General features: G+C 43.6%; 2 protein-coding genes across 2 annotated transcripts in view; one reads left to right on the plus strand and one right to left on the minus strand.

The window, feature by feature from the left end:
- The window catches only part of astn1 (astrotactin 1), a 2,207,527-nt gene extending 2,183,272 nt beyond the window's left edge, over positions 1-24,255 (plus strand). The window contains exons 21-23 of the mRNA XM_043700015.2: positions 3,906-4,006; positions 9,502-9,685; positions 17,236-24,255. Of these exons, the coding sequence (XP_043555950.2) occupies positions 3,906-4,006; positions 9,502-9,685; positions 17,236-17,473 (523 nt within the window). The 3' untranslated portion in view covers positions 17,474-24,255. The remainder of the gene's footprint in view (positions 1-3,905; positions 4,007-9,501; positions 9,686-17,235) is intronic.
- Positions 24,256-33,755: 9,500 nt separating this feature from the next.
- pappa2 (pappalysin 2) lies at positions 33,756-450,545 on the minus strand. The gene is made up of 22 exons (XM_043700014.2): positions 449,833-450,545; positions 395,905-396,967; positions 358,974-359,119; positions 338,886-339,179; positions 306,644-306,836; positions 279,508-279,629; positions 271,359-271,854; positions 255,193-255,321; positions 252,918-253,009; positions 238,682-238,878; positions 229,894-230,046; positions 228,649-228,784; positions 197,662-197,875; positions 196,725-196,890; positions 182,865-183,042; positions 168,414-168,627; positions 154,044-154,212; positions 143,512-143,644; positions 133,844-133,953; positions 125,778-125,849; positions 71,209-71,307; positions 33,756-39,982 (listed from the first exon to the last, which is right to left on the minus strand). Exons 1-22 carry the CDS (start codon positions 450,350-450,352, stop codon positions 39,878-39,880), a joined length of 5,001 nt encoding a protein of 1,666 aa, XP_043555949.2. The 5' UTR covers positions 450,353-450,545; the 3' UTR covers positions 33,756-39,877.
- Positions 450,546-569,535: the final 118,990 nt, after the last annotated feature.

Raw genomic sequence — 569,535 nt, forward strand, 5'->3', positions numbered from 1 at the left:
ACAGCCAATTCATGTTAATGAAAGACGCATTATAACAGAAGTGACTGTATGAGGAAGGTAACAGAAGTCACATGACACCAGGTTATAGTCCAACAGATTTATTTGAAATCACAAGCTTCCAGAAGACTGAAAGTTTATGACTTCAAATAAACCTGTTGGACTATAACTTGGTATCGTGTGGCTTCTGACTATGGAAAAGGTAATATTCTTCAATCTTGCTGATTAAATAGATTATGTTTTGAAAATGCTATGTTTTTATTAGACACGACATGAGTTAATCATAACACAACTTGTGATGAGAGTAAAAGTTTCATTTTTCGCCACTACTCCCATTCTCTCTTTCAGTCTCTCTCTCTCTCTCTCTCTCTCAGCACGTAGTATGTATACATTGTAGACATTACCTAAACTATTTAATTTGAGCCCAGCTTTAAAAATGAGATCCAACTGGGCAAGTTTTCAAAAGTGCATCAGAAACAGTCCATACATTAAGCAACAGTTTGTGGACAGGCAGTGCCCAGACTGTTGATGTGTTTCACAAGAATATTGGCAAACTTTCAACATGTGCTGCGTTGGCACTGTTATCATTACCACTGGTGTATGCAGTCAAGTCCCTTAGTGATTGGTGAGAGGGGATGGAGCATCAAATGTGCCAACTTGGCCTCTTCATTGGCTTTCTTGACATCCTGAATTAATTTTTTTTGGAAACGTTGTGGTGATACTCAATCAGGACCCAGAATTGTCCTTGTATTCTCCAGAAATGTTGGCTTCTCAATCCGACTGCTAACATTCTCAGGCAAGGGTGGGGGATGGAGTATAGTGTTTTATTAAAGTATTTGCATCTGAAAATCTCACGAGTCATGGTGTCATCAGCTGTCCTTTGATTTGAGGATGACCTCTACTCAGAATCACGGGTAACTCACTAGGATTCTCTTGCATACGTGGGGTAATCCTGCACTTTTCATATTGTTGACCTTCCCAGACTAGTACATCGAGATGATATTCATAATGAGAAGTAATTTAATAGTTCACTTTCATCTTTTACTGCATGGCACTTCACCTTTTTTGTCTCAAGTGTTGGACAGTGGAATGTAAACATGCTGAATTGCCCTCATGAAGGTCATTTGGTTGGATTAGGAAAATAAAGATTTGATGGATAGTCATTCTATGTCGAGTTGGCTCACAAACCTCAAGGCAATCTTGGAAAATGTCAACGTAGCACAATGGATCTGTTATGCCAGCAGCCTTGAGAAAGGAAGTATTACCAGATTTGCAGAGGATGGGGGCAACAATAACACTGGCAACTTGCATTTTATATATTACCACTTAATGGAGTAAAATACCCCCAAAATGTCAAAAACTCCTATATTTGGGAAGCAGCTGGCAGCAAGCCAAAGAAAGAGACCAACCACTTGGCAGAATTGTGAAGTTTTAACCAGTCTCTTCAAGCAGGAGATAGAGAGTTAAAGAGGTTTGCAGGGGGAAATATGTAAAATGTAGATCTAAACTGTTAAGCACATAACCAGTAATGACAGAGTGAAGGAAATGAGAGATGCACAAGGGGCCAGAGCTGAAAGGGAATAGAGTTCTCAGGAAGCTAAAGGGGATATCAGGGACTGACTGGGCAAACGTTACAGGGGAAAATTTATTCAGGAATTTTAAAACGGAAGCAGTGACAATTAGAAGCATCTGTAGATCAGTAAACCCAAGGATGACAGGTAATTGGGATCGATGCAAGCTAGGATATAGGAAGCAGAGTGTCATGAGTTTGAGTTGATGAGGGTTTGAAGATAATAGGCAAGACAGGAGTTGGAGAGGTAAGGAAAGCATGGATCCAGTAGCTTTGAGAGAATGCTGCTATATTTGATTATGATAGCACCATTATGTCATTAGAGTAAAATATGGACAGCTTGGATGAAGATGCCAATATTTGTATGTCTACAGCATTCTATTTGGCTCAATAAACAGGTAGAAAATTAAAAGCTATTTCGTCCAACCCTTAGGGCACTCTGATTAATATTGCCAATAGAGCCTGTGGCAGGGCAGATTAGAGTTGGTTGCAAACAAGGTCCGGGCTTGTGTTAAAATCCTCTTTCACCCCACTCTTCCTTATTTCTATAACCTCTTCCTGCCTTAAATCCTGCAAAATCACTGTCACCTCTAGTCCATCACTTATGTAGCCCTAGTTTTAATCACTCCACCATTGCTGACCATATGATCTACTCCTAAGATCCTAAGGTGATTGATCCTTTCCCAGAACTTTCTCTTGTTCCAATTCTCTCTCCTCTTCTGAGTGACGCAGCACACCCTGCCTTTTTGACATCCATCTAAATTTTGTTCATACCTGCTGTAGATAAGAATTTTAAATTTTCTGGGTTAGCCGAATTTAAAAGAAGAAAAAAAATTCCATATCTCAGTTGTTCGGATGGTAACCTAATGACTCAGAAGGATCATGGTTTTATTGTTTCTGTATCTGGAGGAACATGTTTGTGTTTGCATTGAGTGCTCAGCATTAATGTCATGGTACATCTGAAAGGCAGGAGTCCTGCTTTAAAACAGCCCTCTATGTTAAATGTGAAAATGTGGACTATTTGTCAGCTAAACAGTAAGCTTAATCACAGAATTGTCTTCTGATCATAGAATTCCCACAGTGTGGAAACAACTCTTTGGCCCAGCAAGTCCACACCGACCCTCCGAAGAGCAACCCACCCAGACCCATTCCCCCAATCGTGTTATCCTATATTTACCCCTGACTAATGCACCTAACCCGGACATCCCTGAACACTATGGGTAACTTAACAGTTCACCCAACCTGCACATCTTTGGATTGTGGGACAAAACTGGAGCACCCGGAGGAAACCCACACAGACACGGGGACAATGTGCAAACTCCACACAGACAGTCGCCCGAGGCTGGAATTGAATCTGCGTACCTGGTGCTGTGAGGCTGCAGTGCCAACCACTGAGCCACCGTCTAATGTCATATGTTTGATTATATGATATAAAGGTGGCAACAGCCCAAACAAGGGCAAAGTTCATTAAAACCTAAGATATAAGACTCTCTCCAGGAAAACAATCAATTCCGAGGGAGTTAATTGATCAATCTGACTGAGGATGATGACATGTTTGCAATATTTTTCATGATCAAACTGATCATTTACTGGAGACTGGACAAGATTTGAATGTATAATCTTGTCTGCCTAGAAAGAGCATAAAGGAAGCTTGTCTCATGGATACCTAGCTCAGGAGCTCATCTGATCAGTGGGCAAAGGTTGAGACAGAGGGGGTTGATCACCAGTTTTGGTGTGATTTTTGGACAAGTCCACAATTCATTTGTGATTGCAAACGTTGCATGGGTAGGATTTGTTGCATAGTTTTTGTAATGTACTTTGCTTGTATAAATCAACTGGGGACATCCCATTGTTAGAACTACCTGGGTTATTGATATCCTGGTGGACCAGGGAAAGTTGGAATTGAAGCCTACAGTATAAAGTGCCTTGCAGCATGCTGTAGCATTAAAGTCATGTTCACAATCCATGTTGTTATGCAGATAAAGGTTAGTGTGTGAAACTGAAGCATTCAGGAATGGACAAGGAGTTGTCACTCTTGTGCCTAGTGTGCCATTCCCTGCATGTGTAGCTTGAGGGCTACCAGTTCTGCCAAAGTGGCTAAATAGACCACAGAGGTCTGCTTGTGTTCACTAACCTGGCAGTGCTATGTCTCGGAGCTGAACTGAACTCCACCTGAAGGCACATCTGGTTTCAGTCTGACTGGAAAATGCGGCAGCAGCAGCAGCAATCTACAGCTGCCAGGTCTTGTGCATCAATCCACACTTCAAAGATGAATAAGGTAACTGCACTGTTTAACAGCACAAAAGCTAATATTCTGGATTGTTGTGTTTTGACCCAGGTTTACCTTGTGGGCAGTGGATAACACTGGAAGACGTTCCAGACCCAGCGCTGTTACTGTTAAAGTACCATGTCCACTTGTAGATGATGTGAAGGCTAAAGGTATGTTTTCCTGTCATTTTCTATTTAATCAGATCTTGGCTTCAAAATTAGATTTCAAGATCCCTGGTAATCACTCCATTCACCATGCAGTGTATGTAACTACTGTCCGTAACTGACAATCTTAGCTTAAGGTCAGCCTTGAGTTATAGTCCTCACCACTGACCTAGTAAGAGTTTAAAGAAACAGGTCGTTTAGCCCTTTGAGCCTGCTCCCCCATTTATTGAGGTCATGGTTGTTTTGATTGTGGTCCAAAATTCACTTTTCATGTCTGCACCCATGCCCTTTCCCATTTCCTTAACCCATAATTCCCTTATCGTTCAAAATACATTATTATTTACTCACAGGATGAGGGTGTCACTGGCTTGGCTAGCATTTATTGCCCTCCCTAATTGCCCAGAAGGTTGTTAAGAATCAACCACATTGCTGTGGGTCTGGAGTCACATTTCAGCCAGACCAGGTAAGGATGGCGGTTTCCTTCCCTAAAGGGTATTAGTGAAGCAGATGGGTTTTTCCGACAATCGATTCATGGCCATCATCCGATTCTTAGTTCCCGATTTTTATCGAATTCATATTCCACCATCTGCCGTGGCGGGATTCGAACCTGGTGTCTCTGGATTAACAGTTTAGTGATAATACCACAAGTACACCCTCCTCTGACTAGCTCAACCTTTACAAATCAGGCCAGCAACCTCCACATCCCCTGAGGGTAGAGTTGAAATAGTAATGGCACTTGGAGAAATTAAATTGATCGTCCTCTACATCTTCGGTGAGACACTCCTTATTTTGAAGCTGTGCCTTTCGGTTTTAGATTTCCCCACAAGGGGAAACATCCCCTTCGCACCTCTCAAATCTTAAAGGAAGCTACCTAGAGAGATCCAATAGAGCCCAGGCAGCCAATAAAAGGGATATCATCAAACAAGCTAAGCTGACAATCACATTAAACTCTTCTCACTGACAAAACCAGACAGGAAAATGCACTCGTTTTCCTTCACTTGTAAATGATTAAAAACATATGAACAGGAGGAGGCCTTACTCAGCCCCTCCAATCTATTTTGTTGTTCAATGAGATCATGGCTGAATTGTGACCTAGCTGCATTTATCTTCTCAGACCTTTTGATTGTTTTTTTGTTATTTAATCACATATTTAAATTTCACACTTCATCAAGCATCACATTGTTAGTTGTGGAAGATATTACAAACTTCTTCCATCTTTTATAAATGCAGAAGCAGTTTCAATTTCCCTCCAAGTTTCTAATTTTTTTTTAGAAACAGTAGGTCTAATTTTGAGCTTGTAATCACCGGTCTGACACTCCCCAGCCATTGAAAATCATTTCTCTGCATCTGCTCTGACTGCTGCCCTTAATATTTTGAAAACGTTGATTAAATCACTACAGATTATTCTCAGTACTACAGAATATTGTACAACCACTCCTCATGATTTAAACCTTGACAGGCTGAAGACAGAATTTCTTGTGGAATCAACTCATTGTCGCAATCCCCTCTCTGTCTTGAGACAGATGCTGTGAACTCTGGAGTAGATATGTAGTGAGCGAGTGCTGAGAGAATGAGTGAGATGCACTCTGATCCAAACCATGAGTTGTTACCTGTTCCTGTGTGCAGCATTACAATAAGAGGTACCAGTGCACACCAAAGTGCAGAGCTGTACTATAAATGGTTTGGAGATATGCCATGATATTGCAGTGAGGGTGGTATGCCAAGATCAGTGGATGGGGCGTGCTGCAGTCACTGCCAGTAGAGCATGCCCTGAGATGTTGACACCTGCTGGTCAAAATGGAGGTCTAAAAGATCAAACTGGAGTTGCCAGGTACCCAGTCTGAATTTCATGTTAGGAATTCCCAGCATCTGGATTCCATTGGTAAATGAGAGGATGAGAAACTAAATATTAATGATGTGAGATTGGGTAATAATGAGAAGTTAGTGCATCCTAATAAACCTCTCAGTGCCCATTGGTGAGAATCTCATCTCACCATTCGACACTCAGTTAGAAAATGAGGGTTTTCACTCTCAGTTTCCAGAAGCCGCTGGCTGGCCATCTCATACCTCTTTGTTTTCTTTTTCGCCTTTGTCCCAGATGTTAGGGTCTGGGAGGATTCCTCATTTTACCTTCCATCCCTTCATCAAAGTGATTTATATAAATTGAGGTCCAGGTGCACATCACTTGTTAGATCCTGAAAAAGACCCAGTTACACCGACTGTATGCTTCTGTTAACCAGCTAATCTTCCACGATCTACAGTATTAGCAATAATAAAAAAAAAGGAATGATTCTGGCCTCTTGATTTTAATTTCTCCATAATTCATTATGGAGTTGAAGTAAATGAAGTATACAGTGAATGGCAGGACCCTTAAGAGCATTGGTGTACAGACAGACTATGGGGTACAAGTCCATAGCTTTCTGAACATGTCAACACAAGGTGATACAATAGTACAGAAGGTATATGACATGCTTGCCTTTATCAGTTGAGCATAAATGTTGGCAAGACACTTTGCACCTGTTTAAAACTCAAGCTGGGCTATATTTGGAATATTGTATGTGCAGATCTGGCCAGCACACTGTAGGAAAGATGTGGAAGCTTTGGAGAGGGTCCCAGCAAGGTCTTCCAAGATGTTGCCTGGATTGGAGTGCATTAGCTGTAACAATCGGATTGTTTTCACTAGAGTGTCGGAGGCTGACGGGCGACCTGATAGAAGTATACAAAAAGTTATGAAGGGCATGGATAGGGTGGATAGTCAGTCTTTTACCCCAAAGTGGAAATGTCAGTTACTAAGCAGTAAAGCTTAAAAGTGAGAGGGCAACATTTTAAAGATGTGCAAGGCACACATTTTATGCAGAGGATGATTTGTGCCTGGAATGTGCTGCCAGGGGAAGTGGTCGAAGCAGGTGTAAAAACAACGTTTAAGAGACTTTAGACAAGACATGAACAGGGAGGAACAGAGGAATATGTACCATTGCATGCAGATGGGATTAGTTCAGAATGGCACTGTAGTTGACATAGACATAGTGAGCTGAAGGGTCTGTTCCTCTTCTGTACTGTTCTAAGTTTTATGCTGTGACTTTCAGGACTCTGAACTAAAGCTGGAATGTGAGTTTTGCTGAGTGATCATTCTCCAGCCAACACTGACTGAATGATCTCCATCTGTGTTGCACATTTTCGAGGTGTTTCTGTGTGTGCTTTCATCTGACAAGACTCTGAGCTCTGGCATTCCCTCCCTAACGCTCTCTGCCTCTTGATCTCTCTTTCCTCGATCAACCACTCCTGATAAAACATATGGAGAAGAGAGAAGGATTATGAGAGTTGCACTGATAGAGTTAGATAAGGAAAGGTGGAAGAATAAACACAATCATTGGACCAAGTGGACTGTTGCTATACTGTAGAATATATTTAATTACATGTCATCACTGTTTGTATCTGACTTACTGTTCCCTGTGTGACACTGTCCATTTAATTATTGGTATCCTATATTGTACTGAAGATATTTAACCCCAGTTACACTTTTATCCCCCCAATGATCAAGACTTACCCCTTTTAATAAGGAAGCCTGGGGGTTATAAGTAAGAAATCTGTAAAAGTGTTGTCTGTGGAAATGTATTATGTGTTGCTGCACAGCTTGACTCTCCTTGAGGTGAGCACTGAATAAACAGCCTTAACCCAGCAAAGGTTTTGCTTTGAGGAATTGATTACTATTGTATATGACAGGTAACTGAAGAAGAAATAGCGATAAAATGATGAAGTACTCACTTCCCCTTTCACTCTGATAGATGGAATAATAAAGATGCTGCTCACTAAACGCAGACTTCAAAGGAAAATTGGCTGGCTCTAGTGTCTGGCTGATCTAGCTGACCTGCTGGGCCAGCTCCAAAAATTTAAACATACCACTGTTCTGCTGCGGTTTGCAAAATTGTGTGTGTGTGTGTGTGTGTGTGTGTGTGTGTACCTCATGACTTGGAATCTGTATCCTGGTGATTGGCTTCTAGGAATTCCAGATCCCCTCTGGTTAAAAGAAATCCGTTGATTGATCCCAGCTGATGCAATGCTTACTTCCCATACCAGTTGGTCCCTGTCTCTAGTCTTCACACTTTCTTTGGGGTCAATCAATCAGCCGTTACCTGTTGTGTTGGAGTGGAATATTTTACACAGCCTCTTTACTATATGCAAGACTCCTCTAGCCGTTGATCAGGTATCATGGGATCTTTGACTTGGTGAATAATTCTTTAATCGTTGAATCAGACCATTGCATGTTCAAGCCCCACTCCAGAGACTTTCCTATAAACCCCACGTTGCCACTCCAGTATTAGTGCTGCCCTCATGAAGGTACATTGCCCCTGATCAGATCTGCCCTCGCAGGTGGACACAAAAGGTCTGACTGTGTCTTTTGAAGAACTGGGAATTATTCTCAGTGTCCTGCCTGATATTTATCCCTCAACTCAGAGCACTGTAGCGGATTATCTAATTGTTATCACATTGCTATTTGAGGAGCTTGCTTTGGCAAATTGCCTGCCGTGTTTCCCACATTACAACACACTTCATTGACTGTAAAACATTTAGGATATCCTGAGGCTGTGAAAAGCATTATATACAATAGATTAGCCAGTCATTTGGGACGTGGTGTGCAAAGATTGGCTGCTACATTTTAACAGTGACCGCTGCTCAAAACTATTCCATTGGTTCTCCCTCACTTTTGGACATCCTAAAAATGTAGATACCAACAAACTTATTTTTCTTGTTCTAGATGTGAGCCCTCCCTCCCATCCTCGCTCCCTACCTCTTTTCCTTCCTCCCTTCCTTCCCATTTCTCCTTCGCTCCCTGTTCTTTCATTTCTTCCAACCTCACTCCCTCCTTCCATCCCTCCTCTTCTTTCATCCTTCTTTCATTCTCCCTCTCCCTCCCTCAGCTACCTCCTTGTCTGTAGCTGTGTAAAGCCTTTTCAAGTTAGCTGTCACTGAAATGCATCAGCCCTCGATTTGCAGCAATAAATTCCACTTGCCTCAGGTGGGAATGTTGGGGAAGGGCCAAGTTTGAGGGGAATGTGGTTTCCCTCCAATGGACCTCCTTGTCCAAATTCCTTTGTGGAGTGTGCCTGCACCACTACGGGTACAATACTGCTGCAAGCAGAGGGTGGCCATTAAGTGACTATTATTTAGATGCTTGAGGGGCTTAGTAGGCCCCAGAGCAGGCAAACCCCACCCCCATTCAGTCAAGACAGGAGGATACATGGTCGGAAGACTACCCACTTGACTTCATAGCCCCCACCCTCTCCCCCAATCCCCCCCCCCACACTCCAAACCTGCCAGTCGAGTGGATGGTGGGGGCTATATATGGGCCTATCAAATCATTTTATCATCTTGACCATCTCCATTATTTCAGTATATCACCCACCACCAAAGCGGAATGAGGCATTCAACTCATTTATTGGCAGTTTGAATGGATTCTGACACCTTTTTGATATGAAACTGGTCTACTCTGATTTCCTTAGAAATTGCTGACAAAATCTACAACCTGTTCAACGGCTACACGAGCGGAAAGGAGCAACAGACCGCGTACAATACCCTGATGGATCTGGGCCCGTCCACCCTGCACCGAGTGTATTACCATTACAATCAGGACTATGAGCACTTTGGAGAATTCACATGGCGCTGTGAGGATGAATTGGGCCCAAGGTATGTGTACTTGTGCCAGCTCCAAGCTGGTCCAAGAAGTCAGTCATGGTCTGCTTTCCCTCCTCCCTCACGTTTATTCCTTCACTCATTTCTAAAGATAAAACAAATGGAAAAATAACAGGATGATCCAGTCCACCCTTCGATTCGCAGCATGAGGGAGAGAGAAAACACAGTTGATGTTAAATACGATTACCAGATGGTAATTGTTAGCCACAGTGAGCTTTATAAATATCTTCACCTAATAAGCAACAGGACCTAAGACCCTTTTCACCTGGGGTTTGGGAAGGGTTAGATTAGGCTAACAAAGTGATTGGCTTGCATGGAGAGTGATCCCTCACATGCTAATGAAATGGGGCATTTTTTCACAAACATCAATAATAGGCTTTTCAAATAGGGACACAATGTAGTTAACCATATAGATTCTATTAGAGGAAGAGCAATTAATTCTAAATGAAGCACATGATATATCAGGCTTAGACTTAACTGTATTGACTACACTCTGTGAGCAGGTTGCCCTGTTTTAGTATCACTTCAGGCTTCTCTTAGTGCCATATACTGAGTAATTAGATTTGTGAGGAATGAAGTCAATGAAAAATGGAATTTATGTGTACTGTCTGTCAGCTTGTTATTGCTGGTTTTGCATAGACACCAAGAAGAATTTCCCTCCTGCCCGTAGAAGGAAAATAAAAAAGCCCAGACTATCTTCTTTATCAGGTGACACTGGTCAGTTAGAAGGAGATGGCAATGAGAGGTTGGAGTATTGACCCAGTAGAATGGAGAAACCCTGGATAAAACTTAAATTCCTACCTCCAATGTCCCCAAGGTTTTGACCTCCAGAATTGAGTTATGTGCTAATGTTGAAGTACCAGAATAATTCCACGGAAACTGTGGAAGCACAGTTGGATTGGGATGGAGGCAAAAGGACAGGTATTATCTTCTCATTTGCGTTTTGTTTTTATTGTCAAAGGTTGTTCACCGGCTTCTTTGCTTTTAGATTGGTACATACCAGAAGAAAGAGAGCAAAGTCATTTCTGAGGAAAAGGTATAGCAGGTACCTGTGTTGCAGGTATCAATAAAAGCAGAGCATTTGAAAACACAGTGTAAAAATTCCAGATTAATTATTCTTACCCATATGGAAAATCAGGAATGTCTTGAGCTGCTGTCACCTTTGATTATTTACAAGCATCACTGTTTCTGGAAAAGGTCTGTACATACTGAGAACTGTGTGTAACTTGGAGTCCTGCTGGATTTTCTCAGAAATCAAGTGTCCTTTTAATTTGTGATTGCTAACAACTCCAAAGAATTCCTTGGGCAGACCTTTGTTTTTAAGTTCGGCGTTGTGTATCCGAGATTTGAAAGAAAAAGTCATAACATCAACAAACTATATGGAATGACTTTATTGTATTGCGACAGTGACTCTACCACTGAAGTGGGCTTGGCTAAATGCATGTTATCATGAAATGGGCTTTGTCAGTGATCCACCAGTACCTGAGTGTACTCACTTGGAAGCTCTTCGGTGATGTGAGGGTACGAGGGGTTTAAGAGGTGTATTTTGCCTTTTTTTTAATGAAGAGAGGTTAAGATCAGAGATGCCCATCAGTCTGCTTCAAAGCCCATAACGTAAACAGCTTGTAAGGCCTTGGATTTTTTTATTACTAAGGTTGGAACAGTATGAGCACCCTAAATGGATGGGGTCAAGCTCTTACAGAACCAGGATTTTTAGTTTTTCAGTTGCCATTGCTGGGGTCTTGAAGCTGCAGTACATCTCTCCCTGCCAATCTCCCTCTCCCCCAGTTTTCTCATGAAGCTTTTCCTCCTGGATCAGGGAATTGCATGTAGGACAATGTATTTTATTGAACTTGCCTTTTGCCAAGGATGTGTTTATGGGACGTTACTATTTTGGAACAATTAATTAATAGTTAACATAACTATTAGTTAGTTAAGCATTTTGATTGAGTTACATTTAAGCCAATTCTTTTCTTTTTATTTAGTCTGTATTTTAATGGCATTGTAAGAAAAAAGTGTCTTGCCTAATGTCGAGTCGTTGACCAATCGAATTGCATCTGGAATGCAACATCTTACTTTTGAAATAAGAAACGGTTAGGCTATCTTCTTAATATGTTTTGAGGGGATTTGGTCTGGTCCATAACTGTTCCTGTCCTGAAGAGACCTTTGGTCAGTACATATTTTTCAACAGTTGTCCCAGTTTATTTGGTAACATCCTGCTAACACTCACTCTATCCCTGTTCCAGCGTCTTTCTGACAAACAAACAGCTAACCAGTGAGATAGCTACGTACAAGTTAGGTGAGTGGTTATGGAGGATGGGTGAGGGCATGGCTTGCTACAGAGGTGGCAAGTGGGGGATGAAAGGGCTGGGAAGAGGCATGGGGTGGTGACTAGAGAGCCCAACAACTTCTTTACAAAAACAGGGATAACATCCCATTGAACTGAGCATTCCCATCTTGGCGTTTACCTGCCCCATAGCTGTTTTAGGATCAGCAAGTCCCACTGGATTCTAGCCAAAGATCATGCATTGAAGCAGTAAGGCCATCCGAAGCAGGAACAGGAGTAGGTCATTTGGCTCCTAGAGCCTACTCTGCCGTTCCACAGGATCATGGCTGATCCAGCATTCTTCATGTCCACCTTTCTGCCTTTTCCCCTTGATTCTCCAACTGACCAACAATCTATCTATCTCCCCCTTAAATATAAAGGAAGGACTTAGCCTCCACAGCTGTTTGTTATCAAGATTTCCAAAGACTCTCAACCCTCTGAGGGAAGAAATTCCTCCTTATTTCAGTCTTAAATTGTTGCTTTAAATACCCCACTTTGGTATATCCCCAAACCATCTGGGTGGATCATGAGAGAGATTAGGAGAGACGACGACCCGAGGGCACAGCCTTAGAGTAAAGGGAAGACCTTTTAGAACAGAGATAAGGAGAAACTTCTTCAGCCAGACAGTGGTGAATCTATGGAATTCACTGCCACAGAAGGCTGTGGAGGCCAGTTCACTGAGTATATTTTAAGACAAAGGTAAATATCAAGGGTTACAGGGAGAAAGCAGGAGAATGGAGTTGAGAAACTTATCAGTCTTGATTGAATGGCACAACAGACTCGATGGGCTGAATGGCCTAATTTCTGCTCCTGTGTCTTATAGTCTTATGATTTTTTTTTTAAACCGCACACTGAATGTGATTATCAATTGAATGACAGCATTTGCAAAGTGATTCGGACATTGATCCAGTCACATCAGTGAAGCAACCACCCAAAACATGACGAGTGCAAAATCATTACGTGTGTTCACAGATGGTGCTCCTACTATTCGCAATTTGTCACTTACTGTTTTACTATCACTTTGGTAAAAGGCAAGTAAAAATGCAGTTACCACCATTTTGTTTGGCCATTAGGTGGGTAGTGATCAGTCAACAGCATCATTGGAAGTTGGGAGTTTTCTGTAATAATATAAGTTGCCTGTTTACATTGCTGTTTGTTGCTAAGTGCACCTCACCACAATAATGTGCTGGTGGAGCAATAACATGTAACTATTGGAGCATGTGTTGGGCCATTAACATTGTGAAGATTATATTAGGCCAGTAAAATAAGACTTTGAAACATGCTGAGGGTGTGAAGATTAAACGTACAGAACTTCTGTTTCTTTGCTACTCGATCAATGAATTTATTGCCTTTGTTGTGGGTCTGGCTTCGTTGTTTGTGATAAATATAACAGCCAAACAAAAATGTTCTGAATTCCTGAATAAAATCTTTTTGGGATGAAAGAAGTGTGAGCGCCTGGGAAGGGCATATGTAAGTCTGAGGGCACAGGTCAGTATTGAACAGTGTCACGAGAACTCTGGTGGTACCATGGTAAAGCCCCCATCTCGAGGCCAGAGGGTCCATGTTCAAGTCCCACTTGTCCCAGATGTGACGGGTCAGTTTTTGAAAAAAACGTGTAGCACAGTGTCATGTTGCTGAACAACAGAAATGTTTGAGTCGGTCTTCCTTTGTACGTTGCTAACATAGAATGTCTGCACTTTGAGAGTGTGGCTGGGTGTTTGGGGATTAAATTCAGTCGTGCGCACCACAGCCTAACATTAACAAGAAAAACACATTTGGATGGCGCAATTTCATTGTTATGAAATACGGAAGTCTTGTGGTGCAGTGGGCAGTGCCCCTGTCTCTGAGCCAGGAGCTTTGGGTTCAAATCCCAGCACCAGATGACCAGAGGAGATACATTTATAATGAGGTTGACAGGTTTTGAGTATCAACATTCTTCCACGTACATCAATGACGGGCAGTAAGAGACATCTGGTCAGTCATGTGAAGACACTGGAGCTCCTATCACCATTTGCCATAGCTACAAGCATGAAAAGTGTGTTCTGTCAGATCAAGTCCTTTTTTTGGAGCTGCGGGATGAAATGACTCCACGGAGGCCAGTATCCCATCACCATTTCACCTTTTTCTTCGACGTGCAAAGTCCTCGACACTGATTCAGCTTCCTCAGAGCTAGCTCTCAGTTTATATCTGTCAGCCAGGGTTCCCTGATTGAACCAGATTAACAGCCCCAATCAGGGAACTCATATTCTATGAGGTCCACCTGACTAACCTCATTACAGTCACTATGGGTCGTGAGGGAGGTTGGATTGGCTCAGGTGGTTGGATGATCATCTGATCGGGATAGCACACAGTGAGGTGGTTTTGGAACCCACCTTGTTGCCCTACGCCTTAATCTTGGTGCTGTGGGGCAGATATACCTTTGGCCAGAGAACTGGAGAAAGCTATTGTGAAATGTTGTCCTTTGTAAACTAATTCCTGCTTACATTTTCCAAAGTCCTAGCCTCCTGATTTTCTGCGATGCATTAACTTCTCCAAAATGAACTTTGCAGCAAATTTTCAACAAGCCAAGTTCAATAAGAGAATAGGCAGAGTTGGTCAAAGTGGCGAGTTTGAACAGTCTGAGCGATCCTTCCTGACTGAGCTGAGAAGCTGTCATGTAACCTGGAGATTTTACAGTGTGGCAACAGTTGCTAATTTCAGACGTCATAGAATTTTCCTGCAAATCAATAAAGCAGTGGAAAAGGAAACTCACTTGCTGCAAATAAAAAAAAATCCAAACCACCCCAGGGCAAGTGCTGATTTTTTTTTTAGCAAGATGTTGGCAAGGTGCCAAGTCCTATTTAGAAATCCAGATTTGTTTGTCTCTCTTTCATTGTGAACATAAAAGGTCTTTGGAGCTCCGTCAGAAAGTTGCAGCTTCACGTCTCACATGAGGACTCTTTCTTGGCTGATATTTCAACACGGGACTTGGATGTGTAATCTTTTGGGAGGACACAAGTCAAGCTAATCCCCCCAGTTTGCTTGTTTAGATGCCATGAAGTTGCTTTCTGTCCTTGTACATAACATCCACAACCAAAAATACTCATTAACTGGTGGTAGCGTATTGCTGGAACAGAACACCTTTTGACCTACAAAGCAGCAATCATTGAATTTGAGCAGTAATTCAACACAGAAAGTGCCTGAAAAATGAATACATTTTCCTTCCATTCCATAACTCTTTTACTGCTCCCTCAAAAATTGTAAGTTTCCCCAAGAATAGATTAGCCCTTCCATTCTGGCAGTCTTTCAACACAGTAGTCACATTTCCAAACAAGATTGAAGAGGAGGGTCTAATGCTGTTCATACAGCACCCCTATGCTCGCTAAGCTATATTGTGGTATCTGGTCTGACAATGCTACAGTTTAAAAATTCTCATCCTCGATTTTAAAATCACCTCTTCTTCCTATCTTCTCCTGCAACCCTGTGAGATCTCTGTGCTCCTCAAAAGGTTGACCTGATACATATCCTAAATTTTCATCTTGTATTATGAGCAGCAGTCTTTCAGTTCCCTAGACCCTGAACTTTGGAATTCCCTCCCTCCAATACTCTCTCTCTCTCCTATCTCTCCCCTCCTTCAAGATGTTTCTCAAAGTCTAGCTCTTTGAACTGACTTTTGGTCATCTCCTTATGTGGCTTAAGGTTTGTTTCACAGCACTCCTGTGAAGTGCATTGGGGCATTTAATCATGACACAGATATAAATACAAGTTATCGTCTTGAATATAGCCTGTCGCAGCAATGCGAGTCCTTTTTATTGATAAAGGAAAATGAGTCAAATTTTGTGCAGATTGAAGCAGAACAGATAAATCAGTGTGTACGAAATGTTGATGTTCTTTAGTTAGAGGTATGTTCACAGCCTTTGGTGAATATGTTCAGTGATTGCCCGTTGTAAAAATAATAATTACTGTCCATCAAGTCAGGTTTCACTGTGGGATCTGATTTGCTCATGTTATCATTACAAATATCAGTATAGCCTGTTCTTGTCCCAAAACTGGTGCTGGTATGTGATGAGGAGAAACCTCTTTTTGCACCACCACCTTTGCAGCCACGTGTTAATTCTCCTGGTCTGTCCACTGCTCTGCATGTATCTCAAATACTAATCCAGATGTTAATACCCTCAATGTCCTGCTTCTCAATTTTTTTCATCAGGACCTCCTTTCTGAATCCTATGCGTATTGATTGTTACAATGTGAGCCAGGACAATTGGTTTTAACCAACACCCACAAATAAACATGCATGTACACCCCACGCACCCAGGAGAGTCAGTATGTTCTGTTCAGTTCGCTGTGTACTGAGACTCTGCCCCATTGTATACCTTGACTTCACAACTCACCTGAAAGATGATACCCCCTACAATGTTGTAGCTTTTCCCCAGCACACACCAATGTTTAAGCACAAATTATTTACTCATGTTTCTGAAGTTGGACTGAACCTTTGGCTTCACAGACAGAGCATTACTCCTGAGCGAAATCTGACCAACTTGTTGTATCATTCATCCTTTTATATTCCATCGACAGTCAATTGCATTAATAGCCCAACAGTACTGAGTACTGAAAAGTTTAATTTATGTTCTCCATCTCATTTGTCTATCTTAGAACAAGTGCACCCTACAGTTTGAAGTAATTATATACCATAGTGTGTTTTTTTCATTTCTAAGTTTGAACATGAACATATTTGTTGAATTTCCAAATGTGGTTAAATCTTTTTCTTCCCTGCATGGTGTAAATTCCTAATTTGTGTATGCAATTGAAAGTCAGCCCAAAGTAACTTTTAAAAATAACCTCTCTCATTCTTTCCATCTCATACTTCAATCTCTCCCTTTTACTATTCACTCTCTAGTCACCTCTGTGATCTGTCTTGGTTCTGTCTTCACTGTCTCTTTTCTCTTGCTCACGCACTTTTCTAATCATTTGTTTCTTCTATCTGTCTCTATCCCTCCATTCTCTTCCCTACTTCATCCCTCTTCTCCCATTCCTCCAACCATTTCATACTATCCCTTCTGCTCTGTTTCTCTATCATTCATTTCTCCTCTTTCTTTCCCTCTTTCCTTTTATATCCTTTATCCTACATTCTTTTTTTTCTCTTGTTGTCTCCCTCATCTCTATTTTCCTGACTTATTTTGCTCATTGTCAACTGCTCTCTTTCTCTCTCTCTAACTTTCCCTGTTCACTTCACCTGTAGGAAAGCTGGCCTGATCCTGTCCAAGTTGGAGGAGCTGAGCAGCTGGTGCAGGAGTCTACTGCGAGAGCCCAAGATCATTCTGCGGCGGATTTCCTTGAAGTACCTCTCGTGTCAGTATAGTGAAATGAAGCGTTCAGGAATAAACTGGCAAGACCTGAGCACGGAGGTGAAGAAGATCTGTGACGAGCAGTTCCTGACAGTGCTGTACAATGACTATGGGGAGCACAAGGAGTTCTAACTAAGGAATGCCCTTTTGTGCCCACCCACCACACCCCACCCCCACCCCACCCCACCCCACCCCACCTTTGCCAGCTGTGTCATGCGCCATCCACACAGCCTCCTGGGTAAAATGTTGCTTGGCTCCCTGCAGTTGTTTTGTGGAGATCGTTAAACCCCAGGCTCACTTTTGGTCTGGCTATAAAACTCTGAATCTGTTTGATGTGTCAGCCAAACATGCAGATTGTTTGATTTTTAACTTCTTCACTGGAAGGTTTGGAAGGAAGAATGAGACAGCGATAATAATGTTTGTATAACATGTATTCCCAGTACTGAAGTTGTTCTATCATTGGTGTAGGTTGCAACACACTTTGATATCGTTGTACTGTTCCGTTCATTTGACTATTGTCTTAGATTAGCAGTGTTGTATTTTAACACGCAGTGGTCCTTTCTCAAATCCAAAGCTGCCCAGTCAGCGATATGAAGTTGGGTTTTTGGTTGGCTTTAGAAAGGTGGAGATGACACGGTATTGGGCTAATGAGACAGGGCTTGGTATGGCATCCAGTGTTCCATTGTAGAGGAAGTTATCAGAGTCTAGTTCCTGATCTGTCAAGAGGTTTAAATATGGCATCTGATACTTTTCCCATAGTAAGAGGAAATATAGCTCCCCATATTTGGTTTTGAATTGATGTCCCGTACCGTAAGGGAGAGAAGTAAATTGAAACACTTGATCCTTTGTTGGTCACCTTACATTCTAGGAAATATTCAAGCAGCTCACTGAGAAGTCAAACTGTCTGATCCAGTGAGTGGCAATTCTAGTAGCCTTCCGCACCCTCTTCCCCCAGCCCCACATGTATACACACACGCACACACAAATGTGCACACATGTGCGCAAATAAACATGCAGACACCACCACGCCCATCTATATCTTGGACCACAAATATAACCTTCGATCTCTTCCACCCTCTGCAGCCCATTTTCTGAAACACTCTCTGTCCTCCCCTCCAACAAGAAATGTGAGAACCTGATGGAGCTGCTCTGACACTAAGATTGAGACAATCTGGTCAGCTGCCTGACTTCCTCCAGTCCACTGGGCCAAACATGCTCTTTAACAATACCCCCACTCAAGTGTCTCCCTGGCCTAGCCTAAACTTGCCCTCTTCCCACTGAATAGCTGACTGCACAACTTCTCTCTCAGCAGCCAGCCCCTCCGACTCCACACAAGCTGATACTGGTAAATGCTCTGTCTCCTCCCCCAAATCTACTGTTACCATGCCCCTCCCCCATCTCCTTTCTTGACTCCCTTCATCCTTCCAAAATATTGTACCATCTTCAATCTCCTTTTCTGTTCCAAAGTCCTTGAATATGTTGTTAGCTCCCAAAACTTTCACCTCAGCTCAGTGTTTCAGTTAGATTACACTGCGCTTTCTTTTTTTTCCCCAAAAGACACAAATTATGACTGTAGCCATCGTAAACTATTCCTCCTCAGCCTTTTTTGAAGTTTCTGCAGCCTTTCACATAACTTGATCACACCATCTTCTTCCAACACTTGTCCTCCAGCCTCCAGCTTGGTGGAACAGCCTCCTGCCATCCTTAACCAATCTAGGCTGCTGTTCTTCTGATGCAGTTAGCTCTGGGGACCCGTGGGTTTCATCTGTCTCCTTTTTCAAGCTGCCTTTGGGAGACCTCATCTCAAAAACACACACTGCAGCACCTCACAAATACCTCACTCCCAATTCCTTCATGTCGCCAATGTTCGGAATGAGACCAACAGAAATGTTCTGCAACTAATTGTTGGGAAGATCCGAGCCATTGGAGTCAACCTTAGCATCAGTTAAAACCCTCATCCAATGGCTTTGTTATGGATGATTCCAAGGTGCTGTCAGCAAGTCTTCCATCATCCACTGTCTAGAAGCCATCCGAAACACTGCCCTTTCTATAGCACCCTACATTTCCCATTCCCACTGATACACACAGCAGCCTTAAAGAGTTGAGTCCTTGCTTTCCAATTCTTCCAATCCACCCTTGTTTTACCCCACTCTACCCCATCCTATCCAGTCCAACAATCCTCTGATATCATTCAGCCTGTTCTGTCGACCCCTTTGGCGACTGTGTCTTCACCTGATGAGGACCTAAAATTTTCAGTTCTCAAATGTTGGAGAGCACTCCGGTGTTGTACCAGGGGTTGGAAAAGGCACTATGACAATGCACGTAATTTTTACATGTGCGCACCCTCAAATGGTTCAGTTAATACTTCAGAATTTCTCAATCCAATGGAAAGAAGAGATTACTCAGTATCAAGAGGGCAAGGAGCATGGGGTACAAGGAGCAGGAGTAGGCAATTCACCACCTTGAGCTTATTCCATTATTTAATATGATCATGGCTAATTTCATCTCAGCCTCAACTCCGCTTCCCTGCTTGCTATCTATAACCCTTCAGCTCATTTAGGATCACAAAGGGACTTAACCATGTGTAGATGAAAGTTACTGTCCACTAATCTGTTTAACTGGATTTATTCCTGTCGATTCACCACCTCTGAAGACACAGCAGTGAGTAAATTGGATGAGCTGTTTATATATTACACGGATTGGACCATTCGGGAGAAACAGATTTATTTTGTACGTTATAAGTGAGATGTACTACAATGCTATCATTCAGGGAAATTGCACAGAGTTATCGTGTCACTTGGTCACTTCTCCTGGAAGAGGGTGAACATGGTACTGACTGGGCTATCCTGTAGAAATGGGATCACTGGAGTAGAGTTCCTACTACAGAAGTGACTTAACTCGATCACCAGGCAGGTCGCTCAAGTCAGAAGATTTCCTGGTAAAATTAACCTGAAATACCACCCTTTCTCCCTGGGACAAGTGAGATAGAGTGGGGCCACTGTAAGCGGTACAGGGTCAGACAAATGGTAAGAAGGGCCGGCTCCATTCTCTTCGACTCCGTGGCAATTGTTTTAGAAGCTGTTAAGCAATGTTGTCCTCATCCCTCCCATCTCTTCAACCATACCCTCCCTGAAGCCCTCCATGCCAACGCAATACTATCTTTCCCCATGTCCTGTCTGTAGCCATTCACCAGTATCCACCATGGGCAGACCTCATGGGAATGAAAAAAAATTAAACTTCTAATACTCTAATTTTGCTGACCCTCCTGCATAATAAATATCTGCCATCATAGAATCCATTCACAAAGCCTTAAAACCTCCTGAAGGGATTGGAAGAGATTATTCCTAATAAAAATAAAGTTCTATCTGGTTATCAAAGACAGATAATTCTTTAATACTTGAACTGTCAGTCAGTCTATGAACTCAGAAAGCCCTGCTGAGACAATTGTAGGTTGTGAAACTCAATTAGAATAAATCCCCTGGTATCTGGCACATATAGGGAATGTGGGGCAGGGGAAGTTGCTGGTTACATGAATGTGCCAATTGCAGGACCAGTCAGAAATACCATCAATGAGGTTTGATCAAAAAGAGAGAGAGAGTGAGAGAGAGAGAGAAGTGGGGAAAACAAGTAAATTATCTCTTCCCAGAGTAATGAAACTTATGTTCATTGATTGTTTTGCATGCAAATTCTGGATAGCGGGACAGTAGGGATTTCACTTTATAAAGTAGCTATTTGGTAATGTCAATAGAAAACTTTGCCGAAACAACCCGATCAAATGCCATTATGTTTTTGTTTGTGACCTGAACAGATGGCCAGTCAATCAAAACAGTTAGCAGAAAGTGAGGACTGCAGATGCTGGAGAACAGTCCTGCAGAGATTATTTTAACTCTCAGTGACAGCTGTAGCCTGTCTTACTTTTAAACTTTAAAGAGCAGAGGAGTTAAAGTCCTCCGGATTGTGACACTTAAACTTTCAAGAGCATTTATCTCCAACTCCATCAACTTGTGGCTCCCACACCATGATTAAGGCCCATGCAACAATTAAAATGGGATCTGTTTGGATGAAGGCACAAATATCAAATGGCTTTCTGAGTTTGGTTTCCATTTGTGCAACTCACGACCCTCAACCCCCCCCCCCCCCCCGCCACCGACAAAGAGTGGGACTTGTTAGAAATGAGGGCCATGGGTGACACTGGGCGTAGTGATCTTAAAGAAGTGCAGCATCTTCAAAACTCTTTGAAGTTTTGAAGCAAAAATCCAACACACAGTGCAAGCTCCATTTTCAACTCCCATGTTCAGTACCTCATTTGACACTGTCAGTTTGATACTAGCATCCTCTCCAAAACCTGCAGTGATCCATTGGGTGGTGTTCCACATCCTGCTCATGTGTAATTGCAAACATATCTGCACTGATTACTCATATTGAAACAATTCTCCAAACATTCTTCAGCATGCAGATTAGATTAGATTAGTGGATTCCTCACTCCCATTAAGTCTATTTACAGATAGATAGGTGCATGATCTACAATTAAGTGTTTTAATATTTATTCAGAATAGGCTTTTTTATATAAGATTGCCAATTTTTGAGATTATTGAGGGTATGGTTACTCCAAGGTATCATGTGGTAGCATTTTGTTAAAACACGTTAACAGACTGCTAACAATTTATTAAGCATCAGAAAACAAACTAGTAAAAGCTGGTAGTCTGGCTGTTTCTACGAGAAGACTGCATTCCTCAAACCAAAGCTAGCCACAGTACTGAAAATGTCAGCAGGCAGGATAGAGGGCAGGAGACCTTCCACTTGTGTAAAACTGAAATCTATTGCACTTTGTTCATTAAATCATTTGTTTCTATAAAAGTCACTGTTAGCCACATTATAACCTTGCTGAGACAGTCCAGTGCTTTAATCACCCTTTTCCCATATTCTAGTGTAAACCACACTGAAACGTGCTCTGTGAAGCAGCAACACTTTGTTCGAGCTTTGTTAGTTTACAGGTGCGAAAGCCCAAGTAAGTGTTCCTGCCTACTGTGTTTTCTGGCATTAAGAATGTGACAATGTCCATGCTGCTCTTATACTTCTTTGCAGGTACATAACCAGTCACCCTAGTTTCTGCCACCTGCATCACTGTCCCATTTACAATGTCAGTCTGTGGTGAGGTTTGAAGTAATATTGGATATCTAACTGCTGTACCTCTTCATATAAACATGCCATTGTCTAGTTTTCCTAAATATATCGATGATTGCAATGGACTTCCCATTTGGCTGGACTTATCTTATTTGCTTCTGACCCCCGCCCTTATTTACTTAATTCATGGTTCTCCCTTCACAGCATCCTCCTTTTCTGTCCAGACCCATTTTAACCCCCTCTTCTCTGTTCTCCTGTCTCCCATCCAAAGAGTTAGCCTGCTACTGGCAGCCACCGCTTGGCTTTGGCCTCCTTATGTGCGTGTGTGTCTTTGATTGATCCCTGGTTTCCTTTGGCACCTGTCCACAAGTCTGTAACCACTTTCTTGATCAGCAGAACTACTGCCCGCTCCTTGGCTATTGTTGCTTAAGATCTGCGTTACACAGATCAGATGCTAATTTATGAGTGAGACCGCCGCCCCCAATCAGGAAAGCTAAACAAGAGGCCAGTGATTGAATTCCAGGGTGAACCATGGACTTCTCCTAAAGCTTTGATGTTTACAGCCCATGTGTATTTTAACTTGAAGATTAACGCTATGAGTTTAACATTAATAAGACAATCCTGCCAAACATCACTCAGAGAAACAACATTGGCCAGCATCCTTTGACCATCTGTGTTGGGAGTCAAACAGAAGGTGTTGTCCAAGGAAAATTGGTCTGCATGAGGCACCCTTTTCCATGTATTACATTTTGAATTGTTTCTTAGAAAAATTCCAAGGAATAGTTTCTTCAGCGTTCCTGTTTAAAATAAGGAGCTCCACATCTAAAGCTCCATGCATTTTCCTCCTCATAAATGAAATACAGTGGAAACACAAGAGTGTTGCATCACCTCTGCTGGTGAGCACAGTGTGCAGAGCTAAGTCAAACCTTTTTACTGTAATTTCTTCTGTTAAAGCAAGTCCTGTTTTAAAGTAACAACTAGTATTTTAACAACAGGACCCCCTTCGGATCTCTCAACCTGCTTGTGTAACCTTTGCATTATTCAAATAGTTAGATATTCTCTGAACTGCATTAGCCCACAGGACAAGCAGGTACAGAATAGAGTTTGTATACCATACCTGTGACCCATGTTGTCCACATGCTACTTCTAATGGTTTCAGAAGCTTCTTACTCTGCCAATTCCAAACAAAATCTGTGTTTGCATCTCCTCATAAGAAAAACTAACAAGTTTAAAATAACTGAGCACACACAACAGGTAACCTCAATATATTTAACCCTCAGACTGAAACGAGTCAAAGGGTTTTTCCCCTAACACGGTATTTTTGTTAAGGCAAAGCAATTCTGCAGCGAACATTTTATTTAGTTATTAAGGACTGGTTGTTATTGGTAAGAATGTTAACTATTTAAAGCTGATGTCAATGCACACACAGGCATGCATCAATAAAGCAGTTGGAGGTCTCCTAGTCTTCAAATCCTTGGGTATAATATTTGCACTGCACTAGAGCAAGCTGCAGACCGAATGCTTTCGTCGATCAGGTGAGTTGTGACTTTCTTAAATGTGCAATGGCCGTTTTAAACTTAGGTGTGAGCAAATGTATTTGAGATTTACACTCTGATGAAGAGTGGTTTTAAAATGAAATGTAGTTGTTTGTACTCTGAGTTTTGATAATGCAGGTATGCAGTGTTATATGTGCTGATGTTAAATGAGAGCTGTGATCTAGTAATGTGCACACATTTTGGTCATTGTTTCCCTGAATCCACTGGCTGTTAAACATAAAATATTGATTCTGAGATTGTGTGGTTCCTGATTTATCGCATGTTATGATTTAGGCTGTGCTGCAACTTGCATCAATGCTGTATTATCTCCAGTAGCGCCTCCAACTGAGAGCTCAATGACACTCAGTATTGTGACATGGTGAACTTGGAACAATTAAGGTGAAGAGACTTGAACAAGAGACTTGTGATGAGCTGAAGCTCGGGAATACTTGTTCATTTTCTTTCTGTACTGCTGTTAATGATGAGATTTCTCATACTGTAAAGTCCACGCTACAAGAGCTGATGGCCTTTGTTGGCAGGGAGCATGAATTCATCATAAAAATGATAATTGACACTAGGTGGCACTGTGGGACCTAGATTCAAATCTGGCTCACACTGGAGAGAGGGATTCTTCTCTTTTGTGGAGGAGTTACATTTTGCAATGGGGAAGGTCTTCACCATTGATGTTCAGCTCACACAGGAGAGACTAAAGCAGTGATTACAATATGATATTACTGTTGAGAGGAGAAATGTTAACTCTGCTTCTCTCTCCATGGATGCTGCCAGACATGCTGAGTTTCTCTAAGCAATTTCTGTTTTCTTTTCAAATTTCCAGCATCTACAGTACTTACCTTTTACACAAGAAGCAGGTTATCTACTTATTATCACATTGCTCTTAATGGGTGCTATGCACAAATTAGCAGCTGAATTGTTAATTTTCAACAGTGACTACAATTCAAAAAGTGCGGAAGAGGCTGTAAAATGTTTTGAGACATCCAGTCATGAACAGCACTATATCAAAGTAAGTCTTGCTTTTGATTTCCGCCAGAAGGTACTGCAAAATGTGGGTGAAATCTCAGGTTAGTTATTCCACCTACCACAGACAAGATGATAAGGTACTGCGACACTAAATTGTATAAATATTCTTTCAGATCAACAACCACACTGTGGGAGTTCCACTAGCCCTGACCTTCAAAATGTCTATAATGTTGGTGAGTGATATTTCCCATTGGTTATTAAAGGAAACATAGACAATTCCTCTGAGGAAGGGTCACCGGACTTAAATAGTCAGATATTCTATTATCTGCATTAGTTAACTTTGATTCCTCTTCACAGACCTGCTGAACTTTTCCAGCAACTTCTGTTTTTGTAGACAATTCCCCACTCTGTAGTAATTGTGAATTAAGTAAAATATTCATAGCAATGTTCATGGGGGTGTGGGGGAGGGGAGGGGGTACAAGGGCAGGATATTGTTGGGCTTGTTAAAGGTTAAAATTGCCAGTAGAAGGGGGTACCTTATTGGATCCCAGCAAGTGGCTCCTTAGCATGTTTCTGAACATCTGTCTTCAGGTGGGTCAGTGTATGTGGGGGGGAGAGAGGGGAGAGGGAGGTGTTGGATGTGTGTGAAGAATTCTTGTCAGGATTTCAGAACTGCAACTTTTACATTGCATGCGAGTATAGATTCAATTATACTGAACCACGAAGAGAAGATAAAGCATTCTTGGAAATCCACCTTGATCAAAAAAGGCAGCTTGGATTACTTTGAATGTCATATCTACATTTACAGTTTTGAGGGGACAATGTGAGGCTGTGGGGTCAATGGCTCAAAACAGCCAAAAAGGAATCAGGCATTGGTGTTGAATTTGTTGAGAGACAAATCCACATGGAAGAGTAGCTGTGCTATTTCAAGGCACATCAGAAACATAAACAGAAGATTTTCTACATGTGGGTGTGGAAGCGATCACTTTTTCATCTTGGATACCTGAGAGTCTCTAAAATATTACAAATCCAAAATCATTTCCAAGTGCTCTCTTTCTTATAGCTCCGTCTTGGGTTTGTCGACACCAGGGGCGTACTGAAGGACTACGGAACTCTCAAAACTGAGACAATGCTTATCAAGGCTTGGCCTGGCCTGGCCTGGCCTGTCCCCTCACTTTGGTGAGAAAGATGTCCCGGAACTGAGATGAGAAAGTGAGTTCTCCCTCATAAACTTAACCGGTATTTATCTCTCAGCCAATAGCACTGTGACCAATAATCTGGTCATTTCTCAATCGCACCTGCTATATGTGAAATGTCTGTTTCAATTGTGCCCACATTTCAAAAGTACTTCATTGTATGCAAAACAGACTGAAGTTTATTGTGAATAGGCCATATTGTCCCCTCAAGAAGTCTTCTCCATGCAGTCACCACCTTAGAATTGTAGGACTTTAAGCAGCTCTGAACCGTATCTGAAATAAAACAGTGGGTTAACATTTTCAGATAGGGTGAAGGGGAGAGAGCATAACCCCTGGTCGAACCTTTCACATATCTTAATCAAAGATCAGCACATATTGCCATTTAGATCACCACTATTACTATTGTTCTCTTTCAGGTCTGGCTGAATCTATTGTACTGTCGCTGGTTTTCTGCCTTTATTGCATTTTTCCTGACGCGCAGTTTGTTTCTATTTGGCTGTATTTCAGTTTATGTTCGAAAACAAAATGGATCCAATGGAAACAGAACAGATTAATTCCAAATTCTCTCCACCTAACGCTTACTTGTTCCCTGTCTCCTCTCCCAAACCCAACCCCACCACCCCGACCCTCCAGCTTGTCTTCAGCACATATACCACCTTTTCCTAACTATTAGTACTTCTGATAAAGGGCCACTGGACCTGCAATGTTAACTCCTGCTTTCTCTCCACAAATTCTCCCAGTCCTACTGAGTTTCTACAGCAATTTCTGTTTCTCTTCCCAACTTCCAGCAGCTGTGGTTTTAGATAAATTCCCAACTTTGATCATGGAAACACAGAAAAAATGTGGAACAATTGTACTTAATGTCAGTGCGAGAATATTAGATTTACTTACTCTGGTTTGGTTGCCATGGTTGGTGAAGTGGTAGTTACATACGTAGGATTATATGAAATACAGATTATTCGACCCATATTGGTGTTCATGACCCTTATCTTCTTTTTCCTCACCATAACCTCGCTTCCCTTCTCCATCACATACTTATTTGGCTTCAATGCACGCATTGTTATCTTAGCACAGCATCCCCACGCTTCAATCCTATCCTACAAGCCATAAAGCCTATTTTTAATAGTTCTGCTTGCACTTTTATTTATTCATGGGTGTAGACATCGTTGGTGACATCAACATTTATTGAGGTTCCTTGATTCCCATACAGAAGTTGCCTCCATAAACAGGTGAGGTACATGTGTGTAGGTACCATGGGACGGTATTCCAGGAACACCAGCAACAGTGAGGGAACCGTAGTTGTAGTCCCATGTCAGGATGGTGGGTGCCTTGGATGGGAATTTGCAGGTGGTGATGCAGGTGCTCCTGTGGTCAAGGTGAGGTTATTTGGAAGGTGTTGTCAAAGTCTGGGTGAACTATTGCAGTGCATCTTGCAAACAGTACATACTGCTGCCACTGTTCATCAGTGAGAGAGGTCAATAAACGTTAAAGGTGTAGGATGGGATGTCAATCAAGTGTCCTAGAATGGCATCAAGCTTTTTGAGAATTGTTAGAGCTGTACTCATCTGGGCAAGTGGGAAGTATTCCACCACCTTCCTGATTTGTGCTATGTCACTGCTGGATAGGCTTTAGGTGTAACAGGTGGTGAGTTACTTACCACAGAATTCCCAGTATCTGACATGCTCTTTTAGTCACAGTACTTAAATGGCTAGTCCAGTACAGTTTCTGGTCAGTGGTAACCCTCAAAATGATAATAGTTGGTTTTTAGTTCTCTTAACGCCATTGAATGTAAAGAGGAGATGGTTAGATTCTCTCTTTTTGGAGATAGTCATTGCCTGGCACTTGTGAGGTGTATTACTTGCCATTGGATGTTGTCCAGGTTTTGCAACATGAGGATAAAGACAGAACCTCAATGGTGCAACTTTTACTGATTGATACTGATTTGTACACTGAGATCCCTACGTTCCTCTGCTTTAGCTAGACTTACCATAAGTGACCTCACTATCTTTCCTACTAATGCATAGCACTTCACACTTATCTGTGTTGAACTTAAGTTGCCAACGATTTGCCTATTGGACATACAGTCGTAGTTACAGAGTCTTACAGCATGGAAATAGACCCTTTGGTACAACCAGTCCATGTCGACCATGTTCCCAAACTAGTCCCACCTGCCTGCATTTGGCCCCTATCCCTCCAAACCCTTCCCATTCATGTCATTATCTAAATATCTTTGAAATGTAACAGTATCTGCATCTGCCACTTCCTCGGGCAGTTCATTTCTCACATAAATTGTTCTCTGTGTAAAGTTATCCCTCACGTCCTTTTTAAATCTCTCTCCACTCACTTTAAAAATACTTCCCCTAGTTTTGGACTCCCCCACCCTAGGGAAAAGACCTTGTCTATTCACTTTATCTATGCCCCTTATGATTTTATAAACAACTGTAAGGTCACCCCCTAACCTCCTAAGTTCCAGTGAAAAAAGTCACAGCCTATCCAATCTTTTCCTTGATCTCAAACCCTCCATTCCCAGCATCTTCCTGGTAAATCCTTGCTGAATAATCCTCCAGTTTAATAACATCCTTCCTATAATGGGACAACCAGAACTGCACACAGTACTCTCGAAAAGGCCTTACCTATATATTTATTATTGACCACTGCTTCAGTCTTCCTCCAAGCTTTGTAAACTATTCTTCCCAACTTTGGTGCCATCCACAAATTCAGAAATTGCCTTTTTAGATTAGATTAGATTCCCTACAGTCTGCCACTCTGAATAACAATACTTCATTCCCACCCTGTCTCTTTAAGCAATTAGGTGAAACTTACTCCCAGATAATGGCCTAATTTAAGGGAGACTTGCAGAAAGGAGGACTGTTGTGTGTAAATATGTTCAAAGACGGGGTGCACGTTGATAAATTCTGACTACATCACAGGGAAAGAAACATCAAGCGACGAGGATAACAACTTTTATTTTTGAATTAGTTCTATACACACAATAAAATTGTAAGACAGTTTCTCAAGCGTAGAAACAAAATAAGTTTAAAATGTAGGTAATCCATGTTCAGTGTGGCTTGGCCTTCCGATCATTAAAGAAATATTTCAGCAGTGAGTAAGTTCCAGTTTATCAGAGAGAATACCAAGTGTGTGGACTGAACAGTGTTGGAAAGTGAATGCACATCCAAGTTTTGCATGTCTGCTGGAACAGTTGAAGTGTTTTGTTATTGAAAGAAGCATCACAGCCAACAAAAGTATAAGTGAGTTTAATGTGCCTGTACTGCGTGTGAGTGATATGCTCAGCAGCATGTGGAGGCAGGAGAGGGTGAGGGCTGCAGATGCTGGAGATTAGAGTCCAGAGTGTAGTGCTGGGAAAGCACAGCAGGTGAGGCAGCACGGGAGGATAGGAGAATCGACGTTTCGGGGATAATCTCTTCATCAGGGATGTGGAGGCAGCTTAGCTGAGGCAACTCAATGACGAATAACTCACAGTTTTATACACTGGACCCTGGTTGTCACATCGTCATCAGGAAGGGCTTTTGCTCGAAACGTCGATTCTCCTGCTCCTCAGATGCCGCCTGACCTGCTGTGCTTTTCCAGCACCACTCTGATCTCCAGCATCTGCAGTCCTCACTTTTGCCTGAGGAACAGGAACAGGAGTAGCCTACCACAGACCCTCACGCCTGTTCCACCATTTTAATAAAAAAAAAGTGGCTGATTTTCAACCTCAGCTCACTTTCCCACACAGCTCCCCACGTCTCCTGGTTCCCTTAGAGTCTAAACATCCACCGCCATCAGTCTGAACTGAGCACCTTCCACCTTTTGGAGGAGGGCATCTCAAAGGGTTGCAATGAAAGCACTTCTCCTCGCCTTCTCCTGACCCCCAGACCCTGGTCCCAGACTCGCCAGCAAGAGGAGACAGCATCTGAGAGTTTCATATTGCCTCTCCAAGGAGCTGACCTCTCATCCACTGACATTCTCGAGTGTGTAGACTCAGGACTTAAATTGGAGGGATGGGATTGCCTCGGCTTCGTTTTGTTTTTGAGGAGTTTTGTGTGATCTCACCTGGTTCCTCCTCTGTGGTCAGACCGACAGGGGAATGGCCGAAATGCTCAGGAAGTAGCGAGAGAGAGAGAGAGACAAGGAATTGCTCAAGGTTGACTCCCACCTACAATCCCTTGTGGCAATGGATATTTCCGACAGTGCGTGGTTGGTTGGGGATTTGTGAAAGAATCACAAGCACTGACCAGCGTGGTTTTAGAGACGCGTTAGTCTCTCTGCGTGCCGTGCGATCACAAGATCCACAAAAGCAGCTTTACTTGTATTGTTAGCATGGAGTGATATGTCAACGTTATATCCCTTGAATGATCGAGTGGCTGACACTGAACACAGTCTTATGCATATTACGATAGTCAAAACAGGTAAATGACTTAGAAACAGAAATCGTCTGTAAATGAGCAGCAACCATTGGACAACATTTAAAACAATACTCTTTTAAGTGGCAGATAATACTGAAGATTATCACAGTCACTCTGACATATTTCACAGTCAGGTTCTGTACTTTTAAGCCGAGAGCTCAAATTCCCCACCATTCAACAAGTTTTAAATAAGGGCTCATTCAAGAAAGCTCTTTATTTAGCTAGCAGCCTCTCACTAACACACACTGTTTACAGCTTCCTTTCTGAACAAAGAAGCTATGGCAAGCTACATGGTACAATACACATTCTCTATAACCCACTAACACATTGTTCCAGAGACAGTATATGGTTCTTAGCTACGCCTATTTCTCTAGTCACTGACGAGATTATCATTTCCTCCCATTCTCTTCCTCCACTCACAGCCTGGACGGAAATGTTTTGTGAAATCAACGGATTTCATCATATTCCTATGCAAACAGTTAAACACATAGGGGTGGGGATGATTGTGTAGTGGAAATGTCATTGGTAATACAGAGAGTTAGGCGAATGCTCCAGGGATAGGGGTCCAACGTAAGATTAATTCAACCCAAATAACTAAAGATAAAATCAAGTGCCGAAAGCTGGTTCTAGTTTGATGACTGTGGAAATTTCATCAAACAAAGCCATCTGTTTCACTCTTGTTTTTAGGGGAGGACATCTGTCCTTACCTGATCTGGACTAAGTATGACTCTAGATCTACAGTAGGGGAGCTGCCAGTTGAAATGGCTCTAGCAGTCCATACCATTCAAGAGCAATTAGGAACAGCCAACGATTGATGCCCATGCCATAGAGAAAAATAAAAACAAAGCAATGTTGCAGTGTGTTCAGTAACCTCAAGATGCTGCTGGGGTTTGCATATTTTGGAGACAAGCCACCCTCCAGTATCTTGCACTAAGTACTAATCTAGAAGATATTGTTGTCAAGGGTTTGAGTTATAGGCCACGGGACAATATCACAGCCAGGATTCATCCTATCTCACCACGTACTCACTGGCAGTTGTCACTAGCTAGCTAAAAGGAGGAGCAATTCAATCCTGAAAAATAACTTCAGATTGCAAGTGTATAGTGCCACACTTGGCTCTAAAGCACCATTTTCTGTGGTCTTGACTTTTATCTAACATCCAGTATTAGCTGAGCTGAAATTCCTTCTTCTAAATACTAGGTAGATTGAAGCCTTTTTTCATGGTTCCCACCACAAACTGCTAACCAATTGTTCTTGCCCCCCCCCCCCCCCCCCAAAAGAGCATTAAACTGAACAACCTTGAGCTCAAGATGGACTCACTACATTTCCAGAGCATCTCCAAGACTGCCCGCTCTTATACATTGCTTCCCTTCGCTCATATCATGCTGAATCTTTTGTCCATGCTTTCATTACCTTGAGACATGGGTGTCTGGTTGTCTTCTGGTTGGTTGGTATCCCATGTCTGACTCTGTATAAATTTCCACCTTATGTAAGGTCACCTAAAAATTTGCTCCTGGTACCTTGACTCACTTCAAAGAAACCAGTGACATTCACAAGTGCCCATCCACAGGTGCTTCTATTTAGAAATCCCTCACCCTTATTCCAAATCCCTCTACAATCTCACTCCTCCCCTATCACAGGTGAACCTTCAAGATCACTATGGCTTTCTCATTGTGGCCTTCTGCGCGCTCTGTAGGGATGGAGGAGGTCTCGCAGTTAGAGAGATAGGCCCATGCAAGGAATTGAAGAAGGAGAGTTAAATAATCAAGGCTTTGGTCGAATGTGTGCCAGTCACGTGTGTAAGTGACTGCTCATACTTGTATTAAGGCTGAGTGGATTATCTAGCCCTCTGGGGCAAACTCCTGTGAATGTAGTCCATGCCACCATTATTGTGATCAGTGTTACATTGCATCTTGGCCCGAGCCAAGATGCATCGGACGGCCTGTGCTCACTCAAACCTCCTTTCATCTGCATGCCCCTTTTGGCAACAGAACGCTGCATACTGGGATTGAGTTAGTGTCACCCTGGTGAAAATGTTCCACATTTTTGAGTTGGGGGTGGGGGGGAGAGCATGTAACAGCGAGAAGGCGGCGGGTGAAGCAGCAATGCTGTGGCCTTTGGTCTTTTTTTTAAACAGCCACGACAAAAGCTGATGAAAAGTGGGTTAGAATTCCTGTGCAGCACCAGGAGAAGCCTCCAACCCCAGCATTAGTTTAAACTCCAGGTGTCTGTGAGATTACACCGGAACTGTAACGTTACCAGATTAAACCCAAAGGAGTCACAGACAGCTGATTATGGTGTGACCCTAGTTGCCCTCCAGTAAATGATGGCATCACCCTCGCGTGTTAAGACTAAGCAATCATCATCTGGAAGATTCTCAAACTGGAGTTTTCACTTTGAAGTTGAAGCCAACTGATTGTCATTGTTAACACTGAGGAAGTTCTCATGCTCACTCCCTAATGCTCACTGCAACTTGGATAATGGGTTTGTGGTTGCCTGCGTTGTATTCTTTAACCTTTATTTTAATGAGAGATTTCACATTAAGTAGCCATAAATCCCGGTTAGCCCCAGGCACCAGCAATAAACCTTCTGTGAAGACAACCCATATCCTCCCAAGCTTAAACCCTATTCTCACCCAAAATCTTGGGAGCAATAATAGAGCAATCTGGCATCAGGAATTTGTTTATTCTGGAATTTCCTTTTTAATTTGCCACCCTGATCTCAAAGATTTGTTGAATACTGTGTTCTAAACATTGTAAGACATCCCACTTCATGTCTTGTGCTGTTTTTTTATATTCATTCATGGGATGCGGGCTTCACTAGCTGGGACAGAAATTGTTGCCCATTCTTAATTGCCCTGGAGGGATGGGGCAGGTCAGTCGCCTTCTTGAACTATTGCAGTCCTTAGGGTGAAGGGTCAGTGCTATTTAGGAAGGATCTTCCAAGATTTTTCTCCACCTATATTCTCATAGAGGAAGTGGTCTGCAAATGCTGGAGATTAGAGTTGAGAGTGTTGTGCTGGAATAGCACAGCAGGTCAGGCAGCATCCAAGGAGCAGTAAAATTGACGTTTCGGGCCAGAACCCTTCATCAGGAATTATGAAGGGCTCCGGCCCGAAATGTTGACTTTCCTGCTCCTCGGATGCTGCCTGACCTGCTGTGCTTTTCCAGCAACACACTCTCAACTCTAATCTCCAGCATTTGCAGACGTCTCTATCTCCTTGTTAATCCAGAGACCTAGGGAATGTTCTGGGGACCTGGGTTCCAATCCCACCACGATAGATGGTAGAATTTGAATTCAATATTTATTTGGAATTAAGAATCTAATGATGACCACGAATCTATTGTTGATTGTTGGAAAGACCATCGGATTCACTAATGTCCTTTAGGAAAGGAAATGGCTATCCTTACCTGGTCTGGACTACATGTGACTCCATACCCACAGCAATGTGGTTGACTCTCAACTGCCCTCTGGGCAGTTAGGGATGGGCAATAAATGCTAGCCCAGCTGGTGATGCTCTCATCTCATGAATGAATTTTAAAAAAACTTTGACATTAATAGACTAAGTCAATGCACTCTGGACCATTCTGAAGTAGCTGGCACCTTGTAATACATCTATCCTCATTACAACAGAATTCACATCCTTCTCTATACAGCTAGATAATCTGCATGATTGAAAAAAACAACAAAAGAACTGTGGATGTTGAGAATCAGTAACAAAAGCAGACATAGCTGGAAAAATTCAGCAGGTTTGACAGTATCTGTGGAGAGAATGCAGAGTTGACTTTTCAGGTTCAGTGATCCTTCCTCAGGAACTTTAACTCTGCTTTCACTCCCCAGATGCTGCCAGACCTGCTGAGTTTTTCCAGTTATTTCTGCTTTTGTGTAACTGATCTGTACATTTCTTTCTTCCCACATTGAATATTGATGTGTCTTGCAGCATACACTGCCAGCTTTAGGGGAAAATATTAAAACACGAAAGAAGACATTGCCTTTTATGGGAACATATGCCAGGCAATGGGGTCAAGGTTTCAGGAGTAAGGGCAGATTGTGTGTATGAGACAGTTTGTGTGAGAGAGAGATTTTGTGTGTGTGTTTATTCCTATTGATTTGACCAGATCTGGGGATGAGACTTGTCAACCAATCCTGGGAGCTGGTTACTGTGTGACACTGCAACTGGAGATGATTTCCGCCAGTAGACGTGGATCTAGGCAAATTGTTCAGTGTTTCAGGTTTGAAGCAGAAAGCAACAAGAGGAAAATAATTTACCATCGAAAGACTTGGGGGTTAAGAGAATAACTGGACTCAAGAGGCAGATGTGTTCGGCAGAGAAAGTGGGTTGAGTTAATCAAAACTCATCTTCCTAACTGGACTCAATTTGTTTAGAAAGACCTGTATAAATATTAAAACAATCCCCAGTTCATACTGATGAATGCATCCTGGGTTTTGTTAGCCTCTATGGAGCCTGTTGATTTACGAAGCAAGCTAATAAACCATTGGAATATATTCTGTTATCTTAGTCTTGCTGGCTGCCCTCTGACCCAGGCTACATACCTAAGCAGCACACAGTGTGAATGTTTCTTGTGACTGCAGAGGTAAGTTTGAACTTCAGTGTAATGTATTTATAGATGATGCAGGATCTAGTTTTGATAACAGGATATTGTTGTCAGTCACTGATGGGTGTGTGACAGGCTGTGTCAGCTATGTTGTGAGACAGTACTTTGAGAGAACTATTGTTAGTTAAATAACGTATACTTTTGATAGATGAGACGCTGTGGTATGCATATTGGCTGCCTGTTGGAGAAAAGGCCATTGTTAATTTCTGCAATGCGAGTCTTGCATCAGGGTGATAGGTCCTGAGTTTGTGGGTAAGATTCACAATATGTCATCTTTTTCTCATTCTAATCAAATTTAAAAAAAAACACTTTATAGCTCTAAATTAGAATTTATTGTGGAGTTACTGTCTAAAGGGAATAATAGAGTAACCGAGAGGACAACACTTTATGAAATGTGAGGTGCTCAGGAGCCTTTAAATTAAATGACCAAGATTTTCAGATCAGATTTGGAAAGTGTTTCCTGACACTGATCTCTGGAATAGCTCTACAGACTTGGTCCCAGAGTCTGCCCAGAAGAAGCAGTTCAGTGCAGGCCAGGAATCTACACAGGGCAAAAGTGGGTACTGCGGATGCTGCAGATTAGAGTGAAGTGCTGGAAAAGCACAGAAGAAACCTTCCTGATGAAGGGATTTTGCCCGATATGTAGATTTCCTGCTCCTTAAATGCTGCATGACCTGTTGTGCTTTTCCAGCACTACTCTAATCTTGATAGGAATCTACATAGCCAGCTGCAGAGTGGATTGGTGTTGAGATTTCTATCCCTTTCTCTATCCTTGCAGAGGGACCCATTGGCTTGAAGGTAGGAGACAGAGGATGGTGATGGAAGGTTCCTATTTGGACTGGAGGCCTGTGACCAACAGTGTTCTGCAGCAATCAATCAGTGCTGGGTCCACTGCTTTTCGTTGCTTACTTCAATGATTTGGATATGAATAGATGGTTAGTAAGGTTGCAGATGACACCAAAGTAAGTGGTGTAATGGACAGTGAAGAAGATATCTAAGTACAACCGGATCTTTATCGTATGGGCTGAGGCGTGGAAGATGGAGTTTAATTTAGATAAATGAGAGATGCTGCATTTTGGAAAGGCAAACCAGGGCAGGACTTATACATTTAATGTTAAGGTCCTGGGCAGTGTTACCAAATAAAGGAATGGTGGGGTGCCATAGTTCTTTGAAAGTTGAGTCACAGGTCGACAGGGTGGTGAAGAAGTCTTTTGGCATGTTTGCTTTCATTGGTCAGTGCATTGACTATAGGTGTTGGGAGGTCATATTGTGGCTGTACAGGACATCGGTGAAGACATTTTTGGAATACTGTGTACAATTCTAGTCAACCTTCAAGAAGGAAGGATGTTTTCAAACTTCAGAAGGTTCAGAAAAGATTTACAAGGATGTTGCTGGGACTGGAGGCTTGAGCTGTAGGGAGAGGCTGAATAGGTTGGGGATACTTTCTCTGGCTAAGTGGTAACCTTATAGAGGTTTACAAAATCACGAGTGGAATGGATCGGGTGAATAGACAAGGTCTTTTTTTCCTAGGGTGCAGGAGTCCAAAACCAGAGGGCATAGGTTTAAGGTGAGAGGGAAAAGATTTAAAAAGGACCTTAGGGTAACTTTTTATGCAGACAGTGGTGTGTGTATGGAATGAGCTGCCAAAGGAATTGGTGGAGGCTGGTACAATTACAATATTTAAAAGGCATCTGGATGGGTATATGAAGAGGAAGGGTTTAGAGAGATATGAGCCAAATGCTGGTGATTAGGACCGAGGAGTTGGACTGAAAGGTCTGCCTCCGTGCTGTATGAATATATGACTGTGAAGAAGGGATAGGGTAACAAGTTTGGAATGGGGGGAGTGAGTTGGGATCTGCTGGGATGGAGCCAGTTAGGAGCAAGTTGGCCTTGGGGTTTGGTGGGGGTGAGAGTCAGGACTGGAATGACAGGCAGTTTGGGCCCGGGGTAAGTCCAGTCTCTAGCTATTGAGCAACCAGTGGGCAGTGTATTTGCTGAAAAGTATGGCTTTTATTTTCACTTGGCACAGCATATGAGAACGATACACTGTCGCAACTGAGCAATATTTTCCAATTCCATCAGACACAGTTTCCATTCATTGAGCTTGTTGGGGGTTGGTTGAGGAGAGGAAGCAAGAATATTACAGTCAATGAAATGTCCTCATGATGTTGAGTATTAAGGGAATAAGAAAGATGATGCAGAGAAAAGGAGTCAAATGTAACACTTGTGCTTCTTTTCCAAAAAGGAAAGCTTTTAACAGATCTGGCGGGAGGGGGAGGAAGAGTGGGATTAATTGGATAGCTCAATCAGAGAACCAGCAAGGACAAGAGACGCCGAATGGCCTTTGTTTCTGATTTATCATTCTGTGCTGTTTGATCAAATTTCTTTGATAACCGTCGTATTGTCTTATTCAATGTTTGGTTGCTAAGTTCCGGCATTCAGCTGCATGACCACAACAATTGTCAATACCCAGGTCTAGATTTAGATTCCAGCTTTGCTAGCTGCAGGTTTTGGATTGTCAGATGGAGGATAAAGTTTCTTTCACTCTGTGATAGCCCTGCTTCCTAAACTTAGTTCTCATTATGGCTGAATGGAATGTGATTAGGTCAAAACAGACCAAAGAAAAAAAAAATGAACAAAGGAAAGCAAAGACCCACATTTATAAAGCCCTTTTCACACAATCATGGGATGTCCCAAAGTGCTTCAAATTCGCAACAATCAATTTCTGCACAGCAAGCTCCTATAAATAGCAGCATAAAAACAATCTCTTTTTGAGAGTTTCATTGAGCAATACATATTGGTCTGGACACCCAGATAACTGTCCTGCTGGTCTTTGAGATTGTTTCCTTGGATCTTTCTTTTGTCTCTACCTGAGAGTGCAGTTAGAGGAAAGACAACATTTTAGACAGTGCTACACTGGAGTTTAACCTTAATTTTTGTGAGAACTGAATTCACGTCTTGCTGACAGGTTAGAATACTACCAACTGTGCCACAGATGAAACTCAAAATGGCTTCATTTGCACCTTTCAAATACTTGTAAGTTGATTTGGAATCAGGTGCTGTAGATGAAAAGACATTGTGTTAACCCATTAAGGTCCTTGTTTTTTTTTCCCTCTGATTACCACTTGGCATTTAAATATTTCCTTATTACATTCTGTTGGGAAGAACGAAAAGAGGCAATTTGAACAAAACAGTAGAGGTTAAAGGCAATGGGTATAGAGATATGTATACACCGTCCTTAAAGGTGCCAAGAAAGGTTTATTAGAAAAACAAGCAGTCCTTGGCTCTACTAGCTGAGCAATTGAGTAAAAAAAAAACAAGGAAGCTTTGCTAAGTCTGTAAAAGCACTGATCAAGCCTCAGGCAGACTGCTGTAGAATTTAGGAAGAAGGTTAAGGCTTCAGAAAGCGTGAAGAAACAATTCACTGAACAGACACCAGGGATGAGGGGCTTCAATCAGTAAAGCTGGAATTGTTCTCCACAGCTCAGCGTTTAGGAGAATTTGAGCGAGGTATTCAAAGTATGGCAATGATAGAGTTAAAAAAAGAACAATTTTCAGTGGCAACAAGACTGATTTGAGTAGTTGAGATATGGTAATCTATGGTATGTATGGCCTGACAAGGTGGTGGCAGCAGATTCAATAATTCTCAAAAAACATTTGAATTTATACTGAAAGGGGGAACAATACACATGGCTATGGAGAAAAAGCTGTCGAGTGGGACTCATAGGATATGTGTTTCAGTGAATCAGTTTAGGATAGCCTTTTGTGGTTGTATCATGCTATTTCCTCCACCTTTACCCACTCCCAATGAAAAAAATTGAACACATTTTGCTTTTGTAATCCTAAAGCGGGAAGAGTAAGAACAGGGGTATAAAGTGGTCACATGAACTGAACCTTTTTAAGCTATGCGTTGCTACTGAACTGGACTATGTTCATACGGAATGAACAAAGGCCACGATGTTGGCAGGGTCTTGAATCCCTTTATTGGGATGTATTCAAAACCTGAATGTGACAGAATCCATCCCCTTTGTCAGAATATTATTCATAACCAAATAGCCCTTTGAATTTTTCTCTTAAAATAGATGATAACAAGACTGGACTGGATGCAGTCGGAGATGCTTTGACATGGCTGGACAGATATTCTTTCAATGGGAATGTAACGATGTGGGTGAACAGGAAGACTTTTCACAGCTTGTGGCATTGTCAGGCAGTCTGAATGAATTCTCAGTGCAGGGATGACCAAGAGATTGGGAATTCAAGAGGAGGGTTTGAGGTAATGGATGAAGTCATAGATTCCCACAGTTTTGAGGTCCTGGGACAGAATCGGTTGTAGTGGCTGAGGGAGAAGAGATAACAAAACAATGACTAGTAGCATAAAATATAAGTGTGTTACTGGAGCAGCATGAATCATCTACAGTGTACTACACAGTCTGATCCCTTCACTGCCTATCCTCTAGGTCTCTTAAGTGAAACTGCTGTATCAATGTCATTCGTGCCTATTGTTAAGACCCCTTACCGTATCCCTGATACTGATCTTCACGGACAACAAACAAGAAATCTTTGCCTCTCGTTCCGCTTGAATATAACAAAATAATGTGTGTTTTGTGGCATTACTGCTGGTCCAAGGCCAGAATGCTGCTGGCTGGATTACACGGTGTCTGTCTGACTCTCTATCGTGTTAGTGAAATCTGAGCTCCCGTTCTTTGTGAAGGTTCTCCTCAGCATTGGGATCCCGGCAGGTACATTCATCTTGTTCGTCACAGTCAGCAGCAAAAGGGATGACCTGTGTTTGGGGGGGGGGGGGGGCGGGGAGGAAAGAAAGAGCATGAGCTCAACACTGTCGGGTTTAAAGACAGAAGATTACTGAGCAGCTGAAAGCTGACAGATCCACATGACAGGAAAGCCTGTCAAGAGTTTATTTTTTCTGCAAACCGAGCGGAGAGATTAGAAACAGAGAAAGAAGCATGACTGATAAGGGGAAAATCACATACAGGAAGGAAAATGGAAATTAACTTTTTTTTAAAAACAATCTTGAACAACAATTCACCAACCGAAGGAATGAGACTGTACATTTTTAATCTTTACTTTCTGAACCAGATAGCTTGATTGGCAGTCACTAATACTCACAATGATGATACCATTATTACACAGTTAAGAAATAGTCAACCTACTGTTGGTTGAATGTTGGCCCTGACTTTCAGCGAAGTAGTTAGATTTTTTTCTCATACAACTCTATTCAACGCTCAGGTCAAGGCCTGGGAGCCACCCAGTAGCTCGACCCTGTCACTTTTTGAATTCTTAGAATATCCCAACAGTGCAGAAAGAAGCCAGAAGGTTGGTATGCACTTGATGGGCCGAATGAAGAGCATCTCACCCTGTCGCATTTACACAGTTAATCCACCTAACCTGCACATCTTTGAATTGTGGGAGGAAACTACAGCAAATCCACACAGATATTCACCCTAGGCTGGAATCGAACCTGGATTCCCAGCAGCAGTGCTAACCAAGTTCCTGGAAAGCATTGCGCTTGTTGAAGTTAATTGTTTATCTAAACAGTACCTATTTTACACCCTAAAATTTTGAAACCAATTGATTAGGCATAATGTTGAGTACATACAGTTATAGTGTCACAGAGATGTACAGCACGGAAACAGACCCTTCAGTCCATGCCGACCAGATATCCCAAAACAATCTAGTCCCACCTGCCAGCATCCGGCTCATATCCCTCCAAACCCTTCCTATTCATATACCCATCCAAACGCCTTTTAAATGTTGCAATTGTGCCAGCCTCCACCACTTCCTCTGGCAGCTCATTCCATACACTTACCACCCTCTGTTAAAAAGTTGCCCTTTAGGTCTCTTTTATATCTTTCCCCTCTCACCCTAAACCTATGCCCTCTGGTTCTGGACTCCCCCACCCCAGTGAACAGACTTTGTCTATTTACTCTGTCCATGCCCCTCATAATTTTGTAAACCTCTATAAGGTCACCCCTCAGCCTCCAACGTTCCAGGGAAAAAAATGCCCCAGCCTGTTCTGCCTCTCCCTACAGCTCAAATCCATCAAACTTGGCAACATCCTTGTAAATCTTTTCTGAACCCTTTCAAATTTCACAATATCTTTCTGATAGGAAGGAGACCAGAATTTCACACAATATTCCAACAGTGGCCTCACCAATATCCTGTACAGCCGCAACATGACCTCCCAACTCCTGTACTCAATACTCTGACCAATAAAGGAAAGCATACCAAACGCCTTCTTCACTATCCTCTCTACCTGCGACTCCACTTTCAAGGAAAGTGTGAACCTACACTCCTCTTTAAACGGAAAGCAGATTCCATCAGGGCTGGCTGAAGTTTGACTCTATGGTGGAACATTTAATAATACTGTGAAATAAGTTCTACAGCATCGTGCAGGGGTGGAATGAGCTGACACAAATTATGCAAATAAATAAGCACCACGTAGCGAGACAGAGATGAATTGAAAATCGTCACAGATTACTGGTTGCATCGTGGCACTCCGCCATTAGCTTTACAAAAACAACATTGCCTACTTTACCACCACGAAATCTGCAACCTCCCAGGTGGTAAACCGGTCACAGAAATTTAATTCAAGTAACTAGGAACAGGAGTAGCCTTTTATCAGCATTGTGATTGTTAGTGGCTGCCAATCGAACTTCTTGGTTCAGAAAGTAACGTGGAGTCTCACTTCATCAATAAGGTTAAAACTCACAACACCAGGTTATAGACCAACAGGTTTATTTGGAAGCACTAGCTTTTGGAGCACTGCCTCCTGATGAAGGAGCAGCGCTCTGAAAGCTAGTGCTTCTGAATGAACCTGCTGGACTATAACTTGGTGTTGTGATTTTTAACCTAGTCCATCCCAGTCCTACACCGGCTCCTCCAATTCATCAATGAGCGAATTGTTGTTCAAAATTGTAAAAAATGTGAAGTTTAAAATTTTGCCTTTTTTTTCCTTTCTGTCCCTTATCTTCCATGATTTTAAGATCAATCTTTGTCTGTTTCTGTATCTGATTTCATACGAACTCACCTTTCTCAGTCATGCTTCTGTTCAGCTTTCAATATTTTAATTAAATATTGAATGCCATCATGCCCCAGATGTCCCATTGCACTCCTAGCAACTTACACAGTGACATATGTTTCAGCTTTAGGGTACAGTAAAACTAATTACGAATGGAGGGAAAAGATTCAGAAGAGACCCAAGGAGCAACTTTTTCACACAGAGGATGGTGTGTATATGGAAAGAGTTGCCAGAGGAGGTGGTAGATGCAGATACAACATTTAAAAGACATTTAGATAGGTACATAGAGGGATATTGGACCAAATGGACTAGTTGAGTTGGGCCGAAGGGCTTGTTTCAATGTTGTATTACTCCATGGTCATTATTTCTGATCAGAGTGAACTTGCCCACTACACAGAGATGGTCTGACCTGGTCATAAGCATGGAAGCTGACCCAGAAGAGAGAAGGCAAGGACACAGTCTTATCCTGGTCTTCTGAGAGAGCACGTCATTACATTACAACACTGCTGGATACTGCCAACATTTGAGAAATTCATCAGATCTTTGCACTGAGCAATGACACTGTGGGTTTTTTGCCTCTTGATGAGCTAGGGACAGGCTTATAAACTGGATTCCTTTGCTAAATGCAGTGAGCCAGCTAAGTCCTGGAGCACTGCCCCTGTTTCAGAATAAAGTTAATATATTATCAGCAGGTATACACTTGTTGCCTGACCCACTGATTGAGGACAAGATAAGGAAAAGCCAAGCTTGTCGAATGCCAAAAAAATGCAAGAGAGTACTTATTCACAACAGTGAGACGCTCTGATGCATCATCGAAATCAACGCAATTATAAAACCTGTCTGGTGATGGCTATGGAAAATATCACTCTGGAATGTGATATCCAAACCTTTTGAAAGTTCAGATATTTTTAACCTACAAAGGATTTAGCTTAGACTGATGGAGCAAAGCCAGTTTCTGAAGATGTTCTTGTCTGACCTTGATGCGCCAAAACCCCTCCCAAATAAATTCCTGCAGAACCCAAAGCTCTCAGGTCCAGGCCGAGAGATGGTGCCCCATTGTAATTTCACAGCTCAACACAGTTTCACCTGAGGACTATCACCTGTCTCCTGTGTTGCCTTTCCCTCCATGTTGCCGAATACACAATCACCTTGAGGTTACATTTATTTAAAGCACTCCACAGCAGCCTCAAGTTATCCAGAAAACAACATTTATACCCCATCCCCCTCAACGATCTACTGCAGTTCAAGAAATCACTGGAAAATGAAGGACATTCAGGCCATATTTATAACTTGCTAAATTTCAACATTCATTATTTTCTGTTGGTTTCTGAGGTTATCTCCCTTTTTGTTAATGCTTCAGTCAACAGTGCTGAATGTACCATTCACGAGGCTGCATTTATATCCTCTTGCCCTATTCGCGCTGATAGAATACTTCATTGGCCGTCAATAATGAATGGGTAGTCGAGAAAGTATGTGCCCTCCATTTCTAAGAGATCTTCACAGATAAGAAAGTCAATATCGTGGATCATTGTCGTCTGGCATGCCATTGAATAATTTCTCTTTCTTTCATCAGGATGATGCAAATCAAAATATCAAATTTCAAAGGGATCATCAATTAAATATATCCTGGGGAAGGATATTTTGTTTTTGTATAACTTAAAAACAAAAGGTGCAATGCCTTGTACCTGTGCCTTTTTTCCTCCAGAGTATATGAAGTTCCCAGCGTGCATTTGTGAACCAATCTGAAATTGGTTGTTAATAATTAACACACACTGGTTTGCTTAATGAATGCTGTCTAATTCTGACATCACAACCAATGATTAGGCTTTAAGGTTTGTAGGGTTGAGCTCTGCCTATTGTTAATAGTGGTGTGCTGCTTGATACATGTTTGGCAACTGCATGGTGTAACTGGAGCTTTTAGTGAGGGAGAGTTGACCACTTAGAATCATAAAATCACTGCAGTGCAGATCAAAGCCATTGTTTAGCTCCAACAAACTCAGTAAACGTTTGTCTAAGTTGTTTCCATAAGTTCTGAAACCTCTGATTGTATGCTTCCTGGACCGACTCACGTACGCTCACAACAACAGTTTTCACCTCATCATTATTCCTCTGACAGGGATGCATAGATATCTTGTGATTTAATTTGCACGGGCAAGGTCTAAGCTGCTTTTGGCCATTTCGTTTGTGTTGCTATTTTCTGAACAAAATGAAAAATGCTTTCACATCCTTCTCCTCAAATTTTGGCAACACCTGCACATTCCTAAACATCTCCTGGCAGAACCTGGATGATGGGTAGAAACTTCCTATTCTAAGTTTTCCGAAACATTTGGTTTAGCTTGCCGAAGCTCAATCTTTATAGATTAGATTAGATTCCCTACAGGATGGAAACAGGCCCTTCGGCCCAACAACTCCACGGTCTAGATTAGAGTGGTGCTGGAAAAGCATAGCAGGTCAGGTAGCATCCGAGGAGCAGGAAAATCAACGTTTCGGGCAAAAGCCCTTCATCAGGAAACCTTAACATCAACTCCACACCAACCCTCTGAACAGTAACCCACCTAGACCTATTCCCCTACCCTATATTTAGCCCTGACTAATGCACCTAACCTACATATCCCTGAACACGACGGGCAATTTAGCATGACCAATTCACCTAACCTGCACATCTTTGGACTGTGGGAGGAAACCGCAGCACCTGAAGGATACCTACGCAGACACAGGGAGAATGTGCAAACTCCACACAGACAGTCGCCCCAGGGTGGGAATCCAACCTGGGTCTTTGGCGCTGTGAGGCAGCAGTCATAACAACTGAGCAACTGTGCCACTGTGCCCCCCTTAAACTTTTAATTTAAATTCCTGTTCTCTGTCTTTTCCTTCCCTTTGGAATTCCACATGCATTTGCCTGAACTGTAACTCAAGGTTCACTGAAGCAACCAATGTTTTACCTGTACCACCCGACCTCCCTAAACCCAACTGTTACAATATTAAATGTATAATGTCTGTCTTCCTTGGCACCTTTATTTCCAGTCAGTCATAGAGATGTGCAGCACGGAAACAGACCAACTCGTCCATGCCGACCAGATATCCTAAATCAATCAAGTCCCATTTGCCAGCACTTTAAACCCTTCCTATTCATGTACCCATCCAAATGCCTTTCCAATGTCGTAATTATACCAGGCTCCACAACCTCCCCTGGCAGCACATTCCATATACACACACCACCCTCTGAGTGAAAAAGTTGCCCCTTGGGTCCCTTTTAAATGTTTCCCCTCTCTCCCTAAACCTATGCCCTCTAGATCTGGACTTCCCCACTCCAAGGAAAAGACCTTGTCTATTTACCCTATCCATGCCCCTCATGATTTTATAAACCCCTATAAGTCACCCCTCAGCCTCTGACGCCCAGCCTCTCCCTGTAGCTCAAACCCTCCAACTCTGGCAACATCCTTGTAAATCTTTTCTGATCCCTTTGAAGTTTCACATCATCCTTCTGATATGAGGGAGAATACAATTGCAGTCAATATTGCAAAAGTGGCCTAACCAATGTCCAATACAGCCGCAGCATGACCTCCCAACTCCTGTACTCAGTGCTCTGGTATGTTTTCCTTTATTGGACAAATGCCTTATTCACTATCCCATGTACCAGTGACTCTACTTTCAAGGAGCTACGAACCTGCACTTCAAGGTCTCTTTGTTCAGCAACACTACCCAGAATGTTACCATGAAGTCTATTAAGTCCTGCCCTGATTTGCCTATCCAAAATGCAGCATCTCACATTAATCTACATTAAACTCCATCTGCCACTCCTTGGCCCATTGGCCCATCTGATCAAGATCCCTTTGTACTTGGTGGTCTGCGGACTAATTGTCAGTTTCGCTTAAGTAGTACCCTGCACCTGTACCAGGGAAACCTCTGGTATGCTCAGAAAGTATAACATGATGCCACCTTAAGTCTGAGCACAAATCTAGTGTCAAGCACGTATCAAAAATCCAACTCCAGATCTATGTTGTATGCATTTTAAACCGGCTAATGATGTCAAACATGGAAACCAAACTAAATTGGTGGTTCGCACGGCTGTCTCTAGCCTTGGGTGAGTGTCTTTGTGGGCATGACATGGAGGTGCCAGTCCTTGATTGGACTAGACTTCACCTGACAAAGGAGCAGCGTTCCAAAAGCTTGTGATTTCAAATAAACCTTTTGGACTATAACCTGGTATCATGAGAGTTCTGACTTTGCCTGTGTGGGGTTTGCAGTTGTCCCTCTGTCTGCATGGATTTCCTCCCACAGACCAAAATTATGCAGGTTAGGTGGATTGGCCACACTAAATTGTCTTGTAGTGTCCAGGAATGTGCAGGTTCGGGAGCTTAGCCATGGGAAATGGGGGCTTATATGAAGCACCGATGCAGACATGATGGGCTGACTGGTTTTGATTCTTGCAAGGCTCCTCTACAACAGTAGCACAATATTTTTGCCTCTTTTCTGGAGCAACCAGACAACTATCCAGTCTAGAAATAGCGAGAGAAACTCAGCAGCTCTGGCAGCATCTGGTAGTGAAAATGACCCTTCTTCAGAACAGGACCCAAAACTGTCCTCACAGACGCTGCCAGTCCTGCTCAGTTTCTCCAGCATCTGCAGTTCTTACATAGAGCACAGAACAATACATGCCCATCGGCCCTCAATGTTATGCCGACCTACTCTAAGATCAGACTAACCTACATACCCTTCATTTTATGGTCATCCATGTGCCTATCCAAGAGTCATTTAAATGTCCCTAATGTATCTGACTTTACTACCACTGCTGGCAGTGCATTCCACACACCTGCCACTCTCTGTGTGAAGAACCAATGTCTGATATCTCTTCTAAACCATCCTCCAATCATCTTAAAATTATGCCCCCTCATGATAGACATTTCTGCCCTGGGAAAAAAAGTCTCCGGTTATCCATTCTATCTATACCTCCCATCATCTTGTACACCTCTCATCCTTCATCACTCCAATGAGCAATGCCCTAGCTCCCTCAACCTTTCTTCGTAAGACATGTCCTCCAGTCCAGGCAGCATTCTGGTAAATCTCCTCTGCACCCTCTCTAAAACTTCCACACCCTATAATGAGGCGACCAGAAGGGAACACAATATTCCAAGTGTGGTCTAACCAGGGCTCTGTGGAGTTGCATCATAACCTTATGGCTCTTAAACTCAATCCCCCTGCTAACGAAAGCCAACACGCCATACACCTTTTTAACAAACCCATCTACTTGGGTGACAACTTTGAGGAATCTATGGACATGGACCCCAAGATCTCTGTGCCAAGAATTCTGCCTCTAACCCTGTATTCTGCATTCAAATCAACTTCCAAAGTGAATCACTTCACACTTTTCCAGGTTGAACTCCATCTGCCACTTTTCAGCCCAGCTCTGCATCCTGTCAATGTCCCATTGCACTCTACAACAGTACTCCACACTATCCACAACTCCACCAACCTTCATGTCATTGACAAACTTACTAACCCACCCTTCCACTTCCTGATCCAAGTTATTTATAAAAATCACAAAGAGCAGAGGTCCCAGAACCGATCCCTGGGGAACACCACTGGTCACTGAACTCCAGGCTGCATACTTTCCATCTACCACCACCCTCTATCTTCTATAGGCCAGCCAATTCTGTATTCAGACAGTTAGATTTTCCTATATCCCATGCCTCCTTACTTTCTGAATGAGTATACTATGGGGAATCTTATCAAATGCCTTGCTAAAATCAATGTATACCACATCCACTGCTCTACCATCATCAATGTCACATCCTCAAAGAATTCAATAGGGTTTCTGAGGCATGATCTGTCCCTCTCAAAGGCATGCTGACTATTTCTGATCAAACTATGGTTTTCCAAGTAATCATAAATTCTGTCTCTCAGAATCCTCTCAAATACTTTGCCCACCAGCGACCTAAGACTGGTCTGTAATTATCAGGATTATCCCAATTCCCTTTCTTGAACAAGGGAATAACATTTGCTACCCTCCAATCATCTGGTAGTACTTCAGTGGACAGTGAGGGCGCAATGATCATTGCCAAAGATGCAGCAATCTTTACCCTTCCCTCGGGTATATCCCATCTGGCCCAAAAGACTTATCTATCCTTACGTTTTCAAAATTTTCAGCATATCATTCTTCTTAACATCAACCTGTACGAGCATATCAGTCTGTTTCACGCTTTCCTCACAACATCAAAGTCCTTCGCAGTAGTAAATACTGAAACAAAGAATTCATTAAGGACCTCCCCTACCTCCACTGACTCCAGGTGCAAGTTCCCTCCACTATCCCCGATCAGCCCTACCTTCACTCTGGCCATCCACCTGTTCCTCACATAATTGTAGAATGTCTTAGGGTTTTCGGTAATTCTACCCACTAAAGCTTTTCCATGCCCTCTTCTAGCTTGCCCAAGTCCATTCTTTAATTCTTTCCTGGCTACTTTGTACCCCTCTGAAGCCCTGTCAGATCCTTGCTTCCTCCACCTTAAGTAAACATCCTGCTTTCTCTTGACTAGATGTTCCACATCTCTTGTCACCCAAGTTCTTTCAACCTACTATCCCTTCCTTGCCTCAGTGGAACAAACCAGTCCAGTACTATCAGTACGTTCAAATGATTTCTGACATGCATTTCCCCCAGAACATCTGTTTCCAATTTAGGTGCCCAAGTTCCTGCCTAATAGCATTATAATTCCCCCTCTCCCAATCAAATTCTTTTCCATACTGTCTGCTCCTATCTCTCTCCATGATTAAAGGTCAGGGAGTTGTGAACACTATCACAGAAATGCTCTCCCACCGAGAGATCTGACACCCGGCCTGGTTCATTGCCAAGCACCAAATCCAATATGGCCTCCCTTCTAGTTGACCTATCTACATATTGAGTCAGGAGCTCTTCCTGGACACACCTGATAGAACCTTCTCCATCCAAACTGTTTGAAATAAGGAGGTTCCAATCAATATTAGGGAAGTTAACATCGCCCATGACAACAATCCTGTTATTTATGCACATTTCCAAAATCTGCCTCCCAATCTTTGTGCTATTTTTGTTTATATCAGCCTCTTGGCTACTAACATATAGATAGATTGCTAACTTGGCCAAACATCAAGGGTACATTGGCCAAGTAAAACTCAAGTAACAAAACCCACATACCAGACACAAATGACAACATAATGTAAACAGCAACAGTTATCCTGGACAGACAGACCCCCAACTAAAGGACGGCCCAGACAGTAAGACATTAGGTCCTGCTACACAAAGAAACAAATAGTAGAATGCCATCCAAATGATTGACAATCCTTCAGACTGTTAAGCAAGTCTTCCTGATTGGCCAGAACTATAGAAGGTTTCAGAAAACCATCCAAAAAAAGATATAAAAACAGGGTCACCTGCAGAACAATCTCTTGGACCTTCTCAGGAGACCCACATGGCAAAAGACAGAGACCTGTTGACTGTCCGATGGCGGGGGGGGAGGGGGAGAGAGAAGCTGCTCAAATCTAGAAGGGACTCAGGAAGTATTGTGAACTTATTGCAAATAGGATTAGAGAAAATACTGTTTTGTAATAAAAGCTACTGTACCTTGATTTCTAGTTTAGTTGGGATTCTCTTGCATTTATACCAACTTATGTTAGTAGTGATTTGACCACTGCAGTATTATGGGACACCTGGACAAGTTAATTCATAACATTCTGGTTGGAATTGTCTAACTTGTTTTAAGGAGGAACAAGACAATATGTTTAACTATGAAATTAATACTAATCCTAATAATCAGATGACCAAAGCATTAACATTTTAATTTATGATACAACTATTAATAAAACAGTATTATGAAAAATTGACATTTAATGTGTAGAGATGTTTATAATACTTTGCAGTATCTAACACATTTAGGGCAGATTTCTTTTAAAAATAAGAGCTCATATTCCCAGAAATGTACTCTAACATCTTTTCTTCCAGTCTTTTGTCACCGTACGATTCCCAAAAACTAACTCTTCAAAGCTGCTGTGTTCTCTCCCGTGTTTTAATTAAGACTACTGGATGCCTACTTTGAGTCATATTCCACAACTGATTGGATTGGGCAATGGCCAAGAGATTCTAAAAATCTTTCCATCTACCGACAGCCCCTGATATTCAGCATGAGTGAGGCAGATAGCTGACAAACATCAATTCAATACCACATTTCAAAACTGAGAAGTGACTGATCATTTTCTAATAGTCTGTCAGATTGCTTGAGGGTGGAGCAGGAGAGGATATAAGAGATAGGAGCAGAATTAGGCTATTTAGCCCATCAAGTCTGCTTCCCCATTCAATCATGGCTGATATATTTCTGGACCCTATTCTCCTACTTTCTTCCTGTAACCCTTAATCCTCTTACCAATAACAGGCTATCTACCTCTGTCTTGAATATACCCAGTGATTTGATCTCCACAGTCCTCTGCAGCACTGAGTTCCACAGGTTCCCCACCCCTGTCTTGCTGAAGACATTCCTCCACATCTCAGTTCCACATCCCTTCACCCTGAGGCTAGTGGAAACATCTCCACATTCACTCCATCCATGCCTCTCAGTATTCAATAAGTTTCAATCAGATACCTCCTCATCCTTCTAAACTGCCAGGGTCCTCAATTGTTCCATATGTGTCAAGGCCTTCACCTCTGGTATCTTTCTTGTGAACATCCTCTGGACCACCTCCAATGGAGGGACCAAAATGTTCGCAACATTCCAAATACAGTCTGACTGGAGCCTTATACAGTTTCAGCAGTACATTGCTGTTCTTCTCATCCAAGAGGTTATTGTTCCTCTCAACAGCTTTATTGCTCTTACAAGAGGTGCTGCCTTACTGCATTCTTTAAAATGAGGGGCAGGACCTGTTCCTGACAGAATAGAGGATCAGCTCGTCCAGAAAGTTGACAACATGTACCAGAAACCAAGTATGGTGATAATCAAGACCAAGAGGAATGCTTTACCATCCCTTCCTCTGTAATTGGGATTTTCCAACTATCCCTCTCTCCTTAAAGGTTACGTTGGTCCAACATGTTCGGCACTGTGTTTGAGTGTGTCTATAATTGTAATGCAACTGTGTGGGCTAGGTTGAACAGACCAGAGTTCCTTCCCAGCTTCCTGAACGTCTGAAGTTCATACTTTCGGACTTTTGAAGTGGTGTTGCGGCAAACTGGGTCTATTGATCTCTCAAACAGAAGGAGTTCGACAGCAAAATCTTCAGGGCTGCAAATGAGCGGGATTATATATTTGTACCTCTGTATTCAAGCAGACTTACTGGAGAACTCCTAATATGTCCAGCTAAATACAGAACTGCAGTTGGCCCAAACCAATGTGTCTGTCTGGAGCTCTCTAAAAAGCATGATCCACACTTGAATATCTTTTAACTACGTCAATGTAGAGGGAAAATAAAAACACTTTAAGGCACTTCCCAGGGTGCTGACAAACAACAAGCTGCCAAGTCAATTAGGATGGGTGAACAAGAACTGCTCTAAGGTTGGTCACTAAGAAAGGTTTAGAGGGAGAGTGGAGGGCAGCTATGATGGGAACAGTATGTTCTAGGAGACTACTTCAATTTAAGGTGATTAAATCTCCTTTTTCAACCACTTTTTTTTCCCCATCCATTTAAACACAAGGGTAGGAATTTTGATTTGAGCTTCCGAGTGCAAGCCAATGCAGGTTGGCAAGGACTGCAGTGATAGATAAGTTGAAGAAAGATTCGAGGTTTGGATAACCTAGAGTTTGTGGAAGGTTGGCCAGGAAAGAATTGTACAAGTGTGGAGATGATAAAAGATATGCCTGAGGTTTAGAAGCAGCTAACAGCAGATAGGCAATAATAGAGGTAGACTGTCAGAAGACGCAAAGTTCCATGTTCAGAGTGAGGCCAGATTGAGAAGGAAGAAAGCTCACAGTAACGGTGTAAAGTTAGTAGTGGGAGCTTCCCTGAGGGTCAACCAAGCCTAAATGAGTATTTGGAGAAGCAGAAGGAGAAAGGACAGAGTCAAGGGGGACATTAGAGGTGATCGGAGATCTGAAAGTGGCGCCAATATTGTGTGAAATGCCATCTATTAACAGTAAAATGCCAATAAGCACTTTTTTTGCCAGTCAATGGAAGAGGGCCTTGGAGAAATTTCCTAGAACATGGATAGAGTTCATAAAGAGGGGATGTAGGGGAGACTGAGGGGGAGTACAGTCAAGTGGAGGAGGCCTAGGGGAGCAGAGAAGAAGAATCATTCGCTCAATCCAGACTCTGATACAGCTACATTTCCTCAACAGCCCAGAAATGCCAAGGAACAGCTGGAGTGCCATACCCAGCTGATGTGATTTGCAATAATAGCAACAACGAGGGGCTGCACAACAGAAACGGAAAGAAGTTGAGATTGTGGCTGTGCACCAATCAGGCAGCATCCACGAAGCAGGACAGTCAATATTCCAGGCATAAGCTCTTCTTTCAGTTTCTGATGAACACAGGTGTCTGATCAGCAACGAACGTGCCTCTTGCCCAATGACATTGGTCACTGCTGGAGGATGCAATATCATGAGGCAGGACCATTGGCCAGGGCAACTGTGCAATATTTGCCAAGATCTTCCTATCCGTAGCTTGCAAATCCAAAACAGCATGCAACCTACAGTTGTGTCCAAGTACTTGCACAGCGTGGAGACATTTTCTGAAAAAAAAAGCATTAAATTTACAAGAAAGCTGGCGCCTCCAGATTATAAAGCACTTCCCTCCTGGAATATTTTGAACAGTTTAACTATCTTATCAGGTCATGTGATTGCTTTTCTTTCTCATGATATTCAGTCTCTATGGTGTAACTTGAACCTTAGAGAAATAAATTTTGTACCGTGAACATGGAACGCTAACACACAAGTCCAGCCCTAAAGGAATGCTTCACTGTAGGGAGATGCCTACAATCCATACTAATTTATTGTCAGAGACAGCCTGACAACTCAAAAGCAAGTATTTTATTTCCTATATGGAGGAATGTATAAGGCTGCACAGGACTATTACGGTCCATCCAGCCAGTGTCTAGGAAATAAATCTCAGACTATCAATCTTCTTGTCCAGTAAAATTTCCTCCAGTTCTTTATATGATTCTGATTCAGTTAGCTCTCAGTGGCTCAATTTGGTAGCTTCTACATGTAAAAGGTAAAGTTGCTATAGTCTCATTAGACATAGAAAGATGACTGGTGCTGGTTTAATCTGAGAAGGAAACATAGAAGTCAGGAGCAGGAGGAGGCCATTCGGCCCTTCGAGCCAGGTCCACCATTCATCACAATCATGGTTGATCGTCCAACTCAACAGTCTAATCCTGCTTTCTCCCCATAACCTTTGGTCCCATTCTCTCCAAGTGCTGTATCTAGCCGCCTCTTGAATACATTCAATGTTTTGGCATCAACTACTTCCTGTGGTAACGAATTCCACAGGCTCACCATGCTATGGGTGATGAAATGTCTCCTCACCTCCATCCTAAATGGTCCAGCCCGAATCCTCAGATTGTGACCCCTGGTTCTGGACACACCCATCATCGGGAACATTCTCCCTGCATCTACCCTGTCTAGTCCTGTTAGAATGTTATATGTCTCTATGAGGTTCCCTCTCACTCGTCTGAACTCCAGCGAAAACAATCCTAACCTAGTCAATCTCTCCTCGTAAGTCAGTCCTGCCTAGTATCAGCCTGGTAAAAAAAAAGGAATTCTTCACTGTGCCTCAGCTGATGGGGGAATTGAACCCACGCTATTGGCAGCCCCTACTGTTTCCACTTTCTTTACAATAACCTCTCATTTAAAGTTGATCCATTTAAAGTGAGTACGTTAACGGCCTCTAATCTCTTGGTGCATCTCTGGTTGTGTTTTCAAATTGTTTCCTGGAGAACCCAATAGGCATGTTGCCTGCTCCCAAAATGAGATCTCTCCCCCTCCCTGACCTCCAAGTTACAGTTTTTTTCCTCCTCTGCAGGCTCTTTCCTCTTGCTGAGCCACCCTCTCCCTACATTTTTTAAACCCATTCATGGGCATCACTGGCAAGGCCAACATATGTTATCTGGGGGCAGTTAGAAGAGTCAACTCTGTGTCTAGTGGGTGTGGAGTCATATGCATGCCAGACCAGGTAAATAAGGACAACAGAGGGGGAAAATGTGAAATTAATGGCTCCTGAATACATGCAGTATTTGAAACAAAGTAAAACAATTAATGGCACAAATATAGCTTAATGGGTGTGATCTTATAGCCATTACAGAGCAAGGATTGCAAGGAGATCAAAGTTAGGAACCGAATCAGACTTTTCAGAAGGACAGGAGAAAAAGTGAGGACTGCAGATGCTGGAGATCAGAGCTTAAAAATGTGTTGCTGGAAAAGCGCAGGTCAGGCAGCATCAAAGGAGAAGGAGAATCGACGTTTCGGGCATAAGCCCTTCTTCAGGAATGCTCCTGAAGAAGGGCTTATGCCCGAAACGTCGATTCTCCTTCTCCTTTGATGTTGCCTGACCTGCTGCGCTTTTCCAGCAACACATTTTTCAGAAGGACATGCAAGAACAAAATGGTGGTGGGATAGCATTGTTGGAATGTGATAGGTTAAGTACAATAGCAAGAAATGATGTTGAATCAGATGACATAGAATCCATATGGGCAGAGATAAAAAAGGGGAAGATGACAGAGACGGGTGTTATTCTCTCCCCCAGTCACCATATCCCCAACCTCACCCGAGCCTTCAGCCGCAGCCATACACATACAGAATTAATCAGGATATAATGGGGGCATGTAACAAAAGCATTATAATCATAGGTAACTTCAATCTTCATGTAGATTGGGACTGTCAGATTGGTAGAGGTAGCTACAAGAAAGCATTCATTGTATATTCAGACACTTCCCTAAATCGGTGTGCTGTAGATCCTACCAGGCATCAGGCTATGTTGAATCTGGTGAAGTGTAACAAAGCAGAAAAATCATGTCAGAGTAAAAGCTCCCCTAGTAAATAGCAACCATAACGTGGTAGAATTTAGCATTCAGTTTGAAAGGAAAGATCGTGGGTCTGAAACAACTCTTGCTAAGCATGAATAGGGTATTTACAAAGTAATGAGTTTTAGAAGTGGCTGGAGTGGACTGGGGAAGGGATTTAGTAGCAAGGGTGTTTGAGGAAAAATGGAAGGCATCTCAGAAAATAGTTTGTGGCTTCATTAAAGATATATTCCAGAAACAAAGAAGGATTCTAAGAAGAAGGTAATACAACAGTGGTTAATCACGAAAGATAAGGTTAGCACCAGAATGAAAGAAAATACATAAATAAATATGGAAAGATTAGCAGTAAGGCAGAGGATTGGAAAAGTTTTGAAAACCAACAAAAGACAACCAAACAAAACTGCAAGGCAGAGAAGATAAATGAGAGAGTAATCTTGCAAGTAAAATCAAGACAGAAAGCACTTCTTAAAATATATAAGAGAGTGGCCAAAGAGGACATAGGCCCCTTAGAGAACAAGGCTGGGGAAACAATATTGGGAAAACAAGAAATGGCAGAGGAATTGAATAAATACTTTGCACAAGTAAATCTTCATGGTAGAAGAGACTAATAACATTCTAAATGTTCAAAAGGCAAAGGGAGGAGAGGAAATAAATACATTAACTATCACAGGACAAAACATGCTAGGGAAACTAACGAGGCCAAAGTAGATTTGAAATTACTCTCAGCTAACTCATTTAGAAGAGCAGAAGCTTGCGAACAGATCGCTTGACAATAAACTCTAATCAATTCCTTCCAGTTGCATGCATACCCATTCCCCCACCTCCTAACCAAGTCCCAGGGTCTAGAGAATGGCTCCTTCCAATTTCGTATGTTGCCACTATTTCTTACAGAATCATCCAGCATAGAAGATGACCATTCAGCCTGTTCCAGTCCTGTGCCCTTTTCAAACCCTGAATTCCACATGCTTTCAGACACTGCATTCCACATGATAATAATGCATGGAGTCAAGAGAAATCTCAGCCTTTGTCCTTTGGTTTCTGACCCTCCTTCCCATGGAAAGCTTTCCCCCAATGTATGTCATCAAAACCCAATAATAAAATCCTGCTTCTCCTTCTCTGCTCTAATGGGAAACAATACTTTTTTTTGCAGATAAAGAAACTTCGCACTTATCACTCAGTAAATCTCCTCTACACAGTCTGTGAAAGTGGCTTCTGGTGATGGCCTTTGTCAAAAGCTCCCCTGACGTTTCCTCATTTACTATGTCAAGTATACTCTCAAGAAATTCAACTTGATTGGTTCGACTGTAACCTTCCCTTTCCCATATTTCAACAACATCATCACTCAAACTTGAACAGCATAAACATTCCCAACTTCCAGCAGTTAATGTCAATGGGCCCATGGGCGCTACTTCAAAGAGAAGTAGGAAATTCTGGACAACATTTGTCACTCAACCAACACCTCTAGAAATAGATATCCTGGCCATCATGACAATATGGCTGTTGGACCTGGATTTGTGCCAACGAGCTGTCAAGTTCCCTATAACAGCTAGTCACTTCAAGAGTTCTTCAATACATTAAAGTGCTTTGGTACATCCTGAGATCATGAAAAGTGTCAGATAGATTTTTTTTAACCTTACACTTACTATACTTGAAGTCTTGTATAGTTTCTCAGAGGTCTCATATTTTCTCTTTCCTTGGTACATTACTTCCATTGAATTATAGTTACTGTTGTAATGTTGGCGAAAGGTGATGCCAATTTGGAGAGGGTGCATAGGAGGTTCACCAGGATGTTGCCTGGTATGGAGGGTGCTAGCTATGAGGCGAGATTGAGTAGATTAGGATTATTTTCACTGGAAAGAAGGCAGTTGAGGGGGACTGTGATTGAGGCCTACAAAATCAGGAGAGCTGTAGACAGGGTGGATAGCAAGAAGCTTTTTTTCCCCCAGAGTGGAGGACTCAATTACTAGGGGTCACGAGTTCAAAGTAACAGGGGAAAATTTAGGGGAGATATACGTAGAAAGTTCCTCACGCAGAGGGTGGTGGGAGCGTGGAATGCATGCCTGCAGAGGTGGTAGGGGCGGGAACGATAGCGTCCTTTAAGATGCATCTAGACAGATAAATGAATGGGCAGGGAGCAGAGGGATACAGATCCTTAGAAAAGAGGTGACAGGTTTAAATAGAGGATCTGGATTGGTGCAGGCTTGGAGGTCCGAAGGGCGTGTTCTTGTACTTTAATGTTCTTTGTTCTATTTTCCATGGCTAATCCACCGAACCTACACTACCCTGACACTATGGGCAATTTAGCAAAGCCAGTCCACCTAACCTGCATATCTTTGGACTCTGGGAAAAAACCAGAGCACCTGATGGAAACCCATACTTGCAAGCTCCAAACAGACACTCATCTATGGCTGGAATCAAAGCTGGGTCTCCAGCACTGATAGGTAGCAGTGCTAACCATTGAGCCACCGTGCCATCCTAAATGGTATTTTTGAGATAGCATGGTGGCGATGGTGCAGGCTGGTTGAGAATGATCACAAGGCTCCCCAACATGGAGAAGACCTTGCTGGGCTGCTCAGCAGGAAAGAAATGCATTCAGTCTAAGCTGGCAGGTGCATTGGGGAGTCTAGGAGGAGTGGGAGTTCTTTGGGAAAGAGGCAAAACTCTTTCACGGAAATGGGATGGGTCACAATTGCCACCATTCAGGATTCCATAGAATCCCTACAGTGCAAAAAAAGGCCATTCAGCGAATCAAGTCCACGCTGACCCTTCAAAGTCCCATCCTGACCCTATTCCTATAACCCTGCATTTGCCATGGCTAATCCACCTAACCTGCACATCTTTGGATTGTGGGAGGAAACCGGAGCACGCGGAGGAAACCTACGCAGACACGAGGAGAATATGCAAACTCCACACAGACTGTCACCCGAGGCTGGAATCGAACCTCGGTCTCTGGCACCGTGAGGCAGCATTGCTAACTACTGAGCCACCGTGTGCCCCCATCAATGGGAACTGGAGTCTGTTAACAACCCAGGCTGTCCAGACGCAGTTGGCGTGGAGGGAATCTGCGGATGGCAAAATATCCCACAAAATGCAACCGAGTTGGGAACTTACTGCCATTGAGATGAGCTGCCCAATTGGAGGGGGCAGCTGATACAATGGCCAGACTGCCCCGGGAAAGAAGACCAACCCCCCCTACCCCCCAAAACAGCAGGAACGCATCAGGGAGCCATCCCATGCAGCACCCTCATCACTCTCTGCCTCTCCCACCTCCACCTCCATGTTCGCTGTCACAGGGCTGGCAAAAATCGAGCCCCTAAATTTAACAGGCACCTTGGTAACTGGAGATTTCAAATTTATCTAATCAAATAATTCAGGAATACAAAGCAGGATTAGTAATAACGAGTGGGAAAATACTGAATTGTCAATAAAACCTACCCAGTTTACTAACATCCTTTAAGGAAATCATCTGCCCTTAGCTGGTTTGACTCACATGTTCTGGCCATGACCCGGTTTAACTTAGTTGCATCAAAACCTTATTGAAGGCAAACAAAAGAAGAAAAATTGGACTGATCATCTGGCAGTAACTCTCCCAGACCGCTACGCCAAAGTTCTGGCAGAGCTCCCCACATGTGATGGAGGTTGAATTGTAAGAAACTTGCAAGACTTGCAGGGTCATATAAGAAATTGGAGCCCTGAGTCAACACTTATTTCCTGCAAAGAACTTATGAAATTCACTTCTGTAGCATTGTCCTTCTCTCTTCGCAACAGCTTAAACAATGCTAAAAAACAGTTCCAGGAGGCATCAAGGTCATTTGGGTGAGCCTTCCATGTTAACTTTCCAATTTAGTAGAATGGAGCCAGATATTGTGTAAGTGCTTAGAAGGAGAGGGACATGTTTTTCATGTGACATAAACTGACATCAAGCTGAGAGGTTGGCAAAGTGGAAGACGGCAGCCGGGTTATTTTAGTATTTGTCCTGTGCATGTGATACTGAATTGAAATTGGTGATCGGCTTAATGTAAAACTATCAGATGCTAGAAACTGGCTTTTGGGGTGCAGCAATCATCCTGTGGGAAAAGTGCCCTCCCGGGCAGCTGTCTTCTCCTGATGGAATACAGACCAGAAGAGGAGGAAGACGACAGAGGGAAGAATTCTCTCACACCCTAGTCAGGGAGTGTGCTGCCTTCACAATTTTAACAGGATCTACATGCTCTGCTTCAACTTCATGTTTCCCCTTTGCTGTCAGTGAAATGGCCTCAATTGTCACAGTTGTATCCATGTTTTGTCCAATTAACTAAAGCAGCAGAGCTAAACTGATAGTTCCTTACAAATAGTTGAGTGCTTAGATCAAGTAATCATGATTCCAAATCTAAAAATGTTACAATCAACAGGGTCTTTATCGTGGCTGGTGTTCAGTTGAAGCTAGGTGGTCCACCCCATTTTCTTCTTATTTATGGCATTTAGCATCTTCTGATGAGATGTTAAACCGAGGCGTGACATGTCTGCTCACATGGACATGGAGAAATCTCATGCCATTACTTCAAAGACAAACAGGGGAACTGTCTCTGGGGTCTGAGTTAACAGTAGGTCCCTTGAAATCACAAAATAAAACAGATTTGCTGTCATTATCATGTTGCTGTGCACACATTTGCACCCATATTTTCCACAGTACAACAAGTGATCACACCTCAGAAATAGGGAATTGGTGATAAAACACTCTGGGACATCTGGTTGGTTCAACGGGAAGTGTCAGAGGGCATGCCACTGGCAGCATCAGACATGACTGAAACTGAAGTGCCATCTTGGTGAAGCTACAACAGAGGGTATGCGAAACATGGTGCCAGGCTAGGGGAATCTCACAATCAAAGTTCTGGTATCCCATCACACCTGGTAACAAATAGTGACGAAAAGGGGTGAGAGACTCCAGGACAATTCCTAGTGCCAATGAAGCTGGAGCCCAACAGGTGAGTGCAGAAGATAAGACTAAGATGTCTCCCGCTGTCCTCAGCCCGAAGCGTAGTATAGATGACCACCACCCCCCCCCCCCCCCCCTCCCCACCTCAGCCTCCTCCTGTTATCCCCATCATGACAAATATCAATCTGCAGTCACTCTACATGATGTTAAGAAATGCTGCGCACACAGGAAATGGCAAAAAAATCATGGCCCCTGACAATAGCCTGGCTGCAGAAACGAAGATGCACTCCCGAACTGGCCGTTCCTCAAACCACGCTGTTCCAGCACACTGGCACCTGCCAAATATTAAGAGAACATTGCTTTATAATGTTTATGTCCATAACAAGCAGGACAAGTGCAGTGGAGCAAATAGGCCCTGCTCCCCCAGCCCCCTCACCAGTTTACTACTTAATTATCAAAATGATAGATGGTGCCGTCAACAGTGCTGTCAAAATCAATGCTAACTCACCAACAACCTGCTGATCAGTGCTCAAAAATAAAACAAAGGTCTGCAGATGCTGGAGATCTGAAGCTAACATAAACAGAAATTGCTGGAGAAACTCAGCACGTCTGGCAGCATCTGTAGAGAGAAAAAAAAAGATAACGTTTCAAGTGTGAAATTTCTTTCGTCAAAACTGTTCTGACAAAGGGTCACTAGACCCGAAAGGTTAAACTCTGTTTTTCCTTCCACAGACACAGCTAGACCTCCAGCACTTCCTGTTTTTATATCACAAATGCTCAGTTTGAGTTCTCTCACTGTTACTCAGCTCCACAGTTCATTACATTCTTAATCCAATCATGAGGTAACTGTGACTGCTCTTGACATCAAGGTAACAATTAACAGAGTGTGGCATGATGGAACTTGGTTGAAGTCTGGAAAATTCCCTGCTGGCTACAGTCATACTTGGCACGTGTTGTAAGTTATTTGAAGTCAGTCATCTTAGCTCCAGCATCTCTGCTGGAATTCCTTAGGGGAGTGTCCTTGACCCAATAATCATCAGCTGCTTCATCATCAATGACCATAAGTTTCAAAGTGGGGATGTTTGCTGATGTTTATATAGTGTTCAGTTTGATGTATTGAATCAGTTTTTGTTGGCATGCAGCTAAATGGCAAGTAATATTCACGCTGCACAAGTGGTGGGTACAGAACCTTTCCAACAACAGATTTAAACATTCAAAGTTTGTGAGAAGATTTGTAGCTCGGGTGCTCGTTGTTGTGGTTCTGTTCACCGAGCTGGGAATTTGTGTTGCAGACGTTTCGTCCCCTGTCTAGGTGACATCCTCAGTGGGTGGGAGCCTCCTGTGAAGCGCTTCTGTGATGTTTCCTCCGGCATTTGTAGTGGTTTGTCTCTGCAGCTTCCGGTTGCCAGTTCCAGCTGTCCGCTGCAGTGGTCGGTATATTGGGTTCAGGTCGATGTGCTTATTGATTCAATCTGTGGATGAGTGCCATGCCTCTAGGAATTCCCTGGCTGTTTTCTCTTTGGCTTGTCCTATAATAGTAGTGTTGTCCCAGTCGAATTCATGTTGCTTGTCATCTGCGTGTGTGGCTACTAAGGATAGCTGGTTGTGTCGTTTCGTGGCTAGTTGGTGTTCATGGATGCGGATCGTTAGCTGTCTTCCTGTTTGTCCTATGTAGTGTTTTGTGCAGTTTAGATTAGATTACATTACTGTGTGGAAACAGGCCCTTCGGCCCAACAAGTTCACACCGACCCGCCGAAGCGCAACCCACCCATACCCCTACATTTACCCCTTACCTAACACTACGGGCAACTTAGCATGGCCAATTCACCTGACCTGCATATCTTTGGACTGTGGGAGGAAACCGGAGCACCCGGAGGAAACCCACGCAGACACGGGGAGAACGTGCAAACTCCACACAGTCAGTCGCCTGAGGCGGGAATTGAACCCGGGTCTCTGGCGCTGTGAGGCAGCACCGTTCTTGCATGGGATTTTGTACACTACATTGTGTGGACCAACCACACAAATTGTGTTCCTCCAAGAGGTGGACAAGGGCTCAGAATGCTGCTATGTGCAATATATTGCATGGTTTCCAAAAGCATAGCCACGGTCTAAAGTCAGGAGTGTAATGGAATAACCTCTCCTTTCTTGGATGAGTAATCCCAACAAAACTCAACAGGGTTGACATTCAAGACACAGCGACAATATTGACAGGCACCCCATCCACCAACTTAAATACTGATTTCTTCCATCACTGGCATGCAAAGACTACAGTGTTTAACATCTACATGATGCAATGCCACAACTTGCTAAGGCTTCTTGGACAATACCTTGCAAACCTGAAAATCCTATTACTTAGAAGGTAAAGGGCCACGGATTATTGGCAAAACCACCAGCTCTCAGTTCCCTTACAGTCTCCACACCATCTTCATTTGGGAACATGCTATTCCCACACAATTGCAGCATCAAAATCTTAGAGCTCACTCCCCAGCAGCATTCTGGGTGTACCTGCATATGGCGCACAAACTGCACTGTGACTCAGTACTAATTTCTCAGGGGCCATTGCAGACAGGCTCTCGATCCCAGCTCTGTGGAGTCATGTTCCCTTTAAGTTATGCAATTATTTGGCCAAAATAGGCCACATGTGTCTTGCAGAAAGCCCGCAAGTCATACATAAACAATGTTCCCTTTAGGATGAGCACATGGGTTCACCAATCTAAAAGGGACTGCAGCAAATCGGCAGTGAGCAAACAAATTTGAGAGAGAACATTGCTCTCTATGACACTCATAAGCTGGGACAAATAAAAATTCCGATACAGAGGAACACATGATTATTGTTTGTTGATCAATTCTGTTGTGAACCTCTATGCTCTCTACTAGTTGCAATGTTTCATGTAACACATTTCATGAATTCATAAATCTAACTCGCTCCAATGATTTTCTAGAAGTATTTATAACGTGATCCATCTGTTGAGTTCAAGTGTTTACTTTTCATCGTGGTGAAATTTGAACATGTGGAAAGCCCAAATACACCTAGAAAGATAGTCTTATATCATTGGCATCAGTTCATAAGCAACATAAAAGGAAATTAAGGTTAAACAAGGAACTACTTACTTGGAATGAAGCCTGTATTTACATTGTCTTGAACAATCATTTCTTTGTTTCTTCTTCCATCGAGACCTTCTTCTACCATTTTCTTTCCCATCACTGCCCAGTTTCCCTCCCGCACTGTCACCACCTGCTGCTGGAGGTCCGATATAACAGCTTGAGCTCTCATCCTCAACACCCTCCCTCACCATCACCACCCACTGCTGGAAGCTCCATTCTACTCATCTCTTAGTATCCATAGAGATTAGCAATACAAAACTAGGCCATTCAGCCCTTTACTGAGTAATACTGCACAAAGCAGACCCTATAGTCCGACCAGTCCATACTAAACACAATCCCAAACTAAACTAGTCCCACCCACCTGCTCCTGGCTCATATCCCTCCAAACGTTTTATATTCATGTACTTATTCAAATGTCTTTTAAACATTGTCATTGTACCCATACCCACCACTTCCTCAGGACGTTCATTTCACATGTGAACTACCCTCTGTGTAAAAGGTTTGGCCCTCATGTCTTTTCTAAATCTCCCTCCTCTCACTTTAAAAATGTGGCCCCTAGTCTTGAAGTCCTCCATCGAAGGGAAAAGACACCTGCCATTAATCCAATCTATACCCCTCATGATTTTATAAACTTCCATAAGGTTACCTCTCAACCTCCTATGCTCCAGTGAAAAAAGGTCTCAGCTTATCCTGCCTTTCTTTATAACTCAAACCTTCCACTCCCAGCAACATCCCGGCAAATCTCCTTGAAGCTTTATTAATGTCCTTCCTATAATGGGGTGACCAGAACTGGATACAGTACTCCAGAAGAGGCCTTATCAATGTCCTGCATAACCTCAATATGACATCCCAACTCCTATACTCAAATTACCAGAAGGCAATTAACACAGACAAATTAGTCCAAAGCAATCAAAAGCAATCCCATTCTCCCAAAGCTCTGACCTTTGTCTATTCCAAACATCAGAAAGGAAAAATAGTCTTGGTCTCTACAGGTTGTTGTATCAACATTCAACTTTTCTTGCTCATCTCTACTTTGCACCAGCAGTGAAATTCGAAATCGTCCTTCACTAAACCATGACTTGTTGATATTCTCATCTTCATTTCACCCTCTTCTTAACCTCCCTTTTCATCAAAGAAGATGAAAAACTGTCTCCTCCAATTCTGCCTAGGGGCTGAGAGAGCGATAAAACACAGTGCTGCATCTGCCCCAAAATATACAGCCAGCATTCAAACTGCTTCTGACAGTATTTCTAACTTCACTTCTGAGTTTCACTCCATTCCTGGACTGAGGTGGCGTCCCATTGCCAATGGCAGACTTCCAGTAGCTCACCAATGTAATGTTGCTTCACCGTTGAGCTGAGGGAGACTATTTTAATCAGGGTTTGATTGCCATTAACTTTTTCCATGTACTGTGCAGCTCAACGTGAGGATGGGAACTCTGGCCATTCCTTCGCCTTCCCTTCCACACTGGTTGAAAAACTGCTGAGATAATTATGTTCATCCATTAAAACAAACATTGCAGTGCTTAGGCTGAACTACAATTGTCTTCGGAGTACAAAATGAACTAAAGCCAAGATCAATGCTAACTAAACAATCTCTGCCAAATGAAATGCCAATATTTATGCTGCAAAACATCAGAAGCAGTCCTTCGAGTATTGTGGTTTAAAATAGTAAGCAATCCTCCAGTGCAAATCTCACTACTGCAGAAGGCATCCAGGATGTGGAGCAGTAATTCCCCCCTACCTTTACCATGCCTGCCATTCCAAGGTTGTTCATAACTTGCTATTAAGTCAGCAATAGGAGGAATTATTAACTTCCAGGCTCACTCCCACTGAAAGCAGTGCATCCCCAGTAAACGTCCAAATGGCTGAGGTAATCCAACAGACTGATTCACTTAGGAGAGAAAGAAAACAAACTCATATGTGAAACTCCGACCATATGTATAACAAACTAGCAATTGCTTTCAGTGCCAGCAAGGTGGATGTGTTTTCAAAGTTGTGATCACCATCTGACAAACTGCATCAAGTCTGATTGAAAACAGTGTAAGCTCAACTGCCTTTGATGGTGAACACAGGCTACTGCAGATCATCCTCCTGGGTCACATGGACCTTTTCATTTAATTCATCCATAGGATATGGGCATCTTTGGGCCAGCATTTGTTGCCCATCCCTAATTGCACTATCTTGCTAGGGGCATTTCGGAGGACAATTAAGACTCAACTACATTGCTATGGGTCTAGACCAGGTAAGGAAGGCAGATTTCCTTCTATAAAGGACATTAGTGAATCAATAGGTTTTCAATGACAATATTCCCAGGAGATTAACTTTTTAATTCCAGACATTTTGTTGAATCCAGATTTCACCATCTGTCATGGTGGATTTGAATGGTTAACCCCATAATGCTAGACTGGGACTCATGATTAGTAGTGTAGCGACATTACCACTGAGCCATTGCCTCCTTCCTCCCAGCTCCCCAACTGCAGTTCAAGAATGTTTCACACTATCAATTGGTCAACAGTAGTTAGGGATAAAGGCTAGTTTTCATATTGCAACAATAAACATTAAGATAACTAACAGGCTAGTCAAGCAATAGCCTGATACATTCATACTCATGGAATATACCTTACAATGTCCCAGACACCAACATCACCACCCCTGCACATGTCCTGTCCCATGATACTCCCAGTGCAATCTGAAACCTCAGTCTATCCCCAGTTTATCATTACCATCAAGTCACAGAATCAAGCCTGGTTCAATGCAGAATGTATGAAAGCATGCTGGAAGCATGACCGGGCATACTTAAAAATGGGGTGTCAACCCACTGGAGCTACCAGACAGTACTACCTGCATGCCAACAGCATAATCAGCACATGACAGCCAGGACTAGTGGTCCGACAACTGAGGAATCAGTTTTAAGCACTGCAGACCTGCCACATCCAGTTGAGATTGGTTAAGGACAATTAAACAACTCACAGGAGGAGAAGGGGGAGGAGGCAGCTTCACAAATATCACCACCCTCAATAATAGGAGAGCTGAGTGCAGGAGTCAAGGCTGAAGTGTTTGCATCCAACTTTAGCCAGTGGATCCATCTTGGCCTTTTCCTGAAGTCCTGAGCATCACAGCCAATTTGATTCACTCCACATGATATCAAGAAAGCACTAGAGACAGCAAAGACTATAAGCCCTACCAACATTCTGGCAATAGTACTGAAGACATCTGCTCCAGAGCTAGCTGTACTCTTAGCCAAGCTGTTCCACTGCAGCTACAACACTGGCATCTATCTGACAAGGTGGAAAATTTCCCAAGTTTTTTTCTGTAGACAAAAAACAGGACATATCCAACCTGGGTCTTTTAATGTCCTATTTGTCTACTCGTGATCATTAGCAAATTGAATTAAGGAATCAGTGACAGAACCAATATCTGGCACTTGGAAAGTATAACCTGCTCAGGTGATGCTCACTTTCATTTCTGCCAGGGCCACTCATTCCTGACCGCATTACTGCCTTGGTTTAAACAGGGACAAAAGAACTGAATTCCAGCGGTGAGGTGAGAGCTCAGCTCTTGGTATCTGGGCCACATTTGACTAAGAGGGACACCAAGAAGCCCTTTAAAAGTTAATGCCAATCAGGGGAAATTTCTTCACTGGTTGGCCTATCCAGCAAAAAAGAAGATGGTTACCACTGTTTGAGATCAATTATCTCAGCTCCGGGACATCTCTGCAGGAGTCCCTCACGGTAGTGTCCTTGGCCCAACCTGTTTCAGTTGCTTCATCAACGACCTTTCCTCCATCATAAGGTCAAAAGTGGGGATGTTCATTGATGATTGCACAATATCCAGCACCATTTACAGCTCCTCAGATACTGAAGCAGTCCATGTCCAAATATAGCAAGACTTGAAGCTTCTCCAGGGCAATAAATGCTGGTCAGTCAGTGATTATGATATAGCAGAGTCTGCAACGGCTGAATCCAATCTATTTCAGTCCAGGGACCATTTCTCATGGTTTTGTCTCTGCGAACTTGCCTCTTTAGCTCCTGGTTCGCTGCTCCTCCTACAGGTTTTTCATTATTACTGCACTAAAGCCAACTTCACTTTGCTCTGCTCTTCCCCTCCCCCCACCGTTTCTCAGTCCCAACCCTCAGACTCAGCACCGCCTTCTTGACCTGCAATCTTCTTCCCGACCTCTCCGCCCCCACCCCCTCTCCGGCCTATCAGCCTCACCTTAACCTCCTTCCACCTATCGTATTCCCAACACCCCTCCCCCAAGTCCCTCCTCCCTACCTTTTATCTTAGCCTGCTTGGCACACCCTCCTCATTCCTGAAGAAGGGCTTATGCCTGAAACGTCGATTCTCCTGTTCCTTTGATGCTGCCTGACCTGCTGCGCTTTTCCAGCAACACATTTTTAAGCTCTTTTGTTATCTCCCAATTGTTTGGGAGAACAAGAAGATTCTGCAGAAGTTAGCCTGGTTTCCCTGTTGAATACGAACTCAGGCTTCAGTTTTGTACGTTAAGCAGACTCAACATGTACACTGTGTTATCTTCCAAATACATAAAATATTTATACCACCACAATTTTCAAGTGATTATTTCCATAAGCTATGTCTCTGAGCAAGAATATACCCTACTGCGAAAGTCATTACTTAGAATCCTTTAATACCCAGTGGCTGTGCGATGCTGGCCAAGAATGTAGGGCACAGACACACAGTAATAAAATGTTTAGCAGTGCAGTTAATGGCCCAGACAGCATGCAGCTTGAGATTTGTTTCAGTGAGTGCCCCCTGCTGTGCTCACAAATAAAAGAGTCACAGTAAATAGCATTACCATAAATTTAACTTTTATGACTTCAGGCAACATCCTACTGGGCAATTCTTCAAACCTGAGCTGAAGTAAAAATAATGATTACACACTGATGGCGATTTCCCTGTTTTCATCACTCAGAGCCGAGAGGAAGAGAGTGACATCATTTTTTAATGAATTAATAATTGAGCCCGACTTCTCAAAATACGAATGGTGTTTAGCCCCTCAGCTGTCACTGCAGCGATGTTGGGAGACCTGACATTGACAGCATCTCATGCAGTGACCAGTTCCTTCAGCTCCTGATTGTGTGTGTGTGTAAGTGAAGACAGGATCTGGTTCAGCTATAGAGCTCCAGAGTCATAATAATTCCCTTATGAACTGCTTTGGGATGTTTTATCATGTTAAGGTGCAAAAGAAATACCAGTTTATGCTGTTGTTACAGGTTGGTTCAGAGAACTATCTGTCATTGACTCAAATTCATCCTACTCTCTTGACAGTGTCTAGCACCTTTACCCCCAAGTCCATCCACCTATTGTACTCTCAGTTACCTTCCCCCCAGCCCCACCCCACCCTCACATTTATCTCTCCACTCCAGAGGCTCCCAGCCTCATTCCTGATGAAGGGCTTTTGCCCAAAACGTCAATTCTCCTGCTCCTTGGATGCTGCCTGACCGGCTGTACTTTTCCAGTACCACGTTAATCTTGACTCTTAATCTCCAGCATCTGCAGTACTCACTTTTGCCTGGTTGTAATTCTACGCAAATTGTAACTATTTTCATTCCGTGCTGAGTCATTAACTGCTGTCTCTGCACAGAGGCTGCCCCGACTTGCTGAGTTTTCCCAGCATTTTCTGCTTTGATTCCCAGCATCTGCAGAACGTTTAATCGGTAAGAGATTGCAGAGGTCCGAGATGCAAAGGAATCTGAGTATCTTTCCATATGAATTGGCAAAGGTAAGTAAGCAGGTGCAGCAAGAATTTAGGAAGGTGAATAGAATGTCATCATTTACCAGTGAAGGGAAATGACTACCAAAGTAGGAAGGTTAGGCTTCAATTATACAGGGCACTGGTGAGGTCACATCTGAAATACCGAGCACCATGTTGGACACCTTATTTAAGGAAGGACCTCGGAGGCGGTTCAGAAGAGAAGGAAGTGACTTGATTGAAACATAAAATATCCTGCGTGGTCTGGACAAGGTAAATGTGGAGAGAAGGTTCTCTCTTAGAATCTAGAACTAGGGCTCACTGTTTAAAACTCAGGGGTCACCCATTTAAATCACTGATTAGACAATTTATTTTTCTCTCTCTCTCTCAGAGAGTTGTGTGTCTTTGGAACTGTCTTCATGAAATAGTGGTGAAAGCAGAGTGCTTCAATATTTTTAAGGCAGAGATAGATACAAAAAAATGAAAGAACTACGGATGCTGGAGATCAGAAGTGAAAACAGACATTGCTGGAAAAGCTCAGCAGGTCTGGCAGCATCAGTGGAGAGAAATCAGCATTAATTTTTCACGCCCAGTGATCCTTCCTCAGAATTGATGGTAGCTAGAAACAAAATTGGTTCTTATGCAGAAGGTAGGATGGGGCGAGGGGGTTTGGAGTAAATGATAGGTAGGGATAGAACTCAAAGAGAGAGAAGAGCCATTGGATAAACAAAGGAGTGGTTAACGATCAGGCTATTAATGGGGACAATTAGTGGCTAACAATGGGTGCTGTGTTATAGCAGACCATATGATAATAAGTAAAAACCGAAAGAACTGCCGATGCTGTAAATCAGAAACAAAACCAGAAATTGCTGGAAAAACTCACTAAGTCTGGAAACAGCTGTGAAGAGAAATCAAAGTTAACGTTTCATGACCCTTCCTCAGAACTGAAAGTCTCTATATTTGTTGCAAGGACTTTCGTTTTTGTTGCATATAACTAACAAGGCTTGGTGTGTGGGGTTTGGGAAGGGACATGGGCGAAGGTGCCTCAAGCCCTAACATTGTTGAATTCGATATTGAGTCCAGAAGACTACAGGATCCCCAAGTGGAAAATGAGATGGTATTCTTCCAGCTTGTGCTGAGCTTCGCTGGAACACTGCAGCAAGTCTGAGACAGAGATGTTGGCCAGGGGACAGGGTGATGTGTTGAAGTGGCAGGCAACTGGAAGCTCAGGGCCTTTTAGATAGATTCTTGTTAAACAAGGGGCAGCATGGTGTCTCAGTGGTTAGCACTGCTGCCTCACAGCACCAGGGACGCAGGTTTGATTCCAGCCTCGGGTGACTGTCTGTTTGGAGTTTGCAAATTCTCCTTGTGTCTGTGTAGGTTTCCTCCAGGTGCTCCGGTTTCCTCCCAGAATCTAAAGATGTGCAGGTCAGGTGAATTGGCCATGCTAAATTGCCCGTGGTGTTTGGTGCATTAGTCAGAGGGAAATGGGTCTGGGTGGGTTACTCTTCGGAGGGTCGGTGTGGACATGTTGGGATGAAGGGCCTGTTTCCACACTGTAGGGAATCTAGTCTAATCAAAAAGGTGATCAAGAGTAGCCAGGAATACGGATTTAATATTACAATCAGATCAACCATGACGTTACTGAACACCAAATGGCCTACAATTGGTCCTGATTTCTTTGTTTACGTGTGGAGGTCTGAAGCTCAGCTCAGGATCAAATGGGATTTGATGCTTATAAACAGTGCAGCTCAGCATTAGACAGCTACCTCGGAGTCAGAGGGTTGGGAACAGAGTTCAGACCACAAATGGTGGCCTTGTAACATTAGATTGCTTCTTAATCTACCTCTTCAGGACCAGATAGTCAGATAGACAGCCTGACAAGTCAGAGACCCAGTGAGATGGTCAACTGCTATAAATGTCTGACATAAACATGGAACCCAATTGTTTTCAGATAATGGAGTAGGGTTATGTTACAGTGTCAATACTCTGCGCGTGCAAATCCCATCATGTTAGTTTAAGATTTTAACTTCAGATTAAAATATATGGTATTCAGAAAAGGATCACAAAGCAGTCAGCTTGTTGTAAAAGCCCAACTAGTTCACTAATATATCTGTGGGTGAAAGGGGATCAAACAAAGGCATATACCATTCAAGTCAGCTCTAGATGGTTAATCCACCACATTAACATTCAGTTCATTTGGCCCAGTGATTCCTTCCTTAATTGTGAATCACCAAAATTTCACAACTTTCATCTCTGCAATCTCACCTTTCTGGAAGAAAGTGTCGATGAGCAGCAGTCTCCTCCGTCATAGTGACAGTACGCCCTGTTATTGATTGTGTCACACCAACCATCAGCATGGAAAGGCTGCAGCAACAAGAACACATAACATACAGTTCAGTCTTTGAAGAGTGAGCTCCAATCTTCACTCAGCAATCACTTCTCAGGAGTTAACTCTTCACTTCCGAGAGAACCTGGATTAAAAGCAATTATCATGGAAACATGGAAAACAGATGTAGGAGTAGGCCATTCAGCCCTGTAAGCCTGCATCACCATTCAATATGATCATGCAATCTTACTCTCTCACTCCCTCTTTCTTGCCATACCCCTTGATCCCTTCAGCTGTAAAGGCCGCCTCCAGCTCCCTCTTGAATATATCTAATAAACTGGCCCCAACAGCTTTCTGTGGGAAGAGGATTCCATGGGTTCACAACACTGAGTGAAAAACTTCTTCCTCATCTCAGTCCTGATTGGCTTACCCCTTATTCTTAGACTGTGACCCCTAGTTCTGGATTTCCTCCATATCGGCAAAATTTTTCTTACATCTAGCCCCTGTTCAGTCCCATCAGGATTTTATATGTTTCTATTAGATTCCTGCCTTATTCTTCTAAATTTGAGTACAAGCCCAGTCGATCCAGTCTTTATCGACTCCACCCGATGTATTACCTGGTTTCCTCTGTTTATAAGCGGGTGATTCCACAACTGGGGAATTGTGCAAATTTCAACAGTCTATGGGGCAAAGCGGAGTAATAAACGCACACTTCCTTGGATGGTATCATTAACAGTGCTACGAAGTGGCAATTACTCAGCACCAGCTCACTCTCTGACAGTCAGTTTGGGTGCCACCAAAGCTACCCAACCCCTGATGTCATTGCAGCCTTGGTCTCAACATGGACAAAAGAACGGAATTCCACAGGGGAGATGAGAATAACTGCTGTTGGCGTCAAGGCTACATTTGACTGAGTGTGGCATTGAGAAGCTTATGAAAAATTGAACTTAAATTCAAGGGCAAAATTTCTCAACTGATTAAAGCTATTTCTAGCACAAAGGAAAACTGTAGCAGTTGGCTTGAAGTTGTTTGTCTCAACCACAATTCAACTCCAGAGTGGTGTCCTAGACCCAACCATCTCCCTCTGTAAGATCAAAGGTGAGGTTGTTTGCAGATGATTGCACAATGTTCAGTATTAATTACAACCGCCAACGTACTGAAGCAGTTCATATCCAAATGACCTGAACAACATTCAAGCTTGAGGAGACAGGTGGCAAGTAACAGTGACACAGAAGCACCAAGCAATAATAATTTCCAACTGGAGATAACCTTAGCACCTCCTATTCACTTTCAAACACCTTAGCAACAGTAAATCTCCATCTTCAAAATAATTGCACAGTGGCAGTTCTGTGCACCATTACAAGATGCAATGCAAAAACTCACCAAAGCCTCTTTGCTATCACCTGTCAACTCCATCTGAAAGACCAAGGGCAATAGATACATGGCAACAACATCTTGTGCAAGCTCCCCTCTAAACCACAGTCCACTCTGACATTGAACTACATCGTTGTTCTTTCATGATTGCTGGGTCAAAATCCTAGAACTCCCTTCCTAACAGTGTTGTTGATGGACTCAATCCCACCTTCTCAAAAACAATTATTGATGGGCCACTACGTTGGCTTAGCCAGTGATGTCCGCATCCATGAAAGAATTAATAAAATGCTTATAACTCCATATTAAGATTATCAAAGAAAACATTAGTGTCTACAACCACATGTATCACATAAGAACACGGTATTTCTATCAGAAAAGTGTTTATGTAATTATTCCCAATTACTTAATGAGCTCAGTACTTATGACTGTGCAGAACAAATGCTGTTGATGACAAGTGTCTGTTTAAAGATTTCAAGTGATAAAGCTACAATGGTATCCTGAAGAAGGGCTTATGCCCAAAACGTCGATTCTCCTGTTCCCTGGATGCTGCCTGACCTGCTGCGCTTTTCCAGCAACACATTTTCAGCTCTGATCTTCAGCATCTGCAGTCCTCACTTTCTCTACAATGGTATACAACAAACCTGCAAAAATATAAACCCCATCAACTTGTTATATTGTAGCAAATGACTAGAGCATGCTGTCGTAATCTAATGAACAAACTGAGTTTCAGTCTCACCTTAGACCACAATTTTAAATGAGGACATGGTGGAGACTCGCATATCCAACTTTTGGCACTCCAAATTCTAATTTACAGTAAAGGCCTTTAAGGAAGATTAAAATTCCATTTTACACAATAAACATTAGTTTCAACTTCTAAGCTGATTGCAATCTGACATAGAACATAGAACATTACAGCGCAGTACAGGCCCTTCGGCCCTCGATGTTGCGCCGCTCTGTCATACTAATCTGAAGCCCATCCCACCTACACTTTTCCATGTACGTCCATTTGCCTGTCCAATGATGAGTTAAATGCATTTAAACTTGGCGAATCTACTACCGTTGCAGGCAAAGCATTCCATACCTTTACTATTCTCTGAGTAAAGAAACTACCTCTGACATCTGTCTTATACCTATTTCCCCTCACTTTAAGATTGTGTCCCCTCGTGTTTGCCGTCCCCATACTTGGAAAAAGGCTCTCCCTGTCCACCCTCTCTAACCCTCTGATTATCTTGAATGTCTCTATTAAGTTACCTCTCAACCTTCTTCTCTCTAAAGAGAACAGCCTCAATGCCCTCAGCCTTTCCTCGTAAGACATTCCTTCCATACCAGGCAACATCCTAGTAAATCTCCTCTGCACCCTTTCCAAAGCTTCCACATTCTTCTTATAATGCAGTGACCAGAACTGTACACAATACTCAAAGTGTGGCCGTACCAGAGCTTTGTACAGCTACAGCATAACTTCCTGGTTCCGGAACTCAATCCCTCTATTAATAAAGGCCAAAACACTGTATGCCTCCTTAACAACCCTGTCAATCTGGGTGGCAACTTTCAGGGATCTGTGTACATGGACACAGAGATCTCTCTGCTCATCTGCACTCCCAAGAATCTTACCATTAGCCCAGTACTTTGCATTCCGATTACTCCGTTCAAAGTTATCACCTCACACTTGTCCACATTAAACTCCATTTGCCACCTCTCAGCCCAGCTCTGCATCCTATCTATGTCCCTCTGCAACTTACTACATCCTTCATCACTATCCACAACTCCACCCAGCTTAGTGTCGTCCGCAAATTTACTAACCCACCCTTCTAAGCCCTCATCCAGGTCATTTATAAAAATGACGAACTGCAGTGGACCCAACACCGACTCTTGCGGTACGCCGCTAGTAACTGGACACCTAGATGATCATGTTCCATCAACTACAACCCTCTGTTTTCTTTCAGCAAGTCAATTACTGATCCAAACTGCTATGTCTCCCACAATCCCATTCCTCCGCATTTTGTATAATAGCCCACTGTGGGGAACCTTATCGAACACCTTGCTGAAATGTGGGTAATCAATATTTATAATAAACTTATAAGCCAAATCCAAATGACATTTCTCTGTGCTATGAAAACCCAAATACGTTTCATACATACAACTTAATGGATGCGCTAAAGTATAGCAGGGTGTTGTGTGACGATGCTGTCACTTTAAAAAACGGTTATTTTGTCCTGTATTTTTGTAAAGAGAGGTTGTAAAGGCAGAGGTGCTGAAGTGACTAGGGACCCAGCCTGAATTTATATATTCTTTTAAACCAGTTTAACAATGGAAGGGAAGTGGCCAGTTCTCCCAGTTCAGATTCTAGTTGTTTTTTTTAGCTGTAGCAGTCACAAGATGTTGGAGTCCAGAAGCGTTGCAAGCTTCAGTAAAGGATTCCTAACTGACTTTCCCTGAAATCTCTCTGAATGTTGTTCCCTTCTGCCTGTAAGAATCCCTGAATTTATCTTTTTGCCAAAGAGTGTGTTTATGGGATGTTACTATATCGGAACAGTTAATTAGTTAAGTTGCTGTATTGAGTCAGTTAGGTTTTCCAATCGTAAAGTTATTCTAAATTGCACTTTCTTTTGTTTGTGGTTCAACTGTAGTGTTTAAATAAATTCTGTTTTGCTTAAAGCCGAGTAATTTGACTAGCTGCATCACACCTGGAACATTCACTTCACATCCACCTTTAAAATAAGAAAAAGTTAGGATCTAGGCTACCTTTTTAAAATATTTTGAGGTGGTCTGGCTTGGTCCATAACAATAGTGATATGTTAGATATAAGTAATGGTGTCATTTCCTTCAATTCCCTCCATCTTCAGAAATACAAGACAGGCATCACCAATTCGAAATGATAGTGAGGTTTACTTGCGGTTCATCCAGAACTGACTAACCTTATATTCACACCATCAGCAAGACATTCAACTTCACCATGGATAGCACTGTCCTTCTCCATTTTCACCTCAGCTCATTACAGGGATCCTCATTCATCTCATTCTCACCAGGCCAGTCTCACCCTTTCCATATTTCGTACAGCTAAGGGTGTTCAACTTTCAAATAGAAAACAGTACCAGTCCCACTCACACATTCCCCCTTGTGTTACTGGCCTCCACTGCCTCTCAGTTACTGAGCACCTTCTGTTTAACATTCTCACCCTCGTGTTAAACTCCCAGCATGGCTTTTCGCTGTTCCCTGTCTCTGTAAGTTGCAAATTCCACTCCAAGGCAAACACCATCAAGGCGTCCTTCACTGTAGCTGGGTCAAAATCTTGAAATGCCCTTCCTAACAGTATTTCAGATGTCTCTACACCATAGGGACTGCAGCGGTATAAGGAAGCAGATTATCACCACCATCATGATAATATACAGTGGTCTGGTTGGCAAAGCCCATACCCTCTGAATGAATGGAACTTAGTTCCCTCCTTCCCCTCAGGAACCCTGGTTCTTTCACTCCAGCATCTTCTCCATCTCCTTCTCTTCTCAATGGCCATTCTGCTGTCAGCTGTCTAGGCCCTGAGCTCTACAATCCATCCCAATACATTTCTGCCTTTCTCTTTTCTTATAAGGTCCTCTTGATCAAACATTAGGTCACTTGCCCTAAGATCCTGCTGGATGGTTACTGTAACAGCCATTAAGTGAGCAGCAGGGTTTCATTTGTTTGGTTTAAAATGAACTCACTTTGGGATCAAGAAGGAAAAATATAAAATACCCACTTTAAAACAGACAAACTAATTAAAACTAGTCCAAGTTGTGATTCTATTAAATCAGAAAAATCATAATTACACACATTGTGCTCATCATTCAGTGGGATGTTCAGCATTAAAGGTTAAAGATAAGGAAGCATCAAGCACCCCTTCTGCCCCAGCAGTCCATACCACCCACTATTGTACAAATGCTGCTCCCTCCACACTTCACATCAGGTTTGAAACATTAGCTTGCTCTCTCTCTCTCTCTCTCCACGGATGCTGCCTGACCCACTGTGATTTCCAGCATTATTTTGTTTTCAGTCAAGCATCAAGCATTAATTGTTCTACCTGAATATATACAACTTAACACAGTAACATATAATATGGATCTTTAGCGTATTTCACCTGAATATATTAACCCTTTGTACCTGGAAAATCAAGTTATTCGAGATGGGAATTTGCAAGTTGAATCGATTCACTAAGTGCATAGAAATATCCTCAGTACATGCGAGTGAACATATTCAACATAAGTACAGATTTTAAACTCAGTGACTGGGTTAGATTTCTATAAGATTAGAATGGGTTAAATGCGCCATTACTTGGGGAGAACAAAGTTTAAAATCACATAACACCAATTTATAGTCCAACAGGTTTATTTGGAAGCACTAGCTTGTGTTAACAATCTAGGTTTGTTAAATATATCATTTTACTTGCATGATACTGTAATCTTTTGCGATAAATTCTGTCTTATGGTCCTGCTTCACAACCACCTGAGGACTATAAAATGGTATTGCGTGATTTTACACTTTGTTCTCCCCAGTCCAACACCGGCTCCTCCCCATCAAGGATAAGGGCATCAAGGCTGAGAATGTCTGGAGATGTGCACTCCCACAGCGCATGAACTACAATTCTTCAAGAAGGCAGCTTCACCACCAGTTTCTCAAGGGCATATAGGGATGGGTAATAAACGTTGGCCAGCCAGCAATGCCCTTACCCCATGAGTGACTTTAAAAAAAAAAGTGTTTTCAGAGAAACCATCACGACAGAATTGACATCCCCCCCCCCCTGCCTTTGGAGTGCCCGAGAATAGCCAGAACTGGTTTAACTGGCATTGCTAAACCTTGAAAATTCTTCATGCACTCTAAAAGGTTTGCAAATTTCAATCTCAAAGTTGGTTAGACAGTAGAGGTCACTTGACAACACATCTTAGGTCAGTTGGACATTATGTCCATGTGTTATTATGTGAATGCTCCATTTTTATTTTAAAAAGAGTATTCTGTAAATCACATTTATTGAAAGAAACAAATTCCTTGCCTTTAATATTAATTTCCCTCTATTTGGCCACATTCAAAATCAGACATATGCTCAGATATCACAAGATGTCAGTAGACACAGTCCAAGTTAAATAGCCTGTTTACGTCTACACTATCCAAATCTCTCAACATATTCAAAAATCTGGATCATGTTATACCCATTTCAATCTTTCCTCTAATCAAAACAGATTCTTCCTGTTCATTGTTGCGAGAGGCAACCCTTCAGTATTAGAATAATCCTTGTTGCTAATTGTATAAACCAATACGTCGAGATGGCTTTAAAGCAGTTGTATCCTACATTGTAAATTATTTTTCTAAAATACAACCTCTAATAAGAGAATCTAATCACCATCCCTTGACATTCAATAGTATTACAGTCACTGAATGCCCCACTATCAACATCCAGGGGGTTACCATTGACCAGAAACTCAACTGGACTCGCATGTAAATACAGTTACCACAAAAGCAGGTCCGGGGCTAGGAATAATGCAGTGATTCACCTCCTCACTCTCCAAAGCCTGTCCACCATCTACAAGGGAGATGTCAGGAGTGTGATGAAATATTCTCCACTTGCCTGGATGGGTGCAGCTGCAACAACACTCAAGAAGCTTGACAACATCCTGGACAAAGCAGCCTGCATGATTGGCACCACATCCACAAGCATCCACTCACCCCATAACAGTACCGTGCTCAGTTGCTACAATGTGTCCTATCTACAAGATGCTCTGCAGAAATTCACTAGACAGTACCTTCCAAACTCAAAGCCACTTCAGTCTAAAAGGACAAGGGCAGCAGATACATGGGAATATCGCTGCCTGCCAGTTCCCCTCCAAGCAACTCACCATTCCTGACTCGACCACTGTGTCTGTGACTGTCCACAACCTTGTCCCATCTGAGGGCCTCCCCATGAGATAGCCTCCCAAACTCTCTGTCCCCCAAGTCCGCAGAGCCCCACTTCTACCTTCTCCCCAAAATCATCAAACAGGACTCATTCCCGGGCAGACTCATTCCTTCTACCTGTTCCTGCCACTTGAACGTATTTCCTCTAACTTTAACTCTATATTTTTCTCCCCTTATCTAGTGCCTCCATACTTAATTCCGCGATTCCTCTGACATATACGTTAGTTGCAGACTTTAGAGTTCCCGGGCTCCAGTCGCCCCCTCTTCACCATGGACATGCAAAGCTTTTACACATCCATTCCCCCATCAGAATGGTGTCAGGGCTTTCTGCTTCTTCCTAGAAAAAGGCCTGATACGTCCCCATCCGCCACCACTCTCCTTTACCTGGCCAAGCTCATCCTCACTTTGAACAGGTTCTCCTTTAGCTCCTGACAGACATTCCTTGTTCCACTCCTTTCCTGGCTTCCACCCACACCTCTTTCTCTGATATATCAATGACATAATTGGTGCCATTTCCCTCTCTTGTCCAGAATTGGAGAAATTCATCGATTCCGCTTCCAATTTCCACCCCAGTCTCACCTTCACCTAGTCCATCGCTGACTCCTCCCTTCCATTTCTCGACATCTCCCTTTCCATTTCTGGCAATAGACTGGCCCACCGATACACATGACAAACCACCAACTCTCACACCCTGCATCCTGTCAAGACTCCATTCTCCCAGTTTCTCTGTCTCTGTCACATCTGTTCTGATATTGCCACTTTCCGCAGGGGGCTTCAGCAACGTCCACCTTGGTTGGCAAGGCCTTCAGCCGTGTCCGAACCATCTCCTTGACTTTGGCCCTCACCCCTTCTTCCCCTCCCACAACAGGGATAGGATCCCCAGGTCCTCACCTACCATCCCACCAGCATCCACATCCAAAGGATCATTAGCCATCACTTATGCCACCTCCAGTGGGATGCCACCACCAGACGCATATTCTCCTCTCGTCAGCCTTCTGCAGGGACCGTTCCCTCTGGGACATCTTGATCCATTCCTCCTCCACTCCCAACACCTCTATACACACTTATGGCACCTTCCCATGCATTCACAGAAGGTGCAACATCTGCCCCTTTACTTCTTCCCTCGTCACTATGCAAAGCCCCAGACACACCAGGTGAAGCAGTGATTTATCTTCACTCAATCTAATCTACAGTCTTCGCTGCTCACAATGTGGGCTCCTCTATATCAGGTAGATGAACTGCAGGTTGGATCGACTACTTCGCAGAACATCTATGTTCTGAGCTTCCAGTTGCCTGCCACATCGACACACCACTGTGTTCCTGCACCAATATTTCTGTCTCAGGCCTGCTGCAGTGTTCCAGTGAGCCTTGGTGCAAGACCAACATCTCAGTTTCTGCTTGAGGACCCTGCAGCCTCCGGGACTCGACAGCGAGTTCAAGAACTTTCGATTCCGTCCTTCCACTCCCACAGCCCGACATTCTCACTGGTTCTCAGGTTGATTGCCACATTACATGAAGTGCTTCCAACACAGTCTACCCATTCTCTCCTATCCTCAGCTCTTATCATCGCTTATTCAGCTTCTCTTCTGTCCTGGCCTTCTATCAATACCCCTACCCCTTTCTGGGCTCCTTCCTCACCTATTTGCTCATCTCTCCATCCCCACCCAAACCGCATCTTCAGCATCAATACCAATCTTTCCTAGCTGTTATCAGACTCTAAATGCTGACTCTGCTTTCTCCCACCGATGCTGCCAGACCTGTTGCATTTTACCAGCAATTCCGGTTTTGTTTCAGATGTCCAGCATCTGAATTTTTTTTTTGTTTTGTTATATGAGAATTACATCACCATTCCTTCACTGTTGCTGGGTCAAAGCTCTGGAATTCCCTCCCTGACCCCATTGCGGTTAGCATACTAACTTACAGCACATGGGCAGGAGCAGTTCAAGAAGGCAGCTGACCAGCACTTTCTCAAGGGCAACAAATGGTGGCCAGCCAGCAATGTCTATATCCCATGAGAGAACATCATGTCTCCTGGTTAGTATGCTAAGCTCAGTGGGCTGGGTGGCTGGTTTGCACTGCAGTCTAACGCCAAAAGTGTGGTTCAATTCCCACACCAACAGAGGTTACCATAAAGGATTCTCCTTTACCTCTCCCCTCACCTGAGACATGGTGATCCTCAGATTAAACCACCACCACGGTCTCTCCCAAATGAGAGAACAGCCCTATAGTCTGGTTGGACCATGGTGGCATTACCTTTCTAATTTCCTATACTTTTAAGAGACAGGTTCATGATATCTTCACTGCATTATGGCATGTGATGTGACCGTTCAAGATCCCAGGTACACCTTTCATCAGATCACTTGACATACTATCAGGACCATGCTACTCTGTGTCATTTATTAGTCTAGTTTCAGCACAGCTGAATGCCTTGCATGTATATAATATATAGCGTAATAAAAATATAGTGTTAAACCACAATATCCATTCCTAGTTTCTTATTTTATACATTGAATAAGGCAGAATACTCTGCCAATGTTGCCATCAGTGAAGGTGTGCCTACAATCAATTCATGTTACAGAAGTTCCTGGTAGTCACTTAGACTTGCTGTTAAAGTTTCACATGAAGTGGATGATCAATGGACAGTCAATAATAGCACCCAGTAAGGTTCACTGCTAATGGGCATCTCTCCAATGTAGCACTTTTAATGTATTTTTTTCATAATGTGGATGTCACTGGCTAGACCTGTATTTAGTGCACCTCTTTAAGTGACACAGTCCTGAACATGAACTTGGATCGCTCACCCTCAACTTTCACCGACGTTCCACAGCTAAGTCAATTTTCTCCAACTAATTGATTTTCATTAAAATTATTTGTCATTAACCTTAAAACCTCAATTGTGGAACTACTTCATACACATTTTGAAATTAAAATATGGAATATCCAATAGGTTAGGTCATCTTTCAACCTACTTTATGTTTTACATCAGATAATGTGGACATCACTGTCAAGACCAGTATTTGCTGGTCATGTCTAATTGCTACTAAAAGGCAACACTGAGACGTCACCTTGAACCACTGCAATCCATCAGTTGCAGACACAGGATCCCAAAAATTATTCTAGAGTTTTCTCCAAATTCCCATTGACTTTAGTTTTGCTCCTCAATGCCATGCTGGGCCAAAAGCATTTTATGCAACTGTCCTCAGACAGCCTGGCTAGGGTGCACAGCTAGTTCCGGAGCTCCAGCTTTCAGGTGGATTGCCAGTGTATTGTCAGCACCCATAGCCCCTTTCAGCATCCAGTTCCTTCAGCCATTTCTTGACATCACATGGAGTGAATTGATTCGGTTGAAGATTGGCATCTGTGACGCTGGGCAGGAGGTGACCGAGACGGATCATCCACTTGACATTTCTAGGCTGAAGCTGGTCACAAATACTTCAGCCTTGTATCTACCACTGATGCGCTGGACCTCACCATCATTGAGGACTTATGATCCTCCTCTTGCGTCTTGTTCATTTGTCCACCACTGTTCACAACAGTCGCCAGACTGCAGAGCATTGATTGCTTAGTTCGTCCATCACTGGCTGGTTCTTGTATTTGGGAAGCAGGTAGTCTCGACTTGTGTTGGTACATCATTTTCAGATGAGCCTGGTGCTGCTGGGGTGTTCTCCTGCACTTTTCATTGAACCAGGGTTGATTCCCCACTTTAATGGTTGAATCATGATGTCACAGGCTGGGACTGAGTACAATTCCTCAGAGTCTCACAAGTGGCTGTTTTTGAGTTGCTAGATCTTATGAATCCATTTAAGTCAAGTCTGTGGCAGAGAAACACAAAATTGTGACAGGTCCATTCAGTGTATTGTCAGCACCCATAACCCCTTTCAGCATCCTGTTCCTTCAGCCATTTCTTGACATCACATGGAGTGAATTGATTCGGTTGAAGATTGGCATCTGTGACGCTGGGCAGGAGGTGACCGAGATGGATCATCCACTTGACATTTCTAGGTGGGACTTCATCTCCTTAAAGACTGTACAGTAGTCATCCCTAATGACACATTATGTATAGGTCTATCGGTGGCAGTTTGATGCAAACAAGGTCTCTCTGTTTTTGCCTCTTAGAATTACAGACCTCCTACAACAGTATGGAAGCAGGCCATTTGGCCCATCCACACCACCCATTCAAAGAGCATCCCACCCAGATCCAACCCCTATCCCATCCTTGTAACTCTGAATTTCCCATGACTCATCTACCGATACATCCCTGGACACTATGTGTAATTTAGCATGGCCAATCCACCGAATCTGCACAATTTTGGACTGTGGGAGGGAACTGGAGCACCCGGAGGAAACCCACACAGACACAGGGAGAATGCACAAACTCCACACAGACAGTCACCTGAGGCAGAAATCAAACCTGGATCCCTGGTGCTGTGAGGCAGCTAACCATTGAGCCACCATGTTCTTGGTGGTTCCTTCACCACCTGTCAGTGACCCAGCTCAGCAGATGTGTTTGAATCAGCCAGCTCAGTGCTGCTATTGAGTCCCTGTTATAATGAACCAACCTGGAGATCTCCATGTACCACTGTGACCCTGAGCATTCCTGTAAAGTGGTGTTCGACATGGACAAGTACTGATGCAATTTGGTTAGAAGAATATTGAAAGACAATATCAAAGATGGCGTACAATTCCAGGGGATATACAGAAGCAGAGAGACCTGTCATTTTTGTGGACAGATAATTGAATTTGGCAGGAAAAGTAGAGGGAGCAGAAGAAAAGCAGGCAGTACCCTCAGATCCATTATTAGGGACAGAGAGTACAAGAGCAAGGAGATGATGTTAAAATTGGATAAGACACTTGTTAGACCTCAACTGGAGAATTGTGTACAGTTGTGGGGATCATATTATAGGAAAGAAATGAACACTTTGGAGAGGGTGCAAAAGTGGTTTACACGAACGATCCTTGGAATGGGGAACTCAGATGATCGATTGAAGTAGTTGGGACGATATGCCTTGGAGAGATAACTAAGAGAAAAACTGATAAAAGTTTTCAGAATTACAAGTGAGCTAGAAAGAGTAGACAGGAAGAAACTGTTTCCACTCATAAAAGAAGAAGATTTAAAGTGATTTGCAAAAGGTTAAATGAGGAAAAGCCTTTCCGTGCAACAAGTAGTCAAGGAATGGAATTGACTGCTTGGGAAATGTGGTGGAGGCGGGTTCAGTTGAGATATTCAAGAAGGGCATTGGATGATTACTTGGATAAAAAATAATGTGCAGGGGCATGGGGGAGAAAACAGGAAACTGGTGATCGGAAATGATGCTCATTTAATGAGGTGGTGCAGGCACGATGGGCTGAATGGCCTCCACCTGCACCAGAACACTTCCGTGATTCATCAACTGAGGGACAGCAGTGAGTGGTAAACAGCACGAGGCTTCTGGGGCCAGGTTTGACCTGAGACATAAGACCTCATGGTACACCAAGGGATTGTCGGGGACCCAGGATCACTCTGTGCACGGCCAACGATATCTCACTATGCCACCGCCTCTGGGGTGTCTGCTCTCTGTTGGTTGGTTAGAGATAGTGATGGCGCTATTGGAACGTTATAAAGTGAGACTGAATATGGTTCTGACCAGCTGTTGCTTGATCAGGCTCTGGGACAGTTCTTCCAATTTTGGCACAAAACCCACAATGTTCATCAGGAGGACTGTGCAATCTCAACAGGTCTGTCATTAACCTTTGCCATGCTTAGGTCAATCTGACATGGGCCTTCAGGTTTGATTTGTTAAAAAAAATATAACTAGCAATGGCGGAATAAAATAATTTGACTAAATTCATGGGGATATTGCAACTATGAACTGCTTTCATAGCCTGAAGCCTGGAAATGAATGCTGAGCCTGTGTTGTCATGCATTCTTCATTAGTCTCCATTGTAGATGTTCAGTCTGTGGGCTGATCATCTCCAAAGGAATGTCTCATTTTTTGGAATGTCAGGACAAAATTTCCTATATTATGAAGGCTGATTCAGTTTATTGTATTAAACAGCTACCTTAAAGATATTAATAGGCCTCACTCAAAGTTGAATATTGAATGGAGGGGGCAGGAAATCACATTTTTGGATCATTTGGAGCTTTTCTGGGGTAGAAGTGACCTGAATAAGAAGGATGGGTTGCACCTGAATTGGAAGGGAAACAATATGGATTCCTCATAACGTGACTTCCTATGGGTTCAGGCCCTTCTCCATGGGGCTGTCATGCTGATCCTAAAACCCTATGTTGTAGTTTAATGATTTGAGACAGTCATTTTGATACAATCGGATAGCGATAAGGAATTCACTTCCATCTGCTACCAACTGAGTTTTGATCTCCATTTTTGTTCAGGATTAATCCTCGAGATAGGCAGTCTGAAGATTCTATAATTGTTAATTTGTTATCCATCTTTAAATAAAGGGATGTGAAAAATTCTCCAGATCACTGAGAATGTCCAAATGCAATTATGATTTGGAGATGCTGGTGTTGGACTGTACAAAAGTTAAAAATCACACAACACCAGGTTATAGTCCAGCAGGTTTAATTGGAAGCACACTAGCTTTCAGACCTGATGAAGGAGCAGCGCTCCGAAAGCTAGTGTGCTTCCAATTAAACCTGTTGGACTATAACCTGGTGTTGTGTGATTTTTAACCAAATGCAATCAGGTATTTGAGATTTGGTACTGCCTGGAAATCAAATGGTAAACCCCATGTGGTTTCAGCAGCCATTTAAATAGCCTGTTTGCATCTAATTATTTTCTTTAAAAAACTATTGACTGAAAAGTTCATAATTTATTGGTAAACAACAAGGGTTTGTGAAAGTTCAGTAAAATAACGACTTACAATACTACGAATCCACTTTATATGAGCTCAAAGGGAATCAAAATTCACTGAGGATTTGAACTCTGCCTTCAGTCATGTACGTTGTCATGGTTAATATCTTCTTTTATTATCATCACTTCGGTTTACTATATTTTTAGGTTCAACAGCCTTGCTTCATTCACTTAAATTAACCAAGTCAAGCCTTTGACCCAGCAATTTACCAAAATGTCAACAGTGTACTTCCAAAGTTTTCTCAAGTACAAGTCTTCTGATGTAAATCAATGATAAAGCAGTCTGCATTACTTGTTCTTATTATTCATGTAAATACTCAAATGATTTGCTATGATTCAATGCTTAAAACAAACCTTTAATTTAAAAGGTTAAGAAAGCTTCACTATACTTAAAGGAGCATGACCATTATAAGCAATTGTTCATTTGATGCAAACCATCAACCTACAAAAGCACAAATTCCTTTACTTAACATCAAGCCTATTTAAAAAGAAGAATTATCACCATCAGGGTCCTTAAACACAATTTTTTCAACACAGAATTATTCAGAATCACTTACAGAGCAGAAGCAGGCTATTCAGCCAATTGTGGCAAAAGTGGGGACTGCAGATGCTGAAGATCAGAGTCGAGACTAGAGTGGTGCTGGAAAAGCACTGCAGGTCAGGCGGCATCCTGATGAAGGCTTTTGCCTGAAACATTGATTTTCCTGCTCCTTGGATGCTGCCTGACCTGCTGTGCTTCTCCAGCACCGCTCTAGTCTCGACTCTATTCAGCCAGTCGTGTCAGCACTATGGCGCATCATGACTCAGTGCTTTCGCAGCTCTCTTATGCTCCCCCTCCCATTCTTTTCCCAGAACCCTACATGGTGTATCTATTTAAACAACCATCTAAAACCCTCCTGAATGCCTTTATTAAACCTACCACAACTTCCTGGCAATGCATTACAGACCCTAACTACTTTTAGGAATCAGTTTAAATCCGTGCCTCTCATTCTTGATCTTCTTACAAGTGGGAAGTTTCTCCATGCCTAGTCTCTTCAGACCTCTTGTGATTTTGAAAACCTCAAGCCGAGCTTTCCACTGTCTGAGGAAAACAATTCCAATTTCTTCAATAACGTCTTTGAGTAAATTAACGTTTGCATCCTTGGAAGCATTCTCATAATTGTCTCCTGCATTCTCTCCAATGCATTCATAACCTTCATGAGGTGTGGTGCCCAGAATTGTGCACAATACTTCAGCTAAGATTAAATTAAGGCCATCCAAAAAAGGCACCATAACTCTCATGGTCTATCATCCAATTCAAAAAACCTGGAATACTAGATGTTTTATTAACTACACTCTACACTTGTCCTGTCAATTTTAATGACTTTGCACATTTACATTCATGTCTCTCTGTTAGTGCATACCCTTTAGGTTAGTATAGCTTATTTTGTACTGTCTGCCCATGTTCTTTCTACAAAAATATATCACTTCACACTTCTTCTGCTGCCTTTTATCACACTCCATCAAGAATTGTATAATCTGCAAACTTTCAAACTAGCTCCTGTATTTCAGGATCCAGATCATTTACAAATATCTGGAAAAGCAAGGTTCTCAGTATCAACACCTGGGGAACTCAACTACAAGCCTTCCTCCAACCTGAAAATTATCCATTCACCATTACTGTTTCCTGTCACCCAATCAATTTTCTACTGTCTATTTTATTCCATGAGCTACATCTTTTCTCACAATCTGTCACGTAACGCTGCATTGAACACCTTTCGAATTCCACTGCATTATTGCCCTCATCAGATGAGTGGGCGGCACGGTGGCACAGTGGTTAGCACTGCTGCCTCACAGCGCCAGAGACCCGGGTTCAATTCCGGCCTCAGGCGACTGACTGTGTGGAGTTTGCACATTCTCCCAGCATCTGCATGGGTTTCCTCCGGGTACTCTGGTTTCCTCCCACAGTCCAAAAAAAAATGCACAGGTTAGATGAATTGGCCATGCTAAATTGCCTGTAGTGTTAGGTGCAGAGGGGAATGGATCTGGGTGGGCGCGCTTTGGCGGGTAGGTGTGGACTTGTTGGGCCGAAGGACCTGTTTCCACATTACATATAGATAGATTAGATTACATTACTTCCAATGTAAAAAAATACCTCCGTCACATCTCTAAAGGACTTCAGCAGATTAGGTGAATCTAATTTTTCTTTAAACAAACCCACATTGCACTTTCTAATTAACCTATATCTGCCCACACAATGACTAATTCTACCCCGAATTGTTTGTAGAAGGTTTCCCACAAACAAAGTTAAACTGTAAATATTGGGCATATCCTTACAAACGTTTTTGAAGAAAGGTTAAATGTTAGCAATTATCCAGTCTTCTACCAGCCCCCCATCACCCCATCTTTGGTTGACTGAAAGATTATCACCAGTGACCCACCATTCACGCATCCTCCAATACACTTGGGTGCATCAAATCTGCTGCTGGTTTCTTGTCAATACCAACAGCCTATCTATTACCTCTTCCTTAAATTTAAACTTTTCCAATGACACAGTTTCCTCCTTGGTCACCATGGCCCGCAAAACATCTGCTCCATTGGTAAAGACGGATGGAAAATATCCATTCAATACCTCAACTATATCTCCTGCTTCCATGGGTAAATACCTATTTTTGGCCCCTAATTGGCCTAGTCCTTTTAGAACTCAGAACAATACAGCACAATACAGGCCCTTCGGCCCTCGACGTTATGCCAACCTTTTATCTGACTCTAAGATCAATCTAACCTTCACTCTCTACATTTTACTATCATCCATGTGCCTATTCAAGAGTTGCTTAAATGTCCCTAATGTATCTGATTGTATTACCACTTCTGGTAGTGCATTGCACACACCCACCACTCTCTGTGTAAAGAACCAACACCTGACATCTACCCGAAACCTTCCTCCAATCACCTTAAAATTTTATCCCCTTGTGATAGCCATTTCCACCATGCTAGAAAGTTTCAGGCCATACACTCTATCTATGCCTCTCATCAACTTGTACACCTGTATCAAGTCACCTCTCACCCTTTTTCACTCCAATGAGAAAAGCTCTACTCCCTCAACCTAAGACATGTCCTCCAGTCCAGGCAGTATCCTGGTAAATCTCCTCTGCAGGAGAAAGTGAGGACTACAGATGCTGGGAAGAAGGGCTTATGCCCGAAACGTCGATTCTCCTGTTCCCTGGATGCTGCCTGACCTGCTGCACTTTTCCAGCAACACATTTTCAGCTCAAATCTCCTCTGCACTCTCTCTAAAGCTTCCACATCCTTCCTATAATGAGGCAATCAGAACTGAACATAGTATTCCAAGTATAATCAAACCAGGGCTTTACTGAGCTGCAGCATAACCTCGCAGCTCTTAACTCAATCCCCCTGTTTAGATTAGATTAGATTCCCTACAGTGTGGAAACAGGGCCTTCAGCCCAACAAGTCTACACCGACCCTCCAAAGTGTAGCCCACCCAGACCCATTTCCCTCTGATTAATGCACCTAGCACTATGGGCAATTTAGCATGGCCAATTCACCTGACCTGCACAAATTGAGACTGTGGGAGGAAACCGGAGCACCCGGAGGAAATCCACGCAGACATGGGGGTGTCGCCCAAGGCTGGAATCGAACCTGGAACCCTAGTGCTGTGAGGCAACAGTGCTAACCACTAAGCCACCGTGCTGCCCGTGGTTCTGATCAAACACCCTACATGATAAGAGCATGTCTTTTCTTTATTTCAGGTACTAGTAGACTTGCTGTCTATTTGGAGCCCCTTCCATAATTCACTGAGATGTTGGGAAGATGAGATTAGGCTACTTCCTCTGGCAGCTCATTCGAAACATACACCACCCTCTGCATGAAAAAAAGTTTCTCCTTTTGTCTCTTCTATATCTTTCCTCTCTTACCTTAAACCTAGTTTTGAACTTCCCCCATCCCAGGTAAAAGTTCCTATCCATGCCCCTCATGATTTTATAAATCTCTATAAGGTCATCCCTCAGCCCCCAATGCTCCAGGGAAAACAGCTCCAGCCTATTCAGCCTCTCCCTATAGCTCAAATCCTCCAACCCTGGCAACATTCTTGTAAATCTTTTCTGAACCCTTTCAAGTTTCACAACATCATTCCTTTAGCAGGGAAACCAGAATTGAACACTGTATTCCAAAAGAGGCCTAACCAATGTCCTGCACAGCTGCAATGGGACCTCCCAACTCCTACACTCAATCATTAACCAATAAAAGCAAGAGTACGTGATTTGATTAATACATCTTTTATGTCTTCTGGCTCCCACAAGATAGAAATAACATACTTCAGGCTCAAAATGCTGGTGCTTCATTGATTGTATTTTGTGTAGCTCTCCATGTTGCTGGTCGACTGATACATTGTTATGTGGCACAAGACTGCAGCACAACGCTAGAATGAGGTACATTCCCATAACAATCAGCTCCTATTTCTTTGAGAATATAATATATCAAATCTTTTATGCAAGATAGGTACAATTTTCTGTTTGCTAAGTGATCCTAACTATCTTCAAAGAGAGGCACGTTAATGTTTGGGAGCCCTTGTTTCATGAATTGGACAAATCCTGTACATGGAGTGGTGGTGGTAGAGGGGGACGGTGGTTCCATGAACACATACTTCGAGTTAATTAAATATTAGCTCAATCGTTCAGGAATCCATAGACTCGGCTTCAAAGCAAGAGGCCAGTAATAAGGTTTCAAGATCACATTTGAGTGGTGGGTATAACACGTCAAAATTAGTCCGACATCACTCAGCAACTGCACTGAGCACTTTAACACTGCAGGCATCTGGTTAGAATCAAGTAATGGCTTACTGTCATATGAGCTAGTGTAGTGAAGCTGTCATGGGGCCTCTCAGGGGTTGCTGTTGTAACATGAACAAAAAGAAGAGAAAGAAAAGAAAAATCTGTATCTGTTAAAGTACCTGTTTACGTTGATCAGAAATTTCACAATGGAACTCCGCATCCAACGAATCAATTTAGAGTGCAGCACATGATATAATGTAAGCAAATGTCGTGCAATTAATGCAGGGCAAGATCTCACAAAAGTCTGTAGATCAGATCATTCTTCTGGGGAAATTGTTAAGGGAGGATCGCTGGCCAGTATAGCTTAAATCCACTTAAATCCAAACTCCACTGAAAACCTGGAGGGCACTCCCATATTTGGGAATTCTTTTCAAACACAACACTCTGTCTGTATCTATACATACATAAATAAAATTTACTGACAACTGGATGATCTTCTTCTCACCTTGAGCCAATAATTACTAAATCCTAAATCAGAATGTCAAGATACATTAACACGAGCAATGTTAGCAACATAAGGATAAGTTAATGGGAACATTAGTTTAATGTTGTACATAGATTGCAAGACTCCATGGTATATGACCATATACCCAGCTCCTTAATCTTGTTTCAGTGTGGCTAAAAATATACTCTCACCTTGCCAAACGCAATGATTACATAGTATTTGATGCCATCGCTTTTGTTGGAAAAGGAACCTTCCAGGACTCAGGCTCCTTCTCCCTTACTGTGTAAAATGAATGAAACTTTCGTTGAAGGGACTGCATAAAATGGCTCAGATCTTCTGGTGTCCGAAGGGTTGGGAATACATGTTGGGACCACTCATAGCCCCGATGTATTCACTCCAGGGGAATGAGCCAGGAGGAATAAACTTTCAACCAAGCAATCACCCAGAGCCCCGGGACCCTACCCAACCTTCTCTGTTTCCATCTGAATTGGAGACCTAGGCGAGATCTGACTTGCTTAATGTTAGACATGCAAAAACCATATCTAAAACCTGTGCATCTCTACAAATGACTTAACACTCTTCCCAACTCAATCTGGCCTACTCCACCCCACAATATGGCAACCTCTCACCCCTTCTTTCCCCCACTCTCACCAAGACCTCCAATGCTCTGAGTACTCGAAAGCCTTCCCTTTCCATTGATCTAACCTAACCTGCAGTTACCACTCTGGAAACATGCCCAACCTTCCAAGCTGCTATCTTTGCTATTTACCTCATGGTCATTCACTAAAACACTGAAAACTATTTCATTCTTGCAAAGTTTCTCAGTGTAATAGTGAGTAATGGAACCATACCAAACTATAGCAGCTAGTGGTCTAAACCTACAGCATGATTTTCACTATTAGTAAGGACTCCAACATCAGGTAGGTTCCTCATCTTTAAAGATGTTGGGTTTGACAATCCTGGCTTGAATCCCTCACTGCCAGCATCCCTGGAGGCTACCATTGACCAGAAACTTAAATGGACTCAGCACATAAAAAACACAGTGGCTACAAGAACTGGTCAGAGGCTAGGAATCCTGCGACAAGTATCTCATTTCCTGACTCCCCAAAGCCTGTTCACATCTACAAAGGCACAAGTCAGGAGTGTGAAGGAATACTCCGCCTGGATGGGTGCAGCTCCAACAACACTCAAGAGCAGGACAAAAATCACTCAAGAGCAGGACATCATCCAGGACAAAAACAGCTTGCTTGATTGGCCCCATATCCACACGTGTCCACTGCCTCCACCACCGACCCTCAGTAGCAGCAGTGTGTACTATCTACAAATGTGCTGCAAACTTAACCAAAGATTCTTAGACAGCACCTTCTAAACCCATGACCATTTCCATCTAGAAGGACAAAGGCAGCAGATACATGAGAACATCATCACATACAAGTTCCTCTCTAAGCCACTCACCATCCTGACTTGGAATATAAAGCAGTTCCTCCACTGTCTCTGGGTCAAGATCCTGGAATTTCCTCCTTAAGTGCATTGTGGGTCAACCAATAGCACATAGACTGCAGCGTTTCAAGAAGGCAGCTCATCACCACCTCAAGGGCAACTTGGGTAAGGCAATAAATACTGGCCCAGTCGGCGATGCCCATGCTGTATGTATTAATGAAGGGTTATGCAAAACCTCTCTTAAGGGAGTCTGACTAGGGAAGTTGTAAGATGCCCATCATGCCACATGGCTGGCCTCAGTGAGTCCTTCTTAAACACATGTTGCATTATAAGGAAGCAAAATGCATTGCAGATGACCACTTACCCCTGAAATGGAATTAAAGTTGTGTGCCATAAACATGTTTGAGGAGAAAGTGAGGTCTGCAGATGCTGGAGATCAGAGCTGGAAATGTGTTGCTGGAAAAGCGCAGCAGGTCAGGCAGCATCCAGGGAACAGGAGAATCGACGTTTCGGGCATAAGCCCTTCTTCAGGAATAAACATGTTTGATACAAGTGTGCTAAATGAAACTGTGATACATAAAGGTGAATTTTATAACTGTACAAGAAATTGGAGTAGAATGAGTGTGTGTAAACAATATAAACAATTTACACAATTTAAAAGGAGTTAAAGCAAAACAGGGAGGAGGATAATCAGATAAATGTGTCATACTCAAGCCCAATGTGTTTAGATCCATTTTTTCCCCCTTATATGGGCAAAACTTCCTGGCAATGCAGTTCCTGATGAAGAGCTTTTGCCCGAAGCGTCGATTTTCCTGCTCCTCGGACGCTGCCTGGCCTGCTGTGCTTTTCCAGCACATTCTAATCTTGACCCTGATCTACAGCATCTGCAGTCCTCACTTTTGCCTAGTTCTACTCTTAAGGCAAACTGGTTTCATCTTCAACATTAGGTACCCATTGTAACCGCGTAACCCAAGCTACTTAATTTGGAGAATATCATAACCATTCTAAACTCTGTGGCACAGAAACGAGTGTGATTTGTCTATCAAAGATAAAACTGGCTTTCACCCAGATTCAGTGAAGCAATGCCTTTTTTATAAGTGTGCAAAATACATTATGTGTTCTGATACACGGTGATCAAGAAGAATCGAATAAAGAAAGAAATATGTTGGACAGGAATGTGATCAGCATTAGTGGAAAATCTGCTTTTAGGGCAAAGGAAATATCCAGTCCTAATAGGATTAGGAATTAGGACACGTGCATTTCATTAAAGTTGACATGGGGAAATGGATTAACACAGTGACCTTCTTTCTGTTCACGTTGCTAAATACGGAGTCACATATCAGAATCAATGCTGTGGCAGTACAAAGAATACGTCAATCATTGCGAATAACCAATGCCATTTGTTAAACAGATCCAGTTTTGATGAATGCGTTCTGACCCAATGCATTTCCTGTAACACACAAATATCAACCGTATGTCAGTGGTAGTACCTTCTTATCCACAAGGTGACCCTTTGCAATACTGTAGCTCACAGTAGGGAGCGCACTGCCTGAATTATGTGAACAAGTCGCATTTGCTTTGTAAGATATTTTTAGATGGATGTGCATTCAATTTGAATGACAACAATCATAAGGTAGCCTCCACTTAATATATTTGCCATCCATATGCAAAAGTACATGGAGGTCATGCAACTGCGGAATAAGATGTCTGCAGGTCACCTCTCAATAGCAACTTCCCTATAGCATTCCCAAAATGAATTTACCCACAACCTCCATTGCAACTATCCCCTGAAATATTATTCAAACATAATTACTGATTCAACTTTTTGTTTCTAGTTCCTGGAACTTGGTCATTACTGGCTATTTCCCCAATTACCCCTTAGAAAGAGATACTGGTGCCACTTTCTTGAATCATTTGAGTCTATAGGATGCAGTGCAAAGTCAGGATGGTGTGTAGCTTACAAAGGAACATGCAGGTGGTGTTCCTATGTTTGTGCTTCCCTAATTGTTCTAAGTGGTACAGATTTGGCAGCTTCAGAGGTTTTGCTGAGTTATGGATGAGAGACACTGCTGTCCTAATATGCCAGCAGTAAGGGCCTGAATGTTCAAAGTTGTGGATTAATCAGCTGCTGATCAAGTCAACTGTACCTTCTTGGATGGTGTTGAGTGTTATTGGAGTTTGTGTTGTCCAGCAAAATGTGGTGCATTCCATCACACTGCTGGCTTGTGCATTGTAGGTGGTGAACACGATTTGGGAAGTCAGGAGGTGAATTATTCGCTGCAGGATTCCTAGCCTCTGACCCTAATCTTATGGTCGAAGTATTTACGTAGCTAGTCCAGTTAAAGTCTTTGGCAATGGCAAACCCCAGAATGTTGATGGTGGGATATTCAGTGTCATTGAATGTCATAGGGAGGTGGTCAGTTCCTATCATATTGGCGATGGTTATTGTCTGGTATTTCTCTGCCATGCCTTTTAATTGGCACTTCAAGGCTCTAGCCTGGGCATCATGCAGGTCTTACTGCATGTAGAAATGGACCACTTCAGTATCTGAGGTGACACAAATGGTTCCGAACATAGCGCAGTCAAGTGAACATTCCTACTTCTGACTTTCTTAACGATGAAGAAGTTGAAGATGCTTGGGCTGAGAACTCTATCCTGAAAATCTTCAGCTGGAGAAAACGGATGATTTACTGGTGATGCTGAATAGGTGGAAAAAAAAATCACGGGTGACATGGTGATAGGAAAAGAAAGTGTCCTAAAGACCTCCTGTAGGAATGAAATGTAGCTGAAATAATTGCTCCTCAACATACACAACCATCTTCCTTTGTACTATATAAAACTTCAACCTGTAGAAGGCTTTTCCACAGATTCCCAATGACTTCACTTACACGAGGAATCACTGATGCTATTGACTGCCAAATGCTGCCTTAATATCAATGGCAGTTACTCTCTCCATACCGCCAGGGTTCAGATGATTGATGAGGTCTGGAGTCAAGTGGCTTTGGTAAAACCTAGGCTGAGCATCAATGAGCAGATTATTGCTAAGCATATGCCTCTCATTAGCATTGTCAAAGACACCTTCCATCGTTTTGTTTATTTTTTTTCTTCAAGTCAGTTCAGTGCGTCAACTCGATCACAACAGAGCAACTCATTTCATTAGGGTGTCCTAAACGGCAATACGTGGGAGGGAACATTCATTCCATCAGCTTAGGCCATTATTAGGGTCCTATTTAAAAAGGTTCTCTCACTACAGAAATGGTCATTTAGAATGGCTACGTTGGCATTGGTTGAGTTTAAAGGTCAAGTTTTTCCACAGAAGCACATTTTCTTTTCTCGTTCTACCAGAATTTCTTTTAATTGTGCATCTTTGACGGCAATTCTTTTTTGTCAATGGGCTGCCTTTTGGCCAGCTTCTGAGTTTAACCCCAAGAGGCAATTTATAGATCCACCCCCAGCCTCCATGAGGGTACTGACAGTGCTTTGTAGATCTGTTGAGACACAGTTGTAGCGTTAATGCATCAAATAAATATCCCTGTAGATGATGGAATTCTTTGTTGCAAACTTCAAAGACTTGGATTTGGTCCCAATGCCATGGCTTGGTTTAAATCTTACTTCACTGATCAGTTCCAAAAGGTTAGCAGTCAAAGAGGAGCCTGGGTTGCAAGCAGTCCTCCTGGTGTTCCCTCCACTCTGTCCCCCACCCTCTTCTCTCGTTTGTATGAGATATAATCAATCACACATGTCGAGAGTCAGTGTCTAACTCCCTGCACAGAGCTTTGCTGCCTTTTTGAACGTGTATTAACAGCAGCACTCACAGGCAAGCTGCAGAGGGCATCAGTGCCGCCACCCAGGTTGGGTGTAGACTGTGCCGCTCTCTGCTCCTCACGGTCCTCTGTTAACTGAATAGGGCATAAAGCAGATCTACCATTCTCAGGCACACTGCTTCTGGCACTGGATTCTGTCTTGTACACTGCAGAGATAGCTATCCTTAACTTTGCTGGCCGTCTGTAGCCTGTCATGGTTTCCCATTACCTACACATCAGGTAGTTGTCTGACTCTGGTAGGTTCCTGCAAACCCTTTCATGAACACTGTTGTAGATAATGCTATTCTCTGTAAGGATATCTCCCACTGGTACAGAAAATCGCATCCTCCTTCACAGTCACTTTCACATGTCACTGTGGTATAATGACCAATGCCACCACCTCCTCATCATATTCTCATAAGACACACTGCATCTCTTCCTGCTGACTTCAAACAGCCAGTGTTGGTTGATGGAGTGACAACTACACTCATAACATCAAACACTGCAAAGTGTTTCACAGGAGAATAATTGTCAAAAACATGATCCTCAGCCAAAGTGAGATATGTTAGGCAGGGCGTAAAAACATCACTTTTGGAGCCTTAATGAAAAGGAAAGATAGGTTGAAAGGTTATTGATGAAATCTGACAACTAAAGTCCTCACTGGCTGAAGGCACAGCCTCCAAGGGTGGGGTGAAGACAGTGATGATGTCTCATTGGCCAAAGTTAGAATCTATAGAACTGTAGAAAAATACAAGGGCTGCTCATTTTAATGTGTTTTCCAGCATCTGGTTCATATTCTTGCAGGTTACACCACTTAAATCTTTTAAGCCTTTTTAAAATGTCAAGAGTTTGTGTCTTGACCACTGATCTGGACAATGAATTCCATACACACACTATCCTCTGGGTGAAAACCATTTTTTCCCCACATTCCCCGAATCGTTCTACAAATCATTTTCCATTGTTAATTGATCTCTCCACTAGGGCAAACAGCCATCGCCTGCCCAGTCTATCTAACTTCCTCATTATCAACCTTAATTAAGATGAGTAAGGTTAACCCCTAGATTATTCAATCTTTCTACATAGCTGCGATGTTCAAGCCCTGGCAAAATTCTTGTAAGTCGCTCTGTGCTATCTCTTGAGGAATTATGTCCTTCCTGTAATGTGTAACCAGGACAGTAAACAGACCTCCAGTCGGTTCCAACGTTACATATCTGTTCTTGTACCTGTGCCATGAAAGCAATACAATCCACAAGCTTCCTTTACCATTTTAATTACCGGCTCGTTCACCTTCGAAGACCCAAGCAGGTTTCCCGCTTTTTCCACCACTCTCAATATTCTGCCAGTTATTGCGTATTCCATATCTTTGTTTGTCCTCAAATACAACAACTCTCAGCTTGGTTTGACAACTGCTCTGCCCAAAACCACAAGAAATTACAAAGTTGTGAACGCAGTCCATCATAAAAGCCATCCTTCCTTCCATTGACTCCATCTACACTTTCCGCAGACCTTGGGAAAGTGGCCAACACAATCAAAGACCCCTCCCACCCTGATTATACTCTCTTCCATCCAGCAGAAGACACAAAAGTTTGAAAACACATACCAACAGAGTTAAGAACAGCCTCTTGCATGCTACTATCAGACTTATGAAGGGACCTTTAATATATTAGAGTTGATCTCTCTCTGCACCTTCTCTGTAGCTGTAACACTATACTCTGCATTCTGTTCTATTACCCTGAAGTACTTATGTAAGGTATGATTTGTCTGGTTAGCACGCAAAACAATGCTTTTCACTGTCTCTTAGTACATGTGACAATAATAAATCAAATGAAATCAAACCACAGTTCCCTTGATCAAGTTGATCCCTTAATCCCTTTTCTACTACTCAACCAATCATTGATGCCACTCTCGAGGTGCCACCTCGAGTGACAGCTGGCACTGTCACAGTCAGTTTCTTGCATGGTCTGCTCAAGAATGAAAAAGGAAGGACTGTGAGGTCACCAAAGGAATATATTAAAGACAGGAACGAGAGTTTTAAAATCGGGGTGTTGCTAGACTGGGAGCCAATGAAGGTTGGCGAGCACAGATGGAAATGGGTGAACAGGACTTGGTATGGGTTAAGCGTGTGTTTTTACGAAGGGTGAGAAGCCGGCCAGAACAAAACTCAGAGAAAAGTGTGAAGAACAGTTTCAGTACTGGATGGACTGATGGAAGGGCACAGAAGTGTGATGTTGCTCAAGTAGAAGTAGAGAGTCTTGGTGATGGGGTTATAGGGGCAGAACTCCTTGCCTAGATGGAGTGGTGATGCAATCAACCACTAAGGCAGCCAGCCAGAGTAGTGGACACAATTTTGTTGAGGGTGCACTGAAACCCCATTCAATGTAGCTCTTGCAAGCACTGGGCAAGATAGAATCAGTAGGGATACTCCTCAATATAAGGAGCTGAGCTATGAGAAGAGGTTACATAGTGTCTACTTGCACACCCTGGAAAGGTGACTAGGCGCAAAGTTCATTTCACCATAAATGCTTAATCTTGATAGAACATCACAGTGAATAGTGCCTACCATCGAAGTTTCTCTTGTCCTTTACAGTGACCTCCTGTCTGTCAATCAGGCGTGGTGGAGTTCCCCTGACTACAACAACACCTTGCGGTTTTATAGGATCTTTAACAGAATAAAATGGCCCAATGCTCACAAGAATGTTGCAAGGCCAAATATGACAGTGTGCTACATCTTGAAATATGCAGAGAAATACAGATTACCGGCAGAAGGCCATTCAGCCCGTCGAGTCTGCTGTACCATTCAATGCCACAAGTTCACATTCCGAACCGACCATGATAACCTCAGTCACCCTCATTCTTCAAGAACCTATCTACCTCTACCTTAAAAATATTCAATAACTCAACTTCCACAGCCGCATGGGGAAGAGACTCACGATCCTCTAGGAGAAAGAAAATTCTTATTTCCATCTTAAATGGAAGATGGCTTTTTAAGCCGTGCCCCCTCAAGTTCTGGTCTCTCCCACAAGGAGGAACATCCTCTGAGAATCCACAAATCTCCTCAGGATCTTATATGTTTCGATAAGATCGCCGCTCACTCTTCTAACTTCCAGTGGATACAGGCCTAAACTGTCCAAACTTTCCTCATAAGATAAACCCCCATCCCAAGAATAATTCAAGTGAACCTTATAGGACCTGAATCCAATTCATTTATATCCTTTCTTAAATAGCGACCAATAGCTTACACAGTATTCCAGGTTTCACCAATTCTCTGTACAAATACTCTTGCATTTGATTATTAACACACATGAACAAAACTTTGGTCAAACAGTAGATTTTAAAGAACACCGTCAAAAGTAAAAAGAGGGAAAGAGACACAGAAAGTTAGGGAGTTTTTGGATGACCATAGATTGATAGCAGGTAGTACGCCTACTTGGGGCCATATAGAAGGTTCTCTCATCTGACAGGGGTGTAGAATACAATGCAAGCTTCACTCCTCTTTCCATTATGTTCCATATTCCTATCTGCAAAAATGTGCAAGCCAGTCTTAATTTGTTCTTTTTTTCACAACTAGCAGCAGTCCAATTCAATGGAAAAAGTCTGGCACTCCTGTTGAACAAAGAGAGAATTCCAGTGCTTAGGCTGAAAGGATCGGAAGTTGTGATCCCCCAGTTGTGGGAAACAGCTGAAAAGGCCAGAATTAGAGGGGCATAGATATCACTGAACTTTGTACAGTTGGAGGAGATGACAGAGAAGTGGAGGGGGTGAGGCCATAGTGGGGCTTTTGTTGCGAATTTGGGTGGAGTAATTGTAGATTGGGAGGCAGGACATTCGAATTTGGCGCTTGTATAATTGTGAAAGGGTAAAACGGGGAAAGTATTTCGTGGACCCTTTTAAAAGATAGCGCTTTTTTGGTGCTTAGAGATTTAAAATGGATACCTGTGAGCAGCAGCTTGAAAGTTTACAAGTACGGAGACAGCCCGAACTGAAATGTTTGTATCAAAAGGCCGGACAGTTAGCAAGCCAAGAAGCAGTTTTTACCATGACAACAGACTTTCCAATTTAGCCAATCAATTTGAAGCAGGCACTTAGATACCAAAAACCTATTAAATTTAAATCTGATGGTTTTGACAACATAGGACCAATCCTGTTGTAAGGAGTATTGATATGTCATCAAGGGCATAAAAGGGGGCAGTTGGACAAAGACCTCAGAGCTAGCTGCCATCCACCAGAGCTAATGGCCCTCAGCTCTTGAGAGAGAATCACTGGCTCTCACAGCCTCCTCGATGTCTTAGAGAAAGCGCCATCTGAATAACAATGGTACTAACCACAGAGAAGGCATTCCTGACAGAAGAAGACGGAGAAGGCACAGAACATTCCAGAAGACATGTAAGCTAGCTATAATTTCCAGAGACTAAATTCTATTTTTTTTAAATACAAGTAGGAATTTATTTTTTTGGAACCACATACCATTAGAATCTTATTTTATTCAGGAATAGTTAATAGTTTGAAGGGATTTATTTGGTTCATTAATAGTTCAGTTAACTTGTTCATTATTAGAGTTACACAAATAAATCGTTACATGTTGATGTTAGAGTGAGTGTCAATGATTTATTTTATTTAATCAGTAGAAGTTGCTGAAAAGCAGGTTACACCACATTCACACCCTTTTTACAGATTATAGGGGCGAGGCGCTCCTCTTTGGATGTTTTAGTTTTAGTTCTCACAAGAGGTCAATCTCTGCTTTATAACACTTTAAAGTGTCAAACTCACGGCATGATTGATGGGAGCAAGTGTAAATCATCAAATGTAAGGGTGCTGGCTGAACAGGAGTGGATGCAAGTTAACAGATGGGCAACTAGAGTTTTTTTTGGATGACCTTAGATTGACAGCAGGTAGAACACCTACTTGTAGCCACATAGGAGGTTCCCTCATCTGACAAGGGTGTAGAAGACAATGCAAGCTTCACTCTGTTTCCATTCTGTTGCATATTCCTATTTGCAAAATTGCGCAAGCCAGTCTTAATATGTTCTTTTTTCACAACTAAAAGCAGTCCAATTCAACGGAAAATGTCTGGCACTGCTATTGAACAAAGAAAGCAGATTAAGGAACAGTGTCTGAAAGACGAGAAATATTTATTGCTCTGAAAGTTTGAAGCGTTCCCTCATTTCACAAGTCCGTTATGTCTTGGCTGTACTTTTCATTTCCTCACATGGGAAATCGAAGAAATTAAACTTCTCTTTTGAAGATCAGCCAGTGTTATTCCAGTGCTCTCTAAATTTACTACTATTAAAAACTAATTCTCAGCATGTGGGCATCACTGACAAGCCTCGCATTTGCTGCCTACTGGGTTGTCATCTTTGAGCTGGTGATGGTTGACAGCCTTCTCAGCAATCCATGTGACATGGGATTCTGACCTAGAAAGTAGAGGTAATGAAAAGAGCCAATATATGAACAGGCCTCTATGGCACAAAGGGATTTCGAAGAGGACTAGCAGGAGGTAGTGTTTCCAAACACCTTTTTTCCTTGCCTTCCAGCCTATGGAGGATGTGGGTTTGGGTAGCCTCAGCCAAACAATCCTCGACAACTTGTTGTAGCAGATCCCGTAGATTGACGGTGGAGACGGTAGATATTTGAAGCGGTGGTTGGGTCATCAACCCAAGGGACGGATGGTAGCAAGAAGCTTGCTGCCCTTGCTGCACTCACCCACGCAACTGCAGAGTGCCTCATTGTACTTTTGACTTGTGTTTTTTGTAAGTGACGGACAAGATGAGGAAACTCAAGTAATCCGCTCAGTGTAGAAAGTCCAGTTTCTGTCCTAGCCTGGCAGCCTTGCTATTTATGCGCTCGGCCAAGTCAAATTCCAGCTAATGCCGACCTCGGAGAAGATGAAAGCGGGGGAGGGGCATCCCTGGTAATGTTCGAAAAGCTCTTGTGGGGAAATGGAGAATGCAGTCCGCACAACTGCTGTGAAAAGACCTGCAATTTCATCATTTACTTTAAAACAGAACCGTTGTCTGAACACAAGACGATGCGGTCTCTCTCACTCCGGTCAATGTTTACTCAGCTTGCTCTCACTGTCTACAGAAATTTGTCTTGGGAGGCAGAGAACGGGCTTGTTGGGCCTAATGATCTTCCTGAAAACCTTTGCATCATTAGAAAAACATGCTCCCTCAGCATCGCTGTCCAACTGCGTTAACTTTAAATGGAACTCACTTATGGGCTTGTCAGTAAATGGATCTCCCCCCATGGCCTTTGGCTGCAGACACCAGGGTGGGGAAGAGAGTTTTGTCTTGTGTTAAATCTCACCGCCGTCAAATATCAGCGGACAAATTGCCTGCCTTCCCCTGCTTTAGTGAAATGTCAAAGTCCTTGAATAGAATAACAGAATTTCTCCAGAACTAGTCACCAAGGAGAATTTTCTCCATAAAAGATGGCCAGACAAGTTGAGAAAACGGTTAGAAAGACATATAGGACCCTGTGTGGTGTTATAAATAAAGGCATATAGGACCCTGTGCGGTGTTATAAATAAAGACATATAGGACCCTGTGTAGTGTTATAAATAAAGGCATATAGGACCCTGTGTAGTGTTATATATAAAGGCATATAGGACCCTGTGTGGTGTTATAAATAAAGGCATATAGGACCCTGTGTGGTGTTATAAATAAAGGCATATAGGACCCTGTGTGGTGTTATAAATAAAGGCATATAGGACCCTGTGCGGTGTTATAAATAAAGGCATATAGGACCCTGTGTAGTGTTATATATAAAGGCATATAGGACCCTGTGTGGTTTTATAAATAAAGGCATATAGGACCCTGTGTGGTGTTATAAATAAAGGCATATAGGACCCTGTGTGGTGTTATAAATAAAGGCATATAGGACCCTGTGTGGTGTTACAAATAAGAACACATAGGACCAGTTGTGGTGTTATAAATAAAGGTATATAGGACCGTGTGCAATATTATAAATGAAGACATATAGGACCCTATGTGATGTTATAAAGAAAGATAAAGTACAAAAGCAAGGGAGTTTTGATGAAGCTTTTTAAAAAAAAACTGACTTGCTTCAACTGAAGTATATGTGACACCCTGTTTAGAGCACATTCTGGAAAATAGTTTCACTGACGTGCAGTTTTATAAACAGGAAGTTTTCCCAAATAGTACTGCCAGCCATGATCTTGATTTTTGATTTCGTAATTTGTTACAATGCAGCAGATGCATAAAGAACTAGGTCAGAACTTAGCTTTGGTTTGAGTGCTAAGTTAGTTCATAGAATTTATTTGCATCTGATAGCAAAATAAAAAGAAAAACAATGCTGGAAAAAAAAACTCTTGCTTGGGACATTTTCCATTGAACCAATTTCAGACAGATCCCTTGCTCTCCCCATTCCAGCAGAGACAGTGCACCAAGTAAGAATGTGAGCGCAAGACACGAGGCATGTGATTACTGCTAAATCCCCATCTTTCCCCCCTCCAACCCCAGGCTGTCTCCCTGGGTACCACATCACACCCAGACTCAGCTCGTTGATGGAACTTGGGGAGCCTGCTCAGATTCAGGCCAGTGTTCACTCCCGCCGTCCTGGTTTGGGTCCTGCAGTTTCCAGGTGTTCTCGCTCAAAGAAACACTGCTGAGTGAAGGGAGAAAAAGAGAAAAAAAAAAGTGTTGGCAGCTCCCTTTGTGTTGTGACATTTTGGGTTGTGTTCTGTGTGGTTGAAAGCAGCAGGGAGGAAGACAGTCTCGGGCAACATCATAAGGAACGGTTTTACATCTTTTCCTCTGATACGCTTATTTTGTGGAGTGCTTTCCTTTTGTTTTAGCATGCATTTTTTAAGAACTCCCGAGGGATAGCCTTTCTGTGCTGAATTCTGGGCGCCACAATTTAGGAAGGACACAAAAGGGTTTAGAGAGGATCCAGAATTAATTTAAGAGAATGGCTCTGAGGATGAAGGGCTTCTATTTCATGGAATAACTGGGGCTGTTCCACTTCGACTTGAGCAGATTGAGAGGAGGCTTGACAAAGGTGTTCAAAATCACAAAAGGGTATGGCTTAATGGTGCCAGGATTAGCAACCAGAGGAGTCCAGTACAAAATGAAAGACAAAAGAATAACTTGAGGAATAACATGTTTATGCAGAGAGGGGTCAGGACCAGGAACATTCTGCCTCAACATATGCTGGAGGCAAATCCATTTCTGGGGGAACTGGATAAACACTGAAAGATAATACATTTGCAGGGCAGTGGGGAAAGGATGTGATTGAGTTAAGTTGACAGTTATAGAGAACAGACAGCTGCCACTGGCCGATTCCACACCATAGCCATTTTATCATTGCAAGATCCTGCATTGACATTCCTGGTGGTTCTGTACCAAATCCAACTCCCTGAAACTTTGTTCCTCAAGCAATTGAACAAGAATAGTTCTTAATCGCTTACCTTTTACAAATATAGTTACTGGAATATCCCATTCACTGAGCTGGAACAACCTCCTTGTGTTATGCAAGGAAATGGTCTTGAGGGGGTTAATGCTCGTGTTCCATTGGCTCCCCCAATGTCTCTCACACCGTGTGGATGGAGACAAGGAGTTCTAGTCTAGTTTTCAGAGGAGGTTATATCAGTACCAGCTCCCTAAGGTCCCAGTCAGTATGCCTGACCAATAACAGTTGTAATTCTTGCCATCAAACAATAAACCTTCTGGTTATCAAAGAACACAGCATCTGCTGTTCTGAAGAAGAGTCACTGAACCCAAAACGTTAACTCTGATTTCTCTCCACAGACGTTGCCAGATCTGCTGAACCTTTCCAGCAATTTCTGTTTTTGTTTCATCTTCTGTAGGTACTTGGCAGTGGTTTACCCTCTCCCACTATTCATTACTTTATCTAATAACAAAGGAGGATTAGTGTTATAGCAACCTACCTCAAACAATCCATACCCAGTAACATATACAATACAACCTAGATTATCCAGACATCAATTATCCGGGTTTTGGATTATCCGAACAAGATCTCAAGGTCCTGTAAAATGGCATTAGGCTACTCAGCGTTCAGTTATCAGTTAAACGGCATTATGCCGGAAAACCGAGAAAATGTTCGATAACTGGCACCCAAAAACGGCTTGTTTACGATAGATCAGTTATCGGTTAAACGGCATTATGGCATGCACTGTCGGATAACCGAGAAACGCTCAGATAACCGCCACTCATAAATTACTGCTTGTTTACAATCAGATCGATTATCCGAACAATCAATTATACAAACAAAATGCTCCCCGCCCGTCTCGTTCAGATAATTGAGGTTCAACTGTAGTGGCTGAAGTGGTGAATAGCATAGAAGAGGCAATCTCTGAAAACACCACGCCTTGTTTGGAAATTTCTGTCTATCCCCTGACACATCATTGACATAACTTCCAGTATCATTGCAATTAACAAGACTCAGTCTAACATCAGCTTTTTAAAACTCGCAGAACCACAAGAGTCTGCAGCACAGAATAAGGCCACTTGGGCCATCGTATGCGTGGCCGTTCCTTGCTAGAATAAGGCAGAACTAATCCCCTTGCCCTGTACTCTCCATGACTCTTAATCATTGTTTATTTCAATCATTTATCTTTCCTTCCCTAAAAGCTGCCATGATCTCAGCCCCAAGTACTTCTGTGGCAATGCATTCCATACTCGAACAATTCCCTGCATTTAAGCAAAAAAGACTTCTCTCAGTGACAGTTTTAAATCAATGAACTTGCAACTGAATTCCCTATTCGGCCTATAAACCACTTATTTACTTCAGTTGAAATGACTCCAGTCTCTCCTCATAATTATTGTTGCCCGTCCCTGGCCTCATCCTGGCGAATACACGATGAACTATAGTTTTAATGTTCTCCCTATAGTGTCCAAAATGAGTACGCAGTGATCTAATCATTGAATCATACAAATGTACAATAAACTCTTAGCTAAAGCACTTTTTTCATCATTTATAAAACACGTAGTGCTATTTTTTGACATTTTTACAGGTTTATCACACTTGAATTTTCAAAGAATTCTGTACTAGAACCCAGGAATGCTCCTCTTGCACTCCTTGGTTTTTCAACTAATTTGCAAAACACCCCACTTTTTTGTATTAAGTTGAGTGTGCTAAGTGTCTTGTGCTCAAACAAGTAATACGTCCTTGTTCTCATTAGGTTTCTCTCACTAGATTCCCTGCAGTGTAGCAAACCCACTATTATTGCACTGTTAGGGCACGTTAATATTCTGCTCCACATTAATGACAGCGGTCTAAAAACTACTGGTTGATTAACTCCATTGGCCAGTTTATTTAAAACAGTGAAACACAGTGCAAGTAATGAAGCAGGTATTACAGCCGTCCAGCGGATTCCTATTTGCACAGCTTGCAAGATCACAGCAGTTCAAACTGCCAAGCAGAGTTATACACACAGCACGTGGAGTTCTTCAAGGTGAACTCACCTTAAAGGGAAGGCACAGATAGAACATCCCCCGCTTCCCAAAAGAAAGTTGAACTAATTACAATAAGAAGTGAGCCAGTAAGGCTCTATAACAAATAGGTAATTTGCTGATAACATTCAGATTTTGTGGTGGTGATGTTGCCTGGAAGTGCTGTTAATTGCCAGAGTAAGAGTTGTTGTCTGGCGCTCTTGTTGGTTTTTGGGATTTTATATGTGCTGCAATAGGGCTGGACTGGGAAGTGATTGAGAAACTGGAACAGTCTTGATTTGTTCTCTGTTCCATCTCACCATTGCGTTGTTACATGGATGGACCTCAGTTCTGACCACCTTCATGTCACCTTGGCTGGTTGTCCTGTACTTCTACTGGACCCTGAATGCGAATTAATTGTACAGCGCACAAACTTGGTGATACTTCACCCATATTTTCATTATGCACGCCAGTCATCCAATCTTGCCGTTTACAAGCTGCTCTCGGGTTTCAAAAAGAGTACTTCAGATATGACTCGGTATATTGATGCACATTGATCGACGAAACACGAGCTCTTCTGGAGATAGAATGGGGTGTGCTCTTGCAAGATGTACTGACTAATGACTGTGTTTAGTATCTAGTTTCCAGGAACATTACGCAAGTGCCAGTCCCAGATTTGGTTCTTCCAAAGTGGCTGTGCTGAAAGGGCGCTGTTTCAAAGTTGTGTTTCAATTACACACTGAGACATAATCTCAAAAGATCCAACATGATCTTGCATGTTATTAAACTACGCCAGTTGGTCTGTTCCTTTCCTCTTTGAATGATTTCATCTCACACCATCCTCAATCTGTCTTTCAAGTGGATGCTGTATTTACAGGATGGGTCAATGGACAGTCTTGCATTCTGTTAAATGTACAATATTGCATCTCCCTCAAAACTGCCAATTTTATCAAAACATTAAGGATATCCAATGTTAAGTCACAAATGGAAGTGAGAGGTGATGTTTCTGATCTTGGTTTGTTGTCTGATTCCATGGAATATGATTAGTGTCAAATCACTAGTTAACTACAGGTAGGACCCTAATTGCAAAATCAACAATGTCAATGATGCAGAACATTACTGAGTTCCAGGCACATTGACTATCGTTGATCACCATTAAAATGGATCCTGTACTTGTGAACCATTTAATATGAAAGTTTAATATTCATAAGTTTCATCAAGGCTTCCCACGCCATGGATTTCTTTTAAGATTCACAGGGTAGTATATTGGCACTTAGCTAATAACAAAGTGTGATCAGTTTTCTGAAGCCTAATCAATTTAACTTTTGCCAATACTTTGGACAATGGTGATGACATAGATGTTTTTCATAAAACGGACAGTGTCCAACACATGTTCACTACTCGTCGTCTCGTGTACAGTCAGCTTCATGTATACATCCCTGGCAGGATACCAGGCAGTCTTTACTGTAGTCGAGTGTGTGGTGGTGGAAAAGCACAGCAGGACAGGCAGCATCCGAGGAGCAGGAGAAGCAACATTATGGGCATAAGCCCTTTATCAGGAATTATCAGAAGTAAGGGCTTATGCCCGAAACGTTGATTCGCCTGCTCCTTGGATGCTGCCTGACCGGCTATGCTTTTCCAGCATCACTCTAGACTCTGATCTCCAACATCTGCAGTCCTCACTTTCTCCCAGTCTTCACTGTAGCTTAAATGTATTCTTGATGCACAGTCTGTGTAATGCATGGCTTTAAGCTTTTGCTGTCATCCACTACCTCTGCCAGTGGCCTTTCTCATCCATGCTTTCCATAAGTGATTGAAGACTGGGCATTTCCTTGGAGTTTGCAGTAGGTTACATCTTCCACTTGTCTTGTTGTGTCTGGATGTTCCAGCGATTGGTGTCAACTATTACATTTGTACCAAGGACCTTCATCGACTTGAGAGGATCACGCCCTATTTCTGCCCACCCTGCAGTAGCTTTTATAAGTCTTCAGCTTGTATAGAAAACCTTTCATTGGGATTAGTGTGAATATCAACTCAACAATTCTGTTGGCTCACTCTCTGTCTGGAAAATCACATTGAGCCATTTTCTCTTCATCTGTTCACTAACTGATCTTTGTATTTTGCAGCCTTCTATTTAAATGACATAATTTCCAGTTAATGAATTAAAGGAAGTTTTAATCTTACTCTGAATTGGCCTGTAAATGTGGTCACTTGCATTTTGAAACCTTTTAGCTCTTTGACTGTTTATCCTAACGTACTAAGTCCATACAAGTACTTTTTTTTACCCCCAGTTGCTAAGCGATTCTGAGTAGCTTGCATCTTACACCAGACATAAGCAAATCTGAAACCCATTGTTCGTCAGCTTGTATGAGGGGGTATAGCTGCAAATTGAGGGGTGATAGATTTAAGGCAGATGTCAGAGGCAGGTTCTTTACTCAGAGAATGGTAAGGACATGGAATGTAGTTAGCTCAGCCACATTAGGGGCATTTAAACAATCCTTGGATAAGCATATGGACGACATTGGAATTGTGTGGGGAGTTGGGCTTAGATTAGCTCACAGGTTGGCGCAACACCTAGGGCAAAGGGCCTGTTCTACGCTGTATTGTTCTATGTTCTAAAGTGAACGTTGTGGAGATTCTGACAACATGCCTTTGACCTTTATTTGCTTGGTATAGATCCAACTCATGCTCCTTTCTTTCTGAAGTGAGTGAAATCGTTCTCTCAACAGGCTTACCAGCGAGCTGTGCTTGCAACACTCTCCAGCTCTGTGACAAACAAAGACACTGTGGGCTGTCTCATGCACTTTAACAGCAATGTGGGATGGGATTGCCCATTGCTAAGAGTCAACCGATTGCTGACTGTCTGGAGTTGGCTTTTCCAACAATGGTTTTAGGCGGTAAGAACGGGTTTCTGGTCAGCCAGATGATGGAAATAAAAACTGGAACCTCCACCATCACTCTCCATAGCTCTAGACCACAACATGCATGTAAAAGCATATATTGCCAGAGCAACTGGGAGGGGGGTGAATGCTGGAAGGCTGATGTGGATCTGCACAGGGTCCAATCCCCTGTTTCTCCCTGCTCCTTGTCCAGCCTGTCGTAGAAGCTAACGTACTTTAATTCAGGCTAAAAAGAAACTGATCCAATCACCAGCTTCAAAACAATTTTCCTTTTATATTGTTTGCTTCTTTTTTTTTTAAGTTGTCCTCAAAATTGCATGTACCATCATTAATCATGGTTTTGTCTTATGCCATTCACTTGATAGGTAATTTATTTTTATATTCTAGCCCCATTAACTTTCTCCTTTGGTACTCATCCTACTCAACACATACGAAATGTATCTATTTTGTGCATTCCTGGTCAGGACCCAGTGATTTATTCACTCTTGAGTCGTGCTGCCTTTTTCAGAACTGCTCCACAGTTGTCTAAAGTTGGTTCAGCAACTACTTTAATACACTTAAACATTTCATATCTCTTTCTGTTATAAACAAAGGTTTAACATAGTCCCCATGATACCTCCACTGAACCTTCATCACAACAAATAGATTTCTCCATTCTATCCTACAACACTATTACTCACTCAATATAGATAAATTAGCTTTATTGTCATAAGTACTCAAATGAGTACAGTGAAAACTTTTACCGTTTCAACTCCCATTGGCTCACTTTTTCTTTTATATTATCTGCTCCTTTCTTTCCCCAATAGTCCATTAAATTTAACAGTACTAACCTTAGATTTATCCCATCCCATTTATCTTAATTGCAATTTATTTTTAATGTCTCCTTTGCACATAAACTCTCTTCTTTATGCACATAATATTCAACACAGTCAGAATAGATCTATTTTGTGCATGTGAGAATCAAACATGATAGGAGTGTTGAATGGGGGTGGGGGGAATAAGATCACAAGAAAGTGATCAAAAACTAAAGGACTGCGGATGCTGGAAATCTGAAACAAAAACAGAAGTTGCTGGAGAAACTTAGCAAGTTCTGGCAGCATCTGTGGAGAGAAAGTAAATTCCATGTTTTGGCTCCAGTGACCCTTTTTCTGTCTTCTCTGCTGATCTATCTTCAAACATGGTCAATCCCTTCAACAGCACTTTTTAAACCCATAACCTCTATTACCCAGAAGGACTGGGATACGCAGATACACAGGGGCCTAATCACCTGCACATTCTCCAGCTAGCTATATTACACAGAAAAGTATTCTCCCAATACAGATTAAGAAAGTCCCATTGTTAATTGAAGCAACTTGCTTTTCTTTCTTTTCCTCAAAAATTCTTCAGCTGTCCAAACCACAAATATTGTTCTCAACTCTACCAACTCCTATAGAACGTACACAAGGTTAGTGGGAAACCTTGCTTGACAAGAGATTCCCTTACCACATCTTAGCCTTCGCTAATTTCTCTCCCAAGCTAGTTTCAAACATGGTCAACTCACTAAGTCTCATTCCACCTTCTAAATCTACAACCTCTACCATACAGAAGGTCAGGGGCAGCAGATACACAAGGACATCGTGACATGCATGTCCCTGACCAAGCCATTAGCCATCCTGACTTGGAACTATAATCGGCATTTCCTTCAGAGTCGCCGGGTCACAATCCGGCAACTCCCTCCCTATCAGCTTGTGGGTGTCTCTACAGTGTACGGATAGCAGTGGTTCAAGGTGACAGCTCAACACTACCTTCTGCAGGGATGGGCAATAAATACGGAGATGCCCACACTCCCTGAATGAATAAAACAGGTCAGCTTTTCTGGCCTTGAAAGGTTGTGTCCTAGATGCCCTTTGACCTTGCTCACTTGTGAAACCAAGACTCAGTGTGCAATCTACAGCAAACTGACTGATTCCTAGGGCTTCAAAACAAAGGAATTTGATGCAGTCTTACCTGAGTCTAAATTTGCTAACTTACCTCCTCTCCCTTTTTCACTTTGATAGGAATTCACTAACACCATAAGTTAATAATCCAAATCTTTCAACTGCTAATCCTGTTTACAATCCTGCTTGTTTGTAACTGTTCTATGAAAATTCATCCTCCCAGGGTCTAGTCTCTCATGGAAGACTTGTTAACTAACAACCCATTTTGTGCAGTGCACCGCACTCACTCCAAGTTAACTCTCAGTTGTTAGTGTTATCTATGCATCTCAACATTTTTAGTTTGTGCATCTTACCCGCTTAATGTTTTCAGATTCGTAGCAAGTTACCCCATAGAAACAGTCGATTTGGACCAGCAAATCTGTGTTGTTAGGTTTCTTCATAAAACCATGTCTCTACTCCCTCTTGCCCTCCACATATATGTAACACAGGCAACTACCTGAAGCTTTCCAATGAACAAAGTAATATGGAAGAGCTGCTTTCACATTTTAAGCACTTGTGTGAAGACATGTTCTCTACTCTCCTCTTTAACAATGATCACAAGTTTGTGCCCTCTTTCTACTGCATTGGATTTTATACCACAGGAGGCCATTTGACCAATCATGCCTATTCTAGCTCTTTAAAAGAGTTAGTTTACTCTTTCCGCGTGATCATCAAATCATACAGCATGGAAATGGACCCTTCGGTCTAACCAGTCCATGCCGGACATAATTCCAAATTAAACTAGTCCCATCTGCCTGCTCCTGGCCTTTACCTCTCAAAACTTTTCCTATTCATGTACTTACCCAAATGTCTTTTAAACACTAATTGTACCCCCATCACTTTCTCAGGAAATTCATTCCACAAGCAAATCACACTGTGTAAAATATTGCCCGTCATGTCTTTTTCAAATGTCTCTCCTCTCACCTTGAACATGTACACCCTACTCTTGAAATACCTCCATCCTCGGGAGAAGACAACTACCATTAACTCTCTCTATATCCCTCTATTCTATAAGCTTCTATAAGATCGCCTCTTGACCTCCTGCACTCCAGTGAAAAAGTCCCAGCCTGTCTAGCCTTTCTTTATAACTCAAACCTTCCATACATGGCAACACCCTGGGAAATCTCTTCTGAAGCCTCTCTCCCACTGAATAATATCCTTCCTATAATTGGGCGACCAGAACTGGACACCGTATTCCAGAAGAGGCCTCACCAATATCCAGTACAAGCTCAACATGACTTCCCAATTCCTTTGCTCCAAGGACTGAGCTATGAAGGAGAGCATGCTAAACAGCTTTTTTAACCATCCTGTCTGTATGTGATGCAAACTTCAAAGAATTATGTACCTGAACTCCTAGCTCCCATCAACTAGTGAAAACAATCTCCTAATGATTGTAGTAAAACCTCTGTCTTTTATCAGGAAAGCCCTGTAACATTCTCAGCTCTTGTCAATGCAGCCCTACTTTCCCAACTATAGGACCGTACGAAATAGAAACATTCCACCCCTTGAGGCTGCTGTGCCAATAGAATCATGGAACTTTCTCTTCACAACTGTCCCCTCATCTCTCAATATCTAAGCTTTTATGCAGACTTACAATATTCCAATGTAAAATGATGAGAAGCAATTTGTATGGCTGTTCACAGACAGTCACCAATCCTTGCCTTACCAGAAACAAACAGTTTGATGAAACTCTGCTCTGAGGAGTATCAAGGGACACAGCTTCATTTTCCAGGCACTGTATAAATGCAATTTATTGTTTTTGACATGCAGATTAAGTTTGTTCTAGTGCTGGACCCCCCCTTCCATTCCAACTATCAACAAATATTTACTGTCTAGATTAGAGTGGTGCTGGAAAAGTACAGCCGGTCAGGTAGCATCCGAGGAGCAGGAAAATCGACGTTTCGGGCAAAAGCCCTACATCAGGACTGAAGGCAGGGAGCCTCCAGGGTGGAGAGATAGATGGGAGGGGGGTGGGGCTGGGGAGAAGGTAGCAAAGAGTACAATAGGTGGATGGGGGTGGGGATGGAGGTAATAGGTCAGCGAGGAGGGTAGGGGAAGGTAGCAAAGAATACAATGGGTGGATGGGGGTGGGGAGGAAGGTGATCGGTCAGAGAGGAGGGTGGAGTGGATAGACGGAAAGGAAGATAGGCAGGTAGGACAGGTCATGAGGATGGTGCTGAGCAGGAAGGTTGGAACTAAGATAAGGTGGGGGGAGGGGAAATGAGGAAATGTTGAAGTCCACATTGATGCCCTGGAGTTGAAGTGCTCCGAGGCAGAAGATGAGGCGTTCTTCCTCCAAGCGTCGGGTGGTGAGGTCCTGCATGTCCTCGGCAGAGTGGGAGGGGGAGTTGAAATGTTGGGCCACGGGGCGGAGGGGTTGATTGGTGCGGGTGTCCCGGAGATGTTCCCTAAAGCACTCCGTGAGGAGGCGTCCAGTCTCCCCAATGTAGAGGAGACCACATCGGGAATAGTGGATACAATAAGTGGATGTGCAGGTGAAACTTTGATGGATGTGGAAGGCTCCTTTGAGGCCTTGGATGGAGGTGAGGGAGGAGGTATGTGCGCAGGTTTTGCAATTCCTGCGGTGGTAGGGGAGGGTGCCAGGAAGGGAGGGTGGGTTGTTGGGGGGGCATGGACCTGACCAGGTAGTCATGGAGGGGACAGTCTTTGCGGAAAGTGGAAAGGGTGGGGAGGGAAATATATCCCTGGTGGTGGGGTCTGTTTGGAGGTGGCAGAAATGTCGTCAGATGACGCGGTTTCTGCATAGGTAGGTAGGGTGGAAAGTGGGGGGCGGGGGGGGTAGGGGTGGGTCTGTCCTTGTTACGGTTGGAGGGGTGGGTTTGAGGGCGGGGGTGCAGTATGTGAATGCATTGGAGGGCATCTTTAACCACGTGGAAAGGGAAATTGCAGTCTTTGGTGGAACTGGTCCTCCTGGTAGCAGATACAGCGGAGGAGTTGAGAATATGGGATAGCATTTTTGCAGGAGGTAGGGTGGAAAGAGATGTAATCCAGGTAGCTGTGGGAGTCGGTGGGTTTGTAAAAACTATCAATGTCAAGTCGGTCATTTAATGGAGATGGAGAGGTCCAGGAGCTGGAGGGAAGTGTCAGAGATGATCCACGTGAATTTAAGGTTGGAGTGGAATGTGTTGGTGAAGTTGATAAACTGCTGAACCTCCTCGCTGGAGCATGAGGTGGTGTCGATGCAGTCTTCAACGTAGCGGAGGAAGAGGTGGGGGGTGGTGCTGGTATAACTACGGAAGATGGACTGTTCTACGTAGCCAACAAGGAGACAGGCATAGCTGAGGTCCATGTGGGTGCCCATGGCTATCCCTTTGGTCTGGAGGAAGTGGGAGGATTTGAAGGAGAAATTGTTAAGGGTGAGGACCAGTTCAGCCAAACAAATGAGTGCGTCAGTGGAAGGGTACTGGTAGGGATGTCGGGAGAGGAAGAAACGGAGGGCTTGGAGGCCCTGGTCATTGCGGATGGAGGTGTAGAGGCATTTGATGTCCATGGTGAAGATGAGGCCTTGGGGGCCAGGGAAACTGAAGTTTTGGAGGAGGTGGAGGGCGTGGGTGGTGTCTCAAACATATGTGGGGAATTCCTGGACTAGGGGGGGATAGGACAGTGTTGAGGTAGGTAGAGATGAGCTCGGTGGGGCAGGAGCAGGCTGAGACAATGGTTCGGCCGGGGTAGTCAGGCTTGTGGATCTTGGGAAGGAGGTAGAATCGGGTGGTGTGGGGTTCCCGGACTACGAGGTTGGAAGCTGTGGGTGGGAGATCTCCTGAGGTGATGAGGTCATGTATGGTCTGTGAGAATATTTACTGCCAGTCTCTGACTACTGAAGTGAAAAGGGATCTCTAGGAATCTCATTAGTGGTTCCGAATTTACAGTTTACCTAGAGACTCCTCTCTGGGCAATTTCCAATACACTTTTTCCTCTTTTGCTACAATACTCAGTGATGTGGACAAAACTTGACAAATTTGAGATAAAAGCAAAATACCATGGATGCTGGAAATCGGGGATGAAAACATTGTGATAGTTTCTCCATGCTTCTGTGCAAAATTCTGCTTCAGTGCCTGAAACACCCTTTTATTTCACCCGTTCCTTTTATCCATCATAAGCCAATGCCTTTGTTCTCCCCTCTCCACGCCCCCCAAGCCCTTTTCCTTGGCTCTGTGTTTGCTCCATAGCTGTTTGCCACAGACATCTTCCAGTCAATCAGAGGTCATCGACCTGAAACGCTAACTCTGTTTTTCTCTCTCTCCATAAATTCTGTCTGCCCTACTGCGCGTTTCCAACATTTTCAGTTTTGATTCAACTTATTTGGTTCGACTCAAAGCAAACTCGTTTGAAAAGTACTCCAACACTTGCATACAGTTTCTCCCTGACTGCGTATGAGAAGATAGCAATGGAGAAGCATAATGCTTTTATAATGATCCAAGAATATTACAAATTAAGAATTGGAACCGGAAGCCTTCAACATCAGCATCATACAACAATTGAAAAGGAATCTGCAAATCCCATTTAGGTGCTAGTCCTGGGATTTGCAAAGTTTTTTTTCTTTAAAAATGCTCTTGCTTGACATTGAAAAGTTAAGGATGATAAAAGACATGCATTATTGCCACTGTGAAAACATAGCTGAACGCAGCAGTACAAACTTGCGAGGGGTGCTCGGATAGTCTAGACTTTTGTGAAGATAGGTTTAAATTGGTTTGCCACTTCCTCGCAGACAGTTCTCTGTTCAGTTCATCAAGGAACATGATGTTAATACAAGAAGTTGGATTTATAGAGTACCTTTAATGTTCATTTAACACAAGTTTCTAACAGAAGCACTAATGAGGCAAACTTTGACATTGAGCTACACGGGTGAAGTGCACCATAAAAAGAGTGAATTAAAGGAGCAGAGACAGAGAGGGAGGCAATTCCACTACTACGATTTCACCAAAACCACAATGTTAATGGTGGAATGGTGATAATCAGAATTTATGTGTTGCATGCATTACTATCGCTCATGGTATTCAGCGGGAGGGCATTCTTTATCCTGATAGACATATTGTTCCCACACTGGGGTCACAGCTCGATAATAATACCTGATGCTCCACCTGTTGAGCTATTTATCCTGAATCACCTTTTCAGTTTTCAACTAATCAGCTTATTTATCTATTTCAACTGTTTTAAATTCTGCTATACGCTCTGGACCCCGGAAGACACAGATGGCTTAAGCGATGCAGAGAAACCGAATCCCAGAGATACAGATAGCTACAGGATCACATCTCAGCCACATTGTGGATTTTACTGACAAATGCAATGCCACATTGTCTCTCCTGGTGGAGCTCCTGAGCTATCTAAGATCCCTGCAGCATCACGGGGCAGACACTGTGACATGAAATGTTTGCATCTGCTCTGTACAGATCAATATAAAATAAAATCCAAGGCCCTTCTGAAATCTGCTTAGTTCAATAACGATCACATTACACTGCCGAACACTGGGCATCACTCACCAGCTTTTGACCAGCAACGTTGGGTTGATTGGTCACGTTAAAGCAACGTCATTGTTGGAGAGTGACTGTGTGACCGCTCTCAAGTGCTGACCTACCACTCTAGCAACCTGACTGGTCAATCAAGTGTCCACTGTGGACGTCTTCCTGTTCTGTGGTTGTGAAGGTGGAACATTCCAGAATGCAACTGCACAACTCACGTCCGAAGAAAAACACAGCAAAGTTCAACCGAATGGTGAATGAGTCAGAAACCTGGCCACAGAGGACAAGAGGGCTGGCAGACATTTGACCTTTCTACAAGGTTCACGCTAAACGTTCACAGCTCAATGACACCAGAGATCTGCAGCTCGCTAGGGTGAGCTGAGGAAGGAATAGTGGGAATAAGAGCAGCGTTGGACCATTCAGCCCCTCGAGCCTGCCCCACCTATCAACCAGATCATTGTGGAGATTCTACCTCAATGCCATTTGCTGACATATTAATATCCAGTGATCTAATGATCTCTCTCCTGAACCTACTCAAAGGCTGAGTCTCCATGCTCCTCTAGGGTAGAGAATTCCAAAGGTTCACCACCCTCCGAGTGAAAGAATCGCTCCTTAGGATTTAAATGACCAATCTTTACTTTTGGGGTGGCTCAGTGGTTCGCACTGCTGCCTCACAGCACCAGGGGCCCAGGTTCGATTCCAGCCACGGGCGACTGTCTGTGTGGAATTTGCACATTTCCCCCGTGTCTGCGTGGGTTCCCTCCAGGTGCTCCGGTTTCGTCCCACAGTCCAAAGATGTGAAGGTTAGGTGAATTGGCCATGCTAAATTGTCCATAGTGTTCAGGGATGTGTAGGTTAGGTGCATTAGTCAGGGATAAAACGTAGAGTAGTAGGAGAGGGCAATGGATATGGTTGGGTTACTCTTCAGAAGGTCAGAGTGTTCTTGTTGGGCCAAAGATCCTGTTGCTACACTGTAGGAATTCTGTAAAAAAATTCTAAGACTGTGACCTTAGATTCGAGATTCCACTCTTCCCTCCCCATACATCCTGGAGATATGGACCTCACCTCAAAATGAGGGAATGCCCACTGAATACAGGATAATTGGTCGCCCTTATCAGACCAGCTCACATGGAGTGCATGAAGAAAAAGAGACAAAGCAAAGTGTATGTGTTTGGATGAGAGTAAGTGAGTGAGTGAGTGAGTGAGTGAGAGAGAGAGAGATTTCATATGATTACCTTGTCCGATCTTTGCTTTATAACAACAGCATTGGGGGATCGTTGTTTAGCTCAGTAGCTTGGCTATGGTGTGGAATTTGGGGCGGGGATGGTGACAAGCATAAATGGGGACTTAGTCCTCATGAAAGCTTGGCCATTCGGGAGAGGGTTAGGAAGCAATGCTTCACTATGGTGGGCAAAAACTCGCTCACAGAAATCAGAAGATTTCAACTCTGAGATTGATCACACTGTAGTTAGCCAAAGGCATGAAGGAACACAGTGTTCTGAGAAACACCTTTTGTCCAGTTAAGGCTCCAGTACACAAGTACCAGTAAAGGGAAAGAAAAGGGAAGGAAAGGAATTGCTGTTTTCCTCAGTTCTACTCCTGACTGCATCTGGCGTGTCCTTCCCAACAGTTTAACAATTGCAACCATAGTGGTGGGAATTGGAAATATTGCTTACAGATATGGAATTCTGGGAAGGTGTTTTGTATATCTCACACACACACACACACACGTCGTTAGAATACAATTGCTGATCACAATATATTGCTGACTAAAACTTACAACGTTGTGACCTACAGTTATATTCCCATGTTGCAAAAGTGGCTGGGACATTTCAAAGGTGGGATGGTATATTTTGCAATCACAAATGAAGGAAGAGAAAAGGCTTTATGGAGATGAAAAATTACAGTTTATGTTTGAGATGCTTATGCCTGCACAACACAACAAAACAACACTATGACTTAGCAAAAATGCACAACCTATTTCACGTCCAGGAACAATACAATATCGTTCCATATATTACACATGAAAAGCAAATAGTCTGAAGCAGATAGCAAGCAAATATGACTTTGGCGATGTTAACATGTTGATCATGAAATCAAAACACACCCTCAAAGAAAAAAACAAAAGTTGCCCCTTTGGTCAATGTGAGAAAGACAGAGTGCTGTCAGAGCTTCTGAAGTTAGCAGAATACCTATTACTTTCAGAATCCAGATCTACTAGGGTTGAGACTGCCAACAGCAACTACCACACTCCAAGTTCAACTCCAGCGAATGCTGTTCATCGCTCGCGTGCCAGAAAAGCACCTGCAAAGCTATTACAGCTGTCTCACTAGCAGAGTTGTGACTTGTCCAAACCATGTTTCCACTGCAGTACTGTTTCTCCATGCTGGACAGAATGTCCCTCTGTATGCAAATAAAGCAAAACATCTAGAAAAGTCAAACACATTGGTCACATTCAGCAACAAATTCAATTAGTGTGACCAATACAACAGGAAGCATGCCATCTATATACACAGGTTAGCAAAAGGGCAAGAGAATGAAGGCAATGTAGAGGCAGATGACTCTCAATGTACCATTGTGCTCTCTTTTGGATCCAACCAGCTAGGAGTACAGTGACCGCTGGCTGCTTAGAAGCTGATGTTCTCATCAGGAATAGGATTATCTGCCAACATAAACTTCTGCTCTTCAGATGGTCCTACTCTCCAAACCAAGGAACATGAAAAGTCCTCCTGCACCACTGATAATCCTCAAGCTGCTTGAAATGTCACCGTCTTTCAAAGATGATCACTACAGTCTATGTCACTCCTGAAAGCATGACAGTTTCCACAAAGCACAATTCTCCGCATGATTGCAGTCACATACACAGCTCCTACACACACTAATGAAATTCTCAAATTGCATGCTTTACTAGTATAGGAAAACTGAAAGGTGTTAGGTGCATGCTGAATTTAGATCCTGTTGTGAGCCCAGTTATGAATCAATGGGGATGGCTATTGATTCATATCAGAAAGCAGATTGAAAAGGAACTTCAGTAAGTCCTTGACCTAGACATTATTGAGAAAGTTGGGGATAAAGCCTCAGCTCTCATCCATAAAAGTCACCAAGGAACCCAAGACAAGAACAAAATTATTGTCTTCATTGACTAATGATCACCAAATGAAGCCATTCAACAAGAAAAACACTCAATGTCAATAACTGATGATTTAGACAAACTGAATGATGCTAATCACTTTGTGAAACATGACCCTAATGTAGGCTATCATCAAACTGATCCTTCAGAAGAACAGAGGTATCCTGCAATATTCTTCAATCACTTCAGATTTCCTCCGGCACTTTCAATATTTATTTCAGATTTCCAGCATCTGCAGTATTTTGCTTTCATTTAAGGTAGCACATAGTCTTGACTGCTCATCGAATAATATCTATCACAACCCACTGTTCGCATCAAGTTTTGTTTAGATTCAACTTTGAGAGAATTTGGCTAATCTCTTACCTATTGTAGAAATAGGGTGGACTTACCTCACTACCACTTTGTTGAGCTAGGTTAAGTCATGGATGGACCCATTTGGTGCAGGCTTGGCAGCCAAGCCGGAATACCATTTAATTGGTTTCATCACCAGGCAATTCAGGACAATTCCTCAATTTGCTTCTGGGGTTGTTACATTAAATGATTCAGAGGTGTGTAGATATGGACAGTTTAGAATTTTGCTTTAACATAACACTGTACTGACAATGTATTAGTTTCCCTAGCCCTCTGAGCAATATTTGGTATTTCTTCGCAAAGGAACTTATACCCAAGTGTTGTTCAACCTCTTCAATCTTCTGAAGTTTTAGCTCAGTTGTCTGGATGGCTGGTTTGTGATGCAGAGTGACACCAACAATGCGGGTTCAATTCCTGCACCAGCTGAGGTTACCATGAAGGATTCTCCTTCTCAACCTCTTCCCTTGCCTGAGGCATGGTGATCCTCAGGTTAAACCACCACCAGTGTCTCTCTGTCACAACAGAGCAGCCCCATGGTTTGGTAAGACTATGGTGACTTTACTTCCTCAACCTTTAACCTTGAGATGTTAACCTGTACCATATGTTTTCATCTTTACAGACTGAAACTTCTGTTTCTTCACACATGATAAATGATCTGATAAGATAGTAACATCCCTGTATCAAGATTAAAATGAATGCAATGTCCACTGACATTCTGTCAAACACAAGGTTATGTCAAACTCAAGCCAGTTGGATCAACAATTTCCTGTAGGAACGCACTAGTTATCTAATATGCATTAGCATCTTCGGATGATTCTTTCTGCATCCTTCCTGAAGTATAATTTGAATAGTTTTCTCCAAATGGAAATCTTCTTTGGACTGTAGTGAATCTGATAAAGGTCTATTTTCTCCAATGCTAAGGGTCCCATCCCATGTTCTAAAACAAAACAAAGAACTGTGGATGCTGGAGATTTGAAACAAAAAACAAGAACTGCTGGCGAAACTCAACAGGTCTGGCAGTATCTTGGGGGAGAAAGCAGGGCTAATCCCTGTTCAATTTGCCCCATCTCGGATTGTGCTAGACAGCCTTTTTTCTACTGCCATTTCTTCCTTTAACTTCTAAATACTGTTTTCTAATTTTGCAATATTGTGTTGGTGTTGCTTCAAAGGTTGTTCAAGCTGTAATTTAGCAATGCTGTTTCAATTTCCCTTTTAAAACTCAGCATTCTATAATATGGAATTGCGGTAACTTTGTATTGCTTAATGAAGTTGGGGGGTGGGTGGTTTGGTACAGCAGTTCCATGATTTTGCAGTCAAAATAGATGTTTTACAACATACAGGCTACCTGTCTTTTCACAGACAAAATGGAAACGGCAAATCCTCCTTTTTAACTCTTGAACCTGTTCAACACCACTTATTTTCCTTCTTCTTCATGCAACAGGAAAGTTTAACCATACTCATAGAGCTTTGATGCCTTTCATTTCCAAGGTAAAACTCACTTCCCAAGTGAACTGGCAGATGTCACTAGCTTCCAACTCTCACTTGCTTCTGTGCTTCTCTTACCAGGTCTAAAGTAAAATGACTTTACCATTAAGTGTTGCTTCTGTATGATCGATCTCCCAGGAGGTTGCTTGCAGGTGGTTTGACTATTCAGCTGCTAGATTGCCTGTATGAGTAGTTCTCAAAGGCATAAAACCTTTGAAACTGCAAATGCCCTGGATCCACTAGAAGTCTCACTTGTTATCATGTGTTTGGTGTTGCTAACTCAAAATCCAATCCTCATTGCTGATCGCCACATTGTATTTTCTGGGATACCATAGGCTACCAGCTTATAGTTGGAGTTGGGTGCTGCCACCAAATATACCTTAGCTTCTTGCCTTAAAAGGAAAAAGTGAGGACTGCAGATGCTGGAGATCGGAGCAGAAAATGTGTTGCAGGAAAAGCGCAGCAGGTCAGGCAGCATCCAAGGGGCAGGAGAATCGATGTTTCGGGCATGAGCCCTTCTTCCTGAAACACATTTCCAGCAACACATTTTCAGCTTCTTGCTTTAAACACAACACAGTTTATAACATGTTGGGAAGCAGTACAACTTACATTAGTAAGACAGATTGACCAATAAGAGCATGAGAAGGCCAAGAATACAGGTCTTCACTGCAATAAGATCCTAATCTTAATGGAACCCTTTGCATCCAAGTTCATATGACATCAACTAGGAGGAGCTTAATGCAATCTCCAAAACTACCTGTTTTGTTACCCTATACAACACAGATGAGGGTGCTATCTACCAACTTCCAGAACTGAGAGCTCTCCAAATCACCACTGCTCTATCATAACTCACACCAAATCCTATTCAGCTACCACATGAGATCATTGACCTACACTAGCTCCTGTTCTGGAAAACTCTCCAATTAAAATTTTAACCCTTGTTTTCAGATGCCCCTATTCCACCTCTTATGCTACCTCCAGACCGACAGCACTCTACTAATTCCGAACTCTTCCTTACACAACCCTGGGTTTCTTTGCTCCACCATTGATGGCCATGCTTTCAGTAACCAGGGCCCGGAGTGCTGGAGCTCCCTCTGTAGGTCTCATCAACTCTCTTTGCTCTTTTAAGTAGCACCTTGAAGCTGCCTCTTTGAGGAAGTTTTCAGTTACTTGGCTGAATATTTCCTTATGTGGCCCTATGTCAAATTTTGATTGACTCTTGCTCCTGCAAAGTGCCTTGGGACGTTTTGCTAAGGGTGCAATATAAAGCAAAGTTGTTGTTCTTGCAGGGGAATAGTTTAGAGATGTGAAAGCGATGAGATCTGACCAGATTCATGCATCGAAGCTGCAATGGAGTTGTCCACAGGGTAGACCATTGGCAAGGATAGGGCGGGTACATCCTGGATGAAGTGAGACGGAGGTGTGTGTGCGCACGAATGTGCATGTGTGTGTGAGAGTGAGTGTTGGAAGCAGGTGGGGGTGGGGGGGGAAACTAATAAAAAAGGTGCAACTTCCCTTTATCCACACCACCATGTCTACATCACCTCCACAAATAGTAACAGTAAATATTATTGCTGGAATCTGACAGCATTTCACTGTGGGGCTACGTTGGCACACTGCAACATGTGAACCTGATTACTGTGTTTTGCGAAGGTTTCCAGGAAGATTTTCGAGACTAGCAGAAAATATTTAAAAAAAGATACAAAGTACAAGAGGCCAGGAGAAACAATTTCTCAACATATCCCACGCCAATGTGATGAAAAGGGTTTTATTTAGCCACAGGAAGGCAGCAATGGCATCATGAACAAACACAGCAAAATGGAAAGTATTAGATTTCTTGCTGCAGCTAGACAGATAGACAGACACACACTCAACTCAGAAACAAGTGCTTGCATATCAGCATGCTATTTGACAACAGGCATGATACCTGCATGAAAATGAAGGCAGTTATGGCAAGTCACCAGAGGACTATGTGTGGCCATTGAACCATTCAGCAGCTTTAGCAAAGGAAAGGGTGGGGGCAGAGAGGAGAGCTAACCTAGAGGAGGGAGAGCAAAGATGAAGGATACGTTAGCTTGGTTAAAAAGGGGCAATTTTCAGCTGCTTCAGGACCAACATCCAGCCATTTACTTCTCAACTTAAAAACATGAAGACATGTGACAGCTGGTCAAACTCGATTGGAAAAATACAATGCAAAACAGAAATGGTCATCGAGATGATGAACTTCACTCAAATTGACGGTGACACTGAACTTTACTTTCCAAGATGTTCTTGAAATCCTTATTTTTTTAAACTAAAAAGGCTTGTTTATCACATTAGGACGAAGAGAGGGTATATGGAATGAGACAGATCAACCCCTGAACGGAGCAGTGAAAAATCTGAAGTAAAAACAGAAAATCCCTGGAGAAACTCAGCAGGTCTGGCAGCTGCTGTGCTGAGACAAACAGAGTTAATGTCTCAAGTCTCTTATTGAAAACCCAGCGAGAAATCTGAACAAGGGCTTGACTTAAGGATACTTCACACCCAATCCTCACACATGAGCAAATCAAACTCCAGAATAAACATCTGGTCTTCTCCATCTCAAAACATGCACAGAGAATATCCTTACAAACTCAGGAATCCTTAAGATCCACAAACCGTAAGAGCATCCCACTCCATATTCATCTACAGAACTCAAACCTACTTTGAACCACCTACCTCCACCATATTGCTAGTAACAGATTTTTCTTTAAAACTTTATTCCTTTATGGGGACATGCACTAGCTGCCATCTCTAACTGTTTCTTGTATTGAGCGGGATAGTCTCACACTGAGGACAGTCAGGAATCAGCCGAGTGACTGTGAACCGGGAGTTACATGTAGGCCAGACCAGGTGAGGATGGCAGATTTTCTTCCCTAAAGGGCAGATGGGTTTTTACAACAGTTAGACATGACCACCATGCCACCCATAAACATCCTTACTTTATACATGATAAAGTACAGATTTGACACAGCCCAGGGAATCCCTTGTGGACTCAGCCTGTAAGTCTCTCTTCGTTCATCTGGAGATCGTACTCTTTGGTAGTCAGGAATAAAAATCCTCTTACAGACAGCTTAGTTTAATTTTAGTCATCCCCTTTATTTAGCATTAGCATCACTGTTACAACATACCTATAAGTTAAACTAACTGGGTTCTAATAATCCCGGAGAGTAGGATATCAGCTCTTCAAGAGCACTGTACCGTTACAAACAGCTACCTTTATATAAAATGTTAACAAAAGCACTGCATGCTCTTAATTAGACAGATAAGAGTGAAGGACAATAATTCGGAAGAGAAGTTAATTGATACCAAGTTTCGTTTTGACGTTTGAATCAAACACGGTTATTAATTTCACAAGAGAACAGCCATGAATGTTACCACCCAGTGTCCTGTTTACACAGATTCACTGATGTTAAGGCAAACGTTCTTAATTGCCTTGCCCTCCCTGCATGTCTAGTTTTTAGTGTGCAGCAAATGTGTTCTATAATGCAACATTACATTTTAGTTTAAATGTTTAAGGACAAGTTTTAAGGCTATAGACGTTCTCATACAGAAGTTCTTCCCATCTCTAATCCTGGAATACAGTCCCACCTCAACTCAAGACTACCTTGAGACTCCAGGAGCTTTTATCCTCCTGATGGGTTCTCCCTGCACTTTTTGTATATTGTTGCAAATAAGGAAATGAATCGTCGACAGGGGATTAGAACATAAGGAGCAGGAGTAGGCCATTTGGCCAGGCAAGCCTGCCCCCCCCCCACTCCCCCATTCAATAAGATCATGGCTGATCATTTTGTGGACTCAGCTCCACTTATCCGCCCACTCACCATAACCTTTAATCCCTTTACTGTCCAAAATCGATCTATCTTTGCCTTAAAAATATTTAATGAGGAAGCCTCAGCTGCTTCACTGGGGAGGGAATTCCACAGATTCACAACGCTTTGGGTGAAGACGTTCCTCCTCAACCCAGTCCTAAACCTGCTCCCTCTTATTCTGAGGCAATGCTCCTTCGTATTCGAGGGCTTCATGTTTGAGAGAACCTTCGAGGAAGAATGGCGGACTGTGAAAGGGCCATTGGAGACGTGAGCAACACAACACTTAAGGAAACAGCTAGTGGCTTACCTCACACGACTGGATGCAGTGGATAAAGTGAGGGTCTGGATACCACTGCAGCATTCCTGTGCACACCATAGCCTGCAAGAACACAAACCCAAGTTACTTCGTTAGTCGAGTGAAGAGGAAAATTAGAAACTGTTTGATTACATACACAAGGAGTGCTCTCACTTTAATGTTGCAACTTTTATGATCCATCAGGATGTCCCAAAGCACTTCACAACTATAAATTACCGTGAGTTTCTGTTGTTTTTGAAGCATAGGCATACAACACAACCCACTGTGACAAGGTGTTTCCTTTATGCTGCCGGTCATTAAAAAAAGACTAATGTTGTGCTTTGAACTATCAAACAGATCCTTTTGATCAAACAGTGATATATTGGAGCATTTCACATGTGCTACTGCCCTCTATCAAGTTGCCTGCCTCTGTCGCCAGCTGTTCCAGGTATTCTGCCCCAGCAGCAAACAACCCATTATTCTTTTTTATGCATTCATTCACAGGGTGTGGGGGCATTGCTGAGTGGGCCTGTGTTTGTTGGCCTCGAGAAGGTGGTGGTGAGCTGCTTTCCTGTAATGCTGCAATCCATGTGCTGTAGATGGGCCCTCAATGCGCTTAGGGAGGGAATTCCAGGATGTTCACCCAGCGACGATATATTTCCCAGTCAGGATGGTAAGTGGCTTGGAGGGGAACTTGCAGGCTGGCGGCATTCCATGTATCTGCTGCCCTCGTTTTTCCAGACAGTCGTGGCCGTGGTTTTGGAAGGTATTGCTGTCTAAGGAACCACGGCAAGTTGTTGCAGTGTATCCTACATTTGCCACTGTACATTGGTGGTGGAAAGGGTAAATTTTGCCAGTGGTGAATCGGGTGTCAAACAAACAATGACTTGGTTCTGAATGGCGCTGAGCTTCCCAAGTATTGTTAGACAAGTAAGGATCCAGCCAAATGAAGAGTTTCACCACATTCCTGGCCTGTACCTTATACATGGTAAAAGTCATATTCATATTGGTGAATCAATAGATAGAGTTATCCATCGCGGAATTCCTAGCATCTGGCCTACTCTATAACCACAATATGTATATAGTGATCCAGTTAAACTTTCTGGTTAACATTAATCACCAGGATATTGGTCCTGGAGGACTCAGTGATAGTAACAGCACGAAAATGTCAGAGGGCTATGGTTACATGGGTGGCACAAATGTTATTTTCTACTTACTAGCCCAACTCTGTTAAACAGCCATCGAGGTCCACAGCTTGAAATAGGCACTTCGGCCCAACTTGCCCATGCCGCCCAGTTTTCACAAATATCTTTTGCCTACATTTCGCTCATATCCCTCCATACCTACCCCATCAATGTACCTGTCGAAATGGTTGATAAATGACAAAATTGTACTTGGTTCCACCACTACGTTTGACAGCCTGTCCCAGACTATGAAAAAATAATTGCCCCCTGGACCTTTTTGTATCTCTCTCTCCTCTCACCTTTAGCCTCTACTCTCCAGCTTTAGACTCCCATACCATGAGAAAAAGCTGTTGGCTCTCTACCTTACCTATGGCTCTCATAATTTTATAGATCTCTATAAAGGTCACTCATCAATTCAGGGAAAAAAAAAGTCCCAGCCTATTCAACCTCTGCTTAGAACTCAAACCTTCCTGCTCAGGCAGCATTTTAGTAACTTTTTTGTGTGCTCTTTCTAGTTTAATAATATTCTTCCTATAGTAGGGTGACCAGAACTGCATGCAGTTCTCTAAATGTGCCCTCATTAATGTCTTGTATACCTGCAACAAAATGTCCCAACTCCTATATTCAATGCACTGACCGATGAAAGCAAGCACGCTGAAAGTCTTCTGCACTGCCCTGAATACCTGTGACTCCACTTCCAAGGAGCTATAAACCTATACCTTTAGATCACTTTGCTATATAACACTCGCTGGGGCATACTGTTGACTGTGTAAGTCCTGCCCTGGTTTGACCCACCAAAATACCAACATCTCCCATTTGTCTAAATTAAACTCCACCTGCCATTCCTCAGCCCACTGGCCCAATTTATCAAGATCTCACTGCATTCCCAAATACCCTTTTTCACTATCAACTATACCACCAATCTCGCTGTCATCTGCAAACTTGCCAGCCATACCTCCAAAATTTTTATCCAAATCATTTACTTGAATGACGAATAAAAGTTGTCCCAGCACCCATCCCTGTGGCACACCACTGGTCATAGGCCAGTTTGAAAAACAACCCTCAACCAACACCCTTTGTCTCTACTGTCAAGCCAATTATGTACTCAGTTGGCAAGCTCTCCCTGGATCCTGAGAGATTCAACCTTACCCAACAACCTACCATGCGTACTTTGTCAAAGGCCTTGCTAAAGTCCATGTAGACAAGAGCTTAAAAATGTGTTGCTGGAAAAGCGCAGCAGGTCAGGCAGCATCAAAGGAGAAGGAGAATCGACGTTTTGGGCATAAGCTATATCTGCAGTCCTCACTTTCTCCATGTAGACAAGGTCTACCACACTGCCTTCATCGACTTTCTTGGTCACTTCTTCAAAAAGCCTCAATGAAATTCGTGAGAAAAGATGTGCCACGCATGAAGTCATGCTGACTATCCCAAATGAGTCTTTGCCTCTCCAAATGCCTGTAGATCCTGTATCTCAGAATCCTCTCTAATAACAACTATCATGACTGTTGGCCAGTTCTTGAGTGTACGGATACAGACAAGGATTGGTATCTGGAAAGTAGTGGCTGAAATCATTAGTGAACATGCTCACTTTGACATTCTAATGGAAGGGAGGTCACTGAGGAAGGAGATGAAGATGGTCGGGTCTAGGACGTTACCCTGAAGAATTACTGCAGTGATGTCCTGGGCCTGAAATTATTGAGCACTAACAACCACAAACATCTTCCTTTGTTCTTGGTTATACTCTAACCAGTGGTTTGTTTCTCCCTGCCCAGATTCCTTTTAACATCGGTTTTGTTAGAGCTCCTGAACAGCACACCCAGTCAAATAATGCCTCGTCAAGGTCTGTCCCTCTCCCTTACCTCTGACATTCAGTTCTTTTGTCTCTATGTTTGAATCGAGGTTATAGTGAGGTCGCCTAGCTCAACCCAAACTGAGAGCCACTAGTCTGAGATACACTGAGTAACTGTTACTTGGTAACACTGTTACTGACACCTTCCAATATTTTACTGATGATTGAGAGTAGACTGATGGGGTGGGGATTGGGTGTGTTGGATTTGTCCAAGTTTATATGGATAGTCCTACCTGACTAATTTTCCTAACACTGATTTGGGGCCTGACTTGCTGTGGAGCTCAGCTCTTCGGTATCATTGCCAGAATGTTGTCAGGGCCCATGGCCTTTGCATGCTCCAGGGGCTTCAAGTGTTTCATGATATTACATAGATGTCAGCTCATTCATTTCATTCCATGATGACAAAGACCACAGAAAGAGGGTGAAAGGGGTCACCCACTTCCGGCTGAAGATTATTACAAATCCTTTGACTTTGTCATTTTGCAATGCTGGGCTCCCCCATCATTGAAGGTGAGGATATTTGCGGAGTGTCCTCCTCAGTTAGATGTTTTATTACCCACTGCCATTCATGACTGGGTGTGGCAGGATTACAGAGTTTGATATTATCTATTGGTTATGGGATTACTTAGCTGTCTATTGCACACACCTATTGCTATTTAGTGTGCATGTAATCCTGCATTGTAGCTTCACTGGATTGGCACCTCATTGTTAGGTATGTCTAGTACTTTACTCAATGAACCAGAGTCAGTCTCCTGGCTTAATAATAGCAGCAGCGTGGGGAATATATGAAGTCATGAGGGTTGCAGGTTATTGTCGAATGTAATTCTACTGCTGCTAATGGATCGCAGCATGGACGCCCAGTTTGATTTGCTGAATCGGTTCTGAACCTATCCCACGGTATGGCAGTACTGAACTCCGATGTGGAAGCAGACCATTCGGCCCATTGAGTCCCCACACCCCTCCAAAGAGCATACCACCCAGACTCACTCCCCGACCTCATCTCTGTATCCCTGCATTTTCCATGGCCAATCCACATAGCCAGCGCATCTCTGGACACAATGGGTAATTTAGCATGGCCAATCCACGTAAACTGAACATCTTTGGTCTGTGGGAGGAAACTGGAGCACCTAGAGGAAACCAACATATACACTGTGCAAACTCCACACAGACAGTTGCCCGATGGAGGAATCAAACTCTGATACCTGATACTGCGAGGTAGCAGTGCTAACCACTGAGCCACCATCATAGAAGATAACCACTATCCACCAAGGACTGAGCAATGGTCACTTATACCAATACTGTCATAGGCAGTGATTGTTACAATAGGTAAATTGGTGAGGATGAGGTCATGTAGTCCTTCCCTCTTTGTGGCTCCCTCACTATTTGCTGTGCATTGACCTGGTCTGGCAGAAATGTGCTTCAGGACTCAGTAGTTCAGTCCATAGCAGCATTACTGAGTTATATTTATTGATGGACTTTGAAGTCTTCCAGCCAGTTTCCATCATGCTTTCACCACGCCCAGTATTTCTTCCAAGTGGTGTTCAACATGCATGGAGATGCACTGATTCATTGGCTGGCAGTGGACAGGTAGGTGACAATCAGTTTGCTTACCCCCATTTAACCTGACTCTCTGGAGACTGCAGTCAATGTTAAAGGAATCCCTCTGCTAAGCATACTGGGAGATGATACATACCCAGGACTATGTCTGGAATGTCAGCTTTAGTCAGACTAGTTCACTAGCTTGTTATGCAGTTCTCCCAATTTGAGACCAAGTCCCCAGATTCAGGAATGAGGACGTTGTAGCTGGGATCTTTGTTATTGTTTCTAGTGTCTCAATGATGGCTGGATGGCCCAAGATTCCTTTTCTAATTTTCTGCAGCAGTTTGGTACAACTGAGTGCTAGGAGGGTTCAGGATTAACCATGTTGCTCAGTGTCAGGAGACACATGTTGGCTAGACCAGGTAAGGATGGCGCAAAGGGCACTCATGAACCAGATGGGTTTTTACGTGGGTTCACAATCACCATCACTGAGACTAGCCTTTTTATTCTGGATTTATTCACATGTCAACTAAGATTAATTTCCATCAGTTGTTGGTGCTAGGATTTGAACCCATGTCCCCACAGGATGAGCCCAGGTCTCTAGATGAGGAGTCGGGTCACATTACCACTATATCGCTGTTCCCATAATATTGACGGTCGAGGGACAAAGCTTAGGGAGACATGTTCTTTCTTCAAGGTATTTATTTCTGCTGACAAATGGGACCTCTGTTTTACTGTCTAATCTGAAAGATACCAACAAAGACAGTACAGCAGTCAGTAATGTACTGGAGCATCAGCCCGGAGAGTATGCTTTAACTCAATCTCAGCTGATGCAGCTTCATAAATATTTAAGCTACAGCAATGCACAACTATATCTTGTTGTGCTCGTTACTGCCTTGGTGCATTTAGGGTTACCCTGCTCGGTGATGGCCATGCAAGACCCAGGGATGTGAACTGAAGGAAGCACTATCCCGGGTTGCTGAGCAGGAGAGATTGGAATCACCTCAGTCCACACAACCCCACTTGGTTTTTAAATTGATGCAATTTTCGTCTCCTCCTTTGCTGATGTTGCAGTCCTGTTCAGGTAAGGATTCAAGGGTGCCATCTATTCTGCAGTGTCTCATCCCAAAGTGCTTTAAGACTGACCCTGAGTGAGACATGCCAGCTGTATCTCCATCCTTCCCGGAGACAATGATCATGTTTCAGAGTCAGGAGAGTGCCAGCAATCAATGCGCCAAACCTTTGCTCTCTCTGGACCAGAGAAGCTGAAGCCAACTGGTGTTGAGGTTGGAGGTTGTGCAGGAGAAACCGACTACCGGCTGAGTGAAGCACACCGAAAGGAAAAACGCATCACAGTTTTGAAGATGGGTTTCTGAACTTTCTCTCCATAGATGATGCTAAGTTTCTCCAGCAATTTATGGCCTCACTCCAGATCTTCAGCACCCACAGTTCTTTGTTTTATAGCACTGCATTAGTTTGCTTAGCTTTTATTTTGTGAGGGACCATGAAAAGTGCAGCAAACACCACTTACTTTTACAGCAAAAAGCTCTACAAGGTGGACCAGGAATTCCCTTGCAGGGTCCTGTATAAAATTGGCCCTCATAACTGTGATTTATAGCCTGGTGTTGCTGTAATTTATATTGCATTTCTTTGACATTCCAAGTGTCAGAGCCCTACCAAGCTACAGAAAGCAGCCATTTCCTCAACGCTGGGCTGCGAAAGATATAGTTACACAGGGGCCGGACAGTCAGCTACTTTGCCTTTCATAATCCGGCCCCAAACAAGTCCCAGAGTGCAGCTGTCAATATCATTTCATCACAGGCCTATGGTTCTTTGTTCTGGACGATTGCAGCCCTAGAGATTTTACCGTCTGATCTCCCATTTTCAATACTCTCCTGGTTAATAAACCGGAGTTTTCAAATAACGTGAACAAAAAAAACACAATTTTTTCCAGAAGCTTCTTGACAAGCAATGGTGGGGTGCGGCTGGGCAGGAACGTACATTTATCAGATCAGCCATTATTTTACTGAACGATGGCGTGAGCCTGAGGGGCCGAATAGCCTATTCTTGCTCCCAACTCTTCTGTTCATCTGTCCACTGATTTGACTGCTGCATTTTTTGCAGCAGCACTCTGGAAATCAATTGCCTGGATTCCTGGAGACTATAGGGTGTTCCTGAAGGGTTGGCAAACCTTCCCAATCCTGGTGGTATCTCCCATACAACCATCTTCAGCGAGACAAAAGAAATTGATCATGCTGTGCCAGAGGGAACAGGAGCGAGAGCGCAAAAAGAGAGGGGGTAACAGCAATGATGGAGTTTTCAGCATAGTAACCTCTTGCCAGGTTAGCATTTCTGAGCTCAAATGTATTAGACCCAGCAATTCTAGAGTCAAGCATTTTTTACTAGAAGTTGGAGGAAGAGAGGTGCAGAGAAAGTTGAGGGATAGTTGTCAGAAAGCTGTGGGCTGTACAGAGAATGAAACAGCAAAGCTGAAATGCTGGCTTTGCTATTTAATTAAGTATCATTCCTGATGAAGGGCTTTTGTCTGAAACGTCAATTTTCCTGCTCCTCGGATGCTGCCTGACCTGCTGTGCTTTTCCAGCACCACACTCTTGACTCTAATCTCCAGTATCTGCAGTCCTCACTTTTGCCTATCATTCAGATGTAGCCTGTACTGCTGACTGCACTGTCAGACATCCCATAATATAACACTGCTAAGTATAGTGGTAGTAAGGCTAACAACTAATAATTCAAATCTTCCCAATGTGTAACTAATGATTCAAAGCTGTCATTCTGCTACTCTTCAGCAAGTGCTGGACTGGTATGTAGCCAGAAAAATATGCCAAGAGATTAATTAACATCAAGGAGATGGGAACATCATTACAAAATCATCGTCCGAGAGAAAATGGCCTGCCCAAAATTAATTTCCTTGCTCCACCTGTTGGATTTAAAATCATAAACACTGGAAGGAAAAGCCCACGGCAAAAATATTCTATTTCTGTCACGCTTAGGTCTTGTTTATAGAAATGTACCCTTTAGGAGATCTGAACTTTCCAAGGGTTCCCTCACATGTTCCTTCCCAACGGGAGGCTGTGTTTTCTGCTGTCATTCGATCGGTGCACGTTTGGACCTGCCAAAAAGCAGCAAGCTACAACATTTCACCATCAAGTTGGTTTTCTTGAATTTTTAACCCTCTGCTACCAGCTGTCACTGCCATAACAATGCAAGATGGAAGGGGAGAGCTCAAAGCCCACTCTAATAACTTGAGGAGTTTCGAGTACGATTTTAAAAATCCAAAGCTGACTAAGGTGATCCTGAGGCTGTCAGCTTGCTGGTCAATCGGATCACTGATGACATCCTGCTCTTACCTGGTCTGGACTAAAGTCGATTCCAGCGCCACATCACATTGGCCCAATGATGAACTAGTCTCAGATGGACAACAAAGGCCCGCCATGCCAGCCCATGCCCATAATTCTTGAGAATTGTTTCTCTGTTTGGATCCTCACCTGCACTTTGGGTGGTTCCATCCAGTGCTCCATAGTGTCTGCTGTTATATTATCAGGCAAAACCACTGCGTCGCTGGGTGGGATCAGACATGATGGAACACACACTGAACCTGAAAGAGTGGACCACAACTGTAAATTGATATCATGTTGTGGATATCATGATGCAGCAAGGATGTAAGTTCAACACTAGACTCACTATCAGACACTTTGACAAATTCAATTTATCAATGCAATTTCACCATAGTTACTTTAAAAAAATCAACTTGTTTAGAGATGTTATGTCACATCTCTAGAATACCAGGCTTCCCAACCCAGAGGTAGGACAGTACAGTGGATCACATTAGCCCTTTGCTGTAGTCATGAGATACTAAGGACAATCTAGAACAGTATGTACTGCTCGATGTTGCTGTCCATATAGTTTGAAGAGAAAAGTATACAGTTCAAGACCAGTCATTGCTATAGACATGACAAACAAGAGTGGTCCCTAACACAAGGCAAATGCAAACAAAGTCAGAAGTTTACCGATGACAGGGATCTGGCAGAGTGTGCCATGGTCTACATTTAAGCTCAGGGCATTTTTGAGACATGTTCATGAATCCTGATGCAGAGTTCATGCAAAAATAAATAGAGGAATGGCAGAAAGAAACCAATCAGACCATGTTCTGGTGTCAACACAATGAGGTACAGGCTGTTGTGTAATCATTATATTCAGGGTTGGAATCCACAAGGAGTCTGTGTGGTCCATAGCAATGCAGGTCTGATCAGCTTATACTTTAGATGACAGCTCTAAAGATAGACCTGATCAATGTATTTAACTTCAACAGTCTGAAATACCTATTCACAATGTGGCATTATATAGCTGGTAATGTAATCTCGAGGATGCCTTGCTGTGGGTAATATCCCTACCTCTGGGTCAGAAGCTCTGGATTCAAGTCCAACTCCAGGGCTGGATGGCCAAGGAAGGTGAGTTCACAATGTGTCCCAAAACAAGTTGAGTATCAACTTGTAAATCCTTCCAACATACATTAATGTAAGAGCGGGCGTGATTCCTGAACAATCTGGAAAGAAAATGGGGCTCTATCGTCATTCTCCATAGTTTCAACATACAGATAAAAGTGTATGTTGCCACAGCAACCACTGATTTCTAGGGGGAACTGGTGAACCCAGTTGACTAAACAGGCAGATTGGTGCCATCAGCAAGGGGTGAAATCCCTATTGGATCTGGAGTGGATTTGGGACCTTGCTACAGCCTTGATGGAGGTCATGGTGTTGTGGGTAGGACCAATCCTCAGGCAGTAACCTCAACTCGAAAAAGAAAAATGCAATGCCTTCCTTCTTAGAGCACCAAAGATCGTCTTATAATGAGATATTTGGTACCAAGTGAATCCATTAAGCAGTTTGTGTTGGAAGTATTAAATAACATGGCAAAATAGCTACTGTACAGAAAAAGATCATTTGGTCGAGGATGGTGTTTAAGTTAGACATATACATCTTCCCATCTCTTACCACAAACTAAGGATCACTTAGTCTCACATCTGTCATTAGAAAAACACTGCAGTCACGACTAAGGAAGAAATAACTGCATATTTAGAAAATCACCACAAAACTACATTCATTTTGCTTCAAGGTAGGAAAGGGAAACTTTGTTTGACGAATTTACCTGGGTTATCTGAAGATGTGGGGTGGATAATGGGGAACCAGATTGCCGAGGGTACTTGACGAGGTGCCACATTAAAAAGTTACTGCACAAGGTAAGACCTCATTGTGCTGGGAGTTCATATATTAACATGGATAGAAAACTAACTCACTCCCATCTTCTTGCTTCCACGGAAAAAAAAAGCTCCGGCCTGTTCAACCACGGACGATATTATTACTGACATAATTAATCAATCAGGCTTTTCGTTGCACGCAATATGCCTGCTACTGAGCTGCCCACTTCGAGCAAATATTTCGGGGCAAGAGCTGTTCTATTGTATTCAAGGGTTCTGGAGCGAGTTCGTGCATTTTCCCCTTTAACATATGGCACACAAGAATACTCAAACGGGTAGGTCAGAACGCGACTTGCGTAAAGCACTACATTTTGCAATGTTTTGTGTCCGTTCCAAGAGATCTGCTGAATTAATGTTTACATAGGGCTGTGCTACAAGGATTTGCAAATTAGCTATTCTTATCTCTAATTCCTAGAAATTATGTTGTAAGGAGAACATTTCTTGGCAAGCCAGCTAATTGTCTACGAGGATGTGACGACATATACAACCGTCAGTGCACTTATTTGTAAAACATTGACTGCTGGCATTTTAGGAGTGTGGACGCCACAGCTTACACCTCCGCGAATCTGCTAGAAAATATTTATTTCTTAGCTCTCTGCTTATGCCTCATTCCTGAGTTCCAACTTGGGCCTCTTGCACATCTACAATTTTTCTTGGTGTACGCGACTTCAGCTGTCTGAACCCTAAAGTGCTCAAGTTCCCTCTGAGAACCTCTCCGTTCTCTGTCGTCACCCCTTCATAAACCTCTTCGATCAAGCTGTGCGAGTGTTACTTATGTGGCTTTGTAACCGCACTCTTTTCGATAAGATTCCTGTGATATTTTACTGTATTAAAGGTGGTATATAAGTGCAAGTTGCTGCTGGTGAAGGCAAAGGGTGTGACTTAGCATACATTGCCTTTTGCTCGTGTGAATGCTAACACAGTCAGAGGATGTTACACTCTCATGCACACATATACAAAGTAGGTCACTGGATACTGACAGAGCAGGAATCCAGACTGATATTTTCCTTCTCCCGTCTAGCGAGGCTACAGGCTCATTGTTGCAGGCTTGTTTCCGCCCTGCCACAGTTAAACAAATTCAGTACAGCCCTGCAGACAAGCCTGAGACATACTGGGTCTGCACAGCCGTCTAACTGTGAACAAGTCATGGCTGTTAACCACTGCGAAGGAAAGGGGTTTCATGGGATTTAAGTGCAGAAGTAATGCAAATTGAACTACCTGTGGATCACAGAAACGAGGCTCCCTCGAGAGAGGAAAAATAATGACAGAATTATTAAGAGTACTGAAGAAGACCATTTCGCCCACTGTATTAGTACTGAATCTCTGAACATTTCAGCTCCTGCCTTTTCTCTGTAACCCTGCATGTTATTTAACTAACAATTTCATGCCCTCTTAAATTCGCTAATTGAAGCTACTTTCACAACTTATCTTGGCAGTGCACTACAGAGCCCAACTACTCACAATGTTAATGCTCATTTCGTATTCGCAAAATACTTTACACCTGTGCCCTCATATTCTCGATCCTTCTAAAAGCAGGAACAGTTTCTCCCTGTCTACTTAACCCAAGCATCTCATAAATTTGAAAATCTCTGTCAGATCTCCCTCAACGTCTCCAGTCTAATTTCATGGCTGAAATTTCTGATCCTTGACACTATTCTCATAAATATCTTCTGAATTCTCTCCAATGCACTCATTTCCTTTCTAAAGTGTGGCACCTGAACAACACTCCAGTTGAAGTCTAACTAGTGTTCTGTGGAGGTTTTCTATAACCTTCCTACTCTAAGCCCCTATTAAAGAAGCCTAGATGACTTTATGCTTTATTAACAGCTTTCGGTACCGGTCTTGCCACCCTTACTGACATATGTGCATGAAACACCCAGGTCTCTTTGTTCCTGCATACTCTTTAGAATATTAGCTTTCATTATGTACTGTCTCTTCTTTGGACTAAAGCATCAGCTCATGCTCCCCTGCATTGAACTCCCTCTGCCACCTCACTGCCTACTCCATCAACTTGTCTATATCCTTTTGAAGTTCTGCAGTATCCTCTTCAGTTTCCAAAGTTTTGCACTTTCCACAAAATTTGAAATTACCTGATCCAGATCATTTATACATTTCAGAAAAAGCAAGTGTCCCAATTACGACCCCTGGGGAACTCCACTAGAAACCATCCTCCAGCCTGAAAAATGCCTATTGACCACTACTCTCTAATTTTTAATTACTCAACTAATCTTGTATCCACCTTGCTACTGACCATTTCATTCCGTTAGTAGAACAAAAGAAGATTCAATTTCAGCATGACATGCAGAAAGACATCTCATTTCTCCTCAAATTCAGGAGGAGACTAAATTTTGGTCTCTCGTCATAGAGGTGTGCAGCCCAGAAATGGACCCTTCAGTCCAACCTGTCCATGCCAACCAGTAATCCTAAATTAACCGAGTCTCATTTTTCCAGCATTTGGCCAATATCCGAGAACCTTCCTATTCATATTTCCATCCAGATGCCTTTTAAATGTTGTAATTGTGCCAACCTCCACCACTTCCTCTGGCAGCTCATTCTATACACGCACCACCTTCTGTGTGAAAAAAACACCCCTTAGGTCTCTTTTATATCTTTCCCCTCCCAACTTAAACCTATGCCCTCTATTTTGGACTCCCCCATCCCAAGGAAAAAACTTTAACTATTCACCTTATCCATTCCCTTCATGATTTTATAAACCTCTAAAAGGTCACCCCTCAGCCTCTGACGCTCCAGGGAAAATAGCCCCAGCCTATTCAGCCTCTCCCTATATATAGCTCAAAGCCTCCAACCCTGGCAGCACCCTTGTAAATCTTTTTTGAACCCTTTCAAGTCCTTGTACTGCGCAGTAAGGTTGTACTAATTGAGATGAAACTTTCCAAAGGCCTTTAGTGATTCAGAAAGAGCAAAAAACTTGCAGCAAAGCAGGTGAAAAGAGAAATGCATTAGAGGTATTCGATATTATGAGGGTTTTGACAGAGTCAATTAGGAAGAAACTCTTCCCCCATGAAGTGGTTAGGTTCGATTGGTAGGTGTCCAAAAGACAGCTTCAAGTTAAACTGAAATCATCGCCTGAACAGGCTGTTTTTTTTTCCCTGGAGCGTCGGAGGCTGAGGGGTGACCTTATAGAGGTTTACAAAATTATGAGGGGCATGGATAGGATAAATAGACAAAGTCTTTTCCCTGGGGTCGGGGAGTCCAGAACTAGAGGGCATAGGTTTAGGGTGAGAGGGGAAAGATATAAAAGAGACTTCAGGAGCAACTTTTTCATGCGGAGGGTGGTACGTGTATGGAATGAGCTGCCAGAGGATGTGGTGGAAGCTGGTACAATTGCAACATTTAAGAGGCATTTGGATGGGTATATGAATAGGAAGGGTTTGGAAGGATATGGACCGGGTGCTGGCAGGTGGGACTAGATTGGGTTGGGATATCTGGTCGGCATGGACAGGTTGGACCGGAGGGTCTGTTTCCATGCTGTACATCTCTATGACTCTATGTAATCTGGAACACACTGCCTGAATATGCGATGGAATCTGAATCATTAACAGAATGCAAAGGAATTGGAGAAACAACAGCAAGCGAGAAAGGAGTGTGGAATAGCAAGGTCCTGGGATTACTGGACAGCTCTTTCAAAGGGCTAGCACAAGCACTATGGGCCAAACAACCACACCTCTACCTTCTATGCTTCTTGGATTAATGCCCATAAAATGAATAATGATGAAGTCACTGGCACTTCCGCTCATTTTAAGTCTGAACATTACCTCTCAGTGACCGGCACTAAAGACCATCTATTCAACCCTTCAGCCAGGAAATGGCATGCAAGGAAAATATATCGTATAAGGAGACTGAGAGGCACACTAAAAACAATAATACTAAGGAATGATAAAGATCAACACAAGCCCTTTTAAAAACATCTGCTACTTACCACACCAAATAAAATAAGAATGTGGACATTTAGAGGATTACGGATATAATCTTACTCAAAGTCTGTTTTAAATAAGTTGGTTGAGGTAGTTTGTGTGTTTAACTTTCTCTGTGGTTTATTGCAGTTGTTAGCTTGCTTAAAGTAACAAGTTTAAAAGCTGACTTTTTTACTTGAATGCATTAAACAGTGAAGTCCCAGAATGTTATGGTACGCATTACAAACCACACAGTGGTAATGATCTGTTGTGTGAATACTGCACAGGAGTTTATGGCTTGCACACAGTGTGCAGCTCACCAGATGCAAGTCCACATCCAGGAGCATGTCAGCTAACTCCTACCTCAGTAAGGATCGAGCAGCCTGCCAGCAAATTTCCAGATCAAGATCGATAAACAAATTAGGCCAGAACACGATCCACGTGAAAGAGTGACATCCGCACCGTTGGGAAAACAATACCCCATTTTTTAAAAAAGAAAATAAGTGAATAGAAAAAGCAGACACATGGCAAATAAAACTGAACGCACAGAAGTGTGAAGTGATAGACTTTGGACCTGAGTCTCAGCATGAAGCAAACCAAACAAAATGCTGCAATTTGAAAGAGATTGCAGAAACAAGGGGGTGGAGAGAGCTGACATTCACCTACCATATCGTTGAATATGGCAAAACTAACTGATGTGTACTCCTGTAAAAAAATGTGTTCAGAGGCACAGATTATGCAAACAAAAAGGTTGGGCTAAACCTTTAGCAACCATTATTTGGGGTCAAGGAGCTGGGGATATTGAATCTAAGAGACTTTGACCTTCTACCTTGGTGAAGGAGATTTGCTGGATCCCCACCAGGAATTTGAGTGGCATGTATTGACTGGAGGAGTTAAAACTGCTCTCCTTCTTGCAGAGCAAGTCTGGAGGAACTTTGATGGAAGTGTCCACTAATGTTCACTGATTAAATAGCAATAAACTGTTTTCAGTGGCAAGAGAGTGTAAAAGTTGACAGATTTAAGGGATATCCTTAATTAACAAAAATCTATGGATCTCAGATTTTCAGTAAATAATTACTATTATCAGTTGTAATTTTGGAGAGGATATTCCAAACATTTACCACACTCTATGTCATTGAAAGGTTAGTGGAAACAAATTGAATAGTAACTTTCCACATGGGAATTGGAAAAATACTTGATGGGGAAAAATCTGCAAGGTTACTGGGAAGAGTAAGGAAGTCAAATTAGTTGAATAGCTCTTTCAAAAAGCTAGCATAGCCACAATGGGGCCAAATGGCCTCACATGTCCTCTCCGACTTGATGGCCACCTAAAAGTAAAAGAACTAAAGAAATTGGTCAAACACATAGGTGGTTGACTTAACAAATCGTTGCTTGCTCAGACATAAGGACTTCACTTTGGACTTTGAAATGGGGTTATTTGTGATGTATCTGCATTGTCCAAGTGTGGGGTGGGTGGCATTGATATTGAGATAACATCGACATCTCCACCAATACGAAAGCCCACCAGATCAAGTACAAAGCTGGTACTCAAGAGGTGCCCTAGTGAGCTTCTCAGCCAATCAGGACAGCGATATCCTGCTCTGCCAGAGGCTAGCATTTGAGGGTCTTTGATGACGGCGAGCTGGCAAGGTACTGTATGGATATGAATTCAGGTGTTGGGAAAAGGGGGGATATTTGGCCGGTGTCAACCGACCTGATCATTTGCCCTACCAAGTGCTTTCATCGAAGATGAAAATCCCAACCAAGTTTCACAGTCGGACGTATCTTCTAACACAATTCAATAATGCAAAATATCTTAGAAAGCTAGATGCTTTCTCAGGTTTCTGGCAACTATATGTGATTGAAGTCAGACAGAACACTCGTGTGGGAGCTTCAGGTCCTTATCCTTTGGTATTGATTCAGTCCAGGAAGTAAATCAGAAAAACATTCATATGATCTACGAGCACAATGAAGGTGGTGACACATAGATGGATGACAGAACAGTTTGGGGTTCCTCCAAGAAGAAATATGATGACACAACTTAGGAATGTACTTCAAGTTATTTAAGAATCCATCGGAATCTTAACAAAGATAAATGTGATTTTGACCAGTCCCTGTTGGTGATATAATTGTTAGAGAGTTAGCTGATGTGCAGAAGCCTCATCTACAGAACAAAAAAGATAAATAGGGCATGATTTTCCCTTTATTTATAAGAAAAGTGTTGGGGTGAGTACATTAGGTTATAAAACAACATGCTGCCCCCATCAATGCGTTAAACTCACTTGACTGCCTGATAATCAGCTTATTAACAGCTGATTAGTGAATGAGGCCAATTTTCTCAGCCTATCACAGCTCTTGACACTGGCGACCTGTGTCTGTGGAAACTGATGGTCAATCAGATCCCAGTCAATTCTAGGTCCTAACCCCATAAGTTGATGCCTACACTTCAGTTAATGGGTCATCCTCACCAACCCCTATTGATAATTCTGTCCAGAAACCAAATTCCAAACATATAGCCTTCTACCTATATCCTGACCAAAATCAACAAATACACCATCAAGCTCAGGGTTTCTGCAAGCTAATGGCTTTATCTGCTGAACCCTTAAAAGAACTGTGAATGTTTAACAATTCTACTTTCCAAATGAGACAGAAAAAGCCATTAATACACTTGAGAGATTTGATTGTAGTACAAGGTCGAATAGCAGGTAAGTTTTGTTTCGTGTGATTTTGTGAAATGGACAATAACAATGTAGCCACTGGTGACACCTCTCCCCTAATCACCTTTATCTCCACCACTCACTTCACCAACACCATCCGTCCCCAACACCGTCCACTGCTCCAGCGATGGAGCAAGTATTTCTATTCCTGTTTCTTATTGAGATAGTAGCACATCCAGGTGGACATTTCCCATTGTCTGGCTGTTACCCTTTCTCTGTCAGAATCCGTGAGCAGGTCACAGAATCAAAGTGCAGGCCTCTGCCACTATCTCAACAATCAAATGAAGAACTGCTTCATGGGTAGGACACCTGCAACCTACATTGGCAAGATGGTACAGCCTGGAATATCACAGGCCCATCTCCACTGCCCCATGATCATCACAGAAATTTCAGTGGGAACATGAGCTACGAAATAAATCAACTCACTCAGCTCTTTCAGATTGGCACAATCTACTCTCTACCCAGCACTTCAGTCATGGGCAAACTGTGACTTAAATAACTGGCATGCAAACTCCCATTTTCTACAGCCTTGAGGCTTTTTCACTGGAGAAATTAGCACTTGCACTGGAGCTGTTTTATACATGTTTTTCTGCTTGAATGCCAACATGCAAAATACTGTAGTCTTATCTTTTCACTCAGTTTATCCACGTTTCTTAAGGAAGACTGGTAAAAGGATCGAGTTTGGTCCGCAGCCTGTCATGACCTCCCACCTTATCTTTACTCCTGCCTTGGGAGCCTCTCAATTAATGAAGAGGGATGAGAAAGGCACCAGACAATGGCCAACAGTGAGCTCAAGGCTCTTCCACACGCAGCAATGCCAACACTCACAATCCACTCGCAGGAATTTTCAGTGTCTGTGCTCCAGCCTCTCTCTCTCTCTCCCCACATGCTTGAGACCAAGATCAATGACTATCCCATCTGCCTTGGCTATGGATGTCATGGCCACTTCCCAACGGAAACACTGACACAATGTGTAATGAAGGGTATTCTTTCCTAAGGCACAGCGCCAGCACTTACCTCCAGAATATGAGCAGGATTTTCAATTGCATTAGCCTTCCATTTACATTGCTGCAGGCTGAGTGCTTGATGGCAACACATTCCCTGGAACTCGGCTTCATAGCAACTCCTTTCCAAATGTGACATTTGGAAGGGAATTCAAAGTTTTTCGTGAACACTTTATGCTTAAATATCTTTGTACATCTGCAAGACTGACTAGCCCCACGTCAATGTAAAAGATTTATAGACACTATTTATGTATCTTTCAGTACCTATTGCATGGCCATCCGCGCATATATATTCTACCAAGTTCAGCTCAGGAGGTGGTAGGCAGTCTCCATGCACCTGTTCACAGAGTGTAAAGTCTTCAGTCCACGTGCCATCTTTAGTACAACGGATGGGTTCCTACAGAAATGCAAACATATTAGACAGCAATAATGGAGACGCCAACCGATTTAAACAGGGGGGAGAAAAACACATTCATCATACTTTCGGTGATGTACTTGTGACTCAACGAACAGGCCAAATGGAAGACACTCTGGGGTTTTATTCTGATGGTAAGATGCCCTGTAAAAGCTTCACTGTAGGTCTACCAGATCTACTGTAGCAAAGGCAGAACAAGACGATGTGGTGGAACGGGAGCCAGTCAGCTTCCAAAACAAGGCTGTCCACTTTGACAGCTGTGGGTAGTTCAGCACATTTTATGTTCTCTTGAAACAGAATGTCAGCTTTATATGATGAAATTTAGTTTTTTTTTTAAGATTAAGTATGCCCAGATTATAACCAAACATTGCAGGTAAGCTATCGAATACACTGTTTCTCTGAACTGCCAAAATACACAATTAGGCGCCCCGTTTCAATCAATCAATCCAAGTTCTGAGGAAGGGTCACTCAACCCGAAACATTAACTCTGCTTTCTCTCCACAGATGCTGTCAGACTTGCTGAGCTTGCCCAGCCGTTTCCATTTTTGTTTCTGATTTACGGCATCCACAGTTCTTTCAGGTTTTATTCCAAGGTCAGGTTCAGTTCGTAGGAGATGAAAGGTGGGGTTTCCTATCGGGATTTGAAAGTCAGTCACAGAATTGGTTAAGTCCAGAGTAATGTTCACTGCACAGTCCCAGAGTCATACGTTTCTCCAACCTCAAGACAGAGCCCCAGTTGTTTACCTGCGATATTTCCATTTCACACTCTCGGTAAAAACCTTTTGAAACTGCACCTGCTACAAATTCGGGATCTTTAAGATCAGAGTCGAGACCCCTTCCCTCCGCCAAACTTGCTTCACTTTCAATCCTACCACTCTTTATCCAGCAACTGAGCTGATGGCATGGCCACTGGAACACGAGCCACTAGGGAAAACAAAAAGCTTTGCTGGCCTGAACATAACATGACCAAAAATGAATATCTGTTTCATGAGTGCGATTATACTCCCTCATAGCCTGTAAGGTCTATTTATAAAAAAACACACATTTACCAATCCCGACAGCTCCCCCACCTCCACCAGACAGGTAATGTGAAGGGAGTCTTCATAATATTTACTTTAACCGGTGTAATATATCATTTGAAGAGGCAAGAATAACTTGAAGTCCTTTGGTTGAACTCTGACTGCACAGACTGTTTTGTATTTGCACGTCTTTGCAACTGCAGTGCACATTTACAGCCATTAAACTGGGCAATGTTTAACACATCTCTTGAGGAAGACACCTTTCTTATGCTCCATTGCAGCCCTTCTTGAGACTGCAAGTCCAGGAAGCCAGTGGCTAGACTCGAGAGGATGTGTGCTACAGAGGTAAGGGAGAACCTATGTGCAACAAATCGCCTGCATGGATCAGATGGCAGACTGGCACCAGTTCCTCTGAGGCATCTACGTTAAGGGCATGACAGTCTGTAATGTGTTCAAGGTTAGGTGCATCAGGACTGGAATCACAGAGGCTGCTGGTAAACAAAAGGCACTTACACCAACAAATAAATTGACATAGTAACCCTGCCAAATCTTATGGATCTCGACTGGATACCAGCGACGTAGCAAATTGACCCTTGAATCACTGCACTGGGACAGTGCTTGTGCAACTGCTGTCCGAAGCAGGTTATCATTGTGACATTGGAAAAGCTGGTGCAATGTTTCATGGCATGGTTTTTAAAGAATAACTTCAAGCCAAGCCTGCCCCTTTAAAGGTCACTTCTCCCAAAAGGCAAATCAGTTCATGATGGCCACTTTGCCATTGCTGAGCTAAACCACACAGCAAGATGGCTCCTATCGCAGATCGATTTCAAGCCACTTGCTAATGGCTGGGTTTCTTTATCAATCACTCAGGAATGTTTTACATCTGTAACAATAAACAGGGTCTGGAATATGATGGGCACATGTTAGAAATCTCACATTAATGTATCCTGGTGCCTTTAAAATGACAAACATAACTCGTGTCATTCGCGCTCTGCCTGCTCTCTCCACATCGTCCTCCACACTCTCCATTTGACAAGGAGACCTGGCCCAAGGACTGGAAGCCTCACATCCAGTGCAGCAGGCAGAAGTGAAAGCTGGTTCGCTCTCACTTGGCTTTGCAATATCTACTCTGGGAGATGTCTGCAGTCACAGGGGGGTCAGATGTTGGACTCACTAGGCCAAAACCCAGCACCGATACCTCAAAACGACGATGAGCCAGAGCTCACCGAAGGGAGTGAAGCATCAGACCCGACACAACACAGCTTCCCCAAATGGGGCCAGAACCCTAACAGGAGTGACGAGGTGAAACTTTGGCATCATAAGCTCCAAGGCAGCAATGACCACTACCCTCCCCCTCCCTAACAACAGCCCTTCACTACTCTAATAGAACTTCTCCTCCTCCTTTCCACTCAGGTCCTCGCTGCTCACCGAGGGGATCACAGCAGTGTTCAAGCCCAGAAAAGGGGTCACATTTGGAAAAGGTTTGGGAAGCATTGTCCTACAGCTGCAGTAAAGAACAGCTCAGAACACGGCCTCCACAGGGTAAATCCAAGATGGTAATCCCATCTTCAAGCTGGGGCTAAAAATATATGATTACAGGTGGACAATTCACATGTGCAGACAAGCGACAGGCACAAGTGAACTGAAACAAAACATTGGAAACGGGTTCCTGGCGGCAACTGCATCCGGTGTAGATTCATGGAGGTGGTGGCAGAGGCGAGTTTGGGCCCAGTACAAGACCAGACGGCATCAGCAGCGGCAAGGTGGGCCCGAAGCAGACTCATGGCAGCAGCGGAGGAGAGTTTGAGCTGGTGTGGTAGCCAGTGGCATTGGTGGCATCTGCATTGGCGGCATCTGCATTGGCAAAGCCCATCGAGGACTCAGTAGTAAGGGCAAGATGATGCCAAGGAGTGGTGACTTCCATTCCCAGGGCGATTGTGCAGTGAAAGGAACGCGTGCCTCGTCACCGGGCCCATGGTCCACAGCGGAGCATCTAACAAGAAGGACTGGAGTCTTTTTCTTTACTCCTTCATTTTTCTGACCTTATTTTCTATGCTTTGGGTTACTTTTCTATGTTTAAGACAGAGCCAGAGAGTGGTGACACTATGCAACACTTCTCACTGTATTTTCTAACAAGATAAACATGGCAATAAATAAATCAAATCAAATGATGGTCCTTAGCACAGAGAGACTTTGGCCTAACCTGGGACAAGGGGTATCTCACTTGAGACCCTTTAGGATCAAGTCACAGCCACTGAGTTGCCCTGCACTGCCTGATCAACTGGCTCATTCTGTGGGGGCCCTGCCTGGGATTAGGTGTCAAAATGGCAATTGCTATATCCAAAATGAAATTCAATAGTTTCAATTCTACGAACACTGGAAAGTATCCTGCCCTGAGCATTATGAGTACATGATGTTCCTTTGCAACAGCCTTCCAATAGTGTATTTTTAACACAAGAAAGAAAGGTAAAACCACACATACACACACAGTCTCCACCAACCTACTCAAAACTGCCTACATGCTGAATTTTATCTCGACAGCATGTTCTGAGTGCTCAAAGTGAGTTATAGTTTTGGTCACCAGTTTTATCATTTAGAACTCAATGCATCCAGAAACACAGCGTGCCTTTCAGACCACTGATAAATGTCTGGTGAAAATCAAACCTGACAGTGTGCTTCATAACAATAACTACAACAACGGTGGCACCAAAGAAGCAAAAAACATCGCATTGCAGGAACACTATCAGACAAAATCCGACACCAAAGCGATGCATTTGGACTGGTGACCAAACCCTGATCAGTGAGGTAAGTTTTAAGGAGTTTTCTGGAGGGAAAGGGTGGGATGTGGGGATTTAGAGACAGATTGAAGAACTTTAGAGCTGGGAACGTGAAGGCATGGCTGTCGCTGGTGGACGGATAGGAATCATGAATGTGTGGGAAACCCAAATCAGGGTCGCAGGGAGATCTCGGAGGTTATGGGACTTGAGGAACTTACAAAGATGAGGGGAGACAGATCGGAAGAGTGATTTGAAGACAAGGATGACAACTGCAAGTCAGTGACATTGCAGACTAGGAGTCAAGACAAGCACAGGGATGATGGGTGGATGGGATTTAAGCAAGAAAAGCACAACAGAGAGGATATGCAAGGGAGAATAGAATGGGTGAAGGAATGGCCCCTGATGCTAGAGTGGAGAATGAGAACCCAGTTATTGTTTACAGAACTGGAGGATGCAAATTTGATACAGAGCTTAAGAGTAGAGGGTAAAGTCAGGGATGGTGAGATGAAGAGGGCTTTGAATTTGAGGACAAGAACTCAAATGGAGAGGTGATGGCCTGATGTACTATCGCTAGACTTTTAATCCAGAAACTCAGTTAACATTCTGGGGACTTGGATTTGAACCCTGCCATGGCAGAAGGTGAAACTTCAATTTAAAAAAACATATATCTCAAATTAAGAAGGTTATGATGACAATAAAGCCATAGTCTATTGTTGAACAAACCCATCTGTATCACTAATGTCCTTCAGGGGAATCTGCCATCCTCACCTGGTCTGGCTTACGTATGACTCCACAAACGAATGTGGCTGACTTGCAGAAATAGCCTAGCAAGCCACTCAGTTGTACCAATTGCTAAGAGGTCTCAACAAAGAAATGAAACCAGATGGATTACCTGGCATCAACCTCGGCACCAGAAAAGACAATGACAGAAACAACTTTGTTGACCCCACAGTGTCCTCTTTACTATCATCTGGGGGGCCAGTACCAACATTGGAAGAGCTGTCTCAGACTAGTCAAGGAACAGTCTGGCATTGTCTGTGAGGTATGACTCTGTGAGTATGACTATGTCCCAGACACCACCATCACCATCCCAGGATATGTCCTGTCTCATGAGGAGGTCAGACCCAGCAAAGGTGATGGCACAGTGACATACAGTTGAGAGGGAGTTGCCCTGAGCATTCTCAACATTGATGCTCAACCCCATGAAGTCTCATGGCTTTAGGTTAAACATGGGCAGAGAAATCTCCTGCTGATTACCACATATGGTCATCTCTCAGCTGATGAATCGGTACCCCTCCATACTGAACAACGCTTGGAGGAAGCACGGAGGATGGAATGGCTGCAAAATGTATTCTTGGTCGGGGCTTCCAATGTCCATCACCAACAGTGGCTCAGCAACAGTACTACAGATCGAGCTGGTCAGTTCCTAAAGGACAGAGCTGCTCGAATGGGTCTGCATCACGTGGTGAGGGAGTCAACATGAGGAAAGAACATACCTGACGTCATCCCTCCAATCTGCCAGCTGCAGATGCATCTGTCCGTGACAGTATCAGTAAGAGTGTCCACTGCACAGTCCTTGGAGATGAAGTCCTGCCTTCACAATGAGAATGCCCTCCGCACTGTCACTGTGCTAAATGGGACAGACTTTGAACAGATCGAACAACTCCAAACTGGGCATCCATGAGGCGCTGTGGGCCATCAACAGCAGCAGAATTTTACTCTGGCACAATCTGTAACCTCATGGCCTGGCATATCCCCCACTCAACTATTACCATCAAGTCAGGGGATCAAGTCTTGTTCAATGGAGAGTGCAGGAGGATATCCCAGGAGCAACAGCAGGCATAGCTGAAGATGAGGTGCCAACCTGGTGAAGTCAGGATTATTTGCATGCCAAACAGTACAAACAGCAAGTGACTGACAAAGCTAAGCAATCCCGCTACCAGTGGTGCACAATTAAACAACTCACTGGAGGAGGAGGCTCCGCAAATATCCCCATCCTCAATGACGGAAGAGCCCAGCGCATCAGCACAAAAGATAAGGCTGAAGCTTTCGCAGCAATCTTCAGTCAGAAGTGCCGAGTGGATGATCCACCTCAGCCTCCTCCAGTGGTCCCCAGCAGCATAGATACCAATCTTCGGCCAATTCAATCCACTCCATGTGATATCAAGAAACAGTTTGGAGACACTGGATACTGCAAAAGCTACCAGCCCTGACAACATTCTGGTAAACGTAGTAGAGACTTGTGCTCCAAAACTGGCCACTCCCCTAGCCAAGCTGTTCCAGGATATAATTGGTGGAAAATTGCTCAGGTATGTTCTGTACACAAAAAGCAGGACAAATCCAACCTGACCAATTACCAGCCCATCATCTACTCTTGATCATCAGTAAAGTGATGGAAAGTAAGTGTCATTAACAGTGTTATCAAGCTCAGCAATAACCTGCTCAGTGACACCCAATTTGGGTTATACCAGGGCCACAAACCTCCTAACCTCATTATAGCCTTGGTTCAAACATGGGCAAAAGAGCTGAATTCCAGACGGGAGGTAAAAGTGACAGCCCTTGACATCAAGGTCAATTCAACCAAGTGTGGCATCAAGGACCCTTAGCAAAACTGGAATCAATGTGTATCAGGAGGCAAACTCTCCGCTGGCTGGAGTCATACCTAGCACATAGGAAGATGGTTGTGGTTGTTGGAGGTCAGTCATCTCAGCTCCAGGACATCTCTGCAGGACTTCCACAGTAAGGGTCCTCAGCACAAACCATCTTCAGCTGCTTCATTAATGACCTTCCCTCCATCATAAGGTCAGAACTGGGGATGCTGAAGATTGCAAAATGCTCAGCAGTATTCATGACTGCTCAGATACTGAAGCAGTCCATGTTCAAATGCACCAAGATCTGGACAATATCTACAGTTGGGATGACAAATGACAAGTAACATTCAGGTCACACAAATGTCAGGCTATGATCATCTCCAAGAAGAAACAATCAAACCACCACCCCTTGACATTCAATGGTGTCACTATCACTGTACCCCACAATCAATATCCTGGGGGTTACCATAGACCAGGGACTCACCACACAAACAGAGCAGCCGCAAGAGCTGGCCAGAAGCTAGGAATACTGCAGTGAGTAATTCACCTCCTGTCTCCCCAAAAGCCTGTCCATCATCTGCAAGGCTCAAGTCCAGAGTGTGGTGGAATACTCTCCACTTGCCTGGATGGACACTGCTCTAGCAAGACTCAAGAAGCTTAACACCACCCAGGACAGAGCAGCACAGCTTGATTGGCACTGCATCCACAAATATTCACTCCCTCTACCACCAATGCTCAGTAGTAACAGTGCGTACTATCTACATGATGCATTGCAGAAATTCACCAAGGCTGCTTTGACAAACCTAGGACCACTTCCAACTGGAAGGACAAGGACAGCAGACACAAGGGAACACCACCACCTGCACGTTCCCCTCAAAATCACTCACCATCCTCACTTGGAAATATATCGCCCTTCCTTCACTGCCGCTGGGTGGAAATCTAAGAATTCCCTCCCTCAGGACATTGTGGGTCAATGCACAGCAGGTGGACGGCAGCGGCTCAAGAAGGCAGCTCACCATTGCTTTCTCAAAGGCAACTAGGAATGGGCAATAAATGCTGGCCAGCCAGTGACGTCCACATCCCATGAATGAATAAGAAAAGTAAAAGTGTCTTGTTGATATTCTCGGCCTGACAAAGCCGAGCGTGCATACAGAAGGAGCTTGGCAGTGTGAGGGAGTTACTGTTTGGAGAGAGTGCAAATGGGAAACAATCGAGCGAACAGTGGTAAACTCAGTCATTCTCCTGGTCAACAATGAGGGCAGTAACCTCCACAGGTTCAGAGAGCTGCAGTCAGAGGAAGCCAAGAAAGCTTTCTTTCCAACCCTCCAACCACCCCAGCAAAGAGATGTCAGCTCAATCTATTCCTGCGCAAAACAGACCATTTACTTGATAGGTCAGCTTGATCCTGCCATCCAGTAGCTGCCACCAACAGTAAAAGCTCTAGCACTAGACCAGAAACATTTCTGACAACTTGTCCGTGGTAGAAGTCAAACTAACTGACCTATAATTTCCCGCTGTCTGCCAACCTCTCTTCGTGAATAAAAGATTTCTATCTGCTACTGCTCCGGCTGAATAAATCTAGTGAATTTTGGAATGTCAACACGAACCCATCTGCAACCTCTTTCAAGGTCCTCAAATAAAATCTATCAATCAGTCAGTCTGCTCAGAATCATGTCCCTAGTGATTTTAATTTTACCAAGTTCCTCTCTTTCCCCAACCTCTTGATTTATCGATATTACTGATTTTTTTTTGTATTCTCAACAGTGAAGGTTAAAGCGAAATATTTGTTCATTTCTTCTGTCTTTTTCTTGTTACCTATAATTAACCCTTTTTTTTCTCTTTCTGCAAAGGACCAAAACTCACTTTACTCATTCTTTTTCCTCTCTAAATATCTGCAGAAATTCCTGCTATCTATTTTCATATTCCCAGCGCGATCCTTCTCATATTCTAATTTCTTCCTCCTGATTAGCATCTGAATTATTCTCTGCTATTTATATTTTCTCCAATCATTTGATGTGCTACACATCTTCACCAAATTATATGATTTTTCCTTACGTGTGAAATACTCGTTCACTTCTTTAGTCAACCCTAGATAATGAATCCTCCCTTTGAACCTTCGGAATATATTGTACTGAGAGTTCTGGCATCGCCCCTTTAATGTTCTAATCACCCCTTCAATTCTCTAATAATTGATCAATTAATGATCCATGACTAAGGGAGGTACCTCTATTGAACTTCCTAATCTTACTGAAAGTCTGATGCCGACTCAGTGTTCTGGACCCAATCTTTGTCCGCCTGTAACCATATCCCCATAATGGCTGCCAGATCATATCTATTTGCTTCTAAGTACACCAGCTGAGTTTGTTATGAAGCTTGTATGCATTCAGATACAGAGCTTCTCATTCTGTCAATGTGCTACCTTTATAACATTGATGACGGATGTATTCCTCGACTCTTTATCTCTCTGACCATCCCGCTATTCTCTGTCTCCAATTCCCCATGTTACTACTTTTCTCTCTGCCTTCTTGATTGGCTACATTTATGCAAACTAGATCCATCACCTTCATTGTTTTAATTTAAAGCCATCTCTTCTTTGCTACTTAAGTAGTTTGCGAGAAAACTGACCCGAGTACTTGTACAGGCTATCGATTGGCACAGAGCCGACTTTCACCAGTACTGAGGCTAGCGCCACCTCTGCCACACCACACTTCTCCTTAACCTTACTGTTAACCATCTTGCAATTGGGCCCGACCCTACTAAATCCTGGTTCAGAGGCCAGTATGTGAACAGTAAACCAAATCAAAACGATGCGGTTGTTACTTTGCGTTCTCAAGCAGAAGAAGTCACACTTCAGCCTTCAATGTTGAGTGGCCAACAAATGATTCCACAACTTGGATCATTAGCACAGATCATTACTGGGTTGCTGTTTGTAGGAACTAGCTGTGCTTAAAAGAGTTGCTGTGTGCCTCTTAAATTACAACACTGACTACAATTCAAAAGGACTTAATTGGCTGTGAAGTGCCTTCTGATGTCGACAGACATAAAAGGTGCAAAAGAAATTCTGCAGACTTAAAGTCAATTTGATTGATCCCCGATAATCACAAAATTGGTATTTTACTGCAGTTGGCACTGCCATTTTATTGCAAATTTAACTTGCGGGAATTTTGTAACCGAGTGCAAATACTTTCCAAATGTGATCTAACTCTTGTGCTGTTATTTCCATTCGAGCAGTTGCCATTAACAGCCCGATTCAATGTCAACTATATTAGCTCCCTCTCTTCCTCTATAATTCATGCAACTTGAGGAATCATGATTTGCTTAAAACCCTTTTCTTAAAAAATAAATTACGTCATTTTATCAAGAATACTGGAGATTGCACTTTGAAACTAGGCCCTCATTATAAGTGCCCATAGGAACAATGTGCAAATAATCGGAAGTGCATATCAGGAAATCGTTAGCATTCAAATGGAGTTTCCACCATTAGCTACCAAATTGGGATGCTCCCTTAGAATTGACAGCTGTCAGACGATCAATGTAAAACTGAGCCATACATGGTCTTTCAAGGAATGCTAAATAAACATTGAAATCAAGCAAAGAACTGCAGATGCTGGAAATCTGAAGCAAAAGCAGAAACAGCTGGAGAAACTCAGCAGGTCTGAGAGCATCTGTGGAGAGAGAGAGACACAGACAGGGAGAGACACAGACAGGGAGAGACACAGACAGGGAGAGACAGACAGAGACAGGGAGAGATGGAGAGACGGAGAAGAGTCAACAGTAGGGCCTAGTGTCAAGTGTGTGGTGCTGGAAAAGCACAACAGGTCAGGCTGTGTTGAATTTCTAATGAAGGGCTTATGCCTGAAACGTTGATTCTCCTGCTCCTCAGACGCTGCCTGACCTGCTGTGTTTTCCCAGCATCACGCCCTTGACTCTGATCTCCAGCATTTGCAGTCCCTACTTTCAACGAATAGGGTGCAGTGACCTTCTTCATTCTCACCTTTTCAGTGCGGTCATAACAGTGAATAATGCAGACGCTGTCAAACTCAAAACCATTGGTGCAGTTGTACATTCCCTCAAAGACTGGAGGAGGAGGATCGCACAACACGGGGTCACAGCCACCTTCCTCCCAATGTCCACCTTCCAAACACTGCAGCTTCAACAACTTTCTGTGAACACAAACAAACTGTAAGGCCAACAGAACTGGAGAGAGAAGTAACTCATACACTTTGTAAAACCAATGATCACTCCAAATGACTTAATCAGAATTTATATACTACAGAATTGCTTGTTAATGTTTGAGATATTCTGCCCAATAGAGTTCTTCAATGTCACTCACACACCGTAACCCAGTGGAACGGTTCACTGTCACTCTCACACTGTAACCCAGTGGAACGGTTCACTGTCACTCTCACACCGTAACCCAGTGGAACGGTTCACTGTCACTCTCACACTGTAACCCAGTGGAACGGTTCACTGTCACTCTCACACCGTAACCCAGTGGAACGGTTCACTGTCACTCTCACACCGTAACCCAGTGGAACGGTTCACTGTCACTCTCACACCGTAACCCAGTGGAACGGTTCACTGTCACTCACACACTGTAACCCAGTGGAACGGTTCACTGTCACTCTCACATTGTAACCCAGTGGAACGGTTCACTGTCACTCACACACTGTAACCCAGTGGAACGGTTCACTGTCACTCACACACTGTAACCCAGTGGAACGGTTCACTGTCACTCACACACCGTAACCCAGTGGAACGGTTCACTGTCACTCACACACCGTAACCCAGTGGAACGGTTCACTGTCACTCACACACTGTAACCCAGTGGAACGGTTCACTGTCACTCACACACTGTAACCCAGTGGAACGGTTCACTGTCACTCACACACTGTAACCCAGTGGAACGGTTCACTGTCACTCACACACTGTAATCCAGTGGAACGGTTCACTGTCACTCACACACTGTAATCCAGTGGAACGGTTCACTGTCACTCACACACTGTAACCCAGTGGAACGGTTCACTGTCACTCACACACCGTAACCCAGTGGAAAGGTTCACTATCACTCACTCTGTAGCCCCGAAGGAACTTGTTCATTATTACTTATGCTCTCTTGCAATAGAGTTACTCAGTTTAACTCCATAAGTTACATGTGCAGAAGTAGGCCATTCAGCCCATCATGTCAGCTTCACCATTCTACAAGATAATGGCTGATCTAACAGTCTCTGACCTCATTTTTCCACCTCATCTCAATAACCCTTCAGTCTCTTTTTGGTTACAAATCTGTCCATCACAGATGATTGAATATACTTCATGAACCAGCCGCGACTGTGCTTGTGCTAAACCTATCCACATAGCGAGTCGGTAGGGGATACACTAAACCTATCCGCATAGCAAGTCGGTATGGTATGGGCTAAACCTATCCACACAGCGAGTTGGTAGGGTATGGGCTAAGCCTATCCACATAGCAAGTCGGTAGGGGATACACTGCCTGGCAGTGTATGTGGGAGGCAGGTTCCCTTGAGGCATTCGAGATGGCATTGGATGGTTATTTATATCGAAATGGTGTGCAGTGATATGGCAAAAGGTCAGGAGATTGACACTTGCTAATAGAACCAGTGGGCTGAAAGGCCTCTTCTGCATGTAACAAGTAGAGTTATAGAGTCATAGAGATGTTACAGCATGGAAACAGACCGTTCTGTCCAACTTGTCCATGCCGTCCAGATATCCTAACCTAATCTAGTCCCATTTGTCAGCACTTGGCCCATATCCCTCTAAGCAGACGTGGGTACTGCAGATGCTGGAGATTAGAGTCAAGAGTAGAGTGGTGCTGAAAAAGCACAGCTGGTCAGGCAGCATCCGAGGAGCAGGAAAATAGTCATTTCAGGCAGGAACCCTTCATCAAGGATTGTACAGGCTTTTGCCCGAAACATCGATTTTCCTGCTCCTCGGATGCTGCCTGACCTGCTGTGCTTTTCCAGCACCACTCTAATCTTGGCCCATATCCCTCTAAACCCTTCCTATTCATACACCCATCCAGATGCCTTTTAAATGTTGTAATTGTACCAGCCTCCACCACTTCTTCTGGCAGCTCATTCCATACAGGCACAACCATCTGCATGAAAACGTTGCCCCTTAGGTCTCTTTGATGTCTTTCCCTTCTCACCCTGAACTTATACCCTCTAGTTCTGGTCACCCCCACCCAAGGGAAAAGACCTTGTCTATTTACCCTATCCCTGCCCCTCATGATTTTATAAATCTCTATAAGGTTACCCCTCAGAACAAATCTCTGATTCTGTGATATCTTAACTCTCCTCTCTCCAAATACCTTGTGGTGACAGAAATATCCCCACAAAATATCTTGGGTTGTAAAACTCATTGTTTCACCAGCTGTTAATGGCATAATAGACTAATAATGACTTAACTATGTTTTAAAACCTAGCCTCCAATCTGTTTGCCCTGACACAACACCTGGCCTGACCTCATAACCTTTATTTACACAACCTCGAATTTTCTGGCATTGAATTCCATTAGCCTATTTAGCCCCCATTCCACCTTAGTGCCAACCCCCTTGCATAACAAAGAGATTGAGTGGTTTGTGTTGGCTTTCAGAACTATTTACTGTGGCTTCTACATGCAACCTGACAATAAGCAGCTTCTGATATGCATTTTAGATCACTTTTTTTTCCAAATATGTTTTCTTGTGCCCGGTCAAACAGCAGATGAGAACACCACATGGGCTCCAACACCCCTGCTTTACAGAAGGAGCTGACTCACCAGGAGGTTGAACTTGATCTCATTGGGAACAGCCAAAAAAGACTGCACAGCCACACACACACTGCACCCCCACCCCTACCCCACCCACCCTGTGCAGTGCATGTCCTCTGTTCCTTGAACAATCAAACACATCCAGTATGGCCATGAGGACACATGGGAAGCCTAAAGGAGCAAGAGTGGGTTAATGAGGGAATAACGCTGAAGGTGACCATGGATTAAAATATATTCTGCCACTTTTCAGAAAAGAAAGCAGGGATTTAGAATACTGAACTGACATTCCTTCTTAATTATATAAAAAGTTAACTGAAACAGGTTAATATCTTTGAGGAGAAAGTGAGGACTGCAGATGCTGGAGATCAGAGCTGAAAATGTGTTGCTGGAAAAGCGCAGCAGGTCAGGCAGCATCGACGTTGCCACGTCAGTTGGAGGAAGAGCGCCTCATCTTCTGCCTGGGAACCCTCCAACCACAAGGGATGAACTCAGATTTCTCCAGTTTCCTCATTTCCCCTCCCCCCACCTTGTCTCAGTCAAATCCCTCGAACTTAGCACTGCCTTCCTAACCTGCAATCTTCTTCCTGACCTCTCCGCCCCCACCCCACTCCGGCCTATCACCCTCACCTAGACCTCCCTCCACCTATCGCAATTCCAACGCCCCTCCCCCAAGTCCCTCCTCCCTACCTTTTATCTTAGCCTACTGGACACACTTTCCTCATTCCTGAAGAAGGGCTTGTGTCCCAAACGTTGTTCTCCTGTTCCTTGGATGCTGCCTGACCTGCTGCGCTTTTCCAGCAACACATTTTCAGCTCTGAAACAGGTTAATAGGCTGGGACTTACTGAGACCCAGAGTAATGTACAACCAATTATTGATTCGCAAGTCACATGCTGAATCCATTTTAAGTAATTTAGGTAAATGCGCAATGCATTTTGCATACACCATCAAGGTAAGTTTTCATGGGGCAGCTTCCCTTTAACACTCTAACCAAGATAACACTTGTTAGCACTTCACTAATGCGCTTCTCCCAACTTCTACATCTCAGTCAATTAATATTTCTGACCATATTATAATAGCTACATGGGGACCAGTGAAGTGAATTTTATGAAGACCTGACTAAACTATCATAAACTTTTCTGGTACAGCCATCCAGCTGAATGCCACTTTACAGCAACTGGTCCCTCATCCTTTAGTTTACAGCTTTTCAAGAGCATACATACCCCAGCTCTCTTATTTTAAATGTAGTGATGATTTTGGCTTCTACCACCCTTTCATGTATCATGAGTTCCAGACCCAACTACTTCTTGGTCAAAGAATTCCTCCTCAACTCACCTTGACCTCTGCCAATTGCTTTAAATCCATGCCCATCCCAGCTTGTGGTCTCTCTGGAAGTGAAATAAATTATTCCTGCCCACCGGATTTATGATCCTCAATGTTCTGCAGCTCAATGAGATCTCTTCTCAGCTTCCACTGACTCAAGGAAAATTACCCCAACCTATACTCGTAATGAAATTCTCCAGTCTTTATTGATATATTCAGTATCCTCTCTTGTGAAATCACATCCCTCCTGTGAGATAGTGACCAGAACTGTACACAGTTGTCTAGTTGCAGCCAAATTTGTGCTTTATACTGTTTTAGCATCACCATTCTGTCCATAACCTGTCCTCCCTTCCATACTATAGATGGCTGCGGAAGGTATTCCCATGTGTTTGCTTACACAGCTGACCAGTCTGTTCTGATACCGTCAAAGAGTTCCACTACTCTTCTCAGAATCCTTACATTAATTGAGCAGCCCCTCATCAAAGGCATTTCCTCACACTTCTTTGGACTGAATTCCATTTGCCACTATCCCAAGCACCTGGCTAGTCCATTGATAACGTCTTGTACAGCTAATTATCTTAATCACCTTGTTTGGATATGTTATGACAGACTTCTGCAGCAGGTAGGAGTTGAACCTGGACCTCCTAGCTCAGAGGCACTGCGCTACTTTAGCCCCTGGTTCCTGTCAGCTATAGCTTTCTAATACCAAGCCCTGTGAAACTCCACAGGAGTTTCTGGTGAAGGGCTTATGCCTGAAACGTCAATTCTCCTGCTCCTCGGATGCTGCCTGACCTGCTGTGCTTTTCCAGCACCATACTCTTGACTCTCATCTCCAGCATCTGCAGTCCTCATTTTCTCCCAGTTAAACTCCACAGGAAACAACCTTGCAATCTAATATCCACATCAGCCTTTTGGGATACCTAATTGCTGGGAAAGTGTGGAAAGACTTAGCTGATAGAGAGCAACAGGACACAAGTCAAAAGGTAAACAACTGAGGTCACACTCTCAACCCCAAATTTAAATATTGCGCTGATGAAACTAACAGGAGAGAATGGAGTTAAAAGAATAATTTAACAAAGTGTTTCGGCAAACCAACAGCCCAAAGCAAACTTCATCTGATTTCACAGTAGCTGCATGTTCTATACATTTTTTTAAAATAAAGATTATTTCAATGAGAGAAAGATAGATAGAAACTATAACTAGTTTCCTGGAAAAACCCATAGCAATCAGATAGAGTTAGCAGGGTTTTGTGGAAGGAAAACCATGTCTAACCAACCTGATGGAATTCTTTGAAGGAGCAAGATGGGCTATGGATACTGGGGAACATAATGATGTCCTGTACTTGGATTTCCAAATGACATTTTACAAGGGTGCCACATAAAGGCTTTGAACAAGTAGGAGTTTATGATGTGATAGTGACCATGCTGGTATGACCTGCCAGCAGAAAATATCGGCTTGTACATAAATGTACAAATATACCGGACATTAACCATTTCCTCTTTAGCAGAATATGGTGAATGAGGTCCACACAGCTCCATGCATATTGAGACCTCATCTTTCTACAATTTATATTAATGATTAGATAAGGTGAACAAGGGCATGGTGGTAACATTTGTAAATGACACAAAAGGTAGCTGAGAGAGTATGTCATGGAGAGGACAAAACAAGGAAGCAGACTGCAGCAGGTAACTATGCGAGCGAGCAAAAATCTGGCAGGTCAAGTATAATGTGGTAAAATGTTAAGTTTTTCACTTTGGCAGAAAGAATGAAAAAAGCAGAGTATTATTTAAATGGAGAATGGCAGCAACATTCTGATGTGCAGAGGGACCTATGTGATCCTGTGCATGAAGTCACAAACAGGCAGGTACGCAAATGATTAAACGTTTGATGGAATGCTGTTCAATACCTCCATTACATGAGGTATTGAACATAAAAGTAAACACATTGCACAGGACATTGGTGGGAGTGCATTACCAACACCATGTGAAGCTCTGATCTCTCTATTTAAGGAAGACTTTAAATGCATGGGGATGGTGTTCAGCGGAGGTTTACTGGACTGACATATGGAATACCATAGATTGTCTTATGAGAAAAGGAAACATGGGATGGGTTAGGTTTGTCTTCATGGAGTTTAGAAGTGTGAGGGGTAACTTGATTGATGTTTGTATCTCTTCAAGTTCTGGTTTGTTCCTAATAGATTTCGGAGTACAGGTGGCACATGCTTATGGTGGCGATTGTGCGGTGTTAGAAACTCTTTGGAGATCATTCCTCTCCCAGCTTGGTGAGCGAGAAATCCATGTAGAAATGAGGCTGCTCACCTCTGTCTAAGAAACCTTGGAATGGAAATGATTAGAAAAGCCGCCACATATCGCTTGTTAGATGCCTGACTCTCAATTTAACATCAACCAAAAGGATGTGCACAACGTGCATTAATAATGGATGAGAAGTTAGGAATTGAGAGGGAGGAGTTGATATGCATCGGTGCAAGGCCCCACATTCTATCAGAAAAGAACCAAACCATGAAGATACTTTCCTTAAATGCATGTCCAAGGTAACGATATTGGCAATCTCAAATGTAAAGTGCTGTACATTCATTGCAAAAGGTAGAGTCCTGTCACTCTGTATAACCTATATTCACTCACTCAGTATCCTCTTCATATCCATCTTCCTGCCAGTGGAAACATTTCCCCTCTATTTCAATATCTCAAAAGCCTTCACAATTTTGAATATCTCTATTAAAACTTCCCTACTCCTTCAAGAATATTCTCAGTTCCTCCAGTCGTCCATGTGATCGAAGCCTCCTGACCCTGGGACCACTCCAGTGAATCGCCTTAAGCTCTGCACCTGCCCCATAAGGTTGGTTGCCGGAACTGGAGCGAAAGCTATAGCACAGGGCTGGCCTTTACTCAAGGGTTCAGCAGAACGAGATTACTTCTGCTGCTATAGCCCAAATGCAAATACTCAGACTTTATCTTTTTAAAATGGGTGAGACCTAACCCCGAGACCCTACACTTTAGGGCCTCCCTTCCTCCCACCCACCTCCTCTGACTTTACCAAGAGTCTGTAAAATTGGTAAGTTTTCAGGTTTTCTCTCTTTTTTATTTTCTTCTCTTCTTTGTTTAGTCCTGTGTGTACTTTCAGATTAGCAGGGTATGGCTGATAGGGCAGTTGCATGTTCCACCTGCAGAACGTGGCAGGTGAGAGACACTGCACATGTCTCTACCGACCACATCTGCTGGAAGTGCACCCAACTCCAGCTCCTGGAAAACTGAGTTAGGGAACTGGAGCAGGAGCCGGAGCCCGATGAACTGCGGATCATCCGGGAGGCTGCGAGAGAAATTGAGAGGTGGCCAGTCCTCAGACACAGGATAAGGACAGCCGGGTTATAGTCAGGGAGAGGAAAGGGAATCGACGGTCAGAGCAGGGATCCCTTGTGGCCGTTCCCCTCAGCAATGTATACCGTTTTGGAATCTGCTGGTGGGGACGGCCTACCAGGGCAAAGCCATAATTGTCAGGTCTTTGGCACTGAGGCTCAGAAGAGAAGGGCGGGTGGGGAAGAATAGAAAAGAATAGAAAAGTGGTAGGGGACTCAATAGTTAGACGGATTGACAGGCGATTTTGTGGATCAGTGGTGCTGGAAGAGCACAGCAATTCAGGCAGCATCCGAGGAGCTTCGAAATTGATGTTTCGGGCAAAAGCCCTTCATCAGGAATAAAGGTGAAGGGCTTTTGCCCGAAACGTCGATTTCGAAGCTCCTCGGATGCTGCCTGAACTGCTGTGCTCTTCCAGCACCACTGATCCAGAATCTGGTTTCCAGCATCTGCAGTCATTGTTTTTACCTAGGAGATTTTGTGGTCAGGAACGGAACTCCCAGAAGGTATGTTGTCTTCCCGGTGCCAGGATCCAGGATGTCACCGATTGGGTTTACAAGATTCTGAAGGGGGAGGGTGAGCAGCCAGAAATCGTGGTACATATTGGCACCAATGATATAGCCAGGAAAGGGATGGAGGATCTGAAAAGTGACTACAGAGAGTTAGGTTGGAAGACCAGGACAAGTAGAATAGTGATCTCAGGTTTGCTACCAGTGCCTCGAGACAGTGAGGTAAGGAACAGGCAGCGAGTGCAGCTTAACGCCTGGTTGCGAGGTTGATGCAGGTGGGAGGATTTCAGATGCTTAGACCATTGGGATGCCTTCTGGGAAAGGTGGCACCTGTACATCAAGGAAGCGTTGCACCTGAACTGGAGGGACACAAATGTCCTGGGTGGGAGATTTGCTCGTGTGGTTTGGTAGGGTTTAACTAGTTTGTAAGGGGATGGGAACCAGAGCTACAAATCTGAGAGGGGGATAATTGTAGATGGTGCAACGACAGGATGTAGAGAATCTATCAGGAAGGTTTTTCACGTGATGACACAAAGGGATCAGTTAAAGTGTGTCTGCTTTAACGCAAAGAGTGTCAGAAATAAGAGTGCTGAACTTAGAGCATGGATCAGTACTTGGAATTATGATGTTGTGGCCATAACAGAGACGTGGGTTTCACAGGAGCAGGAATGGTTGCTAGATGTTCCAGGGTTTAGAACAATTAAAAAAAACAGGGAGGGTGGAAAAAGAGGAGGGGGTGTAGTATTGCTAATCAGAGAGTGCATCATAGCTACAGAAATGAAGGTTGTCGAGTAAGGTTTGTCTACTGAGTCAGTATGGCGAAGTTAGGAATAGCAAGGGAACAGCTACCTCATTGGGGGCTTTCTATAGACCACCTACTAGCAGTAGGGAGATTGAAGAACTCATACATCGGCAGATTTTGGAAAAATGCAGATGTAGCAGGGTTGTTGTTATGGGTGACTTCAACTTTCCCAATATTGACTGGAACTTCCTTAGTGCAGATGGCTTGGATGGAGCCATTTTTGTCAGGTGCATTCAGGAGGGTTTCCTTACTCAGTATGTAGACAGGCTGACGAGTGGAGAGGCCATTTTGGATTTGGTGCTCGGCAACGAGCCAGGACACGTGTCAGATTTCGCAGTGGGAGAACACTTTGGTGACAGTGACCACAACTGCTTCACATTTACCATAGCCTTGGAGAGGGAAAGGAGCAGTTACCAAGGGAAGATATTTTATTGGGGAAAAGGAAATTATGATGCTATGAGACAAGAATTGGGAAGTACAGATTGGGAGTAATTGTTCCACAGGAAGAGCACAATTGACATGTGGAGACTGTTTAAGGAGCAGTTGTTGCGAGTGATGCCCAAATTTGTTCCTCTGACACAGGCAAGGGGTAAGATTAAGGAGCCTTGAATAACAAGAACAGAGGAGCTTCTCATCAAAAGGAAGGCGGCAGCTTACGTAAGGTGGAGGGGGCAAGGATCTAGCACAGCATTAGAGGATTACAGGTTTAATAGAAAGGAGCTCAGAAATGGACAGAGGAGACCCAGGAGGGGGCACGAAAAAGGCTCGGCAAGAAGATTAGGGAGAACCCAAAGGCATTTTACTCATACTTGAGGAATAAGAGAATGATCAGGAAGAAGGTAGGGCCGATCAGGGATAGTGTGGAGTCTGAGCAGATAGGGGAAGTGAGTTTTTTGCTTCAGTTTTCACTAAGGAAAGGGACTTTTTGCAAATGAAAACTTTGAGGAGCTAGGTAACAGGCTTGAACAGAACAAGACTGATGAAGTTAATGTGCTGGAAATTTTGACAAACATTACGATTGATAAGTCTCCAGGGCGAGACCAGATTAATCCTAGGTTGCTCTGGCAAGCAAGAAAGGAGATTGCTAAGCCGCTGGTGAAGATCTTTGCCTCCTCACTCTACATGGGAGTCGTACCAGAGGATGGGAGGGAGGCAAATGTTGTTCCTTTTTTCAAGAAGGGGAATAGGGAAATCCCTGGCAATTACAGACCAGTCAGTCTTATATCTGTGGTCAGCAAGGTTTTGGAAAGAATTCTGGGGGATAGGATTTATGAATATTTGGAAAAGCATAGCATGATTAAAGGCAGTCAGCATGGCTTTGTGAGGGGCAGGTCATGCCTCACAAATCTTATTGAGTTCTTTGAGGAGGTGACGAGACAAGTCGACAAAGGTCAAGCAGTGGATGTGGTGTATATGGACTTCAGCAAGGCATTTGATAAGGTTTCCCATGGTAGGCTCATTCATAATGTCAGGAAGTATGTGATACAAGGATATTTGGCTATCTGGATTCAGAATTGGTTGGCTGACTGAAGGCAGAGAGTGTTTGTAGTTGGAAAGTATTCAGCCTGGAGGTCAGTGGCAAGTGGTGTCCCGCAGGGCTCTGTTCTTAGGCCTCTGCTCTTTGTAGTTTTTATAAATGACTTGGATGAGGAGGTTGAGGGGTGGATTAGAACGTTTGCTGATGACACAAAGGTTGGAGGTGCTGTTGATAGTATCGAGGGCTATTGCAGGCTGCAGCGCGACATAGACAAGATGCAGATGGAGTTCAACCTGGATAAATGCAAGGAGGTGCATTTTGGAAGGTCGAACTTAAATGCTGAATATAGGATTAAAGACAGGATTCTTTGCAGAGTGGAGGAACAGAGGGATCTGGGTGTGCAAGTACATAGATCCCTCAAAGTTGCGACCCAAGTTGATAAGGTTGTTAAGAAAGCATATGGTGTTTTGGCTTTCATTAACAGGGGGAAATCGGGTTTAAGAGCAGTGAGATTTTGCTGCAGCTCTACAAGACCCTGGTGATACCACACACTTGGAATATTGCATCCAGTTCTGGTTGCCATATTATAGGAAATATACGGAGGTTTTGGAGAGGGTGAAAAGAAGGTTTACCAGGATGCTGCCTGCACTAGAGGGCTTGTCTTACGAAGAGAGGTTGACTAAGCTTGGACTTTCCTCTCTGGAGACAAGGAGGATCGAGGTATACAAGGTAATGAGGGGCATGGATAGAGTCAATAGACAGAGACCTTTCCCCAGGGCAGGATTGACTGGCATGAGGGGTCATTGTTTTAAGATATTAGGAGGAAGGTATAGAGAAGATGTCTGAGGTAAATTCTTTACGCAGAGAGTTGTGAATGCATGGAATGCGTTGCCAGAGGTGATGGTGGAAGCAGAGGCATTAGGGACACTTAAGCGAGCGCTGGACATGCACATGGACAGCAGTGAGTTGAGGGGTGCGTAGGTTAGGTTATTTTATTTTAGATTAGGAATAATCCTTGGCACAACATCGTGGGCCAAGAGGCCTGTTCTGTGCTGTACTTTTCACTGTTCGATGTTCAGACACTGCACTAGAGTGGATGGACTGAAGGAATGTGGTTCTGACAGCTAATCTGATGAGTGGGAGCTACTAGGATTCGGTCAGTCCACCATCTTCTCTCTCTGCAAGAAGCTCACACCGAGAGTGTTGTAAAATGACTAGGGTGATTCAGTCCAGTTAGCTTCCCACCCGCACCTTCAAAAGAAATTAACCCCAACGCTCTCTTGCTTGGCATTAACACTAACAGAGAGATCAGGTTCTGGCCCAGATTCTTCTAGGAATGAACACAGAAGTACAGGAATGTTGAGAAGGCAGCAGCAATATACTGAAGAGTGAGGGACTGGAAAGCAGGAGTTCGGAGCAGGAATGGTTGGGAAGTTTACAGGAAAGATGAGAGGATTTTTGATTATATTCCTCCTCCCCATCCTAGAATAGCTCCCCCTGCTGTTTCATCCCACACTCTCTGCTAGACAGCAGAACCCATTAACATGTTCTCCAACTAAAGAGGCTGATAATCCAATCAATTTTGCCAATTGCTCTGTTGAAGAGAAGAGACTAGAAAGTCAATCGCTGCTGAGGGGCTGGAAGCAAAAAAAGCTGCTAACAGAACAAAGAAGCATGATGAACGGGTAAAGCTGATTGATAGTAATTAATCCATGCGCACTAAGTCATGACACCAATACATACAGAGGGGGAAAGGGGAACAGTTCAGGGACAATGTGATGCCAATTACATTTACCCTCTCGCTCAGTTGGATTGGACAGTCTCATAACAACTTCGGTGCGTTAGATTCAAAGGTTGTCTCTTGTCACCCCTTCACAGGATTGTGAACCATTTCCATTCACTGCACTCTGTTAGAAGGAATTCCCCTTGAAATTGGAGCACCTCACTGCAACATACCTCTTTGTAGTAAAAGTACATGCCCTTGTGGTGAAACAGGAGACATCATTGCTGCAAGTGTGCTTCTTATTGCCTGACCCAGACCTCCCAGCACGACTGTACATGTCACAGTTCGGTACACACACACACAGGTTAAATGCATTTATGTACATAACCACTCACATGTCCCTGCTCACATACCCTTTTTCAAGTTCATGCACACACAAGTCATGCAGGTGGACACAATGCATTTTCTCTCTCATCACCAGAAAGCAGCTAACAGTAGGGAAAATGGGTTAAAACCAGCTGCGAATTGCCAGTAAAGCCAATACTCCAGACAGACAGACTTGGAGAGTGGAGTATAAACATATGTGAGCGTGTAATATTGTACCCAGAACACCAAATGTCTGAAGAACAAACAATTATTTCCAAGTAATACAGTGAACATTACTATGAATAAACTCTGTTTCAGTAATTGAATTAATTTCAATGAATATAAGATGTGTTGTGGCTGTCAAGGTCCAGGAGTTTCTGGGGCAATTTCTTGCTGTTTTCACTCTTGGGAGCACTGACTTCAAGAATTTGGCGTTAGCTTTCAGTATTGGACAGGGGACAGCACAGGTCCTGACTGTATCTGGATCCATCACTCGAAAGAATCAGTCAGTGGCCACCTCTTTCTGCCAGAATCAGAACAGAGAGGAAGGAAGACTGTAACAAGGGAAGAGGACAAGAGAACAACTGAAAGGGGGAAGAGGCAATAGATAGCAAGGAAACCTGATTATGTATGTCCAGTTGGTCAAACTACCCCTTCTACTTATATTGCATATAATCAGTGGCTAACATAATAGCGTTGTGAAGGTTCTCTACATGAACTGCTAATTATAGGTCAGTGTGGACTCTCACTGGGCAGATCCACAGGTCTCAATCATATGTTACATAACAAGGTCTTTGTGATACAAGATTGATTTGGAGGTGCTGGTGTGGGATTAGGGTGTACAAAGTTAAAAGTCGCACAACAAAGGTTATAGTCCAACAGGCTTATTTGGAAGCACTAGCTTTCGGAGCGCCGCTCCTTCATCAGATGATACAAGACCACGGAACTGTTTCTAGCTCACACCACTTCTTCAGATCAATTTGGCCCCTTTGTCTTGGCATTAATTCCTTGAGTTTTCTGCTCAAAACATTCATGATCCACTGAACAGGCCACAATCTTCAAGTGCACACTCATGTCCTGGGGTCTACATCTGTAGCCCTGTATTTCACATACAGATTTCTTCTGATACATTCATGGGAGATTTGTGTTCAAGAATACGTGAAAGGTATCTCTCCTCTCGCTTTCATCACTGTCCAGTTTCATGTGTGCTTTCAAGCATTGAGTAGTACAGACTGCAGCTATCTTTATGAATTCATTGCACTGCACAATACTATCCACTAATGTTAGGAGCTCTGTCTCTAACCTGATCGGATCAGTTGTGCTGACTGTGGAATGGGATGAATGAAACTATAATACACTATATGTTATATTGTTCTGACTGAGCTCCTGCACAGTGTGGGCAGATAAGTTAAACAGCCTCTACAAGAGCTCAGGCAAACTCAAAACAGATTTGGAATCTTTCACAGCATAAGTGGTAACAGAATACACTGATGCATGGACACAGTGGCACACAAACAGAGACACACACACAAATGCAAACAGGCTCACAGAAAATAATTTGTATTTACACAGCTTGTTCAAACAGTCTTTGCAAGGTATTTCAGAGCATCGATGACCGAGCAGAATTTGGCACGGAGTCATATAAACAGATACGTTTGGTCAAAGAGAAAAGGTTTGAAGAAGCATCTTAGACGAGGAGTATGGTTTTGACAGGGAATATCAGGACAGAAACCCTCTGTAGCTAGAGCTGCAGCAGCCAGTGGTGGAACACAAACACATACTCAAGCTCCTCTGGGAGTTGGAAGGTTGCATTTACAAACACAGACCTTCCTGAGCATGTGGAGTGAGGATGATGTAGACAGACTCCGGATTCCCTACCTGCCCTGCAGCCGTTAAACTCAACTCTGGGCAAGCCTGTTCCCTCCAGAGGGCATCCTGAGGACTCCGGTTACAGCTTCACCATTTGAACTCAGACTGGGCTGCTCGTTTTCTGGTCTAGAGGAAGTGGAGGAAGGCTTACTCACTTTCTGGATCTCTTGTCGGGATTCCCACGGACGTAGTAGCCAGGAGCACACTTGTATCTGCAGACAGAACCAACGTCATGAGCTCCCTGTTGACACTTTGGCACTAGCAGCTTGGCATTAGCGATTGGTGGCGGTGTATGGCATTCCACCTTGCAGTACGCCTCGGGCAGTGACCACAAGCCATCTGCCATACACATCAATGAGTGGTTCTCTCCTGAAGAGAAAAAGCAATGAATAGAGTGGCAGCTTCATCATTCTCTTGATTCTATCCTGCAGCTTAACATAAGGGACCTGCAACATGCACAGGTATCATGCATACATTCCTCCATCTAAAGATGTGAAGAATGCCCCTTCCCCCCCAGTGCTATTTTAATGCATACTCAGAGTTTTATTTTAGGTATAAATTGTTGGCAGCTCTTGGGATTTTAAAAGGTTATGACAACAGCATATTTCACAAACATAAAACCCTCGAAACACAGAATTCCAAATCGGAACCATATGTTTGCAAAAAGCCCAGCGTTATTCCACTGATCAATCAAAGGACAATGCTGATGAACGGTGACACTGTTCTGAGCAGCAGCTTGGCAGAACTTCACTCCTCAACAGTCTCCGAAACAGTTTAACTCACTCACTGCCGAACGTGTTCCCTCTCACAAGTGCATTCGAGCATCGGAAAGGTTTATCCTGCTGCTCAGACGCGCACATTTGCCATTCAGACTGCGCACAGGGCCATAGCCATTAACCTCACGGTGAACTCATGGTTTTCCACGTGTTTGATTGGCCAACGTTGCCCAATAAACCCTCTGCAAATCTGGCTCTCGCCAGAGACACTGTGCCGCTGATCAGAGGGACAATGAAAGATTGCCCTCCCATTCAGACAACTTGAGTCAGTCGTTCAGCAGTGAAGTCCTGCAGAGTCAGTGTTTCCAGCAGTGACATGCCCCTGCTTGGTTACAGGCTGCCTAGTTCCAAAGCTAGAGGGCTCCAGTGTTTCAGCAATTGACCATCGGCCTGACATTCAGACATTACACAAACCCCAGCTGGAAATGGCTGCTGACAATGCACTGAATGCCTGCAGATTTGGCAGCTCAGAAGTGGATTCCAATTCAGTCGATCTTCTTCACTTTCCTGCTAAAAGGCAGGTCCGACCCCTGAGCTCCACAACCTCCAATGTGGGTAAAAGCGAGGCAGCAAGGTCCCGAATCCAACTCCAACTGGAAGGCAGGTCCAATCCCATGCTGTGAGCATCGGGTGTGATCCACAGATAACCATACCAACAGCCTGCCCCCCTTCCCTTCCCCCCCCAGGAGTCCAACACACAGTTTTCTATACACAATATAACTCTGTGCCTGTGGATGGTGATGGCCAAGGCTGTGCGTTCTTCCCATCGCATAGTTAACCAGGAATGTCTCCCACTCTTGCTATCTGTCACGAGCATACATTGGAAGGATTCACAAATTGTTTTGACGAAAGCATCAAGCTCTCATCAGGATTATACCAGAATGCCAAATTTCAAATGAAACAACTGCATAAGAAAAGGGTGCTGACTGGTTGGCAAGTGGCCTAAGAACAGTAAAGGTTTTGTCACGATGAATGTACCAGTTAATGACGAGTGACGTTTAACTGCCAAATGTTGTTTGAACATTAAATCAGGCAGGCTAAATAGAATGGTCAAGATCTTGCCCAAAGGCATGAATGAGAATAGCTGTCATCCATTTTGTTGAGTTGAAACAAGTGCAAAGTGTGTACATGTTCTATTTCTCTGCAAGAAAACAGGGTCCTACCTATTAATTTGTGCAGTTTCTAGTACTTGCAATTGTGTTAAAGTTTCTAGAATTGCCATGAAGGTTTGTATAGCTGAAAACATACACTGAAGGCTCAAAGAATGAGAGTTTAAATCCTACCATGCCCACCTCTAGATACCCAGAGACAGTGCTACATACCCCCAGTGTTGATGGGTTAGTTATAATAGTATAGCTTGCTTGGTGTCTTGAGGGTTTGAATGTTGTCAGCAGCACTTGAAGGTTGTCCATTACATCCTGGGAGTTAGATATTGCAGAGCCAATGCTTTTACACTCAGGCAACACCAGGAACCTTGATGAGGTCGCAGAATGGATAGTCACCAAATCTGGTAAATCTGACCACATTGTGTCACTAATAGGTGCTTTCTGAAAGTCAGCAAAATACAGGCTGTGGCATGTAACTGCCAGTAGGTAACAGAGTGTTACTCTCTGCTGATGTAGATGAGTTCTTCATTGTGGCCCAACATCATCAGGGATACAAAATATATAAGATTTCAAAACAGAGTTACACACAGACCAGCAATCATTTAAATTGATGGTGGAACAGCCTGGAGTGCCTGAATGATCTTTACATGGTCTTATGCCTCACATCCCCAGTCAACATTCACCTGTAGCCACCCGTAGCATGACCAGCAACTGAAAGGTCACCTAATAACCTCAGGTACATGCAGAGGGATAGGCAGGTCAATGCAGTAACTCCCTGAACCCAAGTTCGTCTGAATCTCTGTTGCCTGTCTCCAATTCTCACCATGTTCCGTTTCCCTGTCACCCCTGTACTCACTGACCTACATCAGCTTCTGGCCTTGATTGTAAAAATTTCACTCTGGTTTTTACCATGGTCCCATCTTTCCCTACTCTGTAATCTCCTCCAGCAACAGTATGGAGGTATCTGTGTTCCTGAACTCTGCAGAGTCCTCCCTACCCTACCTAAGCACTCCTTAAAAGCCATCTGTTTGACAAAGCTTTAGAACATCTTCACCAACATTGTTTTATGCAGCTTGTTGCATAATGTTTCCTGTGAAGTGCTGTTTGGGTGCACATACATGCCTGTCACATTAGCAGCCTTTGGAATTTAAATTCTCCTCAGCTCCAGGAACAATTATTGAAACCCTTGAAAACTAAAAAGAGAAAATATCTTGTGTAATCTTCAAAATGAATGTGGAAGATTCTTAACTGGCTATGTATTTCTGTGTTAGTGAAATAATTAGCAAGGAGGAGTTAATTATTCCGTCGCTTTACATAGCAATTGACAATCTACTGCATAGGAGAGTGAACAAAGTTTTACGTTTTAGTGTCTAAACAGTTCTGTGCCATTGATATAGAACAAGGGAATAAAATAAGTGCTAACTAATTAAAGCCTAAAAGTACAACTGACTGAAGTAACTGGTCACCTACTAAAGGTCAGGAGGGTCCCTTAGTGAAAAATGGTTTGGCAACCAATTGTCGAACTAATCTAAGACTTAAGGTGCTCTTTTCCTTAGTTAAGGATGGAACACATTCACACAACAGGGCAAATGAAAATTCTCCACTTAGTCTTTGAATACAACTAAGGTGCTCATCTCTGGTATCATTCTGAGACATTAGCTCCACACTCTGCCCAAAGTGGTGCACAGAACTGAATACAACAAACCAGCTAAAGCCTAACCAGTGAGTAATGAAAGGTTTACTGGAATTTCAATGCATCATAAGCGACTCTTGGATAGGCACATGGAAGATTGTACAATGAAGGGTATGTAGGTTAGTCTGATCTTAGAGTAGTATAGAAGGCCAGCACAACATCGAGGGCTGAAGGGCCTGTACTGTGCTGTACTGTTCTATGTTCTATGAATTCAGGTCTGTTCTGCTGAGTGTAAGAAGTGAAGTTACATGATTGACACTGCTCGAGGACACTGACAAGAGGGTCAAATAGGATCCTTCTTTATTCATTCACAAGATGATGACATCACATGCTAGGTCAACATTTATTGCCCTTCCCTAATTACCCAGAGGGCATTTCAGAGTCAGAGTCAGAGTCAATCATATTGCTGTGGATCTGGAATCACATGTAGGCCAGACCAAGTAAGGATGGCAATTTCCTTCCCAAAAGGAAGGCTCACATTAGTGAACCAGATGGATTTTTCCAACAATTGACAATGGTTTCATGGTCATCATTAGGTTCCTAATTGCACATGTTTTTTTCTGGAATTCAAATTCAACCATCTGCTGTGGATTTGAACTCAGACCTCCAGGACATACCTGGGTATTTGGATTAACAATCTAGCAATAGGGGTGACGCTGCGGCTCAGTGGTTAGCACTGCAGCCTCACAGCACCAGGGTCTCCGATTCGATTCCAGCCTCGGGCGACTGTCTGTGTGGAGTTTGCACATTCTCCCTGTGTCTCCATGGGTTTCGTGCGGGTGCTCTGGTTTCCTCCCACAATCTATGGATGTGCAGCTTAGGTGATTTGCCATGTTAAATTGTCCCATGGTATTCAGGGATGTGTAAGTTGAATGCATTAGTCAGGGGTTAAATGTAGGGGAATGGGTCTTGATGGGTTACTCTTCGGAGGGTCAGTGTGGACTTGTTGGGCTGAAGGGCCTGTTTCCATACTGTAGGGATTCTACGACCTCTTTACCACTAGTCCATCACCTCCCCTCGAGATCCTACTTGCCAACAGCAAGATTGAGAAGCAATCTCCTGAGAGGGGGGCGTCCTAATTGGTCACCACTGGACTTGCCTTCCAATTAAAGTCAGTGGATGGATTTCAGATGCTGCCCACCCAATCACATTGCCAGCTGCTCTGTAGGCATGACAGTCCCACTGGGAGACCGTTTGCTGAGCCAGGTTAGGTACCATGAGAGCATGTCAATGCAAAGGTACCCTGACTGGACTCCCCATCAAGTTGGTCACCCTGAAGGGGAACTCCATCCATTGGGTCCATATGGGTCACAATGTCAGCATTATATTGATTAAAGCTTTGCACTTTATGCCTCCAATTCTGAGGGGCTCTCTAGCCTGCCTCAAGCCCCTCACTGAGCTGGGAATCATTTGGAATTGAGCAACAGAAGTTGTGGTCCACATGATAGGCCACCTGTAGGAAAGCATCGTCAGTGGCAGGAATGCTTTGGGGAGCTACACTAAAATGGGAGCCAGCCCCTATTTTCCCTGTTCCCTAACCTCAAAGCCTATCACTAAGAAGATTCAGCCCTTCAATTCATATTAACGTGATGAGGACCATCATCACATTTTGTGCTAGTCAAAAAAGTGCTGACATAAATTGGTTTTGTATACAACAAGTGACTGATCATTCATACTTTGGCAGCACAGCTACATAAAGCTGTGTGGACACAGGTTGGCACATTCACCTGCTATACTGGCAGGATAAAACATTTGCCAACAGTAGGTGTGCTGATCAAGAACTCTTAAGGGCATTAAAACCTGCCATCTGTGAAGTGGTAATGAGAGGAGAACGGAGGTGGTCATGACCTGATTATTAAACTGATTCTTATATCAGTGGAACTATTTTAATAATTCAGAGAACGTGAGTCCACATCAAACTGTGGCAATTTCAAAATGTGAATTTAAATAGAACGTCTAAAAATTTCCAGACAAGAAGAGTTGCAAGTTGATTAACAAAGCTGCTGTAAGAACCTTGGGAAGGGGCTCTAGCTGTAGAAGCTGGTGTAGCCGAGGCACATTTATGCCAATGTGATTGACTCTTAGCTGCTCCCAATTATAGCCTGGTCAATACTTGGTATTATCAAGCCTTTACCAAGCACTGAAGCAAATCAAAGGGTAGGGGTTCAGTGCAACCTTCTTTTGACAACTAGTAAAGGACAACCAATGGCTGGGTATGTCATCAAAGGCTAAACTAGAAGAATCAGCTTTTTTTGTTTAAACATCTAGTTAAAAAAAAAGTATCACTTTTCCTCACTTCATCCACCTGAATCATTCACTCTGTTTCTCTTTCTCCAGTTGCTGCCAGTGATGTCCTCGTCAATATTCCCATCTCATGCAACACTAGAAAATTAGACTAATTACTTGTTATGCTCTTTTATATGAGCTGTGGGGCTTTGTAGTTGAGCTGCTATATTTGCCTACAGAGTGATGGTGCAATGCAAGTAATCTGCCGAGGATCACATTGGAACATCGTGAAGATATAAGAGGCTTCATATAAATGGAAGTTCTTTTCAGAGAATCTTTGTAGAATCCTTACAGTGTGGAGGCAGGCCACTGGCCCATTGAGTCCATACCAACCCTCTGAACAACAGCCCACTCAGACCCATGCCCCCTACCTTATCCCTGTAACCCTGCATTTCCCATGGCTAATTCACCCAGCCTGCATATTCCTGGACACTATGGACAATTTAGTACATGTCGTGCTACTATAACGTGTATTCCAAAAGTGAGAATTGGCTATAACACGATTCACCAACTGTGGACATTGTTTGGATAACATGAACCTTCTACTGAATGGATATAGCGACTTTCTATTAGCGATCTTCTACAGTGCAATTTTCCATAGCACAATGTGTTAAAGGAACACAACTGTCACATTATAGCAGACCAACCTGTATGACCAATCCACCTAACCTGCACAACTTTGGACCGTGGGAGGAAACCAGAGCAACTGGAAGTAACCCATGCAGACACGAGCAGAATATGCAAACTCCACACAGTTGCCCAAGGCTGGAATTGAACCGGGGTCTCTGGTGCTGTGAGGCAGCAATGCTAACCAGTGAGCCCATTTTCAGTGCTGCCTCTTTTCTCCCTTTTCCAATCCCCTACACAAATTCCACCCTAAAATTCTTCTCTTGCCTTGCTCTTCCTCCTCCATGATGAATTATCACTTGATTTTGGCTTGACATTTTACTTCTTTTCCAACCTAGTTTACTGCATCAGGTGCTCCTGATGTGGTCTTCTCTACAATCGGGGAGACCAAACGTTAACTTAGGGAACGGTTCACCGAGCATCTCAGCCGGGCCTGCAGGGGCCGACCGGACCTCCCAGTCACCACCCATTTTAAATCCCCTTCCTACTCCCTTTCCAACATGACCATCCTTGGCCTCCTCCATTACCACAACGAACCAAACTGCAAATTGGAAGAACACCACCTCATCTTCCGCCTGGGCAGCCGACAGCCCAGAGGACTCAACACTGAGTTCTCCAATTTCAAATAGCCTCCCTTCCCTTCCCAGCCTCTCTCCCTCCCTTCCACTCCTCCCAGCATCTACGGGAGTCATTCCCCCCATTGACCAACCAGATCATACCCTCTACCTGTCTTCACCTATTCCCATTTCACCACCCTGCCCCCACCACCCCTTTATCTGCAGCTTCCCCTTACACCCACCTCCAGTCCCGAAGAAGGGTTACACCTGAAACGTCCATTTCTCCACCTCCTGATGCTGCTTGGCTTGCTGTGTTCTAGCCTCCTGCTTGTCCACCTGACCTTTTATTTTACTTCTACACACTATAATACACAGGTCCCAATCTCAAACATAATGCAATATACAATTTTATCATCTGAGAGGCACCTACAGCTTGACTTGCCTCTTCTTTAAAATGAAAATATTAATGTTCATACTTCTGCAGAGCTTAAGCACAGAAAATAAAAAAACACATTGCACATCTAAGCTACCAGGATAGGATGCCACAAATTGTAGAGACAATTCCATCTAGAAAAATCCAATGTTTCTAAAGAGTCTGCTTTGAATGGATGGGGGGATAATAAAATCTCCTTACCATTAAATTATGACAAACTACTAAACTCTCAAAAATGCTTCCAAAGCTGACGAGCAAAAAAAAATGTTGCACTGAAATTGAACACTGAATTAATCAAGGTTATTAATTCGAGAAAATTAGAGTAACTTGTGTGCTTTATTTTATGTTGCCCTGGCATTGCACACTGCAATTCAAACTTGCTTTTCTGTACCAGTTGGTCCCTGGTATTGCAGGCTCAAAAGGAGTGTATAAAACTACTGTCGGTGATCGTGACGATGATATCTTTCATCGATCGTAATAAACACCCATTTGGTTCACCAATGTCCTTTAGAGAAGGAAATCCACCATACTTTTCTAGTTTGGTATACATGTGCCTCCTGAACCACCAGAGTGTGGTTTACTCTTAACTGGGAGAAAGTGAGGACTGCAGATGCTGGAGATCAGAGCTTAAAAATGTGTTGCTGGAAAAGCGCAGCAGGTCAGGCAGCATCAAAGGAGCAGGAGAATCGACGTTACGGGCTTCAGGAAGAAGGGTTTATGCCCTGAAAGTCGATTCTCCTGTTCCTTTGATGCTGCCTGACCTGCTGCGCTTTTCCAGCAACTCATTTTTAAGCTCTTTTACTCTTAACTGGCCAACATTATAGATAGATAGATTCCCTACAGTGTGGGAACAGGCCCTTCAGCCAACCAGTCCACACCCGACCCTCCAAAGAGTAACACACCCAGACCCATTTCACTCTGAATAATGCACCTAACACTATGGGCAATTTAGCATGGAAAATTCACCTGACCTGCACACCTTTGGACTGTGGGAGGAAACCGGAGCACCCGGAGGAAACCCACGCAGACACGGGGAGAATGTGCAAACTCCACACAGACAGTCGCCAGAGGCTGGAATCGAACCTGGGACCCTGGTGCTGTGAAGTAGTAGTGCTAACCACTGAGCCACAGTGCCACCCTTATGATAATTCTGGACAAGTTAAATTGGATCGAAACCTGGTTTGATAGACCATGAAGTTTTATTTTTGCAATTTGTCATAGAGGTCAGAGGTAGAAACAAAGTGCACACAAAGGATTAGAAGTATAATACAAGGCGAGTGGATAAATCACTGCCAGTTGGAGAGCAATGTGGGAAAATGCAAACTTGATCATTTTGGCAGGAAGAATATAAAATTAGCATATTATTTAATTGCAGTGAGTGCAGAAGTCTGCAGTACATAAGAACATAGAACATAGAAGAATACAGCGCAGTACAGGCCCTTCGGCCCTCGATGTTGCGCCGATCCAAGCCCACCTAACCTACACTAGCCCACTATCCTCCATATGCCTATCCAATGCCTGCTTAAATGCCCATAATGAGGGAGAGTTCACCACTGCTACTGGCAGGGCATTCCATGAACTCACGACTCGCTGAGTAAAGAACCTACCCCTAACATCTGTCCTATACCTACCCCCCCCTTAATTTAAAGCTATGCCCCCTTGTAATAGCTGACTCCATACGTGGAAAAAGATTCTCACTGTCGACCCTATCTAAACCCCTAATCATCTTGTACACCTCTATCAAGTCACCCTTAAACCTTCTTTTCTCCAATGAAAACAACCCCAAGTGCCTCAGCCTTTCCTCATACGATCTTCCTACCATACCAGGCAACATCCTGGTAAACCTCCTCTGCACCCGTTCCAGTGCCTCCACATCCTTCCTATAGTATGGCGACCAAAACTACACACAATACTCCAGATGTGGCCACACCAGAGTCTTATACAACTGCAACATGACCTCAGGACTCTGGAACTCAATTCCTCTACCAATAAAAGCCAGTACGCCACATGCCTTCTTCACTGCACTATTTACCTGGGTGGCAACTTTCAAAGATCTGTGTACATGGACACCGACATCCCTCTGCTCATCCACACTAGCAAGTATCTGACCATTAGCCCAGTACCCCATCTTTTTGTTACTCTTACCAAAGTGAATCACCTCACACTTAGCTACATTGAACTCCATTTGCCACCTTTCTGCCCAGTTCTGCAGCTTATCTATATCCTGCTGTAACCTGCCACATCCTTCCTCACTGTCTACAACTCCTCCGACTTTCGTATCATCTGCAAACTTGCTCACACAACCTTCTAACCCCTCCTCCAGGTCATTTATAAAAATGACAAACAGCAATGGTTCCAAAACAGATCCTTGCGGAACACCGCTAGTGACGGCACTCCAAGATGAACCTTTGCCATCAACTACTACCCTCTGTCTTCTTCCAGCCAGCCAACTCCTAATCCAAACCTCCAACTCACCCTCAATGCCATACCTCCGTATTTTTTGCAGTAGTCTACCATGGGGAACCTTATCAAACGCCTTACTAAAATCCATATACACCACATCAACCGCTTTCCCCTCGTCCACCTCCTTAGTCACCTTCTCAAAGAATTCAATAAGGTTTGTGAGGCACGACCTGCCCTTCACAAAACCATGCTGACTATCCTTGATCACATTATTCCTATCCAGATGTTCATAAAGGGACTGGATGGCTTTGTAAATGAATCACAAAAAGGTAGCATACAGGTACAGCAAACAATTAGGAAGGCAGATGGAATGTTGGACCTTACAGCAGGAATTGGTGAACTTGCTACAACTGTACAGGTTGTTGATGGGAATTGTGCACAGTTTCCTTAAAGCGGGATATAATTTGGAAATAGCTCAGAGAAAGTTCACTCAGACAATTACTGGGAATGAAGGGACTATCTTGTGAGAAAAGGTTGAACAAGTTGAGCCTCCCCTCTTTGGAGTTTAGAACCATTGAAGGCAACTTTACTGACATGCAAGATTCTGAGAAGGAATGACAGTAGAAACTGTGGGGATGTTGCTCCTCATTGTTGCTTGATTAGCCTGTGGGACAGTTGTCCCAGTTTTGGCAGAAGGCCCCCGATGTTAGTTAGGAGGGCTTTTCAGGGTTGATAAGGCCTTGGTCAAGGTCGGGTGATCCATCCGATTTCATCTCTACTATCTGAATTAGTCGGGGTTACATGGCTTGTTAGGCCAGTTGAGAAGTGGGGAGGCAATGGACGAATGGTATTATCACTGGACTTAATCCAGAGACCCAGGTAATGTTCTGGGGACCTGGGGTTCAAATCCTGCCAGGACAGATGGCAGAATTTGAATTTGGTGCAAATAAAATCTGTATTTAAAGGTCCAATGATGACTATGAATCTATTGTCGATTGTTGTAAAAGCCCATCTAGTTCATTGCAGTACTTGAGGGAGGATGGCTGTTGGCTTTACCTGGTGTGACCAACATGTGACTCCAGACCCACAGAAATGTGCTTAACTCTTATCTGTCCTCTGTTCGATTAGGGATGGGCAATAAATGCTGGCCTAGCCAGTGACACCCTTGTCCTGTGAATGAATAGAAACAAATGATCTTTAACAGTCAGCCACTGTGCTGTGAATCTGGAGTTACTGGTAGGGCAAACTGGGTAGGAGGACAGATTTTTCTTCACTAAAAGCTATTTGTGAAGCAGATGGGTTGTTACAACAATTGACTGATTTAATGGTCATCGTAAGGCCAACATTTGATTCCAGATTACTTCAATTCAATTCAAATTCCACCATCTACCATGGTAGGATCTGAACCCATATCCCCAATGCTTTAGCCTGACTCTCTGGATTACTTGACCAGTGATATTTCCACTATGCTACCATCTCCTGCTCGGGGCTAATTAATGACCACAATTATTTGGCCAATGGGAGTCGGCAGCAATGAGTAGAAGTCCCAACATGCAATGCTGCTTAGGCCCCAAGGACAGCATCTTCGTTAGAGTCCCTTTCCCTCAACTGTAGGCAGCTCTCTCACCAGTGATGCTGCCCCAGTGTCACTGGACCTCACCACAAACTCCCACCTGCCCCACCGAGCCTCCTGTATTGACCACGCTAAATACCTGCTACTCCCACCAGCGTACCATTCCATCCTGCTCCTGACACTTCTTCACTGGAATTGGATGTAATCCTGACAGGGGCCACTGCACTTGATGGCGCTGTTGGTAGCGATCAGATTGGCCAGCAGCTGTTGAAGGTGGGACTCCCTCCCTAGATGTGGGTAGAAACTTCACCCTGAAGTACTTGTTATATATTCCCTTGTCAATCTGTGTTTAGAGATGTTATAACACAGCTCTGGAGTAAGTGGGACTTGAATACAGCTGGGACACTATCACTGCACCACAAGAGTTTTCATTATTACACTATCAGAAATATTTTCTCATCAATCTGTTCAGAGACATTATGGCACATCACTGGAGTAGGTTGGACTTGCACCCCAGTCTCCCAATCCAGGGGTTTGGACACTACCACTGTGCTACATGAGGAGCTATCATCAATCTATTTCTCTAATCAATTTGTCTGGAGACATTATAACACATCTTTGCTGCAGATGGGACTCAAACCCAGTCCAGAAGAATAGACAATACCACTACACAACAAGACAGCCCCTTGAGGCACTTATTTAACTTTCCTTCCAACATTAAACATCTGTGATAGGTTCAGTACCTGTGAAGTTATCTCCATGAGTGGGGTTACGTAGCTCGCAGTGAGCCAAATGGTCTGCTTTTAACAGCCTATGACACTGTAAAGTTACGTAATGAATGCTGACAATGTCCCATTGCGTGACAGATATCAGAAATGGTAAACACTTGACTCATTACACAGTGTGCTTCACATGGCAATTATATACTTAAAAATCAACCTCTGCTTCGGTGAGGAATGAACATAATTTCCCAACTAAAGCGTTTACACAGATTGGTCTTGTCATAAATTTTCCAACTGGTGAATGTTGTCAGATCCCATTTCAAGTTGTGATTACAGATAGTAGGGCTTTTGTTGAGAGAAATCTTGGACGACTAAAGCAGGCAGTGAGTAAACAGATAAAGAAAACTTGGTAAATAAATCCCAGCTGTTTAGAAAAGTGGTTGCTGCAAATTTAAACTCCAATCAAATATTATTTTTATATAAACTGCTATTAATATTACTGCTGGAATTTTAATGTGCTTTGAATCAATTGAAAAAAATAAGAAATGATGTTTAATAAAGTATGATTAGAGACACACCTACTTATGTACATTACAAAGGCAGGTTGTCCACCAGCCCAGCCAACTCAACTCATTTACTGCCTATGATCCAAGATTTACCTAATGTGTAAGTTTGCCTCCAATTGGGTATTTTACATAATGTTATTACAAATAGCTAATACATCCAAATTTTACAATCTCGGATACATCAGGGTCTGGGCTGCTATTAAGTTACAATAGAGCACCATGCTTGAAATGGATTGAGGTAAGATGGAGTATGAGATTATCTCAGGTCACGTGTGCAGTGATGCTATCATGAGCATGTCTTTTAAGGACATGCTAACTGTGAGACAGAACGCAACAGCTCTCATTCTTCTGAGGACAAGTTTTCAGATCACTTCACAGCACAGCTTACTGTGCACATTCTGATGGAATAAACTGAAGTCCCAAGAACTGGCAAATATTAAAGGGCTGCAAAGTTGAGTTTTTGCTGAAATTGCAAGCTGCTGCCAACCGTCCTGTACACACTGGCTAGAGTAGACAGGCAGGGGTCCAAGAGAACACAGTAAGCCTGGCGGCATCAGGAGGTGCAGTAGTCGAAGTACACAGAGGTCCAGTACACACTGGCGAAACAGGAAATATGGAGAATGTCAAATTAGGCTATTCGCCGCTCCACTCTGTTCCACCATTCAATTAGATCATGGCTGGTCTGTGGCTCATCTTGGTTCAGTAATCTTCAATGTACTTGCCGAACAAAATCGCATCTGTTTCAGTTTTGAAATTGACTTGTAACTTAGACAATTTCTCAGGAAAGCGTTCTTCAGATTCCCATCGCCTTTAGTGTAGAGATCTTCCTGAAATCACCGCAGAGCTATTATTTTGTTCTTTTCTCATCATAGGAAATGGTTGGTCTCCACACAACCATCACACCATATTGAGACATTTCATTTGGATTATCCCTTAATCTTGTGTAGACACAAGAGCACACAAGTCACATCTGTGAGACTGCTCTTCATAATTTCAATCTTGTCTCATTCTAGTGAATCTGCACTGCAGCCATTCCAGGGTCAAGATATCCTTGCTGCGATATGGCATCCAGAACAGACTCTGTGTTCCAGTCTAATTTATTGAACTCGATGAAAATTTCAGTCCTTTTTTATTACAGGCCCCTTGAGATAAAGGGCCAACATTCCAACAGTCTGTTTATTTACTTGTCACACATTTTTCAACATCTTATGGATATTTCTGTACTTGGAGCACGGCACCGCTCTGCTCGCCCACAATTTGAAGCATTTCTCCACTTAGAAAACACACTGATTTTTTTTTTTGAACATCCAAAATAGATGACCTCAGACTTTGCTCATATTAAACTCCAGATGCTTGTTTTGCCCAAATGCACAACCTATCAATGGTCATTTGCAGCACGCTGTTCTCAACGACACTGTTTATTTAACCATCTAACTTAGTCATGCAACTCTCTACTTCGCCATCCAAATCATTTATAAATATTGCGAGAAATTAAAGCCCCAGCATTTTCTTGGACTCACCCAATCCTCTGATAATCGTATGCAGACCAGTTCCTACTCTCACGCAAGCCCCCCCCACCAATTCCTTATCTGACTCAATATTACCTCTGTCTGAACTACCGCAGTATCTAGCGATACAAACAAACATCGAGAGCGCAGTCTTTGCAGTTAGCACAAACAGGCCTTTCCAAGTCAGGATGGTGTGCGACTTGAAGGGGAGGTAGTGAGAACTGCAGGTGCTAGAGACTCAGAGTGGATAAAGAGTGGAGCTGGAAAAAGCACAGCAGGAATTTCAAAAGAAAAGCTCCCCTTTTCAAAAACTGTCATGGTTTACCACAAAACTCCAAACAAGTGTATTTGTGTACCTTGCAGTTTAGCTGGTGGCTTGCAGGAGAACGTACACCGCTTTCCAATGGTGGTACCCTCAGGGCAGAAAAAGCTGGCATGGTAAACGTGCGACTGGTCAGGAAAACCACAGTCAATGGGGTCACAGGTCACAAGACGGTCCCACTTTCCATATATGCAAATAAGGGAAACCTCCGTCTGAAATACCAAAGTTAAAAGGCATTTCAATCATCATTGTGGATCACACTTGTGAGAAGCATTCGTACAAAATGTTCTGGAAATTATTTCATCTAATAATCTAAAATCACATTTTCCAAAGAGCTTTAGGGGATACAGTACAAAATGAATATTTTTTAATGCTAAACATTTGGAAGAATCTCCTGAAGTAATTATTGCTTTCTTAACTCCTTTTGATTGAGTTGAGCCAGTACACAGTTACTCTGTAGTCGAGTGTGGTGCTGGAAAAGCACAGCCAGTCAGGCAGCGTCTGAGAAGAAGGGGAATCACTAAGAAAAACGTCTGCCCGAAACATTGATTCTCCTGCTCCTCAGATGCTGCCTGACCTGCTGTGCGTTTTCAGCACCACACCCAACTCTGATCTCCAGCATCTGCGGCCCTCACTTTCTACACAGTTACACTGTAACCAATTAAAATTGCAGTTCCTCCAATATTTGGTGGGACATTGAAGATTCAGTCAATGGAATGAAAACAATCGTCACCAGAGAGCATAGCTTGCAAAACCTTATCTTAGAAGATGTGCTCAAGTGTATTTGTGGCTTAGGATAGATTTAAACCCAGAAGCCCGCCAATGCTGACCATTTGTGGCTCTCTGAGACATACCTATTGTCTGGAAAATACAACTTCTGTAGCTTCACTAAGCCAAAAAAAAAAGACTGATGCAGCTTGGTTGGGTCAATTGCAGAGCCTCTGGGTTTTGATGTAGGCCTGTTCTCCATGCACGAAACCTCTACGTTCAATTATAATGTTCTCTCATCTGCCTCTTGCTTGTTGAGAAGCAAGCAAAGGTACTCAGAACAGAGAAAAACCAAGGTAAATTGGTCCTTGACCCCATTCTGTAAAATAGATTTCCCATAAATTTGATTTATAGGTGCTCTATACTTTAAAGTCTCCTTGGTTCCATAACCTCTAGAATCATAGGATCCCTTACAGTGTGGAACCAGGCCATTTAGCCCAACAAGTCCACACCGTACCTCTGAAGAATAACCCAGCCAGACCCCTACCCTATTACTCTATATTTACCTCTACCTAATGCACCTAACCTACACATCCCTAGTACCTTTGTTGAAAAAAAAACTTTGAATTGATTTAAGTTCAACAGATTTTTTTGAATGAGAATTTCAGGTAATCATTATCCTTCCTCGCATCACCCCAACTGTTTAAGCTCTCAATGTGTTCAGAGATGTTATGACAAACTCTGGAGCAGGCGGGACTTATCTCCATCCTCCTGGCTCACAACTACATCTCCTTCATTTGGACTTCCCTATTATAGGAAAGACCTTTCATTCCCCTCAAATAATGTTTAGATCCAAATATGTTTGATCAACCTGATCAGAGATGTTAGGCACACCACTGGAGTAGGTGGGGCTTGAACCTTGACCTCCTGGCTCAAGGGTAAGGACACTACCAAAGAGACCCTTATGCTTGGCTACATACAACCACCATTTAACCTGATTAACCTTATTATTCAGGTGATTTGTACTGCTGCAGAAGGACTTGGACAGGCCAGGAGAATGGGCAAAGAAATGGCAGTTGGAATTCATTGTGGGTAAGTGTGAGGTTATGCACTTTGGTAGGAAGGACTATTTTCTAAATGGGGGATTCTTCAGAAATCTGAAGCACAAAGGGATTTTTGAGTCCAAGCCCAAATGCTCTTAAGGTTAACATGCAGGTTCAGCTGGCAGTGAGAAAGGCAAATGCAATGTTAGCATTCAATTCAAGAGGGTAGAACACAAAAGCAGCAATGTAGCTCTGAGGCTGTATAAGGCTCTGGTCAGACCATATCGGGAATATTCTAAGCAGTATTGGACCCCTTTTATAAGGCAGGGTGTGCCGTCATTGGTAGGGAGCCCAGAAGTGTGATCTCAGGATGAAGGGTTTGTCATATGAGGAGCGGTTGAAGTCTCTGGGTTTGCACTCTATGGAGTTTAAAAGGATGAGGTGGGATCTGATTAAAACTTACACAGTACTGAGAGGCCTGGATAGAGTGGACATGAAGAAGAGGTTTCCATCCGTAGGAGAGACTAGGACTTGAGGCCACAGCCTCAGAATGAAACCATGACCCTTTTGAACTGAGATTAGGAGGAATTTCTTCAGCCAGAGAGTGGTGTTGCCATGGAATAGTCTAATACTGCTCCTGCAGCTTATGGTGTCACTGGCCTAGTCCAGGACCTTAGACATGGACAACAAGACAGTGGATATGGAGCAACAATAACTGGTTAGGGAAAAAAAAAGGAGAGATGGCAAGCTTCCGCATCACAAAACTAAAAAGGCATTGGAAACAGCTAAACTTTTTTCCCCCCCCACAGGTGGTCAAGGCAGCATTGACTGATTTGACGAAGGAGTTAAAAGGTGGAGTTGACTGCAAAAGTCAAGAAAGTGGTGATAATTTATAGTTGGGTAACAGCATTTGAGATTGAAGAAAATTCAAGGGGATGGGTATGTGTGACAAGTGGAGAGTCACTGGAGTTCTGATCGAGCAACAGCTAAACCAGCTTGAACATACAAAATAAATGCAGCAACTTTAAAAGAGAAAAGGAGTTAGAAGTTAAAAACCAAAAGAGAAAATGCTGGAAAATCTCTGCAGGTCTGGCAGCATCTGTAAGGAGAGAAAAGAGCTGACATTTCTAGTCTAACCGACCCTTTGTCAAAGCTGACTCGAAATGTCAGCTCTTTCCTCTCCTTACAAATGCTGCCAGACCTGCTGAGATTTTCCAGCATTTTCTCTTTTGGTTTCAGATTCCAGCATCTGCAGTTATTTGCTTTTGTTTAGAAATTAAGAAACTTGAGGAACAAAAAGAAAGAGAATGTAATCTTTAATTATCCCTGCAAGGATTAAACACAACCATGTGTGCAGGAGATGGCTCCCTGCTGAGAGTTACTCAGCTTCTCATTATTTCCTCTAGTTTACTCTTTCTGTTTGAACTTGCCCTGACTCTCTCTAGAGGTGTGACATTCCATAGGCTATTGGCGTGGGAAACATGTGGGACTTCAGAAAGTCCACAAGAACGAGTCTGAGAGTGGAATCCAGAACGAAAATACTATGGATCAAATTTTAGCTTCAGCTACCCACTGTGAGACCAAAGGTAAAGGCTGGTGTGAGTGCCAGCGAGGTGTGTAAGATGGATGGGAGATATAAAGTTTTTATTAAAAAAATCAGCAGGGAAAATAACCCATTATTCTTCAAATGATATCGTTAAAGCCATAACTTTATTAAGGGATACAGGAGCTACCAAATCTCTTTTGCTGGAGGAAGATGTTTATGCAAAGAATGCATTGAAAGCCGAAGTTTTAATAAATGAATGAGTGGACATCATTTACTCATTCCTTTGTACAAAACGTATTTAGAAGGAAAAAAAACAAACTTGAGTTTTTGCTTGTTATGCAGCACCAGTAGAAATAAAATCACAACCTCCGTCTGACGGTATGTCTTAAATGTTTCCGGAGATAATAGGCAGTTTGGGTATGGTACAGTTGAAGTCGACAGCATATAGTCCACAAACATGGAGTGGGGGGGGGGGACACAGAGCGGGGATCCTCTGCAAGATCAGCATCCACTGCAGCCTCATTCTCTTTCACAGTCTGCTGCGCGTCTGCAAACTGGACTGCTGAGTTGTTAGGGATCAGGAAAGATGGAAGAGAAGGGGGGACATGACACCACACCTCTTGGAGGGGGGACTGGAGATCAATGCAGATAGGGAGGTGGAGGGGACAGGAGGCCTCATCTTGCAAAGACTGGCAGAGGACACCACCTCACCACACACCATGCCAGTGCAGTCGGAGATCACAAAACAGATCACTGCCTTCTTCATTGTGAGGAGGGCAGGGCAACGTTAGAAATCATTTGTTTGAATCCAGTCAAAGAGTTAGAGTGCTCCAGTGGCATTAATTCATACATTTGATGGAATGGTTAGATTCTGCATAGATTAGAGAAAGGTCAATGCAGTAGCCCAAACTAATTTGCACCCAATTCCTCAATTAGAAGATTAAGAGTATTAGCAGTGCCTCATTCCTTACCAACATTGGGGATGCTGGCCAGTATTGTAGGCAACAAGAGCTAAGGAAGTATCAGCTTCTGAATCACAAAGTGGGTCATATCAATGCTGAGTCATGTCATTCGGCTTTAAATAATGTTCGAGTTACTAAAGAGGCACATATGAACCAAGTTGTAACTAGTGTAGTCGTGACTGGTATTGATCACTTTCGACTTCACTGTACTAATTATCATGTTAATTGATACTTGTCATTTGGAGAAGGTTTTCTTGCCAGCAGGTGAATTGGGGTGGAGAAGATCGAGAGTTACTTTTTCAGAAGTTGAATCTGTATCATAAGAAATATTCAGTGTAGAAAAACAAACCAAGGTTCAGAAACATTTTAAAGTTGGCAACGGTCAAGGCCACTAACACTGGTTGACACTAACTATAATGTCTTGGCCATTGTAGAAAAATATATGGAGTGAAACACTAGATTATTACAGTAGAGTTTTCTAATTCAACCTTATAAAGATTGCGCACATTGCTTAAAAAATTAATATAACTGCTGATGCACTATCAAGCATATAATGAGATTGTAATAGTTTCGAGTTTTGGAAGGCTATAAGAACCTGTATAAATGTTACATAATGCATGAATGAAGATGAGTGAATGCATGTCTAAACTTGTGTTTTCTGTTATATGTGTTTTCATGTCTAAATCACAGCAAAACACATGTGGAATGGCATCTCATTCCTCAAGGGTGGACGGATGTTGGGAATACATGCCTGTATTTAAGGACTATCTAGGAAAACAAAGATGTGTAACTATTTCCACACTGTAATCTAATCTAATCTAATCTAATCTAATCTAATCTAATCTATTTGGATATTCTCCAGATTTAAACAGGTATGAACACATGATTTCTCAGAAATGAAGCCAAAGGTTGAAGAAAATAATCTGCTGCTTGCTGTAAACCATGCGAATTTGGAGAAATAACTAAGCAATGCTTTAAAGGAGATAAGTGGTAGGTTGTTATGTTAATTACGGAAAAGAAAACTGGCTTTGAGAAGACTAAAGGGCCTTAATGATCATCTCTCTGAATTTTGTTTTGAAGATTTGTTTTACAGATTCAGAAGCCATAAAACCAAACACCTCTGAAGCTGCAAGTCTCCCCTTAAATCTTAATAGATTTTTCTGGGATAGGAGTGTGGTGCTGGAAAAGCAGGTCAGGCAGCATCCGAGGAGCAGGAGAATTGACGTTTTGGGCATAAGCCCTTTGTCAGGACTTATGCCCGAAATCACTTTCTGGGAACCTAATTCCAGTACATATGTTTACCTCATAAATCCTGAAGCAGTGGATGATGAACAACTCTTGAATTCCAAGTTGATTGCAAACAGAATTGAACTTCTATTATTTATCTGTATCTGTCAAGAATTCAGCCTCATCAACAAGATATTCAGTGGATGTGAGAATTCATCGCATTTTATCTTTGGTTTTCAAACTCCTGTGCTTTTTTTTTTCTCCTTTGCCTTTTTCTTTAAAAAGAGATGCCATCATCTCTGCAGAGACTTGTTGGTTTAGGTTGTCAGCGTGTGTTTGTGTGCAGGATTAAGGGGATATAATTTTGATTTGTGAACATGCCTCAGGTGTTAAAACAGAGTTTGACACTTGTTTTAAGAATAAGTTTTGCTTATAATAAGCCGAATGTTTTAAGTTCAATGAAGAAGCCTGTTGGACAATGTTCACTCTAACATGTGCAGCCATGCAGTTTCTCAGAGTTTCTATGCTCAATGGTCACTGTACCAGCACTGACTTGTGGTTTCGGAGGCCACTCCATGCACGGACCTCAGAGGTCCATGCAGCAGAAAAATGTAATTAGAGGGAATGTTGTTGGTAGACATCGCTTTTATTTTGGAAAGTAGCACAAAGAAGCAATTGGCTATTTTGGTAACTGCATCAAATTTATACTTATGGTGCAATTGGTGGAGTAAAGGGGATTTATCATAACTGTCTCGCTCTTGCCTTAGTCATAACAATATAGCAGATTTGTGTGAACATTGCCTAAACAGGAGCATTTTAGTTACATAAACAGCTTGGATGGATTGGAATTAGAGAAGATTAAGCTATGATTAAGTTTTGACAGAGTGTATGGGAAGGACCTTAGTAAGGATATCATTAAGGTATACAGTAGACTTAAAGCAATTGGCAGAAGAATTACAGGGAGTTCAGGAGGAATATTTTCATCCCAAAGGTAGTAACAGTTGAATCCAGTACCTGAAAGAGTAGTAGACACAAACTTTTCAAACTAAAAAATATACTTGAAATGTTTTAACCTGCAAAGCTATGCACAAGAGCTTGAAAGTGAGATAAGAATTGGCTCTTTTTTAGTTAGCACAAACACAACGTTCCAATAATTCTGAGGTTCAACTGGGGTTTTTTGTAACTGTAACTTGACTCGCATATCTTTGTATTCCAGATGCCTCGTGATGAAGGCTGATGTATTTGATCATTTACATCATTTTTGCACTGTTTATTGTGACTTGTAATTTGTAAAGAATCCCAGTGAAATGTAGCATTCCTATCCAATTTTATTACAAATTTAAATTGACTGTATGCTGCATCCTACTCAATCCTAGCATATAAAATTTTCAAAACAACATTAACTATACCGTCGTTAATGTCTTGAGGTTGATCTGACTCCACTGAGTTAAGAAATCTTGTTCTGAAGACGAGTCATACTCAACTCAAAACGTTAACTGTTTCTCTCTCCACAGATACTGCCAGACCAGTTTCTCCACAGTTTCTCTAGCACTTTTGGTTTATATTTTGGATTTCCAGCATCTGCAGTGTTGTGACTTTATTAAATATTCCACCATGGCTATATTAAACATTACATTTGGCAAGGGTGGTGCATTATCAAATTCTAAACACCTTTGCACAATTGTTGCTTTTGTTGATTTTTAATTTTATTTTTGTCCATCTTAGGACCTTTATTTTAAAACCTTCAGTTCATAGAAGGACTGGTCCAAGCAACATTTCTTGGCAAAACAGATGTGCATTTATCAAATTTCGGCACATTCACTTCAAAACTATTAGTTGTTCACTGCCACTTCTGGCATTTCTGCCCTTTATCGGATGGATAACTGAAAAACAAAAAGGAATTGTTTTCCTCTTGTGAATCCCAGATGCAGAGCCAATACCTGTAATGAAAGAAGGAATGAAAACCAGATAAAGATCTTGCCCAAAAAAGCTTGTAGACCATATCAGGAAAAGAGGCCAGAAATAAAAGAGAGACTGTCACCGCCTGAGGTCCTGGGAAAGACTGAGTCATGGAAGTAGATTACACAGTGTTCTACGCCTTGCTGTAACTTGGCTGTACGTATGATAACTGCATTCTTTTTGTTGGATTTGATTTGGTTTATTATTGTCACATGTACCTAGGTACAGTGAAAAGTTGTATTTTACATGCAGTATAGGCAGATCATACCATACAAAGTGCATTAGCGTATTGAAACAGAGAGAGGAATATAATGTTATGGCTGGGTGAGAAGGTACACAAGAGAGTGAGATCAATATTAAATTTAAAATTTGAGAGGTCCATTCAGAAGTCTAATAACAGCGAGGAAGAAGCTGTTCTTGAATCTGTTGTTACTTGTTTTTCTATATCTTCTAGCTGATGGAAGAGGTTGGAAGAAATTATAATTAGGGTGGGAGGGGTCTTTGATGATGTTGGCTGCCTTCCCGAGGCAGTGAGAAGGGTAGATGGAATCAATGGATGGAAGGCTGTTTCGCATGATGGAACTGGGCTATAGTTTCTTACAATCCTGGACAGAGCAGCTGACATAGTGTGATGCATCCGGATAGAATGCTTTCTGTGGTGCATCTATAAATATTGGTAAACGTCTTTATGAGACATGCCATATTTTGCATGCTTACTTTACCATAACTATATTGGTACATTTGACATCTACTATCACTGGTATTACGTCCACCCTCATATCCTTTTTATTTGAAAATTGATGAAGGAATAGTGCCTGCATACTATTTTTAGTACATAAACTAACAGTTGTACGGATAGTATTTTATTATTCATTCAAGAAGAATTGGGAAATTGTCAACTATATGCCAAATTCTGTATATATACATATTACTTACATTTTACAAGGATTTTACTATGGCTAGCTCAAGAATGGCCAATGTGAATGGCTCCAGGCTAACAAAGCAGAAATATCTTTAATAGCCAAAAGCAGAATGAACAGCCCCATTCAGATTCATTCTGATCCCGGTCACATGGACCAGTGTTGGACACATCAGGCTTCAACTCTTGCCCAAGCTTTGGCTGCATCGTCAAAGCCCAAGATTTTGCCACTCACTTATTAGGCTGCAATAAAAGTTGTTCATAACAAATTCTAAGTTGGTTTAGCACAGGACAGCTACAAATCAGTGGGCATGGGGTGGGGGGAGTGCCCATTGACTGGATAAAGAATGAGATTGAAAGTACAGCAGCATTTAATTTTGGAAACTGTTTGGGAACGCATCAACAAGATTGTGGGATGTATGCTCTAGCAGATCAGACATGAAGTCATCAAGACAATCACAAAATGGTACCCTCAGTTTAAGCAGTAGGTTCTGAAGCTAGCAATATTTCTAAACTGGCCCCAGAAAGCAGGCCAGCTTCCAATACAAGTTTCCCTTTCATGAGGATTTTAGCATATTTATCTGTGAAGGTAACGTATCAATACCTCACTTGTGAGCAGCATCTCTAAGGCAAATGAGGAAATCCGACTGCTCCTCCCAAATTAGGAGTCTGAAACAGAGCTTGAGGCTCAGCACCTAGTTAAAGTTGGAGGCTGCCCAGATGGAACCATCCCAAGATAAGATCATAGGAGCAGGTGCCAGATTGTCCAGGGTTTGGAATGGCCTGCCAATTCCTCCCCTGATGCAAAGCTGGCTGGTGCTCTTCAACATTTGAAGGAAGATCAAACAAGAGTTTATTTAAGTGCTTTGGAACTTTGTAAACCAGCAAGCAGACTCTTGGTAAGCTCTGTTCAATAGCTCATAGGTCATTCAGGACAACGGGAGTAGGGGTAATTGCCACGTCACTAAAACAGATGACATTCTCATTCAGTGAAATCTTCACCCAGAATGCTCAAAATCTGGCTTCTTCAGAAAGTCAGATACCAGCAATAGATGGTCTTTCAGCCCCTTTAGGTGTGGTTTCTCTGTACATGGTAATGGTGCAGGTTGTTATATAGATGAGATTCAGAACGTTTCGCAAAGTCTACTATAGGCAATCACTCCAACGAAAAGGCCAGTAATTACAGATCTATTAGCAAATGCAAGATTGTATCCTGCATGAAGACGAACCTTTCTATACAAGGAAGGAAAGGGAAAAAGGTTTCTGCTCTACATAGCAATTTAGGACTATAGTTGCAACAACGTTACGCTTGAAATTTAGGAGATTATAAACACGCTGTAAAGGAAACAGCGGTTGATCATACAAAATAGGAATAGCAGTAGGTTATTATGCCCTTCCACCCTACTGCAGCTTTCAATAGAATCGTAACTGATCCAATATTCCTCACGTCCACTTTACATTTTCCCTGTAGCCCTTAATTCAACTATTGATTAAGAATCTGCCTGAGCTTTAATTACTCACGCGGATTCTGCCCCCATAGTTCTCTGTGGCAAGGAGTTCCAAAAAGTCACAACCAAATCAGAAAGAATAAATTGCTCCTCATCTCAACTCTCAATCTGCCACCTTTGTTTTGGAAACCATGCCCTCGATCTTAGACTCTCCTGTGAGGGGAACTATCTTCTCAGCAGTTACCCTGTTAAGCCCTTTATCTCTCTGGAAACTGTATCTCTCTTACAACTTGCCTTTCCACATTTTTTGTGTGTTTGAAAATTTGGGTCAAGTACACTCATTTCCTTCCTCCCAAGTGATTAAAATATGTTGAAAACAACTGCACGCCCAGCACTGATATACCTTATGGAACCCCACTGGTCACAATTTGAAACAGAACCCCTTATTTTCAATTTCTGTTTCCTGCCCGTTTCTCTATCCACACCAATCTACTAACTTCAACACCAAGGGCTCTTAGGATTTTGCTATTGTGCAGGTCTTTTGCCTTCTGTCTTTTAGGGAATAGCACAAGGTGATAAAATATATATGGGTCATCAGGGTAGAATTCTTTGAGGAAGTAACAAGCAGGAGGACTGAGGAGAGCCAATTGATGTTATCTACCTGGATTTCAAGAAGGCCTTTGACAAGGCATCATATAGAAGGCCACTGAGTAAGATAAGGGCCCATGGTATCAAGGTCAAGGTGCTACCATGAATAAAAGTTTGGTTGTCTGGCAGTAAGCACAGATTAGGGATAAAAAGTTCCTTCTCAGGTTGGCAGCCAATGACAAGTGGTGTTCCACCAGTCTCCGCATTGGGACCACAACTTTTCACTTTATACATTAACTTTCTAGATGAAGGAACTGAGGGCATTCTGGCTAATTTTGTAGAAGATACAAAAGGTAGGTGGAGGGACAGGTAGTACAGGTGTATTGAGGAGGTGGGGAGGCTGCAGAAGGATTTGGACAGGTTAGGAGAGTGACCAAAGAAATGGCAGATGAGTACAACGTGGGAAAGTGTGAGGTCATGCACTTTGGTAGGAAGAATAGAGACATGGACTATTTTCTAAATGGGGAGAAAATTCAGAAGTCTGAAGTTTAAAGAGACTCATGAGTTCTAGTCCAGGATTCTCTCAAGGTAAACTTGCAGGTTGAGTTAGTAGTTAGGAAGGCAAATGCAAAGATGACATTTATTTTGAGAGGACTTGAATATAAAAATAGGAATGTACTTCTGAGGCTCTATAAGGCTCTGGTCAGACCACATTTGGAGTATTGTGTGCAGTTTTAGGCCCCATATCTCAGGAAGGATGTAATGTCCCTGGAGGGTGTTCAGAGGAGGTTCACGATAATGGTCCCAGGAATGAAAAGATTGAGGACACTGGGTTTATACTCGATGGAGTTTAGGAGGATAAGGGGAGATCTACTTGAAACATACAGAATACTGAATGATCTAGACAGAGTAGATATTAGGAAGATGTTTCCATTGGTAGCAGAGACTAAGACCCAAGGGTATAGCCTTAGAGTAAAGGGAAGACCTTTTAGAACAGAGATAAGGAGAAACGTCTTCAGCCAGAGAGTGGGGAATCTATGGAATTCATTGCCACAGAAGGCTGTGGAAGCCAGGTCATTGAGTATATTTAAGACTGACTTAGATAGGTTCTTGAGTATCCAGGGGATCAAGGGTTATGGGGAGAAAGTGTGAGAATGGGGTTGAGAAACTTATCAGCCATGATTGAATGGCGGAGCAGACTCGATGGACTGAATGGACTAACTTCTACTCTTCTCACTGGGTTTTTGATTCCAGCTTTGGTCTTCTTCCTAGGTAAAAGACAGTCTGACCAAGTCAGAGCAATGGAACATCCAGTCAACTTGACAATTTTTGTAAAATGCCTGCTCAAAGAAGTTGAATGTCAAGATTCACGTCAAGTAGTAATGGAAACTACTGTAACATCTAGAAAACCTGGAATGTGCCTGACAAAATTAGTTAATAAAACATTTTGCAAATCTGTACTAAAACTAATGACTATTTGTGGGACTTGACAAGTTTCAAACAACTTTCAGTAATTGAGTCCATTCATGAAATCCATTTTCCAATTTTCATCAGAAAATGAGTCAATATGGCAGACCACTGGGTTACACAAGAGTCACTGCAATTTCCTGAAAAAAGGCAAGTCTTTCAGCACATTATTAGAAGAGGAGAGAATTTTCTTGTTGTCCTGGCTTTACCACAATCATGAACAAACAGATAATTAGTTAAATGCTGTGTGGGATGGTGCTGTGAGCAAACTGGTTGCAGCTTTGCCCAATGTGACAATGGTGACAAAAACTGATCAAGGATGTTCAGTGTTAAGTGCTTTACGATGTCCTGAGGTTAAAAAAAAGCTCAAGATAAATACAAGTCCTGTGTGTCTATGGACCTAGTCAGAATTATTTCAGAATGAAAGCAGAGTGGGAAACTATACATTCGCAATATAAAATGTTGTGTAATCATTACTTTTCCCATTTCAAACACACTCAGCCATAAATTACTTACTCTGATATACACTATGAACTACTAATGTTTCATAACGTGAGCTAAATCATGATTGACGGAACACAATAAACATTGAAAAGTCTACGTTTATGACAAATGTACAAGTCATTTTAAATTGTTGTTATCAAAACCACATGCTACTATAGATGGGGCCCTCAAAATAAAACTGAACCAAAAGGGGACATTTCATTCCAGACAGTCCTAAGAGGCCACAATTGAATTATGCAGTCACATTGGGATGTATCTGGAAATTTTATATGAAATGGGATGAAAGGAATATTCATTGTCAAGAGGGGATGCAGAACAGAGCTGTGATTTATTTTTGTATTAAAATTCTTCTACATTGCTTGAAATTTAAGATAAATATAACTCCAATGTTCCTGCTTTGTGCTAACCTTGATGATTATGTCATTGGTCCTGAAGATTTAGTGCAGACCATTAGCCATTGTGCCAATGGATGGAGCAGTGGATAGTCAAATGCATTAAAAGCCTATTTGGATCAATGGAGATGTCAGGAATACCTGAAGAGAAACACCTCCAAAAAGATGCAGTGCTTCAGGGTCACATTGGGAAGGAGTGAAGAACATTTTGCTTCAGTAATAATGTATGCAAACTTTTTTACGTGGTTGTCACACAACACACAGCTCAAATCGTTTAGTGCCTGTACAGGAAGGCCTTCCTTTCCCATTCACCAAGTCAGTCCAGCACAGGCAGAATCCATTCAGCCCATCACGTCAATGTTGGGGCTCACTTAAGCAATCCAATCAGTCCCATTCACCTAGTCTATCTGCACAGTCATGGAGTCAGAGACGTACAGCACGGGAACAGACCCTTCGGTCCAACTTGTCCATGTCCTGCAGTTTTAATTCTGTCAATGACTGATGTAATTTCCTTTTGAAGACTTCCATCATCACCACCTCAGTAAACAGGTTTCAAGCCATTACCACTTCACACTAGTCTCTGCACTCCACACCTCTTCCCGTCCTGAGGAGAAAAACTTCACCTTCTAGAACCTAGCCTTGTTGCAAAAATCCCTCATCCCTGGAACCATGATGGTAAATCTCCATACCCTAGTTTTGGCAGGGTCGGCTCCTATCTATAGTGACTTGTCAGTGACTTGGATGGTAAGCCAGTCTAATGGGCATCTTGCCTCTTTGATGGACCTTGATTATGCAGTGGATGATGAATAAGTGTGTTGCAGTGGATTTGGCAGCTCAGCTGATTAAGATGGCTGGCACAGTGCAGGCTGCCCTGTACAAGTCCTTTTACAGCACTGCAAATCATAAAATTTGGAACGTCAGACATTGGAAGGTATTACCAGGAGGTCTTGTAGAGCTTGCAGACTTTTTATTCCTGGGATCAGTGCTGACTGTGATTCAGTTAGGGTTAAGCAGCTGAACTCATTGAAGTGGTACTACTGTAGTTCAGAATGCTCCAAATGTATAGCCATATTATCTAATTGGTTAACAAACATATCTCGATTACTTTTGACAGATGCATTGAACACATACCTGAAGAGGAGCAAGGTGTTTGCCACATATGGCCTTCAAAGCCAACCCTTTAGCACAGGTGACAAGGCATTCCATTTGCACGCCATTATGTACAGTGCAGTTCACAGTTGCGTGCATCACTGACAACTTTTCACACTGCTCTTGATCATAGGAACATCGCACACAACTGTAACAGAGATGTGTTAGCACGGTAAAACATGAAGATTTTTTTTTTAACTGCTCTGCTTCTATCTGACACATTCAATGAGTGGTGGAACTTGATGAATTAGCATCACAAGGAACAAAGGAAGTAAGTTTGGTTTATTGGTTTGGAGAGTTAATGAAAGCCAAGCAAAAAGCACCACTCTGCTGTTGGCCTTAAAACCATTTTAATCCAAAGGTCAAATCGAAATCTTGTGTTAAGCTTTCGGTTGACTGTTGGAATAAGCTAAAGTCTCCACTGGCTGATTCAGATTGAAGAAGACACCATGCAATTCAGGCACCTTCCCTTTATTCAAACTGTTGTAAGAAAAATGGAATGATTTTCATGAACTCTGTCACTGTGCATTGAAACAAATCAAGTCTGTGGGACTGGGTAGTTAAGGGTTATAAACACTGGACTGTAATGTTCATATTTAGGTATAAACCCAACATGTGCTGAGGGGATGACAGTTTCCTTTACCCAGGAGCTGTAGGGCTCCTCATTGACAAGAGTGAGCAGATGCCACAAAAAACACCATCAATGTTTGATTAATTTTGGCTGGCATAAGAAAGGAGAAACCATCACACAACTTGGGAGTTCTTTGGGTACCCCCTGCAGCAAGGTAGGGGGTTAACTTGCATCCAACACTAGGCCCAACTTGAGGCACATGATGCTTTCATAAGATGCTGGCAATTCCTCAACTTGTGGATCTTTGAAAGGGACTCAATATTTCATCTAGGAGTATAAAAGTAATACCTGTTCTTGTGTTTCTTGTATCCTTCTTGGTCAACACAGTTGGACAAGGCAATGGAATTGAAAAGGCTGTACGTCCGCAGAGCTATCCCAGAGACAGCTATGAGTGGGGAGGACAGGTTCAGCAGCATCGAGGCAGTCTTATAGAAGGGGAGGTTGTGCTTGTAAGTGACATTTATGATCAGTGGGTTCCTCTGGCAGTTCAGTGTGTGAGTACCTGCAATCCAATAAGACACTTTTATTAAAAAAACTCGAGTGAACAAAAACATATACTGCTTATTTCAACTCATCATGTTTGTCAGGAAAGAAACTTCCAGAAGATGCTAAGCTTCACACAACTGTAATCAAAATCAGTTTCAAGTATACACATTCAATTATTCCGAATCAACTGGTTGATGACTAAGTGTTTCTAACGTCTGTTGTCTTCGACATTATCACTAACAGTGTAATCACCTCTCCTCTCTCAGGGGGCTGACTTTCAGTCAGGGTGAACAAGAATAAACAACCTACAAGTTTTGTGCGCACTTCTATTTCCTACTTTCACACAGAGACCATCAAAATCTTGTGAATATTGGAATTCTGAAATAAAAACAAAAAGTACTGGGGAAGCTCAACAGGTCTGGTAACATCTGTGGAGACAGAAGCAGAGTTGACAGTGAATCCAATAGCTTTTCTTTGACTGAACAGGAGTTATCAGACTCAGTGTTGACTTGGTTTCTGTCTCTACAGAAACTGCCAGATCTGATGAGTTTCTCTATCACTTTCTGCTTCAGTTTCAGAGACCATACATTACCTGCCACCTGCCACAAATCTTTTACCTCTATGTTAGCTTCCAGGTGAACTTGGAAAATTGTGCTTGCCAGCACCTATGAGAAAGGGGCATTCTCTAGTAAGCAGATGTGTCAGGCTGAAGACTGGGTCGATAGATATCTGTATGTAGCAATTAACATCACTGAGGCAAGATCAGCTTCCTTGACAATGATTAAGAGGCTTAACATTGATTTTAGGTTGTCTTTCCTTTGTTGCTTTATCGAATAATTTCTCCCTTGGTCACTCAAACAAGAGAATACAGGTTCCGAGCTCTTGGGATTTTGCCAACATATCTGTACCTGACCTATGGGAAATGCTCAGATACTCATTTTCCAGGTCCTCCCTTCACGTTTGCACTCATTCCTGCAGTAGACTGGTTAGTAGAACCCAGGATAGCAGCGGCACACACGCGACCATAACCAATGCGGTCAAAAATATTGGGTGGAAAGACAGCAATTGGAATCGATGGTTCCCATCTCTGCCTGGAGCTTAATCCTAATATATGACTGAACATAAAAACAACTTAATAACCAGTACATGGTCATATCAACAAGTTCCCAGCATACTTAAACAGAATGTGCATCTCTCAAAGTTATCTTAAGATTCTGAACAGCTCCAACAGTGATGCCACTGGGATTTAGTGTTTCTGAATTTTTCTTCCTATTGTTTTGCAATTGATGGTCAGAAACTATATGCAAAAAAAACAACTTTTCTCCTGTCCTTGTTTCTGAGGGCTGGACTTCCACTGGATTGGTCCACACCTTCGGGCAGCGGTTTGTTGCTGTCTTCTGCAGGGCAGCCAATCAGGAGAGTCTCACGCTCTTACTGCCTGGGCCAACAGGAATGAAGCGCGGGTTGGTTACCAAACTGTATGGCCAACCACTTTACAAATGCACTTTCCATGACCAAGTGCTGGGTGGCACTTGAACCTTGATCTCTGGTCCAGAGGGAGGGAGCTCATGCACAAGAGCAATCACGGAAGCAAATAAATTGCACCAAGTACAACCGATCCTGTCCATGCCTGTCTACACTACAGCAAGTATGGCAAGGAGCTTTTTAATCTCCCATTCCTAGTCAGGGATGCTCAATCCAGAAAGCAGTTGAGGCCAAAATATTGAATGTTTACAACGAGTTAGACATTATTCTTAGGACTGAAGGGATCAAGGTAGGCTATGGAGAGAAAGTGGGATGATCAGCCATGACCATACTGAATGGTGCATAGTTTGAAGAGCGAAGGAACCTACTCCTGCTCCTAGTTTGGATGGTTCTTCATTTCTTTGTAGTTTGTTTCAGTCTTGGCTCGGTGGTAACTGCCTTGATTTTTAGCTAGAAGATCATGGGCTCAGATCTACCTCCAGAGATTCGAGCCCTGATCTAGGCTGATCATTTGCTTCCAGGCTCAGGTTGTGCATTAGCATCTTCCTGATGAAGTGTTACATTAAGCTCCCAGTTTCCCAATTAGATGGGCGGAAAAAGAGGTCATAACATTATCAAACGAGCTGGAGCATTCTCCAAACGTCCAACTCTTATCCCTCAACTTGGTCATTCACTTCATCACTTTCTGTGGGATCTTGCTGTGTACAGATTGGCTACCATGTTTCCTCGCCATTTCAACAGCGGTCACTCTTTCAAAAAGCACTTCAAGGGACCATGAATCATCTGTGGATGTGCAAGGTGTCACATAAATGCAAAATTATTTCTTTCCCCACTAATGCCATCACCTAAGCCAAGATCTGCCAGGAGTTGAAGTTAGGCCTCTCCTGCTCTGCAGGATATAGTTGCACACCAGCCAAAGCATCTGTCAAGTGCGCCTTCAGGGAGCTGGAACTTATTTTTAAACTTGTACTTTTGCAGCCCTTTCGTTGCCAGTTATGTGACTGAATGAATTTAGCGATGGATTTCTGAGCACTGCGTGAATGTTCTAAAGTAGCTCCAACAACAGATCACTGACAGCATAAATCATTGCTCCTCCATGAAGTGCTGCAATAAAACACACTAGTTCCATGAATTGCCTTCATACGTGCACAAACATTCGACCATCCCACTTTAACAGCTTACTTCCTTGTGGCTGTATAAATTGAACCAGAGGAGGATAAACCTTAGTAAGTGACAGACTGTGCTGAATGGCCTCGGTGAAGTCTCGCCAGCTGAATAATCATGGACTGGCCCACACTACCTTCCACCCACAAATAATTGTTTAGCCTACTTTAGCTATTTGTCTCTTTGGGAACTAGGGTAGTGCAGCAGTTGTGTTAGGCTGCTGGTGTTAAATTCCAGAAAACTACGTGAAAGATGATACTGGAGCCAATCTTTGCTCAGTCTTACGCTTATTTGCAGAACGCAACAGTATATGTACATATCTCCTAAGTCAACCATACCAGAATTTCAGTGTCTTTTTTTTTTAATTTTCAAAATCAACTTGTTTGAATGTGTTGTGACGCACTTTTGTGGCCATCACACATGAAGTGGGACTTGGCCCCCAGACTCTCTGGTTCAATGGTATGGGCACTACCACTGCACCACAAAACCCACAAAATGAACATTATTTTAGTTTTTTTTTTAAAAATCAACCTGTTCAGACATGCTATGACACATCTGCAGAGCAGGAAGGACTTGAACACGGACCTTCAAGCCCACATTAACACTGCGCTACATTTGCGCTCAAATAAAATCCCAAGTACTGCCTTCCAACTGCATGTAATGCAGCACATTACAACGAACATCAGGAATGTCAGTGTGAGGGAATTTGATGATTTGGAGAAAGTGGAAATTTGGGATTGCTTGCCTTACAGCAGAGAAGCAGACATGATAAGGATTTTAAAAACGATTTTATCATAATTCTTCATAATTCAGTAGCAGGAGGATTGGTACACAGACAATATGATTGAAAATGTTTGGCAAACATGGGAGATGAAGTTTTTTTAAAATACTTAGTTATGAAGTTCTGGAATGTATATCTAAAAGGATGATTTGAGATTCAATGGTAACTGAAAAAAATAAAAAGGACAAAAGTTAATTGCCCTATGGATAAGGAAAGAAAAAGCAGGCAAACGGAGACTAATTAGGAAACCCTTTCCAAGAATTGGCAGAAACACTGTTGGTCAAATTACTCTTCTGTGTTGTGCAATTCAGGAGGGCACCAATGTATGGCAACCTTTTGCAAACTCTCTATAGCAGATCTTACTCTTACATACCTAATAATTGTTCTATTCTTTTGAATCTCAGTTATAAGTCTAAGTCTGTCATTCCTCGCTCTGTTCTATTACACGAATGCACTTTGCATGGCATGATCTGCCTGTATTGCACACAAAACAGAACTTTTCACTGTACAGGTAATTCTCCTATAAATGCCTTAGTCGCATTCCAGCAACTAGAAAAATCGCTTAATAGAAATAATGGAGCCTATGGGAAAAGTGGGGTTAGGGGCAGCCCAGCTAAAAGTAACACTCACAAATTGCTCAAAATTCACCCAAACGCCTAACACAAAGTATAGCACAGGTCGGTTGAAGGTCTAAATCATATTTATTAACAAAACAAAAGTAAATTTAACATACTACATTGGGAAAATATGGTTAATGCAGGGACAGAGGGTCATCATCATCATCACCGACAGGTGCAGTTATGGTTGCAGAAGTGGACGGCTGTGGTCGATTGTCTTCTGACTTTTTTTTTTTAAGATTCCCTACAGTGTGGAAACAGGCCCTTCAGCCCAACAAGTGCACACCGACCCACCGAAGTGCAACCCACCCAGACTCAACCCCCTACATTTACCCCTTCACCTAACACTACGGGCAATTTAGCATGGCCAATTCACCTAACCTGCAGAGTTTTGGACTGTGGGAGGAAACCGGAGCACCCGGAGGAAACCCACGCAGACACGGGGAGAAGGTGCAAACTCCACACAGTCAGTCAACCACCTGAGGCAGGAATTGAACCCGGGTCTCTGGCGCTGTGAGGCAGCAGTGCTAACCACTCTGCCACCGTGACACCCACGGTTTCTTGGGGGTTTGTTTAGATTGTGTGATATGCAGGTACAAGAACAAATTAGAAAGGCAAGTAGTATGTATAGGGGTAATGCAGTCCTACAGGAATTATACAAGAATATTCGTGTCTCAGACGGAGAGCAATGGACATTCATTAGTTTAGAAGTTGGTCAACGTGTAGTACTGTACTATACCTCTCTCATTTCTGACAGCAGCTGACATTGGCACATGCACAGAATGAAGCTTGGGAAACTTTCGCCGCTGGAATCATGCTATTGCAAACAGAGGTAAGCATTCTCAAAAACACCATTCCCTAATTCTTCAGCGACATTATAGCCAAATCGCCCTGCTGAAACACACTTTACGCAAGAACTACTTGTACCTCCATACATGTGACAATAATAAATCAAATAATAAAATTCAATATTTGAGAGATCCTCAAGATTGTGTCACACACAATACGGTTTAAAATATCACAGCAAACAGTAGCGAAATCCCAATGATGTGTTATGCAATGTTACAGTAAAAGAGTCTCCACCAGATGTCTAGGTTATAGGGTTTTTCTGAGTAAATATATTAATGTGTGTCTGTGGTGGATCAGAAGGTGCCAACGAACAGTATTTATTAAGAAGTGGTCGATTAAACAGTTATTGAGAGGGAGTAGGGTCAGTTTCAGAAATTACATACCTCTGAGGACACCAATATGGGAACGGGATAACGTAAAATGCTGGGAGCATTCAGCAGATGGAGCAGCAGCTCCAGAGACAGGACCAAAGATGGCATTTCAGGTCGATGACTTTTCATCAGAACTGGGCAACCATGAAGGATTCAACAGGTTTAAAGAAAGTTGATTGTTCTAACACAATGAAGGATAGCAATGGTTTAAAAAGGAAGACGTTTAAAGTGCATTCGGAGAATGTTCTTGTTCATTTTGTTTCTGGCCATAAACTGGAATGAGGTGCAAACAATGAAGCGAGTATCAATAGGGAATCGTGTAGGAAACAGTGATAATAGTATCAAAGGCTTAGGTTAGCTCCGGAAAACAATAAAAGGCACCTATTTCAGTAAAAACACTTAACTACAGGGCAATTTCAGGAGGTCAGGAAAGAGCAGGCTCCGTTAAATTGGAACACAGGGAAAACAAGAAGAGAATGCCAGAATCTCTCTAAAAGAGATTGTTTGGTTACAGTCAAGATGCACTGACATGAAAGAAAAACCAAAAGTTCCCATGATGGCAAAAGAGATAGAGATATATCGATTGCATAAGGTCTACTCATGGCTAGAATGGAACTTGCAGTGGGAGGGAAAGATTCACTAGCCATGGTCCATGTCGATACCAATGAGACAGTTAAAACTAGGACAAAGATTCTGCATAAACAGCATGAGGCAATAGCCATGGGAAAATTAGCTAATAGTAACTATAATTAGAGCGATGAAAATGTTACTCAAAGGCTGAAGTGGGAGATGTGGGTCCAAATTTGTGGGATACTACCACCAGCAATAAAAGGAGTTATGCCATCGAATCTACACCCGAATCTTGCTGGGCCAAGTGTTCTTGTGAACTGCATAATTAGGAACATAGAGGCGATTATAAGCTAAAGAATGGAGGCAAGGGATCAAATGTGGAAAGGTGTGTTACACCAAAGAGTGCAGACCAAGTGAGAGAGGAATATGCTGATATGGGAAAATGACAGCCAGAGAATAATGGGAAGTCACAGAAAAACCCTCCGAATAACCAACCATCTAAACTACACATTACAAAGAAAACAAAAAGCTAAAATGAAAGGCTGTTTTGTTTATGAATGCTACGCATATTCAGATACAATGGACAGAGCATATTGATCAGAAAGTCACTATGTAGATGTGACTGTGGAATGACAAATATTAGGTCTTGAATATGGAGAGGAATCAGACATTCAAGATGAATAGGAAACCAGGTAAAAGTGGACAGGTAGCATTGTTAATCAAAGGTGGGAGTCACAGAGTCATAGAGATGTACAGCACCATTTGGTCCAACTCACCCATGCCAACCAGATATCCTAGCCTAATCTAGTCCCACTTGCCAGCACTTGTCCCATATCCCTCTAAACCTTTACTATTCATATACCCATCCAGATGCTTTTAAACATTGCAATTGTACTAGCCTCCACCACTTCCTGTGGCAGCTCATTCCTTACATACACCACCTTTTGCGTAAACAAGTTGCCCCTTAGTTCCATTTTAAACTTTTCTCTCCTCACCCTGAACCTATGCCATCTCGTTCTGGACTCCCCCCACCCCAGGGAAAATACCTTATCCACGTCCCCTCATGACTTTATAAACCTCTATAAGGTCACCCCTCAACATCCCAGGGAAAACAGCTCCAGCCTGTTGAACCTCTCCCTGTAGTTCAAATCCTCCAACACTGGCTACATCCTTGTAAATCTTTTCTGAATCCTTTCAAGTTTCCCAACATCCTTCCAATAGGAGAGAGACCAGAATTGCATGCAATGTTCCAAAAGTGGCCTAACCAATATCCTGTACAATTACAACATGATCGCCCATCTTCTATACTCAATACTCTGACCGATAAAGAAAAGCACACCAAACAACACCTTCACTATCCCATCTACCTGCGACTCCACTTTTAAAGAAATATGAACCTGCACTCCAAAGTCCCTTTGTTCAGCAACACTCCCAAGGACCTTACCATTAAATGTATGAGTCCTGCTCTGATCTGTTTTTCCAGATAAATGTAGCACCTTATATTTATCTAAACTAAACTTCATCTGCCACTCCTCAGCTGATTGGCCCCTCTAATCAAGATCCTGTTGTACTGAGGTAACCTTCTTCTCTGTCCACTACACCTCCAATTTTGGTGTCATCAGCAAACTTACTAATTATATCTCCTATGTTCACATCCAAATCATTTATATAAAAAGGATGAAAAGTAGTGGACCCAGCCCAGATTCTTGTTGTACTCAACTGGTCACAGGTCTCCAGTCTGAAAAACAACCCTTCATCACCACCCTCCTGTTTTCTACCTTCAAGCCAGTTCTATACCCAAATGGCTAGTTCTCCCTGTATTCCATGTCATCTACCTTGCTAACCAGTCTCCCAAGAGGAACCTTGTTGAACACCTTAGTGAAGGCCGTATAGATAGCGTCCACACTCTACCCTCACCAATCCTCTTTGTTACTTCTTCAGAAAAAACCCCGAAGTTCTAGACACATGATTTCCCACGCATAAAGCCATGTTGGCTATCCCTAATCAGACCTCGCCTCTCCAAATACATGTCAATTCTATCCCTCAAGATTCCCTCCAACAACTTGTCCACCACCAATGTCAGGCTCACCAGTCTATAGTTCCCTGGCTTTTCCTTACCATCCTTTTTAAACAGTGGCACCATGTTAGCCAACTCCAGTCTTCCAGCACCTCATCTGTGACTATCAATGATACAAATATCTCAGCAAGGGGCCCAGCAATCACTTCCCTTGCTTCCCTCAGAGTTCTAGGGTACACCTGATCAGGTCCTGGGGCTTTATCCACTTTTATGCATTTTATGACATCCAGCACCACCTCCTCTATAATATGGACATTTTTCAAGATGTTACCATCTATTTCCCCAGTTTCTATATCTTCCATGTCCTTCTCTACAGTAATCAGTGATGCAAAATACTCGTTTAGTCTCTTTCCCTCTCCTGCGGCTCCACACATAGGCTGCCTTACTGATCTTTGAGGGGCTCTATTCTGTCCCTAGTTACCCTTTTCTCCTTAACGTATTTATACAATCCCTTTGGATTCTCCTTAACCCTATTTGCCAAAGCTCTCTCATGTCCCCTTTCTGCCCTTCTGATTTCCCTCTTGAGTGTAGTTCTATTGCCTTTTTACTCTTCTAATGATTCACTCAATCTCTGCTGTCTATGCTTGACATACACTTGCTTATTTTTCTTAACAAAAACCTCAATTTCTCTAGTTATCCAGCATTCCATACACCTACTAGCCTTGCCTTTCACCCTAACATGGATATACTGCCCCTGGACTCTCATTATCTCATTTTTGAAGGCTTCCCATTTTGTAGCTGTCCCTTTACCTGCAAATATCTGCCTCCCCCAATTGACTTGTGAAAAGTTCTTGCCCAATACAATCAAAACTGGCCTTCCTTCAATGTAGAACTTCAACTTTTAGGTCCGGTCTCTCCTTTTCCATCACTATTTTAAAACTAATAGAATTATGGTCGCTGGATCCAAATGGTCCCCCAGTGACACCTCAGTCACCTGCCCTACCCTTTTTTGTGGGGGGAGGCGGAGGGAGTTCTATAATACAATCCCAATAAGGTGATCATCCCTTTCCCAGTTTCACCCAAATAACTTCCCTGGATGTACTTTCAGGAATATCCTCCCCAAGTACAGCCGTAACGCTATCCCTTACCAAAAATGACACTCCCCCTCCTCTCTCGCCTCCCTTTTGATCCTCCCTATAGCATTTGTATCCTGGAACATTAAGCTGCCCGTCCTGTCCATCCCTGAGCCACATTTCTGTAACTGCTATGATATCCCAATCCCATGTTTCTAACCATGCCCTGAATTCATTTGCCTTCCTTGTTAGGCCTCTTGCATTGAAATAAGTGCAGTTTAATGATCAGTCCTACCCTATTCTCTGCTTTGTTCCTGCCTGCCCTGACTGTTTGACTCACTCCTTTTCGCAACTGTACTAGTCTCAGATTGCTCTCTTTCCTCACTATCTCCCTGGATCGCAATCCCCACCTTACTTGTTTAAATCCTCCTGAGCAGCTCTAGCAAATTTCCCTGCCAGTATATTAGTTCCCTTCCAATTCAGGTGTAATCCATCCTTCCTTTATAGGTCACTTCTACCCCAGAAGAGATTCCAATGATGCAAAAATGTGAACCCTTCTCCCCTGCACCAGCTCCTCAGCTATGCATTCATCTGCTCTATCCTCCCATTGCTACCCTCACTAGCTCGTAGCACTGGGAATAATCCAGATATTACTATCTTCGAGGACCTCCTTTTTAAATTCCTGCCTAACTTTCTATACTCTCCCTAGCTGAGGAATTCATATAATGCTTTTCAGATAATTTTTTGGAGTACCACTTTCTGGAACTGACTCAAGCATGTAATGTGACAGGATTAATTATTCACCTCAGAGTAAAGGCAGCAGCCGATAGTAATCATAATGGTAATCACAATATGATTGAATTTTACATCTAGTCTGAAGGGGAGGGGATGACTTTGTGGGCTTGAAATCTGAACTGGCTAAAGTGTACTAGGTTAGGGAAAGAGCAATAGACATTTAAGCGGATAATTCAGAATAAGAGTACTCCTAAGGTAAAGAAACCTCTAAAGGGAGGACACTTGTGGTTAACTAAAGGGAGTGAAGGAAACATCAAACTTAAGGAAAAAGCATTTTTCTACACAAAGATGAATGGCATATTAGATAACTGTTAAGTGTATAAAACATAGCAAAGAATGATGAAAGGCTCTCGAGGTATTAATCACCACAATAAATTTAACACTCAGTGAATTCAACAAAGAAAGTCAGCAAGTATTCGTTAAAATCAGAAAACAAAGACTGAAACGGTGACAATGTGGCAGAGAAGGCTTGTTCAATTCAAAAGTTCACCTCTGTTTTTCTCTCTACACACTTGCTGCCTGATCTGCTTAGTTTCTCCAGCTCTGTTTTTATTTCAAGTCTCCAGCATTCATAATGGATGTGCCTCCATTTTGGCAAAGCCAAAGTGTAATTAGCAACTAACACAAAAGCAAGATACTGGGGAGACTGGCAATCGGAAATGAAAATGGAAAATGCTAGAACTAGTGCTGGAATGATGAAAGGTCATCGATCACAAAATGTGAATTCTGTTGCTCTTTCCCAGGTGCTGCCTGAGCTGGTAAATATTTCCAGCAATTATTGTTTATATTTTACAAATTTGTTTGAGTTTTGTGATATAATAATTAAGAGAATGGATGAGTGTTGTTGTAAATAGGCCAGTAAGTGCCATAGAATAAACCTGCTAGTGAAGGACAAGCGGGTCAGTGGCATTTCAGGAGACAGGGATTTATAGAATACTGGTTAATGCTTATTTATTGGACTGAAGCGGGTAGGTTCCTCAGGGGTCGGTATTAGGACCACTGTTTTTCCTAAATCTTATTAGTGAGTAGATTGTGGACAACTTTAAAATTTTCAGATGACAACACAACCTTGATCATCATGAAGGGTGAGGAGGATAGCAATAGACTTCAACAGGACATAGACAAGCAAGCATGATGGACAGAAAATGAGCAGACAACATTTAATGCAGGGAAGTGAGGCTGAATCTTGTGTTTCTTTAGTTTAGTCCAAAAAGGGACGAACGTAATTGGAGAGATTTCTGCAGCAAGTCCAAGCGTGATTTCTCATGTAATTTCCCAGACTTGCCTCATTAACTACATGCCCAGTCTCTATTTTGCCCCTAATGTCTGATTCCAGCCCCACCTGACCACATGCCATACCTGGAATAACCCATCACTGCTGAGATCTCCTGAAATTCTCTGCATCTGGGCCATCTGCAAAGCGCCAATGTGTACTACCTGGACCAGTGATATCTGTTTAGAGTTGCCCTGCACACTTCCTGACATTTGCCCTGAGTTTGGCAGCCAGGGGCAAAGTGGCACCCCACTACGTGGGCAAGGTCATGGAGGCTCTGCTGGAACAGGGTGGTGCAGAAGCAGGGCCTCCTCCTCCAGCAGGACCAGCAGTGCAGGCTACAATACCAGACCATGCCAGCCTGCTCCGAGGCTGCCAGGCACCTGCAGCACTGTCAGTTCTCTGGAGGAATGCACAGTACTGTAGGAGGTGGGTCAATGTCCTTCTCCATTTCAGTGTAGATGCCACCAGCTTTTCCCCGAAGGCTCAAGAGCTCTGCTACTCTGCTTCAATAAAAGGTTCATTTTCTACCACTCTCACTACTGCCTTCCACAGCCAAATTCTTGCCTACTCCCAATGACTTTTCACCCCCTTGCTCAACAAGAATCTATTCACCACTGCCTTAAAAGTATTCAAAGACCCTGCTTCCACCAACTTTTCAGGAAGAGAGAGTTCCAAAGACACACACGATCCTCAGAAAACAAAATTCACCCGTTTCTGTTCAGCAACGCTCCCCAAAAATAAAGAGCCCTTGGAATGCAGCTCATTGTTCCTTGAAGTTGGAGTCATAGGTAGAAAGGATAGTGAAGGGGATGTTTGATATGCTTGCCTTTATTGGTCAGAGCATTCTGTATAAGAGTTGGGAGGTTATGTTGCAGCTGTACAGGACATTGTTGAGGCCACTTTTGGAACATTGCATTCAGTTCTGATCTCCTTGCTGTAAGAAAGATGTTAACAATCTTGAAAGAATTCAGAAAAGATTTACAAGGACGGAGGGTTTGAGCTATATGGAGAGGCTGAACAGGCTGGGGCTATTTTCCCTGAAGCGTCAGAGACTAAAGGGTGACCTCATAGAGGTTTATAAAATCATGAGGGGCATGGATAGGGTGAATAGTCAAGATCTTTACCCCAGGGCAGGGAAGCCAAAACTAAAGGGCATAGTTTTAAGGTAAGAGGGGAAAGATTTAAAAGAGACCTAAGGGGCAACTTTTTCATGCAGAGGATGGTACATGTATGGAATGAGCTGCCAGAGGATGTGGTGGAGGCTGGTACAATTACAGCATTTAACAGGCATCTGGATGGGTATATGAATAGGAAGGGTTTGGAGGGATATGGGCCAAATACTCGGAAATGGGACTAGATTAATTTAGGATATCTGGCCAGCATGGATGAGTGGACTGAAGGGTCTGTTTAATCACAACACTATTTTTAAACAGTGAGCCCTAGTTCTTGATTCCTTTGAACAGGAAAGGTCCTCTCCATGTCCAACCCCTTAAGACCTCTCAGGATCTAATGTGTTTCAATCAAGTCTCCCCCTACTCTTCTCAATTCCAGCAGATACTAGTCTAACCTTTCCAAGCATTTCATATAAGAAAACTCATCAATTCGAGGTATTATTCTGACAAAACCTTCCCTGAATGGCTTTCAAAACATTTCTTCTTAAAAAAGGTGACCAATACTGTATGTAGTACACCAGATGAGGTCTCACCAGTGAACTATGTAATTGAAGCAAAACATCCCAGTTTTGCATTCAACTCACCTCGTGCTAAACTCTACATTCTAGTAGCTTCCCCTTATACTAACCTTATTTGATTTATGCACAATGCCACCCAAGGAGCGCTGCCATTTCTCACCATTTAGATAATATGCATCTTTTTTATTCACCCAGGCAAAATGGACAATTTCACACCTTCTGACAGTATACTCTATTTACAAGTTCCAAGGTCAGTCAGTTAACCCATTTATATTCTTTCGGTAGCGCATTTACATCCTTTTTCAGAACTGACCACAGAACTGTGTCATCAGCAAACATGGAAACCAAAACTTCCATCCACTCATCCAAATCATATAATCTTCACTAATGTTCTTTAGCGGCAGAACATTCTGCCCTTATCTGGTCTGGCCTAAATGTGACTCCAGACCAACAGCAGTGTGCTTAACTCTTAACTGTTCCCTGGGCAATTAGGGATGGGTAATAAATGCTGGCCTAGCCAGCAATGCCTACAGCCTGTCAATGAATAAAAGTAGAAAATTTTGTCAAATTATAATTATACAACCTCAGTCTTTATCTCCAGCAGTATTTTCCATCTATAAAGTGAGAGGCTGAGTGCCAAGATAGTTTTTACCTTGGTCAAGTATCCCATCATGCAGCAGAATGCCAAGTTCTTACTACTTCCACACTGATCCTTGTGGTACACCACACGTTACATCTTGCCAACATAAGAAAAGAACCATTTATGCCTACTCTGCAATTTCTTAGCCAGCAAACCTTCTATCCAAGCCAATATGCTACCCTTTAAACTGTGAGATTTATTTTCCACAACAACTTTCATTTGACATGTTATCAACTGCTTTCCGGAAATCAAAGTATCCAGAGCATGGGTTACTTTCTCAAGGAACACTAATAAATTGATTTAAAACGATTTCCTTTTCACACAGCCATGTTGACTCTACTTCGTTATCTCAAACTGAAGCGCCCTACTAGAACCTATTTTATGAATGCTTCTGGCATTTTCTGAAAGGTGGTGTAAAACTGACTGGCCTGTAGTTTCTTGGATTCATTTCCACTTCATTTTAGAATAAAAGGAGTTACATTTCTTATCTTCCAATCTAATAGAAATTTCCTTGAATCGAGGGAGTTTAGAAAATTAAAACCAATGGATCAACTACCTAACTAGTCATTTCTTTAAGACCTTAGGATGAAGTTCACCTGGATTGGACACTTGTTAACTTGAGTCTCCAACAATTTAATTTGCTGGTAATGGCCATTTTCTTGAGTTCTTCCCTCCCCTTTCAGTCCTGATTTACAGCTGCTTCTGGGATGTTACATGCATCCCCTATAATGAAGCTTGATGCAAGACACCTGCTCAGTTTATTTACAACTGTGTTTTCTATGATCAATTCTTCAGGCTTACTTTCTATAAGACCAACACTTAACTTCGTTAACTTTTTCATGGAATGGTCAAAATGGAATTTTGTCCTTTATAACAAAGGGATGAGAGCTTAAAAATAGGGAAAGCTTGTTACAACTGTACAGGGTGATCGTGAGGCTGCACCTGGATAATGTAGAAAGCTTTGGTCCATGCATTTAACAAATGAAAGGGAAGGCAACAGTCTTGTGGCATTATCGGTGAACCAATAATCCAGAGACTACTAAATCAATAAAAATAAATCTGGAATTACAAAAGGCTTTTAAAGATGGTGCAAGGGATGTTAACCTTTTGCCAGATATCCAACGAGTGGCAAGTTGTTCCAGGTATGGTGCGTTATAAAATGGGATTAGAATCGAAAGTGACGAATGTTATAGATCTAGTGTTATAGTTAATGATGCACTTTTCAGTTTGAGAATGAGAAACCTGGGTCACAAAGAACTGTGCTAAACTTACAAAAAATTAATCACATTGCAACAAGGGCAGAGTTGGCAGGAGTAGACTAGAAAAAAAGTTTAGCAGACAAAATGTTCATAAACAATGACAGACATTTAAAAAAATGTTAATGACTCAGCAGCGATAGATTTCAGAGAGGAAGGAGGATAAGTATGTAAGTAAGCTCACTGAACTGGAAGGTTTGTTTTCAGACATTTCATCACCATACCAGGTAACATCATCAGTGAGAGTCTCTGGTGAAGTGCTGGTGGTATTTCCCGCCTCTCTACTTATAGATCTTGGTTTCTTAAGGTGGGTGATGTCATTTCCGGTTCTTTTTTCCCCAAGGGAAGGTGGATAGGATCTAAATTGATGTGTTTATTGATGGAGTTCTGGTTAAAATGCCATGCCTCTAAGAATTCTATTGTGTGTCTTTGTTTCACCTGTCCTAGGCTGTGTGTGTTGTCCTTCTTTGTCTGTATGTTTGGAAACTTGTGATAGTGGGTCGTGTCTTTTGTTGGTTAGTTGGTGTTCATGTATCCTGGTGGCACGTTTCCTGCTTGTTTATCCAATGTAGTGGGTTTTTTTACAATTCCTGTATGGTATCTTGTAAATTATGTTAGTTTTGCTGGTAGTATCTAATGGATCCTTTAGGCTCATTAGTCACTGTTTAAGTGCGTTGGTAGGCTACCATGATGCCAACAGGTCTGAGTGGTCTAGAAGTAATGTCTGATATGTCTTTTTTTCTGAATACTGAAATGATATAATCAGGGAAGTTAAGGATAGCATCAGATTGAACAATAAAAGTGTGGTAAATCAAAGGACTTTATGAAGCCACGAAAAAATAACGAGTATGAAGAAAATAAATTATGAGGGCAAACTAGCAATTAATATAAAATGAACAGTAAGAGTTTCTTTAAAAACTGAGACACCAGTGAACATTGGGCCCTTACAGAACAAGGAAGTATAATGGAGAGCTAGGAGACTATAGAAGATTGGACAATTACTTTGCTATAGTCTTTATGGCAGAGACTATTAATAACATTACATAATTAGTAAACAATCAAGGGACTAAGGGTGGGAAATGAAATAAAGATAATAACTAGATCTACAGAAAAAGTATGAGGGAAGCTAGTTGGGTTCAAGGGTTCCATTCTAGGATTTTAAAGGATGTGACTACAGCAATAGTGGATGCTTTGATCCTGGAAAAATCCCAGAAGTGCGCAAAACCAACAATGCAACACATTTATTCAAAAAGGAAGACCAAATAATAAAAAGGTAATTGTCCACTGGATACTGCCAGATGATTGGAGGGTGGCAAATGTTATTCCCTTGTTCAAGAAAGGGAATCGGGATAATCCTGGGAATTACAGAACAGTCAGTCTTACGTCAGTGGTGGGCAAAGTACTGGAAAATATTTTGAGAGAGAGGGTTTACGATTACTTGGAAAACCATAGCCTGATAAGAAATAGTCAGCATGGCTTTGTGAGGAGTAGGTCATGCCTCACAAACTTTATTGAATTCTTTGAGGATGTGACAAAACACGTTGATGAAGGTAGAGCAGTGGATGTAGTGTACATGGATTTTAGCAAGGCATTTAATAAGACTCCCCATGGTAGGCTCATTCGGAAAGGAAGGAGGCATGGGATACAGGGAAATCTGGCTGTCTTGATACAGAATTGGCTGGCCCACAGAAGACAGAAGCTGGTAGTAGATGGAAAGTATTCACCCTGGAGCTGGGTGACCAATGGCGTTCCGCAGGGATCGGTTCTGGGATCTCTGTTCTTTGTGATGTTTATAAATGACTTGGATCAGGAAGTGGAAGGGTGGGTTAATAAGTTTGCTGATAACACTAAGATTGATTGAGTTGTGGATAGTGTGGAGGGCTGTTGTAGGTTGCAATAGGACTATGACAGGATGCAGAACTGGACTGATATATGGCAGATGGAGTTCAACCTGGCAAAGTGTGAAGTGATTTATTTTGGAAAGTTGAATTTGAATTTGAATACAGGGTTAAAGGCAGGATTCTTAGCAGTATAGAGGAAGAGGGATCTTGTGGTCTACATCCATAGATACCTCAAAGTCGCCACCCAGGTAGACAGGGTTGTTAAGAAGACATATGATATTGATGACTTTCATTCGGAGGGGGATTGAGTTTAAGAGCTGCAACGTTATGCTGCAGCTCTATAAAGCCCTGGTTAGACTGCACTTGGAATATTGTGTTCAGTTCTGGTTGCCTCATTATAGGAAGGGCGTGGAAGTTTTAGAGAGGATGCAGAGATTTATCAGAATGCTGCCTGGACTGGAGGGCCTGTCTTATGAAGAAAGGGGTTGAGGGAGCTAGGGCTTTTCTCATTTGAGAAAATATGGATGAGAAGTGACTCGATAGACGTGTACAAGATATTGAGAGACGTAGATAGAGTGGATAGCCAAAGACTTTTTCTTAGGGTGGAAATGGCGATCAGAAGGGGTCATAATTTTAAGATGATAGGAGGAAGGTTGAGGGGAGATGTCAAAGGTAGATTCATTACACAGAGTGATGAGTGCATGGAATGCACTGCCAGCAGTGGTAATAGAGTCAGTTATATTAGGGACATTTAAGCAACTTTTGGATAGGCACGTGGAAGACAGTACAATGAATGGTATGTAGGTTAATTTGATCTTAGAGAAGGATAAAAGGTCGGCACAATGTTGAGGGCCAAAGTACTGTGCTGTACTGTTCCATGTTTTAAGTATGCCAGTTAGCTTAACATCTGCATTGGGAAAATGCAGAAGTCGATTACAGAAGATGTAATAGCGGAACATCTAGAATACGTAATATGATCAACCAGAGACAGCATGGCTTCGAGAGATGGAAATCATGCAGCTGCTTCGGGAGCTAAAATGCAGGTAAAGGGGGACCAGTGGATGCAATATTTGGATTTCCAAGAGGAATTTGATAAAGTCCTGCACCTCAGCCTACTTAAGAAAAGATCCCATGGTGTTAGGATTAGTATATCAGCATTGGTTGAGGATTAGCTAACTAATAGAAGACAGGTTTGAGACAAAGGAGGCATTTTCAGGATTGCAAACTGTTACTCGTGGATCAGTGCTGGCTCCATAATTATTCATCATACATTTAATGAGGTGGGTGGCAGATGCTTTCCATGTTATGGTGAATTTGTTGAAATTTTTAACCACAGAGAGCTATTGAAGCTGCATCATTAAGTAATTATACCTGATGTAGACTGTTTTAATCATTAAGGGAGTCAATGCTTTTGGAGATAAAGCGGAAACATAGTTTTGAGAATTAACTGACCAATCCTGACCTCATTGAATGGCAAAAGCAGACTCAATGGATCAAACGACCTATTTTTTTCCTACTTCTTACATTATTGCCGTTTGTCAAGACACAATGAAAAATCTCATTGGGTCTCGCAGCAAGAATCCCTCAGAGAAACCTGATGCAATTTGAACTTTGCCAGAAAGGAATATGTATTATCAGAGAACAGAACTGCAGACACTGGGAATCTAAAACTAAAGCAGACATTGCTGCAGAAACTCAGCAGGTCTAGCAGCATCTGCAAGGAGAAAAGACAGTTCATGTTTGAGTCCAGAGTGAGTCTTCATCAGAGCCAGACTCCAAACTTTGACTCTGTCTCTCTCTTTCTGCAATTGTTGCCAGACCTGCTGAAGCATATATTATCACCCTATATTTCTCGTCAACATTCTCTCCTCCAAATCATTCTCTCTGTATACATTTTTACCTCTTCACTAACATTTTGGTCAATTTTTGCTGTTCTTGACAATCTAAATTCCATGACCTTTCCCCTGATTTTTACTCCTGTGATAGTGATTGCTTTAAGCTCCTTAAATCTTTTCCTTGTGATTTGCTCCGCTTCTCGGGATTTTTTTAATGCTATGGTGTCAGTATTTAATTAATGTTTACAGTTGATATAGTGTCATGTTATTGGTAAACATAATGCAACTGCACGTTACCATTCTAAGCACCATTTAGCACTGATATCAGGAGATATCATGACACTGGACCATAAGTACACAATTTAAACACTGACATCATGGATTCGTCAGAGTTTTGGTCCCAACGTGGTTTGGGTGAAGACTGTCCCAACAGTTCAGCTCCCACCTTCCCCAGTCCTCGTGCCAGGACCCTGTGAATTGAAACCACACTACCGCAACACACATTTAAGTCTGGTCTTATTCACTCTGCACCAATTTGTTCATGGCTCAGTGAGCAATCCAGAAATGACGGACTATCTTTGTAGTCCGACTTTTGTTTTTATGAAGCTCCTAATTGCAGCCTAGATTTGTTGTCATGACATACAAAGGCACGAAGTCAACTGGAAGTCATCAATAAAACATTTAAACACTGATACTGTTGAATTGTGGCACCTATACGTAGCATTTAAATCCTGATGACACTAACAAAGTTATGCTCAATAGTTAAATCAGGCCATAATCATTACATAAACACTGATAGGAGCGCTTTGTACTGTACAAAAACCACTTTTAAGCAATTATGTAATGCCACTAACATTAATGCACAACATTTATACACATCATATTACTACACAATCTATAACATACTGTTAAAAAGATAAATATTACCTATAGATGGTGCATTACTATCTAACTACTGATGTCAATTCAGTTTACTATCAATAACTAATGTGTGAACGCAAACACCATAGCATCATACGTTCTAGAAATATAACTTAAAACATGTAATCAATAGCAATCTAATGAAGAATCTGTAATAGTGATACCACAGCACAGACCATAATCAATATGTGCACAGGACACTTTGCCATCAATGAACATTTAAAAAATGATAAATATTGATCAGTAAGTAATATTTAAACAATAACATGGCACCTTTCCATCAATAAACAACAATTAAATAATCTTGTCTTAGAACTGAACCATCAATGAATACTATTTGAATACTATTTGAACACTTGACGCTTCTAGAAATAGCATTTACTTCATGGGCAGACATATCCTACATGCTGTCTTTATCATCAAGCCAAGAGATTAACCCTGGTTCAATGAAGATTACAGTATGATCTGCCAAAAGCACTTCTTAATGGCACAACTAAAAAATGATGCATGAACCTATTGCAGTTACAACACAGGATTACTGGCGCACCAACAACAGGAACAGCACGCTATAAATGCAGCTAAGTAACATCAAAGCCAATGAATCCGATCTTAACTAAAGGCAGATACTGGAAATCTGAACACAGACAATGCTGGAGAAACTCCGTTCTGAAAAAAAAAAGTCATGCCAGACTTGAAACATTAACTCGGTTTCTCTCTCCAACAGATGCTGCCACACCTGCTGACTTTCTTCAACATTCGATGTGTTTAGATCAGATTTTTGCTCTGCAGTTCTGCCGGTCAGTGGTGGACAATTTAACAACTCACTGAAGGATAAGGCTCCACAAATGTCCCCACCCTTAATGATGGGGGAAGCCATGAGTGCAAAAGGCAATGTATCTGTGACCACTTTCAGCCAGACATGCCCAAGTGCTTGATCCATCTCAGTCACAGAGGTTCCTCAGCCAATTTGATTCACTTCACAAGATATCGCAAAATGGCATCTGTATAATGCTGGCCCTGACAACATCCCTGCAACAGATTTACAGTTTTGTGCTCCAGAAATAGTCATGACCCTACCAAGCCACTCCAATACAGCTACAGTACTGGCATTTGGCTGACAATGTAGAAAATTGCCCAGGTATGTTCAATCCACAAAAGAATGGGAAAAATCCAATCCAGCCAATTACCACCCTGTCAGCCTCTTTTTGACCATCTGCAAACTGATAGACTATATAGTGCTACTTAGACAGAAACAGCCTGTTCATTTACGGTCATTTTCAGTTCTACCAGGGTCACTCAGCTCTTGACATCATTTCAACTTTGATCCAAACATGGTCAAAAGAGCCAAACTCAAGAGGGGAGAGTGACTGCTGTCAATATCAAGGCAGCATTTTACCTAGTGTGGCATCACGGAGCAAAGCTGATGTCAATATGAGGTGGTGGGGGAGGGAGTGAAAATACCTGCACGGGGTGGTCATACTAAGCAGAAAAAGGTTATAGTTGTTGCAGGTCAGTCACTGCAGGAGTTCCTCAGGACAGTGTCCTTGATCCAACCATCTTCAGCTGCTTTATCAATGACCTCCCATTGGCAAGGTCAGAAGGTTAGAATTGCTAATTCATGAATAGTCACACAATATTCAGTTCAACTGCTCAGGTAGAAAAGCAGTCAGTGTCTGTAGGCAGCAAGGTCTGGGCAGCACACAATTTTTAAACTGATAAATTGGTAATACTCACACCACACAAGAGCCAGGCAATGAGCATCTGACAACAGAGAGTGTATCTCCCACTGACACTCCGATTGCCGTCGCTGAAATCCTCTACCACCAACATCATGAGAGTTACCTTTGACTAGAAACTGAACTGCACCAGCCATATGAATGATGTGGCTACAACAACAGGTCAGAGGTTAGGAATACAGTGGCAAATAACTCACCCCCTGATTCCCCAAAGCCTGACCACCATCTACAAGACACAAGTCAAGTGTGTGGTGGCATACTCCCTATTTTCCTGGATGGGTGCAGCTCCAACAACATTCACAAAGCTTATCACTATCCAGGACAAAGCAGCTCACTTGACTGGCACCCCAGTCATCACCTCTGTGCATTAATGGTGGAAGTTGAGAATGTTCTGAGGCAGGAGATCTTACTACTGTACGTACAAGAGACACTACAGCATCTCACCACTACTCCTTTGATAACAGTTTTAAAACTCTTGACCTCTATTACTTAAAAAGATAAGGACAGAAACTTCATGGAAACATCACCATTGCAAGTTGCCTCTCAGGCACACCATCCTGACTTGAAACTATGACTTTGCTCTTTGACAGTCACGAGGTCAAAATTCTGGAATTTTCTTCCCAGCAGCTTTGCCGGTCTACCCAGATAGACTGCAGTGGTTAAAGGCAGCAACTCACCAGCACTTCTTAAGAATAATTAGAGATGGGCAAATAATGTTGGCTTTTTCCAGTGACATCCATAATTCTTGAAAAAGAAAGAAAAAAAACCTTCCACAACTAAAATTTAAACCTAATGATGTGCAATCAAAAAAGTTACAAGCAACACTGAATTACTCACACCATGGCATTAGACAGCTTTTATACACTGATAAAAATGGCAATGCTCCCTCCCTAACCATCTTTATAAACACTGCGCCATTTATAACCAACATACAAACACTGACACAAACAATATGATGGGACTGTACCATCAAAAAGTAACCATACAACATGGATCAAACTCAGAATGCTGGAGAAACTCAGCATGTCTGGCAGCTTCAGTGGAGAGAGAAACAAGCAATTTTTCGAGTCCAGTGTGATTCTTCTTTGGTTCTGAAGTGGAGGCATACCGGGCTTGAAATGTTAGTTCTGTTTCTTTCTCCACAGATGCTGCCAGGACTGTTTTAGTTTCTCCAGCATTCTGTGTTTCAGATTTCCAGCAACTGCACAGTTTTGCCTTTATTACAATGTGGATTTCATGGTACTGTATTATTTGGTCCATAAACAACAATTAAACACTGAATCCTTGGTACGTTATCATCAATAAATATCATTGCACTGTTTGATCCATAAATGTCCTATAGCTGTATAAACATTGACACTGTGAATGAATCTTCTCAGGGTCTGAATGATGTGGGCTATGGTGAGAAATTTGGCAAAGTCATGGGAGATGTCAAGTGAGGCCTTGCTTGACGGAAAAACTGACCAGTCTTATTTCCATCAAGTCCTGGATGTCAAGATATAATTCTGGTTAGCTCATGGCAAGGGGACCATTAACAGGGATATATTCATGGTCAATCTCATTATTACCCAATCTAGCCTCATCAGTGTGCAATCTCCTGTTCTCCCACCCGTTGGATAAAAACTAGATACCAAGATTTCCTAATGTGAAAAGGCAGAGCAGGTACCTGGTGACTCCAGTTCATCATTTGCCCTCCAAATCCCATGTTGGATAGATGGCACCAGGGAATTCTCGGGGAATTCTCTAATGAGGCAACCATGTGCACCCCACATCCACAGGCATTGGTGCACGGAGGCTGGATACCATGAGGGCACATCTCTGATCCCCTCCTGCACCTGTAATGTTGCACTCTGGAGCGAGCCAGCACCTTTCATTTCAACACTGCCGCAAAGAGACTTTGCTCCTAGGGACCTAGCTCGATGACTGCAGCAGACTGCATCTCAGGAGTTGGTCACTCGCTCTCTTAGCACACATTCGCTGTGCGCCTACTTCAGTGCATCCTGTCTCAGCTTGCCCTGCTGTGCTCTGGCATCCCAGCCAGACCACAAAAGGCACGCGTCACTTCTGTTTTGACTGGCCTTTCAGCACAAACATAAAACCAGGCAGATTGTCACCGTTGGTTTGTTTTATTATTGTCACATGTACCTAGGTACAGTGAAAAGTTTTGTTTTGCGTCCAGTACAGGCATACCATACAAAGATCATAGGGTGACGGAACAGCATAAGGAATACAAAGGTCAAAGGCACAAAGAAGGTGCACAAAAAGCAAGATCAACGTTAGATTTGGAATTTGAGAGGTCCATTTCGAAGTCTAAAAACAGCAGGGTAGAAGCTGTTCTTGAACCTGTTGGTGCGTTACACTTTAGCTTTTATCTCTTCTGCCAGTTGGAAGGGGTTATAACTGGGGTGGGAGGGGTCTTTGATGATGTCTGCCTTTTCGAGACAGTGAAGAGTACAGATGGAATCAATGGATGGGAGGTTGGTTTTTGTGATGGACTGTATTCACAGCTCTCTAGTTTGGGCACAGCAGTCACTGTGCCAAGCTGTGATGTATCCAAATAGAAAGCATTCTATGGTGCATTTATGCAAGTTGGTGAAAGTCCTTATAGACATGCTGGTATCAGCACTCAATCAAAAGGTTGACTGTGTTGCCATATGGCACACTGTTACACCAATCTTACATGTACATCATGTACCAATAAATATATGGCAAACCCATTTTATGGATATCAATCAAACTGCCGTATCTCAAACAAGAAGAGAAGTTAGCGAATTTTGAGAAGATTTGTAGCCCAGGTTGAGGTTCTGGATGTAGGTTTGCTCGCTGAGCTGGGAGGTTCATTTTCAGACGTTTTGTCACCGTAAGAACTTTTCCAGCACAGCCAGCAAACCTGCATTCCATGAAGAGAAGTAGTGGTCAAGAGTTCTTCTGTCAGTCAGGGGATCCTGGTACAGGTCAGCTAGCCAGTCAAGGAGAGGGTCCGCTGATTGTGCAGAGGCTTGCACATCATCTGTTGTCCATTTGATCAAGGGTTCCATCTCACCACCTACCAGGTAATGGGCAGTGGTCAGTCTGGCCGGCCAAGGGTTACTTTGAACTCATAACTGGTTCCTTCCAAGGAGTCAGTGAGGACCTGCGTGGGATATCTCAAAGTCACAGTTAAAAAAAAAGCCACATTCTATTTAGGGACATTGTGGTGCAGTGGTAATGTCCCTACCTCTGAGCTATGAGAGCTGCTCCAGAGTTGTGTAATAATATCTCTAAACATGTTGAGTTAAAAAAGAGATCAAGAGCTAAGTTTTTCCCCTGTGAGGTGTTGGCTCCTGGACAAGGAAAGGCTCCAGAAGGGAAAGTTGGAAACTGATATTTGTAGGCTATTATATAATAGTACAATAAAAGTCTTATAAATCTCTGAAAGTCTACTGCTGCCTATTTTGACATCTGGATATCAGTGTTTGGAACAGTCTACAGTGTAAGTTCCTGACTGAATGCACTTTCGACAATGTTACTTTTATTTCACATGGTAAAATTTCTTCAAACCTGACATTGTATACCATGAACCTTTCAACCTGTCTCCATGTAAAAATCTACAAACAACACGTGACATTGTACTGTCAACAACAACTGATTCCATGGTACTGCACTGCCAATTATATAGGTATTAATATCATTGGCTCAGTACCAGCTGTACACATGTAGACATGATACAGTGCCACAGTCTCACATAAAAAGCATTTGAGCATTCTAATCATGGCACTATAGCATCAATAATCAATAAGTAAATATCGACAGCATGTATTACAGTTAATAATAAATGGAAAACTAACACCATAAGACTACATATCATCTATCATGATAAAAATACTAAATACTGATACAATGCTCCACAAAACAAACACGTTTGACAATGGACCACACTCATACTGTAATATAATCTTTAATGTCCCCTTCAATGACCAGAAAACGCTCTCATCTGAGTACTTTACCGTTTACAAACAACATAGTAACTCAAATACTCCCATGCACTGCATATCTTACTTAAATACTGGCACTTACCCACAGTCACTTGCTAACACACAGTTAAACACTGATATCACTATATGTCTGCATGAATCAAAAAAATTAACAGTGATAACACACTACATACCATACACAAAACATATAAACATCGATGAAATGAGAGTACAACATTAATACTATTTAAACACTTATACTGTGACACTGCACAGTCACCAAGATTTAAATGTTGAGAAACTGCACAACACAATACAAAATCATTGGAAGTGTAACATGGCACTGTCGATAACAAATACGTAAACTCAGACAGTGGCACTGCACCATTAATAATCAAAATTTAAACATTGATCCTGAGAATGCCACATCTAGAATCAACATTTAAGCATTAATGCTGCGGCACTGCATCTATAATAAATCAATATTTAAAGGCCGATGCTGTGAAACTGCACCAATCATCAATAGTTAACCTTCACTGCTACACTGCAACATCAAGAATCAATGATTAAACATTAATATATTGACAGGGCACCATCAATAATTAAACACTAGTACGGAGACACTGCACCATCAATAATCAATGTTGACACGGACAATAGTCATTACTTACACATGACTACTTTGACACTAATTAATATTTAAACTGCTCACTGTGACACGGCATCATCAATAATCAATATTTAGTCACTGATACAGTGACCCCGCACCATCAACAACCAATTATTAAACTACGACACTGTGATAGTGTACTACTGATCAAAATTCAAACACTGATACCGAATCATTGCACCAATAAACAAACAATATTTAAACTGCGACATCAAGTAACAAACATTTCAACATTGATATTGTGACAACTGACCTACAATACTCAACATTTAAATGCTGATAATGTGAAACTGCATTAAAAAAATAAAATTTAAAAAAATTTGATATTTAAACATCAATACTGCCACACTGCACCAGTCAATATTTAAAATACCAATGTTACAACATTGTACAAATCAATAACAAATATTTAAACACTATACCAAGGCACTGCGCCAATAATTAGATTTAACTGTAGTTGCAGTGACCCCACACCATTAATAATCAATATTTAACTACTATTATAGTGATACCACACCATCAACACTCATTAATAACCACTGACATCGTAACACTGCACCACAATGATCAATGTTTAAACATTGATATACTGCTCCATCAATAGTCAATATATAAACATTGACACTGTAACATTACACTAGTGATCAATATTTCAACAATGATACCGTGATTGTACTGCATCAATAATGAATCCAGAATAATTACATTGAATGCAACAATAATATTTAAACCAAAAGAATTTAAACAACACTATCATGCTGCATCATGAATATATTTAAATTCTGAAATTATGACAGTGCACCATCAATAATATTTAAACATTGATACTGTACCAGTAATGATCAACATTTAGACACAGACTACAATACTGTACCATCAATAATCCATATTTGAAAACTGATGCAGTGACACTGCACCTAAAATGCTCAATATTTACAAATCGATAGTTACATCGAACCATCAATAATCAATACTTAGCTTTCTTATTGTAACAGTTCACCATAAATACTCAATACTTAAATAATAAAACAGACACTGCACCATTAATACTCAATAGTTAAAAAGTATATTGATGGATGTAGGTTTGCTCGCGGAGCTGGAAGGTTCATTTTAATATGTTTTATCACCATATTAGGTAACATCTGCAGTCAGCCTCCAGATGAAGCATTGGTGGCATGGCCTGCTTTCTATTTAGGTGTTTAGGTTTCCTTGGGTTGGTGATATTATTTCCTGTGGTAACATCATTTCCCGTGGTGATGTTATTTCCTGTTCTTTTTCTCAGGGAGTGGTAAATGTGATACAAGTCAATGTGTTTGTTGATAAAATTCCAGTTGGAATGCCATGCTTCTAGGAATCCTCATGCGTGTCTCTGTTTGGCTTGTCCTAGGATGGATGTGTTGTCCCAGTCGAAGTGGTGTCCTTCCTCATCTGTATGTAAGGATACTAGCGAGAGTGGGTCATGTCTTTTTGTGGCTAATTGATGTTCATGTATCCTGGTGGTTAGTTTTCTGCCTGTTTGTCCAATGTCGTGTTTGTTACAGTTCTTGCATGGTATTTTGTAAATGCCATTAGTTTTGCTTGTTGTCTGGATAGGGTCTTTCAAGTTTATTAGCTGCTGTTTTAGTGTGCTGGTGAGTTTATGGGCTACCGTGATGCCAAGAGGTCCGAGTAGTCTAACACAGCAGGTCAGGCAGCATCCAAGGAGCAGGAGAATCAACGTTTCGGGCATGAGCCTTTCTTCAGGAATGAGGAGAGTGTGCCAAGCAGGCTAAGATAAAAAGGTAGGGAGGAGGGACTTGGGAGAGGGGCATTGGAAATGTGATAAGTGGAAGCAGGCTAAGGTGAGAGTGATAGCCCGGAGTGGGGCTGGAGGCGGAGAGGTCAGGAAGAAGATTGCAGGTTAGGAAGGTGGTGCTGAGTTCGAGGGTTGGGACTGAGACAAGGTGGGGGGGAGGGGAAATGAGGACACTGGAGAAATCTGAGTTCATCCCTTGTGGTTGGAGGGTTCCTAGGCGGAAGATGAGGCGCTCTTCCTCCAGCCGCCGTGTTGCTATGGTCTGGCGATGGAGGAGTCCAAGGACCTGCATGTCCTTGGAGGAGTGGGAGGGGGCGTTGAAGTGTTGAGCCACGAGGTGGTTGGGTTGGTTGGTCCGGGTGTCCCAGAGGTGTTCTGAAACGTTCTGCAAATAGGCGGCCTGTCTCCCCATTATAGAGGAGGCCGCATCGGGTGCAGCGGATACAGTAAATGATGTGTGTGGAGGTGCAGGTGAACTTACGGAACTTTTCAGAGTCCACACAGATCATTTATTGCATCCGCTGCACCCGATGCGGCCTCCTCTATATTGGGGAGACAGGCCGCCTACTTGCGGAACGGTTCAGAGAACACCTCTGGGACACCCGGACCAACCAACCCAACCACCTCGTGGCTCAACACTTCAACTCCCCCTCCCACTCCACCAAGGACATGCAGGTCCTTGGACTCCTCCATCGCCAGACCATAGCAACACGACGGCTGGAGGAAGAGCGCCTCATCTTCCGCCTAGGAACCCTCCAACCACAAGGGATGAACTCAGATTTCTCCAGTGTCCTCATTTCCCCTCCCCCCCACCTTGTCTCAGTCCCAACCCTCGAACTCAGCACCACCTTCCTAACCTGCAATCTTCTTCCTCACCTCTCCGCCCCACCTCCACTCCGGCCTATCACCCTCATCTTAACCTCCTTCCACTTATCACATTTCCAACACCCCTCCCCCAACTCCCTCCTCCCTACCTTTTATCTTAGCCTGCTTGGCACACTCTCCTCATTCCTAAAGAAGGTCTTATGCCCGAAACATCGACTCTCCTGCTCCTTGGATGCTGCGCTTTTCCAGGAACAGATTTTCAGCTGTGATCTCCAGCATCTGCAGTCCTCACTTTCTCCTAAGTAGTCTAACAGTCATTTCCACGATGTCTTTGATGTAGGGGAGAGTGGCGAGGGTTTCTGGCCATGTTTCATCTCTTTGTTGGGGTTTGTTGCTGAGAAATCGGCAGACTGTGTTCATTGGATACCCGTTCTTTTTGAATATGCTGTATAGGTGATTTTCCTCTGCTCTTTGTAGTTACTTTGCGCTGCAATGTGTGGTGGCTCATTGAAACAATGTTCTAATACAGCTTCATTTGTGGGTGTTGGGATGATCACTTTTGTAGTTCACTATTTGGTCCGTATGTGTTGTTTTCCCATAGACGCTGGTTTGAAGTTCCCCGTTGGCTGTTCGTTCTACTGCGATATCTAGGAATGGCAGTTCGTTGTTGCTTTCCTCTTTAGTGAATTTTACGCCCGTAAGGGTATTATTGATGGTCTTGAGAAACAACAAACCTCAACAAGCAGACAAAACACGTCCAGGAACCCGAGCCACTCTCCCCTACATCAAAGGCATCTCTGAAATGACTGCCAGATTACTCAAACCTCTTGGCACCATGGTAGCCCACAAACCCACCAACATGCTAAAACAACAACTAATGAACTTGAAAGAGCCTATACAGAAAACAAGCAAAACTAATGTCATTTACAAAATACCTTGCAAGAACTGTAACAAACAGGCAGTAAACTAACCACCAGGATACATGAACATCAATTAGCCACAAAAAGACATGACCCACTCTCACCAGTATCCTAACATACAGATGAGGAAGGACACCACCTCGAGTGGGACAACACATCCACTATATCATCAATAATCAATATTGGTGCTGTGAAACTGCATAACTTATAATCAATATTTAAACATTATAGTGCAATACGGCACCATCAATAATCAAAGTTTAAACACTGATATTATGACACTGTATAATTTTTCATTAATATTTAAACACAAGACACCGTGACACTGCATCATTATTAATCAATATTTAGTCACTGATACTCTGACACTGCAGCATCAATAACGAATATTTAAACACTGACACTGTTACTCTACATCGTCAACAATTAAAATGTTTACAGTGTTCCAAGAACATTATTATTGATTAAAAAGGAATAATCTTTGGTAATGTGGCACTGTGGCATCAGTAAACTCAAAGTTAAGACTGACACCATGCCAATGTAAGTCAGCTTAACATTGTTACCCTGACACAGTATCTCTTCCAATTATTAAAAAAAAACACTGACATCATTATTTCGGATGGTGAAAAGCCACAATATAAATGATGCCAAATCACTCCAAGATCTAAGCTCAACATGTGTGCACGGATGCAATATATTGCGCAATCTGCAAATACCATGTCACAGTGCCATCAGTAAACAACTTCTAAACATGGCACTGTGCCATTCATATACCAAAACATTTATGAACATTAATAAAACAATCTATCACCAAAAGATAATATGCAAACCCTGCTACTATGGCACTGTACCAACTTTAAACTTGTAAACACTGCTGCTGCAGCAGTGTATAATTTACAAACAATATTTAAACACATGTCACAGCAGCAAGCCATGTAGAAACAATACTTAAACACACAGACCATGCTACTGTACAACCTTAAAACAAAATTTCAACCAGCACTATGACACTGCATTAGCACTCAAAACTATTGAATTGCAGTTTTCCAATCCAAAGCCACAGTTCTTGAATTTGGATAACTTAATAATGACAATGATGAAACTGTGGCAAATGCATCAGCATTCCCTCCATGTATTTCTTTTCATACACCAGGGTGGGATTTATTGGCACCTGGAGATTTGCCTTGTTCTTTTCTCCAAACCATGTTGTTATGTAAGTTCCTCACTTGGATTGATATTTTTTTTTAAAACTTCCTATGGACCACTCTTTTACAGTAAAATGTGACACAACTCACACCTAAGAAGCCTGTCCTTCTCTTATTGGTCATTATTAGGTCACATGCATCTGTCTTTAATGAACCCACATTCCTCTGTACCACAGTCTCTCGTAACATATTTATGGGAACTTTTACTGTTAGCTTTGCTATTCCTCACAAGTTTCTTTTCCCCATATTCGCTTTTTGCAGCTTTTATAGCTTTCTCCAAATCCCTTTATGGCCATTTTTATTTCTAAAACAGCTCTCCCAGTCCGCTGGATTTCCACTTTTCTTTGACTCAGCAGTGCAAGCACTTCCTGGCCTCACGGGCGGCTTACTCTTCCCACCCTTTTTAAGGGGTTGGAAAAGAAGTTGACACTTAGGGTGCTGTCAAAATTGATGGTAAAAAGTGGTTTGAAGTGTCTGCCTGGCATCTGGCTGGAGCATACGTACCCAGAGTGTGGTTGCGTCCATTGGTGTCAATGAGCTGGACTGTAACCGATTTGCGGTGCTGGTCATACAGTGTTGTACCATCTGCAGATAAATAAATTAGAATCGAGCTGGCCACACCAGGGTGATCAAAACTGACCTAAGTTTTGAAAAAGAAACATGAAGAAAGCAGCATTTGAAATTACAAAAAATCTTTTTTTGTTGTTGTTGTTGTTGTTATTTGCTGAATCCAGCAAATGGACAAGAGGAAATACTGCAAACGGGAGAAATTGAAGTATTTTCTTTCTTTAATTAAAAAAAAAAGACAGAAAATGCTGGAAATCCACCGTGTCTGAGAGAGAACAGCCAACAGCTTTGGAACGGCTAAGGCAGAACCTAATGAGATTTTACAGTCATAAACTCAAGTTCGCAATCTCTTCTTGCAAGATCCTCATGTTGGCTCAGAAAGCCAAGCATTGGTACTACTTCTGAAAGCACACAGCCAGATTCTTCTGGAGTCATCTACTCCAAGCCGACTTCTCCAAATCTTTTCACATTCTCCCTATGCAAATACTTACAGATTCTCTTATCAATGTTACAATTTGCTGCCATAATTCTCAGTTGTAAAGCATTACACATTTAAATGCTCTGATAGTGAGATCAATAATCCTCCTAACTAAACCCAAGTCAGCGTCAACTTGGATCATCCAATTGACATGGATTGAAGTTGCGAAAGCGATCAATGGTCAGTTAGGGATACATAATCAAGACAGCCCACAATGATTCAACCAACGTACTGTAGGGTGAGAGGTACACAATAGGGGTAAGTGATATTGGTTCTATACAACGTTCAGTGCATAATAGTCAAGAGAGTGATCACATGCTCCAATTGGTTTAATATTCTATCCAGTGCAGGGTATTCAATATGAAGAGGCAACAGTAATTTGCTTTATCTCCAGTGCAAATATTTCCACTGATATACTTGTTCCAGTGGAAACTTAATTTTGATAATTGAAGTGAAATCAAATATGCATTTTCAATGGTAACTTAAGCAAAAGAAACCAGAAGACAAATTAAAATGAAAATACAGAGGTAGTGATTTGATGCTCACTATTTATTACTTTAGATAAAATGATGAACTGGCATTTTGGAGTGTCATGCAACAAAAGGGACTCCTACAATTTAGTGAAAGGTTTAATGCATTTCTTAAAAATATATCTCTACTGACCAAAGAAGCAGCATCGAGTGCAACGAGCAAAGTCTTCTTACCTTCAGCCACAGCTTGTTTTCAGCATCAGAGTTGTGGTATGAAGAGTGCTGGTTAAAGTCCCATTCATTAACAGTGTAGAAGGGAACAGTACATGGAAACCAGGCATATTGGGACAACCCATCATTCACATCCAGAAATTCAGTCTGACAGACCTGGAGGATCAGACAACATCCAACTCTTACAATCAGGGCATACAGAACATAACAGAACAGCCACTCAATACCTAAAACATGTCCAAAATCTTACTGCAAAATGACTAGTTTCAATTTCAACACAAAACAAAAATCAATCAGAATGCAGAATGATTATCAATTTATTGTTGAGCATTCTGAACTACAAAATAGGTCTACAGGCAAGTTTGAAAGAAGAAACTAAGCACCTTTTTCAAATCATGTAAATAAACAAGTGCATAAAAATGCATCATAATTCGACAGTAAGGATTCAATTATTTGAATGGAGCACTGCAAGTTTTACTTAAATTCACACTGCATCCCAAGTTTGTTCAGAGATGCTGGTATTATATTCCTGAAAGTCATTTGGAGAATGAGGATGGATACTTGAGCCAATCTTTACTCATCTTATATTTACTTATAGAGTAAATATACACGATCTCCTAACTCAATCACATCACACTTTCAGGAAACTTTTCTTCAGATGTGTTCAGTTAAAACCCTAATTAATCTCTTTAACCAGCTTTGGATTTATGACAATTAACAAGTAATTAACAGCTAAAGGGCAATGTTTCAGCACTATAGGTAAGTGTTAAAGGGACATGACCCTCACAAGCCAATCATATTCTTTGGATTTACATAGTTGGGCCACTTCTGCCAAACGGTTGGTTGGCTAAACTTGATTGTGATGTGGTGGAGCTCATGGTGGGGGTCAATAGTAACAGCATGTTCACAGTGTGGTGAGATGAATTTAACAGTGTTACAATACAGGATAAATCCTATACGGTCAGATCCACCGACGTCCTGCTCCTGCTGGCCGACTGTCACCTACAGGACGAGCAGCGGGCTGGTAAGGGAACGTGGAAGCTGAACACAAAGCTGTTGACCCCGGGAAACATTGAGGAGCTCAAGAGGGACTACGCAGGTTGGAGAACCGTGAAGCCCCTCTTTGAGTCCCCAGCGGACTGGGGGGAAACAGTAAAAGGGAACATCAAGAGGTTCTTTATCCTCAAAGGTGTTCAGGAGGCGAGAGAGAGGCGGGAAAACTGTCCCAGCTCCAGGGAAGTATGCAGAACCTGCTTCTGCTGCAGACAATGGGGGTGGATGTCACAGAGGATCTCAATGAGGTGAAGGGCCAGCAAGCCTCGCTCTTTGCCTCGGAGGCTTCCAAGATAATTTTCTGGTCCAGGGTCCGCTCGGTGGAGCAGGACGAGACGTGCTCACATTTCTTCTTCCAGAAGGTGCACAAAAGAGAGCTCTGTGCTCAGCAGCCTGAAGGAAGAAGATGGCTCGATAACGTCATCTCAGGCTGATGTCATGAGGATCAGCAAATCCTTCTATGCCAGTCTGTATGACGCGAAGCCGACTGACAGCGTGGCCTCCCAGTCATTCCTGTCCTCTATCACGGAGGTCTTAGATGACAGAACACGGGAGGGGCTGGACCAGCCGTTATCTTTGGATGAGCTGACCAAGGCCCTCGAGTCCTTCGAAAAGAATAAAACTCCCAGAAGCGACGGCTTACCGGTTGAGCTCTATTCCGCTCTGTGGGACTTGATTGGCCAGGACCTGCTGGAGGTGTATGTCAGTATGCTTCGGGCAGGTACCATGAGTGAAACCATGAGGAAAGGCATCATCACCCTCATCTATAAGCGGAAGGGGGAGAGGGAGGAACTCAAACATTGGAGACCAATCTCACTGTTGAATGCGGATTACAAAATTCTGTCAAAGGTAATCGCCAACCGGGTCAGGTCTGCTCTGGGGGCGGTGATTCACCCTGACCAAACCTGTGCTGTGCCGGGCAGGAAGATCGCTGAGAGTCTCGCACTCCTCAGGGATACGATCGCCTACATGCAGGACAGAGGGTTGGACACCTGCCTGATCAGCCTGGACCAGGAGAAAGCCTTTGACAGGATATCACGCACGTATATGAGAGATGTTCTCTCCAAAATGGGCTTTGGGGAGGGAATCTGCAATTGGATCAGACTGCTCGACACCAACATTGTCAGTGCAGTCTCAATCAATGGGTGGGAATCAGATAGCTTCCCAGTCAGATCTGGAGTCAGGCAGGGCTGCCCTCTCTCTCCTGCCTTGTTTGTGTACTGCATAGAGCCATTTGCTGAGTCCATCAGGAAGGATGCGAGCCTGAAAGGGGTGACTATTCCTGGCAGCGGGGGCATGCTTGTACATGGATGACATCGCCATTTTCTGCTCGGATCCGCTGTCCGTGCGCAGACTCATGTGCATATGTGACCAGTTCAAACAGGCCTCGAGAGCCAAGGTAAACCGAGGCAAGAGCGAGGCCATGCTCTTTGGGAATTGGGCTGACCAAACCTCAATCCCCTTCACGGTCAGGACCGACCACCTGAAGGTGCTGGGTATTTGGTTCGGGGGGGGGGGGGGGGGGCTGGGGCGTGCGCCAAGTCTTGGGAGGAGCATATCAGCAAAGTAAGGCAGAAACTGGACAGTTGGAAGCTACAGTCGATCTCCATTGTAGGAAAAAACCTGGTCATCAGGTATGAGGCACTGTCTTTGCTGTTATACGTGGCACAGGTCTGGCCTATTTCCAGAACCTGTGCCGCTGCAGTCACCCGGGCCATCTTCCAGTTTATATGGAGATCAAAGATGGACCGGGTCCAAAGGGACTCGATGTATAAAGATCTGGGCAACGGGGGAAAAAATACACCCAATGCCACCCTCACCCTGTTGGCCACCTTTGTGTGTGGCTGCATCAAGCTGTGCGTGGATCCCCGGTACGCAAACACCAAGTGTCACTATGTACTGAGGTTCTACCTGTCCCCGGTGTTGTGAAGGATGGGCCTGGCCTCGCTGCCTCGGAACGCTCCGAGTAGTTGGACCGTTCCGTATCACCTGTCCTTCTTGGAGAAGTTTATGAAGTAAAACACCTTTGACCACAAGTCCATCAGGAAGTGGTCAGCACATAGTGTCCTTGAGACCCTTCGGGAAAAGAAGAGGGCGGATCCTATTGAGCAGTTCCCTGAGCAGACTGTCAAAGCCATTTGGTAGAATGCCTCATCGCCAGAACTTTCCAACAAGCACCAAGACATGGCTTGGCTGGTGGTGAGAAGGGCTCTGCCTGTGAGATCCTTTATGCACGCCCGCACTCTCAGCCACACCGCACGCTGCCCTCGAAGCAGCTGCGGGGGGGACGAGACTGTCACACACCTCCTTCTGGAATGTGCCTACGCTGAAGAAGTCTGGAGAGGAATGCAGTGGTGTTTGTCGAGTTTCGTCCCGAGCAGTGCCATGACGCGGGACTCTGTGCTCTACGGTCTGTTCCCCGGGACGCACACCAAGACAAATATCAACTCTGCCTGGAGGATCATCAACTTGGTGAAGGACGCTCTCTGGGCGGTCCGAAACCTGTTGATCTTCCAGCTGAAGGAGTTGACCCCGACTGAGTGTTGCAGACTGGCACATTCCAAGGTCCAGGACTATGTGTTGAGGGACGCACTGAAGCTTGGGGCAGCTGCCGCCAAGGCGCAGTGGGGAAAGTCCACCGTGTAACATCTGCCTGCCTAAAGAAGAACAGGGGGCCCGCGTAGTCATTTGGGCTCTGCTGACGCCTCAGGTAAATATATGGATATATGATTGATAAACGTACAGACCTGTATATACAAATGATAAATTCTGATCTCTGTATGCAAAGAAATGGAATGTTTACGTATGTATGGCATGACCAACTGTACAGTCCATCAAAATATTTTATGAATAAAGCATATTTTTGAAATTTAAAAAAAAATAATTTTTTAAGTCCAAAACAGAACATTAGACAACAACTACTTACAACTCCTTTCTATTAAACCTATCTTTTTCTCCCACTCTATAATACTGTTCTGATAAAAACCCCGATTAAGATTTTTTTTAAAAATCACGCTTCAAAACCAGTCAGTTGTCACTGTATCCTTGATATCTTCGTTTGTCCTTACCTGGGTCTTTTCTTTGGTTTTCTGCTTCACAACTTTCATATAGAACATAGAACATAGAACAGTACAGCACAGAACAGGCCCTTCAGCCCACGATGTTGTGCCGACCACTGATCCTCAAATTTCTGTGACCATATGCATGTCTAGTAGTCTCTTAAATGTCCCCAATGACCTTGCTTCCACAATTGCTGCTGGCAATGCATTCCATGCTCTTTCAACTCTCTGTTTAAAGAACCTGCCTCTGACATTCCCTCTATACTTTCCTCCAACCAGCTTAAAACTATGACCCCTCGTGTTAGCCATTTCTGCCCTGGGAAATAGTCTCTGGCTATCGACTCTATCTATGCCTCTCATTATCTTGTATGCCTCAATTAGGTCCCCTCTCCTCCTCCTTTTCTCCAATGAAAAAAGTCCAAGCTCAGTCAACTTCTCTTCATAAGATAAGCCCTCCAGTCCAGGCAGCATCCTGGTAAACCTCCTCTGAACCCTCTCCAAAGCATCCACATCTTTCCTATAATAGGGCGACCAGAACTGGATGCAGTATTCCAAGTGCGGTCGAACCAAAGTTTTATAGAGCTGCAACAAGATCTCATGACTCTTAAACTCAATTCCCCCTGTTAATGAAAGCCAAAACAACATATGCTTTCTTAACAACCCTGTCCACTTGGGTGGCCATTTTAAGGGATCTATGTACCTGCACACCAAGATCCCTCTGTTCCTCCACACTGCCAAGAATCCTATCCTTAATCCTGTACTCAGCTTTCAAATTCGACCTTCCAAAATGCATCACCTCGCATTTATCCAGGTTGAACTCCATTTGCCACCTCTCAGCCCATCTCTGCATCCTGTCAATGTCCTGCTGCAGCCTACAACAGCCCTCTATACTGTCAACGACACCTCCAACCTTTGTGTCATCTGCAAACTTGCTGACCCATCCTTCAATCCCCTCATCCAAGTCATTAATAAAAATTACAAACAGTAGAGGCCCAAGGACAGAGCCCTGTGGAACACCACTCACCACAGACTTCCAGGCAGAATATTTTCCATCTACTAACACTCGCTGTCTTCTGTTGGCCAGCCAATTCTGTATCCAGACAGCTACGTTCCCCTTTATCCCATTCCTCCTGACCTTCTGAATGAGCCTACCATGGGGAACCTTATCAAATGCCTTGTTGAAGTCCATATACACCACATCCACAGCTCGACCCTCATCAACTTTTCTAGTCACATCCTCAAAGAACTTGATAAGGTTTGTGAGGCATGACCTGCCCCTCACAAAGCCGTGTTGACTACATTTAATCAAACCATGGTCTTCCAGATGGTCATAAATCCTATCCCTCAGAATCCTTTCTAACACCTTGCAGACGACAGGCGTGAGACTTACTGGTCTGTAATTGCCAGGGATTTCCCTATTTACTTTCTTGAAGAGAGGAATTACATTTGCCTCTCTCCAGTCCTCAGATACGACTCCAGTGGAGAGCGAGGATGCAAAGATTTTCGCAAGTGGCGAAGCAATTGCATTTCTCATTTCCCAAAGCAGCCGAGGACAAATCTGGTCTGGGCCTGGCGACTTGTCAATCTTAATGTTTGACAAAATTTCAGCACATCAGCTTCCTCTATCTCTATCCATTCCAGCGTGCACACCTACTCTTCAAAGGTTTCATTCACTACAAAGTTTGTTTCTTTCGTAAAGACAGAAGCAAAAAACTCATTTAGGGCTTCCCCTACCTCCTCAGACTCCATACACAAATTCCTTATGCTATCCCTGATCGGCCCTACTCTTTCTTTGACCATTCTCTTATTCCTCACATAAGTGTAAAATGCCTTTGTGTTCTCTCTAATCCGTTCTGCCAAGCCTTTCTCGTGCCCCCTCCTGGCTCTCCTCAGACCATTTTTGAGCTCCTTCCTCGCCTGCCTGTAATCCTCTAGAGCTGAGCTTGACCCTAGCTTCCCCCACCTTATGTAAGCTACCTTCTTCATTTTGATGAGAAGCTCCACCGCTCTCGTCATCCGAGGTTCCTTTACCTTACCCCTTCTTGTCTGTCTCAGAGGGACATATTTATTCATCACTTGCAACAACTGCTCCTTAAACAGTCTCCACGTCTATACTGCCTTTACCATGGAACAATTGCTCCCAATCCATGCTTCCTAACTCATGTCTAATCGCATCATAGTTTCCTCTTCCCCAATTAAATATCCTCCCATTTTGCCTAATCCTCTCCTTCTCCATAGCTATGTAGAATGTGAGGCAGTTGTCACTATCACCAAAATGCTCTCCCATCACAAGATCTGATACCTGCCCCGGCTCGTTTCTGAGCACGAAGTCTAGAATGGCCTCTCCCCTTGTCGGCCTGTCAACGTACTGAGTTAGGAAACCCTCCTAAACACACCTTACAAAAACAGCTCCATTCAAATCTTCTGCTCGAAGGAGATTCCAATCAATATTGGGAAAGTTAAAGTCACCCATTACAACCATTACACCCATTACTACGTCCACACTTTTCCAAAATCTGCCGACCTATGCTTTCTTCAATCTCCTTGCTGCTATTGGGGGGCCTGTAGTAAACCTCTAACGAGGTGACTGCTCCCTTGCTGTTCCTAATTTCCACCCATACTGACTCGGTAGGCAGATCTTCCTCGACAATGGAAGCTTCTATAGCTGTGATACCCTCTCTGATTAGTGGTGCTACACCCCCTCCTCTTTTTCCCCCCTCCCTGTTCTTTTTAAATGCTCTAAACCCTGGAACATCCAGCAACCATTCCTGCCCCTGAGAAACCCATGTCTCCGTTATGGCCACAACATCATAGCACCAGGTACTGATCCATGCTCTAAGTTCATCACTTTTATTCCTGATACTCCTTGCGTTAAACCAAACACACTTTAACTGATCCCTTGGTTCCTTCCCATGAAAATCCTTCCCACTAGCTGGTCTACCTCTTGCTATTGCCTCATCTGCATCAACTCTCACCTCCGGTATACAGCTCAGGTTCCCACCCCCCTGCCATACTAGTTTAAACCCTCTCGAACTACTCGAGCAAACCTTCCACCCAGGACGTTGGTCCCCTTCCAGTTCAGATGCAACCCGTCCTTCTTGTACAGGTCCCACCTTCCCCAGAAGGCATCCCAATTATCTACATATCTGAAGCCCTCCCTCCTATACCAGCTGCGCAGCCACGTGTTAAGCTGTGCCCGCTCCCTGTTCCTCACCTCGCTATCTCGTGGCACCGGTAGTAAACTAGAGAACACTACTCTGTTCGTCCTGTTTTGCAGCTTCCATCCTAACTCCCTGAAATCACTTTTTATATCCTCGATCCTTTTCCTGGCTATATCATTAGTGCCAATATGTAACACGATTTCTGGCTGTTCGCCCTCCCCTTTTAGAACCTTATACACCCGATTGGAGACGTCCTAGACCCTGGCACCAGGGAGGCAACAAACCTTCCGGGAATCCCGATCCTGACCACAAAATCTCCTGTCGATTCCCCTAACTATCGAGTCCCCTACCACGAGTACTTTTCTATTCTGCCCCCTTCCTTTCTTTGCCACAGTGTCAGGCTCAGTGCCAGAGAACTGACTGCTATGGCTTTCCTCTGGTAGGCCAACCCCCCCAGCAGTATCCAAAACGGTATACTTATTGCTGAGGGGAATGTCTACAGGGGAAAGCTGCACTGTCTGTTACATATGAAATGGTACCTTTCAGAGAGAGGCTCCGCAGGCCATATCTTTGTTGGTTGGTACTTTTTGCCACCCTTTGCCATTCTAAATGTCCGATTTTATATACCCAAAAACATCAATCCATCTCACTGGTTTGATGTCATCAAAAGATTAAAATTCAAATTTGATTGCATTTTGGTATCTTGGGGCATAATTTAAACTAACTGGCCAAATTCAAATTTGTTGTGTACCATGGCAACGCAGCTCCAGCTATTTGTTTTCACTGCCAAATGTTATATTTTAAAATTTTCTGCAAGCTCTGTGCCACTCTAGGTCCGTGCCAGCTTCCGCTCGCTCTTAAAGGTACAGTACCTACCTACACCTTCATAGCAACAGAGAAACACAAAGTTAACTACGTCTCTGTTTATGCCATGAAAAGAGAAATGTTAATTTGCTTTGTTTTGCTTCCTTTGTCCCCAATATTCTTCCTTCCTTGTTTGAAGGACCCTATGCAAATGGACTTTTCTCTTATTGACTAAAATGATAGACAGTAGGAATACTAGGTAGGCCTCATTAACCCAAACCAACTCCCTTTGTAACTGCAAGAGGTTTCCTTTGTCTCTAAAGCAACGTGTAAATGCTGAAGGGAAAGTTGACAAGATTTCCTAACTGGGTTTTTGGTATAACAAAACAGAGGGAAAATAAAACCCAACCAGTTAGGCAACATGAGTGGAGTGAGAGAAACAGAGTTAATCTTTAGGATACCAGAGTGAGCACATGCTAATATTGCTAATTGATACAAAGAAACGAGAACCATTATTCATTAAATCTGCACAGAATTGATTTACAAAGAACAAATGCAATAATGTAACCCAACAGAACTTGAATCCTTTAATGTTGTGATATATGACATATGCAAAGCTCCTTTCTTGATCCTAATCTCCTGAAGGATCCCTTACCTTGTTAATTTGTTCATACTTATCTCATATTCATCGACTGGCCTCAACTTTTTGCCTACCTTAGTTAAGGCAGGTTGGCCAGTTACCACTTTAACCGGACACCTCCTGTCATCCTGGTGAGGGCTGAAGGCCTGTGCTGCCCACTGGTCAGTGAAACCCTCTGGTGTCGGAAAGCCACAGTCACGAACACTACTTCTCCTCTCAAACTCCTCACAGACTCCATCCCCATCGTGAACATAACATAGGCTGGGCTCGCCTAAGGAAAGGCAGAGTGGAATTTACATGAAGTGTCTGACCACTTAAACCAGCAATATCACCAGGCACTCTCCATGCACTGAGTCAATGAGAAACGTTGTGACTATTAGTCTATCAGTAAATACACTACCCAAGCTGAACACAGAAAGGATCAGACAAACATCACCACGATGATCGATCAGTCTTGATGCTAGTGTTTGAAGGCAGGACTGCAGGAATAATCATCTGCTCGTCTCTTTACCAATAGCAGGAACCATTTAATGTCTCCCTGTCAATGCAGCAGGTTCCTCAGGACTGTACAGTAACTTGGTTTGATTTTATTATTGTCACATTGTACCTAAGTACAGTGAACAGTTTTGTTTTGCGTGCAGATCATAACATACAAATGATCATAGGGTGATTGAACAGAGCGAGGAATACAAAGTTACAGCTGCAAAGAAGGTGCCCAAAAAGCGAGCTTAATGTTAGATTTGAAATGCTACCTGGTAATGTTTGCCTGGTTTGCTTGAATATGTAATCGATTGACTCAGCGATGGGTCCACAAAGCCAAGGTGGCATGAGCAATACTATCAAGCGCAAACGTGCAGCAGCAAGCAGGAGTTCCTCACGCTGACCCATCTCTACAGTCTTGCAACACACCAGGACCTAGCAGGTGCTATACTAGGAGTGGGAAAGTGGTGGCTGTGTCCTACGCCTCCTGCGCTATTTTCACCTCCCTCCACAAGTCAGAGCTCAAAACCAGCCAGTATTTGTAACAGGACTTAAATTCTGCACCAGAAGGATGAATGTAGTTGTAAGCTTCAAGTCTCCTCAGGGTTGTGGTGCCAGAATACAGACATCAGCTGCTGAAACAGTACAGTAAAATGGAACATTCAGTCCATACAAGTAACAACCTTAACACTTTGGAAAGTGAAAACATCCAGGAGAGAGATTTGCAGAAACATGTTAGACACCAGAGGGAGAGTCATGTGTCACTAAAAGGAATGTTTTAGCACAGAAACATGCCCTTTGGCCCAACTATTCTGCTACATATGAATCTGCTTCCCACCCATCTTCACATCCTCTGATCTATATATCCTTCTCTTCCTTTCTCCATCAAATGTCCATTTTGATTTTGCCTTAAAGTGGTACATGAGGGTTTGAAGTAAAACCGAGTTCACTCATCAAATTTGAAGGCATCAGTCAATAGCTGAGGGTGGTTCAGTGATTAGCGCTGCTGTGACACAGCTTCAGGAACCTGGATTCAATTCCACCCTCAGGTGACTGTCTGTGTGGAGTTTGCATGCCCTTCCTGTGTCTGCATGGGTTTGCTCTGGGTGCTTGACTTCCTCCCATAGTCCAAAAGCCATGAAGATTAGATAGATTAACCATGCTAAACTGCCCTGTAGTGTCCAGGGATGTGCAGTCGAGGTGGTTTGGCCATGAGATATGCAGTCACGGGGATGGGAGGGGTGGTCTGGATGAGATGCTCTTTAGGGGGTCGGTGTGGACCCGATGGGCTGAATCATCTGCTTCCACACTGTAGGGATTCTATGATATTACTTTCTTTGATATTTAGGAAGGACGGCATGTTACTGCGACCTAATGAACATTTCCAGTCTCTAGAGAAGAAAGACTAAATGTATTTTCTTACAACTGCCCAGATCAGGATTTACTTTAAGGCAAATGCAATTGACAGTGTGAAGTGTTGCTGCCAGAAACACAGCCATTCAAAGGTTTGGCTTTCAGTCGTGCGTGAGAGCGGACACCAGTAAAAAAACAAAGTGCCGGCACTCAGTGTTACTTATTCTCCTCTAGGCTCCTTCTCAATCACCTATTAATGGGTCGCCACCTCCAGATGTGTGATTGCTCTTCCTATAAAGCATATCTGATGTTTTGGGTCAATGGTCATCTGGCAGGTTGTACCAATTATGAAGGTTAGATTGTTCCACTGACCCATCCCCATTTTCCCATGTGGACTGAATGAAAACAACAGGAGACACGGTGTGGTAATGGTTTGGATTAAGAGCAATCCTTTTCTCTTTTAAAAATAAAAGAGAAAAACTCACTAGTTTTTCGGAAGGCTTTACCATGAGAAAGATTGGTGTCTATAACAACACTGAACTCAAAGCAGAAGAACGTGGAACTAATTAAATCCACTAATTAACAGAATCTAACTGACTGGTGTTATTCAACCGCCATACATTAGAGCCAGCCCACCAACATTTCACATCACATCAAGACTAAAGACAAAGTGAAGAAACATATGCAGCTAGTGGGCAAAGCGTAAACGCTCTGAATACGTTCAGACCCAATTGATATATAACCTCTCCTCATGTGAGACACATGAGTACAAAATGGGCAGCATGCCAGACACCATCCTCTGCTGAGCCGCATTAGCCCTGTCACATAGTTCCACAAGACTCACGCTGGTAATCAGGAACAGCACTGCTCGAACAGATCACAAGCTGCAGAGAAGTGCCAATGATCAAAATTTGGAATTCTAGTTAATGCTTCGATCAGCTGGGACAATTCTGGCTGACACAAACTGTGGATAAAAAAACAGAATAAGCTGGCACTACTTAGAACTAGGAATGTATCTGCTGTTACCATTTTTTGGTTCTACTCTTGCCCCATTACCATCCTCTCTCTTTAACACTGCTGTCTCACAGCTCCAGGGACCTGGATTCAATTCCACCCTCAGGTGACTGTCTGTGTGGAGTTCTTCCCGTGTCTGCATGGGTTTCCTCTGGGTGCTCTGACTTCCTCCCATAGTCCAAAAGATTTGAAGAATAGATAGATTAACAATGCTGAACTGCCCCGTAGTGTCCAGGGAAGTGCAGGCGAGATGGATTGGCCAAGGATACCCAGAGTCACGGGAATGGGGTGGGTCTGAGTGAAGCGTCCCTTTTGCTGTAAGCATAAGGGGAGGTGATGGTCTAGTGGCATTATCGCTGGACTATTACTCTGGAGACCCAGGTATCGTTTCAGGCACCTGGGTTCAAATCCTGGAATGGAAGATGTGGAATTTGAATTCAGTTAATAGTTAAGAGTCTAATGATGACGATGTGTCAATTGTTGGGGGAAAACCAATCTGGATCAAATGTTCTTACCTGGTCTGGCCTAAATATGACTCCAAACCCACAGCAATGTGGCTGACTCTTAACAGCCCTCTGGGCAAATTAAGGATGGGCAATAAATGCTAGACACAGATGGTGGTGGTCTGATATGATTCATCTTCAGAACTAAAGAAAGAGCTGAGAAATTGTGTATTTTTTTCATATTGTTATAGAGGGGGAGTAGGAGTGAATGATCAGATTGTGATAGTGCCCACAGCAAAAGAGAAAAGCAGTGATAATTGTAGTAAAGGAGAGATAGAGATATCAAATAGGTGTAAATGTTAGCTGTGAAAAGGAGAAAGTGGGTCAGCTCTGCAGACAGTAAGTCAATAGGAGGCAAACAAGAAACGGCCAGAGAAAGGGTGGGGGAGGTATGAACAATGGGAGCACTGTACAGAGGTCATGCTCTGAAGTTGTGAGATCCCATAGCGATGCTCAAAGCTGTAAAGTGCCCAAGGGAGACAGGAGGCTTTGTTCCTTGAGCTTGCATTGAGCTTCTTTGGAACACTGTAGCAGGCCCTGAAGAGAAGCGTTGGCATGGGAACATGGTGGTTTATTGAAATGACTAAATGACAAGCAACTGCAAAGTCAGGGTCATTCTTGTGAATAGAGGAGGTGTTCCACAAAGGGTCACTCGGAGTGTGTTTAGTCTTACCAATGTAAAGCAAACCGCATTGTGAGCAGCAAAAGCAGTAGACTAGATTAAAAGAAGTACAAGTGAAACACTGCTTCACTTAGAAGGGGTGTTTAAGGCCTTGGGCAGTGAAGAGGGAAGAGGTAAATGGATGGGAAAGAATCATGGAAGAATGAGGAAGTGTTAGGAGTCATGGAGATGTGGATCAGACTGTCATGTAGGGATGGTCACTGTGAATGCTGATAGCAGAGGGCAGTGGAAGATGGGTTTAGTAGTAGCTTCTTGCTGGAGGTGGTGAAAATGGCAGGAGCTGATCCTTTGAATGCAGAGATGGTGGGGTGGGCAGTGAGGATGAGGGGAGGGAACCTCACTGTTGTTCTGAAAGGGAGGTGAAAGGGTGAGGGCAGAGGTGCTAGAGATGGCTCAGATATGGTTAAGGACCCTTCCAGCAACGGTGAGAGGCATCCTCAGGGAAGGAAAACAGAGGTCATGCCAGAGGTTCACTGATGGAAGATGATATCATCAGAACAGATGGGATGGAGACGGAGAAACTGAGAGAATGCAAAGCAGGGAAGAGGATGTGAGGAGGTGCAATCTGGGTGGCTGCAGGAGTCAATGGGTTTGCAGTGATACTGGTGTACATGCTATCCCAGGATAGAAACGGTAAAGCCAAGGGAAGAACAGCAAAGAGTCAGAGGTGAGACCTGAAGGTGAGAGAAGGATGGAAATTGCAACCAAAGTGATGAACTTTTCCAGTTCGAGAGAGAGAGAGCTGGAAGCAGCACCAATGGTATTATCGATGTACTGGGGAAACAGTTGTGGTTGGGGGCCTGAGTTGGACAGTGATAAGGTATATCCCACAAACAGACAGGTATAATTGGGACCCGTATGGATATCCATGGCCACATCTTTGGACAATGTCAGCCGAAGGAGGGTGGAGGTGGATAGGCCTCTTTTCGAGGAAGAAGTTAAGAACCTTCAGACATCACAATGGAGGATGGACGTAAGGATGGATGTGAAGAGGAACTGGACAGAACAGGAGACGGCTCAGACTGGAAAACTGGAAATTGTGAAAGCGACATAAAGTATCAGAAGAATTACAAATGTAGTTGAGAAATGACAGAACAAGGGCTTGGAGAAACAGGGACAAAATAGGAAGGAATAAGTTCAGTGGGGCAGGAACAGGTTGAAATGATAGGTCTACCAGGACAGTTCCAGTAGTGGATTTTGGGAAGGAGGCAGAAGCAAGCTGTATGAGGTTGGAGGACTATGAAATGGGAAGCTGTGGAGGGGAGATCTCCAGAGGAGATTAGGTCAGTAACAGTCCTGGGAATGAAAGCTGGTGTTCAATGGTGGCGTCATTATTTAGGGAGAGATAATATGGTTAGATTAGGAAAGAAAGGAGGAAGTTTGTGTGGAGCGTAAACATCACCTTACATAAGTTGAGCTGAATGGCTTGTTACAATGCTGTATATGCCCTGTTAATTCACAGTCATGAGCAACAATGAAGTAAAGTTGCCTTGTCCCATTTGAAGACCTTCATCGGATTGACCAATATGACATATTCAAGTTTAAGAAGAAAACTTAAAACATATCCAATCATGGATAACAAGCTGGACATGATAGGAGAGGTGATGGTATATTGGAAATGTCACTAGCCTAATAAACAACAACCATAGGCTAATGTTCTGGGGACCTGTGTTCGAATTCTACCAAGGTAGATGGTGAAGTCTGAATACAGTAAAAATCTGGAATTGAAAGAAAACAGCCTCATGACAACAGTGTAACTTCTAATATCCTGAAAGGAGGGGGGAATCTGCCATCCTTCCCCAGTCTGGCCAACATGTGACTCCATACCCACAGCAACATGGCTGATTCACACCTGCCCTCTGGGCAATTAGAGATGGGTAATAAATGCTGGCTTATTAAGTGACACCTACACGCATGAACAAATTTTTAAAAATAGAAATAATTCAAAAAACAAGGACAATGTTTAAAACTTAGGTTTTACAGATGATACCAGCAAGTGGATGTTACATCAGATTGGGTCTCTATTCACATGAGACTCAGGGCTGACTAACAGAGGTGTTTGGAAGAGTGCACAAAGACAGAGCAGGTGCTTTAAAATGGCAGCGATTGGAGAGCTGGTGGGAGATGCACCTCCCCTGTACAATGGAAGATCTACCGTATTAAGCGTCTCTCAGGGATTTAATAGGACGGCAGTGGGCTTTCCTCAAGATCATGAATGCTGGTGGAGGGGGGAGTGGGGGGCAGAGGTTCCACCCACCAAGAGCTATCAGTCAGAGTCTAGAACAGCCACATCCATGAAGACATGTTAACATGGCACAACCTGAAAGGGGGATGATGAGTGGCAGAGAGACCACCCATAGCCTTCCTATCATGGAGGCTGGAAGACAGTGGATTCTAACATCCATGCCAGAACACGTGTCACTACCCCTCCCCAACCCCTCACCGCCATTTAGAGGGGACAGCATTAAACCTCTCCCAGTGTTACCACTTGTGGAGCTCACTATCTTGCTTGAGTCAAATAGTATCAATGCATTAAATTGTCACCATGCTATAGGAAGGTTGTGACTACATGAGCGGCTACAGCAATGAAGAGAGACTGGATAGACTGGTGTTGTTTTCTTTAGAATGGAGAAGGCTGAGTTCGGTGGGGGGAGGGGAAGTTCCCGATTGAGGTTTACAGAGATCTGACAGAGACCTGTGTTGATCTGACAGGGCACAATCGGATTGATAGGGAGAAACATTTCCCCTTAGTAAACAGGTCAACACAGGGGGCACAGTTTTAAGGTTAGGAGCAGGAGGTTTAGTTGGGATTTAAGGAAATTTATTTTCACCCAGGAGAAGCAGGAACATTTAAGATTGATTCAGAAGAGCACTTGAAATGACATAGCATAGAAGACTGGAAAACTGAATTAGAATAGATCAATGCTTGTTGATTGGCCGAAGGGAGAGAGAGAGAGCCATTGAAAGGGAATATAGACCAGCCCACGAGGGACAAGAAAGGACTGGACCCTTAGCAGAATGGATTGGGGGATGTTTGAGTGATAAAGTAGGATGACCTGCTTCTGTTCTGTATATTCAAAATATTTTATGGAAGATTACCGGATCAATATCTTTCAGGCAAAGCATGACGAACTCCTGGAATTAGTTTCCAGTGAAAGCCGTTGAGCAGACAATTTAAATGACCTCCGGCAAGGTGCAACATTGGTCAGTACATAACATTCCCAGAGGAGAACGGATGCCAAGAAACAAGAAAGTTAAAAATCACACAACACCAGGTTATAGTCCAACAGGTTTAATTGGAAATACCTGTTGGACTATAACCTGGTGTTGTGTGATTTTTAACTTTGTACACCCCAGTCCAACACCGGCATCTCCGAATCGAGAAACAAGAAGGTGGTGGTCTAAAGGTCACGGAAGGTGGAAGACTAAAGGACACAGAAGGAGGTGGTCTAAAGGACACAGAAGGTGGTGGTCTAAAGGACACAGAAGGTGGTGGTCTAAAGGTCACGGAAGGTGGAGGTCTAAAGGACACAGAAGGTGGAGGTCTAAAGGTCACAGAAGGTGGAGGTCTAAAGGACACAGAAGGTGGAGGTCTAAAGGTCACAGAAGGTGGTGGTCTAAAGGACACAGAAGGTGGTGGTCTAAAGGACACAGAAGGTGGTGGTCTAAAGGTCACAGAAGGTGGTGGTCTAAAGGACACAGAAGGTGGAGGTCTAAAGGACACAGAAGGTGGAGGTCTAAAGGACACAGAAGGTGGAGGTCTAAAGGTCACGGAAGGTGGAGGTCTAAAGGACACAGAAGGTGATGGTCTAAAGGACACAGAAGGTGGAGGTCTAAAGGTCACAGAAGGTGGAGGTCTAAAGGTCACGGAAGGTGGAGGTCTAAAGGACACAGAAGGAGGTGGTCTGAAGGTCACAGAAGGTGGAGGTCTAAAGGTCACAGAAGGAGGTGGTCTAAAGGTCACAGAAGGAGGTGGTCTAAAGGTCACAGAAGGTGGAGGTCCAAAGGTCACGGAAGGTGGAGGTCTAAAGGTCACGGAAGGAGGTGGTCTGAAGGTCACGGAATGTGGAGGTCTAAAGGACACAGAAGGAGGTGGTCTAGAGAACGCAGAAGTATCAAAAGCTTTAGTGACCAAACCAGGTAAAAGCTTACAGGATGGCTTTTTGGAACAGCTTGTCATGGAGCCCACAAGGGAGCAGGCTATTCTGAACCTAGTGCTATGTAATGAACCAGACTTTATAAGAAATCTTAAAGTAAGGGAACACTTAGGAAGCAGCGATTATAATATGGTAGAGTTCAGTCTGCAGTTTGAAAGAGAGAAGGCAAAATCGGATGTAATGGTGTTACAGTTAAATAAAGGTAATTATGAGGGCATGAGAGAGGAACTGATGAAAATAGACTGGAAGCAGAGCCTAGCAGGGAAGACAGTACAGCAAAAATGTCAGGAGTTTGTGGGTAAAATTGAGGACACTGTACAGAGGTTCATCCCCAAGAAGAGAAAGATTATCCGGGGAGGGATTAGATAGCCATGGCTGACAAAGGAAGTCAGGAAATCTATCAAAGAAAAAGAGAGAGCCTATAAAGTGGCCAAGAGCACTGGGAAATCAGAAGATTGGGAAGGCTACAAAAACAATCAGAGGATTACAAAGAGAGAAATAAGGAAGGAGAGGATCAAATATGAAGGTAGGCTCGCCAGTAATATTAGAAATGATAATAAAAGTTTCTTTCAATACATAAGAAACAAACGACAGGCAAAGTAGACATTGGGCCACTTCAAACTGATGCTGGAAGCCTAGTGATGGGAGATAAGGAAATAGCAGGAGAACTTAATAAGTACTTTGCGTCAGTCTTCATAGTGGAAGACATGAGTAATATCCCAACAATTAAAGGGAGTCAGGAGGCTGAGTTGAGTATGGTTGCCATTACAAAAGAGAAAGTTCTAGAAAAGCTAATAGGTGTTAAAATTGATAAATCTCCTGGCCCTGATGGGTTACATCCTAGAGTTCTGAGGGAGGTGGCTGAGGAAATAGCGGAGGCGTTGGTTGAGATCTTTCAAAAATCATTGGAGTCAGGAAACGTCCCGGATGATTGAAAGATCGCTGTTGTAACCCCCTTGTTCAAGAAAGGATCAAGACAAAAGATGGAAAATTATAGGCCAATTAGCCTAACCTCGGTTGTTGGTAAAATTCTAGAATCCATCATTAAGGATGAGGTTTCTAAATTCTTGGAAGAGCAGGGTCGGATTAGAACAAGTCAACATGGTTATAGTACGGGGAGATCGTGCCTGACAAACCTGTTGGAGTTCTTTGAAGAGGTGACAAGTAGGTTAGACCAGGGAAACCCAGTGGATGTGGTCTACCTAGACTTCCAAAAGGCCTTTGATAAGGTGCCACACGGGAGGCTGCTGAGCAAGGTGCGGGCCCATGGTGTTCAAGGTGAGCTACTGGTATGGATTGAGGATTGGCTGTCTGACAGAAGGCAGAGAGTTGGGATAAAAGGTTCTTTTTCAGAATAGCAGCCGGCAACAAGCGTTGTCCCGCAGGGTTCAGTGTTGGGGCCGCAGCTGTTCACATTATATATTAATGATCTGGATGAAGGGACTGGGGGCATTCTAGCGAAGTTTGCCGATGATACAAAGTTAGGTGGACGGGCAGGTAGTACTGAGGAAGTGGGGAGGCTGCAGAAGGATCTAGACAGTTTGGAAGAGTGGTCCAGGGAATGGCTGATGGAATTTAATGTGAGCAAATGCGAGGTCTTGCACTTTGGAAAAAAGAATACAAGTGTAGACTACTTTCTAAACGGTGAGAAAATTCATAAAGCTAAAGTACAGAGGGATCTGGGAGTGCTAGTTGAGGATTCTCTAAAGGTAAACATGCAGGTTGAGTCCGTGATTAAGAAAGCGAATGCAATGTTGTCAATTATCTCAAGAGGATTGGAATATAAAAGCACCGTTGTGCTACTGAGACTTTATAAAGCTCTGGTTAGGCCCCATTTGGAGTACTGTATCCAGTTTTGGTCCCCACACCTCAGGAAGGACATACTGGCACTGGAGCGTGTCCAGTGGAGATTCACACGGATGATCCCTGGAATGGTAGGTCTAACATATGAGGAACAGCTGAGGATCCTGGGATTGTATTCATTGGAGTTTAGAAGATTAAGGGGAGATCTAATAGAAACTTACAAGATAATACATGGCTTGGAGAGGGTGGACGCTAGGAAATTGTTTCCGTTAGGCGAGGAGACTAGGACCCGTGGACACAGCCTTAGAATTAGAGGGGGTAAATTCAGAACAGAAATGCGGAGACATTTCTTCAGCCAGAGAGTTGTGGTCCTGTGGAATTCATTGCCGCAGAGTGCAGTGGAGGCTGTGACGCTAAATGTCTTCAAGGCAGAAATTGATAAATTCTTGATGTCACAAGGAATTAAGGGCTACAGGGAGAATGCGGGTAAGTGGAGTTGAAATGCCCATCAGCCATGATTGAATGGCGGAGTGGACTCAATGGGCCGAATGGCCTTACTTCCACTCCTATGTCTTATGGTCTTAAAAGGATTAGGGTTAACTGGATAAGGGGGAATGGTATATAAACAGAATGAAACAATTGTTCCAAGCCAAGTTGGCTTGTTAGATATGTGATTATGTACAGAAGGATAAATATACCAGCTATAGCAGAGATGTGGCCTAAGGTTAGTTGAAGCCGAGACTTGATATCCCTCATCTTTACATTTTCAGGAACGCTAGCGGGATCAGCTCACAGTAAGTGATTGTATCGCAGTGTTAGAACACACGGATGTCCTAGGGGATTTATATGGAGATGGAATCCACATGGATACAATTAAGGAAGAGAATGGGAAACAGTATAATTTTTTTTTGGCCTGAAATGAACAAAGGAAAAGGAGATGGAAGACAGGTTGTGATCTCTGGACAGCTCAGAACAACAGGGTAGTAATGTTTCCAAAGGAATCGAGCTTTTTGTTTCATCCAGGACCGCTTCTTGGTTGAGTATGTTTCTTGTAAACCAAAGGTCTGGTTTTGGTTAATGAGTAACTGATAACAACTGAGAAATAGTGACCATAGTTAGGTTAAATACAAGAACAGTAAAGGGAAATTAAGAATGAGAGATAAAGGGAACTACATTGGACCACAAAGTTCACTGAGATAAAAAGCACACAAAACAGTGACAGAAAGATTTGCAAACAACATTTGCCAGTGGGAGATTTTCCCAACATAAGGAGCAAGAGGAAATCAGTAATACAAGTAATAAGTAACACAACAACATACAAGAAGAATTGAATTGAATCGTTTATTGTCACTTGTATTATTAAAAAATACAGTGAAAAGTATGTACTATCGCCATGTATAGGAGCCATTCACATTAACTTAGAATAAAACTATTCTTGTAGTTAAGGATATGACGAAACTTGAAGGCGTCAAAAAAGATTTACAAGGATGTTGCGAGTGTTGGAGGGTTTGAGCTATAGGGAAAGGCTGAACAGATAGGCTGGGTCTGTTTTCCCTGGAGCGTCGGAGGCTGAGGGGTGACCTTACAGAGGTTTATAAAATCATGAGGGGCATGGATAGGATAAATAGACAAGGTCTTTTCCCCAGAGTGGGGGAGTTCAGAACTAGAGGGCATAGGTTTAGGGTAAGAGGGGAAAGATATAAAAGGGACCTCAGGAGGAACTATTTCACACAGAAGGTGGTACGTGTATGGAATGAACTGCTCGGGAGGTGGTGGAGGCTGGTAAAATTACAACATTTAAAAGGCATCTTGATGGCTATAGGAACAGGAAGGATTTGGAGGGATATAGGACGTGCTGACAAATGGGACTAGATTAATTTAGGACATCTGGTTGGAATGGATGAGTTGGACGGAAGGGTATGTTTCTGTGCAGTACGGCTCTACGACTCTATAACTCAAAGAGGGTCCAACCTTTCCTTCCCCACTGGTACAGTCCCACTCTGGGATTTCCAGCCTACACCATGTGGCCGCCAAACAGCCCATTCCACGTGGAACTGAGAGTCCTGCTCCAGGCTTCACAGGCCAACTGACCAACTCTGCAGCCACACTGCCTCTGAAGACATTGGCTCCCACTCCTGAGCCAATACTGCTTCCAATTTCAGCTTGTGTGTGGAACAGAATGTTTAAACTTTGTCAATTATGCTGAAATAGGATATTGACAAATAGAGATTAGGACTGGGAAGGACATGAAGAGAAAGCTTATAACCCCACAGAACATGTGCAGTGGTGATCAATGCAATCTAATCTGGATTTTGAAAGAGAATAGAAGGTGCTGAACGCATTTAATGGAGAGTCCTGGGCCCAGTGTGTCTATATTACACATAACCATGTTTAGGAGCAATGAATATTATTTAGGAGGAGAAAGCTGCATCACAGAGTTTTGGGAGTCCTCAAGCATAAATCACAAAATTTGACAGCTCGCATACAAGCTCACAGGTGATAGGAAAGGCAAATGGAATGTTAGCCTTCATTTCAAAGAGAATAGAGTATAAAAATAGGAAGACCCTCGTTAGACTAGTGAGAATAGTTTTGGTGCCCTTATCTCAGGAAAGATGTTTGGGCATTGGAAACAATCCAGAGAATGTTCTGAAGAACCCAAAACATTGACTCTGCTTTCTCTCCACAGATGCTGCCAAACCTGCTGTGTTTCTCCAGCTTTTTCTGGTTTTGCTCCAGAAAACAATCACTGGGCTGATACCAGGCCTTTTTTCTCAGGAGAGGTTGAGTAGGTCAGCTTCGGACTCAGTGGAAGTCAGGAGAATGAGAGGAGACCGAACTGAAAGGCAGAAGAGCTTTTAGTGAACTAGACAGGGTAGATGTAAAAAGGTTACTTCCCGTTGTAGTAGAGCCAAGGGTTAAATAATCTCAGAGCAAGGCAGTCACCCAGTTAGGACAGAGATGAGGAGGAATTTCTTCTCTTCAGAAGACAATGAAGAGATAGAATTCCTTCGGCACATAGGATGCAGACCCTGGATCATTAGTTATGTTCAAGGCTGAGACAGACAGATTTTTAATCAATAAGGGAATCAAAAGTTATGAAGAAAAGTCAGGAAGGTGGAGCTGAGGATTATCAGATCATCTGTGATTTTATTGAACATCAAGAAGCAGGAGTATGCCATTTGGCCCGTCGAGCTTGCTCTGCCATTCATTAAGATCATGGCTGATCTATCCATCATCTCAGCTCCTCCTATCTGTAGTATCCCCATAACCCTTCCATGCAAAATCCCATCCAACTGTGTTTTGAATATATTTAATGAATGCATCTACTTCCTCAATGGGAAGAGAATTCCACAGATTCACTTCTCTCTGGGAAAAGCAGTTCCTCCTCATTTCTGTTCTAAGTCTACATCCCCTAACCTTGAGGCCATGTCCCCTAGTCCTAGTCTCACCCACCAGAGGAAACAATATGTCTGCCTCTATCTCATCTATCCCTTTCATAATTGTATAAGTTTCCATAAGATACCCTCTCATTCTTCTGAATTCTAGCGAGTACAGTCCCAGGCAGCTCAACCCTTCCTCACAGGGTAACCCCTTCGTCTCCAGAATCAACCTGGTGAACTTCATCAGCACAGTCTCCAAAACTAATGTATCCTTCCTCAAATAAGGAGACCAGGACTGTGCACAATACTCCAGGTGTGGCCTCACCAACACTTTGTGCAATTGCATCAGAACCTCCCTGCTCTGAAATTCAATCCCTCTAGCAATGAAAGCCAATATTCCATTAGCCTTCCTGATTACCTGTTGCACCTACAAGTCAACTGAATGGCCAACTTCTGCTCTGTGATCAGCGTATGTACATTAGACAAAACAAGATGCAGGGGGTAATGTGTGTACATATAGGGCACTGCTGTCTCACAGTGCCAGAGACCCGGGTTCAATTCCAGCCTTGGGCAACTGTCTGTGTGGAGTTTGCACATTTCTCCCCATGTCTGCATGGGTTTCCTCCGAGTGCTTGAGTTTCCTCCCACAGTCCAAAGATGTGCAGGTCAGGTGAATTGGCCATGCTAAATTGCCCTCAGTGTTCAGGGATGTGTAGGTTAGGTGCATTAGTCAGGGGTAAATATAGGATAATAGGGTGGGTGAATGGGTCTAGGTGCATTGCCCTTCTTGTTGGGCTGAAGGACCTGTTTCCACACTGTAGGGATTCTATCAAATTACACATAACCAGGCACAGGGACAGTGATATAGGGCTTCAAGGTCAGATGCTCTACGGACTGAGCTACCTGGGCGTTGGGAGCATTATTTAGTGAGAACTCACCCAGACAGTTAAAATGTTCCTCTATCTGACACCGCCTTGAACAGCCATCGCCGTCTAATAAATTACCATCATCACACTCTTCTCCGAGGTTGCTGGGAGAGAAAATAACATACATGAAATATATTGAAACTCCTCAGCTTACTCTGCATGTGAACACAATAGGAAGCTCACCTGTAAGGGTCTTCCAAACATGGAGCTCTATTGACATTGCTTATCGGTCACATTAACTCAAAAAAAATTACCAAGTGTATTATCAGCAGCATACATCGTGCTGCTATGTGTTTAGTGCAATGTGACTATCTCGGGCCAAACCGCTCCCTCCTGGTGCTGTAATTACTCCAAGGCTTCTCTCCAATACCATCATGCTGGCTGTGCAATGTTTCCTTGGTGCTTTCCTTCCACAGGTGATTTGTCACAGCTTCCTGGGATCACCGACTGTTGCACCCCATTTGACTGCATTTCACTAATTCGCTCAACTGAGGGCCGCGTTCGGGAAGGAGAGGCTCCAGCCAAGTTCTCCCCTGTGGCAGCCCATTACTTACTAAGTCCTACTGGAAAAGGGACAGAACAGGCCCATGACCCCTCCCCGTCGACATGAAGCTTCCTGACAACCAGGGCCCCCCGTGAGGGAAAGCTGCTAATTCTGGCTGAACAGCGTCCCAGTATGCCAACTGTATCAGGAGAAAATTCAGACTGTCACTTTTGGTCAGAGGCATTGGGTCTAAGCTGAACTCAAGACCTGAACACATTGAGGTCTTAAACCTTCTGCTACTTTAGGTGTACAGGATCCTCTGGCATATCGAAAGAATGTTCTTCCACCTCACATTTATTTCCCTCACTCAACAAATCACCAGAAACACATTCTCCAGCTTTGGGTGCTTGTCACTGGCTGCTATATTTATCTGCCATAAATGCACAGAGTATGTTTCATTCGTTGAATGGATATCTCAATCCAAATCTTCCATCGAACACACAGAGACTAGATATAACCCTGAAGATAAGTAACTGTGACCCCTGCGGTGTCCCACGTCACTGGCTACACAGGGAATGGCCCGGGAATTTTAATCTTCCATTGTTCGCCCTATCTAGCCTGTTACCTTGACAACTTCACACCTTGACCATTTTGTCACCCTGACACCGTGCCCTCTTACAACTGTCACACTCACTCAGCAAAACACAATAAAATGCGATGTAAATATGTTTAGGCTCTCAACAATAGGACTGTCGATGCAGTAACAAGGGAGCATGGTCTGGCTCATACCGAGGATCCTTCACTATCAGGAAGGTCTCTGAAAGCTGGCGAGCTCTGGAATCCTAGAGGGGCCAAGTTCAGAGAACAGGGCCAGCTCCATCATCTGATCGTGAGATCAATCAGCTCAGCACAGAGCAGAAGTCACACAGCAATAACCCACAGTATAGAAATCACATCCACAATGCATGGTGGAGTCCATTTCAACAGACACTCAAGGATCTGTTAATTGTCACATGAACCAAATTCATGTACTGTCCATTTTTACTTTCCTCATATCAAAATTGCTTGAAGCATTCTCAGGGAGTTCCAGTGTTGTCCTAAATGTCTGGAATGGGAGTAAGCCAGAGTCAATTGACCTGTCATGAGGTGGATCCCTTGGCCTTAACACAACATTGAGTAGGGTCTTTAATCTGGGCAAGAAAGATCCTGAGACTCAGTGAAGTTTAATTCAATGACCAGAGATTAGAAGTGACCCTCATTTTTATTATTCATTCACAGGAAGAGGGCATCACTGTTAGAACAGCACATACTGCCCATTCCTAATTACCCAGAAGGCAATTAAAGGTCAACCACATTGCTGTGGGTCTGGAGTCATTTGTAGGCCAGACCAGGTAAGGATGGCAGCTTCCTTCCCTAAAGGGCATTAGTGAACGAGATGGGTTTTTCTGACAATTTACAGTGTCTTCATGGTCATCATTAGACTTTTAATTCCAGGTACTTACTGGATTCAAATTACACCATCTACTTTGGCGAGATTCAAAAACAGAACATTATCTGGGTCTCTGGATTAATAGTACCACTAGGCCGTTGCCTCCTCAACCTGTCAACTGCAGGTGACAAAAGATCTCCCCCTCCCTCACTGCAAGGTTGGACCTCAACCTAATGTACTGGTCAAGCCCAGACTTCCCAAGTATTCGGTTGAAAAACACTTCACACACTGACACTTGAAACAAAAATTCAGACACAAGGAGATTATCAGTGTGTGGTTTTTTTTAAGATTAAGTTGGGTTTATTTTTGCTTACTTTTCCACTCGTTCGTCCCCACAAAAATGGCTGCCGTGTACGTAGAGAAGAGGTGGGGTGAGATCACTCGACGCAGATCCAGCTGCTACCTTCACTTGGTAACTGTAAAGTCTGCCTGGGACAACCTCCCTGAAAGGACATCATTGATATACATTAGTAACCTTCTCCCCGTCCCCCCTCCAACCCCACCAACCCTCATTTCACGAGGAAGTAAAATGGATTATGTAACAGTGAAACCTGATGGAAAGCAAGGTCAGAAACACAAAATTCAACTAAAACTGTTTAGAATCTGATGAAAATGGATTTAGACTTCCTAACAGATTCTGAAGAGGTCTGGCGGAATCCTGGTGAGGGAGGCACAGGGCTAAACAGTGCCATTGCTACTCATTGTGGGAACAGCACAGTTCATGAGCAGCCAAGTGAGGAGGGCTTTTATACGCCATATGATCGAGGGAGGGGGACTATGTAACCAGCCACAAGAATGAAAGAGAAAGATTTGTTCAGCACGTTCTCCAGAATTAATTACCGTCAGGGAAAGAAAGCTTTGATGGGTGAGGCGGGAACAAAAATAAAGCTGAACTGGACCTTTTTCGGTGGCTTACGTTGTGAAAACGCTCCACACCCCAAGACGCTTGGCCCATCGTCAAGCCTGAAGCCCAAGCAGTGAACGCCAAGTGGCTCACATGTCAGCAGTTTAATGTACCAGCTCAGTTCATTAATGCTTGATACAAACCTTACGTCAACACGATTTCCCATCAGGTTTCTAATATTTATTTGACAGACTCCAGTAATTGGTCATCATGTATCTGTCCATTCACACGAGTTACCTACCTGGGATTCCCCAAGCTGTGAGATGCCCGTGTTGAAAAACGTGATTTCATAAAGACTGGAGCTTGTTAACACCCTTCAGTCTCTAACACCTCACAGCAGGAGCATAAGTAGGAAGCACAATGCTTGCATACTCCCCCTCCACTTGCATGCGAAGACACAGTGACAAATGTAAGGAGAGTGAAAAGAATACATTTCCTTAAACCTGTGCTGATTCCTCCATCCCACCTTCTGAGTTGTTACTGAGAGACTCAGACATCCGTACAAATTGCAATGTAGGAGATGACCATGGTGTACCTGACGCCCATATTTAAGCACCAAAGGCCATGGTTAGGATCACATTTGGGTAAAAGGTTAACTGTTTCCTGTACGCTCCTAGGCATCGATCCTTGCTGCACGGCACAGCCTCAAGGGCCCCTTCCTCTGTCTATGCAGGCTGGCTCCCATCCTTTCTTCAATTCCTCCCTCATTTTGGTTAGTAACAAGGTTAATTTTAAAAAAAAATGTCTTCCCTCTGGAACTTTATCCCCAACCCAAATGTATTTATGTTTTAAAAGAAAACAATCTGACCAGGATTTCTCGAGTTAAAGAAACCATGGGTTTATTAAAACACTAAAAAAAAAGGTGATAAAATGTGCTGCAGGTTGGAAAGAGAGTCAACTGCTAACAGTGAAAGTCAAAACAATCAGAATATACAAATCAATCTTTGGCTTGTCCATGATAAATAGACTGTGATATGCTGTGGTTTTTAAGGTGGGGGGCGGTTGGGGTGATTCAGATAGCATTGATCTTTGTAGTTGAGTAGTTGATTGGAGATTCTTGGTTTGGCAATTAGTTGAAATTGGTTTGTCCAGTTTCCTCCAGCAGGGTCTTTATGCTTTGACTTGTTTTCAGCAATCAGAGAGAGCCTATTTCTCTCCTTTTACCTGCACAGCTGGGGTGTCGAGTGGAACCTCACAACACACATTAGCACTTTGGGATTCATTGCAAAAATGCACTGCCACCCCAAGCTTGAACACTGGTATGTCAGCACAGATCACTGGGTGCAGGTCAATCTGCAAAGCCTTATAAAACTATTGCAAAACATTAGGTAATCCTAGAAGTAAAATGTGAAACACCAATGCAGACAGATGTGGTTGGCATTTTGAAATGTGAACCAACACATAACACTGCTAATTCAAATTCAATCTGTGCAAGACATTTAACTGAGAGACCAGGGATGCAGTTAGTTCTTAATTCCCTTTCTTCCATATTCCTGTAAGGATAAAATCCCAAACATGTCCCTCACCCAGAATTGTCTCTGTTCCCATATCACATCTGCAGTCTGGGACATAATCCACAGGAGGTAGTTTCCTACTTAGATAGGTTACCCAGTCTTTTTCAGGAGATCACAGTTCAGTTTTTTTTAATGATGTTTTTCTCTTTGAACCAGCATTGTCTGAGGTTTTCTTTAGGTGAGCCCATCTGTGGTTCCTCTCAGATCTCGGTGTAGTCTACATGGTTGTCCCAGACAGCCACTGAATTTATATTCTCAGCCATCTCTCGGCTCATGTGTGTGCCCTTTCAAAAAGACACATTGCATTTAAAAGCTTAATATTTCCCAAAATAATTTGGGGATATGATCCACTGTAAGGTCAAAATATGTGTTTTCCTTACCTACAAGTCAGCAAAAGGCAATATAAGCCAAGATCTCAAGGAAAGGTGTGGGAGTTTAAAGCACATCCACACAGAGTAGACCAAAGCCGAAAATGACAAGAGCATGATGCTGGATTCAGAAGCATCATAACATTTTCCAACTCGTCAATCAACTGCAGGACTATTTTATCTCCAATTTTATACACAGTGCCGCTGTGAGGGAATTAAGTTTTAGCAAAAAGCTACTGCAGGAATGGAAGGAGAATGCCCTGAGGGAAATAGCAAAGACCAAATGTGCCAGAGAACAGGGACCAGACAGTGGCCTGATCTAGAGGAGAATGCCTCAGAACGTCTCTTTGAAAAAGGCCAGGATGGCTACATTCTTGATGAGTTGTTGGTTCCATTGTCCAGTCTTGGGAACTTGTCTCTCAACAAATCGTCATCAGATAGTTCAAAAATGCACTTCAATCCCACACATTAGTTGGGGATAAAGACAATTTGTTATGGAGGGATGCTTCGGCAACCAAAAGTGACATCCCTAACTAGGAGTATGATCCCTACAATGATGCCATTAGCGATGTTGACTCAGGATGAGTACAATGAACACTCCGCACCAGATTCTGACGACAATGGGCCAGATATTCCGATAGCCAGATGTAGCAGTGCAAACTGGAGTTATGTGTCAGGACCATACTGAAACCCTGATGCAGAGTCGAGAGTGTATTGCTGAGAAAGCACAGCAGGTCAGCAGGTCAGGCAGAGAGTGGAGGATTGGAGGTAAGGGCAGAGGGCAGCTCTCTGCGATGCTGGGTCACTCAAACAGGCAGCCATGTATTTGTATAAAGGAGCACCCCTTCCCCCAAGACCTCCAGTGACAGTGCATTGGGGCAGAATACACAAACTGGAGCTGGGGAAGTGGAGGGAGGTGGGAGCGAAGTGTAAATTCTGGATCCCTACCCCTGTCTCACTCACAGTCACACTCTCCTGATACTGGCCATAGACCAAATTTGATGTTACTAATCAAAAGGGTGGGACTGAAACAGAGTCTGGGAACATTGAGACCCATGACTCAGTTCAAACGTCAGCTCATCAGCTCTGAGCTACAGGTCCTGGAGCAGCCAACACTTGCTGCAGAAATGGTCACCATGGATCGCACCAGTGTCCACCAGCTCCCACACACTACAGCCGCAACATATCACCTACCCAGCTATCTCCATTCTATTCAATTCCTTAATTTGAATATTAAGTATTTTAAAGGTTTTTTTTATTGTACTTTTCAGCAGTAGAAACATGCCCTGATCAAAAGACAAGGAGCAAATACCACTAATCACCTATCTATTTTCCTGTGATGTTATATGTTTGCTCTGACAGGGAGAGCAAGTTGAAGACATTCCCTGCTGCTGATTTTTGTCACACACTGTTGTTGTCCTTCTTATTGAGGTTCACTCTTCTCTTTATGAGCTTGCTGACCCGCTACCTTGCATCGTTTGATAAGCTGTTGACTTAGTTCTCTTTCCTCCTCTTTACCCAGCTGCTTTCCCCACTCTCACATGCCCTTTACAAAGCTGCCATCCCCACTCGTGTTGTTTCAAAAGCACAGGATCCTCCTCTACCCTGCTCACTTTGTTTCTCGGCGATTCTCACTGCTGCACATTTGTCTCGGTCTGCTTTATAACAACACTGACTCACTGCGGACTCCTTCCAGTCCGTTACACAGTAACACTGATCTGCTGCAGGCAGCTCCCAGTCTGCTTAACAATGATTCTAGATTAGTGGTGCTGGAAGAGCACAGCAGTTCAGGGAGCATCCAAGGAGCTTCACAGAGATACTGATTGCTGCAGATTCCTCACAATCAGTTTCACAGAGATACTGATTGCTGCAGATCCCTCACAATCAGTTTCACAGAGATACTGACTTGCTGCAGATCCCTCACAATCAGTTTCACAGTGATACTGACTTGCTGCAGATCCCTCACAGTTTCACAGAGATACTGACTTGCTGCAGATCCCTCACAGTTTCAGAGATACTGATTGCTGCAGATCTCTCACAATCAGTTTCACAGTGATACTGACTTGTTGCAGATCCCTCACAGTTTCACAGTGATACTGACTTGCTGCAGATCCCTCACTGTCAGTTTCACAGAGATACTGACTTGCTGCAGATCCCTCACAGTCAGTTTCAGTGTTGCTGACTTGCTGCAGATCCCTCACAGTCAGTTTCACAGAGATACTGACTTGCTGCAGATCCCTCACAGTCAGTTTCACAGAGTCACTGACTTGCTGTAGATCCCTCACAGTCAGTTTCACAGTGTTGCTGACTTGCTGCAGATCCCCCACAGTCAATTTTCACAATGATACTGACTTGCTGCAGATCACCCACAGTCAGTTTCACATTGATACTGACTTGCTGCAGATCCCTCACAGTCAGTTTCACAGTGATACTGACTTGCTGCTGATCCCTCACAATCAGTTTCACAGTGATACTGACTTGCTGCAGATCCCTCACAGTTTCACAGTGATACTGACTTGCTGCAGATCCCTCACAGTCAGTTTCACAGAGATACTGACTTGTTGCACATTCCTCCCAATCTGCTTTACAGTGCTACTGACCTGTTGCTCACATCTCATGGTTTCTTGGGCTTCATCTCCACTTTCAAGCCTGCTCCCACCTACTCCAAGAGTTTCCAGGGAGGCCAAAGAACCTGACGATGCCAACCCTTAAGCACATTCAATGATGGAGCATCCACAACCCATCGGGATAGGGAAACGTAAAGAGTTGCAATCCTTGGAGTGAAATGGAACTTGGTGCCAGTCTGATCGAGGACAGAAGATTTCATCTCCGAAAGGTGACTCGGGGTCTTTACCACATCCTGCCTCATTGAAATCTCTGTTTTACATCCCTTGTTGAAGGATGTTAACCCCACTGTCAAGCTCCTCTTGGTATTGTAGCACAACACCAAAGTCAGCCTGCATTACACATCACATCACAGCATCAGAGTTGAGCCTGCAGCTGGAGACCACAATGTGTAAATACTGTCAACCGAGCCAAACCTGTTGGATGGCCAACCACACCAAGAATGATCATGCCTGCTTAGTTTTCTATGGGTTACCGCCATGTCCTAACTGGCACTGAATGTCACTCACTTCCCATGAATTAATTTTTTCAAAATGTCCAATATACAGGGGTCCATCCGTATCCACGGTGACACGTTCTAAGACCGACTGCGGATGCCCAAAACAGTGGATAGTAGTGAACCCAATGTAAGTAATTTTTCGTTTATATATATATATATATATATATATCTATGATAAAGTTTAATTGGTAAATTACGCACAATAAGACATTACCAACATTAAATAATAATAAAATACATTGTACATTATTATTATACTTGTGCTCTCTGTCTCCTTTTCTCTCTCTCTCTCGAATGAATGGGATTCTGATTTTTAGCTTAACCCTCAAGGAACGTTGAAGCAATGAAAAATATCCTGTACACATACATCCACACACACAGTTTAGAAGTGGAAGAACATCGAGAAGTGTTGACAAAGGAGGAACTAGAAGAACTCAAGTCATCAACTGAGGAAGATGCGGAAGAAGAAATTGAAACAGAACCCTCAATGTGGAGATTGGAAAAAAATTGGCCAAGTGTTTCAGATTGCACAGACTTTAAAGCAAAAAATTGTGGATTACAATTCACAGCACTAAAGTTACCCATAAATACATTTTTACATTTATTTCTTAAAAACCAAATCTTAGCCCATGGGTACTCACCAGCTTCCCAATTCTTCATTGTTGCTTCAATGACATGATGAAGTGATACAATGCCTATGATGATAAGGTGAAATGAGGTGATGTGGAAGCATTGTGACATTGTGTTAGGCTATTGACCTTCTGACAAAAAGTCATCAGAAGGAGGATCATCTGCTTCGGACCCATCAGCTTCTCACCTTGAACGGCTAGAGAAGCAGGAGATGATGTTGATGGTTGGACAACGTCAGGAGCAGAAGATGTTGATGGTTGGTGATCACCAGTCGTGGACATGCTTTGTTTTCAACCATTTGGAAACACATCATTGAAAGTAAGTTGCTGTTTCTTTCTTTTCAGCTCATCTAACATTAGCTGAAGAGGTTCAAATGCATCAGTGGTTGTACGGGTAATTTTAATGCTGCGCTCCATCATAGAATCATAATCCATGATTTTTTTGCTTTAACGTCTGTGCAATCCAAAACATTTGGCCAAATTTTTCCAATGTCCACATTGAGGGTTCTGTTTCAGTTTCTTCTTCCACATCTTCCTCAGTCGATGACTTGAGAAGTTCTTCAAATTCCTCCTTTGTCAACACTTCGATGTTCTTCAATATGTTCTTCCACTTCTTCGTCAATCATATCGACGAATCCCTCTCTACCAACATGTCTTTGCTAAGTGAATGATTTTCTTCAGCTCTCCACCGATAACCAGGAAGCTTTTAAAAACACTCACCACTTCACTCCATAAGCTCTTCCAACAGGCGTTTACGGTTTCTGATTTTAATGCATCCATTGCCGCTTTGATAAATGTTAATGCATCGGCAATACTGAATGATTTCCAGTGTTCTATAATTTCTGGGTGAGGCTCCACATCAATTTCTGCTTGAATCTGCTCAAATATGAGGCCGGAGTATATGATCTTGACACACCGGATGATCCACTGGTCCAGAGGCTGAAGCAGTGAGGCTGCATTTGGTGGCAAAAACACAACCTTAAACGTTTTCATTCTCTATGGCAATAGATGTCGGATGGCCAGGCGCATTGTCTATTATTAATAAAACTCTAAATGGCAACCTTTCCTGTTCCAATTTTTTTTTAACTTCAGGGATGAAGCATTGGTGAAACCATTTGGTATAAAGCACAGCTGTCACCCACGCTTTCTGACTGCCATATAGTACCAGAGTTAATCTGTCCTCCCAGACTTGGAACCCTGGTGCCTGCTTTGCACTTTTGAATGTACCTTCTATGGGCTTTTTTTTCCAAAACAAGCCAGTTTCATCGCAATTGAAGACTTGCTTTGGACAGTAGCCTTCCTCCTCGATCAACTTCTTCAATTTTTCCAGAAACGTGGCACCAGCCTCTTCGTTGGCAGATGCAGCCTCTCCAGTAATTCTTATATTTTTCAAATTATTCCTGTTCCTGAATCTACGCAACCATCCCTTACTAGCTGTAAATGGCTTGGTATCCTTTTCTTCAGTGGATTCTTTCTTAAAGTCTTCGTACAGGCTTAAGGCCTTTTGCCGTAACACCTTACTGTCAATAGGCACATGTTTCCTATTCATATCTTCAACCCACAAATTTAATGCTTTTTCCATCTTAACTAACACCTTATCATGCATTGCAGACATAACTTTCGCAGTTTGAGGTGCTGCTGCAAAACTAGACCAAATTTTTATTTTGTTCTTCACCAGCTCACGAATGGAAGATTCATTCTTACTGTACAACTTGGCTACCTCAGCACTTTTCTTTTCTTGTCATATCAAGTCGAGAATTTGCACTTTTTCATTGATGGGAAGCACTTTACAGCTTCTCTTTAGACTTTGAAGAACTGCCAGCATCACTAGTTTTGCGCTTGGGGCCATTATTAAGCAAAATAACATGGCAACGAAAGTAGACAGCAAGAACGCTAGAGGCTAACTAGATGCAACTAAAGTGGGCCAGCTTGGGTACAGAGGACAAAGAAAGATGATTCATGTACTGAGCGTGACAGGGCAGGAAGCTTTCACCATGTTACTCAGAATGGCATGCAATTTGAAACTTATGAATCATTTATTTCTGGAACTTTTCATTTAATATTTTCGGGCCATGGTAAACTACGGATAACTGAAACCATAGAAACCGAATCCGCAGATACAGGGGTTCTACTGTATTTCATTCTAACAGCCTGCAGCCCATTCCCCATCTTGCTGGCACTCTTTGCTTTGAGCTCGGACAACGGACCTTGGTTAGATATTTGGCGATGTGGGACATCGCACTGCGCACAATCCAGCTCTCGCTCGAGATGGCAGCCACAGCAGCACTATTGCCCGCAGGACTGCGCCACCAGATTGCCTTCGGAAATAAAAACCACGTCATGTCTTCTTTCCCTTTCACTGTTGTGCGATTACTGAGGCCAACTTCTGGAACCACAGCTTGTTGGTATCTCACCTCCCGAAAATTGACAGAGCGGGGCAGCTCAGAAATAGGGTTTCATGGAAATTAATCAAAAATGAGAATGATCATTCCTCTAACCAAATTCTCAGTATTCAGACCATTCCTGGCACTTTCAAGCCAAGGGGACACTTTCGGAGTTGCCTTCCCTTCAAGGGCTGTTATGCAGGAGACGGGCAGCAACTAATATGGATAAGACCACTTGCTTTAATGTTGTAGGTTGTGGTACATATAGGTTGTTACGAAATCAGGATTAACTCTCCTACTGTTCTGCAAAATTGGGATTTTGCTCTTGCACTCTAGAGGACAGGGAGGCTCTTAATTTATTTTCACAATCTGCAGCTGAGGTACATGAGCCAGAATCATGTGCTCAGGAACCAAACTGTTCAGGACAGTTGGAGAGTAAATGGGTTTTATATCAAAATGTGGAGGTGCCAATTTTGGACTGGGGTAGACAAGGTCAGAAGTCACACAGCACCAGGTTGTAGTCCTTCACCTGATAAAGGAACAACACTCCGAAAGCTTGTGATTTCAACTAAACCTGTTGGACTATAATCTGGTATCATGTGACTTCTGATTATATTTTATACCAGATCAGGGAGCAGGAGAGTAAATGAGTTCTATACAGGGTCGGAGAGCTGGGGAGTTAATGAGTTTTATACTGGGACTGGGCCCATTGTTGTTTCTCATTTATATCAATGATTTGGATGAGAATATACAAGGCATGATTAGATGACACTAAAATAGGCAGTATCATGGACAGTGAGGAAGATTATCAGAAATTGCAGCAAGACCTTGATCAACTAGGGAAGGGGGCCAAGAAATGACAAAGGAGTTTAATATAGATACATGTGAGGTCTTGCATTTTGGAAAGTCACATCAAGGTAGGAGTTTCATGGTGAATGATCGGGCTTTAAGAAGTGTATTAGAACAGTAGAGTCACAGGTAGACAGGGCAGTTAAGAAGGCTTTTGACACACTGGCCTTCATCAGTCAGGGCATTGAGTAAAGAAGTTGGGAAGTTATGTTACAATTATACAGAACATTGGTGAAGCTGCATTTGAAGTATTGTGTTCAGTTTTGGTCACCTTGCTGCAGGGAAGATGTTATTAAACTGGAAAGAGCGCAAAAGAAATTTACCAGGATGTTTCCTGGACTCAACGGTCTGAGTTATAGGGAGAGGTTAGACAAGCTAGGACGCTTTTCTTTAGGAGACTGAGGGGGATCTTATAGAAGTGTATAAGATCATGAGAGGCATGGACAGGGTGAATACAGTCTTTTTCCTAGGGGTGGGGAATCGAGAACTAGTGGGCATCAGTTTAAGGTTAGAGGGGAAAGAATGAAAGGGAACCTGAGGGGCAACTTTTGTTTTTACACAGAGGATGGTATGTAAATGGAATGAGCTGCCAGTGGAAGTTGTTGAGTTGGGTACCTTAACAACATTTAAGGGATCCAAGATGGTGGCGACCCAGCAAGTCTGAGTCTACAGTGCTCCTCCCAAGACTTGGGCAAAGTCATCCATCCCCACCACACTCACCAAATCATTTAAAATAGCTGTTTAATTTAATTAGTTGCTTAGTATTGAATTTAAACAGTTTAATATTCAGTAAAAATGACTAAAGGGAAGGGAGCCCGCAGCTCTCAGCATGTAGGAACCCCTCCCCCACCCTCTCCAGCTGCAGCAGAGGCGTCCGCAGCCGCCCCGGGGGACTTACCTACAGTGGCGACCCTCATGGAAATCATCTCCAAATTGGATGCGAAGATCAACGCTTTTATTGAAGAATCCCGAAGTCGATGGGACTCACTCTCGGCCGCGCTGCAAAAGCATGACCGAGACATTAAGGAAATTGAGCGCCGAGTCGGAGGGGCGGAGCTAAAGGCCACGACCTCCGAAACTACAGCGCAATCGGCCATGGATCAGGTCCGGACTCTTGATTAGCGAGTCCGGACCTTAGAGAATCACATCGATGACCTCGAGAATCGAGGTCGTCAAAAAAATATTTGTTTGCTAGGCCTTCCCGAACGGGAAGAGGAAGGCCAGCTTACAGCGTTCCTTGAACAGTGGCTTCCACAGCTGTTAAATCTGGAGGCTGGATCAGGCCAGGTAAGGGTAGAATGGGCCCACTGGGTCGCAATACGCGGGCCCGGCTCGAACCAGCGTCCCCGCCCAGTCCTGTTCCGGCTGCAGAGCTATAGGGAGAGGCAGATACTCCTAGAAGCCTCTAGAAATCTTGGAAAAGATCCCCAAGCCATGATCTATAAAGGATCCAAGATGATGTTATTCCAGGACTTTTCCCCAGCTCTGGTCTGAAAGAGGAAGGCATTCGATGAGGCGAAGAAGTGTTTAAGGGACTTAAATATTCAGTACTCCTTACACTACCCAGAGACGCTACGCTTTAACCATGAAGGATCTGTGTATAACTTCGGATCGCCGGAAAAGGCTAAGGAATTTTTGGACTCTCTTAGATAAATTGCAAGAGATAATTGATGTTGGTTTGCCTTCCCCCCACTCCGGTTTATATCCCCCCCCCCCCTTTTCTTTTTTTACCTTACTGTTTAATATTATTTTGGGGGGTGGGGAGAGGGATTTATTTATTTGTTCTCTACTTAACGATTTTCTCCCCCGCTTGGTTTTTTTAAATTATTCTACATATATATAGGCCAGGGGGTCTAGTTAATGTTGGTGGGGGGAGGTGGTTACCTTATTCTATTTTACCGCTGTCTCTAGGAGTGGGGTTGTTTTCCCTTGTTATTTTGTATTATTATATTTAATTATTACTTGTTGTGGTTGTAATTTTATAGTTACATATGTTTATACATGGTATTAACATTACCAAATATATCCAGGTGTTGGTGTGGGTGGGGGGGTTGGGGGTTGGGCTCACTGTTAACGCTAGCTCTGTAGTATATTTGAATTTTCCTCATCCTATTGAGGAGCGCCTGGGTCAAGGGCGGGGCACTGGTTGGGAGAGGATACAATGGACCTTTGGAAAGGACCTGGGAACAAGGGGGAAAATCTCCATTTAAATACGTTTTATATTTTTTTTATTTAGAAATAGTTTTTTATTATACTGTTGTGAGTGTATTAGAGAGCCTTTACTTTTGTGAATTTTATATGCTCTATGCTCGGGATGTTCTGGATGGGGTTTCCCCTCCCGAGGGGTCTCGGATTTGCCCGGACGATTATGGTTGATCAGTCGGTTAAGTGGTGCACCTGGAATGTTAAGGGGAGTAATTCGGCAGTCAAAAGGAAGAAAATATTATCAAATCTCAAGAAAGGGTTGATATAGCTCTCCTATAGGAGACACACTTGTTGGATAAAGAACACTTGAAATTACGACAGGGTGGATTTGATCAGGCCTTTTTTTCTTCTTTTAGCTCAAAAAGCAGGGGAGTTGTTATTCTTATTCGGAAGAATTTCCCTCTCAAAATCCTAAATCAGATAAAAGATGAATCTGGACGATATATTCTGATTAAAGCCCTTATAAATGGAGAGGAATATGGGATTTTAAATTTGTATTGCCCCCGGTACATGCTTTTAAATTTATAACGGAAGCCTTCTCAAAATTGATGGCTCTTGGTGCCCGTCATACAATTATAGGGGGAGACTTTAATTGTATTATGGATCCGGAAATAGATAGGATTCCCAAGGATACTGCAGGAGTATCTCCCAGATCTAGACAATTGGTGGATCTGAACAAAGAATTAGGATTAGTAGATGTATGGAGTTGTCTTCATCCACAGGGCAGAGATTTTTCTTTTTACTCCAATCCACATAAATGTCATATCAGAATTGATATGTTTTTTGCCCCCTCGATTTTTTAAAATTCCATATAATCTTGTAAAATAGGTCATATAGCAATTTCTGATCACGCTGCTATATATATGGAAATCAAGTCAAGGAACAATGGGACATCCCCTCAGCATTGGCGTATGGACCCCTTCCTGCTGAAAGATAGTAAATTTGTAAAGTACTTCTCTCAAGAATTTAAAATTTTTTTAGAAATTAATTTAGGTACGGCTAGTAACCCATCAATGATGTGGGAGACCATCAAAGCTTACGCGCGAGGTTTGATCATCTCCTACTCAGCGTCTCAGGAAAAATTAAAGGGAGAACAACAGCGTCCGCTCGAAGCTCGCTTAAACGCAGCTGAAACAGCATACACTGATAGACCTTCTATTATCAAATTGCAAAGGGTTACGGCCCTTAGGACAGCTCTAAACACCACGCTTACCCAAACGGCTATGAGGGAAATATTATTTGCAAAACAAAGGTTATATGAATTTGGCGACAAACCGGGTAGATACTTAGCATTTCTTGCAAAGATAAAAAAGGCCCCTCAAACCATCACGTCTATCAAGGAAAGTACGGGTATTCTAACTCATGATCATAAAAGGATTAATGCAATCTTTAGAAAATTTTATTCTGATTTATATAAATCACAGGATTGTGAAGACAGGACTAGGAGGGTGCAATCATTTTTTAAAAATTTGACCTTTTCGGTCTTAAATGCTCCCATAACAGTCCAAGAAATACTTGACGCAATCAGGCAACTTCAGAGTGGTAAGGCACCGGGCCCAGATGGTTTTCAAGCTGAATTCTATAAAGCATTTACAGGAATATTGGCTGGTCCACTTATGGAGATGTATAACTACGCATATAGTCAGGGCTGTCTCCCGCCTTCGCTGAAAGAAGCAAATATCTCTCTTATCCTTAAAAAAGGAAAGGACCCAGAAGATTGCGCGTCATACAGATCAATATCCTTGCTAAATGTAGATTTTAAAATCCTTTCTAAAATGTTAGCATTGAGACTAGAAAGAGTATTGCCACATAACATCAGACGGGGTTTATTAAGGGCCGTAGATCAGCCAATATCATTAGAAGGGTTTTGAATATGATTCAAGCCTGTCATCAGGGAAAGATACCAGGAGTAGTGGTTTCATTAGACGCGGAAAAGGCATTTGATAGGGTTGAATGGTCATATTTGTTTTACACATTGGAAAGGTTTGGCGTTGGAAAGGTGTTTACCAAATGGGTCTCAACATTGTATAGTGATCCCAAAGCAGTTGTGGTTACCAGTGGATTAGGTTCGGATAGCTTCAGTGTGGATAGGGGCTGCCGTCAGGGATGTCCTCTCTCGCCATTGTTATTTACGCTAATAATTGAACCACTAGCAGAAGCTATACGGGCTGATCCTAATATAACAGCCCTGAGGATTGGTACAGGTAAACATAAAATGGCCCTTTATGCAGATGATGTTCTCCTATTCCTCAGTAATCCTCTGATGTCCGCGCCTCGCTTAATCCAAGTTATTAATACATTTAGCGCATTCTCAGGCTATAAAATTAATTTCTCAAAATCGGAGGCTATGCCAATGGGTGGCCTTGCTAGTATAGCCCACTTATTGGACGGATCCCACTTTCCCTTTCGGTGGTCCCTGGAGGGTTTCTTATATTTAGGCATTTTTATTGCCCCAGTATTTGGTCAGTTATACAAGGCTAACTTTGTGCATTTACTGGAAAGGATAAGGCAGGACCTCCAGCGATGGAGAGACCTCCCAATTTCCTGGTTGGGTAGAATAGCACTAATTAAAATGAATGTCCTGCCCCGTCTCCTATACCCTATGAGAATGCTTCTGGTGATGCTGCTGAGGCTGGCAATATGTAAATTATATGGCTGGCTGGGTTCCTTTATCTGGAATCAGATGGCCCCTCATTAAGCTGAAGAAGCTACAGCTTCCACAGGCAAGGGGAGGATTGGACTTCCCAGATTTTAGGAAATATCAGTTAAGTTCCCTATTAAGTTACATAGCTGATTGGGTCTTGTCTGATCCACAATCAATCTGGCTGTACATCGAGGCTTCTCAAGTAAAATGCCCACTTATTGACCTTTTATTTTCAGACAAGAGGAAAATCATTACAGATCATTGTAAAAACCCTATAATACTAAATACAATTAAGGCTTGGAATATAATGCGGCAAAATGAGGGCAACTCACATAAAACATCCCCCTATGCACCGATAGTGGGAGCATGGGGATTTCAACCGGGGTTTACAGATGCCATTTTTAAACTCTGGAGATCCAGGGGTATCTCATGTTTAGGGGACCTATTTAAAGATGGGGTCCTGATGTCTTTTGAACAGCTGCGTCAGAAATTCGGATTACCGAATGGAGACCTCTTTCGATATTTCCAAATTTGAGATTATATACAGAAGAAGACTACGTTATTAGATAGTCTTTATAAATCAGATAGAGAATGTAGAGTGCCACGACCAATGGAGGTATCTTCCATCAGTACTATTTATCATTTACTACATGATGAAGTATCGGGAGATATGGACAATCTGCTTAAAACATGGGATCGGGATTTGGGACTAGAAATCTCTATAGAAACGTGGAATGACATTTGGGAAAATGCCAGAAGAATCACCATCTGTAACAGAACTCAGGCTATCCAGCTGAAGATACTTCATAGGGTCCATATGGCACCGGATCGATTGGCAAAATGTAAGGCAGGAGCATCTCCAATGTGTCCCAAATGTAAAATAGAGGTGGGCACTCTTGTACACTGCTTATGGACCTGTCATAAGATCTGTAGATACTGGACTAAAGTAGCAAGTACCCTGACAGAAATTTTAGGAAGGGAAATTAAAGTGGACCCTGTATCTCTCCTTTTGGGCTTTTCGAACTTACCCTCCCTGGATATGCACAGGAAGAGATTATTTTCTATTCTCTCTCTCTGTGCAAGGAAAACTATTTTGGTGAACTGGGTGGCTGAGGGCCCCCCTGGACTTTCAAATTGGCACAGATTAATTATGGAATGTATTCCCCTTGACTTCCTTAAAAATATGGTGCACCGAAAGACCGAATTATTTCATAAAATATGGCAGCCCTTCTTGAATTATATAAATACAGATATTTCGGCTATCCTAACAAAGGCTTTTATTTAATTGAGATTGAAAACCTGGCTGGTCCGGGGCCCCTTGGGAGAGGAATCCTGCACGAATACGGGTTTTATTACATTTGATGTTAACACATTCCAAGCATGTACCTCACTACCCAATTTCTATGTTATCCGTTGTTTTTTTTTCTTTCTCTTATTATACACTCTGGTTAGCTGTAGGTTAGATTAGTAGTTAGTTGAGTTTTGTTTTTTTTTCTCTCTGTATTTTTCTTTTGTTAAATTTTGGTTATTATTTATTTAAGATTTAATTGTATATCAATGTTTGTACTTGAGAGTTTTGTTTAATTTTTTTAAACTTGTAAAAATGTTAAATTTCCAATAAAAATATCTATAAAAAAAACATTTAAAAGGCATTTGGATGAATACATGGATAGGGAAGGATTAGAAGGATAAGAGCCAAGTGCAGGGAAATGGGGTTAGCGTGGATGGAAATTTTGGCCAGCATGGACCAGTTTGGGCCAAAGGGCTAGTCTCCGTGCTGTAGGATTCTATGACTGAGAGCTGGGGAGTAAATGGATTTTAGATAAGGTCAGATTGCCGGTCCAATGGCAAGTACTCACCAGTCAGTGAAGGTTCTCTCTGCCTGAGCAACAGTCACTGTTCGCCCCATGTGAAACGGAGGTTCCCTCACAACCTTGTACTTCAGGGACTTGCACTTGGTGCACAGGGGATCCTGGACCCTGGAGGTCAACAGCACGGCGTCCAGCTCGAGCTTCTCGTCAAAGGTGTAGATCTTCACCCCCGCCACTCTCTTCTTGACGTTGGCTTTAACGGTGAGAGGGATGTCACAGAAGGTGTGGTACGGCCCTCCGAGCCGAATGTCCTCACCGTCGACGGTCAGGACCTCCACACTGGTGATGGTCTCACCCGCCCTCGCTGACAGGTAGGTCACCCACACCGAAAGTGAGTCCGCCACCACGGGATGGGCGAACATTAGCTCCAGCATGCAGCCCTCTGGCTGGGGACAGGGCACCGTCATGTTCATGTGGTAGAGGTGCAGTTCCGGGCTCCAGGCCCGCAGGCTCGGCTCACACGGCTCGTCCACATCAGGAGACCCTGCAGCACACACAACTATCACTTAGACCAGGGGCGTTCATAAACCTGCATTCACAGAGCACCTTCCCCGTCCTCAGGCCATCGCAGATCGCTCAAAACACAAGGATGCAGGAGCAGCCCACTGCACATGGCAAGATCACATGAGCAGCAACAAGACATATGCCTGGATATGCTGTCTTTACTGATGGCTCTTGGTGCAACGCACTGTGGAGAGCAGGCCTGCACAAACTAACAACGGTGGGATGTTCCAAACAGCTCCAGCCCTGTACGGGTTGACAACAGAGGGGCGGGGGTGGGGACTGTGTCAGAGTAGGGGAGGGGCATGTGTCAGGTTAGGAAGGGGGATGTTGGGGTAGGACATAGGGTGGAGTCAGAGTGCAGGAGGGCATGTGTTAGGGTGGGGGGGTCATCCGTCAGGGTAGGGATGTGTGTGTGTGTCAGGATAGGGGAGGGGTGTATGTCTGGGTAGGGAGAGGGAGGTGTGTCAGGGTAGGGGAGGGAGGTGTGACAGGGTAGGGGAGGGTGGTGTGACAGGGTAGGGAAGGGGTGTATGTCAGGGTAGGGAGAGGGAGGTGTGTCAGGGTAGGGGAGGGGGGTGTGACAGGGTAGGGAAGGGTGGTGTTGGGGTTGTAGATGGGGCTGTGTCAGCGTGCAGGAGGGGCGTGTGTTAGGGTGGGGAGGGGGGTGTCAGGGTGGGGGAAGGGCGTGTGTCAGGGTGGGGGAGGCGTGTTGTTAGGGTTGAGGAGGGATGTGTGACATTGTGGGGAGGGTGAGTGTGTCAGGGTGGAGGAGGGGAGTATCAGGGATGGGGAGTGTCAGGGTGAGGATGGGGAGTGTCAGGGTGGGGATTGTGTCAGGGTGGGGATGGGGAGTATAAAGGAGGGGATTGTGTCTCTCCTTACAGTCGCTGCCAGACCTGCTGAGATTTTCAAGCACTTTCTCTTTTGGTTTCAAATTCCAGCATCCGCAGTAATTTGCTTTTATGGAGATAGGGAGTGTCAGGGTGGGGAGTGTCAGGGTGGAGGAGGGTGTGTGTCAAGATGGGGATGGGGAGTGTCAGGGTGGGGATTGTGTCAGGGTGGAGGAGGGTGTGGGTCAGGGTGGGGATGGGGAGTGTCTGGGTGGGGATTGTGTCAGGGTGCAGGAGGGTGTGGGTCAAGGTGGGGATGGGGCGTGTCTGGGTGGGGATTGTGTCAGGGTGGAGGAGGGCGTGTGTCAGGGTGGAGATGGGGAATGCCAGGGTGGAGGAGGATGTGTGTCAGGGTGGGGATGGGGAATGTCAGGGTGGGGAGTGTCAGGGTGGAGATGGGGAATGTCAGGGTGGGGCTTGTGTCAGGGTGGAGGAGGGTGTGGGTCAGGGTGGAGGAGGGTGTGGGTCAGGGTGGAGATGGGGAATGTCAGGGTGTGGATTGTGTCAGGGTGGAGGAGGCTGTGGGTCAGGGTGGGAATTGTGTCAGGGTGGAGGAGGGGTGTGTGTCAGGGTGGAGGAGGGTGTGTGTCAGGGTGGAGATGTGGAATGTCAGGGTGGGGATTGTGTCAGGCTGGAGGAGGGTGTGTGGCAGGGTGGGGATGGGGAATGACAGGGTGGGGAGTGTCAGGGTGGAGATGGGGAGTGTCAGGGTGGAGGAGGGTGTGTGTCAGGGTGGGGATGGGGAATGTCAGGGTGGGGATTGTGTCAGCGTGGAGGAGGGTGTGGGTCAGGGTGGGGATGGGGAATGTCAGGGTGGGGAGTGTCAGGGTGGAGATGGGGAGTGTCAGGGTGGAGGAGGGTGTGTGTCAAGGTGGGGATGGGGAATGTCAGGGTGGGGATTGTGTCAGGGTGGAGGAGGGTGCGTGTCAGGGTGGGAATTAAGACCATAAGACATAGGAGCGGAAGTAAGGCCATTCGGCCCATCGAGTCCACTCTGCCATTCAATCATGGCTGATGGGCATTTCAACTCCACTTACCCGCATTCTCCCCGTAGCCCTTAATTCCTTGTGACATCAAGAATTTATCAATTTCTGCCTTGAAGACATTTAGTGTCACAGCCTCCACTGCACTCTGTGGCAATGAATTCCACAGGACCACCACTCTCTGGCTGAAGAAATGTCTCCGCATTTCTGTTCTGGATTTACCCCCTCTAATTCTAAGGCTGTGTCCACGGGTCCTAGTCTCCTCGCCAGACGGAAACAATTTCCTAGCGTCCACCCTCTCCAAGCCATGTATTATCTTGTAAGTTTTATTTTAGATCTCCCCTTAATCTTCTAAACTCCAATGAATACAATCCCAGGATCCTCAGCTGTTCCTCATATGTTAAACCTACCATTCCAGGGATCATCCGTGTGAATCTCCGTTGGACACGCTTCAGTGCCAGTATGTCCTTCCTGAGGTGTGAGGACCAAAACTGGACACAGTACTCCAAATGGGGCCTAACCAGAGCTTTATAAAGTCTCAGTAGCACAACAGTGCTTTTATATTCCAACCCTCTTGAGATAATTGACAACATTGCATTCGCTTTCTTACTCACAGACTCAACTTAGAGAATCCTCAACTAGCACTCCCAGATCCCTCTGTACTTTGGCTTTACGAATTTTCTCACCATTTAGAAAGTAATCCATGCTTCTATTCTTTTTTCCAAAGTGCAAGACCTCGCATTTGCTCACATTGAATTCCATCAGCCATTTCCTGGACCACTCTTCCAAACTGTCTAGATCCTTCTGCAGCCTCCCCACTTCCTCAGTACTACCTGCCTGTCCACCTAACTTTGTATCATCGGCAAACTTCGCTAGAATGCCCCCAGTCCCTTCATCCAGATCATTAATATATAATGTGAACAGCTGCGGCCCCAACACTGAACCTTGCGGGACATCGCTTGTCACCGGCTGCCATTCCGAAAAAGAACCTTTTATCCCAACTCTCTGCCTTCTGTCAGACAGCCAATCCTCAATCCATACCAATAGCTCACCTCGAACACCATGGGCCCTCACCTTGCTCAGCAGCCTCCCGTGTGGCACCTTATCAAAGGCCTTTTGAAAGTCTAGGTAGACCACATCCACTGGGTTTCCCTGGTCTAACCTACTTGTCACCTCTTCAAAGAACTCCAACAGGTTTGTCAGGCACGACCTCCCCTAACTAAATCCATGTTGACTTGTTCTAATCCGACCCTGCTCTTCCAAGAATTTAGAAACCTCATCCTTAATGATGGATTCTAGAATTTTACCAACAACCGAGGTTAGGCTAATTGGCCTATAATTTTCCATCTTTTGCCTTGATCCTTTCTTGAACAAGGGGGTTACAACAGCGATCTTCCAATCATCCGGGACTTTCCCTGACTCCAGTGACTTTTGAAAGATCTCAACCAACGCCTCCACTATTTCCTCAGCCACCTCCCTCAGAACTCTAGGATGTAACCCATCAGGGCCAGGAGATTTATCAATTGTAAGACCTTTTAGCTTTTCTAGAACTTTCTCTTTTGTAATGGCAACCATACTTAACTCAGCCCCCTGACTCCCTTTAATTGTTGGGATATTACTCATGTCTTCCACTGTGAAGACTGATGCAAAGTACTTATTAAGTTCTCCTGCTATTTCCTTATCTCCCATCACTAGGCTACTAGCATCAGTTTGAAGTGGCCCAATGTCTACTCTTGCCTGTCGTTTGTTTCTTATGTATTGAAAGAAACTTTTACTATCACTTCTAATATTACTGGCTAGCCTACCTTCATATTTGATCCTCTCCTTTCTTATTTCTCTCTTTGTTATCCTCTGTTTGTTTTTGTAGCCTTCCCAATCTTCTGATTTCCCAGTGCTCTTGGCCACTTTATAGGCTCTCTCTTTTTCTTTGATAGATTTCCTGACTTCCTTTGTCAGCCATTGCTGTCTAATCCCTCCCCGGGATTGTGTCAGGGTGGAGGAGTGCATGTGTCAGGGTAGAGGAGGGTGTGTGTCAGGGTGGAGATGGGGAATGTCAGGGTAGAGGAAGGGGGTGTGTCAGGGTGGGGATTGTGTCAGGGTGGAGGAGGGTGTGTGTCAGGGTGGAGGAGGGTGTGTGTCAGGGTGGAGATGGGGAATGTCAGGGTGGAGGAGGGGAGTGTGTCAGGGTGGGGATTGTGTCAGGGTAGAGGAGGGTGTGTGTCAGGGTGGGAATTGTGTCAGGGTGGAGGAGGGTTGTGTGTCAGGGTGGGGATGGGGTGTGTCAGGGTGGAGATGGGGAATGTCAAGGTGGGGATTGTGTCAGGGTGGAAGAGGGTGTGTGTCAGGGTGGGGATGGGGTGTGTCAGGGTGGGGATGGGGAGTGTCTGGGTGGGGATTGTGTCAGGGTGGGGATGGGGAGTGTCAGGGTGGAGATGGGGAATGTCAAGGTGGGGATTGTGTCAGGGTGGAGGAGGTTGTGTGTCAGGGTGGGGATGGGGAATGTCAGGGTGGAGGAGGGGAGTGTGTCAGGGTGGGAATTGTGTCAGGGTGGAAGAGGGTGTGTGTCAGGGTGGGGATGGGGTGTGTCAGGGTGGGGATGGGGAATGTCAGGGTGGGGATTGTGTCAGGGTGGGGATGGGGAATGTCAGGGTGGAGATGGGGAATGTCAGGGTGGGGACTGTGTCAGGGTGGGGATGGGGAGTGTGTCAGGGTGGAGATGGGGAATGTCAGGTTGGGGAGGGGATTGTGTCAGGGTGGAGATGTGCCTGTGTCAGGTTAAGACTGCAAACAGTAATCTCTAAACTGAATAGATTAAAATGTTCTGTCAAACCTGACTCTGAGAAGAATAATACGCATCAGATCCCACATACACTGATAAAGTCATACAGTTCTCACTAAGGAAACTGCTAAAGGGAGATTCCCTCACCCTGAGCTTCGCAACTGGTGGTCATTTTCATTTCACCTTGGTTCCTCCCCTAGCTATCCTCTCCTCTCCTGCCAATCTCTCTTTCTCAGACAAGGACAGTGCATGCCTGCAGAACACAAATTTCACCATCTCAACTTTTGCCGAATCTTCAGCAGACCTTGCCTGTTGGAAGGATCTCTGTTGGCAGATTATGCTTCATGTTCCTAAACCAGTTGATCTCACTCTTCACCTCCATACACTGTTATTTTCATCCAACAGGAAAATTGTCAATTTCCAGCATCAACCTGCTGCGGAAACCTTCATGTCCTGCTAAATCTGGGAGGGACATTTTCCCTTCCCATGTTGGATCCATGCATCATTAATTCGCTCCAGCCTCTGCACATCAACTGCAGAACTCTCAACCACACCTATCTCTTTTGCACTATAGCCTAGCCTCATGTCCTCCTTCAACACTCTACTTTCTCTAAACTCAGCTGAGCCCTAGCTTACACCATCAGTCATCTCTGGGCTCATTGGCTTCCCCTGACGCAATGCCTCAATTCTGAAATTCTCATACTTGTTTTCAAATATGGTCTCTCCCAGTTGCTGTCATCTCCTCCAGCTCCACAAGTCTCTACGATATCTGTGCTCACCTACCTTGAGCCCTCTGAACATACCCAATTTTAATTGGTGGCTGTGCTTTGAGTTGTCTAGACTCTAAGCCCTGGAATTCCCTAACTAAACTCACTTTCATCTCTTCTCTTCAGGGCAACTGCGTGGAGTTTGCACATTCTCCCCGTGTCTGCGTGGGCTTCCTCCGGGTGCTCCGGTTTCCTCCCTCAATCCAAAAAATGTGCAGGTTAGATGAATTGGCAACGCTAAATTGCCCATAGTGTTTGGTGCATTAGTCAGGGGTAAATGTAGGATCGGGGAATGGGTCTGGGTGCGTTACTCTGCGGAGAGTCGGTGTGGACTTGTTGGACCGAAGGGCCTGTTTCCACACTGTCGGGAATCTAATCTAAAAAAAGTTTGCCTAAACACTTACTTCTTTGACCAAGCTTTTGATCATCTAACATAACATCTCCTTGTGCGCTTCCACATTATATCTTTTTTGTTACCCCATTTTTCTCACTCCTAAGTTGCTAGATAAACACAGTTGTCATTTGTTTAAGTTGCTCGTGGCACCTATCAAACCTGTACTAACATTTTTTTTTAAATTCATTCACAGGATGTGGGCATCACTGGCTAGGCCAGCATTTATTACCCAGAGGGGAGTTAGGAGTCAACAACATCACTGTGGTTCTGGAGTCACATGTAGGCCAGACCAGCTAAGGATGGCAGTTTCCTTCCTAAAAGAACACCAGGGAGCCAAATGGGCTTTTCCTGACAATCAACAACAGATTCACAGTCATTTTGAGACTCTTAATGCCAGATTTTTATTGAACTCAAATTTAACCATCTACCATAGCAGGATTTGAACCCAAACCCTCCAGAACATTCCTGGATCAATAGTCCAGTGATAATACCAGCAAGCCATCAACTCTCTGCCATCACACACCCCAGCAACTGAGGTCAGGCTCTCTCTTTTCCACTATCCATGTGTTTTAGATAACATAATGACTACTGCACTTTTCACACATGGTATGGTATGTCACCTCCACAGGTATCACAGTACAGGCGAAGACCAGATACAGCATACCTGGGGTGGCAGTGCATCCATTGTTACCCTACCACATGCCGAGGCAGCACAAATTAACAGGCTCATGTTTCAAATGCCCACTTACTGACATGTTGGCATTTAACTCAGTCCAGACCTGCTCTAACAACAGCTTTCCCTTTAGCTGCAGAGAAACTAGAGCTTTGTCAGGGTTTTGTTCCTCGGTTGTAGCAAATTCGTGCCCTCCAAGCCTTTCTAACGGAGTTATACCGACCCTTGCCAAGGAACACTGGTTACAACTTTTACTTACTTATGAGAACAGTTTTGCTGTCGATGAAAGAGAAAGGAGAATGTAAAAGCCTATGACAGAAACTAACCATTCCATTCACTCAGCACCTTCATCAGAGGCAATTAAAATTAAAAAGAGACTTGTATTTATAGACTGTACTCATAGTTTCTCAAAGGCCTCTGCGAAACAAAAACCAGAAAGTAAGATGAAAAGGAAATAGTGTATTTTATTATAGTCATTGAGTTGTACAGCACGGAAAACAGACCCTTTGGTCCAACTTGTCCATGCTGACCTGATATCCTAACCTAATCTCATCCCATTTGCCAGCATTTGGCCCATATCCCTCAAAAACCTTCCTATTCATATACCCATCAAGATGCCTTCTAAATGTTGCGACTTTTCTAGCCTCCACCACTTTGTTTGGCAGCTCATTCCATATACACACCACCCTCTGCGTAAAAACTTTGCCCCTTAGGTCCCCTTTTAAATCTTTCCCCTCTCACCTTAAACCTATGTCCTCTAGTTTTGGACTCCCCTACCCTGAGAAAAACAACTTGTCTATTTATCCTATCCATGCCCCTCATGATTTTATAAACCTCTATAAGGTCACCCCGCAGCCTCTCCCTATAGGTCAAACTTCCAGCCCTGGCAACATCCTTGTAAGTCTTTTCTGAACCCTTTTAAGTTTCACAACATCTTTCCTACAGTAGGGAGACCAGAATTGAACACAATATTCCAAAAGCGGCCTTATCGATGTCCAGTACAGCCGCAATGTGACACCCCAAGTCCTATACTCAATGCAGTGACCAATGCAAATGTGCCTTTTTCACTATCCGGTCTACCTGCAACTCCACTTTCAATATTCTCTCTTCAATGGCATTCGTTTCGTCTGGCTTGACTGCCCCTTACCCACTGCCTCTTCAGGAGTCCAGTAGCCTGATGCATCACAGATACGTGGTGAAGAAGCAGTGCTTGCATACTGGTAGAATCTTCCATCCCCATCACAGTCTCCACATAGGTTTCCCATCTCTCTAGAAAAGTGAAAGGAAAATAAATGTTAGGGAATTTCATATCAAGGTCCTCTTAATCTGCCTGAATGTAAGATCAGGGTGGCGCTGGACAGGAAAAGCATGCCAGAAGGTAACTTGAGCTCTCCCATGTTTGAGCTCAGCAACTTCATTCAATGAGCAACTGAGCAATAGAGACCAGGAAGGTCCAAGGTCACTGTTCAGTCCAAGCTCAGTTGGATGGATGGCTAGGTTGCAACGCAGATTGATATCAAAAGTGTGGGTTTGATTATTGCATTAACTGAGGTTACCCCACCAACCCGTCTCTCTCTAAAGGGAAAGATTGGCCTTATGTTCCAGTAGGGCTATGGGGACTTTACATTAAAGATTATTGATATGAAATATCAATCGCTCTTTGTGCCCTTTGTTATGATAGAAGAAAAAGTGTTTCTTCATAATCAGAGTAAGTGAAACAATCTGTCCATTGAGAAATTGAAATTTAATTAATATTCTAGCCATAAATGCAAATTTCCAAAACCAAACTTTTTAAAGATCTTCATTGGGAACAATTCAAAAGATAGCACATTTGCTTAGAATAGTGGGTGAGAAAGCACAGCATGGATAGAGATAGGAGAAGCCATTCACGTTTACGTTCACTCATTGATCCACAAAGCCTTTGCAAGTTCTCCCGCATCGTGATACCAGAAGTCCTTCCTGCAAGCGGCTGTGAATCAATTGGTCACACTTTCATATCTGAGCCAGGAAGCTATGTATTTAAGCTCCACTCCAGGACTCGGGTATAAACGTAAAGGCCAAATCTGGAAGACAGTACCAAGGGAGGGCTGTACTTTGGGAGACTGGATGAAATGTTAAACCAACACCCCACTTGCGCACTTTGGTCAACAGAAAAACAGCCTATGTCCCTGTTTTGATGAAGAGCAAGAGAGATATCCTTAGTGTCCAGGCCAATAAGTTTAAAGCAATAAAACTAAGGTGATTGGATCATTAACATGCTGCTGCTGTGGAGGCTTGCTGTGCTGTGTTGCATTTCAACAATAACTGCACTTCAAAAGTATTTCATCGGCTACAAAATGCTTTGGGCATTGTGAGGTCACGTCCTTTTTTTCCCTGTTAAATGTATGGAGAGCTGCCAGTGTAATACCATTGGACGAAATGCACTTGTCAAATGCAACACTGCAGCAACTGGAAATAAACAAACAATGAAGCAGCTCACATATCACCACAGTTAATGAAACCCACCCCAATCAGTAGGGTTTGATTCCTTGTTGCGTTCTCCCCAATGCATTCTGCTGGCTGTTTCACACAGTCGACACTCCCTCCACAACCCCCTGACCCGGAGCAGAACCGTCTGTGGCCCTTTCGAGCAGTTGACCATCTCGCTTTCCGCTGGCAATCAGCTGAGTCACAGCGAGCATGCACCCAAGGGTGATGTACATGTATCTCATGGCAGGTACAGCCAGAGCAGGACGAGGGTCGAAGCAGAGGCTACTCCCTGTCTCTCGAGGAAGGGCCAGTGGGAGAACAAGTGAGAGAACAACAACTTGCAAAAGAAAAAACAAGCAGCAACAACAATTTAAGAATGGGGGATGCTTTCCGCACAATCAGCAGTCATTCTGAAGTCCAACGTTGATCACAGTCCAACCACAGAAGCTCTTGCCAAACTCATCTGAGCTATGCAGCTGCCTAACTACAAGCAATCACTCAGTTCCTCACTGAACAATTCATTGGGTGGAGCTCTCCTTTAATCAATATTTGGCAACAGCGATCCTGAAAAATTGAAAGCGATATGTTTGAAGTATATCATTGTTCATCAAAATTGAAGGAAATATGGAATGAGATAATACCATTTGGCTCACTGAGCCTGCTCTTGCAACACATCATCCACAATCTGTCCTGTCACGGATTAAACCCCACCTATTGAATCTCCTAAAGGAAAATTCTGTGTAAATCCACGCCCAAGCCCCCGCTCCCGATATCCCAGAAGTAGCCAAGAAAAACACCAGTATATCTGTCAATCCCCATGCTTCCATTACTCAGTGCTGGTCCACCTATGAGGAGATGCTCGCCATCCTGGGTGACTTTAACAATCCAGTGGAAATCTCAGGCTATGTTCATAATTCCCAAGAAATGTTTCCCGAATTGCCCTTCTCTTGCCAACGCAGGCAAGCCCTACTTTGGACAAAGCACATCATGTGACACATCAAACAGTCAATGATGTTCAAGCATTTATTCTTTCCTTGCCCACTTGCTGTTGTAACTGCAGTTCAGTATTCCATTAATGGCTCTCTTAAAAAGTGGCAGAGGTCAATCGAGCGTAGCAATCTAATTCCCCAAAAAATAATGGCTCTAGGATCACCCTCTACCAATGAAAGGACAACTTAAGTTCCTCCTGTGTGGACTGAGGGATAATGAGCCTTTAATTCAAAGCTGGTTCCAATGTCTTTAGTTTGCCCATCTGTTCTTGCCACCACACCAAGCAATAGGTCTACTATAAGCAAATATTCTCAACTCTCCTGCACTTTAGGTGCTGCCTGACCTGCTGTGCTTTCCCAGCAACACACACTCAACTCTAATCTCCAGCATCTGCAGCCCTCACTTTCCCCTGTAAGCAAATACAGGCAAGGTGATGGCCTAGTGCTATTTTCATCAGACTGTTAATTCAGAGCCCCAGATAATTTTTTAAGGACCCTGGGTTTGAATCCTGCCATGGCAGATGGTGGAATTTGAATTCAATTTTTAAAATCTTGAATTAAGAGTCTAATTGTGACAGTGAAACCATTGTAGATTGTTGTAAAAACCCATCTGGTTCACTAACATCCATTAGGGAAGGAAACAGTCATCCTTACCTTGTCTGGCCTACATGTGACTCCAGGGACACAGCAATGTAATTGACGCTTAACTGCCTTCTGGGAAATCAGGAATGGGCAACTATTGCTGGCCTAGCCACCACTGCCCCCATCCTTTGAATGAATAAAAAAACGTCTTAAAGCTACGAGCTACGGTATAATTTGTGAACAATAATGAAATTGTGAAACTGACAATATGACAGAAGTTAAAAATCACACAACACCAGGTTATAGTCCGACAGGTTTAATTGAAAACACCCTAGCTTTCAATTAAACCTGTTGGACGATAACCTGGTGTTGTGTGATTTTTAACTTTGTACACCCCAGTCCAACACTGGCATCTCCAATATGACAGAAGGCAGTAGATGTAAAAGGGACCTCCTATTACAGTATTTCTCAGATCTATCTCTAAGTGCTCCACACCACAAAGGGCAGGGACTGCTAGGGAGACCAATGTAGCAATCATTTTGACAAGATCAAGATCTCACCAATGGTAATTTTTCTTTTTACAAATACTGATTGAGGAAAGAATATTTGACATCGAATGGGCATGAGGCTGCTACAACTCACCTGAACAAACAGCTACAAGTACATAAGTTAGCTCGTTGAGCTGGAAGATTTGTTTTCAGACATTTTGTCACTATACTTGGTAACATGATCAGTGGAAGATAACCACCTGGGCACTCTACAGCCCGGAGGACTCAACATTGAGTTCTCAAATTTCAAATAACCTTCCTCCCCATCCCCCAACTCCCTTCCCAGCCCCTGCCCCTCCCTTCCACTCCTCCCAACCACCAACCAGATTTATTCCTCCCATTGACCAACCAGGTCGTACCCTCTACCTGTCTTCACCTATGCCCACTTCACCACCCTGCCCCCATCTCCCCCTTTATCTGCAGCTCCCTCCATACCCACCCCCAGTCCTAAAGGTTACACCCAAAACATTGACTTCTGTACCTCCTGATGCTGCCTGGCTTGCTGTGTTTTTCCAGCCTCCTGCCTGTCTACTTTGGATTCCAGCATCTGCAGTTTTTGTGTCTCTAACCAATACTGATTGAAGGAACCCGTCTGTTTTTTTGGGAAGGAAATATCAGACTTGACAAACTTTCCAATTCTTTTAAGGATGTTGAATATTTTTTAAAAATGTGTGGTGGGGTGGGGACTTGTAGAATTCCTGAGAATGTTACATATTTACATTTTTAGAAAACGTTTGACAACTTGAGAGCACAGTATGAACCTGGAGAGTGAAGGGTAGGAACAAAGCATACCAGACAATGATGTAACATTAAACACAGGGAAAGTTACAGGAGTCAGAGCAAGGACATCTGTCATTTCTCATTTACATGATGAGTCTGCATGCTAAATGTAAAACTGGCAAATTTTGCAAATGACACATAAATGAAGAGGACATACAAAGCAGAGGATGCAGCTCAGGCTCTGCAAGAGTGAGATCGTTTAGAATCGGGTAAACATCACAAAAGTAAGTTTAACAAGTATCTAGTTGGCAACTATCAAATGTAATATAGCTTGGTCAGACAAAGACAAGGTGAATGGATTAAACCAATAGCAGGTGATAGTACATGTATCACTACTAATGTCCAGCAGTAAAGCAATTGTAAAAGCTAATCAAATTCTGGGATTTCAGAGCTGGATCAGTGTCATTGCGATGCAGTGGTGTGGCTGTACATTTGTGGCTAAAATCATGCATTTCACATGAAATTCTTCTCCTTGTGATTATCATTGTACAGTCTCCACACTACGAAGGAACATTAATCATTCAAAATGATGAGGCCAGACTGAAAAATATTGTGTGTGCACCCAGAGAGAAGGCAATTTTAAAAAAAAAATCAATTTTGCTCAAGTACAGAATATGGTAAATGCTTTGGTAAGGCAAAAGGTTTTATAATTAGAAGTAAAGTTGAACAATAGGACCTGAGATCAGAAAATACAGTAAAATATCAAAAACAGTTTCTAAAACGATCAGAAATAAAAACTAGGGATGAGCAATGAAACAAATGGAAGCTCTATATAGGTGCAATTGGATGTGAACAGGGAAGAGGAGCATTAAAGGGTTGAGCTTGAGAGTAGTATTAATTCTTGGCTTTTATATTTTGTTTATGCACTGTGCTGTAGAAATACTGATCACAGACATAATTCCCTGCATCAGCAAACATTTAAGGCCAAACCCAATACATGACACAAACAGATGCTAGTACCACATAATGCTGTCTGAGGCCAGAAGCAGCACTTTGTTTACGCTGTGGTTAAAAGACATTTAAGGTAGGTATGTGATACTTAGTATAAACATCTGATCACAGTACAACATGGGGAGAAGTTGCTAAATCATATCAAGTGTAATGAAATACAAAAAATGTATTCTACTCAAACTAACCAGTCAATGGTGTGTAGTAATCTGTTCTGGCAATAACGCGATAGTTCCATTCCTGTGAGATCCTGCGTTGTAAGTAAATTAGGTAATAACAGCACCATTTAAACCAATGGGACCACAATCGTGTTATAGTCAATACAGGTAGGGAAAGTTCACTTTCTACAAATAATGGTCTAAATTCTTCAATCACATTGTAGCCAATTCATGTTGAAGAAACATGCATTATCGCAGAACCGACTGTACCTGAAATGGCCAAACAGAAGGATTACTTCATCAAGATGATATAGGGGCTTGGATAGGGCAAAGAGAGAGAGAAGCTCTTTCCTCTGGTAGCAAGACCAGAAACCAGAGGACAGTTTGAAGGTAATGGGCAGAAGAGAGAACGGCGGCTCATTGGTTAGCACTGCTACCTCACAGTGCCAGAACTGTTCAATTCCAGCCTCAGGTGACTGTCTGTGTGGAGTTTGCACATTCTCTCCGTGTCTGCGTGGGGATGCTGTGGTTTCCTCCCAAAGTCCAAAGACTTGCAGGTTAGCTGGATTGGCCGTGTTAAATTGCCCATTGTGTCCAGGGATGTGCAGGATAGGTGGATTACCCACAGGAAATGCAGGGTTATACAAATAGGGGTGGCGTAACTTGATGGGCTGAATGGCTTGCTCCTACACCATAGAGATTCTACCTTTTCTCTTTTAAAATGGACTCTGTTGCTCATAAATTGCTATAATGCTGCCTCTGTTACTGATGCTGTATCGGTCTTTTTATGGTTATAGGAACAGCATAAATGCCATGGTTACTACAAAGCTCAATTGTTCCATACATAATATATAATGGATGAATGAACATGTAAGGGCTGAAGGAGTTGGCATTGGAGCTACAAGAGGTCATCACGATGTGTGGAGGTGAGCTTGAGTTGGCATCAGGTCTATGAGAGGTCATGGGAGAATATTGCATTGGCATAGCAAATGGTTAGGTATAAGGAGTGAGGGCTAAAAGGACCTAACAATCTTGAATACAGCTGAGGCAAATTCCTCTACCTCACCCTCTTGGACTCCAGTGTCAAAGGGATGACTCTGGAGGCCTCTGTACCCGAGTGGGACTGGACCTATCCAACTCAGTAGCAAAACTTCCACGAAGATGCCTGATGCTAAGTATACCACAGAACTGGGAATCCGCAACTAGAATGTGCACAGGAGTTCTGCTGATTTCTATGTCTTCAGCTGTTGTTGCCACTTCTTAGGAGTTTCTGTCAATTTTCCACCAAAGACAAGAGGAAACCCCAGAGAAACCCTGGCTCCAGGTTCCAGATGTGATGCACTGTTTAAGCCAAAGTTTTGAACTAGATGTAGCATAGTCATTCAATAGAAACCTAATGTCACATCTAACAAAGTCTCTGACAAATCATGAATACCTGCTACTTACTGAATCTTGCTTTGGGGGCGGAGGTTATAACAGGTCCTGGTATGGACACATGATGTTAAAGATTCCAACGGCAAGATTGTGCGCTTCAGTCAGCAATTTTTCCCTCGCCTTCTTACTAATCATCTCACCCCTGGCTCTTCAGCCAATTACTTTAAAGCTGCCCCCGCCCCAGATTCTGATCTTGCTAAGGGAGGCTTTGGCTTTTCAAAGCAGCACACAGTCAACCTCCATTGAGACAGCGGATGTGGAGAACAGGGGACATCCTCAGTCCGGTAGAAGTTTAGAAATCAAGGTGTTGCTGGATTTTTAAATGCTGCTTACCCAACAGGTTAGCTCCTGAGGCACATGCCGACAGTGAAGTGCCCAGAGGGAGGGATAGAATTGGTCCATGTTACGCCTTCCTTTTGTGTCCGAGAATCAGAATTGGACTGGCTGACTTCAAAAAGCGATCTCTCTCACACGCTACCTACGTGTCCAGAGCTAGATGTTTGTAGAATCAAAGCATTTAACAGCACAGACAGAGGCCATTTAGTGTTCACTCTTTGAAAGCAGTACAGTTAGTCCCACATCTCTGCACTTGGCCGTGAGCTCTGCAAATGTTTCCCTTTCCAAGGACTTATTCAACTCTCTTATAAAATCTTACACTCCAAATCACAAGTCCTTGCATAAGCTTAAATGTTTTCTCATATCATCTTTAGTTCTTCTGCCCATCAACCTCAAAATGTGTCCTGCTGCTGTTGGAAACATCTTCCTTATTTACTGTATCAAAACCCTGCATGATGTTGAATGCCTCTACCCAAACTCCTCTGAATTACATGGACTCAAATCAACTCCAGTTACTCAAGTCCTCCCACAGAATTGATGCTCCTCACCATGGTATCATCCTCAAAACTCCACTGAACCTGCGGGAGATCGCTCATAAAGAGCAGTGTCTAGTGTTGAACTCACTACCACAAGCGGAGAGCTAATCAGCATGCTGTGAAGATTTAGCATAACTGCTTTGATTTTGCACTCAGTGCCTCAATTAAGAATGGCACCAAGTTTCTTTTCTCGGGACGGCATGGTGGTTAGCACTGCTATCTCAGAGTGCCAGGGACCTGGGATCAATTACAGCCTTGAGAGACTGTCTGTGTGGAGTTTGCCCATTCTCCACAAGTCTGGGTGGATTTCCTCTGGCTTCTCCCACAATCTAAAGGTGTGCAGGTTAGGTGCATTGGAAGTGCAGAGCTATGGGTATACAGTGGTGGTGGTGGGGAGGGATGGGTGGTCGGAGGGTGTCAGTATGGATTTGATGGGCCAAATAGTCTCCTTCCACACTGTAGGGATTCTATGGTTCTGCGTAAAAGGAGATCCTAACATCTGTCTTCTGATTTCCGTTCTCAAAGATTGACATGCACTGCAAATGATTGGAGTCAGTCATTCCAGGGCTATGTAAGCTCTTAAACAGATAAGTGGAAGCTCAAAAGAAAAGGACTACATTTATGTAGAGTATCCAGCTGTTGACTTACTCATCAACATTAACATGCTTGCTTCTCTTTTGCCTCGGTGACATCCGATTCCCCCGAGGGACAATGCCAAATCTGACACCGTTTTGTTGTCATGAGGACATCTTTGTGGAGAACCTTGTGCCAATGCTTTCAGGCAATGGGTCTAAGCCCACTTCATGCTCATGTGACACCACTTCTCATTTTTCACAGCACAGTAGGGTGGCACGGTGGTCCAGTGGTTAGCATAGCGCCAGTGACCCGGGTTCGATTCCGGCCTCGGGCAACTGTCTGTGTGGAGTTTGCATGGTCTCCCTGCTTCTGTGCGGGTTTCCTCCAGGTGCTCCAGTTTCCTCCCACAATCCAAAGGTTAGGTGATTTGGCCATGCTAAATTGCTCAAAGTGCTCAGGGGAGGTGTAGGTTAGGTGTATTAGTCAGGGGCAAATATAGAGTAATAGGGTAGGGGAATTGGTCTTCGGAGGGTTGGTGTGGACTTGTTGGGTCAAAGGGCCTGTTTCTATTATTTCTGTGAACACTGGTGAAGACCGAGAGTAGTGTGCAAAAGTTCACACTTGGCAGCACATGTTGAATCATCAGAACAGTAGGAGAGGGGTGGGGGGAGGGGGAGGTAAGAAAATCCTTCAAAAACAAAGGAACATTTTAATGTGGGAAAGGGCAGCTACATGGAAGCGTACTTCACCTGCAATCAGAGGCTTATGTTTACTCGGCAGAGTTGAACTGGCAATGTGTCTTTGTAATCAAAACAGAACAAGAAAGCTCACTGACAGGTTCCTGAGTGATGCAGTGAGGAAAGAGCACAGTAAGCTAATGATCAAACAGGGTCTGGTTTTAAATATGATCCATCTCGCTCAGATCTTAGAAAGCCGCATATGGTCTTCGTACAGTATTTTAAGATTCACACAGCTCACGTTACACCAGAGCCAAAGAATCAGTCACAGATGTTGGCCTACTTCTGGCTAGCTGTGCTCTGAGTCTGTAGAGCCTACATAAAGCCACGATAAATTCAGTTGCCTTCTGGTGGAACACACCCCGTTAATGCCACCATTTCTGAGAATCTGCTTCTCTGTCAATGCGGAAGGCCCAACCATACTGGGGTCCCAATACCGGAGCATCACTTTGGCTATGAACTTGGCATGAACCAGTCTCCAAAATCTTCACACACCTACACCTGCACCAAGTATTCGCACTTTGCCAAGACTCAGATTTCTGTACTTTCGCACAATATAAGTCAACTTGCCACACTATATGAGAGAGTCAACATTTTTACATTTTTCATTATCACATCAGTGTAATCAGATGTTAACTAAAATACTGCAGGGAAGCTAAAATAAAACTAATGCTTTTACATTGATTAGCTCATCTGTTAAATTTGGAGACAATAGTTAGATATTTTCTTCTGACACAGATAACATTTTTGCACATACTACTGGATAATGTGCACTGTTTGTGTGACATTTATTGAAGTGTAACACAGTGTTCTGCAAAACTATGTAAATATTAGATGAGAATAACAGGTGTAGTCCCATGTCTGGATGTTATGTGGTGTATGATATCTTTCCATACAAACCCGTCACCATTTCACAAGCATTTGACAAGGTGCCACAGAAAACAATTACTGCATAAATTACAAGTTCATGGTGTCGTGGCTAACTGGCATGGATGAAGGATTTGCTGGCTGACAGAAAGCAGAGCTTCTGCTTAATTGGACTTTTTCTGGATTGGCAAGAGTTGAGTCCCCTATAGGGATCTGTGCTGGAGTCTCAGCTTTCTACAGTTTCTATCGAGTTTGGGGGAAGCTAAGGTGCGGTATCCAAAGTTGTGGATGACACAAAGGTAGATAGGTAAGTACGTTATGAAGAGGACACAACAGTGTTAGACGGTTTAAGTGAATGGTCCAAAATCTGGCAGATGGAGTAAATTGTGGAAAATGTGAAGTTATTCACTTTGGAAGGAAATATACTTAAATTGAAAACACCTACAGATATTGAGATGTTCTACAGGACAAGTCACAAGAAGTTAGTATGTGGTTGCAGCATGCAATTAAGAAATGTAACCTTTTACTATAAGAGGGAATTGAACATAAAAATAAAGACATTATGTTTCAGGTTAAGAGAAGGGGCATTGGTGAGAGATCACATCTCGAATATTGCGTGCAGTTTGGGTCTTCTAATGAAGGATGTAATGCAGTTGAGGTGGTCCAGTGAAGGTTTACTAAACTGACACCAGGAATGAGTGGGTTATTGTATGAGGATACGTTAGACAGACTGGGTTTGTTTCCACTGGAGTTTGGAAGAGTGGGGGATGACTGAGCAAGCTCTTGAATGGTTCTGACAACGCGAACATTGGGAAATTGGGTCAGTTCAGAACCAGGGGGCTTCATTTCAGAATTAGGGTCACCACTTTCAGGACAAAGAGGAAGAGAATTTCTTTCTCTCAAAGGACTGGTGAGAGTTTAGCTTCAAAAGGCAGTGGAGGCAGATTCTTTGAGTATTTTTAAGAATGAAGCAAACAGATTCTTATTATGGGAGTACAGAGGAACTTCAATTATCTGGCATTCAATTAACCATAACTTCAGATCATCCGAACAAGATCACAAGGTCTCGATGCTTGGCTAACTAGATTATCTGGCATTGATTATCCGGCATTCAAGTAACACGCCCTGCCTCTGTCTTTGGGATAATCGAGGTTCTTCTGTAGATGGGACTGTGGAAATCAAAATACAAATAGAGTAGACAAGTTTCCTGAAGAAGAGTTGTACCTGAAATGTTGACTTCTCCACCTTCTAATGCTGCCTGGCTTGCTGCGTTCTTCCAGCCTCCTGCCTGTCTACTTTGGATTCCAGCATCTGTACATCTTTTGTCTCTAACAAAGATATTATTGAATGGCAGAGCAGCTTCCAAGAGGCAAATGGCCCAAATCTGCTCCTAGTTTATGTGTTCGTATGTTCTATGAAATTAATCTTTATCACCCCTGCTATCAGAGTATTGATACAGGGTCATCCAATCACCTCCCACCCTAACCACTGGATTGAGAACCAAACATAATATAAGGTATGGGAACAGTTCAAAGGTTAAGGACAGTCACTCTCTCGAATTTGTGTTAATTCAAAGTATATCAGACTGTCAGTCTCTCAATTAGGTTGTCACAGACAAAGCAAAAGTGTGGTTCCCATGGGAGTGCTGCACTGTCAGAGATCTCATTTTTCAGAATAGATGGGAAAATGGGGCAATATTGGGCAGATGTAAAATATTCCTCGGAACTATTTTGTAGAAGAGAAAGGGAGTTTACCCTGTTGTCCACGCTAATCTGTATCCCTGCACCAACATCACAAACAAAAAAAAGGTACCCAGCCATTATCACTTTGCTGGTTGTGGGATCTTGCTGTGCACGGGTTTGGCTACTGCATTTTCAGATTACAGAATGAACACACTCGAAAATTTCTGAATTGGTCAATAAGTGATTTGAGGATTTTCTGCCTTTCATTCCTCAACATTGGTTTAGAAGACCCATATACTGAGAGACTGCCCCTTACCCCAACTACATAAAGCTAAAACAGAGAGATTAGCAGCCGACTGGTTTTCAAACAAACTCAGAGGTGAGAGTGAGCATGTTAACCGTTTGTGTTATTCCAGCAGTTTATATGAGTCTGATCTGTGAGGCAGCATGGGGAAAGGGGTCCACAATATGGGAAAGTGGATAAGGGTTAATTTTCTACTGCTTCATTGGAAAGGAATACAGTGAGCAGTAACACACTGGCATTTTCTCTGTGTGGATTACTGTTTGTTTTCGACTGGCCAGCAATGTGCTCATGAGAAGCACAACATGCAAACATGGTCCCATAGAGTGAACCCCCCACACTCTTTCCAGCTTGTACGGATAGCAGTGAGTAGCTCCCTGATATTTTCGCAAGACATTACACACGTTACTCAAACGTCAGTGCTCTCCACTCGCAGCAGCCCATTGGAGACACAGCTCCCTGCTATAATCAGAAGTCACTGGCTCTAACATGGTTTCTGCTTGTTGTGATTGGCAGAGATTCTCAGCTAACTGGGCTGGGTTTCCTGACTGTTTGTTAGTTGCAAAAGAGACTATTTCTGAGAGGCATCACCTGTCTCCAATTTTTATATTCTCTTGTGGAATGTGGGCATCGCTGGCTGAGCCAGTATTTATTGCCAATCCCTAGATGCCTGCCAGACAGTGCCAGTGAGCTGCCTTCTTGAACCACTGCAGTCCACAGGCCCGTAGGTTGACCCACTACCCACATCCTTACACAGTTAGGTAGGAACTTTCAGTCGTTATGCATTAGTTTGGCTCAGTGGTGTTGAGGATGGTCACCCTCTTAACGTTAGGTCTGCTTACAGTGATGAGAGACTATCATTCTCTCCATGAGGAGTCACACAGTCAGGTAATGGACTATCAGTATCACAATATTAGGTTAGTTCAGTTCGATATCATTGGGCATCGGGTTAGGAAAAGCTATGCAAGTTGGTGGTCTTTCATTAGGTATCTAGAAAACAATCAGAGACAGAAGACAATCATGTCAAAAAGGGAAGGACAGGTTTAGATGTGGATGTGAGAGATGGATTTAAAAATGGTTCAAATTCTTGAAAATTACCTTTCCCACAACTGAAAGTTCCAACAAGGGTTTAATTCTCTGGAATGTCCCATGTCTCACTCTAGCTTCATGGAAAGATCAGAGGAAATTCCATAGAAACTGGAACAGCCATTATGTTTAGGTCATTTCTCCAAGGTTTCCACAAAAGTTACGGCAGGGTGATCTGGTTGAGGAGTTTAAAATGTTAAAACCAAATACGTTGATTAGATACAGGGAAATAATTTTCGCTAGTTGGGAAACTCAAATCCCCAAGAGGTCACAATCTTAATATTAGAACTGAGACACTCTGAATCAGAAAGTATTGTTTCTTCCAAAGTAGTGAGAAATCTTGAGGCGGTGCATTCTCTCCTCCAAAAAAAATAACTGGAGGTGGTGGATGAAGCGGAGATTTCAGGAATGTGATTCCCTAGGGTTTTATTATGTGAGGTTAATAAGGGATATAGAACAGAAGCAGATAAATGCTAAAGGCCACCCATAATTTAACTGAATGGCAGAGCCGACTCAACAGACTGAGTCACAGAAATGTTCTATGTTCTATGATTACACCAAATGAGGCCATTCAGTCCAACTCTCTGCAAGACTAACTCATCCTGTCCTACTCCCCCACCTTCTCCTTGTAGTCTTGCAAATGATGAATCGTAAGATAGCTGGCCAGCTCTCTTGACTGATTCCATCTCCTCCGCACTCTCAGGACATGTTTTCCAGATCATTGCCACTTGCTGCACAAAATAATATTTTCCTCTTGCCCCTGTCCCTTTGGTTCCTCATGACCCCCAGTGATATCATCTGGTTCTTGATCTTTTCAGTACGAGGAAGACTTTCTCCATTTTTTTTTAAACTTACAGACAGACACATTTGGAGCAGTGGTTGGCCATTTGGCCACTCAAGCTGCACCCCCATTTGATGAGATCATGGCTGATCCAATTGGGCCTTTGCTTTCTTGTCCAACCTCGATAACCTTTGACTCCTCCCTGTCAGTCATAATTGGCTGCACGAGCTACTTATGTTCCTGGGAGATAGAGAAGCTCTTGACCAATGTGATCCCAGCAAGAGACAGTTTGTGTTATTTCTTCCAAAAGAGCAAAGCACTCAGTTTTGGGATTTATCTTCGAAAAGCTTCCTTCGTTGTTCTCTGGGTCAAATTCAAGGGTCAAAAGGCTGAAAGTAGATGTTGCTAACTTCAGTGACTGTTGTACTAAAGGGTTTTGATATAATATGTTCATCTAATTGTGGTTTGTCACTTAATGTCCAAGACGCATTTTGGGAGCTGGGGAGGTAGAAGTTATACGTAGAGTCATAGAGTCATACAGCACAGAAAGAGATCCTTCAGTCAAACCAGTCCATACCAATCATAATCCCAAATTAAACCAAACCCACCTGCCTGCACCTGGCCCATATCCTTTAAGCTATTTTGATTCCTATTGAGTAATACGACACATTGATGTGAGCCTTACCTTTGGCTTTTGCAAGCTAATTCACTGCTGATTGCTAAATAGTTAAAGGTTGAAAAAGCCAAGCATTTTGATACCTAAACATCACCAGACCATTACCAATACAGGATAGCATGTAACAAAAATATGCATTCAATAACGACAACCAGAAGGTGAAAGCCTAATGGCTTTGTCAATAGACTCAGTGCATAGCGAGTTACTGAGCTCATCGAGAAAGAATGGTCTTGCTTCAATCCTGGTCTGAATCAGAGTTAACTCTTGACAGTGAAATAGGAATAATAGAGTTGCCACTAGTTTCTTCAGAGTCTCTACAAGGAGATGTTACAAAATCAAAACAGGGCGCAAAGTGAGAGATCTTTTTACAAAATATGTTTTTCATGCCTCCTGGCCTCAGAACATGCTTTGCTGAAGCTGAATTTTTACTTTGCTCTGGTCCTAATATTCTAAGACCTAAAAGTAAGCCACACATTGTAGGGAGATGACCCAGGAAGACATATGGCAGTTCAGGAAAGAATCCAATAGTGACAGAGATCCAGCCCAGCAAGATGAGGCTGAGACACAAACACAGCACTCAAAGAACTTCCTGGACAATGATTCAGGATTAATAATAGTGACAAGGAACAAATGCGGATTGAGTGAAAGATTTGTTATGGGAGAATCATATTCAACTAACTTGCTGAAGCTTATTGAAGAGGGAGAAAGGGTTAATGAATGGAACATTGTTGATGTGGTGCACATGGACTTTCAGAAGGCAGTGTCACATGACAGGCTTGTGAGGAAAATGATAGGCCATGGAGTAAAAGGGACGGTTGAAGCTTTGGCTGACAGATCGGAAACAGACAGTAAGGATCCATGGATATTTTTCAGGCTGGATGAAGGCTTGTGTGGAGTTTCCCAGGGCACAGTATTGCAACTCTTGCTTTCCTGGTAGACAATGCAGTACTTTAAAAGGACATCAACATATTGATGGACTGGATGGATAGGTGGCAAATGGAGTTCAATGTGGAGGGTACATGGAGAAACAGTACAAAGCAAAGGATACCATTCCACCGCATGTATAAGGAGCAAAGGAACCTTGGTGAAAAAGTCATTAAAGTTGGTAAGACGGTTACAGAAAGCTGTTATTAAAGCATACAGTATTCTAGGCTTCATTAATATATGGTGCAAGAGCAGGAAGGTTATGATAAACTTAGAGAAGACATTAGTTAGAGCTCAGCTTGAGCATTGTGTAGGGTTCTGGGCACCCTCTCAGGAAGGATGTGAATACATTGGATAGAATACAGAAGAAAGCTATGAAAGTGGTTCCAGGGGTGAGATTCATCAATCATGGTCATAAAGCTGTACAGCATGGAAGCAGATCTTTCGGTCCAACTCGTCCATGCCAATGAGATATCCTAATGTAATCTAATCCCTATTTGCCAGCATTTGGCCCATATCCCTCTAAACCCTTCTCTTCTTATACCCATCCAAAATGCCTTTTAAATGTTGTAATTATACCAGCCTCCACCACTTCCTCTGGCAGCTCATTCCATACACAACCAATCTCTGCATGAAAAAGTTGCCCCTTAGGTCCCTTTTAATTCTTTCCCCTCTCACCCTAAACCTATGCCCTCTAGTTGTGGACTCACCACCCCCCAGAGAAAAGACTTTGGCTGTTCACCCTATCCATGCTCATCATGATTTTATAAACTTCTATAAGCTGACCCCTCAGCCTCCAACACTCCAGGGAAAATAGCCCCAGCCTATTCAGTTGCTCCCTATAGCTCAAATCCTCCAACCCTGGAAACATCTTTGTAAATCTTCCTTTTAAGTTCCACAACATCCTTCCTATAGGAGGGAGACCAGAATTGATTGCAGAATTCCAAAGTGGCCTAACCAATGTCCTGCACATCCCAACTCCTATACTCAGTGCATTGACCAATAAAGGCAAGCATACCAAACACCTTCTTCATATCCTATTTACCTGTGATTCTACTTTCAAGGAACTATGAACCTGGACTCCAAAGTGTCTTTGTTCAGCAACACCCCCCAGGATCTCAACATTAAGTGTATAAGCCATGCCCTAATGTGCCTCAACAAAATGCAGCACCTCAAATTTATTTAAATAAAACTCCATCTGCCATTTCTTGGCCCACCTGTCCTTCTGACCAAGGTCCTGTTGTACTCTGAGGTAACCTTCTTGGCTGCTCACTTCACCACTAATTTTGGTGTTGTCTGCAAACTTAGTAAATGTACCATCTATGTTCACATCCAAATCATTTATATAAATGACAAAAAGCAGTGGACCCGGCACTGATTCTTGTAGCGCACCAATCGTCACAGGCCTCCAGTCTGAAAAACAATCCTCCACCAGCACCCTTTGTCTTCTACCTTTGAGCCAGTTCTGTATCCAAATGTCTAATTCTCCCTGTATTCCATGTGACCTAAGCTTGCTAACCAGTCTACCATGACGGACCTTGTCGAAAACCATACTGAAGTCCGTCCAGATCATGTCCACTACTCTGTCCTCATCAATCCTCTTTGTTACGTCTTCAAAAAACTTAAGATAGTGAGACATAATTTCCCATGCATAATTATGAGAAAAGGTTTGAGAAGTTGGGATTGATTTCCTTGGAAAGGAGAAGGCTAAGAGCAGATTTGATAAACGCTTTCAAAATCACGAGGGATCTGGACAGAGTAGATTGGCAGAAACTGTCCCCACTCATAAACAGATCAAGAGAGAGCTCAGTTTTAGATTGTTTCCCAAGGGAAATAATTGCGAGTGAGAAAAAACATTTTCACACAGTGACGACTTGGTGTGGAATGCACTTCGTGAAAGTGGAGTGAAGGCACGTTCAATGGAGGGATGGATTCAAAACGGCATTGGTTGATTTTTCTAAAGAAACCAATGTGCAGAATCATGAGAAAAAGGTGTGAGATTGGTACTGAATTAAAAATCTCAAAGAGCCAGGGCAGACAGGATGGGCTGAATAACGTCCTTCTGCACAGTAACAAATCTGCGCTTCTGTGAATTAAAACAATGCTGTAGGTTCTTTCAGAGTCACATGCAGGGGCAGGTCGGGCCTCAGTTTAAACACATCATCCAAATATTTCTGACTTTATACTTTTTCCCGAAACTGCTCTCTACCAGAGCCACAGATGATTTAAGACCCTACATTGTCACGACATGGGGTCAGACATTCATTGAGTTGGGAAGGCTCTGTGGACCTTAAAACTGTCAGGTTAGATTCTGATATGGAAGCCCCTTCCACATTTCCAACTGACCCCGTTTTTGCTGATACAGCAAAGGGATAGGCTTCAGTCACATCGAGGGAGACCCAAATTCAGCACAGCCATTTGAATTCAGTGTTAAGATCACATGCATCCTATTTTCATCACTGCAAGAACACAAAGGATCTTATCAAACTGGAAAGCGTGCAAAAAAAGTTTACAAGGCTGATATCGAGACTGGAGGGTTTGAGTTATAGAGAGAGGCTGGATAGGCTGGAACGTTTTTCACTGGAGAATAAAAGACTCAGGGGTGACCTTCCAAAAGTTTATAAAATCATGAGGGGCATAGATAAGGTGAATAGCCAAGGCCTATTCCCCAGGATAGGGGAGTCCAAAACCAGAAGGCATAGGCTTAAGGTGCGAGGGGAAAGATTTAAAAGGAACCTGAGGGGCAACCTTTTCCACATTGAGGGTGGTGCATAAATGGAATGATCTGCCAGAGGAAATGGTAGAGACAGATTCAATTACATCATTGTAAAGATATTTGGATTTGTACATGGATAGGAAAGGTTAAGGGACAGGTGGGCCAACTGAAGGCAAATGGGAGTAGTTCAGTTTAGGAAATCTGGACGGTATGAATGAGTTGGGCCGAACAGCCCATTTTCTTGCTGTATCACACTGTAACTCTATAAGAGCATCAGCCCACTTTGTGGGAGTCAGAAACAATGGAACAGACTCGCAAAGGGAAGTTAGGGCTTGTTTGGCTGTCATGAGTTGAAGCCATTTAAACCTCCAATTCTTTTCAAAATGAAAATGAACCAGTTTCAGCTGTCAGTGAGAAATAAAAGAAATCTCATCTATTGCTTTGATTGACATGTCAGTTGGTATAGTATCTGTTCCAGCAGCTTCAATAGTTGTTTGTTCACATTTCCCATGAGAACTCTTTATGAATGCATGGCTGAATTCTAAAAGCTACAATTATCTGCATGGAGGCTTTGTTCTGATTTTAAGTCTGATTGACAGTTAAAAGATCATATTACAGAAGTAGCTGTATTTGATCTGGGATATGAAAAAAAGTTCACTTTGAGAGATTCAGGGTTTTGCGTGAATAGGCTCCCTTTTAAACTAGATTAGAGTGGTGTTGGAAAAGCACAGCAGGTCAGGCAGCATCCGAGGGGCAGGATGAAGGGTTTTTGCCTGAAACGTAGATTTTCCTGCTCCTCGGATGCTGCTTGACCTGCTGTGTTTTTCCAACAGCACTCTAACCTAGACTCTGATTTCCAGCATCCGCAGTCCTCACATTTCTCTTTTAAACTATAAAGTCTGTAGCAAGAGACCAACTTTTGAACATTATTTTATTTGATCACCACATGGCGATCTGAAGTCTGTCCTGGGTTGTCATTGGATGAGTTCTCAAAGGGGTATAAACAGCCATGTGAGTGGTCAGGGTTATTAACTGACATAGAGGTGCAGGTATTCCCACTATCCGAAAGTACAGCGTTGCTATAAAACCTTTCGTAAGACAAAATGGTGTAAAACAAAGAAGCATTAATTTAGATGGGAATAATTTCACCTGTTTTTCATAAAAGCAAAAATCCTCTTTGGATTTCTTTTGGGTGGTAAAAATAGGTACGAATGTAGATTTCCTGTAAAAGCATAGTGGCGTAAAGCGAACTTTCGAAAAGCCGGAGATACCTGTATAAGTACTAATTGTAGGGTGATTTCTATGAGGGGTGAGATAGCATTGAAGGAATAAGGATTCACGGTGATGGTGGGGGTGCATAATGAGAAAGTATGAGAGACAACAGCTCGAGAGGAAAAAAATCTCGGGCAAAGTTCCCGAAAACCAAAAACCTGGTCTTTTTTGCTAGATCACCTTGACAGTCTGGCTCCCTCTTGGCCATCGACACTCTGCTTCTGGGATTGGTGCTCCCTCAGTCTATCGGGCACCCTTCCAGCCTGGAGCAAAGATTGTGACATTCGGTAGCCTCTGGTGTGCAATTTGTCAGTGCTAGAACTGCCTTTGGGATCCCAGAGCTATGGGTGCAGGAATAGTGACTGAGATGGCAGCTCCCAATCACAATCCTGGCTCCAGGGACACGTGAATTCTGGGGGAGAGCCGGGTCAGATTCAGCTGTCATGCTCAAGCATCATGAATAGCCTGCCCACACAGTGTCTGCGGCAGTGAAAGAAGCACAGTCCTATTGGGTGAGAGATAGTTTGGACAAGCAGCATTACTGTATACAGGTAGACAACCCTTTATCCGAAATCCCAAAATCTGAAAAGCTCCAAAGTCCGATGGTTTTTTTTGTGAAGTTATTTTCTCATTAACGTTTGGCGTGTGAACAGTTAACCAAAGTCGCCATCCACTCGATGTGTGTCACTCAGACGTGTGGGTGGGGGGGGGGTGACTGGCAGGCCTCAATTTTGTTTCAGGGCCCATTTTACTCACAGTGAGTCTGTTCTTTGGAAAGATCTTTTAAAAAAAATCACCATCAAACTGCCACTTATTCCGAAAGTCGAAAAGTTCTGAATTCTGAAAACCAAACATTTCGGATAAAGGATTGTGCACCTGCACTAGCAAGGAATACTGTGAACAGCTTGCTTCCCTTATCCTAAGGAAAGATACAGTGGCTCTAGAGGCAGACTGGGATAGCTCACTACATTGATTCCAGATAAGCTGGGACTTTCTTTTGAGGAGAGGTTGAGTAGATTAGGCTTATACTCATTGGAGTTCAGAAGAATGAGAAGCAATCTCATTGAAACAAGATTATTAGGAGGTTTGACAGGGTGGATGCAGAGAGGATTCTACCCCTTGTGAAAGAGTCCAGGGTCACAGGGCATAATCTAAGAATAAAGGGTCACTCCGTTAAATCACCCAGAGGAGATGGAATTTCTTCTCTCAGAGGACAGTGAATATGTGGAATTCTTTACCGCAGAGGGCTGTTGGGGGCTGGCTCAATAAGGCTGAGACAGATGGCAGAACAGGCCTGATGGGCCAAGTAGCCTACTAATTCTCCTAGTCTTCGAGTTGTTACAGTCTAAGGAGCAAGGGCCTCAAGGTGAGATGAGTAGGCTGGTTAAGTGTTAGAAAAAACAGTGAAGGCGAACTCCCATTGCTCTTTTGATTTTTTTTCACTTTCTGACTATATATCTTGTGCTTTCTCGCTCCCACTGTGTTACTCCCTGTAGATTCTGGATTCTACTACAATTACGTACTGTCCATTTTTGCATCTACTGACTTGCAAAACTCTCACATTCCCCTTCTTGCTGTTCTCTTCTCTCCGTGCTGTCCCTAAGTTGACCAGCACGCTGAAACCCAAGTCCTGTTTTCAATTTGCCTTAACCCCACTGTGCACTGTGGAAGCAAACTGGAAACAAAACAAAACAAAACAGAAAGCCCTACAGTCATTTCAAAAGGGAAGTAAACACACGCAAATCTATGGTCCCCACCACAGCAGCATATGAGTCTGATCTATGAGGTGGTATGGGGAAAGGGGTCTACGAGATGCAAAACTGACTGATCATAACTAATGATCAAACAGGGGGCCTGGGGCTAGCACATTGCAGGACATTGTGTGTGAGTGTGCTCAGGGGAGGTTGGCAAGCGGATAAGGGTTAATATGCTACTGTTTCATTGGAACGGAATGCGCTCTTACAAAATACCTCCGTGTCAGCAGTAACACACTGGCATTTTCTCTGTGTGGATTATTGTTAGTTTTCGACTGGCCAGCACGGTTCTCATGAGAAACACAACATGCAAACATGGTCACACAGAGTGACCCCCGCACTCTTCCTAGCCCGTGTGGATAGCAGTGGGTAACCCCCTGGCATTTTTGCAAGATACTACACACGTTATTTGTGTGTCAGTGTCCTCCATTCACAGCACCCTATTGGAGACACAGCCCCTTGTTCTAATCAAATGAAGGCACTGGCTTTAACATGGTTTCTGCTTGTTGTGATTGGCAGAGATTCTCAGCTAACTGGGATGGGTTTCCTGACTGTTTGTTAGTTGCAAAAGATACTATTTCCTACAAGCATCACCCGTCTACAATTTCTGTTTAATTCACTCGTGGAATGTGGGCATCACTGGCTGAGCCAGCATTTGTTGCCAATCCCCATTTGCCCTCCAGAAGGTGTCAGTGAGCTGTCTTCTTGAACCGCTGCAGTTCACAGGCTGTAGGTTGACCCACAATGTCCACATCCATGGGATGATGAGTCAATAAACATGTTGAACTTGTAAAAGCCAGACCTAACATAACACTGAAAGGTGGCCCAATGTATGCTATTAGCCATGGCTAAATGTATAGTGCTTATGCCTCGTAGATCCCACATTACCCTATGGTATAGGTAAAGAGTATAGTATCAGAAGAGGTGAGGCATAAAGCTGTAGTCACCCCAAAAATAACTCTACAGAGGCGAGTATCCCTTCACCAAGTCACCCTTCCTTTACATGTGGAGAGTCCTTGACACTGATCCTGTTCCCTCAGATTGAACAGAACCCATAACATTCCTGTTTATATCTGTCAGCCTGGGCTCCCTGATTGGGCCAGGTTAAACGCTCCAGTCGGGAACTCAGATCCTATGAGGGCCACCTGGCTGACCTCATGACAATCACTACATCACTCCCCCCTCTGAGTCCAAAGACATAGGCGTTTGTTTTGTAGCTCCTCCTGGGGCATTTTAGCGATGGGTCATGTTCCTCCAACTCTGCCTCGGGTATGGGTGACGTGTAATGCAGAGCAGCTCACCTCTTGCGCCCAAAGCATCTTCGAAGAAATTCATTCTCTTCTTCAGGTGGCAATGGCGTTGAGGTGACATCCACCGTGTCCATCTCAGATTCTGAGGTATCTTCAACCTTTGATGGAGAGAGAGAACCCACAGGTTTTGGAAGAGTCAGAAAGGCTGTCGAGGAGCCGGGCACGTTTTGCTCTGGTACTGTTTGCGTGTTTGCAGTTTTCATGTGGTCCACGTGCTTGTTCAGGACTCTTGCACCAACCTGAACTTTATTTGTTACTTGACCTGACCTCACATCGACCGTGCCTCTTACCCATGCAGGGCCATTCCTGTGGTTCCTACCCCAAACCGTGTCCCCTGAAACAAACTGTCTCTGTCACTGAGCACAGTCGTGTGTCCAACACTGGCGTTCCTGATTCCGTTTCGTTTTTCCCCCGCAGGTCCGGGAAGATCAGATTTAACCTGGTATGGCATCTTCTCCCCATCAGCAACTCTGTTGGAGCTATCCCTATAGTTGCATGAGGGGTGGTCCTATAATCAAACAGGAACCGGGACAGATTGGCATCTAATGAAGCTGTAGGCTTTTTCTTTAAGCTTGCCTTCAAAGTTTGGACTGCTCTTTCTGGCAGACCATTGGATGATGCATGGTACAGAGCTGTCCTCATTCTAAAGTGCCATTCGACTTTAGGAAAGGCTTGAATTCCCTGTTGGTCCCATTATCTGTGGCCAACATTTCAGGTAGATTGTGTATTGCTAAAGATGCACACAGTTTTTCTATCATCGCCCCTCTGTTTGACGAATGAGCTCTATGCACATCCACCCATTTTGAGTGCGTGTCCACAATGTCTAAGAATATTGTACCCATGAAATAATCTACACAGGCGATGTATAACCGAGTCCAGGGTTTACCCGGCCATTCTCACGAATGTGGGGAAGCTGCTGATAGTAAGTTTTGTCCTTGTTGGCACTCTGGGCACTGCCCCACCAACACAGCAATGTCTGCATCCTATCCTGGCCACCAGTCCTAACTTCTAGCCAACATCTTCATTTTGGAAATCCCTGGATGACCCCCATGGTGAGGACCTTTGCTTGGGACTATCACTCTTTCTCCCCATAATAATATGCTGTTTTCTACTGTGATCTGGCCCCTGGTCTCTCCAAGTTTAAAAAGCCATCAATTTCTGATTGTGACAACCCTTCAGGTACCCCCGTCACCAACTGTTTCAGTTTTGCCAGTGCTGGATCTGTAATTCTTTGTGTGCTGGATTCCTGGAATTCACTGGCTTCCAAAAACTGAAAAAAAAAGCTGATGCCAAATCAACCTGCAATTCAACATCTTCTCCATTCCAAGAATATGGGGAGGTGCAGATAAAAGAGGTTGGGGGTTGGGTTGTGAGGTGGGGATAGGTGAACATAGGCAGAGGTCGATGGGAAGAAGGAATCCCATTAGTGGCTGGAAGGAAGGGTCGATCAGAGGGATGGAAGGGAGGGGCAGGGGCTGGGAAGGGAGTCAGAGGATGTGAAAGGAGGTTATTTGAAATTGGAAAATTCAATGTTGAGTCTTCCATGCTGTAGGCTGCCCAGGCGGAAGATGAGGTGTTGTTCCTCCAATGTGCAGACTACTTCGTTGTGGCAATGGAGGAGGTCAAGGATGATCATGTCGGAAAGGAAGTGGGTAGGTGAATTAAGATGGGCAGTGATTGGGAGATCAGGTTGGCCCTTGTGGGCCCAGCTGAGATGCTCGGTGAAAGTTCCCTTAGTTTGCGTTTGATCTTCCCGATGTAGAGGAGATCACATCAGGAGCAGTGGATATGGTAAACTAGGTTGGAGGAGAGGCAGGTGAGACAGAGTCTGGAGCAGCATGTCTTTTTGGAGCAATTGGAATGCAAGTTATGTGCAGAATGAAATGAAGGAAATGAATGAAATGAAATCGGGAGTGCATAGTGGGTCAATGGTTAGCATTGCTGCCTCACAGTGCCAGGGACCCGGGTTTGAGTCCAGCCCTCGGGTGACTGTCTGTGTGGAGTTTGCACATCCTCCCTGTGATTCCCACCCACAGTGCAAAGATGTACAGACTAGGTGGATTGGCCATAGCAATGTGGAGTTACATTGGATAGGGTAGAGGGCTGGGTGTGGGTGAGCACAGTCTTGATGGGCCAAATGGCCTCTTTCCACACTGATGGGGTTCTGTGAGGTTCCAGGTGATTTCTCTGTAAAGGATACATCAAACAAAGTCCCATCAATCATCAAGCTATTGGATTTGGTGTGATCTGGAGTACATTAAGGATTGCAATGGAGGTTCAGCAGATTAATTCCTGAGATGGCAAGATTGTTTTCAGAGGAGAGCTTAAGGAAATTGGGCCTGTATTTTCAAGAGTTTTGAGGACTGAGGGGTGATCTCAGTGAATCTTCTGAACTTCTCACTGAGTGATAAGATGGGGTATTTTTTTCTAGTTGATGAATCTAGAAGCAGTCTCTGAAAGAGGAGGCAGGCTATTTAAGACAGAGATAAGGAGGAACGTCTTCACTCAGTAGTTGGTGCAACGTCTCAAACACAAAGGGCTGTAGAAGCTCAATCATTGAGTAGGTTCAAGACAAAAATCAATAGGCTTCTGAAGATGAATGACATGAAGAGATATAGACAAAGCAAGAAGGCAACATTGAGGAGATGAGGACCCATGATTTAGAATAGAGGGTCAGGCTCAATGGACTGAATGGCCTAGTTCTGTTCCCACTTAAAGTACCCTTGACAGAACAGTAATGGTTAAAATTCATGCATGAAACGTGGCGGCAGTTGAGATCAGCCTAATTTGGGATAGCCCAGCTGTACTAGGAAGCCAACCTCAAGGGTGATCAGAGAAAACTGTTGCCCCCTCTACAGCAACATTCAATAAAAAGACTCGCTTCCAATTGGAAATCAATCTCACCATGGTGATGCACAGACTCCCATCTCTCTGCTGGACGCTGATAATCTTTAGTCCTAAGCTGTTTGGTGATTTTCCCCTGTTGCATCTGTCCTGTCACCTCAGATGCTAAGTATTTGATAGTGTGGCCTGGATGGGAGATTACTGGGTTGGCAAAGCGACTTTAATTGTCTGTCAGATGAAATGCAAAGACCAGGTCCTATCACACGGCCCGGCTCTCCAGGGCAGGTGGGAGAGGCTCATCCCCTGCTGTTATTAACCCCTCCCGGGTCAGGCCGGGGAAACAGGTGGGCCTGAAGTTGGATTTGTCACTTTGCCTTCCCATGAACACCCATTCCCATTAACTAACTGAGGTCTGAGGACCAAATTCATGAGATCCTCAAGTTTCCATCTTCCCATTGTCCATGTAGTAACTAAAGAGTGGCACAAAATAATCTACTGGTCATCAACTGGTTGACAGGATTGGGAGGACACCAGTAACGGAGTAACACTTGGAAATGAAGGTACTGGTTGTACTGGACATCCTGTTTGAAGTATACAAGGCAAATCAGACCATTATGGATCACCCAGAAGTTTTCCTGAGTTTTCCTTCATTGTACGTCCCATTATTCACTGTGAGGTACAGCTGGTCTGCATGTTTGCCTCCACACAATCAAGACATGATTCAGTCCATAACTACTTGAAGTGATGTAATGAGATCAATAAATGTAAATACCAACAACAGCAGAAGTTGCTGGAAAAACAATGCGGGTCTGGCAGCATCAGTGAAGAGAAAGCATAGTTAATGTTTCAGGTCCAGTGACTCTTTTTCAGAACGACTTGACCTGAAACATTAACTCTGCTTTCTCTCCACAGATGCTTCCAGACCTGCTGAGTTTTTTCCAGCAATTTCTAATCTTGTTTCTGATTTCCAGCGCCCGCAGTGCTTTTGGTTTTTTTATGTGCATATAAGTACTCAAACACTGAACAGGAATAATCATCAAACTGTGCTGTGATGAAGCACACATCTTGAAATCTCATCTTCCCAACATCTCAGTGAATTATGGAAGGGGCTCCAAACAGGCAGCAAGTCTACTAGTGCCTGAAATAAAGAAATGACATGCTCTTATCATGTACAGTGTTTGATCAAAACCACGGACAGCATAATGGCCCCAGGGACCTGGGTTCAATTCCCGTCTCGGGCGACTGTCTGTGTGGAGTTTGCACATTCTCCCCGAGTCTGTGTGGGTTTCCTCCGGGTGCTCCAGCTTCCCCCCACAATCCAAAGATGTGCAGGCCAGGTGAATTGGCCATGTTAGGTGCATTAGTAAATGTAAGGGAATAGGTCTGGTTGGGCTACTCTTCAGAGGGTTAGTGTGGACTTGTTGGGCCAAAGGGCCTGTTTCCATACTGTAGGGAATCTAATCAAACCAGTCAAGCAGGAATAGGGCATCAGCTTATTTTTTTTAGGCATTCTCTGGTCCACATGTTCCTGTTTTGCCATAATGGATTATTTCCCCATTGAAAGAATTCTTAACAAGATTAGGTTCCCAACACGATGGAAACAGGCCCTTTGGCCCAACAAGTCCACACCGACTCTCTGACGCGTAACGCACCCAGACCCATTCCCCTACCCTATACTTACCCCTGACTAATGCACCTAACACCATTTAGCACAGCCACTTCAGCTGGCCTGCACATCTTCAGATTGTGGGAGGAAACCGGAGCACCCAGAGGAAGCCCACACAGACACGGGGAGAATGTCCAAACTTCACACAGACAGTCACCCAAGGTGGGAATCGAACCCGGGTCCCTGGAGGTGAGACGCAGCAGTGCTAACCACTGAGCCACCGTGCCACCCACATAATTAACCAAAAAGGACAGAACTGCACCCACAATCCACTTGGAAGAGCTGGCCTTAGACCTTGTGCACAGTCTCACCTTTCATACAGCATCCCACTAATTGGAGGCAGCCAGTGAATGGTTACAGAGTTCACGGTCTGCTTGATCACTTCTGGAGCCATTGCAATGGGAGATGGCTTTTTAGAATGAATCCAGCCTTGATACACCAGGTCCAAGTAACAATGCATACGAGCCACTTGATTTGGTGTAAACCTATTCGTACAGCTATCATCTGTGGAAGAAAAGAGAGAAAGATAAGGAGGTAAATGTTATCATGTTTACTTCTAAATTAATTTTTGTATTGAATGTAGTACTTTCATAACTGTAACCCGTGGCCCTTGGCCTTTTGATCATCACTTTGTTTGAAGTCATGTTCTGTATTTTAGGTTTTTACCATCAGTGGCTCAGTGGTTAGCACTGCTGCCTCACAGCACCAGGGTCCCAGGTTCAATTCCAGCCTCGGGTGACTGTCTGTGTGGAGTTTGCACACTCTCCCTGTGTCTGCGTGGGTTTCCTCCCACAGTCCAAAGATGTGAAGGTTAGGTGAATTGGCCTTGCTAAATTGCCTGTAGTGTTAGGAGGGAATGGGTCTGGGTGGGTAGCTCTTTGGAGGGTCATTGTGGACTTGTTGGGCCAAAGGGCCTGTTTCCACACTGTAGGTAATCTAATATCATTTAGCTGTCCTCCTCTCAAATCTGTACAGGCTACATTTCCGATCTTTTCACCTTATTTAACCTTCCAACACAAGGCGATCAGTCTCATGGCTTTTCTTCATACTACATTTAGAAGTTGGAAGTTCCTGCGTGTCACTGTGACCAGAATTGGGCCCAGGGAATGCACGGTGCAGTCTGATTGAAGTGCTGCGCAGTTTGAACACGACCTCCTGGTTTTGGCAACAGAACCCAGGAATCCACTTGCTTTGTTGACTGTTGCTATGCAGCAATTGGAAATGTCGAGAGAGGAGTCTATTAAAAACCCTGGATCCATTTCAACTTGGTCCCTAGCTATTTAAACAGCAATCATGGGGTGTTTGTGAGGCCCTTCACTTCCTCCTACACGCAGACGTCCAGGACTTTGGATTTATCCATCAGTCTGCCATCCATAAAGCTACATCAATCTATCTATGTCATCTTTCCGACACGACTTCCAAGAAGTAAAGCTGACTTTGAAGAAAAGTGAATGACAAAGGTCAAAGGCACAAGATCAAGGAGAATGTTCAAGATAGCATGCAATCCCTTCTTGAATATGGACTGATCGACAGACTGATTAATAACCACTGCCAATGTGGAATGTGGATTGTGCAATTTCCTTTGCCTGCAGCTTCTCCCCTGTTTTTTGCTCCATTGACTTCATCCCTATATCCCACAGCCTGTATCTTTCGTTCATTTCCTCTCTCTGTCCCTCTCCTTACTCTAGGGCTCAATGGGACTACCAAAACAGACACTTCCTCAGACTAGATCTAGGGCTTCAGATACATAATTCTTGGAAGTTTGCATCACAGGTAGACAGGGTGGTTAAGAAGGCATTTAGCACGCTTGCCTTTAGTCCTTAGACCTCTGAGTATAGGAATTGGGACATTATGTTGAGATCGTACAGGACATTAGTGAAGTCTCTTCTGGAGTACTGTATCCAGTCCCGATCGCCGTGTTATAGGAAGGATATTATTTAGCTGAAGAGGGTTCAGCAGAGATTTACCAGAATAGAGGGTTTGCGTTATAAGGAGAGGCTGGATAGGCTGGGAGGTTTTTTTAAACTGGGGGTTGAGGGGTGACCTCATCGAGGTTTATAAAATCTTGAGGGGTACAGATAAGGTGAATGGTAGGTGTCTTTTCCATAGAGCGGGAGACTTCAAGATTAGGGAGCCTTTTTTTAAGGTTAGAGGAGAAACATTTAAAAAGCCATGACTGGCATTTTTTTTTTATACAGAGAGTGGTTTGTGTGTGGAATAAACTTCCAGGGCAAGTCGTGGACGCGGGTACAGTCACAGCATTTGAAAGACATTCAGATAAATACATAAATAACAAATGTTTGGAAGGATACAGGCCAAGCACAGACAGGGGGACTAGTTTAGTTTAGGATTATGGTCGTACAAAGTTAAAACACCAAGTTATAGTCCAACGGATTTATTTGGAAGCACAAGCATTCGGAACACTGCTCCTGAACTTTGCACACTCCAGTCCAACACCAGTACCTCCAAATCAAGCTTGTGGTTGGCATTAGACCGGTGGGACTGAAGCGTCTGTTTCCGTGCTGTATGACGCTGTGACTCATGAGCTTTTAAGGTTCCAGAATCCATCCAGAAAGACATCACCAAAGACAGACTTCCCTTTCCCTTTAGTCGAGTTACCCCTCTTGCTTACCCATCAATGGACAACATATAATCCAAACCTGCCCACCATCCTGGACTCTTACATTGTTCACAATAAAATGTTTGCACGTTGTCTGGACTTCAAAGGGCACCAGATTGTGAAGCTTTCCACAGTCTATCTGAGATACCACTTACTTAAAACAGAATATCAAAGCAGCTCACTGGCTGCAGCTTCATTTTTCAGCCCACATTGTGAGGGACAGCCATCATATCTACTCCTGATAATCACTCTGATCATCTGATCCAGCAATGGATACAGTCCTTTGGGCTGCAGCTTCCTGAGTTTGCTTAAGAAATTCCTGTTTTGTATGAGACGGTGGTGGCAGGGTGGCTCAGTTGTTAGCACTGCTGCCTCACAGCACCAGGGACCTGGATTCAATTCCAGCCTTGGGCGACTGTATGGAGTTTGCACTTTCTCCTGTGTCTGTGTGGGTTTCCTCCGGTGCTCCGGTTTCCTCCCACAATCCAAAGATGTGCAGGTCAGATGAATTGGCCATGCTAAATTGCCCGTAGTGTTAGACAATAGACAATAGGTGCAGGAATAGGCCATTCAGCCCTTCGAGCCTGCACCACCATTCAATATTATCATGGCTGATCATCCTTAATCAGTATCCTGTTCCTGCCTTATCTCCATAACCCTTGATTCCACTATCCTTGAGAACTCTATCCAACTCTTTCTTAAATGAATCCAGAGACTGGGCATCCACTGCCCTCTGGGGCAGAGCTTTCCACACAACCACCACTCTCTGGGTGAAGATGTTTCTCCTCATCTCTGTCCTAAATGGTCTACCCCATATTTTTAAGATGTGTCCTCTAGTTCGGCACTCACCCATCAGCGGAAACATGTTTCCTGCCTCCAGAGTGTCCAATCCTTTAATAATCTTATATGTCTCAGTCAGATCCCCTCTCAGTCTTCTAAACTCAAGGGTATACAAGCCCAGTCGCTCCAGTCTTTCAGCATAAGGTAGTCCCACCATTCCAGGAATTGACCTCGTGAACCTACGCTGCACTCCCTCAATAGCCAGAATGTCTTTCCTCAAATTTGGAGACCAGAACTGCATACAGTACTCCAGGTGTGATCTTACCAGGGCCCTGTACAGCTGCAGAAGAACCTCTTTGCTCTATACTCAATCCCACTTGTTATGAAGGCCAGCATGCGATCAGCCTTCTTCACTACCTGCTGTACCTACATGCTTACCTTCATTGACTGGTGTACAAGAACACCCAGATCTTTGTCCTGCCCCTTTACCTAAATTGATTCCATTTAGGTAGTAATCTGCCTTCCTGTTCTTGCCACCAAAGTGGAGAACCATACATTTATCCACATTAAACTGCATCTGCCATGCATCTGACCACTCACCTAACTTGTCCAGGTCACCCTGTAATCTCCTAACATCCTCCTCACATTTCACCCTGCCACCCAGCTTAGTATCATCAGCAAATTTGCTAATGTTATTACTAATACCATCTTCTATATCATTAACATATATTGTAAAAAGCTGTGATCCCATCACTGATCCCTGCGGTACCCCACTGGTCATGCCTGCCATTCTGAAACGGAGCCGTTTATCACTACTCTTTGCTTTCTATCAGCCAACCAACCTTCAATCCAAGTTAGTACTTTGCCCCCAATACCATGCGCCCTAATTTTGCTCACTAACCTCCTATGTGGGACTTTATCAAAAGCTTTCTGAAAGTCCAGGTACACTACATCTACTGGATCTCCTGCGTCCATCTTCAGATAGGCAGGAGTAAATATAGGGTACGGGAATGGGTCTGGGTGGGTTTCTCTTCAGAGGGTCGGTGTGGACTTGTTGGGCCGAATGTCCTGTTTCCATACTGTAGGTAACCTAATCTAATCTATAAAGGCACCTCCTGCTATTCAGTAGTGTCTTCTCTCTCATTGGGAGGGGTGAGGGAGGGTATTTACTTTCCTTAAGGTGTGGGATCACCAGAGAGTTAAAAAGAACCTCCATTTTTTTTTTAAGAAAGTTGTCCACAGATGTAGGCATCACTGGCCAGGCCAGCATTTACTACCCATCTCTAATTGCCCAGAGGGAGTTAAAAGTCAACCTCATTTCCTTTCAAACATGAGCAAACCAGATGGGTTTTGACAAGAATTGACAGTCACCATTCGGGCAGCTGTCTACCTTGAGGGTATGGCCAAGAATATTGGCCTGAGGTTCTGGATTATTAGTTCAATAATGGTGGCACGGTGGCACAGTGGTTAACACTGCTACCTCACAGCGCCAGAGACCCGGATTCAATTCCCGCCTGTGTGGAGTTTGCATATTCTCCCAGTGTCTGTGTGGTTTTCCTCCAGGTGCTCCGGTTTCCTCCAACAGTCCAAAGATGTGCAGGTTAGGTGAATTGGCCATGCTAAATTGTCTGTAATGTTAGATGAAGGGGTAAATGTAGGGGAATGGGTCTGGGTGGGTTGCTCTTCAGAGGGTCGGTGTGGACTTGTTGGGCCCAAGGGCCTGCTTTCACACTGTAAATAATCTAATCTAATCAAAAAACAAGTTATCACAAGGGAAGGTTATGGCCTAGTGATATTATCACTAGACTGTTAATCCAGAGACACAGGTGATGCTCTGCGGACAAAGGTTCAAATCTATCCATGACAGATGGTGGAATTTGGATTCAATAACAATCTAGAATTAAGAGTCTAATAGAGTCATATTGTCCTACAGCATGGGGACAGGTCTTTTGGCCCAAACTGTCCATGTCAACCATGAAACCATTGTTGATTGTCAGAAAAACCCATCGCCTTTGTTAATGTCCTTTAGGAAAGGAAACCTCTATCATTACTTGGTCTGGCCTACATGTGACTCCAGACCCACAGTAATATGGTTGATTCTTAACTGATTTTGGGGCAAATAGGGATGGGCAATGAATGCTGGCCTAGCCAGCATCACCCTCATCTAGCGAAGGGGGACAACTGGAAATGTGGGATGACGGTTTGCAATCATGGAAGCTGCCAAACCCCAGGCCTGTGAGGGAAAGTTGGAGGTCTTGTGGTGATTAAAGGGCATGCAGTGGGGGAGTGCTAGGATGGGGAGAGGTCGAGCAGGATGTTGCTATGTCGCAATCTCGGAGACTCCTCAGGAAGGTATGTGTCTCCAGGAAGTTAATGTAAAGGCACTTACTTCCTTAAAAAGCCCTGACAACACATGTTACATTTAATACCCAGAGGACTTACAACCTCATTCCGTAATCAAGCCACCTCCATCTAACCTCAGTGAGAGATGGAAATAAGTGGGTTAGGTCACAAAACAGATTCTTTTGTCTTTGAGCTTACCATCCTATCGCAAATCCATTCTTTTTAAGATCAAATTCAGCCCATTGTTACACAATAACAAGTCCTTATAACGGGTGGAGCCAGGAGAAGAAACAACTCAATGTTAGTTTTCTTGGAATTCAACCTATTTTGGTCAAATCAGGAAGGACAGCTGTGGATAAATTCTTCAGTTTGTTTCTAATTTGATTGTTAAATCAAGACAATAAATCACCCTGAGTATGATTAAGGAGTAGACTCACAAGAAACATTCAAAGCGCTTGCATTAACTCAAAGCAGTGCTGGAATTATGAGTGTGTGGCTGGAGGGGGAGAAAAGGATGCGTCATGAACGAAAACTGTATCAAACAAACCAATAGTTCTTCTAGAACTTCAAAGAATGACAGATGATCTCATGGAAATGTACAAAATACCTAAAGGGATAGACGGGTAGGTGCGGGTTAAGATATAAATCCCCTGGTTAGAGAATCTAAAACTGGAGAGCACAATTTAAAAATAAAATGGATGCCATGTAAGGGGTCTGAGATAAGGAGAAATCTTTTACCCTGAGGGTTGGGAACCTCTGGAATTCTCCGCCACAGACGGTTGGGGAAGCTCAGTCTTTGAGTATGTTTAAGACAGAGACTGATAGACGTCTGATGACCAATGGTGTACAGGATTATGGGATTGGGGTGAATGAAGTGTTCAATCAGCCATGATGGTTTTGAATAGCAGAGCATGCTTAGTGGGCTCAATGGTCTACCCCTACACTCCTAATACAGACCTCATCAGACGATGGTCCTACATTCCCTCACATTGTGGTGCTCTTGTGAAGATAAATACCTTTTGGAGACAGAAGTCACAATGATAACAACAATACGAGGAATGTGACTTCCTCACTTGGAAAGGGAAAGCTGATTTCAAATGTCTGATTTCACAGACACCTCCTGGACTGCCCAACAATGGGAACATTTGAGAGAGAGAGAGGGAGAGAGAATGACTCGGGGGTTTGTTATGGCTGATGAGCTGGAGAATGATTGCTTTGACCCAGGGAATTGCACAGTGCCATGAACCAATGAGCCACACAGAGGACAGCTTGACACCCAAGCCCATATCATGTTAGTAGATCACAGCCAGGATGGAGGTGTGAGCACCATAAAAGGTTTCACTGCCTCCCTGCTCGCTGCAGAAATCACAAACAAACTCCAACGCTCCCACTGCTGCTCATTATCCAGTGACTCCTGCTGGAACCTGGCAGGCTTGGGTTTCAGCTGAAACCTCCCATCGGTGGACCAGGCTGCCAGCACTCATCTCAATTCACACATTATTACTTTGGCAACAAACCCATAAAGCTGTTGACTCCCACAGAGACATGGACCAGGGGAAGAGTGGTCTATCACCGGGGGAAATGGGGAGAACAGAAAGCAAAACGTCATGGTCAAAAGGGTAACCAAGAAGGAAAACAAGGGTGTTTTTCTATACCTGCTTAGGCTAGCAATCCCTTCTAAACAGGGTGCAAGAATTTGAGGAGTGTTATTCTTTCCTTTCAAGAAAATAATAATAATGAATGTGATTTCTATTCCCAGAATGGCAGTGCTGAATGCTGAAATATGGCATTAATTTTGGTGATTAAATAAGGTCAGCACTGACTGCGGGTTCTGATCAACCACTTAAATATGGTGTTAATTTGTATTTGTTTGGGTTCTGTTTAAAGGTTTCCTAAGCGATAGTGCTTTGATAAAAAGTATGTGTTTTTAATATATCCTTATAACGTATTACTTGCTGTCTCTTGCTTGTTGGCATCTCACATGGTTGGCTGGGAGTCAGAGGCTTTCTACATTCACAACAGACCCACCATGATCTCCAGGCAACAGAGCAACACAGAATTTTATAAACCTATTATTTACCTCATAAATATATGATTTACCTTGTAACCATATTGAGTTGGCCTGAAAACCTAGTGTTTACCACATGTCCAGGGCAATCACAGCTACGCATCTTTTCCAACATGACAAAGCTCAGAAGAATATATTTCCTCATTTGATCATTCTGGTCAGGTTGTAAATTATTTATTGATGTACAAGATTCAACTGCTGGCGAGTTACACTTCTGTAAATCCCAATATGAAACTGTAAGCGTGGTCTCTTTTATTCCAGCAACTTAATTCTGGTTTTTTTTTGCAATGATTATCTAGTAAGTCTCACCCAATTCCGGCAGAAGTATAGGTCTGAGCTCAAGGTGACAAAGATTTGACTGGCAAAGCTATTGCCAGTGTCTCTACAGAAGGCAGCTGACGTGGATACACAAGTGGTGGTCCATTAACATCAAGGGAGTGCAAACAGTAAGGTCATCAGAAGATGTGTTAGTACCAACAGTTGTGCTTAAATCCAACATGAAATCAAGATGGCTAGATGTAAGCCAAAGGTATTGAATATAAATGCCAACCAACTCGTCCTTTTTAATAATGATATTTTTTTTTCCCTAAGATGGGGCATTTCAAAACTAGGAGGCACAATTTTAAGATGGGAGGAGAGAGATTTTAAAAAAGACACGAAAGGCAAATTTTTGTAAACAGAGGGTAGTTCATGAGTGGAATGAACGTCTTGAGGAAATGATAGATGGATGCATAATTACAATGTTTAAAAGACATTTGGATAGGTTAGTGAGTTTTGAGAAGATTTGTAGCTCAGGTTGAGGTTCTGGATGTAGGTTTGCTCGCTGAGCTGGAAGGTTCATTTTCAGACGTTTTGTCACCATACTAGGTAACATCTTCAGTGAGCCTCCGAATGAATCATTGGTGGTGTAGCCTGTTTTCTATTTATATGCTTGGGTTTCCTTGGGTTTGTGATGTCATTTTCTGTGGTGACATCATTTCCAATGGTGCCACCACAGGAAATTATGTCACCACAGAACATGACATCATCAACCCAAGGAAACCCAAACATATAAATAGAAAGTGGGCTACACCACCAGTGATTCAATTTGAGGCTCACTGAAGATGTTACCTAGTATGGTGACAAAATGTCTGAAAACGAACCTTCCAGCTCAGTGAGCAAACCTATATCCAGAATTTGGACAAGTACATGAATATGAAAGGTTTGGAGGGATATGGACCAGGAGCAGGCAGGTGGGATTAGTTTAGTTTGGGATTGTGTTTGGCATAGACTGGTTGGAGCAAAGGGTCTGTTTCCATGCTGTATGAATCTATGACCTTAAGTCCATTTCTGTATACAGCCTTGCTTGTCTCTTAATTGGATCTTCCTGATCTGTCATCAAGCTCATTCTTGCTTTAAGAGTAACTCAGTGTCAAAGCTTTGTATCACATATGGAGTGGTACATAATGCCTTTTGGCCATATTCTGGTTTACTTTTAGACTTCATTGACCCACTTTGATAAAGCTTTACAGCATTGTCTTTTATCTGCCTTTCCATCAAGGATAATTCTGCAGAATACTGACCACACCAATGTTAACACTCACCAAGAATCTCACACAGATCGGTGGAGAGCAAACCTGGACCTATTAAAACAAGTGCCATAAATATGTGACATGCCTGCTTTCAGTTGGATGCTTAGGAACTTAACTATGAGTGGATGGGTTTAGATTAGATTAAATTCCCTACGGGAATTCCCTACTTTGTGAATTGTACTGGACAATGATGCATGTTCCTTCTCAGACATCCAAATCTGCTTCAGAAATATGAAGCTGCTGAGCATTCTACTGCTACTCTTTTCCAATCATGTACCTCAACTGCAAACTTGGAAACCAATCCATACTGCACATGTTGTAATCCCTTTCTCCCACTGAAAACAGGACAGATCTACCAAATGTAATTTAATCAATCATTTCCAACATTATCAGTTTCCTCCCTACCATAAGTCCCTACCAAGGAGTGAACTAACCTGCTCAACAAGCCTCAGTTCAGTTTACACCTGGCTCCAGATTTGATCACAGCTTTGATACAGATGGGAGCTGAATTAGAAGAGTAGCATTTGACAAAAGCACTGCACCAAAGGACCTGAGCGTTGCGGCCAAAGCAGTTGTCTTGATTGTTGCCTCTGCCTGAATCATCAGGCCACAGTGAGTACCATCTGAAGGATACACTGTAAGGTTTTACATGATTGAGGACGGAAAAGCTCTGGAAAGGAAAATCTGCAGGCAATCATTTCCCAAACATTTACAGGAATCCCAGAAACGTTAGAATTTGCCACTTAACTCACCTTTTCTCCTATTTTAAGGGCCTATTGTTAGTTCCTCATTTTGTACCAGCCTGAATATCCATCACTTCTGTTCCTAATGCTGAGCTGCTGCTGCACTAACATTTACCACTGACAGAAAAACTTTGAATTAAGTAAAGAAATATTATGAGGTGACTGGTGATCATGAGAATATGAGCACTATCCTAGTCCTTTCTACCAAGGCAGAACATCGTTCAACCCCTTCAGAGGGTCGGTGTGGACTTGTTAGGCTGAAGGGCCTGTTTCCATACTGTAGGGAATCTAATCTAATCCTTAGGATATTCCAGAGGATGGGAACATGCAAAAAACAAAGATCATTCTTCACACACCCAGGTATTAGAGTTTAGTCTCACTGCTGATAAGGAAGGCAGTTAAAATCAGCCAGAATGCAGTCGTTTTGTTCTTTAATAACTGTAGCCAACTGGACAGACTTTATGAGTCAAGAGCTTTGTGCTGGAAAAGCACTGCAGGTCAGGCAGCATCGAGGAGCAGGAGAATCGACGTTTCGGCATAAGCCCTAGACACTTGGATTATGGCCTTGAAGAACTGGCAAATAGGATAAATTTAGGATATCGGTATGGATGAGGTGTACTAAAAGGTCTGTTTCTATGCCATACAACTCTATGACTCTTTGAGACTAACTGGAAATCCAAAGGGATGAGTTTTAATGGGTGGAATGGTTTTCCATCATCCTCAGCTCTCTCCATTTCTTTATGCCCACATGACTAAGCTCAACACTGATAAGCTCCCTGTTTGAAAATGCAACTATTAGTCTCTGAAACGAGAAAGTGAGGACTGCAGATGCTGGAGATCAGAGCTGAAAATGTGTTGCTGGAAAAGAGCAGCAGGTCAGGCAGCATCCAAGGAGCAGGAGAATCGACGTTTCGGGCATGAGCCCTTCTTCAGGAATGAGGAAAGTGTGCCAAGCAGGCTAAGATAAAAGGTAGGGAGGAGGGACTTGGGGGAGGGGCGTTGGAAATGCGATAGATGGAAGGAGGTTAAGTTGAGGGTGATAAGGTGAGGGTGATAGGCCGGAGTGGGGGTGGGGGCGGAGAAGTCAGGAAGAAGATTGCAGGTTAGTGAGGTGGTGCTGAGTTCGAGGGTTGTGACTGAGACAAGGTGGGGGGAGGGGAAATGAGGAAACTGGAGAAATCTGAGTTCATCCCTTGTGGTTGGAGGTTCCTAGGCGGAAGATGAGGCGCTCTTCCTCCAGCCGTCGTGTTACTATGGTCTGGCGATGGAGGAGTCCAAAGTCTCTGCATGTCCTTGGTGGAGTGGGAGGGGAAGTTGAAGTGTTGAGCCACGGGGTGGTTGGGTTGGTTGGTCCGGGTGTCCCAGAGGTGTTCTCTGAAACGTTCCGCAAGTAGGCGGCCTGTCTCCCCAATATAGAGGAGGCCGCATCGGGTGCAGCGAATGCAGTAAATGATGTGTGTGGAGGTGCAGGTGAATTTGTGGCGGATATGGAAGGATCCCTTGGGGCCTTGGAGGGAAGTAAATGGGGAGGTGTGGGCGCAAGTTTTGCATTTCTTGCGGTTGCAGGGGAAGGTGCCGGGAGTGGAGGTTGGGTTGGTGGGGGGTGTGGACCTGACGAGGGAGTCACAGAGGGAGTGGTCTTTTCGGAACGCTGATAGGGGAGGGGAGGGAAATACATCCCTGGTGGTGGGGTCCGTTTGGAGGTGGCGGAAATGACGACGGATGATACGATGTATATGGAGGTTGGTGGGGTGGTAGGTGAGGACCAGTGGGGTTCTGTCCTGGTGGCAATTGGAGGGGCGGGGCTCAAGGGTGGAGGAGCGGGAAGTGGAAGAGATGCGGTGGAGAGCATCGTCGATCACGTCTGGGGGGAAATTGTGGTCTTTGAAGAAGGAGGCCATCTGGGTCTCCCATCCACCGCCTCCCCAACCTCGTAGTCCCACAACCCCGCACCGCCCGTTTCTACCTCCTGCCCAAAATCCACAAACCCGATTGCCCCGGTCGACCCATTGTCTCAGCCTGCTCCTGCCCCACCGAATTCATCTCTGTATACCTCGACACGGTCCTGTCCCCCTTAGTCCAAGAACTCCCCACCTATGTTTAGGACACCACCCATGCCCTCCATCTCCTCCATGATTTTCTCTTCCCTGGTCCCCAACGCCTTATCTTCACCATGGACATCCAGTCCCTGTACACCTCCATCCCCCATCACGAAGGACTCAAAGCCCTCTGCTTCTTCCTTTCCTGCCGTACCAACCAGTACCCTTCCACTGACACTCTCCTTCAACTGACTGAACTGGTCCTCACTCTGAACAACTTCTCTTTCCAATCCTCCCACTTCCTCCAAACCAAAGGAGTAGCCATGGGCACCAACATGGGCCCCAGCTATGCCTGCCTCTTCGAAGGATATGTGGAGCAGTCCATCTTCTGCAGCAACACTGGCACCACACCCCACCTTTTCCTCCGCTACATCGATGACTGTATCAGCGCTGTCTTGTGCTCCCATGAGGAGGTTGAACAGTTCATCCACTTTACCAGCACCTTCCACCCCGACCTCAAATTTACCTGGACCGTCTCAGACTCCTCCCTCCCCTTCCTAGACCTCTCCATTTCTATCTCGGGCGACCGAATCAACACGGACATTTACTATTAACTGACCGACTCCCACAGCTACCTAGACTACACCTCCTCCCACCCTGCCCCCTGTAAAAACGCCATCCCATATTCCCAATTCCTTCGTCTCCGTCGCATCTGCTCCCAGGAGAACCAGTTCCAATACCAAGCAACCCAGATGGCCTCCTTCTTCAAAGACCGCAATTTCCCCCAGATGTGATCGACGATGCTCTCCACCGCATCTCTTCCAATTCCCGCTCCTCCAATCTCCACTAGGACAGAACCCCACTGGTCCTCACCTACCACCCCACCAACCTCCATATACATTGTATCATTTGTCGTCATTTCCGCCACCTCCAAACGGACCCCACCACCAGGGATATATTTCCCTCCCCTCCCCTATCAGCATTCCGAAAAGACCACTCCCTCTGTGACTCCCTCGTCAGGTCCACACCCCCCACCGACCCAACCGCCACTCCCGGCACCTTCCCCTGCAACCGCAAGAAATGCAAAACTTGCACCCACACCTCCCCCACTTCCCTCCAAGGCCCCAAGGGATCCTTCCATATCCGCCACAAATTCACCTGCACCTCCACACACATCATTTACTGCATCCGTTGCACCCGATGTGGCCTCCTCTATATTGGGGAGACAGGCCGCCTACTTGCGGAACGTTTCAGAGAACACCTCTGGGACACCCGGACCAACCAACCCAACCACCCCGTGGCTCAACACTTCAACTCCCCCTCCCACTCCACCAAGGACATGCAGGTCCTTGGACTCCTCCATCGCCAGACCATAGTAACACGGCGGCTGGAGGAAGAGCGCCTCATCTTCCGCCTAGGAACCCTCCAACCACAAGGGATGAACTCAGATTTCTCCAGTTTCCTCACTTCCCCTACCCCTACCTTGTCTCAGTCACAACCCTCGAACTCAGCACCACCTCACTAACCTGCAATCTTCTTCCTGACCTCTCCGCCCCCACCCCCACTCCAGCCTATCACCATCACCTTATCATCCTCACCTTGACCTCCTTCCACCTATCACATTCCCAACACCCCTCCCCCAAGTCCCTCCTCCCTACCTTTTATCTTAGCCTGCTTGGCACACTTTCCTCATTCCTGAAGAAGGGCTCATGCCCGAAACGTCGATTCTCCTGCTCCTTGGATGCTGCCTGACCTGCTGCACTTTTCCAGCAACACATTTTCAGCTCTATTAGTCTCTGATTCCAATCTCCACTTGGTCAATATCCCAATGATTAATCAATCCGTTGAGGAATCAGGTAGATGGCATAATGTTACACTTTGTGTTCACCCCTCAAGAAACAATGCGGGCCAAAGCTTAATGCGCTCTTATAGTAAAGCAGCAATATCTCAAGGTTTGTAGTGGGGAGAGTTCACTCTGAAACATAGATGGTACTGTATAAAAGGGAAGCTCCACCCCAGTGGCTAGACAGTGAATAAAACAGTAATTAAGTAATCTTATCAGACAGGCCAGACTGCATTATGCTGAATCAAAGATGCAAAATTCCACTCAGATCAAATTAGTTTGCAATTATTCTCTCTATCCACTGTAGCTCCAAAACACTCAAGAAAACTTTATTTGGGCATCATGTTAATATCTTGAAAATCTGTTCGGGGAAATTTGAATGTATCATATTAGCTCTGTCTCACTGCCCCATCAATACTTTCAGCTCAGTCAGAGCTTTTATTAGACTCTACTCTGTCTAGTACTAAGTTAAAAATCACACTACACCAGGTTATAGTCCAACAGGTTTAATTGGAAATGGAAATGTGTTGCTGGAAAAGCGCAGCAGGTCAGGCAGCATCTAGGGAACAGGAGAATCGATGTTTCGGGCCCTTCTTCAGGAAGGTTTAATTGGAAGCACACTAGCTTTCGGAGCGACGCTCCTTCATCAGGTGATTAGTCTACTCTGTCCTTCTCCACATGTCCAAGTAAATACAAGGCTAGGAACTGCTGACAGAGGGAACATTTATTCCTTATCAGTATGCCGACTGCTGCGCTAACTGCAAGTCTCCTCTAGATTGAGGTCAGACAGAGGAAGGCACAACACAGACCCTTCATAATCACCACGCTGCTGATTAAAATAGAAACACTGATGGACACAACTATCAAAGAACATGTGTGTGATTTCCCACTGCACAGTAATCTATAAGCAGTGGGGGTTAACAGGAGCCAACCATTTTCATACTGGGTCCATTCAGATGGCATTCTCCCCCAGAGCTAATTGTATGAGGTAACATTGAAAAAAAAAAGTCATTAACTCCTCACAAATAAGACTGCAGATAAATATATCGTTTTGTGTCCTAAATCACCACCTATTTCTCTCCCCAAATCTACAAACAGTACACGTGGTCACATTAAAATCCATCTGTAATCTATCAGTCCATCTGTTTGTGTGGGCCATAGAATTCTGAATGCAGTTAACTTCCTCTAACATTGTCACCTGGCTGCATAATTTGGCACTGGCATTTATTATGTTTATGTGATATACAAGAATGTTCCCTGGTTGTTAATAAACAGCCAAAGGAGCAATAGTTCAGAATGCACACTGCAGAACTTCAAGCCACTGTCTATTGTAAGGCTTTATCCATTTAACATCACCTTCAGTTTCCCATTGCCAAGACAGTCTTCTTTCCAACTAAATGACCATCAAAGCTACGAATCTTAATGTTTATCATGCGTGTAGAACTCAATCCAATGTTTTCTAAAGACCCCTGTAAATTGCATCAAGTGCACAGGCCTCTCATCAACTAGTTTAGCTACCGTCAAAAGGAATTTTGGCCATGTTGCAATGCATGATCTATTTCTAAATTCTTATAGTCTCTGCTATTTTTAGACAAGCACCAAAATTAACCTGCGTATTTAAAGAATCATCGCTGATTTATCATCGTTTTTCTTCCACAGCGCTTTCCAACTGCTCCTTCTAGAAATATTACAAAACAAAAAGAAATTGGATCCTCAATAAAACTGGTAAATATGAAGGAAATCATTTCAATTAAATCTGTTTTTTTTCATGCAAGTCAAACCAGAAGAAAATAAGGACTTGAAAACAGACATAGTTAAGATGTGTATCATCCCACAGGAGTATTCAGATTCCATGCAATTCACTGCAAAAGTTTTATTCTATTCTTGCAAGAGGTGTGGGCATCACTGGCAATGCCAACATGCATTGTCCATCCCTAACTGGTCTGGAGAAGTTGGTGGATAGCTGCCTTTTTGAACCACTGCATTCCTTGGATGCAGGGTCATACTCAGTGCTGTAGGCTATCTGGTCAATCCAGTTTGCTCCATCATTCAATAGGATTACGGCTGATCTCACTAACAACTCCACAATCTCACTGAGCCACAATGACCTTTCACTCCCTCTCATTAGTCACAAGGCTATCCATCTTTGCCTTAAAAACATTCAATGCTTTGGAGGCAAGACATCTAAAGACTGATGATTAGGATGCCTCAGTGGTTAGCACTGCTGCCTCACAGTGCCAGGGATCTGGGTTCTATTCCAGCCTCGGGCGACTGTCTGTGTGGAGTTTGCATATTCACCCAGTGTCTGCATGGGTTTCCTCCCACGGTCCAAAGACTTGCAGGTTAGGTGGATTGACCATGATAAACTGGCCAGAGATGCAGGCTAGGTGGGTTACCCATCGGAAATACAGTGATTGGGCGGGGCAGTACAGACTCAATGGGCCGAATGGCCTCTTTCTGTGTTGAAGTGATTCTATAATTCTTTAGGAAAAAATAATTCTCCTCACCTCCATCTTAAATGGAAGATCCCTTATTTTCAAATTCTGTCCCCCACTTTTAGTTACTTACACAAGGAAAAAGTAAATCCCTTCTTGCATCTACCATGTCAAGTTCTTTCAGGATCTCATTGAGATGGCACCTCTTTGTGCTAACCTCCAATGAATACAGGAATCACCCTGTGCAACCTTTTCTCATAAGATCTCCACACCATCTCAGGTATCAGGTTATAGTCCAGCAGGATTCTTTGGAAGCAGTAGCTTTTGAACCACTGGTCCTTCAGGACCACCACTCTGAGAGGTTATGCTTCCAAATAAACCTGTTGGACTATAACCTGGTGTTGTGTGATTTTTGGCCACCCATCCAACACCGGCACCTCCGCATCATCTCAGGTATCAGTTGAGTGAACTTTCTCTGAACTACTTCTAATTATCCACAATACTCGCCAATACCCTATTAACCATAACAAAACATCCCAACCTTTAATTTCAATTCCCCTTGAAATAAATTACAACATTCTATTTGCCTCGCTGATCGTTTGCTTCTACCTGTGTATTAAATCCATGAACCAGCATAACCGAGTACCTCTGGACCTTAGAGTTCAGCAATCTCATGCTGCCTGCCTGCTCTTCCTGACAAATTGGACAGTTTCTAGTTTGCTATATCTTTCATCTGCCAAATTTTTACCTCTCAAGTAATTTATCTATATCCCTTTTCTGACACTTTGTGTCCTTTTCATAGCTTAATTTCCGAACTGTCTTTTAGTCATCAGCAAATCTAGCAATCGTATGTTTGGTTCTTTCATCCAAGTCATTAATATGAATTGTAAACCACTGAGGGCCCCTGCATAAATCCCTATGACATTCCAATTGTCACATTTTGTGAGCTCAAAGATAGCCCACTAACGCCTATTCTCCGTGAGCTCAAAGATAGCCCACTAATGCCAATCAGGGTCAGAGGCCTGAAAAGATATCCCAAAGAAAACAGAAAAACCACAGAGGCTGAAAAATCAGAAACGAAAACAGAAATTGCTGGAAAATATCAGCAGGTTGGGCAACATCTGCGAACAAAAGTGTTAGTGTTTCGGATCCAGTGACCCTTCCTCGAAATGTCCTCCATGGATGCTGCCAGATCTGCTGCATCTTTCCAGAAATTTCTGCTTTTGTCCCAAAGAAAAACAGTATCATTTTTTTTCCACGTCCAGTTTTAAATGTTACCTCTTCTAAAAATGGACAAATTTGCTGGACTCACAATGGCAAAGCTGATCACATGACTTTATTCCCACACACTTCTGAACCCAATGCATTGTATAGATCTTCCAGCTAAAGCCGACACAAAGGGCTGGAGATGAGTCATCTACCTCCAAACAGCTCTGATCAATGGACAACATCAAGACCCATTATATTAAAATGAACACTAATTCTTTTACAGTTACCTCGGCACCTCTCAATAGAAACACTAATGGAGCGAGCGAGGGAGGGTAAAACTACATTATCAGTGCAATGACATTCAGTTAGCCCACCATGATGAAGCATCTGAAATGCCTGTACCTGTCACGCAACTAAATATACAATTCTGGGAGTCGAAGACATATTCAAGATAGCAACGGAGTAGCGGCGTAGTGTGCGCTCTCGTTATTCCAGAAGCTCAATTACTCTGTTCACTTTTACTTTTTCTTCTTTCTCTGCTTTTTCTTAATGATTCTGTTTCTTACAGTTATTAGCAAGATTCACCTTACATTCTTTTAACCTTATTCAGTGGAAGACTTCACCTAGCCCAGCAACAAGGTGGCTTCCAATGGTGCTGTGCAGTGGTCTCGGCCCAGCCTGGCGGTCTCCCGGTGTGAGGGTCTTGGCGCGGCCTCGCCATCACCCGGTGAGAGGGTGTCAGCACGGCCCAGCCTGGTGGTCTCCCAGTGTGGGGGTCTCAGCTCGGTCCGACCTACTGTCTCCTGGTGTGGGGACTCGGCCTGGCCCGGCCTGGCGGTCTCCCAGTGTGGGGGTCGCGTTCCGGCCCGGCCTGGTGGTCTCCCAGTGTGGGTGTCTCGTTCCAGCCCGGCCTGGTGGTCTCCTGGTGTGGTACTTTTACTCCAAGGCATTGTCCTGGCATGGAGGTCTCCTCCGTGTGTGGGCATCTTCTTTGACGTCCAGGTATTCCAGCAAACTGGCAAGTGGACTTGTCCAGGAGTGGCAGTCTTGGCCCAGTGCGGTGGTCTTCTTTGGTGGGGGCTTCCGGCCCAGTATTCCAACGGCCTGGAATGGTGTTCTGGTTCCAGCATGGCGGACCCGACCCAGCTGCGTCTTCCATATATTCCATTATTCCTTAATCGGCTTTCTCTGAGCCCAGCAGCCGTAACTGAACAGTGATGAATACTGTCTTAAATTTACTTGTTTAAAGTTATTATGTATGACTTCTGTTATTAATTTAGGTGCTATGGTAGGGCGCCTTAGAAAACTTTTCAGGTAAAAGTGCACATAACAATAAATTTCTATTCCATTCTAATCAGTTGTTGCTTCATTTCCTTCAGAAGGATAGCAGGAGGGTATGGCCCTGGGGCGTGTCGCTGAACAAAGAGACCTACGGGTGCAGGTCCATAGTTCCTTAAAAGTAGAGTCGCAGGTAGACAGGGTGGTGAAGAAGGCATTTAGCATGCTTGCCTTCATTGGTCAGAACACTGAGTATAATTGTTGGGAGGTCATGTTGTGGATGTACAGGACATTGGAAAGGTCACTTTTGTGTTCAATTCCTGCTATAGGAAGGATGTTGTTAAACTTGAGAGGGTGCAGAAAAGACTTACAAGGATGTTGTTGGGACTGCAGGGTTTGAATTATCGGGAGAGGCTGCGTGGGCTGGGGTTATTTTCCCTGGACCATTGGATGCTGAGGGGTGAACTTACAGAGGCTTATAAAATCATTAGGGGTGTGGATGGGGTGAATAGCCAAGGTCTTTTTACTGAAGACCTTGGAATTCAAAAGTAGAGGACATAGGTTTAAGATGAGAATGGAAAGATTTAAAAAGACTTGGGTGAGTTGGACCGAAGCGTCTGTTTCCATGCTGCATGACTCTATGACATCCTGCCTTAGTATCTCAGCTCTGGCACTACGTCCTGCATGGAAAGAAGCCAATGCTTTGCCTGCAAGAAGAAAAATGCTAAGTCCCAGCTTATTAACAGTATTCCTCCAGGAAGTTATAATTCAGCTGAATTGATTTTAACAAAATATGAAATTTATAACCTACCTCCCCTCTTGTCCTCCTTCATTTCATCAATGTTTGCACACGTGGATGAAATAGTGAAGCAAATTCCCCACATTTGAATGCTTTGTTAGTAAACCTCGCCTTTGGTTTAATTATGAGGGGTGTTTATTTTTACTGTGGGTTTATTTCAAAAATTGGAATCCGAGATCCAGGATTTGGTGAATACCTTTCAGCTTACCTCAGACAGGGAAGGGAGTAAATAAAAAAGGACATGGAGTAAATCAGACAAGATTGTCTCCGGCTGAAACCTCCTACACCAAGAGTTCTTACGATGTGTATTAACCTCGGATGTGGCACTTTGTCAAATGCCTTCTGGAAATCTTAGTAAAGCACATCCACAGGAGACACTTGATTTACATTGCTTGTCACTTCCTTAAAAAAAACCTCCAATAAATTAGTCAAATAATTAAACAATTTCCCTTTCACAACACCATGCTGAATATTTGACAAGTTTATTTATTGTCATTAATCAAAATGAAAGAACAAAGAGGGAAACAGAAAGACAAGGTTTGCATAAATCCAAGAACAACTATTGTGAGTGATTCCTATATTTTAATGTATTTGCGGTTTGTAGATTAATGGAGAAAATTCTATAACCAGTAGACATTTCTTCCACATTTTCAGTTTTTTTAAGTTGAATGGTGTTATCCCAGTGTATTCTTAAAACACATTCATGTTTTGCAGAAACTCTGAAGCCACCTCAAAGTAAGTCTAAGTTAAATTTGACACTAAACATTGAGCCTGAAATCACAAGGTATTCCACGCAGCACATAAAATGAAAAATGACATTTCAAAGGTGAAATAACTCCACAGAGGCCTGTATCCCATCACCAAGTCACCCTTTTATTTACATGTACATAGTACTTGACACTAATCCGGCTTCGTCAGAGCCAGCTCTCAGAGTGAACAGAACTTCTGACATTCCTGTTTATATGTGTCAGCCAGGGCTCCCTGATTGGACCAGATTAACAGCCCCAGTCAGAGAATTCATATTCCATGAGGTCTACCTGGCAGACCTTAGACAATCACTATATCAGTTCATTAAACACATGTCTGGTTTTCAATATGAAGAATATGAAGAATTAACCTTTGCTGTTTCATCAGCAATCAAAAGTGACATTCCTGCCAGGTCACCAACCCAAGAAAATGTAGGAATTCACTGTGACAAATCAATTAAGAATAACTTTAACAGTCTTTATGTTTAATATTCCCCAAACACAAAACAAGGGAACTCCCTCCAAGTTTTGAGTTTGCATCTTCCAAACATCTTTTACTTGAAATATTATGATAGCCTTGCCGCTCCACATTTGTTTGATATGCCTTTTACATCTTCAGCTTAGAAACTCAGGTCCTTAAACGAAATCTCACCTTGTACCGATTGCCCCACTCATGAACACAAGTGCCAAAATGCTATAACAGCAGCACTCAAGGATTTTGCCTGGAATTCCAATGGTCATTTCAAAACAGTCTTGAACCCCTTTATTTTCATCTAATAAAACCTCCCACTAAAATGTGGATGAGGAAACATTAGCCAAACGTCTGCGGTGTTTGCATGAGTATATCGATTTGAGTTTCTTTGAACACAGCTGGTAGATTACTGCTTAAAATGTAACAGCCTTTGCCTGTTCTCAGCTGAAAACACTCAATCTCAGGCAAAGTCCACTAGCCACACACAGGAAAGCTGTTAACAGGAGTATCATGACACCTTCAGAAACATCTGAGACAGACACTTTGTGACTAGCACTCCTGATGCCATTGAAGACAGTAATAACGAAGAGATTAGGATTACAGTGGGCAATTCAACATCTTCCACCTGCAAGCAAGATGGATTCAGTGAATGTCTGATTGACCACGACATGGATCTGAGGGCCGGAGAATATATTTCTGAACAAAATCTGCTATTTGGCCTTGTTCGTGTTAGGCAGCTTTTGAAGGATCAATTAAACCAAATGTATTCTTTCCCTGCACCTTTCAATGCCCTTGAGTTTCTTTTCACACCACACCAAGCTTAAACTCTTCATTAGAGTGAAATATACCCCATTTATTCCAGCTCATTTCAGAACCCTTCTAATAGACCATAAGATACAGGCGCAGTAAGTCATTTGGTCTATTAGGTCTGCTGCACCATTCGATCAGGGCTGATATATTTCTCAACTCTACCTTCCAGCCTTCTCCCCGTAACCTGGATCTCCTTACTAATCAAGAACCTAACTAGCTCTGTCTTAAAGACATGGCCTCAACAGCCTTCTGTGTCAGAGTTCCACAAATTCACCACTCTTTGGCTGAAGACATTCCTCCTCATCTTCGTTCTAAAGGGTTGTCCCTTCACTCTGAGGCTGTTCCCTTGGATTGTAGTCTCGCCTATGAGTGGAAATATCTTCTCCGCGGCCACTCTATCAAGGACTCTCAGTATTCTGTAAGTTTGAAGCAGATCCCCCCTCATCCTTTTAAACTCCACGGAGTACAGACCCTGAGTCCTCAACTGCTGCTCATATGACAAGCCCTCCATTCACGGGATCGTTTTTATAAACCTCTTATGGACGCACCCCAAGGCCAGTACATCCTTCCTTAGATACAGGGCTCACAATATGCAAAATGTAATCTGACCAGAGCCTTACATTGCCTCAGCAGTACATGTCTTCTCCCATATTCTAGCCCTCTCAAAATGAGTGCGAACATTGCCTTTTCCGTCCTAACTTCCCAAGCTCCTTTGAGCTTCAGATTTCCAAAACCTTTTCACATTTAGAAAACAGTCTATGCCTACATTCTTCCTACTAAAGTCCACAACCTTACACTTTCCCACATTGCATTCGATCTGCCACTTCTTTGCCCACTCTCCTAGCCTGTACAGGCCCTTCTGCAACCTTCCCATTCTCCTGAACCCTACCTGTTCCTCCCTCTATCTTTATCATCTGTAAACTTAGCAACAATGCCCTCAGTTCCTTCGTCCAGATCGTTAATGTGAATAGTTGTGGTCCCAACACTGACCCCTGCAGAACTCCACTAGTCACTGGCTGCTATCCTGAAAAAGACCCCTTTACCCAGACTCTGCATTCTGCCAGCCAGCCAATCTTTTATCCAGGCCAGTACCTTGCCCCTAACACCATTGTCACTTATCTTATTTAGCAGCCTCCTGTGCAGCACCTTGTCAAAGGCCTTTTGGAAATCCAAGGAGATCACGTCTATTGGCTCTCCTCTGCCCAACTTGCTCATTATCTTCTCAAAGAATTCTGACAGAATTGGCAGGCATGAACCTCCTGCTAGAATTCTTTGGGGAGGTAATTAATCAATATGTGCACTGTGGTGTTCACGTTTTAATATCATTATAGTCCCACTTTTGACACAGTCTGCATGAAACCTCAAGCAGATGTGTACTCACAAGCCTCAAAGGGCAGCTCAAGACAAGTTGATACCTCAGGAAAACCCTCTCCTGAATAACTGCAGGTTCTCTCCCCCTCAGCAGCACCGCCACTCAGCTTTTCCAATGGTACCAGTTACCATTGGTTAGGCAGCACTGCGCACAGTGCATCTCCCCTCACCCATTGGCTACACTTGGACTTCAGTGTGTGCTGCAAACTTCATCCACTGTTCCACCCACCTTCGCAGAAGGGAAAGGAAAACAGCTGTATTCCAATCAGTTGGTTTGTCTCCAGCACCAACACATTTATACATTTTTGTAATTATCTCTCTGCCTCATTTAATTGGATTATAAGTCATCCGTTCGCTTGTTATTCAGCTGTTGACACTTTACTCACACTGTCTGACACTTCTGATCACCTGCAGAGATTTATTATTCAGCCTGTCGACACTGCACTCACATGGATTGTATGACCTTTTGATCTCTCTGATTATAAATTCTGTGCCTGAGTGCTTTTCTCTCACTTCACCTGACAAAGGGGCAGTGCTTCGAAAGCTTGTGATTTCAAACAAACTTGTTGAGCTATAACCTGGTATTATTTGACTTTCTGACTTTGTCCACCCCAGCCCAGCACTGGTGCCTAAACACCATGGCTACCTCTTTATATCAAGACAAAAACCTAAATGAACTTGCTCCATTTCCTTCCTGGCCTCTCAACACTGCATCATTATCCAATTTTTCCAATAAATGTTACCTTCTTTTCATATTTGTTACTTTCCACAGGCTTGTGCAGCTTTTCTCTCGAGCACTTCAATATATTTATAATCCCCTTAATTATCCATTTTGCTCTCTCATCCCTCCAAGTGATTCATTCAACATCTCCAAATTTCTTATTCAGTACTTTAATTTCTACTTTTGCCTTCTGTTCAGGCAGTGAAATATTGTGAGAGTCACTCACTAGTTTAACACAATTTGGGCCAGCTACCCAGTTGAAAGATGGGGTGAACAAAGTGTGATGTTCTCCACGTTTGGGTCTCTGGCTCCAACCAGACACTGGGAAGCAACCCAAGAAAGAATTTGAAAATGGCAGACTGAGAGAAGCATGGATTTTGCAACTGCTTCTGAGATTCAGGCTCATTTCTAGATTTACTTCTAGATTTCTTACTGTTATTACATTTCAGTAGTATAACATTTCTATTTTGATTCATTTTCAGTTCTCAAAATCACAGAAGAAAACACAGATGATCTTTTTTTTAAACTGAGTCCTACTAACGGACTCTTTTATTCTGTTTTTACACAAAGAATGGTTTGTGTGTGGAACGATCTTCCAGAGGACATGGTGGATGTGGGTACAGTCATAATGTTTAAACGACATTTGGACCAGTGCATGAATAAGAAATGTTTAGAAGGATATGGGCCAGGCACAGGCAGTTGCAACTAGTTTAGTTTGGGATTATGGTCAGCATGAACTGATCGGACCGAAGGGTCTGTTCCCATGCTGTATGACTGTACTACTCTATAAAGATTCCATCACTTTAAGAGTACCAGTACAGAATCTTACAATTACCATCACAATACTGCAGGTTGCAGGTACTAAATGCCTATTTAAAACTGTGGGAAAGGGATAAATGCCGCAACTGTTAGCATGATTCTAAAACTTGCAGAGATAACAGCCCGGGATAAAATTAGTTGGCATTTAAAAAGGTATGGACTAACGGGAGGAAAATCAGCACCAATATGTTAACAGCAGCTTATACTTGACTCACTCAGTAACATTCTTTGAACGAATGCAGAGGGGTGTTCGACTGGTGTATTCGAATGGCCAAAAGACATTAGACAATACACCACATGACAGAAAAACAGAATACTGAGAATGTTGGCAATCAGAAATGAAAGCAGAAATAGTGGGAATGTTCAGGCAACCTCTGCCGGGAAAGGGAAAAGAAGCCAACAGTTGATGACCCAATTTTGATGAAAGGCCATCGATCTGAAATACTAACTTTGATCATCTCTCCACAGATACTGTCTGACCCACTGAGTATTTCCAACATTTTCAGTTTTCGTAGCACATAATATATGTGAATTTGCAGAATTAAAGGTCGTGGGATTAAAGGGGAAGGGACAGAATGGCTATAAAATTGGCTAAAAGATGGAAAGCAGAGAGTTGTGGTGAATCGATAATTTTATTGGCATAGATTTAGTGTCCAATGAAATAGCTTGTTATTCAGTAGACAATCTATGAAGAGAGTGCAGGTGGCCCCGGATATGGAAGCTATTGTGTTTGGAAAATCTGTGATTTTGTAATTTATATAATCAAAACACAATTACATTCATTTAATGGAACACAAGTTTTCCACCAAAGATATTAAAGAAAAGGTATTGACATCAGGGTGTAGAGATTTAGAAATCAAAAGGTTAGTTCTGTTTCAATTACATTGGCAATTTGCTCATCATTCTTCTAAGAGATTAAAACTTTTAGCAAAGGGCGCAGGAATAAAGAATGTTGAGTATAATAAATTCATAGAAGAGAGATGTGAAATTTGTAAGGAACCATCAAGAGTTATAGTACCTCAGCAATGGATTTCAATGAGGTAGTGGCTGTGGGTTTAAAGGAAGAGGATAAAGAGCAAAACATTTTCCTTTTACATTTTGTAGATTTGGCAATCAGATTTCGTCACTCAGCAATAATACATAATAAAGGTAAAAAGAAAGTTTGGATAAAGTAATGGGAAACATGAGTTGGACCACTGGTAAAACTTTTTATTGATAATTGGGCTTTTTGACAACAATTCATTCAGAAATCTGGGTGGGAGTATGAACATGGATGCTGTGAATACAGCAGCAGAAAGCCCTTTTAGCAATGGAGAACATGAGAGGCACCATATCATAGACAAAATAGGTCACAACATGTTTTCAGATCAGCCAAACTGCAAATTATCATCTGCACTAATGTGGGTGGTACATGCTAAGAATTCACGGCAGATGATAGAAAATTATAGTCAATATTGTTAGCTTTTGGTGGGAATCCTAAAGTTCCATCAATAATAAGTGATCAGTATCCAGTTTCAGAAGGGATTACAATTAGCTCCACTTTTTCAGAGAATTTGAATGTACTGCATACAGGTGAAAAGTCTTTCCTTAAAGCTGAAGTCTCAGAAAGTATTTGGTGAACCTCGAGCTATAAGTTAAGCCCATCGGACACCAGTTTCAACCCAAACTCTATCAACAAACACACTGACTTGGACCTGATTTACCATCTGCTGAGAAAAAGAACCGGAAATGACATCACCATAGGAAATGACATCACTACAAGATGTGACATGACCAACCCAAAGGAACCCACACATATAAATAGAAAGCAAGAATCGTCAGCAGTGCTTCTTCCAGAGGCTCACTGAAAATGTTATTAGTATGGTGACGAAACATCTGAAAATGAATCTTCCAGCCCAGTGAGCAAACCTACATCCAGAACTTCAACCTGAGCTACAAATCTTCTCAAAACTCGCTAACACCAGGTCAATCTGGGAGATATGTTTTCTGAGAAGAGATTAAAGTAAGGAGAATCCCAGGGGTGGTTTGTGGTAAAGATGAAAAAATAATAATTCTACAGCATGGGAACCACTATGTTTGGATCATCAAGATTGCCTGCTATGGATTATACATTCACAGGTTCATAGAATCCCTACAGTGCAGGAAGAGGCCATTTGTCCCATCAAGTCTGCACCGACCTTCTGAAGAGCATCTCACCCAGATCCTAACCCATATTTCGCATGGCTAATCCACTTAGCCTGAACATCCTCGAACACTACGGGACAATTTAGCCTGGCCGATCCACCTTCCCTGCACATCTTTGGACTGTGGGGAGAACCCCTTGCAGACACATGGAGAATGTGCAAACTCCCACAGTCACCCAAGGCCGGAATTCAACCCAGCCCTCTGATGCTGTGAGGCAGCAGTGCTAACCACTGAGCCACCGTGCCACCACAAAGAGTCTAAAGGAGTAATAGAAAATAGTGAGAAGTCAGGTACTTTCCATTCCTAAATCCAACTGCCTCAATTGACAGTTTGTCTGATGACGGACAGATGAGTTCTGATGGTCGATATGGGGTCAGTAGTCTCAGCAGGACAACTGCCAAAGGTGTGTCCTAAGTAATGTGACTAGTCAAATACAACTAGAGAAATGCAGCTGTTAGAAATAGAGCAGGGAAGGTCATTGGAAAGCATAAAAGCTGGATGAGAGGCAAGATTAGGTCCATGCATTGGAAACATAAAGTACAAAGATGGAAGGTCAAACAAAAAATGCCAGGGAAGTTGAAAGAGTGGGTCTGAGAGTGAAATTGCCCCAAGAAGAGACCTCAGGTCATTGAAAGTATTCCTATAAATCAGAAGAGATGGTCAAACAGTAGCAGTAGGGGGCGCAGTTTAACAAGGTCGAGAAATAAAGCACACGCCAGGGCAGAAGCCCTTGTGATCATGAAGTCTTACTGAATGTGTACAATGTAGAAGACAAGTTAATGAAACTGTCTTGCCAAACCTCAAGAACTACAAAGCTGACAGGAATGCATGCTGCACACAGGGGTGCAAGACAGGGGACAGACAGCCCCATCACATAGGTGGAGTTACACCAAAAAGACATCCTCTGATAGGAATGTAAGACTAATGTGGAGCTAGTGGCACAAGGATTTGATGAAAAACTGAGGATTAAGATATGAGTAGGTTCACTAACGGCAATTTAGAGTTTTTCTTTGGGTTGTTAGCAACAAATGTGTAGATTTGTTGACGTTAGTCGAACTGATATTAAAGCTTCAGTTTTGCAGGATGATCGGCTAAGGATGGAAGTGTTTCTTCATCCTATAAAAAAGGCACTGAACACAGTGGGGCACACTGTAGAATTTAAACACACACGTATGTGGCTTAAAAACTGTGTCAAGAGCATTAAGGTTTGCCTTATCAAAATTAAGCTGTCCCTGTTACAAGCAGACCCTGGCATCACAAAAGGTAGCTTTGAAGCGTCTTTATGATATACATAGATGATTTTTGGGAGTGGTGAATTTGAAAACATTGTTATAAATTGGCTTAAAGCAGAATTCAAAATTGGAAGTCACACACTATAGGGCTCAGATGTACATTGGAGCGGAAATCAGGCAGAATGGATCAAGAGTCCATTTGCATTAGCAATCTTACTTGAAAAATGTTAGTCCCCAATTTATTAGTCAACATAAGGCTTTATTAAAAAGAGACACTCACTTCCAAAATTGAAATGGAGGAATTTCAAGAGGTCAGTAACTTGGGAAACAGAAGTTCAAGTGATTTGCAAAAGAGATGACATGAGGAAATGTTATTACTTTAACGCAGCATGTTGTGGCCTGAAATATGGCACCTGAAAAGCTACGTTGGAGTGGTTCCAACAACGACATACATAATAGAATTGGACAAATGCTTGAAGGGGAAAAATTTCCAGGTAATGGTGCTGCCCTTCAATTGAGTCACACACTGGAAATCAGCCCTCTCTATTCCCTGAGTCACCACAAAAGTTGAAGATTTTTTCAAAGTCCACAGAATTCCCTGACTTACAGGCAAGTCTTATAGACCCAGGTTGGCAGAAAACATGGACCAGGTTTCTGTATACTCACTTCTGCAACATTGAGTTCCACAGATTCGCCACCCTCTGGCTGAAGACATTCCTCCTCATCTCAGTTCTAAAGGGTTGTCCCCTCACTCTGAGGCAGTGCCCTTGGGTCCTAGTGTCTCCTACAAGTGGAAATGTCTTCTCCACATCCACTCTATCCAGGCCTCTCAGTATTCTGTAAGTTTCAAACAGATACCCCCCACCCCAATCCTTCTAAACTTCACAGAGTACAGACTCACAGTCCTCAGCCACTCCTGGGATTATTCTTGTAAATCCCCGGATCTGCTCCCCCCCAACCCACCCCAAATGATAGCACATTCTTCCTAGTGCTCACAACATTCCAAATACAGTCTGACCAGAGCCTCAGCAATACATATAGTCATAGAGTCATACAGCACAGAAACAGACCCTTCAGTCCAACTTATCCATGCTGACCAGACATCCTAATCACATCTACTCCCATTTGCCAGCACTTGGCAACTTGACTCATTTCGCTCTAAACCCTTCCTATTCATATACCCATCCAGATGCCTTTTAAATGTTGTAATTGTACCAGCCTCCACCACTTCCTCTGGCAGCTCAATCCATACACGCACCACCCTCTGCATGAAAAAGTTGAGGTCCCTTTTAAATCTTTCCCCTCTCACCTTAAAACTATGCCCTGTAGTTTTGAACTTACCTACCCTCAGAAAAAGACCTTGGCTATTCACCCTATCCATGCCCCTCATGATTTTATAAGTTCACCCCTCAGTTTCCAACGCTGCAGAGAAAAAAGCCCCAGTTTATTCAGCCCCTCCCTATAACGCGAACCCTGCAGTCCTGGCAGCATCTTGTAAATCCTTTCTGCTCCCTCTCAAGTTTAACAACATCCTGCTTATAGCAGGGAGACCAGAATTGTACACAATATTTCAAATTCCTGTACAACCGCAACATGATATTCCAACTCCAATATTCAATGCACTGACCAATAAATGCAAGCTTGCCAAACACCTCCTTCGCCACCCTGTCTACCTGTGACTCCACTTTCAAGGAACTACGCACCTGTTCCCATAAGTCTGTTTGTTCGGCAACACTCCCCAAGGCCCTGCCATTAACTGTATCTGTCCTGCCCTGATTTGCCTTTTCAAAATCCAACACGTCACATTTACCAAAATTAAACTCCACCTGCTACTCCTTTGCCGATTGGTCCAACTGATCAATGTCCCATTGTGCTCGGAGATAAATTTTGACTGTCCACTACACCACCTACGTTGGTGGCATCGGTAAACTTACTAGCCATACCCCCTGCATTCACAACCAAATCATTCATATAAATGACGGACAGCAGTGGACCTTATGGGACACCGCTGGTCACAGGCCTCCAGTCCGAAAAACAACCCTCCACCACGACTCTCTGTCTCTTACCTTCAAGCCAATTTTCTATCCAATTGGCTAGCTCCCCCGGATCCCATGTGATCTAACATCGTTAACCCAGTCTACCATGCGGAACCTTGTTGAACGCCTTACTGATGTCCATATAAACCAGGTATACCTTCATCAATCTTCATTGTTACTCCTTCAAAAACTCAATCAAGTTAGTGAGACATGATTTCCCATGCACAAAGCCATGCTGACTATGCGTAATCAGTCCTTGCCTTTCCAAATACATGTATTTCCTGTCCCTCAGAATCCCCTCCAACAGCTTTCCCACCACTGACATCAGACTCACTGGATTATGGTTCCCTGGCTTTTCCTTACAGCCTTACTTAAATAGTGGCACCACATTAGCCAGCCTCCAGTCTTTGGGCATCTCACTCATGGCTACACATATCTCAGGGGGGACCCAGCAATCACTTCTCTAGCTTCCCACAAAGCTCTTGGAAACACTTGATCAAGTCCCAGGGATTTACTTACCTTTATGCGTTTTTAAGACCTCCAGCACCTCCTCTTCTGTAATAAAAACTCTTTCAAGACTATTCATTTCTCTAAGTTCCTAGCTTCCATGTGCTTCTCCACAGGCGATACAGATGTGAAATACACACCACCTCTCATGGTTCCACATTTAGATATCGATCTTTAAGGGGCCACATTCTCCCCCGAGTTACTCTCTTGCCCTTAACGTATTTATACAATCTCTTTGGATTCTACTTAACTTTATTTACCAAAGCTATTTCATATCCCTTTTTCATCCTCCTTATTTCCGTCTTAAGTATAATCCTATTGCCCCAATACTCTTCTAGGGATTCATTCAATCCCAGCTGATATATATCTGACAAATGCTTCCTTCTTTTTCTTGACCAGAGCCTCAATTTCTCTCATCATCCAGCATTCCCTACACCTAACAGCCTTGCCCTTCACTCTAACAGTAACATACTGTCTCTGAACTCTCATTACCTCATTCTTAAAGGCCTCCCATTTCCCAACCATCCCATTACCTGCAAATCGCCTCCACCAAACAACGTCTCTGTTTTTGTATTCTAGACCTCTTGAAGTGAATGCTAACATCGCATTTGCCTTCCTAACTGCCAAATAAGCCTTAAGGGAATCCTGAATGAGAAGTTCAAAGTTCCTTTTGAGCTTGATATTTCTGCAGCCTTTCCCCAATTAGAAAATAGTCTACACCTCTATTCTTCTGACCAAAGTGTATAATCCCACACTTCTCCGCTCTGTATTCCATCTGCCAATTCTTTGCCCACTCTCCTAGCCTGTCTAAGTCCTTCTGTAGCCTCCCACTTACTCTTCACTACCTCCTTCCGTCTATCTTTCTGTCATCTCCAAACTGAACAACAATGCCCTCAGTTCCTTTGTTCAGATCATTAGTGAATAGCTGTGACAACTGACTCCTGTGGAGCTTGACTGGTCACCGGCTGCTGTCTTAGGAAAGACCTTCTTTATCCCTAATTTCTGCCTTCCGCCAGTCAGCCAATCCTTTAACCATGCCAGAATTTTCCCCTAACACCATGGGTTCTTGCTTAGCAGCCTCCTATATGATACCTTGTCAAAGACCTTCTGGAAATTCAAATAGATCACATCCACTAGCGCTCCTTTGTCTAATTTGCTCATTACCTCCTCAAAGGATTCTAACACATTTGTCAGGCATGACTCCCCTTGACATAGCCATGCTGACTCAGCGCTATTTTACTGTGCACTTCCAAGTACTCTGCAATCTCATCCCTAATAATGGACTGCAAAATCTTACCAATGATCGAATTCAGGCTCACAAACCTATAATTTTCTGTCTTCTGTCTCCCTTCGTTACTAGACAGGGGTGTTACATTAGCTACTTTCTAGTCCTCTGGGACACTCCTGACTCCAGTGATTGTTAGAAGATCATCACCAAAGCCTCCACAATCTGCTCAGCTATCTTCTTCAGAACTCGGGGTGTAGTCCATCTGTTCCAGGTGATTCAAACCTTTAGCTTCCCTAGCACCTTCTCCTTAGTGATGGCCACTACACTCACTTCTGCCCCCGACACTCTTGAGATTCTGGTTTGCTGCTGGCGTCTTCCACTGTGAAAACTTATGCAGTGTACCTTTTCATTGCTCTGCTAGTTCTTTGTTCCCCATTACTACTTCTCCATCACTGAATTACTGAAGAGATTTCTGCTCTATCCTGAGTGAAAGTGAAACTAATCCGGTCATTTCAACACTTTAAGGCTGACTAATAATTAATGAAATTTCCCGAACTTTTGTTCAATACTGTTAACATTTTAAGAGACTTTGGATTTTGGAGAAGGTGTGAGAAAAGTTTTTTTTTAATGAACTTGCGTGCATTTTTTTTTCTGGATTCAGTTATTCATGTTTGAAAGAACTGAATGAGGAGCCCATACCTGTGTAGCTCATGTAGTTGTCAAACGGCGTGTCATAGTATTGCATTTGCCCACACGTGTCATTTACAGGGTCGGGATCCCGACAGAGTTTGCTCTTAGGGGTTGGTGCGGTGTCGGCGCACAGGTCCCCGGTCTCCATCGAAGGCACGGTCTCCCTGCACGGGTCGTCACATGACTCCTTCTCGCTCACTCCTTTGAAAACGTGGTACAAGCCCAGTATATGGCCCAGCTCGTGGATCATGGTGTTGGTGTGGCCAGGTCTCCCATAGTAGGATGGGTTCAGGACAACCCCACCTAGAAATAAACACAGAGATGTCAGCCTGGTCTGGTGGCCTGAATGACTGAACACTCGCCCAACACATTTGAAACTTCTGGACATCCAATGGGCAGCAGATCAGATGGCAAAACTGGAAAACTGTCTGCTGACAGATCAAAGTACCACCAAGGATTGATTAGAGAATGGTCTCCTATTGATGTAGAGTGCCCAGCATCAATCCAGTGCCCTGTACAGTGTGTTAATAAGTCGTACAGTGAATGATGATCCCAGATTTTATCCTCTTTGTGCTTATTTTAAAATGCCAGCCGACGGCAGTGGTAATTGGGTGTGAGCAGTAAAAATGCAGGCCATGCTGTGGTGAGAAGTGGGGAAACAGAAAAGTCATATTTCCCAACTTGAAAGGATGTACGTATTGACATCAACTGAGTGCGGGCTTCCATTGCAATCGCTGCCTGGGTTCCGAGATCCACTGATACTGACTGATGACGTCGACACATTAAGTTCGGCCAATGAAGTCAGGTATCAGAGGGATGTCGGAGACCAGAATTGTATTCTATAGAAGCCACTGTCTTCAGGTCAGAAGCAGCAAATAGAAAGGGGTACAAACCAACTGATAAATTGGGTCTCTCCAAGAGCCAAAGTCATGAAGTTTCACACTGTACAAGATGGACATGCAGAAAAGACAGTCAGGAATCAATGGCCAATTCTAAAGGTGCATTATGTTGGGCTCAAAACCTTTAATGTTTCTTTCATCACAGATGCTGCTAGACTTGCTCAGTTTCTTTCGGAACTCTGCATCTCTTTGTCATAGAAGACAAAGATTGGGATAAGGGGGTCAGTTTTAGCATTGCAACCTATAACACAATGAATGCAACAGGGATCAGTGTTAGGGATACAATTATTTGCAATAAATATATGAATGATATGGAAAGGGGAAAAGAATGTGCTATCTGGATGACATAAAAGTAGAAGGCATGGCAAGTGGTGAGGACGATACAAAGAATAATAGCAATATGTAGCAAAACGTAAGGTTTGGCAGGAGGAATACAGGAGCACAATATTACTGAGATGGAGAAAGACTTGCAGAAAGCTGCAGCACAGAAAGATTTGAAGATTCTTGTGCATAAATCATAAAAGGTTAGCGTACAAGTTCAGCAATTAAAGGGACGGCAAATGGAATGTCAGTCTTTAGTTTAAAGGAAATACAGTATTAAAATAGGGAAATCTTCCTAAAATTATAGAAGATACTGGCTAGACTACACTTAGAAGACTGAACAGTTTTAGTCTGGTTATCTAAGGAAAGATACTGGCATTGCAGCCTGTCCAAAGAGGGTTCACTGGCAGATCCTGGGTACGGAGGGATATTCTTACAAGAAGTAGCTAAGAAAGTTAGGCTTGTATTCAACAGACTTTAGGAGCATGAGGGGAAATCTCAGTAAAATATGCAAGGTTTTTAGGGGGCTTAACAAGTTAGATTCTGAGAGGTTGTTACTCCTTGTGAGAGAGTCTAGGACCAGAGGCTGCAATCTCAGAATGAGGGGGTGCCCATTTAGGACAGAGATGAGGAGGAATTGCTTCTCTGTATGGGTGGTGAATCGGTGGACTTTGTTTTACACCAGAGGGATGTCGAGGTTGGGCCATGAAGTAGATTGAAGGCTGAGACAGAGAGATTTTAATCAGTAAAGGAATCGAGGGTTACCCAAAAAAGGCAGGAAAATGAAAGTAAAGATTATTAAAGGAGATGTGCAAGGTAAGTTTTTTTACACAGAGAATGGTAGGAGTTTGGAACACACTGCCAGGGCAGTGGTGGAGGCAGATGCAATAGGAGTATTTAGGCACTTTTAGAAAAGCACATGAAAACGCAAGGAATGGAGGGACACGAACCAAGGACAGGCAAAAGAGGTTAGTTTAACTTAGCGTCATGTTTGGCACAACACTGTGGGCCGAAGGGCCTGTTCCTATGCTGTACTGTTCTATGTTCTATCAGATCTTCCATGATTGCATCGAACAGCACAGCAGACTCGATGGGCTGATTGGCCTACCCTTGCTCCAATATCATAAAGCATGGGTTGACAAATCTCAAATTCACATCAGCAATTACTGAATTTACTTCTTAACCTGTTTGTGAAATATGACACAAAATGAGACTAGAATGTGCCTATGTAATGAAAATTGAATTTAACAGAGTAGAACAATAGCTTCAACAACCATGCATCGATCTTATCCATGGGAGCCCTTACAGGAGATACTGGGGTAGGGAGATAACATTACTTCCATTCCATTATTCAATTAAATCTCTAACAGCAACGGTTCTCAGCATCTTCAAAGTGACAAATTAATGGCTGTTACTTGGAGTTCATTACTACTAATTGTTTCACAGTCAGTCTTGTCGTCAAGACCACATGGTAGCTGGGGATGTTTAGTCCATCAAAAAGCACAGAGAACTCAAATGGTCTCAACTGCATTCCCATCCTGAGATAATAAGGGGCACAACTTTAAAGCCCAAAGGAGTTCTTTACATATTGTTAGTTTTGCTGCACCCTTGACCACATTTCCAACACCTTCTGCCACCTCTTCATTGCTCAATTGTTTCATTTTGAACTGCATTAACCTCCTACTGGCTTCGTAGGACATCACTGACATATTCTAATACATGGTTGCTGGGGTTTTTTTCTTGGGAAAAGGAAATTTGGATCCTATTCCTGCCCCTGCTGTTGCAGAGCCAGCAAAACCATCCCAAGTGTGAGTCTTGGTTCAATGGGGACATTCTCACCTCAGGTTCAGCTAAACTCCTAAGACGAAAACACATATCTAGGTTGACACAATGATGTTACAATGGTGGATCAGAATCCTGAAAAATCCATATGTATTTTGTTACTTCTGGTTTGAAAAAAAAAGAGAACTGTGAAGTGTAAATTCAGAGACTGCCTGGCAAGATCCTGAGGGAAGCCCATGGAATGTTGTAATTGTAAACTGTGAGGGTAACTTCAATGAGGGAGAGAAATAACAAGAAGAGATAATGGCAGGTTGACTATCCCCTTTCAGCAGAAAATCACCCATTGCAAGCAAGTCAGTTTTACCTGTCAGGAACATACAAAAAAAATGAATTAACTAACTGCAAGTCTAAACTGTGTGTGCTGTTGATCAGACATCCCAATGCATGGACTGAATTGTTGTAAGCTTTGGGAACAGCCATTTTAAAAACCTCTGCATTACAGGTAAAATAAGGGATAAACTTTCTCTCTCACCTTGAATGCTGGAATTCAGTCACGATTGAACAGAACTAGAATAGAATTTCCGCCAAATCGCAAAACTTGAAATTGATTGCTCAACTGACAACATCAACACTACCAGTGCCAGCCAGTAATGGGAACAAGACTGTTTAATCTCTCTTCACAAACAATACTGCCGACTTGATTATAGTTATTACATTTCAGTAGTTTTAAGCTTTTTATTTTGATTATGTTTTGGATCTTTAACATTTAAAAAATGCAAAACGAAATGCGCCTTTTTAAAAAAATTATCAAGCTGGAGAGGGTTCAGAAACTATTTCACCATGATGTTGCCAGAAATGGAAGATTTGAGTTATAGGGAGAGGCTGGATAGGTTGGGATTTTTTTTCCCACTAGAGCATAGGAGTTTAAGGGGTGACCTTATACGGGTTTCTAAAATGATGAGGGGTATAGATAAGGTGAATGGCAGGGGTATTTTCTCTAGGGTGGGGGATTTCAAGGCTAGGTGATATCTTTTAAGGTGAGAAGAGAAAGATTTAAAAAGGACAATGTTCTTACACAGAGAGTGGTTCGTGTGTACAATGAACTTTCAGAGGAAGTATTGGATGCAGTTACACTTACAATGTTTAAAAGTTTGGATAAGTTCATGAATAAGAAATGTTGGAAGGATATATGCCAAGTGAAGGCAGGTGGGACTAGTTTAGTTTGGGATCATTATCGTCATGGACTGGTTGGACCGAACGGTCTGTTTCCATGCGGTATGGCTCTGAGACTCTCATTCCAAGATTGATCTGTTCTTCTTTCTCCCATTTGTTTTGGGCTAATGTTTTATTTCTACATTGTGTATGTGTGTAGTGATACCATTTTTTCACGTGCTTGCTAATTAATGAACTCACTCTTCTTATTTGACAGAAAAATGCAGGTTAAATTGGATCCTTTTAGAACACAAATCCATTTGGGTCTGGAATGAAAGTTTTCATAAGGAAAGGGATCTTTTTTAAGTTAAACTTGGTGCAACCAGCCGAGGGGCTGGGTGTAAAACCAAAGGGACCTTCCTCATCTAAACGATTTGGGATATCCCATCTAGAACCGTATCAAATGAAGGAACCTTGGCTGTAATAACACCTCAGTGGGCTAATCCGGGAATGCTGTATTGTCAGAGGTGCTGTCTTTTGGTTAAGACATTAGCCAATGGCCCAAATGTACACTTTCAACTGATGTGAACGGCATTGATTTTTTTATTCCTTCAGATAGGCTTTCCCAACAATGACAATGAATTCATGGTCATCATTAGACTGTTAATTCCAGATTTTAAAAATAAAAAATCAAAGTAAAATTCCACCTTCTGCTGTGGCAGATTTTGAGTCCGTGCCCTCAAAACATTACCTAGGTCTCTGGCTCCTCGGATGGTGCGTGACCTGCTGTGCTTTTCCAGTGCCACACTTTTTGTGTCTGGATTAATAGACCAGTGATAATATCACTAGGTCATTTCCGCTCCTCATGTTCAAAGATAAAGAAAACTCTTCCACTTATTTCCCATATTTATCCCTCAAATGACTCCCAAGACAAATGATTTACCTCACTGCTGTCTCTGGGACCATCCTTTGTGCAAATTGGCTACTGTGTTAAACAACACTGCACCTTGCCTTATTGACAGGAAGCACCATTCCCTTCCCCTCATTGTATAGTCTCTTCACAGAAACATAAGCAATTCCACAGCATCAAAGAAGCTTATGTACAGATTGACATCTGTGCTTTAATAAAGTGGGAAAACTATCCGTCAAACTAATTAACAGATATGGACACAGAGAGACCTTCACAGAGTTGAAAACTCTCCTGGCCCGTTGTGCAATGAAACTGCACGTACTCAATAAAAGAACTTTTACACCACTATTGAAATTCTGGAAGGTCTCCCTCTGGAAAGGCAAGGGTAAGAATACAATCGTGAGTACTTAAAGTAAAACTCTGAAAAGGTTCACCTTGCTGTTATGCATGAAAGAGAGAAGAGTCATTAACTAAACTGGCAAGAACACAGTGCTAGTGTCTGTAACAAGGACAACGTTCTTGGACAGACTCACAATGGGAAGTTTATTGGTTACCCGACTGCCAACAAGAAACTTTACTAGGAATAGGCAGATTGTAGTTGTCTCACTAAACTAAGTCCTTCAATTCCTTCCACCACACGATATCCTTTTATTACATTTATATTCTAGTTAATATTAAGACACAAGCCCTGGCCAAGTCAGATGAAGGGAAAGCGCTTTCCCAGTTTTGTTAACGCAAGCCAATGTTTTCTAAAGCAGACACCATTTCTTTCAGAGATTCAAAAAAATTGAGGGGCAGCCTATCTTTTCACTTGGACTTTTTCCAGGCTAGAGCCAGCACAGCTCAGGGCTCTGAAGGATGTCAGATGACCAGGTAGATGAAGGCAAATTGTTGGGATTAAAGATTATAAAATGAGATGAAATGCTGTAAAGGGGTGAGGGAGTGATGCTAACAGTGTTGTTTTCAGCTTGGTGAGAAGCAAATGCAGTATCTTGGGAACTCAGCGGCACTATAGGAGAGTTCAAAGAAATGATGAGCACAGCCTATTGCATCTAATAAAGATGTGAGAGTTGGAGTGGCTTTGGAGTGAGACATATGGAAGAGTCAGAAAAGCTGCAATGAATTCCACCTTCACCTGTTAGTCAGCTGCACTCCCAGTTTAGTCATGAATTACAGACATTGTTAATTCTCACCTCTCACACAGGCTTCAAGAGTGAAGTGGAAGAGCCTGGACAAAACATAACCCTCGTGCTTTTGGTAGTTGTGCTAATGTAGCCAATCATTCCAACGTACAACATACAATACACCGTCGTTCTGAGCTGAGCACTTTGCAAAAGGGAACAGAACAGACTGAACTGCTTAAATAATAGTTAACGATTTATAGATATCTGGCTCAAGCCAGACACATCTATCTGGCTGGTGTCTGTCCAATTCCATTGCAAAACATGGCTGTGCTCAAAGGTGAACAAGAAAAACACTTTTTCAAATAGTGTACACTGTGGGTGATGGAGCAGATGGAATTTGCCATTGAACGTAAGAAACAGGAGCAGGAAGAGGCCTCTACTCTGCCTATCCATTCAACAAGATCATGGCTGATCTGCCCCAGGTCACACTCCTCAAACGTGCCAGCTCAACATTGTTAAAATTCCCCGACATTTCAAACACTGACCTTTCCTGAAATACCTCCAGTGATCCAGCTTCCACAACCCTCTGACATAAAGAATTCTAGACACCCACTATCTTCTGAGAGAAGAAATTCCTTCAGATCTCAGTTGTAAATACGTGTCTGCTTCTTCTGTACCTTCATCTCCTAGTTCATGATAACTACTCTAGTCGAAACATCACTCCGAGATCTACCGTGTCAGACCCCATCAGAATCTCATATGTTTCAATAACTTCGGAACTCTAATGACTGAAAGCTAACCTGTTCAGCCATTCTTGATAAGTCAACCCCTCAACCCTTGGAATTAGTCAAGTGAATCTCTCTAGAACATCCTCCAATACAAGTGTGTAGTTTCTTAAAAAATTGGGATTAAAATGTATACAACACTCCAGATGCAGTTTCACAAACCACCTCATATAGGTGTAACAAGACTTCCCTATTTTTAAATTCCAATGCCCCAGCAATAAAGGACAAAATTCCACCTGGCTTCCTAATTACTTGTTGCGCACTAACCTTTTATGTTTTATGCACAAGATCCATTGGTGCTATACTCTTTTGGTGTTTCTTTCCATTGAAATGATACATTGCATTTTGAAATATACTAAAGTACATGGCCTCTTACTTTCCTACACTAACTCAATTCGCCAAGTTTTTGCCCAGTCACAAACTCTCAACATCCCACATGAAAAAGTTGCCCCTTAGGTCCCTTTTATATCTTTCCCCTCTCACCCTCAACCTATGCCCTCTAGTTCTGGACTCCCCGACCCCAGGGAAAAGACTTTGTCTATTTATCCTATCCATGCTCCTCACAATTGTGTAAACCTCTATAAGGTCACCCCTCAGCTTCCGACGCTCCAGGGAAACAGCCCCAGCCGATTCAATCTCTCCCTACAGCTCAAATCCTCTAATCCTGGCAACATACTTGTAAATCTTTTCTGAACCCTTTCAAGTTTCACAACATCTTTCCGATAGGAAGGAAACCAGAATTGCACGCAATATTCCAACAGTGGACTCACCAATGTCCTGTACAGCCGCAACGTGACCTCCCAACTCCTGTACTCAATACTCTGACCAATAAAGGAAAGCATACTAAACGCCTACTTCACTATCCTATCTACCTGCGACTCCACTTTCAAGGAGCTATGAACCTGCACTCCAAGGTCTCTTTGTTCAGCAACACTCCCTAGGACCTTATCATTAAGTGTATAAGTTATGCTAAGGTTTGCTTTTCCAAAATGCAGCACCTCGCATTTATCTGAATTAAACTCCATCTGCCACTTCTCAGCCCATTGGCCAATCTGATCAAGATCCTGTTGTAATCTGAGGTAACCTTCTTCGATGTCCACTACATCTCCAATTTTGGTGTCATCTGCAAACTTACTAACTATACCTCTTATGCTAATATACAAATCATTTATATAAATGACGAAAAGTATAGGACCCAGCAACGATCTTTTTGGCACTCCACTGGTCACAGGCCTCCAGTCTGAAAAACAATCTTCCATCACCACCCTCAGTCTTCTATCTTTGAGCCAGTTCTGCATCCAAATGGCCAGTTCTCCCTGTATTCCATGAGATCTAACCAGTCTCCCACGGGGAATCTTGTTGAACGCCTTACTGAAGTCCATATAGATCACATCTACTGCTCTGCCCTCAACAATCCTTTTTGTTACTTCATCAAAAAACTCAATCTAGTTTGTGAGACATGATTTCCCACGCACAAAGCCATGTTGACCATCCCTATCCCTTTCTGGATCAGTGGTGCTGGAAGAGCACAGCAATTCAGGCAGCATCCGAGGACAGGCAAAATCGACGTTTCGGGCAAAAGCCCTTCATCAGGAATAAAGGCAGAGAGCCTGAAGCGTGGAGAGATAAGCTAGAGGAGGGTGGGGGTGGGGAGAGAGTGGCATAGAGTACAATAAGTCAGTGGGGAAGGAGATGAAGGTGATAGGTCAGGGAGGAGAGGGTGGAGTGGATAGGTGGAAAAGGAGCTGGGCAGGTCGGACAAGTCCAGACAGGTCAGGGGATCGAGTTGCTGGAGGTTAGAAGCTAGGATGAGGTGGGGGAAGGGGAAATGAGGAAACTGTTGAAATCCACATTGATGCCCTGGGGTTGAAGTGTCAGTGGTGCTCGTTGATTTTATCCCTATCCCTTGCCTTTCCAAATACATGGACATCCTGTCCCTCAGGATTCCCTCCAACAACTTGCCCACCACCGATGTCAGGCTCACTGGTCTACAGTTCCCTGCCTTGTCCTTACCAACCTTCTGAAACAGTGACACCACATTCGCCAACCTCCAGTCTTCCGGCACCTCACCTGTGGCTATCGATGATACAAATATCTCAGTAAGAGGCCAAGCAATCACTTCCCTAACTTCTCACAGAGTTCTAGGGTACACCTGATCAGGTCCTGGGGATTTACCCACTTTTATGCTTTTCAAGACATCCAGCACTTCCTCCTCTGTAATATGGACATTTTCCAAGATGTCACCATTTATTTCCCTACATTCTATATCTTGCATGTCCTTTTCCACAATAAATACTGATGCAAAATACTCGTTTAGTATCTCCCCCATCTCCTACAGCTCCACTCAAAGGCCGCCTTGCTGATCTTTGAGGAGTCCTATTCTCTCCTTTGTTACCCTTTTGTCCTTAATGTATTTGTAAAAACCCTTTGGATTCTCCTTAATTCTATTTACCAAAGCTATCTCATGTCCCCTTTTTGCCCTCCTGATTTCTCTCTTAAGTATACTCCTACTTCCTTTATACTCTTCTAAGGATTCACTCAATCTTTCCTGTCTGAACCTGTATGCTTCCTTCTTTTTCTTAGCCAAACCCTCAATTTCTTTAGTTATCCAGCATTCCCTAAATCTACCAGCCTTCCCTTTCTCCCTGACAGGAATATACTTTCTCTGGATTCTTGTTATCTCATTTCTGAAGGCTTCCCATTTTCCAGCTGTCCTTTTACCTGCGAACATCTGCCCCCAATCAACTTTTGAAAGTTCTTGCCTAATACTGTCAAAATTGGCCTTTCTCCAATTTAGAACTTCAACTTTTAGATCTGGCCTATCCTTTTCATCACTATTTTAAATCTAATAGAGTATTGTAGTGCCTTCGGATATGCTTCCATTATTTCCCATTTATACTCATCCTACAGTGAGGCATCTCTTTGGGGACCTTTAATCAAATCCCACCTGTACTTCTTTCCCTTGCCATTCCTCATTTCCACCCAAACAGATTCCATTACGTGATTGGAACAGATTGTGTTAGTGGAGGAGCCAGGATTTGGGAATGGGACAGGTTGTGTGAGCAGAAGAGCTGGAATGTGAGAATGGGACAGTGTGTATTAGCAGAGGAGCAGGGATTTTGAAATGGGACAGATTGTGTTAGCGGAGAAGCCAGGATCTGAATGGAACAGATTGCATTAGCAAAGGAGCAGGGATTTCGGAATGGGACAGATTGTGTGAGCAGAGAAACTGGGAATTAGGGAATGGGATGGATTGCATAAGCAGAGGAGCAGGGATTTCGGAATGGGACAGATTGTTTTAGCAGAGAAACCGGGAATTAGGGAATGGGATAGATTGCATAAGCAGAGGAGCAGGGATTTCGGAATGGGACAGGTTACATTAGTGGAAACGCCGCGAATTGGGGAATGGGACAGATTGCACTAGCAAAGGAGCAGGGAATTCGGAATGGGACAGATTGCATAAGCAGAGGAGCCGGGATTTGGGAATGGGACAGGTTGTGATAGCAGAGGAGTGGGATTGGGAATGGGCTGGACTGTGTTAGTGGGAGAGCTGGAATTTGGGAATGGAACAGATTGTGTTAGTGGGGAAGCTGAAATTAGGGAATGGTATCGACATGTTTTACGCGCGTTTGCTGGAATGGACTGTGATTGGTGCATTATCTCTGGAGACAGAGATGAATAATAGGCTGGCTGGTCATGTTAGTTTCAGAAAGTGATTACAGCACCATCGCCTGGAATAGTTAGGACATTACCACAGAAGTGTCACCAACTCAAAGAAACCAGGCCCTCCCAGCTATCGGGATGGAGATGAGGATCAACAAGCAACATGCCGGTTGAAGAGCTTCACAAAAACAAAAACACAGCAGGAAACATTCCAGGCAGAATGGACCACTCAGTGCCCAAACAGCTGAGGAGAAACCTGGCATCAACATGAAAGACAGTATTTCCCAGGGGCAGCATTCACAGACAGGGGTAGGCACAATGACATCAATAGCTCTAAGGCAGAATTAATCTTACCATTTCAAGGATCGGTGTGTGCAGTTGCAGTGTGCAATAGAGATAGAAGGAAGGGTGGAGATTGGAAGCCAAGGATTGAAGAGATTTTTTTTTAAGGGAGACAACAGTGATACAGATTTCAATTGACAGAGAAAAGTGAGGGTGCACACCCTCCACTGGATCCGAGTGCACCAAAAATGTTTCAAAGTATTCCACGGAGACGCAAGTATAGATAGGATACATACAGGTGCCCACAGCAACCATGTGGAGGGAGGGAGTTAAGGGAGGTGTGGTTCATTATGCAAACAGAGGAGGTTAACGGTGGATGGGAACTATAAGAAGAATGGCAGAAGCTAAATTAAGCATGGGACTCTTGGAAGGTGCAACTGGGAAACTGATCATGGGGAACAGGGAAATGTCGGATTATTTTTTAGAGTCAAGATAGAGAGACAGACTGGATGCCTGCACGGATTGTTAGAGGCAGGAAAAACAAATGGAACAGAGACGGAGGGGCATTGGAAAATTCACAGACACTGATATGGATAAGTGGGAGAAAGAAATAGTCAAGCTCAGAAAAAAATCAGTTGTGTGGGTCAGGAACAAGCTGAAAGCATAGGTCGCTCAGGGCTGTCCTGTTTGTGGATCCTGCAAAGGGGAGCTGGATGTGAAATGGTTAGTTTGGAGGCTGCAGAGGGGAACTTTCTACAGAAGATGGGATCCAGTAACAATCCTGGAGACCATGACTTGATGTTGAATCATGGGGCTCATGTCACAGGGGAGAGAAACAGAACTCAGTCTCTTCGAGAGGGCAGTAGGTCAAACAGCAGTAACACCATCTTTATCCATAGGTTTGAGGCATGGTCGAGAGGGAACGGAGTGAGGCAAGCTCAGAGGGTGAACATTAGGGCAAGCAAGGGAAGCACAGCAACGAGATAGACAACTTCAGGATGGCTGATCTCAAGGGAAAATTCCAGAGAGGATTACAGACCACTGAAGGGAGAATACTCAACAACTTGACAATACTGGGATAAAGGGTCAAGAGTTTGGGTGGATTGTAGGCCCCAGGTGTGGACATGAAGGCAAAAGTAATGAAAGAAGAGCTCAGAACCATGCAGATACTGTAATTCATTGAGGGATGAAAAGCTGCAAGTCTTTCTGAGGACAGATCAGGCAGGATCAGAACTGAGAAAGGTCAGAAACTATTGTGAACACACAACAAGTGGTGAGATCCAAAGAAGGCTGGGCAATGAAGTGGAAGAGGAATCCAGAGGATTTTTCTGTTCCCAGCAGTTGTTGAAGCTTGTGACCCTTCACATCTGAAGGAAGATAAAAGGTTTTGTTTTTGTGAAAGGATTGGATGAGAATGAGGAGGAAATGAAATTGAGAATAAGGTCAGCTTTGAGGTACCCTGAATAGGTGTTCCTGAAGGAAAAAGTTGACAAAATGCATGTGGCATGTCATTGAGTGTGAATCTGACCATTCTATCTGGTTACATAATGGCTTAGCATGGCAACTACTCTGCCGAGGACTATAAGAAACCACAAAGAGTTGTGAACACAGCCCAGTGTTCACATCACTCATCCATCCTTCCATCCATTGACTCCACCTATCCTTTTCGCTGCCTCAGGAAGGCAGTCAACATCACCAAGGACCCCTCCCACCCTGGTTATAATCTTTTCCAACTTCTTCTGTCAAGCACAAGATACAAAAGCTTAAACACACATACCACCATATTCAAGAACAGCTTCTTTGCTGCTGTTATTAGACTTCTGAATGGATCCTGATGAACAGTTTATGCTCGAAACATGAGGTCTCCTGCTCCTCGGATGCTGCCTGCACCACAGCCTTCGAATCTAAACGGACCCCTCAAATTTTAGATCCAATGTTGATCTTACTCTTTGTGCATCTTCTCTGCAGCCATAACACTGTTTTTCTCATTCTATTCTATTACCCTGACGTACTTCGTATGTTATGATCTGCCTGTACTGCACACAAAACAAAACATTTCACTGTGACTAGCTACATGTGACAACAATAAATCAAATCAAAAAATAATAAAATACATGAAACAGCTGTTTCTAAATACTCACATACATTCAATATTCAACCACTCCATTGCCCATTGATGAGGCTGGCAGTGTTAGGATACTGTGGGGTTAGGTGCTGGTTAATGGCGATTTTGCACTGTATCACTGATGCTTGAAAACTGAACCAGGGCACTAAAATATTACAATGGGCACTGGGAAGAGGGTACCACTGACTTATATACAGAGACTGTTAAGATGGGGTGTAGAGAATGGGCTGTATGTGCATGAGTGTACGCCATGCCATTCCACTGCTGATGAGGGACAACACCGGCTTGCCAAGGCTTGGCCAAGTGCAAGGCATGGTTTGAGGCACAGCAAGATGGGGTCAGAATCAGATGCAGGAGGTACCATTGGGTTGGGGGTTAGATAATTAATGTAAAGCATGAGAGAACTCACCTTGGAGCAAAAACCCCTCAAAATAGTACAACTGGGAATGCGCCAAAAATATGCAAGATTGAGTCCAGCGTATCTTCCTTCACTTATTCAATTATCACTCGCTTTTGACCATGAACCAATAAGTGCTTCCTTGTTTAATCTCTCCTACCTTTCACCCTATTATAGTCTTTTCCTTTTGCTTTAGCCCTTCCTGCCACCTGTCTATTTATGGTGAAAGCTGATGAACGATTGTTCTCTCTGCAAAGACACTGCCAGACCTGGATCTTTCCAGAATCTTCTGTATTTAATTAAATCAGTGGGTCTGCAGAGACCCAGTACAGGTTAGTGAAACCACATTTGAGCTGCAGCCCTTTCAACATCTGGTTGAGCCCTCTCTGCTGTTGGAGCTCACATGGAGATTGACACAGGGACAGAAGCATGAGGTGGAGGAAGCCTGCTCCCTCCTTGTGGGACCTTTTTGGGGCAATTCTGATCATCCTCGGCCAGGTTCCCCAGCCGCCCCCACCCCCACCCCCGCCTACAGGTCTATAGTTTAAAATGCAGTCAGAGCTCAATAACAACAACAGGAGGAGAGCAAGTCCTTCAGCCTGATGGAATGTTTCCCTCAATCCGCAATAAAATATTTATGATTGAGTTAACTTGACAATTACTGATGCATTCTGGGAAATGATCCTCACAGAGAATGGGCATGAACTGAATTCGAACAATGCCTCCCCTCTCAGCAGATGTATAAACTCAGCAGAGGCTGAGGCTTCCATGTCTAAACAATAATAAATGCATTACAAGACCTGAAAGGATATCAACTGATAAATATATTATTGCTGCGATATGCATTTGAATTTTAATATAATCTTTATTTTCTACATTAGAAACTAGAATGACCAGAAATAAATGGTAGAAATCTTCGGACTGCTCATCAAAAAGTGTCACCAAACATTTTCTATGTAGGGACATATAATTACAAACTATTACTGTACTCTTAGATGTTTAATGGTAAATATTGTCAAAAAGGTACTACCAAAATTTGAAACAACAGGAGGGTTTGTGCAGAGGGAACATGCACAAATGCAAACTTCAATTTTATACATCACATAGACAATTATTATACTTTCACTTTATCCTATATTCCATTTTAACTTGCTATGGAACCTGCTCATGTAAACTTGTCACCTTGTAATTATATCAACCACCAGTGGCGGTGCTATAGGACACCAGTCTTATAAGACACTTCTCAATAGCTATGGCTAGGCTCCAGAATAAACTCAAACTTGAAGAGAAAAAGCTACATCTTTGTTCCCAAAATGCTACAAGTCTGGCTCCTTAACAAGAAGTAACATTAAAATCAGAATTTGATGCTAACAGGCATTCTCACTTCCTACCTTCTCACTTCGCCTGAAGCCCACGCTGTATGCAATGTTATGGGAGATTAACTATGGATATAAATAGACCGATTGGTTGATGGTTTGGCAAAGTAGAAGTCTGGATCGGAGTGGTGACTCTGTGTTGCTGTTAGCCGAGGAGAAAGGCTTTCAGTAGTTCACAGTCACTTGGGAGTGAACAGAAGGCACCCTTCACTGTTTATGTCATGCTCCTGAGTTAGATTACATTGCAAGAGAAAACAATCTGACTGCAGTATAACTCTTTCATAATTTTCCTCTGAAGTTAAAAAAGCTGTTGCTAAGTATCTGTTAATAACTTCCATACAATAGATTCCCTCATCCAAAAACCATGGAAAATCACTGTGGGCTGCAGAGGGAGGGATCGTCAGTGCAAATGGAGTGCATCTGTCTGCTGTATTTTCACACACATCTGGGGTTCTCCACATTACTGACTCAGCAGCCTTGTTGCAACCTCTTCCCAAACAAGACCTGTGCCTGTGGAGTTGCTCAGACCAAATCGGAAGGTTTGCTGCAATTATAACACACGGAATCATAGAATCCTTATAGCGCGGAAGCAGGCCATTCAGCCCATCGAGCCCACACCGACTCTCCAAAGAACATCCCATCCAGATCTACCTCATCTCTGTAACTGTGCATTTCCCATGGCTAACTCACCTAGCTTGCACATACCTGAAAACTATGGGCAATTTATCAATGTCAATTGACCTAACCTGCACATCTTTGGTTTGTGGGAAGAAACCACAGCACCCAGAGGAAACCCGGGCAAACAGTGTGCAAACGCCACACAGCCAGTTGCCTGAGGCTGGAATTGAACCCGGGTCCCTGGCAACAGTTCTAACCACTAAGCCATGTGCCGCCCCTGTTGGTTGCATGTACAGGACAGCACAGGAACCTTGGTTGACAGGAACTGAATAGGTTAGTTTCCTTTTGTACCTGAATGATATTCCATTATTATTACTTATGCTTCAGGGAGTTAGAGGACAATGTAAATCACAAGTAGTCTCCACTATATGCATATAGACAATCATAATTTGTGCTTAATATGTCTATCAAACTCAGTGGCATTAGTTGTAAGAGGCCCTTGAGTCCCCATCAGTTGAGTGTAGGTTATACACAATCATTGGGATTTCCTCTCATTCTGATCTGTAAGATGCGTCCGTTGTATTTGCTGACTTTCAGCAGTAAACTGAAGTGAATCCTTTACCAGATCAAGGGCCAGACTCTTGCAGTGTCAGGACAATACTACCAAGACCTTTATAAATTATAGGAGAGCCATGTATTTGGAAATCCCATTCCCATGTTCGCCAGTTCACATTTTTGTCAGTGAGGGAGGGGGGTGGGGGGGGGGGGGGGGGTTGGGTGTTTTGCCAGGAGAGATACCTAACCTCCGCACAGACATTTGAAATCCATACTGATTTCAATACTCCAGGACCTTTAACTGCATGGTATGCAAGTCATAATTTTGAATGAATGGCATTAAACGTCATGAAGGACAGATAAGTTCTGCTTAAGTGTCATGGCCTGAAGTTATCTAAATCTCCAGCTCTTTTAAGAAAAACTGCAGTTCTCGTTTGGAGTGAACAGAAAAAGACCTGCTGTCAGTGACATTGATGAGTCACCTGTTATAACTTAGAAAGGAACAGCAGCCATCTGTTGACATAGATTCAACAGACTTCATTGTTGACATTTTCCAAGGGTTATTATGGCTGTACGCATATGAATACTTGGCTGAGTTTCAACAAAACGAAAATCACTTATCTTAGTTGCGGATCTGATTTAACACATTGAATGACAGTTATAAAAGGCTATTAAAGGACTTTGGTTTGAACAGAAGTTCTGTTCAAATTTACCACTGATGGCAATTTCATGGATCTCGTGAATGAGACCTTTAGTTTTAATATCAAATATGTTTAAGTGAGATCTTTTTCTTTGGAACCTTATCTTTTCAATGTCTTGGTATGACACCTGAGGACTGCCCACAGTGGATACTGGATGAATGCCTTTGAAGGTGGTGAGGTGAGGTTCTGTAGGAGCATGGACTGGGAGTTAGGCAATAGGTGACATGGAGGTCACATGGGTGGGGATGAAAGGTGAGGGCTGGAGAGCTTAATAGACATATATGCAAATTGGACAAGGTCACAGGGATGCAAGGTGAATCTCGTACGCTGCCTAAGCACTCAGTAAATCAAAGCATGAACAGGAAATAGCATCCCACAGGGGATTATATATTCCCTTCTGTTTTTCAGCACATCAAATATTAAAGACATCAATCACTTTCTCTCATATCACTGGTTTTAAAATATAGACACACTAGCAATTTTCAATCAGTCTCCCACTTTAAAAACAAAACTCTTTTCTTTGAAGAGTTGGAGAAACTTTAAAACAAGAATTTTAATGCTGCCAACAGCAACATCCAAATAACACATGACGTCAAAAAGAAGTCTGTAGTGGGCGATCTGTGACCATTGCACAATCAAAGAGGATTGCAGCCCATCAAGAGATTCTGCCTTAGTCAGTCAAGGTCAGTGGCCTAGACTGGAGCCTGGCCCCGTGTTCCTGAAATGGACCTATACTGAAACAGCTCAAATGCAGCTCTCTCATTTCACGGTGGTGCGAGCTAAATGTACCATCTTTGTCTGCTCAACACTTCCCAGTCAGGAAACTGTCAGAGACAGAGAATCATAGGCCAAATTTGGAAAAATAATTGAAAACATTCTCTCCAAACAAACCGGCAAGAGCAATCCATCATGGCACTAGGCCTAATTAACACACCTAGCTTCTATCGCCCACAGAAAATGTCTCAGCCAGTTTCCTTGGAAGGTCTGTTGCTTATACATACTCAACACAGGCAATGGTATAATTCAGAGGTAAGACATTCATTTCCAGATTTTCACAAAAGACAATTAATTGCATCAACTATTCAAATTTATGTTTCTTGCAATAAATTATGACTTTAAATTGCGGAAGAAAGCTATTGTCCAAAGCATTTCGAGTAATTTGGTGGCTTATTAAAGGGTACCTTGTTGACATAGTGCATTCCCTTAGTGATATTGACACTGGGTTTATCAACTTGTCCATGTTGACTTGTTGCGTGCACCTTCTGAAATACAGGGCTCTGGATATAATGGAAGTGATGGAAACCATGCCTGTACACCACACAATGCTTGGTTTACCAACATACAACAACTCGCCTATTGGTGCTCAAACAAAAGATCTTTTGCTGGCTTGGCCATAAAATTGATGCAGATGTGAGGCTCAAGGAAGAGGAAAAGAAGCTGAAAGATTATGGCAGAAAATGCCTGGGTGTGGCTGTTGCCAACGGTGAAGTAAGGAGTGGAGAAAGGCAGAAAAGAGCCAGGTAGTTTGGACAAATGAGAGGACTACAAGTGCAACAGGAACACAGAGGCTACAAGCCATGGAAGGCATTTGAAATGCTTATTTTAAATTGCACAACACCAGGTTATAGTCCAACAGGTTTAATTGGAAGCACTAGCTTTCGGAGCGTCGCTCCTTCATCAGGTCATTGTGAAGGAGCGATGCACCGAAAGCTAGTGCTTCCAATTAAACCTGTTGGACTATAACCTGGTGTTGTGTGATTTTTAACTTTGTCCACCCCAGTCCAACACCGGCATCTCCAAATCATGACTATTTTAAATTGAGTTGTCAGAACACCAAAAAAGCTAATGCACGTTGACGAGGAGGACTTGAATTTGGGATAAGTTACACCAGCAGAATGTGAATGGGCTGAAGGTATGGTGGAGCACAGGAGACTAACCAGAAGGGCCACCGAACAGTCGAGCGGTGACAAATGCACGAGTGACAGTTTCAGTAGCTCATGCTGAGGGAACAGCTACACAGGAAGACGAGACAGTCCCCATGATGAAGACGACAACGAGAAACTCAAGTCTGGGGTCAATAGGATACCCAGGTTGTGAACACATGACTGTTAACCATTTGCCCACTAGATACACCAACTAGCACAACAATTTGTTCAGAAAATGCTTGGCAACCGGCCTCTGCCCTTTAAAAGGCAATAATTTATATGGATCTAATTTCTTTTAATATTTCTGAGCCATCACTGGTCCTCCTGAGGTCCAACGACCACAAACCATGTAACTAATGCTCCTGACAAACGGGAAAGAGAAGAAAGTGATTTTCACTATTAATTAATGTCATGGAGATGTTTAGCACAGAAACAGTCCCTTTAGTCCAACTCCTCCATGCCAACCAGAAATCTTTAATTAATCTGGTCCCATTTGCCAGCACTTGGCCCACATCCCTCTAAACCCTTGCTATTCATATACCCACCCAGATGCCTGTTAAATGCTGTAAGTATACCAGCCTTCACCACTTCCTCTAGCAGCTCATTTCATACACGCACAAACATTCGATTATCCGAACAGAATACTTCCCGTCCATGTCGATCGGATAATCTATGAGGTTGCCCTGTATATGATTGGGGCATATCTCCCTGCATTCAGGTTTGTAGCCCACCCCTTGTATGAAAAAGTATGAAAAAGTTGTCCCTTAGGTTCCTTTTAATTCTATCCTCTCTCACTCTAACTACGCCCTCTAGTTCTGGACTCCCCCACCCCAGGGAAAAGGCCTTGTCTATTTCCCCTATCCATGCCCCTCATGATCGTACAAACCTCTGTAAGGTTCCCCCCTCAGTCCCTGACACTCCAGGGAAAATAGCCCCAGCCTATTCAGCCTCTCCCTTCTCAAAACAAATCTGCAATAGAAGATTAGTCTCAGTAATGGTGATGTAAAACCAGCACTGAATTGTCATAAATACCAATGTTGCTCACCAATATTCTTTAGGGAAGGGATCTCTGTCATCATGGCCCAGTCCGACCTACAAGTGACTCCAGGCTCTCAGTAATGTAGCTGACTCTGATCTGCCCTCTGGAAAAGCCTAGTAAGTCATTGATTTCAAGGGGTGGGCTACAAACCTGAATGCAGGGAGATATGCCCCAATCATATACAGGGCAACCTCATAGATTATCCGATCGACATGGACGGGAAGTATTCTGTTCGGATAATCGAATGTTTGGATAGCACGGTTTACCCAAGCATCAGGACTTTGAGATCTTGTTCGGATAATCCAAAATTCGGACAACCGAGGTTGTACTGTATACGACATTTAAAAACCACTTCCTTCTCAATCCTGCCTGCAGGCACATTGGAAAAATAAAACAGAAAGACCTTGGGATATTTATCAGAACTTCGTTCATTATACACTTACCTAAGTGACTCAAGGCTTCTTTATCCCAAGGCCAAGTGGCAGCTCCTGCCAGCTCCTCCCTCACCGAGTTCGCAAAATAGACGTTCAGGTACATCGAGCCATTGATCTGCAGTGTCTCCTTTAGCTCCTTCACACTCATGTAGGTCCTAGGCAATGGGAAGAAAACAGCATCGGGTTTAGTCAGCTCCACACGACTCAATTCACTCTGCAACAACGGGCCCCTGGGTTTTGTTGATCAAGTTATAAAACCACAGCAAGTTATTCCAACCTTGTAAAAAGTGACTGGGGAGATGACTTCGGAAATCCAAAAGGATTGAGGAAAGAGTGACACAGATGACAATCAGACTTAAGGCTGAGAGTTATAAGATTTGCTCAACTGCAGGTGGACATCAGCAGAGGGGTAGAGCTTTGAAGAGGGTTTTGCTTCACCATCCAACATAACTACTTTGCTAAACAATCATCGGTATTGGCAGAACAATGGCAGTATGTTCTTTACACCATTTTCCTGTTTGCCTGGGGAACGTCTGTAGGATTTACACTGAAAACTCAGTCACATGGAATTAAAAATGCAGTGTGCGCAAAGATACATGAACACAAATCTAAAGTCAGCACCAACTCTAGAGAAGCTATAAATCAAAGAAATCCTCTCCCCTTCCACTGGGCAACTGGGACGAAACAAAACAAGTGCCAATCGAGAGCCCCAGAACACCTAATGGGTTACGTGCTGCTCCTGAATGGATCAGGGTTTAACTTGGGAATGTTTCAATCCATGTAGCTCAACTAGTTAAAGCGCAAATGTGTGGAGTCTTCGGCAGAGGTGGACAGGCCTCGATCGTGCTGGTGTGGTGTTTCAGCTCCTTCCCCGTGCCCCGATACAGATGTAGGAACAATGGTTCCCTCACTGGGGGCAGTATGAGGTCTAGCATCTGGGACACAATCTCAGAATAAGGGGTAGGCCATTTGGCAGATGTGAAGGAATGGGAGAAAGGGGAGGTATCCTTTTCAATACAAAGAGATCTTGATCAATTGGGTCAATGGGTTGAGGAGTGGCAGACGGAGTTTAATTTGGATAAATGCGATGTATTGCATTTTGGTAAAACAAACAAGGGCAGGACTTATACAATTAACGATAGGGCCCTGGGTGGGCTTGTCAAATAGAGAGACCTAGGGGTTCAGGAAGATAATTTGTTGAAAGTTACAGGTATACAGGGTAGTTAAGGCAGCTTTTTGCATGCTTTTCTTCATTGCTCAGACCTTTGAGTAACAGGAGTTAGGACGTCAGGTTGAGGTTATACCGGACAAAGTTTTAAACAATACGAGGGGCAACTTTTTTACACAGGGAGTGGTTTGTGTGTGGAATGAACTGTCAGAGGAAGTGGTGGATGCAGGTAAAGTTACAACCTTTAAAAGAAGTTTGGGTAAGTTAATGAATGGGAAAGGTTTGGAGGGATACAGGCCAAGTGCAGGCATATGGGTCTAGTTTAGCTTGGGAAAATGGTTGGCGTGGACTGGTTGGACTGAAGGGTCTGTTTCCATGTTGAATGTCTGTATGACTCCATACCTTGTGTGGAACCAGTGGGGGAAGTGGGATGTGGATAGGGAAGGAGAACCTGTACACCTCTTTTCACTCAGGAGCTTAACAGTTCTGTATATCCTCTCTGGAAGTGTACTGAATTGGATAAACCTTGTCCTGGACTTTGGTCCTAACAAAATAGGACTCTTGCCAGAATTTGAACACACAGAACAAAAGAATCAGAATGGGTAGACTGTCACAGTGAATACAATTTTAAAGGAAAACAAACATAAGAGGCTTTCTTGAGTTTGCATTGTTACAATATAGAAATGTTTGCATTGGATGTCAGACCATTCCTAACAGAATTAGGGGAAGTCACTATGAGGATTTAAAAGTTCAGAACCTCAAACAGTTAAAAAGCCCTTAAGGTTAGGATTTCACGAAAGCTGGAAAACCCAAGACTATAAAAATGGGTGGCCAACAGTTTACAGGTGGAAAGTGAGGATAATAAAATGGATGGAGAGATTACAATTGGAGCAGCAAAAATTTGAATGTTTAGAAAAAAAAAGAGGAGGAATCAGACCGAGAGAGGAAAGATGGGAAAGAGACGAAAGGGCAAGGAGATGAGAAAGACCTTGAGGAAAATCCACAGGGAAAGGAGGTTGAACCAATTCAGCTCAAGCTGACAAGCAAGAATCACAAAGACTTAGACTTGAGGATAGAGGCAACTCAATTTGCTCAGATAGTTCCCAAGTTTGACAAGGCAGAGGTAGCAGTGTTTGGGTAAGTAGCACAGCGGTTAAAGTAGTTAGTCCAACATTGGTCATTCTGCACATAGTGTCAGCTCCCAGGGAATGCACAAAAGGTCTACTCCCTCTTGCCTGAGAGAAGTGCCACTGATTCAAAAATTCCCATCTTAAGTGTGTCCCACTTAGTGTCAAAGTACTGTTAAAAATTCTGCCCCCTCAGGAACTGGCCTAACCAGACGTACTTGGAATTTGAGATGCTTAAGCAACTTGCTTTAGACTTACGCGTACAGGCACTTAAGACAGAAGCCACTTACAAAAGTACTGATTCTCCTTAAGGAATTCAAAACCTCACATCCCTCCCAATAAGAGCAACTGTGAGTAACAAGATCCAGACAGGCTATCCCACTGGCTGATCATTATGAGCCAATCAGATACTCCTGTTCCAGAAGAAACCCACCAGGAGTTAGCCCCAACCAACTGGGAACAATGGAGATGGGAGACTGATAGGAAACTGAGTTTCTAAAAGCACGTAGGAAATGCAGGAAGCCCTCCTCAGGTTGGAAAAGGTGGTACTGAGGCGAAACTGCAGGTTCAGTTGGCCATTAGAAACGCAACTGCAATGTTGGCATTCATTTCAAGAGGGATAGAGTACAAGGGCAGAGATGTATTGCTGAGGTTGTCTAAGGGTCTGCTCAGGTTGCATTTGGAATATTGCGAGCAATTTTGGGCCCCATCTCTAAGGAAGGATGTGCTGGCATCGGACGTGATCCAGAGGAGGTTTACGAGAATGACCCAAGGGATGGAAGGGCTTGTCGTATGAGGAGCGGTTGAGGACTCTGGGTCTGTACTCGATGGAATTTAAAAGGATGAGGAAGGATCTGATTGAAACTTACAGAATACTGAGAGTCCTGGATGGAGTGTACATGGAGAAGATGTAGGAGAGACTAGGACCCAAGAGCACATCCTCAGAGGGAAGGGACAACCTTTTAGAATAGAGGTGAGGAGGATTTTCTTCAGCCAGAGGGTGGCGGGCCTGTGGAACTGACACATGCTGAAGGCTATGGAGGCCAAGTGACTAAGTGTATTTAAGACAGAGATAGATAGGTTCTTGATAGGGGATCAAGGGTAATGGGGAGAAGGCAGGAGAATATGGTTGAGGAACAGATCAAATGGCAGAACAAACTCAATGCGGCAAATGGCCTAATTCTGCTCCTATATTCTACGCTCAGTGAGGCAGAGATGCCTGTGTATTTAACTGCCAAAACTTATGGCATGTCCAAGCTGACTGCCGGAGACTACCAGACAGACCAGTGGGATTTATCGGGGCACAGACAGAGTGCAGAGAATGGGAGGCAGAGAGAGCACAGGAGACCAGCTTCCAGCTCTGACTCAGTACAGTTACCAATCCCTGTTATTGCACTCCTGAGGGTATGAATCAAGTTAAACAAATTCCAGAGAGCAAGTGGATGTTGTATCCAAACGAAGGTTGCCAAGTTTCCGCAGGGGGAGGCGAGCAAGCCTGCAGTACTAAGGAGGGATACTGGGATCAGGCAACTCTTCTGCAGCGAGAAGGCAAGAGACCTCCCATCAGGGGGTGCAGTAAATGCTGGTAAAAGAAATTGAAGGAGGGTACATGCCCATCCCCTTTACTGAATCTAACTGAAGTGTGATCTTGTGTTGGGACATGTGACCATGGGGGCGCATACTTCCTTTGTCAGTGAATGGGATCTACCTACTCTTCAGTAGTGACCTGGCCGTATCATAAGTAAAACCAGTGGCTTCTAAGAAGCCCAATGAGGTTATATCCAGATTTCTCTGTTCTGAATATCCAAAGCCCCTAGAGTCAATTCAATTGCTTTTCTCCAGCATCAATAGTGCAACTGCTGGGATATTGTCTTGGCTCATAGCCTTTGCCAGATCCAGTGCCTTTAGCCATTTCCTGATATCACATGGAGTGAATCTAACATGTTGTGCCTGAAGACCTCAGAAGAAGGTGAAGGTAGATCACAGGATCATGGAATTACAGAATGGTTATAGCATAGAAGGAGGCCAGTTAACTGGCTCTCACTCTTTTCTGGTCTGGAGTGATTGTAATGTACTCATAGAAGATGAGTTCCCTGATTGGGGCTGTTAACCTGGTCCAGTCAAAGAGCCCTGGCTGACAGATAAAAACCGAAGTGTCAGAGATGCTGACACTCTGGTAGCTGACTCTGAAGGAGTCAAGGATTGTTCATGTATAAATCAAGGGTGACTTGATGACGGGATAGCAGCCTCTGTGGAATCATTTTATAGTCCTCTGAGGGACAAATACACTGAGTGCCACTTCTCCATCCCCTTTCTTGACTCATGAAATACCTCAGCCACACTCCCAACTTCCAACTAGAAATCATCTTTTTGGTCTTTAATCAGACAATCTTCCTCTTACCGCCATTTTACTTTTTAATCACATACAAAAGGCTTTTTGATTCCTTTTAACCTAAGTTGCCAGTCTTTTCTCTTATTCACTTTTCCATTTCCCCTCTGAACACGCTCTTGATATCCATCATAAAGACACTTCATTGTCAGCCCTATCTCTTTCTCCACCCAGGTAGGTCTGGGAGTATTTGCTCTGCCCTGTGTGACTGTACTTGAACCATGTCCTCTTTGAACATTTCAGTACGGTCTTACCTGTTCATCTTCGACTCCATTTTATGAACGAGGTCTGTTCTAATGCTTGTTTCACACCAGGAAATTGGTCCTGCCTCTGGCAGGCCCAGTTTAGCCTATACAGGTTCCTTCACCCCAACCGCCAGTCCCAATGCCCCATTAATCAACAGCCCTCCCTCCTCCATCATCTCTGCAGCCACATATTCCAACTGCTGGATCCTCTTGTTTCTATATACACTCACACATGAGATGAAACCACTTTTGAGATCCTACCTGGCTCCTTGAATTCTGAACACATTTCTCTTTCGACCTATAACCTTGATATCAATGGGGACCACACCCAATTGCTGCTCACCACCAACCCCCTCCCCAGGGTGCTTTGCAATCATTGAATGACATCCTTGATGCTGGCATCACTGGCACAACGTACCACTGCAGATGCTTTTCTTCTTTATTCTTTCATGGGATCTGGGCATCACTGGCAAGGGCTGCACATGTTGCCCATCCCTAATGGTCATTTGGGTTGCTCAGCCATTGCATGGCACCTTATAAAATGAGCCACCATTGCTGAGTGCTTGGACTCACGTGTAGGCCAGATGCAGTAAGATAAAGAGACTGAGTGAACCAGAAAGGTCTTTCAGACAACTGACAATAACAATGGTGGCACCATTACTCAGTTTTCAATTCAAGGTGATGCTAATTTTCACCATCTGCCCCCATGATGGGATTTGAACTCAAAACTCCAAAATATGAGTGTGGACCCTCTGGATTATAGCCCACTGGCATTACCACTGTTCCACTCTCTCCCCATTCACATCCTGATCCAAGTTTACAATCAAGTACCTGCCTATTCCCTTATCTACACATCACCTATCAGTTTGACCCATCTAGTCCTCTGTGTTCCTGCACAACTAAGCCAGCTGTGGCTCTGTAGATCTAACTTTAGCTGCATTCCCCAAATGAACTTTCACTTTCATCAGTATCCGAAACTTAACAAAAGCAATACATTGCAGGTGCTGGAAACGTGGAAAAGAAACTGAAAGTGCTGGAAAAGCTCAGCCGGTCTGGCAGCAACTGGGTTGAAACAAACTGAGCTATTGATGTGAGTTAACAGGGACTTTGTTTCAAAATGGAATACCATTTGGAGAGAGAAAGAGAGACACATCCAAGGGAGTCATGTACGACACATCTATTCCTCCTTGATGCCTAGCTGTCAACTATTACTTTCCATCCTACAGACTCTTTAGCTAAGAACTCAGCACCTCTATAACGCTGCTATTCACAAGACTCTCATTGTCACAGATAAATCACGGAGGCCAGCTGTACCCTAGAACTGGAATCAGTGTGGAAGCAGGCCATTCAGCCCATCAAGTCCACCCGCCGAAGAGTCATCCCATCCAAACCCAGCAGCCCTGCCCTATTCCTGTAACCCTGCATTTCCCATGGCTAATCCACCTAGCCTGCAGATCTCTGGTCACTATGGGCAATCTAGCATGGCCAATCCACCCTAACCTGCACGCTTTGGACTGTGGGAGGAAACCAGAGCACCTGGAGGAAACCCACACAGACACAGGGAGAATGTGCAAACTCCACACAGACAGTCGCGTGAGACTGGAATTGAAGCCAGATCCCTGACGCTGTGAGGCAGCAGTGCTAGCCACTGAGCCACCCTTTGAATTGAACCCCCACATGCCCCCCACCTCTCCTTGAGATGCAGCCGAATTTTAGCCTTGCATTCACTCTTGGATAGCTGCCTGAAGCCAGCAACACACTACTTACACTGATTTATTAAACCTCACCTTCCCAAACTGTGTTGAACTGGCTCAGAGGAAGCCTGGCCATTGGTGTACAGCAGTTGGGCTAAGTGACCTGTTTCTGCATTGCAACATCTGGGCGACTCTGGATAATTCAGAGGGTTGTACATGAACTTGTCAACCCCATGGGAAGGGCGATGAGATTGGCAGGCCACATTTTCACATCTCGGTGGTGAAGGCTTCGAAATGAACTCCACACCAACTGAGGCCTCATCCTTAAAACTTTGCGGAATTCTGATCCATTTATTTTCTTTCAGGATGATGTCAATTTTAAGAATCATTGTTATTGCTGGCATCACTCTGCGCCCTCCGAGACTGCGAAGGATTACTCAAACCCTTAATTGTAAAATTGCTGTGTGAAACTGTGTGTGACAGATAGCTATGCAAAGGAAATGTCGGGCAGATACGTTCTGACAGATTTGAAACACTGCCCGACTGAATATTTGGAGCACGAGCCATGGTTTATAGCTTTAACACTGGTGCAGGCTACATATGTGCTTTAGCAGAATACATGTGATACACAACAGGAATGCAGTGACTTCAACCTTTGCAAAGTTTGCTATTCATTTGAGTTCTAGGAATTCTGAAAGGGCAATAATTGATACACACTCTTTCGTCACCGGGACTTGACTGCTGCTCGTCACCTGGTAATGCTTGTTTACTGGGTCTGCAAAGGCCTTTACTCCACATTCAATTGGTCCTGGGTATAAGTTGGCCCTGACACCAGCTACAAAATATGCTCAGGTTTTCAATTGGCTTAAAATGACATGCCTCCTGGTGATCAGCACGCAGAGAATGCTTCCATAAACATCACACAAGTGACTTTCAGTTCAATTACAAACACTGCATGCCGTAACAAAGTGAGTAAGAGTCTCTGTTACTGCTTTCAACGCATTAAGAAGTGGCAATGTAGTTCACAAAGACATACCTCTCATTAAAAATTTCCACAGTCCCTGAGAGGTTGTTTCCTTCTTCTCAAACTTTTTGTTGCCACTTTATCACCTCTATTTATGAACCAGGAACTCGAGAGAGAGTATTCGAACGCCAGGGATCAGGGGTTCCTTCATCACTGTCGGGATGATTAAAGGCAGAAACTAATTGTTCCAACAAGTGGTTCAGAACAAACTGCCACCCTGCAGAGGGATCACTAGCTCAGTCACAATTTGCAAAACCATTCAGCCAGACTCTTCAATCCGTAAGCAGCAGGTGGATAGGTCAGGGCAGTGAGCGTAATGTGATCCACCTGGTTCACCAAAAGGGAAAAGCAACACTGGAAGGGACAAACAGTCGTCTCTCCACCTGGTCCCCCACAATCCTGTGCATACACTCTCAATCCTAACTATCAACCCCCCTAGTTAAAGGAATGATTCAGACTTGGATGGCTTTCCCAAGAGCGGACATCTCAGCATCACTGAGGAGTAAAGGAGATTCGAAATAACAAATGTTTCAGGCTCAGAAACTGTGATAATAAACCAAGACTGAGAAATGGATAGCTAACCATGTGGACTCAGATGCTTACAGTACAGAAGGAAGCTGGTCAGCCTAATACGTCAAACAATTTACAAGAATGTCACCATAGTTTGAGGGTTTGGGTCATAAGGAGATACTGAATACGCTGGGGCTGTTTTCCCCAGAGCGTCAGAGGCTGAGGGGTGACCTTATCGAGGTTTATAAAATCATGTGGATTATGGACAGGACGAACAGCCAAGGTATTTTCCTCTGTGTAAGGGAGTCAAAAACTAGAATGTGTAAGTTTAAGGTGAAAGGGGAAAGATTTAAAAGGGACCTGAGGGGCAACTTTTTCACACAGAGGGCAGTGCATATATGGAACAAGCTGCCAGAGGAAGTGGTTTAGGCTGGTACAACTACAACATTTAAAAGGCATCTGGATGTGTACATGAATAGGAAGGGTTTAGAGGGATATGGTCCAAATGCTTGCAAATGGGACTAGATCAGTTTAAGATATCCCTGGTCAGCTCAGTTTCTGTGTGGTACATATCCAATGACCATGAATTCAACGTCAAAATAAATTGCAATGTACAAATCATAATGAGTATTTTTGTCATTTATTAATTCAATTTTCCATATTATCATACCCTTTCTATTTTTCCCTTTCCCAACACTGAACGTATCTGTTACAGCTTGATTATTTTTCAGACCTGACGAGACGTCAGCAACCCGAAACTTAAAGGCCATTTCTCTTTCCACAGATACTGTCTCGCCAATTGACAGCTTCCACCATTTTGCCTACTTTCTTTCAGACTCCCAGCACCAGCAGCATTTTGCTCTTGCTTTGTACATTTGCACGGTCACAAGAAAAGGAAATCTTTCAGACAAACACAACAACTGAGACATCATGTTGCAGCTATACAGGGCATTGGTGAAACTGCTTTTGGCATACTGTGCACAATTCTAATCGCCCTGCTATAGGAAAAATGTTATTACTTGAGAGGGTGCAGAAACGATTTACAAGGATGTGACCATGGCTGGAGGGCATGGAACATTTCTCTCTGCAGCGTTGGATGCTGAGGGGCGACCTTTTAGAGGTTTACAAAATCATGAGGGGCATGGACAAGGTGAATAGTGAAAATCCTTTCTCCAGGGTGGGGGAGTCCAAAACTAGAGGGCATAGGTTTAAGGTGAGAGGGGAAAGATTTAAAAGGGACCTGAGGGGCAACTTTTTCATGCAGAGGATGATGCGTGTATGGAACGAGCTGCCAAAGGAAGTGGGAGATGACTACAATGACAACATTTAAAAGACATTTGCATAGAAAGGAAAGGTTTAGAGGGATATGGGCCAAAAGCAGGCAAATGGGATGAGATCAGTTTAGGAAGCATGGTTGGCAAAGATGGTCTGCTTCCATGCTGTATAGCTCCATGACTATGACTTCCAGCCTCTCCATCCTCTTCTGCCATTCAATTAGATCACAGACAATCTGTTTCTAACTCCATCCAGCCATTCTGATTACATATCTCTTCAAACTCTTCCCTGAAAAAATCTGATCCATCTCAATTTTGCAACTTTCAATGGATCCAGCTCTAATGTTTTGGGAAGGGGGTTCTGAAGGTTGATGTTCCTTTGAGTAATTTCAGATACCACACCTCAAAGAAGTTTATTTTAAATCACAAGATTAAAATTGTGCCCCTTACATTAGAATCAAAGCGGCAAAGGAAATAAATTTACCCCATCAAATTTTCTCTTTCACTAAAGAGATTAGAGGTTCAGAGAATACAAAGCAAGCAATGGAGTCACACAGCATGGAAACAGACCTGTCAGTCCAACCAGTCCATGTCAACCACAATCCCAAACTAAACTAGTCCCAGCTGCCTGTACTTCGCCCATATTCCTCCAAACCCTTCCCATCCAAACACTTAGCCAAATGTCTATTAAACATCCACCACTTCCTCAGGGAGTTCATTCCTCACAGCTGCTGATGTCCCTGGCTCCTACATGTGCAGGAAGTGCGTCCAGTTGCAGCTCTAGTTAGATCGCATGATGGCTCTGGAGCTGCGGATGGACTCACTGTGGAGCATCCACAATGCTGAGGAGGTCATGGATAGCATGTTTAGTGAATTGGTCACTCTGCAGATTAGGATTGCCGAGGGAGAAAAGGAATGGATGACCAAAAGGCAGAGAAAGAGCAGGAAGGCAGTGCAGGTGACCCTGCGGTTATCTCCCTCCAAAACAGGTCTACCATTTTGGATACTGTTGGGGAGATGGTTCACTGGGGGAGGGCAGCAGGAGCCAGGTTCATGGCACCGTGGCTGGCTCTGCTGTACAGAAGGGCGGGAGAAAGAGTGGAAGGGCTATATTCATAGGGGATTCAATTGTAAGGGGAGTAGATGGGCATTTCTGTGGTCGAAAACAAGACTCCCAGGTGCACGGGTCAGGGATGATTCGGATGGGCTGCAGAACATTCTCAAGGGGGAGGGTGAACAACCAGTCATGGTGCATATTGGCACAAACGATATAGGTAAACAAAAAATGGGATGAGGTCCTACAAGCAGAATAGACAATAGACAATAGGTGCAGGAGTAGGCCATTCTGCCCTTCGAACCTACACCATCATTCAATATGATCATGGCTGATCATCCTTAATCAGTATCCTGTTCCTGCCTTATCTCTATAACCCTTGATTCCACTATCCTTGAGAGCCTATCCAACTCTTTCTTAAATGAATCCAGAGACTGGGCCTCCACTGCCCTCTGGGGCAGAGCATTCCACACAGCCACCACTCTCAGGTTGAAGAAGGTTCTCTTCATCTCTGTCCTAAATGGTCTACCCCGTATCTTTAAGCTGTGTCCTCTGGTTCGGCACTAACCCATCAGCAGAAACATGTTTCCTTCCTCCAGAGTGTCCAATCCTTTAATAATCTTATATGTCTCAATCAGATCCCCTCTCAGTCTTCTAAACTCAAGGGTATACAAGCCCAGTCACTCCAGTCTTTCAGCGTAAGGTAGTCCCGCCATTCCAGGAATTGACCTCGTGAACCTACGCTGCACTCCCTCAATAGCCAGAACGTCTTTCCTCAAATTTGGAGACCAGAACTGCATACAGTACTCCAAGTGTGGTCTTACCAGGGCCCTGTACAGCTGCAGAAGAACCTCTTCGCTTCTATACTCAATCCCTCTTGTTATGAAGGCCAGCATGCTATTAGCCTTCTTCACTACCTGCTGTACCTGCATGCTTACCTTCATTGACTGGTGTACAAGAACACTCAGTTCTTTTTGTACTGCCCCTTTACGTAAATTGATTCCATTTAGGTAGTAATCTGCCTTCCTGTTCTTGCCACCAAAGTGGAGAACCATACATTTATCCACATTAAACTGCATCTGCCATGCATCTGACCACTCATCTAACCTGTCCAGGTCACCCTGTAATCTCCTAACATCCTCCTCACATTTCACCCTGGCACCCAGCTTAGTATCATCAGCAAATTTGCTAATGTTATTACTAATACCATCTTCTATATCATTAACATATATTGTAAAAAGCTGTGATCCCAGCACTGATCCCTGCGGTACCCCATTGGTCACTGCCTGCCATTCCGAAATAGAGCCGTTTATCACTACTCTTTGTTTCCTATCAGCCAACCAACTTTCAATCCAAGTTAGTACTTTGCCCCCAATACAATGCGCCCTAATTTAGGGTGTTAGGAGCCAAGTTAAAAAGTAGGACCTCAGAGGTAGTAATCTCAGGATTGCTACCTGTGCCATGCATTAGTCAGAGTAGGAATGATAGAATAAGCAGGATGAATGCATGGCTTGAGAGGTGGCATACGAGGGAGGGGTTCAGATTTATGGGATATTGGGACTGGTTCTGGGGGAGGTTGGATGATTACAAATTGGATGTTCTATACTTGGGTTGGACTGGAACCATTGCCTTGGGGGTGCTTTTGCTAACGTAGTTGGGGAGGGTTTTAACTAATGTGGCAGGGGGATGGGAACCAAATGAGGTTAGAGGACTGTAAGGAAGCAATATCTAAAGCCTGTAAGGGATTACATAATGAAATCAGCATGACTAAGGCGAAGAGTAGGCGGGTAGCAGATGATGAATGCAGAGGGACTGGTGGTCAGAGATACATTCGTTTTAATGTGAGAAGTATAGTAGGTAAGGCAAATGAACTTAAGGGTTGGATTAGTACGTGGGAGCATGATGTTATTGCTATTACTGAGACATGATTGAGGGAAGGGCATGATTGGCAGCTAGATATCCCAGGATATCGACGCTTCGGGCGGGATAGAGAAGGAGGTAAAAGGGGTGGAGGAGTTGCATTGTTGGTCAGAGAGGTTATCACAGCTGTTTTGAAGGAGGGCAATATGGAAGACTCAAGCAGTGAGGCAATATGGGCAGAGCTCAGAAATAGGAAGGGTGCGGTAACAATGTTGGGGCTGTGCCACAGGCCTCGCAACAGCGAGCATGAGATAGAGGTACAAATATGTGAATAGATTATGGAAAGATGTAGGAGCAACAAGGTGATGGTGGTAGGAGATTTTAATTTTCCCAACATTGACTGGGATTCACTTAGTGTTAGAGGTCTAGATGGAGCAGAATTTGTAAGGAGCATCCTGGAGAGTTTTCTAGAGCAGTATGTAAATAGTCCAACTAAGGAAGGGGCCATACTGGACCTGATGTTGGGAAATGAGCTCAGCCAGGTGGTTAATGTTTCAGTAGGGGATTACTTTGGGAATAGTGATCATAATTCTGTAAGTTTTAGAATACTCATGAACAAAGACGAGAATGGTCCTAAAGGAAGAGAACTAAATTGGGGGAAAGCCAGCTATACCAAAATTCGGCAGGAGCTGGGGAATGTAGATTGGGAGCAGCTGTTTGAAGGTAAATCCTCATTAAATAATGTGGGAGGCTTTTAAAGAGAAGTTGATGAGAGTTCAGGAGAGATATGTTCCTGTGAAAATGAAGGATAGAAATACAAGATGAGTGAACCATGGATGGCAGGTGAAATTGTGAGACTAGCTAAGAGGGAAAAAGGATGTGTACTTAAGGTCTAGGCTACTGATAACAGACAAAGCTTTGGAAGAATATCAGGAATGTGGGACTAATCTGAAATGAGGAATTAAGAGGGCAAAGAGGGGTCATGAGCTATCTTTAGCAAACAAGGTTAAGGAAAATCCCAAAGCCTTTTCTTCATGTATAAGGAGCAAGAGGGTAACTACAGAAAGGGTTGACCCACTGAAGGACAAAGGAAGAAAGTTATACATGGAGTCAGAGAAAATGGGTGAGGTTCTTAATGTGTACTTTGCATTGGTATTCACCGAGGAGAGGGACATGATGGATGTTGAGGTTAGAAATAGGTCTTTGAGTACTCTAGGTCAAATCAGCATAAGGACGGAGGAAGTGTGGGTACTCTAAAAGCCATTAGGGTAGACAAGTCCCCAGGTCCGGATGGGATCTACCCGAGGTAACTGAGGGAAACGAGAGAGGAAATAGCTGGGGCTTTAACAAATATTTTTGCAGCATCCTTGAACATGGGTGAGGTGCCAGAGGACTGAAGAATTACTAATGTTGTCCCCTTGTTTAAGAAGGGTAGCAGGGCTACTCCAGGTAATTATAGACCAGTGAGTCTAACATCAGTGGTAGGGAAGCTGCTGGAGAAGATATTGAGGGATAGGATATATACCCACTTGAAAAAAAATGGGCTTCAGTGGTAGTCAGTATGGTTTTGAGCGGGAAAGGTCATGTCTTACAAACCTAATAGAATTCTTTGAGGAGATGACAAAGTTGTTTGATGGGGGAAAGGGCTGTAGATGTAAATACATGGACTTTAGTAAGGTATTTGATAAGGTTCCCCATGGCAGACTTATAGAGAAAGTGAAGTTGCATGGGGTCCAGGGAATACGAGGTAGATGGATAGAGAACTGGCTGAGCAACAGGAGACAGAGTAGTTGTGGAAGGGAGTTTCTCAAAATGGAGACCTATGACCAGTGATGTTCCACAGGAATCCATACTGGGACCACTGTTGTTTGTGATATATATAAATGATTTGGAGGAAGGTATTGGTTGCCTGATTAGCAAATTTGTAGATGACACCAAGATTGCAGATACTAAAGGGGACTGTCAGAGAATACAGCAGAATATACGTAGTTTGGAGATGGGCAGAGAAATGGCAGATGGAGTTCAAACCAGTCAAATGCGAGGTGATGCATTTTGGAAGATCCAATTCAAGAGCAAACTATACAGTGAATGGAAAAGTCCTGTCGAAAATTGACGTACAGAGAGATCTGGGTGTTCAGGTCCATTGTTCTCTGAAGGTGGCAATGCAGGTCAGTAAAAATGGTCAAGAAGGCATACAGCATGCTTTCCTTCATTGGACGGGGTACTGAGTACAAGAGTTGGCAGGTCATGTTACACCTGTATAGGACTTTGTCTTGGCCACATTTGGAATACTGTGTATAGTTCTAGTCGCCACATTATCAAAAGGATGTGGATGCTTTGGAGAGGATGCAGAGGAGGTTCACCAGGATGTTGCCTGTTATGGAGGGCGCTAGTTATGAAGAGAGGTTGAATAGATTAGGAATATTTTCATGAGAAATACGGATGTTGAGGGGGGTCCTGATTGAAGTCTACAAAATCATGAGAGGTACAGACAGGGTAGATAGCAATAAGCTTTTTCCCAGAGTGTGGAACTGAATTACTAGGGGTCATGAGTTCAAAGTGAGATGGGACAGGTTTAACAGAGATATATGTGGAAATTTCCTCACGCAGAGGGTGGTGGGGGCCTGGACTGCGTTGCTAGTGGAGGTGGTAGGGACGGGAACGATAGCGTCATTTAAGATGTATCTAGACAGAAACATGAAGGGGCAGGGAGCAGAAGGATACAGACATTTAGAAAATAGGTGACAGGTTTAGAAAGAGGATCTGGATCTGCACAGGCTTGGAGGGCCGAAGGGCCTGTTCCTGTGCTGTAACTTTCTTTGTTCACACACACACCATCCTGTGTGTAAGAACATTGCCCCTCATGTGTTCTTTAAATTTCTTTCCTCTCACATTAAATATTTGCCCCCTAGTCTCAAAATCGCCATGCTTGGGGAAAAGACAGCTACCATTAATGTCCCCATTATTTAAGCATGTTAGCCCCAGACTAACAAACTGGTGAATCTGTGCTGCACTCCCTCCAAGTTCAATATGTCTCCCTGTGCTGGGGTGTCCGCAGATGGATGCAGTTTTCCACAAGTGGTCTAACCAGAGCTTTTCACCACCGGCACTCAAATATCCACGCCACCGGCATTCACTTGGCAGATAAACTATATGGAGAGCTTGCTTAGTCTTTCCTTCTTCTTTGTGAGCAATCTGGCAGTAAGTAGTACATAGCGGTAGTTATGCTAAGCTGTTGTCTCACCTGTACCACCTTCCAAAACAGAAAGGCAGGAAGAGGAAATGGCTCTCCAAAGGGAACTTTGGTCTGGATCAGTCATTCTGATTGCTGAAGCTGTGTAACTCAAATTGCATTCCAGTTTCTCATCGTTACATGATCCAGTTTCCTCCCTCTCTGTTTTGAAGTGAGGGATGTGAGCATTGACAAATGGAACACGTGCCTATCTCAGGGAGAGCACAGCCAGCTACAGTATAAATTCCCTTGGCTATGCCCAGAACCGCATCTCCAACCTTGGGAAAACATTCTGGCCTCGCCAGTGAGTGTTTTACAGAACCTTCACTCACTGTAGTCTAAATAATTAAAGGTGACCTCATTGCCTTGCGGCCTTCTGACAGCTCAGTATGAACCTGAGATGGCTAGGGGCAGTTTGAATGATGCTTTAAAGGCTGCTTGGGGGTGAGGAGAGGCAGACTCAAAACCATCTACTCCACCTCCCACTCCAACCCCAATGTACAGGCACTGCACCAAACATACTGGGTCAACTGGTTCCAGACATTTACACTTCCCACTAGCAAACCCCTTGTGTCAGGCAGTGAGAACCCAGCACCAAATGAGAAATGATTCAGGCAAGAAGGAACTGACCTAGACTGTATCGATTTCTTGCAGACGCTGAGCACCCAAGGGAGCTAATTAACCGCAGTAACCTGGTTAGGAATGGGACCAGAGTCCCAAGCTGGATGGACGGTATTCAGTCAAATTGAACTTGCAGGCCCTCAGCCAAAGCTAAGGCACTTCACGTTCGAGTAATGGAAACATTTCTGCCCTCCATCGCCATTTGAGAGGAAAGCTGAATCTAGTTTGTATCTAGGAGAAAGTGAGGCCGCCTACTTGCGGAACGTTTCAGAGAACACCTCTGGGACACCCGGACCAACCAACCCAACCACCCCGTAGCCCAACACTTTAACTCCCCCTCCCACTCCACCAAGGACATGCAGGTCCTGGGACTCCTCCATCGCCAGACCATGGCAACACGACGGTTGGAGGAAGAGCGCCTCATCTTCTGCCTGGGAACCCTCCAACCACAAGGGATGAACTCAGATTTCTCCAGTTTCCTCATTTCCCCTCCCCCCACCTTATCTCAGTCACAACCCTCGAACTCAGCACCGCCTTCCTAACCTGCAATCTTCTTCCTGACCTCTCCGCCCCCACCCCCTCTCCGGCCTATCACCCTCACCTTGACCTCCCTCCACTTATCGCAATTCCAACCCCCTCCCCCAAATCCCTCCTCCCTACCTTTTATCTTAGCCTGCTTGACACACTTTCCTCATTCCTGAAGAAGGGCTTAAGCCCGAAACGTCGATTCTCCTGTTCCTTGGATGCTGCCTGACCTGCTGCGCTTTTCCAGCAACACATTTTCAGCTCTAGTTTGTATCTAGCCAAGATGCAGCGATTCTGCTTATGACAACTCCACTTTTTCTGACTCTTAGCTAAAGGTGAGGAAAGTCGAGGGACACTTGTGTATGTCAATGGAGCAATGGAGCTACTCAAGGTCAAGGCAGTCATGGTAGACAGACAAGCAGATGGGCATCTCCAGTGCAAGCTCGTCTCATCCAATGACCACCAACACCAGTCCAAACTCTTCTATGATCTGATGGGTCCCAGTGACTGTCTGACAAGAGAAAGTGAGGATTGTGGATGCTGGAGATCAGAGTCAGAGAGTGGGGTGCTGGAAAAGCACAGCCGGTCAGGCAACATCCGAGGAGCAAGACAGTCGACATTTCAGGCATAAGTCCTTTATTAAGTCTAACTGTCTGACATCCAGACTGCATTGGGGATAAACAGCATCCATCATAAACAAAATAGTCTCACATGGAATGAAAGTTTTTCCAGTGCCAGGATGACCGACACCGTGAGAAGGATATTGGTGAGGGAGGAGGAGGATGCAGTTGCATTGATTTATTTTGTGATAACAACTCAGAGAAGAGCACAAGGCAGAAGTCAGAAGTCAGGCATGTAGTTCTACAAGCCTGATCAGATGCCAGTAGACTGACACCCAAAAAGCCAAAAACAAAAACTGACTCTAAGAATCCAGACTCAGTTTTTGGAGGCCTATATTCTCAGCAGCTTGATTCGCAGATGTGAAAGATGGGCAATTTACTGCTCCCGGGAAAGGAAGTCCAATTCACCTTCACTATTTTACAGCACATTCCGGATGAAACACTACAATGCTGTATGCAACCCAACCTCCACTCCCGGTACTTTCCCCTGCAACCGCAAGAAATGCAAAACTTGCGCCCACACCTCCCCCCTCACTTCCCTCCAAGGCCCCAAGGGATCCTTCCATATCCGTCAGAAATTCACCTGCACCTCCACACACATCATTTACTGCATTCGCTGCACCCGATGTGGCCTCCTCTACATTGGGGAGACAAGCTGCCTACTTGTGGGACGTTTCAGAGAACACCTCTGGGACACCCGGACCAACCCAACCACCCCGTAACCCAACACTTTAACTCCCTCTCCCACTCCACCAAGGACATGCAGGTCCTTGGCCTCCTCCATCGCCAGACCATGGCAACACGACGCCTGGAGGAAGAGCGCCTCATCTTCCGCCTAGGAACCCTCCAACCACAAGGGATGAATGCAGATTTCTCCAGCTTTCTCATTTCCCCTCCCCCCACCTTTTCTCAGTCCCAACCCTCAGACTCAGCACCGCCTTCTTGACCTGCAATCTTCTTCCCGACCTCTCCGCCCCCACCCCCTCTCCGGCCTATCACCCTCACCTTAACCTCCTTCCACCGATCGTATCCCCAACGCCCCTCCCCCAAGTCCCTCCTCCCTACCTTTTATCTTAGCCTGCTTGGCACACCCTCCTCATTCCTGAAGAAGGGCTTATGCCCGAAACGTCGATTCTCCTGTTCCTTGGATGCTGCCTGACCTGCTGCGCTTTTCCAGCAACACATTTTTAAGCTCTGATCCCCAGCATCTGCAGTCCTCACTTTCTCCTCGAAGATGTGGAATGCGTTGCACATCAGTTTGAGATACGTAGAGCAACATTTAGAGCAATACATGATGTAGATTTAAACTCCAAACTATGAGCCTCAAAAACCTCATGCATGATAAACTTAGTCAGGTGTCTACTCCAACAGGATAGGATGCAGATACATATCACAGGCCACTCAAAAACAAGTTCAGACTAACAGTACCGAAACATGACTATATACCAGCCAGTATGTGAATATAAATCTGCACAATAACAGGACTAGAATGCACACTGGTCTGTGACAGTATTGTGATATACACCAGTCCTGTCTCAGTATTGGAATACATGTCAGTCTCGTCTCAGTGCTGGCATAAGCGCCAGTCCTGTCTCAGTGCTGGAATACACACAAGTCTGTGTCAGTTTTGGAATATTCACCATTACTCTATCATTATGGAATATATGCAGCGCTGTCTCAGTATTGGAATGTACAGCAGTAACATATTGGCTGTGAATTTCTCAGCCCCCATGAACTTATCTCCATAATGCCATCATCTCCCAGAAAATCACATCTCTCACTGTCAACTCCCAACCATAGTTCACATTCACTCTGTGATCCCTGGAATTCACCTCAATACCTCAGGCTCCCTGAGAACTCTCCCATTTTACTCCATCAGACGCATTGTAAGAGACCTTTATATATTTACAGACTAGTTGTCCCATTATGTGTTTTGCCACACCACAGAGTTCTTATGCGTAAGCTGCAGCTTGACTTCCTTCTTCATTTAGTCCTGCAGATTAGCTCAAGAGGTTTTCAAACAAAAAATAAGTACATAAATATTCCTTGCCAGCAACCATGATATCATCGAGCAGAGAATCTCGCCAAGGACCATTCTAATGCTGCTGCACTGTCAGAGTAACTGACAGTAGCATCATTGATCAAGCTGATTGTCTCAAGTGCTGCCATCATAAACAAAGCCTATCCAAAACAACCCTGCACCTCACAGGGCCCCTTCCTTAGTAACCATGAATTGATGGTACCTCACAGATTGGATTAGCTGATGCTGTAGTAAACAATAGTGGAACACTCGGTTTTCAAAATTAGCACGAAAGCCGTTACAGCATCGGGTTCATGAGCTGGGGAGCTTGCAAGTTAAGTCAGACCAAGCATTAAAGGAAACATTCTCAAAAAGAAAACCCTATTCTCTTTCCAGATTGCATTGCGCTCAGTTTGAACAGTACAATTCCATCAGTGTGTCTGGCAGGACACCGCAGTCTCAGGGGACAGCCATCTGTTTACCAAGATCCTGATGTGAGAACGTGGATTCTGTGCTGTGTAGTAAAACAGCCTGTTGCTTGCACCTTCAGAGGTTTTAATGTAGAGGCACATTCTCAACTACCCTCTGGCAATCCAAACCAGCAGTGCAAGTGAATGCCTAGTGTATGGGTGGAGAGGACAGCTTTGGAGATTAGATTAGATTACATACAGTGTGGAAACAGGCCCTTTGGCCCAACAAGTCCACACCGACCCGCTGAAGCACACCCACCCAGACCCATTTCCCTACATTTACCCCTTCACCTAACACTATGGGCAATTTAGCATGGCCAAATCACCTAACCTACACATTTTTGGACTGTGAGAGGAAACCCACTCAGACACAGGGAGAATGTGCAAACTTCACACAGTCAGTTGCCTGAGACAGGAATTGAACCCAGGGTCTCTGGCGCTGTGAGGCAGCAGTGCTAACCACTGTGCCACCGTGCCACCCAGACCTCAGCCTACCAGGGTACATGCATCCACATCACCTAAGCCAGTACACCAGTCACCAACTGGACTGCTGAGGGGGGAAGGGATGTGAAGCACCTTCAGTGGGCAGGACAGGGTGCTGTCAAGTTGTGGTCAGTAGGATGTTCCTGCCCATCTAGTACATATTTTGATGAGCCTCACAGCATTTGTTCTGTGCCCACTCAACATTCAAATTCACCCCACACGCAAATCCACCCAACACGCAAACCCACTCCACACACAAGTCCAGCTCACACATTAAACCACCCCAAACGCAAACCCACCCCACACCCAAACCCACCCCACACGCAAACCCACCACACACTCAAACACACCCCACACGCAAATCCACCCCACACTCAAACACACCCCACACGCAAACCCACCCCACACCCAAACTCACCCCACACCCAAACCCACCCCACACTCAAACACACCCCACACGCAAATCCACCCAACACACAAACCCACTCCACACCCAAGTCCAGCTCACACCTAAACCCACCCCACACGCAAACCCACTCCACACTCAAATCCACCCTACACCCAAACCCACCCCACACCCAAAACCAACCCACACTCAAACCCAACCCACACTCAAATCCACCCGACATGCAAACCCACCTCACATCCAAACCCACACCACACCCAAACCCATCCCACACTCAAATCTAGCTCACACCCAAACCCACCCCACATGCAAACCTACACCACACCCAAACCCACCCCACACGCAAACCCACCCCACACGCAAACCCACCCAACCTGCAAACGCACCCCACACCCAAACCCACACCACAGCCAAATCCAGCCGACATGCAAACCCACCTCACACTCAAACCCACCCCACACCCAAACCCACCCCACACCCAAACCCACACCACACCCAAACCCACCCTACATGCAAACCCACCCCACACTCAAATCCAGCTCACATCCAAACCCACCCCACATGCAAACCTACACCACACCCAAACCCACCCCACATGCAAACCCACCTCATATCCAAATCCACCCCACACCCAAATCCACCCCACACCCAAACCCACCCGACATGCAAACCCAACCCCCACAAGCAAACCCACCCCAAACCGAAACCCACCCCACACCCAAACTCACCCCAAACCCAAACCCACCCCACACGCAAATCCAGCTCACAGCCAAACCCACCCCATACACAAACCCACTCGACTGCAAACCTATCTAACACCCAAAAACACCCCATACGCAAACCCACCCCACAGGCAAACCCACCCTACATTCAAATACACCCCACAGGCAAACCACCTCACACCCAAACCCACTCCACACTCAAACACACCCCACAGTCAGTCACAGTCCACAGTCAGATGCAGCCCACAGTCAGACTCAGCTCACGTTCAATACCAGCTCACTCAAACCCACGCCACACTAAAACCCAACCTACACTCAAACCTACCCCGCACGCAAACCCACCCACACTCAGATCCATCCCACACTCAAACCAAGCTCACACGCAAACCTAACCCGCACACAAACCCCCTCCACACTCAGACCCAGCTCACACGCAAACCCACTCCACACTCACATCCACCCCAAACTCACACTCACCCCATACTTCGACCCACATTTGTCAAGCTTCTGAAGATTTGAGCATTGACTACCCTGCTTGAATGTCAAATATCCTTTGGTACTTTCTCAAAGCAAAACAGCAATCCAATCTTTAAGCCTTAATTCAACATTACTCAATGAGTTTGTGGGTTATCATCACGCTGATGGCGACAGAATGTTGCTGTGGACAGATGAGCTTCGGCCTTTCGTACATCACAATAGATACCTTTCAAAAACAAATCTACTGGCATCAGCTGATACGTGAACCCTTAAAGCTTCAAACAATCCCTTTATGGTATTGCTGATTTATAATGAACAGTAATTAATTGGGTGTGTAGCAATATGGAGCATCCTGAGGTGGTGAAAAGCACTGTATTATACAAAACTGTCTTTAAGTCCCACATTTGTAGTGCTCTAACCAGCCCAGAAGGGAGAGGGGGTGGTCATCATCAATGGGATATGTTGGGCTGGGGGTAAGAGTGGGCAACTGAGAGCTGGAATCTCCCATGCTGCACTCTAGATGGCTGTAGCAGCCCACACCCCTACAGGGAGCATGCTCCCAGCTGGACGAGTGATGTGCTATTTGCCAGAGCTCTGTTCTCATCAGCTTTGAAGATTTTCACTTGTTAAATGCTCCTGAGAGGGTAGTAAAGTCTTCTGGATTTATCCGAGTGGGATCCAGACAACAGGATCAGGGCAGCATGGTGGCTCAGTGGTTAGTACACTGCCTCACAGCACCAGGAACCCGGGTTCGATTCCAATCTTGGACGACTGTCTGTGTGGAGTTTGCACATTCTCCCCGTGTCTGCGTGGGTTTCCTCCGGGTGCTCCGGTGTCCTCCCACAATCCAAAGATATGCAGGTTAAGGTGAATTGGCCATGCTAAATTGTCCATAGTGTTCAGGGATGTGTAGGTTAGGTGCAATAGTCAGGGGTAAATATAGAGTAATAGGGAAATGGGTCTGGGTGGTTTACTCTTCAAAGGGTTGATGTGGACTTATTGGGTTGAAGAGCCTGTCCCATTCTGTAGGGATTCTATGATTGTATGAACAAATGTATAGATTTCTCAACAGTTTGGCTTTGAGGCAACTGAGTATAAGTGCTGGATGTCAGCACCATCAAATATATTGCTGACTATAAATAGGTTTACACTGAGAAATATGGTACGGTGGTATTTGGCAATACCTCACAACTGAAGAAAAAGCCTACATAGAGTCCCTATAGTGTAGAAGCATGCCATTCAGCCCATCGAGTCGAAGATAAAACCTGGGTTAGCTCCTTACAGTACTGACAACACCAACCCTCTGAAGAGCATCCCACTCAGACACACCCTCCCTCCTCCATCCCTGTAACCCTGCATTTCCCATGGTTAAACCATCTAACTTGCACACGATGGACAATTTAGCATGGCCAATCCACTTAAACTGCACATCATTGGGCTGTGGGAGGGAAACTGGAGCACCCGGTGGAAACCCACGCAGACACTGGGGAGACTGTGCAAACTCCACACAAGGCACTCACCCAAGGTTGGAATCGAACCCCGGTGCCTAGCGCTGTGAAACAGCACCCTGCTGCCTATTTATGTGTGACTACAAAATTCTTTATCCATCAACAACTTAATGTCAGTATTTGACAACACAGTTTCTTAAAAGGATGACTATTTGGTGCAGTTTAGCTCAGCTCAGAAAAATCTTAGTCTCCTTTTACAGCATCTTCCTCAATGACTGCTGGCATTTTCCTGTACTGGCCTACTTAGAAGTCCATTGCTTGCGCTGTTTACCCCATGTGAAATGTTCTCCTGTAGCAGGCCTCAATTCGAGTATCAATGTGACAAACTGTTGTCATTCTCAGAATATAGGGTGCATACCATATAACCACACAGAGTTTCTGTTTGATAATGCTAGCTGTGATTCTGCAAGATTTGTTACGGTTTTGGGGTTAATTAGAGTAACTCTGTGTAGTTCTTGTTTACTAAGTAGGGGATGCACCATTCATTGTGTGAGATCGCTGTTATCCAGAGGTGTAAGGGTTACTCACAAAGTACCTGTCCCCAGTTGCTGCTTATTCAGTTGTGCAAGGGGCTAACCCAGATTTTGCTGGATGCAGCTCATCTGTGTAATTTCAGGATAGGGGCTAATAAACATTCTTGTAAAATTAAACCTCTGATGCCTCACATATTTCAACACAAACACAGTATGCCATTTCAAGGAACGATGGTGTTTAATGCTAAGATTCTGTGCAGCAATACAAGCCTTAATGGTGGGACCGAATGCACTGGAGAGCTCAGAGCAGAAACCACTGCTCAGCTCGCTATTAGTGGGAATACTTTTGAAAAGGCAGACATCAGCTACAAAGTGGGGCTGTGAAAGAGGGGGAGGAAGTGTTCACCTTGTTACTTACTTGTGTACTTGTGAACACCCTGTCAAAACCACAATCAAACTTAAGATCTATAAAAATATTCTCTTTCTCTGGTCATCATTTTGGTCAAGGCTGGGCTCATCTTTGGAACTTGCCCCACCTCAGTCCAATCATTGGAGACCATCCGCGGCCGTACTGATCAGGCACTCCAGCCTAGGTTTAAAAAACACATGCAAAACTTCTGTTCTGCCTCACGGTGCATGGAGAGACAGGCTGTCGGGGTTATTATATGGAACTGAGGAATGGTGGAGTACAGCGCAGGGAAAGAAGAGCTGCCTTTCCCCACTGGCCCCTTGGAGGCTGCTCCTACATCATATAGCAGCTGCCCGCTCCCAGCCACACCCCTCTGCCCGGGAAATGACTAAGTACCTGGTGAAACGGCATGGCGAGTGCTGAGTTGGATGAACATAGAACAAACATAGAACAGTACAGCACAGGAATGGGCCCTTTGGTCCACGATGTTGTGCCGAACATGACACCAAATTAAACTAAACTCTTCTGCCGGCCCATGGTCCATATCCCTCCATTCCTTGCATATGCATGTGCTTATCTATAAGTCCCTTAAATGCCAATTGGATCTGCCTCTACCACCAACCCTGGCAACACATTCCACACTCCTACCAGTCTCTGTGTTAAAAAAAAGTGCCCCTCACATCTCCTTTGAACTTTCCGCCTCTCACCCTAAATGCATGCCCTCTAGAATTAGACATTTCAACTCTGGGGAAAAGAAAATACTGACCGTCAACCCTGTCTATGCATCTCACAATCTTACATGCTTGTATCAAGTCTGTCCTCAGCCTCTACTACATCTGAGAAAACAAGCTGAGTTTCTCTAGCCTTTCCTTACAGCACATACCCTCTAATGCAGATAATATCCTGGATGGGTGCAGGATGATTGCTAAAGTTGGCTTCGGGACTCCCCAGGTCAAAGTCAGCTGAGGCGATACCTCACCAGTCCCACCCGGAGACTTCTCCATTTGCACAAGCAAGTGACCAGCACTGAGTCTGGCTGCTATCCAGGTTTGGAACCCAGACTTACAGGAGTTGGGGGGGGGGGGCACACCAATACCTCGTGGGACCAAAAACACCGAGAGGGCAAGAAGGAAGGAATTCCTCAAAAGAAAAACCAGCACCCAGTTACACTGAAGGCTTCAACCCATCCCTTTCCCCTGTGAACTGGCCATGCTAAATTGCCTATAGCGTCCAAGGATGTGCAGGCTTGGTGGTTTAACCATGGGAAATGCAGGGATAGAATAGGATAGGGAGGGGTTGATCTGGATGGGATGCTCTTCAGAGGGCCGGTGTGGTCCCCCCTGGGCCGAAAGGCCTGCAGGGATTCTGTGAACACTGGCCAAATCTGAAATGATAAAGAGAAAGCTAGCAACTGTGAAAACAAGAAACTGTCTGGGAAGCCATTGGTCGGTAAACCAGTCAGAAAGGAACTGGAATGCTGTTGTTCCTGGGACGGGGACGTGAAGGGATCTCAACCGTGAGGCGAGCATTAATTCCACATTGTGCAGCTGAGATGAAAAGGGCAAGAGTTGCGCCGACGCATCATAAAGAAGGTGACAAAGCAGCTCCAATTGACTATTCCTGAGGTATATTGCTGCTTTCAATCCACATTGCTGGATTGTTGGCGGATCTTAGCACAGTCTCTGGTAACTGTGCCTCAGCCAGCCCTGCTCTGTGACTCGATTAAAATGCACTGGAAGTGGTATTCCCAGATACGTTGCACCGCCAACACCAAGTGATTTCTGCGCCCCCTCATTCCACTACCAGCCTCTGGGGTTTCCCAAATGCCAACGTGCTGGAGTAACTCAGCAGGTCTGGCCGCATGTGTTGAGAGATGAACAGGGGTGAGGTCGTGGAGTCCAATACCAGTCTGCTTTATGATGCCGCACTTTCCTTTTACCTCAGCCCACCCACAACACTGTACCTTGGCAGCAGGCCAACCTTGCTGCTCCATGCCGCAGGGTCTGAGCTCTGTGCAAACTCTCCCTTGTTTCCTGCCTCTAAGCAGCTGACAAAATGGCACCAGTGAGGAAGTTCAATGACAGTGAACGTCCAGCGTTTTTGGTGGGAGCCGAGGGGTTGAGAAATAATTCTGTTGCAGACTTCAGCAATTTTGTTTTTTCATTCACAGGATGTGGCATCATCACTGGCAAGGGCCAGCATTCATTGCCCAGTGGGCAGCTGAGAGTCAACCATGTTGCTGTGGGTCTGGAGTCAATTGTAGTCCAGACCAGGTAAAGATGGTAGTTTCCTTCCCTAAAGGACATCAGTGAGCCAAATTGGTTCACATGAACTGAGTTCAAAGTAAGCAATCTCGACAATGAACCAAAACAGCGTTCAATGACGACAAACATTGAAGAGGATGAAAAGAGATTTCCTGACCATGGTGGGGTGAGGAGTGGGAAGACTGAAAGACTGCCTGGTTTGCTCGCAATTGGCTCGAACCAATCTCCAAGGTGGCCATGTTTGATCTCTAGTGTGTACCGAGTTGAACTGACCTCAACCACAGTGATGGCACGACACATACAACTGATTACATTGCTGAAGAGAGGCGGACTCAAACTCTGAACTTTGACTGTGGTTCCTGCTCAGAGAACAGTTGTTATGTGGTGAGCAGCCAGCCTATGATAGAATTGGGTGAGGCTATCTTCCCTCACTACTGCACAAACCAATCGACATGCAAACAGTGGTCAACGGGACAAAGCAGCAGGTTGTGGTCGCAAAACGTTGAGACAACGGCTTCAGGAAGACTGGGTGGGTGCAGCAAACAAAAAAAGTTGGGAGATCAGAATGCTGGATGGCACCATCGCCAGTTAAAGAGCGCCAGTGACCAGGTGGTAAATCGCTCCCATTCTGCCTCCTCAGGCCATCACCATACAGGAACTTCCATGGCTCAGCCCTGTTCCAGCAAAGAATGAAAGCTGGGTGCCTGACATACTGGCAGACAGTCCAGCAAAGACAACACCAAGCAACGATGGTTAGGCACTGCCAAGCTCAGGACTTAATCATCTATAGGTTACGGAAAGTGGCTACCAAGGAACGCAAGGGGAACCCACAGTTTTGGGGTCAGTTCAGGATTGTGCAAGTGATACCACTTTTAGACTGCAGCTCCCCTTTCAGGCAAGATCAGTGTCAAGTGCTCAGCCCCAGGGTCCCCTGCTTACCCACCGATGAGGGGATGGAGATGGGATATATTTACTGACACTCTCCCTCCGGATTAACAATGTGAAACCCCAGGCCCTTCTGAAACCGCAAGTCTCCAAGTGAGGAACTCAGGGCACACAAAGGAAATTAGCAGTAAAAATATACTCTGACAAGCAGGGCCAACAAAACATTTCATCACCTGCACAAACACAGTTTTCTCAAACCTCCTTCCAATCCTCAGCATAGTTAATTGCTTCTGTATTTGGAGGGCAGTCAAGTAGAGATCTGCACAAGGACGTTTAAATCCCCAGTTTATTGCTCATATGTTTTGGTTGTAGCACAGTTGTACTTGGCAAGAGATAAAGTGTTTAGAATTTTGAAAACTATTAAAGGCTTGTTTGCATGACCTCTCCTCCAAAGTAAATCACTTACCACTGTGAAAAGGCTCCATCCTGGTCTGAATGGATCAGGTATGTCCGTGCATGTATATGTTGGAGAAGGCTGTGTGTGTCTCACTGGCAGAGTCCTGTACTGTAACTGAGCAAGTGGCCAATCTGAGTTTTCCAGTGTCTGCACATTTTTAGATCAATGGTGAGCCTGCATTTTAGATGTGAATGATGTATTTAAATTGGTTTGCCCTTTAATTATACTCCTTTGCTACCTCCTCTACGCCTAAGATGCACTGTTTACCAGTTCACAGTGAGAAAATCCCCTTTTATGCATTCCTTTATTCAAACTGTGCAAATATCTGGATTCTGCTTCACCTTCCAGTCCCTATGTTTGCTCAGATATGGAGGAAGAATCTGAATTTGACTCGGCTCCCAGTAAAGTTCAATAATTCTAAGGATATTCCAAAGTTATGAGTGCTTGTGCATGCATGTCTCTGGAATAAGCATGACTCATTTCCAAAGTGAAAATCACTGCCTTTGAGTCATGCCCGAGTGTATTGTCAACGTGTGTTGTGTGTGCAAACAGTTACAAACATAACTGACTCACCCTCAAGTTCAGTGCAATAACAGTGACTGCCTCAGCAGCAGAGAGTGTAATGTCACGGGCCACGTGCACGATAGCCATAAATTTGACGGGTGCACGTCAGCGAGAGAGACAGTGGTAACTTTTAAACACCTTTACCCGTGGTAGTAGGTAGGCTGAATGTGCAGACTTCTAACTGGGTCAGGAATATAGGGTGTCTAACAGACTAAATGTCAGGGGGAAATGGGCCAAAGAATTGTAAAGCTTAGGAGACATATGATTTTTTTTTGAAAGCCTGCTGCCAAATCACCCATTTGACAAATTGAATCATTAATTAATTAGGGACAGTGCAACAGTAAGAAAAGGGAAGGGTAGAGAACAAGGGAGGGACTAGAGTTGTAGAGATGTACAGCACAGAAACAGACCTTTCAATGGAACTCATCCATGCCAACCAGATATCCTAAACTGATCTAGTCCCATGTGCCAGCATTTGGCGCAAATCCCTCTAAACCCTTCCTATTCATATACCCATCCAGATGCCTACTAAATGCTCTAATTGTACCAGCCTCTACCACCTCCTCTGGCAGCTCATTCCAGACACACACCACCCTCTGCATGAAAACGTTGACCCTTAGATCCCTTTTATATCTTTCCCCTCTCACCTTAAACTTGTGCCCTCTAGTTTTGGACATCCTTACCTTGGGGACCAAATCAAAGTGGAATCAGGAGACATGTGATATTTTATTTTGATATGATATACGTGATATTCCCAACAGGTATGAATCATTCTCCACTTCATTATAATTGTTCCTATAATCATCAATACATTTCATCACCAGTAACAGCTCTCTTCAGAGTCAGTTGACTGGCATTAATAAGGGTGCCTACAATTACTTATCACATTGTTGCAAAGTCTTGTTCTACTTTATTTGAGCTCACTTCATGTCGTTAAGAGATTCCCCACTTTCTTTAGTGACCTTACTTTGACATTGTAAACCAAGTTTGTGTTTCTCTGTTGGCAGAGGTTATTTCTTGACTGGCAGTAACTTGGAAAATAACCTTTCTTTGGACACTCAGAACTGTCCTATATTCATATTGATCATTTGTGATGACTCAGTGACAGAAGAAGCCATTTTACCAGCAATGGCCACAAGCGTCTACCGGACAATGTGGAAAATTGTCCAGATGTACCCTGTGCACAAAAGTAGGACAAATCCACCCCAGCCAATTACCACCCCATCAGTCTACTCTCGATCATCACGGTGCTATTGGGTGCTGCAACACAAACACAGAAAGAGATAGAGAGAGGGAGAGACAAACAAAGAGGTGGCTGATGATAAACAAAGGGAGAGACATTATACCTCGGTGAGGATGCTAATGAGAAGTGTAAATGTTTGAAATTGAGTTGCTGAACTGGCAGCCCATACTCAACAGGACTTAGGGGTGGGGAGGGGTAGAATGGAACTTGCTCACCAATACCCTGCTCTGTTACGCCCAGTCTGGATTCTGCCTGGACCACTCAGCTCCTGACCTCATTACAGCCTTGGTTCAAACAAGGGCAAAAAGCTGAATTCCAGAGGTGAGGTGAGAGTGACAGAGTGTAATGTGAAGAAACTCTCACAAAAACTAAAGGCCACAGGAATCCGGAGGAAACTCTCTGCTGATCAGAATTGCACAAAGGAAGAAGGTGGTGGTTGTTGGGGTCAGTCATCCAGAACATTCCTCAGAGTGGTGTCCTCAGTCCAACCATCTTCAGCCACGTCATCAATGACGTTCCCTCCATCATAACGTCAGAAGTGGGGATGTTCGTTAATGATTGCACAATGTTCAGCACCATTCGTGACTACTCAGATACTGAAGCGGTCCGCATTCAAATGCAGCAAGACTGGGACAATATCCAGGCTTGGGCTAACATCCATGCTGTATAAGTGGCAAGAAATGACCAACTCTATTAAAGAAGGAATCTAACCATTGCCCATTCAATGGCATTATCATCACTGAAACTTCCACTATCAACATCCTAAGGATTAACATTGACTAGAAGCTGAAATAGACTAGCCACATAAATGCTGTGATTACAAGAACAGGTCACAATCTAGGAACACTGTGGCACGTAATTCACCTCCTGACTCCCCAAAGCCTGTCCACCGCCTACAAGCCAGAGGTGTGATGGAATGTGTCCCATTTGCCTGGATGGAGGCAGCTCCAATAACACTCAAGAAGCTTGACAGTACCCCCAACACCACAACAGTTGTGTCTGAGGGATTTCTGAAATGGAGAGCAGTAATGAAATGCAGGGTTCTTCCTTCTGATAACCGCAAACGAGCACCATCTGATCACTACAGATCCCATCGGAGATGACACCAGGTCAGCTTGACTTAAAATCCCAACATGGTCTACGACTCTATACATGATGAGAATTTGGTGTAGAGTGAGAGCTGGGTAAGAGTGTACTGTACAAAGAGAAAACGCAGAACAAGAAAAGACCCAGTTGTGCAATCTGACTACTGTTCCTTTCCTGGACAGATTCCAGCACAAATGCAACATATCTGGAATTCATCACATCAACAAATTTAGCCATAAATTCCGTTTGGTTTTCACCAGGCCTCCCACCAAGAGAAAGAATCAAAATGGCCACTTTAACCACTTCCACCACTGATGTTCCACCAGTCTCCTGAAGTGATCAAGGAAGATGTAGAGAGTCCCAAGGAATGTCAACATTTACATATCTTTGGGAGACCTTAGCTAGATGGAACACATCTCCACAGTGCTCCAGGACAGGATAGGGAGGAAGTGAGTGGGGGCTTGGATAACATTTTCAGGAGCTTTGATAAACCAGACGACCTGGGCTTTCCACTTCCCGCAACTTCTAGACCTGATTAAGTATGACAACAGCAAAGCAAACTTGTCCCCAAACATCAAAGTCAATGCAAAATGCTACAGATGTTCAAAAGATGAAACAGCGACACAAACTGGCGGAAATGCCCAACTAGTCAGCCTGACATGAGGGAAGTGATTAACAGAGCTAATGTTACCAATCACTGACCTTGAAGGTCAATGGTGAAAGGTTACCAATCTGAAACATTATCTCTTTTACTCTCACGACTAATGATGCCTGACCTACACAAGCACTTCCCGCAGTCATTAGCCCAACCACCGGTGAACATGATGCTGATTAAACTTTGGGGACAAAACCTAACAGTGTGATGATTGGGATAAAAGGACTTGATACTACACTGTTAATGAGGCAAACCAGTGTAGGTTTAGCCGAGGGGCAAACATTGGTCTCAGTTTCAGTCCAATCTTAAAATCCATGCTTACTCCAACCAACAAACAAACTGTTCCTGAGCCAGGTAGCTGGGGAAAGTTGGCAGGGAAATCGGTTCAGTGAGCCTGTCCTCAAATTTATGATGTGCGATCAGATGGTCGCACCCCTAACCACTGTGTCCACAGGTCACAGATTCAATTCCTCGAGAGAGAGAGAGAGGAACACAAAATCTGCGGGAGTATTCCTACACTGCAGGATCAGTGCTGTCATTTTCCTGGGGAGATGTAAGGCCTGTTGACCCTCTCAGATGGTTGTAAAAGGACTCAATTATACAGCAGGGTGGTTCACCCTGCTAGACTAACCAATAGTTAACCCTCAACTGACATCGTTTAAACAAATGACTTGGCCGTTATCACTTTACTATTTGTGGGGCGTTGTTGTGTAACTGTGAGGTTTACTACGGTACAAGGTCTTTTCTTTTGTTTAGCCCAATTTGAAACCATTCTGGATCACTGGTAAAATGTTTACTGCTTCCTGTTTCTTTAACGGCTCAGACTAAAAAGGGGCCTTAACAAACAAAAGCTCCTGCTCATTTGTCTGAGCTGACCACACACTTTGCTCTGTCTGACTTGTTCACTGCCGGAGGGCTTCGGGTACAAGGACGTGAGCAGCGTTTCTGAGGAAGAATGCGGTCCCTCTGCTTGATCACTTAATCAGCACCATGGCCAGCTCCAGTGACATTAATGAAAAGTCAGTAAATAAAATCAGCTGGCTCCCTGCCTTCAGAACTCTGCAAAATGCCAAGATAGCTCCAATTATTTTTGGCAGGCGCAGCGATCTAGATAGTAAGGATTTCAACAGAGCAGTCATGTCACTGTGTCGCAATGTCGAAGATGCTTCTGTTTGGAAGAGACTTTGAACCAAAGCCCCATTCTCCCTTTGCTTTAAAACTCCCATGTTTCTATCTGGAAGATGAGTGAAAGAGGTGCTCCCTGATGACCAACATCTACTTCTCAATCAATATTTCCGAGACACATTAGCGAATGTGGGAACTTGCTGTACATAAACTGGCTACTGGGTTTCACATGGAAACACAAATGGTTCTGCTCCAGGATTCTACTTTGAGCAGTCAGATACTGTTTGGTAACAACTCACCTGTTTTCTCCTGCATTCTAAATCAGGTTAAATAAACACCAGGCCTTTGAAAGATCTCTGCATTTCATTTATGTTTATTTGCATAGCTGGGAGTATCAATATAACATCAAGCAGGTGTATAGTTTAAAAATAGCCAACAGGGTCCCAGGTTCAATTCCAGCTTTGGGTGACTGTGTGGAGTTTGCACATTCTCCCCTCTGCGTGGGTTTCCTCCCATAATCCAAAGATGTGCAGGTCAGGTGAATTGGCCACACTAAATTGCCCGTAGTGTTAGGTGCATTAGTCAGAGGGAAATGCGGCTGGGTGGGTTACTCTTTAGAGGGTCGGTGTGGACTGGTTGGGCCGAAGGGCCTGTTTCCACACTGTAAGGAATCTAATCTAAAGAACAGCTGCCTGAAAGATGGGAAGTCCAAATAATGCAACACTCTATACGGGAACAAAAACAAAAATTGCTAGCAAATGTTAGCAGGTCTGGCAGCATCTATGGAGAGAAAGCAAAGTCAATGTTTTCAGATCCAGCTACCCTTCTTCAGAAGTTTAGAGTCACTAAACCCGAAACATTAACTCTGATTTCTCTCCACTGATGCTGCCAGATCTGCTGGGCTTTTCCAGCGATATCTGTTTTCAAATTTCAGATATCTGCAGTTCTTTCATTTTTGTTTTACACGATTAGTGAACCACTAAGGTCTGAACTGGCAACAGGTCTCACAGCCACACGTTTCAGCGTCAACCAAAGTTGAAATTGCAATGTGATTGTGCCCGTCTCAAGAACTGAGTTTGCCCTGTCCTGTGTCACAAGGATGGGACTGAACATGCCTCAAATCATTCATCTTCAGATGGAAAACCATTTAGTAGAGCCTGAGTCACAGGGCACATCCACTTCACAATTGGCCAATTCACATTTCTCAACAACCGCTGATAATAAGAGGTGCCATTTGTTCAAAACTCAATTCCTCAAAATTAATTCAAATCCACCTTGCCCAATGGCTGGGAGAGGAGGGGATGGTGCTGCAGGGAGGGTGGGTCATTACAAATTACACAGGTGCCCTGGAATGGAGGCCAGGAGTCGACCCGTCCCAATTCCAAGCCCCTCAACTGCACAAATCTGTCCTCCCAAAGTCAGCTGACCCCGTACCACAAAGCCCGCTCAGTGCGTTGACTACATCAGGAAAAGGTGTGAAAATTCCCCACCTAGAATAGACTGGGGTAGGGGGGAATGGAATCGAGCAGCCGGACAAGGCCTGGAAAGATAGGTTTGCATTGGCCTTTCCACTTGGAGACAGCATCAAGGGGTAGAGGCCCACAGGAAGGCCTGAACCTCCATTGTTCATCCTCCCTACTATCCTCATTCTCTGCTTGGCCATGGATACTCAACAACACAGTCCCCAATAGCTGATCCCAGCAGCAATCCAGCCTCAGTGGGAGGGGGAAAGAGAGGTTAGGTGAAACGCCCCCAATCTTTCCCATCAGATTACAGGGAAGGTCAGTAAAATGAAAAACAAGTCCCAGCAATTAAGATACCTACAAAAAACAAAAAATCATGACAGCTAAATGTAAAGGTGATATTATAACGCATGCAACTTAACAATTCCATGTTAGCATTTCTCGAGTGTTGGAGGTTTCACTCAAGGATGTGTGGCGGATATGATTTCTTGCATTAACCATATTGAATGTTTTAGTTGGTTTGTAACAATCGCTGTTGATAAAATGATAACACAAGGTGTTGCCCATTGTAAAGTAGTTGGAATAGTGTTAGCTGTGACACAGGAGGTAGCAGCATTGCCTCAGAGTGAGCATGTTCTGGGTTCAGGCACCACTCCAATACACAGGCACAAATACCAGGTGTCACGCTGCCGTGCAAACCTGCGCAAAAGCGCACAGAAACTGCAATGGGACAAGGAGGGGATAATCAGTTTCCCATGTGTGGATCAGAGATTCCTATCAGACTGGATCCTGGTGCAATTCACCTGCGCTTTTCCAAAGTGGTGCTGCAGGGCAACAGCCTGAGGGGGCAGATAGGGCACAGTCTGGACACGGTCTTCAAGATAGCCCAGGGACGGTCCAGAAGACAGGCAGACGCAGTGACCTACAAGATTAACTGTGGCAGTCAGCCATACAGTCAAGGAAGAGAGAGCAAGGGAAAGAATGTGTGGAAGAGAGAGAGAAATAAAGAAAGAAAGAGAGAGAAGGAAGGAAGGAAAGAGGGAGGAAGGAAAGAGAGAGAGAGGAAGAAAGAGAGAGAAAGGACGAGCGAAAGAAAGAAAATGTGAGAGAGAGACAAAGAGAGAAAAGGAGAGAATAAGAAATAGAGAGAGAGAGAGAATGAGAGAGAGAGAATGAGAAAGAGTGAAAATGAGAGTCAGCAAGAAAAAGAAAATGAGAGAAAATGAGAGAGAGGAAAGTGAGAGAATGAGTGAGAATGTGAGAAGGAGAGAGGGGAAGACAATATGAGAGAGAGAAAGAGAAAGACAAGAGAGAGCAAGAGAGAGAGCACGCCATCTGGGGGGGAGAAGGGCGTGTTGCACTGTCTGGGGACACACATGGCACTATTCAGACACAGTCAATGTTTCTGTAATGTCAACGTCCTGACTCCACAAGTTGAATACTTTGATCATTCTGAACTCTTCATTTAACTAAAGTCTTAACTAAAGACATGAACATGCGTTTTAATGCTAATAAAAGCAACACTTTGGAAACTAAAAAATAGATTCTTGGTTGATTATCAATTCTGATTAAACTAAAACATAAAACAAACGCAGTATAGGCAAGTTCCATTGAGAAGACTTCCCAGACTGTTAACCACACTGAGGCTTTGTCCTGTTCAATACTATCAGCCATGAACACTTCACATCTTGACAGGTTGGAAGGACAGAGCTGTCTTGCTCTACAGTTTATGACATTGAGGAGTTTCAGGACAGCCCGAGGTTCTATAATTAGAATCCCTACAGTGTGGGAACAGGCATTTTGCCCAAATAGTCCACACTGACCCTCTGAACAGTAACCCACCCAGACCCATTCGGCTGCACATATCACTCTACATTTCCCCTAATTAATGCACCTAGCCTACACATCCCTGAACACTATAGGCAATTTAGCATGACCAATTCACCTAACTTGCACATCTTTGGACTGTGGGAGGAAACCCACATAGACACGGGGAGAATGTGCAAATTCCACACAGACAGTTGCCTGAGGCTGGTATTGAACCCAGGTCCCTGGCATTCTGAGGCAGCAGTGCTAACCACTGAGCCACCGTGCATGCTATCCTTTTAGGAAGCTGTGTTCAAATCAGCATTGGCCAATCGAAGGGAACTCTCCTCTTCTCTGATGCTACAAAAGAGCATCTTATCAAGATGGAAGATGAAAAGAACAGATGGTGTGAGGAATTAAAGTTTCACACTGGCATATCTCTGAAAAAGTTGATAAGGCAGCCAACATAATCGAAAACCCTTCCCACCCCGGTTATAACCTCTTCTGTCAGGCAGAAGACAAAAAAAGCTTAAACATGCATACCAGCAGGTTCAAGGACAGCTTCTTCCCCGCTGTTCTTAGACTTCTGAATGGACCTCTCACATTTTAAATCTAACGTTGATCTTGCTTTTTGTCCACCTTCTGTGCAGCCATACATTTGTACGCTTCGCTCTGCTCGATCACCTTACGTTATGTATATTTTTGTATGTTATGATCTGCCTCTATGGCACACTAAACAAAACTTATCACTGTACTTAGGTACATGTGACAACAATAAACTAAATCAAATCGAATGAACACCAAGTTTCAGCCCTCCTACGTTTAGAACATTCGAGGCTTCACTTGGAAATGCTCGTTGCTAAATATCCTGCAATTCCTAAAACTAACAAATGTGTATGTACAGCACTATACCAAAGACATCCCCCCAATTAAACAGCAGGGTCATTAGGGAATCCCTTCCCAATAGCACTGTAGGGTGTTCCCTGCAGCAGTTCAAAGACACAGCTCAATTCCAACGCAAGGACAGCCAGTGAAGCTCACATTCCCGTGACTGAGTATTATACAAAAGAACAACTCCTACCTTTCTGGAGAGTCTGGGTCGAAACAGGTTTTCCTCACGTCTGTAATCGAGGGGTCGCAGCAATCACCATCGTCAAAGTCATCCAGGATGTTATTACACTCCATGTTGCAGACCCCGTCTCTCCTTTTCCAAACGTAGCACCTCCCCAGGAACCGACAGTCCCCTCCATCGTACCCGGTCAAGGGATGGTCGCACTCGGGGTCACAGTGGTCATTGCCGATCTTGCTCTTCTCGCAGTTGACCAGGATGACTCGGTTGCGGAGGGTGGTGTTGAGGACCTCGGCGACGCTGAGCTCCCACGTGATGTTGTACCTGCCGAAGGCCCTGTTCAGGGCCTGGTGTTGGAGCTCGATCTGCTCCCCGGAGACAGTGGGGTTGCGCCGCTGGTCATCATGAACATTGACTACTCGATAGCGGATGACCTTCTTGTCCCGGAGCGGCCAGTAACCGTTGTAGTTGCCAATGACGTCAACATTGTCGCAAACCGTCAGGCCACAAGCCAGAGGGCTCAGAGCAGACGTCAGTTTGGGCCGTGGAAGAAGCATCAGCTCCCAACTGGGGTAGTGACTGTCCTTATCCGGTATCCATTGGTCTTCCGTTTTAGAGAAATCTGCCTCCAAGACCAAGGAAGGATCTCCCACAGGAATACCTTGACGATAACTCCGCGTCAGCTCTTTCTGAGACTTTGCGGTCTTCCACAGGGCAAAGCTAGCCACGTAACCACGGAAACTATGCCCGTCCTGGGAGCTGTCCCCGCCGATCAGCAACGTCCTGCAGGAGCTCATGAAAGCGCTGTGCAGATCCCCCAGCTGGCCACCGGAGGCACCGACCCTGGCTCCATTGACGTACAGCATCATCCGCCGGCCATCGTAGGACACAGCCACACGCGTCCAGCTGTTGGCACGGTAACGCTGGTGGGCAAACACCACGGTGGCGTTCCTTGCTCGGTCTGTCCGGAGCAAGAAGAAGAAACGGGGATTCCTCCTTCCAGAATGTTCCACTGACCGAATGCCAACCATCCAGCCCTTCTCACTAAGTGAATAGGAGCAGTTGTCAAAAAGTCCTGCAAGAAAAGACAAGAGAAAATGCTCTTACACAGAGGTGTGGTGGGTTGGATTAGCAAAGGCAGCAGCATGTGCCACTCCCTGTCCAATATTCTCACCCATGGAAGAACATGCATTCACATAGTATCTTTCACAACCTCAGTGCTCCAGATACTGGCTTTAAATTAATTCTTCCCAGATCCAACAAGTCTCAGTGTAAAAGAGCAAGCTACCTGTACACATGCAACTCCCCACTCATGTCTCAAATTGCCTCACAGCCCAAAAGCCCTTCTTGGGTGAACAACGAAGGAAGTGCGGCAGCTCATTTAACACACAGCAAGATCCCACAGCTGACCTGCTGTTTACTGATTGTGAATGAGGGATAAAGGTTGGCTAAGATGCTGGAAGATGCTCTCCTTAATGTGTAGATGTGTGCAGCTGAGATGGCTGGTACCTCTGTTTAAGGTTGGCAGCACCTGCCGCAGTGTAGCACTCCCTCGGTACTCCATGGCAGTGCCAGCTTGAGATTTTGTGCCCACATTTCTGAAGTGACATAAACTTAAAACCTGTTAACTGAGAAGCCAGAGTTCTACCACTGCGGGACAGCCAACAACACAGGAATGGAATGCTGGCATTGAGAAACATTTGGCCTAGATACACAGAAGGACAATGGTCCCTCTGGCCTTTCCAAAGTCAAGTTGCAACTGGTGTTAGCAGCTTGCAATGTGTAATGAAAAGGTGGAAAAGCCCCAGGGTACAGGTTCACTATAGTGACAATTATTAAATTCATTTGAGCTCCATCATTATCGGCTTTTCCCAAAACTGCAAAGAAGCAGACTTTTGCAGAGAATCATCGAAAGCTGGACAAAGATTCTGCCTTTAAGCGAGCTTTTGAAAACCTGGCATAACAGCAACTTCTCCATCTATGTTGCAAAGACCAAATGCAGTTGTCATTCTTGCCATCCAACCTTTTGGAAGGTTGGTCATGTTCCTACAAAGAGACAGATGATAGCAACTAAAACAATTTTGGGAATCAAAGTAGAAGTCAGGAAATTCATTTTTTGGAAAAGTGTCTGAGGTGCCCAAAGCAAAGCCTTGGAGTTAATGAAGAATTTTGATCCAAATTGCTGCCTCCAGTGATGGACTTGAAGATCAAGGGACAGCCGGTAAAGAAAGTGTAATGATTGTAAGTAATAAAGGCTAGCCCCCCCTTGCATTTAGTGAAGAGAGAGGCTATGCAATGAATTAAAAACTGGAAAACCCATTGAAGCAGAAAATAAGGAGGCATTGAAGATATAATGATATAAGATTGAAAACAGTGAATGATGAATGTGTGGAGATGGGGAAGCATTCGAAGCAGAAAATTAAAATCTTGTTTGGGTCGAATGAGTCCCTTCTTTGAACAGGATATCCCGTACAATGACGCTTCTGAAGAAAATGATTCAATTTGACTCAACTCTTTAAATCAGAAGCCAGTGGATTTATATCCTGTTCCAGAAAGTACTCACATATTTTTATATGACATGTAAGGTATAGGTAGATACAGAAATTTATAGGTTAAGCCTGAGAAGGGAATGGCTGTATTTTGAGTGTCCTTCAGTGAAAGCTGTATGCTGAGGGATTATTACCTGCTGTTTGTAAAACCTTTCAACAATAAAATAATTGTTCATGATGACCAATGCAACCTGACGTACTGTGCAATTTGAAAAGGTACATTGTAAATCTGAGATGTATGGACTTACTCATGGCATCTTAAACGTAATCTTGTTACAAGGTATTCCACCTCTGTGCACCTCATGGGAAGCCTGTGTTTGACTTCAGTTACACGCACAGACGAGAGATATCAGTACTGTTTATCTTCGAGCATTTGAGATTTTTGCAGTGGTGTTGGAAATTAGCTTTGAGAGAGTAAAGAGAAACTGTTTCCACTGGTAGCAAAGTCAGTAACCACAGGACCCAGATTTCAGAGAACTGGCAACTGAACCTGGGGCGCTGTCAGCGAAACATTCTTTCAAACAGCAAGATGTTATGATGTAGAGTGTCCCACCTGAAAGTATGCTGGGAGTAGACTCAATTGTAATTTCTGAAAAGGAGAGCGGACAAATAAATGAAGAGAAAAAGTTTGCAAGGCTGCAAGTAAAGGATAGGGGAGTGGGATGAATTGGATAGTTGCTTTACAGATTTGCTGCTCTGCTTATCACCCGTTTCATTTTAGGATTCGCAATGGTACATTCAAACCTGAATACTTGAGGAGGGCTCTTGTAGCACAGAGGTAGTGCCCCTATCCCTAAACCAGCAGTCCCAGGTTCAAGTCCTATCTTGCTCCAGAGGTACAGAATAATCTTGCTGATCACAAAAATATCTACAAAGTCATGCGGAAGGACAGACCATTAGTGTGATAGCCGTGGAAGGGGAGTAAGCATTTGCTTTAAATTAAATGTTCTATATATGATCCCGTTAGAGCGCCATGATGGCTCAGTGGGTAGCAATATTGCCTTACTGTGCTGGGGATAAGCGTTTGGTTCCAGCCTCGGGTGACTGCCCATGTGGATTTCCTCTGGGTGCTGTGGTTCACTCCTACTCTCCAAAAGATGTGGTGGTTAGGTGGTATGGTGATGCTAAGTTGGTCCATCGTGTCCAGGGATGTGCAGGCTAAGTGGATTTTAAGCCATGAGAAATATGGGGATAGGGCTGGGTCTGGTTGGGATACTGAGGTTCGGTGCAGACTCAACAAACCAAATGGCCTCTTTCCTATGATTCTATGACTGCCAACAAGACATCCAGGGATAACAGAAAACGCGGATTGATGATTCCTGTATGTGAAATCTAGGGAACAGGGAGAAACCCAGAGAGCTCAACTTTAGTGCAAAGAGTGTGATCCACAGTGTGTAGCCTGGACAACCTTAGAGGTCTGACTGGTGCTCAGCAATCCATTAAGCTGACAGCAAATCCCCATGACACCACAGATAAGGCCCTTCCTCCTGCTGCTGGGTGTTGCCTGGATAGGTCAATCAAGCTCCCTCCTCGTTATAATTCACAGACGGCTACCTGCTGCAGAAACAACTTTCGATGTTTTCTCACACGCTGGTCCAAGCTTAAATTCCCTGCCGTACACAAAAGTGCACATTGCCGTGCTCTTTATCCACCTTCTACGGCCCTCCTCTCTCTCACACAGCTGGGCAGAACCAGAAAGTCAATACCCTTTTAGGAGTCACCCACTTCAGAACGGGATGAGGTGCAGTCTACTCCGTCGGAGGGTCATTAGCATTTGCCATTCTCTTCCCAAGAGGCTGGGTGATTCGAAACATTTAGGGCTGGATCAGACTTATCTTCATCCATTAAGACAGTCAAGGAATGTAGGAGATGGAAATGTGTTGCTGGAAAAGCGCAGCAGGTCAGGCAGCATCTAGGGAACAGGAGAATCGATGTTTCGGGCATTAGCCCTTCTTCATTCCTGAAGAAGGGCTAATGCCCGAAACGTCGATTCTCCTGTTCCCTAGATGCTGCCTGACCTGCTGCGCTTTTCCAGCAACACATTTCCATCTCTGATCTCCAGCATCTGCAGACCTCACTTTCTCCTCAAGGAATGTGGGAGCCAGGACTGAGAGTGATGTCCAGGCCACAAGCACACCCACTGGGTTTTTATTGAATGGGGCTGAATGAATTAGGCCTGATCCCCAGTTTTTCATTCCACCGTGAAATCCACCAAGCCCACTTCATAAGTCATTAACAAGGTGACAAGTAGTTAGACAGGATCAGATTGCAAAGCTCAGGCTGCATTCACTATAGAAGTGGAGCATGACGCCATTGCACTTTTCCAATGGCCAATGAAACTCCACAGTCTGTTTTTGGTTAAGGGAGGACTTCATCTGTATGTTCCAACTGTGTTTTCTGGATTGAGCACCTCACAAGTTTTGACACCAACTCACCCTCAGCAATTTGAAAGCCTCTATAATCCTAATTTGCCCGACGTCCAGTCCCAAAAACTTAAGCCAGAAGCACAAAATGAAACGTGATGAGCCTGATTTCTCTGGGCCGAGAGGCAGGGACAGCCCCCACCCTCTGTCCGCAGAGCGATCTCAGGACTCGTTCACCTCTTCCAGCAATTTTGAATTTGATTGTTGCCAGAACCTGGGTTGTTACATACCAAATACCCACAACAACCTGTCACTTATAATCAAATCATACAGCATGGAAACAGACCCTTCGGTCCATCTCGTCCATGCCGGCCAAGTTTCCCAAACAAAATTGGTCCCACTTACCTGTGCTTGAGGGACAGGGTAAAGCTCAGACTGCTGTAGCTCTGATTTTCACACCAATTTAGTGCAGCTCTCAAAGCACAACGGAATTATCCCATAAACTTCATCCACAGCAGGAACCAGATTAGCCGTATTCCCACTGAACACCTGCCCTCTTTATAAAGGCTACATCAGAGTTGCCACGGTCGGCCATTTTGGGACAGTGATCATGGGCACTTGATCATGTCCTGCTTCAGATAGTTGAGCACAGAATCTAGACCGACACTGGAGGGCAGTACTGAAAGAATGCTGCAATGTACAAGGTGTCATTCTTCAGAGGATCTCTCAAATGGAGGCCAACACCTACCCTCTTGCATGGACACAAAACATCACATGTCAAGGAAAAGCAAGGAAGGCCTCTCAAGGCCCCAGCCCAGCAGCAAAGAGAGGCTTTTTTGAGGCTTGTCCTTATCTCTATTCAAGATGGCTCCCACAGGACAAGAGCAACTACTGCCCAAAAAGGACTGCATCGCTGTGAACCTGTTTTTGAACATCTGGAAATTGTAAACAGTGACTCAGAAACACGGATTCTTGCTTCAGTGATGAAATAATAGTTTGTCTCACTACTTCTAGTGCTACTTTTAGCCATGACGTGGAGGAGCTGGTGTTGGACTGGGATAGACAAAGTTAAAAACCAGACAATACCAGGTTATAATCCAACAGGTTTATTTGGAAGCACTAGCTTTCGGAGCCCTGCTCCTTCATCAGGAGCTGTGGAGCAGGACCATAAGACACAGAATCTATAGCAATAGATTAAAGTGTCATGCAACTGAAATGATATACTGAACAAACTTAGATTGCTGTTAAGTCTTTCATCTTTTAGAATGGATTGCAGGTTTTGGTTCATTAATATGTAAATTAATATGTAAGGTTTGGTCCATTAATATTTACATATTAATAAATCGAAACCTGCAACCCATTCTAAAAGATGAAAGAGTCAACAGCAATCTGAATTTGTTCAATATATCATTCAGTCAGTCGCATGAAACTGTAATCTTTTGCTATAAATTCTGTCCCTTATAGTCCTGTCCCACAGCTACCTGATGAAGGAGCAGTGCTCTGAAAGTTAGTGCTTCCAAATAAACCTGTTGGACTGTAACCTGGTGTAGTGTGATTTTTTTTTACTTGTAGCCTGGTAGCAGAAGGTACTGGTACCAGTGGCTCCCAACAGTTCTGAACGACTCAGCCCGGGGTGAAGTGGCTGCAGCTGGATAAGCCAAAAGGAGAAACAAGGAGATCTTTTGCCTGGCATCAGGCCTGTGGTCCTGTTACTCTTCCCCTGGCATCCTCTGAATGCCAACTCCAGACCGACCTTTTTCTCCCACGTGCCTTTTCCAGTCCCCCTAGTACTTCCTCACACTGTATACACTGTTCCCCCACCCACCCCCACCCCCCCATTGATGTCATACAGCTATCAAAAACAGTGGAGCTTTCCCCCAGCTTGGCTGACCAGGCAGGGTTTCCCCTTTAAGCAGGAAAGCCGAGGCTTCCCTGGAATACTAGCGGATATAATAAAACCGAGTAAGTCATAAAAGATCGCAGTATGTGAATCTCACCCGGGACGCACATTAAACAGGTTTCTCTCTGCAGGTACAGTCAGAGCTGGCAATTCTAGACCCTTAGTGCAAGCAATTCAAGATCTGGTTTCTCTGCGATTAATTATCCAAACATAACAAACCGTTCCCAAGTAAGGCCTCCCATGTTTACAAAACAGATTCAGGGCGAACCTACTACAATCGACCTCAATTCATCAGCGTCTGGAAAGCACTCGAATCCAATACCAGGGGTGGGAGGCGAGCCAGGAAATGTGTTTTCAATTGGCGTGCACTGAGATGAGCTCAAACAGGATTTCAAGTCACTGTTCCTGCAGCACTCACCAGTGTAGTTCTTATCGTGTTAAACGTCGCATACTTCCCATGCAAGGGTGGTGCACCGTCCGTACAGGAACATAAGCCTCAGCAAATTACGTTCCCTCCTTTCATTGCAAGACTAATGTAACTTGACCCATACAGACGTCCCAGTGCACAGTCAGTGTTTTGGAGATGACGGTGTCGGACTGGGGTGTACAAAGTTAAAAATCACACAACACCAGGATATTGTCCAACAGGTTTAATTGGAAGCACACTAGCTTTCGGAGCGACGCTCCTTCATCAGGTGGTGTGGTCCACAACCATCTGATGAAGGAGCGGCGCTCTGAAAGCTAGTGTGTTTCCAATTAAAATTGTTGGACCATAACTTGGTATTGTGTGATTTTTAACTTTGTACAGTCAGTGTGTCAGACAATGGTCCTCACATAACAAGTCAGCAGTCAATCAGTCAACAATACCTAGGTATTGTGCCCTTCACCCTCATGAGGTTAGCAACAGCCAATCAATGAGGGACTAACCTGCCTTCTTGACCATTAGCACACATCAGTGACTTGATATAACGGGAGGACCTCTAAGGCCACTCGACAGGGCAGTCAAGAGTCAAACCGTGTCGGTGTGATGGCACCTATAGCCCAGAACAAGCTGGGGCAGGTTTTATATCTTTAAAAAAGGACATTGCTGTCAAAGTCTCAACTGGTTCATCAAATCTCACAGTTTCATGGTCACAGATGCCAGATTCATTTCTTCCACTGTTCATTTTTTTTCCAAAATAAACAGAATTCAAGTTCTCAAAATGTCTTCGATTCTCAAAGAACTCACTTTCACTGGAATATTACATCCAGACCTCTGGGCTCCACTCCACACCATTAATGTGCCCTGTATTGCCTTCACCCAATACATTATGAGGCAATGTGACCTGTATCTGATTGCTGGAATTCCCCTCCCCATGAGTACGGCTCACCCCTCAGTCTACAGTGGACAGTGTGTTCACTCGAGTACTTAGTGATGGTCAGTCACTACTGCACTGGGTATCCTCATCAGTCAGACAGCAGCGCTGAAGAGCGGACACAGTTGGGAGGCATAACTTTGGAGCTAATACTGGTCATTCACATAAGTGCCACATTTGTGAAGCTTAATGGTACAGATTCCTTGTTTTGCCAAAGGTAGACGGTGTGTTGAGGTGTGTGGGATTAATGAGGTCCACATTCAGTTACTCTGGCAAGGAACACGTGTTAATAAAAATTGAGAGGGGTAGGAGCACTATACAAGGGCTCAGTAGGCAACTGCATTGCTCCAGTGTGGCGCAGATCCAACTCCACGCAGGAAACCACCCAGCTTTGCTCCTGACCTGGTTCAGGAAAGTACTGGTGGAGAGGCTTCTGGGATGGAGGACAAGTGGGGATACACATGATACGCACTCCTGTTTGCACACATCAGGCAAGAGCAATATTGGCCACTTCTACAATGTCTCACTTGCTGAAACAACTCATTGCTCACAGATTAAGACTGCCCTGTTGCAAAAGGAGACCTCCCCACATGTTTGTGCGATGTCTAGAAGAAGATGGGTCAGTACTTTCAGGGAGTGTGTGAACTAAAACACAATGAAACAAAGTGCAGGATCGAGAACCAAGGATATGACCTCATGATGTGGGAGCAGGAATAAGCCATTCAAGTCCATTGAATCTGCTCTGCCATTCACAAGACCATGGCTGATCTGATTATCCTCAACTCCACTTTCCAGCCCCCTTAATTCCCTGACCAATTATGAATCTACCTCAGCCTTGAATATTCTTAATGATCCAACCTCAATGGTAAGGAGTTCTACACAATCGCTACTCTCAGAAGAAAGTTGTAGAACCCCTACAGTGCGGAAAGAGGCCATTCGACCCAGCGGGTCTGCACTGACCCTCCGAAGAGCATCCCACCCAGACACACACCCCAGCCTCTCCCTTTAACCCTGCATTTCCCACGGTCAATCCATCTAACACGCACATCTTCGGGCTGTTGGGGGAAACCAGAGCACCCTGGAAGAAACCCACACAGAAGCAGGGAGAATGTGCAAACACCACACAGACATTTGCCCGAGGCTAGAATCGAACTTGGGTCCCTGGCACTGTGAGGCAGCAGTGCTAACCACTGAGCCACTGTGCAACCCTCACTCCTCCTCACCTCGGTCTTAAATGGGCAGCCCATTATTCTGAGATTCGAACCTTTTGTGCTAGATTCTTCCACAGGGGCCACTCTGCTCTGGTTTCTCTTCCATGTCAAACAGAGAAATCCAATAATAATTTCCAAAACTGATTATAAAAAAGAGTCAATTCCCCAACTGAGCTAACAGTGGGGGAGTGAATTGGTTGACACATTCAACCATTCAAAAAAGGAAAAATTAATCTATACCCAAGTGGTCTACGGTCTCTCCACTCTGCTCACTTTTATCAGACAAGGTTCCATTAACAGTGAATTGCTTAGTAATCAATAAAACATTGAATCTGAAGGTGCTGGTCAGTGACAATAATGCATTACTCTCTATACTTCCGTTGACTCTCCTCTCAGGTTGCCTGCATCAATGCTCCACTTGCACATTAAAACAGGAAGCAAGATTAGCTCCACTTCCTTTTCTCGTTTCTTGTGAGGTCTAGAAGGGCTCTGCAGAAGGACAACTGATATCCATTATTGAAAGGGTTAAATTATAAGGGTGGCTGACTGGATGTTCTTGTGGGTTTCACACCAGAAGGTGGAATAATTGAAACTGACAGCACTTAGTGCATTGGTGTGGAAAGAGTATCGAGTGTGCTGCGTATTAGAATGGGGCATGGAACCTTTTGGAATTCTGAGCTTTTGCATATAAGGTTATAATAGGGGTTCCATTCAATTTTATGCTGGCATACGAGATGGACCCTATTGAACTTGGAACTCTCTGTGTGCATTTTGGGTCATAGAAATCTCTGTCCAAAGGAAGGAATTCCTTTCCCTATTTTATCTGAAAGTAGGTTAACTAATCCTATTAATGCCCCGGCAGCTCCTACTCACAACACGTGCTGTAGCTCCCTGTCAAATGCACACCGCACCAACTGTTCACTCCAGAGAAAATGCATTTTCCTTTTCTAAGAAAATTGATTTCCTTACTTTACCTGCGATTCTTTCGCATTAACTTCAAGACTGTTGTGACATAGCACTATGTTTCTGAAACATCTTTGATATCACTACAAAAAGAGACATACTTTTAAACTGATTTCACTTGCACGCATCAGGACAGACATAAGAATGCCAAATTTCAAAGGGGGCAGCAATTTATAGTGCATAAGAAAAGGCGCTGATCAGTCGACCCTGATTAGTTGATATGTGGCCATGGAGAATGTGCCAGGGAACTATCACTGAATTCCAAAAAGGCATAATGCCTGGGCAGATTCCTGTGTATGAATATACATATATATATATCGCTTCAAATAAGCCTCAGTGGACCACATTGGAAGTCCAAAAATCTTAAGTTAGTTTTTGGTATATCGTTTACACGAGATTGATTACAGAATCACATTGAACATTAGACATTATGTTCCAAGTTTTGCAAGCACAGACTGGTTGAGTGCAGTCAGACCTCTGACTATTGCAAACAGCAAAAGGAATGTGTCATTTACTACAGTCCACCTGTTAAGATGTACATCCTACATATCCTGCACCAGAATTTCATAAACCACACAGAGTCACAGTCATACCCTTCGGTCCAACCAGTCCATGCCGACCCAAACAAAACTAGTCCCACCTGTCTGTGCATGGCCCATATCCCTCCAAACATTCCTTATTTGTGTACTTATCCAAGTGTCTTTTAAATGTTGTAACTGTACCCACATCCACCATTTCAACTGGAAGTTCATTCCACACATGAATCACTCTGTGTAAACAAAATTGCCCCACGTATCTTTTTTTAAATCTTTCTCCTCTCACCTTAAAAATATGCCACTGAGTCTTGAAATGTCCCACCCTCGGGGAAAATACCTTTACTATTCACTCTATCCGTGCCCCTCATGATTTTATAAACTTCTAAAAGGTTAGCCCTCAACCTCCCATGGTCCAGTGGAGTAAGTGCCAGCCTCTCCTTATAACTCAAACCCTCCATTCCCAGCAACATCCTGGTGAACCTTTTTCTGAACCCTCTCCAAGTTAATAACATACAGCAGGGTGACCAGAACTGGGCACATTACTCCAGAATCAGCCTCACCAATGCCTTGTACATCCTCAACATAACGCCCCAACCCTTATACTCAAAGGTCTGAGCAATGAAGGCAAGGGTGCCAAGCATCATCACTTGTTTGTATCCTGGTCTAGGCAGAAGGCCATTCTGGGGTGACCCAGTGGCTCAGCAGTTAGCACTGCCGCCTCACAGTGCCAGGGACCCAGGTTTGATACCAGCCTTGGATGACTGTCTGGGTCGAGTTTGCACATTCTCCTCATGAATGTGTGGGTTTTCCTCCAGGTGCTCTGGTTTCCTCCCACAGTCCAAAGATGTGCAGGTCAGGTGGTTTGGCCATGGAAAATGCAGGATAACAGGGATAGGGTAGGGGGCGAGTCTGGGTGGAATGCTCTTCAGAGGGTGGGTGTGGACTTGTTGGGCTGAATGGCCTGTTTCCACACTGTAGGGATTCTATGATTCTGGGTCAATGGCACCGACCTTGCCGAATAAACCATATCTCATGAAAGACTGAAAGAAAAAAAACAAAATGCTTATGCAATTGGGTCAAGTCACTCTGAAAATAAACTCATCTCCTTTCCACTCATTCATGCTCTAAATAACGTCACATCATTGACAAATTGGAAAACAAAACCATGCAACCCAAGAGGTGCTGCAAAGTGCACACAGCCAATGAAGAGCTATTGAAGTGTAGTCACTATTGCTATGGAAACATGACATTTGCTCACAGCGAGCTCCCATAAAAGAGCAGAAATGACCCGGTCACATACTTTAGTGATGTCTGTTGAGGGAACAATATTAGTCAGGGCCCTAGGGAGAACCTCCCTCTTCCTGTTCAAAAGGGGCCAACTTATGTGACAGACAAGACTCCGCCTTAAAGCCTCATTCTAAAGACACCATTTTGGCACTGAAGTGTAGCACACCATCAGCGCTGCAATGTGGTGTCAGCTCACATTATGTGCTCAGGTCTCTCAGTCCCCCTTAGTTCAGTTTGTTTTGTAACATTTGTGAGACGGTGACTGACACCTTACCTCGGAAGTCAAGTCAAACAGCCGATTAACCAAGAACCCTCTATATTAAAAAGTACTTCATTTTGATCTCTACCCTTATCGTGTTGGCCTGAATCTTCAACAATCATTCATTTTTTTAAGCTCAGATTAAAGAGTTTTATTCTTTCATATTAAAGAATTTGCAACAGAACTGTAACATCCTTTCTGTGAGTGAAGGTCACAACCTCCCAGGTGGCCCTAATGAACGTCAAGGACAGACTCAACTCAAAATAAAACCTAGAGGAGCCCAGCTTTCTAATTCTTCTTCCATTTACATTTCTTCTTTTAAATGTTTTCACATTTGCACTCCCACATCTGTCTGGCCTCAATTGCACTGATAAGGAGCTAGAATCTCTACAGTGTGGAAACAGGCCCTTCAGCCCAACAGATCCACACCGATCCTCCGAAGAGTAACCCACCCAGATCCATTCCTCTATATTTACCCCTGAGTAGTGCGCCTAACCTACACATCTCTGAACACTATAGACTTGCATGCATCAGGACAGACATAAGAATGCCAAATTTCAAAGGGGGCAGCAATTTATAGTGCATAAGAAAAGGCGCTGATCAGTCGACTCTGATTAGTTGATATGTGGCCATGGAGAATGTGCCAGGGAACTATCACTGAATTCCAAAAAGGCATAATGCCTGGGCAGATTCCTGTGTATGAATATACATATATATATATATATCACTTCAAATAAGCCTCAGTGGACCACATTGGAAGTCCAAAAAATCTTAAGCATGGCCAATTCAACTGGCCTGCACATCTTTGGATTGTGGGAGGAAACTGAAGCATCCAAAGGAAACCCACGCAGACACGGGAAGAATGTGCAAACTCCACACAGACAGTTGCCCGAGACTGGAATCAAACCCAGGCCCTTGGTGCTGGGAGGCAGTAGTGCTAACCACTGAGCCATCATGCTGTCCAAGGCTTCATGTTTAATTTTACCATTCTGAATTAGCATTCCAAAAGGTTCGTAAAGCAGGAGAGGGGTGGAAAAACTAAGGAAGGGACAGGATATGTAATGTATGAAGTTCTAATATAAGCGCTGTTATTTACCATGTATTCTCGGGATGTGCTGCTTCAATGGCCTGGCCCCAGTTGCCCTCCAGAGGTAGTAAATGGGCTGCCCCTTGGGACCACTGCAGTCCCTGGGGTGAAGCTGCCTCCACAATGATTCTGATGTTTGAGTGGCTTGGCTAATATTGTGGACCAGGCCAGACACCCTCAAGGTATTTTAAGAAGGCAGCCTAGAACCTAACTTTTTTCTTATTTTAAAGGTGGATGTGAAGTGAATGTTCCGGGGGAGTGGTGAAGAGGTCCATCGACAGGAACGAAAATACTCATGATCACATCAGCTCACCGGTGGGCGGGTTTCCTGCCCTCCCAGCCGCTGGAGATGAAACATAGGTGGCAATAAATCCCCATGTGGAAGTCAGAACGGTAACCTGGTGACTCCAGCCTGCTGTGCGCTCCTCCAGCTTTGGACAGCGGGCACAGGACTTCAGGGCACATTCAGCGGGCAGGAACTGTATTGACCCACCCCGCTTCACACCCATCCACCCGTAGACAAAGCTGGGTGCCGATAACCCTCTACCGAACATGCCTGGCAGGGCTTGTCCAGACTGCCTGACCTTGCAAGATGGTACCAGTGCCAGGAATGGTGGGAGGTCCTGGTTGGCTGTGGCAAGGATAGTAAAGCAACAAGCTAAGAGCCACAGCTGGGTGTGGTGCAAAGACAATGAGGTGACTTTGGAAGGATAGCATGAGAAAACATCACCTGGAATCACAGGGTGGGATTGAGCCCTTCCTGAAATTCACTAAAATCGACAACAATAGCCAATTTCTGGTAAAGGTCAGTCCACTGTTGCTGCTGTGTACAGTTCTCTGCAGTACGACAACACACAAAGGGACAGAGCGCTCTGAACTAACTGTGAAAGTATCACAAATAAGTTTGCAACTCAATGGTCATCTAGTTAAAAATCACACAACACCAGGTTATAACCCAACAGGTTTATTTGGAAACGTAAGCAGAGAGCTCCACTGGACTAAGGAATCTCACCTCTCCCTCTTCTATCCAGTCGGAACCTAGGCGCATGTTTTCCTTCATTAATACCTTTATCACTTTATTCTTCACAGGAGGACGATAAATTCTCACTGCAAGCTAAGCAACTCTCTCTGTTTGACTTTGTTTGTATAAATGACTAGGCTTGGGGCCTTTCACCTAATTGACTCTTTTCACTTCACATTCACTGCTTACACTGTTATAGCCCATCAGAAACATGACTTCAATAAAATCCACCCCAGAATCCTCTCTAGCTCAAATCAGTGATTAACATTCACCACTGCAAGTGATTCCCCTACAAGTTCTGACTGGTCTTAGTCTACCTTATGAATCAATTCTCAAATTGGATTTTTTTTCAAAAAAACATAAACCACGTTCTCTGCATCTGCTACAAATCCAAGTTGGTCAAGCAGGATCTGCCCATTCGAATAAATGACAGTCAGTTATTCATAACTGAACCCACGCTAACTGCCTGCAATATTCCATGTTGATTCAGGGCTCCCCCTTTGTCACTCTCCAGTCCATGACTTGTTCTGAAAATTCAGCATCAATTGTTATCTGAAGACTCAGACAAATTCAGTATGAGAAAGTAATGGAAAACACCCTCTCTCCACAGGTACAGCCTAATCCGTTGCATGTTTCCTGCATTTTTTAATATTTGTTTCAGTTTTCTGGGACCTTTGGTGCTGCTTTTGTGTCTGAGGTACCTGCACCACTGCAAGAGGTGGCTCAGTGGTTAGCACTACTGTCTACCACACCAGGACCTGGGCTCGATTTGGCCTTCGAGTGACTGTCTTTGGGGAGTTTGCTCGTTCTCTGGATCTGCACCGGGTTCCTTCAGTTTTCTCCCACAGTCCAACAAGGAGTAGGCTTGGTGGATTGGCCATGGGAAATTGTCCGTAGTGTCCAAGGATGTGCAGGCTAGGTGGTTTAGCCATGGGAAATGCAAGGTTACAGGGACAGGGTGGGTCTGGGTGGGCTGCGCTTCAGAGGGTTGGTGTGGACTTGCTGGACCAAATGACCTGCTCCCATGATGTAAGGATTTCATGAGATCCCCCTCACCTGATGACCCCTGTAGATTTAAAGTCTGACACTCAGCCTCAGTAACCCAGCCTCTACAAATCTCTCTATGATGGAATTCCAAAGACCAATCACCCTCAGAGAGAAACAAGACTCTCTTCTCAAGTGGGAAGTCCCTAATTTTCAAAATGTGTCCCAGCGTTCTTGATTTCTTGACAAGGGGATTTACACTGAACTACATTTTTATGGAGTTGCAGCAATTCTGTGCCTTACCCAAAATAGCATCTAGACTCCAGATCTGACAGTTCTGTCACATTTTCCTGCAGATTTCATTTTCACCTGAGGTAAATTCGAAAGGCCTAGTTTTGGCAGGCATGAGGCCTTATCTCAAGAGTGAAAGAGTTATTTTATTTTAAGAGGTCAGAGTAGCGATAATATTCATAAAAAGGTAGATACAGTCTACAAACTGTCAAACTGTGAAGTTATTTTAATCCCCTGCCCTTCTAATTTAGGGAGGTGATGGTCTAGTGGTACTATTGCTGGTCTGTTAGTCCAGAGACCCAGCTACTATTCCAGGGACCTGAGTTTAAATCCTGCCTTGCTAAATGGTGGAGTTTGAATTCAATTTTTAAAAAATCTGGAACTGAGTGTCTAATGATGACCATGAAACCATCATCAGTTGTTGTCAGAAAAAAACCCATCTGGCTCACTACTATCCTTTAGGGAAGGAAACTACCATCCTTACCTGGTCTGGCCTACATGTGAATCCAGACCTTCAGCAATGTGCCTGACTCTTAACTGCACACTGGGCAATAAGTTCTGGCCTCGCTAGCAATCTACACATCCCACGAGCGAATTAAAAAATTTAGAAAACCACTGTGCTTCATCTCAGAGTTGCTGAATGAAAATTGATTCAATGACTCTTTATAGGAGGTCTGACACAATGGAATTCTTACTGTTTCATTGCTTTCAAAGGGCATCTGTAGCACATTAGCAGGGGGACTGTACATTCATTTGATTGACAACCACAAGACATCATCAAGGGATCAGCAGTTGTTGAGATTAGATTAGATTAGATTCCCTACAGTGTGGAAACAGGCCCTTTGGCCCAACAAGTCCACACCGTCCCTTCGAACAGTAACCCACACAGACCCATTCCCTCTGACTAATGCACCTAACACTATGGGCAATTTAACATGGCCAATTCACCTGGGAGTGGTTTGTTTTTGCAAGGAATTAAGTACTCAAGGAGATTTAAATGTTGACCAACAATCTTTCATCACTGGGAGTGTTTTCTTTAACGTAATAGCTCTTGAAAACTTATTTAATTTCAGCAAGGTGCCCGAGATCTGCCAATGGTGACTACTGCGAAAGTTGGTACGTAGGGTGTAAGAATAAATGGTGGTGGGTAAAATGGCACTAATTGGCACACGGCCTATAAAAGGGCTTTAGGAATAGGTGGAAGGGTATGGGGCCAGGGTGGGGATTGAGGGCTAGGAGGCTCATTATTGAGAGACACAAGTGAGTATACACACATACACACAATCCCTTTAAAAAAGGAAGCTTTACAAAGAAAATGTCTTCACTCGTCACCTTCCTGCATTCAGAGGGCCATTTTCTTTCTGGCCTCATGGTAGTGAGACATAGCAGATACGTTCTGAAAACCCATTACTTCACTAACACTGTAATTTCCAATCAACCACTGCTACACTCTCAGAAATTCAGAATAACTGCTGAAATCAAAGCGGTGATCGAGCAGCCTTGCTTCATATCTGCACATTAACAGTTGGACGAAACAGATCTGATCGGGCTTTCTAAATGCAAGTTAAAATTAAAACTAAGCTTCAACAAATTGTGGGCTACAGGCACAACTGTGAGCTGGTTTCTGATGTTCAACAGGTATAGGGTAAGAGTACCTGAACAAGATCTGATTTCACACCAGATCTTTGGATTGAACACCACTAGCATGGTGCATTGAGGGTTGAATGCACTGCATTGTCCTCTCTCTGGTGGAGGTGGTGTGGAGGGGTGGCACGTATGTGGGTGGGGAAGGGTAAAGAATGGGATCCATTGAATACCAAACGTATACTCCACCTCCTTCCTGCCACCTCAGCTGTTAAGCTCTGGATAAGGTCCATGGGTAAGGGAAATTAATAGGTCAGTGAGTGCCCACTTGAGGGCCTCAATGCGCCACCAACCTCACGACTGGCTGTCTCAGCAATGACTACTTTCCACCAGTGAGACTGGGTGATGCATATGTCTCTATGCGAGAGCAATTGTGGGCATTAACAGGTGGTGGCAGAGATGGTCACTGAAAACCACACCTCTCATCTGCTCTCTGACACCTTGACCCCTGACATCACACAAGTGAGCCTCCCAACACCCCTTTCCCATCCAAAGACAGATAGACTTGTAGAGTCAGAGTCATAGAGATGTACAGCACGGAAACAGACCCTTCACTCCAACCAGATTTGCCAACCCAATCTAGTCCCACCTACCAGCACTTCGCCCATTTCCCTACAAACCCTTCCTATTCTTATACCCATCCAAATGCCTTTTAAATGTTGCAATTGCACTAGCCTCCACCACTTCCTCATTCCATAAACATACCACCCTCTGCGTGAAAATGTTGCCCCTTAGGTCTCTTTTATATCTTTCCCCTCTCACCCTAAACCTATGCCCTCTCATTCTGGACTCCCCATGTTTCTGCGGACAAGGTCAACACAGGATGTTCCAGTAACAGAGAAGTTCAGGACCAGGGGGTCACAGTCTATGGATACAGGTTAGGTCATTTAGGACTGAGATAAGGAGAAATTTCTTCACCAAGAATGGGGAGCCTGTGGCATTCTCTACCCCCGGAAGTAGTTAAGACCACAAACCATTGACTGTTCTGACGCAGAAATTAAGTATAGTACTTCAGGCTAAATGGATCAAAGGGAGAAAATAGAAACAGGAAACGGAATTGGATAATCAGTCAAGATCAAATGGAATGGCAGAGTAGACTTGAAGGGCCTACATGTGTTTATTTTCTCCGTTTCTATGTTTCATGCTGGTGCAGTTCTTCATGAGGTTGTGCAACCTAGGCCTCCCAAAGCACTCTCCAACACCCAATGACTGTCTACCTCTTCAGGCAAGGCAGGGTTTCTCTAGCAAGCCATCTACAGGCCACGGAAGACACTCAGCACCACACGGTGGCCTAGACTAAATACGCTTTTTTTTTGCACAATGCTTTAAAATTAAATGAAAGCCACGGAGGGTGGGAGAGAATACGTTAGTTCTGGGTCTGTATTTCTGTTGAAGGAGGAGTAGATTCAGCTCGAGATTACCATTGCCCACAGGTGCTGACATCATCTATACGAGGCTACAAATCTATGCTATTCCTTTGCTGCCTCACCCTATCACCAAGGCATGTGTCAATCTATTGTGCAAGTGTCAACAATCTATTCCAGGGAGGGGCAGGAAGACAAACCCAGGGAGCAGCTCTCACACACTACCTATACATTACTCCACAGGCATTACTATAAAGCAGACAGGAAGCCAGACGGATGTCTATTGTCTCACTCGAACGCATTAAAGCAACAAGCCAACTACTACACCCAGCAAGTCTTTTGTGTACATTTTACACCAGATGTCTGCTTGGATGTAACAATATTGACTAATCCTCTGCCCATGCATCACACAGTTAGGAAAATGTGCCTTTTCTAACTGCCATCCAGGTAAACATTAGGGAGATTTGGACAATCATATAGAGAACTGTTAGACTGTATATCACACACTGCGATAGATTACATGCTGTGCCTTTCAGCAGCTGGACTGACATTGATTCTGATCACATCAAGACTTGGGCATCCAACCAACAACTGCTTAGTCGACTGGGACAGATGAACAGAGAGCAAAGTGTGCAACACAACAATTTCTGTTGATTCATGCAAGGGAATCGCTGGCTGGGCTGGCATTAATTGCCTAACCCTGACTTGGGCATATCCCACAGAGGCTCCAAGAACCCACAGCCCCTGGGTAATTCTCCAGCACCATCGGGAAGGTGGAACACTCTGCTTAACAAACACGGAGGTTTGAAGAACTTGAACCCAGTCAGACAATTGCTGAAAGTAACAAACTTGCTTCTATTTCTGTCTCATCAGAATTCTGGCACTAAGAGTATGACCAGAAGAACAATAAATTTCAACAGGCAGTATGCAGTCTCAACATTAACCAGAGGTAAGCAAGATACCGTATTCCAGTTCGATTTGCTGCCAAATTTCAATCTCTCTGTATTTATTATATCCTACAATGCCAGGTAAACAAGGGGGAGACATGTATTTATACTGGCATGAGGAACAATTCATTGCTCTACATTTCCCTTCTCCATCCTCCCTGCTGACTCAAGCAGTTCTAGGGTCTGGAGGAGGAGGCAATCGCTTTTTCCAGCTTTTACACAAATGGGGTATAAAGTTCATAAATGAAAAAAAGAGTTTTATCGAGGCCAACAGGTGATGTAATGTGCTAAACCAGGCTCATTGCTGAGTAACGTGGACCTATTGAAGGCACAGGAGACAGTGAGGTCCGCGGATGCTGGAGATCAAAGTTGAGAGTGTGGCGCTGGAAAAGCACAGCAAGTCAGGCAGCATCTGAGGAGCAGGAGAATCGATGTTTCTAGCATAAGCTCTTCATCAAGAATAAGGGATGAAGGGCTCCGGCCTGAAATGTTGATTTTCCTGCTCCTCGGATGCTGCCTGACCTGCTGTGCTTTTCCAGCAACACACTCAACTACTGAAGACACGGTCAAGGACAAACACAATGAGAACTGAGGGTTTAGTTTCAAGTTTCATCATAATAGACAGAGAGAGAGATGGACAGCAAACTATTCCAGCTCTCAGAATTATAAGGTAGATGTTGAGGAACATCAACACAAATCCATTTCTCTTTGCACTCATTTATTTCTTCCCATTGTGAAAGTAATGGCCCTTTTCTAGAACATAAATCCGAGGGGAGCGGGCATTGCAGAATGGTGCAATCTCATTGTGACTGATTTTCCCGTTGCTCCCAAAACAATTCCCTCCTCAACTAATCTAAATGTCGCACACCTTACTCCAGAGCCGTAAAGATTACCTACCATGGCCTCCCCATCTTCCACCATGTCAAGGGATTCTTTGGCTAACTTGTAGATTAGCTCACTTCATGCCCTCCTGAAACGTGCCAAAGTGCTTTACGAGGTCTTCAAGGGGTGTCATCTGCAAACTTTGAAATGTGCCCCTTGTACCCAAGTTGAGAGCATTAGTAGTTAATAGTTTTTAAAAAATGGTCTTGATACTGCTGCCTAGGAGACACAAGTGTAAACTCCCCCCCAGTCTGAAAAACAATGATTCATATTTCTTCTCTGCTTTCTGCCTTGCTGCTGATTCTCTATTCACACAGCAGCATTGAATGTGGCAGCCACTATCAGATCCATTACACAGTCCCTTTTGACTGTTCATATACATGTCATCAACTGCACTATCCTCAAGAATCATCTGTTAAGAGTTGAGGAACTCACTCAAGTTAGTCAAGCACAAAATGTGCTTTTATCAAAAGCAATGTGTTATCACAGGCATTTATTCCTCCATAATCATTGCAAATAATCAGAGTGGAACTGTACCTCAGTCATGTGTTCGTCTGGACACGCTTTGCAGGTACGCAATTCACAGAGCTCCAAGGAGGGCCAACAGACCTGGACAAATCGGTCCCAACTCCTGCAAAGGGATAGGCATTGACCGACTGACTGCAACAATGCCACCAGCCAGACATGTTGACGGACACTAGCTGCCAAACCCATGACAGTGAAAGCAGCCAATCCAGTCATAGAGTCATGGAGTTGTACAGCATAGAAACAGATCCTTCAGTCCACCTTGTCCATGCTGACCAGATATTCCAAATGAATCTAGTTTCATTTGCCAGCATTTGGCCCACATCCCTCTAACTCCTTCCTATTCATATACCCATCCAGATGCCTTTTAAACGTAATAATTGTACCAGCCTCTGCCACTTCCTCTGGCAGCTCATTTCATACATGAAAACGTTGCCCCTTAGGTCTCTTTTATATCTTTCTCCTCTCACCTATGTCCTCTAATTCTGGGGTCCCTCAACGCAGGGAAAATACCTTGTCTATTTACCTTATTAAAGTCCCTCATGATTTTATAAACCTCTAGAAGGTCAACCCCACAGCCTCAGACGCTCCAGGAAAAACCGCCCCAGTTTATTCATCCTCTTCCTATAGCTCAAATCCTCCAACACCCTGGCAATATCCTTGTAAATCTTTTCTGAACCCTTTCAAGTTTCCTTCCAAAAGGAAGGAGACCAGAATTGCACGCAGAATTCCAAACTTGGCCTAACCAATGTCCTGTACAGCAAAACATGGCCTAACTAATTGCCTCATTTCACTGTCGCCCTGGTGATAATGGACGTGAATCCAGCTCTTCTCCACTAACAGCTACTGGAAGCTCACTTGTCAACCCACAAGGTGGGTCCCTGCAGCGCTTCGGATCAAGTGGATCAATTCGTTTTAGTTCGAGCCTGCCATTTTCGCCCAGAACCAGAGCAAGTGTCCACTGCTGCAGTGGGAAGAGGGTCCTGACAGCCAGTGACTTGTGTCCGTGGCGCGCCTGTTTTCAATGAGCACCCACGCATCCAATCACAGGGTGAAAACTCGGGAGGCTGTAGTTTAACAGGGCTGTTAAAAAAAAAAGGCCTTTGCTTCTCTTTTGGTATATGTGCTGGCGCAACAGGTTCCCAGGCTGCAGAAATAATTATCCCCGTCTGTCCAGGTGGACAAGTGCAGGCAAAGTTATGTCGTGCTTGTTTTTGAGCAGTTCAGCCTGGAAGCAAATCAAGGCTTTCAGCGATCAGCCTTTTTATGCTCCTGGCAAAGCGTCCGAGAATAAATTTTCTCCCCAAAGTCATCTGTCAGGGAACTTGGTGGAATAAAAGTAACAATCTTCACAAGCTTTTCTGTGGAAGGAAGAAGGTTTGCATATTTGGAGATCTGAGGAGAAACTGGAATGTGCTATTTTACACTAACAGCTGATTTATGTAGCTATTTATATAGAGAGGTATTGACTGTGTTCCAGCCAACAGTGTTCCCTGGGAGAAAAGCTTGAAGTTTGGAGATGTGAATTCCAACCTCCTCTGCTTGATCTCACTCATATCCAGGGTCTCAAATCTTTGGAAACATCCTTGCTCAGATATGCCTGGAAAAAATTTCATTGGCAATGCAGCCCCTTGGTAGTAAAGAACGTGAATACTGCTGGACAGAGAGAGAGAGAGAGAGAGAGAGAGAAAGAGAGAGAGAAAAGGAGAGAGACAGAGACAGAAACAAAGTAAGAGATAGAGTCATAAAGCACAGAAACAGACCCTTCGGTCCAATTAGTCCATGCTGACCATGTTCCCAAACCAAACTAGTCCCACTGGCCAGCATTTGGCCCATATCCCTCCAAATCTTTCCTATTCATGAACGTATCCAAATTTCTTTTAAACATTATAATGTTCCCACATCCAGCACTTTCTCTGTCAGTTCATTCCACACAGTAACCACTGTAAAAAAAAAAAACTGCTCTTCAGGTCCTTTTTAAATCTTTCTCCTTTCACCTTAAAAATATGCCGCCTCGTCTTGAAATCCCCCAGCTTAGGGAAGAGACTCCTGCCACTCACCTTATCTCATCCCCTCATGATTTTATAAACCTCGATAAGGTCACCCCCTCAACCTCCTACCCTCCAGTGAAAAATGACCCAGCCCATCCAGCCTCCCCTTATAACCCAAGCTTTCCATTCCTGGAAACACGCTGGTAAATCTTTTCTGAACCCTCTCCAATTTAGCGACATCCTTCCTATAGCAGAGTGACCAGAACTGAACGCAGTACTCCAACAGAGGCCTGGAGTACTGAGATGCAAAGACATAATAGGAACTTCCATGTTAAGGAAATTAATACAGTTTCATGAAAGAAAATAGTGTTTAAAAAAATCTGATCAAAAATATTTTTGAGGATATAAACAATTAGCAGATTGTACAAATTACAAAAAAAGGATTTGATGAGGTGCCTGACAAGAAGATATTGTACAAAATGAGGACTCCTAGAATTGGAAATAATATACTAACACAAATGAAAGACTGGTTAGTGTAGAGTGGAATAAAGGGTCCTTGTCACATTGTACCAGATCTAAAGAGTGGCAAACATAAAAACAGGACCTGAATCTCAATTATTTACAGACTGTTATAATTTGCTAGATGATGGGACTAAGAGTAATGTATTAATATTTGCTGATGATAATGAAAGATAGAAAAGAAACTTAAGCTGGGAGGTAAACTCAAAGAGACTACAAAAAGGATTTAACTTCCCAGAGGCCGGTATCCCAGTCACCAAGTCACCCTTTACACATGCACAGTACTTGACACTGATCCAACACCTTCAGAGCCAGCTCTCAGAGTGAGCAGAACCTCTCCTGTTCACATCTGTCAACCTGGGCTACCTGATTGGGGCTGTTAACCAGGTCCAATCAGGGAACTCATATTCTATGAAGTCCACCTGGCTGACCGCATTACAAACACTACAGACAGATTAGGGCATTGAATTCATTTGCTACGACCTTGTCTAATGTGATGTTGTTCACTTTGGTAGGGAAAAGTTGAAAGGCAGTACAAATCATCTCCAAAATTGCAGGCCGTACGGATTTTAAATGGAGAGCTTGGGAAATACTGATAGCCAGGAGAATCCAGATGACTCTGAACTGCTATCACAAGAAGTTAACATGTGGTACAAAGAGTAATGGAAAAAGCAAATGCAATAGTAGCCTTTATCGCAAAGAGATTGGGGTATGAGAAGTGTTCCTGTAATTGGATTGGTGAGATTACACCAAAAACCTATTTTACTGGACAAACGGCATTATTTCCCCTGAAGAGATTTCAATAAAGGGTGGTCTGGACTGACTCCCAGACTGAGACAATCTTACAATGGGGAAAATGCTGAATAAATGAGGCTTAAACTCCTTAGAATTTTTGAACTACGAGAGATGGTGATCTCCTTGGGATGTGTTAAATTGATGGCACGAGTATAGATACAGAGAGTGTTGGTCTCCAAACAATGGAGTCAACCATCCAAGGACTCAGACCAGGAAGAAATTCCTCTCTCAAAAGGATTGTGAAGTTTCCAGACCCCAGGGATCAGCGATTGCATACGTGTTCGGTTTACTCAAGTCAAAGCTTGATGGATGTCTTGCATGCTGAGGGAATTAAAGGATATTGGGACAGAGCGAGAAGCTGCCATAGAGGTAAGCGATCAGTTGTGATTGGTGGTTGAATAGAGGAGCATGATTTTAAACACAAGCAAGCCTGTTGTAAACTGAGTGACACAGAGCTTATTTCATTGCAGAAACCAAAATCAATCTCACCCTCCTCTCTCCAACCAACATCCTGCCCAATCCCACCTCTCATGGGCAATAAAATATAAAACCTATTTTTTCCCCCTTTTTAATGCTGTACCACCATGAAATCCAATGACTAGCCCATAGTCTCCTGTAACACCACCATGTCCTGGAGCCTCTTTACAGCTGGAGACAGAACCTGGGAGCTTTCTGTGCTTTCTTCCTTTAAGGCATCTGAAAAAGTCAAAGCAAAATGTTCCTGGGCCAATTAATTTTGTTTTTAAAATCTCATGCCTACGTTGCGAAGGGGACATCTGCTCATTTAAAGCAAACAACATCCGAACCTCAGAATCCTAGAATTAATTTGTGAGTGATTTGATTTATTTATTGTCAATGTGTATTTTGTTACAAAATACAGTGAAAAAGAGTTGTATAGTGTCGCCACTCTCCAGTGTCATCAGTAAAATAAACCAAAACACAGAATATAAAGGCAGAAAAATATAGAAAAAAAAAAGTGTTCAACTTTACAGTCCTTCTTGTAAAGTAGTTCACCCGTGGGCTTGTTGACGAGCCATGAGACCCTTTCACCACCGCTGCTAGAACAAAAGTTGTCGCTCTTTGGCACCATCTTGCCTCCGCCAATGTCCTCAAGGCTTCCCTGGACCTTGCCAATCCTGACACCATCCAAAACCATAAGGTGGCAGAGCTAGCTCTGGGTGAGCCATAGGGTCAGTCCTGAACTGGGGACTACACTGTGGCAATGACATCCAGCTGTGTGGGTACTGATGGTGTTTCGGCTTCTTGGTAATGATTGCATGTTGACTGGCTTCTCGCATCCACCACTTCACCAATCATTTCTTGTGAATTCTGTTTTTTGGTTAATTCATTCATGGGATGAGGGTGCCACTGACTAGGTAACGTTTAATACCCGTCCCTAACTTACCCAGAAGGCAGTTAAGAGGCAACCACATTGCTGGGGGTCAGGAGTCACATGTAGGACAGACCGGGTAAGGATGGCAGTTTCCTTCCCTTAAGGACGTTAATGAACCAGATGGGCTTTTCCTAACAATCGACAATGGATTCATTGCCATCAATAGGCTCAAGTCCAGATTTTTTTTTCATGGAACTCAAATTCCATTGCCTGCAGTGGCAAGGTTTGAACCCTGGTCCCACAGCATTACCTGGGTCTCCGAATTAACACTCCACTAGGCCATCACCTCCCTGTCTATACCTTGTTCAGACACACAAGCAATGTTGTATGCCTCAGTTACATATGACAAGCTTCCTGCTTGAATTTCTAATTTGAGGTTATTCTCTCAAAAAGACTAGTCTGAGCTTCCAAAGCCATCAGTGAATTCCAAGAACAACAAAGTCAGTCTCTGCAGTGAGCGCTTGCAGGGTTTCTAATACCCTACACAATTCGGGTCTCCCTGCTATAGAAAGGATGTTGTGAAACTTGAAAGGGTAAAGAAAAGATTTACAAGGATGTTGCCAGGGTTGGAGGATTTGAGCTATAGGGAGAGGCAGAATAGGCTGGGGCTGGTTTCCCTGGAGCGTTGGAGGCTGAGGGGTGACCTTATAGAGGTTTATAAAATCATGAAGGACATCGATAGATTTAATAGGCAAGGTCTTTTCCCCAGGGTAGGACAGTCCAAAATTAAAGGGCATAGAGTTAAGATGAGAGGGGAAAAATCTAAAAGGGAGCTAAGGGGCAATATTTCACACAAAGGGTGATACGTGTATGGAATGAGCTGCCAGAGGTAGTGATGGAGGCTAGTACAATTACAACATTTAAATGGCATCTGGATGGGTATGTGAATAGGAAGGGTTTAGAGGGATATGGTCCAAATGGCATTAGATTAGTTTAGGATATCGGGTCAGCATGGACGAACTGGACCAAGGTGTTTCCATGATGTAGATCTCTAGGACTCTAATTAACACATCACTTTACACACAGGTCATTACCACATCATTACTTGTAATAGATACACAATAAATCCAGTCAAAGATGGTCAAAAAGGTCAAACTTGGTTATATCTTGCCTTTTATTCGTAACACCAGATAGACAGAATGTATATTGGGAGAACAAGAACAAAGAAGTGAAAGCAACATCATTCTGGAGACTGCCTCAAAGTTTATCCCCACCAAGAAACAACATAGGCTCATAGCGCACCTTCCACACACCCAAACTATCCCAAAGCACTCTGCAGCCAAGGATGGACTTTCAAAGTGTAGTCACTGCTGTCATATACAAGATGCAACAGTCAATTTGTACATAGCAAGCTCCTACATACAGCACTGGAATAGGAATCTGTTTCAATGATGCTGGTTGGAGGTTAGCCATTGAGCCAGGACTTAAGTCTAAGAATAAGGGGTGAGCCATTCCGGACTGAGGTGACAAAGAACTTCTTCACTTAGAGTTGTGAGCCTGTGGAATTCTCTACCACAGAACGCTGTTGGGACCAGTTCATTAGATATATCCAAAAGGAAGCTGGACGTGGCCCTTGCAGCTAAAAGGATCAAGGGGTATGGAGAGAAAGAGAGAGTAGCATACTGAGATTGCATGATCAGTTATGATCATATTGAATGAGGGTGCAGGATCAAAGGGCCAAAATGCCTACTCCCGCATCTGTTTTCTACATTTCTATAATGTGAGGTCCCCTACATTTCATTGAAACAGTGCAATGGTAATCCCTACATGCTTCTGAAAGGGTAACAGCCATGTCATTGCCAATTTTTCTGCCTTTCTAAAATAAAAAGGTGTTGCTAATGTCAAGAATGGCACACAAGTCAATGTGCTGTTACGATTCCACGTGCTAAAATTCCATGTGAGGAAAAAAAACAGCAAATTTGGTCTGCTCCCTGATGTACATGGACCATCATATAAGCTCAGGGCTTGTGAACACTAAATTGACAATCCATTGCTTTTTACAGCTCAGAGGGAAATGAGTCAGCACATTGGAACTGAGAGAGAGGGAGAGGGAGAGAAAGCAATAGGGTATCTGAGGTGCAAAAAGCAGTGCAGGAGTAGGCAATATCTTAAAGGGGGGAACCTCCTTGGGGATGTGGGTGGGGAGGAGGCAGAGAGAGAGAGAAGCATCCATTACATACAGCATAGACAGAACAGAATGCCTTTTACACAGCTTAAACAAATATTTACAGGGTGAAAATTCAGCCATGTTACACATATCAAACAGGGGATCTTGTAGGTGTCCCACTGAGTGTACAATTATCAACATTATGCACTTATTCTGCATTTCATGACACCTGGCACCAAAGTTTGAGTCACCAGGTGCAGTAATAGAGTATGCATAGAGTTGCACCTTGTGTTATAGTGTGGTACTACATACATTTTGCAGTGATAATGATATTATGGCATTTTTGGTATACGTTGACCACATGGCAATATGTTCATAGATCATGGAATCATAAAATCCCTCAGTGTGGAAACAGGCCATTTGGCCCAACACGTTCACACTGACCCTCTGCAGAGTAACCCACCCAAACCCATTCTCCTTCCCTATTACTCTACATTTCCCCTGACTAACGCACCTAAGCTGCACTCCCCTGAACGTTATGAGCAATTCAGCACTGCTGTGATACAAACCATCCCGAAGACAGTAACTGTTTGGTGATTCTAGTGAGACTAAATTGGTACTTTATGAAGTTACACATGGTGACCCAGATCCAAATGCCCACGTACTCAGTCCATTCCACCCCCCTCACAATGAAAAAAATTCTTACACTCTTCTGACACAAAAAAGATTGCAAACCCCAAAGCCTTCAGCTCATCTCTCCCTCCACTGATGCCAACTGATCTGAAGATTATTTGCAGCGTTGGTTTCTCCACCCTCTCACACAGGCAGCCCTTCTAAAGCCAGAGGGATGGTGCTACTGTCGCTAGTCCCAGGACAGAGGGCAGGAGCCCATTCAAGGGACCGGCGTCTCTCTCCTGAGCTGGCCCTTGGACACCTGCCCGCTGCTCCATCTAGTGGCTCCAGCTGGAAGCTGCAGCCCTGGCTCTCCAAAAGGAGCGCAACTCCACGAAGAGACCCTCTTGTCCTGATGACCTGAAACATCTCGGCCACATCCCCAGCCCGCCCTAAATCAGGCAGAATACAGAGCGCCCACTCGCTTCACCATGATTCCAATGTCCGGCGAGCAGAACACATTGTGGCTAGTCTAAAACCTGAGGCGATCAGAAACTGCAGCAAGCTTCCTCCACAACCCATTCAGAAATCCTGGCTCACCAGCATCTTAAGTGCATTCACCCTCCTTTGTTCCATTAACCATTACTCTTGTCCAGTGGATGTTAAGCAAACTCCCCGCGCCACCACCCCCACTGCAGCAATTTAAAAAAAACACTAATGAGAGGCTGGGGGATAAAGACAGTTTTACGTCCTCCTATATTCTGCCCACCTTGCCTCATTATCGAGAGAGAGTGGAAATGTTCTCGGTGCGTTTGGGTGTTTAATAACGAGTGCAGCCACCACTAATTATTAGGACTTCCACCAGTTAAAAGGCAAAAAGGTCCGAGCCTGAACCAAGGCTTGAGAGAAGATTGGATGAGTTGTCATTAGCGTGCTCTGTCTGCTGGCTAACAGATGAGCCAGCATTCACACCACTGGCTGACTTAATTGTCAGTAAAGGCAGGATGTAAAAAATGCTCACGGATTAAAACTCCAAAGCCATGTCGTCATTAACCAAGAGCTCACGAGCAGTAAAAGGAAGACTGGAAAGACTGATTCAGAGAGTAGGGTCATTGCTGAGCTGATTCAGGACTGTTGGGCACAGGGCTGCTCGAGTTGTTCGGCTCCGAAAACCGGAGGGGAAGCAAAACTAAATCAGTGACCAGCCAGCCCAGTAGCCTGCCTGAGACAGGACGGTCAGCTGAGGGGGATGATCAGGATAGACTGTGAGGACTGCCACGGTAGAATCTCTCTTGACACTCAACTGCACCAACTCTGGATGGAGGAGCAGCAACTAGATAAACACTGCAGCAAAAAGAAGGCATAAAGAAGAATAAAATGCCATCAAACAGCTTGAACAGAAAAAAAAAGGGCTGTGGTAAAGTAAACGTTTCCCTCAATTGAAGGTGGAGATAAATCGCAGTGTCTTTAAACTGTATCCTGTTAACTGACTATACATGTTCTTTATAAGCATGTACAGCATTCTGACAGAAAAGATGAGGCCAAAAACTTTAAGAGACCCCAGTTGGTAGCACCTTCATCCAAGTCATCCACTCCACAGGCTTTATCAGATAATCCAATACAACATCTCAGTGCGGTAGTGAGGGAACATTGCATTGTCACAGGTTCCTGCTTTTTGATGAGATGTTAGGTCAGAGAACTAAAAATACTTTGTGCCATGTTGAAGTCCCAACTACTTCAGAAGTGTGTCATGACACATCTAAGCAGGCTGCTTAAAAATTGTTGGAAACTAATAAAACAAGCTATTCTGTCATTGCCACATTGCTGTTTGTGGGAACTTACTGGGTGCAAATTGGCTATATTCCTGACATTCCAACAGTGACTAGACTTCAGTGGCTGCAGTGTGTTCTGGCATGTCCTAATATCTTCAACAGGTGCTACATTAATGCAAGTTATTTCGCTGTACAGCAGCCAAGTAAAAGTCAGCTAGCCAAATGAATACTTAAGGGAAAGTATGCATACAACTTATATGTATGCATGAGAACGGACTTCAAGGTAGTTCCCTCACCCATTATATCTGGTGCACTTCCCAGCAAACATCACTGAGCAGTGTTCCAAAACCAGGAGGATTAGAATTAAAATTAGAATTTATTGTCATGCGTACTCCAGTATAAGTGGCAGGTAAATGGTATTTAGACAAAGACAAAGGCAAATGCAAATGAACAGACTGGAGGGATTGAATGGCCTGCAGTATTCCACAATTCTTAGAAACTTTCTGGAACCATTTTGTCTAGGGAAGAGCAAGCTCATTGTGCTCAGTGCCCAGTTCCACAAATAGAATTCAAAAGAAACACAAGGATCTGAAAATATAAATACACATTGCTCGTCAGTTATTTCTTCATCGTGACATGTAAAACTCTGATTTCCTACTGGAACTCCTGCCGATCACCACTTGATGCCAAATTTCACACGGAGGTGAAGAATAGTGAAAAATGAATTGCACACAGCCTTTTAACCCATTACAACTATTGCCTTTCCAGAGAACTCAACCAGCAAGCCAATCTTCCTAACCATTCAATCATTTTAAATTCACATCGGCCTTTGCTCAGTGGGTAGCACTCTTGCCTCGGATTTTAAAGGTCACAGGTTCAAGCCTCGTATGAGCTACTTGGAACGAGCATTCATAAGGTGAGCACTTCAGTGCAGTACTGAGGGAACGCTGCACTGGCAGCAGACAAAGGATACTGAACGGATGCCATCTCAGGCTGATGCACAGTAATCGTTGGAATTTCCCAAAGAAATGCAACCAGTAGCACAGGCAATGTTTCTCCATCAGCTAAAAACAAATTAGATGTTTGTGGAACTTTGCCCCTTGCAAATTAGGTGAAGTTAGCCCACAAAACAAAACAAAAATAATAATAAAAAACAGCAATTCAAGATAATTCATTGCTTGTGAAGAGATTTAGGACTTGGATGTGTAGACTAGGTTGATTAACCATGGGAGATAGGGTGGGGGTAAGGGGTGGTTTGAGATACTCTTCGGAGGGTTGATGTGGACTCGATGGGCTGAATGGCCTGCTTCCACACTGTAGGGATTCTATGATATTTGAAAATGCATGAAGTGCAGGCGCGATCTTAACTCTACAGAAATAATCTGTGGGTGGGGCTGTGTCAACTGTAGCTTCATCTCACTATGATCCTGCACAATAATAAATACTCCTATGGCATTTCCCATTTTTATTTTTTCTCTTGCGTAATCCCACCACTCCCGTTTCATTGTGTCTTCAGTTTGTAAGCTGAACTGTTTCCTCTGCTGGTCTTCATAGTTGTGATAACTCTTCCCTGATCAGCCAAGAATATTTTTTTAAAAATAGGAACTCTGGATAACATTTAACCAATAAAGGGCAGAGCATCATTGACATGTTTAATCCCAAACAGCAGAGGGTCATCTTGAGCAGCCTTTCACCTGAGAGTATTAGGGTCTTCACAGAAAAAAGTATGACCTTTTTTTGTTTGAAGAACTGCAGTCTCCAGAGAGCTGGACTCCCAAATGCATCAAAATAAATTGGCACATCTTTTGGAATACTGTGTCCTGTTCTGGTCACTCTGTCATAGGAAAGATATTATTAAACTGGAGAGGGTTCAGAATAGATTTACCAGGATGCTGTTGGATATGGAAGGTTTGAGTTATAAAGAAAGGCTGGATAGTTTGGGACTTTTTTCATTGTAGCAAAGCAGTTTGAGAGGTGACCTTCCAGAAGTTTATAAAATAATAAGGGGTATATATAGGGTTAAATGGCAGTTGTCTTTTCCAGCACCACTCTAATCTTGGAGGATTTCAAGACTAGGTGGCACATTTTTAAGGTGAGAGAGAGGAGAAAGATTTTTTAAAAAAGACGAGGCGCATTTATTTTTAAAACACAGAGGGTGTTTCGTGTGTGGAATTAACTTCCTGAGGAAGTGGTGCATGTGGGTACAATTACAATGTTTAAAAGACATTTGGATAAGTACATGGACAGGAAAGGATTGGCGGGATATAGGCCAGGAGCAGACAGGTGGGACTAGTTTATTTTGGGATTATGTTCAGCATGGACTGTTGGACCAAAGGGTCTGTTTCCATATTGGTGCTCAAGGGGTTAACAGCAAATTAAAGATGGTAAAAAAAACTATGACATAAAATCGACAGGTTTGCATATATAAATGATTGCCGAATGTTATAACATTGATTTTAGCTCATCCTTTCCCTTCCCACTTTAGGCATTTTTATTCAATGGCACCTTTGGATCTTTATAATTAATACCTCAGTCGAATGTTGTGAGTAGCAAACAGAAGCCCTGACAAACTCTGACTCAGTGACCCAGCATTCTCAAGCTTCAACATGCTGCTTTCCCTGGTGTTATATGGGTCTCAAATGCCAAGACAAACTGAGACTGCAAGTCAAATACTGACTTAATGATCATCAGATCAGACGCTGCTTTCAGCATCAGGGCCCAAGCAACAGACGAAGCACTCCTTAACTACTGAACAGTGCAAGCACATAACTCAGGTGCTACTGCAGAATACTATTGCCAGACTTTACTCATGTGCCCTCTCCACAGGTTGGAAACTTGTCTTACCCCTCCATATACAAACAATCGGCATTCATATAGCCTCTTTAAGGAAGCAAAAATAGCCCAAGAAACATGGACAGACATTGCTCGCTTATCAGTCACAGAAATTTGAAGATAAGAAACCGGAACTTGATCAAAGAGGTAGGTTTTAAGGAACAGAAAGGTCCTAATGAAATAGAAGGTGAGAGCTCATGGGTGAAAAGAAAAAGAAAAATCAAGAAACAGACCGTTTGGTGAAGGAAGCACAGATATTTTAGGAGGTTTTTTTTTTAAATTCATTCAGAGAGATGTGGGTATTGTTGGCTGGGTCCAACATTTATTACCTACCTCTAGTTGCCCTTGAAAAGGTGGTGGTGAGCTGCCTTCTTGAACCACTGCAGTCGGAAGACCCACAATACCCTAAGGGAGGGAATTCCAGGATGTTTGACCTACCAACAGTGAAGGAACGGTGATATATTTTCATATTCATATTCCCATGAATCTGCTAATCTTGTCCTTCTAGATGGAAGAACGAGGGTTCTTCCAGGGTTTAAGTCTAGAAATCGTTGGGTAAAGGTCTAAGAGTCGATACTGTGGAGTGGCTTAAGCACTATATTGATGTCATATGTACTTGGTGGAAGAACAACTTATTTTGAAGGAGTAAGACCTACCATCCAAATCTTCCTCAGCCTCTTGTGATACAAGGTGTGCAATTTAGATTATTTAATATAATTTATTTTGAAGTTTGAGTTTTGAATTAGTGACGTAGATTTTGGTCTGTGTGTATGAGGCTGTTTAATGATTAACTTGTTAGTATTTCTTGAGTTGAGAAAACTAGGATGAGAGGGGGGGGACCCTTGGATTGATAATGGGGATTTGCGTGCATTGGGAGAGTTTCATGAGCAGATAGTGCAAACATGGAAGTGCATTAGGCTGCTTTCAATTAGAAGGATCGAGTTGATATTTTTGTTTATGTGAAACCCCTATTGCTTAGAAAGATTTGAGTGGCAGTTTATACAAATCCTGGTTGAGGTTTATGTGCAAAATGTTCTCTTGGAGCAGGCAGTTGTTCAGAAAAGTTAGCTTACCTCAGTGGAAGGGAGTAGTTTGAAAGTTGTAGCCCAGAATTGCTTGGTCAGAACCCTGAAAGGGTTATTTGAAGCCAAGAAAGTCTAGGCCCAGTTGTATGAGTACTCAAAGAAGAGGCGATCAAACTCTCAAGTCAAACCTATAAATGGTTTGGAGAAGGTAATTGTCTCTGCCATTGGGGTACTGTAACAGGAAACTGTTGGTAGATTGAGTTTTGTATTGTATTATTTCAAAATTTGTCAAATTGTGCTATGCATAAATTGATTAGTTTATGCTATTTTGTTTTACATAACAAACTTCTGCTTTATTGTTTAAACAAGATCTGCAGCACTGCATGCTTGTATTTCAATTAAAAAAGATCACCTCATTAAATAAAATAAAAATCAAAAAATGATCCATCAAGCCAGATATTATTGTAGGATCTGACTTGTCCAATAATAACCTCATGGGGTCATAGCACTATGTGGTAATGACCATGATGCCAGTGACACTGGTACATACAAAAAATCAATTCTGTTTAAGGCACGAGCCTCTTCTCGATAGACTAGCCTGTGGGGTTCCTCTGCCAAGCCAGAACAGGGAGGCCCTGTAGATTGCTGCCACTAAATCTACTGCACGGTGAACCAATGGTGCAACCTTATGCAACATGTGTTCAGCAGCGAGGATCTGAGCATTCCTTCAAACATTGTTAGGGACTCAGCAGCAGAAAGAGTTGAACATTCAAGAACCCTACAGAAACCCAAGTGACAAGATTCAACAAGGCTGGAGAGCAACTGGACAGGTAAGGCTCTGCAAATAATGTAGAGATTCCCGGTGGGCAGGGGAAAACTGTTTTAAGGAAAGGAGGAGCTTAATTACAAGCTGAGAAAGCTGGATGTATAAATTCCGTGAGCAAATCAGCAGGCAGAGGGATAATGGGAATCCTGCAAATGGTGGGATTCATCTAGAGAAGCAACAACAAATAAGGAATGCTCCACTTGACTAGTGAAGGGGAGGAATCCTTCATTTTAGCTGCAGAAGATAATAATCCCCCATTTTGACCACAAGTAAAGCAGGAAATAATTCCAATAGTGGCAGAGATAGTGACACAGCTATTACTGAGCAACTAAAAGCATCTAAGCAAGATAAATAAAACAATCACATTGGAATAGTATGGCATCAGAAATAGAATTACCAGACAGTCAGGGGTGTACAGCATGGAAACAGACCCTTTGGTCCAACTTGTCCATTCCAACCAGATACCGTAAATTCATCTAGTCCCATTTGGCAGCACCCTCTGCATGAAAATGTTGCCCCTTAGGTCCCTTTTAAATCTTTCCCCTCTTAAACCCATGTTCTCTAGGTTTAGACTCTCCCACCCCAGGAAAAAAGACCTTGACTATTCATCCTATCCATTCCCTCATGATTTCATAAACCACTAGAAGATCACCCTCAGCCTCCAATGCTCCAGGGAAAATAGCCCAGTCATTCAGCCTCTTCCTATAACTCAAACCCTCCAACCCTGGCAACATCCTTGTAAATCTTTCCTGAATCCTTTCAAGTTTCACATCTTTTCTCCAGGAGGCAGGCCAGAATTGCACACTATTTCAAAAGCAGCTTCACCAATGTCCTGTATAGCTGTAATAAAGGCAAACATACCATCACATTCTTCACTACCCAGGAAGACATAATTTCAAAGATGGGCCCAATGGAACTCAAAACTGGGCATCCTGAGAAAATTACCAACCTTCTAAACAGCTTAACAAGTAACGACACTCATGTACACAATTAGGAGTACAGCAGATGTCATTATCAATCACCAAGGGGTAAATGAAACATCAGAAATTTGAATAGGTGCTGAAAGCCTTGCACAATTATTTTAATCTCAGAACTAACAAATCTTGCCTTTTCAAGAACTTTAACAGAAAATTGAAGCATCCAGGGAAATCTATAGACAAGTTAATAAATATTGGTTGCAGATTAGTGGAAAACTCATGGTTTAAAGTCAGTTGATAAGAGACAAAAATATTGTTGGAATTGTTGATGGTTCTTTATCAAATGTCCTGCAGTCACAAGAAGATTTGACTCAAACAAAGGCCATTTAGATGCTGAGTGAAGCCTAAATCCAGAAGCAGCACTCAATCTTAAACGATCTATTCAGCTCTTAAAAAGGTACAAAACCACAACAGACATGTAAGAAACCAGTACAGGAAGTAGAACAGACACCAGAGATACTAAAGATCCTCTTCAGTGTTGGAGAGCAAAGAAATCTCACAGTCTCCAGCTCTTAAAAAAGCATCTGTAACAGTTGGCACATTTTCTGAAAGGAACTCAAGTCAAATACAGTCACAGAAAAGCAAGTAGTCAAATACCTACTCACAATAAGAGATTAGTGAGGTAAAACAGTCAACAATAGAAGACAAAATTCCAGATTTTAGGAAAAGTTCATGATCTAAATATAAATGTCCCCTTGCTAAAAGGCTACATCAATAGAGATCTCACTAATTTCAAACTTGATACATGGGACAGGTGTCACTACGTTATCTGATGGTGAAGAATGGTTGAAAACACATTGTCTGCAGCTGGCAACAGTACAATGACAGTCCAGGGGATATAGAACTTCATATTTTATGAAGTTCTATGCACCAAGCAACTCTCCAACACAAGGGGCATCAGGTAGTTGAGAAAATATACATAATTCAGTCAAGAATTCTCACTCCAGCATGAGCGAGTGCCATAGCCTCAAAGAATTAAACTAGGTAAAGTGAGAAGAACTAGCCCAGGAACAAACAGTACAGGATTTCATAGAGTTCCTTAGACTCAGGGAACCCAAGCAAAATACAGAAATTATTTGGATTAGCCTTGTTGGCACAAGAAATTTGTTTCATACTGTAAGCAAGAATTAACAAATGTGACTATGCTAGACTGGCAGAATTGCTTTCCACTGCTCTCAAAACTGGAGAGACAGAGAGTTCAAACCGTAAGAATCAGCAAGGTTTGAAATCAAAATATGTGCAACCAATTAGCTAGTAAGTTATCCAATTAGCTAGTAAGTTACATACACCATGTGACCTCATTGTATCTTCAACTGAGGTATCTCAAAAGTACAAAACAGCTTGACTATCGAACATTTATGATGGACTTAAGTTTGATGTCAGATGCAGAGGTGATTTTGAAGTCCCAAGTTCACCTAACCCCGTCAGGAAGAGTATCAGAAGTCAATAATCTTCAAACTAAAGATCTACTGATCTTCTATGTTTAAAGACAACATAGAAACGAATAACTGCAGATGCTGGAATCTATATTGAAAACAAAACATGCTGGGAATCACAGTGTGTCAGACAGCATCAATGGAAAGAGAGCAAGCTAATGTTTCTTGTCTCAATAACTCTTCAGAGCAGAGCATCTAAACTCCAAATATTAAGACCTTAAGAAATAGGAGTGGAAGGAAGGCCATTCGGCCCATTGAGTCCACCCTGCCATTCAATCATGGCTGATGGGCATTTCAACGCCACTTACCCACACTCACCCCGTATCCCTTAATTCCTTGCGAGATTAAGAATTTATCAATCTGCACCTTGAAGACATTTACATCCCAGCCTCCACTGCGCTCTGTGGCAGTGAATCCCACAGGCCCACCACTCTCTGGCTGAAGAAACGTCTAAATTGACCCCCTGTAATTCTAAGGTTGTGCCCACGAGTCTTAGTATCCCCGCTTGATGGAAACAGCTTCCCAGCATCCACCCTTTCTAAGTCATGCATTATCTTGTAAGTTTCTATTGGATCTCCCCTCAACCTTCTGAACTCTAATGAATACAATCCCAGGATCATCAGCCGTTTATCGTGTGTTAAGCCTACCATTCCATGGATCATCCGTGTGAATCTCCGCTGGACACACTCCAGTGCCAGTATGTCCTTCCTGAGGTGTGGGACCCAAAACTGGACACAGTAGTCCAAATGGGGCCTAACCAGAGCTTTAGTAGCACCTCACTGCTTTTACATTCCAACCCTTTTGAAATAAATAACATTACATTTACTTTCTTAATCACGGACTCAACTTGCAAGTCAACCTTTAGAGAATCCTGTACGAGCACTCCCAGATCCCTTTGTACTTTGGCTTTATGAATATTCTCACCATTTATAAAATAGTCCATGCCTGTGTTCTTTTTTCCAAAGTGCAAGACCTCGCATTTGCTCACATTGAATTTCATCAGCCATTTCTTGGATCATTCTTCTAAACTGTCTAAATCTTTCTGCAGCCTCCCCACCTCCTCAGTACTACCTGCCTGTCCATCTAACTTCGTAATATCGGCAAACTTCACCAGAATGCCTCTCGTCCCTTCATCCAGATCATTTATATATAAAGGGAACAGCTGCGGCCCCAACACTGAACCCTGCGGGACCCCACTTGTCACCGGCTGCCATTCCGAAAACGAACCTTTTATCCCAACTCTCTGCCTTCTGTCAGACAGCCAACCCTCAATCCATGCCAGTAGCTCACCTCGAACACCATGGGCCCGCACCTTGCTCAGCAGCCTCCCGTGAGGCACCTTATCAAAGGCCTTTTGGAAGTCTAGGTAGATAAACCTCCACTGACTTTCTCTGGTCTAACCAACTTGTTACACCTTCAAAAAATTCTAACAGATTTGTCAGGCACGACCTCCCCTTACTAACTCCCCTCCCCATGCTGACTTGTTCTAATCCAACCCTGCACTTCCAAGAATTTAGAAATCTCATCCTTAACCTACAACTGAGGTTAGGCTAATCGGCCTAAAATTTTCCATCTTTTGTTTCAATCCTTTCTTGAACAAGGGGGTTACAACAGTGATTTTTCAATCATCTGGGACTTTCCCTGACTCCAGTGAGTTTTGAAAGATTTCAACCAATGCATCCACTATTTCCTCAGCCACCTCCCTCAGAACTCTAGGATATAGCCCATCCAGGCCGGGAGATTTATCAATTTTTAGACCTTTCAGCTTTCCAAGTACTTTTTCCTTTGTAATGGCCATCATACTCACATCTGCCCCCTGACTCTCCTTACTGTCACAAAGTATTTATTAAGTTCTTCAGCTATTTCCTTATCTCCCAGCACTAGCCTTCCTGCATCAATTTGGAGCAGCCCAATCTGTACTTTTGCCTCTTGTTTGTTTCTTATGTATTGAAAGAAATTTTTACTATCATTTCTAATATTACTGGCTAGCTCACCTTCATATTTGATTCGCTCCTTCCTTATCCTCTGTTTGTTTTTGTAGTCTTCTCAATCTTCTGATTTTCCAGTGCTCTTTATAGTCTCTCTCTTTTTGTGTGATATATTTCCTGAATTCCTTCATCAGCCATGGTTGTCTAATCACTCCCCACCCCGGTTAATCTTTCTTTTCATTGGGATGAACCTCTGTACTGTGTCCTCAATTACACTCAGAAACTCCTGCTATTGTTGCTCTACTGTCTTCCCCATTAGGCTCTGCTTCCAATCAATTTTCGCCACTTCCTCTCTCATGCCCCTGTAATTACCTTTATTTAACTGTGACACCATTACATCTGATTTTGCCTTCTCTCTTTCAAACTGCAGACTGAACTCTACCATATTATGATCGCTGCCTCCTAAGTGTTCCCTGACTTCAAGATCCTTGAAAAAGTCTAGCTCGTTACATAGCACTAAGTCCAGAATAGACTGGTCCCTTGTGGCTCCATCACAAGCTGTTCCAAAAAGCCATCCTGTTAGCAGTCCATGAATTCCCTTTCTTTGGATCCACTGGCTTGCTCTCTCTCGATGGATGCTACCTGACCCGCTACGATTAAGTATTTTTTTGTTTTCTTTAAAGAGAATGTGTTCTGACAGAAACCATACAGCCTGAAATTGCAAAGTAAGAGACCTGCGGGTTTGACAGGCAGGCAGGGAGCATAGTTATAATATTAACGACAGAAAAAAATAACCTTGGCGGGGGGCATAATGTTACACAAGGATGTGAGAATCTTTAAAAAGGGTAATACTGAGGAGTGCCTTAAATATCATGCAGTATGATGACATCATACAGACTTGGCAGGAGAACAGATTACTCTCCTGAATCAGCCATTCAGATGCTCCTCTAGAACAATGTCAATCACATTGGTAGAACTTGCACTTAGTTACTAACATGCAGTAAACAACATCTTGTTTCAAGAAAACAGCCTTTTTCTAATAGACTAGAAAATGGTCTTCCTCCACCTCACAGATCAAGTGAGCCCTATGGATCCCTGTCCTAACAGAGGGTGGTGGCAGTAACTCCATCCCATGGAGAGCAAAAACACGGTCAGCCTGGTACAGCAAGGTGGGTTGTGGTGAGAACTGCACATCCTATAGCTGCCAATGTTAAACCAATAACAACAGGGCAAGTGCAAGAGGAACAGTATGGTGGCTCAGTGATTCGCACTGCTGCCATATAGCACTAGAGACCCAGGTTCGATTCCAGCCTCGGGCAACTGTCTGCACAGAGTTTGCACATGCTCTCAGTGTCTGCGTGGATTTCCTCTGGGTCCTCTGGTTTCACCTCACAGCCCAAGGATGTACAGGTTCAGTGGATTAGCTGTGCTAAATTGCCCATGGTGTCCAGATATGGGCAGGTTAGGTAGGTTGGCTGTGCAAAATGTAGGGTTACAGAGGTGGGTCTGGGTGGGATGTTCTTCAGAGGGCTGGCATGGACTTGATGGGCTGAATGGCCCGCTTCCGCACTGAAGATTCTGCGAGGTCTGAACTGGAGAAGCACAGGAATCACAAACGGAAACAGCACAAAAAAAAAATTAGGACGAACACAGGATCTGAAAAAGTAATTAAACTGAAATGTACTCCTGAAGAAGGATATAAGGAATATTACCCAGTCAGTGCAGTCCAGAAGAAGAAGAGGAAGCCTCACCAGCATCACTGGGCACCCTGTACCCACATAGATATTTGATGGTCAAAATGGGACTGCACTCAATTGTGTTGCATTTGTCTGCAAGGTTCAGTTTGAAAATTAGAGCACAAATTAAACTAGTGAAGAGAATGTAACTCTTGAGAGAGAGAGAGAATGCACAAGAGGTACTTACAGACATGCAGGAAATTTGCGTCTACTTATATAGATGGATGGTATGTGGCTGTAGTGATTGTAACAAACCCAGGTGAACTCAGAATATGAGTTCGCTCATTGGAGCTGTTAACGTGGTTCAAACAGGGAGCCCTGGCTGACAGATATACAGGAGGGTCAGAGGTTCAGTTGGCTGACTCTGACGAAGCGGACCAGTGTCAAGTACTATGCACGCGTAAATAAAGGGTGACGTGGTGATGGGATAACGGCTTCTGGGGGGTTATTTCAGTAATTACAGGCTTTCTGAATCCCAACTGGTTTATTCCAATTCTTAAAGATGCAGGCACATGAAAAGGATGTTCTCCAGTGGGGAGTCAGTGAGGACTGCAGATACTGGAGATCAGAGTCACGAGGATGGTGCTGGAAAACTGCAGCGAGTCAGGCAGCATCAGAGGAGCAGGCGAGACGATGTTTCGGGCAATAGCCCTTCATCAGGAAGGGCTAATGCCCGAAACGTCGATTCTCCTGCTCCTCAGATGCTGCCTGACCCGCTGCGCTTTTCCAGCACCACCCTCTCGACTCTGATCTCCACTAAGTCAGACATCGAATAATCAGTTCAATGGAGGTAATCCGAGGACAAGTTTCAAATTGCAAGTTTCAAAGTGCTGAAGAGCAATTGCTTTTTGATCAAAATGACTGTGCTTATTCAAGAGTTCCCCATTTACATTCAGCACAAATCAATACATGAAAGACTCAGTGGCTGTGCTTTGGAGATGTACAAATTGGCCTCAGTTCACCCCTTTCTCACCCTTAATATTCCCGCCTCCTTTCACAACGGTGCTGACTCTGGCTGGGATACACTTCCATGGGTGCCAAGAGACATCCAGGATCTCCTGCCAAGTGGCCAACCTTCACTCGAGAGCCGAGGCAGCAAGTGCCAGTAAACTCAACCACAGACTATACCACTCAATGCCATTAGTTAGGGAGGAGGCAGGACACTCTGCAAAGTTTTCTGTTCCCACACTGCAGGTACACAGAGGCAAGATGTAATTCTCAACTGATAGAGCAAGCAGAACAAAAATCAGGGAATGAAGATTACAGAGATGGGATTATCCTAATTAGGAACAGAAATATCAAAGTCAAGTAGTACTAAACTGATGCAAGAGTTTTTTTTGCCCAATTACTTGTAAATTAGAAGTTCTGACTGCAGCATCTAATCAGAGAAGTCTGTATGTAAATGTTTTAGAATTCACACTCATATCCACTCTCGTGTAATTTCTCCCTCGATTCTTAAGAGACTCCAGGATAAAAGAAGAGGTTGCTCTAATCAACGGAGAAATGATAGCAGTGATAAGGTGAAAGTAATCAAAATATTTGTGAAAAACCTTTATATTAATTAGAAGTTTTATCATATTAATTAAAAGGGGACTGGTCAGAGGATAGGAAATATTTGCTATTAGAGAGGTACAAAAGTTCTGTAAAGCAGACTGAAATGCTCAGGTGTCAAATTTTATACTGCAACAAACTCACTTTCACACTGGGTTAGGAATGCCAGCACTCGAGCCGAGAAAATTAACTTTTCAAAGCAGTTAGACCTATAAAGCTGCTCTGTTAAATTTGACAGCACTTGGCAAAGTGAGAGTGTGCTGGCGCAAGGATAGTGCTGCTCGATACAAGTGAGGCCAATGATAAAAGGTGTGGATACAGGTTTGGTAAGGTGGTGGGCATATGCACACTTGGAGGAGGTGTGCATGGTTTGTTCAGGTTTAGCTAGATTTGGCGCAAGGTATTGTGATTTACGGATGTGGGTGTACCTTCTGGTACCCGTGATTGTGACAGTAAAAGTGTAGATGTGTGATTGGTACAATGAAGGAAGTGGCATTCTTGTAAGGTATGTTGTATGAGAGACCAGGATAGGAAACTCAAGGGTATACATGTGGATCAATATACTGGTATAGGAGACGTGGGTTCCAGTTCATTGAGCAGACAACCAGTGCTTGGGAAAGTGAATTCTGTAGCAATGGGACAGCGAACCTGAACCAGGTTGGGGTTGATGTTTTTGCCAACCACATCAGTAGGGGAGAAGAGAGAATTATAATCTGAATAATGGAGGCAAGGTGCTGCAATTCAATGTAGATTCAAGGCCGGTGAGAAAGGTATTAAGATGGGAAATGATAGACAGTGAGAGAAGGAATTAAAAAGTACAAATCTAAAAGTGACCAACAAATAAAATTAGAAATTTACAAAAAGAAAGTATAAAACCACAAGGTTCTTGTTTTGAATGCATGCATGTTAAATGCAAAATGCATGAACTGACAGTCATTACAGAGAAATGGCTGCAGGACAATATTGATTTGAACTTGCATCTTGAAGAGTACAAGACATTTAGGAATGACAAAAAAAAGCAGGGAAAAAATGGAGGTGTGGCTCTGTTAAGTAATTATGGTATTACAAAATAGAAAGGGATGATCCAAGTTCAGGAAATCAAGATACAAAAATTATTTTGCTAAAAACAAGAACTGATGAAGGCAAGACATCACCTGTGGAAGTAGTGCACTGGTCCCCTAAAAGTAACCAGATGGTGGGATGGAATATAAATGCAGAAATAATGACAGCTTGTCAGAAAGACAGAGATAATCATGCTAGATAAACTGAATGGCCTGAATGTGGATAAAGCATCCGGACCAGATGGACTATTCCCTCGAGTTCTAAGAGAGATAGCTGAGGGGACAGTGGAGGCGTTAGTGGTGATTCTTCAGGGATCACAAGAATCAGGGAGGGTCCCAGAGGACTGGAAGACTCGCTAAATTGACACGCCTGTTTATAAAAGGAGATGGAAAATTACACACCGATTAGTCTAACCTCGGTTGCGGTTAAGATCCTGGAATCCATTGTGAAGAATGAGATTTCTGAATACTGGAAATGTATGGTAAAACAGGGCAAAGTCAGTATGGTTTCATCAAGGAGACATCATGCCTGACACATCCACTAGAATTATTTGAGGAAGTATTGAGCAAGTTAGACCAAGGAGAAGATGGACTTAAAGAAGGCTCTTGACAAAGTGCCACACAGGAGGCTACTGAGCAAGATAAGAGCCCATGGTGTCAGAGGCAAGGTGCTAGCATGGATAGAAGATTGGCTGTCTGGTGGAAAGCAGAGAGTGGGGATAAAAGGGTCCTTCGCAGATGGTAGCCGGTGACAAGTGACATCCTGCAAGGCTCAGGGTTGGAAACACAGCTTTTCACTTTATACATTAACAATCTAGATGAAGGAACTGAGGGCATTCTAGCTAAATTTGCAGACAATACAAAGATAGGTAGAGGAACAGGTAGCATTGAGGATTTAGGGAGGCTGCAGAAGGATTTGGACAGGTTAGGAGAGTGGGCAAAGAAGTGGCAGATGGAGTACAATGTGGGAAAGTGTGAGGTCATGCACTTTGGTAGGAAGAATAGAGGCATGGACTGTTTTCTAAATGGGGAGGAAATTAAGAAGTCTGAAGTGCAAAGAGACTTGGGAGTTCTAGTCCAGGATTCTCTCAAGGTAAACTTGCAGGTTGAGTCAGTAGTTAGGAAGGCAAATGCAAATGCAAATGATGGCATTTATTTTGAGAGGAATTGAATATAAAAGCAAGGATGTACTTCTGAGGCTCCAAGGCTCTGGTCAGTCCACATCTGAAGTATTGTGCATAATTTTAGGCCCCATATCTCAGGAAGGATGTATTGGCCCTGGAGTGTGTTCAGACCAGGTTCACAAGATGGACCCAGGAATGAAAAGCTTAACATATGAGAAATGTTTCAGGACACCGGATCTATACACAATGTTTTAGAAGGATGTGGGGGGATATAGTTGAAACATACAGAATACTGAATGGCCTGGACAGAGAAGATGTTGGGAAGATGTTTTCATTGGTAGGAGAAACTAGGACCCGCAGGCACAGCCAAAAAGTAATGGGAAGACTTTTTAGAACGGAGATAAGGAGAAACTTCTTCAGCCAGAGAGTGGTGAATCTATGGAATTCATTGCCACAGAAAGCTGTGGAGGCTAGGTCACTGAATATATTTAAGATGGAGATAGACAGGTTCTTGAGTATCAAGAGGATCAAGGGTTACAGGAAGAAAACCGGAGAATGGGTTTGAGAAACCTATCAACCATGATTGAATGGTGGAGCAGACTCGATGGGCTGAATGGCCTAATTTCTACTCCTATGTCTTATGGTCTTATTTTAATCTGCACATGGGCTAGAAGAATCAGAAGGGCAAAGTAATATAGACAAGGATTCTACGAATGTTCTCAGATAGTTTCATACAGTAGCACGTTCTAGAGCTGATCAGAGATTGCGCTGTCCTAAAACTGGTATTGTACAGAGACACAGGATTGATTAATAATCTGATAGTGAAGGTGTCCCTTGCAGGAGTGACCACAGTACGATAGAATTTTACATTCGGAGTGAGGGTGAGGAGAACAGTATTTGAAATTTAATTAAGGAAATTAAAGCAGAGGTGGCTAAAGCAAATTAGCAAATTAAGTAACAGGATAGATTAGTGGTGATGCAGTTACAGATATTTGTGGGGGGAGGAATGTGTCAGAATTCAGAGTATAGATGCATTTCAACAAACATCTACTATCTGTGATTGTTTAGAAATTTGTTAAGGATAGGTTCAAACTAATGGAGGTCCTGGGTCAAAATTCTAGAATTCCCTCCTTAATGGCATTGTGGGTCAATTTACAACACAGATGGCAGTGGATTAAAGGAGGCAGCTCGCTACCAGCCTCTCAAGGGCAACAGGACACGGGCAATAAATGCTGGGCCAGCCAGCAACACCCATATCCCATGAGTGAATAAACAAAAAAATTATATAGTTGTGTAAAGGCGGGTGGCAGAATATAAAAAGAAAAAAAAAATGAAGAACAACCAAAAGATAATTAAGGAGGGAAAAATTAAATATGAAAGAAATCCAGCAAGAAATATGAAAACAGATAGGAAGAGTTTTGATCAATAGTTAAAGTGAAAAAATGTAACAAAGTGAGCATTGGTCTTAAAGAAAGAGAGACTGGACAATTAATAAATTCAGTTCCTTTCTTCCTTTCATGTCCTGATTTGACGCGGCTTCCAGTATGTCATTTATATCGTCTGTAGTGAAGACTGATGCAAAATACCTGTTGAATTCATCTGTTGTCTCCTAATTTTTGAAGAAAAGTACAATTACTGGGAACTGGCAGAAGCAAATTGTTTGAGCCACAGGTTGATAAGTGCCCAGGTCCTGAAGGATTTCATTGCCAGGTTTTAAGTCACTGGCGAGATAGTTTTAATTTTCAAAAACTTCCTGGATTCAGAGACATCCCATTAGATTAGGAGAGAGTGAATGTAACCCCTTTAAGGGAAGGGAGACAGAAAGCGGGGAAAGTACAGATATCTATCACAGGGAAAATATTAGAAGTTATTATTAAAGATGTTCTGGCAGGGGAATCGGATAAGTTCATGGTAATCCGGCAGAGTCAACATGGCTTTGCAAAAGGGAAATCATGTTTAACCAATCTAATGGAGCTCTTTGAAGAGGTAGCATGTGCTGTGGATAAAGCAGAACAGGTGGATTTTTTTTCAATATAGATTTGCGGAAGATATTTGATCAGGTGCCACAAAGATTATTGCAGAAATTAAAAGCTCATGGGGTCAGGGTACTATTTTGGCATCGATAGAAGAACGGCTGGCTAGCAGGTAGCAGAGAGTAGGTTCAAATAGGCCTTTTTCAGGATGTCAAGCCATAACAAGAGCTTCGGTGCATCAACCGTCTACAACTTACATAAATTACTTAGGTGAAGGGACAGAAGGTGCTGTAGCTAAAATGTGCTGAAAAGTAGCAAAGTAAGTTGTGAAAAGGACAAAAAAAAACAACAAAAACATTTATGTCAAGTGAGTGGGCAAAAATGTGAAGAATGAAGTATAATGTGGGAAGATGAGAGATTGTTTTAGCAGGAAAAGCTAATAAGAGATATTTTATCTAAGTAATGAGAGATTGTAGAACTGAGATGCAGAAGGAACTATTTGCACTTTTCCACAAATCAAAGAAGGTTAGTGTGCGGGTCGAGCAAAGAATTAGGAAAGCGAATAAAATTGAATTCATCACAAAGGAAATTAAATATAAAAATAGTGAGATTATATTTTAGTTACACAGGGCACTGATGAGGCCACATCCGGAACATTGTGCACACTATTGGTTACCTTATTAAAGGCAGGAGGCAGTTCGGAGAATGCTTAATTATACTGATGTCTGGAGTGAGACAGTTGTAGGGAAAGTGGAAACATCAGACAGGATAGGCTTAAATCCACAGGGATTTAGAAGAACAAGAGACAATTTAACTGGAATATACAAGATCCTGAGGAATCTTAACAGGGTATATGGCAAGGGCTGAAATGTTTTTTGGCAGTTAGGTAGAAATGCGGATTTGAGGTTATACAGTTTTGCAATGATGTCAGTGAATGGCAGAACAGGCTGAGTGGCCCACTCCCAATTCATAGGCCCTTGTCTCGGAGGGAGAAAATCTAGGTCTAGAGCTATCCTGGGACTTGGTGGCCACTTTGGGAGTATCCATGTCAAGGCCATTCAGATTAAGGATCGTGTAACCTTTCCCACAGATCAAATGCAAACAGCAAGAGGGGACCAGGTTCCTGGTCAGCAATACACAGTGTGGAATGCAGCTCATCATTCTGTAACTACTTACCTCTCTCAAATAGAGAGAGCTGCCCATAGTCCTTACAGAATTTGACAAAACATGGACAGACGTGCAGAAAGCTGCATCAGTGTATATACTTGGGACACAGAGTACAGATGGTACATGGCTTGATGTGTTCATGGGATAACTATTTGCAATGTTACATTTCAAAATGTATACATTTTAAGGGGATGCTACAAGGTTGGCTCTATATTTACTGTAAGGTATGGAAATTGATGATTTGCTGAAGGTGGAAAAGCATGGGTCAATATTTGGTACACATGACTGGGAAAGGTACAGCTGCTAATATTTGATATGAGGGTTTAAAATGGTACAAATGTAGGAGTATTTTTCATCCTTGTGCCACACAGTACAGGTGTGGAACAAGTAATGGGATGGCACAGGTTTATGAGAGGGATGGAACAAGCAGTGTGCAAGAGATGGCACAAGAGCTCAAGGTATGCCTGTATGTTAATACAAATGACACAAAACAAACAGGTATTGCTGCATATTCGGTATAAAGTATTGTGACAGCTCAGTTGTGCAGTTATAATTGCAGAGATGTCGATGTGTACTTGGTGCCAATGGCAAGGCTGGTACTAGAGTGTATTCGGTGCAGGTGAGAAAAAAGGTACAGATCTGGGTGCAGGGTTACAGGCAGTGGAGAGGATATGGGTGTAGGTGTTTGGGTACAGGTGAACAAGCCAGATTACAGGCAAACGAGTGGGTACAAGCCCATGTGTTTGGTCACAGGAGACCAAGAAAGCACAGGTCCATGTGTTTGGATACAGGTGACCGAGAGGGTACAGCTCCGTGTGTTTGGTTACAGGTGACCGACAGGGTACAGGTCCGTGTGCTTGGATACAGGTGACCGAGAGGGTACAGCTCCCTGTGCTTGGTTACAGGTGACCGAGAGGGTACAGCTCCGTGTGCTTGGTTACAGGTGACCAAGAGGGTACAGCTCCGTGTGCTTGGTTACAGGTGACCGAGAGGGTACAGCTCCGTGTGCTTGGTTACAGGTGACCGAGAGGGTACAGCTCCGTGTGTTTGGTCACAGGTGATCAAGAGGGTACAGGTCCGTGTGTTTGGTTACAGGTGACCGAGAGGGTACAGCTCCGTGTGCTTGGTTACAGGTGACCGAGAGGGTACAGCTCCGTGTGTTTGGTTACAGGTGACCGAGAGGGTACAGCTCCGTGTGTTTGGTCACAGGTGATCAAGAGGGTACAGCGCCGTGTGTTTGGTTACAGGTGACTGAGAGGAAACAGGTCCGTGTGTTTGGTTACAGGTGACCGAGAGGGTACAGCTCCGTGTGTTTGGTCATAGGTGATCGAGAGGGTACAGCTCCGTGTGTTTGGATACAGGTGACCGAGAGGGTACAGCTCCGTGTGTTTGGTCACAAGTGACCGAGAGGGTACAGCTCCGTGTGTTTGGATACAGGTGACCGAGAGGGTACAGCTCCGTGTGTTTGGACACAGGTGACCGAGAGGGTACAGCTCCGTGTGTTTGGTCACAGGTGACCGAGTGGGTACAGCTCCGTGTGTTTGGTTACAGGTGACCGAGAGGGTACAGCTCCGTGTGTTTGGTCACAGGTGACCGAGAGGGTACAGTTCCGTGTGTTTGGTCACAGGTGACCGAGAGGGTACAGCTCCGTGTGTTTGGATACAGGTGACCGAGAGGGTACAGCTCCGTGTGTTTGGTTACAGGTGACCGAGAGGGTACAGCTCCGTGGGCTTGGATACAGGTGACCGAGAGGGTACAGTTCCGTGGGCTTGGATACAGGCGACCGAGAGGGTACAGTTCCGTGGGCTTGGATACAGGTGATCGAGAGGGTACAGCTCCATGTGTTTGGTCACAGGTGACCGAGAGGGTACAGCTCCGTGTGTTTGGATACAGGTGACCGAGAGGGTACAGTTCCGTGTGTTTGGATACAGGTGACCGAGAGGGTACAGCTCCGTGTGTTTGGTCACAGGTGACCGAGAGGGTACAAGTCCGTGTGTTTGGTCACAGGTGATCGAGAGGGTACAGCTCCGTATGTTTGGTCACAAGTGACCGAGTGGGTACAGCTCCGTGTGTTTGGTTACAGGTGACCGAGAGGGTACAGGTCCGTGTGTTTGGTTACAGGTGACCGAGAGGGTACAGCTCCATGTGTTTAGTCACAGGTGACCGAGTGGGTACAGCTCCGTGTGTTTGGTTACAGGTGACCGAGAGGTTACAGGTCCGTGTGTTTGGTTACAGGTGATCAAGAGGGTACAGGTCCGAGTGTTTGGTTACAGGTGACCGAGAGGGTACAGCTCCGTGTGCTTGGATACAGGTGACCGAGAGGGTACAGCTCCGTGTGCTTGGTTACAGGTGATCGAGAGGGTACAGGTCCGTGTGTTTGGTTACAGGTGACCGAGAGGGTACAGCTCCGTGTGCTTGGATACAGGTGACCGAGAGGGTACAGCTCCGTGTGCTTGGTTACAGGTGATCGAGAGGGTACAGGTCCGTGTGTTTGGTTACAGGTGACCGACAGGGTCCAGGTCCGTGTGTTTGGTTACAGGTGACCGAGAGGGTACAGCTCCGTGTGCTTGGATACAGGTGACCGAGAGGGTACAGCTCCGTGTGCTTGGTTACAGGTGATCGAGAGGGTACAGGTCCGTGTGTTTGGTCACAGGTGACCGAGAGGTTACAGGTCCGTGTGTTTGGTTACAGGTGATCAAGAGGGTACAGGTCCGAGTGTTTGGTTACAGGTGACCGAGAGGGTACAGCTCCGTGTGCTTGGATACAGGTGACCGAGAGGGTACAGCTCCGTGTGCTTGGTTACAGGTGATCAAGAGGGTACAGGTCCGAGTGTTTGGTTACAGGTGACCGAGAGGGTACAGCTCCATGTGTTTAGTCACAGGTGACCGAGTGGGTACAGCTCCGTGTGTTTGGTTACAGGTGACCGAGAGGTTACAGGTCCGTGTGTTTGGTTACAGGTGATCAAGAGGGTACAGGTCCGAGTGTTTGGTTACAGGTGACCGAGAGGGTACAGCTCCGTGTGCTTGGATACAGGTGACCGAGAGGGTACAGCTCCGTGTGCTTGGTTACAGGTGATCAAGAGGGTACAGGTCCGAGTGTTTGGTTACAGGTGACCGAGAGGGTACAGCTCCGTGTGCTTGGATACAGGTGACCGAGAGGGTACAGCTCCGTGTGCTTGGTTACAGGTGATCGAGAGGGTACAGGTCCGTGTGTTTGGTTACAGGTGACCGACAGGGTCCAGGTCCGTGTGTTTGGTTACAGGTGACCGAGAGGGTACAGCTCCGTGTGCTTGGATACAGGTGACCGAGAGGGTACAGCTCCGTGTGCTTGGTTACAGGTGATCGAGAGGGTACAGGTCCGTGTGTTTGGTTACAGGTGACCGACAGGGTCCAGGTCCGTGTGTTTGGTTACAGGTGACCGAGAGGGTACAGCTCCGTATGTTTGGTCACAAGTGACCGAGTGGGTACAGCTCCGTGTGTTTGGTTACAGGTGACCGAGAGGGTACAGGTCCGTGTGTTTGGTTACAGGTGACCGAGAGGGTACAGCTCCATGTGTTTAGTCACAGGTGACCGAGTGGGTACAGCTCCGTGTGTTTGGTTACAGGTGACCGAGAGGTTACAGGTCCGAGTGTTTGGTTACAGGTGATCAAGAGGGTACAGGTCCGAGTGTTTGGTTACAGGTGACCGAGAGGGTACAGCTCCGTGTGCTTGGATACAGGTGACCGAGAGGGTACAGCTCCGTGTGCTTGGTTACAGGTGATCGAGAGGGTACAGGTCCGTGTGTTTGGTTACAGGTGACCGACAGGGTCCAGGTCCGTGTGCTTGGTTACAGGTGACCGACATGGTCCAGATCCGTGTGTTTGGTCACAGGTGACCGAGAGGGTACAGCTCCGTGTGTTTGGTTACAGGTGACCGAGAGGGTACAGCTCCGTGTGTTTGGTTACAGGTGACCGAGAGGGTACAGCTCCGTGTGCTTGGATACAGGTGACCGAGAGGGTACAGCTCCGTGTGCTTGGTTACAGGTGATCGAGAGGGTACAGGTCCGTGTGTTTGGTTACAGGTGACCGACATGGTCCAGGTCCGTGTGTTTGGTCACAGGTGACCGAGAGGGTACAGCTCCGTGTGTTTGGTCACAGGTGACCGAGAGGGTCCAGGTCCGTGTGTTTGGTCACAGGTGACCGACAGGGTCCAGGTCCGTGTGTTTGGTTACAGGTGACCGAGAGAGTACAGCTCCGTGTGTTTGGTTACAGGTGACCGACAGGGTCCAGGTCCGTGTGTTTGGTCACAGGTGACCGAGTGGGTACAGCTCCGTGTGTTTGGTTACAGGTGACCGAGAGGGTACAGCTCCGTGTGTTTGGTCACAAGTGACCGAGTGGGTACAGGTCCGTGTGTTTGGTTACAGGTGACCGAGAGGGTACAGCTCCGTGTGTTTGGATACAGGTGACCGAGAGAGTACAGCTCCGTGTGTTTGGATACAGGTGACCGAGAGGGTACAGCTCCGTGTGTTTGGTTACAGGTGACCGAGTGGGTACAGCTCCGTGTGTTTGGATACAGGTGACCGAGTGGGTACAGCTCCGTGTGTTTGGTTACAGGTGACCGAGAGGGTACAGCTCCGTGTGTTTGGTTACAGGTGACCGAGAGGGTACAGCTCCGTGTGTTTGGTTGCAGGTGACCGAGAGGGTACAGCTCCGTGTGTTTGGTTACAGGTGACCGAGAGGGTACAGCTCAGTGTGTTTGGTTACAGGTGACCGAGAGGGTACAGCTCCGTGTGTTTGGTTACAGGTGACCGAGAGGGTACAGCTCCGTGTGTTTGGTTACAGGTGACCGAGAGGGTACAGCTCCGTGTGCTTGGTTACAGGTGACCGAGAGGGTACAGCTCCGTGTGCTTGGTTACAGGTGACCGAGAGGGTACAGCTCCGTGTGTTTGGTTACAGGTGACCGAGAGGGTACAGCTCCGTGTGTTTGGTTACAGGTGACCGAGAGGGTACAGCTCCGTGTGTTTGGTTACAGGTGACCGAGAGGGTACAGCTCCGTGTGTTTGGATACAGGTGACCGAGAGGGTACAGCTCTGTGTGTTTGGTCACAGGTGACCGAGAGGGTACAGCTCCGTGTGTTTGGATACAGGTGACCGAGAGGGTACAGCTCCGTGTGTTTGGTTACAGGTGACCGAGAGGGTACAGCTCCGTGTGTTTGGTTACAGGTGACCGAGAGGGTACAGCTCCGTGTGTTTGGATACAGGTGACCGAGAGGGTACAGCTCCGTGTGTTTGGATACAGGTGACCGAGAGGGTACAGCTCCGTGTGTTTGGTTACAGGTGACCGAGAGGGTACAGCTTCGTGTGTTTGGATATAGGTGACCGAGAGGGTACAGGTCCGTGTGTTTGGATACAGGTGACCGAGAGGGTACAGCTCCGTGTGTTTGGATATAGGTGACCAAGAGGGTACAGGTCCGTGTGTTTGGATACAGGTGACCGAGAGGGTACAGCTCCGTGTGTTTGGTCACAGGTGACCAAGAGGGTACAGGTCCGTGTGTTTGGATACAGGTGACCGAGAGGGTACAGCTCCGTGGGCTTGGATACAGGTGACCGAGAGGGTACAGCTCCGTGTGTTTGGTCACAGGTGACCGAGAGAGTACAGCTCCGTGTGTTTGGTCACAAGTGACCGAGAGGGTACAGCTCCGTGTGTTTGGTCACAGGTGACCGAGAGGGTACAGCTCCGTGTGTTTGGTCACAGGTGACCGAGAGGGTACAGTTCCGTGGGCTTGGATACAGGTGATGTTTGTGGCCCTGCGCTTGAGTGATTGGTCATGAGAGACAAGCGATGCAGGAACAGTTGCTGGCTCAGTCGGCGCCTCCCGCAGTCCTGTGGATGAGTAAATAAAGGTGCTGGGGGGGGGGGGGGGGCGGTTAGTTCCAAGCGCTGTGTTGGAAGTTTACCCCCTGTCCTTACCTGCCACTACTGCCGGGTTGTTCTGACCTCCCTCCGGCTTCAGCCACATGTCGGCGGTGAATGGTCCCCGGGGGATGCTGACCTCTCGCCGCGGCTTCAGGCGCTCCTTGCCCCCGGAGAGGTAGAGGACGGTGCCGGCCAGGGGTTCACATCCTGCCGCTCCGGAGCGCCGGGCAGCGCGGCTGCAGCCTCCCGGGGTCGAGCTGCTATCCCCGGCGCCGCCTCCTCCCCGGGACTGCCCGTGATCCGGAGCCCAGGGTGGGGACGGGCTCCACGGAGCTCCCCGCTGCCCGTCTCCCGCTCGCACCACCTCCTGCTCCTGCTGCTGCCGCCGCCGCCGGGGGCTCCTGCCTCCTCGCTCCGCCGTCCAGCAGCGCTCCTCCCCTGGGCCGCTCCGCCGCCTCTCCGCGCGGGACACCAGCGCTCGCTTGTAGCGCCAGTGCGGGCTGGCCCGGACCGGGCAGAGTGGCCAGAGCTCCACTAAGGTACTGAGCACAAGTAGCAGTGTGAGGGACGGCATGGCGACCACCCCTCGGGGGACGGGGGGGGGGAACAAAAAGCAAAACAAAAACACCCCAGGTAAATGACAACCGGCTAAAACTTTCAAAAATAAAACTTGCAAAAAACAATTGTCCTTTAAAATAAATTGCAGTTTTAATGTTAAACTCGCCCTTGCCTTGAGAACAGAACTCTCACTGTTTGAGTAATGTGCACATTGCTGGCTTTGCAATGCCAAACAGTGAACAGGTCCTGTTGTTCGCTATCCCTCTCACTTCTAGTATTGCTCTCCCTAGTGCAGGTTCCCTCTTTTTATACCGTGTCCTGTCCTCCCAATTCTCTGCATTCTGCACCCTGAACGCGGCTATCCCCCCTCCCACCCCCCACCCCTGCACACATGTCCTTGGCATCTCTACACATCTACCCTCCATTGTTCCAGTGAGGTTTTGTTATTTTCTTTAAAAAGAAAAGAGAGGGGAGGGGGAGCTGGTGGTGGGTTTGTATCTCTTTATAAAACATCATGTGATCCGCGAGGGAAAAGTGAGGGCTGGGGAGGGTGGGATATGCCGGTCGGATGGTAAACAGCAACAGACTGAGATTCAACTTGGTGCAACAGAAATGGGGAGGGGGAGGGGGAGGGGGGGGGTGGCAGATGTAAACAAACAGACCCCTACCTCACCCTCTACAATCCTGGATTGTCAGACCTCCCTTGCATTACACAGCTCGCCTCACACACACCCTCCCCAGATAAGTTTGCCTATAAGGGGCCCGGGTCACTCGGGGTGACACTTGCAAATTCTTCCTGATGTCAAATGAGTTGTCGGAAGTGCCCCAACCTCATACATACACCACACCACACCATCATCCTCTTTGAACCCGGGGCGCGCTTGTGGGGCGACCCCCACTCCCTGCACAATTCCACGGCAGTTTTGCGTGCACCGTTTTCAACTTTCGAGTCAATTCTCTCGACCCACAGAGAACGGAAGGGGGGGGGGGGGGGTAATAGAAACAGCGATAGCTACACCCTTACAGAATATGGTCACCAATATCAATACATACACACACAAATACTGTTCATACAACCATATGTATACTTCGATACACCAGCTGACACAATACACACATAAAATTGATACATTTGCAGGGCTGTAGGTACAACCTCATAATATGGATACATTTAGATACATTGTATCCAGCGCGGATACAATAATACCAGACGCCCCGTGACTTGTATACGAATGTGTTCACAATTCTCTGATACTGGATCCGGTCAAACCAACGGAGCTGTAGTAAATAATACCCACCTGCCTTGCCCCCTGCAATAAGGTGTGAGTCTCCCCCAGATCATCATTCCTCCTGGATCCCTCCCTCCCTGGCTTTGACTTAAGCACTGTCTCTTTTTTTGTTTGTTTTCAAAACGAATGCCGACTGTGTTTTAATATATATATGTGTGTGTGTGAGAGAGAGAGAGATTGTTTTGTTATTCATCCGGATTGCGTGTTTTTGGAGGCGGGGGGGAGGGGGGCAGGGAGGCTGGAGGGGGGTGAATTGAAAGGTCGCGCCCTCTCCCGGGCAGCGAGTCGCCTTTAAAACGGGAGTTGAAGCCCCCATCAGCGAGCACATCTTTGGCGGTCAGAGCAGAATGGATTGGCAGCCAGTACTGTGGCCTGGGGGGCCCCTTCTGGGTACGAGCTGCCCGCAGTGGGAGGCGGTAACGCGGCCCGGATTGAACTTGGACACTGTTCCTGCCTTCAGGGTTTCGGAGTTATAGACAAACAAACGTGGGAACGTGAGCATTCCCAGCCGAGGGGCTGTGGTAGCTTTTTGCTTCAAGCCCTCAGAAACTGAACTTCGGAGGGGGTTGGGGGCTGGGAGAGAGAGAGAGAGAGAGAAATAAATAAATCAGCAGCCAGATTCAACATCGCTCCTACAACCGTTACGAAAACAAGTGCAATTGCTGATCTGCTGACTTATTGGCCCAGGATTCAGGTTCCCAAGCACCTCCGGATTGACGATGAGACCCCAGAGGCCTTCGGCTAACAGCTTTGCTGAGCTAGGGGGACTGAATACATTGGTAGTGCTCCCCGTTTCTTCTGAGAAATTGCACTTAAGAGATCTGACGACCAGGACTTAACTTGCAGCACTTGAGAGTTCACAGCAGTAGTAGGTGACCCCACTGAAATATTAACACTGAAATAAAACTGTCAGAGAGCTGGGACAAGGGAGACGCAATACCTGGCCCGGGGTTCTGGAGACACCCTCACAATAACAGGGTTAGGACTGAGAGGAGGACGATGGTGACTCATTCAGAGGGTGGTGAATTTTTGCAGTTCTTCGCTGCCAGAGGTTCCATCAGTGAACATGTTCAAATCAATGATTGGTAGCTTTCTAGATATGAAGGATTGCATGGGAGAAGGATGGACAAATGGCCGTTGAGGTAGATGACTAGCAGAGATCTAGTGTACCAGCACAGCAGCTCAAGGGGCCAATGGTCTTCTTCTATTCATTATGTTCCTTTGTTATAATGGGTTGTCTGCCGGTGTGTGTGTGTGTGTGTGTCCAAAAATTAGCAATCCAAATCACCTTCAAATGGGCAGCCCATCATAGCCACTGCGAGAGCTGAAAAGCAGGGCTGCAGTGCTGTAAGGTTTCCCAGTCTGTCGATTTTGAGAGGGGTAAAGAGCTGAAAGGAGAGCCAGGTGCTATTTTCAACACAGTGAGGCCAGCTGTGAACTAATGCATCTTGACACAGGCGCATCCTATAGCCAAGTGTGAAGATTTCACCAGCAGGGAGAAGCTTACAGTGCGACCTAATCGAGGTGTTTCAAATCACCAATGCAAATGGATGGAAAACTGACAATTCCAGTTATGGTTCGAGCGTGAAGGACCACGATATTGGATGAAATAAAGAGATTTAGATCAGAGAACAGGTAAGAATCTTCCTGCATGCAAGATGAAAAGGCTCTGAAATCCATTGTTAGAGCCAGTGTGTGAGGCAGAAGCTGTGTCAACATCTGCAAATTAGGTTAGATGGTGATTGAAGGAAAAGGGCCCAACTGCATCATCATTTGATTCAAGTCAGCATGGACCAGGAATTAAATCTGTTATCTATTGTATCAATCGGTTTGTTCCACAACATCTATCCCACTGACACATTTCCCTGTCACTGCTGTATAGGTTTGTCCAATGGCAAAGGGATACTGTTTGCGTGGTGATGACAAAAGAGCGGCTTTAAGGGTTACCTCCAAGTGTGTTGATTAAAGCAGCGAAGAAACATTTGATTATACGTCAGCTCAACACACAAAGGGGTTGGACTGTGACTTGGTGAAGTTCAAGCCTTCAGATGGATCAGATGCTCCCCATCAGCTCTCTCTCACACAGCTTCTGTAACCCCAAGTTGAATGAAGCAGGTTAATAATCAAAGGAAAGCTCATTATTCCTCCGCAGGCCTGTCTGTGGAATAAATCTGACTTTCACTCTAGATTCAGCCAAGGTACTGTACACAAACTGTCTGAAGCAAGCCGTCCCACAGGACTCTCGTATGAACGCTTCCAAAACCTAGTGCATCTGCGGTACTGCCAAATCACCATTTGAAGACTTACTGACGCAGTAGGAGGCTTGACACTGGAGGAACTCCAGTTTCAATTTGTCCATCCCACTGTATATAAGTGGATAATTTGGCAATGCAACAGGTTCAGTAGTCATTAAATCCCCTTGTTATCATCAGTGCAAAGAGTGCGAGTTGCTGGATCCGTATCTGCTTGCATTAACAAGCTGTGGACTCTGTCACTGTCCTGGCTCACCTACAGACATTCCTTGATGCATTACTGTAACATAGGAGAAAATAAAATTTCTCAGAAACAACGAATTGTAAGGAATTCAGATCAACTTAATTTATATTGACCTGGATCAGCCTCCAGAAACATTATAGTATTGATGGTCAACTGTGCTTAGACTGGGCAGTAAGGGCTAATGCCCGAAACGTCGATTCTCCTGTTCCCTAGATGCTGCCTGACCTGCTGCGCTTTTCCAGCAACACATTTCCAGTCTAATGGATTGGCACACTTGACTATCTGTTTTGAATGCAACATAAACTGATGATACAAAGGTTGCTACCCTCTCTGATGATCCTTTCTAACATGACTTTGTGTAGTGTCAATGCACTTTTTTTTTGCTGCAGCGACTTTTCCCTGTGAAACAGCCCATATTTTAGCACATGTTTGCACTTTCTTAGAAACAGGGGAAGTGAGCACCACACAAGCACCATTTTCTTGAACTTGTAATTGAGGCAGTTTACTAGAGAGGTAGACTTGAGGAGATTTTATACTGCTTTATATTTTACCAGCCTTAAACCATACATGGGCGGCACGGTGGCACAGTGGTTAGCACTGCTGCCTCACAGCGCCTGAGACCCCGGTTCAATTCCCGCCTCAGGCGACTGACTGTGTGGAGTTTGCACATTCTCCCCGTGTCTGCGTGGGTTTCCTCCGGGTGCTCCGGTTTCCTCCCACAGTCCAAAGATGTGCAGGTCAGGTGAATTGGCCATGCTAAATTGCCCGTAGTGTTAGGTAAGGGGTAAATGTAGGGGTATGGGTGGGTTGCGCTTCGGCGGGTCGGTGTGGACTTGTTGGGCCGAAGGGCCTGTATCCACACTGTAATCTAATCTAATCTAATCTAATCTAATCTAATCTAATCAGTGTAAGAAAAAAGTTGGAGGAATATCCTGTTCTCCCGACATTGAGATTACTTCCTTTGTTCAGGATGGTCAGTGGCCCCCACAGTTGGGAACATCATGCTATAATGTCATATCACAGAAATGCTGCCAAAGTCATCACCATAGTGTCTCACTTTACATTTCACAACTGCCCATAATGTGCAGAGAAAGCTGAATTGTAAGTCCCCATCTCTGACTCAAAACTTACAGCAATGGGATTAATTCTTAATGACCTTTTGAAATTGTTTAGTGAGTTATTCAATTCAAAGGCAGTTAAGCACGGGCAACAAATGTTTGCCTTGCCAGCAACATCTACATCCTATCTAATAATAAGAAACCACAGAAATTTTCAGCAGGCTGTTCAACAGAACAGTATGTGGACCAGGACAATATCCATGAAGGATGATATCACAAGGAGTGAGAATTAGAAAGCATCTTTCACAATAGAAGCTCACAAATTGTGTTTAAAAGAAAAACCCGTGCCAATTCAACAAAACAGACTCACTGTGCAATTAGTCCTGAATCAAAAGTTAGAGAACTTCATTCTGCCATTGGATATGTTATCACCTGTCGGAAAAATAGTCCACTCTTGTCAAACTTTGTGTTTCAGTTAATTTAGAACAAATTAACTCTCCTTCACTTACTGCCTGCCACCTGTGATGTGAACCAGAATGATAGAATGTTGAGGAAATCATTCAACTGTGAATCATTGCAAAACACCTCAGGAAAATATATTGACACTGTTGTGATAGCTTCTTGTACGTTTTTTTCACATTTGCACACATTTATGGAAAAGACAAGGTGAATTAAAATAACTTTACATAATTAATGACCTCTACAGACTCATGTTCCACTAAGTGCAATTCACTGAATTGCCAAAAATGATTTCTATTAAAAGCTTTATCAATTTATGGAATTTTTTGATCGTGCTAATAGCAAAAAAACACTCAAAACAATCTCTTCTCCTTTACTTAAAAGGTGGGCGGGGGGAGCTGTGGGTTACTGTCTTTAGATAAATCATGGGCAGAGAGATGTAAGACAAGATTGTCAAATATTAACCCACTTGTTCCTAACAGTGTTTCCTAACCATCCTATTCTACAATTGTTCTGTAATATAGAGTGAGTCACTATAATTTCCTACCCAGTAAAACAAGCGACTTGAAATTATACTTCAGTAATGTAGCAGACTGTGAAAGGATATTCTAACATATTAACATGTTTGTCACCAGCAGAGTGCAGTTTCACCACTCCAAAACCTCCAGATCCTGAATACTTAGTTTAGCAGCTCACAATGGATAAATGGAGGTTATAAAAGGTTTGTAAAGAAACAAGTCTACCTCAATGTCATTGAGCGAAGTTGCCTGTGAAGAAGCTGAACATGTATTATGTTTCTTGAAAATCACTGTGAGAGCATTTTTATCTCATGGAACATAATGTGCTAGCATGCAATGAAATTCTGGACATGAAAGATCACAACCAGTTGCAATACTATATAACCAAAGGATCATATAGCAAAACATCACGTGAATATATATGTTCACAAGTTATGGAATGGAATAAGGCTATTTAACTCCTCAAATAAGCCAACCAATATTATTAAATCCATTTCTTCTGTTACCAGACCTGCTGGTTGAGCTTTTCCAGCATTTTAATTCAGGTCTCCAGTATCTGCTGTACTTCATTTTAACCCAATTAATTTGGAGTCAAGACAACATTCAAAGAGATATAGCTCCATACGAACTTGCGTACTGAATATGTGTTCAGTGGACAGAAGAAAAATGAGGAGAGAAGAATTTTGTAGATCAACATGTTCTTGGCTCTGTAATAGGACTGTCACCTCTGATTAACTAGGTTTTGTGTCCAAGTCACACTCTGGATGTTGAATTAATAATTCAATGCTGCAATGTTGGAAGTACTACTTTGAGATGAGATAGTAACTCAGATCCTGTTTGCACTCATAAGCAGATACAAAAGATTTCGGTACATTCTTGGAATAGCAGGAAAATTGTGCCCTGTACTCTGCTGCTATCAATAGCTCTTCCTGCCAGGACATCTGCTGTCATACTGGTCTTCCTTGTATTCTCCTCACATATCCACTGCAGCTCATCTGCACTCACACTGTGTTATCCATCATCCAGCTACTCTTGGTGGACCCCTCTCCCTCCTGGCCCCCAGTTTGCTCTCTAGGAGAGATCTCTGTAATGTTTCAGCTCTGAACACATGACCAAAATACAGACATTTTCATTTCTGGATGTTGCTTTTTTCAGAGTTCTTTTCACTCCTGCAATTTCAGACATCTCTTCATGGTCTGAACATGGATTCTTTTTAGCATACATCTTAGCATCCACATTTCAAAGGCCTCTGTTTTCTTCTACAGATTAAGACTCACTGTTCGGGTTTCCATTGTTTCTGGGAAAGTGAATATAATGCAGCATCTTATGAGGGCTTTTCCTTGTTACAAACTTGAATTTTCTTGTTAACACGTCCTTCATATTCACAAATTTATTCCTGGCTATGTCTATCCTTCATCTACCTTCCTCATCATATCTGCCGTCATCTGTTGTTATTCACCTAATTTGACACTGTACTGACTGGTTCCATTGTGACACCTTCCACTTCGATCTTCACTCTCATTTCTTTTGACGTATTCCTTCGAACATATCATTCCTTTTGTCCATATTGTGTTCCCACTTAATCCATATTCTAAATTTCTATGTCTTTTAGCATATAGAACTGTACAACACAGGAATGGACCCTTCAGTTCATGATGTTGTGCTAAACATGACGCTAAATTAAACTAATCCCTTCGGCCTGCCCTTCATCCATATCCCTCCACTCCTTGCATATTCATGTGCTTATCTAAAATCACCTTAAACACCCCTATTGTATCTGCCACCACCCCTGGTAGAATGTTCCACACTCCTACCACTCTGTGTAAAAAAACTTGCCTCTCACATATCCTTTGAACTTTCCCCTCTCACCTTAATTGCATGACCACTAGTATTAGACATTTCAACTCTGGGAAGAAGATTCTGACCATAAACTCTATCTATGCATCCCGTAATTTTATAGACTTCTATCAGGTCTCCCCTCAGCCTCCGCCATTTCAGAGAAAACAACCCAAGTTTTCATAGTCTCTCCTTCTCGCTCATACCCTCTAATCCAGGCAGCGTCCTGGTAAACCTCTTCTGCACCCTCTCCAAAGCCTCCACATTTTTCCTGTAATGCAGTACTCTATGTATGGCCTAACCAAGGTCTTATAAAGCTGCAACATGACATCTTGCCTCTTGTACTCAATTCCCTGACCAATAAAGACAAGCATGCCATAAACCTTCTTCATCACCCTATCTACTTGTGTGGCCACTTTCAGGGAGCTATGGTCTTGAACCCCAAGATCCCTCTGTACATCAGTGCTTTTCAGGGCCCTGCCATTAACTGTATCATTTGCCTTAACATTTGATTTCCCACAGTGTTGCACTGCACATTTACATGGATTAAACTCCATCTGCCATTTCTTCGCTGATATCTGCAATTGATCTATATCCTGCTGTACCCTTTGACAACCTTCTACACTATCCACAACTCCCGATCTTTGTCTCAGCTGTAATATTACTAACTAACCCATCTACATTTTAATCCAAGTCATTTATATATGTCACAAACAGCACAGATCCCCATATGGATCCCTGCAGAACACTCCAACCTGAAAAACAATTTTCTATCATTATCCACTGCCTTCTATGGGCAAGCCAATTCTGCATCCATCCAGCCAAGTAACTGTGGATCCCATGCATCTTAATTTTCTGGATGAGCCTAACATGAGGGACCTTGTTGAAAGCCTTACTAAAATCCATGTAGTCAACATCCACTGCTCTACCCTCATCGATCAGCTTTGTCACCTCCTCAGAAAACTTTTGGTATATATCTTCTAGGTAATCTGGCCGTTCTTTATGCCATGACTAACATCAGTAAAACATACTTCCAATCATTTATCCCATAGCTATTCTGTGCACAAGATAGCTGTTACATTCTCTTATATTACAACAGCAACTATACTTCAAAATTATTTGGCCATAAAGTGGTCTGAGGGCATCCTGAGGTTTTGAAAGATGCTCCACAAATGCACATTTTTTCTTTGAAGTTCTGAGACACATGGAGGTAAATAGTTGACTTGGGGACAAAAGGACAGTAGTTGCAAATGAACAAGCAATTCTAGAGGTAATAATTGATATATTTTATCCACCAAATCTTTTGACAGACCACACCCTCCCCCATACCTACCACTCCCAGCTAATTTGGCTGATACTGCATAAATTAAATTTAACAGTAGAAATCAAAAACAGAAACCATAAAGCATTAGATATATACATAAGATGACCAGATGCATTACTTTAAAGAGTGGCAGAAACAAATTCAATAGAGAATTTAAAAGAGAATTGGATAAATATTTAAGTGGAAATCATTTGCAGAGTTGTGGAGGAAAAACAGGAGTGTGGGATTAATTGATTAGCTCCAACAAAGAGTCAACATTGGTCCAGATCATCCTTATCAGTGCTGCACCACTTTATGATTCATTTTTGTACAGTTAGTGTCTGTAAAAAGAAGAGACAGATTAAAGCTATGGATGGGTATACACCTGATTAGAACATAAAGCTAGGAGGTGTTCTAAGAGGAAGAGTTCACAAATATTACAGGGAGGAGAATAACAGATACATCATTCACAGGGAGGGTTAATGGCTTAGATAACCCGCAAACTACTTCCCAATTAACAGATGGAATAATGCAAAGGTCCACAGCACAGAAATGCATCAAAAATGCAAAAGGTTGTACAACCTGATGAAAAGTGAACTTGGCAAAGAAGGAAATAGCATAGAAATGGGAACAGTTGGCAAAGGAACAAGAGGTCTTTAAAAACTAAAACTATTGATATGTGAGATCCAAAATGGAAAACCCGACAGTTGATCAGCTAGTTCCAAAGAGAGGTCAGTACCTAATTGTTGCATATTCACTGCCAACAAGTTTCAACCAGCTCCGCTCTGTCTCTGGTCGCACTCCCAACTTGTGTTTAGAAAGAGACTACATGTGAAGTGGACCAGGCCCATGGATGAGGTAGAAGCAAGAGCTGTTTAAAGATCACCTAACTTTATTGAAATAAGACTAGAAGATGAACTTTATTGTTTCATTTTTCTGGCTTTATATTCTGTATTTTGATTTATTTTCTGTGTTTTAAGATGGTGCCAGAGAGGGGGCGACACGAAACAGCACTTTTCACTGTATTTTGTAATCAAATCAAATCAAATCAAATATCAATCATCCTACCCATATCCCTGTGCAGTGACAGCTACTACACCAATTCCCACCCTCTCTAAGACACCAGCACACTTCTGGCTGTAAATCTATCTCAGACCATAACAGCAAAATGCTGTGGATGCTGGAAATCTGATATAGAATGACAGACAATGCTGGAGAATCTCAGTAGGTCTCGCAGCATCTGTGGAGAGAGAAACAGGGCGAACATTTCAGGTCTAATATGATGCTTCTACTCCTTCTGCCTCATTTCACGCTTGGATTTTCCCGTGGGATAACCTGTTTAAGGAATGTTGAGTATTACCAAAACACTGGGTAGAATGTTCCCATTCCTAAAATAAAGCCATGTCATCTTTAACTTCCAACCAAGAGGGTATAGGATATCTCATCCGACAGACAGACAGCACCTCCAGCGGGGCAGCAGTCGCCCAGTACTGCTTGACTATGGAACCTACAGGTGGATCTCCAGGTGCAGTAAGTCAGCTGCTGCCTTACTCATGTACGGTGAGGATCTATCTGGGGGATAGTTCCTAAACACTAGGAAAACGTGAGCTGAAGTTAATCAGTTGGAATCACAAAACTCCACAGACATTTTAAAACTATTTTTGAAAAAAAAAGGCAGTTGGGCTCAGACTTTGGGTCCACTTGTGCAAACTGGAAGCTACATGTATTAATCTTGCGCAGTCAGAAAGAGCATTATACACATTGTATCTGTTTCACTTCAACAAAACAGTTGACAGCCATTCATTTTTTCAGGGCATTGGCCTGAGAAAATCAGACTGGTTTAAATTTAAACCAAGCTTGGCAGTTAACTGTCAGTCATCTAATTGGTGTATTCTCCTTGGCTGTGCTTCTGCAAATCAGAGTCCACTTGCTAACCAATAAGTACTCCCTCGTCATACAGTGTAAATGTTGCAAGTTGTTCTAATGAAGGCAAAATGTAGAGAGTGAGTTTTTACAGCAATACTCATCTTCTCTATTATTTGACTTTGCTCAGAGTGTTTGGTTTTGGAAATAACACTATGAGCTCAATGGTGTACATTTTCAACAGGATAAAATTCAAGCATCAGCAAGCAAACTATGCGATTGAGGCACACAAAGTTCCTGCAGGATGTGGCCATTGTTTTATGCAACTGACTCTTAGAATTTCACAACATCATTAACCTGATCCCAAGATATAAAGTCATAGAATCATAGAATATCTACAGTGAAGAAGCCGACCAGTCGGCTTGTGGAGTCCATACTAAACCCCCAAAGAGCATCCCACTCAGACCTACCCCCCTACAATATCCCTATGCCTGATACACCTAACCTACACATCCCAGGACACTATGGTCAATTTACTGTGGCCAATCCACCCAACCTGCATATCTTTGGATCATGGGAGGAAATCAGAGCACCCGGAGGAGACCAACGCAGACACGGGGAGAATGCGCAAATTCCATATAGTACTGCAATATCTATCTTTTATTCAATTTTTGACCATCTATGCCAGATCATTAGCCACCACTATTTAAGGAAGGTGGTAAGGAAAAATCAGGAACTATAGACCAATGAGCCTGACATCGGTAGGGGCAAGTTGTTGGAGGGAATTCTGAGGGACAGGATTTACATATATTTGGAAAGGTAAGGACTGATTAGACATAGTCAACATGGCATCATGCATGGGAAATCATGTCTCAGTAACTTGATTGAATTTTTTGAAAAGTAATGAAGAGGATTGGTGAGGGTAGAGTGGTGAATGTGATCTATATGGACTTCAGTAAGGCATTTGACAAGGTTCCTCATGGTAGACTGGTTAGCAAGATTTGATCTCATGGAATACAGCAAGAACTACCATTTGGATGCAGAACTGGTAGAAGGTAGAGGGTGGTAGTGGAGGGTTGCCCTTCAGTCTGGAGGCCTGTGACCAGTGGTGTGCCACAAGGATCAGTGCTGGGTCCACTGTTTTTTTATCATTTATATAAATGATTTGGATGTGAACATAGAAGGTACATTTAGTAAGTTTGCAGATGACACCAAAATTGGAGGTGTAGTGGACAGCGAAGAAGGTTACCTCAGAGTATGGGACCTTGGGCAGATTGGCAGAGGAGTGGCAGATGGAGTTTAATTTAGATAAATATGAGGTACTGCATTTTGGAAAAGCAAATCAGGGCAGCACCTATACGCATAATGGTAAGATCCTGGGGGGTGTTGTTGAAAAAAGAGACCCTGGAGTGCACTTTCATATTTCCTTGTAAGTGGAGTGACAGGTAAATAGGATAGTGAAGAAGGTGTTTGGTCTGCTTGCCTTTATTGGTGAGTGCATTGAGTGTACGAGTTGGGAGGTCATATTGCAACTGAACAGGACATTGGTTAGGCCACTTTTGGAATATTGTGCGCAATTCTGGTTTCCCTGTTATTGGAAGGACGTTATGAAACTTGAAGGGGATCAGAAAAGATTTACCAAGATATTGCCAGGTTTGGAGGGTTTGAGGTATAAGGAGAGGTTGAATAGGCTGGGGCTATTTTCCCTGGAGAATCAGAGGCTGAGGGGTGACCTTATAGAGGTCTATAAAATCATGAGGGAATAGATAGGGTAAATAGACAAGGTCTTTTCCCCGGGGTGGGGGAATCCCAAACTAGAGAGCATACATTTTAAGGTGACAGAGGAAAGATTTAAAAGGGACTTAAGAGGCAACATTTTCACACAGAGGGTGGTGTGTATATAGAATGACCTGCCAGAAGAAGTGATGGAGACTGGTACAATTACAACATTTAAAAGGCATCTGGATTGGTATATGAATAGGAAGGGTTGAGAGGAATATGGGACAAGTGCTGGCAAATGGGACTAGAATGATTTAGGGTATCTGGTCAGCATAGATGAGTTGGACCAAAGGGTCTGTTTCCATGCTTTAAGGCTCTATGACCTTAGGAAGTACTTTTCATTAGAAAAAGAGTAGGAAAGACAATTGGTTATATATACCTCAAGGGTTACCATTCTGCAAGTGTGAGGCAAGGCAAGGAGGCAGGATCCCATGAAGCATCATCCATGCCAGTGGTTCCCTAATATAACCAAAGGACATAGGAACATAGGCTCAGGAGTAGGCCATTCAGTCTTCCCACCCTACCTCTTGCAAAAATGCCATCCCGTATTCCCAATTCCTCCGCCTCCGCCAGATCTGCTCCCAGGAGGACCAGTTCCACCACAGAACACTCCTTCTTTAGAGACCGCAATTTCCCTTCCCACGTGGTTAAAGATGCCCTCCAATGCATCTCGTCTACATCCCGTACCTCCGCCCTCAGACCCCACTCCTCCAATCGTAACAAGGACAGAACGCCCCTGGTGCTCACCTTACACCCTACCAACCTTCGCATAAACCAAATCATCCGCCGACATTTCCGCCACCTCCAAACAGACCCCACCACCAGGGATATATTTCCCTCCCCACCCCTTTCCGCCTTCCGCAAAGACCGTTCCCTCCGTGACTACCTGTCAAGTCCACGCCCCCCTACAACCCACCCTCCCATCCTGGCATTTTCCCCTGCCACCGCAGGAATTGTAAAACCTGCGCCCACACCTCCTCCCTCACCTCTATCCAAGGCCCTAAAGGAGCCTTCCACATCCATCAAAGTTTTACATGCATATCCACTAATATCATTTATTGTATCCGTTGTTCCCAATGCGGTCTCCTCTACATTGGGGAGACTGGGCGCCTCCTAGCAGAGCGCTTTAGGGAACATCTCCGGGACACCCGCACCAATCAACCACACCGCCCCATGGCCCAACATTTCAACTCCCCCTCCCACTCTGCCGAGGACATGGAGGTCCTGGGCCTCCTTCACCGCCGCTCCCTCACCACCAGACGCCTGGGGGAACAACACCTCATCTTCCGCCTCGGAACACTTCAACCCCAGGGTATCAATGTGGACTTCAACAGTTTCCTCATTTCCCCTTCCCCCACCTCACCCTAGTTCTAAACTTCCAGCTCAGCACTGTCCCCATGACTTGTCCGGACTTGTCCTACCTGCCTATCTCCTTTTCCACCTATCCATTCCACCCTCTCCTCCCTGACCTATCAGTTTCATCCCCTCCTCCACTTACCCATTGTACTCTATGCTACTTTCTCCCCACCCCCACCCTCCTCTAGCTTATCTCTCCACGCTCCAGGCTCACTGCCTTTATTCCTGATGAAGGGCTTTTGCCTGAAACGTCGATTTCGAAGCTCCTTGGATGCTGCCTGAACTGCTGTGCTCTTCCAGCACCACTAATCCAGAATTCAGCCCCTTCAGTCTGTTCTGCTGTTCAATGAGATCATGGCTGATTTGTGGCCTAACTCCATATCCCTGCCTTTGGCCCACATCGCTTAATACTGTTTAAGGTGGTACAGTGGTTCAGTGGTTAGCACTGTTGCCTCACAGTGCTGAGGACTTGAGTTCAATTCCACCCTCGGGCCTGTGTGGAGTTTGCACATTCTCCCCTTGTCTGCGTGGGTTTCCTCTGGGTGCTCTGGCTTCCTCCCACAGTCCAAAGGTGTACAGTTTATGTGGATTGGCTGTGCTAAATTATACTGTTGTGTCCAGGGATGTGCAGGCTAGGTGAATTAGGCACAGGAAATACTGGGATAGGATGGCCAGATGCTCTTCTGAAGGGCGATGTAGACTCAATGGGCCAAATGGCCTGTTTCCACATTGTAGAGGTTCTATGATACTCTTTTTTTTGTTTCTGATTTCCAGCATCCTCAGTTCTTTGTGTTTACATTTGTAAAGTCACAGGTTTGAGAGGACACTGTTGCCGAAGACATGGTGGATTGTTCCATTACATTGTGTTAGTGCCATATTTTACTGCCTATGGTGGACAAGATGGATGTTGATAGTGGTGAATGGGTGACTGATCAAGCTGAATGACACTGAGTTTCTGGAGTGTTCATGTCTGCACCATGCAGGCAGCTAACGAGATTCCATTGTGCCTAGTAGATAGTGCAGAGGCTTTAGGCGATTCAAGAGATGAACATTGCAGTAGAGAAAAACCAGCCTCTGACCTGCATTGATAGTCAGAATGTACATTGAACTGGTCTGTTTGAGCTGCTGGCCAGTGGTGACCACCAGAATATTTTCACTGGGGAATCCCAACATTATTAAGAAGCTGATCATTATTTGCATTCTGCAAATATTACTGCCACCTATCAGCCGAAGCCGAGATGTTGTCCAGATCTTGCTGCACATGGACATAGACTGCTTCAGTATCTGAGGAGCTCCAATTGGAGATGAACACTGTCCAATCATCAGCAAAACATCTCCTCTATTTCTGACATTCCGATGGAGGGAAGGTCATTGACGAAGCAGCTGAAAATGATTTGACATGTCACACTACCCTGGGGAACTCCTGCAGTGGTGTCCTGTGCCCTAGTGTCCAATAGCCACTGCCATCTCACTTGCACCAGCTTTGACTCCAATTTTGACTCCAGTTTTGCTAGGGCTTCTTACTGCTGCACTCAGTCATATGCGACCTTGATACAAGGGTGTCACACTCTCCTCACCTCTGTATTCTGTATTTGAATATAGGCCATAATGAGGTCTGGAGTTGAATGATCCTGGCAAAACCCAGACTGCATATCTGCAAAATTATTGTTGATGAATAGGTGCCACTGGATGGCACTGTTGGCATCTTCTATCACTTTTCTGATGATTGAGAGTGGAGGATGGGGAAGTAATCAGTAAGACTTGTCCTGAACTTTGCGGACTGCACCTACCTGGGCAATTTTCCATTTTATTGGATAGATGCCAGTGTTGTAGCTACACTGGAACAGCTGAGTTAGAAACATAGCGTGATGGTGCGTCTCCAAAGTTTGATGATGAACACCAATCTCTCCCAGAACATTGTAAATGTCATTGCTAACTGCACTGGCATGGACAAATACCTTGGAGAAAGTGAGGACAGCAGATGCTGGAGATCAGAAATGAGAGCTGAAAAAGCACAGCAGGAAAGGCAGCATCTGAGGAGCAGGAGAATCGACGTTTCAGGCATAAGCCCTTGATCATGGACAAATATCTATATGACATTTCGATTAGTGTGGGCGAGGTCAGATGGGTTTTCTAATTGTGTTAGTTCACTCACCACTTGCCAGGAGTGCAGTCTAACAGTTATAACCTTCAGGACTTGTCCAGCTCAGTCAATGCTGGAGCTAACAAGTCACACTTGGTGATGGACATTGAAGTCCATTACAAGAGCACAGTCTGTTACTTATACCTATCTGTGTTCAGCATGGAGGAATATTGTTTCATCTGGGAATGAGCTGCCTACATTTTCATACTTCTTGCATAGAGTCACAAAACATGCAGTCGATGTTTCCAGGAAGGGGGAGTAGATTTAGGACTGAGTTGAGGATGAACAGCTTCATCCAAAGGCTTGTCAATCTGTGGAATTCCCAGCCCAGTAAGGCAGTTGAGGCTTGCTTGTTGAATGTTTTTAAGGCAAAGATAGATAGATTTTTGAACAGTAAAGGAATTAAGGTTTATGGTGAGCGGGCGGGTACGTGGAGCTGAGTCCACGAAAAGATCAGCAATGATCCTATTGAATGGCAGAGCAGGCTCGATGGGCCAAATGGCCCACTCCTGCTCCTAGTTCTTATGTCCTTATTTGAATTGATCCAACATTGCTTTCTGGCAGTTGCCTGGGACATGTGTAACCAGTGAGGGGACCAATATGGCTATGGTCATATTGCTGGCACAGAATAAGCATTGGTTTCCAAGCAGATTTAATGGTATATATTGCCCCATTTTACAGCAAACAGGCTCAACGCATGCCAATTTCAAATCCAAGTGGCATCCTGCAAATCCGACACAGCTCCACACTTAACAAATCTCCGTGCCCTTTAATGCAACCTGTAGCTAAACCACTACACTGCATGGTGGCTCAGTGGTTAGCAATGTTGCCTCACAGCCCCAGGAAGCCGGGTTGGAAACCAGCCTTGGGCGACTGTGTGGAGTTTGCACATTCTCCCTGTGTCTGCATGAGTTTCATCCGGGTGCTCAGGTTTCCTCCCACAGTCCAAAGATGTGCAGGTTAGGTGAATTGGCCGTGCTAAATTGCCCATAGTGTCCAGGATTAAGTGCATTAGTCAGGGGTAAATATAGGGTAGGGGGAATGGGTCTGGGTGGGTTACTCTGTGGAGGGTTGGTGTGGACTTGTTGGGCCGAAGGGCCTGTTTCCACACTGAGGATTCTATTCACTTTCTCAGCCGTCTTGTCTGTCTGACTGCAGCCAAACCAGTTTTCTATGTTACATTTCAGTCAGAAGCCTTGTTGATGATGAGACAAGCAACATCCATGGACTTTCACACATGCAATAGCACACTCATAAGGCAATTCACAGAAAAATACATTTGTAAAATCTCAGCAAGTATCACCATAAACTCCATTCTACCATTATTGGCAGACCCTCATGAGATGAGGATGACTCGCTTCCACTCTCAGGGTGAGTCCAATGTGGTTTCCGCAGACTGTGCCACACTTGGGGCAGAAAGTGGTCATGGGCGGGGTTGGGTGGGGCATTGGTGTGGCAGTGCGCTCCTTACGCCGTTTTCACCTGGCTTCTGCTTTTCCCCGTCGGCAAGTCTCAAGGTGCTCAAAGCATTCCCGGACGCTCCTCCTCCACTTCGGCTAGTGATTCCCAGATGTCCATGGGAATGCCACATTTTTTCCAGTGAACCCCTGAAACACTTCCTCTGTCCACCTGGGGCTTGCCTGCCGTTTCGGTGCTGGGGGTAGAGCACCTGCCTGGGGTGTCTCGTGTCGGTCATGCGGACGACATGCCCAGCCCATCGCAGCTGATCAAAGTGGGGGTCAGTGCCCCAATGGTGGGGATGTTGGCCTGTTCGAGGCTGGTATTGGTGTGTCTGTCTTCCCAGGGATTCGCAGGATCTTGTACGCAGGATCTTGATCTTCAAACAGATGAGTCACAAGGTGGCTCAGTGGTTAGCACTGCTGCCTCACAGCGCCAGGGACCCAAGTTCGATCCCATCCTTGGGCGACTGTCTGTGTGGAGTTTGCACGTTCTTCCTGTGTCTGTGTGGGTTTCCTCTGGGTGCTCCAGTTTCCTCCCACAGTCCAAAGATGTGTAGGTCAGGTGGATTGGCATGCTAAATTGCCCATAGGGTTAGGTGTATTAATCAGAGGGAAATGGGTCTGGGTTGGTTACTCTTTGGAGAGTCAGTGTGGACTTGTTGGGCCGAAGGGCCTGTTTCCACACTGTAGGGAATTTAACCTAATCTGTTTGAAGTATAGCTTCAAGATATCATCCTGGATCCTTTCAGGACAGCCTGGGTCTGTACATGTATCGCTTGTGCTTATGATCACGTGACTTTGTAATTATAACAGTGTCAAAGTGTCCCCATCAATACAAGACTCTTAAACAAAATCAGCAAAAATCAGCAGGGACGTGTTCAGTCTGAGCTTGCTTCCATCTTTCACACAGCTTCAGGGTACCTCACTGGGGCACAGTTTTCTCTTCACTGTTTGGTGTTAACCAGCAGGGCAGTTCATCTGTGCAGTATCAAATAGATTTGATTTTAAATTGACTTTAACTGAATCAAATGGGTCCTATAATAGAGAGGACAATTCACTGCACTCGATCACTGCTGGTTGGTAAAAGTGATGATCTTCTCTCAGCAGTTTCGGAGGGATAGGACAAGGTGAAAACTGATTGTGACCCTTTCTCTCTTTTTAACTGAAAATCCGAGCAATTTGAGCAGCTGTCCAGCTCAATGGCTTCCACAGATAGTAAATGGAGGTGATAAGCTGTTGCGTTTGAATCACACTAAGGTAACAAACCCGAACAGAAAGTCATTTTTAAAAAGTTTCTGGACACAAGCTACTGTACGACAGTGCCCTCTCGTGGTAGACCTTGTACTTCCACCGACAACACCAGTTTTATGTCAGCGAGTTGTTTTAAGAATATTACTCTTTTCGATGATGTCTCTCTCACACACACACACACACACACAGAATAAACATTGTCTTGAACTGATTTCTGTAGTGAGATCCCTCACATTATATAGACACAGACAGAGGACATGGTCAGGAGGAACCCATGCATAGAAAACCTGTACTGCCATGACATAGGATGCGAGCTAAAGGAAGTCTTATATTTATATTCCAGTCAAGTAAAACACTTTTGGACTGTAGTCATTGTAGGAGATGAGGCAATTGGTTTTCTGCTCAGCAATTGGTATTGTAATGATAACCAGGTAATCTCTTTATGTGAGGATGATTGAGGGGTAAGTATTGGTCAGGACGCCAGAGAGAACCTCTCAATCTTGTTTTAAATATTGCCATGGAATCTTTCACTTCTGACCAAGCAATTTGAAGGAGCTTAGGTTTGACATCTTCTTCCAAAAGACAGCGTCTCCATCAGTGCAGCACTCCCTCAGTACTGCAATAGAACATCCACCTTGATTTCTATCGTCGATTCCTCACGTGGATTTTGACCCAATAACCTTGTGAATCAGAGACTGAGAAGGCTGCCAGAACAACCATGGGCTGGTTCAGACCTCACGATGCCTGGCACCATACAGCTGTGGGCTGAAAATGGAAAGCAGAAGGAGGCCATTTAACCACCCCCCAACCCCAGCTTGTTCAATTCGTGTCGATTGGAGGAAATAAACCAAAGAACCATGGATGCTGCAGATCTGATACAAACACAAAATTGGCCGGGGATTCTCAGCAGGTGTGGCAGCATCACTGGGAAGACAGCAGTTTCCAGTCCAGGAACATAGGGATTTGATGAAGAGATTTGAGATGTTAGCTCTGCTTTCTTCCCGCAGATGCTGCCAGACCTGCTGAGTTTCACCAGCAATTTCTGTTTTGGATTAGAAGTGATCTGTCCCTCACTCCCACCTGCCCACCTTTGTTCCACACTCATTATTACTCCTTGCCTGGCACAAATCCACAATCTGTTTTCGGTTTTCAATTTACTCCCCTCTCCCCTCCTTGACCCAGTCTTGCTCCAGATTTCTATTCCCCTTGCTGTAACTAACTGCATCTTGACTTCAACGCTGATTAAGTAAACCCTAATTTAAAGTTTCCCCCTTTTTTATGTGGATTCCTCCACCAGAGGAAATTGCTTATTTCCTTGCAACCCATCAAATCCTTCAATCGTCTTGATGAGACCACCCTTAGTCTTTTACACATGTCTGGTATAGGGAATATTGATTCCATTTATACTTTACTATTGCTTTCATTATGCTGGGTTCTCACCCTCACAAGCACAGCTATACAAGGTCAAGTTCCAACACATTGGGGATTAAAAAAGGGGAAAATTAAAATGTAAAACCTTTCTTCCTTGGCCAACTCCTCTTTTCTGGAGATTGAGGATAGGGGAAAAAAGCATCTTGTAACAGAAGCTGATCCCAGTGGCGAAACTGGAATTGACTATCGTTAATGTCAGATAAGTGTACTCTAGCACGTACATCAGACAATATCAGGATTGTGAGTGTTATGTTCCTGATATCCATCATTAGCCTGTGTCATAGCTTAGGGATCAGTCAACTGAACATTACATCGCTACTTCTAACAATGCTACAGTTTTGATTTATTTATTGCTGGTATGAATTGACAAGTTAGATGCTTTGTTGCCCGCATTGTGCCTGAGAATGTGCTGCTCCATCTTGCATATACTATCCTTAAGTTCTCTAACTATCAATGAAGCCACTCTATCCCTTACTGGATCTGTATGCTAGACCCTAACATACTCACTAGCCATGAGAATTGTTGTATGTTGGTCTTAAAAAGGTTAATACTGATTGGATTACCATAAACATACCATCCATTCCAATGACATCATATGGACGTGTAGACAAAAAAGCTGAGGATTGCTGAGGTGTTAGACCCAACATTGGGTCTTCTTCAAAGTCTCTGTAACAATATCTATCCTATCATAGAATCATAGAGTCCCACAGCACAGAAACAGGCCATTTGGCCCAAACTGGTCCATGCCAACCAAAATGCCCATCCACTCTAACCCCATTTCCCTGCACTTTGCCCGAGTCCTTCTAAACCTTTCCTAAGCATGTCTTTTAAATGTTGTTACTGTACCCACCTCAACCACTTTCACTGGCAGCTCATTCCATATACGTACCACCCTCTGTGTAAAAACGTTGCCCCTCATGTTCCCTTTTATTCTTTCCCCTCTAATCTTAAATTGATGCCCTCTAGTTATCAATTCCCCAACCTTCGGAAAAAGACTGCATGTATACGCTCTATCCATGCCTCTCATGATCTTATACACCTCCATAAGGACCCCCTCCTCAGTCTCCTATGCTCTAAAGAAAAAAGTCTTCGCTTGTCCAATCTCTCCCTATAACTCAGACTGTTGAGATCAGGCAACATCCTTGTAAATTTCTTTTGCACTCTTTCCAGTTTAATAACATCCTTCCTATAACAAGGTAACCGAAACTGCACACAATACTCCAAGTGCGGCCTGTGTAAGTGCAACATAACTTCCCAACTTTGGTACTCAATGCCCTGACTGATGAAAGCCAGTGTACCAAAAGCCTTCTTCACTGCCCTGTCTACCTGTGATTCCACTTTCAGAGAACTGTGCACTTCCAAGGTCCCTCTGTTCCACTACACTTCTTAAGGGTACATTCACAATGAACCTCCTACCTTGATGTGACTTTCCAAAATGCAAGACTTCACACTTATCTACATTAAACTCCATTTGCCATTTCTCAGCTCATTTCCCCAGCTGATCAAAGTCCTGCTGCAATTTCCTCACTGTCGAACAATACCGCCTATTTTAGTGTCATCAGCAAACGTACTGATCATGTCTTGTATGTTCTTGACCAAATCATTGATATTGATAACAAATGTAAAAGGATTCTCAACCAGTTAGACCAGGAAGCCATTTTTTTCTATGGCACACTATGAGGCACATCCTATGATTTCCTACACTAAAAGAGGTAGATAGACCCAAGATGAAGCAAATGCAAAGGGAAATTGGTCACAGCAAACTGACCCAGTGCCTACAGGAAGATGTGGTAAATGCCATGAGGTACCAGGGATAGTCATCTGAGAAAATATGACATTCGTCTCCCTTTGCACAATGACAGAACATGGTCAAAGTTCACCATCACTTCATCCATCCAATCAAACAGCTGACTAAAAATGTCGTCAAACATACACTGCTCGCTGACTTTTTTTTTCTTGAGAAGAGGCTGCTAACTTGGTTAAGCAAAGTGCATCATCAGCTCTATCAGTGCAATTTGCCTGTATCCCAGTGCCTGGTCTGCCAATGAATTCGGCTAACTCTGAAATCTGAAAGTCTTCATTAAGACTTCATGAAGGCTTTATTCCATGTCAATCACTCCAGTTCTTAGACAGGAAATACCCATTCTCCTTTTCCACCATCTCTCACCTCACCTACTTTGAGAAGGGCACAAAGTCCCTCCATCTTTAAGGGTGTGTCAGTGCGATAGGTTCTTTCCTGGTCGGTGCTAACTGGGTTGACACCAGGATCCACCCAAATGGGACATGCCCCATTGAGATATCTGGTGGTCTGGAAGCATTAGTTGAACCACATGAAACACATTACAGTACTTACTTTTGTCAGTTTTAGTCCATAAGATTGGCAAGTGGCCGTGTTATTCCTAGGCCTGCAAGATCACACAATCTACTCTTTAAGTAGTCCCTCAGGAAGAAGGACAGCATGTTTCCTGTCTGCTTTGATAGAATCTGAAGTGGCTGATAAATTGAATGTACGATCTACAGACCCTTCCAGATGGTGCTCGAAGGGTTGGATAGATGAGGTATTTGGGGCTTGTGCACCCTCCCCAAGGCCTTGACTTCACCTCTGCATGTTCCCAAATGAGCCATCCCAATTTTCAGTTAATCACAGGCCAGAACCTCCCACTTCCAATAAGTATGGTAGATCTCTTCTGGGCTATGAGGAAATCCCAATCAAGTATTTGTTACTGTCTCCTGTCACTAACAGGTTCTGAATAGAGCAGTTACTTTGGGAGTGTTGGTTTCAGGGATATGCCCCACTCAGTGGATCTGGTTTTGAGTGATGAGCTCCTCAATGCTGAGCAAGGTGGTCTGGGAGAGGACACTGCTGGTGGATCACATTCCTTGCCACCAGATTTTAGGTTCTTGTGATGGCACCACTCGTACTTGTCCAGTGCTTCCAGGTGCTTTTCCAGAGATTTTCCAAGTTATTGAAGCATATAGGAGCATGGGGCTCACTGCTGTCTGAGCTTTCAGATCCTGGTCCTCAAATACTCTTGGAAAGTGTGCATATATGGCTTATAGCCAATTCTTAAACCACAGAAAGTCTGCTGTTTGGCAAACACTTTTACTTTGTCTTTATTCAGCCACTCGTGGGACATGAGTGTCGCTGGCTGGCCAGCATTTATTGCTCATCCCTAGTTGCCCTTGAGAAGGTGGTGGTGAGCTGCCATTTTGAACTGCTGTAGTTCATTTGCTTGAGATGGACTCACAATGCTATAATGAAGTTCCAGGATTTTGACATTAGAGGAATGCCAATATATTTCTAAGTCAGGGTGGTGAGTGTTTTGGAGAGGAACCTGCAGGGGGTGGTGTTCCCATGTATCTGCTGCCTTTGTCCTTCTAGATAGAACTGATCGTGTGTTTGGAAAGTGCTGTCTCAGGAGCTTTTATGAATTTCTGTGATGCATCTTGTAGATAGTACATACTGCTGCTACTGAGCATTGGTGATGGAGGGAGTAAATGTTACAGATGTAGTGCCAGTCAAGTGGGCTGCCTTGATCTGGATGGTGTCAAGCTTCTTAAGTGTTGTTGGAGCTGCCCCCATCCAGGGCAAGTGGGGAGTATTCCATCACCCTCCTGACTTGTGCCTTGTAGATGGTGGACAGGCTTTGAGGAGTCAGGAGATGGATTACTCACTGCAAGATTCCTGGTCTCTTGTGGTCATATTAATTATATCACTATTCCATTTGGAATCACATTTAGATTAGATTAGATTACTTACAGTGTGGAAACAGGCCCTTCGGCCCAACAAGTCCACACCGCCCCGCCGAAGCGCAACCCACCCATACCCCTACATTTACCCCTTACCTAACACTACGGGCAATTTAGCATGGCCAATTCACCTGACCTGCACATCTTTTGGACTGTGGGAGGAAACCGGAGCACCCGGAGGAAACCCACACAGACACGGGGAGAACGTGCAAACTCCACACAGTCAGTCGCCTGAGTCGGGAATTGAACCCGGGTCTCTGGCGCTGTGAGGCAGCAGTGCTAACCACTGTGCCACCGTGCCGCCCATTTGCCTGCTCTAATGTCAGAATATATTTTACTAAGTGTTTTTACTCGTTAAGTTTGAATTATTGTGGGAGAGTAGCATCTGCGCACGAAGTTCACCTAGTTCACTGCACAAGTCTGCTCCCACCCAGATCCCTCCAGTTCCCTATTGTGTCGCAGAACTGAAATACAGACCAATGAAGCGTTCAGAACCAGGACTTTGCTCAAGGGAGGAAGGAATCCTTTTCAATAATGTACACCTATACACGTGGTGCGGAAACACAGAGACATCTGGAGTCGGAAAGTGAAGAGTTCAAGCCTCACTCCGGAGCCTCAAACACATATGCAAGGCTGACTCTTCAAAAGATAATGACTTGCATTTATATTGCACCTTTCACGAACACAAAGCATCCCAAACACTTTACAGCTAATGGTGAATTTTGAAGTGAAGTCATTGGTGTAAAATCAGAAAACACAGTAGCCAATTCTCACACAGCAAGCTCCAATAAACAGCAAAACGTGGTAACGATCAGGCAACTGTTTCACAATTTTAACTGAGGGATAAGAAATGGCCACAGCCCATTGATAATTCCATGATCCTCTCTGCAACCGTTACCTTTGGAATTTTTATCTCTACCTGAGAGAGCCGATAAAGTTTTAGAGTATGAGCTCATCTGAGGAAGTGAGCCTCCAACAGTGCAGCACTCATTCAGGACTGCACGGGGCACAAGTCCCGTTTTGGAACTTGAGCCTGCAGCCTCTAATTCAAATAACAATGTGCTGCCATAATAGCCAAAGTTGACACACAATGCATTATAAAGGGAATAGTTTACTATTCAGGGTGCCCACCTTTTCTTGGGACAGTAAACTCAAGGTCTCACCCAGCTGGTCAGGTGCACATCTTTTGAAGAAGTGTAGGAGATTTCATCCCCCCATGTCCCAGCCAAATTATACTCCTCAACTAAACCTGCCCTGTTCCCCAAAAAATCATTTGGTTATTTATCTAATTTTCCCTTTTAGGCAAAACTAAACTGCTTAGTTCGCTGAAATTCCAGCAGTGACTGTGCCCAGACAAAAATCAATTCAATGAAATATCTGCAGACTCCTGAGGATGTGAAAGTGCTATATAAAAGTGAACCTTTTGTTTCTACCATTAAGAGATATCAATATAAAAACTTCTTTAATTTCTACCTCAATGGACTGTGAATCCCAGTTAATATCTTGTTCATATTTCCACGAAATATGCTTAATCTCAGCTGCATGCACTGTTTTTAACTTTACAGTGTTTCGGGCATTATCTTCGGAAGCACTTTTGATTCGGAACTTGTCCCCTAGGATTGGAAAATTGTCAACCTCCCTCCATTATTTAAGAACAGAAGAGACAGGGAAATTGTAAACCGTCTAAGGTCTGTTGTAGGGAAGTTATTAGAATCTGTCATTAGGGATGGAATGACTGAGCACTTTGACAAATATGACCTGATTACAGAGAGCCAGAATGGATTTGTAAAGGGTAATTCATGTCTTGCTAACTTAGTTACAATTTTTGAAGAGGTCACTAATGTGGTGAATAAGGGTGCCTGTGGATGTTATTTAATTGGATTTCTAGGAGGCATTCAGTAAGGTCCCACATAAGAGAATGTTGGCATAAATGAATGCAAAGAGAATTGGAGATAAGCTGGTGAGTTGACTAAGGAATTGGTTGGGAGGTAGGAGGCAGAGAGCAGGGACAATGGGGAAGGATTTTAACTCTCAAGTACAGGTGAGCTGAGAGCTCTAAGTAGATATAAAGATATCATTCGAGATCATGATTGCAACCCAAATCAAATTGTGCTGCTTCTGGAGAGGCATTTTGAGAAACCTGCTTGCTAAAGACTGAATATTAATGATTGCAGTATGTGGGTATGTATTGCAGCAATTAATATCCTAAAGAGACATTTGTACAATCTTTTTAAATTGAATTTTTGTTGTGAGTTGACAATTCATGTTAGGATTTATCTTTTAGTTTTAGGAATCAAAGTTTCACTGTAGCAAACGGAGATATCTGAATGAAAGACTGGGAAAAGTGACTTTGAACTAAGGGTAATTCAAACAAGCTTGGAGTTTATTACTCCGAAAAGATTGGAGTCAGGAAGATGTTAACACTTAAACCTAAGATTCTCTGGGAAGCCAGGGAGGAGATTGCAGAGCCTTTGGCTTTGATCTTGATGTCGTCATTGTCTACAGGAATAGTGCCAGAAGATTGGAGGATAACAAATGTTGTCCCCTTGTTCAAGGAGGGGAGTAGAGACAACCTTCACAATTATAGACCAGTGAGCATTACTTCGGTATGGATAAAGTATTGGAAAAGGTTGTAAGAGGAAGGTATATAACCATCTAGAAAGGAATAAGTTGATTAGGGATAGTCAACACGGTCTTTGAAGAGTAGGTGGTGCCTCACAAACCTTATTAAGTTCTTTGAGATGGTGACCAAACAAGTGGATGAGGGTAAAGTGGTTGATGTGGTGTATATGGAGTTCAATAAGGTGTTTGATAAGGTTCCCCATGGTAGGCTATTGCACAAAATACGGAGACATGGGATTAAGGGTGATTTAGCAAGTTTGGATCAAATTTTGGCTAGCTGAAAGAAGACAGAGGGTGGTGGTTGATGGGAAATGTTCATCCTGGAGTTCAGTTAATAGTGGTGTACCACAAGGATCTGTTTTGGGGCCACTGCTGTTTGTAATTTTTATAAATGACCTAGATGTGGGCGTAGAAGGATGGGTTAGTAAATTTGCGGATGACACTAAGGTTGGTGGAGTTGTGGATAGCGCTGAAGGATGTTGCAGGTTACAGAGGGACATAGATAAGCTGCAGAGCTGTGCTGAGAGGTGGCAAGTGGAGTTTATTGTGGAAAAGTGTGGGGTGATTCACTTTGGAAGGAGTAACAGGAATAAAGAGTACTGGGCTAATAGTAAGATTCTTGATAGTATAGAAGAGCAGAGAGTTCTCAGTGTCCATTTACATAGATCCCTGAAAATTGCACCAGGTTGATAGGGTTATTAAGAAGGCATATGGTGTGTTAGCTTTTATTGCTAGAGGGATTGAGTTTCGGAGCCACGAGGTCATGCTGCAGCTGTACAAAACTCTTATGCAGCCGCATTTGGAGTATTGCCTGCAGTTCTGGTCACTGCATTATAGGAAGGATATGAAAGCTTTGGAAAGGATTCAGAGGAGATTTACTAGGATATTGCTTGGTATGGAGGCAAGGTCTTATGAGAAAAGGCTGAGGGACTTGAGGCTGTTTTCATTAGAGAGAAGAAGGTTGAGAGGTGACTTAATTGAGACAGATAAGATAATCAGAGGGTTAGATAGGCTGGACAGTGAGAGCCTTTTTCCTTGGATTGTGATGGCTAGCATGAAGGGACATAGCTATAAATTGAGGGGTGATAGATATAGGACAGATGTCAGAGGTAGTTTCTTTACTCAGAGAGTAGAAGGGGTGTGAAATGCATTGCCTGCAGCAGTAGTAGACTCACCAAGTTTAAGGGCATTTAAATGGCCATTGGATAAACATATGGATGAAAATGGAATAGTGTAGGTTAGATGGGCTTCAGATTGGTTCCGCAGGTCGGTGCAACATCAAGGGCTGAAGGGCCTGTACTACGCTGTAATGTTCTACGTTCTATGTTCCAAGTAAGATCATCAAAGAGGAAGTGGACTTGCTTAGCTAAACAACTGGAGGTATGATTTTTTGCAGTTTTTCCAGTAAAGGCTAAGTTATCTATGCAATTTCCCAGAATTGAGGGAAGGTTTGGAATTAAACTGGAGTTAAGTTGCGTTTCTACCAAAGAACTGGTCATTTGTGTCACATTGTCATCAGGTTGGTTGGAGATTATTGACATTCTTTGTTTTGAGGGGTCGCTGTGAATTCAGTTAGGACATAGACAGCAGGCAAAACTGGTCAATGTTTGGGAAAGTAGCTAAGATTCTGGGCCAGCTTTAGGATTTATGTAATGTTTGGCTGTTTGGAAGCCGAGAGATAAAGAAAGACACCTAAAGCAGAACATATGTTCGATCTATCACACATGTTTCAGCCTGGAGCTGGTAATCAATATACAACAAAGTTGGGAAGGGGAAGAAAACAGCAAGTTGACTTGTTTTGCTGGAAGCTAAGGGGAGAGAGTTACATTAATCCTCTCAACAAAAGAAAAACAGTAAATCCTATTGCATTTGGAGTTCTGCAAGTGATCCAAATAGTTGTAGTTTGAAACCATCGCAATGGGCTATTGGATACCAGGGGTGTTTTCTGATTTTTAAAACCAGGGGTTGTGTGAATGTCTGTACTGTGGCTGTGGAATCCAGATTCATAAAAGGTTAGTAAAGAAATTGGAGTGTCGCTTAGCCAAAAGGACAGAAAATAATCATGAAATAACATGGGCATATAAAAAAGGTGAGGAGAAAGTGAGGTCTGCAGATGCTGGAGATCAGAGCTGAAAATGTGTTGCTGGAAAAGCGCAGCAGGTCAGGCAGCGTCCAGGGAACAGGAGAATCGACGTTTCGGGCATAAGCCTGAAGAAGGGCTTATGCCCGAAACGTCGATTCTCCTGTTCCCTGGATGCTGCCTGACCTGCTGCGCTTTTCCAGCAACACATTTTCAGCATATAAAAAAGGTAGTACATTAATTACGGGTGACTTTAATCTTCATGTAGATTAGAAAGTTAAATTGGAGGACAAATTTGTTGACTATATTCAGGATAGTTTCCGAGAAGAATATATTACAGATCCAACACCAGGGATCAGGCTATATTGAACCTGGTAATTTATAATGAAGGAGATTAAATAAATGATCCCAGAGTAAAATATTCCACAGGATAACTTGTTCGGATTTTTCATTCAGTTTGAGAATATTGGGTTGGAAACAACTGTGCTAAACTTAAATAAGGGTAATTACAAAGGAATGAGGTCAGAGTTGGTTGAAGTAAACTGGAAAAGGACTTTAGCAGAAAATAAAGTTGAGGAGTAAATGGCAAACATTTAAGAAAACAGGTCATGGCTCAGAGTAAAGATGTATCCCGGTGTGGAAGAAGGATCCCAGGAAGCAGTTAAAATAATCATGGTTACTAAAGATCTAAGTCAAATTGAAAGAAAAACATGCAATGTGACAAGGATTAGTGGTAAAACAGAGGATTAGGCAAGTTTTAAAAGATGACCAAACAAAATAAAGGGAGAAAATAAACTATTTGAGTAAACTAGGAAATAATATTTTTTAAAAAACGATAATAACAGCCTCTTTAATTATATATTTAAAAAGATACAGGCCAAAGTGAAGTTAGGTCCCCTAGAGAATGAGGCTGGGACACCAATAACAGGGAACCAGGAGTGGTAGAGTAGCTGAATAACTACTTTGCGCTAGTCTTGCCAGTAGACGCTACTAGAATTTCAAAAATACTGAATTAGAGATTAAAAAGTATGGAGAAAATAAATACAAAAGCTAATACAGAGAAAATATACAGCAGAAACTGATGGTACTAAAGGTCTGACTGGACTTGATGGGTGGCATTTTAGGATATGAAAGGCAGTAGCTACAGAAATGGTGGATGTTTTAGTGTAATCTTTTAAAAATCCCTTCCTGTTCCAGAGGATTGGAAAACTGCCAACGTAACACCTCCATTCATAAATGGCTGTTCAAAGCTTTTCAATCAATCAAGCAATCAAATGGAGGGAGACCAGAAAATAGGTAACCATGAGCCAGTTAGCATAACATACGTCATAGGGGAAATGTTGGCGTCTACTGTAAAGGATATAATAGCCATTCATAATACAATCAAGCAGAATTAGATTGGCTGATTGAAGAGTAAATCTGCAAAACGTATGAAAATTCTTTGAAGTAATGATAAGCAGGATAGATAAAGGGGGACCAGCAGATGTTATATATTTGGATCTCCAAACAGCATTCATTAAGATACTGGCATAAGGCTATTTAATAAGATGAGTCCATGGTGTTGGAGGTAGTATATGTGCATGAATAGAGGATTAGCTAACTAACGGAAGGTAGAAAATAGGGATGTAAGTAATTGGTGTTGGCATGAGGCTTGTGGCCTAGGGTTCTATTCAATATGCTAGAGAGAATGGTATCCTTGCATTGTCTTTGTAATTTGTGGCTCATAATCATTACCTTTTATCTATGAGTAGCTCTGTTAGGTTTTTGCAAACTCTTTTATCTACACCGTTTTAGATAACCCTGGTTTCTGGAAGGACATCTCCAACTCATACAGATAATTCCACTCTCCCTTCACAATTATTTTCACTTGACTGCTAATGGAAGTATTACATCATTGTATACAGTACTATTTCATCTTCATATTCATTCTTAATATATTACCAGGAGAAATGTGGTTCAGATGGGAGGGAAGTTCAAGGTGGAACTCCCTAATGTTGCTGTTACAGCACTAACTCTTCCAGATATATATCTATAATAATCAAGTGCTTGGTGTACAGGATGTAATTTCAAAATATGCAGGTAATTCAAAAACTTAAAAGTTTTATCAACTATGAGAAGGATATTGTAGAACTGCAAAAGAACATAATCAGGTTTCTGTAATAGGCAGATGAATTTCAATGCAGAGAAATGTGAAATGAGTCATTTTGATAGGAAGAATGCAGAAAAATAATATGAAATAACTATACCAGGTAACCCAAATCTGCAGGGTTTCAGGAGCAGAGGGACTTGAGTGTATCCGTGCATAATTCATAGATGATAGGAAGACAGGTTCAGTGAGCACTTAATGAAGCATATTAACTGGGATCTTAAGCTTTATAAATTGGGCCATACAACACAAGAGCAAAGAAGTTATGTCAAACTCATTGGGAACACTAATGCAGACTCAGATGGGGTTCTGTGTTCACTTCTGGGCATGACAACATAGGAAAGATGTGAAAGCATTAGAGAGATTGGAAAAGGTTTCCTGAGAATGGTTCCAGGGATAAGAAATTTAAGTTATCTGCATAGATTGGAGGAGTTAGAGAGGAGATTATACAGAGGTATTCAAAATCATGACCAGTCTACAAAAAGTCAACAAGAAGAAACTGGCCATAGTAGTGGAAGGACCAAGAATCAGAGGGCACAGATTTGGGGTAATCGGTAAAGAAAAAAGCATGACGCATTCGAGATGGAATTAGGTTACTATCTGGAAAGGAAGAATGTGTAAGGCTGTGGGGAGTAGGCAAAAGAATGCCATCAGTTGGATTGTTCCATTTGGGGAGGCAGTGTCGTTTCAACAGGTCTAATGGCCTGCTGTGGTTCTGTGAGCAGCACCACTGGTATCAGCAGGGTTGAGTTGTACCTGAGAGGATGGGATGAAAGTAACAACAGAAAAATGAACTGGAGTAGATCGTTTGGCCCTTCCAGCTTGCTCCTACATTCAACAACAATCTAGCTGACATTCCATCTCAACAGATTCTTTTGCACTATCTAAATGCACCGAGGTACCTAGAAATCTATCAACCTCTGTCTTGACTATGTATAATACTCATACTGGGGTGGAAAATTCCAAATTCCACAACTCTTTAAGTGAAGGATTTCTCCTCATTTCAATCCTAAATGGTTGACCCTTTATTCTGAGACTGTGACCTTGCAGTCTAGCTTCTGCAAATAGGGGAAATATTTTCTCAGTATTTATCCTGTTAAGCACCTACAAATGTTATATGTTTAATTCAGTCACCTCTCATTCTTTTAAACGGCATTTAATACAAGTCCAATGTACACATCTCCTTATAGGATAATACCCTGATATCAGGGGCCAGAGTGGTAAACACTCATCACACCTTCTGTAGAACAATCATGTCCTTAACCAGATGAGTAGATTGAACATGTGCTCACTACTACAGCTGTGGCCTCACCAATGTCCTGTGTAATTGCAGTAAGATTCCTTATTCCCATCCTTTGAAACAAAAAGCTAACATCCCAATTACTTCCCTAATGGTTTGTTGTACCTGCAGGTTGCTTGAATGGAGAATGACCTTACAATTTTGAGGTGCAGGGGGATCTAGGTGCTTTAAGGTTCAAGTTACAAAAAATTGGTATGCAGGTACAGCACATAATCAAAAGCAAATGGGAAGCTCTTCCTTATTGCTAGAGGAATCAAACATAAGAGTAAGGATATGCTTCAGTTATACTGGGTATTGATGACACCACACCTTGAATACTGTGTGCAGTTTTGGTTTCCTTATTTAGGGAAGTATTTAAATGAATTGAAGGCAGTTCAGAGGAGGTTTACGAGAATGGTACTGGAAGGGGTGGGTTTTTGTATGAGGAAGGATTGGATGCTGTGCTTTTTTCCACTGGACAGATGTAACATTCCAGAATTCCTCTCCAGGCAGTCACTGATTTTGCATCTGCAGTCAGCCTGACTCAATCAGTCTTCTTTTAAAAAAAATCATATTGTAGTTAAAAAGTTTGTTATGTCCATAGGTGATTTGGGGTTAAAATCTATGATATGCGCAGTAACATTTTTAAAAGAACAAAGCCATTGTAGGTAATTGTACAATGTTATGTTTTACTCACTTTTGCAGTATGTTCCAGCTCCAAGAGTGTGATACCAAATCAATACACTGTTATATTACAGCACTCTGCTATACTAAAGGAAAGCATCTCAAGCATTCCTTTTACACTACATCATTGCCTCATTACACCAAAAGATTGTCTAGTATAGTAACAACATTACGCTGTCTCTGTCATGGTATACCCTTGCCCTCTTCCATTTTGATACTAATTCTCAAATTACAATATGGAGCCATAGTTCACAAATGACTAGAGGCATCTCTTTTCATTACAGAGAGACAACTGATTATAAATGTCTTTAGGGTCACCACACCACAAGAACTGGGAAAGTTAAAGAGATAGTCCTCTATGAACTAAGCCTTGTTCTTGGCTTCATTCTGCACCACACTCTAGTCACTTTTATATTGCCGTTCTTATTTTCACAGTGTTATGATCTGTTATGTTACATGGCTGCCTCCCTTATGTTATAATGCTTCCTTAATTATGCTACAGCTGAACGTGTCCCGGAATCATAGACCCAGGAGTCCCCAGTGATCTATTCCAGACTCTCTTCACTTTGTCATCTCTATGTTACTCCTTGACCGCATGTTACATAGACTTGACTTCCACATCCACACATAGTCCAATCTCACCTCTGCATCTTCACTGTCTTGGCGCTGTAATGTTGCTTCTCCGACATCCAGTTTAAATGGGATACAACTTCTGGCTTCTCAATATCCGAGAGGCCAAAATCATTTTCAGCCCCAGTAGGAACATCAAACCCTAGTGATACCATTCACTTGCTGGCCTTGGCTTAGAAAGATTGTTCGCTATTTCAGTGATAGTTGGATCTCAAGTTAATTTTTCCCATGCCCTTGTTGTGGCATATTGGTAATGGCGCAAATCCAGTAATCCAAGGGTCCAGGATAATATCTTGAAGGCATGTGTTCAAATGCCACCATAGCAACTAAAATCTGGGATTGTAAACTAACCTATATCATGGTGACGATGAAACCATCATCAATTGTTGCAAAGAAAATCTGGTTTACTAATATTCTTTAGGGAAGAATATCTGAGGGGGGGAGGGGAATCCTGATCCACAGCAACGTGGTTGACATTTATCTAACCTCTGAATTGACCTGGTATCCCAATGCATAGAAGGGCAATTAAGTAGGGGCAACAAATGCTGATCTTACCAGCAATGCCCCAAATCCCATCTTAAAGTTCTGTCCTTCACAAAGAACACCGACCATCATAATGTTACATTCCTGCCACTGAAATTCTCACCATATTCTCTTACTCCAATGCTGTCCTGATCAGCCTTCTGCTCTCCACCTTCTAGATCGTCTGAAACACTGCTGTGCACATTTAATCGTACACCAAGGTCAGATTACCTGGCCACTCCTGTCCTTGTCAACTGCCAGTCATTTTGTTACCAGTCACCTCAGATTTAAGATTCTCATTTCCTGTCTAAACCCATCCAAGGTTTCATAATCTGTAACTCCTTCAGTGCTGTGAGTTCATCCCCATCACCCAGTCGTCCCACCCCCTGAACTGTCATGTCCTCTAACGGTTGCCACTTGTGAATCCCCCTACCTTTCCTCCAGCACTCTGTGTCATACCAAACATCATCTAGCTCGACACCCTGTCTTTTAAAGACATTCTATTGTTACTGTGTTGCTACAATTGTTATACAGACCATTTTGGACTTTATTACATGAATATCCATTATATTGGCAATGGTGCCTCTGTTCTAGTAAAATCAATCTTTCCAGTGTAATCTGGTGCATTATCGGTCTTCCTGATACAATTTAGCACATTCTCCATTACATTGTTCCGTTCCATTAATATTTAGCATTAGTACCTCCAAATTATTGCAGGATGTAATAATACGGAGGTATGGCATTGAGGGTGAGTTGGAGGTTTGGATTAGGAGTTGGCTGGCCGGAAGAAAACAGAGGGTAGTAGTTGATGGCAAAGGTTCATCTTGGAGTGCCGTCACTAGCGGTGTTCCGCAAGGATCTGTTTTGGGACCATTGCTGTTTGTCATTTTTATAAATGACCTGGAGGAGGGGTTAGAAGGTTGGGTGAGCAAATTTGCGGATGATACGAAAGTCGGAGGAGTTGTAGACAGTGAGGAAGGACGTGGCAGGTTACAGCGGGATATAGATAAGCTGCAGAACTGGGCAGAAAGGTGGCAAATGGAGTTCAATGTAGCTAAGTGTGAGGTGATTCACTTTGGTAAGAGTAACAAAAAGATGGGGTACTGGGCTAATGGTCGGATACTTGGTAGTGTGGATGAGCAGAAGGATCTTGGTGTCCATGTACACAGATCTTTGAAAGTTGCCACCCAGGTAAATAGTGCGGTGAAGAAGGCATATGGCGTACTGGCTTTTATTGGTAGAGGAATTGAGTTCCGGAGTACTGAGGTCATGTTGCAGTTGTATAAGACTCTGGTGCGGCCGCATCTGGAGTATTGTGTGCAGTTTTGGTCGCCATACTATAGGAAGGATGTGGAGGCACTGGAACGGGTGCAGAGGAGGTTTACCAGGATGTTGCCTGGTATGGTAGAAAGATCGTATGAGGAAAGGCTGAGGCACTTGGGGTTGTTTTCATTGGAGAAAAGAAGGTTTAGGGGTGACTTGATAGAGGTGTACAAGATGATTAGGGGTTTAGATAGGGTCGACAGTGAGAATCTTTTTCCACGTATGGAGTCAGCTATTACAAGGGGGCATAGCTTTAAATTAAGAGGGGGTAGGTATAGGACAGATGTTAGGGGTAGGTTCTTTACTCAGCGAGTCGTGAGTTCGTGGAATGCCCTGCCAGTAGCAGTGGTGGACTCTCCCTCATTATGGGCATTTAAGCGGGCATTGGATAGGCATATGGAGGATAGTGGGCTAGTGTAGGTTAGGTGGGCTTGGATCGGCGCAACATCGAGGGCCGAAGGGCTTGTACTGCGCTGTATTCTTCTATGTTCTATGTCTCTTGATTGTAGAGTGACAATCAAAATATTAAATAGGTGCATCTAATACAGTGGGGTATCAGAATACAGTGGTTATGTCACTAGACCAGTAATTCAGAAGCCTAGGCTAATTATCCGGTGAGAACTGTTCAATCCTGGGGGATTTAAATTCATATAATTAAATAAAGTCACAGCTAGTAACATTAAAACTACTGAAGTATTAAACTCCCCAGTTCATTAATTCATAAATCTAGCTCATTAATGTCTTTTGGGGAAGGAAGTCTGCTCTCCTTACCCCAGCTGGTCTGAATATGATTCCGGAGCCACAGGAACGTGGTCGACTCTGAATGTTCCTCTGAAATGGTCAAGCAAGCTGTTCAATTGTGTTCAGCTCAGCACCACTTTCTCAAGAGCATTTAGAAATGTGCAATAAATGTTGGTGCAGTCAGGGATGCCCATTTCTCACAAATGAATAACAAAAATACAATGATGTCTATTCCAGCACTACTTCAGTTAAATTCCACGATAATTTCTCGTATATTAAAAAGATTTCATGTTATTTTCCCTCGTTTATAATATGGCAATGCCTAGGTAGTTTAATAATTCTACGTGAGTTATAATACAACATTGTATTTATTTCAATACAGTACTGGCTCTCTAATAGTTCAGTGATAACTCATTTATGTTATAGATCTGATTCTGTTACAATTTAGTCCAGTGCTGTTCTGATGACAATACATTATAATGGTGGCACTTAGCAATGCTATCTCTGCAAATATTATATCATTGTATTACAGCCCACTACATAAAGTAATTCTCTCCATGATGTTACAGTGCTGTTTTTTTTGTGGCAATGTTATCCTTTTCAAATTACAGAATAACTCCTGTTTTGTTAGAACCCTCCTCTGTTATACTACTGTGTTGCTTCTGTATGTTGTGACAAAGTAACAAAGACCCATGCTATATTCCCATCTTTACTCTGTGTGTGTGAGTGTGTGTGTGTATGTCTCTGTGTGTGTGTATGTCTCTGTGTGTGTGTCTTTGTATGTGTGTGTATCTGTGTGTGTGTATATATATCTGTGTGTCTGTGTCTGTGTGTATCTGTGAATGTGTATCTGTGCATGTGTGTGTGAGAGTGACTGTGTGTATATCTGTGTGTGTCTGCGTTTGTGCCTGTGTGTGTATATCTGTGTATGTGTGAGTGTGACTGTGTGTGTATCTGTGTGTGTCTGTGTGTGTGTATCTGTGTGTGTGTATGTGTCTGTGTATGTGAGTGTGTATCTGTGTATGTGTGTGTCTGTATATGTGTGTGTATCTGTGTATGTGTATGTGTGTGTGTATCTGTGTGTGTGTATGTATATGTCTGTGTATGTGTGCATATGAGTGTGACCGTGTGTGTCTGTGTATGTATCTGTGCATGTGTGAGTATGACTGTGTATGTGTATGTGTGTGTTTGTGTCTGTGTGTGTGTGTCTGTGTGTGTGTGTGTGTATGCGCGCACTCACTCACAGCCCACGAGTGAGTGCACGGCAGGTAGCTTGGTTCCGGAAGAATGCTGTCTCATTTTTACTGTGTCAGTTGTATGTGGTAGAAACGACAAATAAAGCTACTCTTGACTCTTAACTCTTGACTTGACAGTGCACGATGCCATCTCTACCAGATCCACTGCCTCCCCTGTCTTCATGCTTCACCTTTGGCCTGGGACCAACCCTGCCTTCCCACTATTGCCCAGACACTCCTCACTTTGTGCATCCACCCAGTTGAGAGCAGAAGCTAAAAAGTTCATTTGCAGGCAATTAAGACAGCAAATAAAATATTGTCCTTCATTGCTAGAGGGATGGAATTTAAAAACAGGGAGGCTATGCTGCAGCTGTATAGGGTGCTGGTGAGGCCACTCCTGGAGTACTGCGTGCAGTTTTGGTCTCCTTACTTGAGAAAAGATGTACTGGCACTGAGGGGTAGCAGAGGGGATTCACTGGCTTGATTCAGGGATTGAGGGGAGACAATGGCCTAGTGGTATTATTGTGAGACTGTTAATCTGGAGACCCAGGTAGTGTTCTGGGGACTCCAGTTAGAATCCTGCCACAGCAGATGGTGTAATTTGAACTCAATAAAATCAAGCAGTAAAAGTCTAATGATGACTGTGAATCCATTGTCAATTTTGTAAAAACCCATCTGGTTCACTATAGTCTTTTAGAATCGGTCATCCCTACCTAGTCTGTGCTCCAGACACACAGCAATATGGCTGACCCTTAATTACCATTTGGGCAATTATGGATGGGCAATAAATGCTGGCTTGGTCAACAACACCCTAATCCTGTGAATGAATAAACAAAAAGCTGTATAAGATGCTGGTGAGGCCACACCTGGAGTACTGTGTACAGTTTTGGTCTCCTTACCTGAGAAAGGATGTACTGGCACTGGAGGGGGTGAAGAGGAGGTTCACTAGGTTGATTCCGGAGTTGAGGGGGTTGGCCTATGAGGAGAGATTGAGTATAGTCTGCTCATTGGAATTTAGAAGAATGACGGGGAATCTTAAAGAAAAATATAAAATTGCAAAGGGAATAGATAGATGAAAGCAGGGAAGTTGTTTCCACTGGCAGGTGAAACTAGAACGAGGGGGCAGAGCCTCAAAATAAGGGGGAGCAGATTTAGGACTGAGCTGAGGAGGAACATCTTCACCCAAAAGGTCGTGAATCTGTGGAATTCCCCGCCCAGTGAAGCAGTTGAGGCTACCTCGCTGAATGTTTTTTAAGGCAAAGGTTTTCGAATAGTAAAGGAATTAAGGGTCATGGTGAGCAGGTGGGTAAGTGAAGCTAAGGCCTCAAAAGGAGCAGCCATGATCTTATTGAGTAGAAGTGCAGAGTTGAGGGGCCAGATGGGCTATTCCTGCTCCTATTTCTTATGTTCTAAAATGAGAATTCGACAGACCAAGTGCGGAGAGTCCAGGCAATACTGAACCTGCTGCAGCTCCCCACACCAGGAAGAATAAAAAGCAGACAAGATTGATTTGACAGCAGCCGGGAAGGGCTACCAGAAGCTAGGAGTTAACTTGCAGCTTTCTTCCCAGAAAGGCAGGTGCTCATGCTGCTGACAGGACAGCGAGAGAGTTACAGTGGCTGGCGAGCTAACTACATGCATTTACAAAACAGATCCAAAGCCTTCAACTGGGCCTGTGTAACGACTCCAGTGTTAATTGTCATGGAAATCTGAAACACTCTCTCTCTCCCTGTCCCTCAAAAGACTGTCCCAAAACCTTTATTACTGGGCCACAATAAGACTTTTGGTAAACAAGGGTATGCAGTGTCACAGTGTGACTGAATATAAGATGTAACTTCCGCTTTCACCTTATCAAGGGCATCTAAGGATAGGCAATAAGTGACGCCCATGTCCTGTAACTGATTTATTAAATATCACTCATGATCGATATCATTGAATGAGGAGCTGAATGACTTTCTCTTGTCCCTGTGTAAGTGTGGACAGCAGTAAAATGGATAGTTGTTTCCCTAGCGTGGTGATGCAGACCTTGAGTTGCCTCTCTTCTATGTAGTGGTGTTTAAATCAGGTTAATTTATCTGCTACATGCCCACTTTCCTTTGTTTGGATATTCACGGCCTCCTTATTGTGCTCAGAGAAAGGATCATGGCTCTCCATCAGGAAAACACAAAAAACGCCCAGAAGAGGGGGTGATCAGATGTGTGAGGAGGTGCCCAGGGGGGTCGATGAGGACAGTGCAATTGATGTGATTTATATGGCTTTCACAATCACTCAGCATCTATCCTCCAAGTCCCTCCTGATGTAACTCTCAAGGTCCCACATGGGAGACTGTTAAGAGGTTTTGAGTTTTTTGATGAAGTAACAAAGAAGATTGATGAGGGCAGAGCAGGAGATGTGATCTATATGGACTTCAGTAAGGCGTTCGACAAGGTTCCCCATGGGAGACTGATTAACAAGGTTAGATCTCATGGAATACAGGGAGAACTAGCCATTTGGATACAGAACTGGCTCAAAGGTAGAAGACAGAGGGTGGTGGTGGAGGGTTGTTTTTCAGACTGGAGGCCTGTGACCAGTGGAGTGCCACAAAGATCAGTGCTGGGCCCTCTACTTTTTGTCATTTACATAAATGATTTGGATGCGAGCATAAGAGGTACTGTTAGTAAGTTTGCAGATGACACCAAAATTGGAGGTGTAGTGGACAGTGAAGAGGGTTACCTCAGATTACAACAGGATCTTGACCAGATTGGCCAATGGGCTGAGAAATGGCAGATGGAGTTTAATTCAGATAAATGCGAGGTGCTGCATTTTGGGAAAGCAAATCTTAGCAGGACTTATACACTTAATGGTAAGGTCCTAGGGAGTGTTGCTGAACAAAGAGACCTTGGAGTGCAGGTTCATAGCTCCTTGAAAGTGGAGTCGCAGGTCGATAGGATAGTGAAGAAGGTGTTTGGTATGTTTTCCTTTATTGGTCAGAGTATTGAGTACAGGAGTTGGGAGGTCATGTTGCGGCTGTACAGGACATTGGTTAGGCCACTGTTGGAATATTGCGTGCAATTCTGGTCTCCTTCCTATCGGAAAGATGTTGTGAAACTTGAAAGGGCTCAGAAAAGATTTACAAGTATGTTGCCAGGGTTGGAGGATCTGAGCTACAGGGAGAGGCTGAACAGGCTGGGGCTGTTTTCTCTGGAGCGTCGGAGGCTGAGGGGTGACCTTATAGAGGTTTACAAAATTATGAGGGGCATGGATAAGATAAATAGGCAAAGTCTTTTCCCTGGGGTTGGGGAGTCCAGAACTAGAGGACATAGGTTTAGGGTGAGAGGGGAAAGATATAAAAGAGACCTAAGGGGCAACATTTTCACGCAGAGGGTGGTACATGTATGGAATGAGCTGCCAGAGGATGTGGTGGAGGCTGGTACAATTGCAACATTTAAGAGGCATTTGGATGGGTATATGAAGAGGAAGGGTTTGGAGGGAAATGGGCCAGGTGCTGGCAGGTGGGACTAGATTGGTATATCTGGTCAGCATGGACGGGTTGGACCCGAAGGGTCTGTTTCCATGCTGTACATCTCTATAACTCTAAGTGAAAACACATGGGATTCTGGGTAACTTGGCAAGCTGGATCCAAAGTCGGTTTGTGGTAGGAGATGGAGGGTGGTAGAAGGCTGTTTGTGTGACTGAAGGCCTGATGTCCAGTAGTGTACCACAGGGATCAGTGCTGGGTCCCTTGTTGTTCATGATATGGTGAGTAAATGGGGGCTAATGCTTAGTAAGTTTGCGGATGACACGAAGATTGGCTGGGAGGTTGACAGTGAGGAGGAAGGCATTAGATTACAGGAGGGTATAGATGGATTGGTCAGATGAGCAGATCAGTGGCAGATGAGATTTAACCCTGGTAAGTGTGAGATGATAAACTTTGGAATTAAAAAGACAAGGGAGTACTCAATGAATAGTGAAGCACTAGCAAGGGCAGAGGAACAGAGGGATCTTGGGTTGCTTGTCCTCAGATCGCTAAAGGTGGCTGCCAAGAAGACACATGCCTTTATCAGTCGTGGCATGGATTATAGGAACAGTGAGGTTATGTTGGAACTGCATAGAATTTTGGTTAGACCACAGCTGGAGTATTGTGCATTTCTGGTCTCCGCACTATGGGAAGGATGTGAATGCATAGGAAGGCTTGCAAAGGACATTCACTAGGATTTTCCCTGCGATGGAATAGTGTAGCCATGGAAACAGGCTGGATAAACTTGGGTTGTTTTCTTTAGAGCTGAAAATGTGTTGCTGGAAAAGCGCAGCAGGTCAGGCAGCATCCAAGGAGCAGGAGAATCGACGTTTCGGGCATGAGCCCTTCTTCAGGAGCATGGAGCATAGATGGCTGGTAAGGGATCTAATTGAGGGGTGTAAGATTTATGGGGCATGGAGAGAGTGGATTGGAAGTAGCTGCTCCCCTTAGTTGAAGGATCAGTAACAAGGGAACATAACTTTAGACAGGAGTTTTAGAGGGGATTTGAGGAGTTTCTTTTCATCTGGAGGGCGATGGGAATTTGCATGGCCTGAGAGGGCAGCAGAGAGCGAAAACCCAACAACCTTTAAAAAGTATGTGGATGAGCACTTGAAATGCCATAACATTCAAGGCTATGGACCAAGTGCTGGAAAGTGGGACTAGTGTTGATAGGTTGGCACAGACTCAATGGGCTGAAGGGCGACTTCTGTGCCATATGATTTCATAAAAGGTGGCCTGAGAATAAACCTCTTTCCCTGATTCTTTCCTAATTCCCTTACAGGAGCCATTTGATAGCTTCTTGCAGATTGGAGATCATTGGTCCCACATCCTTCCACTGGAGGGCGACGATTCCTTGCCCAGAGTTCCTAATTGACTCTCCTTATCTTTGACGCTGGCCTGTTCCTTCAGCTCATTTCCTCTGTCACATGTGAGACATGTGTTGTTGGTCCCGTCTGAAAGCAAAATGGGCATTCCCCTCTCAGATTGGTGCCAATGGCAAGGTCAACCTGCCAACAGCAGGAGTCGTGACCTATCAGCTCAACCCCAATGCCTCCATTTTTCTCTCTCCCCAGCAACAAATATGTTGGCTTGGCTCAGAGGGTACAGCTGTTAATCTCTGGGACAGGAGACTCAATCTTCAGATCGGTGATAGATTGATGCTCCTTATGAACCATGCATTGCAAACAAATTATCCAACATTTGGCTGTGGCATCCTTTAAAAGAGGCTGTCCGTATTGGTTGAGGTCAATGGACAATCCCAGAACCCGATTTGAAGAGCACACATTCTCTTCATGTATACTACCTTTTCTCCCTCAAGAACATACATATGAGCTGCTCATTCAACTCAATCACGATCTGTTTTTTACAATTTATTCTTTGGATTTAGGTATGAATCACAAGATTAACATCTATTTCCGCTCTATAATTGCTCTGAGAAAATGATAGTGGACCTGGTAATGTTCAATTTTACTGTGGTTGACTCTTCTCTAGATTGATGCTTACTGTAGTTGATTGGTTAAGCCTGAATGTTGGACCCAAGATGGCAAACTAAGCTGAAGAAAGAGCCAGAAGCTATGGAGTCCAACCATGGAGTAGACACAATAAATAAATCCTTCGCCCCATGTTGAAACAGGCCTAATGTGTCTGCATGTTTGCCCAAACAGGATCTTTTGTGGCTTCCAGTATGATTAGATTAGATTCCCTACAGTGTGAAAACCGGCCCTTCAGCCCAACCAGTCCACACCGACCCTCTGAAGAGTAACCCACCCAGACCCATTTCCCTCTGACTAATTGACCTAACACTATGGGGCAATTTAGCATGGCCAATTCACCTGACCTGTACATCTTTGGACTGTGGGAGGAAGCCGGAGCACCCGGAGGAAACCCCCGCAGACACGGGGAGAATGTGTAACCTCTACACAGACAGTCACCCGAGGCAGGAATTGAACCCGGGTCCCTGGCGTCGTGAGGCAGCAGTGCTAACCACTGAGCCACCATGCCACCATGTTTAATCTTCTGCCTTTCAAAGGTGATATGGTTAGCTGGGAGTACACTGACAAATATTCTCTCTTCACTCTACTGACTTTTACTCACACAGGCAGTGCCAGATCGTAAGGTCAGAGTTTGCTGACAGGATTTCTCTATGGAACTGAACCCATGTATTCATACTGGCCTGTTTAACTCTTATGGGTATGTCAACAAGGATTCCACACTCCACCCCCTCCCCCACCCCCATTCAGCAGCATTCATTATTGGGCCCTTGGTATCAGATTCAACAGACCAACCTTCACACTGGCAGCACTGCCCCTAAATCAGGTCTGCCACCTGCCACATTTGCTGCCAAACCTCTTCGGCTATGGGAGCAACAGCAACCAAATAGGGAGAGTTGCCAACCATATAGGATTTACAGCTTCACACCTCTGGGCTCCTCGCCCCTATGAGAATCTTAGGAGCAAAAGCCATGCTGCCATTGACAAAGGAGATTCATAGCTTTTTTTCCTTTTTCCCCATTTTGTTTGAATAAGTCTCCCTTGCGGTTCAAAAGAAGATGGCAAACTCGATTGTACGTATCAGTTGGAGATGGGATGAAATCTTAACTTTAAGCAGTGCACCGTCATATCCTTTCTCACAATTTACTAGTTTCACAATCTGCCCCTAGTTTCTCTTTGCAGTGATCAAATCAGCAGCGACTCATTGAGTTAGAGCTAAAACATCAACCTAGTAGCAGGCACACATCTGCTAGAACATTTTAGCGAATGTGCCTGAACATCCACGTTAGTGTGAATGAGTATTTAAATTCTGCAAAATCACTGCGTCTATATTTTAGTCTGTGCTAAAGCGAGGAGACCATAAAAATTTTACAAGATCTGTTAGAGGCTGTTTGTCTCTGGTTTAAGAGAGCATTCCCTCATAATACAGCCACATTATAAACTGAGACACGAGATTACACATCACTATCTGCTGTCAATTGAAAGCCCTCTCACTAAACCTTCTCACAGCTTCCAATCCTCTCTGTAACCTGGTAGAGGTGAGCACGCGCTGTGATGCTGGTGGGTTCAAGGAGGGGGTCGGGTTTAAATTAGGATAGGAGGGTCAGCTGGAGGTCATAAAACTCGCACCACAGAAATAAAGTGCACAGCAACCAGTCTGAAATTTCGAGTAGATTTGAAATAAGGTTCTTAGGCAGCGGAACTCCTCTGGTGCAGTGTCTCACAGCTGGATGTGTGGGTGGTTCATCCATTAACATGGCCAAATGATTTAATTATTGGTTAATTATTCATTGCAATACGCCCGACAGCAGGGAAGGTGGGAGAGCCTTTGGCTCAGCCATCTGCAGAAGACAGTGGTAACCCACTGTAGCACTTGGTCCACCAGCATGGACCTACCCAGTGGAAATCCATGCTCCAACGCTGAGAAATAGGAATGGAGGAAAAGACAGTCCTCCATGGGCAGGAGTAGAAGTGGGAGTGTCAAGGAGCACCACGTCAAGCTTTGGTGATAAATGTCTCTCAAGAACACGCCCTGTGAAAGTGTGAGGTGGGCTGCAACTGTTAATTCAGGATGGTAAGGAGTCCTGGCAAAACTGGAATCTGTAGGTATCAGGGAGCAGACTCACCACTGGTTGGACTCATACCTGTCACTCAGGAATGTTGGGGGTATGTCCTGTACAGAAAAGTAGGACAAATCCAACCCAGCCAATTACCACCCCATAAGTCTACTCTCGACCATCAGTAAAGTGATGGAAGGTGTCATCAACAGAGTAATCAACAATAACTTGCTCAGTGACGCCCAGTTTGGGTTCCACCAGGGCCATTCAGTGCTGACCTCATTACAGCCTTGGTTCAAACATGGACAAAAGAGCTGAATCCCAGAGGTGAGGTGAGAGTGACAGCCCTCAGCATCAAGGCTACATTCGACCGAGTGTGGCATCACGGAACCCTAGCAAAACTGGAATCAACTGGTATCAGGGAAAACTCTCTGGTGGTTAGAGTCATACATGACACAAAGGGAGATGGTTGTGGGTGTTGAAGGTCAGTCATCTCAGCCCCAGGACATCTCTGCAGGAACTCCTCAGGGTAGTGTCCTAGGTGCAACCATCTTCATGCTTCACCAATGACCTTCCCTCCACCATACAATCAGAAGTGGGGATGTTCGCTGATGATTGCACAATGTTCAGCACCACTTGCGACTCCTCAGACACTGAAGCAGGCTGTGTTCAAATACAACAAGACCTGGACAATATCCAGTCTTGGATTGACAAGTGGCAAGTAACATTCACGCCACACAAATGCCAGGCTATGACCATCACCAATAAGAGGCAACTTAATCACTGCACCTTGACATTCAATGATGTTACCAACACTGAATCCCCCACCATCAACACCCTGGGGTTATCATTGATCAGAAGCTCAACTGGACTCACCACATAAATGTTGTGGCTACAAAAGCAGGTCAGAGCAGGAATGCTGCGGCGAGTAACTCATCTCCTGACTCCCCAAAACCTGACCACCATCTACAAGGCACAAGCCAGGAGTGTGATGGAATACTTCCCACTTACCTGGATGGGCACAGCTCCAACAGCACTCAAGAAGCGTGATAGCATCTAAGATAAAGCAGCCCACTTGATTAGCACCACATCAACAAGCATTCATTCCCTCTATCAAAGATATTAGTAGTGTGTACAATATACAAGATGTACTGCAGGAATTCATGAAATATCCTTAGATAGCACCTTCCAAATCCATGACCACTTCCAACTAGAAGGATAAGGGCAGTAGATACATAGGAACAACACCTGCAAATTCCCCTCCAAGCCACTTACCATCCTGACTTGGAAATATATCACCGTTCCTTTACTGTCACTGGGTCAAAATCTTGGAATTCCCTCCCTCAGGGCATTGTGGGGTGACCTATAGCACATGGACTGCAGCGATTCAAGAAAGCAGCTTGCCACCGTCTTCTCAAGGGTAATTAGACATGGGCAATAAATACTGAGCCAGTCAGGAATGCCTATGTCCCACAAATAAATAAAAATTCATTCCATATTGTTGAATCCTGGCTCAGAATTGACATGGAGTGATCGGCTAACTCTAAGTGAATATTGACCAGTAATGGAAGGATAAATAAGACCAGTTAAAAACATTGCACAGGCAGTTCGGCCCTTCGAACCTGTTCATGGCTGATCATCCAACTCAGGATCTTGTTCCCACATTCTCTTTTCTTTGATCCCTTTAGCCTCAAGAGCTCTATCTAACTCCTTCATGAAAACATTTGGCTTCAACTGCTTTCTGTGGCAGAGGGCTCCATTGGTTCACCACTCTCTGGGGAAGACATTTCTGCTCATCTCAGTCCTATGTGGCCTACTCCATATCCTTAGGCAGGGATCCTGGACACGGACTCCCCAGTCATCATGAAAATCCTTCTACATTAACCCAGTCTAACCCTGTTAGTATTTTGCAGGTTTCTATGAGATCCACCCCCCCCCCCCCATTCTTCTAAACTCCAGTGAATATAGTCCTAGCTTCCCATCATGCATCAGTGCTGCCAACCCAGGAATCAGTCTGGTAAACCTTAATTACACTCTCTTTAGTACAAAGTCTGATTCATATATCAAAAGGAGGAAAGTAATTAAAGCCAGGCAGGGGAGGGATGTTGTGAACGAAGATAGGATGTGTCATGGGTCACTGAGTCAGAGAGAGGTTAGAGGTGCTATGGAGTTAAATGGATCAGTAAAATATGCTGATGTGGGAATACAATCATCAAGGAGATTCTCGTTAGTGGAAAATTACCTTCAGTGAGAGCAGGCACTAAGTGATTCCTTTCCCAGACACGTGAGTGGACTGTATTTTGACCCAGGCAAGTGAGAATAGAGGAGTTAACATTGGAGGGTTTTTGGTAAATACCACAGCCTCCTGAGCCAGTTGGGGAGAGGTTTGGAACCAGGAGCCGTGACTTAATGGTGGTAGGCATCTGACTTCCGATGATTGAGAACAGTAGACTGTCAATTTTAGGAAGAGTGGAGGGAATTTGACAGTGGTTTTTGGAGTTGGTTTGCCATCAATTCTTGAAGGGACAGATGCTGAGAGGACTGGTGTACTTTGAATCAGTGCTTAGAGAACTAAAATACTTAACAGGCAATAAAGTACTTTTGAAGTGTGGTCACTGCCATAACATGGAAGTGTGGCCACCAAGTGTTTGCACAGGAAGACCACACAATGGCAATGTGATAATGACCAGGTAATCTGTTTCAGTCATTTTGTGTGAGGGATAAATATTGGCACAGAGAAATATTCCCCTTCCTTCATTATAGTAATGCCCTCTCAGCAATTCCTCACCTCAGAGAGCAAACATGGCCTCAGTTTATGCATCTCATCTTGGACAGTGCAGCACTCACTCTGCACTGCGCTGGAATGTAAGTATAGTGCCTGGGTTTGTGTCCTGCACTCACAGAGCCTTGGCTAACAGGCAGGAGAGTGGAGGGGTGGATTATCATATAAACCATGATCTCATTGAAGCAAACGTGATGGGCTGAATGGCCTACTTCTGTTCCTATGTTGTATTATGTAGGTGCTCTGATTTCTATTCTTACCGTTCCCAAAGGCACAAACCTTTAAAGGCAAAGGTGATGTCCAAAATCCTCCTTATTACCTTTCCCAACTGAATAATGACCTTTTTGAGTGAACGGTGTCGCAAACAAACCCACCCCTCAAATGATTCATCTGAAAGTGGCATCTGTTTAGAAACTTGGCAGCAGTGTGATGGTGGCGATGGAGAAAAACATGAAGCAAAAAAGATACAATAAAAGAAACAACTTCAATCAAGCAAGTTGGGCAAGTAGTTAGGTCTTTGGTTGTTTCAAATGCGGGTATGCAGAGCAGATTCAACAGCATGTGATTTGCTTCAGTGTTAAAAGGGAGACATTAGGGTCATTTATAGAGAACATAGAGTCATAGATATGTGCAGCACAAAAACAGACTCTTCAGTCAAACTCGTCCATGCCGACCAGATATCCTAATTTAATCTGGTCCTATATTCCAGCACTTGGCCCATATCTCTCCAACCCTTCTTATTCATATACCCATCTACATACCTTTTAAATATTGCAATTGGACCAGCCTCCACCACTTCCTCTGGCAGCTCATTCTATACATGCATCACCCTCTGTGTAAGAAGGTGCCCCTTAGATTCCTTTTATATCTTTCCCCTCTCACCCTAAACTTGGTTACTGCTTTTATCCAAACAGTTTGTACAATGCAGGAAGACAAAATCAAGGATAAGACTGCGTTATTTTGGATTTAAATGCACGGAAAGCATCCTGGAGTCCTGGTCAGACTCACCCCGGGTGCAGCATTCAGCCTCCTTACTGTAGTGATTGTAATGAGGTCAGCCAGGTGGACCCCATAGAATATAAGCTCCCTTATTGGACCAGATTAACAGCCCCAGTCAGGGAGTCCTGGCTGACAGATATAAACAGGGGAGTGTTACACATTCTCCACTTCACTCCAAATGCCAGCACCTTCCTTCCAGCCCTTCCCCAGCAAGATCCCCAGCATCAAGGCACGCTCTGCACTGTGGAATTCCAGAGGCACTATCTACCTCAGTGTTTAAGTAGATCAAAAGTGGGGATATTGTATCTTATACCTTCAGCACCACCAGCTCCCACTTCGGTCTTTATTTGTTACCTGGGTATGAATGACGGCCTGATTTTCAAATTTTTTTTCTGACCTTATTGTTTTACATTGGAGAGAGGTGACATTCCATTAAAATGAATCACTCTCCTCTTTATTGGGGATATTCGTCAATAATGTCACTGAATACTGTTTGAGAGATAGCATGCTCTGTGCAACAAGCCAATTACAGGCCTGCAGAACTGGAAGCAAACCGGGGACCATTGCTGTTCATGATCAATGCAGTCATTTATACACGGACACAGGACGTAGCTGGCTCTGCAAATTGGAACTTATATGATTAACGTCAGACATAATACAATGACAGGAGAAAATGAGGACTGCAGATGCTGGAGATCAGAGCTGAAAATGTGTTGCTGGAAAAGCGCAGCAGGTCAGGCAGCATCCAAGGAACAGGAGAATCGACGTTTCGGGCATGAGCCCTTCTTTAGAAGGGCTGAAGGCTGAAGAAGGGCTCATGCCCGAAACGTCGATTCTCCTGCTCCTTGGATGCTGCCTGACCTGCTGCGCTTTTCCAGCAACACATAATACAATGACATAACAGTGCTGCCTCTGTGAGTGACAGAGTTAGAAACTCACAGACAACACTAATAACTGGCTGGCCGAACGTCTGAATTCAATCTGTCATTTTCAATTACCAATCTGTGTCAATTCGGCTGTCAATCTGCACTGAAATAGATGTCCACCTGAATAGTATTTCTCTGTCAATTAACCACCAGCTACAATTGATAAGACTGCAGCAAAGCTGAGAACTGTGGCAGCATCCTGGGCTGCTGCATCATTTAGGCAGTCAATAATGAGAGCTTCTGTAAAGTGGCTGTGGAGTGTTTGAACAGAAACTCTTTCAGGCCAATTCTATTATGAGCACTAAGGTTGCTACCCCCAAGGCCATAACACAGCTGCAGGAGGAAGGTGAATAGACAGAAAGGTTATGGTCCACAATCAGTACCAACAACACCGACAGAAGGAGGGCTGGAGTCCTGAAACTAGAATTCAGGCAAAAGCCTAAAAAGCAGGACCTCCAAGGCAGTAATTGCAGAGTTACTCCCAGTGTTGCCTGCCAATGAGTATAAAAATAGGAAGGTTGAATGTGTGAACACATGGCTGTACAAAGAAATGATGCAGGAGGGAGGATGGTAGGTTTTTGGAAAATCGGGACCAGGTCTGGGGCTGGTGAGACCTGTACAAGTTGGACAGGTTGCACCGTAGCAGATTTATAGAGGCCTATAAGATCATGAAGGGTACAGATAAGTTGAATAGCAAGTGTCTTTTACCTAGATTAGGGGAATTTCAAGACTAGAGGGCATATTTTTAAGGTGACAGGAGGAAGCTTTAAAAAGGACTTGTGGAGCATTTTGTTTTTTAACACAGAAAGTAGTTCATGTGTGGAATGAACTTCCAAAGGAAGTGGTGGATGAAGGTCCGGTTACAACTTTTAAAAGGCATTTAGATATGTTCATTAATAAGAAGTGTTTAGAGGGATATGGGCCAAGAGTAGGCAAGTAGGACTAGTTTTGTTTAGAAATATGGTCAGGTATGGAGTCATTGGAACCATAGGGTCTGTTTCTGTGCTGTATGACTCTATTACTGGGACTTTGATGGATTTTCTATTGCAGTCATGAGGATTGAAGCTGTCTTGTCAGGAAGATTGGAACATAAGAGGGGATTCTGATGGAATAAAATTAAAGCTGACTATAAGAATTAGAAAACTGTAAATGTAAGTGGAAATCAGCAACAAAAAAAACAGAGAATCAACTAGGGTCAAATGACAGAATAGTGTTAAAAAGGCAAACTTAAAATCATTCTATCTGAATGCATGCAGCATCTGCAATAACATAGATGAATTGATGTTGCTGGTGGAAGTAAAAGGGTATGATTTAAGTGCTATTAGAGAGATCTGGCTGAAGGATGACCAAGACCTGAAACTGAATGCTAAAGGATTTTCAACATTTAGGAAGGAACGGGAAGTGGGGTGGTACTAATAATGACGGACAGGGTCACTGCATTAGTGACTCTCTAGTCGGAAGAACAGTGTGTCAAATCCGTTTATCTGGAGCTGCAAATATTTGCAAATGCTCTTTCCAAACTAGCAAATCGAAGTGTGAAAGTAGGGCACACTATAAACCAGAGCTTAGAGGTGCACAAAGCAAGAGAGAGGCAATTATCATGGTGATTTCAGTCTACATACAGACTGAGTAAAACTAATAAGCTCCAATTGTGAAGAAGAACACTGGAATTTGCTTGAGATAGTTTTCTGAAGCAATACAATGATGAAACAATTGGAATACATTATTTTAGGTCTAGTATTGTTCAATAAGAAAGGGATAATTAACAATTTTGTTGAAAAATGACCTTTAAGGAATAATGATCACAGCATGATTGAATTTTCCATTAAGTTTGAACATTATAACTCAAATTAGGGAAGGCACCAATAATTGAGCATCACTACTCTCTGAGTCACACCACTTATATAAATATTTTCATTCATTCAGTAAAATGATGAATTGTCTCCCTTTTGTATTGCTATCCAGAATTTTTTAAAAAAAGGTTCCACCAGGTTTCTTTAATGAATTCCAAAAAGATGTTTGTTGAAAAACAAAATTAATTTTCAAAAACAGGTGGCAAAACTAGGTAACATCTGGGCTTTAATCCAGAATTAGAACTTCTAATCTCAAAACACTCACAAAGGCAACAGAGAATCTGCAGAGATGACATTTTAAGAAGGGCAGAAGAAAAGACACCATCATTAGCTAATGGTATGAAATACAAAAGAAAGAATTTGACATATTCTTACAATTGTTTGAATTTTTGCTGATTTTACATTACTTCTATTTTTATTGCTTTATCAATTTTGGTTTGGAGCTACGAATTATGAGCTGAAGATGACCTTTGGATTTTGGAAACATCTTTGGTAAAAGGAAAAGAATAAATTAAATGAGCTTATGTTTGTTTGTGGTGCCAGATCTGGAGTTTAATAATAGTCTGATTAATGAATAAAAGGACTTCTACAGATATAGTAATCCAAGGAAGGGCATTGTATTTAAATGGATAGCAGAACTTGGCTATTAACAAGGTCAGTTCCTGGGAATTGGTTCTGGCAAGTCTGGAAGAGACCACGTTTTCAAGCAGATGGTGGATGTTGAATGATAATTGAGGCCTTGGGAATAGAAGGCCAGTCTATCAGTGAGGGACCATAATTGGAGTTGTTTTGATCTATATTTTTGGGGCAAAGATCTTTGGCTGCTGATGACACAGCATGAAGGTTTTGAAAGCTCATTGCCTAACCTTCTTTGCCAGGATTTGAAAGCCCAGCAAGTAGAAAACTGAGTAAGAAGTGTTACTACCTGAGTGAATGGAAAAGGTGACCCAGATCAATGTTTCCAGAGCAGCAACTAAGGAGTCCACATTTATGCCTATGAAGTAACGCATCATGAAAAGCATTTAAATAATCTGGCCAGTTCTATTATTTTCTTTTATTTATTCCTTAACTGTGTTTGTTTTTCTGTGTACATTTTGTGTGAATTGGAGCTGAAAAAAAATCAGTTTTAAAGCATCGACATTACTTAGATTGCTTTATGGTTACATTTTACACAGCTAAAGTTTATTGTACATTAAATAAATTGTTCAGTCTTTTTGTTTAAAATACAAAACCCGGTATCTGGACAGACTGAAGAGGCTGAAAGTCCTACCCCTGCTCCTAATTCAAATGCTCGTATATGAAAACAGAAACCAAGTCCAGAAGGGGTTGTGAGGCAACTATCACCATAAGCCCTTGTGTTTTCCAAAGAAAGATTCTTGAGCAATTAAGAGCAATGAACATTACTTCTTATCTCTATAAAAGGTTTGCTTGCTATTTTCCAAAGTCACTCAGCTTCCTACAATCAGCAGATGGATCATGGCCCTCATTAAACTGTTGAGCATATTCCCAAGGAAACATTTGGATTCCTTTCCAACTCTACAGAGTGGAAGATATTGTGCTCCAGAACCCGAGCACAATATCTTCCACTTTTTAACATATTTCATAAATATAGATATGTAGTCCCATATAAAAAAGACGTAGTTCAATCTGAAACCAATGTCTTAGACTTAAATGAGTGCAATTATGAAGATATGAAGGGACCATTAGCTGTGCTGGATTGGAAAATACATTAAAATATTTGCAGTAGATAGACAATAGTTCGTATTTAAAGAATTCATGTCTAGTTTTCAAAAGACATTTTAAAAATGTCAAAGACCGTATTATTTCAAAGCAAGAGGTGCATAATGTTGTCAGAAACTTGCAAGCCTATGGAGTAGGAGATATACTCTAAGAATTTTAAACTTAACCAAAGCAAATTACATGGGTATGAGGGGTGAGTTATCATAGGTTGGTTAGGTTTAAAGATTAAAATGTATGGAGATAAATAAACAGTGGGAAACATTTAAAGAAACAATTCAAAATGTTCATCAAAAATACATTCCATTAAAAAACAAATACACAGCAAGGAATATCCATATGTGGATTAGAAAAATAAAAGAATACTAAAGGAAAAAGCTTATATTTTTGCAAAGAATAATAGCAAGTCTGAGGATTGTAAATGTTTCAGAAATCAGCAAAGAACCAACAAAAATGTTTTAGAAAGGGAAAAAATTTTGAAAACGAGAACAAATTCACCAGGCAAATACAACAGATTGTAAGGGCTTGAAAAGTATATAAAAAGGAAGTGAGTTGCTAAGTTAAGCATTATTCCCTGAGAAGCAGAGGTAGGAGAAATTATTACGGGGAATGAAGAAATGGCAGAGATACATTGAACAAATTCTTTGTGACTGTTTTTGTAAGGCAAGATATATGTGTTTGTATAGATACAGACATACCAATAATGGAGTAGCTATGGGGTTAATAAAAAGTAAGTGACTGAAGGTAATTAACCTCAGCTGAGAAGAAGTACTGGGGAAATTTAAGGTACTAAAATTCAGATTCTTAGATTCTGGAACTGCAAATTGGAAGTTAGCAAATGTGACATCACTATTCACAAAAAAAGGAGGAGAGAAAAAAGGAATCTAAGGGCCAGTTAGCTTAATGCAAATCATTAAGGAAATGCTGGAATCTATTTTTGAGGAAGTCTTAAGAAAGACTTAGAAAATCATGGTGGGATCAAACAAAATCAGCATGGTTTTATAGAAGAGAAACTGTGCTTGACAAATTCAATAGAGTTTTTTTCTGTTGTGAATGTAGGGTAGGTAAAGGGGAACCAGTATGTGTAATACCAGGATTTCCAAAAGTCATTCGAATGGGTGTAGCACAAAAGGTTTATCTACAAGATAAGTGTTCATGGAGTTTGGGGCAATAGATATAAGTATATATTTTGGATTGGTTAACAGAGAAAAAAACAAAGAACAGGCATAAATGAAATATTTTCACTCGGCAGTCTTGACTTAGTAGAGTGTTACAAGATCCATGCTCAGACCTCAGCTATTTACAATCTTACGTTAATGACATAACTGTAGGGACTGCAGCACAATGTACCTATGTTTGCTGTTGGAAATGTAATCTGTGAGAAGGACACAAACAGTCCATAAAGAGATATAAAAAAGAATGGATAATAATATGCCAGATGGAATATAAAATGTCGGGAATTGCAAAGTGATTCACTTTGGTCGTCAGATTGAAAAAAAACATAACTTTCTTTGTATAAAGGCATGAAACTTACAAGTGTCTATGCTCAGGGACACTTGGGTGTACTTTAAAGGAACACAGAAAAGCAATTAGACTAGAGGAATAAAGAATTTTTGCTAAAACTGTCCAAGCATTGTTGAGACCACAATTGGAATACTGTGCTCAGCTTTGGTCTCCATATTCAAGGAAGGAAACATTTGCATGGGGTGTGATACAGAGTCGGTTCACTTGAATGAACCTGAGATGAAGCTGAGTCTAAATTCTCTGGAGTTTCCAGGTCATCTCACTGAAACATGGAACATTTTGAAGAATTTGACAGCCTTAATACTGAGGTTGTTTCTGCTGACTGGGGAATCAAGAACAAGGGAGTACACTCTCAGGATAAGGAACTAATCATTGAGGGCAACAATACATCATCACTCAAAGGGTTGTGAATCTTTGGAATTCACTACTCCAGAGATTTCTGGATATTCCATCATTGAATTCATTTAAGGATGAGGAAAACCGATATTTAATCTCTCAGAGAAATGTGGGAATGGGCAGGAACGTGGAGATGAAGCCCAAGGGTTTATTGGCAGAGCAGGCTCAGTGGGTTGTATTGTCTGCTCTTATTGTCTGCAATCTCATGTGTTCTTGTGTTCGACTTCATCCATCTAGGACATTTAATCTAGGACTGATTTCACCTATTAAATCTTCAATGTTATTAAGAAGACAATTCATCACTAATGCATTTTGAGGATTCACATTGAAAGATCATTGATAGTGGTTCACTAGGCTAAGCAGAGATGCCTGAACTATTGCTTTGTTTGGAAAGAGTCACTAAAATGACATTGGTGCATTCTGTTTCAAAGGTACTTCTTAGAAGTCTTATGACTTAAGCTAATGGCTTGAACTTGCTTACTTGAAATCCCATGCCTGTTTTTGGATATTGTTTGAGGTTCAGCTAGGGTACTGTGACATGGCTCAACTTCTGCCTTTCTGGGTCCAATGTAAGACCTGAAATAAACTGATGCAACCATTCTCCTGAAAAACCTCTGAATTCTTGTCTCCTCCTGATTGAACTACATCAAAAAGGTACCAGTGCCAACTTCCTGTACTTACCAGGATGCTAACTAAAATCCATATCGAATCTTTCAACTTAATCATTTTTTCCTTGAAGAATGATCAATCAAAATTTCTTCAAAATTGTTCTCTGCCAAGAAAGTTATTTCTTTATTTTTAATGTGTTTGTGTGTGTGCATGCACATATATGTGTGTGTGCGCACACATGTGTGTGTTTGCATGTTGGATTATTTAGAAGGGCAAGTTAATGGGTTTTGAGAAGATTTGAAGCTCAGGTTGAGCTTCTGGATGTAGGTTTGCTCGCTGAGCTGGAAGGTTCATTTACAGACGTTTCGTCACCATACTAGGTAACATCTTCAGTGAGCCTCTGAATGAAACACTGGTGGTGTAGCCCACTTTCTATTTATGTGTTTGGGTTTCCTTGGGTTGGTGATGGCATTTCCTGTGGTGATGTCATTTCCTATTTTCTGTTCTTTTTCTCAGGGGGTGGTAAATGGGATCCAAGTCAATGTGTTTGTAATTGAGTTCCGGGAAGAATACCATGCTTCTGAGAATTCTCATATGGGTCTCTGTTTGGCTTGCCCTAGGATGGATGTGTTGTCCCAGTTGAAGCAGTGTCTTTCCTCATCTGTATGTAAGGATGTTAGTGAGAGAGGGTCATGTCTTTCTGTGGTTTGTTGATATTCATGTATCCTGGTGGCTAGTTTTTTGCCTGTTTGTCCAATGTGGTGTTTGTTACTGTTCTTGCAAGGTAGTTGCAAGAATGCATATGGATGTGGAAGGACACCACTTTGACTGGGACAACACATCCATCCTAGGACAAGCCAAATAGAGACACGCACGAGAATTCCTAGAAGCATTGCATTCCTACTGGAACTCTATCAACAAACACATTGACTTGGATCACATTTACTATCCCCTGAGAAAAAGAACAGGAAATGTCACCACCATGGGAAATGACATCACCACAGGAAATGACTAACCCGAGGAAACCCAAACACATAAATAGAAAGCGGGCTATACCACCAGTGCTTCATCCGGAGGCTCACTGAAGATGTTACTCAGTATGGTGATGAAATGTCTGAAAATGAACCTACCAGCTCAGCAAGTAAACCTACATCCAGAAGGGCAAGGGTTTATACTTGTTTATTTCAAACTGCGTGCTCATCAGATTAGCATCTTTGTCGAATAAGTTCTGGTTTCACAGTAAATTAATGATTTTGTTGTTTATTCAAGGAACCTGGTTGACTTTTTTAAAATTTCTAAATGTAATAATAACAAAGCATGTAATCATCCCATTAGTGAGTGGGTAAAACATTGAAATTTGTATTGTAACAAATGGAGTGATGGGACTCAAGAGTGACAGTATGCCCCAGTCATAACACTGTCTTATGCATTGTATTTTCACTGCTGTTTCTTAATACACTTGTGCATGAATTACACACTGTGTTTATGGTGTATGTTCACTAAAAGGGCACATAAACTGATGCAGCTGCATCTCAGTTGGTAACACTCTGGCCCCTTATTCACAAGGTTAGGGTTTAAATCCCACTCCAGCTCATGACTGACACTGCACCCTCAGAGTTGCTGACCTGCAGATGAGATAATAAATAGAGGCCCCATCCTCCTGCTCAGGTGGATGTAAAAGATCCCAGGACCATATTTGAGAGATGGGCAGAGCAGTTATTTCTGATGTCAAGAGTACAATAACCTGCTCATTCTATCAGTACTGTTTGTGGAAGCTTGTTCTAGTGTATCATAGCTGCTGGCTTTCCTATACTATAACAGATTATGCTTCAAAAGTACTTCATTGACAGTACAGCACTTTGAGACCTTTGATTGTCAAGAAAGGTGCTATATAAATTAAAGTCTCTAAGTTTTCCTTTGAGCTGTCTTAATTCTGCAGGGTTTATGGATGGTTTCACTCACTCCTCCACCTCCTCAATGTTCTTCAGTAGTTATAGCCAGACTTGAGGCAGGAAGATCTACAGCCATGTGCTGTTGTCTATCTCCAGGTTCATCCTTTACTCCTGAGCACTACTTTATGATGCCATGCCTTTTTCAAGCCTAGTGCTGCAGATGATACCTGTCAACTTCATTGACCTTACCACATGGTGAGTTTGTGCCAGTTTGAGAATGCCTCCTCTGTGGTGCCTGCACGTTGAGGACCCGTCGAAACCTTCTCATCTACCTCTGATAAAATGTTATGCTCCATTAAGCCTTAAGTGGGTGAGGACAGCTAACTTTCTGGTCTAACCAGAAGAGTCTTATTGGGCAAAAGATATAAAGCTTATTGCCTTGCTACAACTGTTGACAAGTTACATAAAACTAACGGGTGGCATGGTGGTTCAGTGGTTAGCACTGCTGCCTCTAGCGCCAGGGACCTGGATTCAATTCCATCCTCTGGCAACTGTCCCTGGCAACATTCTCCCTGTGTCTGCTTGGGTTTCCTCTGGATGCTCTGGTTTCCTCCCACAGTCCAAAGATGTGCAAGTTAGATACTTTGGCCATGGGAAATTGCCCCATAGCGTCCAAACTAAGTGGATTAGCCATGCGACAATGTAGGGTTACGGGGATAGTTTGGGTCTGGGTGAGATGCTGTTCAGCAGGTTGGTGTAGACTCAATGGGCTGAATGGCCTGCTTCCACACTGATCTGCATTACTGTCTGGAGCACATTCAGCTCTGTCCCCTAACAGCTCCTTCTTTATTCTGATCATGTCCTCTGATATCAACACAATGGACTACTGCACCCAATCATATATTAATTTCATCAGTCTCTTTCAAACCCAGAAAGGACCTCTTGAAACCTTCTCACAAACCCATAAAAAAAAGATTAGCTTGAAATCTTCAGGTAAATCTTCAGGAGGCCAAGAATCCCTGGTTGAGAAACTCTATTCTGATCAGCACCAACATTCTTTGGTAGAATAACAGACATCATCATTCTCCATCACGTTCTGTCTGTTTCTCATACTATCGGTCCTGGTGTATCCCTCTCCTCACATTCCAAGGATTGCAGGAAGAGTGACTGGCTTTCTGCAGACTGATTGAAGAGAGATGGTGATTTTTATTTCAGGATGAGTCAGTTTGTGCATTAGGGGCAGCGTTAAAGTTGTGGTTAAGTTGTGGTTAACTCCTAACCTTAATGTGTAACAAGTAATGTCAAGTGGGGCTAACATTGAGCAGAGAATAACAAAGTTATGGTCGTACATTACCACGACATTTAGCAGATCCAGCCAGCTGCTCAGTTAGTTACAGTTGATGAGATATTGGATTTGTTATCCGTGCAGTTTATGACAGAATGAATTATATTTGCAATTACCACTTGCCTTTTGAACAGATAGCTGCATGATCCAGTGTTACTGCCTTATGTGACCTTTGGAAGTAAAATTGCTTCTAGACGACATCTTTTTTTTCTGCTGGTCTTCACCTCAATGAGCTTTCTTTTTCTTATTCCATTAAAGGGCAAACGTCATTCTTCTGGTTACAGAAATATATTTGCCCTTTCTGCTTTTAAATGTTTCCTTTCCGACTGCTGATAATCAGCTGTTTAGATTATTTTACGCATGAACCAATTGATTTAGTTTGAAATCTCAAGGAAAAACTAGTTCTGATCCCAGAGTTGCACTTGTGATCGGTGAGTCAGTGTGTCTGTGAGAGTTTCCTCTGTGTGAGTGAGTGAGTGAGTGAGTGTGTGTGTGTGTGTGTGTGTACTTGTGCAAATGTGTATATTTGTCTGAGTATTCATGTGTGTGTCTCAGTATGCATGACTGTACATGTATATGTTTCTGAGCATGTGCTTGTGTGTGCATGTGTTCATTTGGTTCTGTGCAATTTGTATTTACAAGTATATGAGACTATGTGTGTCCGTCTGTATTTATGTGTCTGTGTTTGCGTGCATGTGTGTGTGCATAAACGTGTGTATCTCTGTGTGTGCATCTGTGTGAATGTGTACATCTGTTTATATGTGTCTGTGTTTGTGTACATTTGCATGTCTGTGTGTATGTGTGTCTGTGTATGTATATATATGTCTGTATACGTGTGCATGTCTGTGTGTGTATATGTCTGTATGTGTGTCTGTATATGTGTGTGTGCACATGTATGTGTGTGTGTGCATGTGCGTATGTGTGTGTGTGACTGTGCATGTATTTCTGTGTGTGTGCAACTGTGCGTACGTGTGTGTGCATGTGTGTGTTTACATGAGTGTGTGTGTGTTTTTGTGAGTGCGTGTATGTGTGCATGCGTGTGTCTCAGTGCATGTGTACGTATCAGTGAACCTCTCGATGCTGCATTACGGATTATCGGTCTCCTGCAGCTCTGTTCACATACCTTGCTTGAATCCATTTTCTTGATGAAGTTTGGCTATTAATAATTAGATTAGATTACATTACAGTGTGGAAACAGGCCCTTCGGCCCAACAAGTCCACACCGACCCGCCGAAGCGCAACCCACCCATACCCCTACATTTACCCCTTACCTAACACTACGGGCAATTTAGTATGGCCAATTCACCTGACCCTGCACATCTTTGGACTGTGGGAGGAAACCGGAGCACCCGGAGGAAACCCACGCAGACACGGGGAGAACGTGCAAACTCCACACAGTCAGTCGCCTGAGGCGGGAAGTGAACCCGGGTCTCTGGCGCTGCGAGGCAGCAGTGCTAACCACTTTGCCACCGTGCCGCCCACTAATCTAAAGACAAAGTTGGGAATGCCTCTGCTGTGCCGCAACAGCTACATGCTGTGCTTTGAGCAGATCTATCTTGTTGAGCCAAGGTCAGGACTTTACACAGACTGATGGGGGTTGTGGGTGTCCCTGTGGAACCGGGGGGTTTCTGAACCTTCAGGGCTGCCTTGGCATCTGAGATTGATCTTTGGTGCAATTTGGGGTGAAAAGCAATAGATATTGACATAGTGTACTTTTTCCCCTATTTTCGAGCAATCTCTTCACTTATTAGCTATGGAGATATTGTAGACAGGTTGAAAACATTGCCACGTCTGGAGATGATCTGGTAAGTGGGGTTCTCCCCATGTGAGCCTCCTGCCACTTCATTAGGCTGCCCTTGCCTACAGAGGCTCAACTCTAAGTTACTGGCAGGTTAATTCGCCCTTCTTGAGCTTGATGACTCTGTCTGTACTGGCCCAACCTTCCTGAGGAGATGAACGCTCCCCCCCACCGCCACTTTCCCTCTCAGATGCCGAGTGAGGCAATGCGCTCAATTGGTACTCTGTTGCCACCTTGTAATGCGTGCCAGTGTTCTGATGTGGCCTGGGACACAAGCATACTTCACAAAACTTCAATAGGTACATTAAAAAAATTAAATCTTCAACAATTTCAAGAAGCTCTCAATCATCAGTTTTGAAAACGCGTGCGTTGTCCTCAATTGACTCACCACTGGTATGATGTGATGGCTTCATACATCCATTCTGACACAAGCAAGGATTGGCACAGTTCAAGGGGGCTGCTCACCACTGCCTCCTTGAGGGCAAATTAGGGCTGGACAATAGACCTTGAGTATCATCCATCATAAACTCTCAGTCATAATAATTTATCAACACTTCCGACACACTGCACATGAGAAACAAACGCACACAGGGAACACTGGCTGTCGAGAGAACTCATTCTCACCTTCAACTTAGCAGCACTTTTCACTATTGATTTGATAAGGTTTGACAACACATGTTCTGTTCTGTAATAGTTACTGTTCTCGACAAAACAACAGTTCACACAATTTGCACCACCAGTATTTTCTTTTTAGCAGAAAGTGACAGCCTTTCTCGTGTAAGGAAGTGGAAAAGGCATATCACAGAGTGAAAGCCTTGTCTTCTCGATTCATGGTTACATGATAGAATTGGAGCAGATAGAGGGCCTGAGGGATGCTGATATTTTACCATGATAATGGAGAATCCTGTCTGTGTGATCATATAAACTTGTGTATGAACTAAGGTCACAATTTTCACTATAAAGATTCAAATTACATGACATTTACAGAATAGAAATAGATCTTTCTGGCCGATTGGTGCATTCTAGTATTCATGCTGTACACAAGCTTCCTCGACCATGACTGACTGTGTGGTGAATCAGTGGTTAGCACTGCTGCTTCATAATGCCAGGGACTTGGGTTCAGTTCTACTCTTGGGTTACTGACTGTGTGGAGTTTGCACATTCTCCCCATGTCAATGAGTTTGGTCCGATTTCCAAAGGTGTGCAGGTTAGGTGGATTGGCTGTGCTAAAATGTCCAGGGATGTGCAGGCTAGGTGGATTAGCTGTGGTTAATGCAGGGTTACAGCTGTAGGGTGTCCGGATGGGATGCTCTCTGGAGGGTCAGTGTAGACTCAGTGGGCTGAATGGCCTGCTTCCACACTATAAGGGTCTGGTGATTGTATACCCATTGGGAGAGATATGCGTTATTCCCTGTTGTCTTGCTGCTGGCTGCTGTCACTCAGCATTACTGCCCAGTCGTACTGTTGGAACTTTCTTCCTCCACCTCGTTGTGCAAGGTTGGTGTTTCATATATTGGTCTGTGCTGGCCTCTGTTCCTTCACAATGTACTACCATGATCAATTATATGTTCTGAGCTGGCTGCATATAGAACGTAGAACATAAAACTGTACCACACGGTACAGGCCCTTTGGCCCTCGATATTGTGCTGACCTTTTATCCTACACTAAGATCAAACTAACCTACAGACCATTCATTTTACAGTCATCCATGTGCCTATCCAAGAGTTGTTTAAATATCCCTCATGTATCTGACTCTACTACCACTGCTGGCAGTGCATTCCATGCACCCACCACTCTCTGGGGAAAAGACCTACCTCTGACATCTCCCCTAAACCTTCCTCCAATCACATTAAATTTATGTCCCTTTGTGATCGCCATTTCCACCATGGGAAAAAGTCTCTGGCTATCCACTCTATCTATGCCTCTCATTATCTGGTTCTCCTCTGCCAAATCACCTCTCATCCTTCTTCTCTCCAATGAGAAAAGCCCTAGCTCCCTCAACCTTTCTTCATAAGACATGCCCTCCAGTCCAGGCAGCAAATCTCCTCTGCACCCTCTCTAAAGCTTCCTTCCAATAATGAAGTGACCAGAATTGAACATAGTATTCCAAGTGTGGCCTAACCAGGGCTTTAGAGAGCTGCAGCATAACCTTGTGGCTCTTAAACTCAATCCCCCTGCTGAGGAAAAGCCAACACACCATACACCTTCTGAACAACCCAATCAATTTGGGTGGCAACTTTGAGGTAATGACAGACATGGACCCGGCGATCCCTCTATTCCTCCACACTGCAAAAATCCTGACTTTAACCCTGTATTCTGCACTCAAATTCCACCTTCCAAAATGAATCACTTCACACTTTTCTAGGTTGACCTCCATCTGCCACTTCTCAGCCCAGCTCTGCATCCTGTCAATGTCCCGTTGGAACCTACAACAGCTCCCCACACTATCCACAACTCTACCAACCTTCATGTCATCAGCAAACTTACGAACCCACACTTCCACTTCCTCATCCAATTCATTTATAAAAACCACAAAGAGCAGCGGTCCCAGAACAGATTCCTGCACAACGCCACTGGTTACCAAGCTTCAGGCTGAATACTTTCCATCTACTACCATCCTCTGTCTTCTATGGGCCAGTTAATTCTGTTTCCAGACAGCCAGATTTCCCGGTATCCCATGTCTCCTTACTTTCTGAAAGAGCCTACCATGGGGAACCTTATCAAATGTCTTGCTAAACTCTATGTAAACCACATCTACTGCTCTACCTTCATGATGTGTTTTGTCAGTATTAAGCATTAAGTCAGGCTTGAGAGGCATGACCTGCCCCTCACAAAACCATGCTGACTCTAATCAGCTTTGCTTTTCCAAATAATCATAAATCCTGTCTCTCAGAATCCTCTCCAATAATTTGCCCACCACTGACATAAGACTGACTGGTCTGTAATTCCCAGTGTTGTCCCTATTCTCTTCCTTGAACAAGGGAATAACATTTGCAACTCTACAATCATCTGGTACTACTCCGGTGGACAGTAAGGAAACAAACGGTGGCACAGTGGTTAGCACTGCTGCCTCACAGCGCCAGAGACCCGGGTTCAATTCCCGCTTCGGGCATCTGTCTGTGTGGAGTTTGTACATTCTCCCCGTGTTTGCGTGGGTTTCCTCCGGGTGCTCCAGTTTCCTCCCACAGTCCAGAAACGTGCAGGTTAGGTGAATTGGCCAGGCTAAATTGCCCGTAGTGTTAGGTGAAGGGGTAAATGTGGGGGAATGGGTCTGGGTGGGTGTGCTTCGGCGGGTCGGTGTGGACTTGATGGGCCCAAGGGCCTGTTTCCACACTGTAAGCAATCTAATCTAATCTAAAGATTGTTGCCAAAGGCGCAGCAATCTCTTCTCTCACTTCCCGTAGTAACCTTGCATATATCCATCTGGCCCAGGGGACTTATCTATCCTCATGTTCTTCAAAATTTCCAGAACATCCTCTTTCTTAACATCAACCTGTTTGAGCTTATCAGCCTGTTCCACGCTGTCCTCATAAACAACAAGATCCTTCTCACTAGTGAAGCAAAATATTTATTAAGGACCTCCATTAACTCTTCTGATTCCAGGCACAAATTCCCTCCACCATCCTTGATCACCCCTACCCTCACTCTTGCTATCCTCTTGTTCCTTACGCAAGTTAGAACGCTTTGGAGTTTTCCTTAATCCTACTCGCCAAAGTTTTTCGTGCCTCCTTGTAGCTCTCCAAAATCCATTCTTCAGTTCCTCCCTGGATACCTCGTAACCCTCTTGAGCCCTGTCTGATCCTTGCTTCCTCAACCTTAACTAAGCTTCCTTCTTCCTCTTGACTACATGTTGCACATCCCTTGTCATCCAAAGTTCCTTCATCCTACCATCCCTTCCTTTCCTCAGTGGGACAAACCTATCCAGCATGTGCAGCAAGTGCTCCCTAAACAACCTCCACATTTCTGTCATGTATTTCCCAATTTATGCTCCACAGTTCCTGCCTCCATAGCATTGTAATTCTCCTTTCCCCAATATCTTTCCTGTACTGTCTGCTTCTATCCCTCTCCATGAGTATAGTAAAGATCACTATCACAGAAATGCTCTTCCACCAAGAGTTCTGACAACTGACCTGGTTCATTGCCAAGCACCAAATCCAATATGGCCTCCCCCATAGTCAGCCGATCTACATATTGAGTCAGGAACACTTCCTGGACACACCAGACAAAATCTGCTCCATACAAACTATTTGTGCTAAGGAGGTTCCAGTCAATATTAGGGAAGTTGAAGTCACCCATGAAAATAAGCGTAGAAAATTTTGCTTGCGTCTGAGTATTTAGATTTTCCAACCGACATTCTCTGCCCAGTGTGCTGTTGAGGTGCTTCTGTACCTAATCATCCATTATCCTCTGTCTTTGAAAATGAATGCCCTGTCCTTGTACAAGCTTGTTCACACTTGCATTCTGAGTATAAGTTGTGCTGGGAATGATAATCCCTTCTCCATTGGTTTTGCATGGAAGTGCAGCAACATGATGTGAAAATATTGTTTTGGTGTTGCAGGTTATGATCAGTGATTTGATAGCATGTAGCATACAATGCACTGGACTGCTTGAGCATGGATAAAGGGGTGACGATGTGATCTGAGTCACTTTTCGAATTTAGTACATCTGTGTTGAAGCAGTCTATTGTCAGAGTCCGACTGAACTAAAAACAGCACTCATCATGTCAGCAACTGTCACAAACTTTCTGCGTTGCTAAATTGTTTAACAAGGGATCGTCAGTGTCTGGGCTCATGTTAGGCTATTTGGTTCCAACAGAGCAGCATGCTGTCAATAATATGTCAAGCTTCCAGGACCCCAAGTAAGATAGCATCTGAGCCCCTCCAGGTCACATGCTACGATACAGTAGAGACTTCAGGAACATGTCTCTTATAAAGGCATACCAACATTCTGACAGTGAGACATAACACTACCTACTCTCTTGGTAAAGAAGTTCCTCCAGAATTCCTGATTGGATTATTTATGGTCCCTTTCTTCAGTTCACTTCATGTGCAACCACTCTTTGTAGTCACCCCATCAAATCCTGCCATAACCTATAAAGGGCAGCGTGGTGGCTCAGTGGTTAGCACTGCTGCCTCGCAGCGCCAGGGACCCAGGTTTGATTCCACCCTCAGGCAACTCTCTGTGTGTAGTTTGCACATTCTCCCTGTGTCTGTGTGGGTTTTTGCTCCAGTTGCTCCGGTTTCCTCCCACAGTCCAAAGATGTGCAGGTTAGGTGGATTGGCCACGCTGAATTGCCCATCGTGGCTAGGGATTTGCAGGCTAGGTGGATTAGCCATGGGAAGTGCAGGATTACAGGGACAGAGGTCTGGGTGGGAGGTTGGTGTGGACTCAGTGGGCTGAATGGCCAGTTTCCACACTGTAGGGATTCTATAATAATTCATCCCAGCCATCCCACTATTTTCTGAGAGTTAAAGTGACCAGGTACGTGCTTCTGTTCTAACAATTCAATCAGTCCTCCCTTCTTAGTATTGTTGTAACAAGACCGGTTGGATGAAGCTTAAGTAGGAGCCTAACACATTGCTTCGTACAACATTGCTGCAACTCAAAACAGCTCATACCTTTATATTTGAATGGTGAGGTAGCCTGAAATTTTGTCACTGATCAGGGGTGATGAGGGTGGAGATGCTGGGTGACAAAGAGTTAACTGTTGGCATTCAGGGGTCCTGAAGGAGAGCGTGATGGGAAACATTGGGTCATGGTGCCAATAACACTGGGATATTAGCTAAACTGGAAGAAAAACTGTTTGAAAGCGGAGACTAGAACTATGCCTTGTGGCTCCTTCAGCAAGAAATGCTTCCCAGTGTACCAGCTGACAGCTGTGGTTGTGCCCCACAGGATGCCCTGTTATTTAAATCAGCACTGTGCCAAGTGAGCTGCTTAGAACAATCATACAGGAAGACAGGAACTGGGTTTTGCAGCATCAAGATGGAATCCCTGGTCCATAACAGCCTTTATTCAAGTTTACTCCCTTGGTGCATCTCAAATTAAATTTGCAAGTTGTTTATCTGCAGCTCCATTCAGAGAATGAGTGGTGCTCTGCAGAATACAAAGAGAGAGAGAAAGAGAGAGAAAAAGAGAGACAGAGCCCTCAGCAGCAAAACTCAATCAGGCTTCATTTATCCTGCTGCTGTTCCAACTCCATATATTACTGAGTTCTGCCTCTTGCCCCTCAACTCCACACCATTGTCTTCTGGCTGCCCATCCAGTAATAGTTAAAGTCAGAAATTCTGCCAATCTGGTTTTGACCATTCTCCCCTGCATTAAAACTTGAAGTGCAGTCCGAGGGAGGAGTGTGCAAACATAATGACACCTAGGTTCCCTCTCCTCCAGCCATAAGATCACAGTCCCCCTTCTCTGTCTCTTGACCAATTTCCAATATACCGAGCACAGTGCCCTGCAATTGCATCTAGTTCCCTATCTGCGAGTAATCCTAAACTTTACTCATCTTCATGTTCCTTCCCTACCTTGCTAGGAATCATCCACAAAACATTTGATCAGAAGTAACTAACTGAAGTTCCTGAACTTCCATCGCGTACTGTGAGCTGTGTGTTTAACATCTCCTTCAGCACAAACATCTGATCAGACAGCTTCACATTCCACACTGCCCAATTCCCAACTGCTATTGTCTGGGGAGGTGCCAGACTTAAGGTTGGTGCCTGTGCATTGTATTTTTGTATTTTATTCTGTATTTTGTGCCACTTAGGAGCAGGGGAACCTAACACCGAGCAGCTGGAATAGGCCATTTGGCCTTGGAATCTGTTCTGCCACTCGGTAAGGTCATGTCTGATCAGGTAGTTGCCTAACACCACCAATAGCTCAGCTCCCCACCAATTCCCTGTTATTCTTGACTCTATTTGCTATCAGAAATCTATCCAACTCAGTCTTAAGTAATTTCAATGTTTCAACCTCCACAGCTTTCTTGTGAATTCTGTAGATTCAGGTTTTTCTGAGAGGAAAACATTTTCTTCATAAAGCGGAACTTCTTATTCTTAGCCTGTCCCTCCTCGTTCTGGTGTCCATCACAAGAAGAAGCATTCTTCCAACATCCACCCTCTCAAGTCCTCTACTGAGTCAAAAGGTCCATCCTGGAGACGTGATCAAACGATCTGGACTGGCACATCTTCAGCGAGTTCTATATTGCCTGGGGTGTAAAAGGAAGTGACCAACTTAATGGAAAAATTAAAGTGTTAACTAAATTCATAGAAATGATTGAAAATGCATGATGCAGCATTTGAATAAATGCCAAGAAACCAGTGAGAGATCATTGTAGAAAAGTGTGGGACTTTTAGGGACCTTGGAGGCATCACTGTTGGACAATTTCCAAACACCTGTAGGATAGAATGTAGACGAATGAAGTGAACCAGAAGAAATCATTAAGGGACAGCTGTGAAAAGAAGAGCTGACTTATTAAAAAGAAAATATTTTTGAGGATTTATAATGAACAATGGAAACCCATTTAAAAACCCATAGAGACAGGCTATGAGTCTTAATAAGCCATTACAGATGTACACACAGAGAGACTTAGGTCAACCATCTTAGAGGACAAAAGGGTCATGTTTACCTCTAACTCCCCTTGAAAACTGGGCCAAAGACACTGTAAAGAAATTATATTAGATTCTGAAAGGTTTTTTTTAATCCTATTTGTTTGAATATCTAAAAGCATTTTTATGGTGGATTCAAACATTGTGTATAAATTTAAAACGGAATAACCATTTTATAACTACCTTTGATTAGTTATATATTTATGACTCAGTCAGAGTATGCAACATTGAATGTTGATTTTTCTTGCAGTCGTCACTATCTGTGTAAGTGAGGTGACTGCCTTCAAGTATTATATATCCTACATCAATTCAGTATTCATTCCTGGAATGTAATCTAGACCTGCTTCTTATAATAAATATTCATGAGCAATTCTAGAAGATTTGTAGTCTCATACTTATAACCTCATGAACCTGCATGTAGATGACAATGTCCGAGAATTGTTAAATTAGCATTCCAAGTGCCAATGTTATAAACTTATAAATAAGGTTGTTTCTACTGTAATATATCTACATCAGGGTTCCCTAAAGTGGGGTGTGGAAGCTGAAGTCTCAGAGTCACGAGCTCTTTCTCACACAACCTAATCTAAAGTTGATGAAGTTGACTAAATTTGCTTAAAACTCTGGAATCTCTCTTAGTTGAGGGTTTAAGCTGGCAATCAGTTTGAGTGGGGAACTGGATAGATTTACGGTGTTGGGAAGAGGGGTGGAGGTAGGGTGGGGGGGTGGATGTGGGGTGTGGTCTTGGGTGTGGGGGTTTGGAATGTAAAGACAGTAGAATCATTAACAGGTAGATGAAAAGTAAAACTGGTAGAACAATAAAGTGTCAATGTACTATTTCAAAGAAGAGTGGAGAAGTTTACCGTGGTGTGCTGTATAATATTCGTCCTTCAATCAATAGTGCTGATGCTGAGGCCACTGTTGGTGGTGACATTGAAATCCTCCATCCATAGTACATTTGTGCCCTTGCCATCCTCAGTGCTTCCTCCAAGTGTTGTTCAGTGTGGACGTGTACTGATTCATCAGCCGAGAGACGACTGTACGTGGTAATCAGCGGGTTTCCTTGCCCATGTTTAACCTGAAGCCATGAGACTTTATGGGATCTGGTGTCAATGTTGAGGAATCCCAGGGTATCTCCCTTCCAACTGTATACCAGTGTTCTGCGACCTCTGCTGAGTCTGTCCTGCCTGTAGATGGTGATGCTGATGTCTGGGACATTGTAAGGTATGATCCTGTGCGTATGACTATGTTAGGTGTTAAGATCATAAGACATGGGAGTGGAAGCAAGACCATATGGCCCATAGAGTCCACTCCACCATTTAATCATGGCTGATGGGTGTTTCAATCCCATTTATCCACACCCCCCCCCATAGCCCTTAATTCCTTGCGAGATCAAGAATTTATCAATCTCTGCCTTTAAGACACCCAACGTTCCAGCTTCCAAGAAATGTCTCCTCATTTCTGTTCTAAATTGAACCCCTCCAAGTTTAAGGCTATGCCCACAAGTCCTAGTCTCCCCACCTAACGGAAACAACCTGCCAACATCCACCCTTTCAAAGTCATGCATTATCTTGGTGTTACTTGACTAGACTTTAAGACAGTTCTCCCAATTTCGGCACTATCCCCCAGACATTAATGAGGAGGACTTTACAGGTAAAGGAAGGCAGTGAGTCACAAGATGAATATCTTGGCCAAATAATAGTGGACCATGGAGGCAAGTCATGTGACAAAACCACCAGGGATCCATTTAGTCACAATTGGCCACTCTGGCCCAACACAGCTTCTCTTCATTTCAATCCTATCTCTGAGAAATAAATTCAAGAGACAGTTTTGCTTTTCTTTAGGGCCTCATCAATGTGTTTTGTAACTTGTAGCGATTTACATAATGGTAATTCTAGATTGCAATACACCTCTACCCCATTTAAATTCCGATCTTTCAATTAAGATGTGACCTCCTGATTTTTCTTACCTCTTATCAGATTGAAATTAATTTTGCTAATTATATACCATCCTGCAAGTTTACTGATAGACAGTCATAGAGTCATAGAGATGTACAGCATATAAACAGCCACTGTAGTCCAACATGTCCATGCCGACCAGATAACCTAAATTAATTTAGTCCCATTTGCCACCATTTGATCCATAAACCCTTCCTATTCATATACCCATCCAGATGCTTTTTAAATGTTGTAATTGTACCAGCTTCCACAATCTCCTCTCAAACGTTCACACAATGAACTCCTTTCTAAGATGTAGTAACCACTGTTTTGTAGTGAGTCAAAGTTAGAGTAAATTGCTCTGATTTGAACCTACTGTGTTGGGGGTGGGGGGGGGGCGCACCAAGGCCTAAAATGGCATCACATCAGACCATTTGGTTTAATAATGGGAATCTATAAAAACAGTGAGAGAATGGAGAAAAGAGAATACATGATATGAGAGAATAGATCTGTGAGCACAGGTGAAGTATTCAAAATAGTGGGAGTTTGTGCTTTATTTAGTTAGGGCTTTCTGAAATTTCAGCTACTGAGTTACGAATACAGAAAACCAACCCAGTCTGCCCTAGGGAAATGGGAGTCTCAGTCAGCAGGTTAATGGTTAAACTGCACTGACTAATTGCTTTCTTGCAAACGGATAGCTTCATCCCAATTATTGCTGTAGCAACGCACATCACTGAACGTCTGAGGCAAAGGGTTTAAGAGACAGGATAGATGCACTTCCTGCAGAACATTACATTACGATGAAATCAAATAAAAATTACAAGGATTGTCAGCTCCTTGTTAAAACCTTACAATAGAGAGTTAGATATTTAGGTCAAAGTCATTGGAAGATTTGACTGTTTTAACAAGGGATGTGTGTCAGGGGAATTTAAACTTGAATCCGCGGATCGATTTGTAATTTCACCCGAAAAGCCCAAACGTTCCCAGATTTTAAGCTTGCGCTGGTATTTTCAAATTACTGTCCATGTGTGATTGGACACTTTGAAAAATCATTTTGGGTTCTGGCCCCAAAGGGTTTGTTTTTCAGGACAAAGCAGGCTAGGAACAGAGGAAGCTGGACACTTAAAATAGCACTGCCAATCTGGGGATGGAAGGCAGGGGAGGTGAAATAATAATTGGGGATAGCTACAGGGCAAGAAAATGACAAAATCCAGCAACTTGTGAACTGTTACATTGTAAATGCAGTTGGCCTTGCAAAAGCCCTAACTGGGTCATGAGCGTTCTTATAGAATAGAATCGAATAGAATGACAATTTATTGTCACATATACAAACAAACTGGCAGCATAGTGATTAGCACTGCTGCCTCACAAGACCAGGGACCTGGTTTGATTCCACCCTTCAAGAGACTGTCTGTGTGGAGTTTGTAAGTTCTCCCCTTGTCTGCATGGGTTTCATCTGGGTGCTCCGGTTTCTTCCCACAGTCCAATAATGTGCAAGTTAGGTGGATTGGCCGTGCTGAATTGCCCATTGTGTTAGGGAAGTGTAAGCTAGGTGGGTTAGCCTTGTGAAATGCAAGGTTACAGGGATAGGGAGGATCTGAGTGGGATGGTCAGTGTGGACTAGTTGGTCTATTTCCATGATGTAGCGATTATATGAGTTGGTGCATCAATTCCTTGGATCCATTCCATCCCCAGGCTATTTTTGCCATGGCAGGAGGCAAGTATGATATTTGTGGGGGTTTTTTTCTCCTTTACTCATTCACAGGATGAGGGCATTGCTGGCTAGGCAGCATTTGTCATCCGTCCCTAATTAAGAGTCAGCCACATTGCTGTAGGTCCAGAATCACATGTAGTCCAGACCAGGTAAGGATGGCAGCTGCCTTCCCTAAAGAATATGAGTGAACCAGATGGGTTTTTCCTGACAATAGCCAATGGATTCATGGTCATCATTAGATTCTTAATTCCAGATTTTTCCTTTCACTGAATTCAAAATCCACCACCTGCCGAATCCATGACCCCAGAACATTATCTGGGTCAACAATCAACAGTCCAGTGATAATACCACTAGGCCATCACATCCCCTTAGTGGATGCTATCATTCTTATTCCCTTGACTGGGTCTAGGGCCCTCTTTGGTTTATGGTGATAGAGGAATGACCACTAGTGAGTTTCAGTCATAATAAGTAGAGGCTTTTACCTTAACAAGATGTAGTTTAGGGTAGATTAGCAATTAGACAGAAGTTACATTAGCATGTTAAACATGATCAATAATATTATGTTAAAAATCACATGACACCAAGTTAAATTCCAACAGGTTTATTTGGAAGTGCAAGGGTTAGCTACCTGACGAAGGAGCAATGCCCTGAAAGCTTGTGCTTCCAAATAAACCTGTTGGACTATAACCTGGTGTTGTGTGATTTTTAACTTTGTCCACCCCAGTCCAACACTGGCTTCTTCACATCAGTAATGTTAATGAAGAGACCTGTAGCTTTATCCCAAAGGGCTTTTGATGGGATGAATGTGGAAACAATGTTTCCTCCGATGGGAAAATCTAGAGCTAAGTGCCACGGTTTAAAAGTGGGAGGTTGCCCACTTAATACAAAAATAGGAAGAAGTTTGTTCTCTGAGAGTTGTGAGTCTTTGGAAATCCCTTCCTCAAAACATAGTGGAGGTTGTATCTTTAAATTTCTTTTCAGGCAGCCCTAGCTAAATTCGTAAATGGACAAAGGGATGAAAGATTAACAAGGATAAATATGAATGTAGAGTTGAGGTTGAAATCAGTTTGGCCCTGACCTTAATGCAAGGCTGTTCAAGCTGAACCCCTGCTCATCACTTCTAAGTCTACGCTCCACGAGACCCTCAGATGTTCTGCATCATTCCCACACAAGCCAGTTCAACATCATCAATTTGGTTGGAGCTTCAGACTTTGCCCCTTTCAGAACCCAGTATCTTACACAATGGACCGTCTCTGCTCCAGTGGTCACTTAAAAGAGCAATTAATTGGGGGAGCGACTAACTGGGATTTGAACCCGGAACTCCTATTTACTTTTGCCCCTGGTATATCTTAGCTTCATACGAAAGGCCTGCTAGGGATGGTCTAAAAGTGGCAGGCCACAAGCCAGCAATCTGACTAGGCCTTGAGGCCTTCCCTGCAGGCCTTTGTGTGCTGCAGCAGCTGCAGTCCCCACCCACGTTGGTGGGTCTAGCTGCTGAAGCCAAGCTTTGGTTAAAATTCTAAAGAGCCAGAGAGTGGACACCGCCGCCGTGAGGGAATCTCTCCCTCACACCTCGTCTATCAGAGCAGGCTGGTCCCTTCAAACTGACAAGCTGCTGGCTGTCCCTTGAGCTTTGACAACCCGCCCAGCATCCTTAATAGAACAGCAAACCTACCATATGGCTACTAATTGGTCCCTTTGGAGAAATTCACTGTGAGTGAACATTTCCCACACAGTGTGGGCTTGTGACCCTTATTTGAACCCGATAGTGGGCCATAGGGAAAACCTGACCAGAAGTCCCTGCAAGTTACTGAGTGGTTTTAGCTGCAAGCTCACTGCTCTATCTCCTTATATTTCTTTCAAAAGCACGCAAAACCCTCTCTTTTTTTTGGCATTTATTTGGCTCAGCCTCCCGCTAACAGGGCAAAACTGACTGTCAATGCGAACTGGGAAAGTGCCACGAGGTGGCTGCTTGAACCTAGAGCTCAGAGCGGGCGATACACTACCACTGAGAGAGTAATTATTTAAAGAAATCGCAGGCCAGCTACACGTCTTGTGTGGGCCCATCTTATGATGGGAGGACAGCCAGCATCTCAAAGGAGTTGTTCCTTTGTAAGGAGGCTGTTGGAGTGTGTGCAGATGTTCCATTGTCTGTTTTCCTCGGGGCTATGAACAGTAGTTGTGTTAGCACTTCACCAGCAATGCCGGAGGCTTTTGATTAATGAGCGCTCGTTGGAATTAATTTGGGCAGCGGTAGCCAGAAAAAAAAGGGAATGAGGTTTCTATGGCGCGTCTGTTTAATCATCAGCACTGAATCCATTACAGTGACTAACGCAGTCTGAGCCAGGAAGCAATTTGATCTTTAATTAGCAAAATTCGAAAGCAGGAACGGATCAGGAAATCTCCGGCACTTGCTGCAGCTCTCTTCAGAGATGCTTTTCAGGAATGGAACTTTTCCAAATCTTGATTGAATTACCGATAAGGTACGATGCTTCGAATTAATTATGAAATGCTGTTACATAAAGTAAAGGCACACACTGAAAGAAAAAGTCACTTTAATGCCTTATTCCCCAACTTGTGTTGATTCATCGCCACTTAGTTTGAGCACTAATTGCAATCAAATGCTTTACGCCAAATGCATATTAACATTTGTCTCACTTGACTCCTTTCTCAATTGACTTAATTAATTCAGAGAAGGAGAATAATGAATGTAATTAACTGGGAGGTTATGTGATGCAGTGGTAATGTCCGTACCTCTGGATCAGAATGTCTGGACTCATGTCCCATTTACCCTGAAAAGGGCATTGCCATCAAATCCATGCAGCATTGTGGTGGTCAGGTTACTGTTCCAGAGGCCTAATTATGATAACTGAAACAGCATTAAATTCTAATATCGCTTTGACAATTTAAGCTCAGGGGAACAAAACTCCAGAATTTAAATATCCGGTGCCGGTGAAATGCTACCAAGTTATCACAAAAGTTCAACTGGATCCATTAATGTATTTTAGGGAGGGAAACCTGCCATCTAGGCCCTGCTGGGTCTAGAAAGATAAAAGAAATAGGAGCAGGAGTAGACTATTTGACCATTGAGTATGATCATGGTTGATCATCCAACTCAGTACTTTGTTCCCATGTCCCCCCATACCCTTTGAACCTACAGCACTATGAATTATATCTAACATTCAATGTTTTGGCCTCAACTGTTTGCTGTGGCACAGAGTTCAACAGAGTCACCACTCTCTGGGCAAAGCCATTTCTCCTCATCTCAGTCCTAAATGGATACCTGTATCCTTAGACTTGGTTAACGGACAGGAAACAAAGAATCAAAAAGTGGCGCTGAAAAATCACAGCAGATCAGACAGCATCCAAGGAACTGGAGAATCAACATTTCGGGCATAAGCCCTTCATCAGGATTCCTTCTGCTTGATGCGTTGACTCTCCTGCTCCTCGGATGCTGCCTAACCAGCTGTGCTTTTCCAGCGCCATCCTTTTCGACTCTGATCTCCAGCATCTGCAGTCCTCACTTTCAACCTAGGCAACAAAGAATAGAAGGCAGTGATTGGTGGAGTACGCAGGGTTTGATACTAGGATCCCAGCTATTTGCAACATCTGTTAATGATTTAGATATAGGAACTAAATGTGTTATCTCAAAATTTGCAGATGTCACAATTCTGTGTGGAAGCTGTGAGGAGGATGCAGGGATGTGGCAGTGCGATTTGGACAGGCTGATTGGGGAGGTGGAACACAGACTGGGCAACTGCTTTGCAGAGCACCCACATTCTGTCTGCAAAAATGAGCCTGAGCTTCCTCAAGCCTAACAATTCAATACACCACTGTGTTCCATGGTTAGCATTTGTTTCAGGCTTTTCACCACATTTTCCACCTGGGGATGCTGCAGCCTTCAGGACTCAATATTGAGCTCAATAATTTTAGGGTCTTTGCACCTTCCCCCATGTCCTTACCTCAACCCCCATACACCAGACATGGGCCGCTACCTCAAACAGCCCACTGTCATCCACTAATGGTCTCCATTAGCAACTATTGATCCTCCCAGGCTGACCTTCACCCATTCCTTTTCGCTTTGAAAAAACTGAAAGAACTGCGGATGTCGGAAATCAGAAATTTCTGCAAATATATTTTTAAAAAATTCATACATAGGATATGCGCGTCTCTGGCTCAGCCAGCATTTATGGTCCATCCCATTCAGAGTCAACTACATTGCTGTGGGTCTGGAGTCACATATAGGCCTGATCAGGTAAGGATGGCAGTTTCCTTCCCTAAAGGGCATTAGTGAACCAGATTGGCTTTTCTGACAATGGTTTCACGGTAAGCATCTGAGTCTTAACTCCATATTTTTACTTGAATTCAAATTCCCTCATAGCAGGATTTGAACCCAGGTGCTCCGAACATGCGCTGAGTTTAAAGGTTAATCGCCTTGTGATAATACCATCCAGCCAATGCTTCCCTCCTGACTAAGCAGGTCTGGCAGTGTCTGTGGAGAGAAACGTTTTGGGCCCAGTGACCCAGTGTGTAAACTGTTTAGTTCGCACTGGCCTCACACCCCCAGAGCTGGTTCCAATATCCCAAGTATCCAAAACCTTGCCTCCTCACACCATCTCTTTAGTTATGTGTTCATCCAATGTGTCCTATTTCTATTCTGGCTCGCGCATCCTAATCCCCTACATTCTGCTTTTAGGACCTCATCCCTTTTTTACCTGTGTTTACCATGACCCATTCAGGATATCGACTCTGAGACATCTTTGACCCCAGCATGAGAGAGTCAGCATACCATCCTGCAGTCTCATATGTGGCCACTGAAATCATAGAATCCCTACATTGCGAAAAGAGGCCATTTGGCCCATCAAGCCTGCACAAACCCTCAGCAAAGCACCCCACCCAGACCCTGCCAATCCTTTCGCCATAACCCCTCATTTAGCATGACCAATCTTCTTAACCTGAATATCTTTGGATTGTGGGAGGAAACCGGAGCACCCAGCAGAAACCCACGCAGACACGAGGAGAACGTACAAACTACACACAGACAGTCCTCCAAGGGGAGAATCAAACCTGGGCCCCTGGTGTTGTGAGGCAGCAGTGCTCACCACTGAGCCACTGAGCTTATCTATTCCCATTACAATTGAAGCCCCTGTGATTATAGCCATTCCACACCTTTTGCTCCTTTTCTGTGCAGCAGAGCCAACCATGGTGCCATGAATTTAGCTGGTGCTGTTATCCCCTGTGAGGTCAGTCCCCTTGGGAGTATCGAAAACAGCATATCTGTTTATCTGGAGAACTGTCTCCCTAGTCCTCTTCCTCTGCCTATTGGCCACCCAAGCAAATGAGGGATGGCCAATCAACACCAGTAATGCCCATGTCTGGAGGTTAACAATAGAGTTTGTCACATGCTTATTCCTCAAAGCATAATAATGACCTGCAAAACTCAAATATCCTGAACATTTAATGGGGTGAAAATATTGTATCTGTGGCAAATCTGAAAACCTCAGCTGGATAATTTCTAACATACTTCACTATACGGTCATAGAGATTTACAGCACAGAAACCAACCCTTTGGTCCAACTCATCCATGCTGACCACATACCCTAAATTAATCTAGTCCCACATGCCAGCTCTTGGCCCATACCTCTCTAAACCCTTCCTATTCATATACCCATCCAGATGCCTTTTAAAAGTTGTAATTGTTCCAGCCTCCACCACTTCCTCTGGCAGTTCGTTCCATAAAAGCACCACTCTCTGTGGGAAAATATTGCCCCTTAGGTCCCTTTTAAATCTTTCCTCTCTCACCTTAAACCTATGTCTTCTAGTTTTGGTCTCCCCTACCCTGGGGAAAAGACCTTGACTATTCACCGTTTCCATGCCCCTCATGACGTTCTAAACATCCATAAGGTCACCCCTCAGCCTCTGACGCTCAAGGGAAAATAACCCAAACCTACTCAGCCTCTCCCTCTAGCTCAAGCTCTCCAACCCTGGTAACATACTTGTAAACATTGCTAAACTGAAGGCTCTTATTTGAGCAAGAATAAACACATAAACTGGAAAATAGCAGTCACTCCTCAGCCTTAGAGACACCTACTGCTCACCTGATGCTTCCCATCTGATGTCACAGTGCACTCGTTGTGACTTGCTGGTTTTGATTGGCTGGTAGCCCATCACTGAGTCTGAATGGCTTTAGCTGACCAGAATACAGATTTTAGCTCAGATTGTAAATAGTTGAAGCTCCCCTGCCCCAGCACTAACCTGTGAGGCATCCCACTATTTCATTCACCAATCTGAAAATGATCCATTTTTCCTGATTTTCCTGTTAGCTCTGTCCATGTAAAATATCCTCCCCTACACCATGAGCTCTAACCTTGGGTGGTAACCTTTCATGCGACACCTTATTGAATGGCTTTTGGAAATCCAACTACACGACATCTATTGGTTTGCTGGAGAGGTAGAATAACATGTCACTGCCAGTGTGACAGTCAATCTATCATTGTTACTTCAAAGAAAGAGATGGCCTGGCCTCAGGAGAAAATCGTGGAGATTGCGGACAAATCGGAAGGCCATGTTATGCTTGCAGGGAGGTATAAATGATGCTGCAGCTTCTCTCTGCAGCTCATTTTGCTGACTCCAATCATTAGCTTCATGAATCAAACCAGCAGCGGTCTATAACTTTAAATCATTGCTATTATTTTGGCCACTCAGACAGATTACAATTCATTTCCAGTTGAAGTGCACATTACCCCAATTAAACTGGTGTCGATCACATCACACGCCTATTTATGGCTTACTCTGACAAGGTTACTGAGGGACGCGTTGGAAGGCTGCACATTTTCCTTGGGTTCCTGGCTAAAAGTTTCAGCGAATTCAAGAGAAAGCGACACTTTGCAGTCAAAGAAGGCATTTTTAGAAGCATTATCGCTTGTGTACTGTAGAAAACGTGGCTGGGAATCTGTACACAGCATGATCCCACAAGCACCAATGTGATAACTGACCAGATGATCTGTTTTGGATGTTGGTTTTGGGAGAAACACATGGGCCAGAACTCCCTTACTATTTTTCAAACAGTGACAGAGGGATCTTCTGTAGCCACTTGAGAGGGCAGATGGGGCTTCAGTTTGACACCATGTCCTTTTAGAAGGCATCTCCACCTAACCCAGGTTCCTTGGCATCTCACAAATCTACAGCTGCCATCTATCCCTGGTCTGCCTGCCAGTTACACCCCAGTATTGAGACTAGCTCAGCACACACATCACTGTAGTGACTCCCGCAGGAAAAGTACACATTGTAAGCCAACATTAAATCATTTGGATAGGATGGTACCTAATACTCCTCATTACCTTAGAGCAGCCTATACTGCACCTCTGCTGACATTCAGCAAAGGAGTCACCAAGGCTGTTAGTGCTGGTTCACCATGAGAAAGAGCCTCAACCTCCCTCTTCCTCACTCTGAGAGAGCCCCCCATCTCAGAGTGCTCACTGAGAGCAGACCTTGCCAATATCCTTCCTGTCCAGCTCACCACTCCCAACACTGACTTTGTGGACTGTGTCAGCGGGTCCTATCTCACTTTCCCTCACTGTAACTCCCTTCAGAGCATCCATCCTCTTGTGATCAAGCGGCTCGTCTTCTGTGGACGTGTGTGGACAATGAAATTGACATCAAGGCGTAGCCTGAAACCTAGCCAAGGGGTGTGAACACCTGTCCCCTTGATGAAACCATGGTGATGGATTCGACCATGACTACAGGCAAAGTACTGACAGTGTTTGCCTTCTTGGCTAACCAGACTGCTTACTCTGAATTCTCAGACTGCTTACCAGCCATCCAATAGTGGATGAGCATAACCATCCCCCAATTAAATTAAATATTGCCACAATCTAGGCTAATGGGTCAGATTTTTGCTACCGAGATAGATAGCTCCAATTGGGAAGTTTACCATCTTGGCATATGTACTTCTGAATAAGGAGCATTGTTAAACGTGACTTTTGCTGTGGGGGGGGGGGGGGGGGGGGTGGGGTTGTTTAGGTGGTTTTCTGGAAGTCCATCCTATTTTCTTAGATGTTGTTCGTCCCTCCATATTCTCTCCAAGTCAAATCATTCTCGGCCCAGCCCCCCTGCCCCATCACTGATACCTCCATGCCCCCTCCTAAACCATGCCTATTTCTACTTCCATTACATAACCCAGGACTGACTCTGCATCAGCTGAAATGCTGAAGAAACCCTCAACCACATCTTTTCTCCCACTGGACTGAACCTGCTGGTCTCTTGAATTCTACCCACCCTAAACTTGAGGTCATCCAAACCTCTGCTGTAAGTTTCCTAACTCTCAACAAATCCCCGACCACTTGCCACAGATTTGCCAGAGGATCTGTTTTGGCTTCCCCTTGAACAATCATTGCATTTTAAAATTCTCATCCTTGTTTACAAACCCACCCCACTATAGCCTTGAAATCCCTTGAAATCTGTAATTCCCTCCCAGGTCCACAGTCTTGCAAGTCACCGGCACGGGGTTAATCCTGGCTCTGATTATGATCCCTCCACCCATTGTCTTCAAAACCTGGACCACAAGATATTGACTTCCCTCTCTGCGTCAAGCCATCTTTACACCTTGCTTTCCTGCTCTGCAATATCGATTGAGTGTCTGGATCAACCTTATCTCAATTCCCAGCATGGTCTTTTCAACACTGATTTCCCTGCATGAGGCTGCAAGTCAAGCCAATTTGTAACATAACAATCCAATAATCCCTACCCATAGATCGCACTCAGGGGATGAAAGGCTAGCCCTCCTATAGTGCCTGCCATTATCAGGTCACAACAGAAGCAGGATAGACTTGTGTCCTTTGGTCTGACTTTTCTTTAATTTCAAAACTATACTTTATCATAACAATATAGTTATATACATTCATAGTCACTGAAGTAGTTTGGTTCTGTAAAAGAGCATATGAAGGAACAAACAAACATTGGTGTTTAACTCTATCCAAAAATCAAACCAAAGGCATTTCTTACTTGTGCAAGACTGTATGATATATCTCAGGCATTGGGAGAGTCCAATAACTGAATGGGCCCCCCTTTAACTTCAGCAGGAAGACCTCAATGGGTGGTCTTTCCCCACTACACCTTGGCGACAGCTACCTCAAGCTTTTGTGCGTTCCTCAGTACGTAGTCCTAGATCTTGGAATGTGCCAGCCTGCAACACTCAGTCAAGGTCACCTCCTTGCTCTGGAAGACCAACAAGTTTTGGGTGGACCAAAGAGCGTCTTTCACCGAGTTGACGGTCCTCCAAGCGCAGTTGATGTTTGTCTCAGTGTGCGTCCCAGGGAACAGACCGTAGAGCACAGTGTCTTTATCACGTAGCTGCTCAGGACGAACCTCAACAAACACCACTGCACCTTTCTCCAGACTTCCTCTGCAAAGGTATATTCCAGGAGGATATGTGTGACAGTCTCTACCCCACCAACAGCTCCCCTCTTGCAGCCGCTTCGAGGGCAGTGTGCAGTGGTGCAGACCGACTGGGTGTACATGAAGGATCTCCCAGGTAGTGCCCTTCTCACCACCAGCCAAGCGATGTTTTGGTGCTTGTTAGAACATTCTGGTGATGAGGCATTCTGCCAAATGACTTTGACCGCCTGCCGAGGGAACCACCCAACAGGATTCACCCTCTCCTTTTTCCGCAGGGTCTTGAGGACGCTACATGTTGACCACTTCCTGATGGACTTGCGGTCAAAGTTGTTTCTCTTTGCAAATTTCCCCACAAAGGCCAGGTGATATGGAACAGTCTAACTACTTGGAGTGTTCCACGGCAGCAAGATCAGTCTGATCCTTTGCAACTCCAAGTACAGGTGGAACCTCAGTATGTAGTGACATTTAATGTTTGGGTACTGAGGATCCACGCACAGCTTGATACAGCTGCACACGAAGGTGGCCGTCAGGATGTGGACGGTGCTGGGTACATTCATCCCCCGTTTTATCCAAGGTTTTGTACATGGTGTCTCTGCAGCCATCTTAGACTTCCAGATGAACACTGAAATCAGTTAGCATAGTGCTATACAATGCAAACTTCAGTCTGAATCCCTCAGTGATCCCCACCTGCAGCTTCCCTTTAAGAAGCTTTCATTGCTCTACCAAGGCGTCACTCTGGGGGCCAGGAGCTACCTCTGTAAGAAAGCATGGAGAAAGCTGCAAGTCACTGTCAAAGTTACATATCTGCCAACAGGGAAGAACATATGGACCATTGGTTACGAGGCTCCTTAATGACCCCCTATTCACAAATCCAGCTTCATCTCCAACAAGGACACTGCTACTTTCAGTCTTTAATCCAGTTTCCGGCAGCTTAGCCTTAACCCTACCCACACATTCTAGACAGTGCTTGGAAACTCATTGAAATTACTTTGGGAATGTTACAAACATGCAAAATTGGCAGACTAATCATGAGTAACCAGTCAGCGCTATAACCAAGCCAGAGTATGATCACAAACCTTTTCCTACCCTAGACTCTGATTCCATTTTATCCAGTGCCAGTCTCCCTTGTTATTTCAAGCTCATTGATTTTCCTAATAAAGGTAGAGAGGATAGTGAAGAAAGCGTTTGGGATGCTTGCCTTTATTGGTCAGTGCAGTGAGTATAGGAGTTGTGAGGTCATGTTGCTGTTGTATAGGGCATTGGTTAGACCACTTCTGGAATACTGCATTCAATTCTGGCCCCCCCATATAGGAAGGATGTTGCGAAACTTGAAAGGATTGAGAAAAGATTTACAAGGATGTTGCCAGGTTTGGAGGGTTTGAACTACAGGAGAGGCTGAATAGGCTGGGTTATTTACCCCGGAGCATTGGAGACTGGGGGGGGATGACTTTATAGAAGTTTATAAAATCATGATAGGTTTAAGGTGAGGGGGAAAGATTTAAAAGGGACCTAGCATGTATGGAATGAGCTGCCAGAGGAAGTGGTGGAGGCTTGGATAGGGTGAATAGCCAAGGTCTTTTCCCCTGGATAAGGGAGTCCAAAACTCAGGTTGTAAGCTTGCGCGTGAGCTGGAAGATTTGTTCTCAGACGTTTCGTCACCAGGCTAGGCAACATCATCAGTGAGCCTCCATTGCAGCTCTGGGGTTCTGTTCCGCTTTCTATTTATGTGTCTTGATCTGTTGTAGTGGGTGATATCACTTCTGGGTTTTTTTCTGAGAGGTTGGTAAATGGGGTCCAAATCGATGTGTTTGTTGATGGAGTTCTGGTTTGAATGCCAGGCATCTAGGAATTCCCGTGCATGTCTTTGTTTAGCCTGTCCTAGGATGGATGTATTGTCCCAATCGAACTGGTGTCCCTCATCATCTGTGTATAAGGATACTTGTGATAGTTGGTCGTGTCTTTTGATAGCTACTTGGTGCTCATGTATCCCGGTGGCTAGTTTTCTGCCAATCTGTCCAATGTAATGTTTGTTGCAGTCTTTGCAAAACTAGAGGGCATAGGTTTAAGGTGAGAGGGGAAAGATTTAAAAGGGACCTAGCGTGTATGGAATGAGCTGCCAGAGGAAGTGATGGAGGCTGGTACAATCACAGCATTTAAAAGCCATCTAGATGAGTATATGAATAGGAGGGTTTAGAGGGATATGGGCCAAGTGCTAGCAAATGCGACTAGGTTAATTAAAGATATCTGGTCGGCACTGAAGGTTCTGTTTCCATGCTGGTACATCTCTGTGACTCTATAACCTTTTAACGATGTTGTTACACACCTCTCTGGAGGAGGTGGGACTTGAACCTGGACCTCCCAGTCCAGAGACAGGGACACCACCACTGTACCATGAGACACTCAACCATCAACCATACCTTATAGGGCTTTAACTCTCAAAGCAGAAACACAGATATCTCATTGTCTATCTGTGTACTGAAAGTGACTCAAGCCAAAACTCTACCTTCCTGGGTTTTATGGGACAGAGTGCAATTGTCATCACAATTATAGAACTAAACTAAACTATATTAAAGAAAAGTAGATGGTAGTCATTGACATTAAAATCAGGGCTTTTTTATTTTGCAATGCTTTTGGGGTTTTATAACTGGCAGAAAAAATAGATGAATAACTGGAACAAATAGATAAACAGACTTAAAAATAAGGAATCTCCCATTTAAGGTGAAGTTAAGAAAAATTTTTTTTTTCCAACTGAGAGTCATTTGGAATTCTGTCTCTGAAAAGCTGATGGAAACAGAGTCCCTGTAGTGTTAAGCTTAAACATGATAACTTCAAACCAGATTGTTAAGAGTTAATCATTCAGGTTAATGAGCAATTGTAGGAAAACACATGAAAAACAGACTTGGTATAAAAACAGCCTGTTTGGGTGGAAGGTAACCATAATGACCTTGGCTAGACTTCTGAACAGACTGTTGTGAAATGACACACAGATGCCTAGACCTGTTTTTGTACAAAGGAATGATTGGGTAAAGTACTTAGCAATGGCAAAACGGCACACAATATCAGATTCAGAATAGTATTAATACTGGGGACACTTCCCAGCTCAGGGGACCTGTCACCTTCAGACTGGGGTTCACTGGACTGGTATCGTGAAAACTAAGTTGATTTGCAAATGCCAGCATCACACAGGAGTACCCAAACAACAGGAGGGATTGAGACTCACTTGTTGAACATGTCTAAAGTAGTTAAAGCTAATAGGCTCACTCATTAGTTTGCAGACCTCTAAATTCGATTAAGCTAATAAGTTTACTTTGTGTCAAAGTTCACGTATCTTCATTTACTCATTTTGATCAGACCCTAAAAAACCTGTTAGGCACTTTTGGCCTTGAGTATTTTCGAGTCAGGTGTGGATAGATTCTTGTCAAGAGTGCGGTGCTGGAAAAACACAGCCGGTCAGGCAGCATCCGAGGAGCAGGAGAATCGACGTTTCGAGCATTAGCTCTTCATCAGGAATGAGGCTTGGTAGATTCTTGGTAAATGTTGGCTGAAAGGTTATTGCCAAAGGCTGGATTTGGATTAGAGATCATAATCAGATGAGAGAGCTTGAATGGCCAATTCCTGCTGCTAATTTGTGTGGAATGATGTAACTGTTTTGTAATTATTAACATTTTAGATTTGGGATCCATGAACTTTCTTGCGGGTCACAGGTTTGATTGTTGCTTCAGATCAGGAGCAAGACTGGTAGGGGGTTTATCTGGATTTCAAAATGTAAGGATTCCAAAATCTAAATAGACCTCAAAGTGTGGAGCTGGGTTTATAACATCCGTCCCATTGCAAGCTGACTGCTCAAGGCTTTAGTCTGTCCCAAAAGACTGTTAAGGAACATGAAAGTAATCACGGTGTGGCCATAACTACAATGATTCTTTATTTTCTGATTTACCTCATGAGCTAACTTTCTTCATTTTTATTTAGGATTTGATGGTGTTCCCAAAATCAAAGTCGGTAAAATTTCCCATGTTTACATTTCCTGAACTCTTCAGTATTCTGACAATTCCTGAATTTCCTTGGATAGTTGCAAATTCTGAAATTCAGTTCATTTTGTTATTGTGCATCCACTAACATCCTACTATTTATCAAACATTTCTATTTTGTCATCTTTCCCTCAGTACCACTAATAATCACTTCCACTCCCAGTAACTGTGTTATTCCTGCAGTTTTGAGCTGCATGTTTTCACATTCTTGAGATTCCCAGTGTGGTTTCAATTTCTGGTATTCTGAATCTTTGCTATGTGGGAATGTCAGGGTTTAGGGATCAAAAAGCTAGTAGTCTGCTGGCTCCAAAATACTTACACAAGGTGAGTTGAGCTGTAGGGACCCTGCAGAATTACGTTTTAGCTATAACACTGACACTTCCCATTGCATGTTTCTGCAATGTCAGTCTGGTGACACAGATGTTTGGTGCAGCAAACTATGTCTTTTTTTTTGTCTATTATTGGAATGTGAGCATCACTGGTAAGACAGTCATTTTTCAATCATCCAATGAGCAAATGATGATGTTGCCTTCTTGAAATACTGCAGTCCATGTTTGACTTTAATTTGATTTGTTATTGTCACATGTACCTTAGTACAGTGAAAAGTTTTGTTTTGCATACAGTACAATAGATCATACCATACAAGGACAAAAAGATCACAGGGTGACTGAACAGAGCAAGGAATACAAAGTTACGGTTGCAAAGAAGTTGTGCAAATGGCAAGATCGACATTAGATTGGAAATTTCAGAAGTCTGACACAGCAGGGAAAAAGCTGTTCTTGAACCTGTTTGTATGTGTGTTTAAGCCATCGTTTCTTCTGCCTGATGCAGGAGGTTGGAAGAGATTTCGACTGGGGTGGAAGGGGTCTTTGATGATGTTGGCTGCCTTTCTGAAGCAGCAAGAAGTGTAGATGGGGTCAGTAGATGGAAAGTTGGCTTCTGTGATGGTCTGGGCTACGTCGACAATTTTCTATAGTTTCTTACGGTCCTGGGCAGAGCAGTTGCTGTACCAAGTTGTGATGTTTCGAGATGTGATGTTTCAAGATCGAATGCTTTCTATGATGCATCTCGAAGTTGATGAGGGTCCTTTTGGACATGCCAAATTTCCTTAGCCTCCTGAGGAAGTAGAGGCATTTTTGTGCTTTGTTGACTGTCACATCAATGTGGGTGGACCAGGACAGATTGTTGGTGATCGTCATTCTGAGGTACTTGACGCTCTCAACAATCTCTATCTCAGCACCACTGATGTAGATACGGGCATGTCCTCCTCCTTGCTTCCTGAAGTCGAAGATCAGCTCTTTAATTTTGCTGACATTGAGGGAGAGACTGTTATCTTTGCATCAAGAACAATGAACAAAGAACATTACAGCACAGGAACAGGCCCTTCGGCCCTCCAAGCCTGCGCTGATCCAGATCCTCTATCTAAACCTGTTGCCTGTTTCCTTTAGATCTGTATCCCTCTGCTCCCTGCTCATTCATGTATGTCTAGATACATCTCAAATGACGTTCCATGCCCACCTCTACCAGCTCCGCTGGCAACGTGTTCCAGGCATCCACCAACCTCTGCGTAAAGAACTTTCCATGCATTACTCCCTTTAAAATTTTCCCTTCCTACTTTGAACTCGTGATCCCTAGTAATTGAGTCCCCTACTCTGGGAAAAAGCCTCTTGCTATCTACCCTGTCTGTACCTCTCATGATTTTGTAGACTTCAATCAGGTCCCCCTCAATCTCTATCTTTCTAGTGAAAATAATCTTAATCTACTCAACCTCTCCTTATAGCTAGCACCCTCCATACCAGGCAACATCCTGGTGAACCTCTCAAAACCATCCTTTTGGTAATGTGGCGACCAGAACTGTAGTTGAGAGTGTGTTGCTGGGAAAGCACAGTGGGTCAGGCAGCGTCTGACAAGCAGGAGAATTGACGTTTTAGACATAAGCACTTCATCAGGAATGAGGCCTGTGGGCCAGGGCTGAGAGATAAATGAGGGGGAGGGGTTAGGGTTGAGGGGAAGGTAACTGTGAAAGCGATGGGTGGATGAAGGTGATAGGTCAGAGGGGCAGCCTCACCTTCATCCACCTATCGCTTTCACAGCTACCTTCTCCCCAGCCCCATACCCCTCCCATTTATCTCTGTCCCAACCCACAAGCCTCATTCCTGATGAAGGGTTTATGCCTGAAATGTCAATTCTCCTGCTGCTTGGGTGCTGCCTGACCCACTGTGCTTCCTCACTTTCCCTGACCAGAACTGTACACAGTATTCCAAATGTGGCCGAACCAAAGCCCTATACAACTGATTGCGGTCTGTGGGTCAGGAAGCTGAAGATCCAGTTGCAGAGGGTGGAGCAGAGGCCTGGGTTTTGGAGTTTGGAGATTAGTTTAGTTGGAGTTCTGGTGTTGAAGGTGGAGCATATGTACAAACAATGTATTTATTTTCCTAGACATTTTGACATCACCAAATGACTGGCTGGGCCATTTCAGATGTGAGTTAAGAGTAAACCACTTTATGTGGGTTTGGACTCACATATAGACCATATCAGGTGAGGATGGAAGATTTCCTTCCCTCAGGCAAATTAATTTTTGCAACAAGCAGGCAACTTCAGGATCATTGTAAATGAGACAGCTTTGTATTCCAGATTTATAAAAGGTAAACTCCCCCCAACATCATGATGGGATTTGAACCTAGGCCTCCACAGCTTTAGGTTCATAGTTCAATACATTTCCACAATGCTTCCAACCACCTAACACGATCACCGCACGCTAGTCAGTTCAATCCTGGCACTAACAATGGACACACATAAAGTGCAAATGATCTCACTAGCGTTAAGCTGCCTACATTGTGAAACCATTACACAAGGTACATCATAAAAACATTGGCCCCTTGGCAATAAAAATCTTTTAAACATTCTTTCCCTTTGCTAAATAATGAGTCACCACTGTGCAGCTCTAAAACTAAAATCAAAGGAAATTATAAAGACTTTGCTTCCGCGCCTTTCAAAACCTCAGGATTTCCCAAAACACATTCCAGCCACTGTGTGTGTGTTTTGTTTTGATGTAATGTAGGAAATAGAGGAGCCAATCTGCCCAGTGTGAGCTCCCATAAACAGCAATGTGGCCAAGACCAGTGAGGCGTCTGTTGGGAATCTTGCAGGCTTTCATAAATGGTAAGAATTTAGTGAAACAGAAGCAAGGGAAGTTAATATTGGAAATTGGAAATATTCACGGAATCTCAGCAGTGGTCAAGGTCCAAATAGTCTGAGGGATGTGCTTGATGGATAAATATTGACCAAGACTCTAAGGCACACCCCCCCCCCCCCCCCCCACACACACACACACACCTCCCCCACCACTCTTCCACAAAATAGTATTGAGGTGTCCTGTCAGTCTAAGATACATAAGGTGTGTCAGTGATTTTCATACCGCCCCTTTACTCAATTCAGTGACAGACTAAGGTGTATATTGTTACAGAATACAAAGCCCTACCTTAAATATGATTCTATTTCTGAAACTCACAGGATGTTTTACAAGTCAAAAATTTTAAGGGATAAGGAGCTGAGGTGGATAAGTGTAAGTAGGATGAAGATCCGCCATGATCTAATTGAATAACAGAACAGGTTCAAGGACAAAATGGCCTATTCTTGTTTTATTTTGTGTGTTTGTGTGCCAGTTCCACTGAAAATTATTGCAAATGGCCAAGCTTTATTTCAGCTTGTTTCTCGGCAGGTTTGGTAGAGATGCTGATGTGAAGTGCCTGTGGTGACAGGGTGACACATACAGCAATGTGGATGATGCTATCAACTTAAAAAATTTTGAAGTAGAAAATTTGACAACGGGCTTTCTCAAATCCAAGAAGGAATTTCTCTCCGCACTGCAGAGAAACCGCAAGAATGTATCTGTTATAAATTCTGGAGAAGGGTGAATCGATTGTCAAGCAGGGTTCTGCAGAAGATGGGTAATAAAGGTTTACGTCCCTCCTACTTAATGGGAGGGATGTAAACCTTTGGTTGTCATGTTAAACTGTAATGTCTCTAGCTCAAGTTGATACAATTGTGTAGTGTGCTACACGTGTCCCTTCTTATACCGTACAACTTCAGTGGTACCACACAAATAAATGCTTTTCATTTTTATACTTCTATTGCAGGAGATACTTAACTGTCTAGCTCTCTTACATTCAAAAACGCTCGATGGTTTACATAGCATTAGCAGTTTATCCTTGGTGGAAAATTGTCCTCCATTATGCCCCATCCATGTTGTTAATGTAATCACCTCAATCACTTCCACGGGCAGTTCATTCCATATGCGTACCACCCTCTATGTAAAAACGTTGCCCTCAGGTTTCCCTTTTATTCTTTCCCCTCCAACCTTAAACTGAGGCCCTCTAATCCTCGATTCCCCAACCGTGGGAAAAAGACTGAGTACATTCACCCTATCCATGCCTTTCAGGATCTTATATGCTTCTCTAAGATCTGCCTCAGTCTCCTATGCTCTAAAGAAAAAAGTCCTAGCTTGTGCAACCTCTCCTTATAACCCAGACTCTCAAGCTTTGGCAACATTCATGTAAATTTCTTCTGCACTCCTTCCAGTTTAAAAACATCCTTTCTATAGTAAGGTGACCAAAACTGAACACAATACAGAGGAACCTTGATTATCCGAACGAGATGGGCAGGCACTATTTCGTTTAGAAAATTGACTATTCGGATAAACAAGGGAAGCCATGCTGATCTAATGCTGTGCTCTACTGGAGAATTTGTTTTAATCTATAGTTTTAATGTATTGAGCGCAAGAGGACACAGACTTCACGTGGTGAGCAAAATCAAGCAATGTTAACACGAGAAAACTTTTTAAAAATGCAGCAGTAGTGATGAGTGGTGAAGACAGCATTAAACAAGGTCCCGAACAGCTTCTCCAATTGCAAGAGCATTTGTCAGTTTCTGGAACTCAGTCTCGTGATAGAAAGACAGAGTAGCGTCTTGCACATGCATTTACATTCTCAGCCATTTTGTTTTCATGAATGGCCCGGTAACGTGACGGGAATGCTCTGTACTGTAAAACATTTACTTTTGCAAAGGGATGTGTAACCGCTCTTACCTAAAAAGATATCCAGTCATTGATGCTTGATGTGCTTGTGTTTCTTTGTTTTTGCCAGCTTTTTCACATCTTCATCAGTACAGGTAAATTGAACACACTTACCTCTTTGATGTAACATTTTTGCAGCACCTTGAAATCTTCTTTGGATAATCTGAAATCCAGGTAATCGATTTTCAGATAATCGAGGTTCCTCTGTACGCCAAATGCTGCCTCACAACGTCCTGTACAACTGCAACATAACTTCATCAATGCCCTGACTGATGAAGGTCAGTGTGTCAAAAGCCTTCTTAACTGCCCTGTCTACCTGTGACTCCACTTTCAGCGAACCGTGTACCTGGACTCCAAGGTCCCTCTGTTCCACTACACACCTTAAGGCCCTACCATACACCATGAAACTCCTGCCTTGATTTGACTTCCCAAAATGCAAGACCTCACATTTATCTATATTAAACTCCATTTGCCACTTCTTGGCCCATTTCCCCAGCTGATCAAGGTCCTGCTGCAATTTCTGAGAACCTTCCTCACTGTCCACAATGCTTCCTATATTAGTGTCGTCTGCAAACTTACTAATCATGCCATGTATATTCTCATCCAAATCATTGATATAGATAACAAATAGCAATGGGCCCAACACTGATCCTGAGGCACTCCACTAGTCACAGGCCTCCAGTCCAATAAGCATCCTTCCAATATGACCTGCTGCTTCTTTCCATTGTCCTCCATTAATTTTAGTTCTCCCCCTTTTAAAATCAACATTTGGTTAGTCCAAAGTGGACGCCCTCACAGTTGCCGACATTGATAACCATTTACCACAGTTTTATCAATTCCTTGATCTATCAATATCTCTGTAATTGGAAATTGGGGGCTCCTATAAAACTGTGTTCTCTTAGCACTCCATATTTAGTATATCCTGTGTAGCATGAGACCTTACTTAACAGTGTTACAGTAGGAACTAGCCTTCTACAAACATAAACAACAGACACCACACTATCCTATTATCAGTACAGTGTTTTGGAAAACAGGAAGATTTTGTTCCTCAAGAGAATGAAAGCTAACCTTCAAGTGGCGGGCAAGAGGACAACAGTCATGCTGGCATCATGAGGATGTGCCCATGATTATTGGCCAAGAGGGTTTAGAGAGATGATTGATACAGCAGAGTTTGCTAACCTCAAAATAAGGTCCATGAGTAGGTGTAGGTGAGCAGAGATATATGTCCAGTAGCATTCCTGTCCTGAAAGCAGCAGACAATGACCATCTCCAACAAGCAAAAGTCGAAGCATCTTGACTTGGATTTCCCCCTGATCTTCAAGGACATTACCATCCTTGCATTTCCCATCATTAGCATCTAATCATTGGCTACAAGAGCAGATCAAAGATTAGCAATCCTGCAGTGAGTAACTTGCTTTCTACCTTCACAAAGCCCGTTCACTATCTATAATGCATTAATCAGAAGAGTGATGGAATATTGTTCACTTACCTGGATGAGTAAGCTCTAAACTCCATCCAGGGCAAAATTTGATTGGCATCCCATCCACTATATTAAGCATTAATTAACTCTACTACAGACATACAGAGGCAGCAAAACTCACTGTAGCAAATCACCAAGGTTCCTTCAATAGTGCAATCCAAACTTTTCTACTTGTGACCTCCACCAGCCAAGACTGGCACTGCAGATGCATGGGAACATCATCACTCACAAGTTCCACTCAAGCTCGACACCATCCTAGGTTTGAAATATGTTGCTCTCATTCTCTGTTGCAACGTGTCAAAATAATGGGACTCGCTGCCTAATAGCACTGTGGATGCACCTATGCCACATGTACGGCAGTATGGGGTTCTGGTGCACAGTTACCTAATATAGGCAGGCAACCATTTCAAGAATTTTCAGATAGTTTATTAAGAATCAGCAGTTTAGATATGGTATATTAGTTAATTATACAAAAAATGTATACAACCAGCGACAATTGAGGATGGTTCACTGATACCAGAGAATATATGGTCAGTGAACACAGATTGTGTTGACCCCATTAAAGTTGTGAAGGCAGCCGAAGCATTTTCCTGGACATTGCCTCAATCTCCTCCGGTCCATCTTCCATCAGAAGAAGGCAGCTATCCAGCAAGGATGACGTGATCCTTCGGACTCCGAGAACGTGTTGGTATTCTTTATTTTTGGGGCTGGTAGTCTTGGTTTGGTTGAATCTTTTTCATCAGTGAGTAACTCAGAGCTTCAGAACATCATTTGTCCCCTTGTCCCCCATCTTCATTGTAAGGTCAGCTTTCATTGTTCCTGAGAACAAAGCATTCCGTTTTCTTCATCAACTTGTGGCACCAAGCATCAGTGGTCTTCTAATCTTCAGCACTATTATCTTTAAATTGCCTCTTGTCTTTGTTTAACAAATTGTTTATGTTTGGGGAAGATAAGTAGCTGCTGTAACAACAACCACATGAGATCTCATGCGACTCAGGAAATACTAGAAAAAATCAGTGAGATCCCAATTTCCAGCAAGCGATTCGTGTAGGTGCTGTTCTTCCAGCTGAGAATAAAAGTGATGTTAGGAAATTAATGTAATTTATTGTTGGAGGTCAAATGGCAAATTGGGGGGAGTATTGTTGTGTCACCATAGGGGCTGTTCTCTCATTAGAGAGAAGGAACTGGTGGTGATTTAACCTGAGGGCCACCAGACCTCAGGTGAGGGAAGAGGTTGAGAAGGAGAGTCCTTTGTGGTAACCTCAAACCGGTGATGTGAATTGAACCCACACTGGCTCTGTAAACCAATAATCCAGCCAACTGAGCTAAACCGATTCCCATTGGTGGATGTAGTAGGAATGCTGAAGGTGTCTTCAGAGAAGACATTACCAGTAAAGGAAATAGGTGCTCATGACAGGAACTTCCACAAGTAAAGTTGGATCAGGAACTGCAGCTTGGAAGAAACCCATTACCTGTAATATTTTTACAATGGAAATAAATTTGGGTTGAAACTTTATTGCTGGAACAGCACAGCAGGTCAGGCAGCATCCAGGGAACAGGAGATTCGACGTTTCGGGCACAGGCCCTTCTTCAGGAAGGGCCTGTGCCCGAAACGTCGAATCTCCTGTTCCCTGGATGCTGCCTGACCTGCTGTGCTGTTCCAGCAATAAAGTTTCAACTTTGATCTCCAGCATCTGCAGACCTCACTTTCTCCTCAAATAAATTTGGGTGCCAAGGGCTATGAGGGCTTATTGAGTCACTCTGTCTTTATCCAAGATGGAGCCAAAAAGAATTTGAGCCCTTCTTCAGAAAATTCATTGAATCAAAACAAATTGATACAGGGTGTTGAGGGGAAGTGTGTGTCTTTCCCATTGCTTTCGGGACATTTAAATTGTGCTCTGTCCAATGCGGGGTTGGGCACATTACTAAATTTCCAAGTAAAAATGTAGATTTCATTTTGGGAAATGGTGCAGTGGGTAGTATATATGGGAAAGAGAGCCCCAGCTGTGAAGCTCTTTCCCTGAGCATAAATGTTTTGTCTGTTCGTAATCAAATTGAGCAAAGAACTGTTTCGAGCAGCAGTACTGATGAATCAACATTAAGAGTGGACAATACGGAGCCATATAAGGGCCTGTAGAGTTGCTGAAAAAGGTGTTTCAAAGGAAATGACTGAGGCTACAAAGCGACCTAGTTAAAGTCACCTGACTCCAAACCAGGTCTGCTTACCAGTTTTTAAACACAAGATTCAAGAGGAATCCAAGTTCACAAAAGACAGCTTGAAACCCAAAGAGATTTGGAAGGACACAACTTGTGAATTGCATGGGAGACTAAAAGAGAGTGGGTGGCATAGTGTCTCAGTGGTTAGCACTGCTGCCTCACAGTACTAAGGACCTGGGTTCAATCCCAGCCTTATGTGGAGCTTGCACATTCTTCCTGTGTCTGTGTGGGTTTCTTCCCACTGTTCAGAGATGTGCAGCTTAGGTGGGATTAGCCAAGGTTGTGTGGGTTTGGTGGATCCCCATGAGAAATGCAGGGTTATAGGATAGGGGCATGGGTCCGGGTGAGATGCTTTTTTTTAAGGGTCGGTATGGACTTGAATAGCCTGTGTTTGTACTGTAATGATTCAATGATTCTAAAGGAGATGGAAAGAAAAGTTAGAACAAAGAGCTTAGTCTTGCAATGAATTTTAGTTGCTCATTCAACTATGCTTTCCTTGATAGTGCTTTCAACAACACGTGGCGCAATTAGTTAAAATGTTATGTCGATTCAGTCTGTGTTGAATATCAATGCAAGGTTAAGGAATACTTCCTTCTTTAGAATCGCTGTCTGTGAAATATAAACAACTTGCAAACTGCGTCAGAAACAAATTATTGCAAACACTGACACCACCAGTAGCATTAAGGCATCCTCTTGTGATTGCCGAAGAAGGCTACAGTGTTCTAATAAGCAAATCCGATCGCAGTATGGGAAGTTAGAAACGTATTTCCACAGGCCGGATTCCGATATGATAAGATGGCAGTTACTGAAATAGCAGAAGAACAAAACAAGATATCCTTCCAAACAAAGTTTGAAATCTTTCACACTTGATTTTTCTTTTCTTGTTTTATTCATTCACCGCCACGTAACAATGCTAACAAAAAAAGGAGGTATTGCCCATCCCTAATTGCTCTAGAGAAGGTGGTGGCAAGCTGCTTACAAGAATCATTTGTTGTAAATTGGGGTCTTACTGAATTTTCCTGTGAGATCCTTTATGCACGCCCGGACTCTCAGCCGCACTGCATGCTGCCCTCGAAGCGGCTGAGGGGGGGACGAGACTGTCACACACCTCCTTCTGGAATGTGCCTACGCAGAAGAAGTCTGGAGAGGAATGCAGTGGTGTTTGTCGAGGTTCATCCTGAGCAGCCCGTGATGCAGGACTCTGTGCTCTACGACCTGTTCCCCGGGACGCACACCGAGACGAACATCAACTGTGCCTGGAGGATCATCAACTTGGTGAAGGACGCTCTCTGAGTGGTCCGAAACCTGTTGATCTTCCAGCTGAAGGAGTTGACCCCAACTGAGTGTTGCAGACTGGCACATTCCAAGGTCGAGGACTACGTGTTGAGGGACACGCTGAAGCATGGGGCAGCTGCCGCCAAGGCGCAGTGGGGAAAGACCACCGTGTAACATCTGCCTGCCTAAAGAAGAACAGGGGGCCCATGCAGTCATTTGGTCTCCGCTGACGCCTCAGCAGAAGAGCTGGATAGTAAATGTACAGACTTGTATATAAGAAAAATAAATTTCGATGTCTGTATGTAAAGAAATGTAATGTGTGCACAAGAATGGGATGACCAATTGTATAGAGATACAAATAATTTAATGAATAAAGTTTATTTTTGAAAAAAAAAAGTCTTACTGAATTTTCCTAGTATTTCCTGTGTCTCATGAGATCTCACATGGCTGTTGTAACAGCAATTACTTACCTTCTTTACTCCCAAATAACCTCGTACTGGTAATTCACGTGCTACCCGCAACACCTCCTTCCTATAACCCACTGATAATACAACTTGATTAACTTCTGCCCATTTTACATCCACCTGAATGTGCGATGGTCTCCATTTCCTCATCAAGAACTTCCTTTTTAAGATAGTAACTTCCTGGGATATACCCAGATTCCTCTTCTGCATACACTTACTTAGTCAACTGCTTTAGTTTTTCTTTTTCTGTTCTAGTTCAGCTAATTCCTCTGAACTAAAATTATCCACTTTATTAAGAGATGTGGACCAAAGACCAAATGGATGTGGAGTTAGGCCACAGATTGGTCATGATCTCCCTGAATGACAGAACAGAATTAAGGGGCTGAATGACCTACATGTGTTCCTGTGTTCCTATGAGCCTTGGTGCTTTGACCTTTCCTTGACCTTTCATTGCAATCTTCAGCTATTTTCATGGGACCTGCCTCCTGGTTATCTACATCCGTGCTCACCATTTTATTGATTTTTTTTAGTCATATTTATCACATGTTAATTCTGGGCGTTAGAAATAAGTTGTGACGTATTGTAGATTGTTCTGTTATTCTAACCTTGCATAGTAAAGTTTATTGTTGTTAGTTCAAAGTCATGGAATCTTGTGCTGTTTATTCGTTGAGTAAGTTCTCTGGATCTCCCACTTACTTTGTTTTTTTAAAAATTAACAGGTCACTGCTCCTGAGTCAATTGTAAGATAAATGTAATGGTCCAGTCCAGGATCATAGCATAATTTGGGGGCTCTTGCAGGATCTGTGATCCACAGACAAGTACAAGTATTGGAACTTGCTGAGGTTTAGGCTGATGGACGGCACGGTGGCACAGTGGTTAGCACTGCTGCCTCACAGCGCCGGAGACCCGGGTTCAATTCCCACCTCAGGCGACTGACTGTGTGGAGTTTGCACATTCTCCCCGTGTCTGCGTGGGTTTCCTCCGGGTGCTCCGGTTTCCTCCCACAGTCCAAAGATGTGCAGGTCAGATGAATTGGCCATACTAAATTGCCTGTAGTGTTAGGTAAGGGGTATGTGTTGGTTGTGCTTCGGCGGGTCGGTGTGGACTTGTTGGGCCGAAGGGTCTGTTTCCACACTGTAATGTAATCTAAAATCTAATCTAATCTAAATTCTCTCAGTGAAATTACAGAATCAATAAGCCTCTGTCAGTGTCTATGTCTTTTCAGGAGAGGGAAGAATTATCCCAATGGTTTGTAAAAATTAACCAAAAGACCGAGATGGAATTAAAAACAACAGCTAAGAAAGCAGATACTTGGGGCATTAGTATTTTAGGGCCAATGGATGAAAACTAACAGATACTGCCTCAGGCAAAAGGCTTTCAATTTTAAAAAAATTTTTACAGTGAAAGGGGAGTCGAAAGTGGGATGCTGGAAAAGCACAGCAGGTCAGGCAGCAACCAAGGAGCAGGAGAATTGGTGTTTCAGGCAATAGCCCTTTATCAGGAATGAAATGGCCTGTTCTCCCAGTTCAGATTTACTCTGGTTTGATTTGGTTTTTGGCAGACTGGCTGTCCACTGAAAGCAATCAGGCAGTTTTGAGGATGCTGGTCCAAGAAACAGCTACATGGAAGAGGGTGTTCCATGCTGCCACCTCTCTCTCTGAAATCTCTCCTATAAGACCCCTGTGTTTGATTTTACCTTTTGAGCCAAGGGGAGTTTATGGGGATTGTTGCAAGTTTTTGGAACAACACCATTAAGTTGGTATAACCTGTTGGGTTTTCGGTTTAGGTTCAGTTATTCTGTACTCTGTTCTCTTTTGTTTGTATTTCATTCGGTAATCTTGTAAATAAATTCTGTTTTGTTTGAAACTACATGGTTTGACCAGCTGTATCCCTCCTGGAATATCTGTGTTACACCTTCTCAAAACAATTAGCCAAGTTAAGGTCTGGGCTACTTTCTTGTAACGTTTTGAGGGGGTCTGGCCTGGTCCATAACACTGGTAAAGCAACCAATGTTTATTCTAGTTTCTCAGAACAATCTTCCAGTTATGAAACAATTAAAATTGTGGCACTTAACACTTATGAGCATTTTTTTGAAGCTTACTAATTTTAACTTTAGTTCGGCCATATTTGGAATATTGCGTGCAGTTCTGGTCACCAAAGACGTGGCTGTTTTGGGAATGATGCAGAGAAAGTTTACCAGAATGTTGCCTGGTCTGAAGGGTTTTAATTATGAGGACCGGTTGGATAAATTTGGATTGTTTTCACTGCAAAGGCAGAAACTGAGAGGTGATCTGATAGAGGTCTACAAAATTCTGAGAGGCATAGATAGGTTGGATAGTCAGAGGCTTTTTCCCAACTACAAGAGGGCACAGGTTCAAGGTGACAGGGGGAACATTTTGGGGAGAGGTGTAGAGAAACATTTTCACACAGAGGATGACAGGTGCCTCAAACGCACTGCCAGTGGAGGTAGTGGAAACAGGCATGTTAGCAACGTTTAAGGCATATCTTGAAATACAGGTGAATGGGAAGTGAACAGAGGAATAGAAACTGTGTGTGGGTGATAAGTAGTGGGTCTAAGTAAGGATTAGAATCAACACAGGCTTGGTGGGCCGAAGAACCTGTTCCTGTGCTGTATTGTATTGCAATTAAGTTTTAGCAAGGGCAAAGAGGAAATCTAATATTTAAGTTCACTACAAAGAAGAAACGTGCTGAGATTAATGGTTTTTCTGTTTGAAGTTCACAGAAGTTTTTGAATATGTGAGGTAAATCATTATTATGGAAGATTTTTGGAATAGTATCCTGAGAAGAATTAAGTCGAAGTCCACGAGCACAAAGTATCTAAAGTCAGAAACTGAGCAGTTCTGGACTGCATAAGGATGTGACTGAATTTTGCCGTATATGTCACATGTGTCAGGTAATTGGAAAGTCTCATGCACTGATAAAACCAGTACCCTTAATACCTAGTACCACGTTTGAGGAACCTTGTACAGGGGTCTTAATTGATTGCATGGCCTAATTCCATATCCTTTTGGTCTTGGTCCTCAATACCTTTGCTTAAGAAAAATGTATCTATCTCTGATTTAAAATTAATGCATTAATGCAGGGAAAAAAAGTAGAAAGAGATCAATATTGGAAGCAAAAGTTAAGAGAGACATGAAAGTGGAAACTGAACTGTCTGGCGACAGCTTAGCAATAGGGAAGGTGACTGAGTGAGGAGGAGATTGCAAGAAAAAGAATATTGGGAGATAAGGGAGAATGATAATGGAGTTAACAACCTATTGATAAAAGTTAATGAGATATATTTTCGGCCAATTAAACCCATCAGTCACCTCTTTTGTTGAATCATGATGGAGAATATGAATGAAATAGTGCAATAATGTGTTGGAAAGGCAGCCAAACCAAGCAGAAGACGAGAGAAAGGCACAGTTAGGGAAGATGAGGCTTGCATGCATTCATGTGCTCTGTTTCTGCTGAAACCCCAATAGCCAGAGAGACACATTCCCACCTGCTTCTCTGTGCTGATGTTGGGGTGGGGAATTAACAAACTTAAACTCAGGCCTGCTGTTTTATATAGATAAGAAGCAAACTTCGGACATTTCTTTCAGTGCTTTTGTGACATATTTTAGGATTTGATTCCTGCGTTCAGGGCACCTTGAAATGTTATTGCTGCTGAAGGAATGGACTTAAGAATCTAACTGATGTACTTCATGTTCGAGCTCCTGAGCTTTCATTGTGCTTGGATATTTTCATCGACTTTGAGTACAAGAGTTGGCAGGTCATGGTACAGTTGTACAGGATTTGGTTTGTCCACATTTAGAATACTGCCTAAGTTCTGGTCGCCACATTACCGAAAGGATGTGGATGATTTGGAGAGGGTGCAGAGGAGGTTCACCAGGATGTTGCCTGGTACGGAGGGTGCGAGCTATGAAGAGAGGTTGAGTGGATTAGGATTATTTTCATCAAAAAGACGGAGGTTGGGTGGGGGGGGGGGGGGGGGCAGCCTGATTGAGGTCTATGAAATCATGAGAGGTACAGAGAGGGTGGATAGCAAGAAGCTTTTTCCCAGAGTGGGGGACTCAATTACGAGAAGTCACGAACTCAAGATGACAGGGGAAAGGTTTACGGGAGATACATGTGGAAAGTTCTTTATGCAGAGGGTGGTGGGTACCTGGAAAGTGTCACCAGTGGAGGGTGGTAGGGTTGGGCATGATATTGTCATTTAAAATGTATCTAGACAGATACATGAATGGGCAGGGAGCAGAGGGATACAGATCCTTAGAAAAGAGGCTACAGGTTTAGATAGAGGATCTGGATCGGCGCAGGCTTGGAGGGCCGAAGGGCCTGTGCTGTAATTTTCTTTGTTTGTTGTACCTGGAGGTGGCTGTTCCATGAATGAGAGGGTCAGATAGAATACAAATAGAGGCCTGTCAGCCCACCTTACTGTGCTGGCTCAGTCTCTGTCACCATCAGTGTGATCAACTCTAATGTGAGATTCTGAGACACATGGAACAAAGAACATTACAGCGTATACAGGCCCTTCAGTTCTCGATGTTGCGACGACCTGTGAGAACCAATCTGAAGCCATCTATCCTACACTATTCTATTTTCATCCATATGTTTATCCAATGACCATCAAAATGCCCTTAAACTTGGTGAGTCTACTACTGTTGCAGGCGGTGCATTCCACGCCCCTACTACTCTCTGAGTAAAGAAACTACCTCTGACATCTGTCCTATGTCTATCACCCCTCAATTTAAAGTTATGTCCCTTCATGCTAGCCATCACCATCTGAGGAAAAAGGCTCTCACTGTCCACCCTATCTAATCCTCTGATTATTTTCTTTATCTCAATTAAATTACCTCTCAACCTTCTTCTCTCCAATGAAAACAGCCTCAGGTCCCTCAGCCTTTACTCATAAGACTTGCTCTCCATACCAGACAACATCCTGGTAAATCTCCTCCGAACCCTTTCCAAAGCTACCACATCCTTCCTATATTGCGGTGACCAGAACTGTACACAATACTCCGTGTGTGGCCGCACCAGAGTTTTGTACAGCTGCAACATGACCTTGTGGCTTTGAAACTCAATCCCTCTACCAAAAAAGCTAACACACCGTATGCCTTCTTAACAATCTTATCAACCTGGGTGGCAACTTTCAGGGATCTATGTACATGGACACCGAGATCTCTCTGCTCATCTACACTGCCAAGAATCTTACCATTAGCCCAGTACTCTTTATTCCTATTACTCCTTCCAAAGTGAATCACCTCACACTTCTTCTGCATTTGCCACCTCTCAGCCCAGCTCTGCAGCTTATCTATGTCCCTCTGTAACCTGCAACATCCTTCGGCACTATGCACAACTCCACCGACCTTAGTGTCATCCACAAATTTACTAACTCATCCTTCTACACCCTCATCCAGGTCATTTATAAAAATGACAAACAGCAGTGGACCCAAAACAGATCCTTGCTGTACACCACTGGTAACTGAACTCCAGGATGAACATTTCCCATCAACCACCACCCTCTGTCTTCTTTCAGCTAGCCAACTTCTGATCCAAACTGTTAGATCACCTTTAATCCCATGCCTCCGTATTTTGTTCAATCGCCTACCATGGGGAACCTTATCAAACGCCTTATTGAAATCCATATACACCACATCGACCGCTTTACCCTTATCCACCTTTACCCTTATCACCATCTCAAAGAACTCAATAAGGTTTGTGAGACACAACCTACCCTTCACAAAACTGTGTTGACTATCCCAATCAACTTATTCTTTTCTAGATGGTTATAAATCCTATCTCTTATAACCCTTTCCAACACTTTACTCACAACCGAAGTAAGTCTCACTGGAATATAACTACCAGGGTTGTCTCTACTCCCCTCCATGAACAAGGGGACAATATTTGCTATCCTTCCGTCTTCTGGCACTACTCCTATCGACAATGACGACACAAAAATCAAGGCTCTGCAATCTCCTCACTGGCTTTGCAGAGAATCCTAGGATAAATCACATCCGGCCCAGGGTACTTAACTATTTTCAAACTTTCCAGAATTGCTAACACCTTGTGAACCTCAATCCTGTCTAGTCTAGTAGCCTGCATCTCAGTGTTCTCCTCAACAACATTGTCTTTTTCCAGTGCGAATACCCACGGAAAATATTGATTTAGCGCTTCTCCTATCTCCTTGGACTCCATGCATAACTTCCCACTACCACGCTTGATTGGCCCTAATCTTTGCCTTGTCATTCTTTTATTCCTGATATACCTATAGAAAGCTTTAGAGTTTTCCTTGATCCTATCCACCAACGACGTCTCACATCCCTTCCTGGCTCTTCTTAGTTCTTTCTTTAGGTCTTTCCTGGCTAGCTTGTAACTCTCAAACGCCCTAACTGAGTCTTCACATTTCATCCTACCATAAGCCTTCTTCTTCCTCTTGACAACAGATTCAACTTCTTTAGTAAACTCCCTTCACTTGACCATTTCCTCTCTGCCTGACAGATACATACTTACCAAGGACACACGGTAGCTGTTGCTTGAATAAGCTCCACATTTCAATTGTGCTCATCCCCTGCAGTTTCCTTCCCCATCCTATGCATCCTAAATCTTGCCTAATCTCATCATAATTGCCTTTCCTCCAGCTATAACTCTAGCCCTGCAGTATATACCTATCCCTTTCCATCGCCCAACTAAACATAACCAAATTGTGGTCACTATCACCAAAGTGCTCACCTACCTCCAAATCTAACACCTGGCCAGGTTCATTACCCAGCACAAAATCCAATATGGCCTCACCCTTTGTTGACTTGTCTATATACTGTGTCAGGAAACCTTCCTGCACACATTGGACAAAAACTGACCTATCTAAGTTACTCACACTATAGTATTTCCAGTCAATATTTGGAATGTTAAAGGCCCCCATAACAACTACCCTGCTACTCTCGCTCCTATCCAGAATCATCTTTGCTATCCTTTCCTCTACACCTCTGGAACTATTCGGATGCCGATAGAAAACTCCCAACAGGGTGACCTTCTCTTTCCTGTTTCTAACCTCAGCCCATAATTCCTCAGTAGTAAAGATCTCAAACATCTACTCTGCCATGTTATTACTGTCCTTGACTAACAATGCTACACCTCCCCCTCTTTTACCATCTTCTCTGTTCTTACTGAAATATCTAAATCCCGGAACCTGCAACAATTATTCCTGTCCCTGCTCTATCCATGTCTCCAAAATGGCCACAATATTGAAGTCCCAGATACCATCCCATGCTGCAAGTTCACCCACCTTATTCTGGATGCTCCTGATGTTGAAGTAGACACACTTCAAACCACCTTCCTGCTTGCCGGTGAACTCTTGTGACCTTGAAACCATATTTCTGACCTCATATTTTGGTTAGAGGAGGAGAATGGGTTGGAGACACTACCTAAGTATTGTTTCGGGTAACACAACCGTCCAAATATATTACCCCACTTATTCAGCAGTCCTGTGTCCGCTCCTGCTCAGTGTGCACTCTGCGTATTCACAAGGTAAATTTTTTAAAGCAGTGATTTACCTTCCCGGCAGCTCTCTCTCTCTCTCTCTCTTCTCTCTCTCTCTCTCTCTCTCTCTCTCTCTCTCTCTCTCTCTCTCCTTGCTGCTCCTGAAAAACAGAGACCTGACTCTTGAGATAAGTCCCTTTTAAATGGGAAACTTACCTCCTGGCAGCCCCCGCTCCCTCTCTCCCTCTCTCCATGCTGCTCCTGAAAAATGGTGGACGTGAGACAGTGATTCACAAACAGTGGGATCATGGCACTGAGTATTTCCAGCAGCTGAGAGCTCCACAGATTAACATCTCACCTGAAAGCCAGCACCTCAGACCATGCTGCATGCTTTGAATACTGCACTGAATTGTCAGCTAAGAGGATACGCTCATATTGTTTGGAAAGGAGCCTGAACTCCACCTATTGCCTCAGATTTGAAAATGTGTGCACACTGGACAAAGAAATTGATGAAAGCAATACACACAAGGATGAAATTGATTGCCTGATAGTCCTTTCTGTCTGGTGATCAATGAACAGCTGATAAGATGCTTCTTTAGCTCCATAATCCTTTGTTTCCACTCCACTCAGCTTGTAATCTTCTTATTCCTCTCTTCAGACAATGAAACATGTTGAGGAGAGTCAATCTTGAATATCAGACACACAATCTATTCGAAGGAAAAGGCTCAGTGGACTAAATCTGTTTTGTGTGTTGGCGACAGCATGAGTTATGTCTAATTTGGAATCCTGGCAGGAAAATCTCCCTTAGACAAGATATTATTCCCTAAGCAGCACTTATCTCCCATCGGTTCTGTAAATCATTGTCAACATTGTGTGCTATATTTTTGTCCCCGATTACATCGAGCTTGCAAAATACATTGCACGGGATCAAATTCAAACGTGACCCTCTTGGCTGATGGATATCAGACTCCACTCACGTGTCTTTCTTCCATATCCCTAGGTATTGTCACCAAACAATAATCTGTCAGGCATAGATTTCAAGATGTGCAGCATCCACGGGCTCCTGAGAGAGAATATTACCAGATTTACCTTTTGTGTGAAAACGTGCTTCCTAATTCACTCTGAACCACCAGTCACGGATTCACTAGTCTTTACTGATTTATATACCTTAGCTCCTGCAAAGCTCCTAGTCTCTTCTCATTTAAAGCATATTCACAATCTATCTTTCATGAATCCAAAGAGGAAACTTCACATGTCTATCTCCATAATCTTCCTGTATTCTTATTCCATTGAGATAGTGGCTCTTCACCATTTCTGATTCTAACTCATTCTAGTGCGGTATCCCATAATTGTGCAACTTTGATCATCTTTCCTCCTACCTGCAGGTTTTTGAATGCAAAGCCCAATGTTAGGTAATTAGTTAAATTCTGCACCCAACTTTTGGCCTAGCAAGATGGTGATTAAAGTGATCATGTCATTGGACTAAGTACCTGAGGGCCTGAGGGTCTGGACAGCATAGTGACTCAATGGTTAGCGCTGCTGTCTCATAATGCCAGGACTTGGTTGGATTCCACCCTTGGACAACTGCATGGAGTTTGCACATTCTCCCCATGTCTGTGTGGCTTTCCTCTGGCTGCTCCGGTTTCCTCTCGCAGGCCAAAGGTGTACAGGTTAGGTGGATGGGCCATGTTGAATTGCCCCGTAGCGTCTAGGAATGTGTAGGTTAGGCAGATTAGCCATAGGATATGCAGGGTTACAGGGATTGGGTGGGTCTCGGTAGGATGCTCTTCAGGGGGTCTGTGTGGACTCGATGTGCCAAATGGACTACTTCCACACTGTAGGGATTCTATACATATGGAATTAAATCCCACCATAGCAGCTAGCAGGATTTAAAATTCAATTAATCTGTGGAACAGCAAGCCAGTCTCAACGCTGGTGACGATGCAAATATACAAGGGGAGGTAGATAGGTTCTTGACTAAGAAGGAAACCATAGGTTTTTGGAAGAATGCAGGAATGTGGAGTTGAGGCCACAATTAGGTTAGCAATGTCGTACTGATTTATAGGAAAGGGCCAATGACTTATTCCTGCTGCAGGTTTTAGGTTTGTACGTCTTCTTTCCAGTTATTTGCAAAATAGAAATGGCCTACTCTGCGCACCCTTGGCAAATCTCAATGGAATAATTCAGCTCTAGGCCACAGTCTGTTCCATCCTGTCATAGAGTAATTCAGCATGGCAACAGACCCTTCATTCACTCACTGTTCTACCTCTCCCTCAACCTGAAGAAGCAATTAATTTTATTCACATAACCTCAGGATGTCCAAACGCACATTGCAGACCATTTAGTTGTTTTGAAGTGTAATCACTGTCATAGGAAATGTGTCAGCAGTTTTCACAGAGGAAGCTCCCGAGAAAGGGTAATGAAAGAAATGACAAGATCGTTTGTTTTAACGATGTTCAAATATTGGCCACAACACCATGGAGAACATCCTTGCCCTTCTTCATAGCGCTAGGGTGTTTAACATCCACCTGAGAGGGTGAATGGGCAATGGTTTCACATCACTTCAGAAAGACAGCACCTCGGTTAACTAACATCACGTTTGGGGTTCAAAAGCCTGGAGATTGTAGGAAAGTAGCCAGTTACACAGTTTATGGTATACTGGGCTACAACTGGTTAAAATCTGGATGCCTGTATAAAGATTGCATGTTCACACAGTGGGCCCAGAATCTCCTGACTGAGAGCAAGAGTGCTACTCACTGAGCTACACTCATCAGCACACTCCTCGGCTCAAGTTAGACAACGTTGACAAGGAAGACGTTGTGCAATATAAACCGATCCTTTCAGATGTCATGCAGCCTGCTGAAGTTTGGCAGTGTTTGTCATTTGCATATTCAGAACTTCAGCAGACTGTTGCGTAGCAGGTTGAGGGGTGATCCTATAGAGGTTTATAAAATCATAAGCAGTATAGATAAGGTGAATGGCAGGTGTCTTTTCCTTCAGGTGGGGGAGTTCAAAACTAGCGGGCATACTTTTAATGTGAGAGAAGAAAGTTTTAAAAAGGACATGAGGGGCAACTTTTTTACAGAGAGTGGTTTGTGCGTGGAATGAACTGCCAAAGGAAGTGGTGGATGCAGGTACAGTTACAACATTTAAAAGACATTTGGAGAAGTATCTGAATAGGGAAAGTTTGGAGGGATATGGGCCAAGTGCAGGCAAGTGAGATTAGCTTGTGAACATGGTGGATATGGACTGGTTGGACCGAAGGATCCGTTTCTATGCTGTATGACTCTATGACTATGACTAGGTTTCCCAGACTGCTATTCCAGTGCAGTACTGACAAGAGTGCTGCAACGTCGAAGGTGCTGTCATTTGGATGTGATCTTAAACTGAGGCCCCCCCCCCCCCTCAGTTGGCTGGGAAATATTCCATTGCACAAATCAAAGGAGAGCAGAGGAAACCTGCGGGAACTAACATCACAGAAACAGTTAATAGTTTCACGACATAAAAATAATGCTGGGCAGTGAAAATCTTCAAGACATGCTTGCAGATGTGAAAAATGTTTTTCTTTCATTTGATTCCCTCTCCTGTGAGTAAAAGAGTACCACATCCAGACATTTATACCTGACTGCCAATAATCAATTCATTTCTAACCCTCTGCAACAGTTGCAGTCATCTTATAGCTTTATCCCCCTGGAATCGGACTTTAAATTCTGAATACAATGTGGCCCAAATATTGCGAGTTTCTTTGCCACTCCACTGGGAGATAAATGCTTAGTTTTGACGATCTTGTAATGACCCTGGACTCTGTTTAGTCTCTTGCCTGGAGGATTGCTTAGTCCTAGATTTTTACAAGTCCCTTTTTATGCAGTGCTTCCGATGGAGTGCTGAAACACAGCTGATCTCTCCCTGACCCATATAATCACAGCAGCAGCAATGGACCACTTCCAATATCCATTTTCATAATTCTCCTTAAAGTCGCAAAATGTTTCTTTCTTTGGGGCTGAATCACATTTTGTATTGCAACTTGCGGAGTATTGCTTAATCTCCTTCTCGGTATAAGCAGCCTTCCCAGAAGGTCATCCTCATTGCCTGGCAAACACTGTGTGTGTTCTTTTCAGGCAGATGTTTCGACGGCCCTGTCACTGCACTGAGCAGGTTTCAGAACCACGAGATAATAGAAAGAAATTCCGTACAGTGCCCTTTGCTCTATTTTGTGGAGGACCCATGAATAAAAGCGCAGGCATCTTTCCCTCACTTTATCAACAGGAATCAAAGATTATCGGTGTGGGAATAATCAGGAATATAGATTTGAAGCCACAATCAGAACAGCCGTCATCTTATTGAATGACAGAGTAGGCTACACAAGCCGGATGACTTCCTCCTGCATTTCATTGTTCTCTTCATACATATGTACAGTTTCAAGGCCATATACATCTTTGGTGCATTGACCAGCACTGAGCCCCTCAGCTTATAATGCATCCCTTTTCTGGCTCCATCCTTCCCTTTAAATCCGAGCTTGATTAGGTCCCAGTCAACCACAGATTTTCTAAAAAAAATACAAAAGAACTGCGGCTGCTGTAAATCAGAAACAAAATCAGTAATTGCTTGTATAGTTCAGCAGGTCTGGCAGCGTCTGTGGAGAGAAATCAGAATTCATGCATGGATTTGTTATAAGGATTGATGGTTGTTGTATGGATTTTTTTTCTGCCCCTCAACTATCGGTGAAAAGAGTGAAGATTGTTTCATGTCGTTAGTAAGCTTGTGCTGTAAACTCAGTGAATTTACTCTAACTACTCTCCAGCAAAATTCCCAATGGACATCCCAAAGCTCTGTGTCACATCACAACCAGACAGAACATTTGGAAGTGAGACAAGTCATGTCGAGAATAACTAAGATTAATTTATTTTTGCGTGTGTTTTGACATTCTATCGTTTATTGAGAAACTGCATGTGTGAGCTGCACTGTCAGGCAGTTATAGTTCTCATCCCTCCTCTGTGGATACACTGTATTCATTCACTTTGCTTCAAATGACAACTATAAAGACATTCTAAAGTGTCAGAGACTGAGGAGTGACCTTATAGAGGCTTATGTGGGATAAATAGACAAGGTCTTTTCCCTGAGGTGGGGGAGTCCAAAATTAGAGGGCATAGGTTTAGGGTGAGAGGGGAATGATTTAAAAGGGACCTAAGGGGCAACGTTTTCACACAGAGAGTGGTGCATGTATGGAAGAGCTGGCAGAGGAAGTGGTGGAGGCTGGTACAATTACAACATTTAAAAAGCATCTGGATGGGTATATGCATAGGAAGGGGTATGGGCCAGGTGCTGGCAAATGGGACGATGTTAGGTTAGGATATCTGGTCGGCGTGGACGAGTTGGGCCGAAGGGTGTGTTTCTGTACTGTACATCTCTATGACTCAATGACTAGCGCAGGCCGATGTCATAGGACTGAGCATTGTGATCAGCTTATGGTGGTGGTGTAGAGTCACAGGATCTTGCACTCTGGGCACAACATGGAATCCTGGTTCAAGAGTTTGCAAAAGAAAGAAAATAACTTGTCTTTCAACGTCTCAGGGCATTCTACACTGTCAAATGCCTTTTTCTTTGGAGGCTGGTCGCTGTTCTGAAGTAGGAAACAATGAGAATCAGTTTGCACAAGGGAAACTCTTACAAACCAAAACTGGGCAATGACCAAATCATTTAGAATCAGGTGAGGGATAAATATTGGCTGGAAGAATGCCCCTTCTCTTTGAAAATCCTTGGGAATCGCATAACTAGGATCTTACACTAAATAGGGTGGGTTCAGTGCACGGAAAATTACGGAAAAAGGTAAAGAGTTGGGGTGGGGTCGAAAGAGGTTATTAAATTTGCCAGAACAGGTCATAAGACAGTCAGTATGGAAAGGGTCAGGAATTTAACTTCGGGGACAGCAGATGAGGGGACATCTCTGAGAAAGGGGCCAGTCAAAGCAAGACTGAGGATGTTGTACTTAAATGCACACAAGATGAGACAAGGTAGATGGGTGTGTAGCACATGGTTGAAATTGGCAGGGATGATGTTGTGGGTATCGTGGCTGCAAGGGGATTAGAGCTGGGAGCTAAATATCCAAGGGTACACGTCCTATTGAAAGGGGAGATGGTGGACAAAAGAGGCAGGGTCACCTTGTCAGTAAGGAATGAAATTAAATCAATAGCAAGATGTGATATCAAGTCAGAAGGCATAGACTCTGCATGGATAGTGTTGAGGAACTGCAAAGGGCAAAAGACCCTGATGGGAGGTGGGTACAGGGCCCCCAGCAGTAGTCAGGATGTGGGACACAAAATGAATCAGGAGGTAGAAAAACCCTGTAAGAAAGGCACTATTACAATAACCATGGGGGGGGCTTCAATATGCAGGGTTGAGAAAATCAGGTTAGCAGCAGAAAAGGAATTTATGGAATGTCTCTAAGATGATTTTGTTTTGGAGCAGCTTGTGGTAGAGCCAACTAGGGAACATGATGTGTAATGAGGCAGACTTGATTAGGGAGTTGAAGGTGAAGGAACACCTAGGAAGCAGTGATCATAATATGATAGATTTTGTCCTGCAGTTTCAGAGGTTTAATAATGCCATTACTACTGAGTAAAGGTAACAACAAAACCATGAGGGAGGAGCTGGCCAGAGTTGATTGGAAGGGGAGCCTAGTAGGGAAGATGGCGGAGCAGCAATGGCAGGAGTTTCTGGGACTAATTCAGGAGGTACAGCAGAAACTCATCCCGAGGTGGAAGATACGTACTAAGGGGAAGACGCGGCAACCACGCCTGATGGGGAAGTCAAAGACAGCAAAAAAGCAGAAGAAAAAGCAAAAAATGTGGTAAAGATTAGTGGGGAGACCAAGGATTGAGAAGTTTTTAAAAGCTAACAGAGGAAAACTGAGAAAGCTATAAGCAGTTGGGGGTGTGGAGTGGGGTGGGGTGGCGGTGGATGAAATATGAGATTAAGCTAGCTAGTAATGTAAAAGAAGATTGCAATAGTGTTTTTAGATACATAAAAGGGGGATACACATGGCAATACTTTACACAGAGGGTGGTAGATATCTGGAACGCGTTGCCAGCAGAGGCAGTAGAGGCAGGCACGGTAGATTCATTTAAGATATGTCTGAACAGATGCACGAGTAGGTGGGGAGCAGGGGGATACAGATCCTTAGGAATTGGGTGACAGGTTTAGACAGTACATTTGGATCAGCTCAGGCTTGGAGGGTCAAAGGGCCTGATCCTGGGCTGTAAATTTTCTTTGTTTCTTTGTTTATAAAAGGTAAGAGTGAACATTGGACTGCTGGATAATAAGTCAAGAGAAGTAGTAATGAGGAACAAAGAAATGGTGGCAAAATTGAATTGGGATTTTGTATCAGTTTTCACAGCGGAAGACACCAGTAGAAGACCAAAATTTAACGAGAGGCGGGGGCAGAGGTGAGTGCCCTGGCCAACACTAAGGAGAAGGTGCTGGGGAAGCTGAAAGGTCTCATCACAGATAAATCACGTGGACCATGTGGCCTACACTCCTAGGGTTCTGAAGGAGATAGCTGGGGGGATTGTGGAGCATTGGTGGTTATCTTTCAGGCATCACTGGTATGAGAGGACTAGAAATGGTAAAAACTAGCAGGGGCGCTATACTTCAGGAAGCTGGACATGAGCCACGCCCACCTGCAATTGCGACTAGATGAGAATTCCCAGATGTATGCCACATTCTACAAAACCATGAGGTTTTGTAACAATGTACAAGACTGCCATTTGGGCTATCATCAGAAGCTAAGAGTAGAATGGCCTTCACCTCTTCAAGTAGCCCTGACAAAAGTTTGTGGTCTGTTACTATTGCAAATTTTCATCCCTAAAGGTATTGGTGGAACTTTCTCACTCCAAAGATGACCACCAAATCTTCCTTCTCTATCTGGGCATATTTGCATTCAGCACCAGCCGAAGCATGCATTATTGTCCATTCCTCTCCTTTGGGCCATCAGTGAGCCAACACTATCCTGATACCATTCAAGGAGGCGTCACGTGTCAGCACCACCGCTCACTTCAGATCGTACTGGGCCAACACCTTAGATGACAACAGTTGCTTTTTCACTTTCCTGAAGGTGACCTCTTGGTTACATGACTAAGTCCAAGGCTGACTCTTTATCAATAGCAGTATAAGGGTGCCAAGACGGAGGGCAGGTTATGTATGAATTTCCTGTAATTATTCACCAACCCAAGGAAAGCCCTAAGCTCCAGTACAGATGTGGGAGCTGGGGCTCCTTTAATCATCCTCACTTTATCTTCCAATGGGTGTAACCGGGTCTTGTCGACTCTGTCGCCCAATTAGATTACTTGAGGTGCTTGGAACACACATTTTTTCCCTTCTAAGGTGTATGCCCACCTGAGAAAAACATTTAAGCGCTATGTCCAAGTTCTCCAAGTGCTCTTTATTTGTCTTCCTGGTTGTTAGCACATCATCCAGACAAATGGCAACCTGGAGTAGACTGTCATTGTAGACCATCATCCACTGGAAAAGGGTACTGGCTGTTGACACCCCAAATGGCAGTCTTGTATATTGGTACAAACCCTTATCGGTATTAATTGTGGACCTAGTTACATGTCAACCATTCTCAATATTCTTGGTCATTGTGGATGCTCATTCAAAGTGGTTGGAGTTCATTTGGCAAACTCAGGGATGAGAATTGAAAAGCTGCGAGCATCATTTGTGATTCATGGCCTCCCGGATGTATTGGTCACAGACAATGAGACATTATTTACGTCTCATTGATTTCGAGAATTTCCCTAAAGTCGAATGACATTCAGCACGTTCAGACAGCTCCAAAGTATCCATCATCCAATGGTCTGATGGAAGGTGCAGTCCAAACATTAAAAGCAGGCTTGAAGAAACAGCCTACAGCTTCACTCAATACCAAACTGTTCCAGTTCCTGTTTGATTATAGGGTCACCCCACAGGCAACTGCAGGGAGAGCTCTGGCAGAGTGGCAGCGAGAAGGTAAATTGCGAAGGCCCTTTCCCCAGGGTAGGGGATTCCAAACCTAGAGGGCATAGGCTTAAGGTGAGGGGGAAAGATTTAAAAGGGGCCTCCCAGGTTTTTATTTCATCCGGAGGGTGGAAAGTATATGGAATGAGCTGCCAGAGGAAGTGGTGGAGGCTGGTACAATAACACATAAAAGGCATCTGGATGGGTATATGAATAGTAAGGGTTTAGAAGGATATGGGCCAAATGCTGGCAAATGGGACTAGATTAATTTGGGATATCTGGTCAGCATGGACGACATGGACTGAAGGGTCTGTTTCCATGCTGTACAGCTCTGTGACTCTATGACCAAGCGTTAATGTGCCTTAAGTGCACTTGAGGGTATTTCTGACTCTGAGTGCACTTTCCAGAGGGGTGAGAATTTGAACATTCAGCCCTGAAGATGACTGAAAGCTTACTGCGCATTGTGCAGTTTCCTTGACAGAACAGCAGCAGCTTCTCCCATCAGTGTTTTGTTCTCCGCTGTATACAATACTCACTGAAGAGAATCGCCAGGGGGAAAATAGGAAGAGCCAGTGGTTGCAGTGGACGGGTATTTACATTTGAAATCACCACGAGCTGCATGGACGGTTGGAAACATTAAGCCAGCAAAGGTGAGGAGGTCAGTGATTTCACTGGCAGGTGGGAAATTCACCGAATGTAGAGTACATTACGGAATAATAATTGTGCTTTCAGCATACGAGGCTGCAACTTCTCATTTCTTCAGCTTAAAAATAAATTCATGATGTTTCCTGTACTGTAATTATTATTATCTTTGGTGTACTCCAGTCTTTATATTGATTTATTTGTACATTGTCCTCTTCCCCGACTGGGAAAACTAACACAAAATAATTGTTCAACAATTTGGTCACTTCCTTACTTTCACTCACAGTATTACCTAATTCACCTCAACTACGTGTTCGCATACATTACAATTGCAAACTAATTTGCATCATAGAGTCATAGAGATGTACAGTGCAGCATCAACCCTTCAGTCCAACTCATCCAGACCGACCAGCGATTCTAAATTAATCTAGTCCCATTTCCAGCATTTGTCCCACATTCCTGTAAACCTATCCTATTCATATACCCGTGCAGATGCCTTTTAACTACTGTAATTGTACCAACCTCCATCACTTCGTCTGGCAGCTCATTCCATGCAAGCACCTCTGTGTGAAAACATTGCCCCTTAGGTCCCTTTTAAATCTTTCCCCTTTCATCTTAAACCTATGTTCTCAAGTTTTGGACTCCCCTACCATGGGGGAAAGGACCTTGGCTATTCACCTAATCCCTGCCCCTCATGATTTTAAAAACTTCTATAAGGTCCCCCTCAGTCTCTGATGATCCAGGGAAAATAGCCCCAGACTATTCAGCCTCTCTTTATAGCTCAAACCCTCCAATCCTGGCAATTTGCTTGTAAATCTTTTCTGAACCCTTTCAAGTTTCACAACATCTTTTCTTTCGCAGGGGAGACCAGAATTGAACACAGTATTCCAAAAGTGGCATAACCAATGTCTTGTACATGACATCCCAACTCCTATACTCAATGCACTGACCAAGTTACCAAACGCCTTCTTCACTATGCTGTCTACCTGCTACTCGGTTTTCGAGGACCTATGAATCTCCACCCCAAGGTCTCTTTGTTCAGCAATGCTCCCCAGGACCTTACCATTAAGTGTATTGACCACAAGTCAAGATGGTGGCAGAGTGGAAATCTTCTGCTCGCCAGTTCTTTTTCCTATATCTTTCTTTTTTTGCCTCTTTGTAGCTTTTTTTAATCTCCCCTCCATCCCACCACCCCCCAACCTTTGATTATCCTGCCTAACATGGAGAGTGGAGTCGAGGAAGACGTGTGGTGGCCGGAGCCCAGAACACTGGGAGCAGAGTGTGCGGGCCGGGTCCCGTGGTAGCAATAGACAATAGACAATAGACAATAGGTGCAGGAGTAGGCCATTCAGCCCTTCGAGCCTGCACCGCCATTCAATATGATCATGGCTGATCATTCCTAATCAGTATCCTGTTCCTGCCTTATCTCCATAACCCTTGATTCCACTATCTTTGAGAGCTCTATCCAACTCTTTCTTAAATGAATCCAGAGACTGGGCCTCCACTGCCCTCTGGGGCAGAGCATTCCACACAGCCACCACTCTCTGGGTGAAGAAGTTTCTCCTCATCTCTGTCCTAAATGGTCTACTCCGTATTTTTAAGCTGTGTCTTCTGGTTTGGCACTCACCCATCAGCGGAAACATGTTTCCTGCTGCCAGAGTGTCCAATCCTTTCATAGTCTTATACGAATGGGCACCGGCCACATCTGGAGTGGCGGCCAAACGAGTCCTGGGTGGAGCCCGGCACATGGAGGCAGTGTGGCTTCATGTTCAGGAGCCAACAAGCATGGACTCATATTGGAAAGGGACTGGAACTTAAGTACTTTATGGTCACTTTCTAGTACCATTCTGGACTTTGTAAACTCTGTTCCCATGCTAACCTTTTTTTAAATCTGTAACAACAATTAAGTATCTGCACCAAATTACTCTGTACCTAAGATGGCACCAAGAGGTGACATTACAAACCTTTCACTGCACTCACTTGTGACAATAAAGGCTACTCTATTTTATAAGTCCTGCCCTGATTTGCCGTATAAAAATGCAGCACCAGGCTTGCTATCCTTTGCACTTTTCTTCTAGTTAACACATTTTGATGATGGTTTAAAAATCTTATTTTGCTGTTCTCTATATCGCTCCCTGTTCAGAAGATCATAAGACATAGGAGTAGGCCATTTGGCCCATTGGGTCTGCTCTACCTTTCAATGGGATCATGGTTTGTCTGATAATCCTCAACACCACTTTCCTGCCTTTTCCCTATCACTCGTGATTCTCTTACTGATTAAAAATCTGTCTATCTCAGCCTTGAATATACTTAATGAGTCAGCCTCAAAAGCCCTCTGTGCTAAAGAATTCCACAGATTCATTACCCTGCGAGGGAAAAAAGTCCTCCTTATTTCTGTCTTATTCTGAGGTCATGCCCTTTCATCCCATGCACTCCTACAAGTGGAAACAACCTTTCCACATTTATCTTGTCAGGTCCTCCAAGAATCTTGTGTGTTTCAATACAGTCGCATCTCTTTCTTCTATATTCCAATAGCTACAATCCTAATCTACTCAACCTTTCCTCATAAAACAATCCCTTCATACCTAGTATCAGTTTATTGTACCTTCTCTGGACTGTCTCCAATGCCAGTAATCCTTAGATAAAGGACCCAAAATGGTTTACAGTATTCCAGCTGAACCAGTACCTTGTATAATTTTAGCAAAATCTCCCTACATTCATATTCTATTTCCTTTGAAATAAAGGCCATCAACCCATTTGCCTTCCCTGCACCTGCTAAACTTGGATGCTGGCTTTTTATGATTCGTGGATGAGGACTCCAAAATGTTTTGGTTCTGTCGCTTTCCGCAGTCTTTCTGCATTTAACTAATATTCAACTCCTCTATTTTTCCTGCCAAAATGCCTATCCTCACATTTCCGCACATTATATTCCATTTGCCAGGTTAATGCTGATTCACTTAGCTTGTCCATGTCCCTCTGCAGTTGCTTTGTGTCATCTGCAAATCTGGCTACAGTACATTCACTTGCCTCATCTATGTCCCCTGAATCTACACTATTAGGTGAATGATCCCACACTGTTCAATTATTGACTTAGTCCAGCTCATTATTCATGCAAAATAGTGTACATGTGTAAATCTTAAATACAAAGGCAGTTAAAGTTTGACACAGGAGCTCAGTATCAGTTCAGTTCCACTTATTATAAATTGTCATTGCACTCATTGTCTGAATCTCAAATAAAGTCAGCACCTACAAATTACATTTATATACTGACTGTAGTGTAATATTCAAAGTTTGTGCAAAGATTTGTAGCTCGGGTGCTCATTGTTGTGGTTCTGTTCGCCGAGCTGGAAGTTTTTGTTGCAAACGCTTCGTCCCCTGGCTAGGCGACATCATCAGTGCTTGGGAGCCTCCTGCGAAGCGCTTCTTTGATGTTTCCTCCAGTGTTTATAGTGGTCTGTCCCTGCCGCTTCCGGTTGTCAGTTTCAGCTGTCCGCTGTGGTGGTTGGTATATTGGGTCCAGGTCGATGTGTTTGTTGATGGAGTTTGTGGATGAATGCCATGCCTCTAGGAATTCCCTGGCTGTTCTCTGTCTGGCTTGCCCTATGGTAGTAGTGTTGTCCCAGTCGAATTCATGTTGCTTGTTGTCTGCATGTGTGGCTACTAAGGATAGCTGGTCGGGTCATTTCGTGGCTAGTTGATGTTCATGTATGCGGATTGTTAGCTGTCCGTAATGTAATATATCTGGAGGTGTTTCACAGGAATGAAATCAAATTAAATTTCACAGTAAGCAACTTTCACATGAGAAAGGCTTGTCCAAGGAAATAGGTTTTAACTCAGAGTATTAAAGGGTGGGCATGAGATGTGAAGAGGTTTAGGATGGGAATTTCACATTATGGCCACCAATGATGAGGCAATGAAGTCAGGAGATGGCAAGTTGATGGAACTGAAGAGCACAGAAATCTGGAAATGTTGTAGGGCTAGAAAAGGTGACAAAGATAGTGAGGGTCCAAGTCCTGGAAGGAGTTTTTAAAAAGGATGAGAATTTTGAAATCAAAGCATTCTCAGATGGAGAGCCAATGAAGACCAAGGATGATGGGCAAATGGGATTGGAAGTAAGTTCCCATATGGGCAGCAGTGTTTTGGATAAACATTCTGTTTGCTGCTAAGATAAAAATTTGAATAACACACTTACTGGTTATATTAAAGAACCCAATTAGTTTGAGTCAATAATTACACACCTGTAGTTGCAACTATGGGTCCTTGATCGAACAAAACTTTACCTTTTCAAATTAGCATTGGGCAGTAGCTCCCTTTGGGATGCCTGCATTGCAATGAAACTCATAGTTTGTCTTCCTTCTTCAAACACTTGTTCACTTAATTATAACTAACTGGGCTTCTGTTCCCTAAAATCTAACATATGTAAAAGTGAATCATGAATGTACCTACCTGCCTTACTTTGGCTAGACTTCTTAACCTGTAAGTGTTTCCCTTGACATGAGTCCGTTTCACAAGCTGCTCTTTATTTTAGCCTTCTGGACTTCTCCAGGTTTGTGTGACACACTCTCCTTCTCTCCTCCCTCTTCGTCTCTTTCTCTAAAGCATTCTTTCAGGCTAAAGCCATCTTTTACACCTTGGATTCTCAAAATAAATCCTTCCACTTTCCACACCACTTTGATCTATTGGAATCATACTCCTCATTGCAAAGATTCTCTTAAACAGGGTCATGGCAAGCACTTGGAATTAAAATTTAATTCCTTCAAAAACTTTTCCATTTTCTCAGTTTTGAATAGAAGTACTATAAGGCCACTCTAAGTTACATCTCTCTTCTTTCTAGTTAATAACAACTTAACCCTCCGTTCAACCTTGACAAGCTCAGCTCACTTTAGTCATTAATTGGAACTAAATGCTAACTAAAAAGGATTTCCATTCTCCGTGCCCTGTTTTGAAATAGCCATTTCTTCTGGCATGAACAATTCCAATCCGCAAACAGTTCAGATAGTGCTACAAGAACCATTTGATTACAATCTTAGGCTGTTTCTCCAACACTGTTGAGATAAGATGTTTTCCGAAATCAGAAGTCTGAGTTGAGATGCAGGGAAGGCGTGGATGTGAGTAGTTACTGAAGGAAGTTTTCTTGACGATGTTTGACCTTCTGCCATGGTACTCATAGGGTCTCGAGTCTATTTTAAGGCCTCCTCTGGCCATTCCTTTGTGACTGTATGTTTTGGTTGGATAGAATATATCCAGAGATGGTGAAGGGGAAGTCTCAGGTACTGGCTGATAGATGTGGTTCTGTGAGTTTGACCACTCTGGGTTGCTTCTCGAGTAGTAATGCTGTTGCAAGTCCCCACATGGGAAGAAATTGACAGGATTTCATGGACTGGGTGCACCTTTGTTATATCCAAAAGCAGGGGGAAATAAACACAGTAAATATCACTAGCGTACTGGGAAATGGATGCAGCTAAAGGCTGATAACTACCCTAGACTTAATGAGGTGCCACCGAAAATCTTAAAGGAAGTAACTGAAGAGATAATGGATGTATTGGTAGTAAGCTTCTGGAAAATTCCCAAAGAAATGGAAAACTGCCAATGTGCTGTTCAGAATGGATGGAGACAAAAAGAAAAACAGGTAACTATAGACCAATTAGCTTAATGTTTGTCTATGGGAAAATGTTAAGTCTGTGAAAAAGATGTAAAAGGGAAATCAATAGTTGTAATAAATTTGGATTTCCATTTGATAAGGTACCACACATGAAGCTATTTAATAACATAAGAGCCCATGGGATAGTACATGAGGAAGCAAGGATCATACAGAGCTCTATAGACGGTTACAAGGTAGCCAGAAAGGAACTGAAGAATGGACATAGGAAAACTAGAAAGGGGCATGAAAAAGCCTTGTTGGGTAGCATTAAGGAAAATCCCAAGGCATTCTACTCTTATGTGAGGAACAAGAGGATGACCAGAGTGAGTGGGGCCGATCAGGGATAGTGGAGGGTGCTTGCGCCTGGAGTCAGAGGAGTTAGCGGAGGTCCACAGGGCTCTGTTCTGGGACCTCTGCTCTTTGTGATTTTTATAAATGACTTGGTTGAGGAAGTGGAAGGGTGGGTTAGTAAGTTTGCTGATGACACGAAGGTTGGTGGAGTTGTGGATGGTGTGGAAGGCTGTTGTAGTTTGCAATGGGACATTGACAGGATGAGAAGTGGCAGATGGAGTTCAACCTGGAAAAGTGTAAAGTGATTCAT

This window comes from Chiloscyllium plagiosum, unplaced genomic scaffold (assembly GCF_037043375.1).
Source record: "Chiloscyllium plagiosum isolate Xiang-an unplaced genomic scaffold, Cpla_swu_hap1 HiC_scaffold_9, whole genome shotgun sequence".
Taxonomy (NCBI): Eukaryota; Metazoa; Chordata; class Chondrichthyes; order Orectolobiformes; family Hemiscylliidae; genus Chiloscyllium; species Chiloscyllium plagiosum.

Coding starts and splice junctions, on each gene's coding strand:
- pappa2 (XM_043700014.2), bottom strand. CDS start 450,352: ATGCCGTCCCTCACACTGCTACTTGTGCTCAGTACCTTAGTGGAGCTC. Junction 255,322..271,358: donor GAGAGAACCTTCACTGACTG/GTGAGTACTTGC, acceptor ATGTCCTTTCAG/GGAGGTTGTCCCAGGCAGAC. Junction 133,954..143,511: donor CGCGGATGGCCATGCAATAG/GTACTGAAAGAT, acceptor CCACTCTTTCAG/GTTCAGTGTGTGTTCCATCA.